The sequence below is a fragment of the Podarcis cretensis genome (genome assembly GCF_951804945.1).
Source record: "Podarcis cretensis genome assembly, chromosome: 1".
Taxonomy (NCBI): domain Eukaryota; kingdom Metazoa; phylum Chordata; class Lepidosauria; order Squamata; family Lacertidae; genus Podarcis; species Podarcis cretensis.
This window is the reverse complement of record NC_137170.1, coordinates 124,203,418-124,780,133: the sequence shown is the minus strand read 5'-3', so window position 1 is coordinate 124,780,133 and position 576,716 is coordinate 124,203,418. Positions and strand designations below refer to the sequence as shown.

General features: G+C 44.5%; 2 protein-coding genes and 1 long non-coding RNA gene across 9 annotated transcripts; 1 reads left to right on the top strand and 2 right to left on the bottom strand.

Annotated features, from left to right (window-relative positions):
* Positions 1-277,190: 277,190 nt before the first annotated feature.
* Positions 277,191-350,599, bottom strand: LOC307220709. Of its 2 annotated transcripts, XR_013841056.1 has the most exons (4): positions 350,517-350,599; positions 278,891-278,989; positions 278,083-278,282; positions 277,191-277,555 (listed from the first exon to the last, which is right to left on the bottom strand). It is a non-coding gene; the product is annotated as an uncharacterized lncRNA (long non-coding RNA). The 2 variants fall into 2 exon arrangements; XR_013841057.1 differs by lacking the exons at positions 277,191-277,555; positions 278,083-278,282; positions 278,891-278,989 and adding an exon at positions 341,321-341,551 and having other exon boundaries at positions 350,517-350,569.
* On the top strand, positions 344,357-402,337 carry SLC39A10 (solute carrier family 39 member 10). Of its 6 annotated transcripts, none has more exons than XM_079977661.1 (11): positions 344,357-344,683; positions 375,031-376,065; positions 378,568-378,775; positions 381,276-381,308; positions 386,259-386,428; positions 387,794-387,997; positions 391,749-391,869; positions 393,412-393,783; positions 395,981-396,061; positions 397,706-397,896; positions 398,623-402,337. In XM_079977661.1, the coding sequence occupies exons 2-11, from the start codon at positions 375,040-375,042 to the stop codon at positions 398,779-398,781; spliced, it is 2,565 nt and encodes an 854-aa protein (XP_079833787.1). In that variant the 5' UTR covers positions 344,357-344,683; positions 375,031-375,039; the 3' UTR covers positions 398,782-402,337. The 6 variants fall into 6 exon arrangements, with proteins under 6 accessions (XP_079833787.1, XP_079833789.1, XP_079833786.1 ...); XM_079977663.1 differs by lacking the exon at positions 344,357-344,683 and adding an exon at positions 344,879-344,903; XM_079977660.1 differs by lacking the exon at positions 344,357-344,683 and adding an exon at positions 350,396-350,651.
* Positions 402,338-402,347: 10 nt separating this feature from the next.
* DNAH7 (dynein axonemal heavy chain 7) lies at positions 402,348-550,434 on the bottom strand. The gene is made up of 64 exons (XM_079974784.1): positions 550,295-550,434; positions 545,071-545,136; positions 543,741-543,849; positions 540,447-540,597; positions 540,099-540,183; positions 537,518-537,698; positions 534,912-534,984; positions 530,783-530,908; positions 526,106-526,225; positions 524,976-525,159; positions 519,912-520,091; positions 519,115-519,390; positions 518,004-518,131; positions 516,110-516,188; positions 515,282-515,506; positions 513,904-514,050; positions 512,054-512,739; positions 509,697-509,883; positions 501,946-502,139; positions 497,927-498,125; positions 494,389-494,529; positions 492,370-492,582; positions 491,723-491,832; positions 489,161-489,329; positions 488,794-488,896; positions 488,574-488,701; positions 484,665-484,877; positions 483,422-483,520; positions 480,732-480,980; positions 479,685-479,834; positions 478,453-478,635; positions 475,963-476,139; positions 474,492-474,623; positions 472,984-473,208; positions 471,675-471,872; positions 468,213-468,368; positions 466,942-467,110; positions 465,574-465,700; positions 464,689-464,908; positions 462,867-463,739; positions 460,102-460,331; positions 457,297-457,627; positions 455,959-456,305; positions 452,496-452,676; positions 448,818-449,003; positions 447,868-448,031; positions 445,653-445,807; positions 443,668-443,858; positions 442,146-442,279; positions 439,020-439,355; positions 434,918-435,044; positions 432,303-432,497; positions 430,058-430,150; positions 423,233-423,409; positions 419,419-419,580; positions 418,472-418,672; positions 415,602-415,763; positions 413,371-413,556; positions 412,536-412,673; positions 410,579-410,809; positions 406,950-407,102; positions 405,303-405,480; positions 403,529-403,632; positions 402,348-402,737 (listed from the first exon to the last, which is right to left on the bottom strand). The coding sequence occupies exons 1-64, from the start codon at positions 550,307-550,309 to the stop codon at positions 402,531-402,533; spliced, it is 12,015 nt and encodes a 4,004-aa protein (XP_079830910.1). The 5' UTR covers positions 550,310-550,434; the 3' UTR covers positions 402,348-402,530.
* Positions 550,435-576,716: the final 26,282 nt, after the last annotated feature.

Here is a 576,716-nt window from a genome sequence, read left to right as displayed (position 1 = left end):
CGCACACGGAAACGCCGTTTACCTTCCCGCTGGTAAGCGGTCCCTATTTATCTACTTGCACCCGGAGGTGCTTTCGAACTGCTAGGTTGGCAGGCGCTGGGACCGAGCAGCGGGAGCACACCCCGCCGCAGGGATTCGAACCGCCGACCTTTCGATCGGCAAGCCCTAGGCGCTGAGGCTTTAACCCACAGCGCCACCCGGGTGGTAATGATCCATTAGCACAAGAAAGCATCAAAGAACAAAGTGTGAGAATGCAGGTGAATGTTACTCTCTGTGTGACAAAAGACCAGGTTAGCAAGGTTAGGACAGGTGGGATGTGACCGTTCTCAGAAAAAGGCTAAGCTGCAAGGCAAGGTTGCTGCTATCCCTAAAAGAGGACCAGGAATCCCTTGGCATGTGATGCTTTGAACTTCCGCCTTTGTATACTTCAGGTTGTATATATGTGTAAATAAACCATATATCATAAAGACACCACAAACTCCACTTGTTCGCAAAAGGAAACTCAGACCTTGGAACCACTGAAGCCTTGTGCACCAATCAGCAGAGATTGGGACTACGGTGGAAAACAATCAACTGCATGTAATTCTTACCTTTGTTCTCAGAGTTAGATTTAAGTTTGTAGGTGTAGTAGCTCGTTCTGGGGGTGCTGGTTAAATCTGTCTTATTTAAGACAAATACAGTGGTGCCTCGCAAGACGAAATTAATCCGTGCCGTGAGGCTCTTTGTATAGCGGTTTTTTCGTCTTGCGAAGCAAGCCCACTGACAGCTTAGCGGATTAGCGCTATTAGCGGTTTAGTGGCTTTTAGCGATCAGCTGTTAAGCGGCTTATCAGCGGATCAGCTGATAAGCGGCTTATCAGCGGATCAGCTGATAAGCGGCTTATCAGCGGATCAGCTGATAAGCGGCTTATCAGCGGATCATCTGATAAGCGGCTTAGCGGCTTAGGAAAAGGGGGGGAAGGGGGGAACCCGCAGGAACTCGCAAGACATTTTCATCTTGCAAAGCAAGCCCATAGGGAAATTCGTTTTGCGAAGCGCCTCCAAAACGGAAAACCCTTTCGTCTAGCGGGTTTTCCGTCTTGCGAGGCGTTCGTCTTGCGGGGCACCACTGTAGGTGAAAGGGATTTGTGCAACAAGCACTAAATGGTTCTGTGTTTGTTTGCAAAAAGAGGACATCAATAACTTTTTAAAAAAACCTTTTCGAGCAGAATGGAATGAAATTTGTAGGCATAGTATAGTGTATACACTACAGACCCTTCTGCAATGATGGTGTAAAGGAATTGGTAGCTCTGGACATTCGGGGTGTGGAGGAGAACTGATCTAGCCACCTTTGCTGCCTCATCTGCCTCTAGCCAACCCCTCCCAGTAATTGCTGCAAGGGCAACGCTAGATTTGCCATGTTCGCGTTTCGTTTCCTTTTTTCAAGCCATCCATTTTGTGTGTTCTTTTCCATAATTTTTTATTGAATTTTCTGTATATAGAATTCATGGAAATTTACATATTTTTTTCTGCAGAGCATACAGAGCCTGCAATGTTGACATGTATACACAGGCCTTAGAAAAAAAAATGTGTCCCATTTTCTTTTGGGAATCAATGGTAAATAAAACCTGGTCTAGCTCTTGGATTATTACATATCCTAACATGAGCCAGGGTTTGACATGGTAGGGTTTTCATATTCTTCTGCCATGCTCAAGGTCTCAGTAGATGTACAAGCATACATGCATACTTACATTACATAAAAGGGGTGGGAAACCTGAGTCCTTCCAGAGATTGTTGGACTGTAGCTCCCATCAGTCTTAGCTAGCATGGCCAATGGTCAGCATAGCTGTCAACCGTCCCTTATTTGGCGGGAAAGTCGCTTATCCCAGTGCTGTGTCCCGCTGCTATCCCTTATTAATAATGTCCCTTAAATTTCCCAGGTTTCAAAGGAAGCAGCTCCTCTCCCTCCCGGTGTGATGGCCTGGGAATCCGATTCAGAGGCTGAACCGGAGGAATCCCAGCCTGCACAGGAGTCCCCGCCTCCAGGGCCAGCTGAGCTGGGGCAGGGCCTTGATTCTGAAGCGCCTGCACCTGTGCCGGATCCTCAGGAGCAGGCACCAGGTGAATCCACTCTGGCTCTGGAGGTGGTTGAGGACACAGTGCCTATAGGTGCGCCTCTCCCAGCCCTGTCAGGGGAAAGTGAGTCTCCCCCTGGGTCCAGTAACCCACCGGCCTCTCCTGAGCTGCAGAGGCTCAGAGTAGAGAGGCGGAGGGAACTGGTTTCTCCCAGGAGGAGTGCTCGCCTTAAGGCCAGGAGAGGCGGGTCTCCTGGGGGCCGGGACCACCCCTGGCCTCAGAGAAGATAAAGGCCAGTCAGCCCGGTCCCAGGTTGCGGGAGCAACGTCGTTGAAGAGCTGTTTCGGCCAGCATCCAGTCCTGTTTCCTCAGAGTTCCTGCCTTTGCCCGGCTCCTCGCTGTGGAACCCGCTTCGCCCATGGAGGACTGTCAGCCGACCCTTGACTCAGGTCCTGGACATCGCCCCACGGTAACCTCCTCCCAGGACCAGCACACCCTGTCTGCTGGCCAGGGAGGAGGGAGGCTACAACTGTGTTGCTTGGCTGCGTTGCTCACCCAATAAGGAGTCTAAGAACGACTGGGGGGGGTGGAGCTTGCATGCCTTGTGCTGATCAAATCAGCCACGTTGCCTGGGGACTCGCCTTTGCTCAGCGCTTCCCAGCGGAGAGGTGACGGTGGTTTTCCTTGCTGCATCCCCTTTGCTGGGTTGCTGCACTGTGGGAACCACCACTTGAGGCTTCGTTTGGCTGCTGGCTGGGCTTTCTGCCTTTGGCTCAGAGGGGCTCAGAAGTTGAACATACCTGTGTTCAGAAAATCCCTTATTTTGGCTGCTGATCCCTTATTTTCGAGGCTGCTGGTCCCTTATTTTCAAATCTGTAAGTTGACAGCTATGATGGTCAGGAATGATGGGAAGTGCAGTCAAACTACAACTGGAGGGATACAGATTCCCCATCATCGCTATGTGTATGTTATTGACCTGATGTTTCCCATACCCTAATGCCAAATCGGGAGGAAGACTTGGAACCGAAGGATTTGGACTTACTGCTGGACATACAAAAATCCCAAGTAGAGGTTCTTTGTCTCAGAACATTATTTCTCCATAGAGATAGTCTGCCTAAGTCCCATTGATGATGTGCATGTTCCAGAAACAATTGCGCAGGAATAGATTGTTTCCACATCTGGTATAAAAATAGCTTTTAGCTTGATTAAAAGAACTCTCTCTGTTTTTTTAAGCAATCCATTCAGTCAATTTGTTGAAAAGCACAGCATGTGCAAGGATTTCTGATCAAAACCCAATCATGTTGAAATTCCTCTTCTAAGAATTTCTGACCGAAAAATCTGGCAGTACTGAGACATCAGGGCTGGAGCTGGCTCAGAGCAAAACCCATTCAGATCCAAGACTGGAAGCTGTTAACTTTTTCTCCAGCTGGTCAATAGTTTAATAAAGTATCCTCATCCACAAAACAAACAGCAGTTTTTCTGCCTGGTGTACAAGAATACAGATACATAGGTTTGTATTCGGCAAAGCGCTATGGAGATTGTTCCATCAGATTGCCCTGTAGAATGATTTCCTCTCTCCTCTTCCTGCTCACTGTTCTAGGAATTCTTGCTTTATATATATATATTTCATAATACATATAATACATAATATATATAATACATACATATTTCAAAATATTCATTTAAAGGTAAAGGTAAAGGTACCCCTGCCCGTACGGGCCAGTCTTGACAGACTCTGGGGTTGTGTGCCCATCTCACTTAAGAGGCCAGGGGCCAGCGCTGTCCAGAGACACTTCCGGGTCACGTGGCCAGCGACTTCCCTTCTTCTCTTTCTGTGGTTCATTTTGCATACCATCAAGGTAAATGTAAAGGACCCCTGATAGTAAAGTCCAGTCGCAAACGACTCTGGGGTTGTGGCGCTCATCTCGCTTTACTGGCTGAGGGAGCCAACGTTTGTCCACAGACAGTTTTTCTGGGTCATGTGGCCAGCATGACTAAGCCGCTTCTGGTGAAACCAGAGCAGCACACGGAAATGCCATTTAACTTCCTGCCAGAGCGGTACCTATTTATCTATTTGCACTTTGATGTACTTTCAAACTACTAGGTTGGCAGGAGCTGGGACCAAGCAACGGGAGCTCACCTCGTCGCGGGGATTCGAACCGCTGACCTTCCGATCGGTAAGCCCTAGGCTCAGTGGTTTAGACCACAGCGCCACCATACATCCCTGCATATTTTACATGAACCAAACCATCCAGTAATCCATTGTTACATCCATCAAAACTTATTTACACTGAGGAATTTAACTTAATGCTACCAGTTTTTAAAAAATAAACGCAATTTTCACCCATATATTCAGTAAACATTTTCCAGTATTCTTTAAATGTGCATTCTTCTTGTTCTCTCTAGATGTTAAATCTGCAAGTTGCTCGTATTCCATCAATTTAAGTTGCCATTCTTTGGTTGGGACTTCACTCATTTTCCATTTGGGAGCTAATGAAACATGGGCCGCAGTGGTAGCATACATAAATAGTTTTTTTGTTTTGTTTTGTTTGTTTGTTTGTTTACACCTGGGTCTGTTCTAGGAGTTCTCTCAACCCTCTGCAGCAAATTTGGGCAGGGCACAGGAGAGAGAGGGAAAAGGCCTGTCGCACTGACTTCTGCTAGCGCAATGATTTTGTTGATTATAGCAATCTTAACAAGGTTCTCCAACCACACTTTTACTTTGTCATCACATATTGTGAAATCTGCAGGTACCCTCACCTGTAGTACCAGATAGCAAAGCAGAGCACCTTCTGTGGGTTGGATTTTCTTCCCACAGCTGACAATTTATGTTAATTAGTGAAATTCAGTAAGCCCTCTGGTTATTAGTATGCATCTTCAGTCACAAATACACTGTTTAGAAGTTGTAGTGAAGATTCTAGTGCCTTGAGAAGACATTGTCCACACATTTTCAGACTGGCAGTCTCAAGGAGAAGAATGTACAAAGAAGGTGGGGAGGAGACCCAAACTGAGATTCTCAAGAGTTAACTTTTGCCTGAAACCTGATTAAAATTCAGCAAATGAACAGTCCCTATTACATCACTTCTTTATAACCTAATAATCCCCTGATTCTTTTTAACTATGCAGCAAAAGCTTCCCCCTTGTACATGAGGAATAATATGAAAGACAGGGAAAACAGTATATTCACAAGATTTTTTTTTTAGATGCCAAGAACCAATTTTTTAGAAAAAGAGAAAGAAAACACACCTGTCAACTTCGCTAATCCATTTCAGTTACAAATATCCCAATCACCCCGTGAGCTGGCCATTCTGGCAGAAGTGGACAGTCTTACTTAACATGCAAACCTGCACTAATTGACTACACATCATGAGCTGATAGCTATTATCATCATTTGTTCGCCTTAGGAGCCATTGTGCTAAGGACCTATCTGGCGATATAGCCATATGACTTCCATTCTGCCATGCAAAATTGAGGACATTTGTCCCTCCCGTACGTCTTTCCCAGCTGCAATCCAACTAACGACCTTCTAGCTGACTTTTGGAACAGGAGATCCTTACTCTGAAACTCTTGTTTAACTCAAAAAATGGAAATCACAACTGTGCTTCATTTGTGCGGCAAAGGGAAATGCCTGCAGGCCATTTTGTTAAGTGCCTGTTAGGGTGTAGAACCTTTTCTGTGCCCAGTCCATGGGGGACAGAAGCTCATGCACAGGGCTGCCTGGTAGCTGTGAAAGAGGTACGATGATAAATTCCAGTGTGGAAAGACTGGGGCACATGACCTTGAAATCATGCAGCTAATGGAAGAGATTGCAGGATGGAAGGGCAGGTTCTGCCCCTCTGTAATATGCAGTCAAGCTTATTCCGTGTTTGGATGCCACCAGGCTGTGTGTTTCTCCACTCCTGTTCCACATCATTGGCTTCTGTCTGATGAAGGTAGGGAGAAACACAAGCTGATGATATCAGGCCACAGAGTACATTCGCTACATGTTACAGAGAACTCAACATTCAGCTCTTTCTGTTATGCCTTATAACTTTACCCAATGAGGCTCCCTAAAGCTTAGACTCCACTCTGTCTCCCCAGCTCTAACCATGGGCTAAATTTCTGTTTAAATAGACCTGTTTGCTTAATTCAAGCTTTGTGCCAAACCATGGTTTCTGCTAGCCATGGTTAAGAACCCCACACCATGGTTTGGCTGTCCAGACATTCATACGATGGTTTTGAGTTTGTCTGTTTCGGTTTCCCTGTCTGCTCAACACTCATAAATTCTCTCCTGCTGCCCATGGTTCAGCAATTTTATGAAGCAAAGCAAGGACCATAGACTGATTTTTCTTAATTCAGACATACCAGCAAGCCATGGTTGGCACAAATGGTGATCTGCAAACCAGTTTCAACCTATGTTTTGATCTCTAACTGTGACATGGGTCGAGCCAGTCTAATTTTTCTAGGGAGGGAGTTCCAAAATATGAGAAGAGTCAAGTGTGTGTTCACTAGTGCATTTGGGCGGCTGAATGGGAATGACTAGGAGAGCCCCTGGTTGGCTTTTGATGCGTGTTATTTGGTCTGCTTGGCATTTAGTGCAGGAAGGTAAGGAAATGTAAGAACTTAACTGACAGGCACTCTCAGGCATTATGGGTTTTGAGGATACTCTTGAGTCCCTTTCCATTATCTTCAGCTTGGGGGATCCTTGGGGAGGGGGTGTTTAGACCTGGCGTGCACAGCTTGGTGGACTCTGCACAGCGGAACCTGAGTGTGCATGTTGTGTTCACACACCAAGGCTCACTTAGCAAGAAGGGGGAGTTTTCACCCAGTTATTGACTGGAGAGCCACGTAATACAGCCGTAAACATGCCTAGAGGACTAGAGGGATGGTTCCCTTCTAGATGTTAATTCAAAGTCACCTGCCCTTTCTTTCACAATTTGGTTAGTTATCACAGAATCATAGTTGGAAGGAGCCCTGAGGGTCATCTAGTCCAACCCCTTGCAATGCAGGAATCCTGCCCACAACCATCCCTGAGTGGGCTCAAACCATCAACCTTCTGGTTAGCAGCCAGACACACTGGCCTACTGTGACACAGGATTTGCAGTTCTTCTATTGCTATGTTTCATAAATAGGACATTTTCATCATGCATTTCTCTCTCTGGAGTCTTCTTCTTGGAAGTGTTGGCAATGACCACACCGTTATTACGTCTTCACTCAAATATGCACGCTGGGCAGATAATGTGTTTGGGTTGCCTCATCTGTGCTCTCTGGTTCTGAGCCACAGTCAAAGCCTGATGGGTTGTTCCCCATGAACCTTTCCTTCTCAAAGCTCCTTGTCTACAGAAATCGACCTTTAGAAATCTGGCAATCCTAATCCACAACACAAATGCAAAACCAACATCAAAGAGAATGCTAAATCTTTTGGCAAGGGAATGGGAAATAGCAGCATCCGAATGACCCCAAAGATTTAACAGGAAGAGAAATGAAGCTTCGCAAGAGCTTGGGCAGATGAAGAAGAAGAAGGCTGCACAAGAACGTTATAGAATTGCTGGCAAACCATGTACCACATTTACATTTCTCTAAAGCGAGGGAATGTAACTAGTGGCTTAACTTGAGTCTATTTTTTATTCTTTAACATATCCTAAAGGAATTGTTGATATTAGTTCAACTAGCACTCTTGGCTGTGACACAAACATGAAGAAAGAGGATTTCCAATATGAATAGAGAGGATTAGGAAATGGAAAGAAATGTTTGGGGACAAAGAGTCGGGGAACATCTGCCTAGAAGTCCCTGGGCAAGTTTTATTCTGACTCGTAAATGAGAGTGAAGAACTTTGGTTCGAATCTCTCTGATGGAGGAGGAGGAGGAAGTCTTCAGTATGTACCAAAGTTCAAGAGGCCTGTCTGACCTCAACTGGAAGGGATGACTGTAAAATTGGACCCACAGTACTGAACAGATGCCGCATTTAAGCTGTGTGGGATCACTTACAGTACTTCAGTAACCAGCATCACTTCAGACTTCAGTAACTAGGCAGGAATATAAGGACTCAAGTGGTCTCTGAGGTATCCTGGGCCCGTTGTTATGGGCCTTGTAAGTTAATACAAGAATAGTCTATTATCTTGCAATAAAATGTTGTGTTGTGCAGCGTTCCTTTTCATGGTGCCAGCCCACTCACCATGCTGTCTTCCAGGACATTCTATTCTAGCCTCCCCTCCCCCATTGGTGCTCCATTTTTCTCCTTCCAATGGACAGCCAACATTCTATGGTTGTCGATTGTATGCAGTCTTCATCGGACTGTTTTGGGGTTTCACCACCTCTTAGGATTTCCACACACAGACAGGCACCCAAAAAATTGTTAGACTTCTGCAAACGTTCTGCAGATAATGGTTCCATAGATGGCAGCACTTAAGGTGATGCAATCTAGCAAGGAGAAAATCAACTATGTGTAAATGTCATGTCCTTCCTCTTATGTGTGGGGTGGGAGCTCTGGAAACATGCAAGGATTTTTTTAATAATAATAATAATAATAATTTATTTATTTATACCCTGCCCATCTGGCTGAGTTTCCCCAGCCACTCTGGGTGGCTCCCAAAAGAATATTAAAAACACGATAAACATCAAAAATTTCCCTAAACATGGTTTCCTTCAGATGTCTTCTAAAAGTCAGGGAATGTAGATACAGGTTTTAAAACGCTTAATAAATGCTTCTGTTGTCTGGCCCCAATTCAGTACAAGTTAGTGGCAACTTCTCCTCGCTCCATTAGTTTTGTTGGACTTACTCCAGATTAGTCGGATTAGACCTTCCGTGTTTTATATCAATGCACTTCATGGAAGTGAGGAAGACAAAGAAGAAATGTGTGTTCACGTGTAGCTGAGAATGCAACCCAAATGGTTTGTGGTGAGCAGATTTAGGGGAACACTTGTAAGCTGAATCGTAAGCTGTCATCACCCCCAGTTACCACGAAGTCCCTAGTTATGTGGAGCTGGGTATGTTTAGCCTGGAAAAGAGGAGACTGGGAGGAGATATGGTAGCCATCTTCAAATATCTCAAGGGCTGTCACATGGAATAGAGAACAAACTTGCTTTCTCCTGCTCTGGGGAGAAGGACTCGAACCAAGGGCTTCAAGTTACAAGTAAGGAGATTCTCACTAAACATAGAATCATAGAATCATAGAGTTGGAAGAGACCACAAGGGCCATCGAGTCCAACCCCCTGCCAAGCAGGAAACACCATCAGAGCACTCCTGACATATGGTTGTGAAGCCTCTGTTTAAAGACCTCCAAAGAAGGAGACTCCACCACACTCCTTGGCAGCAAATTCCACTGTCGAACAGCTCTTACTGTCAGGAAGTTCTTCCTCATGTTTAGGTGGAATCTTCTTTCTTGTAGTTTGGATCCATTGCTCCGTGTCCGCTTCTCTGGAGCAGCAGAAAACAACCTTTCTCCCTCCTCTATGTGACATCCTTTTATATATTTGAACATGGCTATCATATCACCCCTTAACCTCCTCTTCTCCAGGCTAAACATGCCCAGCTCCCTTAGCCGTTCCTCATAAGGCATCGTTTCCAGGCCTTTGACCATTTTGGTTGCGCTCCTCTGGACATGTTCCAGTTTGTCAGTGTCCTTCTTGAACTGTGGTGCCCAGAACTGGACACAGTACTCCAGGTGAGGTCTGACCAGAATACAGTGGCACTATTACTTCCCTTGATCTAGATGCTATACTCCTATTGATGAACTTTCTGACAGTAAGAGCTATTCAACAGTGGAGCAGTCTCCACCTTGGAGGTTTTTAAGCAGAGGTTGGGTGGCCATGTGTAATGGATACATTAGCTGAAATTCCTGAATTTCAGGGAGTTGGACTAGATGACCCTCAGGGTCCCTTTCAACTCTATAATTCTATGATCATTGGATGTGATGAAATAGTGCAGTACTAAGGAGGACTACTCTTCTATTTGTTTATGGAACGTGGATTAATTTGCTCACTGTGGACAAGGAACACCTTCCCTGTTGAATGGCAATTTTTGGCCCAACAACATAAGTAAATTTTGGCTGTGAAACTTTCCCTGTCGTTGAAGCAGATGTTGTAAATCCATTGACAGGTATAAAGCATTCCTGCTTTACATGCAAAGCAACCCTATTATCAGTGCAATTTGGCTGCCACTGCCCTGGGGCTCTCACCAGTGAAAGTTGTCAAAAGAAGGATGCTATCCTGCCCAGCCAATGTAACCGGAGGATAGGATTATGCTTCCTATTTCATATGAGAAACAAGCCCCTAAAATAACCTAAAGAATTTTCTTTCTATATCAGAACAGTGCAAGCCAATAAGGAACATCAAGATGAAATCAAGCTTCAATTATAAATCATAAATCATAGCACAATATGAATCATGTTACACTAAGAGGGATATTATGGACCATGAGATCCAACCCAAAATAGTTTTTAATTAGACTTTTTACAAAAGCCAACTGCAGGTGGTAAGAAGGGAAGCTTTTTTAAAGATCCAAGTTCTCTGCTGGCTGTAAAATAGGGTGTATTCTTCTAATCAACATTACAAATGGGTCTAATTAATTTTATAATTAACCTTAATAATTTAAAGAAAAATTGGTGACCTTCATTCAGACTGCTCAGAATTGAGTTTCTGATTATAAGCAAATTCATTTTAGGTAATAAGGACAATAAGTCCCAAATGTTGGTGTTATAAAGTAAAAATTAATTAGCACATGCAAATGAAGTATTACTTTTATTACAAAATGTTGTCACTCCTAAACTATTTTTTCCCCTTGTGGTTCTATTTCTGTACTACCTTGCAAGCCATGTGGCAATATATACAAAATACATAAAATGAATCCAGTAGATGATGATGATGATGATGATGATGATGATGATGATGTCTCCATTGAAAAAGGAATCACCACAATTTAACTGCATGTGTGTGGAAGCAGATTTGCTCAGACAAAAGCAGCAGCAAGAAGACTAGAGTTGGCCTTGGATTGTGATACTTGCCCCTTTGGCTAGTAACCAGATCTCCTGAAGTCATCAAAACTTGATCTCTTAGAACAGGGTTGTCCAACTTCCAAGAGATTGTGACCTAAAGGTAAGGTAAAGGTACCCCTGCCCGTACGGGCCAGTCTTGACAGACTCTGGGGTTGTGCGCCCATCTCACTTAAGAGGCCAGGGGCCAGCGCTGTCCGGAGACACTTCCGGGTCACGTGGCCAGCGTGACATCGCTGCTCTGGCCAGAGCCAGAGCCAGAGCCGCACACGGAAACGCCGTTTACCTTCCCGCTGGTAAGCGGTCCCTATTTATCTACTTGCACCCAGAGGTGCTTTCGAACTGCTAGGTTGGCAGGCGCTGGGACCAAGCAGCGGGAGCGCACCCCGCCGCAGGGATTCGAACCGCCGACCTTTCGATCGGCAAGCCCTAGGCGCTGAGGCTTTAACCCACAGCGCCACCTGCGTCCCTATCCACCTGCGTCCCTATCCACCTGCATCCCTATCCACCTGCGTCCCTACTCCCACTATAAAAAAACAACAACCTGGCAGTGATCTGTTTGGATTGACCAAAGTTGTTGAGCTTTTTTTAGGGAGTCAGACATCCCACTATCAACTAGTAGATCGCAAGATCGCAATTGACCTGTTGGTCTGCCTTAGAGAAACTGGCTCCACTGTGCTCCAATGTGTCCCACCAAAAGTGAATCTGCAGTGAGCCCCAGACAGCATACCTATTTTTATACCCCAGGTGAAGAGAGGAAGACTCTCTGCCAACAGACCATCCTTCTGCTGGAAAGTAAAACCCCCAGGTGGGTGTCACCAATGGAAGCTAGGGAAGTTAAAAAGCTTAATATGGACTCTAAATGGCCAAAATATTATGAGATTTTAGAATATGATGGTGAAAGGGTGAAACTGCAGAGTTATGAGAAACTAAAGCCTAAGGTTCGAGATTGGTTGCATTACCATCAGATAAATGAGACATTTAAACAGGACAGGAAAATAGGATTTCAGAAAGAGAAGTCAAAATTAGAAACAGAACTGTTGGAATCCAATACTAAGAACTTATCAAAAATGTACAACTTGCTGTTGAAATGGAATACACAGGATGAAACGGTGAAATCAGCAATGATTAAATGGGCACAAGATATTGGTCACGATATTATGTTTGCTGACTGGGAACAGTTATGGACCACCGGTATCAAATTTACTGCATGTAATGCTTTAAAAGAAACTATTATGAAAATGATCTATCGGTGGTACATGACCCCAGTCAAGCTTGCAAAAATTTACCACTTGCCTAATAATAAGTGTTGGAAATGTAATGAGACTGAAGGCACTTTCTACCACCTTTGGTGGACCTGCCCAAAGGTTAAAGCTTTCTGGGAAATGATCTATAATGAAATTAAGAAGGTCCTTAAGTGGACTTTTCCTAAGAAACCAGAGGCTTTCCTTTTGGGCATGGTTGGCCAAGTGGTGTTAAGGAAGGATAGGATTTTTTTTATGTACGCCACTACAGCAGCAAGAATTCTACTGGCAAAGTATTGGAAGACGCAAGAACTACCTACTCTGGAAGAATGGCAAACAAAGGTGATTGACTTTATGGGACTGGCCGAGATGACGGGCAGAATCCGTGACCAGGGGAAAGAGACAGTGGAAGAGGACTGGAAGAAATTTAAAATATATCTTAAAAACAATTGTAAAATTGAGGAATGTTAAGATGTCAGGGGGTAAGAGGTAAAGAAATTGCAGCAGTAATCAAAAAAACTAAAGGAACTTTTATGAAAGGGAATTAAGATAATGGACCTAAGGGTTGCTAAAGAACCATTAAACAAGGATGCAGGGATGGGGAGGTATGGGGAAGTCAAAAGAAAGAAGGGTATGAAACGATGAGTTGGAAATTATATTGTTTTGTATTGCTTTTGTTATCTGTTTGAAAAACGAATAAAAATCATTATAAAAAAAAAAAAGAAGAGAGGAAGACTCTCTGCCAACAGACCATCCTTGACCCCCCCCCCTTATTTGTCATCCCCCCACAAAGCACTTCCTATCAGAAGAAGGACAAATGCTACCACTGGCACACCAATGGCACACACACCCTCCACCATCCTGGTAAAACCCCTTAATCCTGATTTTATTTTATTTTATACCTTGGTAGATTTATAAAAAGTAAACACACAGACACACTGATAAATAAATTTTAGAAAAGGGCAAGATTAGATGTGGATGCAGCTTCCTGCTGCTGTCGGCTTTGCTTTGTAGGGAAAGATATTTAATGAAGGAAGTACTTATTTTGTGCTATAGTTGTGCTTCTAGGCTGAGACACATACATTGTTCCTGCCAGTACCTGGTATACTGTTCAGACTTAAGAGGAGATATAAGCACGTTCAGATTTCTGGAGGACCTCCCACTGACCTACCCCACCTCCTAAAATAGCCTCCTCTCTTACACATCTTCAGCAGTACAAAAATAACAAGTGATGCTCCACACATCGTGAAGGTAAATATTATCCCCTGCTAATGACTGCCAACCAAGAATAGGCACAGAGGATAACTGAAAAGTTGGTAATTCAACAACGCTCTTTCCATGTGGCTTGCAGGTGTCACCAATTATTTATCATTTATTAAAATTGTAGAGCGCCCTTCATTCATAGATCTTGGGGCAGTTCACAACATAAACATACAATATAAAAACACAAAATACATGATAAAAACAATAATGAAAAACCTCACAAACTAATAACCCCCTCCCCTCCCTTCCTGTTGTAAAAGAGTCAACATGTCTGTGAAGATGTGCAAAGGAATTTGCTGACACAGATAGGTAAAGCTATGGCCTTGTTCTTCTTCAGTTCTTGCCTCTGATGTTGGTTTTGCTCTGTCCAATAAGGCCATTGCCTAGTTACCCAATTGCAGCTCTGCTTGTTATCTGACTACTAGTCTGTGATCACTGCTGAGAGGAAAGTATCTGAATTCTCCAGCTCAGTGTCCTGCCCCCGAAGCAGTGGCTTCTCTTCTGTAAATCTCTGCTCATGTAGGCCAGTCATGGTCACTGCCTGCAACAAACATCAGCACAGAGCAGCTGGTCCCCGCCCCCTGTCCCAGGCCAGGCTGCAGTCTCCTCCGTCTGCTATGGAGGGGCCGTCCCAGCATGACCTCCCACGTTGCGCCTGGGAGCGGGCCATCAGTGACTGGCAGGAGGACAAAGCCAATGCTAAATTTACGTGTGTGTGTGTGTGTGCCTGGCACTCAGAAGACCTTCTTACCACATAAATATGTTTAGAATCAGAATATTATTTCATGAAATCAAACCCATGGAGTATCTTCTTTTTAAAAAGGTACTAAGTCTGAAAACCTCTACCTCTATTGCTTAAGGGAGACAGTAAGAAATTAGTGAGAGCAGTTGATTTCTAACCCTCTGGCATTTTTATTGTCTTATGCCCTTTTGTGCCAATGCACTATGATTTGACTCACCTGAAGTGGCTTACAGGTTACTGTAGCTAGGCAAGCATTGATTATAAGCTCGCAGGGTCAAAGTTAATTGAACTGTTTCTTCTGGAACAATGTCTCTCTTTGACACTCTTAAGCTTGAGATCTCTTGAACAAACGAAGCAAGGGCTCCAAAGGGCAGACATCACTTGTGCTCAGATCTCAGTGATAACTAAGAAGCAGGATAAATGCCAAGAAAGGCAGGTGGTAGCATTGCCTCTTGCTAGTGGGGATGGAGGAAGAGAACTTCAGGGCAGCCTTTCCCACCCCGATGCCTTTTGGAGACTTTGGACTAAATGGCCTTGGCCCAGTATACTTGAAGGAGCGTCTCCACCCCCATGGTTCTGCCCGGACACTGAGGTCCAGCGCCGAGGGCCTTCTGGCGGTTCCCTCATTGTGAGAAGCAAAGCTACAGGGAAGCAGGCAGAGGGCCTTTTTGGTAGTGGTGCCCGCCCTGTGGAATGCCCTCCCAGCAGATGTCAAAGAGATAAACAACTCCCTGACATTCAGAAGACATCTTAAGACAGCCCTGTTAAGGGAAGTTTTTAATGTGTGACATCTTAGTTTATTTCTGCTCTTTGTGGAAGCCACCCAGAGTGGCTGGGGAAACCCAGCCAGATGGGTGGGGTACAAATAATAAATTATTATTTGGACTACAACTCCCCATCAGTCCCAGCCAGCATGACCAATGAGCAAGGATATGGACGTTGCCATCCAAACCATCTTAGGAATGTCAGATTGGGGGTGTCCAGTTTAAGACAATAATGCTAGCTTGCTTGTTATATAATATTTTTTAACCAACTACAAAGAACAACGCATGATGATTTGAAGGAACCTCAGTTTCTAGCACTACCATCTTAATATCCAGCTATCACCACTACCCTTTGGAATATAGGAAGCTCCTTAATCCCAGGTTAACCAGTTGGTCCAGTTACACCACCATGGTCTGCTATGACCGGCAGTGGTTCTGCAGGACCAGCCCTTAGTGGTGGGGCCTCTGAAGGTCCCTTGCATCTCCAGTTATTGCTGGGAGGGAACCCAGCCTGAAATCATGGATATCTGCTACCATCTGTGAAGGCAATGCTGGGCTAGATGGAGTAATGGTCTGACACAGTGTAAGGCAGTATCAATAACATGTCCTGATGTTCCAGGATGTTTCTGGCAGAGACTGTTCTCATCACCTGCTCCCTGTTAACTGGAGCTACTCCTGACTGAACCTGGGGGTGTCTACATGCAAAGCACATTCTCCGCCACTGACCAATAGTTCCTCTCCAGAGATACCGTATTGGAAGAAGTGTGCATGCACACGAAAGCTTATACCTAGAACAAACTTAGTTGGTCTCTAAAGTGCTACTGGACTATTTATTATTATTATTATTATTATTATTATTATTATTTCGACTGTGTCAGACCAACACGGCTACCTACCTGAACCTCCAGAGATACATAGGTGTGATGTTATAGACTGGATGCAGGATCCCACCATGAATTAACATACACATTCCATCTTAATACTAAAAACACAAGAGGCAGAAGGGGATGTAGTATACCCTCCAACACTTCTCCAATGGAAATAGAGATACCATACCATACCTTCCAACATTTATCTGACGAAAATAGGGACGTCCTAAGGAAAAGCTGGGGTATGCGGGTGGTGCTGTGGTCTAAACCACAGAGCCTAGAGCTTGTCGATCAGAAGGTTGGTGGTTCAAATCCCCACGACGGGGTGAGCTCCTGTTGTTCAGTCCCTGCTCCTGCCAACCTAGCAGTTTGTAAGCACGTCAAAGTGCAAGTAGATAAATAGGTACCGCTCCGGCAGGAAGGTAAACAGTGTTTCCGTGCTCTGGTTTCGCCAGAAGCAGCTTAGTCATGCTGGCCACATGATCTGGAAGTTGTACACCAGCTCCCTTGGCCAATAAAGCGAGATGAGCACCACAACCCCAGAATCATCCGCAACTGGGCGTACTGGTCAGGGGTACCTTTACCTTTAAGGAAAAGCGGGACACTCCAGGATCAAATCAGAAACTGTGATGGCTTCTGTAAATCTGGGACTGTCCCTGGAAAATGGGGACACTGGGAGGGAATGCTGCGGGGGGGCGGGGGGTGTTCCTTACACCTTGTATGTTCCCCAGTCCTGTTTTTAGAATGAAGTTGCTAATATTGAGGTGAGTCGAGGTGTCAGCCTAGTGGATTTTGTTAAGTGACCTCTGACCTTTTCTCTCCCACCCCCTCAATATTTCTAATAATGTTAAACCCCAGTTGCTCCTTGGATTTCTATTACAGGTTTTTCTGACTCTGAGTACGATATAGTAAAATGGAAATGAAGGTCAGGCAGTTAATCAGTAAGTCTAATTTACAGCCTCTTACCTAACCAGAATAACCGTCCCCTGCCATAAAGAGGTACTAAGTCAATCCTTTCAGCTGTTCCTTCCATTCGGTTGCTAAATTCCTTCTAATTTGTCAGCATTACCATGAACAAATTGCATTACTCAGATTCAAATAAGTATTTCAAACAGAGCTTCATCAAGGTCATCCTAACCCAATCTCGCCAGAAAGCTTCTGTCTCATATTTCTGTTTAATGTCATGTCCATCACAGGGGAGACCTGTTCTTAAAAATTCATTAAATCAGACATAAGGCTTCTATCTTTTCATTTGCTTTTCACTCTAAAAATAGATTTTGTTTATTTTAAATATAAACTTGGTTGAGAGCCCAGGTCAACAAAGAGATATTTCATTTGATTGCAAAAGAGCTCAAGATCATAATCATAGGTCTGATCTGTTATCACCCTGTCTTCTCTAAGTCACAGGCCAATTTGCTGGAAAAAGTTCTCCTGCATAAATGTTCCACAGCTGAGATGTTTGTCTTGTGCCCCTGTGAATTATATAAAGATCTGAGCTGCAATTTTTCAGAAGACACGTTTTCTGAGAAGATGGCTGAAACTTTCTCTCTCTCTTTTTCACCCTCCTAGAAAAAGGCTACTTCCCAGAATTTACTCCAAATATTCCCCACAATTCCTCACACATACAACCACCCAGAAGCATGGAAGACATCGTGGAAGATGGAAATTCTGTGGAGTCAGTGGTTGTGCAACAGCAGCCAGGGAACATTTCCAGTCCTTCCTGGCAGGGCCAGTACACCTATGAGGCAGGCTGAGGCAGCTGTCTCAGGAGGTGGAATGTCAAAAGGTGGTTCCTCTACCGCTAGCAATCTCTCATGAGATCTCACTGAAATTTTGAGACACACCACCCCTGCTACCAGGGATTGAACTTGGGTCTCCTGCATGCAAAACAGATGCTCTTATCACTGATGTGTGGCCCTTTCCAGATTGCACAGTCCTCCTTTTCACTGTTGCTGGACATGCAATTAGCAGGCAGTGTCATGGGCTGGCTGGATACTGAGGAGTGGTGTGAGACGCCAGCTGGAGAACCCCCAAGGGAACCCCCAGGGGAAGCAGGCTCAGAGCCAGGGCACTGGTGGTGGGACAGTGATGAGAGGTCAGAGGGAGAAGAGGGAGCAGACTTGGAGGAAGTGGTGTCAGAGGCTGAAGAGGTAACAGGGTTTAGTGAGCAGGAAGAGGCTGTGGCAGAGAGCAGTCCAGAATCAGAGGCAGAATCAGAGGCTGGTGAGGAGTGGAGGCCATAAGGCAGCGTGGAGACAGGCTGTTGAAGAAGCCAGAGAGTCTCCCCCTCCCTGCTGTGACCAGTTCCCCTCCCCTCTGGTCTCCCAGAACACGAAGAGGGATGAAGAGAATGAAGCAAAGAGAGACAAGACGAAGGAGCCTCAGGTTGCTGGGGAAGGACCTGGGGCCGGAGGAGCCTTAGAGAGCAGTAGAAGGCAGAGATCTTCAGTCCTTGCAACTGCTTCATTGGGGTAAGACCTACTGGGAAGAGTTGCTGTGATCACTAGGCCTGAGCTGTTTTGTTTCTTTGAATAAGGAGTTAACCGCAGACACCTTGTGAGTTATTCCAGACCTGCTCCTGACTCCCACCTTAAGCATGCTGTATATATGAATATACTTAATGCATAAGGGAGTTCATCTGACCACCCCTGCCACATTCACACACTTTCCCACATTAAAACACTTCCTTTTCAGAATGGTACCTAGGTTGTCTGCCCGTCCGCCCCCATCTCTTTCCATATAAATAGCATATTGGGGTCATATTCCTGAGGGAAAGAACAACCCTCCATTACTGTATGTTAACCACTCAAGATAAGTATGTGGGATGCTCGCAAGAGTGTGGCATCATTTAACGGCATAGTTTGCTAAATGGGAAAAATTGGCCGAAGCAAAGAGATGCCAAATGAAGAGAAATGACAGTTCTTAAAAGATGGTTACATGGCAGATCTGTTCCTAATAAATAAGCCATGTATCAAGTGTAGTGGATATATTTGCACAAACCCTGATACATATACTTCTATATATCACAGGAATTGCCTGGTGAGCAAGAGATATAAATCATCGTTTTATGGAAGATCCAAGAAGGAATTACCTCCCGTGATTTAAACTGCATGTCAATAGGAAAGAAATGCCATAGGAAAATTGTAGAAAATTTTCTCTTGTACACATTCCTTATACATGCTCTTTCACTCATTTTATTTGATATTTATTTTGCTTGTCTCGTTCACAAAAGTGGAATTGTGCATCTTCCAGAAGTTGTTGTTGTTTAGTCATTTAGTCATGTCCGACTCTTCATGACCCCATGGACCAGAGCACGCTAGGCACTCCTGTCTTCCACTGCCTCCCGCAGTTTGGTCAAACCCATGCTGGTAGCTTCGAGAACACTGTCCAACCATCTCGTCCTCTGTCATCCCCTTCTCCCTGAGCCCTCAATCTTTCCCAACATCAGGGTCTTTTCCAGGGAGTCTTCTCTTCTCATGAGGTGGCTAAAATACTGGAGTCTCAGCTTCAGGATCTCTCCTTCCAGTAAGCTCTCAGGGCTGATTTCCTTCAGAATGGATAGGTTTGATCTTCTTGCAGTCCATGGCACTCTCAAGAGTCTCCTCCAGCTCCAGAATTCAAAAGCATCAATTCTTCGGCAATCAGCCTTCTTTATGGTCCAGCTCTCCTTTCCATACATCACTACTGGGAAAACCATAGCTTTAACTATACGGACCTTTGTTGGCAAGGTGATGTCTCTGCTTTTTAAGATGCTGTCTAGGTTTGTCATTGCTTTTCTCCTAAGAAGCAGGCGTATTTTAATTTCGTGACTGCTGCCACCATCTGCAGTGATCATGGAGCCCAAGAAAGTAAAATCTCTCACTGCCTCCATTTCTTCTCCTTCTATTTGCCAGGAGTTCTTCTCTCTCTTCCTTCTTCTGGGTTGTTGAGTTGTCATCTTCTGCTCCATTAAAGAGTATTTGCAGAGTGTGCCATAGCATCTGTTTCGCACACAAAAGATTCCAGATTTGATGCTCAGCATCTGCAGGTAAGTCTGGGAGGGACCCTGGACTGGAAACCTGGATAGCCACTGCCAATCAGTGCAGGGAATAATTAACTAGATGGACCTGACTCAGTATAAGACCATTATGTTCTGCTGGGTGGGCAATTCTCCCCTCCACACACCATCCCACATTGTATGATTACCTTTCACGGTGTGAACCCTGCGAACCTTTACATCACTGAAAGGTATTCAGCTTTAAGCATCTATTTAAATGGGGATGTGAATTTATGATGCATTGCACAGCAGTAGGAACTGCTTTGAAATTACTGTGGCTGGATAATCAGGCGAGGATTTGAATAAAATTACATGCTTATGTGTCTTAAATAAAGTGTAATACTTGTCAAAGATGCCTTCGGTGGAGATTATTGGTTTTTTTCAAAAAATAAAATAAAAAAATGAAGAGACACAGAAATTAGGAGAGTATCAAGAAACCCCATTGCATAGTAACTCCACAACTTATACAGGGCTTACTTTCTGGGAATTGTGCCTAAAGCCAAAATCAGGTACAGTGGTACCTCAGGTTACAGACGCTTCAGGTTCAAGACGCTTCAGGTTACAGACTCTACTAACCCAGAAATAGTACCTCGGGTTAAGAACTTTGCTTCAGGATGAGAACAGAAATCATGTGGCAGTGGCGCGGTGGCAGCGGGAGGCCCCATTAGCTAAAGTGGTACCTCAGGTTAAGAACAGTTTCAGGTTAAGAATGGATCTCCAGAACGAATTAAGTTCTTAATCCAAGGTACCACTGTATAGTCAAAACACACCTGGTGCTATGGCAAGTGGGAATGCCAAAGTCTTTTTTCCTGGATACCTGTTCCCTTTCTGCCCCCTTTTAATTTTTTAAATATTTGTTTGCAAAGCACAGAAAGCTGAATGCACACGAATCGAATGTGTGTAAGTTGCAGGCTTGCTGCAAAGAAATCAAAAACATCGAGGAGTGCAACTTCCAGAGATAGGAGGGCGGAGCAGTACTGTGGAGAAGCAGCAAGAAACAGATGCCCAAGCAGCACATTCCCAACTACAGTCGTACCTTGGATCCCGAATGCCGTGGGACTCAGACGTTTTGGCTTCTGAACGCCGCAAACCCGGAAATGATTGTTCTGGTTTGCAAATGTTCTTTTAGAACCTGAACATCTGATGGGGCTGCCGCAGCTTCCGCAACCACACTTTGGTTTCTGAACATTTTGGAAGTCGAACAGACTTCTGGAATGGATTCCATTCAACTTCCAAGGTACGACTGTACAGTCAAAACCTCGTTCTGCGCCCACCTCCACTTGCGTCTGCTTTGGCAAACATCTGCGGCAAACCCGGAAGTACCGGAACGGGTTACTTCCGGGTTCGCCGCTCGCACATGCTCAGAAGCGCTAAATCACGCTGCGTGTGCAGACGCGGCACTTCGACGTGCGTCATTTTTGGCTTGTGGACAGGTCTCCGGAACAGATCCTATCCGCAAAACAAAGTTTGACTGTCCTTGCATTTCAAGGTTTTAAACCAGGGATTTTAAAACCAAGGTTTTAAACCTATGGGCAAAGATGGTGGGCATTGTTTATTTTCATGGAGACCTACTGAAAAGGAAGCTATGAGTGAAAATAAATGCTGTAGTCATGAAGTCATTACATTCTCAGGAAGCAGAAACAACAAAATGGGGAGTGGGAAATCCTACCCATAACCTGGGGGAAGACCATTCAAGCAATCTTCATTTGTCTTATTCTATAAGACTAGGAGGGGAGGTAGAGATTTTGCAAGGAAACTTAAAGCACGGTCCAAAGTAAGGTTGCTTTAGATCAGGGCTGAGGAAGCAGTGTGTGGTCCTCCAAGTGTTGTTGGACTATAACTCCCATCCTCCCCTGACCACCTTCCCTGTTTGCTGAGGCTGATGGGACTTGGAGTCCAGCAACATTTGGGTGGCTGCACAGATTCCCATCCCTGCCTTAGATGAGTCTTCAACATCAGTTTTATTGGATTGATCATGTTGTGCAGATGCCTGATTATCGTCTTCCAAAGCAACTACTCTATTCCAAAATTTAAAAATGGAAAGCGTAATGCTGGCGGTCAACAAATGAGGTTCAAAGACTGTCTCAAGGCAATTCTTTAAAAAATTAATATAAATGCCAACAACTGGGAAACACTGGTCTGCAAGTGCTCCAATTGGAGAACAGCCTTTACCAAAGGGCTTTGAAGACACTTGAACTCAGGACACAAGCGAGAAACGTGCTAAGAGGAAGGCACGCTTGGCAAACCCTCACCATAATCAACTCCCTCCCGGAAACCTATGTCCCCACTGTGGAAGGATGTGTGGATCCAGAATTGGCCTCCACAGTCACTTACAGATTCAATGTTAAAACCATGTTCATGGAAGACAACCTTCCTCAGCTATGAGTGATCGCCAAAGAAGCCTTGTCTCTAGGGCTGCAGGATTTAATTGATCCATTCATTTGAAATCAACTAAAAGGTCCTCCTTGATTGGACATTTTTTAATCTTTAAGAAAGTAATAATTTTAATGCAAGTGTTTATATAAGAATGGCAAATGGTGGGCATCACCTTCGTTCTCCATTTCAGCTCCAGCTCCACTTGTAAGGGGCACCAGTGTATGGTTGCTCAGATCAGGTCCCAGCCTTGGAACATGAATCCCTAAAAAGCAGGCCCACTGTTGAAGCCTTAATTGATTCAAATTCATTAGATTAATTGACTAAAATGTATTTAATCAAGGGGCAGCCCTGCTGGACTCCTAGCACACCAGCTCTCTTGATGGCTATAGCAGCAAAACTCCAGACCCTCCAAGTGCCCCTCTTTTCCAGGCACACTCCCAGATTTACAGAAGGCTTCCCAGTTTCTGATTTGATGCCAGAATGCCCCACTTTTCCTTAGGATGTCACTATTTTCATCAGAGAAATGTTGGAGGGTATGGAGTTATGTGACCCCTGAGCCCAGGAGATAAGCAAGGATACAACCTTTAGAAGACATCTGAAGGCAGCCCTACGTAGGGAAGTTTTTTTTAAAAAAATGTTTAATGGTTTTTTGTGCTTTTATATATGTTGGAAGCTACCCAGATTGGCTGGGGCAACCCAGACAGATGGGTCAGGTATTGTTGTTGTTGATGATGATGATGTCCCTATATTCATCAGAGAAATGTTGGAGGGTATGAAACTCTACGTGAGTGCCTGTGAGGAGTGTCACCATCAACACCTCTGTGTGGGGCGTCCCCCCCCCATCCCCTGTCCTTGCCATCCAACAAACAGGTTCTGTCAGGCTTCAGGGAATCTGATTCCTCTTATGGTGGGCAGCCAAGGAGTGGATAACAATAAGAGTTTTTACCAAGTCCTTTATTCAATATTCACAGAGAGAGATGTAGGAATGCCGTCTATCTCAGATAATGGTGTTGCTCTGAGAAAAGTCCCACCCCACCGTCTCTCCTATTATGCTTCATCCCTGCGTTGGTTGATCTGTGCTTTCTACCTCTGAGGTTTCTGTTCCACTGCCCTCAATGGACATTGGGTCCTAAGAGAGGGGGAGGGGTCAGGAATGCTTTCCAAAGACACTGAGTCTGCCGGCTGTCTCTCCCCTGGTGCTTCTTCTTCCTGCTCCTGTTCCCCTCCCAATATTTCCCAGCTTCTCCCCTCTGCAGCCTCTGAGCTATGACCTTCTGCAAACCACTGTTCTAAATCTATACTGTCCTCCACTTCTCTGGAAGGTTCGGGGGGGCACTCCCCACCATTCCCCTCAGTCCAGTCCCTGACAGATATTTTGGCTATACGTGATTGATTTCTTGTATACATGCTCCTCTGGAATAGAAACCCCATGTGTGATGCGATTACACGGTAATATACTCTTTTTATATTTGTTACAGTAAAACAGTTTCTTTCTTCTCCCTTTCTCTTCTTATAGATCCAACAATAACGGTGGAGGGGGAGAGAATTAGTAAATTAAGCCAATAAAGACATTTGCACATAACAGGGCATCCTGGGTAGGCAAGGAAAGCTTTCCACTTGCTTGCCTCATCATTATTTCAAAAGCTTGCCTTTGCTGCATAGCAGCAGGTAACAATCTGGTATAAATACAATGAATATAACCAAGCAGAAAAGGGCCAGATCGCCATTATGTTCAAAAGAGGGTACTGTTGATTCTTTGTAGACAACCTGAATGGAATTGCTTGAGGATAGTAAGAGGATTAGGGAAGCTTAAATTTTTTTCCTCATTCCTTGTTATTGGTAAAGATCTCGGGGACAAATACTCACAGGAAAGGAAGGCAGGACAAGTCAGATGCTTGGGAAATCTTTCATAACACAGACTTGATCTGAAACAGCTTTGTATGTGTAGCCTGCTAAGGTACTGCTCAAAAGCATATGTGCTTGGAAGTAAATATCTGCTGAAAACACATCCCACTGAATGCAGCCGTAATGTGGTCTCAGAGTACATTACAAAAAAAGGACTATGAGTTTCCTTCGCTATATACCTATTGTTGAATGTCAGCTATGCTGCTACTAAATAACCCTTTGAAGACATGGTGATGATGAAGTAAAACATCCATCCCTATTTTGAAAAATGGAATTGGGAGTGGGGGGCACGCGGTGAGCCAGCGATAGACACCATGGCATCCTCCAAATGTTGGCAGATTCCAACTCCCACCAGCCTCAGCCAACATGGCCAATGGTCAAGGATGATGCGATTACCTCTGGCTGTTCCTACTCTAAAGCAATAGTGATAACTTGCCTCAGATTTTAATACTCTGGGCGAGAAATAGGGGAGTGCACCAGGGGGGTTTTTCAGCCGGAACTCACTGGAATTCAGTTGTAGCCCCTCTCAGGTGGGCACCATTATAAGAGACCAAAGGAGGTGTTCGTGGTGATATCTGGCACCTCTTTTTCTAGAAAAATAGCACCAACCACAATATTTGGTTCAGACTCCATCATTTTGGGAAAACAGCTCAAAGCAATCCACGGCACTCTGGAAGCTGCCGGATACAGTTCAGGTTTGAATCCTGGTACTGAATAGAAAAAACTAAGTTCCTCCTTTCCACAGTTACTATTGTCAGGGACTGGACTGAAGAAGAAGAAGAGTTTGGATTTGATATCCCACTTTATCAGTAACCTAAGGAGTCTCAAGGGGGACGCGGGTGGCGCTGTGGGTTAAACCACAGAGCCTAGGACTTGCCGATCAGAAGGTCGGCGGTTCGAATCCCCACGATGGGATGAGCTGCCATTGCTCATCCCAGCTCCTGCCAACCTAGCAGTTCGAAAGCACGTCAAAGTAGATAAATAGGTACCGCTCCAGCAGGAAGGTAAACAGTGTTTCCATGTGCTGCTCTGGTTCGCCAGAAGCAGCTTAGTCATGCTGGCCACATGACCCAGAAGCTGTACGCCAGCTCCCTTGGCCAATAAAGCGAGATGAGCGCCGCAACCCCAGAGTCGGTCACAACTGGACCTAACGGTCAGGGGTCCCTTTACCTTTACCTTTTTGCTACCCACAACATTCCCACACGGTCAGGGGTCCCTTTACCTTTACTGAATAGGAAAAACTAAGTTCATCCTTTCCACAGTTACTATTGTCAGGGACTGGACTGAAGAAGAAGAAAAGAAAAAGAGTTTGGATTTGATATCCCGCTTTATCATTACCCGAAGGAGTCTCAAAGTAGCTAACATTCTCCTTTCCCTTCCTCCCCCACAACAAACACTCTGTGAGGTGAGTGGAGCTGAGAGACTTCAGAGAAGTGTGACTCGCCCTAGGTCACCCAGCAGCTGCATGTGTAGGAGCGGGGAAGTGAACCCGGTTCACCAGATTACGAGACTACCGCTCTTAACCACTACACCACACTGAAGGGGACGAGACCGAAGAGGAATGGTGGAGATTGCCCTGCCCTGAAGCTTCCAAAAAAGAGCAAGGCAGTATTGAAATGCAGCAGTGGTCTGAGGAAGGTCACAGCTCAGAGACAGGCGAACAGAAGAGTGGGGACGTGTTGGGAGAAGAGAAGGGGGAGATGGCGACAGAGCAGCCAGCTGACACGTTATCACTGGAGAGCATTTCTGACTCCCCTTCTCCCAGAACCTGACATGCATTGAAAGTGGAAGAGCAAAGGACTCAGAGACAATTAGCCCCTTGTGGCCACCATAAGGGGAAGTACTGTTGCTCGGAAGGGAGGAGAGAGGAGCTCAGTTGGAGCAACACCATTAATGGGAGGTAGACTGCATTCCTTTGTCCCTCACTGTGATGAATGAATAAAGTCATTAGTAAGAACTCTTCCTTGTTGTTCTCTGCTCCTTGCTGTCACCGGGGGAGGGGTAGAGTTCCCCGAAGCCTGACAACTATATAGGGGAAATTTAAGGAATTGCTATAACCTTTTCTTTCCTTTTGTCAGGATTTGATGAAATTTGCAGAATAAAGCCTGCCATATAAGGTGTTGGGCATCTTTACCACAAAAGGAAAAAAGGGGGGATCATAAAGGGATAGTTAGTAGAAGGACATGAATCTGGTTCCACACTCCACTATTTAAGCTTTTCCCTACAGGGAACTTCAGGGCAATTAAAGCAGTGTTTTCATAAGGCCAACTCAGGAACCAAACAAGTTGCTAAAGGCAATCTTCCGAGAATCTTGTAGGATTATCACAGACTTCTCCATTTCAGGCAGCTGACAAAATAAAATACAGAGTAGACATGTTCCTCCCTAACCACAACAGCTAAGATGGAAAAATGCAGGATAAATTCTACCTCTGTTTCTTGATGTTCAGTACCTAAACTGTGACACCTTCCAGTTTTACTTACGCAAGCTCTAAGTACCTTGAGGTAAGCCAATTTGTCTGTCTGTTCTAAGTAGAAATTGTAGTAAAATTCCCACCACATTTTCCTTAGCAATACATTGCCATCTGGAGAGGGAATTTGAAAGCCACTGTCTCTTTAAAAAAAATCATGTTATGCTCTTCTTTGCCTTGGAGAAGGTGGGATACTGAATGCCTCTGTGAGATAGAAATTCTCTACCTGCATTTATCTGTTCCAGCTCAATCTCAAATCCAGCAGAGTCAAGTTGAGGTGTTCAAGAATACCATAGTGATTTTCCATGAAGGCCAGTGGTTTGCAAACTGTGTTCAGGGGAACCCTGGAGTTATAAGCTATCAGAGATTCCCGAATGAGAAGATTAATCATGGTGGATGAGCTGTACAGAAAGGTGGCTTGCCTTCTTACTTTTGTCCCAAGTCAGGTTTGTGTCCATCATTGATCTTCATCCTCCTTGAGATTTGGCTAGCTCTTTTTGGGTAAATTGAACTCTGTTGAGAACATCTGCTAAATAGGTGGAACATCAACTAAATAGGTGGATCTGGAAAAGAGAAATAAGCTTTGGGTTTAGCTTCACTTGTTTAAACGTGTGTTTGAGGTGATGTGATTTAAACACGGAATGTGATTAACTTCTAGCCAAGCTGGCTTGTGTGATTACAAATAAGAGCTGGTTTATTGCATTACACCTTGTTTGTCTGAGTTTCTGCACCAGGATTAAAGGCAGGGGGCACCGGACTTTTGTGTCACACAGGGCACCACTGAAATTTGAGAGCCCAAAGTCTGCTACCACGAGGGGGAGAGGACACCAGGATGTGACCTTCCTTATTAAAGCCCTGCAACCCTGTTCCCTGAAGTCCCCTGATTGGCCAATTCAAACAGGCCTTTCGGCCAATGCCCACAGCAGCCAGAGGAGGAAATGCCCACGGCCACATGGGGAGAATACATTGGCCCCTGGGGATCAGGCTGCCATCACACTGAACAGCAAACACCACTTCTGTGCAGCCCTAGGTAAGCAGAGAATATGACATTTTGCAGATCACGTTTACATGCACTGCTTATTTTGCAAGAGAGAAGAAATATTTTTTTTAAAAAAAAAACCATTCCAAATGCCTCTTTTCCTAATGGTAAGGACTTTAATAACTTAAGCAGGGATTCCTCCAACCCCACCCTCTTCCTTGTCAACTATTTATTAATGGGGAACAAAGATAAGAATCATAACACTCAAGTGCACCGCTTAATTGTAAATTTGCCCAATGCACTCTGATTTTACATCTTTTGTTTCAAGGGTTACAAACCTTACAATTCATTTATTTTTATAAACAATGTTTCCCACTATATTACATGCATGGATTCTTCAGAACACCTCCCAGTGGAGTCTGGTCAATGTTCTGAGCATAATTAATATTTTTTTTTTAAGCCTCCAAGTTACCTTATTATCAAACTTTTGCAGAGATTTCACGTATCAGAAATCTCTCTCTGAAAGGACTCTATTTTAGAGCAAAGGACTCTCTGGCTTCCCCTGGTAAGGTAATAGTCTTTATTTCATGGGTTTTGTTTTGGTTTTTTTTAAAAAAAAAGAAGATGGAGAAGAAAAAGAGGAAGAAGGATTAAAGCTTAAGCAGAAATCACCTAGGGCAGAATGTGGTTTCACTGATAACAGACTTATATTTCACAGTCAAGGAAGCCAAACCCAGGATCTAATTAACACAGCAGCTCAGATAAAATAAGTCAAAGGAGAAAGCCACTAGCCTAATAGCTGTGGCCTTACCTGCAAAAAGATTCAAAGTGGGAGTAATAACTGACCCCCTACCTGCTAATGTGCTTATAAATCACATGGAAGACAAGGGGAAATGTTCATTGAGAAGTCCCGTAACCTTGCATGTGATTATGTGTGTGCATTTTCTCTACTGATACACACAATGATGGATGTTTAATCTTGACCAAAGGTTGGTGCACACACCTGTATAGTCAATAGTCCTGTTCTCTTTACACAATTGTGGTTAAGGTTGACCAGAATTCACTTCCACCAAGAGTGGGCGGATCCACACCATCCACTAAAAGCATATCTGAGGCACATCCAGGTGGGACGTGGGTGGCGCTGTGGGTTAAACGACAGAGCCTAGGACTTGCCGATCAGAAGGTTGGCGATTCGAATCCCCACGACGGCGTGAGCTCCTGTTGCTTGGTCCCAGCTCCTGCCAACCTAGCAGTTCGAAAGCACGTCAAAGTGCAAGTAGATAAATAGGTACCACTCCGGCGGGAAGGTAAACGGCATTTCCGTGTGCTGCTCTGGTTTCCCAGAAGTGGCTTAGTCATGCTGGCCACGACCCGGAAGCTGAACGCCGGCTCCCTCAGCCAATAAAGCGAGATGACCACCGCAACCCCAGAGTCAGTCACGACTGGACCTAATGGTCAGGGGTCCTTTACCTTTACTAAGGCACATCCAAAGCTAATGATTTCTCTCCCAAAGAATCCTGGGAACTGTAGTTTGTTAAGGTTCCTGGGAATCATAGCCCTGAGAGGGTCTGGAGGCATGTAGTTCCCAGGATTCCTTGGGGAAAGCCGTCAGTTTTAAATGGATGGCATGGGAGTTTCCTGAAATTATTCTCTCCACCGGGCTGGTCTTTTATTTGTCCTGCTTTCTTGGTATGAGGAGAAATTTCTTTGATTTTTATTTATTTATTTATTTTTGACAAGAGGTTGCCAACTTACTGGACCTCATCAGGAACTGCAGGGGGCAGAAAGCTACAGCAAGAGCCTTATACTACTGTGACAGCCACAAGTTGTTTTTCTTATTATTAAATAAATAAAACAATGTAACAGTTGTGACCACATTGGAAAGGTTAGAAACCTCCAACTCCGAAAATGTTGGAGGCAAGGGGAGCTCTGCCCCCACCTTCTCACCTGCAACTGGGAGCTAAAAGATCCTTGGCAAAGCTTGTTTCCCTCTGACCGTGATGTGCAGCAGGCGGAAATTTGACATGGGCAGTTGCCTCCGACACAGTGGCGTAGCGTGGCATGCCAGGGCCCGGGCTGCGTGGAGGGGGCATGAGAAGGAGGAAAACGGATGGAGTACACATGCACACTCAACTACTTTATGGCGTCCGCATCACCCAGGGGATTGCAGCTGCAGAGATATCACAATTATTATTATTATGGAATAGGGTGTCCTTATTTTCATCAGAGCAGACGGTCTTGCCAGAGTGGCGCATGCTCTAGTTATCTCCCACTTGGACTACTGCAATGCGCTCTACGTGGGGCTAGCTTTGAAGGTGACCAGGAAACTGCAATTAATCCAGAATGCGGCAGCTAGACTGGTGACTGGGAGCAGCCACCAAGACCACATAACACTGGTCCTGAAAGACCTACATTGGTTCCCAGCACATTTCTGAGCACAAGTGTTGGTGCTGGCCTTTAAATCCCTAAACGGCCTCAGCCCAGTAGATCTGAAGGAGTGTCTCCACCCCCATCATTCAGCCCGGACACTGAGGTCCAGCTCTGAGGGCCTTCTGGCGGTTCCCTCACAGCGAGAAGTGAGGTGACAGGGAACCAGGCAGAGGCCCACCCTGTGGAACGCCCTCCCACCAGATGTCAAGGAAATAAACAACTATCTGGCTTTTAGAAGACATCTGAAGGCAGCCCTGTTTAGGGAAGTTTTTAGTGTTTGATGTTTTATCATGTTTTTAATATTCTTTTGGGAGCAGCCCAGAGTGGATGGGGAAACCCAGCCAGATGGGCGGGGTAGAAATAAATTATTATTATTATTATTATCATCATCATCAGAAAAATGTTGAACAGTATGCACTCTGTCCCATCACTTGCTATCTGACCTATTTAGCTGGAGATGCTGAAGACTGCACCAGTCACCTTTTGTGTACAGAGCAGGTGCTATTGTCTCTTCCCTATGCGGTATGCGGTATATCCCTATATCAGTATGCGGATGATACCCAGCTCTACCTCTCCTTTAAATCAGAACCAGTGAAGGCGGTGGAGGTCCTGTGTGAGTGTCTGGAGGCGGTTGGAGGATGGATGGCGGCTAACAGATTGAGGTTGAATCCTGACAAGACAGAAGTGCTGTTTTGGGGGGACAGGAGGCGGGCAGGTGTGGAGAATTCCCTGGTCCTGAATGGGGTAACTGTGCCCCTGAAGGACCAGGTGCGCAGCCTGGGAGTCATTTTGGACTCACAGCTGTCCATGGAGGCACAGATCAAATCTGTGTCCAGGGCAGCTGTTTACCAGCTCCATCTGGTACGTAGGCTGAGACCCTATCTGCCTGTGGACTGTCTCGCCAGAGTGGTGCATGCTCTGGTTATCTCCCACTTGGACTACTGCAATGCACTCTACGTGGGGCTACCTTTGAAGGTGACCCGGAAACTACAACTAATCCAGAATGCGGCAGCTAGACTGGTGACTGGGAGCGGCCGCCGAGACCATATAACACCGGTCTTGAAAGACCTACATTGGCTCCCAGTACGTTTCCGAGCACAATTCAAAGTGTTGGTGCTGACCTTTAAAGCCCTAAACGGCCTCGGTCCAGTATACCTGAAGGAGCGTCTCCACCCCCATCATTCTGCCCGGACGCTGAGGTCTAGCGCCGAGGGCCTTCTGGCGGTTCCCTCACTGCGAGAAGTAAAGCTACAGGGAACCAGGCAGAGGGCCTTCTCGGTAGTGGCGCCCGCCCTGTGGAACGCCCTTCCAGCAGATGTCAAAGCGATTAACAACTACCTGACATTCAGAAGACATCTTAAGGCAGCCCTGTTCAGGGAAGTTTTTAACGTGTGATATTTTATTGTATTTTTGCTTTCTATGGAAGCCGCCCAGAGTGGCTGGGGAGGCCCAGCCAGATGGGCGGGGTATAAATAATAAATTATTATTATTATTATTATTATTATTACTAAGACTCAGGTGTGCATTAACCCATTTAAAACCCATGCCTTGTTGAACAGGCATGCCTAGTATTTTATCATTCATACCGTGTGACCTTACCTTCCCCATAATGTAGAGGGTCTAGAGGGTATAAGATCAAGCTGGGAAATGCTCCATTCCTAAATGGCCTTGTTCTGAGCACCTATTAGATATCATTTGTTCATGCCTTGCAGCTTTTTATATTTTCATGGGTAAAATCTCATTAACCTAATTCTCTCCCTTATTTCTTTTCTGAATGCAGTAAAAGTCAAGTCTCTCTCCTTTGCCCTGATTTTATGAGTTTGTTCAGAACAGGTGTTGGCAAGGGGGGTTACAAGCCGATGCTACAGGACAAAATCATCTCCCATCAGGGCTGACCAACCCATGAGGCAAGGTAAGGCGACTGCCTCGGGTGGCAGAACCCACAGGGGCAGCAGATCCCAATGTAGATATTTATTGTCCTCTTGTTCCTGATGTAGATCTTCACTCACCCAATATTCCCTGTCAGGGAGGGCAGATGATATTTTGTGGTACACTTCAGGCACCAAAATGTTTTGTACTAGCCCTGTCTCCTACCACTACCACATACCTTCCAACATTTCTCCAATGAAAATAGGGACGTCCTATTCCATTATTATTATTATTATTATTATTATTATTATTATTATTATTATTATCCCCCACCCATCTGATTGGAAAAATCCTCTGGAAATCCAGGAAGGATGATTGTCACATAACTATCTCAGCACACATTGAGGGAGGTTCTGCCAGAAGCTGAAACCATCCTAAAATCCGATCCCTAAGCTGTTCCATTCTTTCTCCACTACCACTCCTCTCCCTTTCCTGAAAAGGATCCCAGCTGAAAAGGAGTTGAAAAAGTAATCGCCCCTTCCACAAATCCAGAGTCTTTCCATTTAGACTGGGTTTCTCGGTGGGAACTCTGCCGCTTCTCACTTAAACCTTGATGATGACAAAGGAGGCTCTGGTGAAGCAGGCATTCAAACTAGCAGGCCTGCTGATCCCTAAATACTGAACGGGGGACAAACAGACCCCAAGACTGCATGTTTGTGTGTGTGATTAAATGCCTTGATATACACAAAATCCCCTACTTTTTTGTTTTGTTTTGTTTAAAATCTCCCTCTCCTACAGTTCAGACCCAGCAGCCTCAAAAAGAAGGTGTTCTATCCATCCATCATGGAACCTTGGCAAGGATAACAGAAAAACACAACCATAATAATCCCCCAAGGGATTTCTCAAGCACCTCATTAAAGGCTGCTAAAAGAGCATGAATCAAAGCAGGCAGCAGCGACGGGCAGCCACCGAGCTCTTTGCCCAGATCCCTTGTCCTCCCAAACCTTTCCATTTTCCTGTCAGCTCCTCTCACTCCTGCCTTCACCCTTGACTTGTTACAACCCCCTCCCCAGTCATTCAACCTTGTCAAGTCTTTTGAACATACGGGCAAATTCAGGAGGCTCATAGCTAATGTCAGGTAAGCATCTGAATTTGTTTTATTTTTTATTTTTTACCATTTCGAGATTTGTTTTTGTCTGCCAGCATTTCCCCCCCTAAAAGTCTGACAGTGATGAGGTTGCATGGATGAGGACGTTTGGAAATCAGAATAGCTGAGGTCAAATTGCCCCCTTGTGGCAGCAAATGTCCTTTAAAAATGCACTCTTTCTTTCCAGGCTATCTGCTGTGCTGTGAGGTTGCCGAGGGTGATTCTTCAGCCTAGCTTGATCATGTGAGGGCACAGGAACCAAACAGCAGCAGGAACAGCAGCAACATTCACCTTCCCAACTATAAAGCTGTGAAGGAGATCCTCCTCCCCGGACTCTGTCTGTGCTGCCATTTACTATCAATCTCCCGGCTTCACAAAGTTGCCTTATAGTTCCAGTCTTCCCTGCTATGGGATGTTCCTTTATATGTTTAGAGCATGGGTAGGCAAACTAAAGCCCGTGGGCCAGATCAGGCCCAATTGCCTTCTGGATCCGTGGATGGTCCAGGAATTGCCACGTGGATCACCAGCACAAGCGTTCTTTCCCTCTCCCTCACATGGCGGTGACGGCGCCTCCTCCCTCCCTCCCTCCTGGCTTCTCCCTGCCCTGCCTAGAGGAGGAAGGGGGCTGGGCTTTGTTGGTGCCAGCAGCAGCAGCACTTGAGCGGCTGCCATTTTAAGCAGCCCCTCTCTGGAGCCCTTTTGCATGCTGCTCATCATCCCTTCACCGCCACCAGCCCCAAACCGCTGACCTTTTGTTCGGCAAGCCCAAGAGGCTCAGTGGTTTAGACCACAGCGCCACCGGCTCCCTTATGTGCTACGCCACTGTACATATGATCAATGCTTTTTTTTCTGAGGGGACACTGGGGTACATCTACCCCTAAACATTTTGTGAATCTAAGTTTGGCCTCTTTGAGGGGCATTATTTCAATATGAGTAGGAAAATAAGAGTACCCCTAAACATTTTTTTTTTTTTAGAAAAAAGCACTGCATATGATATTTTCATCTGCATTCTTAATGGTGAGAAAGTTTTCTTCCTTTCAGAAAGTAGCAATAACATTTGAAATGGCGGCCTGAGACTATGAACAGGCAATGGTCTCATAACTTCTGTGCAGCAACAACTCCTCTGATCTGCATTTGTTCAGAATGCTTTGAGCCTGATTTGAATTAAAGAGTGTGAGAGAATTAGAAAGAAAGTCCCTGAATGTGGCTTTTGCAATCTCAAATGGGGCACGGGGGTAATAATATTTAACCTTACACAAACATTTCTACATGATATAGAAGTGCTCATAAACCCATTCTCAAACCACCCCTGCCTACAGCACACCAAGCTGCCTTGGCTAAAAATAACAGCGACTTTGGTATTTATGAATTAATCATCTTCATTTAGTGCATTTAAGAGCCCCAATGGTTGCTTTTCAGTATTCCTTCTGCAGACAAAAATCGCCTCACAAAGTATAAAATATACCTGTAGGGCTTAGTGCAGGAGTCAGCAAACTTTTTCAGCAGGGGGCCGGTCCACTGTCCCTCAGACCTTGTGGGGGGGGCGGACTATTTTGGGGGGGGGGGGAGGAGGAAATGAACGAATTCCTATGCCCCACAAATAACCCAGAGATGCATTTTAAATAAAAGGACACATTCTACTTATGTAAAAACACGCTGGTTCCTGGACTGTCCGTGGGCTGGATTTAGAAGGTGTTTGGGCCAGATCCAGCCCCTGGACTTTAGTTTGCCTACCCCTGAATGGTGGTTAAGAAACCAGAATGTTGAAATTCATATGCATAGCTGTCAGGGACTGGGCAGTGAAGGAGGAAAGGTGGAAACCACCTCCCCGTCCTCACAGTTCCAGGGAGGAGGAAGAGGAAGACAGTATAGACTTACAACAGGAGTTTGCAGGAGGTCACAGCTCAGAGGCAGATAAGGGGGAAAGCTGGGAAATGGGATGGACAGAAAATCACCCAGCTTGTCATTAGAAAGCATTCCAGACCCTCCATCTCTCAGAAGTCGGCAAGCCGTAAAAGTAGGAGAGCAAAGAGCTCAAAGACAGAGGGCACGCAGTAGCACCCATAGAGGAGGTGATGATGATGATGACATCTTGGGTTTTCTTCTTTTAATAGACTTGCAGCAGAGTTTCTTTTTAATTGAGTATCTTAATTATTTACAAATGGGACGTGGGTGGCGCTGTGGTCTAAACCACAGAGCCTAGGGCTTGCCGATCAGAAGGTCAGCTGTTCGAATCCCCGCAATGGGGTGAACTCCCGTTGTTCACTCCCTGCTCCTGCCCACCTAACAGTTTGAAAGCACATAAAAGTGCAAGTAGATAAATAGGTATCACTCCGGCAGGAAGGTAAACGGTGTTTCCAGGCACTGCTCTGGTTCACCAGAAGTGGTTTATTTATGCTGGCCACATGACCCGGAAGCTGTCTGCGGACAAACACCGGCTCCCTCAGCCAGTAAAGCGAGATGAGCGCCACAACCCCAGAGTTGTCCGTGACTGGACTTAATGGTCAGGGGTCCCTTTACCATTACCTTTATTATTTACAAAAAATTACACTGTTCGAATACAAATAAAATAACATAATCCTTTCCTCTTCCAGCCATCCGGCCAGAGACCTAATGCTGACTCATGCTCATTTACACACTTTACACTGACTCTTGTTGATCATATGCCCTTTATAAAGGCACCTGTTGCTGGGTAGATTTTTCTGTTGCCTGGCAACCTATTCAAGACCAAGTTCTTTCTAGAATATTCCAACATGAGGAAGTGGGAGAGAAGCGGGGTGGAGATTCACTTGGAACAATGCAAGAGGCTCGGTTCTATAAGCTTCTTTCTCTGTAAAGTTTGAAATAAAAAAAAGGACTGTAAGAAAGCTGCCTTTTTCACCTCAGGTGATAAAATGGGATGGGCTGCCCCTGCCTTCAGGTCTATCTGACCTGTGAGACTCTTCACAGGCTGTGCCCACCCACCCCCCCCACAACATGATTTCTATTTATTTTAATTTTTACTGAATTTACATAGCGCCCTATACCCACAGGTCTCAGGGCAGTTCACAGAAAACATCACAATGTATAAAATAAAAATAAAAACAATAATCCAATAAACCCCCCCCCCAAAAAAAAGAGCCACATTTTAAAAGGGTATGGGATGTCAATCAGGTCAACCAAAGGCCTGGTTAAAAAGGAATGTTTTTTCCTGGCACCTAAAGGTGTATAATGAAGGTGCCAGGCAAACTTCCCTGGGGAGAGCATTCCACAGATGGGGAGCCACTGCAGAGAAGGCCCGTTCTCATGTTGCCACCCTCCGGACCTCTTGAGGAGGAGGCACACGAAGAAGGGCCTCGGAAGATGATCTCAGGGTTACGTTCATATGGAAAGAGGTATTGCAGTCCTAAGTCATTCTATTGTCTGGTTGGGATGTATCCTTGAATTGTGATGTTTCTGAATACAGACATGCGTATCTACAAACCTGACATCTGCATGATTAAAATGTAGCCTACTGGGACTTCTCACTATGCCCATTGCGGGCATATGGCTCCGGAAGGTTGCCCAATAGACATCGGAGACCTTAAGCTGAAAATAGTCTTGCTTGATTGGATGGTCTGTCTGGTCCAAGACCATTTTAAACATAAATAGCCGCAAGAATGGAGAGCAGAAGGAGCCTTAAAGTTGCCCATTAGCAGTTGGTATCTGGGCAGCAGACTGAACAGGTATGCAGCTGGTCAAAAGTCCTCCCCACAATGGTGCATGCTAATATAAGATAGTTGTTGTTGTTGTTTAGTCGTTCAGTCATGTCCGACTCTTCGTGACCCCATGGACCAGAGCACGCCAGGCACTCCTGTCTTCCACTGCGTCCTGCAGCTTGGTCAAACTCATGTTCATAGCTTCGAGAACACTGTCCAACCATCTCGTCCTCTGTCGTCCCCTTCTTGTGTCCTCCATCTTTCCCAACATCAGGGTCTTTTCCAGGGAGGCTTCTCTTCTCATGAGGTGGCCAAAGTATTGGAGCCTCAGCTTCACAATCTGTCCTTCCAGTGAGCACTCCGGGCTGATTTCCTTCAGAATGGATACGTTTGATCTTCTTGCAGTCCATGGGACTCTCAAGAGTCTCCTCCAGTACCATAATTCAAAAAATGTAAGTTAGTGGGTGATGCCAAACTAGGAAACACTCAAGAGCAGTTCTCTCAAAATAAATGGAGTTATACTATTTAAGCCTACTTATTTCAGTGGGGTCTACTTTGAGTATCACTAACACTGGCTCTCACTCATAGTAATTGTCTCTCAGTTTGCATTTATATGTATTAATCAGGAAGTGCAAATTATAGGCAAATCTGCACCCCGGGTTTACTAGAACTGGGGACTTGCCCAGAAGTTCTGCATACTTCTCAAAACAGTTTTATACTCAGTGAAAAAGAAAGGCATAAGCACAACTCCCAGCCATTTGTTGAATATTCCAATATAATCCCTGAGATTATGCCACCCACATCTCACCACCAACCTGAGACAAGAAATCGCCTGATAAAAATGGATTCTTCATCTCAGATATCCATTTAGGTTTAATTCTTCGGCTCTTATTAAAAGCGATGTGAGTACACAGCATAATCAACAAAGCCTTTGTGACTTATAAGGTAGGCATCTCCAGAGGAGATTGGTTATTTGTTCAGAGGATCAGCTAGCAAAGCTGCCAAAAACTATACACATCTTTTCATCTAAGCAAAGAAGTCCTAGCATTATTCATGCACCTGGGTCTAAGCATAGAAATAGGTGGTGATTTGGCATATTCACAAATAAAAACAACTTTATGTGTCCTTAAAAAAATCTCTTTGTCAGAAATATCTGTTCTCCCACTGTTTCTTGTATTTAACAATTTTAAAATATGAATGTATAGATGGTGGCAGGCTTCATGCATGAGCATACCTGTCAAGAAGATGGTTGGTGTCATTAACTCTGACAGCAGAGATTAACTGTAGGAATGGGAGAGAGGAAAGAGGGGTCAGGAAATGGTCTATCCACCCCTGGAACAGAGGGGTGACTCCTAGAGTAGGGGGTCACCAACCTGACACCGGTGGGTGCCATGGTCCTCACAAAAGCTCCAGAATCTAACCTTTCATGTTTAAAACAGAAGTCTCTAACCTTCCAGGAAAGTTATGAAACAAAATGTGCAGATACCCTTCTAACTGATTTCTGTGAAATGACTGCTCCCGCCTGCTAGTGTTTGTAGCCAATGAATGAAGTCAGAGCTGTGACTGATGATAGAGCTGTTTGGACATGATGCAGAGAGAGAGAGAGAGAGAGAGAGAGAGAGAGAGAGAGAGAGAGAGAGTTGAAAGGCTTCACTTCACAGGCCTTTGGCCAGGGTGCAGTTTGACCTATTTTCCTTTGTATAAGAACAAGCATGAAGGAGGCCTCCCAGCCTGTTCACAGGTCCTTAAATGATCAGTGAAAACAGTTGGTCCTGGCAAGTATTAACCACTGTCAATCTTAATCTGATAACTGCCATTTGTCCAGATTAATTTTAAGATGTATTTTAATTAATTGATGCCAGTTTTTACGTATACTGTGTTATTTATATGACGTTAGCCACTCTGAGCCCGGCTCCAGCCCGGGAGGGCAGGGCACAAATAAATTATATTATTATTATTATTATTATTATTATTATTATTATTAACGGCCTCGGTCCAGTATACCTGAAGGAGCGTCTCCACCCCCATCATTCTGCCCGGACGCTGAGGTCTAGCGCCGAGGGCCTTCTGGCGGTTCCCTCACTGCGAGAAGTAAAGCTACAGGGAACCAGGCAGAGGGCCTTCTCGGTAGTGGCGCCCGCCCTGTGGAACGCCCTTCCAGCAGATGTCAAAGCGATTAACAACTACCTGACATTCAGAAGACATCTTAAGGCAGCCCTGTTCAGGGAAGTTTTTAACGTGTGATATTTTATTGTATTTTTGCTTTCTATGGAAGCCGCCCAGAGTGGCTGGGGAGGCCCAGCCAGATGGGCGGGGTATAAATAATAAATTATTATTATTATTATTATTATTATTATTATTATTATTATTATTATTATTCCCCCTGGAGGAGATGGGGTGCAACCTAGCTGAATCTATCTATCTGTGGTCCTTAGCCCCTTAATGCACTAACTAGCCCTGTGTTTGCTCGTTGTATTTGACTGCAATCTCCCACAAGGCGCAAGTATCTGTTTCAGTTTGGCAGCTTTCTTTTTCTCCAAAACAATTTAAAAAAAAAAAATCAAACTTTCTTTTCTAGACAGACAGTGGAACACAGATGCAGTTTATAAATGATTCTCGTGGCATTTTCTTTTATTTTTACGGAGCAAATGAAACAGGACATTTATTGTTCAGATATACAACAGGTAATGAACCCGTAAAAGCCAAAGTAGGCTTCATAAAACAAATGTGTCTTCTCAGTGAAGGGAATAACAAGCTGTGATGGGCATTTATAAAACCCCTTCAAGAGCATACAACATCATTCTCAAAGTTTCACTTAATTCCTTTTGTAAATACCAATTTTACTACTCCACAGGAGATGCCAAACCACAAGGCCTGAAGCCTGATGTTGTCTAGTTATTGAAAAGATAAAGGCAGAGCAGGTTTCTTCATATCTTTCCTCCCTGTCATTTCTGCGCTTGGAAGCATGACCAGAATTATCTCCCTTGTGTGCGAGTCTTATCAAACGGATCTGGAAATTCTAACCTCATGATAAATGAAAATATTGCTGTAGAACTTGGAAGAATTTTTAAAAACCAGGTAGAAGAGATGCTATCTTATATTAATATATAGCAGGAATGGGGAAGTTGTAGGGTTGCTATATTTTGAAGAGCAATGTAGAGGACACGTTTGCCAACTTCTACTTTTAATTAGAACTGACTGGTTCAAAATTGGTTCAAAATTGGGAAAGGAGTACGACAAGGCTGTATTTTGTCTCCCTGCTTATTTAACTTATATGCAGAATTCATCATGCGAAAGGCTGGGCTGGATGAATCCCAAGCCGGAATTAAGATTGCTGGAAGAAATATCAACAACATCAGATATGCAGATGACACAACCTTGATGGCAGAAAGTGAGGAGGAATTAAAGAACCTTTTAATGAGGGTGAAAGAGGAGAGTGCAAAATATGGTCTGAAGCTCAACATCAAAAAAACGAAGATCATGGCCACTGGTCCCATCACCTCCTGGCAAATAGAAGGGGAAGAAATGGAGGCAGTGAGAGATTTTACTTTCTTGGGCTTCATGATCACTGCAGATGGTGACAGCAGCCACGAAATTAAAAGACGCCTGCTTCATGGGAGAAGGGCAATGACAGGCCTAGACAGCATCTTGAGAAGTAGAGATGTCACCTTGCCAACAAAGGTCCGTATAGTTAAAGCTATGGTTTTCCCAGTAGTGATGTATGGAAGTGAGAGCTGGACCATAAAGAAGGCTGATCGCCGAAGAATTGATGCTTTTGAATTATGGTGCTGGAGGAGACTCTTGAGAGTCCCATGGACAGCAGGAAGATCAAACCTATCCATTCTTAACAAAATTAGCCCTGAGTGCTCACTGGAAGGACAGATCGTGAAGCTGAGGCTCCAGTACTTTGGCCACCTCATGAGAAGAGAAGACTCCCTGGAGAAGACCCTGATGTTGGGAAAGATGGAGGGCACAAGGAGAAGGGGGCGACAGAGGACGAGATGGTTGGATAGTGTTTTCGAGGTTACCAGCATGAGTTTGACCAAACTGCGGGAGGCAGTGGAGGACAGAGGTGCCTGGCGTGCTCTGGTCCATGGGGTCAAGAAGAGTCGGACACGACTAAATGACTAAACAACAACAACAACTTTTAATTAAGGATTGCTATGATGACCCTTTTCGAATTATGGTGCTGGAGGAGACTCTTGAGAGTCCCATGGACTGCAAGAAGATCAAACCTATCCATTCTGAAGGAAATCAGCCCTGAGTGCTCACCTGAAGCTGAGACTCCAATACTTTGGCCACCTCATGAGAAGACCCTGGAAAAAACCCTGATGTTGGGAAAGATGGAGGGCACAAGGAGAAGGGGACGACAGAGGACAAGATGGTTGGACAGTGTTCTCAAAGCTACCAGCATGAGATTGACCAAACTGCGGGAGGCAGTGGAAGACAGGCGTGCCTGACGTGCTCTGGTCCATGGGGTCATGAAGAGTTGGACACGACTAAACGACTAAACAACAACAACAACATGACGACTCTACCCATGAAAAAAAGGACACATGGCAACTTTCAACTTTTGACCCTCCCAATGTTGTAGAGCTCCAGCTTCCATCAGCCCCACCAGCACATGACCCAATGGTTAGAGATGATGAAGGGAGGGTTAGTCTAGCAACATTGGGAGGGTCACTGGTTCCCTATGCCTGAAATAAAGACAAGTGGTTTTAAAGCTGTAAGCAATATATTGTCAGCGAACCCTTTTCACAATCACTGTGTCCTGAAGATTAAACACCCTAACCAACATGCTCCCAAGGACAACGCTGACTGTGTAATGGAGTTCCCAAACCCTCTTGAGAGCCCCAAACAAGCTCTGTGGACATTTTTTCTCTTCCTACTTTGACATAGCAACAGCAACCGTAGTGGATAGGCTTACCTTTCCTCTATCACTTCCTGGGCCTGGGAATGCAGGAATGTTGACATCCCAGGGAGCAGAAAACTCGGGAAATGTAACTTCCCCAGGACTCCTGACTCCTTATGGTCTGCAAACTGAAAACTAGAGATTAGGTAGTAAAAGTCATTAGGTAGTATGACACCGTTTACCCTGAAACAGACCCTCCAAGTGTCCCTATTTTCCAGGGAGAGTCCTCGATTTACAGAAGCCATCCCAGTTTCTGATTTGATCCTGGAATGTCCCGCTTAGGTAAAGGGACCCCTGACCATTAGGTCCAGTCGTGACAAACTCTGGGGTAGTGGAGCTCATCTCGCTTTATTGGACAAGGGAGCTTCCAGGTCATGTGGCCAGCATGACTAAGCCACTTCTGGCAAACCAGAGCAGTGCACAGAAATGCCATTTACCATCCTGCCAGAGCAGTACCTATTTACCTACTTGCACTTTGATGTGCTTTCGAACTGCTAGGTTGGCAGGAGCAGAGGCTGAGCAATGGGAGCTCACCCCGTCAAAGGGATTCGAACCGCTGACCTTCTGATCTGCAAGTCCTAGGCTCTGTGGTTTAACCCACAGCGCCACCCACGTCCCTATGTCCCGCTTAGGACATCCCTATTTTCATCAGAGAAATGTTGGAGGGTATGGAATCGGAGGTCCCTATTTTCATCAGAGAAATATTGGAGGGTATCCTGAAACACTATAGTTGTCCCACTAACCTGTACAGGCTGTGGAAGCCAACACAAGCTGTAGAAACCTATGTAGCCTATACATGACCATCTCCTCTTTTTTAAGGGGGAAAAGTACACTGTTCTTTGTGAATTCTTTGAGAACCTGCTGCCAATCATATCCTCCACTGCATGGGCACACAGTAAAATAAATATACCAAGGATGATGGTACACATGGATTTCCCTCCTGAATACATGCACATTTGTGTAAGGATTCAGCTGCAGCTGAATCTAAGGATGCAGGCTGACTCAATTTAAATTTAGATTGTTAGTAAGGGCATTAGAGATACAGAAAGGCAAGGTGGTGTCTATTCACCCTTATCATCATGAACATTATCAGCTACATTATCACTTGCAGCGCTGGCATTATGTGGTGATATGAGACAATGAGGAAATAGCTTTTAAAAAATAAAATAAAAATCGAATCGGAGCATGGGAAGCAAGCTTTAAAAAGGATCTTTTGACTTGTAAATTTAGCAAATTTGATATGAAATCACCGAGAGAGAATAATCCTTTGAGTTCTTTTGCAGCGCTTTCTGACTACAAATCAACTTTCTATCCCACATTTGGTTCCTCCAGATGTTTTGAAAGCCTGAAAAGCCTTAATGGTAATTGGTTTTTATTACGGAGCATGCCTGCATTGATGCCCGCTTAATCTAAAGTGTGTTTGGTCCAAACAAAAGTAAAGTTTACAAACTGGGTTCAGCTAACTAGCTCCTACCATACAGCATAAACTAGTGAGATAATTAGAGGGCCATTCAGGAAACGATGAGCATCTTATGAAGGGAAAATAAGTCTATTTGCCAATCTAGCCATCGCTATATGCAAGTGAAGATGTGACAACTAAGACAACTAGGGACAGCCAGTATTGACATTTTAAAAGAACAGCTTTCTTTGTCAAAAGAAGGTACAGGAATATGCTTTGCAGTAATAGGAAATACATAGACAGAGAGAGAGGAGGGAGGGAGATGCAGCCTGAATGATGATGATGATGATGATACACTGTGTAAAAGGTAAAGGACCATTAGGTCCAGTCGTGACCGACTCTGGGGTTGCAGCGCTCATCTCACTTTATTGGCCAAGGGAGCCGGTGTACAGCTTCCGGGTCATGTGGCCAGCATGACTAAGCCGCTTCTGGTGAACCAGAGCAGCACACGGAAACACCGTTTACCTTCCCGCCGGAGCGGTACCTATTTATCTACTTGCACTTGGACGTGCTTTCGAACTGCTAGGTTGGCAGGAGCAGGGACCGAGCAATGGGAGCTTACCCCGTCGCTGGGATTCAAACCCCCGACCTTCTGATTGGCAAGTCCTAGGCTCTGTGGTTTAACCCACAACGCCACCCGCGTCCGAGGTAATTGCTAGATATTTTCCCCAATAATCTTTCATGGCTCATGCAGGCTGCTCCTTTGGTGCTGATGAAACTGCAAGGGAAGAATTTATGTCTGATCAACTAGCTTCTACCAGTGTTCAAAACTCCCATTGTTCTAGGCGCCTTTTGCGACAGGGAATTTCATTAGCACGAGCAGTTTCTGAGCTCTGGACGCAGTACTGCACCTAAGATTTTAGATTAAAACTGCAGAGTGGAAAGAAAGGAGGACTTTTTTCTGCCTCTCCACTTCTGGAGGAGCGACCCTCTTAATAATATTAGGGGGTGGGTGGGCAGGGGAAGGGCTAGGCCATGTGGGAAAATGAACTTAATATTTTAGCTGCAGTTCATTCATTTTCAGCTTTGTATTCTTGTTATAAAAAAGCACACCTAGACATTCCATTGTTGTGCCCATAACCCAGGTTTAATGTGGCATTTAGCTCCTAGCTTTTCTATCTCAGTTTCTAACACAGCTTCTGCCTACATGAAGGGGTGTTTAGTTATTAAGGAGGGTTACCACAACATGGCTCTGTAATGACACCTACCAGTTCCATAGGTCCTCTTGTCTGGGCTGAAAGTTATTTACTACTGTGATTTAGTTAGATAATTTTAGACTCAATTGTTCTTTTGTTTTTTTTGGGGGAGGGCTCTTTAGATCAGAATGTGTGTCGCTTTCAAAATGTAGAAAGACAGTCATCTTGCTTCTCCCCACTCTCCTGTCCTGATGGTGCTGTTTTGTTGGCAGAAATGTTTTGAAGCTCCATTCCTGCCTCCTGAGCATACCTACCTCTTCATCAAGTCAGCTGCTGCATTTGCACCAGGTCAGGGTAGGGACAGGAAGCCAGAGTCCAGGAGAGGACACTGAGAAATCACCACAGATAGTTGTGTGATGCAAGAATTGCAGTGTCAGGAATGTGGCCCCTCAAAGCGCAGGGGAAGAGTTAGACTCAGACATGTAACTAAGTGAACGAGGGATCGACTCTGCAGATGAGAGCTGGCTGACAGAGTTAAGAAAGGGCAGTTCGACCCCCCTTCCCAGGGAATGCTCGATTAGCTCTCAAGAAGAGGAAGAGTTAGAAGGCAGCCAGAGTGTTGCTAGGCAATCAGCAGATAAGCAAAGGTCTTAGTCTGTGTCAAGTGAAAGTGGGGAGGGAGGAGGTCAGCCTCTCAGTCCCTGTTCTAGGTGACTGGATAAAATCAGAGGGCAACGGAAGGGCAAGAGGGGAAAGGTGGGAGTTTGGCGTCCTTCCTGCTGTGGGAGGGGCGAAGTTTCAGACTGATCAACTATCATAAATGCGAGCAGGCGAGAAGCCATGCTCTGGATGTGTCTTTTTGGAAATAAACGTACATAAAACTGCTGGAGAGTCATTACTTCTTATCGGGCCTGTTTGCCTGCCAGAGATCATTACATGCAGCTTGCATGAAACTGTAATTGTCAGATACGGGAGTTCCCCTCTCCTCTTCAGTTAGCTCACTGATCAGAATTAATGAGCATCTGGTACATTTATAGTCCTTTTATTACAGTATCATATTGCAAATACAGATCGGCATCCAGGGCCGTCTTAAGCGTATGTGGTGCCGGGGTGCAAAGATCCACCTGGCACACACACACACACACACACACACACCCCAGGTTGCCCAAACTTGTTGACCTTTTTAGGGTGGGCTGGCAAGGTCAAACGGCAGAACTGGCCTGGTTGGTCATGTCAGCAGCAACAGAGGAACTTGAGGTGGCGGCAGAGCAAGGCCGGGGCCGGGCACCTGGGGTGAGCTGGCAAGCAGAGCCCAGCTCAACAACAGTCAAGCCCAAGGCGGCAGTGGCGACTGAGTGAAGCTGGGCACCTCGAGCAGCGTGCGCTGGGTGGGCCTCTCAATGGCCCGCCAATCCCAGGCACGCAGGAGGGCAGAGCTGGCCAGCTGCCTCAGCGCCTCGCTCGCCCGCAGCAGAAGAGCTGCAGCGCTCCGGTGGGCTCTGCTCCGCTTGGCAGTGACTGTCGGCTCTTCCCAATCCCCGGGCTCCAAATCTCGACCCCAGACTCTTGACCTGGTGCTCCTGAGAGCCCGGCACCCGGGTGCCCCGCACCCCTAGCGCCTATGGATAAGGCGGCCCTGTCAGCATCTCTCTGCAACGATGGACTTTCGCAGGAAGAAGCGCATCAACAGGATGTCCCTCCTTTCCTGCATCTCTTTTGTTCTCTGACATACTTGTACCTCCAAGTTTGGGGAGGGGGTTCCTCCACTCTCTATTGATATATCTCCCAGCTGTTCCCTCCCTTCTGGTTGCTTAGCAACTATCTCAAAGCTGGGTAGTTCTGCCTGTCTCTTTGATTCTGGAAATGCTGAAGGCAAGGGGGAGAATAGTCCCTCGACTCTTTTGTTAGAATCTGATTTCCCTGCCTTCCCCAATCCTCGTTTTCAGAGTATTTTCTGACAGTAATCCAAGTAACATGACGCTGAACTAGAAGGGCCACTGGCCTGCTACAGCGGGCCCTCCTTCTGTTCTTACATATCCTCCAAGACATGGCATGTAGATGCAGTGCAATTTTTCTAGAAAAAGAGGTGCCAGAAATCACCATGTTCTCTTATAATTGCAATGGCACCCACCAGAGAGGTGCCAGAATTGAGTTCCGGCTGGGAAGCAAAAAAAGCCCTGTGTAGATGTAAGAAGGAATTAGAAAGGGAGAAAAAAATCTCTCCATGATTAGACAAAACCCTATTTCATAAAATTTGTATTAAGCAAAGAAACAAAATCACACAGAAATATATAACAACCGATGTAAGATGAAAAAGATGCAGTATCAAATTATTGCTGCAGTGGGACGAACTTTGCAAAGCTTGATGAGAATATCATTCTAAATATTCGGGGCTCTGGAAACAAAATGGGATATATTTCCAGTATCATCTGGCCTCTTAACTGAAATGGGTTTCCAGTAGCTTTTTTGTAACTCATATATCAGATCCTAGGGAAAAGGAAATTATTGGCTTATTCACAAACAGAAATGTTCAAATATTGCAGCCTTTAAAAGTTTTCATAATAGCCATGCTGAGAGCGCTGCGTTTTCCTCCTACTTTTTAATTTAATCCAATATAATCATAATAATTAGGTGTTAATGGTGAGATTTGTTATTTGCAATGAGAGCCTGGCATTAATGTTGTGGTTTCAATGACACCCTTGAGCACATTTTTCCGCATAATTTTGTGTTTAGTTATTGCCATGGTAGCATCTTAAGATTCCCCATTCTCTTCCAGATACTTGTGGCTTTTTCCCCCTAATAGAATTATAAGGAATCTTATTCAAGTTGTATTCTCATGGTTTTGGTGGCAGAGTGCGTGGTTTGCACGCAGAGACGTGCCCCAGTTCATTCTCAGTTAACTAGGCTGGGAAAGAGCATGAGATGTGGCAGCACTGGTGCCAGTCAAAAGGAGATATCAGATGTCAGATGGGACTCCCTCCAAGTGTCCCTATTTTCCAGGGCCAGTCCCAGAATTATGGAAGCCATCCCAGCTTCTGATTTGATCCTGGAATGACCCTATTTCCCCCTGCCAGTGCCAAATGAAGATTTGACGACAGGTATTGTTAGAAAGGTCTGTATTGTTAAAGCTATGGTTTTCCCAGTAGTGATGTATGGAAGTGAGAGCTGGACCATAAAGAAGGCTGAAGAATTGATGCTTTTGAATTATGGTGCTGGAGGAGACTCTTGAGAGTTCCATGGACTGCAAGAAGATCAAACCTATCCATTCTGAAGCAAATCAGCCCTGAGTGCTCACTGGAAGGACAGATCCTGAAGCTGAGGCTCCAGTACTTTGGCCATCTCATGAGAAGAGAAGACTCCCTGGAAAAGACCCTGATGTTGGGAAAGATGGAGGACACAAGGAGAAGGGGATGACAGAGGAGGAGATGGCTGGACAGTGTTCTCGAAGCTACCAGCATGAGTTTGACCAAACTGCCGGAGACAGTGGAAGAGAGGAGTGCCTGGTGTGCTCTGGTTCATGGGGTCACGAAGAGTCAGACACGACTAAACAAAAACAAACAACAAATTGGTAGAAATCTGATATCTGTTAAAATATCACAAGGAAAACTTAGCCGTGATCTCAAATCACAATTGTGGGCATCAAATCTCCTGTCTACGACTAAGGGCTAAACCATCCAAATAAATTCCATCACTGAAGCTGGCGTGATGGGAGGCAAATATCAGATCACAGGCTTAGTGGTAAAAATGCTGTGTGTGGCTATAGAACGATAATGCACAGCACACTCTATGATCAAAGATTTATTTGGGCACATAGAATTTATATGTGTCTGCATTCTACGTTACAGAAAATGTCAGATCCTCAGGGAATATTAACTTTTATCCATAATGCTTAATATTTTAAGAGGATAGTGCGAAATGTCAAATTCTCACTTTAGAGCCACCGCACGCTAATGGCTAATGGCCAGATTTTGTCTCTCATCTTTTGCCAGTATATGCATTACATTGTTTGTCCACTCAGGCATCTGTTGGTCACTAAAACCAAACTTTTGAAGTCATTGTCAGGTTTACTGGGGAAGTCATTGTATTTTTTATTGTATTGTTTGATTGGGAATGTAACTATCTTGCTGTGAAGCACCCTGGAATCATTGGTAAGGTGTGGTATAGAAATGCTTTAAGCAAATCATCATCATATTTATTTAATATTCCAGCAAATCAGATAAGTTCCCTCATCCCTTTTCCCTGTTCTAGACTAGCAAGATGAAATTCTGCCTTTGTCAATCTGGACCTAGAGAAGCAAATGAAATTTCTTCCCTTTACTTTTCCAGGTCCACCTCAGTGTCATCCATATGAATGTTCTATGAGCAAAATGGTGATAGTCAGCAAAAGTAAAAAGATTAAAATAAGAATGTTTGGGAGGGGGGGAAGCTGGAACACACACTGTGGGGGAAACTGTGTTGGATTTTTCGCAGGAGGTTCCCTTGGCCTTCAAAAGCAGCCTTTCAGAAAGAAGAACAGTCTACCATGGGAGGAGTCAAGGGGAGGGGAACTGGTTTGAAAGATGTTCCCAGTGTGCATGTGATTTTTCCACCAGTTCATTTTAAAAATGGAGATGGCCCATTTTTAAAAAAATCCTTATCATCACCCATTGTTTTGTTGCTGTTTGTTGTTTGTATGGTGCTTTCCCAGGGTATTTTTCACACAAACACACACCCGACCTGTTAATTTCAACACTAACACCCCAAAATAAGTATTGGGCAAAGGCACACCACCATTGCCAACTTCACTTGCAAACAGAGTGGAAAAGTGTGTTCTCCTTCATGGAGAGCACGTGTTGCGGTGGGGTCTGCTGAGCCACCCCTCTGTTACCAGGCAGGGTCTCTAAAGATGGCCTGGGGCAGTGATTGGTTCACTGGGTTGCTGGGGTAAAAGTTATGTTGCAATTTTGGTGGGAGGGGTAAAATGTTTAAATACTCTGCACGCAGCCTGGAGCTTTCTCTTTGCTGCGTGCAACGGATCACCCGCCCGCCCACCCTTGAGTAAGGGGTTGTTGCATTGACCTTGCTATGCCTGTCATGGGGTCGTCTGCCGTTGGGGCAGGGGCCTAGTAGGAATTTTGTCCCAGCTGATTGGCTGGGCCATTTGGTTTTTGCCTACTGCGTAGCAAATCGTCACAACTTGTAAGGTTGTGGTTAGGCATTGGTTATAAATTGGTGGAGGAGGGGTTAGGATAGGCTGGGCCTGCCCCTCCATGGTTGCTGCGGAAAGGGAATTCCGTTAAAGGAATCCTGGGGCTTGCCATCTTTTCGTCCAATCCCTGGAATGGGACTAGGGCCGGCAAGCCTTCAGGGAGCATGTGGATGAGAATTGAGGGTCTGTGGCCCAGCTCTATTTCTCCCCGACTTGCTTTCCCTCGCACTGTCTTTCGGTGGTGCCCGGAAGTCAGTTCTGTCCCCAGGCGGGGGGACAGATAGTCTTAACCAATGCCTAAACAACCACTCATGGTTTTGTATTTAAATAAAGTTGTGGCCAAAATTATGCCAAAAAACTTAAACAAAAATTAAGTGTGCGTTGTGAGTTATTTGGGGGGTGGCTTGGGGACCTCAACACGCAAATGCTGGGTACAACTTTGCATGCAACTCAACAATTTTTTATATGATCGAAAGAAGCAATGTGATTGGTCCTTAGCTCTCTCCAGTCTCCCTCTCTTAGCCCATAGTTTTGTTCATACACAAATATGAGCTAAACAGTGGAGTTTCACTCAGTATTAACTGAGTCAAAATTTCTCAGAAGAAAATTTTCTTTGAATGTTCTTGTTTCTACCAGACACACACACACCAAAAAAATCAACCTGTTTTAGACTGCTGCCCCACCCTGAATGATACGCAGTAACAAAATTTGGGCTAAATGTCCTGTTTCTGATCTTGGCTAGGGCCATTTTCTCTCAGCCCTAGTGTTAAAAAATAAAAGATGGCAGACGTACTTCTTGCCATGGAACCTTGAAGAAAACAGCCCTGTAACTTTTCCATGATCCCTTCCATTATCTCCCTGCTTCATCCATCCACTTTCGTGCATCAGACAGAACCTTGTGCTTGGATGTAGTGGCTCAGCTAAAAATCTCAGATCTGCTGTCAAGCTCAAGATTGAGTCAGGCATCACATTGCTAGCTGCAGCGTAAGAAGCGCTTTTGCTTCTGTATCCCGGCAAGTAACACGATGCCTAAACTGCTGGCTCTGCTCTAAACTGAAGACAGATCTGCCTTCAGAAGAAGAAGAAGAAGAGTTTGGATTTGATACCCCGCCTTTCACTCCCCTTCAGAAGTCTCAAAGCGGCTAACATTCTCCTTTCCCCTTCCAAACACTCTGTGAGGTGAGTGGGGCTGAGAGACTTCAAAGAAGTGTGACTGGCCCAAGGTCACCCAGCAGCTGCATGTGGAGGAGCGGGGAAGCGAACCCGGTTCCCCAGATTACAAGACTACCGCTCTTAACCACTACACCACACTGGCTCTCTCTTCATCCTTGCAGTTCACTTTAGGACATGGATAAAGGTGACATCTGTGTGGTCGCTGCACAGCATGGAAATCATTCCAGAAACAAAATGAAGCAGAGTAGGGTTTCTTTAGGGGCTGAGCTCACAAAGGCCTTAGCTTGGTATCTGTCTTGAGGGGGGAAGCCACTACCTTAAGGAGCATTCGCAACCTTATTTTCATCAACAACCAGCACTATTGTTCTCTTATCATGGTGATGTCACCCACCTGAGAGGCGCAAGGACTGAGTTTCGGTGAGATACGACTGGAAAAAAAGCCCTGCCAACAACTATGGCCTTTTGTCCACTAACAAACATGAAATACACTGTGGTCAGTGCTTTGCAGATTACATTATTGGCATGCACTGAAGAAACCCCAGCGGTTCTTGAATCTGAAATTACTGGTTGTTGTTTTATTTATTTATACTTTCAGATATATACATTTCACTAATTTTACATTCATGTTAACATTTTCAAATTTGACTTCCTTCCCCCTCTTTCTGAGGTTCCTTAAATTTATTTTTTCTATCTTCTGCATATCCAAATTAACGTGCTCATTTATTTCAGACACACACACACACACACACACACACACACGGCTGTAGGTTATTACAATAATCCTGCCAGTGTTTTTATCTGTTTACAATTTATCTGTAAATATTCAATAAACCATTTCCATTCTTTTATCAAAAGTTTGTTACCTTGGTTTCTTATTCTTGCGGTAAGTTTCGCCATTTCTGCATATTCCATAAGTTTTTTCTATCCATTCTTCCCTTGCAGGGACTTCTTCTTCTTTCCATTTTTGGGCAATTAACATTCTTGCCGCTGCAGTCACATACATAAATAATTTTTTTATACAATTTAGGTAGTTCTATCCCTATAATTGGGACGCAGGTAGCGCTGTGGGTTAAAGCCTCAGCGCCTAGGGCTTGCCGATCGAAAGGTCGGCGGTTCGAATCCCTGCGGCGGGGTGCGCTCCCGCTGCTCGGTCCCAGCGCCTGCCAACCTAGCAGCTCGAAAGCACCTCCGGGTGCAAGTAGATAAATAGGGACCGCTTACCAGCAGGAAGGTAAACGGCGTTTCCGTGTGCGGCTCTGGCTCTGGCTCTGGCTCTGGCTCTGGCTCTGGCCAGAGCAGCAATGTCACACTGGCCACGTGACCCGGAAGTGTCTCCGGACAGCGCTGGCCCCTGGCCTCTTAAGTGAGATGGGCGCACAACCCCAGAGTCTGTCAAGACTGGCCCGTACGGGCAGGGGTACCTTTACCTTTACCTTTATCCCTATAATTCCCAGAAAAAAAGGCTTCTGGTTTTGTTTTTTTAACAAATGTTGTTTTAAACATCCTTTTCATTTCATTATATATCATTTCCCAGTAAGCCTTAACCTTACTACAAAACCACCACATATGATAAAAAGAACCTTCTTTCTCTTTACATTTTCAACACTTATTTGATCTAGTTTTATACATTTTTGCCAGTTTACTTGGTGTTAGATACCATCAATATATCAATGATATATTGACGAAGTTACTTGTTGTAATGCAACAACCATGTTGAGTTTCTGTTGGCAGCTGCCCAGAGTAGCTGGGGAAACCCAGATGGATGGGATGGGTGGGGTATAAATAAGAAATTATTATTATTATTATTATTATTATTATTATTATTATTATATTTCATTCATTCAGAACATACAGTGGTACCTCAGGTTACAGATGCTTCAGGTTACATACGCTTCAGGTTACAGACTCTGCTAACTCAGAAATAGTACCTCGGGTTAAGAACTTTGCTTGGAAGAAGACTAGAAGAAGAGAAGAAGACTGGAAGAAATTTAAAGATTACTTACAGAAATATTGCAAAATTAATGAATGTTAGAATGATGTTGGGCAGAAATTAAGTGGTTTCCAGCTGTAATGTTTAAGAGATATGAAAAATAAGGTTTAGAAATAAGTAAAAACTAATGGTGAGGATTTGCTGAACTAACAATTTCAATTGGAATACAAGAAAGGGAGGTATGAGGAGGTCTGGAAAATAAGTTAAAAGAAAATAAGTAATGGAAACTTCATGTGTTTTTTCTTTTTTTGTTGTTGTTTTTATTTTTGTATTTTTGTTGTTTTTTCTTTCTGGTTTTTCATTGTATTATTTCTGAAAACTTTAATAAATATTCTATTAAAAAAAAAAGAACTTTGCTTCAGGATGAGAACAGAAATCGTGTGGTGGCAGCGGGAGGCCCCATTAGCTAAAGTGCTACCTCAGGTTAAGAACATTTTCAGGTTAAGAACGGACCTCCGGAATGAATTAAGTTCTTAACCCGAGGTACCACTGTAGTTAAACAATGGAACATGCTCCCACAGTGATGGCCACGCCCATGGATGGCTTTAGAAGAAGCTTGTATACATTCATGGAGGAGAAGGCTATCAATGACTACCAGCTGCAATGACTATGCTCTGCCTCCCTGGCCAGAGACAGAAATGCTTCTGAATACCATTTGCTAAGGACCACAGGAGGAGAGAGTACTCTTGCACTCAGTTTCTACTTGAGAGTTTCCTACAGGCATCTGACTGGACACTGCAAGAGCACGATGTTGGACTAGATGGGAGACAAAGGTACAGCAAGAGACTCTGAAATATACTCAGAGTCGCAAAGTGATTTCATGCTCTTTATTCAGCTCATGGTGGTGAGGAGGAATGAATGAAAGTCCCCTCAAAGTATCTGCTTTATATACATTATTTACACAATGGGCTGCACGTGATTGGCTAATTCTGGAATTCTACTGTAAGCCAATCAGGTTGTGGATTCACTTATATCTGGAGCATGATTGGGTGGTTCCTGCCAACCAATCATACTTCTGCATTGTTCTAGGACCAATCAGACTGCTGCAATTTGGATCCTATTGTTCTAGGACCAATCAGACTGCTGCAGTTTGGATCCTATTCAACTCAGTACATAACAGACTCTGAGTCAGAGATGGTGGTAGACTTGGGTCTCCTGGGCAATAGGGCCCCAAATAGGATACTGATGCTTCTCCACTCCTCCAAAGGAAGGACCTTGAACCACATCAGAGACCTCCACATCAGAGACCTCCACGTGGGTCAAATTTAGACTGCACCCAAAATTTCCTTTGCTCCAAGTATCACTATAGCCCTTTAAAAACAATTAAAATAATTTTAGAAACCTAATAATGGCAAACCGAATGCCATCTTGCTTATCTCTTTGGAGAAGATTATTCTTAATTCCCCAAGCAGCTCTAATTTGGACAAAATGCTTCTGTCACTGAAGCCTTGTCTGCACAAAGGAAAGTCACTTTGTCTCAGTTGCACCTACTCAGTTCTGAAGCTTCTATAATTGCAGGAACTATTCTGAGCACTTGTCCTCTCTGTGTTTTAATTTACTAAGTAATGAAGCCAGACGAATATTGCATGTTAAGATGGAAATGACCGGAATGGATCGGTCCTTAATTTATCCTAACTGTTCAGTTCCATCACGTTGAATGTTGACTCTGCTGTAATAGAAGGACCATTTACATCCAAGGCACTTGAGTTGACACGGTAATAATGATGACACATTTGTAACAAATTGTGGATATCATTTTGTAGCAGTCCAATTCCGCTCCCATTCAGCAGCCTGTACAGCTCAGGTAGAAGAGAGCTTTTATTTTAAATTGTGAAGGATGGTTTCATAGGATGGATAGATGAGGCATGCACCATTGGCATCAAACCAGTGAGGCCTTTCCTGTCTCCTAAGCATAATGTATCATGGTCATAGGTAAAGGGACCCCTGACCATTCTGGAGTTGTGGCACCAATTTCGCTTTACTGGCCGAGGGAGCCAGCATACAGCTTCCGGGACATGTGGACATGTGGCCAGCACGACTGAGCCGCTAGGTTGGCAGGAGCTGGGGCAGAGCAACGGGAGCTCAGCCTGTCGCGGGCATTCGAACCGCTGACCTACTGATCAGCAAGCCCTAGGCTCTGTGGTTTAGACCACAGCGCCACCCACATCCCACCATCATGGTCATATGTCACTCCAAAAAGAACTTGCATCCATTCAGAAATGGTTTGAAGGTGTGGTGCTGTTGCTTTTAAAGAAAATATATATACAGCGGTAAGATAAGATAAAGGAAAGATAAGGCACACAGTTCTCTAGAATTTCAGCCTTCCTCCTCCCATAAAATCTATGGGAAAGTGTTTTGTTTGTGCTGACTCTATTTTTTACAGTAAGAATTCTCAAAACTTTGGTAGTGCAAGAGGGTAATGGAGGCAGGGCATGTCTTAGTTATATGACATATAGTCTGTGCTGCCCCTTGTATTATGCAGAACTAGGGAGGTGGCAGGTGTTGGAAAGTGGAGAGTTGAAAGGTATTGGAGGTCAGAGTTGCGTGTGTCACATAGCCCTCTCTGCAACCTGTAAGCTAGCCTGATGCCCTCAGATGTGAAAGAGGATTCAATTGCCAGTTGAGTCTGGCTCTGTACATTGAATGGAGGCAGAGGTGCCATCTTGTCCTTTGATTCAGACAGCAAAATATATTGAGTCGGCCCTGCATGTCATGACTTTTTTGGCAAGGCATTTAACTGCCACGGGTGGCACTGTGGGTTAAACCACAAAGCCTAGGCCTTGCTGATCAGAAGGTCGGCGGTTTGAATCCCCGTGACGGGGTGAGCTCCCGTTGCTCGATCCCAGCTGTACGCCGGTACCCACGGCCAATAAAGCGAGATGAGCACTGCAACCCCCAAGTCAGCCATGACTGGACCTAATGGTCAGGGGTCCCTTTACCTTTACCGCAGGTGATGCTGTGGTCCAAACCGCAGACCCTAGGACTTGCTGATCAGAAGGTTGGTGGTTTGAATCCCCGCAATGGGGTGAGCTCCCGTTGCTCGATCCCAGCTCCTGCCAACCTAGCTGTTCGAAAGCACGTCAAAGTGCAAGTAGATAAATAGGTACCGCTCCGGCGGGAAGGTAAACAGCATTTCCGTGCGCTGCTCTGGTTCACCAGAAGCGGCTTAGTCATGCTGGCCACATGACCCAGAAGCTGTCTGCGGACAAATGCCAGCTCCCTCGGCCAGTAAAGCTAGATGAGAGCTGCAACCCCAGAGTCATTTGCGACTGGACCTAACAGTCAGCGGTACCTTTATCTTTATGGCTGCAGCAGGATGGCAGTCAAGAGAAAATGGTGGTCAGGGAATGCAAGAAGTATCCAACTCTTTTCTTATAGTTCTTCCAATAAGCATGCATTCTTCCCAGTGCTCAGGAAGGCAACTTCTATGGACGCTGCACTAAGGCTGGGTATGCACTATACCTTCAAAGCACATTTGAAACATATTATTTCCCTCAAAATATTATCCCAATAAAGTTACAATTCCCAGCAAATGAGTGCCCAGAATTCTTTGAGCTTTAAGTGTGCTTTAAAGTGATGGTGTGTACACAGCCACATCAGGCCAAGCAGGAAGGGTCTGGAGTGGTGAAACCTCTGGTGCCCAGACCAAGGGACACTTAGAGGATATGGAGAATAAGTGTCAAGGTATCCTAGGATTATGTGACATATGTAGGCAGTGGTGCCTAGAGCCATTGTTTTTGTGGCTCTCATCCATTCAAATCCAACTAGACTACAGCCTGAATTGGAGAATGCAGAATTGGCTTGCTATTATTTCCACTCATGTGCCACTAGCATGGACTAGACAAGCTATAGGTCAACACCAGACCTTGAAATATTTCATTTCATTTCGTTGATTGCGTATCGCCTGCTTTTCTTTCCTATGGGGACCCCAAGGCCAGCAGCAGAGCAAGCCGATCAGGCGCCTGGGGATAGATGAGATAAGATAAACTTTATTCACATTAGCCAATGGCCATAGCAACATAAAACAAGCAATATATACAAATAAAATATATACAAATAAAAAAGACAACAATGGGTAAAAAGGGCAATCAAATGGCCAAGATTATCATTCAGATAGTGGTCCTTAATCTCATTGCACCCTCGATAAACCTAGCATCCTTTGCTGTTGTCTGATCATTTTGATCTGATAAAAGAAAGAACAATGTGGCCTCAGATGGGCGGCCTGGGATGCTAAGTAAGAGTGAGGTAATGATCTCATTCCTGGGGAGGCGCATGTGCCCTGTGCCCAGTGGTGGGGCCAGCACCCTGCGGGCCAGGGCCAGCTAGGGCAGGATGCTCTGTGGGGCCTTCAAGGAGTCTCCCTGCCTCCTCCCGCTCAGCTGCCCTACAGCTGAGGGGGAGGCAGAAGGCGGAGCCTGCGGGCACCCAAGCCAGCACGTTACTCCCAGGAGAGACGCGTGGCTCGGGCACAGTACAGGCCCTGTGGTGAGTGCCGCCCGGCATTTTGTCACCCCCCTCAGTGGTGACACCTGGGTCGGACTGCACCCACCGCACACCCCCTTGCTCCACCACTGCCCAAGGCAACTGACAGCAAACAGAAACAACATCCACCTTAGCAGGACTATCGTTTTGACTTTGCAGAGCGCAACAAATGATGTCGGAGAGAATGCACAATCCACCCCTTCTAGGCTCAGGGGCCCCACAAAGGAAGGCATGCCCAAGCACTTCCAAAATCCTAGAGCTGACACAGTGCAGGTTTCAAGGGAGCTGGTGTTAATTCATGCCCTTTTCCCAGTTCCACTTTCACAATCACCATGGATTCAGGTGATTTGCGGGAACCAGGAAATGTCATGTCTAATGGCTTGATCCAGCTCCACATGCCAAAGCAGAAGACAAATTTGCAGCCCATTCTATTTCTTTCCCTCTGCATATCCTCCTCCCTCCATGCAGTTTTCCCAGCTGAGTTATAAGAAAGCAGCTCAGGAGATGCACAGACATAAATCTAAAGTTCTTTTTTTATATATGCAGCCACAGCGTTTTCCCTACACCTGGACACATACCCTCATAATACCAAATAACTTTAAGGCAACCCAAGGTTTTGGAGAGAAAGAAAGAAAGAAAGAAAGAAAGAAAGAAAGAGGGAAAATAAATAAATAAATCTTCCACCATGATACAAATTCTACCTTCTGTCAGGAACTAACTGATTAGAAAACTCTTTATAGGTTAAGCCAACCATTGCATTTTTATGTTGCTGCATATTTCAAAGCATAAAAAATAATAATAATAAAACATTTGTGCCATAAAACTTTTCAAGCTGGAAAAAGACTGATTCACTCCACAGTTCAGGACGAAGCTCCAATTTATTTATCTGTTTTTTATTTCGTGACACTATCTTTTCATTTACAAGCTTGGCAAAACTCCCAAAGAAGATTCCTGAGCAATGTATTATTTATCATCCGCATCAGTTTGAGGTTTCTTCGTTGGGAGGAGGGTTGGGATCTGTGATACACGTCTTCTGAAGCAAGCTAAGTACTGCCATATCAGGCTTTGCTACATTAGGATACAAGCCATGGAAACTGGATGACCTTGGGCTACTCATTCTCTCTAACCTATCACACAGGGTGGCTGTGAAGGTCAGATGGAAGGCAAGGAGAACTATGTATGCTGGCTTGCCAAAGCTTGTTAGATGAAAGGCAATGTATAAATTGGATAAATAAATAGTTTAATTGATAGGCATGCAAGCTTCAAAAACAGGTTTTTTGTGTACGTTCCACTTCAGTTTCATCCAGTCTCTCTTATGATGTCTAGATTGACAGAGTTTGTCAGAGCTGGCAATGAGGCACCTGATGAACAGAGGTGTCCACTATCCCACAAGATTCAGTTCACACCCAGATTTGGCCCTTAAAATAAAAGTCCACTGCATTTCAAGGCACTTTGTAGGCTGCTCGATTTGGCTCACTCTGAGTCTGTTTCATTCGCCTCCTTATTGACTATAGAGAAACCCAAATATTGTGTTTTTTCTGTTCTTTTTGGCAGAAGTGGATGAAGTTTGCAGACATCAAAGGCTCTCCAGCGTGGATAAAGCTTGCAACATCATGGGCAAATATTTTCACTTGGGAAGACAGGCGAACTAATGCCAGTGTACTGGAAGAAGCAAAGATCACCAGTGTCGAAGCAATGATTCTTCAACATCAACTACGTTGGACTGGTCATGTTGTTCAGATGCCTGATCATCATCTTCCAAAGCAACTACTCTATTCCGAACTTAAAAATGGAAAGCGTAATGTTGGTGGTCAACAAAAGAGGTTTATAGACTCTCTCAAGGCAAATCTTTAAAAATGTAGTATAAACGCCAACAACTGGGAAACACTGGCCTGCGAGCTCTCCAATTGGAGAACAGCCTTTGCCAAAGGTGTCATGGGCTTTGAAGACACTCGAACTCAGGGGAGAAACGTGCAAGGGAGAAACGTGCTAAGAGGAAGGCACGCTTGGCAAACCCTCACCGCTATCAACTACCGCCGGGAAACCTATGTCCCCACTGTGGAAGGATGTGTGGATCCAGAATTGGCCTCCGCAGTCACTTACGGACTCACTGTTAAGACCGTGTTTATGGAAGACAATCTTACTCAGCTACAAGTGATCACCAAAGCAGAAGTCTTCCAACAACTCATGTAAGTGAGCAGAGTTGGAAGCGTATTCATTCAGCTGCCTTTTATATCTGGAACAGGAAGGTGGCTTCAAGGAGGAAGAGAGCCCTGCCTTACCTAGAGCCAGCTCTGCCATTGTGTCCGCAAAGATAGCATCAGTGTCAGCTGGGAAACAAAATGTTCTCCCATTGCCTCTGAGAGGTTGGTATATTAAAGCTTCTAGAATGTTATCTTTTACTGCTTGACTTTGACCAGGGGATGAGAAGGAGTGTGAGTGTGTGTGAGAGAGAAATGAATGTGGGTTCTCAATAAGTGGTACAAGCCATAAAATATATCTCACTCACAAATCACTCACTAATCATCTTTATAAAACCTAATAAGCCATGTACAATGTTGGCAGGAGGTGTACTTCTGAGCTACTGGAAGTCATCAGCCTTTACCTGTCAGAAATAGCCTCCAGTGAACATGAAACTGCTGTAGAGAGACCTGCTGTCTACTAAAATGCAGTTTTATTACTGGCTATTATTGGAATGTTAAATTTTCTGCCTGTGACAGGGATAGCCTTATCACACTTATAAAAAGATCCGAGCTGCTCAGAGCTCCCCTCCCTTGCATCGCAGGTCTTTGGCAGAAACTGCATGCCTAGTTTAGGGAAGTACAGGATTTGGGCAAGACATGCTGCCAGAATAATCCTGGCACAATTCTGCCCCTGACCTAGATTTGAGTGTGATGCTAGTTTGAGGGCTTTTTGTAGGTCACTTTGAGAGCCTCTCAGGGCTATAAATTTTGCTGAATTCACGTTCTTCTGTTTCATTATAGGGATTTCTTAACAACTTTCAATGCCCTTACCATGTTATGTTTAAACTTATGGTGCAAACAGGACCTTCATACAGTTTTATATATTGTAAAACTGCAGTGATTTTTTTTATATGTTTCAAAATCATATTTTCCGTTTTCAATAACCCACCTTGGGTCTCATGGTGAAGAGTGGATAATAAATATTATAAATAAAATAAAATAAGTTGGGATCTAAATATTTCTGAAGAAATAAATAAGTACAGCCGTACCACGGAAGTCGAACTGAATCCGTTCCGGAAGTCTGTCCGACTTCCCAAACATTTGGAAACCAAAGCATGGCTTCTGATTGGCTGCAAGAAGCTCCTGCAGCCAATCAGAAGCTGCCGAAGCCGTGTCAGATGTTCGGGTTCCAAAGAATGTTCACAAACCGGAACACACACTTCCAGGTTTGTGGCATTCGGGAGCCAAAACATCTGAGTACCAAGGCATTCAAGATCCAAGGTACAACTATAATATCAATCAATCAACTGGAGGGATTGTGAATGGCTACATAGATGATGATGATGATGATGATGATGATGATGATGATTTTATTATTTATACTCCGCCCATCTGACTGGGTTTCCCCAGCCAATCTGGGCAGCTTACAGCATATGCCTATTTTAATTATTGCAACTAGCTATTTGTGGCTGTTGATGACTTTTTCCTTTTTCAATTTATCAAATGAACTGTGATTCAACAAGAGCGAGTTGTTTTGCAGTGCACAGCTATGAATACTGATGAAGAATTCACAGCTTCCCAAAGCACTGGGAGTGGGCTAGAACATGGGGAGGGGGCAGAAATCTTAGGAGAAAAGTTTAGCATCCTTTAGTGTGCTTTGAGCATTCAGTGCTTCGCGATTAAAATCCATTTTCAAGTCTTCAGGGTTGTTGTTTTGTTAAAGAGGGGGTTTTCTTCTCAGTCCATCCTCGTGTAGTTATTTTTGTACCATGTGAAAGTTGCAGCAGTATACAGATTGCGGAACATCCCTTAAGCTTTCTTGTACACAAAGCAGCAGATTTGTGTGGCATTGTGCTTCATACTTCTGTTAATATGAAAAACTAGATTTAATTATCACAGGCTGCTTTGAAAAACTACTGGCAGGATTACAAATAGTAGTACATGCAGAGAAAGCCTAATTCGTTGGAGAATAAATGCATTCCACATTTAAATATCACGTTTATTTATTTTTAAATGAATCTCCCATTTTTATTAGAAAAATGGCATAATTTGATTTAATGCTTGTTGATAAATTCATGCTCTAGCCATAAGTCCTCTCATTATTATTTTTAACCCTTGCTTATTACAGCTTTGAAAGTAAATATTAAGGATCTGCAACGACCACATGATTTGCCTTGTGGTTCCTCTGCAGTGTTCAGCAGCAGCACAATTTGTTTGGGATCGGTACTATTTCATCCTGATTTGATTTGTTATTCAGGCTCAAATCTGATCTCTTTACTTTGAAACTCTGTTTCACCCCCATTGACTATAATGAGGAACCTATACATGAATATTACTTCTTTTCTTTTCACATAAGTGGATGGAATTTGTAGGCAAGAAAGGGAACTGCCAGAAGGCCCTTGGAGCTGGACCTCAGTGGCTGGGCTGAACGATGGGAGTGAAGACGCTCCTTCAGGTTTACTGGGCCAAGGCCATTTACGGCTTTCAAGGTCAGCACCAACACTTTGAATTGTGGCCAAAAATGTACTGGGAGCCAATGTAGGTCTTTCAGGAACGGTGTTTTGTAGTCTCAGTGGCCGGTCCCGGTCACCAGTCTAGCTGCTGCATTCTGGATTAGCCAGTTCCTGAAGGAGTGTCTCCACCCTCATCATTCAGCCCAGACCCTGAAGCTCACCTCCAAGGGCTTTCTGGCAGTTACCTCACTGTGAGAAAGTTACAGGGAACCAGGCAGAGGGCCTTCTCAGCAATGGCACCCTCCTCAACAGATGTCAAGAACTACACAACTTTTAGAAGATATCGGAAGGCAGCCCTGTATTGGGAAGTTCTTAATGTTTGACATTTATTATACTTTTATATGTGTTGGAAGCTATCCCATCTGGCAGGGTATAAATGTAATAATAATAATAATAATTCCTTCCTGTAAATTTGTGATGGGATTGAAAACAGACACGAAGCCATTTGCTACACCTTTGAATTGTAGCTCAGTTTTTTCAGCGGTAGACACAACACCACCCACTGGAAATAAAAAAAACTCAGCTACGGAAAACTGATTGCCCGGGATCTTGCCAGGGACTGAGTTTCCTTCTATTTACTTGCATCTCTAACAACCCTCAAAGTTCAAACAAAGCAGAGGTTAACATGAGCATATTAATAATGGGTTGTATAAGCCAGCATTCGAGAGGCATCCGGAATACTTGAGAAATTCCTGCTCCATCATCAGAAAAATCCATCAAAATGTGTTATTTTAAACCTTGCACACACACACCCCTGCCTCCTCCTTCATCATTACTACCATCCCATTTTCTATCGCAAAAGTGTTAGGAAAGAAACTTTGGCATGAAAAGACATTAACTGGGCTAATTTGGAGGCCTGGCTTCCAGCAATTTTAGCTTTTGGCTTAACCTCTGGCTATAATCAGCTCCAAGCAGCTCAAATGAAATTTTGCAGGGGTGCTGCCATTCTCTTCTGTCAGTTCAGTTCCCCGTCATTAGATGAATCCCCCTGTGCAATATAAGATATACCAAAGAATTTGTTCTCAAAAACATTGGAAGGTAATCAGATCAGTGGTAGCATGCTGTTGATGGTGGATTTCCACTAATTTCAACCCATTACTGCTACTTTGGGAGGGCTGGGGCAATAGATCTGTGTTTGGAAGATCAGCAACAAAACTATTGCCCAAGTTAGGCCGTTGGGATCCAGCTACAGAAATACCTGATAGTTCTATATTTGTCATTATCTTAGGTTCTTTCCTCTTTTAGGCTCCAAACGGCAAGGAGATAATCAACTGAAGCTTTTTCCTTTTTTGCCTTCAGGTTCTCATTTATGCCAGTTTGAAGCTGCCATCAAATATATTGCCAGGAGGTTAGTCACTCTTGCTTTTCTTAGGTAGGGTTCCTGTACATTTATAATGGCCACATGACAGAAGTGCAGAAATCAATCATGAGAAGCTTCTCCTTTCCTGGGTTCAGACCCTGGCATCTCTAGGTAAAGCTGGGACTGATACCCAGGAGAGCCCCAGCTAGTCAATGTAGACCATACTGAGCTAGGTGACTATGCAGAATTGGACTCTTACTCTCCTTGTCCGACCCGCACCATTTTGGGATGAAGAGGAGGGTGAGCTCGAATACATGAAAAGGGGCATCTTGTTTGAAGTCCAAACAGGACAAGAAAGGGGAAGGGGAAGGGGAAGGGGAAGGGGAAGGAAAGGAAAGGTATAAGACAAATAATAAATGCTGGAAATGTAAAGAAAAAGAAGGAACATTTTATCACATGTGGTGGGAATGTAAGAAAATAAAGAACTTCTGGGAAATGATATATAATGAGATGAAAAAGATGTTGAAATATACATTCTTTAAAAAACCAGAAGCATTTTTACTTGGTATTATAGGCCAAGACATTAATAGACAAGATGTCAAACTGTTTTTATATACAACAACAGCGGCAAGGGTATTGTTAGCCCAGAAATGGAAGCAAGAAGAAATTCCAACGAAAGAAGAATGGCAGACGAAATTAATAGACTATGCAGAATTGGACAAAATGACAGGAAGGATTTGAAACCTGCGGGACCAGAGATTTACAGAAGATTGGAAGAAGTATATGAATTATTTGAAGAGCAACTGTAATCAACAAATTACGCTAGTAGGACTACAAGAAGTTTTGTAAGGAGAAATATGTGAAGTGTTACAAAGTAGAAAAAGATAGAGATATTGGTTATGAGTTTGAAATGTAATAGGGAAAATAAGAAATGCATACTGAGAGATTAGATTGGAAAAATTTCAGACAGGCTTGATGGAAGTCAAGAATTTGAATAAGATGTAAAAGTATGTTTAATTACTGTTGAAAATGATATGTTAAAAAAACTAATAAAAATTATATTTTTAAAAAAAGAGCTAGGTGGTCTGACTCAGTAAAAAGGTAGCTGCCTGCGCTGTGGTCTTGGGCTTGCTGATCGGAAGGTCGGTGGTTTGAATCCCCGTGACAGGGTGAGTTCCCGTTGCTCTGTCCCAGCTCCTGCCAACCTAGCAGTTTGAAAGCACACCAGTTCAAGTAGATAAATAGGTACCGCTGTGGCAGGAAAGTAAATGGCATTTCCATGCGCTCTGGCACTCGTCATGGTCCTCCATGTGCCACTAGTGGTTTAGTCATGCTGGCCACATGACCCGGAAAACTCCCTCAGCCTGAAAGCAAGATGAGCGCCACAACCCCATGGTCGCCTTTGACTGGACTTAACCTTTACCTTTACCTTTATACCTATATCACCATCCCAGAGAAAGGTCCAGTCGATGCCTTTTACCTTTCGTATGAGTGAATCAGGCACAAGAGCCCTGCCATTTAAACACTGGCAACCATAATTGCCAATTGAAACTGGAGATGTATTTGTTACACATGTGTAGGGCACTCATGGTTCAAAGCAGGAGTGGGGACATATATTTTAATTGGTGTTTATCAGATTTGCTTTCTTCCTCGCTGTTTTTAAAAATATTAACTTCAACATTTTTTGTATTGCAACCTCTGAAGAACACACACACACACACACACACACCAGTTTTCAAGCTTCCTACTTTGCTGATCTTTCCAAAACTGGAGAGAGAGTGGAATTTGAAAACACACACAAAAGGGATTAACAGTTAAAAAGTAGTGATGGAGGGGAAAGCAGCTGGTTTTCCGAGAAGTGTATACCTCTCCACTTGATCTAATACTTTCCGTGTTCGAAATTAGCCAGGAACCAGGCTTGTTTTGCAACTGATGCAAGTCCATTTGCAACCACATGAAGATCTTTGAACAGCAGTTTGGTAACTGGGGAAAAGCAAAATGTCACTTAAAGAAGGATCTGAAATATTTTCCTTGAAGCTTGAATTAGTTTTATTCTAGATTGCTTTATCTGATGCTTTAATGTGTTGTAAACTGCTTTGAGATTCGTTGTTTAAAATATAAAGTGGTATAAAGGTAAAGGGACATCTAATCATTAGGTCCAGTCATGGCCGACTCTGGGGTTGCTGCGCTCATCTAGCTTTACTGGCCGAGGGAGCCGGCGTACAGCTTCCGGGTCATGTGGCCAGCATGACTAAACCGCTTCTGGCGAACCAGAGCAGCGCACGGAAACACCGTTTATCTTCCCACTGGAGCGGTACCTATTTATCTACTTGTACTTTGACGTGCTTTCAAACTGCTAGGTTGGCAGGAGCAGGGATCGAGCAACGGGAGCTCACCCCGTTGCGGGGATTTGAACCGCCGACCTTCTTATCGACATGGAATTAATGATGATGATGATGCTTCTTGTCCCTCTTCCAGCATCAAAGCCCCATGCTAGCCCCACCTTCCGACATCTGTATATTGAGTACATTTGCCTGCAAAGGAGCCCTGTACATGAATATTTGCTCATGCATAGAAGCTGTTCCCATCAAGTGGAGCTTCTATACACTGGTAACTGCTTCCGCGCAGTGTTTCCTTTGCAGAAATGCATGCCCAAAAGTGTGGATGCCAAAGGACAGGGACACAATGTCAAGTGAGAAGCATGTCCCCATTTCTGCTTTAAACTGCGAACATTCTACTGTACATAAGAGTCATGCATGAAAAGGGCTCTTGACAGCTAATCTGGTTATTTATTATTGGGGGTCAGCATAGCTATATTAGCATCATTGGTAATGGTCTCGACACCAAAGCTTCGGATGAATACTTATTAGACACATCAAACCTGTTTCATGATCAGTCTTTAAATAAGCCTGCTAAGCTGTGTGCTGGCTGGGGGCTGATGGAACTTGTAGTCCAAAACATCTGGGTGGTGCCAGGCAAAGGAAGGCTGCGTTAAGCAACAACATAAAAAGTGATCTGCAGATAAACTTGAAAGCCAAAAAAAAAAAATGAACAAATTATAAAATATTCAGCTGACAGAAAATGAGAAGCTCCAGTACAGGTTTGTCATTTGCTGAACATCTGCCTGTGAGCCAAAGGGATTGAGAGGGATATAACAACATGTCAAATTTGATATCAAATGGGGGAAATAGTTAATCATGGACAGGGGGTGGCAGGAGAGCAGAAGGTAGTACATTATTATTATTATTATTATTATTAATAATAATAATAATAATAATAATTTGTATACCGTCCTCCATCTGTATTACTCAGGGCACTTCACAGCATGAAAAATACAAGATAAAAACACAAAAAGAACAAGAGCAAACCAAACCAATAACGCCTCTCCCTCCCCTCCCTGCCACAAACACATTTTTAAATAATATGGGATGTTAGTCAGCCAAAGGCCTAGCTGAAGAGGAATGTTTCCACCTGGAACCTAAAGGTGTATAATGAAGGTGCCTGGTGTACCTCCCTGGAGCGAGCATTCCACAAACTGGAAGCCACTGCAGAAAAGGCCATGTTCTTGCGTTTCCACCCTCTGGACTTCTCATGGAGGAGGCACACAAAGAAGAGCCTCACATGACGACCCCACTGTCCAGGCTGGTTTATATGAAGAGAGGCAGTCCTTGAGGTATTGCAGTTTAAGGCCGGCACTTTGAATCAATTAATTATCAGTTTTTAATTTATATCCCACCAATCCTCTAAGAAGAGCATATGTGTTTTCCCCATCTCCATATTATCATCAACAACAGGCCAGTGAGGTAGGTTCGGCTGCAAGGCAGTGACTGGCCCAAGTTCACCCAGTGAGCTTCATGGATGAATGGGGGTTTGAACCCTGATCTCCCCAGTTCTAGTCCTACCCTCTAACCATTATACCATTCCGAGTCAGCATGTTTAGGATTGCCATCTCAATCAACAGTCTCTGAAACAGTGTTGGGAATTTGCACTGGTTTTATCAACAAGCCCTGGAAAACTATATAGAAATGTGAGCAACCTTCCTGCCCAAAGGATTGAAGGAGAAGCAGAAAGTCTCTCCAGTCTATAATAGTTGTGTGTATAAAAATTGCTGGCTAACAGAAAATTCACCGGACAGTTTCTTTTGAACGAGTCAGATCCTTTTGAGCAAATTCCGCAGAGAGCCAAACTTCAATGTTAAGGTTATGGGATGAGATCACCAAGAGTCACGATTCCTCCAGACTGAAGATTGTAATTACAAGGAATGTGGCGAATCCTACTTGACCTTTAAAAATATTGACATGTCTGCAGTTATAAATGTGTTTGTGAAGACTGCAAATCCTACACTCATTAAATATTGAATAGCAGAGAGGTTGCCCATATAATCTCACTTTCATTCTCCTTTCTCTCTCTCCTGATTTTTGATCACATTTAAATATAGCTGGAAATATCATATATACCCCTGACAAGAAAATAGAACCTTGCTATTCCCGATCCCAATAACCAATTATAACGCCAGGCCTTGTTAAATAAGATCTATTCACCCCCACCAAAGAGGAAACAGTGGAAATTCTTGCTTAGATTTCTCTGCACGGATTTCTGTGAGTCAAGCGTGTCTTTTTGTAACAAAGCGATCTCCTTTACCCAAACTGACATCCATATTAGAGTAAACTAGAAGATATTACAGGAACTTACAAATATATGTACTACAATGAAACATGGAGTGTTTGCTCTCTTTATGGTTAAGGTATTCATCTTCAAATTTTTCATAATGTATTGGAAACATGAGAGTCTTCTAGCCATCCAGTCTGAATGCACAAAGGGGCAAACAGGAATATATGGGACAAGGCATGGTTGCAGGATGGTTAGCCAATACATATTGGCGTTGCTCTGAAGGGGACTGCTCTGCTCACAAGTAGGACAGGGGATGGGAAACTTGATTCTCTTTGCATTTGTAGGCAAGCATATCAAATTCACACTTTTCAAAACAACTGATCAACTAAAACAGCCGTCCTTCAATATTTGCACTTCTCTGAATTTTGCAATACAGCCCTCCAGACAAGTAATATATACAAAAATGCATTTGTTAGGGTAAAGGGTGCAGGGAGGAAAGGAATATATTAGTGAAGATCACCTTTAAAAAGGTATTAGATAAGGGAAAGGTCGCAAACATATTAGGAGAAAATTTCGTGGAAATGCCGCTGAATTTTCATGATGAATTTTGAAACAAATCAACAAAGGCAGAAGGATGGGTTGAAACCTTATGGGATCCTCATAACAGAGGGTCCTGGTTGCGCGTGGGACCCAAGAGCTCATCTGATAGGGTTAAAATGGGGGGAAGGAGCAGGAAATCCTGGCCATTCTCCTGGGATCACGCCAGGCGATTTTAGCCAATAGCCAGTGGGTGGTGTGATCCCAGGGGCTTTAAAAATGGCAGTGTGACGCAAGGAGAGGCACTTGCTTCGTACTGTTGAAAACCCGCCCTCCTTCCCTCATTTAGGCAGAGTCGCTTGGCCTTGCTTTGGTTTGGGTCTCCTGTTTTGGAACAGGGGCTGGGTAGGAATTTTTTCCATTTGGCAGATTGGCTTTAGCCATTTGGTTTTCACCTACCCCTTAGCAAATTGTCACAACTTGTAAGGTGGCAGTTAGGCATTGGCTCAGTTGGATTGTGGGGAGGGGAGGTGTGGCCGTCACCTGCCCCTCCAGGAACTGGGTATTCTGTTAAAGGAATCTGGGGGTCCTGGATCTCATCCGAAGTCCGCTTGAGGAGCTAGGGCCATGCCAGGACCACAGGAACCCCGGGGTGAGCTTAGGTTGGTCCTCATTGACCTAGCTCCCTCGTTTGGTTTACCCCATTTGACGATCACCCTGAGAGGTGGAGCCAGTTATAGTGGGGAGTCAATGCCTAAGCCAATACCGCTCACATGATTGTATTTCAATAAAGTTGAGGCCAAAATATTTGCCCCAAAACTTAAACTAATATAAGTGTCCGTGTGTATTTATTTTGGGGGTGGGTCTTAGGGCCTCGAGACACAATCTCTGTAATAGACTGGCTTTTCAGAAGCAGAAATTTAAGATGCAGAGGGTGGGTGGGTGGTTTCCTATGAAGGGCCACCTATCTTTTTCTCCCCTCTCCCTTCACACCCAACAGGTTGCCAGGGGAGGGACAGATTTTTCTTGCCAGAGTCTAAACCAGGCTTCCTCAACCTCGGCCCTCCAGATGTTTTGAGACTACAATTCCCATCATCCCTGACCACTGGTCCTGCTAGCTAGGGATCAAGGGAGTTGTAGGCCAAAAACATCTGGAGGGCCGAGGTTGAGGAAGCCTGGTCTAAACTGATTGCTTATAGAGAGCTTTGCCACCTAACTCCTTCTATTGCTCAATCCATGTTGACTTCTTCCAACCCCCTTTTTTCTACCCTCCGTGCTCCCACTTACCTGCATGAAATTAGCCCAAGAGCTGCAAATTTCCCACCCCTGGAGTAGAAGGTCGCCTGGTCATGTCATCCTTGAACTTCACCAAACCCCTCCTGTATTCTGGGATGGTCCTGGTGTCCTCCAGCTGTTGCTGGACTCTTAATTCCCATCAGCCCCAGCTATCATGGCTAATGGTTAGCGATGATGGAAGTTGTAACAGTAGTATTTGACAGCTGCAAGGCAGCACATTTGCTACCTATGCCCTGTCTAGGGCTGGGTGATATCTGGTTTTCAACATTACGATATACAACCAGCTAAACATAGCAATATACTGAGATATCACAATGTCTGAAATAAGGATCGAGCTATTTGGACGCACTGGATGGCTTCACATTGTGATTTTTCCATGGAACACACACATACATCATGATTCACAATATATTACCAGGTCAAAAATTATGAAACTGATATCACGATATGCACTTCAAACTGGTTGGGGCAATATATCACCCAGCGCTAACACATATCATGATTTGATATATATTGCCAGGTCCACTGATATCATGATATGGATTTCACACCAGCTTTGGACAATAAATTGATATATCGCCCAGCCCTGTCCACCTGAGATGTTCAGGTTTCGTTTCTCATTTATTCATTTATTTGGTCTGTTTCTCCCTATTCCGTTGAATAACTAGCACTTCTTGATGTGCATATTTCATGATGCTCAATAAAAACAATATTGGTTTAGTAAAGAAAAAATATATAAAGCTGGAAAGCATGGGGAGTATTTTTTATGCTCCCTTGCACAATGCAAAATAAGATTCTATAGTCAGTGACTCCCCCAGCCCCTCACAACCTGGGTTTAAAGCTGAAAGCAGGTACAGGAGTTTAATTCTTACCCTAGTGGCAGAGTGAATAATAGGCTTAGTCATTTTGTCGCTCAAGCAAGTGGCGATGCATAGACTGTTGTGAACTGCACCCATAATCTAGTATGTTTCATCAGCTCCCTAATAGTCAAGCTTCAGTTTTCAGCAGAGACACAGAACCACTGACATTCCCAGAACTGCTTTTAGAAATTTATTAACCTGCTCTTTCTGGAAGCAATACATTTGCTGAAATATTGGAAAAATGAGAAAAGGGAAAGCATAAAAGTAAATACATATACAAGTCAAATTTATTTTCTTGAATGACTTTTGTAGTGTTCCCAAAGCTCTCAATGGAAGTCACTTTTTGACTAATTGCATTTAGCTAATAGTAATGAAGTTTGATGGGGGGAGGGAATAATTTGTTAGGTTCTCCAGCTGTGCTTATCTGGAGAGCAATCAAGGGTGCCACTTGCTCATTTTGCAAGCAATTTTGAGCTGGAATAATTTTAACGCTAATAAAAACAAAATTGCTTTCCATTTCCTGTCTTTGTGAGAAATTAATCAGGTAGGGGGGAAATCACTATCCAAAATGGTTAATTAATGTTAAATTTAAAATTAAAGATTAGGAGAAATGAAGTTAAAATAATTGGTGCGATTATTGGGTCAAATGAAGATGAAGAGGGAGATTGACGTGAATGGGGGTTGATTGAGCCAAAAGGCTTAGCATATACTGATTTCAAGCTATTCATTTTGGCCATCTTATTCTGTTTGCCTGGGATGCGGGTGGTGCTGTGGGTAAAACAACAACATGTAATAAATGAATTATTTAAATAAATAAATTACAATAAATAGCAGGTGTGGTTGCTCAGTTTTTGATTTGCTGATAATAGATGCTGTAATATAAGGTGGTTTTTTTATGTCAGTTTTTTTCTTGGAACACTCCTAACATAAGGATGTTGTGATTGATTGGTTGTGGGGTGGGTGGTTTTTAAAAAATGTGCTTCTATTTAAATTGGTCCTTTGAAGACCAAGGATTTGAAGGGCTTGGCATGTTTAGGGGCTAAATGACTTCCTGATTTTGGAGGCTATAGGGAGACTGGAGGAAAATTGAAAAGACACCCTTTGAGTCTTCCTTTGAATTATTCACCATCCCAGAACACAAGCCTGAGAGGACTCAAATGCTGCTTTACGTAACAATTTTTAAAAAACACACAACATAAATCTAAATAACAGGCTCAAAATTCCACTTGGGAATCAGCATTGAGGCATTTGCAGATTGTGTACTCAGAACTCCAAAAGACCATTATTTGAAGAGGAGGGCAATTCCTTTTGCAAGTATCAACGCGAGATCCCAAATCACAAAAGTACTTGAAGATTTCAAGGATTGCTGCTGCACAAAATTGTCCCCAACTGCTAATGTGCAGTATTTTAAAAAGTACAGAACGCTTCTCTTTTTTCCCCTAATGTGTGGCTTTTTTATATACCCTAGAAAAGGCAATGCTTCTAGGCATGTTTTCACATCTGAAACGTCGGGAGAAAATATAACAAAAATGCTATGGAATGTAGGTGTTCAGAGTAAAAGAATGTAGGATAGACACATCCACAAAGAACAATTAAAGCACTAGCTTCTCCCCGAAAAATCATGGGAACTGTGGTTTTTTAAGAGGGCTGGGGGTTGTAGCTTTGCATGGGACAAACTACAGTTCCCATGATACTTTGGAGGAAGCTATGACTGTTGTTGTTGTTTAGTCATTTAGTCATTTAGTCGTGTCCGACTCTTCGTGACCCCATGGACCAGAGCACGCCAGGCACTCCTGTCTTCCACTGCCTCCTGCAGTTTGGTCAAACTCATGCTGGTAGCTTCGAGAACACTATCCAACCATCTCATCCTCTCTCATCCCCTTCCTCTTGTGCCCTCCATCTTTCCCAATATCAGGGTCTTTTCCAGTGAGCACTCAGTCTTCTCTTCTCATGAGGTGGAAGTATTGGAGCCTCAGCTTCAGGATCTGTCCTTCCAGTGAGCACTCAGGGCTGATTTCTTAAGAATGGATAGGTTTGGTCTTCTTGCAGTCCATGGGACTGCCAAGAGTCGCCTCCAGCACCATAATTCAAAAGCATCAATTCTTCGGTGATCAGCCTTCTTTATGGTCCAGCTCTCACTTCCATACATCACTACTGGGAAAACCATAGCTTTTACTATACAGACCTTTGTTGGCAAGGTGATGTCTCTACTTTTTAAGTGATCATGGAGCCCAAGAAAGTAAAATCCCTCACTTCCTCCATTTCTTCCCCTTCTATTTGCCAGGAGGTGATGGGACCAGTGGCCATGATCTTCGCCATGACTGTTAAAGCAGTATAAATGTCCTTTCAATTTATGGTGTGAGTGGGCTAGAACTTTCAACAATTTAACTCAGGGATGCCCTGTGTACTGTGGGGTCCTTCAGATGTTGTTGAACTACAACTCCCAACATCCCCAACCATTGGTCAAGCTGGCTGGTGCTGATGAGTGTTGTAGTCCAGCATCCTGGGAAAACTTTCTGAAAGATTGATTGATTGATCTATTCATAATGCCAAGGTTGGAAGTTCGATCCCCATATGGGACAGCTGCATATTTTTGCATAGCAGGGGGTTGGACTAGATGATCCTCAGTGTCCCTTCCAACTCTGTGATTCTTTCATTCAATATCACCCCATTGGCTACCGCTCATCTGGGCCTGTGCTCTAAGGAAGGATAAGCAAAGTAATATATATAATAATATAATAATAATTTATTATTTATACCCCGCCCATCTGGCTGAGTTTCCCCAGCCACTCTGGGCGGCCTCCAAATATTAAAAACAATACAGTGTCATACATTAAAAATTTTGCTAAGCAGGGCCACCTTCAGTTGTCATTTAAAAGTAAAATAGCTGTTTATTGCCTTGACATCTGCTGGGAGGGCGTTCCACAGGGAGGGTGCCACTACTGAGAAGGCCCTCTGCCTGGTTTCCTGCAACCTCACTTCTTACAGCGAGGGAATTGCCAGAAGGCCCTCGATGCTGGACCTCAGTGTCCAGGCTGGATGATGGGGGTGGAGACGCTCCTTTAGGTATACAAGACTGAGGCCGTTTAGGGCTTTAAAGGTCAGCACCAACACTTTGAATTGTGCTCAGGAACGTACTGCCCTGCCCTGTGCAATTCTTGAAAATCTCAAGGAAAGAGATCCCACAGCTTCAAGAAGAAGAAGAACAGTTTGGATTTGATATCCCGCCTTTCACTCCCTTTAAGGAGTCTCAAAGCGGCTAACCTTCTCCTTTCCCTTCCTCCCCCACAACAAACACTCTGTGAGGTGTGTGGGGCTGAGAGACTTCAGAGAGAAGTGTGACCGGCCCAAGGTCACCCAGCAGCTGCATGTGGAGGAGCGGAGACACGAACCCGGTTCCCCAGGTTACGAGACTACCACTCTTAACCACTACACCACACTGGCTCTCAACTTGATCCATTGCCGAAGTTCTTTGTGCTGACATAAATGTTGACCGGAGACTTTTAAAAGGGAGTAGAAGAGTGGGCTTTGGCAGAGCTGTCATGCTCACACAAAAAAACTGCTTTGCGCGTCAAGACCCCAAGGCCTCCCCCCATGATGAATAAAGATACTTGGACACAGTATATTAGATGAATGGTTAAATGGCAAAATTTAGGGCACAACTTTATTGGTTACAGAATGTGAGGGTTGTGGCATGGCCCTAGCCCCTATCCAGGCTTTCAACAAGATCCACACACCCTGGATACCTTTAACGGAATACCCTTAAAAAGGAGGTGATGGCCACACCTCCCCTCTCCCAGAGCAAGTTATACCAATGCCTAACTGCCAAACCTTACAAAAGTTGTGACGATTGCTACGAGGTAGGCGAAAACCAAATGGCCAGTGCCTATTTTCCAAGGGGAAAAGATTCCTACCAGGCCCCTCAATGGCAACCAACTGAGGTCCAAAGCAAGGCCAACGTCGAAGACCTGAAAAGAGGGTGGTAGGGAGGGAGGGAGATTCGCGAAGCCGAACCAAAAGGACATTCCCCGACCATGTGGTTGTTTAAATAGCCCTAGCCACGCCCCCCCCGGCCAACCGGATTGGCTAGCTGGGGACCATGACACGGTCGGGACCTTCCCGATGATGCAGGGGGTATGATCCAGCCCCCTTTGTGAGTGGGAGGCCCTCGCAACAGTGGCCCTCTCACCTTACACGTGACAGCTCTTGAGCAGTCTTTGATATTAATCCTATGATAAACTTTTCACACACACACCCAATTTCATCACTGGTCTCAATCTGCAAGCTTAAGCTCACAACTCTGCTCAGTTTGTTGTCATTTTTTGTTTGGTTGCTGTCCGATCCGAAGCAATTAGATGTGTATTGGAACTGTCTCTGCACTCTGTCCATTGTGTTTAGGTGATGGTTTCTTATTTCCCCGTGCCCTGCACTGGCATTGCAGAACAAACTTACAGAATACCATATGCAGATTCTCTTTGCTTGCTCCTTACATGATTTTCAGCATTCAGCAGCACTCATTGCCAAAAGCAGGAAAGGGGGGAAATAAACCCCATCTTTTATTTCTGAAGTTGTCATGATGTCAGGCACTGGTATGATTTGCAACAATACACACCCTTTTCTGCTTGAAGGAAGACCTGCACTTTAAAGACAGAAAGAGACTGTGACAATCCACCACATTACCCCCACCATTACTCATTCAGGGATGAAGGGAGCAATCCTACTCAGAAGAAGCTGGCATGAAGCAAGCCAGTTTATTCTAAGCTGGAGTAAAGTCACAGCAGAGCCAAACCCCATTCAACTTCTGCTGCTCCTCTATCTAAACCTAACGGGTCTTTAAAATAGTGTTCTAAGTCAGGTTGTCTGCTGAATCCTATCTTGGCAGAGTATTCCAGAAGACTGGGCCAATGACACTAAAAGCTCTATTTCGTGTTGATGTCAAATGAGGCCAACTCAGAGATTCCCCTCCCCATCTAAAAAAAACCCCACCCATTTTCTTCAAATCACTGGGCTGCAGTGAGCATGCATCACTGTGTATCTTAGCAATATAATGTTCCCATTGAAGTTACCTCGATTCACATGTGGGCATAAGCTATACGACACCTTTAAGCACTCCCTTGGAGCTGACTTTATACTTATCCAGCTAGTAGCGGCTAATTAATTTATTTTCCTATTTTAACATAGTTCTATGCTGCCTTCAGGGTAGAGCCTTGCTAAGGTGGCTCACACGCATGAATAAAACATAAGCCTAAAATATCGTATTTCAATAAAACCAACTTCAATTAATTCATTTTTAAAAATATATATATGAATGAATGAAAAGTTGCTGGTTTTGCATCACTGTGCCATCAGCACTGAAAAAGTAAGTAGTTGCAAGGCTTAGGCTCCAGTCTGGTATACTGTTACCTAGGAGTAAGTCCAATTGTACTCAATGGGGTATGCTTCGGAGTAGAAACATATAGGGTTGAGTTGTTAAAAAACTGAAACCCTACCAACTGCTGGTTTTTGGAAAGCTATTTTATGACCTAGATATAGATCGGTTGCAACAACTGTTGGATGCTCGGGTTTGGTTTCAAAGTGGTACCATGCAGCTAAGAGGCCTTTTAGAGCTGAATAAAACCCTGATTGTAAATATTTAATGCAAAGTGCTCTCCGGTAGGACCAAACGGAAAGGTGCGTCCCAGCCTAAGTATGAAGGGAATCCATTTATCTATATCCAGCACTAGAGAGTGGAAGTCTTACATGGCAATCGATGCATTGTGCGATTTATGTGTGAAAGCTACTGTTAGCACTAATGGGAGTCAGGCATGTAAATCCCTTGGCCATTGCCGAGAGAGAAAAAGGCCCACAATGCACTCTGTCATCCCGTACAATCGGCCTGCTCTATTTATCACTCTGGCCCATTAAGTGTTCTGCCACTTAGCGGACAAAGGGAGCTCTCTCTCCCTATCATATATATCTAAAATACCTACAAATTGCAGGAATCAACCTGTTTCCGTTTGCGCAGGCAACGTTGCGCTGAGTTCTCGCTTCTGTCATCGCACCAAATCCTTCCTCTGTTCTGTCTCTCAAATAAAATCTCTCTGGATGAAGAGGAGAAAAAATAGGGACATAGGAATATAGGAAACGGCCTTATGCTGACTCAGACAATTGGTCCTGTCAAAGAGTGAAGTTTTATGTGCGACAATGCTGCCAGTAAAAGCTGGAATGTGCTAGAACATTCTAGCTGGCCTGTAAGTTTCCAAAGCACAGCTGGTGTTTTCAAGCTGTGTGTTTTATCTATGCTCCAATGGCACTGCTCTCTCCGGGAAGGAGATATCTGCTGCCTAGTGAGCAATGCTACTCTTCTTTCTGCTTCCGATTTCTGCCTTTACATTTATTACTTTCGTTTTGCATTTTATCATGTGGTTTTTGGGTTGTTGTTTTTTGCTTTGTATTTCTGGTTTGCTCTAAAAGCTAAGCTTTGCCTGCTGAAACACAACGTGAATTGTACGCTTTATACCTTGGCAAACTACTGAAGAAAACTTTTGCTGCCTCTTTTGCCCTCGGCGCCATGGGAATTGCTCTGCACACATTTTGCTTACTCTGCTAACTCAAGGAGATGGGCGGCAGGTCTGGGTTTTTTGGCACCAAGCCTTGTCAGGTCCATCTAGTTCAGTGTTGTCTACAGTAAGGGCTTATCCACACTTCCTGTTGCCCCACTGCTCTCCCCCCACCCACATACCCGGAGGCAAACCATTCTTTAGCGCTCAGTCAGAGCAAATGGCCATTTGGGTATTCAGTAGGGTTGCTACCCATCCCTAGAAAAATGTGATTGTCCCTTTCTTTTCTTTTCTTTTCTTTTCTTTTTTCTTTTTTATGTATAAACTTGTATTAGTTTTTTAACATATCATTTTCAACAGTAATTAAACATACTTTTGCATCTTATTCAAAAAAAATTTACTTCCATCATTCCTGTCCGAAAATTTTCCAATCTAATCTCTCAGTATGCATTTCTTATTTTCCCTATTACATTTCAAACTCATAACCAATATCTCTATCTTTTTCTACTTTGTAACACTTCACATATTTCTCCTTACAAAACTTCTTGTAGTCCTACTAGCGTAATTTGTTGATTACAGTTGCTCTTCAAATAATTCATATACTTCTTCCAATCTTCTGTAAATCTCTGGTCCCGCAGGTTTCGAATCCTTCCTGTCATTTTGTCCAATTCTGCATAGTCCATTAATTTCGTCTGCCATTCTTCTTTCATCAGAATTTCTTCTTGCTTCCATTTCTGGGCTAACAATACTCTAGCCGCTGTTGTTGTATATAAAACAGTTTGACATCTTGTCTATTAATGTCTTGGCCTATAATACCAAGTAAAAATGCTTCTGGTTTTTGTAAGAATGTATATTTCAACATCTTTTTCATCTCAGTATATATCATTTCCCAGAAGTTCTTTATTTTCTTACATTCCCATCACATGTGATCAAATGTTCCTTCTTTTTCTTTACATTTCCAACAATTATTATTTGTCTTATACCTTTCCCTTCCTTCCCCTTCCCCTTCCCTTTCCCCTTCCCTTTTCCCTTCCCCTTCCCCTTCCCCTTCCCCTTCCCCTTCCCCTTTCCCTTTCCCTTTCCCTTTCCCTTTCCCTTTCCCTTTCCCTTTCCCTTTCCCTTTCCCTTTCTTTCCCTTTCCCTTTCTCTTTCTTGTCCTGTTTGGACAGGACGGGATGCCCCTGTTTGGACAGGACGGGATGCCCCTTTTCATGTATTCAAGCTCACCCTCCTCTTCATCTTCAAAATGGTACAGGTCGGACAAGGAGAGTAAGAGTCCGAAGGAGAGTTTGTACAGGCAAAGGGTGAGTCCATAAGGAGGAGAGCTGAGAGTGAGAGTTATCGTGGGACGTGGGCTGGGAGGAGGAGGAGGAGGAGGAGGAGGAGGAGGAGGAGAGATAGAGAGGCAGAGACAGCCTTGGAAAGCATAGAAGCGCCACCATCCCTGAGAACTCGCCGCTCAATTAGAGTTCAACAGCAATGGTCTCAGTGACATTTGACTACTGGGGGCCCCCATAGGGCCAAGTGCTGTTGCTGGGGAGAGAAGGGGAAGAGCTCAGAGTGAGCAACGTCACTATGGAGTTAAGGACGGGATTCTTTGTCTTGCACCATGATGACAGAATAAAATCATAAATGCAAACTTCTTGTTTCTTCCTTGATTTTTGATGCTACTGGGGGAGGAGAGAACCCCCCACGCCTGACACCCAGACATGCGAACACCTGCGGAGGTCCTCCATTCAGCCCAGGTGCCTGCACAACAAAATGTCACAACCACATGGAGACCCTGCATGCAAGCTGGAGACCCTGGGCTGCAGCACTTTTTCAGACAATAGTGGGCAATGCATAGGGGGAGACGTGATGTCAAAATCGGTCCAACAGTGTGGCTCTCCTCTGAGGAATCACAGGAACACTCTACCCAGGAGCAGCGTGTGAAAGCTGAATAAGACTTTCGACAGCTGCAAATATGCAATTCTATTTCCCAGAAATAAAACAAGATGGATTTCATTACTTCCGCAGATAACTAATCTGATCTGTGCAATAATGACCAATTGCGGGTCCTTTTTCAGGCAACACTGCTGCAGATCTCTGTGGGAGGTTTTAGAGGGTAGAAGGAACCCTTGAATCACAGTGTATATATGGGACAGAGAGGGAAGTGGCAGCAGGCCAGAGACTCACTGAGATATGTGGGGAAAAGAAGCGTTGATGGCTAACTCCACATGAGAAGCCAGCAGGGGATTCACAACAGCTCTTAAACCTTCTGCAGGGTATAAGTGATGGGGACTAAAAATACTGGAAACTCACTCAGGAGTGCTAAAATATTACTTGGTCATTAGCATAGTAATTATAGCTGAGCTGTTCCTGCCTGGCGTTGTAATTTAAAAAGTTTCAGCATCTCCATTATAATCAGCTCAGAGGTTCATTGGCCATTAAAAGTACATTGGGGAAAAGGGAAAGGATGGCTGGCCCATCCCAGATCATGGGGCTGATCTAGATTAATCCATGTGTTTCTTGCACTCCTGCACAGCCCCGGGTCCAAGCGGCTCAGCACTAAGGAGGCAAAGTGCGCTGGGAAGCAAGACTTTCTCGATAATCTCAAGACAAAGGTGGAAAAACAGAATGCAACCGGAAACCAGGCACTTAGGAAAGCCTGCATAAAAACAGGAGGACCTCGTCTGGTGGGGCAGAGCCACAGCGATAGCCTCCCCACAACATCACTGGGAGGGGGGAAGAAGAAGTCATCTGTACAGGTACACTGGCAAAGCCAGGCTGGTGCTCCCAAGAGAGCACTTCTGTAAGCTCGACCTGTCTGCTGATTCACTCCTAACTCAACCACTAAGCAGTAATGACATGGTGGTCGACCAGGTAAGGTGAGTCTTCCTAGCTGGTGGATCACTGTTGCTTACTTTGTTCTCCTAACTTCAAGATGATGTCACTTCCAGTCAGGCGAGGGGCAAGTCCCATCCATTTGCCTCTCTGGCAGCATGATCCAGCGACAGCCATCAGTCTAACGAAGAAACTGGTCCAATCAAGCTGAGCAGATTCCCTCTAGTACAATCCACAGTCTTGGTTGGATGGGCATCCTATAACAGCATGTTATGACATATTGTTGGTCTCCTGTGTGGATTGTGTTATTATATGGCTTGGTGACGAGGTGGCATTGGACTCAGATGTATCTGGATGGAGTCAGGAGTTTCCTGTTGCTGTTCTGTTCTGATTGGAGAGAAATAGCGGAAGGAAGGAAGGAAGGGAGGGAGGGAGGGAGGGAGGGAGGGAGGGAGGGAGGGAGGGAGGAAGGAAGGAAGGAAGGAAGGAAGGAAGGAAGGAAGGAAGGAACCCGGGAAGAATGGCAGATGAAGGTGGTGGAGTACATGGAACTGGCGGAAATGACTGGCAGAATCCGAGACCAGGGAGAAGAGTTGGTAGAAGAAGATTGGAATAAATTTAAAGTCTATTTACAGAAACACTGTAAAATTAAGGAATGTTAGAGGGAGGTTGGAAGGAAGTTAAGTGGTTTTTAGAAATAATGTTGTTAAGGAGTACGTAAAAATGCATTGTTAACATGTTAAAATGTAAAATTATAATTTATTATGATAAAGTATCAAGATAAATGCAAAAAGGGTAAGAACTTGCTGAAACAATTATTGAACTAGAATACAAAAGAGGGAAGTGTGAGGAGGTCTGGGAAATAAGTAAATGAAAGACAAGATATGGAAAGATTGAAATGTTTTTAATTGTCTTTTTATTCTTTTTTGTATTTTGTATTCTTTTTTTGTTTTCTTTTTGCCTTTTTTCATTTTGTAATTGCTTTGAAATTTTAATAAATATTATTTTTTTAAAAAAGGAAGGAAGGAAGGAATTAAGGAAGATAGGAAGATGCATTGACTTGCTATACATTTCTGCCCTTCTGCTACACTTGCAGCATAGACAGACAGACAGACAGACAGACAGACAGACAAAATGTCTGTCTGACATTCCTTAAGCAGAGATTGAAAATGGTGGCTCCATAAAACAGCACTTGAGACCTGGTCACAACCATTTGGGGGAGGAAAGGGAGGACAGGATGTACCAAGTTATATTACTGAGAAAATGGCATCCCCCAGGTATATGAATCTCATAGATGCCATGATGAACTACCATTTAGAAGTGTGCTCACTTGATAGCCTTCTGGGATGTGCTGACTATGATTAAAAGACTGTTTCCTCCCTCTTCTTTTTCTAAAATATTACCAGCCTTGTGAATGAGAAAGACTGCTCTAGTAAGAATGAGCCACCTTGGGAAATCATACAAAATAGAATAATTAATGCTGGCATCATTGCCAGAACTGGGTGAACTCGTAAGAGCGCATTTATTTAATAGATTTCCTCCTTTCCAAATTCTCCGGGAGCAGACTGCAGGCTTCTTGATTTCAAATGTTGCTAATGACTTTTATTAGCCACTAAGGGCTCGAGTGGGTCATTAACAGCAGACCACAGTGAACTTGCCTTTGGAATGGTGCCTCCCACTGGAAAGAACAAACGCACTTGCTTAGGCTGCAAATCCTTGCTCATTCAATTGAGGGTAAGTCCTACTGAACTCAGGGGGACTTCATCCTGAGTAAGCATTGGTCTGTACATGTCCATTTCTCTCACTTCTTTTCTATGCCCTCCAACATTTCTCCAATGAAAATTGGGGCCAATAAATTGCAGCTGAATTCTGAAAAGACAGAGGTCTTAGGTGTTCTGAGTTTTCCCAGGAGGTGGAGAGCTGCCCTGTTCTGGACATGACTGCACTCCCTTAAAAGGAACAGGTCCATAGCTTAGGGGGTGCTCCTTTACTGGAGGTACAGGAAGTCTCAATGGCTGGCAGTGCCTATTCCTTGTAGCTACAGTTGGTTCACCAGCTATGTCCCCTCCTAGGCAGAGATGATGATCACTATATTCCATGCTCCATTAACCACCAAACTGGACTACTGCAATAAGCTTTATGTGGGACTGCCCTTGAAGATGATTCCTACATTGCAAGTGGCTGGACTACCAGATGATCCTTGGGATCTACTCCAACTCTGCAATTCTATGATTTTATGACTGGTCCAAAATGCAGCAACCACGTATGGCTGGGATTCCACTTGCAGCTCATATAACCCTTGTTTTAAAAACTTACAGGGAAGGAATCCTATAAATTTCCTTTATAAGAAATCTTATAAACAAATAAAGACACTGTGGTGCAGCACCCTTTGAATTTCCCAAAGGTATCAGAAGAGAGAGGCAGCCACAAATCTCCCTGCCCATTCACTCTCCCCGTCCCCCTTCCTCATCTGCTATGTGGCACACCTGGCATATTTCTTGACATTACAGGTGAGGGAGAGGGGTAGATGACAGTGCCAGAGATGGATTGGGCAGGAGAAGAAGTCACAGCTGCCTTGCTTCCTGCTGCAAGAGAGATTTAACGGTACATGGCCAGCGTCCAGGCTCATTTATCATATCATCCCTACAATGTAGCAGTTTTTCATCAGATTCTTGTCCTGAAGCTTATAGTGTCCATTTTCTGGAGGACTGGAGGAAGCTTTCTTCAGCTTGCTCAGACTAGTTGCCTGTCTAAGTAGCAAACATCACCAGTGTCAAAGCAATTATTCTTCAACATCAAATTGGACTGGTCATGTTGTGCAGATGCCTGATTATTGTCTTCCAAAGCAACTGCTCTATTCCGAACTTAAAAATGGAAAACGTAATACTGGTGGTGAGCAAAAGAGGTTTATAGACTCTCTCAAGGCAAATCTAAAAAAAAAAAAAAAATGTAGCACAGTGTTACATACGCTTCAGTTTACATACACTTCAGGTTACAGACTCCGCTAACCCAGAAATAGTACCTCGGGTTAAGAACTTTGCTTCAGGATGAGAACAGAAATCGTGCTCCGGGGGCGTGGCAGCAGCGGGAGGTCCCATTAGCTAAAGTGGTTCTTCAGGTTAAGAACAGTTTCAGGTTAAGAATGGACCTCCAGAATGAATTAAGTACTTAACCCAAGATACCACTGTATAAACACTGACAACTAGGAAACACTGGTTTGCGAACGCTCCAATTGGAGAACAGCCTTTACCAAAGCTGTCATGGGTTTTGAAGACGCTTGAACTCAGAATGGATGGGAGAAACGAGCTAAGAGGAAGGCACTTTTGGCAAGCCCTCACCATGATCAACTCCCGCCCGAAAATCTATGTCCCCACTGTGGAAGGACGTGTGGATCCAGAATTGGCCTCCACAGTCACTTATAGACTCACTGTTAAAACCGTGTTTATGGAAGACAATATTACTCGGCTACGAGTGGTTGAAGAAGAAGAAGGAGGAGACGGAGGAGGAGGAGGAGAAGTTTGGATTTGATATCCCGCTTTATCACTACCCCAAGGAGTCTCAAAGCGGCTAACAATCTCCTTTCCCTTCCTCCCCCACAACAAACACTCTGTGACACCTCTCAGTGAGGCTGAGAGACTTCAAAGAAGTGTGACTAGCCCAAGCTCACCCAGCAGCTGCATGTGAAGAAGAAGAAGAAGAAGAAGAAGAAGAGGAGGAGGAGGAGGAGGAGGAGGAGGAGGAGGAGGAGGAAGATCTGCTCTGACTGGCAGCTGCTCTCCAAGGTCCTGAGCAGTGTAAAGTCTTTTCCACCCCCTCCATCTAAGATATTTGCAATGTGAGATGCCAGGGAGGGAACCTGTTTCCTTCTGCATGCAAACACATGTGTTCTGTCACTGACCAATGGACCCTCCTCAAGTATGCCATGCGCTTTATCCAGTCAATGGGATGCAGATTCAAGACCTTGATTTGGTCAAACAAATTTAATCTGTATATATTGACTTTAGTTGGCTTCAGAGAGAGAAATGCATGCATTGCACGTTCTAATGCATAGCTGGGAGTTGCTTCCTCGGGCTCTATATTATTGTTTTCAGATCCCTTGCAATTCTACGGTGCTGTCCCAGCAGTTGCCTTCGCACAATTGAAAGCACAATACAGTGCTTTGCACCATTGAAAGCACAACACAATGCTTGTTCTTTGAATGTTTCCATAAGCTGAGTCATCAACCACGGCTGGAAATGTTTCTCTAGAGCCCGTTCTGTTACAATTTCCAGGCCCTACACTGGTGCAGTTCACATGGGAAATCATAGAATTACAGTCGAAAGGGACCCCGAGGATCATCTTAGTCCAACCCCCTGCAATAAAGGTATATGCAGTTGTCTCATATATGGGATCAAACCTGCAACCTTGGTGTTATTAGCACCACACTCTAACCAGCTGAGCTATCCATCCACCAGAGAAAAAAGGCTAGTGGTGAAGTAACGGCTACAGACCCAGTGCAATGCTGCAAGCCAAGGTGTTGTGTCGACAACTGTGGAAATAAAACTGAAGGCATTGCACATGGATAGGCCGCAATAAGCAGAGCAGAACCAAGTCAAAACAGAGATAGCCTAATGAAAATGATATACAGATAGCATTTAACACTGGCCAAGTTAGCCAAAATGTACAAGAGTTGATCGGAGCAGTGTTGAGATGTAAAAAAGGGATTGGAATATACTTGCATATGTGGTGGGAGTGCAAAAAGATTAAAGAATTTTGGGATATCATCAATAATGAGTTTATAAAATGTTCAAGCTCCCATTCACTAAAAGACTGGAGGTTTTCTATTAGAAATCACGACAAGAGAAATCAAGAAGAAGGTTAGACCACTATTCATGTATGCCACAACTGCAGCCAGGATTCTAATTGCGAAAAATTGGAAAAGCAAAACCTCAAAAACTGAATGGCAGACCAAACTGATAGAACACCTACAGTTATCAAGGATAACTTGGTTAGTAAGAGGAAATTTGATACAAGATGTTAATAAAGAATGGATAGTAATCAAAGAATACCTTAAAGGTTACTGTGACACCAAAAGCTTTTTGGCAGATATTGAATGAGTCTTGTAACATAAGTAATAATAATACCTTTATTGTCAGTGTACAACCTGTGTACAATGAAATTAACCTTAATGAAATAAGGTGATATAGGAGGAAACTAGAATCAAAAAGAGGGAAAATATTTCTGGGAAACTGTAAAAAAACACACAATAATTTCACAATAGTACAGCGGGTATAGTTGGAAGGTTACCTTTTTTATTGTAAATAAAATCTTCTATCTCCTTTTCTATTTCTTTCACTTTTTACTTTTTCTTTCTTTTTCTGTATATTTATAATTTGTAATGTCTGAAATGCAATGTCTATACTGTATGTATTTTAAGATTTCTGCATAATAAAGGAAATAATAATAAAAAACAGAGATAGCCTGTTCCTCTGGTACATCAAGTGGAGACAGGGGAGCCATGTGTCCTGTATTTCAAAGGCTCTTAGAGGACAGTCCTCTATTTCAAGGCATTCTCAATTCAAAGGGCTGTCTGGTCCATGCCCTGTTTAATTTTAAAAACAAAACAAAATTAAGAAAATAGAGCAGGGACCCTCAAGTTGTCCATTAACAGTTAGCACCTGGAGAGCAGGCTAAGCAGACACCAGGGATGGAGGAGAAATTGGTTCAGTTTTCATGCAAAACTGCCTAACATGTATTTCCTGAGCCAATAAGGGGACCAGAACACAATATCCTTCAAAGTTCACGCGTTTCCAGAAAAAAATGCTGTAGTTCTATGGACAAAAAGGATGCACAAGAATGTATTGATAATAATAATAATAATGAAAAATCAAAAACTGCATTCAGCTAGTATGAATTGCTTGCAGTAATGTAGATATGAGGCCCCAACTTGCATTTTTTAAAATGCATCTTAGGAGAAATACACACACACACACACACACACACACACACACAAATGCACATTTTTTTGTGCAGATTTTTCAATATTTTTAAAAACAAAACAATAGTGTGGAAATTGGGCAAACTTGACATGAGGGAAACAGAGAAAAACCAAATCTGACAAATTTGCCCATCCTTGGAAAGCACATAGATTTCAAGGTCACTGTCTCCTGAACCATGGTGAGCTGTACAGTATTGTATTTCTCTTTAAATTACAGTAATCCTCTCTCTCTCTCTCTCTCTCTCTCTCTCTCTCTCTGTAAGACACACAAAAATATGCAAATTTTATGCCAGTCTGTGTTCTCTTTTCTCCTCTTTCTTTTGACAGTGATTAGTGGCCACCCTAAGTGGGAGGGGAGGGCAAGGCATACATTCGCCGCAGGCTTTGAGGGTGTTTTTACAGAGCATAATCTCACTTTAAACATTAATAGAGGCAGTAATATACTAGTCCTTTCACCATATGCTGCTCCAAGTTTGAATTTGCTCTTTTTTTCCCCCTATTGCTGAATCACTGACACAAATCTGAACAGACTTCTGAATTAAATCCCTGGATTCCATATTAAAAATGAAGCACACAAAGAAACCATTCTCCTCCCTGACACTAGAAAATCTTCTTTTTCGGTAATAACTGGGAGCCGTGCAATGGATTTAAAGCATTTTCTCCCATTGAGTTAAATTAACAGGCTTAGGTGAGAAAAGATTCCATCGGCATACCTCACCACAATCGTCGCGAAACGCATTACATTTCTCCCCACACAACCGAAAAGGCCATGACTTACAGACCGTTTGAAAAGTCATTTCTGCTGCTGGATTTCTAGGCAGTGGTGTAGCATACGCTGCTAGTGCCCAGGGCCACATGGAGGGGAGGGAGGTAAACAGACAAGAGTACACATGCGTATTCAACTGCCTAAAGGCGTCTGTGTCACCCAGGACACTGCAGCCGCAGAGATAAGAAAAGAAGAGTCATTCCGTTGTCTGGAGAGGTCACGTCTTGGTTCGCACGGAGAAACCATTTTCAATGGAGCCCAGCGACGGAAATGTGCAGCTGTTTTAAGGCAGCACCGAGTGTTGAAATTCTGCACCCCTAAATTCTGCACCCCTAAAGGTGGGAACACCACCTTTACAGTGATTCAACCCAATCCTATGTGCCCATACTTGCTTTAGGATTGAAATGCAACTCCTGCTGACATTGTGCCCTTCTCTGGATTTTGAAGCAGATTTGCAGTGAAGTTTATTTTCAGCGGGTCCCATCAATCCTGGCAGCGAATCTGACAATCGTGTAAAGCAGGGGTCACTATTCTCCAGTTTCTTCCCTATCCACCAAGACACCACTTATTTTGGCGGCAGTAGCATCAAGTGTAGGGATTCCAGTGTGGAAATGTTGTGGGTAGCAAAAAGGTAAAGGTAAAGGGACCCCTGACCATTAGGTCCAGTCGTGACCGACTCTGGGGTTGTGGCGCTCACCTCGCTTTACTGGCCAAGGGAGCTGGCGTACAGCTTCTGGGTCATGTGGTCAGCATGACTAAGCCGCTTCTGGCGAACCAGAGCAGTGCACGGAAATGCCGTTTACCTTCCCACTGGAGCGATACCTATTTATCTACTTGCACTTTGACGTGCTTTCGAACTGCTAGTTTGGCAGGAGCAGGGACCGAGCAACGGGAGCTCACCCCATCGCGGGGATTCCAACCACCGACCTTCTGATCGGCAAGTCCTAGGCTCTGTGGTTTAACCCACAGCGCCACCTGCGTCCCCATTGTGGATAGCAGGAGAGGCTATATTGATTAAATATTATCCTTCCTCACTCATGCTAGTGAGTCAAGTAGCAGAACACATTCCCCTTATACATCAGGAAGCTAGTTTGCAGATTTGTTTGAATCTCTTTAGTTAAGCAATCCAGTCTGACTTGCCCAGATTAGATTATTCCTGGTAAGTCCCCTTTTGATCTCTCTCAAACTAATAAGGATGCAACAGTCTTTCCTTAAAAGTAACAATAAGTTTACTTACATTCAGTTCACAGTATTATCCCCAAAGGCAGGCTTTGGCTTATAGTTACAGCTGCAAAGAAAGGTGTGGATTCATCCCATATGGGGATTTATCCCATGTGTTGCTGGCTGAGAGCAAGCAGTGCAGTCCAAGAGAGTCAAAAGGAAGAAGAGCAAAAAAATAGAGGAAGATGGCTGTGTGACTGGACCTTTTGTGGGGTCTACCAAGGTCACACCCACCTACCTGGTTACATGCAGGGGGAGGATGCTCCAGACCAGGTGTGTTGTTGTTCTTGTTGTTGTTTAGTTGTTTAGTCGTGTCCGACTCTTTGTTACCCCATGGACCAGAGCACGCCAGGCACTCCTGCCTTCCTCTGCGTCCCACAGTTTGGTCAAACTCATGCTGGTAGCTTCGAGAACACTGTCCAACCATCTCCTCCTCTGTCGTCCCCTTCTCCTTGTGTCCTCCATCTTTCCCAACATCAGGGTCTTTTCCAGGGAGTCTTCTCTTCTCATGAGGTGGCCAAAGTATTGGTGCCTCAGCTTCAGGATCTGTCCTTCCAGTGAGCACTCAGGGCTGATTTCCTTCAGAATGGATAGGTTTGATCTTCTTGCAGTCCATGGGACTCTCAAGAGTCTCCTCCAGCACCACAATTCAAAAGCATCAATTCTTCAGCGATCAGCCTTCTTTATGGTCCAGCTCTCACTTCCATACATCACTACTGGGAAAACCATAGCTTTAACTATACATACCTTAGATCAGGTGTAACAGGAAGTTAAGCTGGCTGGAGTAACATCCCCCTGTCTGTGTCCACTCTAGGGAAACAAGGAATGTTGTATTTGACTGCTCCAAGGAATACATCCAGGAAGTGGGGGTAGTGAAGCCCAGAACCCATATAAGAATATAATTTCCCCCGCTTCTTGGTAGATCATTTGATGAGTGGAGAATGGAAATAGGTGGTGCCAGAGGAAGCACCATAAAAAGCAAGGAGCTTACTTCCACTTCCCCTCTTACTGGGATCCTATCATTAAAAAAGGCTGCTTTTCAGAGAACAACTTGCCAACCTAGATACAAATATGTTACAGATATGTCTGCAAACAGGACCTGAAGGTTGGCAAAACCGATCCTGTCATGTGGGAATCCTTTGCCGATGGCCACAGTGCCTGGAGACAGGGAGTCAGGTTGTGTATGCACAGCAGTGATCAGAGGTGGAATGACCATTGAGAGAAGAAGAGAAGAAACACCATGGTGCATCTGCAGCAGTACAACTGGACGCCTTCATCTACCCCAGCTGCAATGAAACATGTCTCTCCCATATTGGTCTCTACAGCCACAGCAGGCACTGCAGCCTTTCTTTCTTTTTTTAAATAATATTTATTACTTTTAAAGCTTACAAAAAAGAAAAAGAAGAAAGAAGACAAAAGAAAAAAAAGAAAAAACAATACAATGCAATATATAAACAATACAAAACACAACCTTAACACATTAAACTAAACACAATAAACAAAACAAAACAAAACAAAACAATTTAAAAGCATACATCATACCTTTTCCATATTCTATCTTTCATTCCCTTGTTTCATCGACCTCCTCTCACCTTCCTTTTTGTGTTCTACTTCTATTAGTTGTCTCAGCAATTCCTTTCCATCTTTCTCTATTTTCTGTCATATAAATGTCTTAACATATTTTTAATCTTATTTTCCATTAAAACTAGTATACTTATTTAAGCTTAACTCCTTAAAACATTTCCACTAAGGCCATAAAATTTCATTCCAACACAGGCACTGCAGCCTTTCAACAGTTTGACTTCACCTCCAAAGGGATACTCCTTTATCATCTCTCACGATAGATGAGTGTCAACCATGTATGCAAAACAGATGGCCAATTATTGGATTTCTATATTCACCATAGGGAACTGTGCATGTATTTCTCATTGACCAATAACCAGCCTTATATCAGGACCCGGCACCAGTCATATTTTTGAGTCTCTGTCTGGAAGAATTGATTCTAGTCACATCTTCCCTTTCTACACACAGCAGGTGATTTGCAGGAGCACTCGAGAAAGTGCAAACTTTTCCTTTTGTTAAAACTTTTCTTGATGAATTCTTGCCCTGAGCCAGAGATGCTCACATGGGTGAGCTCACTCCTACATGTGAGGATCTGCTGCACATGATGCTCTCTAGTTCAGGAAAGAATGGATCAAAAAGTTTCTTCTGACACTACATAGTTATATTCTGGAGAATATAAAAGTAGAAGGATTTTTAAAAAAGAATTCATCTCAAAACTGAAGTTCTTTGTTCAAGAAGTCTGAAGTTCTTTGTTCAAGAATTGAAGTTAAAGGGTTTTCAAAGAATTGCAGAGATGAGATCACTTTTGTCCTACTTGTATTAAAAAGAACCAGGCGCTTGGAAACAATTTTGTAGAACTTTTTGTAAAACTAGCTGATTGATGCCATGCTCTCAGACAGAAGCAGGGCTGATGTCAATGGCACTCTTGCCTTTTTAAGAAAGGAAGGAATATATAACACAAACATGAAGGATCACACTTACCTGGCTAGCAAGATTCGGCATAAGTGCCCCCCAAACCTGACCCCTGGAATGTAGTACCGTCTGGAAACCCACAATGGTTTTGAAGAGAGCTAATTTGGAATGAGAAAGCCATCACTGCTTTGGCGTACACGTTTTTTTTTGCCATGGTTAAGAAGATAAGAACATAAGAAGAGCCTGGTGGATCAGACCATCTAATCCAACACTCTTTTCTCACAGTGGCCAGCCAGATGACTGTGGGAAACCTTCAAGCTAGACCTGAGTACAAGAGCACTCCCTATCATGGGCCAGGAGTCAGTTTTGCCTGCTGAATAGCAGCCTGAAGTGACTTCATCTGCAGCTGATCAGCCCTCAAGGACACAAAGCACTGATGAGAACCAACTTATTTCAGCCTTCTTAACCAGAGCTTCCAGCAGCAGTCAGATGCTGGAAACAATGCTTGTAGTTCAGACATGGGCAAACATGGCCTTCCAGTTGTTTTGGGACTACAACTCCCATCACCCCTAGCTAGCAGGACCAGTGGTCATGTAGCCTTATTAGACTTTGCCGATTGGTGGGCTCTGTGTTGCTTCCGGACGGGAGGAAGGAAGTCAAATGACACCGAGGGTTGGTTCAGAGAAAGAGTTATTTATTCCTGCTCTCTGGAGCAGCAGAAAGGCACTTGCGTGGTTAGTCCACAGCAAGTCCAAAGAAATCAGAGATTTCATCCAGGCACCCTCTCCCCCTTCCCCAGGAATCCAAGCACGTCAGCTTGTACACACAGGTTGACATCACAGATGTTCCTGCTCTGGTTACTCTTAACCATAAAAGGGTTTTCCTTCCTGTACTTCTGACCATAAAAGGGTATTCCTTCCTGTACTTCTGACCATAAAAGGGTTTTCCTGTTCTTACACTCTTATCTTGGAGCAAGAGGTCACCAACTCCAAGAACACACTCTGGCGCTGTTCCCAGACTAGGTCTGTGCATCTTTGTGGTCTTTGTAGTCAGGGTGTAAGATAAGGCCCAGAGTGTCATCCCTGTTCCACTTTGGAATGGGCAAGGCCATTTGTCATTATCGGTCTTCATGGACTAATAAGGGAGAGAGCTTTGAGCACTTGTTTATACAGCTGGGTTTTGGCTCAAGAGCTCAAGTTAAAGCATTTTAGAAATGCTCCCTTGGAAAAGGAAAAAAGTGGATTTTGGGTCCCTGCACTAAAACCCATTCCTTAAGTCAGGGATGATGGGAATTGCAGTCTCAAAACATCTGGAGGGCCAAGTTTGCCTATGCCTGTTGTAGTTCCTGGCCCCGCCTCGCTGCATCCTGCCCATCTTTCCCTTGAACACATGACCATTGGATTCCCTGACCCCTGGAACATCTAACCACACAAATAGCTGTTTGCCCAGCCCTAGGACTTGACCTGACTTTGGGTGCTGACTATGCCTCCAGGCAAGTGCAACTCTGAGACTCTTCCGGCTGGCTGGCCCTTCCACTGAGCCCTGCACATAGTGGCTCAGCAATAAGATTACAACACTCTCCCTTCCTGAGGTTTCCAGCAACGGGCATTTAGAAGCATCACTGTGTCTGACCATGGATGCAGAGCATAGCCATCATCGCTAGCAGCCATTGGTAGCATCGTCCTACATGAATCAGTCTAATCCTTTGGTATTGGTTGTTCAAGACTCTTCTACAGTCAAACAAACTTCAAAAACCAGTTTGACTAGAGCAGCCTTTCTCAACCTGTGGTTCCCCAGATGTTGTTGAATTACAACTCCCATCACCCCTAGCTAGCAAGGCCAGAGCTCAGGGGTGATGGGAGTTGTAGTCCAACAACATCTGGGGACCCACAGGTTGAGAACCGCTGGACTAGAGCTTATTGTGGGATTGGTGGAGGGTGAGGCAGCAGTGCTCACCTGACCTCCAGTTGGCCCCGTAGCTGCTGCTCAACAAACAGTAGAGGGCAGGGATGGGGCGGCCACACTACTCCATCTGCTACTGGGTGGAATTATGCACACCATGGGTAATGATTCCTCTGTCATACCACCTTTCTTCACACAATTTTACACACACACACACACACACACACACACACACACATATATATAGTAGGGGTAGCGCTGTGGGCTAAACCACAGAGCCTAGGACTTGCTGATCAGAAGCTTGGCGGTTCAAATTCCCACAACAGGGTGAGCTCCCGTTGCTCGGTCCCTGCTCCTGCCAATCTAGCAGTTCGAAAGCACGTCAAAGTGCAAGTAGATAGATAGGTACCGCTCCAGCAGGAAGGTAAACGGTGTTTCCGTGCGCTGCTCTGGTTTGCCAGAAGCAGCTTAGTCATGCTGGCCACATGACCCGGAAGCTGTACGCCGGCTCACTCGGCCAATAAAGCGAGATGAGCGCCGCAACCTCAGAGTCGGCCACGACTGGACCTAATGGTCAGGGGTCCCTTTACCTTATATATGGGGGGGGGGGTTAAAAAAATAAATGCATGGAACTTTTTCCGTGCCTCAGAGATCTAAACATGAATCTTGGAAAGGCCTTTGCAGAAAATGAGTGTTCCTTATGTGAATCAGTCTTGGTTGAAGCTGGCCAACAATTCCATAAATGTTTGATGAAGATGTATTTCCAAGTCATACGGCTTCAGGTGCAGTAATAAGGCTCTGCTTTCGTTGGGCCCCAGGTGGGCTAGCCTACATTAGGAAAAGTTTTGTTCTTAAGTCGGATAATGCTTCCTTATTTTACTCAGTCGCATGAACTTGGGAGAAAGAGACCTCTTTTTTTTTTTCTTCCTGCAAATTCATTTTCCAGAGCACTGTCTTGGAAGAAAAGAGGGAGAGAGCACAGGTTTTTGAAAGGCTAGCAATGGGAATGGAGGAGCTTTCTGATTCTGCTTGCATTTAAAGGCAAACTTTCCTAATTCATACATTCTGAAACAACACCCACCCTTCAAAATTCACACTTCTCATAATCTTACAGTGCAGTTCCCCAGCCAATTGCTGTGCTCAGAAATGCATATAGTTGTGTAGCATGAAAACACGTATTAATGAAAATCACATTTAAAAAATGTGTGATGTTAGGGGAAATTGCTCGCTAAAACGTACACTTTAGTCCAAACTGCGTACAAAAATGTCTTTATTCTGAGAAATTCTCACTAAAAGGCTGGTGAATTTTCATGAGGGTTATTTTAAGGACAGTTCTCAGAGTGCTGCGGAAAAGTGAATTTAAGGTTGGTGAAATGAAAAACTGGGAGAACCAAAATTGCCAGATTCGTCTATCCCTAGCTAGTGGTGTCAACAAGAACTTCTCAAACAAATTTCAGCTGTGCCTGTAGGTGAGACTGCATGTGGGGGGGGGCACAGGTGGGGGCCGCAGCTCTGATGTAGCCCACAGAAATAAATGGAACATACAGGTCATAGCAAATGCCTATGATCATATCAAAGACCTGGGTGGCCACAGCTGAGAAATGCTAAGGTGGAGAAAAGGGAGGTTTTGCACATCTCAAAAGGGCCACATCTGGTCCACCAATGTCTCCCACCTAGCAGGCAGTCTGTCTTCACAACGGTGACTCACTTCAGGATCCTGCTGGTGGCACTGTGGTCTAAACCATGGAGCCTCTTGGGCTTGCCGATCAGAAGGTCGGAGGTTCGAATCCCCGCAATGGGGTGAGCTCCCATTGCTCTGTCCCAGCTCCTGCCAACCTAGCAGTTCGAAAGCACACCAGCGCAAGTAGATAAAAAGGTACCGCTGCGGTGGGAAGGTAAACGGCGTTTCCGTGCACTCTGGTTTCCATCACGGTATTCCTTTGCACCAGAAGCAGTTTAGTCATGCTGGAAAACTGTCTGTGGACTAACGGCCAGCTCCCTCAGCCTGAATGCTATATGAGCACCGCAATCCCATAGTGACCTTTGACTGGACTTAACCATTTTTTACCTTTACATGCTGGAAATAAAAGATTGTTGGGTCTTGTGTTGCCTACCTCTGAGCTTTGTGTCTTGTGCATTAATCCAGCTTGTGGCCACCTGCTAAACCAGAGATGATTTGCACTACTGCTAGGCTAGTCCACCGCTTCTTTTCTAGGTAGACTGCCCAGCTCGACCATATTCTTCTGCAAGGCATTTCATTCTGCTAGGTCCAGGCTGCTACTGCTTCTATTATTATTATTATTATTTATCGAATTTATATAGCACCCTATTCCCGCATGTCTCAGGGCGGTTCACGGGATAAAATCAGAATATGAAACCACAAAGTACATTTGTTGTTGTTGTTTAGTTGTTTAGTCGTGTCCGACTCTTTGTTACCCCATGGACCAGAGCACGCCAGGCACTCCTGTCTTCCACTGCCTCCCGCAGGTTGGTCAAACTCATGCTGGTAGCTTCGAGAACACTGTCCAACCATCTCGTCCTCTGTCGTCCCCTTCTCCTTGTGCCCTCCATCTTTCCCAACATCAGGGTCTTTTCCAGGGAGTCTTCTCTTTTCATGAGGTGGCCAAAGTATTGGAGCCTCAGCTTCAGGATCTGTCCTTCCAGTGAGCACTCAGGGGTGCTTTCCTTAAGAATGGATAGGTTTGATCTTCTTGCAGTCCATGGGACTCTCAAGAGTCTCCTCCAGCACCATAATTCAAAAGCATCAATTCTTCGGCGATCAGCCTTCTTTATGGTCCACTTCTCACTTCCATACAACACTACTGGGGAAACTATAGCTTTAACTATATGGTCCTTTGTCGGCAAGGTGATGCTTCTGCTTTTTAAAGTACATAAGGAAAATAAAAACAACAACAACCCAATAACGCCCCCTTCCCAAACACATTTCATAAGGGCATAGGATGTCAATCAAATCAATCAAAGGCCTGGTTAAAGAGGAACAATTTTGCCTGGCACCTAACAGTGTATAATGAAGGCACCAGGTGAACCTCCCTGGGGAGAGCATTCCACAGAGAGGGAGCCAATGCAGAGAAGGCCCTGTTTTCATGTTGCCACCCTCCAGACTTCTCATGGAGGGGGCACACGAAGAAGGGTCTCAGAAGATTATCTCAGGGTCTTCTTGTTGTTGTTTCCCATTCATACCTGTCCCTACATTCCCTCCTCTCCTAACTCTGCATAACAGAATGCCTTTCCCACATGAAAGAACCTGCTGTGTGCTGCATGATGCCTCCTGTGGTGTGGCGTAGTGGTTAAGAGTGGATGACTCGTAATCTGGGGAACCAGGTTTGCGTCTCCGCTCCTCCACATGCAGCTGCTGGGTGAGCTTGGGCCAGTCACACTTTTTTGAAGTCTCTCAGCCCCACTCACCTCACAGAGTGTTTGTTGTGGGGGAGGAAGGGAAAGGAGAATGTTAGCCGCTTTGAGACTCCTTCGGGTAGTGATAAAGCGGGATATCAAAATCCAAACTCTCTTCTCTTCTTCCTGAAGCAGCTGCACTGGTTGCCTTCAGGAGTGCCAAACTTAATCTGTTCTGGAAGTCCGTCTGACTTCTGAAACGTTCAAAAACCAAGGCACAACTTCTGATTGGTGCAGCTGCCCCGGAGACAAAACCCGACAACCACATCGGACATTTGGCTTCCAAAAAACATTCAAAAACCAGAACACTTCCAGGTTTTTGGCGTTTGGGAACCAAGGCATTTGAGTACCAAGGTGTTTGAGAACCAAGGTACCACTGTACCCTGGTTCCGCTGATAGGTATTGTATTCTATAATATTTGGAAGAGGGGGCATTTTATTTTATTTTTACTTTTGTTATACTTTCCTAATGTAACCTGCCATGGGACCTTAGAATGATAGGCAGGTAGCAAATAGAACAAATGGGTATATAAACAATGGTCCCTGCCTACAGAAAGCTTGAGTGTCAGCAGAAAGGTTCTAGTGTAGCCCTGGCACTGAGATGCTGGTTTCTATGCGGACTGAGTTTTTCATGACAGAGCATTCAGCCATATGATTGTATGAGCTGAATTTTGATACTGTCCCATCCCTCACAATTCTTCTGCACATGCTGATTGGCCATAACCCTAATAACAAATGGCATCAGTTCCAAACAGTCCATGCTCATTGCTTGCGATCATAGACAGTCAGTTACTTCACCGTGCATTAGTTTCCATTTAAGTAAAAAAAAATAAAAAAAAAATCCTAGACTCTGTGCCCTGCATGCAAAATAACAGCTTCAGTGACAAAAAGGTGCTTGATTTAGCAGTTCCTGCATCAGCTAATTTTCTTTTAAATTTCATTTCCAGTCTCCTCTGAGACACACACACACACACACACATCAACAGAGCAGAATTAAAAAAGGTGACAAACTGTGAAGAATTAAAACTTCTAATTTTACAGATGAGCAGCTGCAAATAACAAAATCTCAGACAAACACAATTTTAATGAAAGGTGACATGCTGGAGATAGGTCCCCCCCCCCTCCCCTCCCCTTCATCAGGTAATAGCGAATTAGTTTAGGAAGGTTTACAATAATGCTGTGATTGCAATAACAAATCCATCCCCTGTGCTGTTGGTTTTGCTTTCTTGTTTGCTTCCCGAAACCAGAGATGACACTTCTTCTGAGGCAGTATATTTTCTTCACACCAGATGTGTCAGAGTTTGTTCGTGCCTGGGCTTGCTCTCGTTGCATACTGCGATCAGCACTTTTCTTTCTGCGCCCCTTTTCCTCCCTTACCTTTCCCTCCCACCTCGCCCTCATGCAGGCTTTAATCATCTTAGCTCGCTGCTGGGTGAGATGGCGGCTGAAGCAAACATTAAGCGGGTGCACTCAACCATTCGTAAAGGGCATTTGGCATCAGACGTTCTTGACAGCAAGAGATCTGAACACGGGACTTAAAGCAGGATGGGCCTGAGCATGGGGTTATCAGGGGCCAAGATGAAAGCAGAACTACGATGCCCCCATTCTGACTTTTGCTTTGCTGAACCTCAGAGAAACGACCCATGAGTCTATCCCATTCAAAGAGAAGACTTCTTAGCAAGACTGTTGAAACTAAAGATGGACAGGTTATGATTGCCCAACTTTGGTCTCTCCACCTCAGGGTCCCTGAAGTGGTGGGTGGAGCCGTGTGCTTGAACTATGGCAAAGGGCTGTCATTCATGTCACATGTGCACCATAGATTTAAATCACTCTTATGCCACTTTCCACCCTGCCCAAAGAATTCTGGGAACTGTAGTTCATTAAGGGTGCTGGGCACTGTAGTTTTGTATTTAACAACAACAACAACAACAACAACAACAACAACATATTTATACCCCACCCATCTGGCTGGGTTTCCCCAGCCACTCTGGTCAGACAGTTGTTTATTTCCTTGATATCTGATGGGAGGGCATTCCCCAGGGAGGGTGCCACTACCAAGAAGGCCCTCTGCCTGGTTCCCTGTAACCTAACTTCTCACAGTGAGGGAACCGCCAGAAGGCCCCTGGAGCTGGACCTCAGTGCCTCAGTGTCCGGGCTGAACAATGGAGGTGGAGACGCTCCTTCAGGTATACTGGGCCAAGGTCGTTTAGTGCTTTAAAGGTCAGCACCTTTGAACTGTGCTCAGAAACGTACTGGGAGCCAATGTAGGTCTTTCAGGACCAATGTTATGTGGTCTCAGTGGCCACTCCCAATCACTAGTCTATAAGTGTACTTTAGATGTATAGGGTGAATGTGGCCTCAGGTAGAACACAAGCAGAAGGTCCCAAGTTCAGTTTCTGGTAATGCAAAGTTGGACTGGGAAACTGTTTCTGTCTAAAAACCCTGGAGAGTTACAACCAATCGAGATAGATCAGACTTTACCATCTGGACTCCAAATCCCATCAGCTCCAGTCAACATGGTCAATGGTTCGGGTGATGGGAGCTGAAGTCTAGCAACACACTGGAGTGGGGACAAGGGAGGGAAGAAAACATAAGAGATCTTTTCTTCACAGTCTCTGACTCCAAATCATCAGAAGGCAACGGAAGGGTGGAGAAACCAAACAAGGATGTACAAGTCAACGAGTGTCAGCCACCAGAACAAGGAAGGAGAGATGTGAAAGAACAGAAGAAACCAGTAAGATCTGCAGTGCTAAAAGGCATGGAAGAGGTCAAACTGAAAGCCATAACAGAGATAGATGGCTGGGACTTCAGTGTGGTGTAGCGGTTAGAGTGTGCAAGTAGGACCTGGGAGATCAGAGTTCAAATCCCCGCTTGACCATGAAGCTCACCTTGGGCCAATAACTGCCTCTCAGCCTAACCTTACCTTTTAATGTTGGTGTGAGGAATTAAATGGGGAGGTGGAGAACATTGAGATCTTTGGAGGAAAAGGCAGGATATAAATGCAATAGGTAAATAGATAAATATAAACAAACTTGCTCCCTCCGTCTGGAGACTCCTGCAAATAAAGATCAAACCTATCCTTATCTGCACAGCTCCACTTCCTTTTGTCTGCATAGGGATGAGGTTCTTCTTTCTTGGTCACTCCAAATGTGACAAAATTTGGGAGATTGGTTTTTGCAGCGGGTGGCGCTGTGGGTTAAACCACAGAGCCTAGGGCTTGCTGATCAGAAGGTCGGTGGTTCGAATCCCCACGAAGGGGTGAGCTCCCATTGCTCAGTCCCTGCTCCTGCCAACCTAGCAGTTCGAAAGCACGCCAAAATAGGTACCGCTCCAGCGGGAAGGTAAACGGTGTTTCCGTGTGCTGCTCCGGTTCGCCAGAAGTGGCTTAGTCATGCTGGCCACATGACCCGGAAGCTGTAGGCCGGCTCCCTCGGCCAGTAAAGCAAGATGAGCGCCACAACCCCAGAGTCAGTCACGACTGGACCTAATGGTCAGGAGTCCCTTTACCTTACTATAGGCAGACAGACAGAGAGTGATTCTTCACCGTGGATTAAAAGGAGTGATTGTTTGTGTGTGACATTATGAGACTCCCAGAATCAGAGCAGCTGAACAGAGTGTCCTGAAGGGATACGGGTCTCTCTGGTTTCTCTGATCCGAACACAGCTTTAGCAGAGGTTTAAATCTTCACTTGTGTCTTTTAGCCAAGCTGTCGACTGTTCCATTGACTATAGCTCGCTGGCATGCCTGAGGCTTTGCTTCTTTTCGCAGTATGCTCTCATTCATATAGACGCTTTGAAGATAAAATGCAACATGGAAGTGCTGTGAATTATAAATGCCGTACAAGCCCATCGCTCTGGAACATTTAACATGCTACAGTCTCTCTCTCTTTTTTAATTGCAATTCGCATTATTCCAGAAGGTAACAGCGTCGATAAATAATTTAACCTCATAAAACATACAGCAACTGCATCCCCGAGCAAAAAAATGGATGGACACATACCAAGTTGGCACGTTGCCTCCAGAAAGTGATTAGTCACGGGAGGAAGCAATGTTAAAGTGCAGCCATAGGAAACAAATATCCATAGGATACAAAGAAGCAATCAATAGGCTCCTCCAAAGGACCTATCTGTTGAGCATTCATCCTGATCTCCTTGCACAAAGCATACATGAAGGTTAAACTGAGGTCCAACTCTGAGGGCCTTCTGGTGGTTCCCTCACTGCAAGAAGTGAAGCTACAGGGAACCAGGCAGAGGGCCTTCTCAGCAGTGGCGCCCTCCCTGTGGAACACCCGCCGGTCAGATGGCAAGGAGATAAAGAACCACATAACCTTTGGAAGACAGCTCAAGGCAGTCCTGTATCGGGAAGTTTTTAATGTTTGGCATTTTATTATGTTTTTATATGTGTTGGAAGGTGCCCAGAGTGGCTGGGGCAACCCAGCCAGATAGGCGGGGTATAAATAATAAAGTTGTTGTTGTTAAACTATATCCTTTCTTTACTGAGTGGGGTAGTTATATACAATGAACACCCATCCTGATTTGCTTAGGTTCATCCCACACTTTTCAGCACACTTGCCTATCTGTTTCCTAACTGCAAAATGTCTGGGTTCTTGTTTGGTTTTTTAGTGGCTTTGTTACACTAGGGCAACAGAGTGCTTTAATCCACTTTAAATGTGCACACCTAAAGTTTTGGTACATCCTAGAATCCCTCCTTTCTTTCTTTTTTATATAATATTTATTCAAATCTTAAAGATTACAAAGAGAAAAAAGAAAAAAGAAAAAAAGAAAACTAGAAAGGACAGAAAAAATACAAACAATTGAAAAAAAAACCAGATCAAACCTTTAAAGCACTTGTTTTCATTCACTTACTTCCTTGACCTCCTCACACCTCCCATTTTTGTATTCTAATTCAGTTAGATATTTCAGCAAACCCTTTCCAGCTTTGTTTTTATCTTAATATATTGCATTCTCTTCTTTCACCAAATTATTTTTACTTAATCCTTTATATCTTTTCTGCTAAAACCACATAATTCTATTCCAACATCTTTCTAACATTCCTTAATTTTACAATATTTCTGAAGATAAACTTTAAATTTTTTCCAATCTTCTTCCACTGACTCTTCTCCTTGGTCTCGGATTCTGCCAGTCATCTCAGCCAGTTCCATATAGTCCATCAACCTTCATCTGCCATTCTTCCCGGGTGGGTAGATCTTGTGTCTTCCAATATTTTGCGATCAGTATTCTTGCTGCTGTTGTGGCGTACATAAAAAAAGTTCTATCCTCCTTTAGCACCAATTGGCCGACCATGCCCAAGAGAAAGGCCTCTGGTTTCTTCTGGAAGGTATATTTAAATACCGTATTTTTCGCTCTATAACACGCACCTGACCATAACATGCACATCGTTTTTAGAGGAGGAAAACAAGGGAAAAAAACATTCTGAATGAAACAGTGGATGTATCATTTTTGTGTTTCATGCTGTGGCCACAGACATGTGATCTGATGGTGAATTTGGGGTGACCCAATGCAAAAATCCTGAGAATCCCTGTGGATCCATGCTTTGTAACCATGTTTTTGCACCATTGCAGCCCCAGGCAACAGTGGGTGCGTGATTTTTGGGGGGCAGGCTATAGCCATGGACATGCTATGTGCTCTGATGGTGAATTTGGGCTGACCCAATGCAAACATCCTGAGGATCCATGTGGATCCATGTTTTGTAACCACGTTTTTGCACCATTGCAGCCCCAGGCAACAGTGGGTGCGTGATTTTGGGGGGGCAGGCTGTAGCCATGGACATGCTATGTGCTCTGATGGTGAATTTGGGCTGACCCAATGCAAACATCCTGAGGATCCATGTGGATCCATGTTTTGTAACCACGTTTTTGCACCATTGCAGCCCCAGGCAACAGTGGGTGCGTGATTTTTGGGGGGCAGGCTGTAGCCATGGACATGCTATGTGATCTGATGGTGAATTTGGGGTGACTGAATGCAAAGATCCTGAGGATCCATGTAGATCCATGCTTTTTAACCACGTTTTTGCACCATTGCAGCCCCAGGCAACAGTGGGTGTGTGGTTTTTGGGGGGCAGGCTGTAGCCATGGACATGCTATGTGATCTGATGGTGAATTTGGGCTGACCCAATGCAAACATCCTGAGGATCCATGTAGATCCATGCTTTTTAACCACGTTTTTGCACCATTGCAGCCCCAGGCAACAGTGGGTGCGTGATTTTTGGGGGGCAGGCTGTAGCCATGGACATGCTATGTGATCTGATGGTGAATTTGGGCTGACCCAATGCAAAGATCCTGAGGATCCATGTGGATCCATGCTTTTTAACCACATTTTAAGTGGGGAGGGAAGGAAAAACACAGAAGGGACAAGGAGCAGGAGAGGGGTGTGCAGAGAAGCAGCTGGCTAAGAATGCAGGAGAGGGGTAGGGAGGAAAGGAAGGCAAAAGTTTTCCCTCACCTACCCACCCAAGCCAGCCAGCTCGCACGCTCTCTCTCTCTCTCTCTCCCTTCTGCATGTTTTCAGCTTTCCCCTCTGCTTGCCTGGAGAGGAGGGGCTTTCCCTGCTCTTTGTTCCGTTTGAGCAAACACAGCAAGGAAACAGAGATGGGTGGGCAGTAAGACCCTGAGGCAGAATGCCGGAAAGCGGCTGCTTCCTCTTTTCAAGTTTCCCTTCTAGGAGACGCTGATTTTTGCCTGCTTTTTTTTTGCCTCCCCTCGCACCAATTGGCTCCAAGGACCACACATTTGCTCAATAACACGCACAGACATTTCCCCTTCCTTTTTAGGAGAAAAAATCTGCGTGTTATAGAAGGAAATATACGGTACCTTTTTCATTTCATTATAGATCATCTCCCAAAAGGTCTTAATCTTTGGGCACGTCCACCAAAGGTGAAAGAATGTACCTTCAATCTCTTTACATTTCCAACATTTGTTATCGGGCAGATGATAAATTTTTGCAAGCTTGACTGGTGTCATGTACCACCTGTACATCATTTTCATTATATTCTCTCTTAAAGCATTACATGCCGTAAACTTCATACCAGTGGTCCATAACTGTTCCCAGTCAGCCATCATAATGTTATGTCCAACATCTTGTGCCCATTTAATCATAGCAGATTTAACCGTTTCATCCTCTGTATTCCATTTCAACAGCAAGTAATACATTCTTGACAAATTCTTAGTTTTAGGATCTAACAATTCTGTTTCCAGTTTTGATTTTTCCACCTGAAAACCAATTTTCTTATCCAAATTAAAAACCTCCCTTATTTGATAGTAATGAAGCCAGTCTTGTACTTTGTTTTTTAATTTGTCAAAACCCTGCAGTTTTAATCTGTCTCCTTCTTGTTCCAAGATTTCCCAATATTTCGGCCAGTTTGCCTCCATATTGAGTTTTTTCAGGGCCTTAGCTTCCATTGGTGACAACCACCTTGGAGTTTTATTTTCAAGCAAGTCCTTATATCTTATCCATACATGAAACAGTGCTTTCCTGACAATATGGTTTTTAAAGGCTTTATGTGCTTTGACCTTATCATACCACAAATATGCATGCCAGCCAAAGACATTATTAAAACCTTCTAGGTCCAAAATGTCCATGTTTTCAAGAAGCAGCCATTCTCTCAGCCAGCAAAAAGCGGCTGATTCATAATAAAGCTTCAAGTCTGGCAGGGCAAATCCACCTCTTTCTTTAGCGTCGGTTAAAATCTTAAATTTTATTCGAGGCTTCTTGCCCTGCCAGACAAATCTAGAAATGTCTCTCTGCCACCTCTTGAAACAGTCCATCTTGTCCAAAATTTGCAATGTTTGAAACAAATACAACATCCTTGGCAATACATTCACATCCTAGAATCCCTCCTGCAGGATACGAACTGCCTGGAAGCACTCATTGTTACCCAACTTTGGCAAGCCAGTTTAAGATCTTTCCAGTGCAATCCTATGCCCCCTTGATTTTAATGGGCTTTACTCCCAGATAAGGGCTGCAGTTGTTTCCACAATCAAAGGGGTAGCACTGCAATGTTGTGCATGCTTCAGTCTGTGGTCACTCTTTGGTCTTACCAAGTTTGGGCTCTTGTTTTGTTTTTAAGGCAAGAGGGTTGAGTTGACCAGAGGTGTTTGGCTAGTTATGTGCCACCCATTTTTATGTCTTTTCTGCAGGGACAGAAGGTGCAGGAGGTTAAAAGGAAACCCTATCGAGTTGATAAGGGGTGGGGTGGAGGTTAAGAAGAACAAAATGGATTGCCAGTTAACATGCACATCAGCAGCACTAAAGAGCCCTAATGGACAACAATCAAAGACTCTCTCACACAGAGAGACATTAAACCTCAAATGTTCTCACTTCCTAGATAAATTCATGTTTCTCCTTACCCAAAGAAATGAAAATTAAGTGAGAACAACAATAATTCTCTAGCAAATGCAGCTGCTCACTTGCTTTCAGGATCAGTGCAGCATCATGCAGAAAGTATCTCAAGATTTATGTATTTTTTATTGATGACTTCTTTAAAAATATTGGCCAACATTTCTTTTTCAGGAAATGCACTCACAAGCCATTGCATTTATTTTTTTTAAATCAGAAACTACAGATAGCATAAATATCTTATCATAGAACTGTAGAGTTGGAAGAGACCCTGAGAATCATCTAGTCCAACATTCTGCAATGCAGAAATATACAGCTGTCTCTTATGGGAATCGAACCTGCAACCTTGGCATTATCAGCACCACACTCTAACCAACTGAGCTATCCATGCTCAACTACAACTAAGACTAATCGTAAAAATGACCATAGCAAGTAGAAGTTGCTTGGAGAATCTCTGCAACCAACAAGTCTCTTAAATATTCTATTGTATTTTATTATTATACTCTATTATAATATATTATATTATTATTACCAGGCCATCAAAACTCCATTAAAACTAGCTAAGCCTTTCATCCTGATTCAATGTGGTTCATGCCAAAAGGGCCACAGAAACCTCTTATTTGTTTTTTTAAGGTAAAATGGGATGTGCCAGCTTTGAGATAAGCTTTCATCAGAGGCTGCTTTCTGCATGCTCCTCGAAACATCCAGTCGCTACCTTCCATTAGGTGTAATGGGAGGTAAAGCTGAGCTCACGCTGAGAGCAGACTTCCCCAATTTGTCACATGGCATGCAATAGGCGTGTGCTCACACTGTGAAAATTCTTGCATGTTTCTTCCACCTCCAGGCACACCCTGGGTGCCACATTACAATCAAACAGCAGATGCTTTCAATCACTTGTAAGACTCAGGGGGAAATTGGAAATGATATCAAAGCCATCCATTAGTCTTCTGCTTGATGTGGAATAGTCAGAAACTCAATGAACGCCTTGGCGTGCTACAGCATGCCATCGGGGGATTGAATGAAGCACTTAGCAAGGACTGGCTCATCTGAGAAGAGTTCCTTATTGTAAAATTGTCATCCTAGAGTACAGCGGGTGGCTATAGATCTCTAGCCCAAATGGGAGGAACTGGTGAACTTGTGCATTACAGGTAACTCTCACCAGATGTAGACAAATCACAAAATGGGTTCCAGATCAGCCACATTCAAGGGTTGGATTTATGTGGTGTAAAAGCAGTCATCGTGAGTGATTGGTTGTTCCCGACTGCTGGGTAAGTTCACTCCCCTGGGCTCAAAACTTGGAGGCACCATACATACCCCACATTGAAATCCCATTATTTCCCCCAAAGTGTCCTGAGACTGTAGATTAGCCCTCACAAAGCTACAATTCTCAGCACCCTTAACAAGGAAGTCATGTGCTTTAAATGTGCTTTCGATTTAGAGTGTATACCCAGGTGTATATGCTGTTATTAACTTTAACAGGAAGCCATTCCCAAGCGAGGTACCTGTCATGAATACAATTGCTGAATGAAAAAAAGGAAACCAGGCTTTGCGTTCATGAATATTAAGGTTGTGTACACATGTACACATATACAGTGGTGCCCCGCAAGACGAATGCCTCGCAAGACGGAAAACTCGCTAGACGAAAGAGTTTTCCGTTTTGGAGGTGCTTCGCAAAACGAATTTCCTATGGGCTTGCTTCGCAAGACGAAAATGTCTTGCGAGTTCCTGCGGGGTTTTTTTCCTTCCCCCCCTTTTTCTAAGCCACTAAGCCGCTTATCCGCTTATCCGCTAAGCTGATAAGCCGCTAAAAGCCGCTAAAAGCCACTAAAAGCCGCTAAACCGCTAATAGCGCTAATCCGATAAGCCGTCAATGGGCTTGCTTCGCAAGACGAAAAAACCGCTAGATGAAGAGACTCGCGGAACGGATTCTTTTCGTCTTGCGAGGCACCACTGTACACACATGCACACCCAGATCTGCCCTGTGGCTCTGATCCACACGACTGCCAGACGTCATTGGGAAACCCACAAGCAAGACATAGACAACAACTGTTTATTGTTTCCCAGAAACTAGTACAGTGGTACCTCGGGTTACATACGCTTCAGGTTACAGACTCCGCTAACCCAGAAATAGTACCTCAGGTTAAGAACTTTGCTTCAGGATGAGAACAGGAATCATGCTCCGGCAGTGCGGCGGCAGCAGGAGGCCCCATTAGCTAAAGTGGTGCTTCAGGTTAAGAACAGTTTCAGGTTAAGAACGGACCTCCAGAACGAATTAAGTACTTAACCCGAGGTACCACTGTATTCAGATATAGTCTTCCCTTCAACATGAAAGTCTGCCATGGCTAATTATGTTGACTTTGTCAACTGCTCCATGATTACCATGATTGTCCATGGAGTTGCAATGATACTGTGGGATGGTTCACATAATCACTTTTCTTCATGAAGATGCAGACAATGTCTAAAATGAGCTTTTCATGGGAACAGCTTCTTCTTGGGGTTTGTAGCTATGTGACAGCTTTAAACTAGTTTAGCAGCCATTTCCTCTTTGCCCAGGGAACATTGGGAATGGCACTTCTATCAGGGAGCTAGGGATCTGCAACAGAGTTCTCAGCATTCTTACTGATCTCCAGTTCCCATGATCCTTTCAGAAAAACCCATGATTGTTAACTATGAAGATAATCCATTTGAAGTATAGCTAGATGGGCCCAAGGCAATGGCTGTGTACATGGCAACTGAAAGCACGGTAGCTAAGGGGACCCATACTTTATGGCTAAACTGCCTTCATAGAAATAGGTTTTAGTTGGTAGATCTAACAAAGCTTCAAAGGTTAGCACCATAATCAAAGATCATCAACACTGCAGACAAACAAATAAATTATTTTGGTGAAGGGACAGAATTGGGATGCTAATAGGGGAAAAGAGGCTGGTCGGTTTTTAAAAAAAATATTAATAATCATGGAGCAACTCCACAGTCAGGGAGCAGAGCACAGAGGTGATGCTCTTGGAAGATTAGATTTATAATACAGGACTGGAAGAGTAACTATTTTCTGGATAAATCCTCTTCCTCTTATCAGCGTTAAATAGATCTTGCGAAAATCTTGTAGCAAGTCAAACATCCTACAGGACCTTCCAAAAGATTACGTGAGGTGACAATTGAGTGTGATGCTAAGAAACTGTCCTAACAAGCAGAGGGATGGTGTCATAATCCCCCTATCTGATAGTACTTTGGTTGAGATGGCATGGGAGGATTCAAGTGTCATCAAATCTGCCAATCTGAACACTGGCAAGTGGTGGGGGGAGGAGAGGAGGAGGATTTGTACAAGAATTATAATTTAGGTTATACTCCTTTTGACCTGTAAGCAGGGATGTTGTAGAATTCCATTAGAAATGGGAGTAAGCAGGGGGGTTTGGGGGGGGGGGCTTGCAAGGCAATTTTCCCCAATACAGTGCATTCTAAATGTTATTTTCACTAATATATGCACACCTTACCCTAACATGTACATTTTTGTAGACATTATTTGGCTGGAAAAGTGCAGCACAGATTTCTGGGAAGTGTGAATTTTGAAGGAATTTGAAATTTTGGTTTGTGTATTGCTTTGTATAGTGTGGGTTGGATAAGTGTGCCTTGAAATGCAAACTGAACTGAGCTGCTCTTCCATCCCTCTCTGAGGCATATTGCTTCCTTCCCTCTCCCCGCTTTCTTCTCCCTGCCTTCTCTCTCTTTTGTCTTCCCCACCAGGGCTGGCCCATCCATGAGGCAGGCGGAAGCAGCTGCCTCATGTGGAAGAACATCAAAATGCCCCTAAGGCTGTTCTAGCCACTCCTCTGCCTCTGCCTTGGTGGAGAAGAGGCAGCAGTGCTAACTTGGGGCGAGATCTTGTGACATCCCATGTGCTCCTTGAGATCTCACGAGAGCTCTGTGAGATCTCACAGGAAGCCACGGGTACCCTTGCTGCTTCGCAGGCACCACTGTGTGTCCCAGAGAAGGTAAGCTTCAGCACTGGTGGGACAGCAGCAGTGGGGCAGGGCGAAATGGGGTGTGCTGCCTCTGATCCCCAGCAAACAGTCTGCCAAGGCAGGGACAGATCGCTTACACCTATCATTTTGGACTCACAGCTGTCCATGGAGGTGCAGGCCAATTCTTTGTCCAGTGCAGATGTCTACCAGCTCCACCTGTTACACAGGCTGAGACCCTCCCTGCCCGCAGACTGACTCGCCAGAGTGGTGCATGCTCTAGTTATCTCCCGCTTGGACTACTGCAATGCACTCTACGTGGGGCTACCTTTGAAGGTGACCCGGAAACTGCAATTAACCCAGAATGCAGCAGCTAGACTGGTGACTGGTAGTGGGCGCTGAGACCATCTAACACCAGTCCTGAAAGACCTACATTGGCTCCCAGTACGTTTCCGAGCACAAGTGTTGGTGCTGACCTTGAAAGCCCTAAACCAGCTCGGCCCAGTATACCTAAAGGAGCGTCTCCACCCCCATCGTTCAGCCCAGACACTGAGGTCCAACTCCAAGAGCCTTCTGGTGGTTCCCTCACTGAGAGAAGTGAGGTTACAGGGAACCAGGCAGAGGGCCTTCTTGGTGGTGGCGCCTACCCTGCGGAACGCCCTCCCATCAGATGTAAACAATGATCTGATTTTTAGAAGACATCTGAAGGCAGCCCTGTTTAGGAAAGTTTTTAACGTTTGATGTTTCATCATGCTTTTAATATTTTGTTGGAAGCTGCCCAGAGTGGCTGGGGAGGCCCAGACAGATGGGCGGGGTATAAATATATTATTATTATTATTATTATTATTATTATTATTATTATTATTATTATTACTATTATTATTATTATTATTCATGGCAAAAACCTGAACTGATTGCTTGCAGATGGCTTTTGAAATTAGAGAAAGGTCTACTCATTGCTACAGGGCTACGGGTTGCCAAACTGTGCTGTGGACAGTCCACCCCAGCCCACCTGACCCCATAGCGTCCTACCACTAGAGAGGTAGGATGGGGCCCCTTTGGTGAAAGCACATGTGCTTATATTTCAGAATACCTTCACAAAAAAAAGCAAATAAACTGGAATGGGTGTAATATATTGAATATACTATAGGTATACTTCCACTAGTTTCTGAATGCTGTTTCCCCTGGCTTCACCTCTGTTACACACATCATTCATTAGATTATGAAGACCATTAATGTCATGCAGCAGAACCAAATGAATTCACTAAGAGACCGCCATTAGCATATCAAGTACCTGTTTCTCAGCTAAATATTCCTGACAGCTCTCATTACAAATGATGGATGACATTTATAATAATACAAAAAACATTCCAGAGGAAAATAAAGATCTACCTTGTGTATCCAGATCACTAGGTACCTTTTTTTCTTTTTTTTTTACTGTTTACATTTCTTTCTTTCTTTTACTTTCAGGGGAGGGAAAGGAGTTGTACAAAATGCACAAATTAGATTAATTGCTGCTGCCAAAATGTATTAAAGTATTGCGAGACTAATTGAGATTCGATTCCGACTTTTGCAGGTGTTTAATTCCTGAGACAGCAAACTGTGAATCATTCCAGATGTGCTTTCAGCCGTATGTCACGCAGAGAGAGAACGAGCGAGAGGGATGGAACAAGCTCTGTATAATAGATTCAGACTTAGAGCCAAGATATTATAATACGCTCTAAAAGTTTTTCCACATCTTAGCCCAACTTCACACATTGCATCTTTCAGTTGTGAGGTTTTGAATGTATACACTTGAAGATGTCAAGTGTGAATGCCAAAAAACAGCTGTTTGAAAACTTACGTATTTTTATTAATTTTAATTATAAGAAACATCATATAAACTTAAACATTGAAAAGAAAAGTTTAAACACAACTGTAGCATTTTCCATACTGTTTTTACAATCAGTACAACATCAAAATGTGGGATTTTTCAAATCCCTTGGCTTTCCTCTACATTCTCCATGATTCCATTATTTTTATTATTAATTCATGCATGTCCAAATTAAATTCTCCATTTATTCGTATCTAATTCTATCTTTCTTTAAAATATTGCAAATGCTATTTAGAATCCTGTTGATGTATCAACTTGTATATAATGCTTTGATATATATGCAATAAATATTTCCCATTCATTTTTAAATTTGTTATTGTCCTGATTTCTGAGCCTTCCTGTTGATTTTGCCATTTCTGCATATTCCATTAACTTCATTTGCCAATCTTTTTTCGTGGGTATTTTTCCCCCTTTCCAACATTGGGCTATTCATATTCGTGCCATGGTCTGGTCACATACCTGAATAGATTTCTATATATTTTTTGGTATTTAGCTTCCAATAATTCCTAGTAAAAAAGCTTCGGGCTTTTTGATAAAAGTTATTTTAAACATGTTTCTCAATTCAAAAACTTATGTGTCATAGAGGTATGTTTGGCTGCAGGTTCCTGGTGACTGAACGCTCAGTGGCAAACACTGTTTTGTTGCGCCGTTTTCCAGTTTTCGCAATAAAGTCAAGTGAAGATTAACCAAAAGACCAGACTAAATCCCTAGAATTCCCAAAGAATAAATACTTACCACTTAAATATTCTTATGTACTGAGTGTTGGCAGAGTAACTAAATTGCAGCTAGGAAGCCAACATCATGTGCCATACTGACTCTTTTATTGAAATTAAAACAAGGTCCAAATACTTGTTGAAATATTCAAAAGCTTTTACTTGCAGAACATATAGCTAAAGAAGAAAATATGCAAGTATTTATTCAAGCATGGACTTATTCTTTTTCTTAGTTGAAGATTACAGCTTCTTCCTTAAACATTCAAACAAACGATGTCTTTCTCTCTTTCCAGTACTTGCACTCGGCCTTCTGCCCATGACCCAGCCAGGCTATGCAGTTCCTTCTGAGAGGTTTCCCCTTTCTCCTTCCAGCAGACTTCTCCTTACTGCTCCTTTGGGAAAACATCAACTTCTTTACTTTTGTCTGTCACATACATTCCCACAGAAACATTAGCCTTCCTCGCCTCTATTGCGTTTAGAGAGTTATCTAACATGGTCTGTTCTTCAGTGTTCATGGAGATGTACCCATTACAGTCAAGTCACTCACACACAAAACAAAATGAAAAATATTATAAGATACCTCCCATGTGACCAGAGTTAACCAATCACACGAGAGTTACCGGGGAACATTCCAGAATGAAACACATAGTCATGCATTTAAGCACCCCCAGTTTCAGTAAACTAAATCACTATACTTAACACTGAGCGGCTAACAATCTCCTTTCCCTTCCTCCCCCACAACAAACACTCTGTGAGGTGAGTGGGGTTGAGAGACTTCAGAGAAGTGTGACTAGCCCAAGGTCACCCAGGAGCTGCATGTGGAGGAGCGGGGACACGAACCCGGTTCCCCAGATTACGAGTCCACCGCTCCTAACCACTACACCACACTGGAAGAGAGATAACAGTGCTACCAAACTCCTGTCTCTATTCACGCAGTTTCCTAGGTAGCAAACTTGTGGACCTCCAATTGCCACCAGACTACAATTTCCAACATCCCTAACCATTAGCCATGCTGGCTGGAGCAGATGGGAGTTGGAGTCCAACGGCTTCTAGAGCTCTGCAGGTTTCCCATCCCTCCCGCCCATGACTAGCATACAGTTTTGCCATACATTGGATAAGAAAACCAAGTCATGAATGCCGGATGAGATTACTATTTGTGTGTCTACCCAGATCAGCACACACTACTTTAACAAAGCAAAAATTACACTGATTGACAAGTGAACACAAAGAACAAAGACTGGAAGTAAGACTTTTAACGTATGAGCAAACAGATGATAAATTACGGTAATTACAGACCCAAGTGAAATGTGTTTGAACGTTTTCATTGACTGTATGCTTATATGTTTATTAAATAATCATAATCATAATAGCAGTTGTAGTAGGAAATGAAGTCCAAGAATAAACACCTCAGCGCCAATGTGCATGTGTGTGTGTTGTGTATGTGTACACACAACATTGAAAATACACAAATGTTACAAAAACACTATGCAAATTTCCTGTTTCCACGTAGGAAATTGATCTTGGAACAATCTGCTCCTGGAGATTTCTATCCATCCGGGAAGAAGAAAAGCTTGAAATGGGATAGATAGATGATAGATAGATAGATAGATAGATAGATAGATAGATAGATAGATAGATGATAGATAGATAGATAGATGAGAGAGAGAGAGAGAGAGAGAGAGAGATATCTTTGACGTGGTTGTTTCTACCTAGCTCTTCTTTTTCATATGGTAAGCTGTTGAAAGATATGAAATTATAAAGAGGCCTGCTCTGGTGGACCCATCAAAATGAAATTGTCCCACATCTTTGCACTGTATTTTAATGGACCCATTATTTTTCCATTACTTAATCCTGCTCAAGCATATTTTATGAGCCATGTTAAAAGTGTAAGAGAGAGGAAGTGACTCCTGGTTTCTAGTACAGTTTCAGCTAAGCCCTAGTAGGCAAAGGCACTTTACAGCGCTGTTACTCTGCATCACTCAAAAAGGCAACGATTAAATTTTCACAGCTGTACATGGCGGCATCTGTTTCTACTGTTTCGGTGGAGTACGAAGATGCTCCGACAAGACTAAGCTCTGTCATCTGTGAGTGAAATTTTCACTAATTCCACTTAGGTTACTGCTGTTACAGGTTCAAAGATATCCACCCCATTCGAGAGACTGGCTGCCCAAACATGTGTGCTCTTCTGATACACACACACACAGGGAGAGACAAAGAGAGAGAGAGAGAGAGAGAGAGAGAGAGAGAGAGAGAGAGAGAATTCAGCGGCTTCTGGTGCTGGGGCAGGATAGCTCCATATGCTTCACTGTTGAGTTTTGGAAATGCCTTGTTCATTAATGGGAGCCCACATTTGTAGGTCCAGGCACAGTGGAGCCATGGGGCCAAGGTATGATAAGTTTGTGATAATCACAGGACAAGCCCTTTGCGGTAGTGGTTAAGAAGAAATGATTAAGTGGTTCACTCAGTGAACATTAAATACCAGGTCAAATAAAATCCAGAGAGCAAGGATGGATCTACATGCAGGGAGGGGGGCGCTATAAATAATTAAGAAATAAAACCAGTATAACGAAAGAAAGAAAAACACTATGGGAAATTGCAAATAATTTTTCTTTGCTCTTCAGCGCCACCTGGTGTCACATGTTTATAACTCATTCAAAGCTGTTTTTTGACTAATGTAGCTGAGTCCCAAGTCTAGCTAGCCCTAAACTGATTCACATTCTGGGAAACAAGAGCCTTAAAATGGATTACAATGAACATTTCATTTTAAAAAGTAAAGGGGACTGATACAACTTGTTGGGGAACTTTATTTATAAGGAATTCCAGATATTATTATGTATATGTCTTATTCAGACGTCCATTTAAAGTTCAAAATATTAACGTGGTGGAAAGAACTGGAGTACATTACGTTAGATTTTCCCATTAACAATATTGACACTCAAGAGGTTAGCGCTATTTACATTAATGGGGATGTAAAACAAATGAACAAGGTTACCGGTTAAGGACCAAGAAGTCATGGATTGCTCATGATTCAACCAATGCAAATAGACATTTATTTCTAAATGCATGATGGGATTGAGAGGAAAGCATTTGCCATGAATCTGGGTGCATCTGTGTTCTGCTACACCAGCAATAGGAAACCTTTTACGGCCCGAGGGTCATGCTGACTCCTGAATAACCTTCCAGGGAATACATGGGATCAGGTGCAAAAGTAGGCAATTTGCACAATGGATTGTATTCCACCTATGCAAACATCAGAGTTTGTTTTCCAGGGAAGCAAGAGGCATGAGCACAGTTCAAAGACACATTCTAGCCAGGCAAGGAGGGTGTGGCCTATGGAAGGGTGTGTGACCTGGGGAGAGTCTTAAGGGCCAAATAAATAGGTATAGAGGGCCACAATAGCCCTCTGCCATACTTGTGGCTGTCCATCTTTGTACTACACAAAAGGTACTGGACCTACTGCTGCTGTGCAACCAATAACACACATTTTTGCATGCAGTTTCCCTGAAACAATGCCTTTTTTCTGTTATTTTCACCCATATATTCATTTTTATGAACAACTTCCCCTAATATATCCATCCATGCATATATTGATTGGTTGACTGGACAACTTGCATCACAATATTCAGAGAAGTGCGGATGTCAATGGATAGCTGTGTTTTGTTTTACCTGCTGGTTTGAGAAGTGAGAATGGGGTAAAAAGGTAAAGGTAAAGGGACCTCTGACCACTATGTCCAGTCGTAGCCAACTCTGGGGTTGCGGCGCTCATCTCGCTTTATTGGCCGAGGGAGCTGGTGTACAGCTTCCAGGTCATGTGGCCAGCATGACTAAGCCACTTCTGGCAAACCAGAGCAGCGCACGGAAATGTCGTTTACCTTCCCGCTGGAGTGGTACCTATTTATCTACTTGCACTTTGACGTGCTTTCGAACTGCTAGATTAGCAGGAGCTGGGACAGAGCAACGGGAGCTCACCCCGTCGCGGGGATTCAAATTGTTGACCTTCTGATTGGCAAGCCCTAGGCTCTGTGATTTAACCCACAGTGCCACCCACGTCCCTATATAAAAGATAGATTACAGTAAAAGATGCAAGAATTTATTTATTTTTTAGAATTGGAACCCATGGAGGGAGGGAGGGAGGTCTCAAGATTCGAATGAACCTTTTTTATGGATTGAAAATCTTAAGTTTATGGTGTCCAACTTTTATGTAAAACTAATAAAAAATTATAAAAATGGAAAAAAAGAAATCAGGTCAGATGAATCACTAACTAAAGAGGGTGTCAACCCCACTTAGTACACTGTAGTCGGAAAAAGCACCATTTCAGACATGCAATTAGAGAGTCATTGAACGATCTTTGAGTAACATTGCACCTGCATTTCTCTATTATGAGAGCTCTAGCCTACATCAAGCTAAAAAAAAGAAAGTGGGGGCGAAGAAAATCCGTAAGAATTATAACAATACTCTTTTCTTTATCAAAAGGAAAATGTGAATATGCCAAGTGCCATCTTGAAATGAGCTTGAGCGTGGAGATGGTAGGTGATTTAAAAAACAGAATGAGAAGAGAAGAAGGACAGAGTCATAAGAATGAAGAGGTGGAGGTGCCTTGCTTGTGCCTGAGGAAACCTCCATTAAATGAACGTGGTTATAAAAGAAGAGGAATTAACTTCATTAGCTGCATTTTGCAATCTTCTGCTTTGCACATCCATTCAGCCCTATTAGTTACATTCCTTTGCATTTGTTCCCGTGTTCTTCTGTTTCCACTTGAGGCTCTCTGCTGCTCAGCTCTGCCTTTCCACAGACACGGCAGCTGAACAAATAGATAGCGATTAAGATGATTTTCCTCTGGTGCCTTCATGGAAGAGACATCACAGTCTCAAAGCTTTTATGAGGCGTACATTCTCCATTTTGTACACGGCGAAGCTGCTCTCACTGGTGGAATAGGAAGCAGGGTATTCAAAATATATGAAATGAAATATGAAATGAATATGAAATACTTTATTGCCACTTGTACAACTTGTATACAGTGAGATTACACAAGCACCCCCCACTCAGCTCTCTTAGTCTCAATTCCCCTTGTTTACTGACGCACACCCACCAAACCCAAAAGTCAGTTGCCCTTTTGTCATCTTTTCATTCAGCAGCCTAACAGCCCACGGATAGAAGCTGTTCTTTACCTTGCTGGTGCGACTAATCATGCTTCTATATCTTCTGCCCGAGGGCAGGAGATCAAGAAAGTGCTGGCCAGCGTGTGAATCATCCCTGAGAATTTTCCTCACTCTCCTGAGGCAACGTTCTTCCGCAATGTTATCCAGCGGATTCACGGGACAGCCCATAATATCTTGTGCTGCATTCACCACCCTCTGTAGGCACTTACTATCAGTTGATGTCAAACCAGCGTACCACACCGTGATGCAGTATGAAAGGATACTTTCTATTGTGGACCGGTAGAAGGATATCATCAAATGTTGATTGACATTGTTCTTTCACAATACTCTGAGGAGATGGAGTCTCTGTTGGGCTTTATTAACCACCTGGGTTGTATTGATTTCCCAAGTAAGGTCTTCACTGAGATCAACTCCACCAATAGGCTCTGCCCAGGGAAGCAAATATGGTGTTTGTAGTAAAGTTAGTCTCTGTTTAGAAGCTGTTCCTTGGTCAAGCAACAAAAGTGAGGCCTTGAGGGTAACCAACAAGCCACAAGGACCATGGGAATTAAGTCTTGTCCCTTTAACCTCAGACTAACAGGCTCCCAGGGTGTGAGAGGTTTACTATGGGAAAGGAAACTCCTGATTTAATGAAAGCTTTGACACCTGGGTCCGAAGTTATGTGCATTCCCTCAGTGATGTTATCAGGCCTTGATTGCCTGAGAATGTGCATCTGCATAAACGCCACGGAAGGGAGGAAACCCCTTTGATTTAGGCTCTGGGTTTTTTAATGAGACCAGCTGCCAGAAGTTAGATAGATTGATTAGCCCACAGACCGGTCATTGGAGAATTTGAAAATAATCAGGAGTTATGATTGGTTTCGGGGGTTCCGACGCTACGTGCAAATTGGGGATAAAAGATCTTGGGAATGGCTGAGAGAGCGCGCACTGCAATCCGCAAACTGCCCGGCTGCTGCCCTTCCATCTAAGTAGCCGTTCTTTCATCCTTTGTGATGGAGAATTGCGAAAGCCTCTGAATGCGGAACCTTGGAAGGACTTTAACTATTCTATCTGTCTCTTAGTTGTGAGTATGTAAGCCAGTTAGAATTTACAATGTTCTTATTTTCTTGCTTGTAACTTACTAAAGAAGTGCCTGCTATTTTAGCATGTTTTCTTATGCTCTTTTAAAATAAATTTTTAAAGAAGAAACTGTTTGGTTTGTGTGCCTTTCCGGGGGGGAAAGCTAATTCCTAGCCTTACGCTTGGTTACGCTCTACTGTGGAATTTCTGTCTGCAAGTCTGTGGATACAACTTGTGGAGTGGGGATAACTAGTAATAACTGGGCACAGCCTTTTCCTTGGGTTGTGGCTCTGAGTTCCCCGGACCAAAGGGAGTGGTGGCAGCCTTACCGGTTCTAGTTTGTTCTGTTTTTGTAAATGTAAACGTTCCTGCCAACCCTGCTCAAGAAACCTGGTCTGGCCGGAGAGCAAAGACAGGTGAGGGAGGGGCGAGCGGTTGGGGGCAAAGTTTACCACAGTGTTACTCCCATTGTTTTGGACTACAATTCTCATCTATGATTGGCCATGCTGGCACAGGGTAATAGGTAGTAGCCAGTGCCAGATTTATGTATAAGCTAAAGAAGCTTTAGTTTAGGGCCTCACTCTCTTGGGAGTCCCCAAAAAATTAAAAGGAAAAGAAAAACTGGACGTACATTTCCAAAATATAAGATTAATAAAATAAAATAAAACCTACTTACAGCAACAGTGTTGTGTGTTGATTAGGCTCCTACGATGTAAGTAATGGGCCCCGCCTGCTAGCCTGCTCCCTAAAATATCATTGGTTTGCTCATTTCTATATATAGGGTGCCTACATTCTGCATGAGCAAATGGCTTTAGATACCTATTAGGTCCATAAATTACCATATCACATATATTCAACACACAAAACATCGACAATTTGTTGTTGACCAAGGACAGCTGGTCATATAAAGGGCCCCATCACTTTCAGCAGCTTAGAGCTTCATCAAACCTAAATCTGTCCCTGGTAGTGGCGCCTGCCCTGTGGAACGCCCTGCCATCAGATGTCAAAGAAATAAACAACTACCGTATTTTTTGTCCTATAGGGCGCACCGGCCCATAGGACACACCTCGTTTTTTGGGGTGGGGAATGAATAAAAAAAAATTATTCCCCCCCCCCAGCCGCGGCTGCCACCCCAAGCCTTGCACACGCCTGCCCGAAGCACGGGGCACCCTCCGGAGGGCACCATGTGCTTCGGGCTGCAGGCTGCCGCCCCAAGCCTCGCGCACCCGGCGGGACCTCCCGCCGGGCGCGCAAGGCTTGCAGACACTCGCCCGAAGCACGGCGAGCCCTCTGGAGGGCTCCGCGTGCTTGGGGCGGCAAGCTGCTGCTCCAAGCCTTGCGCGCCCAGCGGGAGCTCCTGCCCGGCGCGCAAGGCTTGCAGACACTCGCCCGAAGCACGGGGAGCCCTCCGGAGGGCTCCCTGTGCTTCGGGCAACAGGCTGCCGCCCCAAGCCTTGCGCGCTCGGCGGGAGCTCCTGCCGGGCGCGCAAGGCTTGCAGACACTCTCCCGAAGCACGGGGAGCTCTCCGGAGGGCTCCGCGTGCTTCGGGCTGCAAGCTGCCGCCCCAAGCCTTGCGCACCCGGCGGGAGCTCCTGCCGGGTGCGCAAGGCTTGCAGACACTCGCCGGGGCTGCAGGCTGCTGCCAGCAAGCCTTGTGAGCCCGCAGGAACTCCCGCCGGGCTTGCAAGGCTTGCGGATAGCTTCCTGAAGCCTGGAGAGCGAGAGGGGTCGGTGCGCACCGATGCCTCTCGCTCTCCAGGCTTCAGCAAAAGCCTGCATTCGCCCCATAGGACGCACACACTTTCCCCCTTCACTTTTGGAGGGGAAAAAGTGCGTCCTATGGGGCGAAAAATACGGTATTTGACGTTTCGAAGACATCTGAAGGCAGCGCTGTTTAGGGAAGTTGTTAATGACTGATGTTCTAAGGTATTTTTAATCTTTTGTTGGAAGCTGCCCAGAGTGGATGGGGAAACCCAGACAGATGGGGGGGGTATGAATATTATTATTATTATTATTATTATTATTACTACTACTACTACTACTGTGGATGCGGGTGGCGCTGTGGGTAAAACCTCAGTGCCTAGGACTTGCCAATCGTATGGTCGGTGGTTCGAATCCCCGCGGCGGGGTGAGCTCCCGTCATTCGGTCCCAGCTCCTGCCCACCTAGCAGTTCGAAAGCACTCTTAAGTGCAAGTAGATAAATAGGTACTGCTTTATAGTGGGAAGGTAAACGGCGTTTCTGTGCGCTGCACTGGTGCTGGCTCACCAGCTGCAGCTTCATCACGCTGGCCATGTGACCCGGAAGTGTCTTCGGACGGCACTGGCTCACGGCCTCTGGAGCGAGATGAGCACGCAACCCCAGAGTCGGTCACGACTGGCCCGTACGGGCAGGGGTACCTTTACCTTTACCTTTACTACTACTGTAGTCCAATATATCTGGAGGGCACTACATCGGTTACCTTACAGAGGACCTTACAGTCTTCAAATAAAAACATCTTGGAGATCCCGGGCCACTGGGAGGTTAGGCTGGCCTCAACCAGAGCCAGGGCTTTTTCGGCCGTGGCCCCAATCTGGTGGAACGCTTTGTCACCAGAGACTAGGGCCCTTGCGGGACTTGACATCTTTCTGCAGGGTCTGCAACCATAGCTTTTCCGCCAGGCCTTTGGCCAAGGCACAGTTTGACCCCCTCCTTCTGTAATCCTCATAGAACTCTAGCCCAATGGTTGCCATTAATTTGACTCTGAATTGATTTTAGAATGTATTTCAATTAATTGATTGTGATTTTATGTAAACTGTGGTATTTTTACTGTTGTTAGCTGCTCTGAGCCCAGCTTCGGCTGGGGAGGGCAGGATATAAGTCAAAAATAATAATTATTATTATTATTATTATTATTATTATTACCTTGCGACTATATGCTTCAGGCTAGTGAAGAAGCTTCCTGCAATAAATTGCCAAATATGCGTACTGCTTTATCTGATTCAGACCCTTTTCTTGACTGGTATTGGGCCAGGGTGCCCAACCAGCTCACCCACAGTTGGTTAAGTTGATCACTATCAAGCAAGACCTCTCTCTGGACATTACAACGTTGCACAAAGCCACTCCTGACCTAATGAGGGGGTGGGGTTGCGGGTACACGCCCACAACCACAGTCTCGCGGGGCCGGCGCCAGCCCCGCGAGACCTGAGAGTCTCAGCTCATCAATATTCATCATCCCCAGTGCCGCCCAATGGGATGGCGCTGGGGGCGGGACAATTAGGTGCACTTAAGCTCAGGGCAGCCCTGACTACCCCTCTCTTTCTCTTACAGCTGCTGCGGTTTTCCACCCACCCACCCTCTAGGCTTGCATTGGGTATTTGCTAGGGTCTTGCATTTGGACTTTGCTATGGGCTTCAGCTGGTCGCCGCAAGGGGCCTGGTAGGAATTTTTCCATTTGGCTAATTGGCTGGATTTTGAAGCCACTTGGTTTTTTCGCCTACCTCGTAGCAAAACGTCACAACTCCGGGTTTTGGCGGTCAGGCATTGGCAGGGGTATTGTTATGCAAATGAAGATGGGGGGAGGAGCGCCATCACCTCCCCCAAAGCTGGTTGGGTAGTTCGTTAAAGGACTCCGGGGGGCGTCGCCTCGTCCGAAACCTACGGAGGCTAGGGCCTAAAGCGCGCCCCCGAGCGGTAACCCCAGGGGGAGCGCTTCAGGGATGTGCATCTCGGGGGCTCCCTCTGTTGGTGCTTAACCCTTCCCGGTTTTGACCGGATTGTCTGTTAGGGCCAATGCCTGAAAGCCAATACCACTCTTACCTGTAATCAATAAAGTTGTGGCCATTTTCACCCATTAACCTAAATCATTGTGTCCGGTGTCGTTATTTATTTACATTATCTGTGAGAGGGGGCGGACATAGCCACGCAAAGGCAGGAAGGGAAGAAACACACACCACCCAGAGCACTCTGCCAGTCACACCTACAACTACAGCAAATATGACATTTTCATTCAAAGCTATTTTTTAATGATTTAGCACTTTCCCAGGAAATAGCTTCGAATTTGGAACTCCAATCTTAAGAACTTCTTTAGATTAGGAGCAGTGACCTATTGGGTGCTTATCTGCTTGACTTTCGCGTTCGTTGGTTTCCTCCCCTCCCCTCTTTCTCTCTTCTTCTATGCTCTCCATATCTTTGTCCAAAGCAGCACTGGAAGGAAATGAAAATTCAATACTCCTGCTGAAAGTTTCTGATGACAAAACTCTTTTTTTTTTTCCTGACAGTCAATCATAGCAAGGCTGCACTGCCCAATCTGTTCAGACAAACACGCACACGTGGGTACATTTCAAATGGAAATACACATTCCTTAACCTAAAAGGACAATTTGTTAGAGCACAGTTTAACCAACAGTTGATGCTGTTCTTGTGATCTTTTTTTAAAAAAAAATATTTGCAAAGATTAGTGGTGCTCACTTAAGCTACATTCACACAATCCCCTTGCATGTAAGTAGTTGAGAGGGTGCTGTGGTAGGAGGGCTGGCTGTGAGAAATGAGTCTTCTCTTTTCGTTTTACGAGCCCTTAGTCTGACACGGGAAATGAAACTGATCTGCTTCCAGTTTAAAGTAAAGGTAAAGGGACCCCTGACCATTAGGTCCAGTCATGGCCGACTCTGGGGTTGCGGCGCTCATCTCGCTTTATTGGCCAAGGGAGCCGGCGTACAGCTTCTGGGTCATGTGGCCAGCATGACTAAGCCACTTCTGGCGAACCAGAACAGCGCACGGAAACGCCGTTTACCTTCCTGCCAGAGCGGTACCTATTTATCTACTTGTACTTCATGCTTTCGAATTGCTAGGTTGGCAGGAGCAGGGACCGAGCAATGGGAGCTCACCCCATTGTGGGGATTTGAACCGCCGACTTTCTGATCGGTAAATTCTAGGCTCTGTGGTTTAACCCACAGCGCCACCCGCGTCTCAGTTTGGGACCCGCTTTCAGTTTGGGAGGAAGCAAATCAGTTCATATCTTAGTCAGTCCAAGAAGAAGCTATAGGAACATAGAATCAGACTGTGCTGTAGGTGGGTTCTCACGAGGCAAGACACAGTGATAACAGCACTAACCTTTATTGAACTACATAACTGGACAACAGGAGCAAAGCAACTGCTTAAATACATTGCTTTTTTATGATTATATTTTATTAATTTTCCATCAAAAAGCATACAATCACACCACATTACAACTTCTATTGATTTTTCCATTTTTTTACTTCCTTCAGCCTCTCTGCCAATCATCCGAATTATAACTTCTTTAATTACACATTTCCAAATTTTATTATTGCCTTTATGCCTACCCCCATTTCTATTTTCCCTTTTTACAATATTTCTTATGTTGTTACAGAGCTTCTTTAAATGCCACTAACGTTATTTCATTATCACTTATACATTCCCAATACTCAACTAACTTTCCCCAGTCCTCGATGAACTTTTGATCTTGTAGATATCTAATCTTCCCAGTCAGTTTATCAAGTTCTGCATAGTCCATCAGCTTCATTCTCCACTCCTCCAATGTTGGTATTTGTTCTTTTTTCCATTTCTGGGCCAGTAATATTCTTGCCGCTGTTACTGCATATTGGAAAAGTTTATGATTCTTTCTATTTATTTCATTTCTGACGATTCCTAAGAGAAAGGCCTCTGGTTTCTTAACAAATGTATATTTCAACATTTTTTTCAGTTCATTATACAGTGGTGCCCCGCAAGACAAATGCCTCGCAAGACGAAAAACCCGCTAGACGAAAGGGTTTTCCGTTTTGGAGGCGCTTCGCAAAACGAATTTCCCTATGGGCTTGCTTCGCAAGACAAAATGTCTTGCGAGTTTTTCCGACTTTTTTTTCCTCCCCCCCCCCCTTTTCTAAGCCGCTAAGCCGCTTATCTGCTTATCCGCTAAGCTGAAAAGCCGCTAAAAGCCGCTAAGCCGCTAATAGCGCTAATCCGCTAAGCCGTCAATGGGCTTGCTTCGCAAGACGAAAAAACGCTAGACGAAGAGAATCGCGGAACGGATTCTTTTCGTCTTGCGAGGCACCACTGTATATCAACTCCCAGAAGCTTTTCACTTTCTTACATTCCCACCACATATGATAGAATGTACCATCTTTTTCTTTACATTTCCAACACTTCTTACATGTTTTATACATTTTTGCAAGTTTTACTGGTGTAATATACCATCTATATATTATTTTCATAACATTTTCCTTTAATGCAGTACATGCAGTAAATTTAATACTTCCATTTCTGCAGGCCTGGGCCACTCCCACTCCCAACGTGATTGGCTGTCTAAACTTCCAAGCTGTGAATCGTGACTCAGAGTTTAAGGGCCAATGACAGAAGCCCAAATCCTGAAATGTTCTGTGATTGGATATCATGTATCGAATCAGAACACAGGGGCTCAGAATCCTTAGTCCAGACTCAGGCTCAGGCAAACGCAGACCACTGAATACATAACACAGACCATTTTGGTCACTATTGTCTGCACTGACAGTGCCCCCCGCCCCCCAAGTCTTTGCCAGCCATACCTGGAGATGCTGGGGATTGAATCTGGGACCTTATGCATACAAATCAGACGCTGCGTCACTGAGATACAGCTCTTCCCCATTCTGAGAATGTTCACCTTCTCTCACAAACTACAACTAACCCAGAATGCGGCAGCTAGACTGCTGACTGGGAGCAGCTGCTGGGACCATATTTGGTCCTGAAAAACCTACATTGGCTCCCAGTACATTTCTGAGCACAATTTGAAGCATTGGTGCTGATCTTGAAAGCCTTAAACAGCCTTGGCCTGGTATACCTGAAGGAGCATCTCCATCATTCAGCTCTGACACTCTGACACTGAGATCCATTTCTGAGGACCTTCTGGTGGTTCCCACACTTTGAGAAGTGAAACTACAAGGAAACAGGCATAGGGCTTTCTTAGTAGTGGCACCCTACCATCACATGTCAAAGAGATGAGTAGCTATATTGTTACGATACAGAAGCAATGCAGCTGCAAAGTGCTAGCTTGAAAACAAAACATGATGGGAATGTTGGGACTGTTCTGTGGGAAACAGAGGGACAGTCAATTCACAGTGCGAAGCACTGGAATTACCTCAGAGTGTAATATGAGCTGTACAGGAAGTACAGGAAGTTTTTGCCACTAGACTGCTGGAGTTTGAAGAGAGCAGTCATGTTTTTTGTAATGCTGCAAAGACAGAAATAAAGGCATGAAAATACGTTTCTGTCTATCTCTTTCCCCTGCCAGGGGGGGGTGCAAGAAAGAGGATGTGTGTTCTTCTCACGCTGAGAAGGATCGCCTATTGCGACCTAGCCTGGATCTTGCTGGGGAATGCAACCAGGGAGGTCAACAGGAGATCAAGCCGGGTGCCTGGGAGAGTTGCCAGTTTCTCCTGATATGGGCTTGATTTCCGACATATATAACCTTTAGAAGACATCTGAAGGCAGCCCTGTATAGGGAAGCTTTTTAAGGTTTGATGTTTTGTTATATTTTTATATACAGTATCTTGGAAGCTGCCCAGAGTGGCAGGGGCAACCCAGTCAGATGGGCGGAGTACAAATAAATTATTATTATTATTATTATTATTATTATTATTATTATTATTATTATCTCAAGGACTGGTGTCCTGGGGGTGGAGAAAGCCTAGAAGAAGAAAAATCCCATAGTTTAAGGGTAAAGCAAGAACGGAACCTGCATGAGGCCTACCTGGAGGATTATGGGTAGAACTGACAGTGTTGACACCTTTTCAGATGCCAGTACAGATCACCCAACAGTTTTACTCATTTGACCAAGCCAGATGATAGCCCTACGTCTCGGTTACAATTCCTCAGGCGATAGAGCAGGAGGCTTATCAGCAAGTCAGATGAATCGCTAGTCAAAAAACAGGCAAAGAACATTTGCATGTGCTAAACTTAAAGTAAATTAGTGATCCCATTAGTTTCACTTGGAATCCAAGCACATTAAAAGAACCCACAGAAGTGTTTTGCAAGGCGGTGGTAACTATCGTTAATGATATGCTTGATTCCCTTCTTATCCACCTCACTACAAGGCATGGAGAGAAATAGTTTGAGCGCCATTAAAGTCCCAAACTAATTTGTCCTGTCTTATTAGTGTATGCTACCTGTGTCCAGGGAAATAGTAGCGTGGAAGAGATTTCTCATTTGGTTGCGGTAAGACACAGAAAGCCTTTGTACCGTGACATGAACTTGCCGTACTTTTCTGTGTATACGACGAGGTTTCTTTACTCTTAAATAAAAGAAATTAATCTGGGGTCGTCGTATACACGAATAGTGCATGGGGGGGACGTGCGATTGGTTCCATCCGTGAGCAGGAGAAGAAGAAGAGGAGGAGGAGGAGTTTGGATTTGATAACCCGCTTTATCAGCTAACATTTTCCTTTCCCTTCCTCCCCCACAACAAACACTCTGTGAGGTGAGTGGGGCTGAGATACTTCAAAGTGTGACTAGCCCAAGGTCACCCAGCAGCTGCATGTGGAGGAGCGGAGACACGAACCCGTTGCCCCAGATTACGAGTCTACCGCTCTTAACCACTACACCACACTGGCTCTCTGGAGCTTTTCTGGAGCGATTGGGTGGGTGATTGGTGGCTGCGGCAAGGGCTGCTGTGGATTGGCTGCGGCGGCAATTGGGTGAGTGAGTGATTGGTGGCTGCAGCAATGGTTGCTGTGGACTGGCTGCCGCTGCGGCAATTAGGCATGCGCTTTGTCAGTCGGGTCAGTGATTTTCGGCATTCCCCTCCCCCCAAAACTGAACAACTCTGTGCTATCTCCCCTCATTTTCTGAAATTGGAGTCCCTAAAAGTAGGGGTTGTTTTATACATGGGGAGGATGTTATACATGGGAAAATGTGGTAAATGTGGACCAGGTGGAGTGGAGTGGCAAAGGCACCGAAGTACATGGATCTTATAGAATATTTCAAGGAGTATGTGAGAAAGGGAATATATCTGTGTGCTTTAACCTCACAGCAGGAGCCACTGTTCTTAATAAAAGACCAGCAAAGGGGAAATTGCTGCTCAGGAGAGCCAGATTTTGACTCGTATCAGAGTGCCGCAGCTGCTGTTACAGGCAGATTTTGACTGATTATTTGTAGCCACTTGAGTGAAGATTTTGCAGCGGCAGAGAACTGGTTGATTATTATTTTTTTTAATGCAGGGAAGGGGAAGGTGACAAAAAGATGCTCTATTCCATGGGCAAGTGCACCAGGCCTTCTCAGTTTTAAAAGGGCACGTTTCAGTTCCGTAGCACGTACTGTTTTCCGTGTGCTAGCGCATTCTTATACAAAATGATCGAAAAAATGGGGGAGCGAAACGATCCAATTAAAACAAAGAGGACGGGTCCAAATTTTAACCTTGCACTCCGTCTGTGCATATTAAGGGGAAATGTGCCTGAAAAAAGCATCTAATGGACAGAATTGCACTGTATTGGGGGAAATTGCTTGGGGGGGTGTATATATTAGGGGGAAAGGCAACTGTGAGAACAGGATACTGTATGAGCCAATGGCCCATTATAAGAAATGATAAGAAAATTGCATTAAAATGCTTATTAACGTTCATGAGGACTTTTCTTTTTTTTAAGACACTAATTGAGGCAGAAATGCAGAAAACTGAACTGGAGGTATGGAAAACTGGAGGCCTTTTCAAAGTATTATAGCGAAATGAAATCGCGAGCAGGATTCGAGATACGAGAGGCATCAAAAAATGGCAGGATGGAGTTGGGAGGGTAACAACATGTATAATGCAGCAATCAAGGATAAGAATAAATGCATCAGGGTGGGAGGGTTGGGAAGTCAAAAAGAAAAATATATGTGAATGATATATTGTGTGCGAAGTAAATCTGTGAAAACATATGAAAAATTAAATTAAAAAAAATTTAAAAAATTAAAAAAAATTAAAAAAGGAAACTGGACTGAAGGAATTCTAGGTGCCGAAATCCCAAAGGAGCAGAAAAGACTATTTAAGTATGCTTCCTACCAGAGAAGAATGGCAGATGACATTAATGGGCTAGGCTGAAATGGCTAAAATGACCAGAAGAGTCAGAAATCAGGAAGACCAAAATTTTAACAAGGGACGAGGAGAATTTATAACTTACCTTAAAGACCATTGTAAACAGTTAAAATTACCCTGGGGGATGGATTGGTGGTTGGGTCATGTTTGTTGATGTATTTAGTGTAAAAGGAGTTTTTGTTTTTGTTATTAAAACCTTGTTGAAGTTATTTTTGAGTCCCTTTTTAATGCATGGTCTCCCCAGCAAGCTCTCTGCAGCGCTACTAAACTGCAAATAGCCAACAAATGGAAGAGGTAAAGGTTTTGGATTATCATAAAAGATGCGGGAGGAAAGGGTTAGGGGAGGGTGAAAGTCCAGGAGATTCCTTGGAATCTTGTTTTTATGATTTATGTGCAATAGATGTAAAATGTAAAATGTTGATTTGAAAAAACCAAACAAATAAATTTTACAAGAAAAATTATGAACCAAAATTGACAGCCTTGTCCATCCTAGCCCCAGCTACAGTAGCACGGCCAATGATCGGGGTTTATGGGATTTGTAGTCCAACCTTTGGGAACATACACTCTCTTCTTGCCTTCCTCCCTCACATGCACACAGACACAAACACAGAGAGTCACATGGGTTGGGGAAAGCTGCATTGCTGCATGTTTGACATCTACCGCTTCAATCGGCCTGGAATATGAACACGCCAGGAAAACAAGCCCCCTCGGACTGTGGTTGTTTGATCTGATCCTAGACTTATTAAATATTTGCTCGTGAGTGAATTATCCACAGTTGCCTGCTTTGCGCTTGATCTTCCTGCTTGACGGAAACTCGTCAAGCCAAGTCCCACGGCACACGCTGCTACTCATCTGCCGTCTGTGCCCTTCAGTCTTCTTTAATTGAGGCACAGTTTGCGCACTCGGCGGGACGTTCACGAGGATAAAAATTGGGCCGGCACCACGCCAAAGCTCACTGCGAGGGAGAGCCAGATGCTTCGTTTCATTGGCACATCAAGGATCAACCTCCCGACCAAAAGAGAAGACAGGTGAGGGAGGGAAGAAGGATTATCTATGCCTAAAACATACACACTCTTCACTTCAAGCTTTGGAACTTGCCACAGCTGCCTGGTAGCCATTGTTAGAAGATATGTGTTGACCGATATATCATTGCAATTCCAAATTTGGCAGGGTGGGAGGATTCCCAGTAAAGCTTTGAAGTTCTTGTATCACTGAAGATATCCCCCCCCCCCCCGACAAGTGCTGTGGAGCATAGTTATCCGAATGAAAATCACATTTGTTGTTATGCTGGTTAATTTGGGGGGGGGGGTGTTTCTTCCCACCACCGCCTTATAACTTATTTATTCGAGACGTTTGACATAGCTGAAGTGGCTTTTTGTTTGCTTAGCTATTCACATTCGACTGCGAAATATATGCTTATTTACAGTATCTCCGGCTCCCCGTTTACAATGTATTTGTTAAATTGGTTAAGAGAGTTTAATTGGCCATTGGGGGATTATTCCTTGCGCTATTCCCAAATCTGTTTACTAAAAATACGCACTAAGAATGAGCTACTTCTTAGAACCTTGTTGCATTAGGCCATTATCATCTGCAGCGTTTTCCTTTACCAGATTCCTAACATGCCATAGTCGGAATTCTTCCTCTAGATGTGCCTGTTTTTTTCAGAGCAGCCTGCAGAGGATTTTATTGCCTTAAATACAGTAGATCCACCTGCAAAATCTGGTGTGGTTCAAAGAAGTTCCAGAAAGGAAGTTATAGCATTTACGTTGCTATCAGAAGTGCTGCCTCTCTTCCCCTCGTGGTTTCACAAAACAAATTGTCTGCCATTGCAGAGTTGTGTGTCGAGGTCCCAAGACACCCCCCAATAAAACACAGTTGACACATGATTTTAGTTTCAAGGTTTTTGGCATAATTTTGGCCACAAATTTATTAAAATTACAAGCGATGTGAGTGGTTGCTTAAGCATTGGTTGCGACTATCTGACCCCGCACTGGGACAGACTGAGATTCGCACACACGTGGAGTCAGAAAGGGAAAAGATTTTGGGGAGAAAGATTGAGCTGGGTACCATGCCTCGCCTCTCCCCAAATGCTCCCAGGGGTTCTTGTGTGACCCTAGCTCTCCGGGTTCTGGGAGATGGTGGGTCTCGAATGCTTTCTATTGACAACTTGTCAGTCAGCTACGATTCTGGTCCTGCCTCCTCCTCTCCCATAATTTCCCAGCTTCCCCCCTCATCTGCCTCTGAGCTGTGACCTCCCGCAACCCCCTGTTGTAAATCTATACTGTCTTCCTCTTCCTCTTCCTCCCTGGAAGGGACAGGATGGGGAGGTGGTCTCCCCCATTCCTCCTTCTCTGCCCAGTCCCTGACATTGACTAACAATGGATATGCTATACCATACAATATATAGCAGACCTTCCAAGTCTCCCTATTTTCCAGGGACAGTCCTGGAATTACAGAAACCATCCCGGTTTCTGATCTGATCCCGGAATGTCCCGCTTTTCCTTAGGATGTCCCTATTTTCATCAGAGAAATGTTGGAGGGTATCGAGTTATCTGACCCACAAGCCAAGGAGATAAGTATACAACTTTTAGAAGACATCGGAAGGCAGTCCTGCATAGGGAAGTTTTTTAATGTTTCATTATGTTTTTATAAATGTTTTAGGCTGCCAAGAGTGACTGGGACAACCCAGTCAGATGAGCAGGGTATAAATTATTATTATTATTATTATTATTATTATTATTATTGAATAAAGGTAAAGGTAAAGGTACCCCTGCCCGTACGGGCCAGTCTTGACAGACTCTGGGGTTGTGCGCCCATCTCACTTAAGAGGCCAGGGGCCAGCGCTGTCCGGAGACACTTCCGGGTCACGTGGCCAGCGTGACATCGCTGCTCTGGCCAGAGCCAGAGCCAGAGCCAGAGCCAGAGCCAGAGCCAGAGCCAGAGCCACACACGGAAACGCCGTTTACCTTCCCGCTGGTAAGCGGTCCCTATTTATCTACTTGCACCCGGAGGTGCTTTCGAACTGCTAGGTTGGCAGGCGCTGGGACCGAGCAGTGCGAGCGCACCCCGCCACAGGGATTCAAACCGCCGACCTTTCGATCGGCAAGTCCTAGGCGCTGAGGCTTTAACCCACAGCGCCACCTGCGTCCCTCATTATTATTGAATAGGACACCCCTATTTTCATTAGAGAGATGTTGGAGGGTTTGTATATGGAAACTGATCAAACTGAGCTGAGTAGGGTAGCCACGTAATGTATTGCCATAAAAGAGGACAAAAGTACCGTATTTTTTCAGGTACAACACGCCCCCATGTATAAGACACTCCCTATTTGGGGGGACTCAAACTTCAGAAAAGGGGGGGGGGAGATTGCCCAGAGTTGTTGAGCTTTTTGGGGGGGTTGGACCAGAGTTGCTGAGCTAACCCATCTGACCAGCTGATCAGCGCTGCTCCCTCGCAGCCCAGAAGCCACAAATCGCCCACCCTATTGCTACAGTGACAGCAAATAGTCATCAGCCCTTGTCGATGCCACCAATAACATCATGGACAATCTCAGACTTGCGGAACCAACCGATCCAATGTCACAAATATGCACTGACCGGGTGCTAGGTGTTCACGAACATCTTCAAGAACCTTCCTGCTTTCCTTTCTTATGGTTCTTTACCTTGGAATGGGACTTGGACCAAACAACCCCCCAAATAGAGAACTCCTTCAGCTAGAGGACTTCCTCATCAAATAGGGTGCACAACCATCTTATGAAGGTGTCGCCCATAGATTACCTTTCCCCTGCAGTAGTCATGCACTACAATTGTTTCAAGCCACAATGTTCCTATGCCTTGACTTTTTATACTTTAAATTTCTTCTATCAATGCATGACGCTATCCATGCTTTTTAGACAGGTGTCTCACTGGTTTCATGCAAAGAAGTCCACATACGATTGTGGCCCTAACTGATTATGGAAGGGTATTTTATGGTTAATTTATTATTATGTCAGCTTACAGACATGAAATAAGTGTACTGTTCACATCTAGTTCCTATATCTATAGAGCTGCCTGCTATGTTATGGCATTTGAGCTTGTCTGCTGTACTTTTTAATATACGGTAGGCTATTTGTTTTTTTTAAAATAGATAAATGTTCTGATTATGAAGGACCCCAAAACAAAAAATAAAATTATTCTAATGGGCCTTTTGGATGTTTTATGGCTGTTACTGAAATGGGGGAGAACAAGGGACAAGGGCTGATTGATAGGATTATATATGGAGCCATACAATATGTACGGGATCAAATCACTCGAGAACTTTCATTCCTGCCAGCAGGAGAATTAAGCTTTCTGCTTCCACCAAATCTCTCATACATTTAAGTTCCCCAGAAACAACAATTAATACACTATTTGATTGTTCTTAGCAGATTGCAGACTTGTAACAATTTATCCTTAACAGCGCCGGGGAAAGCAGGAGAGCTGATTTAATTAGGCAAGTTGGTGATAAATCATAGAGCGGATTTTTATTTCAATATGCTCTTTGCAGAGCCGGCATTCAGGATAGCTTGGAGCATATAAAACTCCTCAAAACCCTCAAACCAGGCAAAGCAGAAGCATCCAAAGGGATGGAGGAAACCCAAAACAAGACATTCCTAAAACATCATAATCCTCACAGCCTAGGACCCTCATACCTACGGGACCACCTCTCCCGGTATGCCCCACGGAGAGCCTCAAGGTCCATAAATAGCAACACCCTAGTGGTCCCGGGCCCTAAGGAAGTTAGATTGGCTTCAACCAGAGCCAGGGCCTTTTCAACTCTGGCTCCGGCCTGATGGAACGCTCTGCGTCATGAGACCAGGGCCGAGCAGGATCTGATTTCTTTCCGCAGAGCCTGTAAGACAGAGTTGTTCTGCCTGGCCTTTGGCTTGGAGCCAATTTGATTCCCTCCCCCTCTTTCTTTTTTCTTTTTTCTTTCTCCTGTGATGAGGCTGCATTTTAATATTTTATTGTTTCAATATTTTAATGTTGTATTTTAATCTTGTTTTTAAGTTGTATTCATTCAACTTGTTTTTATTATTGCTTGTTAGCCGCCCTGAGCCTGGCCTTGGCTGGGGAGGGGGGGTATAAATAAATATTATTATTATTATTAATTTTCCCACCAGTAAATACTTGATGAGCAGGAGACATGTCAGCAACAGTTGTGCTTCCCCAGTGTGAATATGCAGGGAGAGATATAGCCGTATCTTATTAATTTCAGCTGCCTATGCAAGACACGACTTCTGCCAGAAGTAGAAATCCTGTGTCTACAGAGCAACAACAGCAACCATCTTGGTGATTGGGGAATCCATTGATAAATATACCCTCAAAATACAGGATTGGTAAATTCAGAACTCTGTGCCCCTAGGATCCAAATCCATAACTACCCAACCGTGAGAAATCTTTTCAATAGGAATCACTACAGACTAAACACACAGGGCTTCGATTTTAGAATCCAAACCAAAGTCAAGTTTGGAAAAGGGTTTTCCAATGTGCCATTATACAACCAAGTACCCTCTACGTAGTGATTCTTCACAACAGGGACTGAATGGACAGGTGCTGAAGCTTTCGTCCTGCAGCTATACTACTGTCTTGAGATAGAGCAAGGTCATCAGTGTTAGTCCTACTCAGAGTAGGCCCTTTGAAATCAATGGACATGACTGTCAGGTCCATTAATTCCAGCGAGTCTACTCTGAGTACCCTGGATGCAACCCTTTGGGAGGAATTCAACTCCACGCTGTTACATTTCTGTCTGCCTGATGGAACAATCTCCCACCTCCTCCCTCTGTGTGTTGTTCTAGCGTTCTCCGGAACCCCCACCCAGCCAGTTTGGGTGGGGTTGCATGGTGGAGGAGAAGGAAGAAAGTTTTGTTGCACTAGTAGATGTCCTTGCACAGACTTGATATTTGGTCTGAGCCTTGTGGTTTCAAAAAGTGCTACCATGGAAGTCTTAGCAGTTTGTGTTAGTTCCTACAAGACACTTCTTCATGTAATCCCTGCATACAGAGGCAGATGGTAGGGATTAAATGGAGACTGTTCATCTCTGTGAACAACTCTGTATTATTTGTCTTTACTGGCCAATCATATCCCAGCTGTCCTGAAGGGTTTAATCGATTGGCTCCCAATGAGACTAAGCCGGATTACATCCTAGTATTGTGGCTTAACGGAGTACTAAGGGAAATCATGCCCGAATAGTCATAGTCATATATTTAAATAAAATGCCAAAAACAACCCCCTGTGTTGCAATGAGAACCAATCACAGAAATATAGACACAACACATAGGCTAATAACTGTTCAAGCATATCTAATAGAATGATGATATCATTCAAAAAGTAGAAATAAATCTATTAGAGTTCATATGTACAATGTAACAGACTAGTGTCTTTATATGAAATACAGGCCGGGAATTTATATCATTTTTCCATAGTCTTTCCCAATCTGTCATCCCAATCTGAATATTGTGCCCCACATCTTTTGCCCACTTTATCACAACACATTTGACCTCTTCATCCTTAGTTTCCCATTCCAACAATATGTTATACATTTTTTATAACAATTTAATATCACTTTCTATTATTTCTCTCTGAAAGTTTGAAGTTTCATATGCAAATCCTTTCTTTTTATCATTCTTGAATACTTCAGCCTTCCTGATATTTTGGAACGCCAACACTCATTATACCCAACCATTGGCCATGTTGGCTGAGGATTATGAGTGTTGGATTTCAACAACATGGCGGTTCCCCATCCCTGAACTAGAACTTCTATTGCCTTCAGCCATCAATGAGTCCTTTTGTGATGCATCTGCCGTCCTTCAGGCATCAATGTTCAATCTCTTTTCCTCCACAATTCCTTCTTCATAAGAAGTAAAAGGTAAAGGTACCCCTGACCGTTAGGTTCAGTTGCAGACAACTCTGGGGTTGTGGCGCTCATCTCGCTCTATAGGCCGAGGGAGCTGGTGTTTGTCCACAGACAGCTTCCGGGTCATGTGGCCACCATGACTAAACTGCTTCTGGTGAACCAGAGCAGCACACAGAAATGCCATTTACCTTCCCGCCGGAGGGGTACCTATTTATCTACTTGCACTTTGATGTGCTTTTGAACTGGTAGGTGGTCAGGAGCTGGGATTGAGGAATGGGAGCTCACCCCATTGCGGGGATTTGAACCACCAAGCTTCTGATCAGCAAGCCCTAGGTTCTGTGGTTTAGACCACAGTGCCACCCACGTCCCATTTCATAAGAAGTACTTACCCACAAAATATCCAACTATATGTAATGGATGCATAGTTTATATAAACACAGCTTCAAATACCAGGGCATAATGAGCCCTCTGAGGTAAACGAATGATTAAAAATATAAAACATCAAACTCTTGGCTTAACAACACCTCTGAGAGGAACAGCATGAATTGAAAAATAAAACTAGGCTAAATACTCTGCCTAACAACTCCCCAGTGGGCAGGATGGTCTAGGAAAGTGTAGTAATGAGATCAAATATGAATTACAATATGTAAAGTGAAAACTCAATATGCAAGTATGACTAATACAAAATTACATTAGCAAAATGACATCCTCTGTTAGCAAACTATCCTACAATATTTTGAAAAAGTATGAGAATACTCCTATGTCCTGGTGTTTTCTTTCAGACTCTTCTGCATTAAAAGAGCAAGGCTGCAAGCTTTAGAATGCATGCCAATGTATGTCTACTCAGAAATCAGTCCCATTGAGTTCAATAGGACTAATTCCCATTAGCTTCCAAGTTTCACAGGTTTGTGGAGCTTGATCTGAATTGAGATAGCCTTAACTCTGATCTTAAACAGACAAGGTTGTTTTCTTTTTATCACTGAATTTGTAATTTTACTCTGTTGGCAGTTCTATACAGTGGTACCTCAGGTTACAGACGCTTCAGGCTATAGACTCCACTAACCCAGAAATAGTTCCTCAGGTTAAGAACTTTGCTTCAGGATGAGAACAGAAATTGTGCGGCGGCAGCGGGAGGCCCCATTAGCTAAAGTGGTACCTCAGGTTAAGAACAGTTTCAGGTTAAGAACGGACCTCCAGAACGAATTAAGTTCTTAACCTGAGGTACCACTGTACTAGCCTTGCCTCACTCCCTCATACCTGTATTTAGAGCCAATTCATATTGCACTTCCTGCTTTCTTCAGCTCTATTCTTTAACAAACCCAGGGGAACAAAACTGTCAAAGATATATTTTTTAAAAAACAACAACGCAGGTCTCTTCACATGAGAAAGACATGTCACAGTCTCTCTGTGTAAATAGAGAATCACAGTGCTGGGAATTCTATTAAATGCAAGGTGCAAATCATCAAAGCAAGTCTTTTTCTGAATGCTTTCAAATATACAATGCCCCTTCCGACCTTCAGGAGGAGGGGGGGTTGTGGGATCACGACCCCGCCCACACTCTGCGAGGCTGGCGTCAGCCTCGCAGGAGACAGGGATTCACCCAATTAGCATACCCTGTGGCGCCAGCCAATTGGCTGGCGGCAGGGGCGGGCCTTCCTAGGGCCACTTAAGGTCAGGGCAGCCCCTGGCTCACCCCCTTTCTTCCCTGGAGACGACGCAGTTTCCCACCCACCCGCCCTTTAGGTTTTGCCACTGACCTTGCTATGGGCTTCGGCTGGTCGCCGCAAGGGGCCTGGTAGGAGTTTTTCCATTTGGCTAATTGGCTGGTTTTGTGAGCCACTTGGTTTTTTCGCCTACCTCGTAGCAAATCGTCACAACTCCCTCGGTTTTGGCGGTAGGCATTGGCCGGGGTATTATCATGCAGATGAGGTTGGGGGGGAGGAACGCCATCACCTCCCCCAATGCTTGAAGGGTAGTTCGTTAAAGGACTCCGAGGGGCGACGCCTCGTCCGAAACCTACGGAGGCTAGGGCCTAAAGCGCGCCCCCGAGCGGTAACCCCTTGGGGAGCGCCCAGGGATATGCATCTCGGGTGGCTCCCCCTGTTGGTGTTTAACCCTTCCCGGTCAGACCGGATAGTCGGTTAGGGCCAATGCCTAAAGCCAATACCCTTCTTTCCTGTAATCAATAAAGTTGTGGCCATTTTTCGCCCATTAACCTAAAACTCTGTGTCCGTTGTCTTCATTTATTCCACCTGTGGGGGGGAGGGAATAGCCACACAAATGAAACTTTTAAAACATAGATTCATAATTCATCATTTCGTTGTCCTTCAATCTTCTTCTTACATATTAAGGGCACTTGTTACTATTTGTGTATCCTTTTTCCACTGGGTAGAATCCAAGGTTGTGCACACACCGCACATTTAAAGCACATACCACCCCCCCAGAGAATCCTGGGATCTATAGATTATCCTTTACAGATCTACAATTCCCAACAGCCTTAACAAACTCAGTTCCCATAATTCTTTGGGAGAAGCTATGTGCTTTGAGTGTATTGTTTGTGCACAGCCTAACAAACACAGGATCCCAGGCTTGGTCCCTTCACATCTCCAGGTAGAGTTGGGACAACCTGCCATCCGAAGCCTTGGCCACTGCCAGTCATTTTTGGCAATACTGGGCTAAATGAACTAATGGTCTAACGCACTTTAAGGCAGTTTCCTCACTTTCCTACTCATGCCAACAGTGTTCTTGGTACCTTCAAGTTATAATAACAGGCAATAATGACAGTGATAAGTGGGACTATTGTCCTTTGTTCTTTCTCTCTTTGCTCTCTGATGAGAAAGAGGAAGGAGCTAAGACAGAATGCTCTGAGTGTATTATATGTAAATAAAGTAGATTAGCCAGAATGCTGTGCTACTGAGGTCTGTTACGCAAACTGTGAATACTCTGCAGATTCCTAAGTGTGCTGATGCTTCTTGGTATCAGTCGCTGTGATGTTCGGGCTGAGGAAAGCTTTTGAAGCTCCCGGATGATTGACGAGGAGGGAGAAGACATGCCAATCGGGCATGTGTCTCTGCCAGGGTCCTACACGAGAGTAGGACGATCCTAACTTCGGCCTGATTCCGGCTGGCTATTCTCATGTTCCTAATCATTCTAATTCACGGAACGCATTAATACCAAAACATCCTGTCTCCGTCACTTCCCACTCTGTGGAATGAAAACATACACCGTCATGTGACAGACAACAATCTCATGACTGCAAACAGGGAGCAAGAATCTTAACAGTTGGTGCTACTTTCAAGTTATAATAACAGGCAATAATGACAGTGATAATTAGAATGATTAGGAACATGAGAATAGCTGGCCGGAATCAGACCGATGGCCCATCTACTCCAGCATCCTGTTCTCACAATGACCAACCGGATGCCTGTTGGAAACCCCCAAGCAAGGCCTGAACCTGAGCTTAGAGCACTCCCCTTCCTGTGGTTCCCAGCAACTGGGCCTGTCTCAGCACAAAATCGCACAAGAGCAAGGCGTCTCAAATGGCCATCGTGCTCTCGTGGGGTGGGAGATGAGATGTCCCATTTTTTCCAGGGCAGTTGATGGGCATGGTACTCTCTCTCTCTCTCTCCCTATATATATATATAATTAATTTTTTTGCTTTACAATTTAGAATATTCATTTGAACAACCTTAAAATATCAGTGACTTCCCTTCTTCTCTTTCCATGGTTCATTTTGCATAACATAAGTTCCTGCATATTTTACATAAACTAAACCATTCAGTATTCTATTATTACATCCATCAAAACTTATTTACACTGTTGAATTTATCTTAATGCTGCCAATGTTTTCAGGTATACACAATTCCCACCCCCCTATATATATTCAATAGACATTTTCCAATCTTCTTTAAATGTGTGTTCTTCTTGTTCTCTTATTCTATATGTTACATCTGCAAGCTGCTCATATTCCATCAGTTTACGTTGCCATTCTTCTTTAGTTGGGACTTCACTCATTTTCCATTTGTGGGCTAACAAAACACGGACCGCAGTAGTGGCATACATAAGTTACCTTTTTTGACACCTGGGAATTTCCATCTGAATTGTCCCCAACAAAAAGGACTCTGGTTTGGTGTTGCTGTTGTTGTTTTGTAAAAGTGCTTTTAAACATTGTTGTTTTTTCAATTAATTATGAATCATTTCTCAGTACTCTTTTACCCTTTTACAGGTCCACCACATATGAAAGAATCTACCCTCAACCTCATTGCATCTCCGACACTTTTCTGATTCAGTCTTATACATCTTAGCAAGCCTATCTGGAGTTAAATACCATCTGTAAGGTACTTTCTTTTCTCTGTCCTGTCTCTTCCAACATTCAGCTTCATAGGGTATCCACAAAGTTCCCTGGTGACACAAATGTTAGCTCTTGGTTTGCGTTTTCTCTCTCTGACTCAACAGAACAGGAGAGCGTTTGTTTCCCACCCACCCCCCAGTTGTTCTCTTTCCCCACCGCCTCTGGTGGGTTGAAAAAGGAATCCTTTGACAAGCAAGCAACTCCCTGTGAAAGAAAACAATCTCCAATGTCGAGCAGAAGTCAGCAGCACTTAGCCCATAATCATAGAAAGGAGAAGAAGGGGAAACAGGAAACAGGAGTGTTTTGGCAAGGAGTTGCAGTGTGTGTTGGGGGGGGGGGGGCAAATGGGCTCCCTGCCAACTTAACCTGGGGGGAAGTGGGCACTCAGAGGCAGCCATATTGTTATCAGCTTTGCTCCCTGAAAACCAGCAGCAGGGAAGTCGTGTTTCCTAGTGAGATGTCAAAACTACACAAAGGGCTCTAATTATTGCTTGCTGGTGTTTACCTGCTTTCTAAATAAAAGCCTCACCAAAGGAGGAAAACAAAAACCAGTCGAGTTTTGAAGGCTGTTTATGAAGCTGAAATCTATCTTCTCTGCAGGCTCATATAAGAAGTGTTTAATGCACCAGACAGCGGTCAAAGCTTTGATTAATCTTGGAAAATTGGATATATTTCAAACATGGTGTGGGCAGATCCAAAGAAACAGGGAGCTTCCTTTATGAAACCCTGGAGCAGATTATTTAAACCTGGCACATGTGATTTGGCTCCAGTCTGCTGAAAGCAACAAATGGATTACACTTCTGGTTCCCAGGTGTGCTTAAAAAGTAAAGGGACCCCTGACCATTAGGTCCAGTCGTGACCGACTCTGAGGTTGCAGCGCTCATCTCGCTTTATTGGCTGAGGGAGCCGACGTACAGCTTCCAGGTCATGTGGCCAGCATGACTAAGCTGCTTCTGGCGAACCAGAGCAGCACACGGAAATGCCGTTTACCTTCCCGCCGGAGTGGTACCTATTTATCTACTTGCACTTTGACGTGCTTTCGAACTGCTAGGTTGGCAGGAGTGTGCTTACTTGAGGATCAAAGTGTGCTTAAAAGGTAAAGGTAAAGGTACCCCTGCCCGTACGGGCCAGTCTTGACAGACTCTGGGGTTGTGCGCCCATCTCACTTAAGAGGCCAGGGGCCAGCGCTGTCCGGAGACACTTCCGGGTCACGTGGCCAGCGTGACATCGCTGCTCTGGCCAGAGCCAGAGCCAGAGCCAGAGCCAGAGCCGCACACGGAAACGCCGTTTACCTTCCCGCTGGTAAGCGGTCCCTATTTATCTACTTGCACCCGGAGGTGCTTTCGAACTGCTAGGTTGGCAGGCACTGGGACCGAGCAGCGGGAGTGCACCCCGCCGCAGGGATTCGAACCGCCGACCTTTCGATCGGCAAGCCCTAGGCACTGAGGCTTTAACCCACAGCGCCACCTGCGTCCCTGTGCTTACTTGAGGATAAATGTCACAGAATTCAGTGAGACTTATTCTCAAACCAACATATTTAGGAGTGACTAAGGTCACATCTACAACATATGTTTAAAGCACTCTCTATGCCACTTTAACAGTTGTGGACCTTGTCTCCCCCAGCCAAACAAAGAAAATAAATTCCCAGCAACCGTAGAATGCTAAGGGTGCTGGGAACTGTAGTTCTGTTATGGATTTCCTAACAACTCTCAGCTTTTATTGAGTAGAACTTACTTCCAAGTTGAGGCTGCTTAGCATATATGATACAAACCCACGGAAGAGTCCTTCCACCAATGCATTTGCAATATGAGGGTCAGTGGCAGTGGCAAAATAAAATCCTATACATCAGAATCTGTTGCCACATTCAGGACATTAAAACCTGAGGCCCTGAACTTTCTGACATTCAAGGGGCTTGAATAAATTCTGACAATTTCAAGTTTTTGCATCTCCGAAATAACACTGCCTTCATTATTTTCTCCTTCACTGCTTCTGAGTAGGGAAAATTTAGGTCAATGTTGAGGCTGAGTTACTGCTGATAACTGTCAACAAATAAATCTCTGCCCCATATTTCATTCTTTATGAAAAATAAATGAGCATGGGGCATGGAAATTGACAATCTCTCTGAGACAAAAATCTGTTAGCAAGCCTATTTGCATTTTGAAATTACTTTTGAAGGAACAGTAATGGGCTTTCCACACCAAGGATGAGACATGGAGGACAGAATCAGAAGCTTTGGCCATATTAGCCGCTCCTGGGCCTCTAATATTGATATGAGTGAGTTTAAGAAGAGGCAGGTGACACAAGGTTCACACATGCCTCTACACCACCGTATTACTCCACATCTGAACATTACTCACTATGAACGAGTGAACTGATTCTATCCCCAAATCCCTGGTTAGGGGCAGAGAAGTATTAGAGTTCTACCTGTGCTGTTGGACTTGGGGTGGTGCATTGCCACAAGTTGTTGTTGTTGTTTAGTCATTTAGTCGTGTCTGACTCTTCATGACCCCATGGACCAGAGCACGTGAGGTACTCCTGTCTTCCACTGCCTCCCAGTTTGGTCAAACTCAAGTTAGTAGCTTCAAGAAAACTGTCCAACCATCTCGTCCTCTGTCATCCCCTTCTCCTTGTGTCCTCCATCTTTCCCAATATCAGCGTCTTTTGCAGGGAGTCTTCTCTTCTCATGAGGTGGCCAAAGTATTGGAGCCTCAGCTTCAGGATCTGTCCTTCCAGTGAGCACTCAGAGCTGATTTCCTTAAGAATGGATAGGTTTGATCTTCTTGCAGTCCATGGGACTCTCAAGAGTCTCCTCCAGTACCATAATTCAAAAGCATCAATTCTCTGGTGATCAGCCTTCTTTATGGTTTAGCTCTCACTTCTATACATCACTGGGAAAACCATACCTTTAACTATACCTTTGTCGGCAAGGTGATGTCTCTGCTTTTTAAGATGCTGTCTAGGTTTGTCATTGCTTTTCTCCCAAGAAGCAGGCATCTTTTAATTTCATGACTGCTGTCACCATCTGCAGTGATCATGAAGCCCAAGAAAGTAAAATCTCTCACTGCCTTGTCATGGTGAAGGGGCTTGAATAACTCAGAGAAGCTATGAGCTATGCCATGCAGGTCCACCCAAGATGGACAGGTCATAGTGGAGAGTTTTGACTAAATGTGATCCACTTGGAGCAGGAACCGGCAAGCCACTCCAGTATCCCTGCCAAGAAAACTCCATGGACAGAAACAACAGGCATTGCCACAAGACGTAGCCACAAACAAGTAAGCTGTAAGAGTACTTTGTTATGCAATGTGTACAGGTTCGTATCCTCGTTGGGTCAGCCAAAAAGTGCCAGTCAAATCAGCCACAAATCAGCTTCAAAACCAATGTGCTGTCAGGGACTGGGCAGAGGAGGAAGGGAGGAGGAAGAGGAAGACAGTATAGATTTACAACAGTGGTTTGAGGGAGGTCACAGCTCAGAGGCAGATGAGGGGGAAAGTTGGGAAATAATGGGAGAAGAGGAGGCAGGACCTGAACAGCCGCTGAGTGACATGGTGTCTTTAGAAAACATTCCTGACACTGCCCCCATCTCCCAAAATCCAGCGAGACTTAAAAGCAGGAGAGCAAAGAGCTCCAAGACAGAGGGCACATAGGAGCACCTGTAGAGAGGTGATGATGATGAATGAGGAAGTGGGAGAGACAGTGGGGTGGAGATTCACTTGGCACAAGGCCATTATCCAAGAGGCTGGGTTCTATAGCCCCTCTCTGTAATATTGAATTAATAAGGAAGGTAGGAATTTTTTTCTTGTCTTTCTACTTTCCTGGACAACCAGCCAGGAGCCACTGACAGCATCCTGACAGGTGCTAGGGGCAATCTCAGCGAAACCACAGAATAAGTAGTAAAGCTATATTCTATTCCCAATCCTCAAGGGCATGCTCATGGAAATCCTGAAAACTGAAGTATAAAAAATATTTAGAAAATAAGTCTTCCTCTTCTTTGGTGTTCACTCGTAGCCAAGTAAGATTGTCTTCCATAAACACAGTTTTAACAGTGAGTCCATAAGTGGAGGCCAATTCTGGATCCACACGTCCTTCCACAGTGGAAGAGAAAGGTTTCCGGGCAGGAGTTGATCATGGTGAGGGTTTGCCAAGCGTGCCTTTCTCTTCAGGTGGGTGCCCTTCCCCTCAAAAACAGCCCAGTGAAGACTGAGTGCACATTCAGTGCTGACCAGGGCCGACCCAACCACGAGACAAGGTGTAGTGATGGCCTCAGGTGGCAGAATCTGCAATACTAGCAATGGCTACAGCATGCTCCTTGGAGGTCAGATCTGCTGTCTCCTCAGCAGCAGCACCCATGCAGCCTCCACAGTGGCCTCTTGGCAGATAGGAAATGCTGCTGGTCTCCTCCTTATGGCTGCCCTCTGGGGTCTCCTGGGCTCTATACCCACCTTTGATTCCCAGTTCAACCCTCAGGTTAGGTTGATTTGATCTCCCTCTTGTTCCCAATGTCACTCGCCCCTTCTTCCTTGGCTGGAGAGGTGCTGTTTCATGGTTTGCCTCAAGTGCCAAAATGTCTTGGGCCAGCCCATTGAAGACTTTCTGAATTTTAACACCACACATTTTAAGCATGATGCAGCCAAGATTAACCCCGTTTAAGTCCCAGTGATTTCAAAGGAGTGTTAAGCACATGTTTGCAGCACAGTGCAGCTAAAAAGATGAACTCAAACTTGTTTACTCAGCTTATTCTCCCTGGCTTGGGTGCAATGCCATTAACAGGGTTGAATGATCACCATTCATTTCTAATGTGCACTGATGTGTCATTAATTGGTATTAATCAGGAAATTGCTATATAAATACAAAGACTATAGGGACCTATATATGGCTCATTACGCTAATATGGCTTAAGAAAATGGCTGGACTTTCATCTGCTAGCAGTGAACACTGAAAGAATAACTGATTAAGAGCCAGCTATGCATCTAAGGGCCATTTTGCATGTTCTGAGAAGCAACAGCATTTGGAATATGCTGAAATTGTGCCTTTCTCCTGCGACTAAATGCATGAACCCCCCGTACCCTCCAACATTTTTCTGATGAAAATAGAAATGTCCCCTCCAACATTTTTTTCTGATGAAAATAGGGACATCCTAAGGAAAAGTGGGACATTCCAGAATCAAATCAGAAACAGGGACAGATTCTGTAAATCCGGGACTGTCCCTGGAAAAGAGAGACAATAGGAGGGTCTGAATCCCAAATGCGAGGGAGATGCACAAGTCCCTCTACTAAATGTTACCTAAATCCAGCAACAGCTCTCAGCTTAGCATAAAGCCCTTTGGTACCAGTGGTCTCCTCAGTAGGTTTACTGAGCAGTGATCGGTACTGTGATCGGTGTAGCCATCATTTGGAATTTTCTATAATACCTCACCGCAAGACGGCACTGGGCATTCTGCAGAATTTTAAACTGTTGTTCATAGCCACCAGCACAAGAAGAAAAGAATGTGGTTATAGTGTATTAGCTGTGCTAAAGCGGTTTTGCAAAAGAAGTAACTGATTGGCTGTGCTTGAATTGCAGGCTGGTCAGATGGGGCCTGGGCCTCCATAACTTTTGTGACAGCTCCCTCAGCTACTGTGTGGATAGTGCTATTACTGTATGTAGTTGAGTCACAAGGTGGCAGCGGACATAATTTCAGGAGTTTCCTGTTATTTTGCTGTTCTCGTCCACGAGAGATAAGAACATTCATTTTCTTCCATTTATAGGCTGCCCTTCTTCCATAATGTATCCATAATGTACATGGATGGGTCACCCATCCAGTAACTAACCAGACCCAGACCTGCTTAGCTTCTGCAATGTAGACTTAGAGAATATACCAACCACGGAGGAAGGGCTATAGCTCATTGGGTTAAGCATCTGATTTGCAAGTAGAAGACCCCCAGGTTCAGTTCCCAGCATGGTCAGGTAGGACTGGTGGGGGACTCATTCAGTACTGAACAAGATGGACCAAATGTCTGGCTTAGTGTAAGGCAGCTTCCTATGTTCTTGTGTCCACCTCATGTGCATTTAGACCAGCCTTTCTCAACCCTGAGCTCCTGGATGTTGTTGGACAACAACTCCCATCATCCTTAGCTAGCAGGACCAGTGGTCAGGGATGATGGGAACTGTATTCCATCTGGGAACCCAAGGTGGAGAAAGGCTGATTCAGACCATACTCTGGAATTCCTAGATTCCTGTTTGGTGGCTTCCAAGTCAGCTACTGTTTTTACAATGCTACTGTGGAACATGAGCTAGATAAATATAGTGGGAATCGAGGGTAGGTGTGATAGCCTGGGATTCAGGCTCGGAGGCTGAATCTGAGGAATCCCAGCCTGCACAGGAGTCCCCGCCTTCAGAACTAGCTGAACTGAGGCTGGGGCTTGAGCCTGCTCTGGCTCCGGAGGTGATGGAGGACCCATTGCCTGCAGGTGCTCCACTCTCAGCCCCGTCAGGGGAAACTGAGGTTGCCTCTGGGTCCGGTAACCCTCCAGCCTCTCCTGAGCTGCAGAGGCTCAGGGCAGAAAGGCGGAGGGAACTAAGTTCCTGTAGGAGGAGTGCTCACCTCCAGTCCAGGAGAGGCGAGTCACCTGTGGACCGGGGCCGCCCTATGCCTCGGGGCAGATAAAAGCCAGCCAGCCCAGTCCCAGGTTGCAGGAGCAACATTGTTGGTAGCCTGTTCATGCCTGCACCCTGTCCTGCTCTTATGCCAGAGTTCCTGACTCACCTGACTCCCTGCCTTGGACCCCATTTCAGCTTTGACAGACAGCCTCCATACCGCACCCTCAACCTCGGACTGGACTCGGACCTCACTGCACGGTTAACCCTCGAGACCAGCACAGTAGGGCTTGTAGATTTCATTCAGGGCCCCATATTTTCCCTCCCCCACACCTCAAGTAATTTGACCATGCACCTCACAGTCTTTGATCCAATACATTGGTGGAGTTTTACTGATTTGTTGTTATTGAAAGTTCCTATTGACCTCTCAAGACCCTTAAGAAGGTTTCTCAAAGCATGGGACTAGATATAGCAGGTAGAAAAGTTACGAAACAGTCCTTGAATCTACTGCCTTTGGTGCTAAGAAGATGCTGTGTTGGGGGCGGGGGGGGGGCTTGTTTCTGAAGGGGGAAAAATCTGGTTACCTTCAACAATGCAAGACAGACTTTCCCATCATTTTGGCCGAATACCTGCCAAACTCATTTTTATGCAGACTGCAGACTGAAAGTGTGTGTCTCCATTTTGAGTAGGCAGGGGAAGTCGAGGGACTTTTTCACTATATCATCACATTAGAATATGTATCCAGTGATTACTGTTTTTCAGAATGTAGACTATTAAGAGCAGCATGCCCCTGCTGTGTTAATCAGATACTTTCAAATTGTTGAATTAGCATAAATCGTTTGAATTAAGCACTTTCTCCCCATGATATTAGCCTTTCTAGTTTAAGGTTCAGAAATTCAGTAAGTTGTCCCAGGAGCGTCAGTGGTATTTGTGGTGGATGCTAAAGGGAGGCTACATGTGGGACAGCAAGGAGGACTCAACAGATGCAGTATCTCAAGATAAAATGACGAGGGTGACCCCATCGTTCTGCCCGGACACTGAGGTCCAGTGCCAATGGCCTTCTGGCAGTTCCCTCACTATGAAATGTGAGGTTACAGGGAACCAGGCAGAGGGCCTTCTCAGTGGTGGTGCCTGCCCTGTGGAAAGCCCTCCCATCAGATGTCAAGGAAATAAACAACTATCTGACTTTTAGAAGACATCTGAAGGCAGTCCTGTTTAGGGAAGTTTTTATATTTCATCTTTTATTGTGTTTTTAATATTCTGTTGGGAGCCGCCCATAGTGGCTGGGGAGGCCCAGCCAGACAAACAGGGTATAAGTATTATCATCATCATCATCATCATCATCATCATCATTATCATCATTCTATCCCTGCCCCCTCCCAGAGTCTCTTCTGAGTTCACATCTTGTGCCTTGTTGCTGGGTCTGATGCCTGCAGTGAAGTTTGCAAACATGTGTCAGAACTTGGCCAGTGGAAACAATGGAGAGCAATGTGAATGGGATTTACCATCTCAAGAGCCTTCTATCCAAACAGGTGTATAAAAGAGTAGCAGGTTTCTTGCAGCGGCTCTTAACTTGGAGAGTCTTCCAAGCATCAGGGGAGAAGGACCAAGGAGTGCTTTCAAAGGCCTGTCTTGAGAGCCATTCCCGCCGCCACTGCTGCCACCTCCTCCTCGCTAAATGTGCTCACTAAAAAGGAGGAGTAAATGGTGCTTTAGTTTTGACAGTGCAATCAGCTGTAAATATTCTTTTTTAATTACGTGCTAATGAAGCTTTAGAAGATAAGGACTTGACCTTTGTAGGATTCCTCCCCACCCAGAGAAAACTGTTTGGTGTGTTCATTAATTCACTCAAGAGGAAGCTGGTAGAGCTTAAATGCCAAGCGAGCAACTGAAATATCAAACTTTAAAGTGGAGTTTACACAGCTGCCAGAGTGGGTTTGCAACAGCCGAAGCACAGAGTTAACAGCAAAACAAAAGCAGGGATCAAAATAACATCCCGGCTGTCGATGAGAACATCTTTGTCGTTACACGCTTTGCCCTCTGGGCTTCAGTCCTCCATTACAGAATCCCTTTATGCTACTGGTTTGTCAAGCGTTGGTTGTTTGATTTGGGCAAGGGTGTCTGCTCTGCACTGTGCCAAATACCAGGGCATTTGGAGAGAAGAGCTAGTGCAGCTGATAAGGAAAAGGTCGAAAGGGAACAGAACAGCAAATTGGAGATGACATTTTTTATATAAAAAACCCCACCATCATCAACAAATTTATCCTTTCCAAATACAACAGGGGAGGGAGAAAGGAGGACTGTCAGCTGACATGGACTCTAAAAATAACCCATTGATCTTGACTTATAAACAAGCAAATCTATATAAGCACTCCACATGTCCAAACGAGATCGGCAAGCTATATGTTTAAACGTAGAAAAAGCAGCGAGATCTTCAGATGGTGGGTGTTTATCCTTCCAACCTTACAGTATAAGTCAATTTGCAACCATAACAGCTCACAAGGTCTGTTGTATTGTCCATCTGTTTGTCCCCATGCCATAGGAATATAATATGAAGTACATAATTCTCTCTTCTTCTTCTTCTTCTTCTTCTTCTTCTTCTTCTTCTTCTTCTTCTTCTCCACTCCCCCATTTTATCTTCACAACAACCCGCTGAGGTAAGTTGAGCCAGTGATAGGCCATACAGTTCCTTCCAGCCTCGGTCAGAATGGCCAATAGTCAAGGATGATGCGAGGGGAGAATTTTGCTTCCCTTCTTTTTACTTGAAACAAGGGACTGCTGCTGTGAACATTCCCAGAGGCCTGGAGGGAGGTATCCCAACCCAGATTCCACCTGTCCATACTTCCATAATTTGCATTTGTTGCAAATCTTCTCATTTGTTATATATTGAGCATTTTATGTTAGTTCTCTTGTGTCTTCATTATGGGCATGTAGGCAAAAGAGATTTCTGACATTCCATTATATTTCATGGATACCAGCCCCAGCCAACATGACCAATGGTAAAAGATTGTGGGAGCTGTAGTTCAACCACACCTGGAGGATCACAAGTTCCCCCATTCCTGCTCTAGATCATGCTCATTGAATTGGAATGCATGAACCAAAAGTCTCAGCTCCAGGTTCTGGAGACCCTTGGACAAGATGGTCTCGGGGCTCCTCCTCTCAATGTTATTGCCAGGAGGAAGTTGTATGCTTGTGAAACATGAACCACTTATAGGCACCATCTTCAACTCCTCGAAAGATTCCATCAACAGTGTCTCCGAAAAAATTTACACATCATCTGGGAAGACAGGTGAACTAATGTCTAGTGTACTGGAAGAAGCAACAATTACCAGTGTCAAAGCAATGATTCTTGAACATCAACTTCGTTGGACCACTCATGTTGTGCAGATGCCTGATTATCGTCTTCCAAAGCAACTACTCTATTCTGAGCTTAAAAATAGAAAGTGTAATGCTGGTGGTCAACAAAAGATGTTTAAAGACTCTCTCAAGGCAAATCTAAAAAAAATGTAGTATAAACACTGACAACTGGGAAACACTGGCCTGTGAGTGCTCCAATTGGAGAACAGTCTTTACCAAAGGTGTCATGGGCTTTGAAGACACTCAAACTCAGGATGAAAGGGAGAAACGTGCTAAGAGGAAGGCACACTTGGAAAACCCTCACCATGATCAACTCCCACTCCAAAACCTACGCCCCCACTGTGGACAGAAATGTGGATCCAGAATTGGCCTCCACAGTCACTTACGCACTAACTGTTAATATCATGTTCATGGAAGACAATCTTACTTGGCTACGAGTGATCTCCAGAGAAGAAAGAAGAAGTAGGGCCTGTTCTGGAATGTGGACTTTGACAAATTCCCAGCGTTACTGAACTGGCTATGGATGGAGGGGAAAATTGATTCAGGATGCGTTCAAAGCCAAATCGATCACGTTCCAAAACAGTATGTGAACCAAAACACATATATCCTTCAAAATGGACACTTACACGAATTTTGCAATGAAATTCTTCAACCACCACTCAAAAGACACATATATTAGGGGGAAGTATGAAGAGAGTAGCAAAGAAAAAATAAAAAGAATTATACTGAGGGAAACTGCATATAAAAATGTGTTTTTAGGAGAAATTCACAGTACAGCGGTACTTCGGGTTAAGAACTTAATTCGTTCCAGAGGTCCATTCTTAACCTGAAACTGTTCTTAACCTGAAGCACCACTTTAGCTAATGGGGCCTCCCGCTACTGCCGCCACTGCCGCACGATTTCTGTTCTCATCCTGAAGCAAAGTTCTTAACCCAAGGTACTATTTCTGGGTTAGCGGAGTCTGTAACCCGAGGTACCACTGTAAAATGCTGATGAATTTCCATGAGGACACAAAATAAGCAAATGGCTAAAAAAAATAAAAAATGGGGAGGAGTGAATTGAAGTCTGGAAAAAATGAGAAAACGATAGAACCAGAATTGACCTTCCACCCCTACTAATCCTTGACTCCAGCCCAGGAGACCAGCATCCTCCCCCCTGTGTAATAAAATTCAGGTACTTCCACACTGAACACTCCACTCATGTGCAAGAGCAGTGAATCAGCCCCTGTGCTCCATAAGTTGGCCCTGGTGATCTTCGTGTGCTGATTATGAATAAGTATGCACTCACTCAAAAATAATCCACTATCATTTAAGCCTCGTATATCAAGAGTGCGGTAAAGGTCATCACACAGACCAAAGCAACTGCCAGGCTCTGCAATTCCTGCTCCATCTCCTTATGAAGACAAATTGTGTTTTTAAAATCTTTTAATGAAGTTACATTCATCATTTGCCCGGCTGCCTTTTCTTTTTGTCCTCAGCTACAGCACTGTCATTTCACAGCTGATGTCATTGAACTTGTGTGTGTGTGTGTGTGTGTGTGTGTTTGCTTGAGTCATACCAGCCGCTAAGTGAGATGAATGAAATCAATATTCTCCCCTTTGCAGGTGAAATGAGTTTAGCAGCACATAATAGTCATGTGCCTTCTCCTCCTTCTCCATTGTCGTGCTGCAATCTATCAATGTACTTCTGCTTGGCACCTGAATGAGCATATCTTAATATGAGATTTTGAGCTGCAACCCTCCCTAATGTAATGAAATCTTTCAGCCTTTGATCCTGAAGATTTGCCCTGGTTCTGCCCACCTTTGTCCTCCAGAATTTATAACTTATGCCCATGTTGATTTACATGTTCCTTGAATGGCAAAACAGAAGTGGATAAGCTCAGCAGTACCAAAGCTTAACATTAGAAAAATGGAGTCATTCCACTGAATGTCAACAGCAAGCTTCTTACAAATAAGCCATTGATTTTTCCACACACACACCCTGAACCAGCTCTCTACTTCTATTGTATCCTATATTATACACTATGCTCCAATAAAGCACATTGACTTACTGTAGCAAATGAGCTGGTGCTTGACAGAACTGTAGCATGAGGGATCAGATCATTTAAATTAACTTTTGCCACCCAGCCGTCTCAGTCTTACAGTGCAAGCATATTCATGTCTACTTAAAAACAAGTCTCATTGTTTTCCATGGATGATTGCAGTCTCAGATATTAACAAGACACTGCTAATGAGTCTTTTGATCCTGGGGGTTTGTGGGGTTAACCAATGCTTTATGTTGTAAGTTCCATATTTTGATATAAATACATTTTTATTTTTAAAGAACGTGATAAGAGGTCTGCTGGGTCACATCGAAAATCTATAGTATTTCTCTCTCACACACCATCTATCCAGGTATAGGGGGAGGGAATTGTTATCCATTTGTCCTCCCTTAGACAGTACAGTGGTACCTCGGGTTACATACGCTTCAGGTTACATATGCTTCAGGTTACAGACTCCGCTAACCCAGAAATAGTGCTTCAGGTTAAGAACTTTGCTTCAGGATGAGAACAGAAATCATGCTCCGGTGGCGTGGCAGCAGCAGGAGGCCCCATTAGCTAAAGTGGTGCTTCAGGTTAAGAACAGTTTCAGGTTAAGTACAGACCTCCAGAATGAATTAAGTACTTAACCCGAGGTACCACTGTATCTCCTTCACTTTTCTCTGCTAAATAGTTGCATTTGAGCCCTTCTTCTGTTTTAGCATGCTATTGATTGTTTGTGCTTTAATACTGCAAGAAACCTTGTGTGTTTCTTGAGGAGTGAAAAAAGGCAGGATATAAACTATCTTTGGAAGGGAACAGGTTGCCAGAATCCTGTTTCCGATGCCTCCAGAAGGGGACTCAGGCAAGGCACGGAGGCCTCTCTCTGTCAGGGACTGGGCAGAGAAGGAATGGTGAAGACCGCTGACCCTTCCAGGGAGGAGGAAGAGGACGATGGTATAGATTTACAACAGGGGACTGAGGGAGATCACAGTTCAGAGGCAGATGAGGGGAAAAGCTGGGAAATAATGGGAGAGGAGGAGGCAGGACCAGAATGGTAGCTGACTGACACATTGTCATTAGAAAGCATTCCAGACCCACCATCTCCCAGAACCCGGCGGGCCTTAAGAGTAGGAAAGCAAAGAGCTGGAAGACAATGGGCACTTAGCAGCACCCGTGAGGAGGTGATGATGATGACGAATGAGGAAGTGGGAGAGACGGGGGTCGAGATTCACTTGTGACAAGGCCATTATCCAAGAGGATGGGTTCTATAGCCTCTATAGCCTGAAATAAAAAAGGACTGTAAGAAACTTTTCCTTATACTTTATACTTTCCTGGGCAACCAGCAGGGAGCCACTGACAACATCCTGACACTCTCCCACAATTGCTCCCCAGCAGCCAGGATTTAGCCGAAGCATTGGATGCCCATAGCATTTGGATAGTATTATAGTCCCAGCAGTATCTGATGAGCTCTTCCTTGACCTTGAAAAGCAGGTACGAAGAGTGGACATCTCACACCACATTTTACCTATATTTTTAGCTGTTCTCCATGACGGACAGCCTCTGGAACATTCTCTGAATGAATTAGCTGCCTTAGCTTTTACAGGCTTTCCAAGTGTCCCTATTCCCCAGGGACGTCCCTGATTTAGAGAAGCTGTCCCGGTTTCTGATTTGATCCCGGAATGTCCCACTTTTCCTTAGGATGTCCCTGTTTTCATTGGATAAATGTTGGTGGGTATGGAGTTATCTGACCCTCCCCCCCCGGCAATCCAGTCTAGAGAAGGTTTTAAAAAAATGTTTATTATGTTTTCTTCTATATGTTGGAAGCTGCCCAGAGTGGCTGGCACAACCCAATAAGATGTGTGGGGTATAAATAGTAAAATTATCATTAAGGAATGGGGTGTCCCTATTTTTGTTGGAGAGTATGCTTTTACAAGGGACACAGGTGGCGCTGTGGGTTAAAGCCTCAGCGCCTAGGACTTGCCGATTGAAAGGTCGGCGGTTCGAATCCCTGCGGCGGGGTGCGCTCCCGCTGCTCGGTCCCAGCGCCTGCCAACCTAGCAGTTCGAAAGCACCTCCGGGTGCAAGTAGATAAATAGGGACCGCTTACCAGCGGGAAGGTAAACGGCGTTTCCGTGTGTGGCTCTGGCTCGCCAGATGCAGCTTTGTCACGCTGGCCACGTGACCCGGAAGTGTCTCCGGACAGCGCTGGCCCCTGGCCTCTTAAGTGAGATGGGCGCACAACCCCAGAGTCTGTCAAGACTGGCCCGTACGGGCAGGGGTACCTTTACCTTTACCTATGCTTTTACAGTTTAGCCATGTGGGTTATGCTGTTCACTTTTCATCTGAACCAAGTGTTGCTGAAACCAAAGAAACACTACTGAAATCAATGGAACTAGCTTAGTAGATTTGCATAGGATTGCAGCTTGGTTAGAACATCTCTCCCAAACTACAATTTCCAGAATTCTTTGTGGGAAACCATGATGATTAAAGTGGATTTTTTTAAAAAAATAAAAATAATAATGTAAGTTTGCGGGAAAGGAATAACTTGGCAGGACAAGACAAGACAGCCAGGAGGAGCAGGCACTCAGCTTTGCAGTAACTGCAGATAAAGTTGAAACTACTCCTGTACACATGACCTCTTTAAGGCAAGGGACTGCTCCAGCCTATTCTTAGATTATTACCTTTTTTTGTCAGCTGTCCTATCTACATTATTCTCAAGTTAATATGATTTTAATTCGCACACAAAATGAGCAGTCGGATGACAAGAGGAGACGAAGTATGATTATTTTAGACCAATTCATTATGCCCCCATGGCTATGAAATATTAAGCTGGCCAGCTAGGGAGAAGCAGATAAAGAGGGGAGGGAGAGAGAGAGAAAGATCATATGAATCTCTGATCAGATGCCTGGGGACACAAAGAGCATAAAGAGACACAAGCTGAGATTGTCAGAATCTATGATGTGCATTTTAGCTTTCAACGCTGAATCTATGGTACATCTGGCAACTGCCATAATCAAATGCAAACAGTTTGACAATGCTAGCAAACTTGCATTAACTTTCAATACAAGATGTGATTCAGTTCCTTAAATCCCTAAAATGTGATTCAGCAGTAGGCTTGTCCTAATTGGGAAAATAGCAGCTGAGAGGGAGGGGGACAATTCAGATCAAGAAAGAAGTAGAGAAGGGGAAGTGTTTTTAAAAAGCCAAGTGCCACCAGTCCAAGCCAATTTGCCCCCCTCTCCCTGCGGCTCAATTCAAGGAAATTTTAAAAAGATAAGAGACCTGAGATCTCCTCTAGGCACGCCTCATCTTGGGTGACTCTGAATCCTTGCATATACCTGACAGCAAAGCCCTTGATTCCCCCAGAAAGGTATGAAAATTCTCACATGTCTGACGTTTGAAGACTGTGGGATGTATTAGAACACTGAACAGACCCCAAACTTTCCAAACCAACTTTGCATTTTATATAGATAGATAGATAGATAGATAGATAGATAGATATAGAGATAGATATAGATTATTTATTATGGTCAGAGTCCAGCTTATAAAACACACTTGGGGGTACAATCCCAGAAGGAAAGCAAACATTTAAAACAATGTACAACAATAAATTTAAAATTTATAAATGTGATAAGCATATAGACACTTAAAACTTTAAGGTAAGCTACCACAGAGAGATGAGTCACTAGTTTGGGTTGGGGGATGGTCTGCGCCTACAGATCTGTACACAGAATCTGGCGGTCATCCGGGTCGTCTTATGATCTTTGCCTAACAGGAAAAGGTCAAATTTTTGCTTTTCCGGGACGTCAGCAAAGCCTCACCAGCAGGGGATCAATGGTCTCACTACGTGCCTCTACATAAAAGGGACATCTAAAGAACAGGTGCTCTGGGCTTCCTATATCCCCCAATGATCAGGCACAAAGTCTCTGAGCATATGGGACTTTTTAAAGGACCCTTCCAGGACCGGCGAGGGCAGAGCCAAGCTTCTGTAGAGTGTAAAAGCCCTTCTTGCATTTTTGGATATGAGAAAGAAAGATATGCTGCCGGTGCGGCTATTTATCTCTCGATTTCTCCAATTTTATAGTCGGGGCACCTTGAGCAGTCCTGTTGTGTCTCGGTGTCTATGATTCTTTGCCTGACCATAGCTTTTGCCTGGCCCAACCCCAGACTTAGAAGGGTTTGAGGGGCACAACCCAGTTTCTGAAGGGTGTTCAGGACTGCTGTCTGCCAGCCTGACTGGAACTGGTCGCAGAGGATCAGTGGGGCTATTCCTCTGCGGAGCATATTCAATGTCAGCCATTTATAGATTGATGTTAGGTGGAAATAAGCCTCCACTCTCATCATCCCCATTTCTAGTCTAACCCATGCATTTGAAACACATCTGGAGAGCATGTAGGAGAGCTCTAAGGCGTTTGGATTGAACTCTCTCAAGGGGGGAGAAAGCAGAGGAAGGCGGGCCCAGAAAGGATCCATAAAGGAGCTGTGCCAACGTTTTGGCCTTGTATAATTTTAGGGCCGCAGGGACAAAAAAGCCCCCTTGTGCTCTAAAAAAATTAAGAATACAGTTTGCGGTTTTTTCTCCTGAGCTCCCGATGGAGTTTATGTGAGCATTTTATGTAAGTAAAGGTTTTACAGGACATATTCAGTCTGTGGTCTTGCTCATCTCAAAGGAAGCTGTTTTCTATCATGCCAGATCCATGGACCATCAAGCTCAGTGTTGTGTACAGTGACTGACTGCGGCTCCCTGGGGCTTCAAAGAGAGGCCACTGCCAGGACATGCTAGGGATTCAACCTGAGATATTCTGCAAATGTTCTGACACTGAGCTATGGCCCTTCCCTAGCATGGCAGGCAAACCTTCCCAAGGCATTGTGCCCTTGCAGTGTAGTATGTAGGGATGGTGGATGACATTGGGTTCAGCTTGCATTTAATGGTGAACTTTAATTATTTACGCTTTTCCACAACAATGCACGGCCATCCTTCAAAATGCGCACTTTCTCTGAATTTTGCAATCATAGAATTGTAGAGTTGGAAGTGATCTCAAGTGTCATTTAGTCCAACCCCCTCCAATGATGCAGGAATCTCAACTAAAGCATCTGTGACAGATGGCCATACAACTTCTGCCAGTGTGGTGTAGTGGTTAAGAGCAGTGGACTCGTAATCTGGTGAACCGGGTTCACTTCCCTGCTCCTCCACATGCAGCTGCTGGGTGACCTTGGGCCAGTCACACTTCTTTGAAGTCTCTCAGCACCAACTCACCTCACAGAGTGTTTGTTGTGGGGGAGGAAGGGAAAGGAGAATGTTAGCCGCTTTGAGACTCCTTAAAGGGAGTGAAAGGCAGGATATCAAATCCAAACTCTTCTTCTTCTTCTTCTTCTTCTTCCCTGTTCCTCCACATGCAGCTGCTGGGTGACCTTGGGCCAGTCACACTTCTCTGAAGTCTCTCAGCCTCACTCACCTCACAGAGTGATTGTTGTGGGGGAGGAAGGGAAAGGAGATTGTTAGCCATTTTGAGACTCCTTAGGGTAGTGATAAAGCAGGATATCAAATCCAAACTACTCTTCTTCTTCTTCTTCTTCTTCTTCTTCTTCTTCTTCATCTCCAAGGAAGGAGAGTCCCCCACCTTCTGAGCAAGTTTGTTCCACTGTCAATCAGCTGTCAGAAAGTTCTTCCTGATGTTTAGTTGGAATCTCCTCTCTTGTAACCTCAGTCCATTGGTTCAGGTCCTACCCTTCAGAGCAGGAGAAAACAAGCTTGTTCCCTCTTCCATGTGACAGCCCTTGAGATATTTGAAGATGGCTATCATATCGCCTCTCAGTCTCCTCTTAACCAGGGTAAACATACCCAACACCTTCAGGCTGTTCCTCATAAGGCTTGGTTTCCAGACCCTTGACCATCGTGGTCATCCTCCTCTGCACATGTTCCAGCTTGTCAATATCCTTCTTAAATGGTGGCACCCAGAACTGGACACAGTACTCCGGATGTGGTCTGACCAAGGCAGAATAGAGAGGTTGGTAAGATGAAGCAGAGAACAGGAGATTAAAATATATAAAAGATGGCTGGTACAAAAGAGGCCATGATGTATTAAAGTGAGCAGGGAGAACAGTTTGGGCAGAAATGAAGTGTCCAAAAGGGAGCAGATGGTGATGAGGAGCTAAGGAGAAGATGGTGATAGCATAACTTGTTGGTTTGGCATTTGTGTTTACCATTTCTGCACAAGTTGATGGGAGCTTTTGGTACCCACGGCTGAAGCACTAAAGTTAATGTGCCTTTCTTCTCTCCCTAATCTTGCTTCTGGGCTATTTAATGCCTCACTAGACCTAAAAATAAACCCTAGTGTCCCATGCTCATTTCACTTCAATTAAGATATACAGCCTGAGCGAAATATACATCGATAGGGAGCCACATTTTCTGAAATAACTGCTTATCTCTGCACTTTCAGCTCATTATAAACAGACTCCTGGGATATAGCTTTAAATAAAGGCTGTTGGTGAACAAAATTACAAGATACTATCAAGAGACTTCCTGAACTAGATATATTCCATTTTATTAAGCTTTTTGTATGTGCGTATGTCATGAATCAGCAAAGCATTCAGTCTCAGCTAAAACTCAGACCATGGTAGTACTTACTGTAAATCTCCAAGGCAAATATTTTCTACCAAGGGCATATTGAAAATCACACTTCAGGCTTTGGAGTTCTTCCTGTTTATTGTTGATTCTGGTCCTTAAAACTTGATTGGGGCACAATTGTTGACACCACTTTTGCATAGCTATTTAAATAATCAATATGAGAAGTGGAAAATACTTTTATCACATCACGACAACAGTGTTCTCAATCTCTGGGATTCTTAAGAGTGGTGCAGAACTCCAAATGTCGAACACTGCTTTACAATACTTTTGTTAAATATTCATTTATTTAACCGATTGATTGATTTGCTTTATTAGTCTAATAGCACAATAATCTCTAGGCAACTTACAAGAGGGGGAAAAACACAGAGTTTAAAACACAGCAATCAGCAAAGCATTTGAAAATCATCAAATGTTTCAGTCTGAATATTTTTGTAAGCTATGCAATGGGTATTTATATCTCTTGTACCAAATGCCCTTTTTCAGATTTGATCATTTGATTTGTTAAATTATCTATATCATTGGTAGCCTATGTGGTGCCCTAAAGATGTTGCTGGATTACAATTCCCATCTGTCCTAGCTGGCATGGCCAATGGTCAAGGATGGTGGGAACTGTATTCCAGCAAATTCTGAAGGGCTCCATGTTGGCTACTCTTATCTATATACAATGGTACCTCGGGTTACAAACAGCTCGGGTTACAAACACTTCGGGTTACAGACTCCGCTAACCCGGAAGTAGTACCTCGGGTTAAGAACTTTACCTCAGGATGAGAACAGAAAGCACACGCCGGCGGCACAGCAGCAGTGCGAAGCCCCATTAGCTAAAGTGGTACCTCAGGTTCAGAACGGTTTCAGGTTAAGAACGGACCTCTGGAAGGAATTAAGTTTGTAACCAGAGGTACCACTGTACAATTTTGTAGCTTTTTAATATTGATGCTGTGTTCTAAATATTATTCTAGGTTTAGGGTAAACCCTAAAAATTAATAAATGCTAGGATTTTGGTTATTTGTAGTACTTTTTTCTGGGGGGGGGGCACAGGGGTACGCATACCCCTAAACATTTTTTGAATCTAAGTTTGGCCTCATTGAGAGGCAGTATTTCAATATGAGTAGGAAAATGAGAGTTCCCCTAAACATTTTTTTAAAAAAAAAAACCCCAACAATGGTTGTTTGTGATATGAAGGGAGAATGCAAGCTGCAAGGGCTAGCTTATGCAAAACCAGACTGGCTGGCTTAGTGAAGCAAAAACAAACCCCAATAAGAACTAATCACAACAATACAAACACAACACGTAGGTTAGCATGAATCTTGCTTACATTTTCTGTTGAAAAATATCGGCTATTACGAAACAGTAGCATCATTCCGGAGACACTGTCCTTTTGAGGCTTTTGAGACATCTTTCGCTGAAACTTTTGAAAAACGATTGAGAGACTTTGCTTTTGAAACTTTTGAGATGTCTTCTGTTGATACTTTTGAAAGGCTGTTGTGAGGCTGTCCTTAGACATCTGTTTTGAACACATGGCTTGACTGTCCTTGCTACCACTCTGTTATATTGTATATAAGAACTTTGATTGGCTTACTCCTATAATTTGAATGATATTATTAGTCTATTATATATTTTCTACTAACTATTAGCCTATGTGTTGTGTTTGTATTGTTGTGGCTTAGTGAAGAGCAGACCTGTTAGCATGACAAAAGGTGTTGATGGAGAGGAATCTTTTAACCTGGGGAGTGAGCTGTTACCAAGGCGATGGTATTCTGGGAAGGGAACCAATTTCACTGTGATCTAAGACAGTAATGTGAACACACCCATAGTCTAGGACCAGGTATGGACCAGGTGGGAAGACTCATGATGGAAGAATACGGTGGGAGGAGGGTTTAGGAAGCTGTAGGAAAGAAAATTCTAAAGTAGTGTGGCTTGAAGGAAGAGACACAGTGGTGAGCTGAGAAACAGGAATCTGAGGCAAGATTTTGGGCAGATTCTGCGGGACATTCTCAGTAATCACTGCAGCAGGCCATGCAAAACCTAGCTGCGGTCGGCACGCCTTGAGTGTCATCTGAATAGAAACATCCCCTGAGATTTTGCTTGTCACGTTCTAGTCCGCAGTAAGCTTGAATGGTATTGAGGAATTGATGCCTTGTCCAAAAAAAAGAAAAAGAAAAAAAACAAAGGTTATGAAGATCCTTGATGGATCTCAAGGCAATAAACAAGTACAGCTATAATTAAGAGCAGTGACCCTCGAAGAGAAAAGGTTGCTACCAGGTAAATAATCTGCCAGGGCCTTGTTAAACAGAAATGTTGAGAAATGATTGGGAAACAGCATCAATCAATGTTCCTCTGGACAGCTCTTGTAAATGGCAGCTGCCTGCAGAGGGATAAATGCAGGGCCCTGCTTTAAAGCTACCTTTGTTATTTACCTCTACTATGCGTCTCAAAGATCTGATCTTAACCACGAGGCCAAAAGCTAGGATTATAATAGCAAGGTGGATATTTATTTATAGGAACCGAGCTCAGTTAAAATATATATTTTTTAAAATTGCTACTATGCCCATTGAACATTTTACTGTGCTGTATGGAACTGGGTGATAAGCAGTGTTATATTTCTAGAAAAAGAGGTGCCAAAATTCACCCATAACACCTCCCTTGCTCTCTTATAACAACAACTACTACTACTACTACTTATTATTATTATTATTTATGCCCTGCCCATTTGACTGGGTTTCCCCAGCCACTCTGGGTGACTCCCAACAGAATATTAAAAACACGATAAAACATCAAACATTAAAATCTTCCCTAAACAGGGCTGCCTTCAGGTGTCTTCTAAAAGTCAGATAGTTGTTTATTTCCGAGAGCCAATGTGGTGTAGTGGTTAAGAGCAATAGACTCACAATCTGAGGAACCGGGTTCGCTTCTCCGCTCCACCAGATGCAGCTGCTGGGTGACCTTGGGCCAGTCACACTTCTTTGAAGTCTCTCAGCCCCACTCACCTCACAGAGTGTTTGTTGTGGGGGAGGAAGGGAAAGGAGAATGTTAACCACTTTGAGACTCCTTCGGGTAATGATAAAGCGGGATATCAAATCCAAAACTCTTCTTCTTCTCTTCCTTGACATCTGATGGTGGGGCATTCCACAGGGCAGGTGCCACTACCGAGAAGGCCCTCTGCCTGGTTCCCTTTAACTTCCCTTCTCAGCAGGAGGGAACCACCAGAAGGCCCTTGGAGCTGGACCTCAGTGTTCAGGCTGAACGATGGGGGTGGAGACACTCTTTCAGGTGTACAGGACTGAGGCCATTTAGAGCTCGGAATTGTGCTCGGAAACGTACTGGCAATGACACTCACCTGATAGGTGTCAGAACAGAGTTCTGGCAAGTTCCAGCTGAAAAAAGCCCTGATGATAACCAACTCTGGAAAGCAGCTTCTTAAGATGTTTTAGACTATTATTATTTTTGAAAACTGAGCTCTGCTTTGACCTTGAATAGGTGTCAACTAAGGGATTGGCTCTTCTGGCTAGAATGCAGAAGGGACCTTCACCTAATTAGAAACACCACTTTTCCCCCTTGGTATCCACTCTTGAGAACAGAGCATTTTAGAGCCAGTTACCTTACCAGTTTGCTTAAGAAATGCCTTTATTGAGTTGTGTTTCCAAGTAATGCTGACTACAGTCTTGGATGTATGCAGACAGACTTTGCATTTGTGCTCAACTTCAGGAAGAATGCATCTGTTAGTTTGCCCCTTATATAGAGAACCAGGAGATCTCTTTCTGCAACCTTTGTTCACACAAGCAAGCGGGCAAACTGTAGCAGAAATGGTTTGGTTTGAGTGACAATAATAGGTTTGTAACACAGAGACTGGCCCTCTGTGCACTGACTGGGAAAAAATAAGTCAAAATGAGTTAGATAAATTATCATGGTGATTCAAATGTATAATCTGAAATCAAGCTGGATTTGAGTTCGTTGGTGTCTCTAGTAACTTCTCTCTCTTACCTCATGGATGTTGGCAAATTTGATTTTTTAAAAGGAATAACAACAGCAACAATGGCAATTTATTATTTATACCCCACCCATAAAAAACTTCCCAATACATAATATGTCTACAGAATACAGCATAATATTAGAATTGGAGCTGTCAGAGATGCACAAGGGAAATTGAGTTTTAATGTTCAGGAACTCGGCAAAGTCTTTTTTATATTATGGGTTTTTATATTATGGATGTATGTTCTGTATTACTTTATTAATACTATTGCCTAATACAAGTTTGCCATGGTCTTTGGCTAGAACAATAAACTTATGAGAGAGAGAGAGAGAGAGAGAGAGAGAGAGAGAGAGACTACAGTTTACATGATCTGTGGGTTGTTGGTTTTTTGCCGTGACAAATATACATACGCATCTGCAATTCAAAACATCACGTAGAAGAACAAAAAAAGCAATATCCAAGCCAGTTAGGCTTCAATCATCCTGTGATATACTCCAGACTTGTCAGCCTCTTTCTTCTTCTGCCCATTCTCCCTTGCTTTACATTTCTTTTCCTATTCAGGGTGTCAAAGTAATTGTCTTTTTCCATGCGTGCTTACAGATCCAGGCTCGTGGATTATTGCAATCTGTTAAACTCGCTTTGTTTCCCAGCCATGGCAATGTGCAGCCCTGAGGTTCTTTTGTTTTCTTCAGACAATTAGAATGGCAACTGAAGCACTGCAAAAAAACAACAACCTCTAAATGTAGATTCGGCTGAAAACATTGGGAGTTGCACAGCTAAAGCCACATTTCACAAAAGGAACTTGTAAACAGAATATTTGCTGGTGGATCGGGAAGGAGAGCAGAGGAGGGAGAATAAAGTGACAGAAGACGTACAGTGGTGCCTCGCAAGACGAAATTAATCCATTCCGTGAGGCTTTTCGTATAGCGGTTTTTTCGTCTTGCGAAGCAAGCCCAGTGACAGCTTAGCGGATTAGCGCTATTAGCGGCTTAGCGGCTTTTAGCAGATCAGCTGATAAGCGGCTTATCAGCGGATCAACTGATAAGCGGCTTAGGGCTTAGGAAAAGGGGGGGGGAGGGAAAAAAACCCCGCAGGAACTCGCAAGACATTTTAGTCTTGCGAAGCAAGCCCATAGGGAAATTCGTTTTGCGAAGCGCCTCCAAAACGGAAAACCCTTTCGTCTAGCGGGTTTTCCGTCTTGCGAGGCGTTCGTCTTGCGGGGCACCACTGTACTTGGTGTTGCTTACCTGCACAGCTTATATTTGGTAAAATTTTCTTCATCAGCTTCATCATACTGTGGGCCTGTCCCCACCATGCAAATGGCATAGCTCCAACATTTTTGTCCCCAAAATCGGGACGTCAGGAAAGGCGCAACTTCTGGTCAGGCACTCTGGTGATCATCAGCAAAGTCATCCCAGAGCACTGAGATCCAAACAGAAGCTGGGATTAGCTTCTGTGATTTTGGATGCCCCGCTTCAAGTCAGCTCAGTTTTTCAGAAGGCTGAGGGAGCACCTATTCTCCTCCCAAATTAGAAGTTTTCCACCTCCACACAGCTGTTTGCATGAGCAGCTGGGTTAGAGAGAGGAATGGGGCAAGCAGCACATGTTTGCTCATGGGATTCCTCACTCAGGTAGGGAGCAACAAGTGGATTCCCTAGCTGGATCAGGAGAGCACAAGATGTCAGGGGACTGGGCAGAGGAGGAATAGCGGAGGCTGCCTCCTCAGCCGGAATCTTCCTGAGAAGAAGAAGACAGTATAGATTTACAACAGGGGTTTGAGGGAGGTTACAGCTCAGAGGAAGATAAGGGGGAAAGTTGGGAAATAATGGGAGAGGAGGAGGAGGAAGCAGAGCCGGAGCAGCTGGCTGACACGTTATCACTAGAAAGCATTCCAGAACCACCATCTCCCAGAACCCGGCGAGCCTTAAAAATAGGAGAGCAAAGGGCTTGGAGACAGATGGCCCTAAGCAGGAACCGTAAAGGGAGTGGTGCTGTTGACAAATGAGGAAATGGGAGAAAGGCAGTTGGAGATTTACTCAGAGCAATGCCATTATTCCAAGGGGCTGCATTTCCAAGCCTCCCTCTGTGAATATTGAATAAAAAGCAGTTGGTAAGAACTCCTCTTGTCTTAGCCGTTCCAGAGGTTAAAAAATAGGCAAGCAACCTTTCAATTTCCATGTTCCTCTGATGTCATGTCTCCTCAGACTTTAGAGTGGATCGGGCTGGAACGGGAATGGGGGACTTGTGGCCCACAAGATGGTGCTGAACTACAACTCCCTGAACTTTGTTTATGCTTCCCTAGAGCTGATGGGAGTTGGAGTACAACAGCAGAAAATAAGATAAGCATATTATTGCTATTAATTACTGGAACCTGCCACACCATTACGCAGAGTGAGGTAGCAATTTTGAGTGTCCTGAAAGGGCAGCAACTCATTGGTTATCGCTGCATCCCTGGAAGTAAGTGGTCCTTGTAGGGATTTCCTCAGGTGTCAAAACAAACTGGCTAGCTTTGGCAATTAAGCATCTTGACTTGGTTACTGCTTTGCCTCAGCCAGCAAAATGGCTTCGGCCAGCCCTGCCTCTGGGCAGCTGCCTCCATTCTCTCCTCACAACAAATTTGTGAGGTACCTTAAGGTGGGATGTTATGACTGAGCAGCCGTCAACTAGGAACCTTGATTCACTGGCCCATCAACGACTTATTAAGAGGAGTCATAGGCTCATGGGTCAGTGGTAGAACCAGGGTGTGTTTCTTCAGCTGGAACTTGCCGGAACTCAGTTCCAGCACATCTCAAGTGGGCACCATTGCCATTATAAGAGAAGAAGGGATGTGTTCATGGTGAGTTCTAGAAAAATAGCACTAGGAAGAACACATGTTTTGCATGAAAAAGGTCCATGGTTCAACCTGTAGCAATTTCTGTTCCAAGGAACAGGAGTTGAAAGGCCACGGTTCATGGAAGAAGACTGGAAAAAGTTTAAAGACTATTTACGGAAATACTGTAAAATTAATGAATGTTAGGAAAATGTTGGAATGAAGTTATATGGCTTTAGTAGAAGTGTTATGAGGAATCAAGGATAAACAGATTAATAGAGTATTAAAGGGAAAATAAGGTTAGAATGTGTTAAGATAATTATAGGATTAAAAATAGAGGAAGATGGAAAGGAATTGCTGGAAAAATTAATAGAAGTGGAATACAAAAAGGGAGGTGCGAGGACATCGCGGAAAGAAGTGAATGAAAGATAAGATATTGAAACTATTTGATGTGTTTTAAATTGTGTTTGTTTTGTTAGTTTAATGTTAATGTTTTCTTAGTGTAATGTAGCATTTTGTTTTGTTTTTTCTTTTCTTTTTGTATTGTATTGCTTTTATTTTTTGTAGTGTTTAAATTGTTGGAAAAGGTAATAAATATTATTTAAAAAAAGAAAGAAAGAAAGAAAGAAAGGCCACGGTTCAAGGCACCAGTGAGCAGCTACCAATGGGAATGGGTGTCAGGGACTGGGCAGAGAAGGAATGGTGGAGACCACCTCCCCAACCTGACCCTTCCAGGGAGGAGGGGGAGGAAGAAGGTATAGATTTGCAACAGTGGTTTCAGGAAGGTCACAGCTCAGAGGCAGAGGAGGGGGAATGCTGGGAAATAATGGGAGAGGAGGAGGCAGGACCTGAACAGCAGCTGACGGACACGGTGTCATTAGAAAGTATTCCAGACTCCCCATCTCCCAGAACCCAATGAGCCTTAAAGGTAGGAGAGCAAAGAGCTCAAAGACAGAGGGCACGTAGCAGCACCAGTAGAAGTGACAAATGAGGAAGTGAGAGAGATGGAGGGGTGGAGATTCACTCAGGACAACGCCATTATCCAAGAGGCTGGGTTCTATAGCCTGTCTCTGTAAAATAGAAATAAAAATGGATGATAAGAAACTTTTCCCTGTCTTCATACTTTCCTGGGCAACCAGCCGGGAGCCGCTGACAGCATCCTGACAATGGGGTATATTGGATATATGGACAAAATGAGTATCAAAGGTCATGTAAGAGGTATCTTTATATATATATATATATATATATATATATAATATTTATTAAGATTTTGGAAATTACAAAAAGAAAAAAGAAAAATTGAACATACAAAGACAGAAACAAAAACAAAAACACTACATAAAACATTAAATTAACAAAACAAAACAAAAACTTAACTTTCATACACTTAACTTTCATATCTTAACTTTCATACACTTGTTTCATTGACTTCCTCAACGCCTCCCTTTTTGTATTCCACTTCAATTAACTATTTCATCAAGTCCTTTCCATCTTCATCTATTTTCTATCTTAAAGTTAATTTTAACATATTGTAACCTAGTTTTTTCCCTTTTAATGCATTAACAATCTATCTATACCTAGTTCCTTCTAACATTTCTGCCAAAGCCATATAGCTTCAGGTATCCAAATAACATTGAATCATGAAATCTTTTCATTGTCAGTCCAGAATAATTGGGTAGGTACTTTCAAAATGGGAAATGGAAAGCCATCTTCCAGCTTACTTAGGTGCTTATTGAAGGTAGCAGTGGTATTGGCACACACGTGTACACACACATGAAAGTTTTTTGTTGTTGTTGAGCGTCTCCACCCCCATCATTCTGCCCAGACACTGAGGTCCAGTGCCAAGGGCCTTCTGGCGGTTCCCTCACTGTGAGAAGCCAAGTTATAGGGAACTAGGCAGAGGGCCTACTCGGTAGTGGCACCCACCCTGTGGAATGCCCTCCCACCAGATGTCAAAGAGAAAAACAACTACCAGACTTTTAGAAGACATCTGAAAGCAACCCTGTTTAGGGACGCTTTTAATGTTTAATATTGTATTAATAATTTATTGTATTTTAATATTCTGTTGGAAGCCGCCCAGAGTAGCTGGAGAAACCGAACCAGATGGGCGGGGTATAAATAATAAATCATCATCATCTTTATTGTTGTTGTTGTTTTCAAAAGAGAGAGAGAAGGGGGGAGCCAAAGTCTGCTGCCACTTTTCAGATATACAACTCTGACCCTTCAACTCTGACTCTCCTCATGCTTTTTCTGCCTCCTCCACTAACTGCACTAACCCCTCCCACAAACACAACACTTTCATGGTCTGTGAATGGGTGTACAGAAATGGGAGGGCATTCTGGACGGTACTAAATTACCAGTGTGGTGGGGGTAGATTATATATTGATTAACTTGGTTATTTGATAGACCTTAGCCATTGTGAGATATTGAGATTTCTCTGCTTTTCCTCAGTTTCATTCCGTGCCAAATTTCAATGCTTAGACATTTTGTAGCATTACAGTGGTGATATTGGAGCAGCAATTAATATGATCTGTTCTGGTTTTTCATGCATATAGAAGCATTGGCACCGCAAAGGCACATGTAATCCTCCTTCAGCAGCTTTGACATTCTACCTCCTCTTCCACCTGTGAGATTTATGCAGTCAGGTGAAACGCTTGGTCAGATAATCACATTTTCTCACAGACTATCGCTGCACCCTGATAAATGCTAAACTGATTCAAGGTATGTCTCTCTGCTTGTCAGAAATGCCAGTTTTGCCTATTTTAAGGGCCGTTTTTGTAGCTGATAACGGCAGGAAATGCTATGGGACACATGCTACAGCATGACATTTTCCTAATAAGCTTAGCCATCCTCCCCACTGAATACTGATCTACACTAGACACTGAAGGAAGGCTAGTTGTTTGCGCATTCTCGCCCTTGTCTCAGGACCAATTTAAACTGCCTGCTGTAGCGGTAGCTATCAAGTCATGAGTTCCTCGCTTGTCTTCCAGGGACAAGTCATGTGATAGGAAGGCTTTGTCTGCTAACGAGTATTCACATGTAACATGCAACAAGTATGCCATTTGCGTACCTGTATACACAATAGCTGGACCGCACAAATCAGCACATGTACACTCTTTTAAACAAACACTGGTATATGAGTAGAGAAAGTTTGTCCCTGTGTTCAGTGATACACATTGGGAAGGAAATGGATTTTGCTGTCATGGACTATTTCTATGGACCTTGCTTTTATAGACCATTTTGTATTATAGGAACATGTAAACTCTTGCTTGTCTGTGTGCTTGGGGATTATAAGGTTAACTTGCAAAATCTGCCCTGCCCTGTGGTTCAAATGAGAAGGTGGCAGAATTCGTTGAGGATATGGAGTTTTTTCAAGTAGTTTGTTTAGTCCTGGGCTTAAAATCTCCAAAACTTCCTGATGCCTGTAGCCTGTAAAGCACAGCCTGATATTCTAGAGTGGGACCCTTACCATTAGGTCCAGTCTCGGACGACTCTGGGGTTACGGCACTCATCTCACTTTACTGGCCAAGGGAGCCGGCGTACAGCTTCTGGGTCATGTGGCCAGCATGACTAAGCCGCTTCTGGCAAACCAGAGCAGAGCACAGAAATGCCGTTTACCTTCCCGCTGGAGCGGTACCTATTTATCTATTTGCACTTTGCCGTGCTTTCGAACTGCTAGGTTGGCAGGAGCAGGGACTGAGCAATGGGAGCTCACCCCGTTGTGAGGATTCGAACCACCAACCTTCTGATTGGCAAGCCCTAGCCTCTGTGGTTTAACTCACAGCACCACCCAAGTGTGGGGGTGGGGGAAACTAAGCAGGAGGGAGCTCAAAAACAACCTAATGAGGACTGAGTTTGCCAAGTGGTTATGAAATGCTGACAACTTTTGGAGGGGAGAAGGCCTTTGTTGAATCTGTTTTTATTTATTAAAGTTGTTAGTCGCTTTATCTTGCCCAGAGCAGACCAAAGGAACTTACAACCAAACAAACAGACCCAAAAAAGAAAGAAACCCCACATGTTGTTGTTGTTTAGTCGTTTAGTTGTGTCCGACTCTTCGTGACCCCATGGACTAGAGCACGCCAGGCACTTCTGTCTTCCACTGCCTCCCACAGTTTGGTCAAACTCATGCGGGTAGCTTCGAGAACACTGTCCAACCATCTTGTCCTCTGTTGTCCCCTTCTCCTTGTGCCCTCCATCTTTCCCAACATCAGGGTCTTTTCCAGGGAGGCTTCTCTTCTCATGAGGTGGCCAAAGTATTGGAGCCTCAGCTTCAGGATCTGTCCTTCCAGTGAGCACTCAGGGCTGATTTCCTTCAGAATGGAGAGGTTTGATCTTCTTGCAGTCCATGGGACTCTCAAGAGTCTCCTCCAGCACCATAATTCAAAAGCATCAATTCTTCAGCGATCAGCCTTCTTTATGGTCCAGCTCTCATTAAAACGAGGTGGTGGCTGTGGAATGGTGTGTCCTGAAAGTAGGCGAAGTTCCAGCCAGCCAAGCATGAAAAAGGACACTTCACGCTGCAACGTTTTTCTTGTGGGTCTCACTTGCCTTGCTTTAAACAAGGATTGGGGGATCTTGGACCCTCCAGACATTGGGAAACTGGAGCTCCCATCAGCCCCAGCAAGCATGGCTGCCAGTGGTGATAGCAGTTGCAGTCTGGCAATATCTGGAGGGCCAAAGGTTGCCCACATCCTTTGCCAAACTGTAATCTTACTTATGAAAAGAAGGACTGAGAATGTATTTCTCAAGCTGACTGGAGTGGGGTAGGTTTACTTACTTCCTGTTGTTCAGCCTGAACTGCAGCAGCAACATGGGATGCTATTTAACCTATTGAGCAATAAGGGCCTTCTGAAGTCTGAAGGCCAGGAGTAGCCGATCAAGATCTTCTGGATTACTACTCCCATTGTCCCCGACCATTGACTGTGCTAGCTGGGGATAATGGGAGCTGTGGTCCAAAAACATATTGGAGGGCACCACAATGGCTATCACTGCTGTAAAATGTAAAGGAACCCCTGACCATTAGGTCCACTCGTGACCGACTCTGGGGTTGTGGTGCTCACCTTGCTTTATTGGCCGAGGGAGCCGGCGTACAGCTTCTGGGTCATGTGGCCAGCATGACTAAGCCGCTTCTGGCGAACCAGAGCAGCTCACGGAAATGCCGTTTACCTTCCCGCCGGAGTGATACCTATTTATCTTCTTGCACTTTGACGTGCTTTCGAACTCCTAGGTTGGCAGGAGCAGGGACCGAGCAATGGGAGCTCACCCCGTCGTGGGAATTCAAACCGCCGACCTTCTGATCAGCAAGTCCTAGGCTCTGTGGTTTAACCCACAGCGCTACCCGCATCCACTGCTGTAGTCCTAAATCAAAGGGATGTTTTATTGTTCTTAAGGTGACCTCATTGGCAAGTCCTAGTCAGTCTGCCTCCCACACCCCCAGGGACCCAATAAACAGTTCAGCCCATTACAGATGCCACAGTCACATTCTTGCAGGCTACATGTTTTTCTAGCAAAATTAATATATAGATTAAATTCCTTCCAGCTTGCCTCTTGGGAATTGATCTGTGTTCTCTGAAATGGCATACTGGTTAATACCTGTTGTGTTCTCTGCTGTGATCTGAAACTACAAAGCTTAAGCCATCTATAATTTTGACCACTAAACAGGCAAGACATGCCTTCTGGAGGTTTCAGCACTTAATCCTTTCTTTCTTTCTTTCTTCATCTGCTCTTGTTTATCATACCAACTCGCTTTGATCATGATGCTTATCAGCAAGATTTGGAGTGAAGCAGCTGAGAATTTCGATATATTAAGGATGAGGCTCTCTGTTTCATCTTCCAGATCTGCTGATGCTTTTAACTAAAGCAAACAGGAGAATTCTTTCTTTGCTTTTATTGCTTCCTTCCTTCATAATGCACCAGGTGCATAAATTATCCTTCATGTACCTCCCTGTGCCTTAAATCAGTACTGATGCTCTCAGTCGGTTGTGTTGCCATATATTTCCCTCTTAAAAGCGAATCCGTATCAGAAATATTGGCATCTATTGCTTTTTCTTAATTCTCTACTATGCCTAGAACATTAGACACCCTAATATGCATTAAGATGGAATGAAGGGACTAAAGACCACTTAGTTTCACAAGGGGCAATAGGACAGGATTCAGTACAAGATGTTTTAAGTCCAACTTCTCTGGGGGAAAGGTCTAGCTTATGTGTTATTTGGTACCTGGGTTTGTGAGATGTTAGGGGATTGGTAGTACCTCTGGTGAGGGACACGTCATGCTCTTTCGGGTATAGTTTGTCCACCTTTGGTCCCCACCCTGCACTCAGCTCTCACCTGTGGCTCCTAGAAGTTGTCAGCATGCAACAGTGGCCACACCCTAGGAATGGCTTTGACTGGCCGGCAAAACCAGGTAAAGGTAGCCGATGGGTCTCAAACCTTTAGTGCATTAGGAACTTCGTCTGCATGTGAAGACAGGCTCCGGCAGACTGAGCGGATGAGACCACTAGTGGAACCAATGGTCAAGAAGGCACATGCTAGAGAGGGAAGTGAGGGGCAGATGGGCAGATGTCAGCGAAGCTCAGATGCTGACAGGAGAAGAAGAAGCAGGCATAGAAGGAGAACAGTTAACAGTGGAAGGCAGAGAGGAGGGGGAGAGCAGCTGTAATCTGAGCTCTGAACAAAGGGGAGAGAAAGACAGGACCAGGCGGCTGTGTGAGAGCTCCAATAGTCAGTCAGACATTGGAATGCAGGAGGCATTCTCTCCCAAATCTCGTAGGATCTCAAAAGTGGCCAAGGCACGCGAATATACCGGAAGAGAAGGTGGGGGCTTCCATGCTGGGGAAGGGGGATGAGCTCAGTCCAGGGAACTCCATCTTCTGGGGAGGACAATGAGTAGAGGAGCTTTGTCCTAGTTTATTGTTTTAGCAATAAATCTGAAATAATTAACAGCCAGAGTCGTCTTGCGTTTGTGGGAGAGACCAAGCGATAACATCAACCTAGGAGCCCATCTAGGAGAAGAAAAACTCTGATCCTAAACGTCCACTGCCTTGCAGAATATCTTTGGAAGAAGAAAAGGCTAAGGACTAAACCCTATACAAATCCAGAGTGAAGTCCTAAGATGGTTGGATGGCATCTTGTACACCTCCTTCCTTCAATTCCTGCAGCCAAGCTGGATCCAAACATATTGCTCTGCTTTCCCTCTGCACCACATGAGCGAGGTTGAGAGGGCGGAACGGGACCTCCATACACACTGCCCAGCCTTGTGCCCCAGGGAGGTCACTTTGGTGGTTTAACTTCACCCCTGGAAGTGCAATCCGTTGTCTCTCAAGGCAGACAGATGCCAAAAACTATTTGGTACAGTGCATCCAGACAAGCAAGAGGCAATATGTGCAGTTTAAGGGCAAATCCCACCCAACTAAAAGTAATGGAGGGCATGAAGAAAGGCCTTTGTGGGGTGTGGCCTACAGAGGGGACATGATTTGGAGAGAGTCCAGATATAGAGACCCAGAAGACCACTTTAAGCCCCCTGGACCTGAGTTTCCTCACCCCTGTGCTAAACCATAGTGTGCCCATCAGGTTCTGTTTTTCCTTTTTGACCTCCCTGCTCCCTTCCCTTCCTATGTTGCATCTTCACTTTGGCTGTGAGGATGGATTTTTTTTTCTCTTTCACCCCCCCCCCTCTAATTCTGTGTCAAGCACTTAGATCAGTCTAAAGCAATCCATCACCACCATCACCATTTAGCAGAGTGGGTTCATGTTATGTATGCAAACAAACTTATGCTCACAGTTAAAGAAAAAGAAGTTGTCTAGGGATTAGGGTTGCCATGTTGTTTTCTGCAAAGAGCTGCTGTGCCTTCCCTGGCTACATGGCAGGCAGAAGCTCAGCAAACTTGTGTGTGTGTGTGTGTGTGTGTGTGTGTGTGTGTGTGTCCCATGCCTGTTGTGCAGCTCAAAGCAAAGGAGCTCTTGAGAGAGAGGATAAACCCTATGGAAGGCAATTCTAGAAGCAGCCAAAAGGCAGACCTCAGGCCTTCCCATTCCCTTTCGCGTAGGCAGACCTCATTTAATAAATCTGTTATGTTGGCGCTTTTCCACAGCAATGCTCTCAGTTCTGCCCACAGCACCACAAATCCTGTCTGCCACTACAAAAGGGATGTGGAGGTGTGAAGTTCCCTCTGCGTGTAATCCAGCTCTTGAAGGGTTATTTCGACATCTCAGAATTTGAATTTTTAAAATACTAGGTCACCCAGGCCCATTTCCACATCCGCCTCAAGGATCACGGGTTTCATGTTTTTTTCAACAAAAAAGAAAAAGAGAAAAGTACTTCATTTTGAGGCTTTAAGGTTAGAAAAATCAGTCCGGCATCGTGGATGTTGCTCTTCTGCAAAATATCACATCCTTCCCTTTCCAAAACAACAACAACAACCCAACAGTATTCTCTGACAGGCAATGCTCCCTTTGACAAAATATCTTCACTCTTTCCTTTGAATTCAAGCAAAGAATGCATTTTGGATTTTCAGAGATTGCACAGACTTAATCCCTTCTCCACAGAGGAAAGACCCAAAAAAACCAACAACTGCAGAAATGGCATATTCTGTTACACTGTCATCCATATAAAATATTGTTTGGACTCCAGGCCAATTGCTTCAGGAAATTATTGATGAGAGCAGCTGTTATTCCACAGTAAGAGGAGACAAGTTCTCTTCTTTCCAAGCAGGGCACTTTTGAGCTACCTTAAGTTGATCATCATGCCACAGAGGCATGCAAGATTAGATTTTAAATTACAGAGGGTGGGGTGAGAGGAGAGAGAAAATGCTCAGGAAAAGCAACTCTTTATAGACTTCCCTTAAGAACTTCTGCAAAGGCTTTGGGCCACCGCCCTGCCCTTTGAAGGCTCCGCTGGAAACAAAAATGAAAATTCAGAGCGTAAGATACACACTACAATCAGCATCCAACTTTCAGATGCACTGCTGCTGAGCTGAACACTGTAATTACAATTATAACCCTGTGATGCTTTGTGCATAAATTATGCAAATTAAACCACATAGATTATTCAAATTTTATCTGCAAGAAACACTTCTTTAACACACGCACGCATGTGCACTCACAAAATCCCAGCTAACAATAATGTGATGTACAGCTCATTGCTACAAAATGTCAAACCATTAAAGGCTTGAGTTAAAGAATAATCTGCTTTCAGAACCGCCGGTCACTATACAAAAGAAACTGACTTATTTCCAGTTGAATTAATTCTGCAATGGGCTTTCTTTCTGTTCGGCTTCAGAGCACAGACTGGCAATACCTGGGTGTTCAGAGTAGAAATGATAATTTAATGGAAAGAGCATTGGAAGACCATGAACTGAGATGACAATGGCGGGGGAGTGGGAGTGGGGGAGAGAGAGAGATGGCTCAGGTTGCATTTTAATGTGAATCTACCCACTTAGCTTTTCCCAAAACAATATGCAAACTCAAACACAGCTGTCAGCTGCTGGTGTGGTTGCTCGAGAGTAAACAGGCAAGACTCCGACCTGTCTTTTCCAGGCTTTATTCTTGGTGCAAACTATTCACAGTGAAGAGTGTCGTAATGTCTGGCTCAGTCGCTAGCAGAAACTGGGAGTGGTCAGTCTTTGTACCTCCCCCAGCATAAAAGTCGCGTCACCCCCAGCCTTTTCCACCTGTGATGGCCTGGGAATCCAATTCAGAGGCTGAACCTGAGGAATCCCTGCCTGAACAGGAGTCCCTGCCTCCAGGGCTGGCTGAGCTGGGGCTGGGGCTTGAACCTGAAGGGCCCTCACCTGTGCCGGATCCTCAGAAGCAAACACCAGCTGAATCCGCTCTGGCTCCGGAGGTGATCAAGGACCCATTGCCTGCAGGTGCTCCTCTCCCAGCCCTGTCAGGGAAAGGTGAGGTTGCCTCTGGGTCCAGTAACCCTCCAGCCTCTCCGGGGGAGAGGCGGAGGGAACTAAGGAGGAGAGAGGCGGAGGGAACTAAGTTCCTGCAGGAGGAGTGCTCGCCTTAAGGCCAGGAGAGGCGAGTCACCTGTGGGCTGGGACCGCCCTATGCCTCGGGGCAGATAAAAGCCAGCCAGCCCCAGTCCCAGGTTGCGGGAGCAACATCCTTGGTAACCTGTTCCTGCCAGCACCCTGTCCTGCTCTTCCAGAGTTCCTGACCACGCCCGGTTCCTTGCCTTGGACCCCGCTTTGCTCTTGACGGACAGCCTCCATACCCTCGACCTAGAACCAAACTCAGAACACGCCGCACGGTAACAACCCCCCCCCGGGACCAACACACCGCCCCTCCCTGTGCCAAAGCCTACTGCGCAGAATGGGCGCTGGCAAGCGCGTACTTCCTGCCTCTCCGGTTTGCTCAGGCTCGGTGTTGAGGCTCTCCCTAGCATCCCCTGGTCCCTGCACATCTTCTGCACTGGAGGTGGGGCTTTCTTCCTAGCCGGAAGATGAACTGCTTTGCAAGATTTTCGGAGGCTCCCTATAACACAACTGCTCTTCCATCTCTCGCCTCTCAGCTGATGGCAGTTCCCCGACAACAGCTATCCATTCAAATTTGCACTTCTCCAAATAATGGGCCCAGTGTGCATATTATTAACAAATACAACAGTTCATCTATGGGGAAACTGCATACAATAATGTGTATATTAACAAAAATGTGTACTAAAATACTGATGAATTTCTGTGAAGATTTCTTTGGGGGGGGTCATAAACTGATGTGGAAAACTGAACTTACGGTTGGAAAAAATTAGAAACTGAGACAAACCAAAATGGACAGAATTGTCCATCCCTGGTTGAGATTCTGATTCAGTTACAAGTTTCCTTCTGTGTCATTGGACTTCTACAATGCATATCTTGTGCAACCTTGTTGACAGGCTTGCTCCCCTGTGGCCGTAATGAGCAGATCAGACGAAAGGGAATTCTTACCAATTAGTTTATTTAATAAACACAGCGAAGGGCAAAATAAAGCATCTAACTAGAATGGTGGTGCTCCCAAGTGAGTTCACCCCCCCTCCGTCTCTATTAATCTACGTCATGCCTATGTCTTGTAATCTGAGTTTGTAACCTCTGTGCTTTCTGTTCTGACACTTTCTGAGCTCTCCTGGACTTTGGGGGAGGGGGGTGGATGCTATCCATAGACAGTGAATCTGTTAACTTTCTCTCTTCCAGTGTTTCTTCTTCTAGCTGTTCCCTATCCAATATTTCCCAGCTTCTGCCTTCTGAACTATGCCCCTCTGCAAACCGCTGTTCCAAATCTGCACTGTCCTCCTGCTCCCGGGAAGATTCAGGATCAGGAGGAGGGGGGTGGCTCCCACCATTCTTCCTCAGTGCAGCCCTCCTCAGCACGGTCCCTGACATCTGTACCAGCTGTAATTCATCAGAAATGCCACTGCCAATCACTGATCAGCACCAGTCCAGCCTGACGTTATTGCTGCAGATTACCAACCGGGCTTCTGAAGCATCAAGCACTTCCACCGTCAATATTTTGTACACAAATTATTTAGCAGCGAGAGGCAGAGAACACCCAGCTGTGTGAGAGAAAGAGATGAGAGGATCACTTGTGAAACTTACAGTGCCTCATCTCCCAGGGTCCTTTATTGTTAAGCCTCAATGGCAAGAGATTGTTTTCTCTTCCTTCCATGTCCTCTTCACTGGATGGACACAAGCAGTTGAGGTGTATTGATGAAGCAATGCAAAAGGAGGACATATCCCTTTAAAATCAGCCAGTTATCACTTTTTGGCTTCTTGGCGTGCTTGCTTCTGCCATCTGCTTGCACATTTATTTTAAAACAACATGTAGCAAAAATAAATGAATGTTAAGGTCTCCAGTCAAGTGCATGGCAACAGATGTATGATGGCAAAAAGACCTGTGGAAACCAACGTGTTTGTTCTCTACATAGACCAGGTCAGCACTGCTCATGACCTGCCAAACCAAACACACCTACCAGCCATTAAAAGTGACCTGAACAAACACAAACCCCTGCGTTGCAAAATGTAAAGGTAAAGGTAAAGGTACCCCTGCCCGTACGGGCCAGTCTTGACAGACTCTGGGGTTGTGCGCCCATCTCACTTAAGAGGCCAGGGGCCAGCGCTGTCCGGAGACACTTCCAGGTCACGTGGCCAGCGTGACATCGCTGCTCTGGCGAGCCAGAGCCGCACACGGAAACGCCGTTTACCTTCCCGCTGGTAAGCGGTCCCTATTTATCTACTTGCACCCGGAGGTGCTTTCGAACTGCTAGGTTGGCAGGCGCTGGGACCGAGCAGCGGGAGCGCACCCCGCCGCAGGGATTCGAACCGCCGACCTTTCGATCGGCAAGTCCTAGGCGCTGAGGCTTTAACCCACAGCGCCACCTGCGTCCCTCTTGCAAAATGTAACCATCTACAAAAATGCAACACGCTGACTAATAACTGTTAGTGAATATATAATCGGTTAGGATGTCATTCAAAATATACAAATAAGCCACTTCAAAATGATGCATATATCATACAACACATCTCACAAAATATACAAGTTAACTACAAGCTGTTATTTGTATCAGAGTCAAACAAAGAATCAAACCAATCAATGAATAGCAAGGAACGCCAAGCCGTCTCTCAAAGGAAGACGTCTCACAAAAGTCTCAAAAGGACAGTATATCCGGAATAGTTCAACTGTTTCGGAATAAAGTCAGCGAATAATTATCAGTGAAATATACACACTAGTAGGGATCATGCTAGTGGATCAGTGAGCACTGATGAAGACTTTATTCCAAATAAATAAATAAACATTGTGGAATATGCAGACTTTTGTGGGGAGTCTTCCATTAAAAGTGACCTGGCAGATATTTGACAGTCTCTGGCCTCTACTATCCCCAGCGTTTTATTATTTATACCCTGCCCATCTGACTGGGTTGCCTCAACCACTCTGGGTGGCTACCAACATATATAAAAACATAATAAAACATTAAACATTAAAAACTTCCCTATACAGGACTACCTTCAGCTATCTTCTAAAGGTTGTATAGTTACCGTATTTTTCGCTCTATAAGACGCACCAGACCACAAGACGCACCTAGTTTTTGGAGGAGGAAAACAAGGAAAAAAATATTCTGAATCTCAGAAGCCAGAACAGCAAGAGGGATCGCTGTGCAGTGAAAGCAGCAATCCCTCTTGCTGTTGTGGCTTCTGGGATAGCTGCGCAGCCTGCATTCGCTCCATAAGACGCACACACATTTCCCCTTACTTTTTAGGAGGGAAAAAGTGAGTCTTATAGAGCCAAAAATACGGTACTTATCTCCTTGGCTCAGGGGTCACATAACTCCATACCTTCCAATATTTCTCTGATGAAAATAGGGACATCTTAAGGGAAAATGGGACAGATCAGAAACTGTAAATCTGGGACTGTCCCTGGAAAATAGGGACACTTGGTGGGTCTGGGATGTGCTGACATCAAATCCTTTGTATTATTAAATGTTTTCAGGTGCCTGGCTAGTTCTACATACGGAGCATTGGACCAACACTTGCTGGCAAATGCTGCTGAAGTGAACAATCTCCTTGAATGAATTGAAAAATCACCTCTTTCTTCTGCTGTGATTGTTCAATTCATGGAAAGAAGCAGGGGATCTTTACGTGAGTGGGTTGTTCAACCATGACTCTACACACACAGGTAGCCAGCTCATGTGAGCAGGTCTCCTTTGGGAAGCAGCAGCTATTTTATGCCAGAATCCGCTGGTAGTGACTACTGCGAAAGCAATTAAACGGATCTGTCTATTAGGAAGAGAGATGCTGAGGGATTTTGTTTGCTTAAACAAAGCAGCCATATTTGCACTTCCTGAACTAATATGTAGAATTGCAGTTGTTCTTCTGTTTCCAGACCTCTCCCAATTTTGTCATATACCAAGGGGCGAACATACAAAAAACCCACATCTCTCATTTTAAAATACATACATTTTTTAGGGTATGTGTACAAAAAAATGTGTATTTTAGGGCATATTTTGTGAGAGGGGGAATAATGAAAATTTTCATGCATTTAAAAAAATCTAGATTCAGGTAGGTAACAATAATAATAATAATAATAATAATAATAATAATAATAATTTTATTATTTATACCCCATCCTTCTGGCTGGGTCCCCCCAGCCACTCTGGGCAGCTACCAACAAAACACTAAAATATAATAACCTATTAAACATTAAAAGCTTCCCTAAACAGGGCTGCCTTTAGATGTCTTCTAAAAGTTTGGTAGTTATTTGGTAGTTATTTTTCTCTTTGACATCTGGTGGGAGGGCGTTCCACAGGGCAGGCGCCACTACCGAGAAGGCCCTCTGCCTGGTTCCCTGTAACAAAGCCATGTTGGTCTGATGCAGTCAAAATATAAAACTAAAAATAAATTGTCCAGTAGCACCTTAGAGACCAAGAACAAACTTAGTTGGTCTCTAAGGTGCTACTGGACAATATATATATATATATATATATATATATATATATATATATATATACACTCATTGATATAGAAATGGGACAAAACAGGATTATGAGCACATGCGAGACTGACATGAGTCATACTGATTCATCTATCACTAGATCGGAATACAGGCCACAATTCCCTTTGCTCTAGCCGACACTGCGAAAGGCAGTAGCTTTTCCTGTGTTGTAATAATTTCATTGCAGATGTTGCTGTTATCTTTCTTTCTTTTTTAATTACAACGAACGCTCTTTAAAAGCTGTCGAGGTTCACGGGGTTTGTTTCGTTTGTTGGCAGTTCAATTTTTAACGTCGATTCAAGAATGCGTCAGACGCAAGCCCCAGAATGTGTACTATAAACACAGAAAACCCGTAACAAACATCAAAACAGTTCATAGCATACGATTAGGTGGTAATTATGAACAGGGAAGGCAACTAATACATTAGTCTAATCAGGTCTCTCTTCCTCCAAATACTTGCTGGACAAATCATGCGTTTTAAGCAATCACCTATAACTATAAGGAGATCAGGCCAGACACACCTCAAAAGGGAGGGGAAAGCACATGCAAGGAGCCACCACTGAAAAGACCCTTTCCTGAACCCTCAAATCACATACCATTTCCTACCAAGAGAGCCTCATCTATTGATAATAAAACATGGGAGATGTATATGGAAGAGGGCTTTGTTGCAGATTTTTGGGTTCTTGCATATAACAAAGTACCATACTTTTCCGTGTATAACACGCCCCCATGTATAACACGCCCCCTATTTTGGGGGACCCAAAATTCAGAAAGGGGGGGGAGATTCCCCAAAATTGTTGAGCTTTCAGGGGGAGGATTGCCCAGAGTTGTTTAACTTTTTTTTAGGAGGGAATGACAAAAATGCTCACCCGCCAGACGGACAATGATGCTCGCACACATCACCAAAGCAACCTATCCTCTGTCCCATCGCCGAAAAAGGCAACAAATAGCCCACCCAATTGCCACAGCGACAGCCAATCAACACCAGCACTTGCCACATCCACCAGTAAGAATCCCCAACTCACAGCAGCAACCAATCCCACGTCCCCACAATGCACTACCCATGTATAAGAAGACCCATAATTTTGAACATGATTTTTCAATTTAAAAAAACACATAGTCTTATACACAGAAAAGTACGGTACTCCATATATGAAGCTACCCAATCTTAGCTCTGCCTTGGGTGTGTGTTTTGTGAAAATATATTCCTCAAGGTCGCAATGCCTCCTGTTCTAAACTACACACTCACACACACACACACACCCCCGCAGTTGTTTAGATGTTTCCATAAAAGCAAGTCTCCTTCGCTCCATCCCATCAAAGTTCTTTTCCATACTGCAGTTTGCTCTGCTTCTTCTGGCTGGGACAAAGAGAGACTTTGTTTGTTCGTTCGTTTAAAAAAAAGGGGGGTGGAAGATTTCTCCCTCTTCCTAATAGTTGCAGCTGCTTCCTACCTAAAAGCACAAGGACTCTTCAAAATAAGAAAGAAGGGAGTTTTTCTTCCAAGAAAGCATCAATAATAAATCAACAAGAATAATAAATGAACATTGAGGAAAACATAGCTTTGTGAAGCTGGATTCCCTTCAAGTCTTAGTGGAGCATTTAAGAAAAAAAATTCAGAAAGATTTGGACGTGTGATCTGATTATTTGTCTACATTATAGTAATTAGCATAAATAGCAAAAAAAAAAATTTGAAGAACATGGCTCAAATAGCAGACAATAAACGCTTTCTCCTGCCATTTGTTACCTCACAGTCAATGAGTTGCACAGCTGCTGAACATTTCTAATGCTTCAAATGCAAAATAATTTTCCTAACACATTTGCTGCAGTCCAACCACCAATACAGTCAAACCTCGGTTGTCGAACGTAATCTGTTCTGGAAGCCCGTTCGGTTTCCAAAATGTTTGGCAACCGAGGTGCGGCTTCTGATTGGTTGCATGACCTTCCTGCATTCAAGCAGAACCAGCGTCGGACGTTTGACTTCCAAAAAAAATGTTCAAAAACCAAAGCGTTTACTTCTGGGTTTTTCGCGTTCGGGAGCTGAAACGTTCCAAAATGGAGCCGTTCAGGAACTGAGGTTTGACTGTATTTATCCAACACCCAATGGATGTGCTTGGATTTTACCCCTGTTGGACAAGCAGTAGCTTTTGAGAGATCTAAGGATGCATACACAGGGCTGGCCCGGGAGGTTTTCACACCCAATAATAATAAAAATAATAATAATAATTTATTCTTTGTACCTCACCCATTGTCTGGGTTGCCCCAGCCACTCTGGGTGGTTTCCAGCATATGCAAAAACGCAAGAAAACATTAAACATTTAAACATTAAAAAGCTTCCCTATACAGGGCTGTCTTCAAGCGTCTTCTAAAGGTTGTATAGTTACCGATCTCCTTGACATCTGATGGGAGGGCGTTCCACAGGGCAGGTGCCATTACCGAGAAGGCCCTCTGCCTGGTTCCCTGTAGCTTAGCTTCTCACAGTGAGGGAACCGCCAGAAGGCCCTCGGCGCTGGGCCTTAGCGTCTGGGCAGAACGATGGGGGTGGAGACGCTCCTTCAGGTATACTGGGCCGAGGCCGTTTAGGGCTTTCAAGGTCAGCACCAACACTTTGAATTGTGCTCGGAAACGTACTCTTTAGGTTTGAGTGGTGATTGGCTCTCAGCCATTTTTGAGGTGGCAGAGTCTCCACAAGGTAACTGTGCCCCGCAATTACTAGACAACAAACAACTCTTGGAAATGGACACACATCTGACACACATCACAAGCTACCACATTCTGAAAATGCTAAGCATTTTTTCCCCAAGTAGTGACTAGCAACAGATTCACAACATCATGCAGTTTGTGCTTCCTACATCTTCTATCTGCCTCAAAGGCCCTGAAGGCTGCTGCCTAGCTCTGTTTATAAGCATCAGTGTGAATCTGCTTATTTTTCACTGAGCTGGGAGGAAGAGAGGATATCAGAAAGAGGGAGGAGGGAAGGGGTGTCAGAAGCAGAATACTGAGAACATAGATAATTAAATATTTATTTCTACCTTTGGTTTTGATAGCAATTTGATAAATTTTGGCAACAAGTCAATAGTGAATATCTGAAGTATGGAGTGGGTGGGAAGTTGTATTTAAAGTAAGAAGATATTCTTAATTATATTATATTGTATATTTTTTCTTTTCTTTTTTCTCTTTCTTATTTTTTCTCTTTCTTAATTGATTTGTTTTATATCTTTGTATTAATGGATGATGAAGAATGTTTCCTTTGTTCATTTCAATTAAGCAAATAAATAAATAAATAAATAAAGTATAAAGAAGGTGGTCTTCTTGTGGGAAGGGAAAGCTGCCATCTTGTTTTTTTCTCCCTTATTTTAAATCTCTGAAATAAACTGAAATGTTGGGAGAAAAAAATGAATCCTGGGTACTGTAGTTTGTTAGGGATGCTGGGAACTGCAGCTCTGTGAGGGGTAAGCAACTTCTCAAGAATTTTGGGGGGAAGCTATGTGCTTTAAGTGCATGATACACACACAACCCCAGATGGGGAAATAGCACAGATTGGAAGAGTTGAACTCCCCTTTCCCCTGTGCTTGTATTGGGGTTGGATATTGCTTGCCAAAATGCGTACAGCAGGACAAATGCAAACTAAAATGCTGATGAACTGCCACAAGGACTTAAAAACAAAGAATCATATGATGAGCCGAGCCAAATTTAGCAATGAGAGAATGGGAGACACTGAAATTGACCGATTCATCCATCCCTAATGGGGGGGGGGACAGTAAGCTAGCAGAGAAGGAGTGGATCATTCCCTCATTCCTCCACAAATCCACTTGATCAAAGGCAATCCTCAACACCCAAGATGTTGCTGGCTGTGCAAGAGGAGACTATTGACCAACATCATATTTAATTAGGGTCATTAGCGCATGGAATTGTGAGCTGGACTGTGGCCAAAGAGCATTGGGCAAATATGTGTATTGGATCTTGTAAGAAAAAGTGATGTGAATAACAGAAATCTCACAAAGGAGGGAGAGTGATAAACATGAGGCAATAGCGGAAGGCCGGCAGTTAATGCTGGATGCTGAGATGAGCCTGTCATAAATCTGGCTAAGCAGTTCCTAATAGTGGCAGAAATCACTACAAACGAGGAGCTCTGAATTAGGGCAGAGATTAAAGTCGGGGACAAGAGCTCACCCATCAGCTGCTGAGTAATGGAAATGACGCTAATTGAAATTCTGGTCGCTTAATCCCCCTCTCCCCCCCCCCCACCACAACCCTTTAATAGAAACAATTATAAAATGCAAATACCGGCGAGCTGCAAATACCCCCACACTGCCGACGTATAATTTCCGAAATAAAATGCTGGGCATCTTCCACAAATAAAGCGCTTGATGTCCATCTCCTGCCCATTGATTTAGGATTAGGTAAAATACTTGCATGGACATGTTGCAAAGGGGCTTTACTCAGCGAATGAATTGCAGCTCACAAAAGGGGGAAAGCAAGCTTAGTCCTTCTGAATGAAACATCAGGACATGATGAAAGACAGGGCTCGGTGCGCGGAAGCCCTTTAAGAACACCTGCAAATCTAATTTCTCATCCTGTTTTTATCTGTGGATGAATGGAGGGCCAAATCCCGACTCCCACGAGGCCTCCTTTCTGTTCATTCAGCAATAGATGATGGTCAGGGATTAACAGAAGCAGTGAGAGAGAGAGAGAGAGCACTGTTTGAAAGAGCCTGGCAAGCTCCTCACCTCTTCTGGAATGTGCCAATCTGGTCTCCTGGACACCTTGCAACTGAAGAAAGGCAATGTTTACACCTTCGTTGCCTCCTTCCATTGCCTCATGCATTAGAAACTAGGATGAGTATATTTTACCAATACGTGGGATGCAGTGTAGCTGAAATTAAGAATTAAATGGGAGAGGTGTTAACATGACCTTAACTCTCCCACTAAAATCAACAGGGCTTAAAAGCACTTGACTCAGTCAAACTCCTCCTGTCCTGGTATGCTTCCCCCCCCCCCCGCCCTCACACCTGCCTGCTCCAATCTGGATACTTTTTAATCATCAGGACAGATGGCTATTGAACCCTTATTGTCTCCTAGGATTCCCCTTTCTTCATTAGTCTCTCTTTCTATTAGTTTTTTATAACCTCATATCCCATTCATCCTTCCAGACAGCTTCCATTAAATCCCTTCAATTAGCTGTTCCATCTTTCCTTGCTTATTTAAGATGATTGCATGCAAAGGAAGACAAAATTCTGGTCTCTTTAGAAGTTGCACTTAGAATCATCGAATCTTTGAGCTGGAAGGGACCCAAGAGTCATCTAGTCCAACTCTCTCCAATGCAAGAATCTCAACTAGAATCTCAATGCAAGAATTTCAACCTCTGGTTGAAAACCTGCAAGGAAGGAGAGCCCACCACCTCTCGTGGGAATCTGTTCCACTGCCAAACAGCTCTTACTGTGAGAAAGCTTTTCTGAATATTTAGTCATAATCTCCTTTCTTGTAACTTGAAGCCATTGCCCCGAGTCCTACATTCAAGAGCAGGAGAAAACAAGCATGTTCCATCTTCCGTGTGAAAGCCCTTAAGATATTTAAGGATGGCTATCATCTCTCCTCTCAGTCTCCTCTACTCCAGGCTAAACATACCCAGCTCCTTCAAGCGCTCCTCATAAGGCTTTGTTTCCAGATCCTTGATCATCTTGGTTGCCCTCCTCTGCACATGTTCCAGCTTGTCAACATCCTTCCTAAATTGTGGTGCCCACAATTGGACACAGTATTCCAGGTGTGGTCTGACCAAGGCAGAATAGGTAAAGGTAAAGGTACCCCTGCCCGTACGGGCCAGTCTTGACAGACTCTGGGGTTGTGCGCCCATCTCACTTAAGAGGCCAGGGGCCAGCGCTGTCCGGAGACACTTCCGGGTCACGTGGCCAGCGTGACATCGCTGCTCTGGCGAGCCAGAGCTGCACACGGAAACGCCGTTTACCTTCCCGCTGGTAAGCGGTCCCTATTTATCTACTTGCACCCGGAGGTGCTTTCGAACTGCTAGGTTGGCAGGCGCTGGGACCGAGCAGCGGGAGCGCACCCCGCCGCAGGGATTCGAACCGCCGACCTTTCAATCGGTAAGCCCTAGGCACTGAGGCTTTTACCCACAGCGCCACCTGCGTCCCCTTCATCTGGACACTATACTTCTGTTGATGCAGCCTAGAATAGTGTTAGCTCCCCCCCCCCCCGTTGCACCACACTGTTGACTAATCTTAAACTTGTGGTCCACCAAGACCCCTAGATCCTTTTCACATGTGGGTGCCCCCTGTTCTATATCTGGTTCTTCCTGCCTAAGTGTCATACCTTACATTTGTCCCTATTGAATTTCATTTTGTTAGCTTGCACCCAGTTCTTCAAACTGTTAAGATCATTTTGAATTATGATTCACAGAACAGAGACTTTCAGGTCCTGAAGTTACACATGGACGATGAGGCTTTTGGTGGCTGCTTAGATATGATGCCTGTGTTCCACCTCTGCTGTTGACTGAGCCACAAGTGGGTTATACTTAGGTCCTGCCTGTGGGGCTTCCCATTGGCCATTACGAATGTGAGCCTTTAGTTTGAATGTAGAGCTGTTCTTAGGTTCTTACCAGTAGGGCAGAAGGTGAAAAGCTAGACCTGCTAAATTTCCTTCCTCCTCACACCAGCAAGAGGAACAAGTGCCCTGTCTTCATTGCAGGGTTGCTGTTATTTTACCTCATCATCATCAAGTGTTGCAGACCCACAGAGGTACTGGCAAGACTTAACAAGCAATGTGCAGATCAGGACCCTGGCCAGCTCCTTGTGGAGCAAGCTGAACAGCACAGGGTAGAAAGGTAAGGATGTTGCTCCTTAGGAGAAGCAATTTTTTAAATACAGTCATACAGTGGTACCTCGGGTTACATATGCTTCAGGTTACATACGCTTCAGGTTACAGACTCCACTAACGCAGAAATAGTGCTTCAGGTCAAGAACTTTGCTTCAGGATGAGAACAGAAATCGTGCTCTGGTGGCGCGGTGGCAGCAGGAGGCCCCATTGGCTAAAGTGGTGCTTCAGGTTAAGAACAGTTTCAGGTTAAGAACAGACCTTGGAACGAATTAAGTACTTAACCCGAGGTACCACTGTACCTCGGATTACAGATGTTTCAGGTTGCGTTTTTTCGGGTTATGGACCCCCGAAACTCGGAAGTACTGGAACAGGTTACTTCCGGGTTTTGGCGGTCGCACATGCGCAGAAGTGCTAAATCGCACTTTGTGCATGAGCGCTGAATTGCAATCCGTGCGTGCACAGACACGCAGCTGCGGGTTGCAAACATGCATCCCACACAGATCACGTTCGCAACCCGAGTGTCCACTGTACCAAACTACCTTGGAGGGAGTTCATGTCATTGTTTCCTGATGCTCACCAGAGTCCAAAGGGCATTTTCATCCCCGTTTTCAAAGCACACGGGTAGTGTGGCAGTAGCTGCATTTCAGAGCTGCTTCATATGGTTAGAAATGTTGGACCATCTTCAGCAACTGAGTTTGCGCAGTGACTGGGGCGATGGAATAAAAACTTGCCCGCAATATCTTTGCTTACTTTTATTTTTAAATAATAATCAAACAGCTGCAAAAACACCCCTTCTCACCACCTTTCCTCAAACAGTACTCAACAGTATTCCTATAACAGTACACACTACACCACTTGATCAACTTAAATACAGTTTTCAAATAAACAAATAACCTATCACATTGCTGCATTTGGTGCAGCAGGTAAACTCCCCCTGCTAATTAGTTAACTTGTTAAGATACCTCAGATGTGCTGAATTGTCAAAAATTGTCAAAAGCTCACAGATGTGCTGCCATGCAGGTTATAATTACAAAAACACACCTCTGAGTAGCACCATTGACCACATTAATATCAAGAAAACCCAACAAAAAAAGCATGTTTAAGAAAGAAAGGAAAAATTCAGGCAGCCCTAGGACCAGCTAGGAATTGTAGAGTTGGAAGAGAGTCATCTGGTTCAACCCCTCTGCTTTAAAACCTCCAAGGTAGTAGGTTCCCGACGGAGCTCATTCCACTGTCAAGCAGCTCTCACTGTCAGAAAGTTTTTCCTCATCAAACTGTAAGTGGCCATTCAAAGCAAGGGCAGACCAATCTAATCTTATTCATTCCGATGCACATTTCTCTCTGAGCAAGTTTCTTGTCCTCTGTTTTCCCCCATCCCCTCTGCCATCAGGAATTAAATGACACCATCTTGAAATCAAGCTGATTTTGCTCCCACAGTCTCAACACCCCGGGGCAGATATCCTCCGGGTAACCACAGCAAAGGTCAAGCCCTCCAAAATCTCTCAATTCCTCTCAAACTGCTGTAGAAAATCACCCCATGGATTCTCCTTGAAGGCTATCATTTGGCTTCTCTATAGAATCCAGGCGTTCCATGGGACCTTCTGATTTATCCCCCTCCAGACACTTTTCCCAGTCCCTTTGATGGTTTGATATTACCATCCCCATTTCTGGATTCTAGTCAAATGGCGCTTGCACAATGTTGCCAGTGGTGGAAGTGGTGATGAACTGTGTTCAACCCAATGGTGTACAAGACCAACACAAATGCAATTATTTCAACTGCATGCCTGGGGAACTGGGCTTCTTTCGACTGCTCCAAGGCAGGCAGCAGTGAGCGCTTTGATTCATTAGACAGGATCTCAACCGAAGAAATGAGGAAATCACTCAGGTACCTCTTGATCATTTTAAGTCGTTTTCCAAACAAGAGACGGTGAATGGTTCAATGCCCCAGCAAAGAAAGCGGCCAGACTCACAGGCCTCAGAACAGCTGTGCACTGTAGACGAGCCAGAGCAGTTGGGCACACTAGGCAACATGGCACAATAGGAAGTTGGCATTCACAAATGGGGGATGTTTGTGATGAACCATTGAGAAAGAGTTTAACTTAATTCCCTGCCGGGCCTCCCACTCACACAGCTGTATAGGTTTATCCTCGTATCTTTCTTCATGAAGTGCAAAGGATTGCATATCCCATCCGATTATTTTCCTCTCTTTTAAGGATTAACTACAAAGTGAAACATGCAGCAGAGGAATTCTTCATTCACCAGGAGAGAAAAAAATCAGCTGTAACATTAAGGTTGCTTTAACAAACACCCAAGTGCTGCTGCTGTTGTTTTGCATCTGAGATCTTCAAAGCAGTATCTAGGATCAGTATCTAATGTTAAGAAACTGTGTACATGCAGCTACTCACACAGAGTCAATTAAGGTTTGGCAGACAGCCAGAACGTCATGTGAAGGAGTAAGTCTGCCTGGTGATAACAGAGGCATGGAAACCGCTCCCTGATTGGTCAAGCTCTCTCAAAGGAGTGATAATTAATGGTTAGTTCAGTGTTCGTGTTCAGAGTTCTGTGTCAGTGTAGGAGTTGTGAGTCGTGTATGAGAGAGCAAGCTAAAGATCCGTGTTCTTTTCCTGTAAATAGTCCACTGTATATAATAAACACCTAACCACAAGTTCCTGGTTCCTGCTTCGTCTATCCTGTCTGCAGCCAAGTCGCCAATTGCTTCCATGGATTCTGCGTGTACTCTGCTAGGTCCGGCTAAGGTCCTGCAACTAGCTGGAAAGTTGCAAAACACCAAATAGGTTTTGCCAATATCTAATATCAAAGGCAGTATCTAGGACCAAGCTTTTCCCCAGAGGCTGCCTCGTGGCAGGGGGAGAGCAAATTCATTGGAGTCTGGACTTATAATAAACACTCACATTTTACACCGCGGGTGCCCTTTGTGGGTCCGTGCACAGCGGTTTGGACCCAGAGAACTTACTCGTTGTATGGGCTGGCCTGCCTCTCAGCGTTATTCTTTGGAGGTTCACGCCCAGCCTCAGTTAGTCAATTTACACTGCTGGGAGGTGGGGTCAGTGGCATAAATAGGGGGAGGAGCCAGCAATAGCCAGGCAGTCTGCTCAGGAGCTTCACCCACCCAACCCTACCTTTGTTTAACCTTTCTTGTTCGCAGATTAACCTTTTCCTTCCTGTTTAGCGGGCATTGCTACAATCTTTTGACCGGTTGCTGTTGAAGAACCGTGAAGAAATTTTCCTGCATTAGCAGGATTTGTTTTCTCTGTAGCAATTTGTCACAACTTTGGCGGTTTAAGGCCTTGGGCCTTAGTCTTTAGTCTTTTAGTCTTTTCTTCGCTAAAATTGGGGGGATTGAAGTGGTGACCCCGCGCATGTGGGCGCGGCGGCGATTCCAGGGTCCCCTCTTAAAAGTGTTGTAATATTGGTGTCACTGGCCATACACTGAAAGGTCGTCAGTGAACTACCCTGCATGCATATCCCATTTACCATGAGGAACCCCAGTTTCCCCAGAGGGGGGGTTGGGAGGGATACATGCCCAAGGCCTAAGCCAAGGTCTTCCTGCATTTGAAAGTTTAATAAAGTTGTGGCCAAATTTTAATTCCATAACACGTTGTCACAAGTCATTATTCCTTTCTGGTGGTCCCTGGGAGCTGGGGCGGTCACTGCCTGGTCACGCAAAGCAACATTTCCAGGGAAGCATTGGTATCAGGAGGTTTTTGACAGATGACTGGAAGCAACTATAGGATAGGCTCTTCAGTTCATCCCAGAATTCTGCCCCACACCTTATGATTTCTATTTCTTACAGCACTTCTAATTACTTGGTTGCACTAATAATATCATATTATTTATTTATTTATTCATTCATTCATTCATTCATTCATTCCCCGCCCATCTGGCTGGGTTTCCCCAGCCACTCTGGGTGACTCCCAACAGAATATTAAAAACCACAATAAAACATCAAACATTAAAAACTTCCCTAAACAGGGCTGCCTTCATATGTCTTCTCAAAGCCAGATAGCTGTTTACTTCCTTGACATCTGATGGGAGGGCATTCCACAGGGCAGGTGCCATTCTCAAGAAGGCCCTCTGCCTGGTTCCCTGTAACCTCACTTCTCGCAGTGAGGGAACCGTCAGAAGGCTCTCAGAGTTGGACCTCAGTGTCTGGGCTGAACAATGGGAGTGGAGATGCTCCTTCAGGTATACTGGGCCGAGGCCATTGAGGGCTTTAAAAGTCAGTACCAACACTTTGAATTGTGCTGGGAGCCAATGTAGGTCTTTCAGAACCGGTGTTATATGGTCTCTACAATAGAATTGTGGGATGTGGGTGGCACTGTGATCTAAACCACAGAGTCTAGGGCTTGCCAATTGGAAGGTCGGCGGTTCGAATCCCCATGACGGGGTGAGCTCCCGTTACTCAGTCCCTGCTCCTGCCAACCTAGCAGTTCGAAAGCATGTCAAAATACAAGTAGATAAATAGGTACCGCTCCGGCGGGAAGGTAAATGGCGTTTCCGTGCGCTGTTCTGGTTCGCCAGAAGCAGCTTACTCATTCTGGCCACATGACCTGGAAGCTGTCTGCAGACAAATGCCAGCTCCCTCAGCCAGTAAAGCGAGATGAGCGTCGCAACCCCAGAGTCATCCGTGACTAGACCTAATGGTCAGGGGTCCCTATACTTTTACCTTTACAATAGAATTGTAGAGTTGGAAGGGACCATGAGGGTCATTCAGTCCAACCCTCTGCAATGCTAGAATCTCTTGCCCGGTGTGGGGCTCGAACCCACAACCCTGAGATTAAGAATCTCATGCTCTACCAACTGAGCTATCCCACAAATATCCTGTGCTATACATGCATTCTCCCACCCTTCTCCTTCAGCAAGAGAATGGAGTGGGGGGGATATAAATATGCACCCCTTTGAAGAAAGTATGTGTGTTTCGTGCCTCTGTGTCATGACACAAGAGAAATAATCAGCAGGGCTTACCTGATTCTTGCTAGAGGCCAAAAACAACTTGGTATGTTACCCAATTCGAGTTATTGTTTTTGTTTGGTCGTTTAGTTGTGTCCGACTCTTCATGACCCCATGAACCAGAGCACGCCAGGCACTCCTGTCTTCCACTGCCTCCCCCAGTTTGGTCAAACTCATGCTGGTAGCTTCGAGAACACTATCCAACCATCTCGCCCTCTGTCGTCCCCTTCTCCTTGTGCCCTCAATCTTTCCCAACATCAGGGTCTTTTCCAGGGAGTCTTCTCTTCTCATGAGGTGGCCAAAGTATTGGAGCCTCAACTTCAGGATCTGTCCTTCCAGTGAGCACTCAGGGTTGATTTCCTTAAGAATGGATAGGTTTGATCTTCTTGCAAGAGTCTCCTCCAGCACCATAATTCAAAAGCATCAATTCTTCGGCGATCAGCCTTCTTTATGGGACTGCTCTCACTTCCATACACCACTACTGTGAAAACCATAGCTTTAACTATACGGACCTTTGTTGGCAAGGTGATGTCTCTGCTTTTTAAGATGCTGTCTAGGTTTGTCATTGCTTTCCTCCCAAGAAGCAGGTGTCTTTTAATTTCGTGACTGCTGTCACCATCTGCAGTGATCATGGAGCCCAATTCGAGTACGAAAGCCAAAAAAAACAAACAAACGACTTAAGGTAAATCTCCCTTCAGCTTTGACAATGGAACACAGTGTCCTCCCCAGTATTTGAAGGCAGCAGACTAGCTTAGGGAATATAGGGGAGGCCATGTGACACACATAGCTCTGTCTTCTTCCAGGCTTTCAAAATCTACTGCCCAGGGCAGCTGCCTCACTCTGCCTAATGGTAGGGCCAGACCAGAAGATCAACATGTTTGATTAATCTCTAACTGAAGAAAGGACTTGAAGGAGTTGGATGTTTTCTCTGGAGGTCTTGCAGCACAAACATCTCAGCAGTGACAGCTTAAAAAAAAACAGCAACAATCAGAACTGGTTCATTAGGGAAATGAAAATATCACTACCAGTGCTTTTTCTTCTTCTTCTAGAAAAACAGGAGCCGGTATGCACCATGAAATTGTTACTGTTAAGTTGTGGGTGAACATATCAGACGACACAGCAATTCTTCAAACAGCTCTTGTTTATTCAGAGGCCAGAACAGAACTGAACTGAAGGGCCCAGTCAGCCTGCTTATATAGAGCTCCAGTACAACGTTACTGTAGCAACTTTCTAAAACTATCCAATCACTGAACGTCGCTTTCGATCCTTCATTTGCATAACTATCTACAGTATCCCCCTGCTGGCCCAGGGTGAGAACTTCAGTACATAACAGTTACATTAAGTGCCACACTTTTTAACAACAACGAAAAAAGATTTGCTGGTACTGCATACCCTTGAATACCACCTGAAGAAGAAAAAGCACGGATAACTACCTTAAATAATAACCCCAAGTCATGATAAGTGAAATCTATGGATGGTATGAAGCTGCATGGGTAGTGGAAGAAACTAAATCAATTCATGTATATGCTTGTCTAATTTACAGTTTTTCCTCACTGAGTGAAATGGATTATTTCTACCAAGAGTTAAGTCTCAGCCTTTGTGATGGAAGCAGCCTCCATATATTCTGCTTCAGAGACAAGCCAAAAATAAGATTTCTTAAATTTGATTCACAGCATAAATTTAACACGCACTGCCCTCAAGCCTACTGAAGGCATTTGGACTTTGGGGGGAGAAATGAGATCCGAGTGCCTGTAGCAATCTTGGTAGAGTGTTTCAATGGGGAAAAGGGAAAGCGGGGGCACTTTCTGCGGCTTATGTGGTGTTTTGGAACACTTCGGATGCCGCACAACATTAGAATGAATTCCTGAATGAACTTGCATCCTGCAAGGGAAGAGAGATGAATTCCTAGACCCTGCTAAGGAAAACAACAAGGGCTTTGATAACATTCACCATATGGATGAGATATTAAATATGTATTATCATGATGGCAAACACATCTATAATGAAGGGCCAGAGCCAGGCTCTCGTTATACATTTTTAAAATGCTTTCTAGGTATAAACCTGTGATAAAAGGTTTTATATTGAAATATATATATATTATTATTGCAATCTGGCTTCAGAAAGTGCACTGGCTTCTCTGCTTTTGAGGGCACTCGGCATATGACAAAGGAGCGATTCCTCATAGGGAAAACAATGTTCTTACAAGAGTAGATGAGGTAGATGTATTCTAAGTTATTTTCATTTTATTTGTGCTGTTTTTACAGTTATCCCCCTCCAAGGAACTCAGTGTGCTGTGCATAGTTCTCTCTGGTTTTTTTCTTCTTCTTCAGACCATCCTTGTGAGTTAGGTTAGACGGAAAACTGTTAATAGCTGACCCAAGGTCACCTAGGAAGCCCTGTGGTTGGGTAGTGATTTGAATCTGGGTTTCTGTCCTATCCCAACACTCTAACCACTACACAACACTATCACTGGCTCTAATTGTTGCAACACATATGGGTTCAGTAAGGCATTGATCCTCACTCAAGATTAACAAGCAACCCTGTGGGCTCTGTTTCCCCTGTAGCTTTAAGCGTGTAAGGGAGAAGTCTGAAACACACCTACACCACACCCGCCAACATTTCTCCAATGAAAACAGGGACAACCTATTTAATTTAATAATAATAATAATAATAATAACCCACACATATGACTGGGTTGACCCAGCCATGGTGGGCAGCTTCCAACATATATAAAAACATAATACCTTGGTTGTCAAATAGAATCCATTTCCTGCAGCCAATCAGAACCCGCATTGGACGTTCGGGTTCCAAAGAACGTTCACAAACCAGAACACTCACTTCCGGGTTTGCGACGTTCGGGAGCCAAAACGTTCAACTCTCAAGGCATTTTGGATCCAAAGTTTGACTGTAAAACGTTAAACCATGGGTAGGCAAACAAAGGCCTGGGGGCCGGATCCGGCCCAATCACCTTCTCAATCTGGCCCGCAGACAGTCCAGGAATCAGCATGTTTTTACATGAGTAGAATGTATGCTTTTATTTAAAATGCATCTCTGGGTTATTTGTCAGGCATAGGAATTCGTTCATTCCCCCCCCAAAAAAAAAAAAAAATATAGTCCGGTCTGAGGGACAGTAGACCGGCCCCCTGATGAAAAAGTTTGCTGGCCCCTGCATTAAACATTTGAAAATTTCCATATACAGGGCTGCCTTCAGATTTGTATTATCTCCTTGGCTCAGCGGTTGCATGATGCCATACCCTCCAACATTTCTCCGGACTCCTGAGAATGCCTGCTTCAGCTTTGCAGAGAGATGGTTGGCTCTCCCTTGAAAATCAAGGGCACGCCATGGAGTTTGGATAGCAGAGGACTGGTTAAACCTCCTCATGCTTCCCACTTGACCTGACTTATTTGTTCTTTGACCCATTCCTATTGCTCAATATTAATATGTCTCCAGACCTGTGCAGCTCCAGCAAATTAGCATGCCAGCGGTAAGAAAAGGAGGTGACCTTTCTGCGCCCTGACTCACCAGCGTTTGGTTCGACATGAGCCTCTGAAGTGCTGAGTAATTAATAAGCATGTAGAAAGAAGTAAAGGTCTCGTTTTATTGCAGGAGAAATTCATTTTAGCAATGAGTGGGCATAAATATAGAAGTACTTAATATGCTTTCTGTCGCACCGTTACTTAATTGAGCTATTTCCCAGAGTTCTCTCCACGTGCTCAGACAAGAATCTATTTGCCAGTGTTTTGTGTTGCTGGACACTTCTGAACTCAAATGAAAGCCGCATTTAATCGTAGCTTCCCTGATTGTTACTACATGGACTTATTTTGAATGGTCTGTTTTTCCTTCAGAAAAGAAGCAGATTATGGCAGGGGTTGCGCTGTGGGTTAAACCACAGAGCCTAGGACTTGCCGATCAGAAGGTCGGCGGTTCGAATCCCCGCGACGGGGTGAGGTCCCGTTGCTCGGTCCCTGCTCTTGCCAACCTAGCAGTTCGAAAACACGTCAAAGTGCAAGTAGATAAATAGGTACCACTCCAGCGGAAGGTAAACGGTGTTTCCGTGCGCTGCTCTGGTTCGCCAGAAGCGGCTTAGTCATGCTGGCCACGTGATCCGGAAGCTGTACGCAAGCTCCCTCGGCCAATAAAGCGAGATGAGCGCCGCAACCCCAGAGTCGACCACGACTGGACCTATTGGTCAGGGGTCCCTTTACCTTTACCTATGGCATGGGAATATTGGCATGGCTGCCCATTTATCCCTCATTTGGGGGTGCAGCAGATGGCATGCCCCTAGAATAAAGATGGGAGGGAATGGAATTCCGTTCACACTTAAAGGTGAACCTACCTAATCTGCACTTCCTGAAACAAAGGAGCGGAAACAGTCACCCTTTGGAAATTCACGCTTTTCCAGATTTTGCCACAGTGCAGTTCTCCAACCCAACAATGCATGTACCATAAAAATGCATATGTTTGCCAAACGTGATAAAAAGGGGAAAGTTGCTTAGCATAAAATATATTCGGCAAAACTGAATGCAAAAATTTGTGTATTAGGAGAAGCTTGTGTTTTTTAAAAAATTAAAAAATTAAAAATTAAAAATTCAGAAACTGGAGATTCAGAAACTGAGAAACAGATTTTTAAAAAGCAATTGACAGATTTAGGCATCCCTATCCCCAAATGCCCTCTCCCTGCCCTCCCTGCTGGTAGATCACTAGTGTTTCCATCTCCTTCTCTCTCTGCTGCCTCCCTTTTCTCTTTTTCTTTCCCCATCAATTTCCCCCATTTTTCTGGTCCGTGCCACTCTTGTGAAATGAGGCTGCAGATGGAAATAAATTAGGTCGAGGCCTACAAGTTGCCCAGCCCTGTTTTCTTGTGTATATTTTCTTGTGTACATTTTGCCCTGTGGAACGCCCTACCATCAGATGTCAAGGAAATAAACAGCTGAAGGCAGCCCTGTTTAGAGAAGTTTTTAATGTTTGAAGTTTTATTCTGTTTTGAATGTTCTGTTGAAAGCCACCCAGAGTGGCTGGGGAAACCCAGCCAGATGGGCAGGGTAGAAATGATAAATTATTATAAATAATTATTATTATTATTATTATTATTATTATTATTATTATTTGTTACTATTTCATTATGGGGGTTTATATTCTGCTCTTTGACAGAACTACAATACACAGAGACAGATGTTTCTGAGATCCATACTAAGAATCTGCCATCCTCCGCTTGATAATGTGATCAACTCCAGGGAGCTTAACCTCCCACAAAGTTGCCTTGGGAGGTTTTGTAGGCTTATAAACCTCAGCAGAGAAAAGCAGCCACTCGCTTTACTAACCCAATAAATATATATTTTTTAATGATTCTCCCTCTTTTCTATATAGTAGCTGCTCTTAAAATACATATTAGATGGACTGCCTGGAAGCGAACAAGGTGAGAAATTAAACATAATATGGTGACAGAGACATTTTAAGGAAACAAATCAATTAAACTGCACGTTTCAATTTTACAAGATCTCAAGCTATTTTGGAATCAAACCCTTTGGAGGCTTGTACGCAACTGCTGCATGCACACACATTTAAAGCACCTCAAAGTATCTTAGTTAATTGTAGTTCCCCCCTTACAAATCTAAAGTTCCCTGCTCAGTTAACAAACTACAGTTCCCAAGATTCTTGGGGATGGTTTTTTTTAAAGCATATGGTACATTTCTGAGCACAATTCCAGACCCTCCAAGTGTCCCTATTTTCCAGGGACATCCCTGATTTAGAGAAGCCGTCCCGGTTTCTGATTTGATCCTGGAATGTCCCGCTTTTCCTTAGGACGTCCCTATTTTCATTGGAGAAATATTGAAGGGTATGGAAGGCAATCCTGTATAGGGAAGGTTTTTTTAATGTTTTGTTGTTGTTGTTGTTTTTATATATGTTGGAAGCTGCTCAGAATGCTAGGGCAACCCAGTAAGATGTGGGGTATAAATAGTAAAATTATCATTATGGAATGGGACGTCCCTATTTTCATCAGAGAAATGTTGGAGGGTATGCAATTCAAAGTGTTGGTGCTGACCTTTAAAGCCCTAAACAGCCTTGGCCCAGTATACCTGAAGGAGTGTCTCCACCCTCATCACTCAGCCCGGACACTGAGGTCCAGCTCCAAGGGCCTTCTGCTAGTTCCCTCAGTGTGATAAGCCAAGTTACAGGGAACCAGGCAGAAGGCCTTCTCAGTAGTGTCAGCCTCCCTGTGGAACGCCCTCCCTTCAGGTGCCAAGGAGATAAATAATTACACAATTGTTAGAAGACATCTGAAGGCAGCCCAGTATTGGGAGGGTTTTAACGCTTGATATTTTTATTATGTTTTTAGATATGTTGTAAGCCACCCAGAGTGACTAGGAAAACCCAGCCAGATGGGCGGGGAATTATTATTATTATTATTATTATTATTATTATTATTATTTTGAAATGTTGGAGGGTATGCAGATGGCGCATTGGTTGGCTTCTGGGTGACTCTAAACACAGAGGAAAATGCTATAAATAAGTCAGAAATTAGATTGTCATAACAAAAGGAAAAAAATCTCTATGGAAAATCACGTTTTAAAATTTCCATCTGGTGTTGCATGTTTATAGCACATTCAAATTTGTTTCTTTACTAATGTGGCCGAGCCTTCAGTTTAAGGCAGATAACCTAAGTTGCCATGTAAGATTCTCTGCTTGGTTCAAAGGCTCGCTCTTGGGGAGATTCAAAATTACATTTTAAGGCAACCTGTTGTGCTTGCTATGGTTATTATGAGGCACAAATAGGCAATGTTAAGGACACGTGAGTCAAGGAGCTACTGTTTTTGTTTTCTGCTAGGCCCCTTTAATTGCTTAAACCAGTCACTCAATTGATACAACCCGTGAATTGTCCAGAGATATTAGATACTCCTGGGGAATAAGCCCACATGTTCTGAAACCTAAGCGAGTGGGTTGCCAACGCCGCTCTCTCGAAAGGGCATCGCTGGCTGATGCCAGGATCATTTGTGACAAGGATAAAGTCAAGCGTTTATATATAAAAATGTTCAGTGAGCAGGCTAATGCTTTCGAGGGAAATGCCATCCTTTTCGAGTTTGTCGTAAAGCTCTTCTCGCGGAATATTGTTATTTTGCTAGGTCTCAACAAAGGCATCGCTCACCGGAGGAAACCTTTGGCAGCGTTAAACAAAACGCTTCTCTAAGGAAGGTCTTGATTTTGTGGAACAAGTAACTCCAATGCACATCCCCCTGGTCCTAGGCAAATGATAAGCCAATATGTATTTTCATTCCCTGTATCTGGGCATTGCCCCCCTTTTAGCGCAACAGTAATACTCCAGCACCCCCCTGTTTACTTGGATCGTATCAGGAGCTGAGGGAAGCTTGTCCATCTCCCTTTCCCCCCCCCCCTTTTCTTCCCCATGCCTTTGTGCCATTTAAAAAAAAAATCTTTCATCTTCATCTTCTTTTTCCTATTTCCTCTGCACAGGAAAGAAAATATCGCTGTCACTTACAGTGGGGCCTGCCTTTCATCTCACCGTCGCGCTGTTGTTTCGGTGGCTTTCCGGGCCTCTAAGTGATATCCAATTTATTTGTATTCTGATGCCACTTAGCTGAAGCATACCTCTCTGTCAGCTGAGTGAGAGCTCGAGGTGTTTTGCTCTCTGGGAAGCTACGGGACGAACAAATTGACAATATCAATTCCAGCCAATCATCTTGCAGGCAATTTCCACCTGTCTGCCGAAGAGCGTTATTCCTCCAATTCATCCAGCAGAACCACTTACTGTCATCGGAACAGGGCTTCTGGTTGCTTCCTCTAGCTCTGTCAAGACCCATGAGCTCAATTTTCAACCCCTTACATCATATGTAGGCCATACGCTAAATGAGAAAGGAAGCTTCATTGTCTGGGCGGCAGAAAGAAGTGTGCGCAATAATTCCATGCGGCTATTTTTCTCCATCAGTTTTCCTTTTCATGTCTGGGAGGAAATTTCTAACAACTTGACTTCACTCACATTAACTTAGCATCAACAAAGGGTTTATTGACTGACTGGAAATGGGACGGCTTTCAATATGCAGCAAAAGCAGTAGGAAAAGTTACGTCCAAATGCAATTAGAACAGCAGAGTGCTGGAGAAAATCAGAAGGATAAAGCTATATGTGTGTACCAACCATATTTCAGACACCAAATCAGCATTTTCGAACTTCCGACTTAAGTCCAGAACACTTTGAAGGTTGCCTGATTTGGCTCAATACGTAAAGCCGAATTTGCATCAGAAATTGTGCTCCATGCCTCCTCCATTTGTTATCATGAGGAAATTTTACAAAATTTTGTCACAGCTGAGTGAAATTTGCAGTTATAGTAGCCCTGCCAGAGTGGAAACGACCTGCTTTTTAGAGGCAAATAAGTTTGACAGTTTTTGTGCAAGTCGCCTTTTCGAAAACATTGGGAGATCAGCAGTTTCACATCGGAGTTCTTCAAAAACTCTTGGGTGGGTGCCATCAGCACCTGGTCTTTTTTTACTTTGTCAGTAAGATGTAGAAATTTGTCTCTTGACACCACTATTTGCCATTCCTGACGACCTTAGAACCTGATCAGGCTCATGTGAGGTAAGCTAATCCCAATCAACTGACCACCATAAGAAGCAGTTTGATGACTACCGTATTTTTTGCTCCATAGGACGCACTTTTTCCCTCTTAAAAACTAAGGGGAAAAGTCTGTGTGTCCATGGAGCGAATGCAGGGGGGAGGCACGCAAGAAAAGCCCCCAAGAGCCGCACACAAGCCTTGTGCGGCTCTTGCGGACTTTTCCCCAGGAGGGAGAAGGGACTGACGCGGCCAGTCAGTCCCTTCTCCCTCCTCGTAGAAAAGCCCACAGGAGCCGCACACTCCTTAAAGAGTGTGCGGCTCCTGTGGACTTTTGCCATAGCCGCGCACAGCCTCTCCAGCCGGGAGATCCATCCCGCTCGCTGCCTTGGCTTCCTCTTTAGCCTGAGAGATTGCGCAAGGCTAAAGAGGAAGCCAAGGCAGGGAGCGGGATGGATCGTGCTGCCTTGGCTTCTTTAGCCGCGCTGGAGAGGTTTAGCTCCCGGCTGGAGCTATGGCAGAAGCTAAGACAGCCAGCGGGATGGATCCCACTCGCTGTCTTGGCTTCTTTGCTCTTTGGGGCTGGGGGGAGGGACCCAGGCTTCCCCCGCAGCCCGAAGAAACTCTGCTCTTTGGGGCTGGGGGCAGAAATAATATTTTTTTTATTGATTTCCCCCTCTAAAAACTAGGCGCGTCTTGTGGTCTGGTGCGTTCTATAGAGCGAAAAATACGGTATATTTCTCAAGGCACAATAGCAATGAAACCACTGATCAGGCAGGGATTGGAAACATGTGGGATGTTCAGTAAGAATTGCATTTCTCCAGATATGAAAAGTTATAGTCCATGGGTAGGCAAACTAAGGCCTGGGGCCCAGATCCGGCTGAATCACTTTCTAAATCCAGCCTGCAGACAGTCTGGGAATCAGCATGTTTTTACATGAGTAGAATGTGTCCTTTTATTTAAAATGCATCTCTGGGTTATTTGTGGGGCATAGGAATAAATTCATTTTTTAATTTTTATTTTCAAAATACAGTCTGGCCCCCACAAGGCCTGGGGGACAGTGGACTGGCCCCCTGCTGAAAAAGTTTGCTGACCCCTGTTATAGTCTGTGTGCTGGGGAAATGCAATAGTCACATGCCGCAAACCCTCCACAAATTCTGAGTGGAGTCCCTAAGATGGTTCGATGACATCTTGTACACCTCCTTTTGGCAACTGCTGCAGCCAAGCTGGTGTCAAACATATTGCTCTGCTTTCCTTTGGACCACATAAGCAAGGCTGAGAGGGGCGGGCTTGGCACCTGGGCAGCCCAGGTCCCCCATACACACTGGCCAGGATTGTGCCCCATTAAGGTCACTTAATGGATGCTGACAACAACTGAATTGACAAGCTGAAATGCCATGCGATTGCTGAGTTGTGTGGGGAAACTACTGAGAATCAGAGGCATAGTGTGGAGGGTGTCAGCGGGGCCGTGGCACACAATTTTGAGGGGGCATGACCCAGGCACCTCCACACAGGTGACCCCAGCAAGGCGTGGCCTAGTGTTTTGCTCTGTGAGCCTCGGGGAGGATTTGCCTGCCAAGGCCCACGTCGGCCAGCCGAGCTCCTCCCTGCATGGGAAAGCAGATGGTACAGTGTAGGCCCACATGGTTCCGGTGAAAGGGTCACTCCAGCAGCATCAAGGCTGCGCTGGCATGGCGGGCTCCATTCACCCTCTGTGCCCTGCCCCCTGCAGCGCATGCAGCCTCCTGGGGCACACCTGTCTGCCCTGGGCACCAGCAACCCATACTATGCCACTGTCCAGAAACATGGATATACGGTGATGTATACCACTCTTCAGGGACGCAGGTGGCACTGTGGGTTAAACCACAGAGCCTAGGGCTTGCCAATCAGAAGGTCAGTGGTTTGAATCCCCACGACGGGGTGAGCTCCCATTGCTCGGTCCCTGCTCCTGCCAACCTAGCAGTTCAAAAGCACCTCAAAGTGCAAGTAGATAAATAGGAACCACTCCGACGGGAAGGTAAGCGGCGTTTCCGTGCACTGCTCTGGTTTGCCAGAAGCGGCTTAGTCATGCCGGCCACATGATCCAGAAGCTGTATGCTGGTTCCCTTGGTCCCTTTATCTTTACCTTTATGCCACTCTTCAAAGCAAAGATAAAGATTTTCATCCAAGTCCTTTATGCAATATGGACAAATTAAGCCTCTGTAGGCCACATGTGGATCAAATGCAGATTGCTTGTAACCTTCATTTTCCTACAATATATATATATGATGTGAACAGATATTTTGCGATCTGAACTTGCTATAATAGTGTCTGAAGATCTGGATTCAGTCTAAATAGTTCGTTCTTCAGGCTCACCATAGCTAGAGACTTTTTCCTTTGTAACCACATTTCATCACTGCTATAATGTCTCTATGTTGTAACACTTCGGGCAATTTTAATTGGGAGATTTTTCTCTCGCTCTTAATTTACACCCAAGAGTCTTATTAAAACTGTCCTACTGATGCCACTTGCAAACAAAATCCTCACAATTACTGTTCACGGAATCACCTGTGCTTAACCTTCCGTCTCCAACACCTGAAACCACTCAGAGTTCTGACAAATGAGATGGTCTATATATTCCATAGTCATTTGGTTACAATGCTGGAGACATTGTGCCCCATTGTGCATTTTAAGCAGCCTGTTATCAAGGTTACCCAAGTGTCTACTCCGTGCGAAAGATGCACATTTGTAATTGATTCAAGGAGGTTGTCATCAAAACACATGAGAACAGGGATTTTAATTTACCTAAAATGTAACAGACATTTCAGGGACCGGTTCTTAACCATTTGGAATTGTAATAAAGACAGGTATCAAGATTTAGAGAGTCTGGGTCAGGAGTGGGGAACGGGATCCTGCCAGCAGGCCAAATTCCCATCTCCTCCACCTTATACAGGCCAACTCTGACAGGCAGGTGAGGCCACAGACCTGTCAGTCACCTGGCATCATGTCAGGTGATGCATTTTTCTGTGCCTGCATGATTTGAAATCGAACCACTTTGGCCAAAGGCACAGTACTGGGCAAGCACTGGCAATTAGGTGGTTGGCAGCACTTGCAAAGCCCTGTGCCCCCTTGGCTGCAGGGAGGCAGGGTCCCCGATGGGGAATTCCCTAGTGCAGCTGATTCCAAGTGGGGTTGCTGTCAGTGAGCCACAGTTGCAAAGGAACAATTAGGAGCTCACTTGAATCTCCCAGTTGTTCCTTTGGAGCAGCTTATCTGCCCCACACTCTTACCTGCCCCACATGCTCCACTGGCTCCCGGCAGAGAACAGGGTCAGATTTAAGGTGCTGGTTTTGACCTTCACGGCCTAGGACCCTCGTACCTACGGGACCGCCTCTCCCGGTATGCCCCACAGAGGACCTTAAGGTCCATAAATAGCAACACCCTCGTGGTCCCAGGCCCTAAGGAAGTTAGATTAGCTTCAACCAGAGCCAGGGCCTTCTCAACTCTGGCTCCGGCCTGGTGGAACGCTCTGCCTCATGACACCAGGGCCCTGCAGGATCTGATTTCTTTCCTCAGAGCCTGTAAGACAGAGTTGTTCCGCCTGGCCTTTGGCTTGGACCCAATTTGATTCCCTCCCCCTCTTTCTTTTTCCTTTCTCCTCCTGTGATGAGGATGCATTTCAATATTTTAATGTTGTATTTTAATCTTGTTTTTAAGTTGTATTCATTCAACTTGTTTTTATTATTGCTTGTTAGCCGCCCTGAGCCTGGCCTTGGCTGGGGAGGGCGGGGTATAAATAAAAATTATTATTATTATTATTATTATTTGTCAGGGACTGGCTGAATGAGGAAGAGTGGTGGGAGCTGCCCACCCAAGAGCCCCCCACCCCCAAAGAAGATGACTTAGATTCTGGATGGTGGTGGTGGTGGTGGTGGTGGGACACTGAAGAACAGTCTGGGGAAGGGGCGAGCTGGAGGCGATAGAAGCAAGGAGATTGAGCAATCACTGGGGGGTCAGGTGGAGGGCCTTCCAGGACAGGGTTAGAGGCTGAGAGTCACAGTGTGAGTGCAGACTCAGAAAGAGAGGAGTCAGGAATTCTGCATACACTCGAATAGGACCCTGGCAGAGATACATGCCCGACGGGCGTGTTCCCTCTCTCCTGGTTGATCGTTCGGAAGCTTCAAAAGCTTTCTTGAGCCCGAACATCACAGCGACCGATGCCAACCAACACCGGCACACTTAGGGATCCACAGAGTTTGTGCAGCTTGCGTAACAGACCTCAGCAACTCAGCATTTTGGCTAATCTACTTTATTTACATATAAACACACACGGAGCAACATGGCTCCCTCTCTCTCTAGCATCAGACAGCAAAGAGAAAAACAACAAAGGACAATAGTCCCACTTCACGGAACATAGTAACACAAACATCCTGTCTTCATCACTTCCCACTTTGTGGAGTCAAAACATATACCGTCATGTGAAAGACAAAAATCCCATGACTGCAGTCAGGGAGCAGGAATTCTAACAAGAGGCTGCCCTTGCTACCCAGCAGCAGGATGGTCCCAGTCCTGCTGGTTCCACACACACACCCCGACACCCTGCTCAAGGAGAGTCCTGCACTTTGCTGAACAAAAGCTACCGTACTTTTCCATGTATAATACTAGGTTTTTCCCCTTTTAAAATTATGCTAAAAAGTGGGGGTCGTCTTATATATGGATAGCGCATTGGGTGGGAGTTTGATTGGTCACTGCCTGTCAGTGGCTATTAGGCATGTTATTGGCTGCTGCTGGTGTTGATTGGCTGATGCTGCAACAAATGGGCGGGCAATTGGCAGCTTCTGCCGGTGAGGGGGCAGATGAGAGGCAAATTTTGTGAGCAATTTTTGGCAATCCCCCCCCCCAAAAAAAGCTCAACAACTCTGGCCAACCCTCCCCCCAAAAAAACCAACAACTCTGAGCCATCTCCCCCCATTTTCTTAACTTTGAGTCCCCCCAAAATAGGGGGCGTCTTATACACCGGAAAGTACGGCAATTGCATTCCATGCCTCCTTGCCCTGTGGTTGACCTGGGCTCACTTGACAGCTCCTTGACAACATCTGACATTGGGCAGATGAGTGTGGTTTGTGGAAAATGGCCTCCCAGGCCAAATAAGGACCTGTGTCAGACCTAATGAGACCCTGGAATGTGGGTCTTCATTGACCTCGCTGGCTAGAGATGATGAGCATCTGGAGCAGTCCCCATTCCCTGTTGAGATGAACTTGACTTTGGATGAATGCAAGCCTGAATTGCCTGATCCAACTCTGGAGCAGTTCATCCATCTTTTTATATGCAAATACTTTTATATGCAAATATGAAACTGGTAGGGAGACCTAACCAGGTTGAAATGCATATGGAAATTAGAATTACTATTACTCACCATTTTCATTGGCAAGTTGGACCATTATTCTCTCTCCATACCTCAGAGTTATCAGCTAGACCTTTTGCTGTCTATACACTCAGATTATTGCATTTACTAGTTGGTTAACCTGGTTTCCATTTTAAATCTTTCGACATTGCTGGTCTTAAATAAACATTCATATGTTTTTAGGTAGTAGTAAAGTGCTTTGTATAGTTTTAATTGACTTTTATATCATTTTTAAAGATGCACATTTGGCCTAACATTTGGGCCATCTATTATAAAAAATAAAAGAATATTACAATGAGTTAAAGTAAAAAGGAAAGGAATACATAAAACATTTTAAAAGGCAGAGGAAAACAACAAATCAATATGACCCAAAAATATAATTAAGATTACAGAACTATGTAATATATATGTAAATGAATGAACTTACTGTTTCCCTCAGATATACATTGATTCATGGGTCAGTATGGTTTCAATAAATACGTTCCAAATATCATTACGTATTTTGTCCATACAGATTTGGGGACATTCACAAATCTTCACGCTTGCCAAAAAGTAGTGACATTCCCATTCACTTACAGTACAGATGTTAAGATACGTAGGGACAAAACTATAACATTAAGTTAGTAAGTTGGAATGAGAATATTAATTTGGCATTGGTTTTGTTATTGTTTTAAACTGGAACCAGCTGTCTTACTTTTTATGGCCAGATGTAACCACATTGATCTGATATGCTGATATTTGCTTCCTTAGAAGTAAAGGTCATCATTATTTACCAACTTATATGGCCACTGTTCAATGATCGAACAAAGCATGACCTTGAATTTTCATGTAAGGTGTAGGGGGGAAAGAATGCTCTACTATAAACATCTTTTCCCACCTCAAGCAAGTTGTCTCATTAAAAAAGGAGTTCCTTTTAAAAAGAAGGAAGGAAGGAAAGAAAAAATCCAGATGTTTTCAATGGCTCATGTGCCAAGTTCTCGGTTAGCTATAATTAGAGTTGTTGCAATGAAACAAGGACAGCTTATTTTATTGATCTAGGTAGCTCAGCCAACCCAAGAAGAGCTGGAACAGAGTGATTTATATTGGGTGTCTTTAAACTTGCCTTAGAATTTCCAGTTTTATGCATTAAAACGATGGTGCTGAATGATAATGATGATTTATTGGCGACCACATCAGTCAAGCACAATGAACATTCACAGTAAAGCATTTTGCACATGAAAATCAGACCTACTGCATGCAAAGCAAATGGCTACAGCCGCTCTGGGCAGCTTCCAGCATATACAAAACCATAATACAGTGGTACCTATAATTACGAACTTAATTCGTTCCGGAGGTCCGTTCTTAATCTGAAACTCTTCTTAACTAGAGGCGTGCTTTCACTAATGGGGCCTCTTGCTGCTGCTGCGCCACCACACACGATTTCCGTTCTCATCCTGGGGCAAAGTTCTCAACTCAAGGTTACTCTTCCAGGTTAGCAGAGTTTGTAACCTGAAGCGTTTGTAACTCGAAGTACCACTGTAAAACATTAAACATTAAAAACCTCCCTATACAGGACTGCCTTCAGATGTCTTCTATCTCCTTAACATCTGATGGGAGGGCATTCCATAGGGCAGGTGCAACTAACCTGGTTCCCTGTAACCACACTTCTCACAGCGAGGGAACTGCCAGAAGGTCCTCGGAGCTGTACCTTAGTCTTTTGGCCGAATGGTGGGGGTGGAGACGCTCCTTCAGTATACAGAGCCAAAGCCATTTAGGACTTTAAAGGCCAGCACCAACACTTTGAATTGTGCTCAGAAATGTTCCTTCCTTATTTTATCCCCTCTTCTCTATATGCCCCATGCTTTTTTGTTACTTTGTTCTTATCAACATTCCTACAACATTGGCTCAGATAATTATTTATGTAATGATGTCTAAGGGACACGGGTGGCGCTGTGATGTAAACCACTGAGACTTGGGCTTGCTGATCGGAAGATCGATGGTTTTAATCCCTGCGACAGGGTGAGCTCCTGTTGTTCGGTACCTGCTCCTGCCAACCTAGCAGTTCGAAAGCACGTCAAATGCAAGTAGATAAATATCTACCCCTCTGGAGGGAAGGTAAACGGTGTTTCCATGCACTGCTCTGGTTTTGGCAGAAGTGGCTTAGTCATGCTGGCCACATGATTTGGAAGCTGTCTGTGGACAAACGTCGGCTCCCTCGGTGTGCTGGTTCTGGGGGGGGGGGGTTACCGTGCAGCGTGGTCTAAGTCCGGTCCTAGGTTGAGCGTAAGGAGGCTGTCCGTCGGGGCGAAGCGAGGTCCAAAGCGAGGAGTCGGGCGTGGTCAGGAACTCAGGCCCACAGGTGACTCACCTCTCCTGGTTTTAAGGCGAGCACTCCTCCTGAGAGAACTTAGTTCCCTCTGCCTCTCTGCCCTGAGCCTCTGCAGCTCAGGAGAGGCTGGAGGGTTACTGGACCCAGAGGCAACCTCACCTTCCCCTGACAGGGCTGGGAGAGGAGCACCTGCAGGCAGTGGGTCCTCAATCACCTCCGGAGCCAGAGCGGATTCAGCTGGTGTCTGCTCTTGAGGATCCGGCACAGGTGAGGGCCCTTTAGGTTCAAGCCCCTGCCCCAGCTCAGACGGCCCTGGATGCGGGGACTCCTGTGCAGGCTGGGATTCCTCAGGTTCAGCCTCTGAATCGGATTCCCAGGCCATCACACTCGGCCAGTAAAGTGAGATGAGCGCCGCAACCCCAGAGTCATCCGCAACTGGATTTAACTGTCAGGGGTCCTTTACCTTTACCTTTTAATGATATCTGAGGAACTCCACCATTCTTCTCACCATTTGTTTACAGCTTTAGGCACACCCCAAAAACAACAACAATGAGACAACGCTGAGATAATTGGAACCACAAGATGATATGGAAGCATTTTTGTGTGTGTTTGCGTGTGTTGTACAGTTAATTTTTTTTAAAGACTCGTGTCAAATAGGAGTTGCAAATGCTGTACCCAACTTAGTTCATAGGAAACCATGCTCGATTTGATGCCTTTCCTCTGATATATTGTTCGGGAGACTTCCGATGCAGATACTGACAGTTTTACAAGGACCGGGAGGTTGGGGAAAAATGCTTCCCATCTTCGTTTCTGTGTAGTCTATTTCTGGAGCCAGAGCAGACACAGTCATTTGCATTACTCTTTCCTGCCGACTAAAGGGAGGCTGTCTGAGAGATATGGAAATTGGTATGCAGAAGAGGAAGCTGTTTTAGCGCCTTATTTACAGTGTTGTGCTCTCTTAAAATATGAGTGTGACAATGAATGGAATTTATATTTGCCAATAATATGCTCTAAAAAATAAATAAATCTATGCCTTGAACAGAAGTTAAGGGAATACATTATTTTTGGAGGAGAATAGCCTGTGGCAACAGGTGAGAATATTTTCAGATGTCAAGATACCAAACAACCAGTGGACAGCTTGTGGATTATTTAGTATTACCTGCTGCTAAGCAAGAAATCTAGGTTTTTTTATTTTCTGCTGGTCAAGGGCAATACTGAAGCAGAAGTTCATGTCGATATTTAATAAGACGGCAAATTCTAAACTCTTCCTTCTGACCTCTTGCAAAGTCTTTCTTACTCTGCCCCAAGGTTATGCATGTTCAACCAAATGTAAAACCAGCCCAGTAACCATTTGAGCATCATTATACCAGCATCAGGCTTGCTCGGCTCCAAAATATTCTCTCTTGTTTTTGCTTTATTTGATTAAATCATTCTATATGTCAAACATGATAGTCCATCCCTTTCCAGACTCACATTTCAGTACTTTAAATTCCAGTCATGAACCAAACTTCTCCCTGCAAAGTTAACATCCTGCATTCTGCCTGCTCCCCTATGAATCCATTCGGTCCAATGATTATTGCAGTTCTAAACATTTTTACCACCCTAGGCATTCCCCACAGTAACTTTCTGGCTAATAACAGAATCCATACCACGGAAATAAAGTCCGCAGGCACTTCCACCTCGATAATGTTAAACATGACCAGCATTGAACATGTTCCCAGGCATGTCCATTTTATACTGTGTAGTAGTTTGCCTCCAAACTTGAGTGCCATTTGACACTCCCTGTTCAGCTTGTCAATTCGGTTGTTGTCGGCATCCATCTGTCTCGAGAGACAATGGAGTGTGCCTCCAGGGGTGAAGTCAAACCGCTGGAGAATCACAGCGCCTGCTGTGGCTTCACTCTGGTAACTGCCTGCTGGATTGTTTTTGCTGCATTAGCAGCACCAAAGTGACCTTAATGGGGCACAATCCTGGCCAGTGTGTATGGGAGTCCTGGGCTGCCCAGGTGCCAAACCTTCCCCTCTCAGCCTTGCTTATGTGGTCCAAAGGAAAGCAGATCAATATGTTTGGCACTAGCTTGGATGCAGGAGTTTCCAGGAGGAGACGTACAAGGTGTCATCCAACCATTTGGGGAGTCCATTCCCAAAGATATCCCACTGAAGTGAAGGACATGAGGCAGGAGTTGATAATGCAGGTGAGCTGCGCACAGGTGAGCTGCAAGCAAGCTGCCAGCCAGCTCTGTGGAGGCTCCTTTTATTGATACAATATGCAAACCCAGGCAGATACATTTTGGGCTGTGACCTTTACACATCTTCCAGTCCTGAAATGGGGTGGTACAAAGCTATTTTGGCACCTGTTTCCACCGCGTCATTTTACCATTGCACAGTTTACAGTGGTACCTCAGGTTAAGTACTTAATTAGTTCCGGAGGTCCGTTCTTAACCTGAAACTGTTCTTAACCTGAAGCACCACTTTAGCTAATGGGGCCTCCTGCTGATGCCGCACCGCCGGAGCCCGATTTCTGTTCTTATCCTGAAGCAAAGTTCTTAACCTGAAGCACTATTTCTGGGTTAGCAGAGTGTGTAACCTGAAGCGTATGTAACCCAAGGTACCACTGTATGGCGAAGGAGACAAAGGTCTCAGAGACAAAGGTCACAGATAGGACACTGCAGACTACTGAAACTGCAAAAGGTTAGACAGAGGGCAGGATCTTCAGACAGCTGTGGCTTTATCTGTGAGGGGGAGTGTGCCCCGCACCCCAAGGTCACGTGTGTAGGCAGCAGAGGCTGCCTGCACATGGGGAGTGTGCTCCGCACCCAGCGATCATCCCTACATCCCACAAGACAGCAGAGGTTTAGGATCAGTGTTTTCCTTCTCCTACATGGGCTACCTTCCCAGGTTGAGGAGCGCTCTCTGCCCCTCACTTCCCTCTGCAGCACATGCAGAAACCGCCTTCTTGAACCTTGGACCCTTCTTGACCATTGAACCTCATCAGCTCAATCCACTGGAGCCTGTTTTCACATGCAGGGAAAAGACAAGTCCCCAACTTATTGAGAGTTTAAGACCAATCAGCTACCATCACCTGGTTTAGCCAGCCAATTGAAGCCGTTTCCCAGGGTGTGGCCACTGTAACATGCCAACAACTTATAAGAGCCACAGGTGAGAGCTGATTGCATAATCAATTCGAAATGTTTCATTAATTTAGTTAATATACTTCAACGAGAGGCAACACCTCACTGCCCCTCTCTGTATCCTCCGACTTTCAATGCAGTGCCCATAACTCACCACAAGCACATGCTGTTGCCTCGAAGCCAAATGAAAGTATAGGGGGAGTATATGTTTTGAGTCAACCTGCAAAAGATGACATTGAGCATTAAAAGACCATGTTTCACTTCAAATTTTTGTCTAATATCAATCCATTCTTGCATATTCTTATTTTACCTTATTACTAGAACCACTTCATTTCATTTCAACGTCATTAACATTTAAAAGTTTTACAGTGTTTCTGTATAATTTACCCTTAATTATTTATCCTCACATGTTATATTTACAAATATGTAAATATAATATGTGAGGATAAATAATTAAGGGTAAATTAAGAGGGTATGAATTTGCTGAACCAATTTTTAAATGGAATACAAAAAAGGGAGGTGTGAGGAAGTCAGGAAAATAAGTAAATGAACGGTGAGAAGTTAAAAAGAGGGATTTTTATTTTTTATTTTTTATTTTTCTTTCTATGTTAAATTTTGGTTTTTGTACTTTTCTTGTGTTTTTTGTTTATCGTTTTGTAACTTTTCTCTTGTTAAAAATTTAATAAAATATCATTTTTTAAAAAAAGACCATGTTTCACATGCACCCTCATAGACACATATCAGGAGCTTGGGGTGGTGGAACAGAACTGCTTCTTTGCTCAAAATAATCTCTTTCCAAACATGAGTTACAAAAAGTGGCTGAAAAGCAACACATTTTGTTGGGGCTTTGTTGCATGCTCTCTATTTCAGTTCTGCAGCATTGATTTTTAGGAGAAAGGTGCTGGCATAGTCTGTTTTCATTCTTTATTAATACTTCAGAATTTAGTAATTCTAGAATATGTCTAGTATTCATTTTGAGGTCCAGAAGAGATACACTTTTTGCAAATTTTGTTATCACTTGTAGTTCATCCTAAAACGTATTGATGTCCAATTATTAATGTGAAGTGGGGTTTGGTCTGTTTTGGCTTCCTTCTTAGCATTCACTTTATTACACTGTTTTGCATAAAATCAATAATAATAATAATAAGGAGACAATTAAAAATATTAAAGACATGGACCGTCTCAAAGTTGGGCAATGAATACAGGGAACATGAAGTGCCCTTCCTGGCCCAAGAAGAAAAAACAGATCTCAATGTTCACTCTTTGTTTGCTCAAGCTATGTCAAGAGATTAAAAGGGAATCTCTGGCAGACAGACCAAAAGCTGTCAGTTTGGAAAGCAGCTGTTTGCTCAGTCAAGCTCACTGCATATATATATTTTTTTTAAAAAGATTGAACACCCATGACTACACTGACAAAATCCATTGATTTTGCTGAACAGCTTCAGAAATGAAGGCGGCCCCCTTTTAATTAGACTGCTTTTCAACAGAAGTTAAGCTGCCTTTGGACTTGATATTTATGATTTCATGAACTCTGGTTACAGAATGCCGTTAGTCCTCCCTAGCAATCATCAGCTGAGGAAAAGAGAGAGAGACCTTAGGTATCCCTGTGGACCATAAAGACACAATGCTTCTACTGTCCAGTGGACTCCCAGACCCTCCAGGTGTCCTTGTTTTCCAGGGACAGTCCCAGATTTACAGAAGCCGTCATGGTTTCTGATTTGATCCCAGAAAGTCTCGCTTTTCCATAGAAGGTCCCTATTTTTGGAGGTTATGGAGTTGTGCAACCCCCCCAACCCCAACCCAAGGAGATAAGGAATTATACAACTTTTAGAAGACAACTGTACAGGGAAGTTTTTTAATGTTTAATGCTTTATTACGTTTTTATATATGTTGGAAGTCGCCTAGACGGCTGTGGTATTATTATTATTATCCCTTTTTCATTAGAGAAATGTTGGAGGGCATGGCTCAGTGTCCCAGGCTCTATCCACCATTATACTAGGAGTCAACAACCTACAGATGCTTCTGAAGAGCTCCACAGGGTTACTGAGGACTTAACTGCTGCTTTCACCACCACAAAGCAGCCACAATTATGTGTTCTAGTGTATGTTTGGTTATCTTTACAGCAGGACTTCCATCATCTGGCCTGTTTCATCGCATATAGCTCCTGAGTATGCCATAATAATTATAATTATAATTATAATTATTTATACGCCGCCCATCTTGCTGGGTTTCCCCAGCCACTCTGGGTGGCTCCAAACAGAATATTATTATTAATAATAAAGTGAATGAACATCAAACATTACAAACTACCCGAATGAACATCAAACATTACAAACTACCCTAAATAGGGCTGCCTTCAGATGTCTTCTAAAAGTCAGGTAGTTGTTTATTTCCTTGACATCTGGTGGGAGGGCATTCCACAGGGTGGGCGCCACTACCGAGAAGGCCCTCTGCTTGGTTCCCTGTAACCTCACTTCTCACAGTGAGGGAACTGCCAGAAGGACCTCAGAGCTGGACCTCAGTGTTTGGGCTGAATGATGGAGGTAGAGATGCTCCTTCGGGTATACTGGGCTGAGGCCATTTAGGGCTTTAAAGGTCAGCACCAATGCTTTGAATTGTGCTCGGAAACGTACTGGGAGCCAGTGTAGGTCTTTCAGTGTCGGTGTTCTATGGTCTCGACAGCCAAGGGCCTGAACGTGCTTCACAGTGTCTCTGTGAGGGCATTCAGGAGCGTTCATATCTCTGGTCCTTCACATCTCACCATTCCATAGTGAGGTGAGGGCCTCAGCAGGATCACCAGTTCCATCCACGAAAAAATCCCGCCGAGGATTCTGGTACCCATTGGCATTCTGTCAGGTCATTAGTTGTTATGATCAGGAGTCAATGTTCTGTGCTCCCTTATCTGTGCTCCCTTGCTTCTGTTCTCCCTCAGGGCAGGCGGGCCTTAAATAGCCACAGAGAAGGAGGAGGGGGCTGTCCAAAATGTTCTCTAGAACCGTTGATGGTTCTTGCCAGAAACCAACAGTCAATGAACCCTGCCTGGCCTGGGCTTCTTCAATTCTCTCTTCCCTCAGGTCACACAGCTTTTTCTCAAGTAGCTTCAAGGAAGGTGAGCCAGGGATTGGCCCCAGCAGTTCTCTCAGGCCACTGGTGTTCTGCCAGAAGTCCACACCATGTGCTTTTTCAAGATAATGGTGGGCAGGGGAGAAGCCAATTGACAGGATTTTGCTTAGCATCAGAGGTGGATTTAAGGCAGTATGATTGGTTACATCGCACTGGGTGCCAAGACTAGGGAGCGCTACAGGGCACCACAACTATAATGTGGTGAATTGAGTGGAATGGAAGTTGAGAGGGGGGGGGCACCAAATTCAGGCCTCGCTGAAAACTGAAAGATCAATGCCCACTCCTGCTAGTGTTCACTTGTTCATTCCTTAGGTCGAGTTGACATGTTAAATAATTGCAGTTTTTTTAATAAAGAAAAAGAAAAATCAAAGCAACAGGCGAGGAAGCTGGCCAAGGGAAGGAGAGGAGAAAGAACTTACTTTCCTAGACTGATGAGTCTCCTCTTTGCATTTAATAATCTGTCTGGAAACTGTCAGTTTTCGTGCTTCTAGGTGGACTTGATGTGAACTGCATCTATCTTGCCTAAGGACTCTTGGACAAAATCTTTGCGATAATATTTTCTCATTTGGCATGATATAACGCTCTCTCTTTTTCCTGATGAGTCATAAACTCCAGGGGTCCTAAGTACTGTGATCTGTGGGGCTCCAGAGTCACTTTCTGCAAGAATAAAAATATTAAATCATTTCCAGCTATGTTTCATTGCGGGTTGCTAAATAACACTGCAGAGGTCTGCAGTCTTTGAGCAGAGGTAGTATCGTGCTTGATTAGATGTGACATTTGATGCCGAAAAGATGCTGCATTTCACCTGACAGAAGAGTTGACTTCTCTGTTCATTAAAGTTGGTAGAGCACCTTTATGCCCTCAGGAAAGTAAAACATATACTGCTCACTCTTGCTTAAATGGGTATTGATAAATCACTTAAGTTAACAAATTAGTCTAATAGATGTTTAGCTTCCATTGACTTCTCTGAATTTCTGCCATTCTGAGAAATCTTGCAAACCATAGAAGAAGCAACTAAACCATAATTTGATCATTCTGTTTTGATTTTACATGTGTGAAATGTCTTCATCTCAACCGAAAGCTTTAAAACTTGTTGTAAGCCACTTACAACAGACATATTGAATGAATAATGGTATATAAATCTAGTATAATCAGTAAGTTAAACAATACCATATGTGAATGACTATACCGTGGTACCTTGGGTTACAGACACTTCAGATTACAGACACTTCAGGTTACAGACGCTTCAGGTTACAGACGCCGCTAATCCAGAAATAATACCTTGGGTTAAGAACTTTGCTTCAGGATGAGAACAGAAATCGTGCTCCGGCGGCACAGCAGCAGCGGGAGGCCCCATTAGCTAAAGTAGTACCTCAGGTTAAGAACAGTTTCAGGTTAAAAACGGACCTCCAGAATGAATTAAGTTCTTAACCTGAGGTACCACTGTATAGTCGTACCTTGGAAGCCAAATGGAATCCGCTCCGGAGGTCCGTTCGACTTCCAAAACGTTTGACTTCTAAGGTGCGGCTTCCAATTGGCTGCAGGAGCTTCTGGGTGTGCGTGCGGCATTCGGGAGCCAAAATGTTCAACTGCTAAGGCGTTTGTCAACCAAGGTACGACTGTATTAGAATCTTTTCCTCTAAGCATGGATACCATCATCATGATCATTCCCTCTATTCTAGTTCAGAGGGGAATATTTTTGCTTATGTAGCCGAAACAATCCCATCCACAGACTTGGAGGAAGCCCAAATTTTGCAGAAGTACAAAGGAATATTATGGGGGGAATTGTAAGGGTGGTTTGTATTGTTGTAAATTATGCTTGTTGTTTGTTATATTTGTGTCTGATGGGGTGGATTTCTGTGGTGGGGGGTGGGGGGGTTGTGTTATGTTGTAAATAAAATTTCCAATAAAAAAGAAAAAGAAAAAAAAGAAAAAAAGACTGCTCAACAGTCGATGCTTTAGCAGTTAAACATTTTGGCTTCCAAATGCCGCAAACCCAGAAGTGAATGTTCCAGTTTGCAAACGTTCTTTTGGAAGCTGAATGTCTGGCAGGGCTTCCGCAGCTTCCGATTGGCTTCAGGAAGCTCCTGCCGCCAATCGGAAGCTGTGCCTTAGAAGTTGAATGTTTTGGAAGTCGAACGGACTTCCGGAACGGATTCCATTTGTACAGTGGTACCTCGGGTTAAGAACTTAATTTGTTCTGGAGGTCCGTTCTTAACCTGAAACTGTTCTTAACCTGAAGCACAACTTTAGCTAATGGGGCCTCCTGCTGCTGCCACACCGCCGGAGCACGATTTCTGTTCTCATCCTGAAGCAAAGTTCTTAACCCGAGGTACTATTTCTGGGTTAGCGGAGTCTGTAACCTGAAGCGTATGTAACCTGAGGTACCACTGTATCTGCAGGCTATAATACATGAGCAGTTCATACAGTCAAACAGAGTACCTTGCTGCACCTTAAGGCAAATAGGAAGACCTCTCTCTCTCTCTCTCTCTCTCTCTCTCTCTCTCTCTCTGACCACACTCTTCTATACCACACCTTTACTGCTGGACAAGTTTCCCTTTTAAACCGATGACAGCCAAACAACTGCCAGCACATTACTGCTGAAATATTCTGACTCAGCACTTCCATAGAAAGTATTGCAGGCTGATTGCATCAGCCAGCTGCATCAGCTAGCAACCTCAAGCCTGCTGACTTACTATCTCACGCAGCATTCTGTGAATCACGACAACCTGGTCAAGGTTCCTTTACTGAGACTCAGATGTAACCAAAACATTGGCAATGCAGCGCAGTGCCTTCAATTCAGTGACTGATGAAAACTCGTCCCTCCCACACATTTAAAAGCACTTTTAACAGACATGGAGAATTCTGGGAACTCTAGCATATTAAGAGAGCTGACCTCACAGAGCTACAATTTCCAACACCCATAACAAACTTCAGCTCCCAGGATTATCCATGCCTGTTAATGTGGTAAAAGTAAAGGTAAAGGGACCCCTGACCATTAGGTCCAGTCATGGCCAACTCTAGGGTTGTGGCGCTCATCTCGCTTATTGGCCGAGGGAGCCGGCGTACAGCTTCTGGGTCATGTGGCCAGCATGACTAAGCCACTTCTGGTGAACCAGAGCAGCGCACGGAAACGCCGTTTACCTTCCCGCCGGAGCGGTACCTATTTATCTACTTGTACTTTGTGCTTTCGAACTGCTAGGTTGGCAGAAGCAGGGACCGAGCAACAGGAGCTCACCCCGTCATGGGGATTCGAACCGCCGACCTTCTGATTGGCAAGTCCTAGGCTCTGTGGTTTAACCCACAGCGCCACCCGTGTCCCTGTTAATGTGGTACAATGGTGCTTTTAAATGTATGGTGTGGCTATTTCCTGAGAATACCCATCTGTCTTTCTTAACAAATCTAGTTCACCATTTTAAAAAGGATTTGGGGTAAGCATAAAGGCTGGCTTTCTGTACCTTGTCAGTTTCTGAACCTCTAGCGATTTTGATGCAAATGGTTCTTTCTTTCAAAGGTGTACTGGCCCTACCACTTTGGAACATTTGAGGATATCATGGGGAGGTGAACGAAACAGGATAAGGGAAAGTCTGGACATATTTGTAGCTGAAAGAAATGGACCTTGGGAGTGGGTGGGAAATGCTTCTGCATCCCTGAGGCTTGAAAAGAAACATATCCTCGGGATAGCTCAGAAAAGTTGGAGCCTTTTTGTTTGAAATGGTAATGAATAAATGTGCTCTAAAGACAAAGCCAATGATTTCGCCATTTTGAAAGTGAAAAAGGCAACTCAGATGTTTAATGCAGAACAAGGTAAGACACAGGTGTGTGCCGGGTCAAATTCCTGTACCATGAAAAGCGCCCACATTTATATCTTTCAAAAATAGATTAATATGAAAGTACTAAGCCGTGTCAGATTCACTGGGTCTTTTTTTTCTCAGCTGAGTTCCAAAGTGGAAATTGCACCTTTGTGATCACAAGAGTCAATAAGTTGAGAATTGGTAGAAGTGTTTCTTCTTCTATGAGATGTAAGAAAAAGTTGGCATTGGTGAAAATGTTTGTCAAAAAGTTATTGGCATCTCTAGTTTAGTGACTGATTAAAAAAAAACAACATAAGCTACAGAATAATGAAACCACCCAATATGGCATCAAAGGAGCAATAGTTGAAATTTTAGTCCAACAAACGTTATTTAATTAAAACAAGCTTAGAAGCTCAACATCAAAAAAACGAAGATCACGGCCACTGGTCCCATCACCTCCTGGCAAATAGAAGGGGAAGAAATGGAGGCAGTGAGAGATTTTATTTTCTTGGGCTCCATGATCACTGCAGATGGTGACAGTAGCCACGAAATTAAAAGACGCCTGTTTCTTGGGAGAAAAGCAATGACAAACCTAGACAGCATCTTAAAAAGCAGAGACTTCACCTTGCCAACAAAGGTCCGTATAGTTAAAGCTATGGTTTTCCCAGTAGTGACGTATGGAAGTGAGAGCTGGACCATAAAGAAGGCTGATTGCCAAAGAATTGATGCTTTTGAATTATAGTGCAGGAGGAGACTCTTGAGAGTCCCATGGACTGCAAGAAGATCAAACCTATCCATTCTGAAGGAAATCAGCCCTGAGTGCTCACTGGAAGGACAGATCCTGAAGCTGAGGCTCCAATACTTTGGCCACCTCATGAGAAGAGAAGACTCCCTGGAGAAGACCCTGATGTTGAGAAAGATGGAGGGCACAAGGAGAAGGGGACGACAGAGGACGAGATGGTTGGATAGTGTTGTCGAAGCTACCAGCATGAATTTGACTAAACTGCGGGAGGCAGTGGAAGACAGAAGTGCCTGGCGTGCTCTGGTCGATGGGGTCACGAAGAGTCGGACACGACTAAACCACTAAACAACAACAAAAGAATAGCTAAGTCTTTGAGGGCTGTTTGGATGCAACCAGAAGGGGATCTAGATATGCATCATATGGGAGATAGTATTCCCCAGTTTATGGGACCATCACTAAAAAAAGAAGCCCTGCATCTTGTGCCCATCAGCCTGGTGGATCTTCATGAAGGGACTTTCTGCTGAATTCAGGGCCTAGGCAGGTTCCAACACTGATGAAGCTTGCATTTCACCTATGAAATCTCGTTTTTAGTCTCATTAAAATTGAAGCCATGGGACAATTAAAGTCATACGAAAAGATAATAGCAGAAGAAAATATAGCTACAAAGGGGTTAATATCATCCTTGTATAAATCAACTGTAGAGGAACATTTCCCTCCCCAGAATAATATGAGAGAATGGTGTTGTAATGGTTCTAGGGGGGTTGCTCGTGCGTAAGTTGCCGCCACTCCTGGCTAGGTTGCCCGGTTGAACCCTTTCCCTCTGGACAGCCTTGCACTCGTGGCTGTCTCAGTCGCTGGCAGAATCCGTCAGTGGGCATTTCTTGAACTTCTTCCAGCAAATAAGTTCTTTGACGCCCAGTCGCCTCCTACTCTCCCTGCACGGAAGTCTTCTGCGCAGGGAGGGTGTGGGCAGCGGAGGACCCGTGCTCTCCCCGCTGGTCTCCGGTGAGGAGTCCAGGAGCCTTTTCTCCGATTCCCCCATCTGCCCCCCTTCTTCACTGGTGCTACGCTGATTTCCTTCCCCAGCGGGTTGGCTGCCTCTCTCCCTACTGGGACCCTCTCCGGCATCCCTCTGGAGCCCTCTCTCCTCTTTTGGCTCCGATGGCAGTTCCCTGACAGGTGTGAATAAAATTGGGATTTAGAAATTGAGGAAGAGGCATGGAATGGACTGTAGATCAAAGCCCTGTATAAATCTATTTCAGCAATGACAAGAGAAAGAGCCCTCAAAATGACACATGGGTGGAATTTAACACCTAGACATCTAGCTTATATAAAACCCAACAGCTCTCCTGTGTTGGTGAGGGTGTCCCACTATTGGAACATACAGATATATGTGGTGGGAGTTTTCAAAAATAGAAAAATTCTGGGGAAATGTCTTTGCAGAGATATCTTTGATTACAAGGCAGACAGCACCTATGTCCCCAAGACTGGCATTGCTTAATTTGTACAGTCGGGACTCACCAAGAATTAGAAATAAAGATCTTATAACCAAGAACGACTATAGCCAGAACATGGAAAATATTGCAACTGTTGACCATGGATAAGTGGCATGAAGCAGTCTGGCAAACAGCTTTGTTGGAAAACCTGACGCAGAAACTGCGGGTAGCAATCGGCCAAACAAAAAATGATAACTTCTACGCAGTGTGTGGCAATTTTATTGAACACACAGGTCATGAGGCACATGGGGGAGTAGTGTAGGTAACACAGTTTGGAATACTCAAAGTATACATTTGAACCTTTCAAGTTGTTGCAGATATAATGTATTCCTTCCTTTTAATGAGATTGGAACACAGGATATGTTATTTTATGGTTTTTAAGAGTATGAGAATGTTTGAAATATATGCTGTGGCAAATAAACTATTTTAAAATGGAAAATAAAATAAAATAAATGACCTTGTTCCGCGGGGGCTGGGTTCTAATTTTTAAAAAAGGAAAAAATACCCCTAATGTTGAGGTCACCAGATTTTTTTAAAAGATCCATGTTCTTTTCCACAGATGCATCAAAATAGTCTTGAACATCTTGGAAAGGCATTCAAGACAATGGTAGTACTCACACACTTTCCCCACCCCGGGCACCAGCAACCCACGCTACACTGCTGGCAGGACACAAACTGTTCTTAATCAGAATTACAAATTTACAGTGTAGACTTTTGTACAGAACTTTCTTTTTTTTAAAGCCCTGCCATTCTAACCACACAGTTAGGGTTATACCCAAACACAGAGAGACACCATAACCCACACACCCTCTCACTCACACACTCATAGGAAGCTGTCTTATACCAGACAATAATTTTATCTTGTTCAGCCTTTCTCAAACTTGGGTCCCAATATGTTTTTGGACTGCAACTCCCATCACCCCTAACTATCAGAACCAGTGCTCAGGGTGACGGGAGTTGTAGTCCAACAGTATCTTGGGACCCAGGTTTGAGGATTTAGCTCAATATTTTCTAAACTGACAGGGAATGGCTCTTCAGGGTTTCAAACATGGAGTCCTTCCCAGTCATAGCTCAACTGGGAGCATGAGACTCTTAATCTCAGGGCCATGGATCGGAACCCCATGATGGGCAAAAATCCCTGCATAGCAAGGGGCTGGACTAAATGACCTTTGCGGTCCCTTCTAGCTTTATGATTCTGTGACGCCACTGAGCCACAGCCCTTCCCCTTGGATAATTAAAGCCAGTCTTTTCTTTTCATATCACTTAACCTTCCAGGTGGGGACGCGGGTAGCGCTGTGGATTAAACCACAGAGACTAGGACTTGCCAATCAGAAGGTCGGTGGTACGAATCCCCGCGGCGGGATGAACTCCCGTTGCTCGGTCCCTGGTCCTGCCAACCTAGCAGTTCGAAAGCATGTCAAAGTGCAAGTAGATAAATAGGTACCACTCCAGCTGGAAGGTAAACAGCGTTTCCATGCATTGCTGTGGTTGCAAGAAGCGGCTTAGTCATGCTGGCCACATGACCCAGAAGCTGTACGCTGGCTCCCTTGGCCAATAAAGCGAGATGAGTGCCGCAACGCCAGAGTTGGTCACGACTGGACCTAATGGTCAGGGGTCCCTTTACCTTTTAACCTTCCAAGTGCTCCTGTCTAGTTGGGTAACAACATTATTTAGGATAAAACTGCCAAGCTTATCCAATCCCTGGTCAGCAGCTACTTTTTCAAAGCCATTTTGTGGACTTCACTGGGGCCAAATGTATATGCATTACAGTTCATCAGCCTGACTGTCGGGTCCTCCATGAAAAAGTGATGCTCATTATGAGCCGCGGGTGGCAGACTCTGGCCCTTGGCAAGTAATGAAATCAGCCGTCTTGAATAGTAGCATTCTCCCTCCTCTGAGCAAGCGAATGAATACAATTTATTTGAGCATTAATCATCAGCGAATAATCTAGGGAGAGGAGAGGAGAAGGATTGCAGCAATCAGAGCAGAGTATTATTCAGGCTCAGTCTTAAGCCTCCCAGGAGCTTGAAAAATTGTTCGTCTCTCTTTGGCAGGGTGGTGGATTCTATCCCTAGGGAATGTGTCGGTAACTCCCACTAACCTCTGGAGGCAGATAATGGTTTTCACGCACAGGCACCCTGTTTTGCCATGAAAATTTAAGTGACTTCTGCTTCTGTTGGCTTTCTTGTCTAGCCCACAGAATGATTGTTATTCTACGATGCAAGATGGTTGTGAATCTGAATAAAAAACATCCAGTGCCCCTCTAGACTGGCGAGTTGTTGGTTGTTTTTGCAGATGCATTCTGCAACACATCGTTGTGCATTAGTGCTGAATTAATGCACGGTCACTTTATTAATTATTCTATCATGCAAGCGCTTAGTTTTGCAACAATAATTTCTGGGATAGCTCAGTTGGTTAGAGAGTACAATTCTATGATTCTATGATTTGTGAATGGGCACTGTGCTCATCCCGTCAGCATTTCAGGGCTGTTTGGATTCACTAGTTACCATTCCACCATCTGTATACCTGTGTCTGTGTGTACAGTTTATGCTTCTGCCACAACAAATCTGATAGCTCTCAAGGCAAAATGGCCCTGAGCTCCAGGGGAAGCTGCCTTTGCAAGGGCTCATGGGACAGCTTTTTCCCATGAGCCCACCACACAAACAAGATACAGTGGTACCTCCAGTTGCGGACAGGATCCGTTCTGGAGCTCCGGTCAGATCCCAAGGTTTCCGCAAGCAGAGGTGCCTGTTCTGCACACATGCACGGCACGATAGAGCTCTTCTTCACATGTTTGTGGCACGATAGAGCGCTACTGCGCATGCGCACACCGCAAAACCTGGAAATATACTTCCAGGTTTGCCGCGTGCATATCCCAAAGGATACATAATAAGAGGGGTACATAAGTAGAGGTACCACTGTACTGGGCAAAACCTTGCCCAGTATTTTGCTGTAATCTATGGGCCACAGCTGGACGCGGGTGGCGCTGTGGGTTAAACCACAGAGCCTAGGACTTGCCGATCAGAAGGTCGCAGTTCGAATCCCCGTGACAGGGTGAGCTCCCGTTGCTCGGTCCCTGCTCCTGCCAACCTGGCAGTTCGAAAGCACGTCAAAGTGCAAGTAGATAAATAGGTACCACTCCGGCGGGAAGGTAAACGGTGTTTCCATGCACTGCTCTGATTTGCCAGAAGCGGCTTAGTCATGCTGGCCACATGACCAGCTGTATGCCGGCTCCCTCGGCCAGTAAAGCGAGATGAGTGCCGCAACCCCAGAGTCAGCCACGACTGGACCTAATGGTCAGGGGTCCCTTTACCTTTACTTATGGGCCACAGCATCACTGGGCAAAGGCATCCTGCACTTATTGGACACAGAACAAGGCTCGGAAGGGGGAGCAATCTGCGTATTCTCACTCTACAGCTCTTGATATGCACAATTGTGACCCACACATTGTCTTTGTGAGAAAAGATGTGATGTGTAAACCAGCATACACACACACAGTGAAATCTCAATGTAAGTCACCAGATACAAATTATTTGCGGCCTGCACCCTACTCATCATGCTGTTAAGACACACACATACGCACAGAGAGAGATCAATTCATTCCAGGAACAAGTTTCACTCTCTTTAGACACTTCTCCACATCATATGCCGCTCATCAGACCGCAGCCATTTCCTCTCCGCCATGACAATAGAGATGTATAATTTCATGGCCCACCTCCTTCTGTTTCCTAATTGGAGCTGCATTCATTAATTTAGTCATGCACTTTGCAAGTCAGATGGTGCCATGTTTTCCTGATTGAGTTTGAGTTAATAATTGAGTTTTAAAATCTTTTCTAAAAGTGTTGCCCTCCCCCCCCCCTTTATGTAGATGCTGGCGGCGAAGATGAAAGCTTCTGCTGAGTTATTTAAATTGTGGAGCCTGAATAGGGGCACCTGCTTCACGAGCTGAAGCCCTGCATGCTCAGCTGTGGCAGATCTGAAGTGTTTTGGCAACCGAGCTGCATATTCCGCAGTTTGATGTACTTCGGCAGCAAGGATATTGACAAACGTTACATATTTGCTGCGCCCACATGCGATATAGATCGCACTTGGCAGATGGAACTGAATCCTCTCCTAATCATGGGTGATGAATGAACTTGGTTCATTAGTACTCATTTGCATTATTCTCTGATTATGTTCCAGTAGCCCAGCCCTGAAGCGCCGTGCTAGGTTGCCGATTCTGAAGAATTGTGTTGTGCTCTGCTAGAAGCGATAGAGACATTTCAGTTGTTGGAGTGACATCATTTCCCTCCTTATCTTGCACCCTCCCCTCCTCTCCCAGCTGCTTTTGAGGAGGCAGAAAGAGATATAAAATAATGGTTAACTTTCATCTTGAGGAGCCAAAAGTGTAAACCCCTGCTATCAAAGACAGCAAAAAGTAAAGATTTCTAGAGAACTAGTCCTGTTGGTCTGTGTTGCAGCAAACGTAACATGGAGACACACACGTTTTTTTCTTGTAGGTAGTACCAAGACATTCTGAACTGTGGCACTCTTCATCGGGGGGGGGGGTATTGTCAGGAGTGCATGCAGAAGCCAGGCCCTGTGACCAGTAGGGCTTCGCAGGACTGGGGCCTTCCTAAGTTTGTTCCGGAGAGGCGAGGCGCGGCCGCACAGGTGAGGCCGCTTGGTAACTCACTGCACCTGGTGGCAAGAGCCGGGAAGGGATATAAGGTCAGCATTTCCCTTCGGCTCTTTGCCACAGCAACACACTTTCTGCCTTGCTGTGTTTGGCTTCTTGTTTCCTGATCCTTGGACCTCGGCTTCTTGACTCCCTGTTTCCTGACCCTCGGACCCTTGGCTTTCGGACTCTCGTTCCTGCTCCCACCCTGCCATCTTGCCCCCGGTGCCAACGTCCTCAGCCGGGACTTTGATCACACAGGTATCAATTAACTCTTTTGAACAATTTCAACACTGCTCTCAAGTAGAGAGAGTTTCCCTCAGTGCTAGAGAACTGTGTCAAACGTGGATCTCAAGAAATCAAACTAGACTATAAAAATCCAATAAAAGGTACACATCTGTTATAAGAAACAAGAGAATTGTAAGGCGGCATCTCAATCTGCTAAGAAGCATTGCCCAAAAGTGGTCATAAAGCGGGTGGCACTGTGGTCTAAACCATTGAGCCTCTTGGGCTTGCCGATCAGAAGGTCAGCTGTTCGAATCCCTGCAACCAGGTGAGCTCCTGTTGCTCATTCCCTGCTCTTGCCAACCTAGCAGTTCAAAAGCACACCAGTGCAAGTAGATAAATAGGTACCGCGGTGGCGGGAAGGTTAATGGTGTTTCAATGCGCTCTGGTTTCCTTCACGGTGCTCCGTTGCGCCAGAAGCGGTTTAGTCATGCTGGCCACAAGACCCAGAAAGCTGTTTGTGGACAAACACCAGCTCCCTCGGCCTGAAGCGAGGTGAGCGCAGCACCCCATAGTCACCTTTGACTGGACTTAGCCATCCAGGGGTCCTTTACCTACCTACTTTGTATATGGACAGAACATTATGGTATAATTATGACAGAGGGATATATATATATATATATATATATATATATATATATATATATATATAGTGCTTTATTATGATGGTGATTTTTGCTGCTATTCTTAATGTTCCTTATCTCCCTCTTTCGTTTTACTCTTTATCTTTTCTTGTTCTCTTCTCTTTCCTTTTTGTTGTTTTGATTCCATTTGTTCTAGATATTATTTCACTGTATTGTGAGAACTTTAATAAAATATTGGGTGGGGAGAAGAGAGAGAAATGCTGTCGGTCAATGTAGACAATACTCGGGTAAATAGATCAATGGTCTTGACTCAGCACCAAGCAGTACAGTGGTACCTCGGGTTAAGTACTTAATTCATTCCAGAGGTCCATTCTTAATCTGAAACTGTTCTTAACCTGAAGCACCACTTTAGCTAATGGGGCCTCCAGCTGCTGCCGTGCCACTGTAGCACCCTGCTTGTGGTTAACGCTTAGCTGGAATGAAATATTCAACGCAGCAATAGAGAAATTAAAATAATAATTTATTTGTCAGACAAATAAATGAGAGGCACAGTGGTATATGGTTACCACGCTCTGGCCTGGCCTCCTGCCATTATGGCCAGCACTTATATTTCCTTAACCCAGCCCCCTTGCTCCTCCTTTGGCTGCCTCTGTCCAATCAGCCTGGTTGAAATTCCTATTGGCTGTTTGCTAGAACCAATCACAAAAGATACACCCATTTCCTTTTGCCTTTTATGGGAAATAAAGCTATATTTATAATTGGCAAACAAATAGCCATTAACCTCTACAAGGCACCTTAATTACCAGATCACCTTTGCCCCCTTAATTCTAAAATAGAGCAGATGGCTAAAACAGATGATGGCTAATTCTATTTTAAACAGATGTCAGAGATCTTTTGTGTTCACATTCTCAGCATCATCAATGAAAGATCTCCTTCTTTTGGAGGTTCCTTTAAACAAAGGCCTGACAACCATATGTCTAGAGTGCTCTGATGGCGTTTTCCTGCCTGACAGGGAGCTGGGCTGATGGCTGACTTAATTTCAGGATAGTTACAACTCTTACAACTATATGAAATAAGAATCCAACATTTCTTACTTTCTAAATCCTTTGCATAATTACATTTAAGCCAATATATTTAATACATAACATATATAGTTTTTTTATAAGCAAAGACGTTTTCAAAGTAAGAAAAAACTTAAAAACACTTTCTTCAGAGAGAAGCCCCCCTTTCCCTATTTCCATTAGCTCTTGCCCTTAGGAAAATGTGGCTCAAGTCTCTAACGGGAGGCACAATAATTCTTACTATTCACCAACTTAATTGCAGCTTAATTGTACTCTGCAACATGCAAGGTCAGCGACCTCGCTCTCAGCCTTTTATGACCGCAATAAACCAGAGGGCCCCTTTCTGCCTAAGCGCTTACCAGCTGCCTGCTGGTTTCCTGCCTCAAAATATTTGTGGATTTTAAGCTAATTTTTAAGATACAATCCTTGATCAAAATATAAGCCTTGATTAAAAATGCAGGCTATGATTAGATGCCTCACCAACAGAGCATGATTTCTGTTCTCATCCTGAAGCAAAGTTCTTAACCCGAGGTACTATTTCTGGGTTAGCGGAGTCTGTCACTTGAAGTATATGTAACTTGAAGCGTATGTAACCCGAGGTACCACTGTATCCTGTATTCCTGGGATAGTGGGAGGGGGCTTGTCTAAAGACTCTGAGTGAGTTCACCACACAGGTAAGGTTTGAACTACAGGCTCCCTGCCTGACAGCTCATGAACTCAGCCACAGCACTGCACCAGGTATCTATAATATGGGTGTTACCTGGGCAAATGGCCTATTGTGTTAATAACAAAGTACATAGACTGAAATTACAGAGAAAGCTGCAAGGAAAGTTGTTGCAGTTTGGGGTCAATGCAGAGCACCTCATCAAAGAACTAAGATAGGAACTGGGGAAGACTTACGCAATGCCCTTTTCCTATGGAGGGGAGTGGAACCGACGCAGAGATTGACTTGAGAGTGACAACCCAACAAGCAGGCATGTCTGCTTGGGCTGACCAAGCACTGTTTACTTTATCCGCAAGTCAAAGAAGACTGTCACTAGATCACTGGGAAGAATGCAAAAGAGGGTCTGTAGCTGACATGACACTAGGCTAGGGAAATGCGAGCTGAGATAAAACACCAGGAATAACTTGAATATAAACCTGAAAGGATGAAGTGCTGCTGCTGTGGCTTCATATAGAAAGAAGCCGAGGAAAATAACTTCTGAAGTGAAAAAGTGGGTCATTTCAACGGCTAAGTACATAACATGACAGTAAGTAGAGCCTTCAGCAGGGTGAAAATTGTAGGCACCGGACACAATTCTACTAAAGCTGGGGGTGTTTAAGTCCTATTAGTTCAGTGGGAGAAATATAACCATGTGCTTAGCTCTCTCATCAAAATCAGTAGGACTTATACATCAGAGTTGAAAAGTTTGTCCCTAAAAAAAACTAGTTCTTGTTCAAGGTGTCTAAAAGGGGACTAATTACAGTTCCGGTTCCTCCTTTTACAAAGCAATTTCATTTGGTTTTTGTTCAGTTCACAATTCAATTCTTCATGCAAACGATTCCCAGCAAAACAAAAACAAGAAACAGTATTCAAAATGCTACAGCTACTGTGCTGAAGTATAAAACATACTTAAGAAGACTAATAAAACATCAAAACACACAGGAACATGAATTGTTGTAATTCATTTCTCCCCAGTAATTAGGAACTTTAAGCTTAAAGGCCAAAAGAGTCTAAAGAGTTAAAAAGAGAGAGTGAACTGGAAAATGAACTAGAAATCTTTCATAGTTCTACCCCAAAATGAACTTGATTCACATTCGGTTCACCTGGCAATTTTGGGAACAACTTTCAGGTGTAGTTCAGTGATTCAGTGAACTCCATGAAACCAAACTAGTTCACTCCATTGTTAAACCTAAGCCCGCTTCAATGATAGTTATTTGTGGCCCTCAAAAAAAACAACCCTAAAACTTGTCATTTCTTCAAATCATTTATATTTTATTTTTAAAAAATAGACAGCTGCTATAACAGCTGTGATGCTTTTGTGCCCAGAGTTGGGTTTTTTTGTTTTTTTTTTTGTGAACCCGCAATGCACTGAAAAAATATTAAAATATCTATTTTTAAGTGCACTTTTAAAAGAGAATGCCAGGTGAAGTTAATGGACTATGCTGAAATGGCTAAAATGACCGGAAGAGTCAGAAATAAAGAAGACCAAAATTTTAACAAGGTATGGGGAAAATTTATAACTTATCTTAAAGACCATTGTAAACAGTTAAAAATCGTTAGTAGGATTGGAATATCACTTGTAGTTTAAGGTTGATTCTGGACATAATGGAAGAGGTAAAGGTTTTGGGTTATCATAAAAGATGTGGGAGGAAATGATAGGACCCACAATGGGGAGGGTGGCAGTCCAAGAGATTCCTTGAAATCTTGCTTTTACACTTTATGTTTGATATATCTCTTTAAAATTTTAAGTTGAAAAACCAAACAAATAATTTTAAAAAACACACACATTTAAATAAATAAATACAAATATTGCCCTAGGTGAAAAATATACAGGGCGCTTACAGACACAGTGACAGCAGGGCAGGCTTATCATGTTCATCCCTACCTGTACATCCAAAAAGGGCTAAAACAGCAGGATACAAGGGGTAATTTGCATTCATAATTTGTACAAATTATATATGCTTAATTGTATTCTTTATGATTTTCATTGTACACTGCCCTGGGAGGCTTGCAGTTATGCATTTTATAGGAATGCATGAATAAGTGCTATATTCTGAATCAGCCACACAACTAATGTGTTGCTCCCTCTCCTAATCTCTCAGAGCTACACATTCTTCCCATATGGGCAAGCATTTTGTAATTGCTGATAAGGATGATCTAATCCTTTCCAACCCTGATAGTCAATGGATTGTTTTCTTGATGGATCATCTAGTCCAGGGGTCAGCAACCTTTTTCAGCCGTGGGCCAGTCCACCATCCCACAGACCATATGGTGGGCCAGACTATTGGGGGGGGGGCGGGGAAAATAAACGAATTCCTATGCCCCACAAATAACCCAGAGGTGCATTTTAAATAAAAGCACACATTCTACTCATGTAAAAACACGCTGATTCCCAGACTGAGGACAGGATTGAGAAGGCAATTGGGCCCCATCCATCCCCCAGATCTTAAGTTGCCTAACCCTGATCTAGCCGTTAAACAGTTCCTTATTTTCATTGCTATATTCTCAAATCCTCAAAATGGATACCCTTTTGAGGTATTGTAAGAAGTGTGAAAAAAGATCAAAGCTATCCAAAGAAGATCGAACCTATCCATTCTTAAGGAAATCAGCCCTGAATGCTCACTGGAAGGACAGATCCTGAAGCTGAGGAACCAATACTTTGGGCACCTCATGAGAAGAGAAGACTCCCTGGAAAAGACCCTGATGTTGGGAAAGATGGAGGGCACAAGGAGAAGGGGACGACAGAGGACGAGATGGTTGGACAGTGTTCTTGAAGCTACCAGCATGAGTTTGACCAAACTGCGGGAGGCAGTGGAAGACAGGAGTGCCTGGCGTGCTCTGGTCCATGGGGTCACAAAGAGTCGGACACGACTAAACGACTAAACAACAACAAAGAAGTGTGAGGTAGCTTGCAGTTGAGTAAAAGAATGCACCCTCCAATTGATCTAGAGTGGTACCTTGGTTCTCGAACTTAATCTGCTCCGGGAGTCCGTTCTACTCCTGAAACCGTTCGAAAACCAAGGTGCAGCTTCCGATTGGCTGCAGGCGCTTCCTGCACTCAATCGGAAGCCGCCGAAGCCACATCGGAACATTCGGCTTCAGAAAAATGCTCCCACTTCCAGGTTTGTGCTGTTCGGGAGCTGATTTGTTCAGGAGCCAAGCCGTGCACCTACCAAGGTACTAAGGTTTCAACATACATGTTCAACTGCTGACATCCCACCAAAGTCCATGGAAATGAGTGGAACTGACCGTGGAGCACCCCTGTTTAGGATTTGACCCACTTCATTCTATTCCCACTCTGTTTTCTGTTTTCCCCACAAAACAGTCTGCTACCCATTCGCAATCACTGAGCATGCACAGTCCGCAATGGACTTCCATAACAGGTGCTCTCCCTAAAGTCGTCATCGCCAAAATGTACTTTTGCAAACCTTTGGATTCCCTCTTGTGTGTGGTCAGTACCATGACTACGATGGCACTCATAGGCTGAACATTGGAAACAGAGGGCATGATGGAGCAACCTTTGCACTTAACTTTTAGCCAATTAATTCTTACACACACAAAAAAAGGAATGCACATTGTAATAATTGTAATTATCTGCTCCAACCCATTTGGTGGACAGCGAAAGATAAATGTCTATACATAAAACAAATGCATACACATGTAAAAGTTTACATCGCAAATATATAATTCCAGTAATAGCATCTGCTAAAAACATTCTACTCTTTCTGAATCTGGATTTTTAAGGAAATGAGGTACTAAATTAATAGGTCCCCAAGCAATTATAACAAATTGTTCTTTTATAAATTACCAGAGTGTGTCGTTATCTAATGAGTCATGATGAATTTTAAAAACTGGGGCAAGTCCAGAAAGAATCTTGGCTAGAACGCGAAATTGTAAAAAAAAAAAAAAAGCACTTCCTAATTAAAAGTCAAATAAGTTCAAGGACCTTCACTCAAAGTCAAACTGAGGAATTAGAAATACCAGCTGTACTATCGCTCGAGGGAATCCTCTCTTATTCTAGCACAGTCTGATTTTTTCTAGCAGTCGCAAGGGATGCCATGGTGACTTTTTGTAACTCTGTGCAGTGGGCGAACTCCACTGAAATCGGGCCACAGTTCAGTTGTGGAGCACATTCTCTGCCTGGCAGGGGGTGGGGGAAGCCCTGGTCCAAACCCATACCCTCCAATTTTTCTCCGATGAAAATAGAGACATCCCATTGCATAATAATGATTTTACTATTTATACCCTGCCCATCTGGCTGGGTTGCCCCAGCCACTCCGGACAGCTTCCAACATATTTGTTGTTTAGTCATCTTAGTCGTGTTCGACTCTCCATGACCCCATGAACCAGAGCATGCCTTGGAAACTCTCACTTTCTTCTCAAAGCTTCTCCTTTTTTATGTCCGTGGTGTTTTCTTGGCAAAATACTGGAGTGGTTTGCCAGTTCCTTCTCCAGGTGGATCGCATTTCATCTAAACCAGGGGTAGACACCCTAAGGCCCGTGGGCTGGATGTGGCCCAATCGCCTTCTAAATCCAGCCCGCGGACGGTCTGGGAATCAGCATGTTTTTACATGAGTAGAACGTCTCCTTTTATTTAAAATGCATCTCTTGGTTATTTGTGGGGTCTGCCTGGTGTTTTTACGTGAGTAGAATGTGTGCTTTTATTTAAAATGCATCTCTGGCTTATTTGTGGGGCATAGGAATTTGTTCATTTCCCTCCCCCCAAAAAATATAGTCTGGCCCACCACATGGTCTGAGGGATGGCCCACGGTTGGAAAAGGTTGCTGACCTCTGGTCTAAACTCTCGGCTATGACCTGTCCATCTTGGGTGGCCCTGCACGGCATAGCTCAGGGGTCAGCAAACTTTTTCAGCAGGGGGCCAGTCCACTGTCTCACAGACCTTGTGGGAGGCCAGACTCTATATGGGGGGGAGAGATTGAACAAATTCCTATGCCCCACAAATAACCCAGAGATGCATTTTAAATAAAAGGACACATTCTACTCATGTAAAAACACGCTGATTCCCAGACCGTCCGCGGGCCGGATTTAGAAGGCGATTGGGCCGCATCCAGCCCACAGGCCTTAGGGTGCCTGCCCATGGCATAGCTCATAGCTTCTTGGAGTAATTCAAGCCCCTTCACCATGACAAGGCAGTGATCCAGGAAGGGGTTCCAACATATATAACAACATAATAAAACATTAAACATTTTTAAAACTTCCCTGTGCAGGGTTGCCTTTAGATGGCTCAACGGTTGGGTAATTCCATGCCCTCCAACATTTCTCTGATGGAACTAGGGACGTCCTAAGGAAAAGCGGGGCATTCCGGGATGAAATGAGAAATGGGGATGGGTTTTCTAAATCAGGGACGGTCCCTGCAATCTTGGACGGTCTGCAGTCCTCAGCATCTCTAGGTAAGACAGGGAATGGGGGAGAAATTTAGCTGTTTAGCTCTTTAGAGCTTTAGCTCACAACAGGAGCAAATAGCAATCAGGTTTTCTGCAGAATGGTGTTTGTTCTGATTTAGAGCTAAATAGCAGGTTTTCCCTTGGAAATGAGCAGAGCAAGGGGGAAAGCGCTTGGACCCGTACTTTCTAGCAATGGGATGAGCAGGTATGTGGACGAGCCCATAGTGGGCTGCAACGGCAGCCAATTAATTGTGCTTTTCCACCTTCAACGCAAGGAAGATTCTCAATGACCTTCCTGATTGCAAAGCTGCTGCTGCTGCTGTTGCTACAGCTGATAGTAAAGGCTATTTCATATGGGTGGCATAATTGGTCTGCTGGCATTACACCCATGTTACTTCAAAGGATGAAAATAAAATTATAATGTGCTGCGTATAGCCCGAAATGGCCACCTTTAAGTTTCATCTTCCCTTTAATGCTGCCGAGTCCATAAAATATGCATTAATTCCTGTTTTTAATAGCTTTTATCAATCCATCTTTCCTGCAGCAAATGGTTGACCATGTTAATAGGTAAGGCCGCTCGCTCGCTGCACTTTCAGCCCCATGATAAATCTTATTATCTTGCTTTGTTTTAGAATTACTTACACGGGAAGAAATAAACAGCGCCTGCACTGCTAAGACCACCGTGGCCAAAGCATTTAATGTACAGAGCAGCTCTATTGCTCCTGCCGGCTGGATATTAAGGGTTTGCTAAGAGCAAAATTAATGGTTTTTTAAAAAATTTAAAATATTGGCCAGAGAGTCATCGGGATTCACTGTACGCCAATTAAATCTTTTATTCCGGTGATTTACTTTTCCAATTAACTAACTTCTTCATTTACTGGGCTCTTTTGAAATGCCTTTCATATTATATGTGGGGAGGGGGATGGTCTCATATAAACTAATATTGGGTCCCTTTATTTACAGGGAGTGGGGGGCTAATTAACACTCTCAGCACCAGGCAGGAAAAGCTCCTGTTCAAAGAAAATGGTTGTAAGTTGGAGGGAATTATACTGGGCACCCCCACTGCTAACCGCAGGCTGAAACAAAGAAGACTAGATGGCTGCCGATAAATTCACGCACCCAGATCCAGTAGTTCTTGGCACATGCAAGTTTTGCTCCACCTTAGGTGTGCTTCTGTCCACAAGAGTGTCTCTGCATGCATGGTGTAGTGGTTAAGAGTGGTGGACTCATAATCTGGTGAACCGGGTTCGCTTCCCCGCTCCTCCACATGCAGCTGCTGAGTAACCCTGAGTTAGTCACACTTCTCTGAAGTCTCTCGGCCTCACTCACCTCACAGAGTGTTTGTTGTCGGGGAGGAAGGAAAAGGAGATTGTTAGCTGCTTTGAGACTCCTTAAGGGGAGTGAAAGGTGGGATACCAAGTCCAAACTCCTCTTCTTCTGCGTGCACAGAGCTTTCTTCTATCCTGGAGTGAAGGCAACTGTTGGCTGTTGCTAGGCCTGCTATGCTTCTCTCATCCATCCAGTGGTGTAGCGAGGGTTGTCAGCCCCCGGGGCAAGGCAAGTATTGCACCCTCTAACCTATGTACTCTGCCTGGCACAGGAGAAGGGCAGCAAGTCCCACAGAAGACCCAGCAAGTCTCTGTGGTTGGGGAAGCAAGGCTACACATCAAAGTCTGAGAGGAGCCACTTGCCCAATGTCAGGGACTGGACTGAGGAGGAATGGTGGGAGCCCCCACCCCCCGCGTTTTCTGAACCTTCCCAAGGGCAGGAGGACAGTATTGATTTAGAACAGTGGTTTGCAGAAGGGCATAGTCCAGAGGGGAAAAGCTGGGAAATACTGGGTGAGGAGCAGCTAGAAGAGGAAACACCAGGAGGGAGGGAGAGCTGGCAGATTCTGTGTCCTTGGACAGTAATCCTGAAGCCCCCCTCCCTTCCCCTAAGACTAGACAGGCTTAGAAACTGATGGAACAAAAAGCGCAATGGCAACAAGTTCAGATTAGCTGATGTAGAACTGGCGTAGATTAATGGGGATGGAGGGGATGAACCTTTACTGGGAGCAACACCATGTTTTAGCGTGCTATGCCTTCCTTTGTCTCTCGCTGTGATTATTAAAGAACTTATCAGAAAAGCCACCTCGATTGGACTGCCACCATCCCTCTTGTGTCATCTGGGCTAAGATACCACCCTCGAATCCCTGAGGCAAAGGCTTTGGGACATTTCACATAGCGACCTGTGAGCTCGATCTCATATAATCTGTGGCCCGATAGCAGCAGGAATCCAATATGGGTACGACTTTCAGATATCCTCATATCTTAGGAACCTGTCTGTAACAACCTACTGGCGTTTATTTACCAAAGCCAGGCTAAATATATAGAGGAAGTGCTAAATGGTAGGGTGAGAGGCATCCCTTATCAGAATAGGCTTTGTTTGTTCTCAGGACGTCGACTGCATGACGCATATCTTACTGCATTGTGGGCAGTACGAGCAAGCAAGGGATCAAACTGCTACTGGCAAATCTGCCAGGAAAATCTGAAGCCTCCCATACTAAATATCTTTTGGATGACAGGTCTAATGATATTACACTGGCCATGGCAGAGTTTCTTTCGGAAGTCAAAAGAAACCAAGACCATCAAGCTCAAGACAAAACAAAATGACCGCCTTGGTTTCTCTCTTTCGTGGTTGGCTGTCTTAACTGTATTTTGTTCTGAAATTGTTCTATGGGTCTTTGGACCACAGTAAAGATTTATATTTATATATAAAAGCATAATAAAACATTATGCATTAAAACCCACTATGCACCAGTAGAATGGTGGTGGATTTGAAGCCCATTGAAATAAATGGGGCATAAACATTCATTATCATTTGTTTCCAAGGCACGTTTAAATTTTGCCAAATTGTACTCATTGCCTTGCACTGAGAGGCTAATTTTAATCCAACTGAAAACAATGCCCTGTCTTTCATAGTTAAACATTTGAGGATTAGATGACCCTCTTATGTCTGCATTGTTTGGCAAATATCCTCCTTCATGGAAAATTGGGTTGTTCCTGTTTATTCTCTTTACTTTGCCGCAAGGCTGAACAGAGGGTCACACGTTGGATCGTGATAACTCAGAATTTCACATAATCAGTTTTCCAATGATTGTGCCAGAGGAGAAGGGGAGGAATTTTTCTGCTGTGTACCAATTTAATCAATTAATTGGTTGCTGGAAGGCTAAACATCTACAGCTTTGTAAAGAAACAAACCTGCAGTTTAATCAGCAATTAAGGCATCATCACCTTGGCAAGTTTCAGTTTTCACTTTTATGGTTTTCACATTCTGTCTACTCAGAAGTAAGCCTCACTGAGCTCAATGGGATTTACTCCCAGGGAAGTTCATATAGGATGCAGCTTCAGTGACTTGCGCCTAGTGACATAGCATGGGTTGCCAGTGCCTGGGGCGCTAGACAGAGTATGCATTCAACTGCCTAATGGTGTCTACATCATGCAGGAGATTGCAGCTGTATTGAGGCAGTACTGGGTGTTGAAATTTTGTGCCCCCTAACAATTTTACACCCCGGGCAACTGCCCCCTCCCATGCTACACCACTGCTTGCACCTGCTCCACAAATTTGTGGCAGAATCTGAAGGTGGTAGTGTAGACTGCACCTTTTTAGGCTGCTGGAAGGGGGTGCCATTTGAATTCCGCACACAGAAATAAAAGGTTCCCTCCAATGAGAAATCTAGCACACCAGGGAAAGAGGTTGTAGCCTAGAACTTTGTCTAATATTTTTATTTGTTTTTATTAGCCGATCTGTTTTTATTTGCAGGGAGTTTTTAACATTGGAAAGCACTCGGAAATGCAATTCCCCAAATATAGAGGGCCATATTCAACTAACTTCTACTTGCAAAATGGAATTTCCTCTCCTCCACTGTGTGTGCCCCATGCCACCCAAAAAAAAGCCATACCCAGAGGGTCAGGGGAACCCCCAGAACAGGTTTAGGGTGCAAGCTACAGACAGAGGGAGGGGAAGGGGGGAAACTCCCAAAACCTATCAACTCTTGAAAGCAAATCTGGTACCTGGTTGTAGTCTGGGACAGGAATAGGAGATGGGCCTGGGTTATGATCCTGGAGGGAACCCAGATGTTGTTGGACTCCAGTTTCCATCAGCCCCAGCTAGCAGGTCAGAGATTGAGAACACCAAACAATACCATCTATGCATGTTATCAAGGCACCATGATCAACGCAACACAACCCAGACTACAACAACTGTGTAGCAAGTGCAAAGCCAGAACTGAAGTGCATCTCAAGCAGATGCTTCGAGCAAGTGAGCCTAGCTGCAAACTGCACATCACCACAAGCCTGGGTCAGCTACACAACTTGCTCTTTGTTGCTGCTCAGTGTTACAATTTCAATGAATTAAATTACTATACTTAACAATATCTACATAGCACATGCACACACACACAGCAGGCAGAGCCACACACATTCCAGCTTCCTGGTCTTTGTGCATGGCTAAAGAGCAAAATAATCTAATTTCCCCAAAATAATAATATGTAACTCAGTGACAAAGAAAATGGAGTGAAGGGGAACAGCCTCGCCATTTGGAAGCTCTTCCTGGCAAATAGCTTTGTGAGGAACTTGTGGGACTCCAGATGTTGCTGGACTCCAACTCCCATCATGCTCCAGCCAGCATGGCCCATAGTCAGGGATGATGGGAGTTGTAGTCCAGCAACATATGACAGGCCACACAGATCCCTCAGCTCCATCTTAGATGATGAAAAATTGCTCTATCTTGGCTATAAACAGAGTAGGCATTCCTATTATCCATCCTGCTGCCTCATTTTGCTACATGAGTTCAATTTGCCCTGTTTTCTTTTACCTTCTCTAATAAAAAAAAGATAAAGGTAAAAGACCCCAGATAGTTACATCCAGTCAAAGGCAACTATGGGATGCAGCACTCAGCTCCACTTTCAGGCCGAGGGAGCCAGCATTTGTCCACAGACAGCTTTCCGGGTCATGTGGCCAGAATGACTAAACCACTTCTGGTGCAACAGAAGACCATGACAGAAACCAGAGCACACAGAAACGCCGTTTACCTTTGCACCACAGTGATACCTGTTTATCTCCTTGCACTGGTGTACTTTTGAACTGCTAGGTTGGCAGGAGCTGGGACAGAGCAACAGGAGCTCACTCCATCATGCAAATTCAAACCGCTGACCTTCTGATTGGCAAGCCCAAGAGGCTCAATGGTTTAGACCACAGCGCCACCTGCGTCCCTACCCCCATAGTTGCCTTTGACTAGACTTAACCGTCCAGGGGTCCTTTACCTTTACCTTCTCTAATATGCTCAGTTAGCAGCTTTCATGTCAACTGTACACTGCTCTTCATCACTTAAGAATAAGTGATTTAGAATAAGGATATATGAAAGGCAATTACATGAAAAATAATAGGCAACAATGAAAGATTAAAACTTAAGAACTTAGAAGAGCAGAGTGCAGAGTTGCCAACCTTGACCCACTATTTAATAAGCACCCAAAAAGTCTATTTTCTTGGACAGGCTTCTCTGCCAATCACAAAGCAGAGATTTATTGCACTTCTGTGCACTAGATCTTACCCACCATGTAGACTGTCCTTCTACTGGTTCTTTGCCTCGCCAGTGGGATATTTGTGATGCAAGTTAAAAAACTGAGATCCTTTGGGAAACCAGAAAGCAATCAGAAGAAAGTCAAAGACGTGTCAAATGACTCAGCTTATAGGCTTCACGTCTTGTAGGCAACCAGCCATAGCAAATGGTAGATGTTATTATCTCCAGGGCTGCTTCTCTGGAGCTTGGTCAGGCTAGCCTACTTAAACCCAAGAGCATCCAAATTTTGTTTCCAAAATAAGGGTGGTGGAATCCTTTCAAAGCTGTCAGGTTCTGTTATAACGGGCATATATTTCCCGCTGTCATAGAAACAAATCTTCCACAATCAAATGTGGAGAAAGGGAGACACCAAGTGGAGAGAAGGCATATTCCTAGGTGAATTCTTAGCTATATACTCTTTGGCTTCCATTCTAACCTTAATTTTTTTTAAAGAAAAAAGAAAAACCAAATCACCATGCTAAACATGCTACTTTAATTAATTTGCAAATGAGGATTTGTTTGCAAGTGCTGGCTTAAAACCACACATTTAAACGGGCTGAATACAACAGTTGTTTACCATCTTCTCTATGCATTTGGGACCGCCTTGTTGCTATCCATTGCAAAAATATGTCTTCTGTAGAAGCGACAGATTTGGCTTTGAAGATCACGACACTCTAGCAAAGTTGTCAAAGGAAATCTCCACTACTATGGGACACAGAATGCCAGGGAGCTAATAAATTTGTGTATGCCACCATCTTGCCACCATCTTGCACCACCATGGCATTATCCACACATCTGCCTCGTAACAAGAAGACAGTCATTGCTTTGCTGGATCAGGCCAAGCACCTATCTAGCCCGGCATCTGACATACTGGGAACAAATTCTGAATTCGAGCACTGACCCTTTCCGATGTGTAAAGCGTCTACCTTGGCCAGAATCATTGACTGCAATGCTGATGTTTCTGCCCTCACCTTTCCAGTTCTCAATTTATTGCCTTATTACTTGGAACAACAACAGTAATATTTTTATTATTTATATGCCAGCTACTCTGGGCAGCTCCCAACAGAATATTAAAAACACAATAAAACATCAATTATTAAAAAGCTTTCCTGAACAGGGCTTCCTTCGGATGTCTTCTTAAAGCCAGATAGTTGTTTATTTCCTTGACATCTGATGGGAGGACGTTCCACAGGGCAGCCATGACTACTGAGAAGGCCCTCTGCCTGCTTCCCTGTAACTTCATTTCTCACAGTGAGGGAACCGCCAGAAGGACCTGAGAGCTGGATCTCAGTGTCAAGGCTGAAGGATACGGGTGGAGACACTCCGTCAAGTATACAGGGTCAAAGGCACTTAGGGTATTACTTGCCAACGCTGGGCGCAGCCAAAGGCAAAGGTCAGTGGGACAATGAATTTAAGTGTTACCTTTGTAAAGCAGGCTAGTTTCTACACACATACCCCCTCTATCCTCTACCCAGGCAAACAAGAAGCATTAGAACAGTTCAAAGACACGTTCCAGCAAGGCAAGCACACTCAAGGAGGCTACAAAGAAAGTCTTGTGAAGACAGAGACCTCAAGGCTGGATAGTGTTGGAGGGTTGCATTTGACTCCAAGGCTTGAGGTTCCTGCCATTTTTTTAATTTTTTAATTGTTTTTTAACAATTAAAAAGTGCAACTACTATCAGTGGCCTTCGGGGCTTTCGAAACAACAATTATTTGTGTGGTTGTAGGTGGAAGCTCACCTCTTTCAACAGGCAGAGTGAAGCAACTGCCTCAGGTGGCAGGTTTTGTTGGGGGGGGAGGAAAGCAGCAGCAATGCAATGCACTTCATAGCTTATTACCCCTCCATTTGACTAAAAATCATAATAATTTATTATTTAAATTCTACCCATCTGATTGGGTTGCCCCAGCCACTCTGGGCGCCTCCCAACAAAAATATTAAAAACACAATACAACATCAACCATTAAAATCTCCCCTTTCAGGTGTCTTCTGAAATAGGGTTGCCATACATCCAAAATTTCACATGCATATCTGGAATACTGTAGTTGGAAGCAATGTCTGAGCGGAAATCGGTAAAATGTCCAGGAAAATCCAGACATATGGCAGTATTGTTTTGGGCGATTTCCCTTAAAAATAGTTCAAAAACTTTGTTGTTGTTGTTGTCAAGGACCATGCTGAGGAGGGCAGCCATCACTGAGGAGGAATGGTGGGAGCCACCCCCTCCCCCTGATGCTGAATTTTCCCAGGAGCAGGAGGACAGCATAGATTTGGAACAGTGGTTTGCAGAGGGACATAGTTCAGAAGGCAGAAGCTGGGAAATACTGGATGGGGAACAGCTAGCAGAAGAAACACTGGGAGAGAGAGCGTTAACAACTTTACAGTTGTTTGACAGCATTCCTCCACTGTCCTCCCCAAGCTCAAGAAAAGCTCAGAAAGTCTCAGAACAGAAAGCACAGAGGGCACAAACTCAGATTACAAGATGTAGGAGTGACATAGATTAATAGGGACGGAGGGGGTGTGAGCCTTAATTGGGAACACCGCCATTTCTAGGGAGACGTGTTCTTTTGTCTCTCACAGTGATTATTAAAGAATCTAACTGGTAAGACGTTCCTTTTGTTTGATCTTCTTATTTACTGCCATGGGGGAAGATGCTGGATCCCCGAAGCCTGACCATTATTCTCTCTTTTTTTTCCAAAAAAATTTATTCATTTTATAACAGAAATAAAAAACACAAACAGAAAAGACAAACATTACAAACAAATTCTTGTCATATCCTTATTTTTCTAAACACAGTTAAGTCGGCTTCCCCAAGTCCCACCTATCTGATTTTCATTTTACTTCATCTTTAGCAATTTACATATATCATAATTTCTAACCATCTTTTTTCCCACACTTACTTTAACCATAAAAAACACATTTTATCACATTTTATCACTTATAAAATACACTGTCTTCTACTTCTAACCCTACTGCCTATATCCACTTCCAAAGCTATTCTAAGACTTAAATATTAACATATTTTTTTCAAATATTCCTTAAACTTCTTCCAGTCTTCTTCCACCGTCTCTTCTCTCTGGTCTCGGAGTCTCCCGGTCAGTTCGGCAAGTTCCATATAGTCCATCATCTTCATCTGTCATTCTTCAATAGTTGGTAAATCTTGTTTCTTCCAATTCTTCGCTAGCAATATTCTCGCAGCTGTTGTGGCATACAGAAAAAAAGTAACATCCTTTTTGGAGATTTCACCCCCCAGCCTGACCATTATTCTCTGTCTGGATTTTCACTCTTTGAAACATGGCAACCCTATCTAAAAGTCAAATAGTTCTTATCTGTTTGACTTCTGATGGGAGGGCTTTCCGCAGGATGGGTGCCACTACTGAGAAGGCCCTCGACAAAGAATTATATGTGATCCAGCAGAATGTATTTATTCCTCCAAAACAGTGACTTAGCACTGACCCAGCCCACACATCAGGAAGAACTTTAGGAGATTACTAGTTCTAAACCAAATCATCCCTGTGAATTTGTTTTCATCAGATAAACAATCATAAGTCTGTGACAAAGGCATCCTTCTGATAAAAACAGATCTTCCTTTCAGTGTTTCAGTTCTGATTAGCCTCTTTAGAATATTTGTGCCATAGTTCTTGTCAGCTTTTAAATAGATTTGGCCTTCAAGTAACAGACACTGTGAGAGTAAAACAACAACAACAACAACACAGTCCAATCACAGTTCTTTTAAATCAGCAGTGACCCCAGTAAGTAAGGATGAAGTACAGAAACACCTTTACAGACAAAATCACTGCTTTTCCTGTGAAGATGGCTGCCAGCTCACGTGAACCTGGAATAAAAAGGGCCAGTCTTGACAGACTCTGTACGGGCCAGTCTTGACAGACTCTGGGGTTGTGCGCCCATCTCACTTAAGAGGCCAGGGGCCAGCGCTGTCCGGAGACACTTCCGGGTCACGTGGCCAGCGTGACATCGCTGCTCTGGCCAGAGCCAGAGCCAGAGCCAGAGCCGCACACGGAAACGCCGTTTACCTTCCCGCTGGTAAGCGGTCCCTATTTATCTACTTGCACCCGGAGGTGCTTTCGAACTGCTAGGTTGGCAGGCGCTGGGACCGAGCAGCGGGAGCGCACCCCGCCACAGGGATTCGAACCGCCGACCTTTCGATCGGCAAGCCCTAGGCGCTGAGGCTTTAACCCACAGCGCCACCTGGAATAGCCATATTTTAAATGTTGAGAATAATTTGCACCTGAAATAAAATCAAAACTGTAGAAATAGTTGCTTGTACTGGGGCGAAGGGATGGCCAGCATTTTAGAAGACCCCACACAGAACTACAATTCCCAGAATTCCCTAGGAAGAGAGAAATGTAGCTCTGTGAGGAGAACAGGAGCCCCCTTTATAAACTTCAGTTCCTTGGGGGAAGCCACAACTATTTAAAATACTGGCGTAGCATGACCAGGGGGGAGGGGCGGTCCCGGGCGCTTGATTATGAGGGTGCGAGAGGGCGCAACTACACAACCCCATGACAGGCGACCTTGCAGAGCCACACTCCCCTCTCTCTTTAGGAGAAAGAGACGTCATCCCAGCCCCGGCATGGTTTGCCTCCCAGCAGAGTACTTGTCAGGGGGTGCCCAGCTCTGCCTTCTCACGCCCTCTCTGAATCCGGTGGCATCAGCAGGCTCCATTCACCCTCCATGCCCTGCCAATGGTTTAAAATGGTATGATACTACTTTGCATGGATACTGCAGATGGGACCACAGTCTCTGCTCCAAGCAGCTACTCGAAACCCAAACCTGCCACATTCAGCAATGCTACAACTTGTGCCTCCGCCACCATCGTTCAGCCCAGACACTGAGGACCACTTCCGAAGGCCTTCTGGCGGTTCCCTCACTGCGAGAAGCAAAGTTACAGGGAACCAGGCAGAGGACTTTCTTGGTAGTGGCACCCACCCTGTGGAATGCCATCCCTTCAGATGTCAAGGAAGTAAACAACTATCTGGCTTTGAGAAGACATCTGAAGGCAGCCCTGTTTAGGGAAGTTTTTAATGATTGATGTTATCATGCTGGCGGCTGCCCATAGTGGGTGGGGAAACCCAGCCAGATTGGTGGGATATAAATAATAAATTCTTATTCTTATTCTTATTCTTACACCAACGACACATGTATATCTTCCCTGCAAAAAAAGGATTTCTGCCAAGCTTACAAAATAACAGGCCCTCCGCATCTCTGCAGCATTAATGTTGTCACCCTTATCGTTAATACAGAGTTTTGAGGAGACTCTTTTCTCCTAAAAGATGCTTTCGAATTATTTTGTGACAGCTACCAAAGCTATTAAAATACAAAAATGAACCTGGGGACTAAATCAATGACAAGCATTTTGGTATCTCTCTCTCCTGCATAGTGAAAAGGCCAAGGGCTGCTTAATATTCGCTCATCTGCCAAGATGTGCCCACCTAATCAGGTGTGACTGAGTAACCATGAAATTTTAGAGTGCCATCAAGCAGTCTTTAGACAGCAAGATTTCTTTCCCCCTCACCTTTTGTGTGTTGTGTGTAAGGAAGCCCAATCGCTCCTGTACCTATTTGATAAGCTCCCTGTTGACCCTAGCAAAGTGGAGTACGACGCATGGAAGTTTCGGTAATTTGCGTGATTGGTGATAGAGAGTCACTTTGACAGTCTCTTAAAAAATCAGAGAGTAAAAATGCACATTTGAAACGGCAACTTTTTCGGAGTGGAAGTGGGAGGTTATCAAGGAATGAAGTATCGCTCTCAAAGATTTGTTGGATATAATCTACATCATTTATATCACAGCTGGTGTAAGTACAGTAGCTAAGGCTCAAAAATCTCAGCTCAGACATGAACGCCCTGGGTGGGTGTTATTATGTCAGCAGACACACACTTTCAGGCTCAGTGCCATTGCTCTTGTCTGCAACGGGCTTCTCATAATACTAGCCTGCGCTACAAAATGGTTGCTGAAGCAATCTGAACACTCTGCAACACAATGTAAAAGTTATTAAATAGGGCAAATGCTTTAATATTGTGTTGCCCTCTCTCGGGGCAATTAATAAAATGTGTGTCGAGACCACCCCCTCGTTGATGAATAAGACACAAGGACACGGATATGAGGTTAATGTTATTGGGCAAATTTAGGCCACAACTTTACAGTGGTACCTCGGGTTACATACGCTTCAGGTTACAGACTCCGCTAACCCAGAAATAGTGCTTCAGGTTAAGAACTTTGCTTCAGGATGAGAACAGAAATCGTGTTCCAGAAGCGCGGTGGCAGCAGGAGGCCCCATTAGCTAAAGTGGTGCTTCAGGTTAAGAACAGTTTCAGGTTAAGTACGGACCTCCGGAACGAATTAAGTACTTAACCCAAGGTACCACTGTATTGGTTACAGAATGTGAGCGGTATTAGCTTAGGCACTGGAATTGACCCGACTATATCTGACTCCTGCCTGTCACGCAGGGAGTCCAGTAAGGGTCAACCATTGGTAGGGGGAGCCCCGTTGATGCAAACCAACTCGAGCTCCCCCTGGGTTCCCGACGGGGTTGTGGCATGGCACTAGCCCAGCCCTGGACTTCGGGCAAGATCCACACCTCCGGATTCCTTTAACGGAATACCCTTAAGCTTGGAGGGGCAGGTGATGACCACACCTCCCCTCCCCCATCATAAGATCAACCAATGCCTAACCGCCACACGAGCCCAAGGCTCACCGCCAAATACCCTCACACCTGCAACCAATCCTTCACACCTTCCACAATATCGGCCAGCCAGACATCATTCCCCCAATCGGAAAGATGTACACCATCATCTCGAAATAGGGCCATCTTGCTGTAAACAGTGGTGGGGTGCGCAATCACCAGACCATCCAGCATGAGCAACTTCTGTGCCACCACACGATTCAAGTGTTTCCGGGTATAATCAGTTGCAGCTGGGCAATCACTCCCATGCCAAAAGTGTCTCTCCAAGAGCAGAGACCAAACTTCAGTGCAAGTTTGTCCAAGTCCTTTTCAATATCCAAGAGCAAGTCCAATGCCACGCCAAAAGCGCTTCTCCAAGAGCAGAGACTAAATAAGTCATTTTGAGAACTTCCGTGCAAATTTGTCCAAGTCCCTTTTGATATTCAAAAGTAAGTCCATGCCTTTCCGACAAGGCAAGTCGTTTTCTCCCAGCTGCAAAACCAAAGCGTTGGGAGTTGGTGGCCATGTGGTCCACCGCAACTCCTCCTGTTGCATTCTGAGGCTAAAGGAAGAACTGGACCCTGATTAAAATAAGACACGAGGCTTTGAACCAATCAGATTTCCTTTGAGCATTCAAACAAACCTCAAGTGGGGACAAAGTTAAATTATAAACACTCGTTAGGCATGCATACTTTGGAGTAAATGAATGAAAACTACAAAGGAGCGAATACAGCAACCCCGGAGGTCGTAAACAATCAGTACACATGATACGAAGAATGGCCAGGAGGACAGTGACCATTATCACCTTAATGTGAAACCTGTTTCCTGGCCCTAAGATTAACATCCTAAGATTAATATATAAGAAAAGCTACATCAACGAAACTGCCCATTATCTTTGGGGACCCAGGACGCCTGCCTGTGTAAGTGTGTACGTGACTAGTGAAGAGAGAGAAATGGGCAGTAGAGGAAAAAGGCATGAATGTAGAATCTTATGAGATTTAATCAGAAATTATCGTCAATATATCAGACCCAGTCAACACAATGCATTCATCATGGACACGATGGCTTGATGTATATTTTATAATTCCTCATGGTAATCCCATCTGATTTCTACATCCTCCCCATTAGGAAGTGGAGCGGATTTGTCAACTGCAGTTGTTGGCATCCATATGTCTCAAAAGACAAAGTTGTGTGCCTCCAGGAGCGAAGTAAAAACCGCTGGAGAATCATAGCGCCTGCTGTGGCTGCAGAAACAGGTAACTCGTAACTGCTGCCTCTCACACTGTTTTTGCACCCAAGTGACCTTTCTGGGGTGCAAGTCTGGGCAGTGCATATGGAGGTCCTGCGCTGCCAAGATAGCAAGACCGCCCCCCCCCCTCTTTTGGCCTCACTGATGTGGTCCAAATGAAAACACCATTTGGCACCAGTTTGGCTTCTAACGAAAGCCATAAAAATCTAAAAGATCGTGTCACCTCTTGCAAACTCACTGTGCTGTGCAGGAGAGGGCCTCTGGCAGAGAACATCTCACTAGGAGACCCATTCTGCATGATGCATGATGAGGCTTTCTCAACCTTGGCCCTCTGGATGTTTTTGGCCTACAACTCCCATGATCCCTAGCTAGCAGGACCACTGGTCAAGGATGATGGGAATTGTAGTCTCAAAACATCTGGAGGGCCGAGGTTGAGGAAGCCTGCAGTAATCTCTAGTAACTTTTTGGCACCTTCCTTTTTCAACCATCCTTTTACACAGAGATATTTAGCCCAGTCAATCTTTGCACTGGACTTGAAATTGTTCTTATCAGAGGTGCCAACTTGAATAAAATATCGTGGGGGCCCAGGTGAGTCCTGCCCCGCATAAGTGATCACATGATGCAGTGCACACACACCACTTGAATGGGAATGCCCATCAACTTTGTGGGGGCCCGGCCTCCTCAAATGTTTTTTTGTGGGGACCAAAGCCCCAACGGCCCCTCAGAGTTTGCTCCTATGGTTCTATTGCTGATGTGTCGAGTGACATTTTAATGACCTTTTAATTGCCAATCACTTCAGGATGCCTCATGGGAAGTGATTCGTATATTAAATAAATAAACAGTACCTTCTTCCCTCAGCAGAGCCCTCTTATGATTTACCCACACTACCTCTTGTATTGCTTCTTTCCCTGAGAGAAACAGCACTTTAGTGCCCATTCGGAGCAAATGGCAATTCGAGTTGCCTCCTGATTGATGTTTGCTCCAGTTTAGAGCTAAAGAGTGGGATTTTTCCTGGGAAAAGAGTGGGCCATAGGGAAAACCATTCAGACCTGTGCTTTCTAGGCATGACACAAGTAGAAGTATTGATGAGCCCCTAGTGAAATCTGAAGGAAATAGATCCTAGTATTCCTTTTTTAAAAAAAAAATATAAAATGAAAAATCTGGGAATAAATTTCCCTTCAGAATTGGAGAAGAAACGAACATTCTGAAATTGGAGAGCAAGAAAGCGGTGTCATAGAAATTGGGGGGATCCCCCTAACCCCTAGAAATTAATAAATGCTAGGATTTGGGGTTCATTGTGATATAAAAGGAGAATATAACCTGCAAGGGGATTCCTGGGCTGCCTTACACAAACCAGTCTGGCTGGCTGAGGGAAGAGCAGAGCTCTATTTTCAATTGAGAGCCGTCAAGGGTCTTCAAAAAACTCCTTGTCCCAGGTGTGACCAGAGACTGGAGATTTGGGATGTTGCCAGGATAATTGCTCTGGGGGGAGGGCAAGGGGCTTCTGGAAAGAAGAAGGATCTATAAGATCTGGACCCCTTCCATGCAGATGGAAGGTTTGTAAATAGGTGAATAAACCCTATTTCTTAAAGCACGACAGCCTCTGTTGTGTCTTCTGTTCTCCTGAGGGGACAGGCGCCGGGGCTTTTGTAACAATATTTTCAGAATTACAGAAGAATCCACAGGCACTGTGTGAAATTCAATCTCTCGCAGTTAAGAGCTGGTATCCAGGCATGTGCAGCTGTGCAAAAGGTCTAGTGTGGATAAGTCAACAGCTTAGCCTCAAGGTGACTGCAAGGGGTAAACCATTCTTGTGGCATATTTGATCATGATGGCCCTTCAATAGCTACCCATTACTTTTCATTGAGGTGATTATGTACAAAATCTAGGCAAATTGCCAAATGCAATAGACACTGCTGTAGGTGTTAAAGGTAGGAGTTGTTTCAACGGCTGACAAGGATGAATGGTGCCCAGATAACTCACTCATCATCCATCACAGTTATGACTTCACTCATTGGCTATAAACACTGAAAGGTGGAAGCAGCTAAGCTGGTTTACCTCACAAAACTTACTTAGAAGGTTGCCTGCACATATTGCTTGAAAACTTTCATTCTAGTAGGATTTGAGGCTTACTTTTTAATGAGTTGCACCATGATAACTCAATCAATCAATATTTATCAATCAATATAGGGCAGTCTGCTTTGTGCAGCCACGTCTAATCTTGCCCTTCCCTGAAATCTCTTTACAGTGGTACCTTGGTTCTCAAACTTAATCCGTTCTGGAAGTCTGTTCCAAAACCAAAGCGTTCCAAAACCAAGGCACGTTTTCCCATAGAAAGCAATACAAAATGGATTAATCTGTTCCAGGCTTTTAAAAGCAACCCCTGAAACAGCAATTTAACATGAATTTTACTATCTAACGAGACCATTGACCCATAAAATGAAAGCACTAAACAGTGTACTGCGGTCACACAATCAATCAATCAATCAATCAGTAGCTGAACTGGGTTCCACACACACACAAAAGCCACAAGAACAAAAATGCAAAATAAATAGCAAAAACAGACAGACCTCAGCATAACACTCAAAATGGAAGCGTGGCACTCAAATCGGAAGCGTAACACTTTTTATGGACTTAATCTCAATATTTTGTTCTAACTCTGTTTTTTTGTCTTCCTTCAGATTTTTGACTAATAATTTAGTTTTATTCCTATTTAACTTAAATCCTGCCACTTCCCCAAATTTCTGAATCTTTTCTATTACTTTGGGGAGTGAGGTTTTAGGTTCTTCCACTGTTATCACTAAGTCATCTGCATATGCTTTTGGAAGCGTAACACTTAAAACGGAGCACGTTTGGCTTCTGAAAAAAGTTTGCAAACCGAAACACTTACTTCCAGGTTTGCAGTGTTTGGGTTCCAAGTTGTTTGAGTTCCAAGGCATTTGAGAACCAAGGTACCACTGTATTGGTATGTGTTTTGGTAAATCTACAAAAGAATACAATAAAATAATTTCAGGATTAAGGGGTTATGTCATTGGTGTGGTGGTAGTGGGACTTCCACTTCTCCTGATAGGAGATATTCCGGGAGGGGGCAAAAAATGGGGGGGTCAAGCAGGGTCAGTTGGGGGGAGTGAGAAATAGCTCTATTTTCATCTGAGGAATGTTGGAGGGTATGGAATTAAGTTGTTTCTAAAAGTAAATCCCAAATTGAATGCCACAGGACAGTTCCCAGGCCCTCTGGTGTGATATCCTTTTCTATCTAATTAAATTTCTAAGCGTATCTTTCTTAGCAGTACAGCAACTGTGCATTCCACACAACCATCAGAGTTAGCAGGAAAGTTAAGTTTGCCAAAGTGGCGTTGTGTGTCAGCACCAGAACTAAATCTAAATTGCTATTTTTAAATGTCTAAAAACATCCCCGCTGAAGCTCCCTTGTGAAATCACATATTTGCTGAAGTCTCATTTCCGTGGCCAGGGAAACCAATTGCGTATTCTGCTGTATTTTATGGAGAGCTTCATAAAGCCTGGAGATTAATTTAGGTTTTTCTGTAACATTTTTGTAAATCCTTTCTTTGGGTTGGTTTGCCTTTGGCTCTCGCAAGGATTCCCACCCACCCCCACCCACCCTTTGACCGAGCTGCGAGAGTGAATGCAATGTCACCACCTGGTAATAGAAAACAATTTACATCTCTTGTGCTTGCAGTTGTAAACCTTCCATACATTCAGTTAACAACCAGAAGACATGGCCAGCACTGAGAAGCTGCTTGAGGGGCCACCATCTGAAGGAAGACTTGGGGAAGTGCAGCTAGAATTAAGATGCCAGAAATACTTCAATTTACATTTGCCTTTGATTGATTCTCTTTTAGCAATTGCCTTTGGGTTGCTACCTGCCCCATATTCAAAGTCATGCTTGAGGGTCTATCCACTGGATGGTTGTGGCATCAAATGAATCAATAAAGTGGGTTTGAAATGATTGTTAAGAAGGTTCCTTAGGTTCCTTCCAAGGGACACAGGTGGCGCTGTGATCTAAACCACCCAGCCTCTTGGACTTGCTGATCAGAAGGTTGGTGGTTTGAATCACCACAACAGGGTGAGCTCTCGTCGCTCTGTCCCAGCTCCTGGTAACCGAGCAATTCAAAAGCACGCCAGTGCAAGTACACTGGTACCTCGGGTTAAGAACTTAATTCGTTCTGGACGTCCGTTCTTAACCTGGAACTGTTCTTAACCTGAGGTACCACTTTAGCTAATGGGGCCTCCCGCTGCCGCCACACTGCCACCGTGCAATTTCTGTTCTCATCCTGAAGCAAAGTTCTTAACCCGAGGTACTATTTCTGCATTAGCAGAGTCTGTAACCTGAAGCATCTGTAACCTGAAGCATCTGTAACCCGAGGTACCACTGTAGATAAATAGGAACTGCTGTGGCGGGCAGTAAACGGCGTTTCCGTGTGCTCTGGTTTCTATCACAGTGTTCCATTTCACCAAAAGCGGCTTAGTCATGTTGGCCACATGACCAGGAAAGCTGTCTGTGGACAAACATCGGCTCCCTCGGCCTGAAAGCGAGATGAGCGCTATAGTCGCCTTTGACTGGACTTAACTGTTCAGAGGTCCTTTACCTTTATCTTTTTTTAGCTTATAGCAACATTAGTCCTTTTTGTGGGAATTAGACTTTAGTTCCCATATACAGAGTCTGTAGAAGACAGTCCTGGGTTGTCTGACCCTTTCGTTCTCTTTTCCCTCCTTTAAAACTATACAAGACTCTCATTTAAAGGTTAAAGAACAAATAACTTTTGCTTAGTGTACTTCCAAATTAAATATGCAATGCAGGTGGATGTTTCTTAAGTTGCCAAAACATCTTACATAGATTAAGCTGTTACAGACTAACTAACATTTACAGACTGACTGATGCTCTGACTCTGAGGCAGCACAACACAACATACCTGCTGCTCTAACTGTTAAGGCTCACAAGATGTTAATAACTGAACCAACTGAAATGACTGCCTTAGGCATATGATATCACAGGGTTCTACAGCGCTTTCAAACATTAACATATGAATTTTGGGTGCTAACACCCCACACTTTTGCCCCTGAGTCATTTTCCACACAGCCTCAAGACACATTTCATTTAATGGCCTCCCTAGTGACTGGGGAGAAATTGCATGCACATTTAAAACTATCAAAATTTGCACTTTCCGAAACAATATGAGAACCGAAACACACCGAAACAGAACCGAAATTTGCACTTCCTTGAATTTTGCTGTGCTGTTTTCCATCCAAAATGTTTACAAAAATGTATATACTGGGAGAAGTGTGCATACAATTGAATATGTTAGTGAATATAACATACAAAAATGTATTATATTGGGGAAAATCCCTTGCATAAAAGTGTACATTGGTCCAAACTGCACACAGGAATATGTTTATTGCGGCGCTAATCTCACTTTACTGGCCAAGGGAGCCGGCGTACAGCTTCTGGGTCATGTGGCCAGCATGACTAAGTCGCTTCTGCAGAACCAGAGCAGCACACAGAAACACCATTTACCTTCCCGCCGGAGCAGTACCTATTTATCTACTTGCACTCTGACGTGCTTTCTAACTGCTAGGTTGGCAGGAGCAGGGACCGAGCAATGGAAGCTCACCCCATTGCGGGGATTCGAACTGCTGACCTTCTGATCAGCTAGCCCTAGGCTCTTTGGTTTAGACCACAGTGCCACCCGCATCCCTATGTTAAGGATAGTAGGAAATGATATATTGTATAAGTATTGCAGTGGTACCTCTGGTTACAGACGGTTCAGGTTACAGACGCTTCAGGTTACAGGCTCCACTAACCCAGAAATAGTACCTCGGGTTAAGAACATTGCTTCAGGATAAGAACAGAAATCACGCGGCGGCAGCAGTGGAAGGCCCCATTAGCTAAAGTGGTAATTCAGTTTAAGAACAGTTTCAGGTTAAGAATGGACCTCCAGAACGAATTAAGTTCTTAACCCGAGGTACCACTGTATCCTTCTTTCTCACACACTAGTAAGCCTTTTTAGACTTTACCAACTGGTGGGGTCTGCGTTGCTCCCGGGAGGGAGAAAGGAAGTCAACTGACACCGAGGTTGATTCGGAGAAATAGTTTATTCTGCTCTCTGGATAGCAGAAGGCACCTGTGTGGTCAGTTCACAGCAAGTCCAAAGAAATGAGAAATTTCATGCAGTATATATATCCTCCAGGCACCCTCTCCCCCCTTCCCCAGGAATCCAACCACGTCAGCTTATACACGTAAGTTGACATCCATGACCATAAACAGATATTCCTGTTCCGGTACTCTTGACCATAAAAGGTTGTTCCTGTTACTATACTCTTATCTTGGGGCAGGAGGTCACCAACTCTAAGAACACTCCTGGCGCCATTCCCAGGTCTCTTGTCAGACCTCTGTACGTCTTTGTGGTCAGGATGTAAGATAAGACCCAGACATGCCATCCCTGCTTCACTTTGGAATGGACAAGGCCATTCATTAGGCATCACGGACTGATAAAGGAAAGAGCTTTGTTTATACAGCTGTGTGGTTGTTATGCATTTGCTCAAGAGCTCAAGTTAATGGTTTTTAGCTAATGCACCCTTGGAGAAGGAAAAATGGATTTTGGGGCCCGTTTCAGACTGATTTTAGATTTGGGAAACCCATTCCTTCAAGTGATGTAGCAGAGCAGATTCCTGCCAATATAGCTGGAAGCTAGTTTGCAGATTCGTTTGAATCTCTTAGTTTGAATCTCTTATTTCTGGGGTCCCCTTTGATCCCTCTTAAAAGAATAAAGACACAAGAGTCTTTCTGAGTAAAGCAGCAAAAAGTTTACTCACATTTCAGTTCACGATACGATCCCTGAAAGGCAGGCTTTACTTAGTAGTTGCACAACAAAGTGTGAGTTCATCTCATATGGAGACTGAACTCATGTGCTGCTGGCTGAGAGCCAGCAGACAGCAAAATTACATTTAGATACCAAAATGGCTGCAGGAGAGCAGCTTGGCAGCAAAAGACCAAGAAGCAAGTGAAGACAGAACTAGAGACTGAGAAAATGGCTGCATGACTTGGCTTTTTTATGGCGTCAGCCAGAGCCACGCCCATCTCCCAGTTCACATGTAGGGGGAGGAAGCTCCAGACCAGTGGAACAGGAAGTTACACTGACTGGATGTCCCCCTGCTTGTGCCCACTCTAGGGAAACAAGGAATGTTGCATTTGACTGCACCAATGTATTACATCTCACAAAAATTACCGTACTTTTCGCCCTATAGGATGCACTTTTTCCCCTCCAAAAATGAAGGGGAAATCTGTGTGCGTCCTATGGGGCGAATACAGGCTTTCGCTGAAGCTTGGAGAGCGAGAGGGGTCGGTGCACACCGACCCCTCTCACTCTCCAGGCTTCAGGAAGGTATCAGCAAGCCTGGGGAGCCCGCGGGAGTTCCCGCAGGGCTCCCTAGGCTGCGGATAGCAGCCTGCCGCCCGGCGTGCAGGGCGCCCTGAAGCAGAGCGCTCCGCGCGCTGGGCAGACATCAACCAGCCCCACAAGCTCGGGGGACAGCGGGGAGGCGCAGCACCGCCATCCTGCTGTTCCCCGACCTGGTTTGGGGGGGGGAAATAAAGGGGAAAATTTTTTCCTTTATCTCCCCCCCAAAAAATTAGGTGCATCCTATGGGACGGAGCGTCCTATGGGACAAAAAATACGGTAATAACCAAGTGCGTGGATTGAGCCACGGATAGCCTGAAAACATTGCTCAAAACAACTCAGCATAACAGCAAACTCAGCCCCTGACGTCTGAGAAACCACAAGCAAATCCTTAATCATGCAAACATGGAGCTGAAATGGGAACTGCAATGGAAGGGATTTACTAATGCTCAAAAAAACCAAATTCATGAGCTGTTGCTTTGTTGAATTCTGGGTCTTGTTTACAGGTTTCCAGTATGTTATTTTTTAAAAAAAATAAAACATGCTATGGGTGGGAACTTGAGACATTTGGAATAAATCTGTTTAATTTTCTGCAGAAAGGCTGCAATGAGCTTGGTAGGAAGCATCAAGCATCAAGCAGAGCAGATGGTATTATCTACAAACACAATTGCTGCAAATAAAACAGTGACGATAAAAGCCTCTCTTTCCTGTGAAAGATACAGCAATTGCCCCTAGCACTGACCTTGCCAGCAAAAAGCCAATCAAGGCAAATTTCATGTGACCATGAAACATAGCAAGCTGTATTATAACAAGACAGAAGTTAAAAACAAATAGATCCAAATGATCCCAAAATAAAATGTGGTCTTGACTATGCTACCACTCAGTGGATTTGTAACTGGCTGACTGACCAAACCCAAGGGGTGCTCATCAATGGTTCCTCTTCATCCTGGAGAAGAGTGACTAGTGGGGTGCCACAGGGTTCTGTCTTGGGCCCGGTCTTATTCAACATCTTTATCAACGACTTGGATGATGGACTCAAGGGCATCCTGATCAAATTTGCAGATGTCACCAAACTGGGAGGGGTGGCTAACACCCCAGAGGACAGGATCACACTTCAAAACGACCTTGACAGATTAGAGAACTGGGCCAAAACAAACAAGATGAATTTTAACAGGGAGAAATGTAAAGTATTGCACTTGGGCAAAAAAATGAGAGGCACAAATACAAGATGGGTGACACCTGGCTTGAGAGCAGTACATGTGAAAAGGATCTAGGAGTCTTGGTTGACCACAAACTTGACATGAGCCAACAGTGTGACGCGGCAGCTAAAAAAGCCAATGCAATTCTGGGCTGCATCAATAGGAGTATAGCACCAAGATCAAGGGAAGTAATAGTGCCACTGTATTCTGCTCTGGTCAGACCTCACCTGGAGTACTGTGTCCAGTTCTGGGCACCACAGTTCAAGAAGGACACTGACAAACTGGAACGTGTCCAGAGGAGGGCAACCAAAATGGTCAAAGGCCTGGAAACGATGCCTTATGAGGAACGGCTAAGGGAGCTGGGCATGTTTAGCCTGGAGAAGAGGAGGTTAAGGGGTGATATGATAGCCATGTTCAAATATATAAAAGGATGTCACATAGAGGAGGGAGAAAGGTTGTTTTCTGCTGCTCCAGAGAAGCGGACACGGAGCAATGGATCCAAACTACAAGAAAGAAGATTCCACCTAAACATTAGGAAGAACTTCCTGACAGTGGAATTTGCTGCCAAGGAGTGTGGTGGAGTCTCCTTCTTTGGAGGTCTTTAAGCAGAGGCTTGACAACCATATGTCAGGAGTGCTGTGATGGTGTTTCCTGCTTGGCAGGGGGTTGGACTCGATGGCCCTTGTGGTCTCTTCCAACTCTATGATTCTATGATTCTATGAAATAAAGTACTAATGCATATTAAAATGCATATCTGGATAGACTTGCCTAAACTAAAAAAAAAATTAGCAGACACCAAAGTACCTGCCTAATGTCAATGCGGAGGTATTTCCAGAGTTCCAGGACTGCTAAACTAAAAGATCACCTTGGAAGGAAATGTGGGAGAAACATACGTTGAAAACGTGCATAAGAATAAAAGAAAATTATTATAAATTAGTTTGGAGATGGTATTTAACACCATTCAGATTAAATCAAATAAGCAAGGAATATTCAATGTTATGTTGGAGGGGATACCAGGAAATAGGGAATTATGTTCACGTGTGGTGGGGGTGTAAATATGTTCAATTTTTTTGGCAGAGGGTATTTAAGGAGATTGACAGCTGCACAAATTATTATAGCTAGGAAGTGGAAGGGGAAGCAGAATGTAAATTGGAATAATGGTATAAAGAGGTGTGTGATATAGCTATTAATGATGAATTAATATGTGCCATTAAGGTAAGACAGGGAATATGCAGGAGAAATGATTTTGAGGAGATATGGAGGGCGTTTGTACAATTTGTACTGTCCAAACGGAAAGGGGTCAAACCATTGCAAGAGGTGTTGAAATTTTGGGAAGTTGGATAGTTACAACGGAATGGTCTCAGTGGTGGGGTGCATATTTTTATTCTTATCTATGCATGATTATTACTTTGTCAAAATAAAATGAAATGAAAAAGGTCACCTTGCTACCTGCTGCTTTTAATCTGAAAATACTGGGAACTGAACCTGCACTGTTTGCATGCAAGTATTTAGCTCCGTCGCAAGTCGGAACCCCAACAAGTCACGCCTGTCATCAATATAGGCAAGTCCCGCAAATAGAGGCAATGAAGCAACTATAGCATGGCTCCAGTGTGAGCACAAATCATCTCTGATCTGCTCAACCCACCACGGCAATTTGATTGCACAAATGGCCATTTGTCTGCCCAGTCCAGTACCGAGTGTCACTTATAGCTGGCATTTAGGGCAGTTGCTTCATGTTTTTCCAGAATGGCTGCCCATGGCAGATTAAATTGACTCTCTGGCCAAACCCCTTTTTCATTTGGTCATTTAATTTGAAATTCATGGGGCAAATAAATTTGTACGACTTGCCTAATCTAAGTCCTGCTGATCTCTTTTATGTATTATTTTTAATTAATTTTTCTGTTTTACAATTTAAAATGCTCATTTTGCATCCTTAAGACTTCCCTTCTTCTCTTTTCATGGTTCATTTTATATATCATAAATCCCTGCATATTTTATAAAAACCATACCTTTCAGTATTCCATTATTGCATCCATCAAAAGTGTTGAATGTATCTTAATGCTGCCAGCGCGTTCAGCGGTACACAATTATTTTCCATATATTCAATAAACGTTTTCCAATCTTCTTTAAATGTATGTTCTTCTTGTTCTCTTATTCTATAGGTTAAGTCTGCGAGTTGTGCCTATTCCATCAACTTGAGTTGTCATTCATCTTTGGTTGGGACCTCACTCATTTTCCATTTTGGGGCTAACAAAACACGGGCCACAGTAGTAGCATACATAAATAACCTTTTTTTGAAACCAGGGAATTTCAGTCTGAATTATCCCCAACAGAAAGGACTCTGGTGTTTGCGGGGGTGGAGAGTACTTTTTCCCCCAATTCATTATGGATCATTTCCCAATACTCTTTTACCCTTTTACAAGTCCACCACATATGAAAGAACGTTCTCTCCACCTCTTTCATCTCCAGTTGATCTCAGTGAGACTGATAAGGCAAGCTTTAGTCAACTCAGGGTTTCTGCCAGTGAACTGAGAATGCTCTGGTTCTTTGTTAATCCTACCAGCGGTGTAACTGAGGGCCTTTCTGTACTTAGCATTTATAGTAGTATATAATTTATTTATTTATTTATAAAAATATTTATATATAACTATGTATCAAAAGAAAAATATCAAAGCTGTTTACAGCAATAACACATACAATATAAAGGTAAAGGTAAAGGTACCCCTGCCCGTACGGGCCAGTCTTGACAGACTCTGGGGTTGTGCGCCCATCTCACTTAAGAGGCCAGGGGCCAGCGCTGTCCGGAGACACTTCCGGGTCACTTGGCCAGCGTGACATCGCTGCTCCGGCCAGAGCCAGAGCCAGAGCCGCACACGGAAACGCCGTTTACCTTCCCGCTGGTAAGCGGTCCCTATTTATCTACTTGCACCCGGAGGTGCTTTCGAACTGCTAGGTTGGCAGGCGCTGGGACCGAGCAGCGGGAGCGCACCCCGCCGCAGGGATTCGAAGCGCCGACCTTTCGATCGGCAAGCCCTAGGCGCTGAGGCTTTTACCCACAGCGCCACCTGCGTCCCTAACACATACAATATAGGTTGTTGTTATTGTTATTGTTGTTGTTGCATGATGCTGATAATGCCAAGGTTGCAGGTTCGATCCCCATAAGGGACAGCTGCATATTCCTGCATTTCAGGTGGTTGGACTAGATGATCATCAGGGTCCATTCCAACTCTATGATTCCAAAAAAAATAATAATTTTTATTTGATTTTACAAATATAAATTTATAACAATACCAAATACATATCCATATAAAGAGATTTCTCTGAATCTCAATACTTCCCTCCATCCCCTCCATGGGTCCTATTGTCAACGTTTTCAACAGCATATTATTTCATAATCTATAAAGGTAAAGGTAAACGGGAGCTCTGTTGGGATACTGCCGGAGAGACGGGGGAATCAGGCAGGCCCCCAGCTGGCTCCAGCCACCGGCCGGCAGCCAGGCGATCACTGGTCTCCCTTGGAAGAGCATCAAACAGTGACATGAGCCTCAGATACGTTAAGAGACTCGGCACGCTCTATCAGCAGAGTGAATAAATCTTCTCACAATAGAAGTGGCAGACAGAGACATGTGTAAGCATATTTACTGCATTTATTCAGCATAGTTCAGGAACAAAGGGAAAAAATCTCTGCTTCCCTTTGTGTCCAGCAAACAGCAAAGGCAAAAGCAATATATAAACAGAAGTTCCCAGCAAGCCTGTGCTGGAAGTAAACAGGCATGTGACACACAAATTTCATGCCTGTACCCTTTTAAGGTGGAACGGAACTATATCCTAACAAGCTCACGCTGTCATGGGGATTCGAACTGCCGATCTTCTGTTTGGCAAGCCCTAGGCTTTGTGGTTTAGACCACAGCGCCACCCGCATCCCTTCATGATCTATATTTTATATCCATCCATATTGTCCATAGTATTTGTTACATTAAAAGCGAGATTAAATTATTCTAAATTTCTATGCCACCCTTCATCCAAAAATCACAGGGCAGTTTGCAATACGAAAACACAAAAATACAAACCACAATAACAAACAAAAACAATACCCCCACACAAACACACATACACAGTTTTAAAAGCCTGGGAGAAGACGGATGTTTTTGCCTAGCACCTAAATACAATAAACATATATTGTATGTTTAAAAAGTTAAACACGGACATCAACTGACCATTTTGGAAAGACATATTCTTTTCTGAGATGGCAGAGACAGACATGAGAGAGAAAGGATTCTGCATACACTTTGGAGTGAATTTAGAGGAGGAAATTAAGCTTGCTTTCTGCTGCTCCGGAGAGGAGAACCCAAACCAGTGGGTTCAAATGGCAATAAAGGAGATTCTGACTAAACATTAGGAAGAGCTTTCTGATGGTGAGAGCTGTTTGACGGAGGAACGAACTCCCTCAGAAAGTGATTGACTCTGCTTCATGGAAGGTTTTTAAGCAGAGGTTATGGCCATCTGTCAGGGATGCTTTTGTTGAGATTCCTGCATTCCAGGGGGTTGGAATAGAGGAACTTTGGGATTCCTTCTAACTCTACAGTTCGGTGATTCAAAAAAGAACTCACAACATACATTCTGCTGAGTTGGGAGACCTGAGATGGTCTGTGACTTCTAAGGGGAGCAGGTGGCGCTGTGGTCTAAAACACTGAGCCTCTTGGGCTTGCTGAACAGAAGGTTGGTGGTTTGAATCCACACAACGGAGTGAGCTCCCATTGCTCTGTCCCAGCTCCTGCCAACCGAGCAGTTCAAAAGCTCACCAGTGCAAGTAGATAAATAGGTATTGCTGTGGCGGGTGGGTAAACGGTGTTTCTGTGTGCTCTGGTTTCCGTCACAGTGTCCCATTTTGCCAGAAGCGGTTTAGTCATGCTGGCCATGTTATGTACTGAAGTTAACTTAACAGGCCACGTGACCCGGAAAGCTGTCTGTGGACAAAGGCCGGCTCCTTCAGCCTGAAAGTGAGACGAGCGCTGCAACCCCATAGTTCCTTTTGACTGGGCTTAACCGTCCAGGGGTCCTTTACCTTTACTTTTTTACCATTATTATTATTATTATTATTATTATTATTATTATTATTATTAATACCCCTAACCCCGCTCATCTAGCTAGGTTGCTCCAGTCACTCTGGGCGGCTTCCAACACTTAGGGAAAAAAATAACAAAACATCAAACATTAAAAACTTCCCAATGCAGGGCTGCCTTCAGATGTCTTCTGTAGTTCTGTAGTGTAGTTCTTTGTCCCCTTGACATGTAATAAGGGCGTTCCACAGGCTGAAATTGAGATGAGCGCTGCAACCCACATAGTCACCTTTGAATGGACGTAACCGTCCAGGGGTTCTTTACCTTTTTCTTTTCTTTTTTTACTAGTGGTTCTGGGAAGAAGGATATTTCCCACATCAGCCCTGGAGCACACTCTTGCTGTTGCCATGTCAGTGTTTACAATCAGAGTGAAGGGCTCTCTTAAATCACATGCGAACCTAACTCTGATTATGCTCTGTTATTATTGTTTTAAAAAATATGGAACTTGGAAAAATACGTTTCAGCTATTTGCACGTAAATATGTAACTACCGTGATGAAAGGGTCTCCATCCACATTTGTGCTGTTGCTATGGTAACGTGTAATGAAGGAAGAAGCAAAAAAAGATGCCCTTCATAAATACATAAACCATCCATTTAGAAAAGATTTAGTTGTACCAATGACTGATTTGTGAATATTTCAATCATGGAAATAATGCTTCTCATAGAATTTTTTCTTTCCTAAAAAATAAAAAAACAGTGCAGCTGTTTGCAGTTTTTCATATGGGCCTAACTCCACAGTTTTGTTCTTTTTTGTACGACGGCACTCTTTTAGAGGCTTAATCTGCATTTGATTAATATGGCTTTTTAATATTCCACTGTTCCCTGCGCTATTAGCTTTCTCCCATATATGCTGATGATACAGGACTTTCTTTTATTTTCTTTCTTTTTTGAAAAGTACGCAAAACCCTATTGATGCGGAGTGTAACTTTGCCAGCTGTCAGCAGTGGCAAGTTCAGAAATGCAAATTCAGGACATAACATCCCCTGTAATTTCAAAAACCGAAATCAGATCAAGTGCAGGGTTTCATTAAAAAAAAATGTTTATTTCCCGATTTTTGCACCTGATATTAAGAAGGATGCACTTCAGCAAGATACAGAGCAGACTATTCCACCAAATGAAAGGAACGAAATATCTGCAGCTCATTTCACTTAGCTCAAAGTTGCGTGTTGAGGCTCCCAATGCCACCCTCCAAAAAATTCACACATCACACAAGAATTTTTGTTTAAGGTTTTTGGCATAATTTTGGCCACAACTTTATTCAAATACAAAAAATGTGAGTGGTTGCTTAGGCATTGGTTATGACTATCTGTCCTTGCCCCAGGGACAGAACTGACTTCCGTATTCCAGTGGAAGCCAGCATGGGAAACAAGTATTGGGTGAGAAATGAAGCTGGGCATCAGTCCCTCACTTCTCACCCTCATGTTCCTGTGGCGCTTGCACGGCCCGAGTCCGATGCCAGAGACAAGGACGAAAAGAATGGCAAGCCCCTGGATTCCTTTAACGGAATTCCCTTTCCGCACCACCATTGGAGGGGTAGGCACTTACCCCTCCACCAACCAATTTTAACCAATGCCTAACCGCCAACCTTACAAGTTGTGACGATTTGCTACGCAGTAGGCAAAAAACCAAATGGCACCAGCCAATCAGCCAGATGGCAAAATTCCTACCAGGCCCCTGCACCAAGGCAGACGACCCCATGACAGGCATAGCAAGGTCAAGTGAACAAAAAAAAACCTATTAAAGGGAGGGTTGGAGGGTGATCCGGTGCAAAACAGCCAAGAGGACCCCCAACGTTGGGCGTCCTGTATTTAAAAGCTCTGACCCCACCTCCAAATTGGCAACAATCAAAACTCCCCAGCGACCCAATTTTAACCACTTGCTGCCTAGGTTTTATCCAAATCTGCCCAGCAACAAACGGGGTGGCTTGTATCCCCCAACCGCAACACATGCTATGGAGAACACACTTTGTCAAATCTCAAGTGCTAAACCTGTGATGGGACTGTACCACTTAAAACTGACATTGGCAGGGCAGCGGTGGGAGTTCACATGACTGAATGCTCCTCCATATATCAATCAACCAACCTTTATTGGAATACAGAAAAGACAGGAATATATGAATCGGAACATAAGATTGACATCTGTTCACAGGAGGAGATGCTTTGTGATAAAACCATACAGGCCTAATAAGGCTAAAAAGTATCACTCAGGTCTTATAATGATGTAGTTTCATGACATTGCTCAGATATTCTGCTACTTTCTCCATGGTATCATGCCCACAGCTATTCAATAAAAAGGAAACCCTGTAGGAATGAGAGCACTTTAACCTCTCCTTCAGCATGGGCCTCAAATATTTGTTGCGGATTACAGCATAAAACATGAAGACACAGTGATAACAGCAAGAACCTTTATTGAGCTAACAGAACTGGACAGCAGGGGCAAAGCAACTGCTTAAATACATTTCTGCAGGCCTGGGTCACTCCCACTCCCAACGTGATTGGCTGTCTAAACTTCCAAGCTGTGAATCATGACTCAGAGTTTAAGGGCCAGTGGCAGAGGCCCAAATCCTGAAATGTTCTGTGATTGGATATCGTGTATCGAATCAGAACACAGGGGCTCAAAATTCTTAGTCCAGACTCAAGCTCAGGCAAACACAGACCACTGGATACATAACAAAATGTACAGTAGAACAAGACATGTGCAATGGTCTGCCCTACACCACAAGGAAAAATACCTCTCTGAATACAGAACCTTTGAGCAATTTCCCTGCAGAATTGCAGACGGCTTAATGCTAAAACTTGCAAGGGAAAGCTCTATACGTTGGTGAGGGTTGTATAGTTGTTGTAGGTATGGAGCGGCCTTGCCAAACAAAGGTAGTATCCCTAACCCCAGTGGAGAGCTAGATTCATTGTCTGCGCTGCTGAGATTCTGAAATTCAATCTCCTCCATATAAAAATTTCCTCCAGACCAAAAGCTAGCATATAAAGAAAAGTGTTTCTAGCCTAGCTCTCTTTAATATATTATTATTATTATTATTATTATTATTATTATTATTATTATTACTTCAGTCTTTTCAGTTCATTAAAATACACATACAATACATAGAATGCCCATTGTTAAGCCAGCTCAGTGAGATGCTGCACCGACTGGGGTCCTCAGGTGGTGGGCCATGGTGGAGATGGTGGGCTTCTTGGGCCTACCACCCATGGCTGACTCCAGATAGCCTGCCCAGGCATTGTTGATGAGGAACTCTCCCATGTCACTCTTTACCTTGATGTCCCTTCAAAATCTGAAGAACCAATATCATGGCTAGTTAAGGACACTTGTGACACATCATCCTTCTCGTTCTCCAGCTGCTCAGATCCAAGTCGTAACCCTTTAGACTGGCCAGTACTAAGCAGTCCATTCACGCCTTTGAGACTCCCATTGAAACTGCCTCTTCAGCACATTCTTGGACTCCTTTAGTGATAAGTCAATGACTTTTCGTACCACCCTCTCTTCTGACCAAGGAATCCCTTCAATATCACCAGGCACAGCTTTATTTGTCAAAAGGAATTCCAAGCATGGCTTTTGATCAGCTCTTGTAGACACTTCTGCAGGACTTGAAAGGGGAGTCTCTGATACCAAAGGAAGAGGGTGGGGACCTTCCAGGGAGTTAGAAAAACTCCCGTGTTGACTAGAGTTGGCCTCCCAAATCTTTGTCCGCAGATTTCCAGAATTACCTCTTTTAGTCTTTACAGTTCAAAAGATCTAATCTCTATTTCAAAGAGAAAGAAAAATCTAAGCCTTTATTAAATTGCCTTTGATTTATGTAATTCGCCACAAAGTTCATTAAAGGCTTCATTATTTTTCACCACTTTGGAAGAGTCTTATCACTGTCACGGTTATTAGCCAAGAGATAATTAACCAGGTTTCCTGTTTTAATTGGGGAGCATGTCACTCACCTGCCCCATCACCAGGATTATACTAATTACAATTTGCTATGTCAAAAAGGAGGCAGTTCTATTACTTCCCAATTGGATCCAGTAATTAGGAGTCGGCTCTAATAGTGAGCATTTCTGAGGGTCCTTTTTGTGGGGTAAGATCTTTATATCCCCTTCCATTATGCTGACTGTAGTGAGTGATACATATAGAAGCTCCTAACTTTTGGCCTGGGGTTGTTTAGGAGATTTTATTTGGATGGCGAGGGGTTGTTGCTGTTGTTGCTGTTAATTTTCTGTATCTTGATTTTGGATCTGATGATTTATGTGGAAATTGATCAGTTTGGTTGTGTGCTTTTCGGTGTTTCACTTATTGTTTATGACTACTGTTGTTACGGGATGTGGGTGGCGCTGTGGGTTAAACCACTGAGCCTAGGACTTGCCAATGAGAAGGTCAGCGGTTCGAATCCCCGCGACGGGGTGAGCTCCCGTTGCTCGGTCCCTGCTCCTGCCAACCTAGCAGTTCGAAAGCACGTCAAAGTGCAAGTAGATAAATAGGTACCCCTCCGGCGGGAAGGTAAACAGCGTTTCTGTGTGCTGCTCTGGTTCGCCAGAAGCGGCTTAGTCATACTGCCCACATGACCCGGAAGCTGTATGCCGGCTCCCTCGACCAGTAAAGCGAGATGAGCGCCACAACCCCAGAGTCGTTAGTGACTGGACCTAATGGTCAGGGATCCCTTTACCTTTACCTTTACTGTTGTTACACTTGTAGTTATGTGGTTTTTTAATATGTTGTAAGCTGCCTTGCCCCTTCTTGGATCACTGCCTTGTCATGGCGAAGGGTCTTGAATAACTTCAAGAAGCTATGAGCTATGCCGTGCAGGGCCACCCAAGATGGACAGGTCATAGCCGAGAGTTTAGACTAAATGTGATCCACCTGGAGAAGGAACTGGCAAACCACTCCAGTATTTTGCCAAGAAAACTCCATGGACAGAAAAAAGGAGAAGCTTTGAGAAGAAAGTGAGAGTTTCCAAGGCATGATCTGGTTCATGGGGTCACGGAGAGTCGAACACAACTAAGACGACTAAACAACAACAAACAACAAAGCTGCCTTGAGCTCAGTTTTAACTTTAGGAAGGCATAATACAAATCAAATGATTGATTGATTGATTGATTGATTGATTGACCCCAGTTCCATCACAAGCAAGCTTAAGAATGTAAGAAATTTTACCAAATCTGACACATCTAGGGCAGTACTGTTTGGTATGAACAGAATAGCAGCGTCCCATTCAGAAGTTACAGAGAGAAGACCTTCCCGGAGATGGCAGGGATTGTTACAACTTGGGAACTTTCGCATGCAAAGCATGAGTTCTGCCGCTGAACTTGCATCCTTTCCAAGGAGCCGGATGGAAGTCACCCAATGAGCATCATGTCCCTTTCCTAGGTCAGGGGGCTTCCAGATCCAGGCATGGGTCATTTAATGATGACCAGTCATTGACATTCCACTTGAAGGTGCAAATGGAATACCAGTTCTAGAACCCCAACAACATTTTGTAGTTGAGCAAGCAGTTTCCGTTTTTTCTCTGCCCCTGAAGGAAGCTGAGGACAGGTGACCTCACCTAGGCCCAAAATCACCCCCCACCAAAGCAGGCTCAAAGCTTCTCAAAGCTTTTCAAAATCATTTTCTCAGCAGCTAAGCATCAGAAACATTCTGCTCTGCTGTAACACACTGTGGAATGAAAAGATACACTGTCATGCGATAGAAAACAATCCCATTACTGCAAACACGGAGCAAGAATCCTAACAGACCAGTGGTCAGGGATAATGGGAATTGTAGTCTCAAAACATCTGGAGGGCCGAGTTTGAGGAAGCCTGCTCCAAATATATACTGTACTTGAAAAGCACTGCTCTCAAAATCGCAGAAGCTGATAAAAACTTTCTGCCTGTGGCATTTCACATATGACAGCCCATTCGCAAATGCAGCATGTCACTTGTCAAAGACACAAATACGTATGAGTGCACCACCCTCTCTGATGTTAAATGCAGCATCTCAGTCAGGTAACCTGAGAAAACCTATGTGTTGCTGCGTGCCACCCCAGTCTCCGAGTGATGAGAGATTCCAAGGGTTCCAGGCATTTACCCAGGGTCCATGTTTCCTTTTCAAAATGAGGCACAGCAGAGACTGCAGTGTCTTTATGATTTATGGTTTATTTACACATATGTACTACCTGAGCCTATGCTGGAAGGGTTCACAGCATTAATACCCCAAGAGGATTTATTTTCCCTCTCCCTTAGCTGAAGTCTTGGATTGAAACACAAATCAGCCCTGGCACTCTCTGCCTTTTCCAGTCTGCAACCTTTCTTTTCTAGGCCACATCATAGCAAAAACTCAATTCTGCTTCAAGCTGTGGCTTTATCGTCTAACTAAGAGGTGGTGGAGGGCCCCCACTCTCTCTCTCTCTTGCTTTCTCAATGGCTCATCACCTTTCCCTTTATTTCTCTCTCAATGGTTCATCTCCCAGGAAATTACCTCATAAGGAAGCTGGCCTGGCTTATATTTTAACCCTTGTGGATCCAGCACTTCAGGACGCTTGATTAATTTCTAACACTTACTGGGTCCAGGAATTTAGGGGAGTCTGGCACCCCCAAACACTGAACAGTATGTTTCTGCTCAGTACAATATTTTCCTTTGTCCTCTTCCAGTTCCTCCTCTTGCCTTCCCCTCCACCCCTGATTTTGAACTCAGTGTCTACACAAAATGCTTTGGCATTCATTAGCGGATTGCAGAAGCTCCGCTCTGAACCAGACAATGCAACATGGAGCATCTGAGACAAATTCCTCCATACACTGAGTAGAGTAATTAATTCTGCAAACCTAAACAAGAGCAGAGCAGAAGGCAAATGCCATTGCATGCAGAGGGACCTTGGGAACTGGCATATTTCTCATTAAGATCTGAAGTTCAGCAGTTTTAATTCTCCCCTCTATGAAGTGTTTGACAAACAATTCCTCTGAAGAGGTTCTGGATGTACAGGTGACCCCCAGGTTCAGGCAGCTATTTTCAGAATCTGTTGCCGGTGTTTATTTTTTAAAAGTTAAAGAGAATACAGGGGGAGAAGCTGAGGAGAACCTTTTGAGGCACACAAAAGGAGCTGTCCTTTCAGGAAATTGAATGTTTTGACATTTAGAAGCAAGGGTTTATTAAGGGATACTTTTCCTTTGTACCTGAACATTGATTCATGGCAGAGAGATTTGGGTCACATCCAACACCGTACATTTAATGCTCGCTGACACCAGTTTCGCAGACATGGAGAATCCTGGGAAATGGAGTTTGTTAAGGGTGCTGGGAACTGTAGGTCTGTGCAGTCAGTACCTTTAATAAACTTTGGTTCCCAGGAATCTTTTGGGGGGAGGGCCATGACTGTTAAAGTGGAATAAGAGTGCTTTAAATATATGGTGGGAAGTGGGTGGCGCTGTGGGTTAAACCACAGAGCCTAGGACTTGCCGATCAGAAGGTTCAAATCCCCGCGACGGGGTGAGCTCCCGTTGCTCGGTCCCAGCTCCTGCCATCCTAGCAGTTTGAAAGCACGTCAAAGTGCAAGTAGATAAATAGGTACCGCTCCGGCGGGAAGGTAAACGGTGTTTCCGTGCGCTGCTCCGGTTCGCCAGAAGCGGCTTAGTCATGCTGGCCACATGACCCGGAAGCTGTTCGCCGGCTCCCTCGGCCAATAAAGCGAGATGAGCGCTGCAACCCCAGATTCGGTCATGACTGGACCTAATGGTCAGGGGTCCCTTTACCTTTACCTAAATATATGGTGTGGATGTGACCTTGGTCATTCTAGGCTGCGGTTACACAGGGACAAATCCACCAATACGTTAGCAGAACAAGCTATTCTCCTACTGTTTCAGAAAGTGCAAATGTGATCGATTCAGCTTTAAAAGTGAAGTGTATCGAGTTTCTCCCCACTTTGGCCCAGCCAGAGTGATGGGTTGATGCCGTCCTCATCTCTTTGAGGGTGAAAAAGAAATCGTGACCAAAAGCTATGCAAGATCTTGCACCAGAGAGTCATCTGCTGTGGCACTGAATGAAGCAGCCCCTTATGCGAGCACATTTACTGGCACACAGCAGTCATTTCCGGTACCTTGAGTCACTATGAGTTGTATTAAATTGCATCCATTTTCTGCTTAATTTATATGCCATTGTGATTTTTTAAAATAAAGTTTTATTAGGAATTACAACATAACGTTTTATCAATAAAATATATCATCCATAATTTCCCACCTATTTTTTATATATGTTGGAAGCCACCCAGTGTTGGCTGGGGCAACCCAGTCACATGGGCAGAATATAAATAATAAAAGTATTATTATTATTATTATTATTATTATTATTATTATTGAATCGGACGTCCCTATGTTCATCAGAGAAATGTTGGAGGAAATACAGCATCTGCAACCAATTTTATCATGCCTGAAAACCCCCTTCATGATTTAGAACTTGCTAGCTGGGGGCGAGGAGGAATTATGATATGTGAACGTGTTTGCTTTCTGAGGTGACCTTGAGTAAACTTCACAGCTCTTTTCCCGCACACTCCAGCAATAGACATTTGCCAAGCTATGCCCTTTCTCTCTCTTGTTCTCACTCTCTTCTCCACCGAAAGGAATTTGCTCGGAGCTCACATGCGCACAAGGAAGCTTTTAACAAGTTAGATTTAAAGCCAGGTTAACAGAAGTGACAGCCTGGTATATTAATCTACTGTGCCACATAACCCCATAATAACACAGGCGTTTCTTCAAAGAACAGTTTTCTCCACGTTTGCAAGCTTCTCTCTGAGCTTTACTCAGTGTTCTTATGAATATTTTATTCTGGCTTATACCTGCCGTACTTCTTACACATATTATTTCCCCCGAGGCCCAGCCGACCATTTATATGCCATTTATTTGCACACATTTTGCTGTGACTGAGTAGAGCTACACATTTGTAAGATACCTAAACATTTCCTGTTCAATATACAGTACTGCCCTGGGTTGCACTTTCACTAAATACGAGCACCTTGACAAGAAAGCAGAAACACAGAAATAGTGTGTGTCTAAGACTGGAGGCAAGGGAAGACATGAAAATATTTCCTGCGCTGAGTTGTAGAGATTTCATTCAATTGTTCCGATATTATATTTTGGTCTTCTACTTAAAAATGAACACGTTTGACATGCCTTACACGTCATGTGATGCAGATGGAGTAAGTGTCTTCTCAGATTAGGACTACACACTTGTCTATATTTTACAACACCTGTACATATGAAAATCAAAATACAATTGCTGCTTGAGTAGAGCGACAGCAAGCAAGAGCTATGTGCAAGGAACAAAGATTTCCCAGGCTATGGCTGAAAAGCACGGGAGGCCATCGCCTTGCTGAAGCTAAATAGCCAGGCTAGCTTCCTGGTGGGGTAATGGCCCTTAAGTATGGGCCATTAAGGTAACAAAGGAAGTGGCTTTATGCCAGATAACAAATAGGTTGGGCCCCCACCCTCACATCACTGGTAGTCAGAAGACAAAGGCAGAGTTGGGAGCTGAGTTATGTGAGCTAGAAACTGGAAGGAAGAAGTAGACTGGGAAGCCAAGGATAAAGGTAAAAGTAAAGGGACCCCTGACCGTTAGGTCCAGTCGTGACTGACTCTGGGGTTCCGGCACTCATCTCAGTTATTGGTCGAGGAAGCCAGCGTACAGCTTCCAAGTCATGTGGCCAGCATGACTAAGCCGCTTCTGGCGAAACAGAGCAGCGCACGGAAACGCCATTTACCTTCCCGCTGGAGTGGTACCTATTTATCTACTTGCACTTTGGTGTGCTTTCGAACTGCTAAGTGGGCAGGAGCAGGTACCAAGCAACGGGAGCTCACCCCGTCGCGGGGATTCAAACTGCCAACCTTCTGATCAGCAAGTCCTAGGCTCAGTGGTTTAACCCACAGAGCCAAGGATAGGGTCACCATATTTCAAAAAGTGAAAATGTGGACACAAAAGTTGCTGAGCTTTTTTAGAGCTATTTCTGATGGCCAAATCCCTCGAGAACCAGAGCCATGACTGATTTTTGTTTGAATCCAAAACACACACATACCAATACAGTGGTGCCTTGGTTCTCAAACGCCTTGGAACTCAAACAACTTGGAACCCAAACACTGCAAACCCGGAAGTAAGTGTTCCAGTTTGCGACCTTTTTTTGGAAGCCGAACGTGCTCTGTTTTAAGTGTGATGCTTCCGATTTGAGTGCCACACTTCCATTTTGAGTGTTACGCTGAGGTCTGTCTGGTTTTTTTGCTATTTATTTTGCGTTTTTGTTCTTGTGGCTCTTTTTTTTGTGTGGAACCCAGTTCAGCTACCGATTGATTGATTGATTGATTGATTGTGTGGCTTCAGTACACTGTTTATTACTTTCATTTTATGGATCAATGGTCTCGTTAGATAGTAAAATTCATGTTGGATTACTATTTAGGGGTTGTTTTCAAAGGCTGAAACGGATTAATCCATTTTGCATTACTTTCTATGGGAAAGTGCGCCTTGGTTTTGGAACGCTTTGGTTTTGGAATGGACTTTCAGGTTCCATTCCAGCAGGGAATAGGCAGAAACAATAGCATCTTAAAAGCTGGCCACTGTGTTGTATCCCAGGAAAAGATGTTGGAGGCCATTGATCTGTGGATAAAGCAAGTGACCAATCAACTACAGTCTTGGTCTTTCTCAGATTTCACATGGACATTTGTTAGCCTGTGGTAAGAACCTTCAGGATGTTTAAAGGTCAACCATCTTTTCCTGGGTAACTCTCAGGCAAGATGGAGTCAGGGTGACGGGGGCACCATTTTGTGCATGTTTCCAGTTGTGTAGCCACCTTCCACATTTCTGTCTGACAGAGGAGATATCCAGGTTTTGCCGAGGAACCAATATTACTTCTGTACATCCTACCCAAAGAACCATTTCTGGAAAGGGAAGGTTTTAGCATATTCATACGTTAAAAATGAATGTTGTGACTTGGTTATAACAAAATTCCCTGGGTAGAATAGAGTCCTATTTTGTGACATGCTTGTTGAAAGACAAATAACTCTGTTAAGTGGGGGGCGGGGTGTACGGGGATCAGATTATCTGTAAAACAAACACCAGCATAATGCAGGCATGGCGCCGTTTTAGAAACAGCCGGTTCCACCTAAGGCTAAAAATGTGGAATAAAACTGAAGTAATCTTCTTGGTCATTAATGTTCTAATTATGCATTTCATTATGTAAAGTTTTATTACAGAGGAATTCATTAATAACAATTAGCCTGCCAACCTATTCTAATTTATATGCACCTGTTCCTAATTACAATGCTTCTAGTATCAATACTGAAACACTTAACCCTTTTGTGTAATGTAGCCATGGGCACAGTCCCGAGAATATTAAGTGAGCTTAAATCCATAAACATCAATGGAACCTACATGCATTTAACACGCTTTAGAGTGCAGCCTTGGAGGCCTGCAATATATAATAATGGATTTAAGTTGTTGGTTTTTTAACGACAAGGCCATTTGCTCAGGGTTGACTTCACCCAGAATTCTAGGCACTAAATAATTAGTTCTCTTTCTATGCTGTTACATTAGTTGATGTCTTGTAGAACCTGTCAGGAGTTCAGCCTACACTTGAGTAGGACCCTGGCAGAGACACATGCCCGACTGGCATGTTCCCTGTCAATCGTTCAGGAGCTTCAAAAGCTTTCTTCAGCCCGAACATCACAGCGACCAATGCCAACCAACACCGGCACACTTAGGGATCCGCAGAGTTTGTGCAGTTTGCATAACAGACCTCAGCAACTCAGCATTTTGGCTAATCTACTTTATTTACATATAAACACACATGGAGTACTGCAACCTGGCTCCCTCTCTCTCTAGCATCAGACAGCAAAGAGAAAAAGAACAAAGGACAATGGTAACACAAACATCCTGTTTCCACCACTTTCCACTCTGTGGAGTCAAAACATACACCGTCATATGATAGACAACAATCCCATGACTGCAATCATGGAGTAGGAATTCTAACAGAGCCACGAATGACAGTTAGGGTGGAAAGGCTTAAAGAAAATGGTACCTCTGGTTATGAATGCTTCAGATTACGAACACTTCAGGTTACGAGCTCTGCTAACCCGGAAGTAGCTGCTCCTAGTTGTGAACTTTGCCCCTGATGCAAACAAAAATCGCGCGCCAGAGGCGCGTGAGCAGCAGGAGGCCCCATTAGCGAAAGCGCGCCTCAGGATAAGAACGGTTTCAGCTTAAAAATGGATACCCAGAATGAATTAAGTTTGTAACCAGAGGTACCACTGTACTTTGTTAAACCAAAAGCCAATGTACACCTTCCTTGCAGCTTTGTTAGGAAACTGGGTGCATCTTTTTATAGTGTGCTTGTTGAATGATGGTTTGAGGTTGAACTAGATGGGGGGTAGTCATCCTTTTCATACCTACCGCCCACTAATGCATCTTTTTTGATGGTAAAATTTCCTTACCACCCACCAGTGCTCAATGGAAGGGGGATTCAGCTTGTGCCATAGAACCCCCTACCGCCCACCTAGAATCCTGAAACACTCACTAGTGGGCAGTAATGACCAGGTTGACAACCCCTAAACTAGATGAACAGAAAGTTTTTTCCAGCTCATAGAATCATAGAATGGTAGAATTGGAAAGTATCCAGTGAGTAATCTAGTCCAACCCCTTGTGATGCAGGAATCTCAACTAGATCATACAGGACAGGTGGCCATCCAACCTCTGCTTAAAAATCTCCAAGGAAGGAGAGTCCACCACCTCTCGCAGGAGACTGACAGCTCTTACTGTCAGAACGTTATTCCCTTGCAGCAGGAGGCCCCATTAGCTAAAGTGGTGCTTCAGGTTAAGAACAGTTTCAGGTTAAGTACGGACCTCCGGAATGAATTAAGTACTTAACCTGAGGTACCACTGTAGTGGGTATTTGGGGAAGAAGCACTTTGGGAATGTCTGAACTAGGTTAAAAAGGCCAATAGTTACATTTTCTGCATCACGAAACATTTCACTTTATCCATCTTCGGCTATATTTATTTACTCTTGGCTTCTGAGCCCCTTCTGCTCTCAAAACTGATGAAAATTTCGGGATGTGAGAAGGGGGCTTTTCAATGGTGGCACCCAAGTTGTAGGATAATTTTCTCCATCTAGGCCCTTCACTTTAAGAGAGCAGTGAAGCCACTTTTCCTTTTTCAGCTAGAGACTTTGAGTGGTTTGCGGTTCATCTTTTACTTCTGTTTTCCGCTGCAGCTTTGACTGTTTTATTGTCTGCTATCAGTGATGTTATTGCATTTCAAAATGGATTTTATTTATATTCACATACTGTCTTGTTTTCAAGTTGCAGTAAGGCACCTTGAATGTGCGCTGCATAAAAAGGCGAGTATACATTTAAATAGACATAAATGAACGTCTATTCCTTCACTGCAGTCATTTGTATTTTTAAGGCGTCTGCAAAGGCATTGCTCAGGGATGGTCTTCATGGTTTGCACGATGACTCCGATGTGTAAGTCTCTTTATGTTCAATGGGCTTTACTCCCAGATAAGTGCTCTTATGGCTGCCACCCTAAACAGACTTCTTGGGAAGTAAAACACCTTGAACATAGTGGTATACTTACTTCCAAGTCCATAGATGAGAGCTCTCACTCCAAATATCTGTCCAATCTTCCCTCCTCAGTGACACATCAGTAGGGCTGGCCTCAGAGGTTGTGTCGCCTGCCAAGTCCCATCCTCTATTAGAGGGTCCATTGTCAACCTGTGTCAGGGACTGGCTGGATAAGGAAGAATGGTAGAAGCTGCGGACCCGAGAGCCACCCCCACCCCACCCCCAGGAGGGCTCTGAAGACGGTGACTTAGATCCCGGATCTTGGAGGTGGGACACAGAAGAACTGTCTGCAAGCCTTTTTAATTAGGAATTTTAGGTGCCAAAATACCAAGGGAGCACAAAAGACTGTTCATGTACGCGACGACAGCAGCCCAAATACTCTTAGCCCAAAGATGGAAGGAAGACGAAATACCTACAAGAGAAGAGTGGGCAACAAAATTGATGGACTATGCTGAGATGGCTAAAATGACCAGAAAAATCAGGAACCAGGGTGATAAAAAAATTAAACAAGGATTGGGGGGAAATTGTAATTTACTGAGAGAACACTATAAACAGTTAAAAACATTAGCAGGATTCAAATAACACTTGCAATGTGAAAAGAACTATAGATATTGTTAAGTTGTGGGCGAACATAGCAGACGACACAGCAATTCTTCAAACAGCTCTTCTTTATTCAGATGTCAGAACAGAACTAAGCTGAGGGCTCAGTCAGCCTGCTTATATAGAGCGCCAGAACAATGTAACTGTTGCCATTTTCTAAAACTATCCAATCACTGAACGTCACTTTTCGATCCTTCATTTGCATACAAACTATCCAATCACTGAATGTCACTTTTCGATCCTTCATTTGCATAACTATCTACAGTATCCCCCTGCTGGCCCAGGGTGAGAACTTTAGTACATAACAGATATAAATAGAGTTTTATGGATAAATAGAGGACAATATAATATGCAGTGAAAAATGGCTACGGTGGTACCTCGGGTTAAGTACTTAATTTGTTCCGGAGGTCCGTTCTTAACCTGAAGCTGTTCTTAACCTGAAGCACCACTTTAGCTAATGGGGCCTCCTGCTGCCGCCGTGCCGCCACTGCACGATTTCTGTTCTCATCCTGAAGCAAAGTTCTTAGCCTGAGGTAATATTTTTGGGTTAGTGGAGTCTGTAACCTGAAGCGTCTGTAACCTGAAGTGTATGTAACCCGAGGTACCACTGTATTAGTGGACTCATCATAGCGACTGGAGAGACCTGTCAGGAGTAAGCATGGACCAATGGTATCAAATAGTATGGGAAACAGCTTTTTAGAAAAACTTACCAATAAACTGAAACTGACACGGGGACAAATAGAAGAAGACGCCTTCACCCCGGTATGGCTCCCCTTTATCACATACACAGCCCGACAAGACAATGACAAGAATCCGCCAACAGCATACGAATCAATATGGCTAACCTGATCCAAACACACCCCACTCACACACGAAAACAAAGTTCACCACAGCCAATCACAAACAAACAACCACACCCTAGGCCAACCCCAGCATCTCTCACCACCAAAGGAATACAAGCGAATAGTAAAGAGAACCCACATAAGCGATGCTGACACAAAATCCCACACATACATTAAGTAGAATAGAAACATCGCCAACACCGACCCCGACCCCAGTCACCATGCCCTCCTCCACCTCTTCCCCCCTTTTCTTTTCTTTTTTTTATATAGATTTTTATTAGGATTTTTTAAAAAAAAGGTTACAGAAAAGAAAGAAAAAATATAAGTAACAATCAAAAAGGGAAAAGAGAAAACAATACCTATAAAACAAACATCATACAAAAAAGAAAAACAAAAACAAAACAAAAAAACAAATCAAACCTTTATATCACTTATTTTCATTCGCTTACTTCCTTGACCTCCTCACACCTCCCATTTTTGTATTCTAGTTCAATTAGATATTTCAGCAAATCCTTCCCCATTTTTTCCTATCTTAATAATTTATCTTAATATATTATAATTTTGCATTCTCTTCTTTCACCAATTCATTTTTACTTAATCCTTTATATCTTTTCTGCTAAAACCACCTACTTTTATTCCAACCTCTATCTAACATTCCTTAATTTTGCAGTATTTCTGAAGATAAACTTTAATTTTTTTCCAATCTTCTTCCACCAACTCTTCTCCTTGGTCTCGGATTCTGCCAGTCATCTCAGCCATTTCCATGTAGTCCATCACCTTCATCTGCCATTCTTCCCGGGTGGGTAGATCTTGTGTTTTCCAGTACTTTGCGATAAATATTCTTGCTGCTCACCTCTTCCCCCCTTTTCTTCCTAATATAACACTAATGCCTCAACGAATGAAGCTGATCTGTAGAAAATGTAACTTGAAAAAAGAGATATTGCACATACTTTTGTAAACCAAGAAATCTTTAATACAAAATATGTTGGAAAAACAAACTAGAATATCTTCCAAATTGTCCAAATAAAGGTCTCCATTCTTCCATAAAAATTCGTCCGTTGATCTCTTCATTTGCTATTGCCTTTGCCTCCCCCCACAAATATTTTCTGAGAGTTCCCCCAAACCCTCCTAAGCAAATGTTGGGGTTTGCACACAGGTGAGGAGAGGAAATCTAGTTGCACTAGAGCTAATCCTTGCAACAGCACAACTATTTACGAGAATACCAGCCACTACCTTGGCTCACAGAGCTCTCCAACCTGTGATTACCCAATGAGCTTCTGCTGAGGGCCTCTCCTGAGTTATCTTCCTGTCACACTGAACTATTGGGGAAGGTTTGACTCATCGGTGTTCAAGCCTCTATAGCATATCAATATCCTTAGAGGAGTGACACAGTGCGAGGCCTTTGTCCATTTCTGGATTGATCATCAAGACTCCACTGCCATAAAGCAGCTAGAGATCTCCATTAATCTTCTGCACCAATAGTTTTATCTTTCATGAAGTAAAATTGATTCCCTTATCTCAGCTGGTGAAGACGGAAGAACAAATGTCTGCCTTGACTCACAGCCCAGACAAAGCCTGCAAAAGCTTTTTTGAAGTAACCAAAATAACAACTTTTAGATATGGTGGCACGCTGTGTTGCCTCGGCTTTTTTCCTTTTTTCTTGGAGTGCACATTTTTTGGTAATTCAGAATGTCTGAGTAGACTGAAAGTGATTTAAAAAACAAACACCAAAAGAAACCTAAATGATTAGGAAATGGGTTAGCCTGAGACTCCCTGACATTAGGGCTTCCATATGTCTGGGATTTCCCAGACATATCCAGGATTTGTCTGTCGCAAATAGCATCCGGGCCATACTGGTGGGGGGCAGTTTTAGGAATACCTAGGCTGCACCCTGCTGGCTATTTTTGTCCTAGTCACGACACCACACTTGTTTTCATTTTTTTTAAAAAGGGGCTATGAGTCTAAGGTTACTTGAAAAACTTCCCCTTTAGCATTTCCCGCATTGGAATTCTTGACATTAAAAAATGTTCAAAGTACAGATTATGTATTGAATTATTCATCAAGTAACATTTCTACAAGATGAAAGGAGAACTCCTTTTATTTTATTTTTCCCCAGCGATGTCAAACATCGAAGTGACAGCATGCCCAATTATTAGTGCAAGAAAACATCCCAGATTATAGGTAAGAATCAATGAGCAGGGGTAGCTGTTTTAAAATCCTATTAGTTTAATGAATCACACTTAAGAAGCCCCTCATAATTGTATTATAAAAAAGCAGTCGGAGCAATGTAAAACCACCCATCGTATCATATTCAGCGTGTCAACTTTATTGCTGCAGTTACTGGAATTTAATAAGAGAAATGCGACACATAGAGGAATTAATTGAGATAAAAGAGGAGAGTCGGTTAAGTTAATAATCTGCCGCATTAGGTAAGAAGCCGCAATTGTTCATCTGAATGCACAAGAACACCTGTTGGTCTCATTTCCACAAATAATTGTTATGTTAATTGAATAATGTAACCCCGAATATCAATTTGCAAATTGTTGCGCGTCAAGGTCCCCAAGACACCCCCCCCCAAAGAAAAACATAATTGACACTTAATTTTTGTTTAAGGTTTTTGGCATAATTTTGGCCACAACTTTATTCAAATTACAGCAATGTGAGTGGTTGCTTAGGCATTGGTAGCACTAACTGACCCCGCACAGGGACAGCTCTGACATTCGCACCCCCCACAAAGTCAGGAAGGGTAAGTCACCTGGGGAGAGAGACGGGACTGGGAACCATGCCTCACCTCTCCCCAGCATGCTCCCAGGGGCTTGCGTGGCCCTAGCCCCTTGCCAGGGGGTTTCGGACAAAAGCTTGGGGAGCCCCTGGGTTCCTTTAACGGAAAACCCTTGAAGCAGCAGCTGCAGTAGCATTTTGGAGGGGCAGGCACAGCCGAATCCATACCCCTCCACCAACCAATTCCAAGACCAATGCCTAACCGCAAACCTTACAATTTGTGACGATTTGCTACGCAGTAGGCAAAAACCAAGTGGCACACACTAATCAGCCAAATGGACAAAATTCCTACCAGGCCCCTGCCCCAAAGCAGATGACCCCATGACAGGCATAGCAAGGTCAAGCAAACAGCCTAAAATTAGGGAAGGGAGGGCGGGTGATCCGAAGTAAGCAGTGAAAAGAGGAAGTTCCTCGCTGCGAGCCTTGTATTTAACAAATAGGGCTGTCAATCAACAAATGGCAACATCTAGATTTCCCCAGTAACAGCCCGCCCCTGCTTAAAGGATGGCCAAACCATTTGCCTAGTAACAGTGAGGTGTCTTGTCAGCCCCGCCCGCAACCTGTGCTCTCCATGAGGGAGAACACACTTTCTCATATCGGAAAAGTTGAGTTGGCGAGTAATGTTAGACAAAGGCAACGGTTTCCTTTCCGCTGCAAAATTGAATGTATGAAATTGCCATAAGTTATCACACACTGGTCTGAGCCTCTTCATAAAAGGTTCACCTTTACTTGATTATAATTATTAATCCCCACAATCAATGCACTACACCTTTACCGGGACTTCTGTTGGGATTCAGAACGTACAGGGTTAAGTTGTTCTGAGTAATGCCTCACATTCTGACGTCAGGTTTCCAAGGTTTGGAAGGAGGGAGGAGCTTTACTCTCTGTTCTCTCTTTGTCTCTGAAAGAGACGGACGCCATGAATGCTAGCAGTCCAGGAGAATCTGAGAAATGCTGAGCTGTAAATATTTTGCTGCAATAAAGAACTGATAAATTGGGACACACAGGTGCTTGGTGTGTTTGGATCTAAGCAGTAGCAACAGTTTTTTCCGCTGTGTTTTTTACTCTGCAAGGCGAAACCGGAGAGAAGAAGGTCGGCGCAGCTTGGCTAAGAAGTGTGCCGGACCGCAATAAACTGGGGCTAATTGGGGCCATAAAGCAATTAGCCAATTAAGATTTTATCACAACTTCTTCTATCATTCCTTCCAATAGCAAACTCAAGTCATGAATGCTATTAGGCTTATGGGCCAAAAAGGGCCACAGGGAAAAAACAGGGAAGGATCAGCATGTTTGTGGTGAACCCTGGCGTGTTCACAGAAGGAGCATCCCATTTTCATGCCCTCCAACATTTCTCCGATGAAAATAGGGACCTCCTATTCTGACGGTAGGAAGGACTGTGTCTCATGGTGATGGGCTACAGCTCAGTAGTATACCACACACTTTGCATGGAAAAGGTCTCAAATGGCATCCTGGGCATCTCCAGGTAGGGTTGCAAAAGACCCCTATCTGAAACCCTCGAGAGCAACTGCTCTGTCAGTGTAAACAGTCCTGAGCTGGAGGGATTCAGTAATAAGGTTGTTTCCTATGGATCAAGCCAGGTATAACCTGAGTGCATTGCTCAGGATGACTCAGCATAACAGCAACCTGAGTCCATGACCTATGAGAGAGCTCAAGCAACTTCCGACTTCATAGCCACGTGTAAGGTGGTGTCAGGCTTCGGGGAATCAGTTTCCTCCCCCGTGGCTGTAAATAAGATGAAACAAAAGGAACATCTTACTAGTTAGATTCTTTAATAATCACAGCGAGAGACAAAAGAACACATCACCTAGAAATGGCGGTGCTCCCAATTAAGGATTACACCCTCTTCCATCCCTATTAATTCACATCCCTCCTACGTCTTGTAATCTGAGGTTGTCCCCTCTGTGCTTTCTGTTCTGACACTTTCTGAGCTCTTCTTGACCTTGGGGAGAGCGGAGGAATGCTGTCCAGAGATTGAGAATCTGTTAACGCTCTCTCTCCCAGTGTTTCTTCTGCTAACTGTTCCCCATCCAGTATTTCCCAGCTTCTGCCTTCTGAACTATATCCCTCTGCAAACCACTGTTTCAAATCTATACTGTCCTCCTGCTCCTGGGAAGCGCCCCCCCCCATTCCTCCTCAGTGCAGCCCTCCTCAGCACGGTCCCTGACAGGTGGACGAGTATCAGCTTACATTTCTGACATGTTTCAGAAATGAGCCCCTCAGTCAGAGGCTGCTTTAGCAGATGGACATACCTCCACGATCTTTGTCCCATCATGTGAGTAGCTTGGTTCCTCTCTGAAGCCACAGTTATGAAGGTAAGTAGGCTATTTTCAGACTTTCTTGGCCAACAAGAGGTCTTATACCGTTGATGTAAGCAAGCCTCAACTTTCTAACTACTGCACAAGTTCCAGAAAGCTACTTCACAACCTTGGGTGAGCACAGACTAGTGCGCCTAAAGCACAAAAAGATTAATTTTTAGCAATGCACATTTTAAAAGTCATAAATATGATAAAACGTGTAGAATTAGCATAACCAAGACAAGAAATACCACATAATTGGCCGCCAGATTTTATCAGTCTTTCGCTCAACGATCCCCATCTTCCATTTGCTTCATTGACTTTTAATAACATTTGCCATTCTTCCCGAAATGAAATCATGTTAGCATGACAAACATTTGAAAAGAAATCTGTTCGCTGAATTATGAGCGTGATTCCTGGGGAGCGTTGCTGCGCTGCTTTCAATAGAGCCTCATTTTTAGCAATGAGGCGGTTGCGGTGATAATTTGAGAAAGTTCCGGTGTTAAATTTGTTGAAATCTTTAGAAGCCAAGAACCAAGTTTCAGGCAAGTACTCTTTCGTGAGAGAACCCCAGCAAAGATTTAACATGAAAAAACATGCAGCAAAGCAAAGTGTGGGAATATAGACTGTTAAACTTTAACATGTGCCATTTCCAGTGAATTCCAAAGTATCCCACTTTAAAATCTCCTCCCAGAGTTTCCTATTTCCCCTAGCATACAGATAGACCACATGTTTGGTAAGTTTTAAAAAATGGTTTACTTACAAATTCTCCAAAGGTCAGATTCATGTGCTTTTCCATGCAGCCATCAGAAAAGTTGCACAGGCAGTGAAATGTTGCTTGGTTACAAAATGGTAAAAGTCCCTAATAGGAAAACAATAGTTTCAGACTCCAAAGGTTTGGTTACCTATTTCCTCCCAAGGTGAGGGGAAGTGACAGGCAGGGCAACTTACTCTATGGCATGGGTAGGCAAACTAAGGCCTGGGGGCCGGATCCGGCCCAAGCGCCTTCTCAATCTGGCCCGCGGACGGTCTGGGAATCAGCGTGTTGTTACATGAGTAGAATGTGTCCTTTATTTAAAATGCACCTCTGGGTTATTTGTAGGGCATTGGAATTCGGTCATTTATTTTTTTCCCCAAAATATAGTCTGAGGGACAGTGGAGCGGCCCCCTGCTGAAAAAGTTTGCTGACCTCTGCTCTATGGCATAAAGTCCTCCATGCTTTAATTACAGTCATACCTCATGTTACGTCCGCTTCATGTAACGTTCTTTCAGGTTACGTCCCGCGGCAACCTGGAAGTACCGGAAAGGGTTACTTCCGGGGTTCGCTGCTCACACATGCGCAGAAGCAGCGAGTCACAACCTGCACGTGCGCAGACGCCGCCACTGCTGGTTACATTCTTTTCATGTTGCGAACGGGCCTCCGGTGCGGATCCCGTTTGCAACCAGAGGTACCACTGTAGACTCAAGTATGCTGGTTATATGTGGGTGGTTTAGGCTACAAAATTTAAGCAGGTCTGACAGGCAAGAAATGCAAAAGAAAGAGAGAAGCAAGAGCAAAGGAAGAAGCGGTGCCATTTCAGGAGGACAAGGAGACACCCCCGCTCCATATTTCGGGCCACAGGTTGTGTTCAGAAGCACTTCGCTCTTCAGTCAACTCACTTGGTAAAGCCCCATATGGGATACACATTTGAAGCACGATTATACCACTTAAAGCAGTTGTGACTTCCCCCAAAGAATCTTGGGAATGATCATTTGTCAAGAGTAGTACTAAGAGTTGCTAGGAGATGCCTGTTCAAAGAGCTGCAATTTCCAGAGTTCCTTGGGAAAGAAGGACTGACTGTTCAACCACTCTGGAAACTCTAGCTCTGTGAGGGTCTCCTAAGAACTCTCAGCCCCCTTCACAAATCACAGTTCCCAGAATTCATTGAGGGAAGCCATGACTCTTTAAAGTGGTATGATAGTGCTTTAAACGCATTGTGCCAGTGGGATCTCAGATTCAAATCTGCCATGTAAGGGAGCCACTTTAAACTAAAATGTACTAATTTGATAACTGTATAATTTGGGGATCAATTGTTATTGTTATAATTTAGCTATTATTGGGGGTATATTGGAAAACTAATTTTAAAAATTATTTATTTAAAAAATGATGCTTCTGACCTTTACACACACAAAAAAAAACCCCACAGCCTAATACACCCACCACACTGCAAGCTCATGGATTTAGGAGAGAAGTATAGATTATTTTACAAAAGAGCCCTAGGCCTACATATAGTAAAATAATTAAGAGACTGTTCACTTCTTAACGAGGCCGCTGTGCTAATGTATTTCCCCATTAGCTCCTCCTCTCTCTCTGTGATGGCCTGGGATTCAGGCTCGGACTCGGAACCAGAGGAGTCTCAGTCTGCACCTTTGCCTCAGGCATCATCTGAACCAAGTCTGGGGCCTGATCCTGAAGAGTCCCAGTCTGCACAGGTTCCCCTGCAACAAACACCAGCTGGGCCAAGTCACTTCACCTGGGCCATCACTTACAGCTGCTCCACTACCGGTTTGGTCAGGGGAGGCTGAGGCGGCCCCTGGGTCTAATAACCCACCGACGTCTCCTGAGCTGCAGAGACTAAGGTCTGAGAAGGAGAGACCTGAGTACTCGCAGGAGGAGTGCTCGCCTTCGGGCGAAACAGGGAGGTGAGTCGCCAGCAGATCAGGACCGGCTGCTACCCCGACAAAGATAAAAGGCTGTCGGACCCCGCCCCAGGGTGCTGGAACAACATTGCTGTATGCTAGATCCTGCCTGAGATCCTGTACCTTTCCTTGCCTGGTTTCCTACCTTGTGTCCTGCCTTGACCATGTTGGACTGACTCCCAGCAGAACCTTCGGATTCTGGACTGGTCCTGGACCGTGTTTAACGGGTTACCCCCGGGCCCAGCACACTCTCTTTCCCCATTGATCCAGTGGTGGAGGAAGGGGGGTGCAATGGGGGCGGTCTGCCCCGGGTGTCATCCCAGCTGGCTTGGCTACTTACGCTGTAGTAGAGTAAATAACTGTTTATATCCATGACAGACTTGCAGTCGAACATAATTAACATCAGTCCAAAACACTTACTAGAGAAAACATAATAATGCTTGCACTGTATGAACTGCATTCTCGACAGTAACTGAAGTAGGTTTATCTTTTCCTCTAAATGAAAACTTACTGGCTGGGGAGAAGGAGGGGAGGAGGAAGAACTTCCCGTAATTATTTACAACTGCAGCATCATTAAATAATTAGGCAATCCATAATAAATGTGCTGCTTTGATACCTTTTTTTATTACAGGAGGGAAAGCCAAGTGAATGCATATTCAGCCTCAGCTTAGCTCCAAGAAATCGTAAAAGGCTTTCCAAAGCATGTGAAACTGTTCTGTCTTTTTATTTAGCCTTTCAGGGCACTTAGCATTTTCCTTGAGCTTTCATTGGTTCAGCGTTCCCCTTACACACACATTCCTGCTTTTGTGTGCCTTATGGAATTATGCAGTCAGAGGGTGTTCTAAGTAGTAAAGGAGCATTCTCACCTCTAAATGCATGGCAGTATAGCTCATTCATTAGCACAGTTACTGACCTTGCTATAATTAAATGAATGGCACATTTAATCTAATATGCTCCAAACAGCAATATACAGGGGGACGCACCCGGCGGTGTTACGACATCCATTTGGCTGGAATAAACAAACGCTGAACAACGGACTCGACAGCCTGATTCGAATATAATTCTCTTTATGTGGTTTCTGAATTGCAGGAAGTGTCTACATGCACTCAGCCGAGTCCCCAATGCATGTGCAGTGTGAAGGCAGGTGCAACTTGAAGGAGCATCTCCACCCCCATCATTCAGCCTGGACACTGAGGTCCACCGCCGAGAGTCTTCTGGCAGTTCCCTCACTCCGAGAAGTGAAGTTACAGGGAACCAGGCAGAAGGCCTTCTTAACAGTGGTGCTCAGCCTGTGGAACGCCCTCCCATTACATGTCAAGGAGAAAAAGAACTACACAAGCTTTAGAAGACATCTGAAGGCAGCCCTGTATTGGGAAGTTTTTAATGTTTGATGTTTTGTTATGTTTTTATAAGTGTTGGACGCCGCCCAGAGTGACTGGGGCAACCTAGCCAGATGAGTGGGGGTAGGGGTATTAATAATAATAATAATAATAATAATAATAATAATAGTTAAAAGGTATAATGGTAAAGGACCCCGGACGGTTAAATCCAGTCAAAGGTGACTATGGGGTTGCGGCACTCATCTCACTTTCAAGCTGAGGGAGCCGGCATTTGTCCACAGACAGCTTTCCCGGGTCATGTTCCCAGCATGACTAAACCGATTCTGGCGCAACAGAACACCATGACGGAAACCAGAGCGCACAGAAATGCTGTATACCTTCCCGCCGCAGCAGTGCCTGTTTATCTACTTGCACTGGCGTGCTTTCAAACTGCTAGGTTGGCAGGAGCTGGGACAGAGCAACAGGAGCTCACTCCATGGCAGGGATTCGAACCTCCGACCTTCTGATTGGCAAGCCCAAGAGGCTCTGTGATTTAGACCACAGCGCCACCCGCGTCCCTAATAATAATGGACACAATGGTGCCCATTACCTTGCATGGGCAAGCTAGCTCGTGTGGCGCTGGGATGAAAGCACCTCAGCTTCCACGAGAGCTGCAGCAGTTTCACCTAGCATCTTACTGGATGGGGCCAACGCAGCTTTTTTAAACATCATGGTATGTTGCCAAACCGTGTTGTTTGGCTGGCGATACACCAAGATGTTGAAAACCCAATATCAGCCAGCCCTAGTGGATATCCCTGGTGTGGAATCTGGCAAAGGGTTTGTGGAATGTGGAGAAATATTGCAGTACTACTATTTACCAGTCAGCAGAAGGCAGATCTCTGGATGATCAGCAATAGGTTTAGAGTGGATTTTTTAAACCCAGTGGTTTAATTGGAATACTGTAGTTTTTTTCAGTGATGTGCTTACTTACTGGCATTATCCTTCTTTGTAATTATTACTCAACAAGTTCTTTTAATTGCTATATACACTGTTGGTTTACAGCTGCAATGGTGGGTTTCACACAATTGTGTGGGGAAAACGGCATACAAATAAACAAACACATTAATGGTCAATAGTAGCAGCAAGAAAACGACTTTCCACATCTAAATTAGGCAGCAGAGAGGGGAAAGGAGTGGGCTTTTTCTGCTGAAGGACACTTCAGTTTTGGTGCTGAAAACAAATCCCTTAGGTTGAGGATGTGCTCAAGTCTAACTCTATGTCTTTTGCACCAGGTTCTAGTTGGTAGATTCTGGGGTACTGGGGGGGGGGGAATACACAAACTAGATCTGACAAGCCTGGGTGCTTATGCTTTGTCTGTTGTGTGTGGATTAGCAGGAAAAATTGAGAATTTATAGGAGGCATGTAGACAGTTTGTGATAGATCCAGCAGATGGCAGTCACAGAGCCAACATCTGTCTTTCGCATTGCTGCAAACCAGGAAGGCATTGAGAATGTTGCTATGAATCTCTAGGTATCTTGGTCCGGAGGTGTCCTCGGAGAAGGAGACAGGGTTAGTGACCTCATACCACCATATGTCCCATGGGAAAACCGTCCGTGCTCTGCCAACTATCATCAGAATATGGGCAAATCCTTTCTAAGAGGAGAATGTGCCCCAAGATTTCAGCCATCCATTCCTGAAAAGTGAATGGGAGACATGCAAGAATTCTCAACGGGGGGAAAACACAGGGGAACTTGATGTTAGATTGAATCCAGGGTAAGCAATGGCATAGCCTCCAACATTTCTCCAATGAAAATAAAGGTAAAGGTAAAGGTACCCCTGCCCGTACGGGCCAGTCTTGACAGACTCTGGGGTTGTGCGCCCATCTCACTTAAGAGGCCAGGGGCCAGCGCTGTCTGGAGACACTTCCGGGTCACGTGGCCAGCGTGACATCGCTGCTCTGGCGAGCCAGAGCCGCACACGGAAACGCCGTTTACCTTCCCGCTGGTAAGCGGTCCCTATTTATCTACTTGCACCCGGAGGTGCTTTCGAACTGCTAGGTTGGCAGGCGCTGGGACCGAGCAGCGGGAGCGCATCCCGCCGCAGGGATTCGAACCGCCGACCTTTCGATCGGCAAGTCCTAGGCGCTGAGGCTTTAACCCACAGCGCCACCTGCGTCCCCTTCCAATGAAAATAGGGATGTCCTATTCCATAATGAGGGACGCGGGTGGCGCTGTGGGTAAAAGCCTCAGCGCCTAGGGCTTGCCGATCGAAAGGTCGGCGGTTCGAATCCCCGCGGCGGGGTGCCCTCCCGCTGCTCGGTCCCAGCGCCTGCCAACCTAGCAGTTCGAAAGCACCCCCGGGTGCAAGTAGATAAATAGGGACCACTTACTGGTGGGAAGGTAAACGGCGTTTCCGTGTGCTGCGCTGGCTCGCCAGATGCAGCTTTGTCACGCTGGCCACGTGACCCGGAAGTGTCTCCGGACAGCGCTGGCCCCCGGCCTCTTGAGTGAGATGGGCGCACAACCCCAGAGTCTGTCAAGACTGGCCCGTACGGGCAGGGGTACCTTTACCTTTACCTTTACCTTTATTCCATAATATGAGATGCAGGTGGTGCTGTGGTCTAAACCACAGAGCCCAGGGCTTGCCGATCAGTAGGTCAGATCCCTGTGACGGGGGGAGCTCCCATTGCTCAGTCCCTGCTCCTGCCAACCTAGCAGTTCGAAAGCATGTCAAAGTGCAAGTAGATAAATAGGTACTGCTCTGGCGGGAAGGTAAATGGTGTTTCTGTGCGCTGCTCTGGTTCGCCAGAAGCGGCTTAGTCATGCTGGCCACATGACCCGGAAGCTGTATGCCAGCTCCCTCGGCCAGTAAGAAGAAGAAGAAGAAGAGTTTGGATTTGATATCCCGCCTTTCACTCCCTTTAAGGAGTCTCAAAGCGGCTAACATGCTCCTTTCCCTTCCTCCCCCACAACAAACACTCTGTGAGGTGAGTGGGGCTGAGAGACTTCAAAGAAGTGTGACTGGCCCAAGGTCACCCAGCAGCTGCATGTGGAGGAGTGGAGACACGAACCCGGTTCACCAGATTACGAGACTACCGCTCTTAACCACTACACCACACTGGCGAGATGAGCACTGCAACCCCAGAGTCGTCCGCAACTGGACCTAACGGTCAGGGGTCCCTTTACCTTTATTCCTTAATAATAATTTTATTTTAATTATATTTATTTATTATTTATACTCTGCCCTTCTGAATGGGCTGCCCCAACTACTCTGCATGTCTTCCAACATATAAAAATAGATGATAAACATTAAACATTTAAAAAAAAAACTTCCCTATACAGGACTGCCTTCGAATGTCTTCTAAAGGTTGTATAGTTACTATCTCCTTGTCTCAGAGGGTTGCATAAATACATAGCACCCAACATTTATCTGATAAGAATAGGGACATGCTAAGGAAAAGTGGGACCTTTATTGTAGTGACAATTGCAGTTCTGTAAAGGGTAAACTGCAGTTTCCAGCATTTGGGATGGGCACTTTAAATGTAAGCAAGGCTTCAGCAGGAGTTTCCTGTTTCACCTCAGGCGGCAGAATGAGACGGGTCACCCCTGGTGAGCTGTGATGCCGCATTTCAAATGATCTCAACTAGTTTTTCCAAGATTAAGAAAATGAAGCATTAATGTTATCTTTTCATCCAGTGATGAGCATGCAGGTGTTCTTAAGAGACATGTGACCCTTCAGTTTAATGTCTTTTGTTTCTGCCTTTCTTCTCAAAGGGAAGAATTTGAAAGGAGATTCAGTTCTAATAATAATCATAACTGCGCTCTGCGTACTACTTCCATAGATGACTCCCGCGTAGCCTTTCAAGTTACAGAAGAAGAAAAAGGAGTAACAGCTTTTAATTTACAAAAGAGGGGGGTGGGGGGGGAGAGAAAACACCAGCAAGGCCCAAAACAGGAGAATGAATTGGCTGGAAACAAATGCTCCTTACTGACAAGGGGAACTCTCAGCTCCTACTGCAATTCTGAGGAACTATTTTGAGGAACTGTTGTACGCAAGGCTGAACTATTCTTTCGATGAAGCAAAATGTTTTCTTGCAGATTAGGAGGGGAGGGAGTGAAATAAATAGAACCATAATTCTGTGCATGTCTCCTCCGAAATAAGTCCTGTTCAGTTCCCTAGGGCTTACTCCCATGTAAGTGGATACAGAATTGCAGCCCTTATTGTTTTTAGATAATAGTTCTCAAAGGTCAGGATCCATGGCTCTCCCTACTACCCCCAGTGATATAAGGGGGGGAAACTGCTCCTTTTCTCTTATGGCGTATCCAAGAGCCCATTTAGAGTCCTTAAGTAGGTTCCTTATCGGTAGGAGAAAATAACAGAGGCCAACCAGAGTATACTGAGAAGCAAAGAGACTAGTCAGCCTGATCTTTATTAAACTGTTGCAACAGGGTCCCCACTCACCATGCGCAGGAGGGAGGTGAGAACCCTGAACAATGGTGCGCAAGCCCTTATATAGACTTTTGAAATTGCCCACCCTGTAGCCCAAGATCCCCACCCCCTAAAAAGCAGACATACATCATGGAAGGAGGCGGTCTACAGCAAAAAATCCTGTCTGCCAGGATACCTGATAATGGTCACTGGTTGCATTACCTGGGCAGCCTGGCCATTCTTTTGTTATGGTTCATAGTTTAGTTCCTGAATCCAGGTCACAGGCTCGCCATAGTCATACACAAATACGCCCTTAAGACAGGATTTGTAAGCAAAAGACAATGGCGAGGCTTTCCCGTTTCCTTTCTCCTTGCAGAGAAATATTTGAGGTCAATTTGGGAGAGTCAAAATGGCTTCAGGATTGCTCTCCTGAACTATTTCAGACACATGGTTTATGTTAAGTTGTGGGTGAACATATCAGACGACACTGCGATTCTTCAAACAGCTCTTGTTTATTCACAGGCCAGAACAGAACTGAACTGAAGGGTTCAGCCAGCCTGCTTATATAGAACTCCACTACAATGCAACAGGAACCACTTTCTGTACCTATCCAATCACTGAACATTACTTTCAATCCCTTATTTGCATATGTGGACCTGAGTGAAAACTATCTACAGTATCCCCCTGCTGGCCCAGGGTGAGAACTTCAGTACATAACAGTTTGTATACTTATGCATGTGTTTGCCTTGTACATTTATGAACATTTAATTTATATTTGAGACCTTAGAATTCTTATAACACCAGCGAGACTTAAGAACGTTGTAAACCTGATCATCTCCTGCAGTTTGGTGGGGTGATGTCTACCGCCTGCTTGCTTAAAAGCACCCTTTTATTTTTCCCTTTTAACTTCACTTGCAATAGGATTCATGAGGCTACATCATGGACTGATTTCAAAATATGTATAATTCCAGGGGGAGGGGGAGGCGGTCACTGTCATTTGCTTCAGGCCTTTAAAAACCTTTCTCTAGATGAAATGGTGCTGCTTCTTTCGCTTTGCGGATCAAAGGGAACCGGGAGGTTAAAGAAATATACAGGTTTGCAAAAGCAGACGAGAGATATGTGTCAAAGTCAGTGCACAGCACAGATATTTCAGCAGGTATTGGTTTTCTGCACTTTCCTGGTCTGCGATTTAAGAAAAGTGGCTCAGCTGTAATGGAACCTAATGTTGTCGTGCTGGGCTTTACTTTCATCTTGAAAACCAAAGGATTCATTCATGTTTTATAATATGCTATACTAGAAGATCCATTCTAACACGGTATTATGCATACGAACAGGGTCTGAGTGTATGCAGGGAAGCTCAGTTTTCGTCTTCTAAGGAACAAATTCCTAGGCCTTATGTCTGCTAAGATATGCTTAGGAACCTAAGGAAGCAGGACTTTGGGATCCTACATAATCCCATCTCATGGATCTAGCTAGGTTGGCCAGGCTTTTCCCACCAAGCCATTCCAAACTGTCTTCAGCCATCTGTTCCAGACTGGCTGTCATAGATGACATCCAGCACCAGAAAGTTGAAACTGTGGCTTTTAAATGCAGCTCATGGAAAACTCCTGAGCCAGTTCTACCTTTGCACAGTGACAGAAACAGATTCCAGATTCAAGAAGTGCTGACTTTCGGCTGCAAAGAAAGCATTAGGAGCCCACTTCAGTGTACTCTCCCTTTTTTTTGAAATAATTTTTTATTTGATTTTACAAATATAAGTTTATAACAATACTAAATGCATATTTACTGTATACCTGAAGGAACGTCTCCACCCCCATTGTTCAGCCCGGACACTGAGAGGTCCAGCTCCGAGGGCCTTCTGGCGGTTCCCTCACTGCGAGAAGCCAAGTTACAGGGAACCAGGCAGAGGGCCTTCTCGGTAGTGGCGCCTGCCCTGTGGAACGCCCTCCCAGCAGATGTCAAGGAGATGAACAACTATCTGACTTTTAGAAGACATCTGAAAGCGGCCCTGTTTAGGGAAGTTTTTAATGTTTGATACTGTATTGTGTTTTTAATATTCAGTTTTAAGCCGCCCATAGTGGCTGGGGAAACCCAACCAGATGGTCGGGGTATAAATTTTATTATTATTATTATTATTATTATTATTATTATTATTATTATTATTATTATTAATTCTGTATATGGAGATTTCTCTGAATCTCGAGACTTCACTCCATCTACTCCATTGGTCTTATTGTTAACATTTTCAACTACATATTTTTCCATAATATATATTTTGTATCCAACCAAAGTGAATCTCATGTTACAAGTGATATTAAAATCCTGATAATGTTTTCATCTGCTTACAGTGGTCTCCTAAATGAATTATAAATTTTCCCCATTCTTTTTTAAAGTTTTTGTCCTCTTGGTTCCTGAGCTTTCCAGACAGCTTTGCCATTTCGGCGTAGTTCATCAGCTTAGTTTGCCATTCCGCTCTGGTAGTAACTCTTTCTTCTTTCCATCTCTGGGCTAGTAGTATCCCACTTCCGTGTACTCTCAATTCTCCCTTTTGTGTCGCCATCTTGACTTCAAGCTGGGGTGTAAAGGATCTTCCTTTGCTGCTTTGCAGGAATGTAAAAAGCAACCTTTTGCAGCTGTGACCTGCATTTAAGCCCCACCTGCAAACGGTGATTCTTCCCTTGTAGAAAAACTTGAATTCAAAGTAGATTCTTCTTTTGCAGCCATCGTTTGAAGTGTGAGTCACCTGACAGAAGATGATGTCAGATTTTGACGTCTGTCAAAGTGGCCCACCATGAATTCTGGGACTTACTGCTTGAAAAAGGATTTCGACTTTGAGCTATGCCCTACCTCAGCTTAAGCACATTCTTTTTTTTTTTTTTTTTACAAATATTTTATTAAATTTTCAAAATACATAATACAAAATCCCTACACCAAAAAACCAAAACAAATAAAAAACAGATACAAAGATATAACTAACTGGACTTCCTCGCATCTCCTTACCCTGCATTATTTATAATCAGAATGTCAGCAAATTATTACCTTATTTCATACCTTATTTTGTACTTTCCAAATATTATACTTCTAAATTTAAAATAATTTTTGCCAATTACTCATACCTTAAAATTAAACAAAATGTTGCCTTAAATTTTGACCTTTTCTTACTTATAACTTAGTTTTCTATTTTACAAAGCCTATTCGCTAGCTTAAGCACATTCCTTAAATCATATTCATTTAATAAAAGAACACCAGCCGTTATTAAGGGTCCTCTTCATTTCACTTTCTTTTTGAGCTTTAATGTTCCACAAATTTCCTCCTCCACCCTCCTTTTTGGGGAGAGGGTTGGATACAAAAACAAACAAGTTCAACCACTGTACCAATTTCCAGGACAACATGAAAGACCTGTACAAAATATTGAACAGGAATGAGATTCCTCATAGTACAAGGCCGGCTCATTAAAAGTGACAGCTTCTGAGAAGGGTGAAGCTCTTTCATCTCGGCAGACAGGCTCAATTATTAGCAAGCAACTCTATGCATTAAAACTTTGCCTTCTGCCTGGAAATAAAAGAGGAGAGCGAGGTTCTCTGGCCTCGTAGCCAACAACCCAACCACAAACTGCAACTGGGGCAATTTTGATAAGAGCGACTTGCAGAACTTGGATCAAGTCATCATCCACCCCCAATTCCCTCACTGCCACTACCAGTGACAGTCAAGAGGCGCTGCTGGGCTTTAAAGAAACGCTTTCTGAGCTTGCATTGTCACCCGCATCGTTTTTCAGCCTGCAGTCTGAAGCGTTAACTGGAGACGAGGAGCTGTGCGTAGACCTCAACACATTATTCAAAGCCTTTGAAAAGTTTCCCCTTAACAAACTTAGGGCCATTGCACTTCTGAAGCAAACTAACCTTGGCAAAGTCTCTCCGCAAATCGTATGCATGTGCAGAGGTGGGCAAGTTAAACCCGCTCTGTTGATGGAGAGATGGAATTTCACATTAGCCGTGCCTTCATCTGTTCCGTTACATTAGCTGAGTTGCCTGCAGAAGCTCACCATGCCAGGAAACATAATTTCCCTTGAATGCGCCCACCCACTGACCGCTGAACTTTTGGTGTTACGTAATCAATACTGAGAAACATTCCTTTTAAAATGTGCACTCGTTTTGGAGAGTAGGTTCAATCAGATTATGAATCCGTTTTGAACCTCGTGAACCCACTGCATTTCAGTACGTTGTCACAAGGAATTCTTCCTTGCTTAAGGAGGGCTTTGAACTTTGAAAGAGTACGGCACAAAGGAACACATTCCTTCGAAACACGGCACAAATTGTCCTGTGTAGCATTTTGCATCAATTACAGATATAAAAGTACCTATGCTAAACTTGTAGTGGCAGGAGGAGGAGGAGGAGGAGAGGAGGAGGAAAATGAAAAAGAATTAAAAGCAACTTTGTTGTTGTTTAGTCATTTAGTCGAGTCTGACTCTTTGTGACCCCATGGACCAGAGCACACCAGGCACTCCAACCATCTCGTCCTCTGTCGTCCCCTTCTCCTTGTGCCCTCCATCTTTCCCAACATCAGGGTCTTTTCCAGGGAGTCTTCTCTTCTCATGAGGTAGCCAAAGTCTTGGAGCCTCAGCTTCACAATCTGTCCTTCCAGTGAGCACTCAGGGCTGATTTCCTTCAGAATGGATAGGTTTGTTATTTTTGCAGTCCATGGGACTCTCAAGACTCTCCTCCAGCACCATAATTCAAAAGCATCAATAATTCAAAAGCAACTTAGAATCATATAATTGTAGAGTTCAAAAGCATCCCAGGAGTCCAACCCCTGAATAGCTTAGTCGGTAGAGCATAAGACTCTTAATCTCAGGGTTGTGGGTTCAAGTCCCATGCTGGGTGAAAGATTCCTGCGTTGCAGGACGTTGGACTAGATGACCATCGTGTCCCTCCCAATTCAACAATTCTATGAAATCTAGTCACTTTTTAAAGAAAAGTAACTCAAAGCAACTTAACCACAAAATAATAACACATACATTAAAAGCAGAAGAAAAGAAAACAGAAAAAAAATTAAAACTCATTCATATTTTTAAAAGACAGGACGAAAACATCCCACTTGTTGAGGGAGGCAGCAGATAATTAAAAACCAAAGGCCTGGAGGAAGAGAAACGTTTTTGCTTGCTGCCTAAAGACATGCAATGATGGCGGCAGGGGAGCCACTGCTGAAAAGCTCCATTCTTGTGTTGCCACCTTCTGGGGCCCCTGTGGAATTGGCACATGGAGAAGGGCCTCAGATGATGGTTGGAGGGCCCAGGTTGGTTCCAATAGGCAGAGGTGGTCCTTAATTTTATTTAAAGTGCAGGGATACTGTGGTATGTACTGGCTGTGTAATAGGTCCAGTAACAGAGGTGGTGTGCCTCTGAATACCAAGTGGTAGGAAACACAGGTTGCACCTGTAAATCTTCCCTGGGTCCAAATAGGTAGGTCTCAGGCTCCATGCTCCTCCATGCTCCTCCAAGAGAGGGAGGGGAGCCCAATGAGAACTGAGTAGCCTCAGGATGTTAAGTGTCAGCTGAGGGTGGAGAACATGGAATGCCATGCTTTGAGGGAACATCTGGCTGGAGATGGAGATGGAATGCGGGTGGCGCTGTGGGTTAAACCACAGAGCCTAGGACTTGCCGATCAGAAGGTTGGCGGTTCGAATCCCCACAATGGGGTGAACTCCTGTTGCTCGGTCCCTCTTCCTGCCAACCTAGCAGTTCAAAAGCACGTCAAAGTGCAAGTAGATAAATAGGTAACGCTCTGGCGGAGAGGTAAACAGCGTTTCCATGCACTGCTCTGGTTCGCCAGAAGTGGCTTAGTCATGCTGGCCACATGACTCCCTCAGCCAATAAAGTGAGATGAGTGCCACAACCCCAGATTCGGTCACGACTGGACCTAATGGTCGGGGTCCCTTTACCTTTACCTTTACCTGGCTGGAGAACGCTGACCAATAGTCTTCCCATTAGGAGGGAGGACATACACACACACATACACGTGTTTGTGTGTGATTTTCTCGATTTACAAAAGTACATGCCTTGTCTCTTTTTTCAGGTTTTACAGTCTTCCTTACAAATCAGTTACAATAATAATAATAATATTATAATAATTTATTATTTATACCCTGCCCTTCTGGCTGAGTTTCCCCAGCCACTCTGGGCGGTTTCCTTGTTGTGAGACCTTAGTGTTGAGTACAGTGGTACCTCAGGTTAAGAATTTAATTCGTTCTGGAGTTCTGTTCTTAACCTGAAACTGATCTTAACCTGAGGTACCACTTTAGCTAATGGGGCCTCCCACTGCTGCTGCACCACCGCTGCACGATTTCTGTTTTCATCCTGAAGCAAAGTTCTTAACCCGAGGTACTATTTCTGGGTTAGCGGATTCTGTAACCTGAAGTGTCTGTAACCCAAGGTACCACTGTACAGTATAAGGTTGGGGAAGAAGAGGAGGGAAGAGGAGGGGGGAGGCTTATATTATTTTGTATAGTGTACATGTGGGGTTTTGTGTCAGTGTCAACTGGGTAGGATCTCTTTCTATGCCTTTATTACATTTCCTTGGTTGTGGGGGGGGGTATTGGGGGGCAGGGTGTGGTTGGTTTTCTGTGGTTGGCCGCAGTGGGGTTTGTTTGCACTTGTGAGAGGGGGAGGCCTAGTTGAGTCAGGTAAACCAGATTGATTCTCATGCTGTCGGTGGATTCTTGTCGTCATGTTGGACTGCGTATGCAATAAAGGAGAGCCATACTGGGGTGAAGGTGGCGAGGGCACGCATTTTGTTGCAGTTCTCAGTTGTCCTTCTCCGCAAAGGAAAACAGAGACGAAAACAGGCTTGCCAAAACAGATACCTAGTGAACAGGGACAAGTCAGGCACACGCAACATCTTTCTTCCTTGTATATTGCAAAGGTTTTATAAAGCACCTTTCACGCTCAAGGTGTTTCCAAATGCTTTACTGGGTAATGAGTTAGGGACTGGCGTTCCGGCGGCTGCTGGCTCATTCCGCATGAAATAGTGCGCACACAGCCTTGCACAGTAAACCTGCCTTTGCTGTGAAGAGATATCGCTTTGAATAGCTTGTTCATTTCCCTTTCTTCCGAATAAGTGCTGAAGGATTTTATTGGCGGTAGATGGCCCAGCTCAGCCTGCCTGCGAGCACATCTGCCCACACCTATATCTCTTAAATGACTGCTGTGCCGGAGCTGGAAATGGTGCAGAAATTGTGAAATATGCAAGCAGGGATCAAGCCTGGTTTTTGTTCTGTTTTTTGTAAGTGCTGTGAAACTAAATCTGTGCCCGCAGTGGCAGGATACCTCCCCCCCCCCACCCCACTTTCTCATTTTTTTTCTTTTCTTTTCTGCTTGCAACTGTTCTTCCAAGATATCCACCGCGCCTGGCTTTTTGGTGCATTCATAGTTCATGCATGAAAAGATCAGCAAAGAAACTTCTCTTCTACAGGCGATGCAGCACTCTGAAATGGAAGCTGGGAAGGGTGGGGTGGCAAAAAGGTAAAGGTAAAGGACCCCTGGACGGTTAGGTCCAGTCAAAGGCGACAGTACTGGGTGACAGAGGAGTTAACAACTATAGGAGGGGAAACTGGTGCATTGTCAGATGGATTAAACAGCTGACTGTTGCTAGAATCTCCAGGGCTCAATGGTGACTGTGCACATTTTATAGAAGAGCGGAAGCCTTCTTTGAACAATGTGCTGGGCCCGGGGGTAACCCGAGTAATGCGGTCCAGGTCCAGTCCCGAATCCAAGGGACACAAACACCCAACTGTGTGACAGAGGCGGACACAGCTTGTTATGTACTGAAGTTCTCACTCTGGGCCAGCAGGGGGATACTGTATATAGTTTTCACTCAGGTCTGTAGATAGTTTTCACTCAGGTCCACGTCAGTTATTTTAGGCGGGAAACCCTGGGTTGTTGTTGCTACAATGTTGACAGCTGGCTGCCTATAAAAGCAGGCCAGCTGAGCTGTTTGCAGTCAGTTCTATTCCAGCTTACAAAATAAAGAGCTGCTTTGGAGAAATCGCTGTGTCGTCTGTTATGTCAACCCACAACCTAACACAGCCCATAGTGTGCTACTGCAGCACATCAAACAAAGCACATAGTAAGTTTGCTGTTTCTCCTCCCGCTTGCCAGACCGAGATTCCACAGTCGGCAGGAGCAAAAATATGGGTTTTGCATTTTCAAAACTGGCTTCAAGAATCACCGAGTCTACAGCAGGAGCTGTCTTTCAAATCTCTGTTGACTTTCTCCGCTGATCAGTTTAAAGCCTCAGAAGTCTGCAGTGTCTGGATTCATTAGATAAGGGAAAGAGGCCGTCTAAACCATGGCAAATCTTAGTTGCTACAAAGGTTTGCTGTTGCAAATTAATTTTCGGAGAAAAACCCGCGTAAGTGACACTGTCAGGGTGTGGGTATGCTCTTGAAACAGTTATTTAAATCAGTGTATCAAAAGGGCTGTGTTCAAAAAATAGCTTTGCCTGAGAATTCAGTCGTGTCCTTAGTTTTCCAGCAGTGCTGATGGGTGTTTTTCTTTTCTGGGGGCAGCTGGGGTTGAGAAGATGTATGCACATATAAAGTTTTTTTGCCCCCCCCCCCAACACAAACCAATATTTATTTATTTTGAAAACACCTTCCCTTAACGATGCCAGCTTCTGTTTGTGTAGTGACAATCTGATCCGGGTACATCCCTTGGGCGTGTTGACATTGCTCCAGATAGTTAAGATAGTTAAGAAGCATAATTAAAATTTTAGTGTGGTACATAGTCCAAGGGATAAAATCACAGCACAGACCTTGGCAACACTTTTCTGCAATCTGGGCAAATGGGGAGGAAAACAGAAAGCAGAAAGACAGGGCTCAGTCTCACATCAGGAGTGCCAGCAAAGGGGTCTTTAAAGACCCCAGTCAGAGGCTGCATTCCCATGTATGTTTAATGTGCATAAAATGTTATGTGGAGGTTTGCATTTGCAGAATGTCTGCTACGCAGAGAACTGGAGCAAGTGCAAAAGGCTGTGCAGCCAAAAAGAAGGTAGAGTCTTAGTTTCCATGTTACCTAGTTGATGACTCATCCCTGAGAGTCTGGGTCTCTCTCAGAAACTGCCTGAGTATTGAAGAAGTACCGTATTGGCCCGAAGAGAAGCCACACCCAAATATAAGCCGCTCCCTTAAAATTCCGCAGGCACTCACACCCGTAAATGGTAAATGTAGAAGAAAATCCTACGAGTACTAGAGAGGAGCCACAAGGGGGTTAAACACCTGTTCGTAGCACCATAAATGCAAATAAAAAAAAGCAATACTGCATTGTAAAATACTGGGAAAGCGATGAATGACATTAGAATTAATTGCACAACAATCTCAAGCTCACAGATCAGCAATAAAGCATTTTATTGTTCCGTTTTACCCTATGACTGTTTCAGCGGTGATATCATAAAAGCCAATTTTTGTAAGGTCGCGAATTTAAGCCGCACTTCAACTTTTCACAGTCGGAATGGGGGGGGTTATATTCAGGCCAATACGGTAACTTGCTTTATCAGACTCTCTCTCTCTCTGGGACCAGAGAGAGCATAGTTCTTGGACTATATTAATAAAACAAAAAAAAACTTAAATAAAACCAGACTAAATTGCTAGTTGCTTAAGATCAGTGTGTTCAGCTGTATTTACAATGGGGTTTTTTGTAACTAGTTTAAAGACGGTTTGCAGTAAAACTTTGGAACTCTTTTCTTGGTGTGTAGAGGTTATTGATTTATACTCGGCACAAAGTCCAGATCAAGGAATTCCACTCCCATAACTCCAACATTTATTGTGTTAGTTTAACTGATGTCAAGGCGGTACAATTTGTTCTGTCCCATTTTCTATCACTCCTTTCACACTGCACAAGCCACGTATTGACCATGTGACAGTAAATGTTAATCACACACATTGTTCCTCACACTCTGTCTACATTCTGCCATTCTTACAGATTTTCCCTTTTCTGTGCTGAAACATCAGCATGCTTTCTTGTTGGGCAAAAGAAGAAGCATGCTGTTTCACAGCTCGTTGCATGAACAGCAGCAGCATGAACCCATGAAAAAGGCAGGGAAATTTCTGCGCAAAACTCCCACGGTTTTCCTGGTTGAGGTGGCTGCAAAGAGATTATTTTCCCTAGAATAAAATAACATGTAATAGTAATAGTAATTTATTACCCGTACCCCACCCATCTGGCTAGGTTTCCCAAGCCACTTTGGGCGGCTTCCAACAAAGATTTAAAATACATTAAAATGTCACACATTAAAAACTTCCCTGAACAGGGCTGCCTTCAGATGTCTTCTAGTTGTCAGGAAGTTGTTTATCTCTTTGACATCTGGTGGGAGGGCATTCCACAGGGTGGGCACCACTATCAAGAAGGCCCTCTGCCTGGTTCCCTGTAGCTTAGCTTCTCACAGTGAGGGAACCACCAGAAGGCCCTCGGCGCTGGACCTCAGTGTCCGGGCAGAACGATGGGGGTGGAGATGCTCCAATGGACCAATGGACCAAGGCGATTTAGGGCTTTAAAGGTCAACACCAACACTTTGAATTGTGCTCAGAAACATACTGGGAGCTAATATAGGTCTTTCAGGACTGGTGTTATATGGTCTTGGCAGCCTCTCCCAGTCACCAGTCTAGCTGCCGCATTCTGGATTAGTTGTAGTTTCAGGGTCACCTTCAAAGGTAGCCCCATACAGAGCGCATTGCAGTAGTCCAAGCAGGAGATAACTAGAGCATGCACCACTCTGGCGAGACAGTCCGCGGGCAGGGAGGGTCTCAGGGAGGGTAGACAGCTGCCCTGGATACAGAACTGACCTGCACCTCCATGGACAGCTGTGAGTCCAAAATGACTCCCAGGCTGCGCACCTGGTCCTTCAGGGGCACAGTTACCCCATTTAGCACCAGGGAGTCCTCCACACCAGCCCACCCCCTATCTCCCCAAGAACAGTACTTCTCTCTTGTCAGGATTCAACCTCAATCCATTAGCCACCATCCATCCTCCAACCGCTTCCAGGCACTCCCATGCAGAGGTTTAGACCTGCAAACCTGACTTATTGGCTCAGCCAGACATCCCAAAGCACTTATTCAAGCCAGACCTTTGCATGTATATGGAGGCATAAAACTCACCAGCAGAAATCACCCAAATCTTTTTTTTTTTTTTTAAGGAGCAGGATAATTGGTCCCTTAGGCCATGTCTAAATGGAGCTTTTCAAACCGACACTGAATTAAAGGGAAGCCATTTTTTTAGTGGAAAGGAGCAATTTATAAATGCAGGGAGAATATAGAGAGGGACAGCAAATAAATAACAGGTCATTTATTGGCTACGTTTCAAAGGCAATGGATTCTTCGGAATGTTATCCTACATTGGATATCGCTAAACAAAAACAGATTGTTACTGGACATTGTTTAGAGAGCTACCCGAGACATTTTTCTTTGTTGTGTAAGGACCTTGTCTATTTTGCATGCTTCCTGCAGGTCAGAGCTGAGTTAAGGGTGGATTAAGAGTGTAACCAGGCCATCAGTTCAAGGCAACTGGTTGGCCACCATGAGAACAGAAGGCTGGTCTAGATCAGGGATTGGCAAACTAAGGCCTGGGGGCCGGATGCGGCCCCTCAGGATCGTAAATCTGGCCCGTAGATCCTACCACCTGCTTGGTCCTGCCCCATGCACTGCAGACACCTCAGCGTGTGGGGACTGACTTCCGCGACTCTGGCACGGCTTCTGGGCGAGCGGCAATGCTGGCGCGACTTCGGATTGGCTGCAGGAAGTTCATGTAGCCAATCCAACGCTTCGCCGCCCATGGCTGAGGTAAACCGGCGCGGCCATGGACAGAGAGGTGGGCAGGTGGGCGGCGGGTCTGGGTCGCGCCAAGGGCATCATGATGGGTGCATTGCAGGGCTTCAGCCAGAGCTTGGCGCACCTGCTAGCCCCACGTCTGGCACCTGGCTCAGTGCTGCTGCTGGTGGCGCGCTCAGCTGCCACGCAGGGATGGAGCGGCTGCTACTCCTCAACAATGCCAGTGAGCAGGCGGCGCCAAGACGTGCTCCTGAGCACATGCAGAGTGCGTTCCTCCTCCAGGTCCGGAGGCAGTTGCGGGACCGGCTTGCAAGGTATTTCAATTTTTCAAAACATAGTCCAGCCTCCCACAAGGTCTGAGGGACGGTGGACCGGTCCCCTGATGAAAAAGTTTGCTGACCCCTGGTCTAGATAGACCATTGCCCTGATGCAGTATGGATGCTGTATGTTTTTATGACTGCTGCATTTTGGAGTTTGCCGTGGCGAAGGGGCTTGAATAACTCAGAGAAGCTATGAACTATGCCGAGCAGGGCACCCAAGATAGACAGGTCATAGTGGAGAGTTTTGACCAAACGTGATCCACCTGGAGGAGGAACCGGCAAGCCACTCCAGTATCCCTGCCAAGAAAACTCAATGGACAAAGACAATAGTCCTGAATCATGGTTCAAAGGGCTTGGACTAAGGGAACCTCTGTCCAAATTAGCACTCAGCCAGTTACCTCAATGGTCAGCTTTTTCACCATATACTCTCCTTCGTGAAACCGCAAAAGTAGGATTCACCCCTTGAGCTTTTAGGGGGAGGAATCCAGTTCATGCATCCCTAGGGGAAGATAAAATAAATAAATACTGTTCCCCTCCATCCAGTTCCTTTTTATAAAGGCTGCTGCTGAGAGCTTCCTTCCATGCAGTAGAAGGGTGACTCAGCTTGCAGAGAGGAGATACGCTAAGGAGGTGAAACTGCAGAATTTTCTGGTCAGTTTTACTCCCAGCAGAGTAAAAGCAGTGCATCTCAAAGCACAACTTAACATTAACTTCTCTATTTGTAGCTTACAGAATTGTTGATATTATTTTTTCCCAGAGAGAGAAGGAGAGCAACTAAAAGTGGATCTTTATTGTAAGGAAACCTCTAAGCGGTTTAAAAAATATATTAATTAACCAATTACGTATGCATAAACCAAGCAGTCAGTCTCATTAATTTCAACATTGTTTGCTTCCAAGGAAAATTTGCCCAATTCGGCTTTAAAAGCCTGCTTGCCAATGTCCATTTGATGTCTTGCCTTGGTGACAAGAATGGGGTAGACTTCTTTGTTGAGCCAGCATTTGAAGCCCATCGATTGTGATAATGTGCATGGAAACTCCAATCCTCTGTGTCTGTCCTGCCCCCATCTATGATACTGTAAACAACAACAACAACATCCTGCATTTTGGATTTGTTTTTAAGGATTACTAAGATAGCACGTGTGCAGTGCTTTGTTCATTTAGGCCATGGGTCAGCAAACTAAGGGCCGCGGGCCAGATCAGGCCCAATTGCCTTCTGGATCCGGCCCGCAGACGGTCCAGGAATCACCACGTGGATCGCCAGTGCACATGTTCTTTCCCTCTCCCTCACACGGCGGCGGCGCCACCTCTTCCCTCCCTCCCTCCTGGCTTCTCCCCGCCCTGCCTAGAGGAGGAAGGGGGCTGGGCTTTGTTGGTGCCAGCAGCAGCAGCGCTCGAGCGGTCGCCATTTTAAGCAGCCCCTCTCCAGAGCCCTTTCGCGCACGACTCATCGTCCCCCCACCGCCGCCAGCTCCTGCCGCTCACAAGACACAGGTAAGCAGCCACTGGGGCTCGTGGTGATCTTGCCTCATTTCCCCCCCAAAAAATATAGTCCGGCCCCCCACAAGGTCTGAGGGACAGTGGACCGGCCCCCTGCTGAAAAAGTTTGCTGAGCCCTGATTTAGGCAAAGTATTATAGACACATGCAGCTGGAAGGAACCTTGAAGGGCATCTAGCCCAATATGCAGAAATGGTGAATCTTATCAGAATAAGAAATCAAGATAAACTTTTTATAGAAGAATGGAAATGGTTTATTGAATATTTACAGATAAATTGTAAACAGATAAGAACATTGGCAGGATTATTTTATAACCTGCAGCTTCATAAGCGTATATATTTAAAGAAGATGAATAAGTGAGCAAATTAAGTTACCGTAATTTGGATATGCAGAAGATATTAAAAATAAATTTAAGGAACCACAGAAAGAGAGGGAAGGAAGTCAGGCTTTGAAATGTCAAAATGATTGTAAAATTAAGTGAAATGTATAAACTTGAAAAGTGTAAATAAAAAATTGAAGGGGGGGCGGTGATGTCCCTCAGAAGAACGGGGTGCTTTGCCAGCTGCTAAAATCGGGGTGATTGTCGCTTCACTTGTGTAACCAGCTTTTTGCAAAACTAATGAATGCTTAAGGTTGAAAAAGGAAGCACATAAGACTTCCCTTTCTCCCTTTGACATTTATGGCATGTAGTTTATCTACTCAGAAGCAATTAAAGGCCACATACATGGTGACTTCCTCTTATTATTCAAGAAGAGGCGGGACCCTGCAAAGGCCACAGCAGGCGGGAGAGACGTGCCGATTGCTCCTGCTGAACTCCTCCAACACAGCCTTGCAGTATATCAATTTAACTTTACCATTTGTGTGACAGCCACTCAGAGCCCTCACAGCTACATGCCTGGCGTTGCTTTGTAGCTCCTTTTTTATTGCAGTGTTGGGAAGCAACTTTATCAGGGGGCACGAGAAAGGAAGCAGGAAGTCTCTTGGAAAGGCTGCAGGGATCAAAAATCTGACTTCCACAGTCATCTCTGAGAGATGCCAAGTCGCTGGGTTGGCGAGGTATACAGTGGTGCCTCGCAAGATGAAAATAATCCGTTCCGCGAGTCTCTTCGTCTAGCGGTTTTTTCGTCTTGCGAAGCATCCCTATTAGCGGCTTAGCGGATTAGCGCTATTAGCGGATTAGCAGCTATTAGCGGCTATTAGTGGCTTAGCGGCTTAGAAAAAGGGGGGGAGGGGAAAAAACTCGCAAGACTCGCAAGATGTTTTCGTCTTGCGAGGCAAGCCCATAGGGAAATTCGTCTTGCGAAGCGCCTCGAAAAATGGAAAACCCTTTCGTCTAGCGGGTTTTTCGTCTTGCGAGGCATTCGTCTTGCGGGGCACCACTGTATACATCATTTCTATTTACGCAAAAGGGGGCAGTAGCTAAATCAACAGGACCTGGTGAAGCCCAGCCAAAACTTGTTTAGAGTCACATCCACACCATATTTTCAAAGCACTTTTAAAGCACCTGGCTCGAAAGACAGTGTATGAGTGGTTTAAGCGCTTCTGTGAAGGGCGGCAAACCATCGAAGATGACCCTCAGTGTGGCAGGCGAACAGAACAGTGGCAAATGTCGACAGAGTTCATGAGTTACTGATGCGGGATTGGCGTTTGTCCATCTGAATGATGGCGGAAGAATTTCATATTCCACGTGAAATCGTTCCTGAGGTTACTGAGTTGTTTCACCCTCCATATTCTCCTGATCTGGCCCCACCGGATTACTTTCTTTTTCCGAAACTGAAATCTGCACTGAAAGGGCACTGATTTTTCCAACATTTCACATGTCCAAGCTGCTGTGACAAGGGAACTGAAAGCAGTATGAAGAGTGGACTTCTCCAGAAGTTTCCAACAGTTTTCCCAGTACGTTTCTGAGCACAATTCAAAGTGTTGACCTTTAAAGCCCTAAACGGCCTCGGTCCAGTATACCTGAAGGAGCGTCTCCACCCCCATCGTTCTGCATGGACACTGAGGTCCAGCTCCAAGGGCCTTCTGGCAGTTCCCTCACTGCGAGAAGGCAAGTTACAGGGAACCAGGCAGAGGGCCTTCTCAGTAGTGACGCCCTCCCTGTGGAACACCCTCCCACCAGATGTCAAAGAGAAAAACAACTACCAGACTTTTAGAAGACATCTGAAGGCAGCCCTATTTAGGGAGGCTTTTAATGTTTTAATATTTTGTTAGAAGCCACCCAGAGTGGCTGGCGAAACCCAGCCAGATGGGCGGGGTATAAATAATAAATTATTATTATTATTAACCTCTAAAGAAGGAGAGGTTATTATTATTATTATTCTACAAACGTCAACCATGCATTGTATCAGAGGGGGCCTACTCTGAAGGCCTGTAAGGCATGTATGTTCGAATATTTCTTGCTGTCCAATTTCTGTGACGATTCACGGAACATTCCGGTCACATCTTGTAATAATAGCCTCTGCTCCTGCCCACCACGGGACGTGGGTGGCACTGTAAGTTAAACCACAGAGCCTAGGACTTGCTGATCACAAGGTTGGCGGTTCGAATCCCCACGATGGGGTGAGCTCCCGTTGCTCGGTCCCTGCTCCTGCCAACCTAGAAGTTTGAAAGCACGTCAAAGTGCAAGTAGATAAATAGGTACCGCTCCGGTGGGAAGGTAAACGCCATTTCCGTGCGCTGCTCTGGTTCGCCAGAAGCAGCTTAGTCATGCTGGCCACATGACCTGGAAGCTGTACGCCGGCTCCCTTGGCTGATAAAGTGAGATGAGCGCTGCAACCCCAGAGTCGGTCATGACTCGACCTAATGGTCAGGGTACCTTTACCTTTACCTTTTACCTGCCCACCACTGGCATGTGAAAGGTGGAAATATGGCCCCCAGACTGAAAAAGTTCCCCTACCCTGCCTTTGAGAGCAGGAGAACATCTTCATAGCTTGTACCCTTGGTCTCTACTGTACTGACACCTGCAAGACATTATCAACTAGGCCTATAGGAGAGCATCCCAAACTCACAAATTCCAAAGCAATAAGCATCTGTGCCCGCTTTTAATGACAGCTCCGCAAACAGAAAGAGAAGCATTGAATTGACAACCTGCTGGCATTATTTTGCTGCTCCTTTAAATTGAGCGAGAAGCGCCTCAATAGCGGCTATCTTAGGAACTTTCCATTTAATCTGAACGCTATGCAAAGACAGCATTCCTTTAAACTGTCACATTGCAAGATGCATTTTCCTCCGGGTTACCTTGCAGTACAGAAACAGTGTTCTAGAGATGTGTGTTTTAGCCCATAAATCTTCCAATCCGCTGTCTTTCTAAATGCTGTCTTTACTGCAGAGTTCATCTGTGACAACATCCCGCAACTGGCTGGGGGGAAGCTGGATTGATGGAGCTGTTAGAGGCTTCCCGCTCTTTCCAATTTCTCTGTGGGGAGGAGCGCAGCTTCAAGCGGAATTAGTGACAAAATAGGATGCAGCAGGAGGCGAAGAGAAGGGGGAGAGTTTATGGCGAGCACCAAATGCCTTTCCCCTTATATTCAAATATTCATTTGCATTGCAGCTGAGACACAGATGTTCTTGGAATTGCAGTTATCGACAAACATTTGTAGGCTGGGAAAACTCTTTGTCTTGGTAAATACAGAAACAGGGAGTGAGACAAAATTGCAACTGCAGAGGGGCTAGTACCCAAAGCTTTAGCTTATCTAGACAATTAAATAAGCAATAGTATGCTGTTGTCCTGTTTGTGTTTAATACTTAGTGGAGGTGCCTTGCTGTTCAGGGGATGGTTTTGCTACTGGAAAAACAGATCTTTGCCACTTAAAAAATAAAAAAGTGGGAGGTGTGCATTCTGGCATTGTAGATAAAAAATGTCACAGAATTATAGAAATTCCAAAAAGAGTGGGGAATGTACAGAGATTACCTAAAATAAACAATGTCCCCCAATCAAAACCTGGACTTGCTTTGAGTAATTTTTGCAAAACAAAATATGGCGTACAAGTATAGTATATGGAGAAGGGTAGAAGTGATGAAATGAGAAAGAAACAGTTTATCAAACAGGAAATCAGCCCTGCTTTGAGGAGGAAGGAAGTCTTTTAGAATAGAATAAGAATCGGAAATAGAAAATAGGGTAACATCAGTCCGTGGGTAAGAACGTTCGGATTTATGGTTATATGTTTGTCATTTGTTTTGTGTCTTCTTTTTAGTTTGTTTCTTAAGTGTCGTGTGTTTATGTGCTGTATTAAAAAGTTAATAAAAAGCATTTTTTTTTAATGTCATAGAATTATAGAACTGAAAGGGGGCTTTGTAGACATTTGCCAGTCTAAACATCTGCTTGATGTAGGCATTCCAGAGGCAGAACATCTCCAGCTGATAGCAGTCTACCCTCTGCTTGAAGACCTCCAGTGAAGAAGACACCATCATCGCCCTCCAGGTAATATTCGTCATTGTTGATCTGCTCTCTTAATGCTCAACCAAATCTGTTTCTCCTGACCTTGCCACAACTCCCTTGAATCAAGAAAAAAGTGGCAGTAAGTACATTTACAGTGCATGAAGTATTATATACAGCGGTACTTACGTTCTCAAACTTAATCCGTTCTGGAAGTCCGTTCGACTTCCAAAGTGTTCCAAAACCAAGGCATGCTTTCTCATAGAAAGTAATGGAAAACAGATTAATCCGTTCCAGACTTTGAAAAACAACCTCTAAAACAGCAATTTAACATGGATTTTACTATCTAACGAGACGATTGAACTGAGTTCCACACAGTCACAAAAACAACTTAACCGAGAAAGCCCCCAAAAGAAAAACGCAAAATAAATAGCAAAAAACAAAAGCACCAAATGTAAGCTCCCAATATCACCTCTGTATTGCATGCGTGCCAGCCGACAGACCTCAGCATGGCACTCAGAACGGAAGCGTAACATTTAAATTGGAAGCGCAGCACTCAAAACGGAGCACGTTCGGCTTCCAAAAAAAGTTTGCAAACCAAAACGTTCAGCTACCAAGATGCTCAAAAGCCAAGGTACCACTATATAGGGAAAGCTGCTCAATTCTGAAAATGACTCAGCTGATAAATATTAAAAGAAAAATGCAGAAATCTAGGCATGCAAGCTAGTGTGTCTCCATTGTATAGAACAGGGGTCAGCAACCTTTTTCATCAGGGGGCCGGTCCACAGTCCCTCAGACCATGTGAGGGACCGGACTATATTGGGGGGGGGGGTGAACAAATTCCTATGCCCCACAAATAACCCAGAGATGCATTTTAAATAAAAGGACACATTCTACTCATGTAAAAACACGCTGATTCCCGGACCATTCGTGGGCCGGATTGAGAAGGCGATTGGGCCGGATCCGGCCCCCGGGCCTTAGGTTGCCTACCCCTGGTATAGAAGGCCATTAGGAAACAAGAATCTTGACACTGTATCCTGGCATTTTCTCATACATTTTCAATGAAATCAGATTGATCTGATATTATTCATTGCTCTGAAGTCTGGATGCAAAGCTGACTTCAAAGTGCGTGTTTACTAATGAGCCTGAGACACTGATTCTTACAGACACCCACTCGCAACAGATTTGCATAAAACTGGTGTGAATAAAACCTCGGTAATTGGAACCTTGCTTGAAATATGGTACATGCACCCGAGCCGCTACATATGCTATAACAGATTGCTGGAGCAGATTACAGGTTTTCAAATGAAAGCATAACATTTGTGCCATTTGCCAGTAAATTCCCCCCTTCCAAATATAAAAAAATAAAATAAATTGATTACTAGACTCAAAGAATGCTGGTTTGTATAATGAGCAGCTGGCAACGTGAAGATGGTGACGTCAATATTGCCACCTTCAAATATCAAGACTCAGACCCTCAAAATGTCATGGTTTTGATTTTTTAAAATACATTATAGCCTTCAGAACAAGCCTCCGAGGGGCAGCAGAACGTTTGAAAAATAAGTACAATACAAGCATTAAAATCATTAAAAGCAGCCGCCATAAAAAGCATCAGATCCCAGAGGAGCTGCAAAAATGATACTACAGTCGTACCTTGGATCCCAGATGCCCTGGAACTCAGACATTTTGCCTCCCGAATGCCACAAACCTGGAAGTGACTGTTCCGGTTTGCGAATGTTCTTTTAGAACCCGAATGACTGAACTTCCTGAAGCGAATTGGAAGCCGCGCTTTGGTTTCCAAATGTTTTGGAAGTCGAATGAACTTCCAGAACAGATTCTGTTTTGATTTCCAAGGTACGACTGTAAAAGCAGTTGTGAAGAATGATGGATTTCCAGGGCAAATGATGTATTTTGCTGGCACTGAATGGGCATCAGAGTTGGCACTAGGCAAGCTTCTTCAGGGGAGCAGTTCCAAATATGAGGTGCCAAAACAAAACAAATAAATCCCTCTCCCTGGTCACAGCCCTCCAATAGAGCAGCCTTTGTGGAATAAATGCACTACAATAAAAAAGAAAGAATACACATTAATTTTCTGTTCCTGGAGGAGGCTGGTGGAATGAGGGGAACTTAATGTTCTGATCATGTTTTGTTGAAAATCAATAAGAATCAGGGAGGAGAGAGAGAGAGAGAGAGAGAGAGAGAGAGAGAGAGAGAGTGTTTTGGAGGACTCACATGAAAGAAGGTGACCCTCAAGTAACAAGGGTTTTGTAGGTAGACAAATAGAACTTTCAGCCCTGGGATTTGGACCAAGGCTGGGTCTTCTGTTCTATGCCGCCCGCCCGCTGTGGTAAACCTGGCACAGCCAAGGACAGAGAAGCTGGCAGGCGGGCAGTGGGTCTGAGCCATGCCATGGGCTTGGCACGCCTGCTGGCCCCGCAGCTGGTACCCGGCTCAGCGCTGCTGCTGGTGGCGTGCTCAGTGGCCATGCTGAAGCAGCTGGAGGGTGAGCTGCACGCCACCTGCCCAGGCACTCTGCATGTGCGGCCTGCCCACCTACCTGATGTCGGACGACAGCTGCAGCGTGTGGTGCATGCCACCTGGAAGCTCCACGGGGATGGGCTGATGGAGCAGCTGCTGCTCGTCAACAACGCCGGTGAGTGGGCGCTGCCGAGATGCGCTCCTGAGCGCGTGCAGATTGCATTCCTCCTCCAGGTCCAGAGGCAGCTGCGCGACTGGCTTGCAGGGTATTTATATTTTTCAAAATATAGTCCGGCCTCCCACAAGGTCTGAGGGACGGTGGACCGGCTCCCTGATGCAAAGGTTTGCTGACCCCTGGTTTAATGGATCACTTTGCTCCTTGGCAATCTTAGCTTATGGGGGAAGAGATAAAGATCTGTCCCAACCCTAGCTTTAAGCCTTTGCTGAGTCAACATCTTTCCAATTGAGCAGAGCCCACTGGGAGCTCTCCAGGGTGCTGACTTGCATTGCCCTCACCTGGACTTGAAAGAAGCTCTGGTATACAAATGGCAGGCAGGTAGGAGAGAAGTAGAATGCAATGCTTGCGTATCCTGAAGTATTGGACTTGCGAAGGAAGCGTTTTGCCATGTCTCCTGCCTCTAGGTCCTGAAGAGGGCGCTGTTCCATATGATACGCCAGTCCCTTCACTCAGGGTGGGGGAGCCCAAGATTGTGGCTCTTCACTCCTCCTTGGAATGTGAGGCCTCTCCTGCTTCACCCTCACCATGCAAGATCACATGTCTGCAGAATAGGCAACAGGCCCTCTTGGCACTGCAAATAGCTCTCATGAGTTGTGGAGTGGGATAGTGCCAGCCTTTTTAAGAGCAGATTGCTCCAAGTCGGGGATGGGAAACCTCTGGCCTGCAGGGCACTCTTGATCCATAAGCCATTTCCCCCCAAACCAACCAACCCATCCATCAGCTGATGTCACTCAGTAATGTCAGCTGATGGGTTGGGGCAGGGAATGCGCTGGCAAAGCAGCACCCAGCAGGATGGCATTCTGCACATCCCCGTCCATCAGTCCCATCCCCACCAGCAGGGAATGCCCTGGTTAAGCAGACCCCTGCTAGGAGCAGAATAGAGCCCTCTGTTCATCAGTTGGGAAGCAGAGTGTTCAATCCTGCTGGGTGCTGCTTCAGCAGTGCACTTCCTATGGGGAACGCACCAATGAAGCAAATGCCTTCCTCCACCACAACCACTTTGTGGGTCAACTCTGATAGGTCAGCAGGGCAGCCTACCTGCCATCATATGGCTGACAAGTGGGTTGTCCCACCTTCTGTCAATCTGATTGAGCGAGTGGTTGCTGAACAACTCCAGGCACGCCTGGAGGATGCGGACCATTTGGATCCCTTCCATTCAGGATTCAGGCCTCATCATGGGACTGAAACTGCCTTGGTCACGCTGGTTGATGATCTCCGGCGAGCTAGGGACAAAGGTGAGAGTTGTTTCCTATTTCTGCTGGATCTCTCAGCGGCCTTTGATACAATCGACCATAACATCCTTCTGGACCATCTAGAGGGGCTGGGAGCTGGGGGCACTGTCATACAGTGGTTTCGCTCCTTCCTCCTGGGCCGTGTTCAGAAAGTGGTGGTGGGGGATGAGTGTTCAGACCCCTGGGCCCTCACTTGTGGGGTGCCTCAGGGTTCTGTCCTCTCCCCCATGCTCTTTAACATCTATATGAAGCCGCTGGGAGAGATCATCAGGGGGTTTGGACTGGGTGTCCATCAATATGCAGATGATACCCAGCTCTACCTCTCTTTCAAATCAGAACCAGTGAAGGCGGTGAAGGTCCTGTGTGAGTGCCTGGGGGCGGTTGGAGGTTGGATGGCAGCTAATGGATTGAGGTTGAATCCTGACAAGACAGAAGTACTGTTTTTGGGGGACAGGGGGCGGGCTGGTGTGGAGGACTCCCTGGTCCTGAATAGGGTAACTGTGCCCCTGAAGGACCAGGTGCGCAGCCTGGGAGTCATTTTGGACTCACAGCTGTCCATGGAGGCGCAGGTCAATTCTGTATCCAGGGCAGCTGTCTACCAACTCCACCTGCTACGCAGGCTGAGACCCTCCCTGCCCGTGGACTGTCTCGCCAGAGTGGTGCATGCTCTAGTTATCTCCTGCTTGGACTACTGCAATGCGCTCTGTGTGGGGCTACCTTTGAAGGTGACCCTGAAACTACAACTAATCCAGAATACGGCAGCTAGACTGGTGACTGGGAGAGGCTGCCAAGACCATATAACACCGGTCCTGAAAGACCTACATTAGCTCCTAGTATGTTTCCGAGCACAATTCAAAGTGTTGGTGTTGACCTTTAAAGCCCTAAATGGCCTCGGCCCAGTATACCTGAAGGAGCGTCTCCACCCCCATCGTTCTGCCCAGACGCTGAGGTCCAGCGCCGAGGGCCTTCTGGCAGTTCCCTCATTGCGAGAAGCAAAGCTACAGGGAACCAGGCAGAGGGCCTTCTTGGTAGTGGCGCCTGCCCTGTGGAACGCCCTTCCAGCAGATGTCAAAGCGATAAATAACTACCTGACATTCAGAAGACATCTTAAGGCAGTCCTGTTCAGGGAAGTTTTTAATCTGTGATATTTTAGTGTATTTTTGGTTTTTATGGAAGCCGCCCAGAGTGGCTGGCGAAACCCAGCCAGATGGGCAGGGTACAAATAAATTATTATTATTATTATTATTATTATTATTATTATTATTATTATTATTATTATTATTATTATCTGTCCCAACCCTAGCTTTAAGCCTTTGCTGAGTCAACATCTTTCCAAGTGAGCAGAGCCCACTGGGAGCTGTCCAGGGTGCTGACTTGCATTCCCTCACCTGGACTTGAAAAAAGCTCTGGTATTCATTGATTATAGTTGGGTACTGAACTATCGCCTATTGTTTACCAAAGCCAGATTAAATGTATTTCCATCTGAAGTTCTCAACAGCAAACTGATCAGCATACCTTATCAAACTAGACTTTGCTAAGTTCTCAGGCTGTTGATTGTATGAAGCGTATCCTACTACACTGTGGGCCAGAGATCAATTAGTTGAACCCTTAATGGCAAATTTACCTGGAAATTCTGAAACCCTCTATCTCAAGTATCTTCTCGAAGATCAGACAAATGATATTAACCTAGCTGTGGCAAAAAATTCTCTTGGAGGTAATAAGAATTAGGAATCAACATGCTCCTGGTAAAAACATAATGACTGTCTTGGAATTTTCTCTTGTATTCCTGCTGTATCTTGCTTCGAAACTGCTTTTGTGGGTCTTTGGACCGTATTAAGAACGTGTGTGTGGTATTCATCACTTTCAGCCTAGGCCTCAGACTCCAACAGAACTGCACATGATTTCCCCCCAATTTCCAACCAACCTTTTATGGGCTGTCAAACTGAGATAATTTGGGACCGGAGATACCCTACAGCTTCATGGCCTCACTAACTCTACGGCTTGCTAGCTGGTGATGGAGATTGCTAGTGAAAGCCTCCATTCGCACATCCTATAGGGCAACCTCCTGCAACCCAGTGCTTCTGCCATCCAGTTGCTTCCGCCATCGGCCTCCGCCAGACGGGCTGGAGGGCATCAGGTTGGGGAAAGGCTGTTTTACAGTGAGTGGACAGTGAAGCGCAAATAACTATATAACTAGGGCTCCATTGCCTTGAGCCAGGCTAGGCATCCGTAGATGATGGAGGCATTTAAGATGAGTTTGGATGGTCACCATCTGTCAGGTACTTTCTAACTACACATTCCCACATTCAGCTGAAATAGATGACTCCTGATATCTCGTTCAGCTATGAAATCAAATTGTTTCTATAGCTCTCATTTCAGCAGCAGCTGCATGTGAACTGATGAGCACTGAAAGGGCAAGGAGCATTGAGCCTTTTTAACTACCAGAGTGCACTGGGCTTACTACTGGCATGAGCCAACTAGTGGACCAAGCAATTTAACTACAGGAATGCATTGCGGCTTGGTTAAAAGAATTTGATAAAGTTGTAACCCTGAATATCCATCTAGCTGATGTGTCTTATGTTTTCATTCCTTGGTGTGGAATAAATATATCTGGTGCATCTTCAACAAAAACCTTCACAAAAGAAAAAGAAAACCGGGAGTTAAACTTACTCTTTTCCATTTTTGCTCTTTAGCGCATGGACTGTTGTGAAATCAGAAGTTGCTAAAAGATTTATCAAGTGAGCCAACTGCGTTAGTTAGAGAGCTCACCAAATGCTTTTGCTCTGTAGGTGTTGCTATTCCTTATTTCATATCCAGTTGCCCCTTGCCATCTTTTATTTACATTTTGAATGCTCGAAAAGCATCTGCCAGCTTGCAATAAAGATAGCAAACCGATATGCCAGAACAGTTATAGCTCCGTTCGCCGGGAAGAGCCTAGGCTGTCAAGCGCTGTGTGAATGAAGTCCATTTCCAAGGACATGAAAAAGGAGACTTAATCTGATGTGAAGAATGTTGTGATGTCCTCCTCCAAATGGAAAGCCACACAATACATTAATCTGAGAGATTTTCTTCCCCTTAAGAAAAAAAATTCATTAAAACTACCACAAAACATCTTTAGAGACTTCACGGTTTACATTCATGACCTTGCCAGGAATGCCATCGGATGACATAGGCTGAAATCCTTTGCACCCTTACCTGGAAATAAGTCCCACAGGAGCTCGGATAATGGCATCCCCAACACACAGCTAGCACCAACACTTTATAAAAGTCTTGTTGCACCATTTGGATAGAATTCCTATCTCCATCTTCAGCCACCCTCTTCCCATGTTGCTGCTGCCAGGCTCTAGTGAACTTACCTGACAGCAGTGAGAGCCACCTGCCCAGTGCCGGGGGGGGGGATATGAAAAGGGAGCCCCACCAATTGCCCAAGGATACCGGTTAGAATCACAGAACTGCAGAGTTGGAAGGGACCCTGAGGATCATCTAGTCCAACCCCCCTGCAAGACAAAAATATGCAGCTGTCCCATACAGGGATCAAACCTGCAACCTTTGCATTATCAGCACTGAGCTATCCAGGCAAACCTACATTGATTAATATAGTTACAATTGACCCCTGTGAAAGAAAAGAGAGAAAATCCCCAGGACTTTCACTAAACTATCATTCCTAGCAGCCTCAGGTCCAGGATTTGGGGTTCGGGGCTTAGGCAGAGCAACCCCATAGACCCTAGAAGCATAGAAAGCCACCATCTTCTGAGTCGGCACTTTGGGTGCATCCCATTCAGTGTTGCCTATATCGACATCAAGGAAGTTATCCTTGGCAAACCCAAATGTGTGGTATGGTTGGTACATACATCCACATGTGGCGGAGTTGCCTTCGGATACAAGTGTTTTGGAAGCTGCTATGCCAGCAGAGCACCAGGGACGCGGGTGGCACTGTGGGTTAAACCACAGAGCGTAGGACTTGCCGATCAGAAGGCTTAGTCATGCTGGCCACATGACCCAGAAGCTGTACGCCGGCTCTCTCGGCCAGTAAAGCGAGATGAGCGCCACAACCCCAGTCATCTGCAACTGGACCTAATGGTCAGGGGTCTCTTTACCTTTACCTTTATGCCATCAGAGCAGTGTGATTACTGGTCAATGGATATATCCAATACTGGTATTGTTAAATATGTTTCATGGGGAGTTTCCATCTTATTCATAAGATGTACCGGTAAGTTGAGTCATTTACTTTTGTCTACATGAGCAGCTGTAGCTCAGAACTGGATGACACTTTAGAACTGAAACAATGAACAGTGAGACCAGGAAGTTTGGCAATGTGCCCTTTTAGAGAAATGAACACCAGAACTATGGGTAATCAGGGGACAAAAGGCAAAGGAGTTATATGTGAAAATATGGAAAACTTTTATTCAACAGTAAAGAGCAGGTTTTTGTGGGGGAAACTCCGGAGGGGTTTAAAGTGCAGTGTCTTTATCTTGAAATGGAACTTAGACCAGAGAGCCCTTCAAACAGAGGTTTTCAAACAGAAAACAGCCCTCCTTGAAATCAAGAACCATCCTCTGTAATTTAGGAGAGATAGCCACCTTGTAAGATGGTGCTGTGGGTTAAAGCACAAAGCCTAGGGCTTGCCGATCAGAAGGTTGGCAGTTCAAATCCCCGTGATGGGGTGAGCTCCCGATGCTTGGTCCCTACTCCTGCCAACCTAGCAGTTTGAAAGCACATCAAAGTGCAAGTAGATAAATAGGTGGGAGGGTAAACAGCGTTTTTGTGCGCTGCTCTGGTTCGCCATGCTGGCCACATGACCCGGAAGCTGTATGCCGGCTCCCTTGGCCAGTAAAGCGAGATGAGCACCGCAACCCCAGAGTTGTCCACGACTGGACCTAACAGTCAGGGGTCCCTTTACCTTTTCCTTTAAGAGACTAGTATCTGATGTTGGAGTCAGGATGGGCACTCTGAAAATAAAACCGATATATGTTCCTATCAAGTAGAACTTCCTTCTGGTGCCTTATAAATAAATGAAAAATAGTGAGAATCATACCAGCTGTAAGTAAGCTAGGAAGGTGGGGGAACAATAGACTATGTCAACTCTGCATTGGCGCAGATTAGAAGCTAAGATGACAAGACAACTACATGGAGCTGCCAAAACAATATTAAAAGCATCTGTCTCCAGGGTCTCCATAGAGGTTGATGCAAAGCAAGTGGGAAGAACTTTTCAAGATGATCAACGGCATGGATTTTTGTTAGCCCCAATCTATATACATATTCATTTGACTGTTTCATTTTACCAGCAAGGTCATCCCGGGAAGTAAAACTCTGGAGCTCAGTTACTGAGCAGCTTCTATTAGTATTAATGGGGATTGAGCTGCAGGATTCGTGTGCGCCGAGGTGTGAAAACCTAACCCTGAGACCCTCACTCCAGTCACAGATGCCTTCAAAATATTATTCCAGGTTATATGAATAATCCACTTGAGGGTGAGTTTAAAAAAAAAAGTTGAAGAACTCCAAAGCAGGAGGGAGAGTCTGAAATAATTGCTTGCTGTTCTTTTTCCTCCCCGATGCAACAAATGTGTTGCTTTTCCAGAAACGCTGTGCTAGTGGTTTTGGAACAGTTGCTGACAAAATACAAGGTCAAACTCCAAGGGGTTTCCATCTCCCGTAGAGTTTGCCGTTAAGAAAACCTCAAGCAAACTGCCAAACTCAGTGCATAAAATTCGCTTTTGCCGCCTTTGTTTTGGTTGTAGGGCTTGTCCTACTGATCTATGCAAGGTCCCTGCTGTGTGATCCTGTTGATTCATTCCCCTGGCCTCATATAACAAAATGCAAGAGTGGTGTGTGTGTGTGTGTGTGTTTTACTCCCCTTCAGTGTGTCCCTACCCCTGGGGCACACATCCAAAATGATTAACTGGGTAGGTCAAGCTCAGCTACCATAATTCCTAACACCTGCCTCCATTCTAACAAAGTTTGCTCTCTGGGAGATAAGAGTCTTGGTAGAAGCTCTAGGGGGACAACAAAAGATGAATATGAAATAGATAAGTGCATAACTTCTTTGTAATGCACATGAACCAACCATGTTGAAAAGGCTCTCATATGCGTCAAATAAGATGGAACAAATGCTGGCTGAACACAAAAGCGATGCACACATTTTGCAGGAGAAGGCAAGATTTCTAAATCCATATGATGATACTGACTTGAAAACTGAACGGTCCCTTTAGGGCAAGGATGGGGAGCAGTGGTGGCTTGTGCCCATTAGGACTGGTAGGGCAGAAGGCAGAGAGACTAGCAGTGAGTGGAGCCAGAACCAGTGGCAACTAGAGGCATCCCTTACTTGTACATGAGAAGGCAGGTAGGTCGGGGCTGACTAAGACAGGCTGAGGTTGGTGAGACAGTGCCCCTTCCACCCACGTAGACCAGTCTCCACTGCCTCCAGAAGTTGCTGGGCTACATCTGTCATCATCCTTGAACGTGCTAGTTGGAATTGATGGGAAGGGCTACAGTTTCCTGTCTTCTTCTCCTCCTCCTCCTCCTCCTCCTCCTCCTCCTCCTCCTCCTCCTCCTTTGGTGATCACTCATAGCCGAGTAAGATTGTCTTCCATAAACATGGTCCTTCTACAGTGGGGACATAGGTTTCCAGTCGGGAGTTGATCATGATGAGAGTTTGCTAAGCGTGTCTTCCTCTTAGCGTGTTTCTCCCTTTCATCCCGAGTTCGAGTGTCTTCAAAACCCATGACACCTTTGGTGAAGGCTGTTCTCCAATTCGCAGGCCAGTGTTTCTCAGTTGTTGGTGTTTATACTACTTTTTTTTTTAAGATTTGCCTTGAGAGAGTCTTTGAACCTCTTTTGTTGACCACTAGCAATACAGTTTCCATTTTAAGTTCGGAATAGAGTAGTTGCTTTGGAAGACGACAATCAGGCATCCGCACAACATGACCAGTCCAATGAAGCTGATGTTAAAGAATCATCGCTTCGACACTGGTGATCTTTGCTTCTTCCAGTACACTGGCATTAGTTTGCTTTGTCTTCCCAGATGATGTGTAAAATTTTTTGGAGACACCGTTGATGGAATCTTTTGAGGAGTTGGAGATGGCGTTTATGAGTGGTCCACGTTTCACAAGCATACAGTAAGGTTGGTAGTGCCATAGCTTTGTAAACAAGCGTTTTGGTTTCCCTGCAAATGTCCCCGTCCTCAAACACTCTGCACTCTGTCAACATCCCTGAATGTGCTAGTTGGAGTTGATAAGAAAAGCTACAGTTTCCTGTACCTGCTTTAGGACAAGAGTAAAAGCCAAAGTAGAAGTTACTGCAGCAGATCTATGTCCTTTCAGGATGGAACTGCCAGAATTACATAGACAAATAGGGGTAGGACCCAGTTTTAAAAGCAGAGTGGCTTACCTCCTCACAGCCTATTCACAAATGCTTTTTGCCTATCAAAGGTCACTTTCACACAGGTTGACCCTGTGTCCTACTTTACAAAGGACAGTCCTCTCGTTGAAGGGTCCTCTGCTGGTGGGGTGGGAGGGTGGCTGTCTGGTCCGTGTCCAGTTTCAAGATATAAGAAGGGACAGTAGGAGGGGGGTCTTGAAGTTGCCCATCAGCAGACACACCTGGCGAGCAGACTGAGCATGGGCCAAACTCGGATACAGTAATTATTTCCAAGGTTGTGTACATGCCATACATTAAGAGCACATAACTTTCCCTAAAGAACCTGGAAACTGTAGTCTACCCCTTGCAGAGCTACAATTCCCAGCACCCTTAACAAACTGCTTATTTATATGTAAAGGCACAATTTTTTACATAATTGCTGTGTGCTCAACTTGGGCTGCAGTCCAAGACATTGGTCTTGAACCAGGCAGCCCTTCAAGTAGAGCACTTATTCAAATAGAGGGCTGTCCTCTGTAAAGAAGTATGCCCACAGCCATCTTAACTGGATGTATGTGGGGCGGTTTTCCTGGATGTATCAACGATTTCTGCCTGGACACTGCTTACGACTGCCATATACAGTCATGCCTTGTATCCCGAATGCCTTGTGAGTCAAATGTTTTGGCTCCCGAACGCCGCAAAACCCGGAAGTGAGTGTTCCGGTTTGCAAACATTCTTTGGAACCCGAACGTTCGACACGGCTTCTGCAGCTTCCGATTGGCTGCAGGAGTTTCCTGCAGCCAATCAGAAGCCGTGCCTTGGTTTCTGAACATTTGGAAGTTGAACAGACTTCCAGAACGGATTCCGGGAAATTCCGAACATATGGCAACCCTGGATCGATGCCCATTTTATGCAGAGAAGGCAGGGTTGCATCTGATGTAGTAAGGTCCAGCCTTCTGCGATTCATGCCACAATCAATGTGGGATTGCTTTTTAAAGTGCTCCAGTAATATTTGTTATTTTTACACAGCTAGCTCTTCTGTGTATTTTGAGATCTTCTTCTTTTTCAGTGTTGCTTCTTGCCCTGAGCCTTCGGGGAAACTGTGGGTTAAAAATGGGCTGCATCTTAGTAAATATATACATACACACAAAATAAGTTTCCAAGGGTAATTAAAAAATGTTGCAAGTCCTGCTGAGCAGCAGTTTCTTGTCTTGCCTTCAGAGAATCTTATGTAAATGAGGAGTTACACCTCCAAACCCAGCCAATGACATGTGCGGACCAGTTACTAAATTACACAGTAGCGGCTGTGATGAGTGAAGGATTTCGCTTAGCAGCTTGATTAGTAGTTGTTAGCTTTGTAATTTGCTTTGTAGTGCAATTTGCTTTGTAGTGAGGCAGTTCGGAAAAGGTGGTCATGAAGGAATGCTTAAATACGTAGGTTCATAAATATATATACAGTGGTACCTCTAGTTACGAACTTAATTCGTTCCGGAGGTCCTTTCTTAATCTGAAACTCTTCTTAACTAGAGGCGTGCTTTCGCTAATGGGGCCTCTTGCTGCCACTGCGCCGCCAGCACATGATTTCCGTTCTCATCCTGGGGCAAAGTTCTCAACTCGAGGTAACTTTTCCAGGTTAGCGGAGCTTGTAACCTGAAGCGTTTGTAACCTGAGGTGTTTGTAACTGGAGATTCCACTGTATATGTAATGCTGGGGGCAGGGGAAAGTCCTAACAAATGAGAGGGTCATAGTAACAACACTTTTCCCTCTCTGTCTTTCATTATTTGTCTAATCCTTAGGGTCCCTTCCAACTGCACAATTCTTATTCTGAGGTATTTTGAGCAAGGAGGAAACATGATCAGAAGCAGTGAGGGTCGGGAATAGCCATACCTTTGTTAAGTTGCCGTTGTCAGATTCACTGTGAAGAGCAAAGGAGCCTTAGAGGCAAAGCAGGAGCAATTGATAGGGTGTTTCGCAACAAACCTTACATCATGTCCTTTGAGTGAATCAGTGCCTAATTTCAAAGCCTAGAGCAGTGGTGTCCAACAGGTCGATCGCGATCCGCAGGTTGATCCCCGAATGGTCGTGGTCGATCTCAGAGATCGTGGGCTCCCTTTTGATTGCTGACTGTAAAAAGAATTGTGTTGGAAGTCTCTGCCTCCTGCCGTCCTCGTTCAGTCCGCGAAATGGGCGGCCATTTTGATGCAAAGCTTGCCTGTTTTGCTGTGTCCGCTTGTTATCATCAAATTTTTTTTAGCGCTTCGTGACTCCCCCCCCCCAAAAAAAGCTGAACAACTTTGTCCCCCCCGCCGCCTCCAATGACAATGAGTAGATCACTGCCAGTTGTTTTATACTGGAAGTAGATCGCTGTCTCTAGGGAGTTGGATGTGCCTGGCCTAGAGGTGCTAGATTTCAAACTATAGAGTCATGCTCTATAGATGCTTCTTCCTAAAGCCCAGGGGTCCTTGGGGAGATGGACTTACCACAGAAGTAAGGATGTTTCTGGCGGAATCTCTGCTCGGCCAATCCGATAAGGCCTCATCTTCCTCCAAGCTGAGCCTTTGAAATCGCCTCCGACGTGTTTAATGATCTGAGCCTTTGATAAGGCCTCGAGCACATTCTATCCAGCAGGGTTCCCAACACAGGGAAGAGACGAGAGGTTTGGCTACATTGTAAAGAGTTTTATTTCTAAACTACACAGAACAGAAAAGACATCCTCTCTCTATGAAAGCAGAGAGCAACTGAAACAAAGGAACAAAGGAAACAGGAAACCACTGACGTCACATCCCGTCTCCCTTCCCGTGAGCTTGGAAGGTCTCTGGAATGTAAACAGAGTTCTGTGACTCCACACAGCTGCACAGTGATACGAACAGAAACTAACAGTTTCCAAATAACCTATAAAGTGAATATTTCTCCTGATTTGTTTGCAGAGGGATTAGATGACACTGGCTTTTTAATGAAACTTCGTTCTGCGAGGAGGTTAGGAGACATTACATCAAAGCAAGTGTTATCAGTGGTATAGCGTGGGTTGCGAGCACCTGGGGCTGTGCGGAGGGAGGGGTGGGTGGCAATAAACAGACAGACAACAAACAATTTTGCAATCCCTTATGGTAGCTAATGCAAGGAAGGATAAATACCCACTGTCTATTACATGATGGTCTGAGGACCTCACTACTCTGGCTACATTTGAACATATTTTATATAGGTGTCCATTTCTTGAGGATACCCATTTGGGCATCAGAAGGGCTTAAATTAACTTACATATTTAATCTGTGTACTGATGATCAACCAGTGTTCTTATAAATAATTTTTATTAAGTTTCCATTTACCAAATCAATCATATCATACTAATTAATCCAAATTATAACAATACAAATCATAAAATCCAAATATTTTCCAAATTATAAATTTTTGTGGGGGGTACCCATGCTTCGAGATCAGCAGGAGTCCATATTTCATATAGGTATCCATTTCCTGAGGATACCCATTTGGGCATCTGAAGGGCTTAAATTAATTTACATGTTTAATTTGTGTACTGATGGTCAACCAGTGTTGTTAGTATTATTTATACCTTATTATCTATCATGATTGTTATTACTTTCTCTCTTCCCTTTTTCTTTAATTTTATTTCATCTTTTTTTCCCCTTGTTAAATTGCAAATAAAAATAAAAATTTAAAAATGCACTCAGCCACAATCTCCTAATTGCCCGAAGATTCATAGACTCAGTGACATGAAGACACTAATTCACTAATTGCCTTTATATTATCTTTTTTTCCCCTCATGCTGTAGAACTGAGCCTGGCAATTGCAAGTAAGTCCCAGAGCCATGCTTTGCTGACTCAGATGAATAACCACCTACATAAACCCAAATTTTTATTTCATGGGGTGCGGTATTGCATAAGACATTTTAAATGCAAAATTTGATTTTGCTTGCAGTAAGTAGTAATAAAAATGTGAGAATAATAAGAAGAGAAGAGTTTGGATTTTATATCCCGCTTTATCACTACCCAAAGGAGTCTCAAAGCGGCTAACATCTCCTTTCCCTTCCTCCCCCACAACAAACACTCTGTGAGGTGAGTGAGGCTGAGAGACTTCAAAGAAGTGTGACTAGCCCAAGGTCACCCAGCAGCTGCATGTGGAGGAGTGGAGATGCAAACCCGGTTCCCCAGATTACAAGTCCACCGCTCTTAACCACTACACTACACTGGCTCTAAGGTTCAGTATGTTAAAGAACTACAGTGCAGTTCAGCCTAAGATATTGTGTTACTAATGGAGGAGGACACTGCCTCCATCTTCACCCATGCAAAAGGATTTTGTTTGAGCCCGAGAGTGGATCAAGCCACTAATATGCAGCTAAGGAATCAGAGCACTATGCAGTTTTATGTAATAATCTGAAGATCTGCACACTCAGAACAGCAGAGAGTCAAGTTACACCTGCTGTATCATCTTCCTGAAAAAGCATCAACATTTATCATGGTACCTTTCATCCAGTTCTAGACAATGCTTCCAACAGTCGTTTAGGATTAGGTCTCAGTGAAGCATTTCCACTTTTTAGTTCCTAGTACTTAAAAACAGTAAAAAAAAAAAAAGCTCTGTGTGATTACCCTCCTTCATCGTCTATCCATCTCCCCTGCCTTTCAAATTCAGAAATGGAGTTTTCGGTCTTTGTCTTAAAGCCAGTCCCTGCAATCAATCTCTTTTTCAGCACCAACAATCAAAAGCTCCAAGATTACAAACTCCCGCAGGCAACCCAGTAAAACTCAGAACAGAAAAGCAGCTATCTTTTCTACCTCTTTTGCTCAGCCTTTAATTTTCTTCATCTGAGGAGTGACATATAGTCATGAGCCCATTTCAAACCCTTGTGCTCTTGCCAAAATATATATTCTCAGTTTTTGATCAACTCTGAGATATTTGGAGTACAAGGAAGCTATACATCTTACCGACACCCCCAGCCCCTAGAGTTTAAGAGAACTACCTATGCTTTGGAGATCTGATTCACAAGGCCATATTCCGGAAATTTATGTACTATTCGCTGGCTTTCTTACTCCAATTTACAATTCACAAGACTTTCACAACCACTTAAAATAATGGCTTATGGTAGCGTAGCAAAAATTAGGATCAGAGTTGTTATGTACCGAGTTGAATAGGATCCAAAATACAGCAGTCTGATTGGTCCTAGATAAAATAGGATTCAGAATGCAGCAGTCTGATTGGCCCTAGAACAACAGGACCCAGAATGCAGCAGTCTGATTGGTCCACAGGAGCCACCCAATCCAGCTCCAGGTGGAAGTGAATCCGCAACCTGATTGGCCTACAGGAGAATCCCAGAATTAGCCAATCACGTGGGGCCCATTGTGTAAATAATGTATATAAAGCCAACATTCTGGGGGAATTTCCATTCCTCCTCACCACTATGAGCTGAATAAAGAGCATAAAATCCACTCTCGACTCTGAGTATATTTCAATATTTCTGTAAACTGCCCTGTGATCCTTGCATAAAGAGCGGCATAGAAATTTAGTAAAAAATAAATGGGCAGGCGAGACCAAGTTCAAATTCCCCTCACAGATATGAAGCTTACTGGTTACAAGGTGCCATCCAACCATTTTAGGGACACCACCGTATTTGTGTAGAGTTTACTTCTTAGCCTTTTATTCTCCCGAATATTTCCCGCAAGGTAGTAAGTACAGATTTTCCCTCAGGGTTTTCTCCTGTCACCTTTCTCGTAAATGAGTATAGTTGCAAGGCAGCAGAGGTTTAGGATCAGAGTTTTCCTTCTCCTAGATGGGCTCCCTTCCCAGGTTGATGAGCCCCATCTGCCCCTCATGTCCCTCTGTAGCACATGCAATAACTGCCTTCTTTTTCGAAAATAATTACCTGGAGCTTGATTGGGTGGTTCCTGTGGACCAATCAGACTGCTGCATTCTGAATCCTATTGTTCTAGGACCAATCAGGCTGCTGCATTTTGGATCCTATTCAGCTCAGTACATAACAAATATGCATAACAAAACAACAAACAAAACAATAGCACCCTTCCCCCTAGTATTCTTTATTAATTTGGCCTCCAATCCAGATTAAACAGGAAACAATAATGGGCTAAGAGGTCCCACACAACTGTCATAAGAAAACAAAATTTTCACTGCTATTCTCCTCTGTTGACACAGCAACCAAGAACCACCATGATGTCTTAACAAAAGACCTACTGTTAAGTAGCTCTCAGTTCAAAAATATCTTGAATGGCAAACCTTCTGACTGCAAATGGGGCCTCACATGCTCAAATGCTCTTCCATACCCCTTGAACAGGCTTCTCCTTTATGGTTTCTATGTGCCAGAAAGATGCTCTCTTCATTTTGCATATTTGATTACTTCTGAAATAGCCCTTACACTGTGGAGATCGAAGTCTAAATTCTGTTTTTCTTTCCCTTGCAGATTTCACCTTCAAGGCCCTTAGGAAGGACAATGGTAAGGACAGGAGTGCCAGCTTGGTCCCACGACCGTGGGCGCCCAGGGCTGTGAGTGCCATGCAGCATACATGGCTCTGGCACCGAAATCTGTGGGTACCCAGCCCCTTCCTGTGGGTTCTTGGGCACCCAGGGCCCCAGGGAACTGGCACCTATGGGCAAGGACAATAATAAAAAAGCTAAAGGTACCCCTGCCCGTACGGGCCAGTCGTGTCCGACTCTAGGGTTGCGCACTCATCTCGCTCAAGAGGCTGGGAGCCAGCGCCGTCCGAAGACACTTCCGGGTCACGTGGCCAGCGTGACGAAGCTGCAGCTGGCGAGCCAGCACCAGCGCCGCACACGGAAATGCCGTTTACCTTCCCGCTATAAAGTGGTACCTATTTATCTACTTGCACTTAGGGGTGCTTTCGAACTGCTAGGTTGGCAGGAGCAAGGACTGAGCAACAGGAGCTCACCCCACCACGGGGATTTGAACCGCCGACCTTGCGATCAGCAAGTCCTAGGCACTGAGGTTTTACCCACAGTGCCACCCGCGTCCCTAGGACAATAATTATGACCCAACTATAGGCTCATTTATAAGTAGTACAGTATTTAGCTCCTTGCTGCCTTGCAGGACATCTTTTTTTAAAAAAAATAATTTTTATTAAATTATCCATTTTAACAATCCAATCAAATCACATTAAATATTCCAAATTATACAAATACATATCATATAGTCCAAATTATAAATTTATATTGGGACTTCCCATGTTTCAAGTTCGGTGGGGCTCTGATCATCTTATATCTCTCTCTTTTTAAAAAAAACAATATTTATTAATTTTAAAGCTTACAAAAAAGAAAAGGAAGAAAGAAGACAAAAGTGAAAAAAGAACAAAAAAGAGAAAAAAGCAATACAATACATAAACAATACAAAACACAACCTTAACAAATTAAACTAACACAAGCGGGGGGGGGGGAGACACTATATTTTGAAAAAAATAAATGAACGAATTCCTATGCCCCACAAATAACCCAGAGATGAATTTTAAATAAAAGGACACATTCTACTCGTGTAAAAACACGCTGATTGCCGGACTGTCCGCAGGCCGGATTGAGAAGGCGATTGGGCCGCATCCGGCCCCCGGGCCTTAGGTTTCCTACCCATGATTTAAGCTGACAGTGCAAAGGTAGCTAGTTGCCTAACCTGGAGTCAAGGATTTTTTCTGTTGAACCCAAATTGACTTGGGGGGGGGTGTGGTTGTTGTTGTTGCCTTCCTCACTGCTTTTCTTGTGAGTTGCTGCACCTTGCCTTGTAACTCAGAAGGAGTTCAAATGGGGGTGTTTCAGGGGCTAGCTACTAGAACGTCATGGTCATCCTGGTTTCATAAAGTAGAAAATGCTTAAACACACATAAGGCTGCCTTGCCTTTGCTCCCAGGGTTTTGAGGCCAGTCTCTAATCTTAGTTTGGGATGAAGTAGAAATCAGTGGAACTTCAGCTACATGCACACCTTGACCCCCCCCCCCGAATCCTGGGAATTGTCTTTTTTAAAAGGTGCTGGGAATTGTAGCTGTGAGATGCACAACAATTAAACGTTCCGATTACTTCTAAACTGGCATCTATACCTATAAACTAGCTTATGCACACTTTGTACAAATCTGTATGTCCTATTTTGCCCTCCTTTTTGGCCATACATCAGTGACCACCACCACCACCACCCCTTCATGAAGAATACAAACAGTACTGCAAATAGCCTTGCAGCATTAGAAGAATTCCAGCAATCCACAACTGGGTAGTTCAGGACCAAATGTCACAAGACAGGGAGCAAGCTTTTTGAGTTTTTCAAAAAAAATCATCAGGCTGCATGCATTCAGCAGAACATGTGACATTATTATTTTTTGAACTGCCAAGTTCAAAGTCTTTCTATCAATTTACAAAGCCCAGGAGAACTTAGATCAAGCATACCTTATAGGGCTGCCTGAACCCTTATATCCCAGCTCAGCTAACAAGAACATCTGCTGGAATGTCACTGGTTGCCCCCTTGCCCTGCCCAGTTGGTGATGTTCATTTGCCATCAACTAAGGTTACCAGACGCGGGTGGGACGTGGGTGGCGCTGTGGGTTAAACCACAGAGCCTAGGACTTGCCGATCAGAAGGTCGGCGGTTTGAATCCCTGTGAAGAGGGACGTGGGTGGTGCTGTGGGTTAAACCACAGAGCCTAGGACTTGCCGATCAGAAGGTTGGTGGTTCAAATCCCTGTGACGGGGTGAGCTCCCATTGCTCGGTCCCTGCTCCTGCCCACCTAGCAGTTCGAAAGCACCTCAAAGTGCAAGTAGATAAATAGGTACCGCTCTGGCGGGAAGGTAAACAGCATTTCCGTGTGCTGCTCTGGTTTGCCAGAAGTGGCTTAGTCATGCTGGCCACATGACCTGGAAGCTGTACGGGCAATAAAGCGAGATGAGCGCTGCAACCCCAGAGTCAGCCATGACTGAATCTAATGGTCAGGGGCCCCTTTACCTTTATTTTTATGAAGCTGCAGTATACAAATAGGTTTATAAACAAATACATGTTATAAACATGTGGCAAGAACTAAAGGTGTTCGCATCTAAATCCCAAATACGCATTTCCCAACATAGCAGTTTCTGCTACCTGAAGGCACAAGCTTCATACCCCTTAATACTGAGGTCCAGCTCTGAGAGCCTTCTGGTGGTTCCTTCCCTGTGAGAAGTGAGGTTGCAGGGAACCAGGCAGAGGGCCTTCTGGGTGGTGGCACCCTCCCTGTGGAACACCCTTCCATCAGATGTCAAGGAAATAAACAACTATCTGACTTTTAGAAGACATCTGAAGGCAGCCCTGTACAGGGAAATTTTTAATGTTTAATGTTTGATCATGTTTTTAATATTCTGTTGGGAGCCACCCAGAGTCGCTAGGGAAACCCAGCCAGATGGGTGGGGTATAAATAAATCTTCTTCTTCTTCTTCTTCTTCTTCTTCTTATTGTTATTGTTATTGTTATTGTTATTGTTATTGTTATTGTTATTGTTATTGTTATTGTTATTGTTATTGTTATTGTTATTGTTATTATTGCAGAGTTTGCCTTGCCATGAATTCTAAAACTAATAAAAGCTGCCCATTCCTTTGCTCAACTGTGGCTGGCTAGCAAAGTTTCCAGCACATCCTGTCCCCCTCCCCCGCCAGGTAATCTCCCATTCCTTCCACCAAGATTAACTCTGACAAAATCCATAAGCTTTCTCCTTTGAGCATCAGCTCTATTTTCCTCTGTCTACAAGTCTTTACACAACACAAAGGGACCCGCATATTTCTACTGTTAAGCTTAAAAGAAGGGAGCTTAGTGAGGCTATTCAAGGTGCCAGAGTCCTTTTTGTCTCCATTCAGGGGTTGTGATGCCTCTGCATTAAAGACACTTAATCAGCAGCCAGGATCTTTCAGCGTAAGAGTCTCTTTGAACGCCTAGTTTCCATTCTACCCTTCTGTCTCTCTTTTTCTCCACTTATAATATTTTTGGGGTTGCTTAAAGAGGAACCGGGACGCAGGTGGCGCTGTGGGTTAAAGCCTCAGCGCCTAGGACTTGCCGATCGAAAGGTCGGCGGTTCGAATCCCTGCGGCGGGGTGCGCTCCCGCTGCTCGGTCCCAGCGCCTGCCAACCTAGCAGTTCGAAAGCACCTCCGGGTGCAAGTAGATAAATAGGGACCGCTTACCAGCGGGAAGGTAAACGGCGTTTCCGTGTGCGGCTCTGGCTCGCCAGAGCAGCGATGTCACGCTGGCCACGTGACCCAGAAGTGTCTCCGGACAGCGCTGGCCCCTGGCCTCTTAAGTGAGATGGGCGCACAACCCCAGAGTCTGTCAAGACTGGCCCGTACGGGCAGGGGTACCTTTACCTTTACCTTAAAGAGGAACACCTATTGATACCTGGAGACTGGGGGCTTCCCAAGCACAAGTATGAGTGAATCCACCTCCTGGGAGAATACTACAAATGCTATAACTCTGAACCAGGGCCTTTTTACACTTTAAAAAGGTAAAGGTAAAGGACCTTTGTATGGAATGTATGGAAGTTAGAGCTGGACCATCAAGAAGGCTGATCGCCAAAGAATTGATGCTTTTGAATTCTGGTGCTGGAGGAGACTCTAGAGAGTCCCATGGACTGCAAGAAGATCAAACCTATCCATTCTTAAGGAAATCAGCCCTGAGTGCTCACTGGAAGGACAGATCCTGAAGCTGAGGTTCCAAGACTTTGGCCACCTCATTAGAAGAGAAGACTCCCTGGAAAAGACCCTGATGTTGGAAAAGATGGAGGGCACAAGGAGAAGAGGACGACAGAGGACAAGATGGTTGGATAGTGTTCTTGAAGCTACCAGCATGCGTTTGACCAAACTACGGGAGGCAGTGGAAGACAGGAGTGCCTGGCGTGCTCTGGTCCATGGGGTCATGAAGAGTCGGACATGACTAAACGACTAAACAACAACAACAAAGGACCCCTGACAGTTAAGTCCAGTTGCAGATGACTCTGGGGTTGCGGCGCTGATCTTGCTTTACAGGCCAAGGGAGCCGGCATTTGTCCACAGACAGTTTTTCCAGGTCATGTGGCCAGCATGACTAAGCCACTTCTGGCGCGATGGAACACTGAAACCAGAGCAGCGCATGGAAATGCCATTTACCTTGCTGCCGCAGCAGTACCTATTTATCTGCTTGCACTTTTTGGTGTTCTTTGGAACTGCTAGGTTGACAGGAGCTGAGACTGAGCAACGGGAGCTCACCCCGTCACGGGGATTCGAACCGCCAACCTTCTGATCGGCAAGCCCAAGAGTCTCAGTTGTTTAGACCACAGCGCTATCCGCGTCCCCTTTTTACACTTTAGGTGGAGGCAAAGTTGCATACACTCAACAGCCAAATGCACCTGTATTGTCCCCAGCTGAAATTTCAGGGTATCTCCAGAGGTTATCTGGAGATGCAGAACAGAAGCATGGTCCTTATTTTTCAGGAAGGACTTCAGCCGCCGCACCAATAAAAGGTATGCTTGGTTACAGCCACCACTTAGGTGAATAGATTGCATCGAGAGCATTCTCAGTCTGTGGCGCCAACAGATAATTTAGGAGACAGGAGATATGCTGGGAGGCATACCTACTGCCTCTCTGGGTGGTGGACCACCAACCCAAACATTATCCATCTTGCCCTGATATGAATGGTCTTTCCTTCACTTTTAAAGCCCTTAACAACCTCAGCTCTGTGTACCTGAAGGAGCATATATCACCCCATCATTCAATTCAGACACTGAGGTCCAGGTCCGAGGGCCTTCTGGCAGTTCCCTCATTGCAATAAGTGGAGTTCCAGGGAACCAGGCAAAGGGCCTTCTCAGTAATTATTATTTATTTATTTATTTATTTATTTATTTATTTATACCCTGCCCATCTGGCTGAGTTTCCCCAGCCACTCTGGGCGGCTCCCAATCAAGTGTTAAAAACAGTACAGTACAGCGTTACATACTAAAAACTTCCCTGAACAGGGCTGCCTTAAGATGTCTTCTGAATGTCAGATAGCAGTTTATCTCTTTGACATCTGATGGGAGGGCATTCCACAGGGCGGGCGCCACTACCGAGAAGGCCCTATTTCTGGTTCCCTGTAGCCTCACTTCTCGTAATGAGGGAACCGCCAGAAGGCCCTCGGCACTGGATCTCAGTGTCCGGGCTGAACGACCGAGGCCGTGAGTAGTGGTGTCCACCCTGTTGAATGCCACCGCCCTGTCAGATGACAAGGAAATAAACAACTATTTGACATTCAGAAGACATCTGAAGGCCAGCCCTGTATAAAAGGTGAAGGGACCGCTGACCGTTAGGTCCAGTCATGGCCAACTCTGGGGTTGCGGCGCTCATCTCACTTTATTGGCCGAGGGAGCCGGCATACAGCTTCCCTGTCATGTGGCCAGCATGACTAAACCGCTTCTGGCAAACCAGAGCAGCGCACGGAAGCGTCGTTTACCTTCCCACTGGAGCGGTACCTATTTATCTACTTGCACTTTGACGTGCTTTCAAACTGCTAGGTTGGCCGGAGCAGGGACTGAGCAACGGGAGCTCACCCCGTCGCGGGGATTCGAACCGCCGACCTTCTGATCGGCAAGTCCTAGGCTCTGTGGTTTAACCCACAGCGCTACCCGCATCCCTCAGCCCTGTATAGGGAAGTCTTTAATGTTTGATATTTTGTGTTTTTAATATTCTTAATGCCCCGCCCAAAGTGGCTGGGGCATGAAGATCATCATCATCATCATATCACTACATTCAGATATTTGGTTCACCTAGATCCAGTGAAACAGAGAAGAAAGGGATAGATAAAGCGAGCAATATGTTTTCCAATTGCCTCATTCAGATTTGCCAAAATCAGAATCGGCCACCCCATTGTGCCCTTCAAAACCATGTTCACAAAACCGTGCTGGTGCAACTTGTGAGCCATGGGGAGGGGATCTTTCAACTGCATGACATGCCATTATACAGTGGTACCTCAGGTTAAGTACTTAATTCGTTCTGGTGGTCCGTTCTTAACCTGAAATTGTTCTTAACCTGAAGCACCACTTTAGCTAATGGGGCCTCCTGCTGCTGCCGCGCCACCGGAGCACGATTTCTGTTCTCATCCTGAAGCAAAGTTCTTAACCTGAAGCACTATTTCTGGGTTAGCAGAGTCTGTAACCTGAAGTGTATGTAACCTGAGGTACCACTGTATGTCTTTTTAAAAATGACTGGCAAGGAGGAATGTGAGCTCTGTTATGCCACCATCTTCACCCGCTGTGATGCATCACAAATAGATGCAAGAAAGGGGGGCTTTTCAGAACATTTTGAAAGGGTCAACATTTCCCTGGTAGGTCCGTCTCCTTATTTATTTTTGTGCGAGAACCCCATGGCTTATCATTAGTGTCTGGCTCAGTGCGCTTGTGCCTATTTCATTTAAGTTACTTTCCCCAGATGTTGAGATCTGCCTCAGCTGCATTGGGAGCTGTGCAACCACATTCTCACAAGTTGCCTCACCATCTGGCCTCCCTCTAAGCCACATCTGTGTGCTGTGCTACTTTTGCCAGATAGGGCTGACTATGTATAATGTATATATTATTTGCAGGAGCTATGAATGCCTTAATTCAGTACTTACTCAAGCAAAGGCTGGCTGGTGTGGGCCCACAACTGTACTTAAGGTAGCAGTTGGCCTAATGTTTACAATAATAATAAACATTAGCTTTTACACATTGCTCCAGAGCTTTCGGAGTGCTTTGCATCCTTCGCTTTGGAAAGCCTTACCCCAGCCCTGTGCAATCAGTATTATTGTCCCCCATGTTGCAGCTTGAGTGCTGGGGCTGAGAAATCATGGTTCCCAATGGCCATATGAAACCCAGGCCTATACCGGTATTTAAAAAAATGTGTTTATTAGATTTTGCAGAATGTATAAAATATACCGATAAAACAACAACAACAACATACGTGGGAAGGACAAGACCATGAATCAATCAAAGGAACGCCAGTCAGAAATGAAAATAAAAATAAAAGAGATCATTGTTGTTGTTGTTTTGGGGGGGGTTGGGGGGGAAATAAAGATTTATTAAAGCAGAAAACACCATGGTGACTTTTCCCATTAGAAGCAGTATCTTTGAAAAAAGTAAATATGAGGATAAGTTGGTAGACATATAGAGAGCTGTTAACAGAAACTGACAACAAATTAAAATTCAAAGACTTTGAAGAAGTAAGAGAGATGGTAATAGATGATAAAAAGAAAGGATTTTGTTATAAAGTGTCAAGATTTCAGAGAGAAATAGAAGAAGGTAGTACAAAACTGCTGACAAAAATGAAAAAAGAGATAATTGTTTAGTCTGTTCTGTGCGTCAGCATATTCAATATAGGTAAAGGTAAAGGTACCCCTGCCTGTATGGGCCAGTCTTGACAGACTCTAGGGTTGTGCGCCCATCTCACTCAAGAGGCCGGAGGCCAGCGCTGTCCGGAGACACTTCTGGGTCACGTGGCCAGCGTGACAAAGCTGCATCTGGTGAGCCAGTGCAGCACACGGAAACGCCGTTTACCTTCCCGCCAGTAAGCGGTCCCTATTTATCTACTTGCACCCAGAGGTGCTTTCGAACTGCTAGGTTGGCAGGCGCTGGGACCGAGCAACGGGAGCACACCCTGCCGCGGGGATTCGAACCGCGACCTTTCGATCGGCAAGCTCTAGGCGCTGAGTCTTTTACTCACAACGCCACCCGCGTCCCATATTCAATATAGTTCTCCATAATTTTCCATTGATACCTACACGTATTTACAGGAGTAAAGTCTCTCTGATCTTCACTGCATTCAAAGCACGTGGCTTTCCCTCAAAGAATTCTGGCAACTCTAGTCTTTCTCCCCCCTACATAGTTGCAATTCACAGCACCTTTAGCAAACTACAGTTCCCAGAATTATTTGAGGGAGAGTCATGTTCGCTTTACATGTACTTTAAGCATAGGCATAGGAGCCCACTCCTAGGGGCTGAGGGGACTTTGCCCCCCAATAAAATATTTGAGAGGGTTAGGGCCCCCAAAAGTTGATGGATGCAGTGCCATTCAAATGGTATGTGTGTCCTGTGCCACGGGATTGATTATGCAAGGTGGGGCTTATCTGGGACCCACCCCTATTCTGTTCAAGTTGGCACCCCTGAACATAGGGTCTGTATGCAGCCCAAACCAATGAGATTAGAAGGGTGAGCTTTCGAACTCATAGCCTTAGCTGGTGCAGAGGGTCTGTCAGGCAGCAAACGGGATCTAGACACATCAACAACAAAAAAGTGATTCAGTTACACGCATTGTAAACTTCATGCACGGAAATCCTGTTGGCGAAAGAAGGGACTCTACAGTGTCATCTGGTGTCACGGGGTTTTAACGCATATAAAGCGCTTTATCTTTGCAAATGTAGCTGATTTCCCAGTGGGAACTGCAGTGGAATCTTACAGTGGAGCGTTCCTGTTCCATCCAGCTGCCAACGATGTCTTCCAAATATCCTACTCCATTTCCCTTCCGACCTGGTTCTTCATTTCCTCTTCCACACAGTCACGAAGCACTTCATGGCCACTAGGCACACTCAGTCCCCGCTGGGGTTGTTTTGAGAGTTTCCTCCCTCCCCTTTAGTGTTGTCGCCCCCCTGCCGCCACTCGCAAAGATATCTCTCTCTTGAGTGTCAAGAGAGTGTGTTATGATGGTTGTGTTAGCAATCGCATTCACACCTGAATGTTGGAAAGAGTGGGAATGATCCTGTCTTGACCAGTAGGTGGTTATTGATGAGACACGTTATGTCTCAGTCCTGTAAAACAGGAATACAATTCTTTCAATCAGGCTATGTACATATGATCGGGTTAAAACAGAACGAGGTTGTCATTCTGTTTTAACCCCTCTGCCACACTATGTTTCAAGTCTCATTTAAACATTGTTTTATGCGTCCAAGAGAGATATTCAGATATTCATTTAAGAAAACATCAGAAGATTTTCTATTGGGAATAGTACCAGGAAGTCTAAAGGAAGAAGACAAGACATTATATTTATGCGCAATATTAGCCACAAGGCTATTGATTGCGAAAAATTGGAAACATTTCAAATCTCATTTAAACATTGTTGTATGCATCCAAGAGAGGGTGTGGAAGTCTTCATTTTATGTGCAGGTAAAAGGTAAAGGACCCCTGGACGGTTAAGTCCAGTCAAAGGCGACTATGGGGTTGCGGCGCTCATCTCGCTTTCAGGCCGAGGCAGCCAGCGTTTCTCCACAGACAGCTTTCTGGGTCATGTGGCCAGCATGACTAAACCGCTTTTGGCACAATGGGACACCGTGACAGAAACCAGAGCACACGGAAACGCCGTTTACCTTCCCGCCACAGCGGTACCTATTTATCTACTTGCACTGGTGTGCTTTTGAACTGCTATGTTGGCAGGAGCTGGAACAGAGCAATGGAAGCTCACTCCGTCACAGGGATTTGAACCGCCGACCTTCTGATCGGCAAGCCCAAGAGGTTCAGTGGTTTAGACCACAGTGCCACCCGCGTCCTATTTCATGTGCATTACCTGTTTAGTTTCCCTGCTTCTAGACCACCACTAACAACACCTATTCACAAGGCTGTTGTCTGTGCATGCACAACGGCTATGTCATATGTTAGGGTTGCCATATGTCTGGAACCTCCCAGACACAGCCAGTATTCAGCCCTCTAATTAATAATAATAATAATAATAATAATAATAATAATAATAATAACAGTTTATTATTTATGCCCCACCCATCTGGCTGGGTTTCCCTGGCCAATCTGGGAGGCACCCAACAGAATTAAAAGCACAATAAAACATCAAACATTAAAAACTTCCCTAAACAAGGCTGTCTTCAGATGTCTTCTAAAAGTCAGATAGTTGTTTATTTCCTTGACATCTAATGGGAGGGCGTTCCACAAGGAGGGTGCCACTACCGAGAAGGCCCTCTGTCTGGTTCCCTGTACCCTCACTTCCCGCAGTGAGTGAACTGCCACAAGGCCCTTGGAGCTGGACCTCCGTGTCTGGGCGGAACGATGGGAGTGGAGACGCTCCTTCAGGTATACTGGGCTGAGGCCATTTAGGGCCTTAAAGGTCAGCACCAACACTTTGAATTGTGCTCGGAAACGTACAGGGAGCCAATGTAGGTCTTTCAGGACTGGTGTTATGTGGTCTCGGCGTCCACTCCCAGTCACAGTCTAGCTGCCACATTCTGGATTAGTTGCAGTTTCCAGGTTGCCTTCTTAAACAGAGTCCGGGTGGAAATCGCTGAAATGTCCAGGAAAATCTGGACGTGTGGCTGCCCATATTGTTAGTGTACTTTGGCACACACACAGAAAAACCCCTTTGCCCCGAAAAGCTCAATATGTACAAACCTCACAGCTCAATGGCAAAGTGAATGTCACTTAAGTTTTCCATTTGAATGGAAGCTGGTTTGAGGGGAAACACATCAAACAGCAAGGGTTCCCAAGAAACTCCAGGACAGTGGTGGGCTGTGCGTATACACACAGCATCAAAGAAAAGTGTTGGGAGCGCATTGGATGCAGAGTAAATGGCGCTGTGTACAAAGCCTTAATGTCAGCAAAAAATAAATAAAAAAGGGGGAGAGACGTACGCCTATATTCATTACTCCCCATTTAAAAGCCATCTCTGGAGAATTACAGAGCTGGTGTAGTTAAGGGTGGGAGGATAAGGGCTGGTTAAATACTGGCTGGCTGGCTGGCTGTTATTGTTTTTAATTCTATGTACAGAACAGACTGCAAATATCCATTACCTGTGTTTGGCCCTAAGGTAGCTTTCTGAAGTGACCTGTAATGTTGTATTGGAGGGATGGAGGGAGGGCAAGCAATTACCAGTAAAACAACTGGTATTTAGCCCATGGATCCAAAGGGGCCATCAAAATGAGGACAAGAGGAGCAGAGTGGCTCCAAGGGTAAAGTCTCCCTCCTAATTGCTGGATATTCCTGACATGAGATAGAAGTTCTATGTAATTCTAGTTCTACTCACTAGTTATGGTAAATGGGAGCAGGGTAAGGAGAGGACTCTGTCAGCACTGGGAAATTATAACTGAATCACAAATTGGAAATTAAAATAAGGCTGAAGTCCTAAGCATGCTTACTTGAGAGTTAACTCCATCAAGACGAACAGGACAGAAGCATGTTTAAGATGGGAGTGTTGATGTGAACTACAGTGGTACCTTTGTTCTCAGATGCCTTGGTTCCCAAATACCAAAAACCCAGAAGTAAGTGTTCCGGTCTTCAAACATTTTTGGGAAGCCAAACGTCCGATGCGGTTGTCAGCTATTGTTTCCGGGGCGCCTGCACCAATCAGAAGCTGAGCCTTGGTTTTCAAACATTTTGAAAGTAAAACGGACTTACGGAACAGATTAAATTTGGCGCTTTTGTTTTTCCTATTTTTTTTTGGCGATTTAAAAAAAAAGACGTTTTTCGGTTAATTTGTTGTTGTGACTGTGTAGAACCCAGTTCAGCTACTGATTGATTGATTGTGTGACTGCGGAAATGGGTAAAAGCCCCCCATCCAAACAATGACTACCATCAGCGCAGAAAATTTTTATTTTTATCATCTACAATACTGTCTTATTTATTTTATAGTACATTACATTGATTATTGCTTTCATTTTATGGATCAATGGCCTTGTTGATAGTAAAATTCATGTTAAATTGCTGTTTTCGGGGTTGTTTTTAAAAGTCTGGAACGGATTAACCCATTTTGCATTACTTTCTGTGGGAAATTGCGCCGTGGTTTTGGAACGCTTTGGTTTTGGAACGGACTTCCGGAACTGATTAAGTTTGAGAACCAAGGAACCACTGTATATTGTTCGTTTTTCTTTCAAATATCCAACACGAGTGGCAAAGACCTCTCTGGGCAACCTTTTGGTGGGGTGGCATGGCATTTTAACTTTATTCAGTAAGGTAGTTTCTACACCCCTACCCTTCTCTACCCATTATCCAAACAAGCAAGAGGTGTTATCAGAGTTCAATGAGGTATTCCACCTAGATCAAAACACTCGAAGAGGGTAACCAGTAAGGGATATGGCTTAGGGAGAGTCCAGGGCCGGATTTAGGTTTGATGAGGCCCTAAGCTACTGAAGGTAATGGGGCCCTTCATATGTCCAGCTGTCCTTTGTCAACAACAAATTGTCCCTGTTTTTTGTGTTGAATATATGCTATATGGTAATTTATGGACCTAATAGGTATCTAAAGCCATTTGAACATAGCAAAATATGCAGAATGTAGGCACCCTAGATACAGAAATGAGCAAACCAGTGATATTTTAGGGAGAAGGCTAGCAGGCGGGGCCCATTATTTACATCATAGGAGCCTACATAACACAAAACACTGTTGCTGTATGTAGGTTTTATTTTATTTGTTTTTTATCTTATATTTTGGAAATGTACATCCAGGTGTTTTTCCCCTTTATTTTTTTGGGGGGGCCCTCAAGAACGTGGGTCCCTAAGCTATAGCTTGTTTAGCTTATACATAAATCTGGCACTGGGAGAGTCCCAAGGCTAGTTAGAGAGGCCATCCCTGACATAATATGTTTGGCCCACCTCCAGAAATGCACTTCCCCCCTTCTGTCTCTTCCCCCCAAATATTTTTACTGGTGCTGCCTCTGCACGGATTTTCCCACGATCCTTTGCAATGCACTTTCTCAACAAGCAAAGATGACGTCTTCTTTTTTATCCCTTTCTCTGGGATGGCTCCTATCTACTACCTGAGTGCAGGCAGGAATTTAGCAGCTGAAGAATTTCTGCCTCTCACACATACCTGTCAAAGGTACGGAAAGCCCAGCCTGGGAAAATAAAAGTGGCTAACCTACAAACGAGTGAGGCAATTTCTGGCTCCAGGTCCTTTGTGAAAACCAGTTCTCGACGCATCTATTACTCAGGAGAAGGTAAATGATCTCATTAGAATGAAAAGACTGTAATCAAGCTAATTATTAAAAAGGTTGCAAGAACCAACGTGTAAGATTCCCAAGGTTACACCCAGCCCATGTACGGTATCAATAATTTGAAGGCATGTTCTCAAAATGCAAAGGCGTCGCTGCAGCCTTGTATTTGAGAAGAGGGAGTATGGAGATTAGATTCTTGTTTTAAAGAAAAACACTGTTGTTTTTTCAGTAGTCTAGCCCAGCACCGAAATTGACCCTGGTTTGGTTTCAAGGTACAGTTTAGCAGTATACTGGGGGGGGGGGACCCTCATTATATCACAGCCTTAGGAATAAGGTTTTCATATATTTGGGTTGTATCCAACTAAGCCATACTCTGAGTAGACCCATTAAAATAAAAGGGCATGACTAACTTGTCCACTGATTTCAATCTGTCTTATCTCAGTTGGATATATAACCTAATTCATTATGGGGTTGGTGTAATTTTGTATCTGTTACTGCTTAGAGCTGAAAATCTAGTCCTAAAACATTTCAAAAATGTGTTCCAGCAAGATATTATAGAAAGATGAAGCCAAATTCTTATTGTTTTGGAGTTCATATGAGTTTTTGTTTTACTTGAGTGTGCCAATTTACATGAAAAGTGTATGCATTTGCACTAGAATATGCTAAGAGTTCTTGTCTTTTGTTTGGAATGCAAAGTCATTCTATGCAATGTCAGTATCTAAAGGTAGGTCCCAAGATTATGTCTTATTCCAGAATATCACCATTGGGTGGCCCTTGTTTGGGATGGATGGTCCTGGCTGCCAAATATTCTTCCTAATTCCACATGAGTTCCTTGATAACCTGGAGAACTTTGACCTTGAACCAGCTGCCATAAAATGAGCACATGTTCTGCTGAAAATCCATTCATATTATTATTTTCATTTTTTGCCTTGGTTTGGAAAAAGGTATCCAACAGTATTACTGACGAGAATGCTGTCCAGGTGGAAAAGAGGGCGGGACTCCTGCACCTTTAAATTTTTTTGTCAAATGATCCTCAAGTACTGCTGCTGGACGATTAAAGGATATAGCGCTTGAAACTGATTCAGAAACTATTATATATTTGTGAACAGCAAAAATAGGAATTGCAAGATCATGGAAGAAAACCAAAGCACTATTCATTCTAGACTGGTTAAAAAAAAAATGGAACATTGTTGTACTGTATTAGTGAAGGACACATATTATAAAAGAGAACAGAATCAGCAAGTTTACAGATTTATAGAGAGATGGTCTTTATCATAGCATAGAATGATAAATATCTAAAGAATAGATTTCCATATAATTTGTTTGCACTCTTATAAAATGACATAATAAGATGTTACTTTTGACATATAATCTTTTGTTTTCTCTCCTTTCCCTCCCTCTTTCGAAATGCATTATGTTGCAAATGAGCAACTGACTGAAATAATCATTATTTCACCAAAACGGTGGCACAGAAAACAATTTCAGCGAGGTTAGTTTGGCGCAAGAATTTGCACCAGCTGAAATTCCGTCTCCCTCCTACAGGAAATCTTTATCGTTTTGAACCTGAGTCACATCAGAACAACAAAGAAATAAAATAGTAATAATTAAAGCAAAATGAAATGTTTGCAATAAGATCTAGCTGTGCCGGTATTCCGTTGTCTTCCACCACCACCCATTTAGATGTGTTTTATATCCCCTCTCTCAAGGATTGGCAAAAATGTGTAACTAAATATATGCACAGCCTAAAACCTGTCCCTTCTGAAGTATGATTAGCTGTAACCAAGGGAAATGGACCAGGTTCTTTTCCATATTTATTTTGTGCACTTGACCTGTAAAACCCCCTAAAGCTGGTAAGACTGTAGAAATAAAAGTCTATTGGTTTGCCGACAAAAGGGTATTGTTATTTCAACTCAAGCTGTGTTGTTGGGCTTTTTAAAAATACACCTTTCCCCGAGATTCCAGCTGTCTTGGGTTGTTAAAAGTGTGTGTGTGTGTGTGTTTTAAAGAAACCTTTATGCTATTGTATAAAGTACAAACTTGGGAAAGTTTTCTAGGTCACCCATTTGACTTCAGCCTGGACTACAAAAGACTTTGAAAAGAAGCATGTGACTCTCAGGGTGAACTTGAAGCTAAAATGCTCCTGGGGACGGGGGGTGTGTGTGATGCTGAAAGGAAGCTCTCCTCATGATTTCAAGCAAGAGCTATTTTAAAATAGAAAGGGCCACGCAAGAGGTGACAGCGGGAGTACCCAAACTTGTAGAATCGTGTCTCTGCCTCGCTCGTAAATAAAGTGGAGCAAGGCTCGGATTTCAGCATCAAAAGTGTCGTGTGGGTCAAAGTCAGCAGAGGATTCCCACTGGGACTCTTGGGGTGGTAGGCAAGAAGCCCCAAGGAAGTGTCAGGGAGAGCCAACTAACTCCAGTTTAGTCCCCAACCTTTCCCCCACTGAGTTCTACAAGGGCAAAACAGAGACTAAGTCGGAAGGAAGCTGACAGGCAAAGCCCCACATGGACTGCTGGTAGCAAGCTCCATTTTCTCTCCTGTGGAGTAAACAAAGCTGGGAGGAAGGTATCTAGGATGTTGAACGATGTGTGGGGCAGTTCAGCCGCCCTCAATAGCACGCCTCTTTTTAAAATCCAATCCCCAGCTCTCTGCTTCATGCATGAATAGGAGAGGCCAGTGGGTCAACAAACATGGCTTCCTCAGCCATGTCTGGTTTGACCCAGAGGCAGCTCAGAATACCATGAAGCATTTGATCTCCCAGTGAGGGAATCCTTCTGACTTGCTGCAAGAAGCAACCCCGTAGCGCGAGGAGGTAAATTAGGCATAAGAGTCATGGCCGCGGTAAAGTCGACACTGAGGACAATGTGGAAAGGACAGCACTGCATACCTGGCTTTCCAACCCCACACATTATTGCCTGTTAACAGTGGCGTAGCGTGGGGGGTGCAGGGGGGGCCGGCCGCACCGGGCGCAACATCTGGGGGTTAGGGTTAGGGATAGGGTTAGGGGGCGCAAATCCAGGGTTAGGGGTCGCAAATTACTTGCCTTGCCCCGGGTGCTGACAAGTCACGCTACGCCACTGCCTGTTAAGGAGGGAGGGCGAGGCGGCAGGCAGCTCAGCACAGTGCAAGAACAGCAGTAGAGCCAATTTGATGCTTCTGCAGTACACGAGAACAGGAAAGGGAAAGACCTGCCAAAAAAGCTGAAAAACATCTTCATGTATGCGACAACGGCCGTGAGAGTTTTAGTAGCACAAGGATGGAAGACTGAGGAAACCCCAACCAAAGAATCATGGCAAGAAAAATTGATGGACTATGCAGAACTGGCAAAACTGACATACAAGCTACAGGACAAGGATAACTGTGACTTTAAAGATGAATGGGAACCCTTTACAAAATATTTGAAGATGCAACAAAGCGAACTGGACTCCTTGGCTGGTTTTGAATAAACATTCACAAATCTTTTATTGATAATAATCAGCTAAATAGTTTGAGGATCTATACAACTGTGTAACATGCAGAAAACAGCATTTTTAGAGAAATCAAAGACTGGAACTGAGGGAAGTCGGGGGGGGTTCTGTGGGGGGAGGGAGGGGAGAAAGGAAAAATGGGGGGGAATAAGGATGATATGTTTCTGGATAATATGTTTTGTTTTAATTTTGAATAAAAAAGTTATTATTATTTTTTTAAAAAAAACAGAACTTGGCGCCCTGGTGCCCCGTGCCACTAGCCTCTATCGGTAAGACGCCCCTGCCAGTTATGATCAAACTTTTGAGGACGTCGCTAACTGGGACACAGTTTTTGATGCCGCAAAGAAGTGGGTGGAGGGAACCCGATTCCCCACATACCACTTTGCCCAGGTGCTGAAAATTATGTGTTGGATGTGAGCATGGTTTATACCTATCTTGCGCCTTTTGTGTACATCTAGAACAGAGAGCCCAGCTCCGATCCTGTTTGGCTCTGGATGGGTGTAACTTGCCTAACCCCTTAATCTGATCTTGGATACTAAATGGGAGAACTAATACTGCAGCCACAGCCCTCTGGAGGCTGAGGCCTATTGCAGGAGAAGGGTGGTGAGTAACCAACACATACTGGACAGTTTGCAGGGTTGGGAGGTGTATATTGGTCAGGATACCCTCCCAGTGTGGAAAGCAAAAGCTGTTTAAAGTCCCTAGGATGTGAAGCTTACATAAAGAGTGCCTTATCTCCATACATGCCCCTTTGGGCTGTTTCGACCTATAGAGCGTGCACTTACACAATGCCACATAACGTCTGTTCTGCCTTTATGAGTCAATCCTTTATTCTTTTATTTATATGATTCCTTACTCACACTTCCGCAGAAGGTCCTGAGGCACGTTTCAACAATATAATATCCAGTTATAAAAACAGATGAAAAAACGGTTACACTGGAACCTTGGTTGTCGAACTCTTCGGAAGCCAAACACTTCAGAACCCGAACGCCAACAACCCAGAAGCAAACGCTTCCGTTTTCAAACATGCCTCAGTTGTTGAACGTTTCAGAAGTCGGACGGTCTTCTGGAACAAGTTGTGTTCGGCAACCGAGGTTCTGCTGTGCAATGATTTAAACACACACACACAAACGTAAAAATACTCCAAACAGAACAGAACACTATGAACCAGTGCTTTTTTTTCCTTTAAAAAAATGTTTAGGGGTACTCTCATTTTCACTCAAGAAAACCATTTTATAGTTCAAATCGGAGAAACTAAATACAGGATATGGACAAAAGTACAAAGATTCACAAAATGTTTAGGGGTATGTGTACCCCTGCTTCCCCCCAGAAAAAAGCACTTCTATAAATGCAGAAAAACAGGTTGGGTCCCAGGAAACAAAATATTTTAACTTAAGGTTACCAGTCGTCCCCTTTTCCCAGGGACAGTCCCCGGATTTACAAATCAGTCCCCATACAAAATCCATTGAAATTGAAAAGTGTCCCCGGATTCATTGGAAAAAATCTGTAACCTCAACTGTCAAAGGCCACAGTAGGAAAGTTCATTGGCACTATATGGCAAAAGCTGTAGAAGAACGACGATAGACCCTGGGGGTGGGGAGCATCCAATCAGTGGGCCAGATTTGGCTTGGCACGGGTCCCAATTTGGGCCACAAAGGCATTTTCCCTAAGCCACGACCAGTTACCCCACAACTAACATCACATCCCAGGTGCTTGGGAACCTCTGGACTTTTGACAGCTAGGTGGGTCAAACATATGCCAATCATCTGTCACTGTGATGAAGTTGGTCAACAGGGTGGGGTTCAGGTAAGGATCTGTCCCAAGAGGCCAAAAAGGTTCCACACCCCTGCCCTGTGCTAGATACACCTTTGTGAAGAAGGAGTTCCCCAGTTTAGGACCTGCCACAAAGAAAGTCCTTTTCCAAGTCACCTTTCCCCACATTGCTGAGAGAGATGGAACTACAGAGTACTCTGCATATATTAGCTTCCAAGAAGGTTGGTAGGGATGCTGATGGTCTTTCAGATATTTGGAGTCGCACCCTCACAATATCCTTTTAGACACCTGCTGAACACATTTGTTCAGGCACTTTCATTTATACCCAGAAATATGAATTACTTACCGATGTTTGTTTCAAAAGATTTTATTTCATCTTTATGGTTTCGATGTATTTTGGTGTTTTCACAATTGATTTGTGACTTTTAGCTGCCATTTTATTTTTGGTTTCGTTCAGACACCACCTGGAGAACTCTTTGATCAAGCGCTTTTAAAGTCTTCTAAATAAATATATAACTGCAGGTGGCCAGAGCAGAGGGAGTCCAAAGGGTTCTTCGGAGCACCACAGATGGTTCTGAGAACCTGAGAAAAAGAAGGCCGGAGAAATAGTGTGTTATGTACTGAAGTTCTCACCCTGGGCCAGCAGGGGGATACTGTAGATAGTTTTCACTCAGGTCCACATATGCAAATAAGGGATTGAAAGTGACATTCAGTGATTGGATAGTTACAGAAAATGGTTATTGTTGCGTTCTAGTGGAGCTCTATATAAGCAGGCGGGCTGAACCCTTCAGTTAAGTTCTGTTCTGGCCTGTGAATAAACAAGAGCTGTTTGAAGAATCGCTCTGTCGTCTGATATGTTCACCCACAACTTAACATAGAGAGTGTTGCTCAGCTGCCTCTTTCTATGCCCAATGGAAATTAGGGTCTCTCCCCCCCTCACATGAGAATGTCCAGAGTTTGGCACCTACTCATTTTCAACATGATGAACGGGGCCTATTCTGCAATGGCTCCCCGTTTGTGGCATGCTCTCCCCAGGATGGTTTGCCTGGCGCCTTCATTATACACCTTTACGCACCAGGCAAAAACGTTCCTGTTTAAGAAGGCCTTTGGCTGATTGACATCCAATGCCCTTTTAAAATGTATTGGGGGGTGTCATTGGGTTGTTTTTGTTTTTATTATGTGTTTTGTGTTTTTATATTTTGATTTTGTGTTGATCTGTGGGCATAGGGCACTATACCAATTTAATAAATAACTACAACAACATTGCAACCTGTTTGTTCACCTGCCTCTCTCACTCTGGCCCGGAGGTGATGAAAAATCGTACAACATCGGAACACAAGGAGGAGGTGAAAGACAAAAGCTGCGAGCACCTGCCATTTGCAGCAACCTTCTCACAATCTTAAGGTAAAAAAAGGTAAAGGACCCCTGGACGGTTAAGTCCAGTCAAAGGCAACTATGGGGTTGCGGCGCTCATCTTGCTTTCAGGCCGAGGGAGCTGGCGTTTGTCCACAGGCAGCTTTTCCGGGTCATGTGGCCAGCATAACTAAACCGCTTCTGGCACACAGGACCCCGTGACGGAAACCAGAGCGTGCATGGAAACGCCGTTTACCTTCCCACCGCAGCAGTACCTATTTGAGGTGGGTGGCGCTGTGGTCTAAACCACGTAGCCTCTTGGGCTTACAGTCTTACCACACCGCTAGAAGAATGTACATAGACTCAGCAAGCCATCCATCTTGGCAGAACAGATCACTCCGAGAAGCCTTATCGGTGCAGCCCATCTCTGCACACAACCGCCAGCTGCTGCTCAAATCGGTCCAGTGATTCTGTATGATGCTTCTTCCAGATAGGAGCACCAACTATGCCGGAAAGCAAAGTATATTAGTATCCTGCTTGAAAGATGCTAACATTTTGCCACCTGTTTTCTGTTTGTTGTTGTTGTTGTTGTTGTTTAGTCGTTTAGTTGTGTCCAACTCTTTGTGACCCCATGGACCAGAGCACTCCAGGCACTCCTGTCTTCCACTGCCTCCCACAGTTTGGTCAAACTCATGCTGGTAGCTTCGAGAACACTGTCTAACCATCTTGTCCTCTGTCATCCCCTTCTCCTTGTGCCCTCCATCTTTCCCAACATCAGGGTCTTTTCCAGGGAGTCTTCTCTTCTCATGAAGTGGCCAAAGTATTGGAGTCTCAGCTTCAGGATCTGTCCTTCCAGTGAGCACTCAGGGCTGATTTCTTTAAGAATGGAGAGGTAGAGTGTTTTTCTCCTCTTTCTTATCTTTCATACAGCAGTTGCATGAGATTACTACCCGGCAAAGGCTTATTATTCAAATAAAAGCCTATATAGCACCTGCCGTATACAGTTACCCCAACAGATAATGGAGGGGGACGACGACGACGACCCATATCTTGTATGTTTTTAAACTATGTGTACTAAATCTAGCCATGTAGGCAAGATATAACTGCTTACACTCCTTTAGTCAGCGAGATCTAGTCACATCCTCAAGGTCTCTTAGGCATGGGTTTGCTAAAACCAAGCACACTTTCATCCTTCCTTATCTTCACATTCCTGAAGATTAAGAAGTATTATTATTATTGCTACCGTTATATTTCTCTTTGCAGCAGCAAGGTTAAGAGCTGACTAGGAATGTGATCCCAGGGGATGGGTGGGAAAATATGGCTTGAATTAAAGGGAGCTGGAGGGGGTCTAGCTTTCTTAGCCATTTGGGCAGCCCCTCTAGCTACTATGTTTAGAAGCCTAGAGTGTCGAGCTTGATTTGGGTTAAACTAGAAGGCAGGGGTTGTGGGTTTAATTAAGAGCCCCCTTACGTCTTGCCCCATAACTCAAAACACTGGAGTGAGGGTGGAGAGCAAGCTATGAAACTACAGTCGTATCTTGGATCCCAAACACTGTGCAAGTCAAACTTTTTGGCTTCCGAATGCCGCAAACCCGGAAGTGAGCGTTCCGGTTTGGGAACGTTCTCTGGAACCCGTACATCCGATGCGACTTCTGATTGGTTGCAGGAGCTTCCTGCAGCCAATCGGAAGCCGTGCCTTGGTTTCTGAATGTTTTGGAAGTCAAACGGACTTCCGGAACAGATTCCATTCGACTTCCGAGGTACCACTGTATATGTGAACAACGCAGAAGAGATGTCTTTCTGAATAAACCCTATCAAAACACCTGTGATCATGGGAACCATTCAACGCGAGTTAAGGGATAAAAGTGCCATGCAAATGATGAACAGTAAAGTTTTTCCCTTCAACTGGTTAATAGTGTTTCAAAAACGAAAGTAATGAATAATGTGTGGTCGAAATCAAGCTCAGAGCGTTTTAATAATATGCATAGCTGAACCTGTTTTCCTTTTTTGACCTACTGAGAATGGAGCCTTTATGAAAGGAGACGGGTTTCTCACCTGTTCTTATCTCTTGTTGTTGTTCTTGGTGGTTCTGAGTCATGTTATGGCCATCTTCTGTGAGTCCTGGAGGACCTGCTCCCTGCCTGGCATACCTTTTCCACCTGGCTTCGGAGGGAAGCGCCTTGACTGACTCGAACCCAAAACAGGAGGCTGCTTGGGAGGCCAGAGACCATCTTGGTTGTGAGTCCTGGAGGACCTACTCCCTGTCCTACAGGCGATTTTCACCTGACCTGGGAAAACAGGACCTGACTGACTCCAGCTACAAAAGCTGAGGCCGCTGAGGAAGCAAGAGGTCATCTTTGCTGTAAGTCCTGGGGGAACTATTCCCTGTCTTGCAGGCTTTCCCCAGCTGGCCCTGACTGACTCCAGCTACAAAAGCTGAGGCCGCTGAGGAAGCAAGAGGTCATCTTTGCTGTAAGTCCTGGGGGAACTATTCCCTGTCTTGCAGGCTTTCCCCAGCTGGCCCTGACTGACTCCAGCTACAAAAGCTGAGGCCGCTGAGGAAGCAAGAGGTCATCTTTGCTGTAAGTCCTGGGGGAACTATTCCCTGTCTTGCAGGCTTTCCCCAGCTGGCCCTGACTGACTCCAGCTACAAAAGCTGAGGCAGCCGAACACACTCTTGGGTTGGGGTATTTTTTAGAAGGTTCTGTTGCTGTTATTATTGCCCTAGTATGTTTTAAATTGTTTTCAACTGCTTTTCAACTTGTTTTTAAATTTGGGGGTTTTGTTGTTTTTTTAAATTGAGGGATAAAAGATATGCTTGAGAAGAGAGCTGGGGAAAGCAGGGCTGATCACAATTGCAGTGGCTCTGGACAATAGGAGGCATGGGGGTCGGCCGAGTAAGGGGCATACGGCACAGGCAGTTTGTGACTGCCATGTGCCACCCCCTCCTCCTGGAAATTGCAGTTGTCCTATCAGCGACTGCTGTTACTGAATGCTAGGGTCAGCTCCCAGTAAGACCTCCTTCATGCACGATCTGATTATGCATGAGAAGGCTGATCTGGTATCACTGAGATCTGGGTGGTGAGCAGGGTGGGGTTGGTCTCACCCAGCTGTGACCACCTTTGCACTCGGTGCAGCATCAGGGTAGACTTGAAGGTTAGGGAGAGAAAGTTGCTATAGAGATTCCCTCTCTCTCTCTCGGCTCTCTGTCCAGTTAATGGGGGATCTAGTGTGTGTGTTCCTGGCATTGGGCAAATTAGAGATTCTGCTTGTTTGCTGCCTGCCTTGTTGCCCAGCAGCTTCGCTGCCTGAGCTGACAGAGGTTGTCTCAGAAGCAGTGTTGAAGACTCCCAGACTGCTGGCTCAGGGGGATTTCAACATCCATGCCAAGGTGACTGGCTCTGGGTGCCTCAGGACTTCATGGCTGCCATGGCGACCATGGAGCTGTCACAACATGTCACTGGCCCAATGGCTCAAACAAGAGTGGAGGAAAACTCCAGTCAAATGCAATCAGATACTGGCAAAGGCTCATCATCAAGTCTACCTAGGGAAGTGAAGGCAATGAAGAAGTTATACAGTGGTACCTCGGGTTAAGTACTTAATTCGTTCTGGAGGTCTGTTCTAAACCTGAAGCACCACTTTAGCTAATGGGGCGTCCTGCTGCCACTGCGCCACCAGAGCACGATTTCTGTTCTCATACTGAAGCAAAGTTCTTAACCCAAGGTACTATTTCTGGGTTAGCAGAGTCTGTAACCTGAAGCGTATGTAACCTGAGGTACCACTGTACTTTGCTGATTCCATTGCATCCTCATTGGGCCATCCAGCAGAGCTTTTCTGGGCAGTACGGCCCTTACAGTCTGGCCTGAAGGAGGTGGCAGAATGGACGAGAGCGCACTGTGATTTGTTTGCAAAGCATTTTGAGGATAAAATTGCGTACACACCCACCCCCCCACAATCCATCAATCTAGCTCAGGCTTCCTCAAACTCGGCCCTCCAGATATTTTTTTGGCCTACAACTCCCATGATCCCTAGCTAGCAGGACCAGTGGTCAGGGATGATGGGAATTGTAGTCTCAAAACATCTGGAGGGCCGAGTTTGAGGAAGCCTGATCTAGCTACTACACGATGGGCAAAAAAAATAAATGCTGCATTGCAAAGGGTTGGACTAGATTGCCCTCTTGGTACAATTCTAATGCATTTCTGATTTTAGTGTGCTATACACACATGCATATGGCCAGTGCTTTTTTTTCTTTAAAAATGTGTTTTCTAAAAAAACAGCGTGACAGAAATTGAGGCCACCATTGGGGGTAGCAACAGAACTGATGATTCACCGTGCTGGAGAAGAAACTAAAAAAACTAAAAAATTTAAAATGATTCACCAAATGTGTACCCCCCATTTAAAAAGCACTGCATGTGGCAGAAGCCCACCAACTATGGGAAAATTACTTCATTTCCCCAGGATGCACCCCCATCCCCACAAACCACATGATAAGGAGAGTAGGAAACTCTTTTCAAAGCAGGAGGGGGAATAAGAAGGAAATATGCATGAAGGATTCCCCCCCCCCGAATAATATTTATTATTTTCAGTAGATAAACATAATAAAAAAGAAGAGATTAACAATAATAAAGACAAACAAAAAAATAGGAAAAAAAGAGAAAAAAGATACATACAACATATTACCACTTAATTAATTAAAATTAAGTACCATCCATCTGCATAAACATAGTATTTGACTTCCTCTAATCTCTTCCATCCGAATTTCTTAGTAATTATATGTAGCAGTTTCCAATATCAATGTTTCAAAAGACCATATCACAGTCCTAATCATATTACATAGCTTTCCTTATCGTACATTTTCTTATTTATAAATTTAATTCCATTTTAATCCTAGGCCTAATTGTTTCTTTCAAGTGGTTACATATCTTTAATATTACAATATTTATTCAAATAGTCTTTAAATTTCTTCCAATCTTCTTGGTGTTCCTCTTCTTTCTGGTCGCGGATTCTCCCGGCGGGGTCAGCCCGTTCCATAAACTCCATCATCTTCATCTGCCATTCTTCTACCGCTGGTAATTCTATGCATGAAGGATTTTTGGATGAAAGAACATGGGCAGCTTCAGGAGTCGTTGCGGCCTACATAAAATGAGATCGGGGGTCACATAGGGCCACCAGGCTGCAGGTTGCCCACCTGTGCTGTCAATTGTCAGAATAAGCATAATCCCATCCTATATATATCTTATGCGTACTGTGCTTCTGTGTTTTTGTAGTTCAGAGCATGAATAGTTTTTTCCAGTCAGACTGATTCATACATTTGTGAATGCTCAGTCCGTGAATCAGTCTGACAGAGTATCTGGATTTCCAGCGTTGCAGAATTGATCTTTTAAAACTTAATGCCAATAGCAACCTATAAACATCATTTTAGGCCCACTAAAGACTCAGTGAACGTCTCGCTTTATTGCCCGTTTTGAGCAGGAGAAAACTGGGTAGGGTGGAAGCAGACCACCATATATGACAGGGCAGGGGACAGAAGTTGCTCATGTCTTTCAGATAAAGTCAGGATTCTCACCCATTTTGCTAATTATATTTCTCTTTATTTACATAATCGCACACAGAGAACCGCTAGTGGTAATATTACTCCACACATTAAACAGGAATATAAATGGTAGTGCTCTTCTGAATGTGACATAAGAGTGTCAAAGAGCATTCCCACCCCTTAATAAACTTAAGGGCCCATCTCCACTTGCCCACAAAATCCATATGTTATGTAACCAATAATTTGTCCCCCGGCAGTCCACACCTCAGCAGGTTATATTCAGATGCGATTCTAATCCGGAGTTACCATTCTCCTCATTTTGCACCATTTGCTTTTTTTGAACTCCACATCAAAAAAGAAAAGAAAAAAAAAAGATAAAGCTGGTGGGAGCACTTTTAAAGCACAGTGGATGTTCTTTTCAGATTCTACAAGGCTAGGGGGGACTCTGGATTTAGCAGGGAGAAAGTCTGGAACAGAGGCTGTTTCTGGGGACGAGGGTGGGAGACTAAAGGAAGCACAAGGGGTGCATATTATTCCACATTAAGACGAGGTGTGGATGGGCCCCAATAACTCTTTTAAATCTCTTCACTGAGTGGCAGAGCTTGCACAGTGTCTTGAATTTCTCTATGCACTGCTGGCAGACCCTCCAGGTGTCCCACGGAAGCCAAACTGATTTCTGATTTGATCCCAGAACATCCCGCTTTTCCTTAAGACATCTGTATTTTCACCTGCGAAATGTTGGAGATGGACTTATGTGGCCCCCAAGCCAACCTTTAGAAGACATCTCAAGGCAGCCCTGTTTAAGTAAGGGTTTTTTTTTAATGTTTAACGTTTTATTGGTTTGTTTACGTTGGGAGCTGCCCAGAGTGGCTGGAGCAACCCAGTCAGATGGGCGGGGTATAAATAATAAAACGATGTTGATGATGAAATGGGACGTTCCTCTTTTCCTTGGAGGGTTACGAAGGAAGCACAATGTTGTGCACGTTATTCCACATTAAACCAAGATGTGAACCTTTTAAAATCTCTTCGCAGAGTGGCAGAGCTTGCATAGATAGTATATTGAATTTTTCTATGTGCTTAAGCGTCTTTGGCTCTTTTTCGGGAGTGAAAGAACTGCGGGGACGGGGAGAAGGAAGAAATGGGAAGTGATTTAATTCCCAAGGACAGAACTCTGGATCTTGGCCGCAGGGTCTTCACTGGCCCGGGCCTTAATCTCTTCCCTCTCCCGCCCTGAGTAAGCACCAAGTTCCCCACTATGATTTATAGGTGGTACATGACCCCAGTCAAGCTTGCTAAAATTTATCACCTGCCTGATAACAAATGCTGGAAATGTAAAGAGACTGAGGGTACATTCTTTCGCCTCTGGTGGACATGCCCAAAGATTAAGGCTTTCTGGGAGATGATATATAATGAACTGAAAAAGGTATTTAAATATACCTTACTTAAGAAACCAGAGGCCTTTCTCCTGGGCATAGTCGGCCAATTGGTGTTAAAGAAAGATAGAACGTTTTTTATGTACGCAACAACAGCAGCAAGGATACTTATCACAAAGTACTGGAAGACACAAGATTTGCCCACCCTGGAAGAATGGCAGATGAAAGTAATAGACTATATGGAGATGGCAGAAATGACTGGCAGAATCGGAGACCTGGGAGAAGATTTCGTGGAAGAGGACTGGAAGAAGTTCAAAGACTATCTGCAGAAACAGTGCAAAATTTATGAATGCTAAAATGATGTGGGATATGACAATATTATGGCATTAGTGATACAGTTTGAAAAAATATGCAAAAATGTTATAGAAAAAGGGTGAAAGACTAAAGTTATATTATGTCAAAAGTGAATAATATGCTAAAGGTATTTAAAATATAAAGAGGAAAGATCGGAGACATAATAGAACGATTTTAATAATTAGAAATGAGTTTCGAAAGAGGGCAAGGATTTGCTGTATCTGATTGGGTAAAGAGGAACACAAAAAAGGGAGGCATGAGAAAGTCAGGAAAGAAGGTTAATTAAGTTTGGATTTAAAAGATGGAGTTCTTACTTTTCTTTTTGTAATTTTATTTTTTTGTACCCTTTTACTTTTTTGTGTGTAATTTTGACCGTGTTTGTTTTTCTTTATCCTTGTTATTATTATGTGTTGTTTCTTCTTTGTAAAACTTCAATAAATATATATTTTTTAAAAAAAACAAGTTCCCCACTCTTTTTTCCGGCTCCACCCTGCAATGGCTTAAACTTCCAAAAACCCGACGCCTTCTCCCCAGGGAGCCACGTGAGGGCCGGGCAACCTTCATTTGCACACCAAAAGCCCTGCAAAAAAAGCAGCGAATAAAGACAGAAGCTACAACAAACATATATATATTTTCCCACAGCCCCACGCACGCCCACTTCCCCTCTGCCCAGGAAGCCGCTGGCCCCCACCACGCATGCGCCGCGGCAACCTTGCCTCCGCTACGCCGCTCGCGTAGGGCAAGCTGCGGCGCCGCATCGGGCGGCGAAAATTGCGTAGCGCGCGCGCGCAGGAGGGGGAGGAGGAGAAAGCCGGTTTCGGCGCGACGCGGGGAGGTCGGCGCCCGGCGTAAGAGGCTTTGGTGAATGGCCGTAAGAGCGCGCAGCGGCGGCAATAGTAAAGTAGTAAAAGCTTGAAAGCCCAAGCCAAGCTCACCCGCAGGAGGAGCAGCAGCAGCAGCAGCAGCAGCACTGCGGAGTGGGAGGAGGAGGAGGCACCCCGCGCGCGCGCGCCGGCGGTTTTTGGTACCGAGCGGAGAGAGGGAGATGCACACGGCACACTCGAGCTGAGGTAGCTATAAAAACCCCGTTGGTTCGCGTTCCCTCCCCCATAAAGGCCGGCTGGCTCTGAAGTGGCGGCGGCGACATGGCGAGAGTAGCGGGGGGGGGGGAGGTAGCTGGGATCCGCAGCGCGGCGGGGCAGGCCCCTCGCCAGCCTGTGGAGAAAAATGAGGCGGGGTTGGTTTGCCGTTTCCCGCCGTCGCCTCGCTGCCTCCCCCCCCCCAAACACTGTTGCTAAGGGGGCTTGGTGGGCGTCGGAAGGAAACTAGGATAACGTGTGAGGGGATTGTGTTGGCCGGGGGGGAGGGGGTTCTTTTCCACACAGCCCGCCACCCCTTTTCTCATCCTTTCCCTCAGGTGAAGCTGGTTGGGGTGGGGTCGCAATGGCGGGGGCGGGGGGGAGAGAGAGAGACGAAGCGCCCGTTGGGCCTCTTTGTTGCTGCTGCTGCTGCTTGTAAGCTGCCGCCTCAGGTGTGGCTGAGGAGAAGGCGAAGCAGACAAAAGGCTCTTGCTCCCAAGGCGGCGGCGGCGGCGGTGGTTCTCCGATTCGGTTCGCCCTTCTCTTCCCCCTGCTTTCCTTTGAGGGGATGGCGGAGAGTGGGCCTCGTGGCGGCGGCGGCGGCGGCGGCGCCCGCCCCTCTTTTCTCCCTCACATGCTCCAGCTGCAGGGCTGAAGCGATCGGGCCTGGCCCACGTGTTGGTGGTGGGTGCACGGTGCAAGGCCCACGGGGGGTGCTGCTGCTGCTGCTGCCCTCTTTTGTTCTCGGGGCTCATGGTAGGTAATCCCTTTGGCCCACCACACTGAAAGGTTGGCAGAGCACTGGGGGGGGGGGGGAGGGAGGGGAGAAGCAACCCACTGTGGCTGCCCATGGTTTCTTTGCCCTGAAGGTCTTTTAAGTCAGTGTTTCCCAACCTTGGGCCTCCAGCTGTTTTTGAACTACAATTCCCATCATCCCTGACCACTGGTCTTGCTAGGTAGGGATGATGGGAGTTGTAGTCCAAAAACAGCTGGAGGCCCAAGGTTGGGAAACACTGTTTTAAGTTGCTGTGTTTGGGTTCTCTGCAGCATGCGCCTCGCACCTTAGTGTGACAATATCTTTGGTGCTGGGATGCCCGCCACCATGGGAACTTTTTTTTAAAAAAAACCCTTGACCACCTTTTGTTTCTCTTCTCCGAGGTGTGGAGGTTTGAACCCTTCTCAATAAACGATCAAGCTGCTGTTTTGCTTCTGGCAGGGGTCTCTTGCTTGACCTGACCAATCGGGAATCGGTGGACCCAACGAAGTTGGGAAATGCAGCGTACGCCCGAGAATTTGTCTTTGCCATATTTCAAGGGCAATGGCTTGCTTTCCCATCCCATGAAGTTGTTTCAGTGTCTTGCACCCCAATCTTTTAAAAAAAGTCTGAACAAAACCACACTGAAATAAATCGCCATAAGGATATTGCTAAACTGCAGCAGTGGGGGACGCAGGTGGCGCTGTGGGTAAAAGCCTCAGTGCCTAGGGCTTGCCGATCGAAAGGTCGGCGGTTCGAATCCCTGCGGCGGGGTGCGCTCCCGTCGTTCGGTCCCAGCGCCTGCCAACCTAGCAGTTCGAAAGCACCCCCGGGTGCAAGTAGATAAATAGGGACCGCTTACTAGCGGGAAGGTAAACGGCGTTTCCGTGTGCGGCTCTGGCTCTGGCTCTGGCCAGAGCAGCGATGTCACGCTGGCCACGTGACCCGGAAGTGTCTCCGGACAGCGCTGGCCCCTGGCCTCTTAAGTGAGATGGGCACACCAACCCCAGAGTCTGGCAAGACTGGCCCGTACGGGCAGGGGTACCTTTACCTTAAACTGCAGCAGCTCTGATTGGGAAGAAAGAACTTGGTGGTAGAAAATGAGCCTCAGTAGTTATTATTATTATTAGAATTTATATACTGCCATACACCTGGAGGTCTCAGGGTAGAGCACAAAACAAAATCAAAATATAAAACCACAAAATATGGTGCCCTAACCTGGATGTGGTGAAAAGACTAGTGCTAAAAAGGACAACTGGTTCCAGTCCTGCTCTAGTAGTGTGTTTAACGTGTGGTTAGTTACACAAGAATCCTGATTCAAATGGTGAAGTGCAAATAGGCTAACTTCATTTGAGTGCATATTTGTTCCCAATCCCAGCAAGGGTAGCTGCTTCTCCTTGGGTGAATTGTGGCATCTGTGATCAAGTTGCTGCAGATGGAAAGTAGGCTGTGGCTTGTTTTGGTAGAGCAAAATATTGCAATGACATAACAGGACTGTGGTGTTCAGGGATGCAGCTGACATCTTTGTAATAAACTTAACAAAAGTTGCATACAAACGGTGGCACTTTTTAAAAAAGTGACAATACAATACAATTGATTGCGTATACCAACATGTGCTGTTAAAAACAAAACTCCCCTTGTCAGTACAGCAGCTGCTTGTATGTGTGTGATTTTGAACTATTAATATAGGGAAGAAATTTAAGTAGATCTTTAAAAAAGTATAAAGTGGGGTGTCTTTGTCGGCTCCATTTGATGCTGCTAATATTGCACTTGGCAGCAAAAAAGGACAAAACATCCTCTATGATTTGTTAAATGTACCTGTCAGGGTCAGGAAGAGTTTTTAATAAGTTGCTTTCTACCTTCTGTAGCTAGGCCTTTTTAGAAATTAGTCCAGACTTGGTTTTCAGAATTGAGCTACAGATTACGTAGTCTAGATTGTAGCATAAATCTTACTAGACAAGTAATATTTGATGTACTAATGAATATTGATTGGAGGGGGAGGGAATGTGAAGTGGAAGTTAAGGTGCTAGTACAAACTATTTTAATCCCAAAGTATACACTGCCTGATCCTGTGAGTTCTTGGAAGTAAATCTTAATGTAAGTGTTCATTAGATTGTCAGCTAATTGGGCCTTTTCCCAGATAAGTGTAGGATTGCATCCTAAATCGCCCTGTCATTGAACACAGTGAGTTACTTCTAGGTAACCCTAAGTAGGAGCAGGCTGCATAACATTGTACTAAAGAGATTTCTGTAACCGCTTCAGCAAGCTGTTTGCTTAATAAAAGCACATTAACAAACAAATGTGATTTGTGGGCAGTGTTCTACCATCTGGGCATCTTCTGTTCCTTCTTTTTTCATAACTGTTTTTCCCAAATAAAAAGTTTAATTGTGCCTCTGTGTACTGAGCTTAATCTTGACATTTTATGATGTAGGTCTTTGGGCAGACAGTGTTACTACGCTGGACATGAAAGAATAGGTTGAACTGGCTCGGGAAATTTGCATACACCTCTGTACTGCATATTGATTTTTCATGGTTCAGGAGGGCACATACATCTCCCAAAGCAGCTTTGCACATTTTGTAGACTTTTATTTTTAGGGAGTTTGGCAATAGTTGCCCATTTCCTGCCCTTCTTGCCTAACCTCCTTGCCCTTCATTCCTACCATTGCCTTTCTCACTGATAAGGTGTTGAGCACTTGGTTTGTTCCCTCTAACTCAGAGCACGTTGTCCTGACTATTATGGCTAAAAGATGAGGACCCAGAACACATATATGCAGTACTGATAATGAGTGTACTTTGGCCAAGCTTCTAATCCTCAAAGGGTTCCTGGCTCTTTGCCACTAGAAAAATGATCTAGAGAAATGCACACATAGTTCAGGTTCTTCTTGCATAAGTTATAGTACGGGTGTGGAACTGAACCAGTGAACCAGTTCCTAGAGCCCGCTACCTACCAGCCACAGTGGGCCATTTTGAATGGTGAATGGAGTGTGTCATCCTGCTGATTGCTATGTCATCAGGTGGCCAATTTTTCCTGGGCTTGAAGTTACCACCAGTCTGCTGAAAAGTGTTGCTTTGAAGCTCTGCTTTCTGCTGGGATAAGCTGTGCTACAATGTTCCTTCTGGGAAACTCACTCTTAACTGCCAATCAGTTGACTGCCTCCTGTACCCAGGGCTCAGCTGGTGAATATATTTTGAGGCTCCCAATTATGTACTGATTGCCACATCCCTACTTGCCCTTTATACCTAACAGTCACATAAGATATCAGGTGTGGACAGGTGGTCATGGTTTTGGGAAATGGCCTCATGGGCCAAATGGCCTCACTCCTGAGATGTAGGGAAAGCTTAGGTTCCGGTTCCTTGCTACTTTGGTACTGAACCGCAGACCATTATTACTCTTTTTTGTTTAAATAATTTTTATTAACCGGCCAATCAAATCAAATTAAATCACATCACATAAATTCCGAATTACAAAGCCGAATTTAAAATTTTGTTTGGGGGACCCATATTTCAAGATCCGAAGGGGGATTCTGATCATCTTCTCGCTACTGCGTTAATGTCCAAATCAGTCCAAACAGAGTTCATAATTCTATCCAGTCTTATCTTGCTGTTTCCACATCACATCTTGTTCATATATTTTCTCTTTTTTCTTTATGATCTCTTCTGATAGTCTCCTTAAGCCGATAAACACCAATAATAATCCTGTGTGAATTTTTCCGTTCTTCCAATCCTCAAATCGAGATAGTTTCCATATATCATCGCCTTCATAGATAACATTGCTCTTTCCATCATTAATCTCGCAAAACTGTCGCTCTTAAGTCCCACTGGGGAGTTTCACCCACAATATAAAAACAGCTCTATTTCTCTATTTCTCCTCTCAGACTTAAGTCCTCCAACAGAACTTCCCAATATGGTGATGGCATTTTTAACTGCGTCATTCCAAAGCTCTTATACATTCCATGCTCTTCTTAAAACATGCTTTGGTTCGAAAGTTTATCTCCACACAGCCTTAAATCCACAGCTTAAGTCCTTAAAACGACATTTCTCACTCGTGAGGGGAGGGGATTCTTGTTTAATCACATAAGGAAAGAAAGGAAAGTTTTTTTCCCCTCCCCCATCAGTCATTTGCCATACCGAGTCTTGGCGTATCTTCTCATGATTTCTCTTGTTCCTCCGACTCGTCTTATTTTATCAGAGATCTTTTCTGTTAGCAGTCTTTACTCCCCCTCCTTCCTCGAAATATATGCATTCCTTCATCCAAATTGTTTCTTTTGAAGTTCTTGCAGCTAGTGGCGCGGATCAGGGACTGCGTCCAGGAGCACCGGAATCCCACAGGAGGGCTTTGTGCCTAGTGCCCCCATCCCCACAAATTCGGGGGTGGTATAGGATACAGCAGGCAAGGCAGTCCCCCCCCCCACCATCCGGGGGGGTAGGGAGGCTAATTACTCCCATCATAGCCTCCAAATTACCTCGTGTGGGTCGGAGAGATGTTATTGTCAGCCATCTTCCGATGCGCCCCCTAGTGGCCCTCCAGACCATTATTACTCTTACTAGGTGAGAAGGTAAGTATTGAATCGCAAGCCAGGTTATAGAACAGCTATCTGAGGCACTTACAGGCTTACTATTTTCAGCTGGGATTCAGTCCCATACCAGCAGGTTCTGGTTGTACAATAAAAGTTGAATTTGGAGCTCTTGAGCAACAAACCTAGTACTTAAAAAGTGGACTTGTTCTGATAAGGAAAGTGATGGGGAAGTGTGCTGGAAGTGGGGAATAACATTTGACACAATGTCATGTAACCTCCCTGCAAAAAAAGTCAGAATAAGTGCTCAGTAAATAGCTGGTGAAGACAGGAGTGCCTGGCGTGCTCTGGTCCATGGGGTCACGAAGAGTCGGACACGACTAAACAACAACATCAAATAGCTGGTGTCTAATTTCTCTGCATACTTTGTACAAAAGCAGTCAGGATGAGTGCTCAATAAACTGTTCTCCTGGAAGCTACCCAGTGTCTGCATATATTGGAAAAGTATATTAAAGATGGGGAAATGCTTCATGTAAAATGCTAACCACAGTTCTAAGGATCCATACCGTTCGGTGTTTCAGATGTGTTAATCCTAAAACCAAGGTGGGTGAAATTAACAATTTATTATTTGTAATGTTCCTAATAGCAAGTTTTGTGGCTACTGATTTAGATAACCAGCAAGGCTTCATTTATAATGCAGAAACCTCTGCCTAGATGGCACAGGACCTCTTTGTTTATGGAGCTGTAAAGCACCATGTACATTGATGATGTTCATAAAAAATAATGGTGCTCTTCTTATGGCAACAAAGCAGTCGTACGGTTTAAAAAGGGGTGGGCCTGAGATCCAGATACTATGGGTCTAGGTTATATCTGCATTCTGAAGAACCTAGGCCCCGTCTTCCACAGCACTTGCAATCCTCATAAAATCAAAGGACATCCTAAAACACTTTAAAATCAAACATAAGGACCTGCAATTATAATGAGAAATTTGGAGAACGTGGTAACATGCATGAAAGCTGTTGGGCATATGCATAGAACTCAGGATTCCAGCCACTGTCCATTAGTAAATGTCTGTGTCACTGGAGCCTACGTTACTGTTATGTCTTAAGTCAGTTATTTGGAACTGCTTGTTGATTTCTACGAGGTATGATTCCATAAAGACTGGAATATTGCAACTTAGTCTTCCCACAACATGTATTGAACAGAAAATTAACTTGATTTCCCCAATTTTGCCTGAAAGTGGGAATGTAATTACAGTGTGCATAGACAGTGTATTAAAGCAAATTTAAATATGCAAGAAAAAAAATCTGTCAAAGTCAAGCTGCTTCTACATGAAAATTTGAAAATACTGCACTCCGAGGTGCAAAGCCAATTCATACAGCTGTACAGATGAAAAAGTGCTCTGATTCTGCAGTTGCAAAAATAGACTAGGAAGGTGTGGGTGTGGGTGTGCACACGCAATGGTTGATTCTACCAAAAACAAAACAAAGCTTGTATACAGTTCTGATTTTAGATTCCTGACCCCCATCCCCACATCTGGAGCACAAAATAAATGGAAAAGCATTGGTCTGCTAATACAGTGCAACTTCATTCAGCTTTGAAAAGTTAACGAGCTATTTCAGAGCATTTGACCCAAAGCCCTTTGGAGCTCTGATGATTTTTGGAAATTAAACCATGATGCATAAAATAACAACTTTTATAAACATGTTTGGAAGGATAAAGTTTCTATTTGATATTCAACTAGACCATACTCCAAGTAGACCCATTTAAATCGATGGACTTCTGAGTACAACTTGGATTTCACCTTCTGTTTGTTTTAACATTGTAATGAATCATTAACAAAAAGAAAACAGAGCTGATGGGGATTATTGTTTTATTTATTAGGTTTTCATCCTGCCCTTCTTCCCAAAGGAGCCCAGGGATGACTTGATCCCATTTTATCTTATGTATCTTGTTTCCAAATTTATTTATAATAAAAAAAGCTAGCAAAAAGAAAAAGCAAGACATGGACATACACTCTCTGCGCCCCCACTTGTTTCACTCGTCCCACTAGTGCTGGGGGGTGGGGACAACTTTTCTTGGCTTAGCATCAGGAATTGTGGTTTATTTCACTACCACCACTTTAAAAAAAAAAGCCACAATGAGTTAAGCCAAAAGAACTTAACTACAGATCATGGCTTGTTTTGAGTGAAACAAATTATAATTCACTCTGGTTCAAGCATAACACTTAAGTTGGGGATCATGGTTGGTTTTTCTCCAGTGCTAACAGGAAGGAAGCAGGAATGATCAGGCATTGAAAACCTATTCATTATGATTTACCACAGGTACTCTAATGCAGCTAGTGTGTGAGGACAGAAACATGATGTCGATTTGGAAATGATCAGACATCTAGATGAAATTCATGTATGTATGATGGATAATAGGCCTTGTGATGTGGAGCAATGACTCGCTTGTATGAAATAGCCATTGTTCTTTAACATCTGCTTGCCTTAAGCACAGTGCTATTCAGTGGCAGGAGTACACATGTTCAGCTTGAATTGTAGTGATGTGCATGCATGTTTCAATCAGTCATAATGCATCTTAAGCTAAGCAAGAGTTTATGACGTGAATAATTAAATTAGTTAATAAGTTGTTTTGCCCCACCAATCTGGCTTACTGCAGTTCTTTAATGTCTACCTGTAAGGGAATACCCACTGAGTTCAGTGGGACTTAACTCCCAGCTGAGTGCATAGGATTTCAGCCTTAGGTTGCTGATGTCAGTCTAATTTTAACACAGTTGTGTCTCTTTGTTATGCCTGCTGACATTCCTCCTACATTATGTCTGTACCCATACTAAATGTGAAAGCAAAATGATATGCTACCTTCTGTCTTTATTTTTTTAAAAAATGGAGTAGAGGCGGGCTCAGCTTTAGTTGCTATAAATGTGCAATTGAATTGGAAGAAACTGAAATGACAAGCCTTTAGAATACATATTTAATGGTACAGTGGTACCTCGGGTTAAGAACTTAATTCGTTCCAGAGGTCTGTTCTTAACCTGAAACTGTTCTTAACCTCAAGCACCACTTTAGCTAATGGGGCCTGCTGCACTGCTGCTGCACAATTTCTGTTCTCATCCTGAAGCAAAGTTCTTAACCCGAGGTAATATTTCTGGGTTAGCGGAGTCTGTAACCTGAAGCGTATGTAACCCGATGTACTACTGTATTTGAGTATCATCCCATTTCCTGAAAACTCACATTGGTTTTTCTTAGAAGCCAAGCCCTTCTAATGCAAATACTTTCATCTTTTAAAAACCTCGAGACTGTTGATGCCCTTCAGCACTGAATATGGTGGTTGTGATCACATCTATTTAAGGAGTGCTTGGGAATCTCTGCTGTCCCAAGATTCCTAGTAGCCGATGCCTGTGGCACGTACAAATCAATGACATGCTTTTATAAGGTTTTGTGTATGTGTGTTTTCCAAGTAGTTTGTTAGTTCACACAAGCAAGCCCTGCTTGGAATAGGGCTGGCAAAGGCTATGGCAAAAATACCTTGGGCTCGCAGCCGACATCTCTGAAATACAGATGCCTTGTCTATTATTGAATATGCTCCTATAGAAACAAGTATATGTTGCTGTTATCTGCTACTACACTACATGTGCGTGTGGCCATTGTTTTGAGATCCGGCGCTGGCCTAGATGTTGTTGGATCACAACTCCCATCAGCCCTGCCAGCATGACCAATAGTCAGGGATGATGGGATTTGTAGTCCATCATAATCTGGTAGATACCAGGTTGCGGTAGGCTGTTTTAAAGACACATCTTTATAAACAGTAGCCATCTAGAAAACCTACCAAGTTTATTTTTAACATACTTGTATTCAGATTTTTAGTCAAGCTGCATTAAACATGAAAATTTGTTTATGAAAATTGAATGTTTAAAAATTATTTTGAAAGATTATTGACTTGAAGAGGAAGGAAGGTGAGGATAAAGTAATGTTAGTAGGATGCTGAAAGTTGGAGATTAGAAAGGATGAGCAGGTGCCCAGTAAATATTTCTGTAATTGCAATCTTCCCCATAATTGCTAAATATTAACAAGCTTGGGCTCCCTAGAAAATTCAAATTCTGTATGAAGTTATTAAATCTCACATACTGAAAATCCCAGAGGATATCCAGAACTTGCAATGAAATCCTGAGTGGTATTAGCTCTGGAGATGGGGGAAATGAGCACTCAGCCATGAAGCTCATCTCGCTACTTCTAAGCATACAGCTTTTGGGGGCAAAATATATCCACTTACGCTATCTTCAGGGAAAGACAAGCTATAAAACATAAAGGATTGCTTCCCTGGATGCAATTATGGGGATGTAAGTGAACATTTATAATTTTTATCTCGTTTTCTGCTATGTCATACATCAAATATTCAACTTTGTATTTTGGATCTTAGCGCGAAGAGGTGGAATACAGCAAGCTAAGGCATTCAGGACCATAATTGTCCTGTGTTAAGCAGATAATTACACATTCCAGTGTCTTTTAAGGATTTGTGGGATGCTATGCAAGTTTCTCATTGAAATGTGTAATTTAAACGTATCTTATAAGGCGGTTGGCTTGAATCAAAGAAGGAAAAACTTGGCCCCAAAGTTATCCTGTCCTTTTTTCATGTAAGATAAATCAGAGTATATTGGACTCCCATATATAACATTTTTAACTAGGAAATGTACTTGATCCTAACTTTGGATTTTTAAAATCTTGATTCTGCAATGGATATGATGCTTTGACTTCGTTAATCTTGGAACAGGAATAGGGGAACAGGACACAACCTTATATATGCCATTTTGGTTACATTTCAGTCAGTGTTAGAAACTGAGATATAACAGCTATTTGCCATATGGCTTCTTAAACCTAGGTTTCAGACGCACTAACAGAATGTTTAGGCACTTTAAAAAAATTACAAAGCTGAAAATGAATTGTGTATATTGTCAGCTCTAAGTAAAATCTGACTTGAGCCATATCAAGGCAGCAAAAAAATAAATAAATGCTGTTGTGTGCCAGCCAGCCAACCAGATGGTGGAGATGTCAGGCCCCATCCTGGTGCCCAGGCATCTTCACTTGGCCAATAGCTAGGTGCAAAATGCACCTGGCACCAGGCTAATTTTGAACACTGATTTCAGTGTAACTGAGACATGGGACCTAGGGCTGGACTGTGTAGATAGGAGAGGGCTTGATTCTCTCTTTTTTGTATACAATTGGTATTAAGGTTTCTGTTTTACAATTTAAGATACTCATTTTGCATCCTTAAGATATCTGACTTCCCTTCTTCTCTTTCCATGGTTCATTTTGCAATAAATATATCACCAGGTCAAAAATTATGAGACCGACACCACAATATGGATTTCAAATCCGTTTTGGATGATACATCAATATATCACACAGCCCTAGCCTAGACATACCATTTTGGTGACCTAGGTAAGGTGCTATTTGGTGCTTCGCTTATATATCAAGAGTTTCTAACCCTGAATGTGGAACATTAATGCCCATAACTTACTGGGTGGAATACAGCATTATGCTGAGGTGATGGTTGACTTCTGCTAGCGCAACAGTTTAGTTGAATCTGGCCACTCGTATAAAATACATGTTCAATGAATTATACTCTTTAATCATAGAAGTGTGAAGTTACATGAGTTCATTGGTTTGTGTGTGGTGACTTCAGGCAAAAAACCCTTCTCCAAGCACATGATATGTTTGAATAATACTGAGAAGAATTTGTGAAGGGGTTTGCATTGTTAAGAATTAAAGTGGACAAATGCTCTTAGTGGGATGAGTTGAGGGGAAAGGATAGATAAGTGCATTGATTTATTCAAACGGCTGCATATTCTGTGCAGAACTCGAGTTAGAACTTTTTGCGAAAAACCGTGAGTAAAACATTTCAAAATGTAACAAAACTAAACTGTATTTAGTTTACTTATGGACAAACGTAAACATGTTGCTTTTTCAAGAGGATAATATTGTGGTACATGTAATGCTAATACACAGAAATGTGGTTTTTCTTATTTAAAAGTTGTAATAGTCTAATTAGGTAATGGATGTGATCAGAATGCGGTAAATACAGAATGTGTTAATAGAAATATCCTTTTAAATTATATTAAAATAATTCAATTGGGAAGTGAAAACAGGATTTATTTCTGTTTATTTCTGTTTATTCTGTTTATTTCTGTTTATTATTCTGTTTATTTCTGTTTTACTACTTTTATCTGCTCACTACTACCAGTTTTAAAAGGAGTTTTAAAATGTAGACATAGAGATGGAGTAACACATAACAAAGTATAATTTATCTTTGATCTAATAAAGTTTTCAAATCCATACATACGCAAGAATGCAGATTTACAAAATGTATTGGGTTTCAAGAGACACTGCTACTTATAAAAAAGGCCACCCTCTGTAATACAACAATTTAAAAGTATATTTGTATAAGTTTAAGACAGGGTAGATAGAGTTAAGTCCCACTGAGTTCACTGGGGCTTACTCCCAGGTAAGTGGGTACAGGATTACAGCCTTAAATCAGCAGGTGGGGATAGTGGGAATAACGTTATAACAAATTTCCCGTAGTGTAGTCCATGCATTTCTTGAGCAAAAGTGCATACTGGTCTGTTGCTATGACAATTAAAGCAAGTTGGCTTGCAACCAAATGCAGGAATTATACTATCTAGCAACACAATTGATATCTCTGGTTGTGCATCCCAAGTGCCTTTTTCACTACACCATTGAATCCTCTTAGAGACTTTTTGTATCTGCCTTTAATTTCATGCGCTTGAAGGTCAGATACTATTTTTTGTTTGCATGGAGAATTAGGCTTTCATTGAGTGGGTTTGTGAGCTTATTTACCTGACTGCCTTGCAGTTTTCAACCAGTGTGCCATGAAACCCTGGAGTGCCTTCAATTATGGTCCGGGTGCTGCGGGCAACACTGGCCTCTGTCCCTCTTTCCTTCCCTCCTCCTCTGATGCCCTCTCACGTCTCTGCCTCCCAGCTGTTTGTTGTAGCAGCCCTGGCTACAAGCTCTCCAGGCGAATGGTGCCTCTGGGGCTGGCCAGGGGGTTCTTCCCAGGCCCCTGTGGGGCATTGTCTTTTTGGCGCCTCTCTTGGGGGCAGAGGGGCAGCTCAGAGACCAGGGACGGCAGCTGCGGCTGCCCAGAGGACTCCCAAGGAGAGGGGAGAAGAGGAGGTTGAGGGAATACTCCACAAAGGGGAGGGTGTTTGAAAAGGGGTGAGGGGCTTCCAGCTTTGTAGGCAAGGGGTGGAATAAACTGAGCTGAGACCCACAGGGGTGCTGCAGAAAAAAGGTAGTTGGTCAAGGGAGCTGTGGACCCAAAAAAGGTTGAAAACCTCTGCCTTACTTTCTTTTCTTTTTTTGCACTTTCAGAAAATGCCATTTCTGCATGCAAAGCGGCCTTCCTCTCCTGAACAGACAAATCTGTGTCCATCCCAGTGTGTTTGATTGAGATTCATGAGTTCAGTTTTATGAGAGAAGTGTAGAATTTAACATGTTTATACAAAACCAGGATTCACACCATTGTTAAAAAGCAACATACAGTGGTGCCTCGCAAGACGAAATTAATCCGTTCCGCGAGTCTCTTCGTCTAGTGGTTTTTGCGAAGCAAGCCCATTGACGGCTTAGCAGATTAGCGCTATTAGCAGTTTAGCGGCTTAGCAGATCAGCTGATTAGCGTCTTAGAAAAAGGGGGGGAGGGAAAAAAAACCCGCAGGAACTCGCAAGACATTTTCGTCTTGCGAAGCAAGCCCATAGGGAAATTCATTTTGCGAAGTGCCTCCAAAACGGAAAACCCTTTCGTCTAGCGGGGTTTCCGTCTTGCGAGGCGTTCATCTTGCAGGGCACCACTGTATAATGGAACAGCTATTTAAAACTCCCTATTTTAGCTTTTAAAAGTGCACCGGTTTTTATCCACTCTAGTTTGCAACATCCATACAGGTTTTTGTATGCATTATAAATCTTCAGAGCACTCTCATATTAATACCAAAATACATCAAATCTTTTATTTTTGCTCTGGTCAAATCTTCTGAATTCATTATTATGGGCTCTTCTGTAATCTCTACCCATTATCATTTGATTCCAGTCAAACCATCATTTCTTTTAAATCTTAAAAGTTTGAAGCTAATTAGCAGCATTAACCAAACTAAAGTGTTGTTGTTTTTTACTGTTTAAAATGTTGACTAGTTTAAAATATGCTCTTCTATTTCAGCTGGCAGTTTGTATTGGGTTCATTATTTAGTTCATTATTATTCTTTTGAGTAAAAGAATTTCTATACCGCCTTTCAAGAATAAAATTCCACCCAAGGCAGTTCACATGAAATAGAGAATAGAGAATAGAGAACACCATATTATTAAAATTAGCAACCCAACATCATTCCAGGGATAGTTCCGTCAGTAGACTGTGGCTTCAAGTCCCACTCTGGACAAAAGATTCCTGCATTTCAGGGGGTTGGAGCAGATTACCCTCGTGGTCCCTTCCACAGTTCTATGATTCTATGGAAAATACAGCCTAATACAGTCACCAAGACCAGGGTCGTGTAGTCAGATCAGATCCCCAGGAACAGTTAGTTCCTGCAAGACAAAGTAAAAAAAAAAAAAAAGGTTATTTTATCCCAGCTGGTTATGACATAACATTCCCTGTATAAATGAATGAATAAGACATGTTGAATGTGTAAACAGAAACTTTAGTAATTGGATCTGACTCATTAATGGGACTTCCTCATCTTGAGAAGATAAATGACAAACATCTTTGGAAATTCTCCAGCCACTTTGCTATGCAACATCTCTCCCCCCCCCCCAACATATTTGATGCAGGGAAACCTAGTCCTCTTAAGCTTATAGAATTAGCTCCAACAGTTCTTTGGGTCCTGACCTATATTCCTCTTGTGGAACAGCAACTGTAAGTCTTTCAGAGTTGATGACCCTCCTGTAAAAGAAGAGAAGCTCACAAAGAGCTCCTGATCTTGTGTTGTTTTCAGCGCAGCTTCAGCTTTCCATGTACTTCTTTAACCTGTAAACACAAAAGAGGTTGGCACGAGTTCAGGCTTTGCTGTTTTAGCGAAAGCGTATTGGGACAGAACCTTTCGTGTTATGAGGAATGCTGTTGCATTTACGCTCGCATCTCATGCAGATGTTTACTTGCAAGTAAATACCGCTGAGGTCAGTGAGACTTACTTCCCAAGTTCCCTTTTCTCCTATCTCTGCTTTTACTGTAAGGAACCAACCAAGAAACTTCTAAGCGCTGCTTCTGTTCAGCAAGGATATAATCTGATTTGAGGTCAAGAAGGGCGGTTCTGGAATGTCATTGCCAACATCATCATTAAATTGGCCCCTTGTACCCGAGCTGGTTTTGTGATGGTGTTTTCATGGGTCTGACTCTGCTTCTTATAAGAGTCTTAATGTGCTTAAATGTGTGTTGAGAGACTTTTAGGAAGTGCCGTTGCTTCAGTAACCAGGTCTAGACATTGATAGAGTCAGAAAAGGCATTGTTTTTAAAAGAAGAACAAATGCACCCCAATCTTTCTTGGGAAGACACCATTATCCAGTCTCTTCTCTGCCCTAATATGATGGATAATAGCAGCTCATTTAGTAATACAGTGGCACCTTGGTTGTCAAACTTAATCCGTTCCGGGAGTCTGTTCGACTCCCAGAACCGTTCGGAAATGAAGGTACCACTGTATATTGGTTTGTTCTTTTTTTCAGTTTGGAAACCACTTTAAACAATCAAGTACTGGGCTGTTTAACTGAATAGTTTCTTGGTCTGTTTCTTACAGGGAAATTAGAATGGAGGACCCCTTTAATACAGCAGAATCAGATGCAGATGAACTGGGCAAAGGAATACAGTACTGTGGACTTTGAGATGGGGAGTATGTAAAAATAACAGTGCAGGGCATATTAGAAATGTTGGTGGTTGTGATTTATACCCACAGTTGGAAGACAGCATGCAATCTGTTCTTCTGAAGCAGGGGCTACATATAAAGAGAAGCTGCTCTGGTGGCTTGGATTCCTTAAATGTGCAGATCATGCCAGCAAGTAGGGACTGGACCCCTTAAAATGAGAGTGGTGCTGTAAGAGCGATTTACCATATTTTTCGCTCTATAACGCGCACCAGACCATAACACGCACGTAGTTTTTAGAGGAGGAAAACAAGAAAAAAAATACTCTAAACGAAATAGTGGATATATGATTTTTGTGGTTCATGCTGTGGCCACAGACATGTGAACTGACAGTGAGTTTGGAGTAGCCCAATGCAAAAATCCTGAGGATCCATGTGGATCCATGCTTTGTAACCACGGAGGAGGGAAGGAAGGGGAACCATGGATCCTCTGCTCACGACTGCAGCAGATCCGCCCCCCCCCCCCCGCCACCCACAGGCATTCGCTCCATAACACGCACAGACATTTCCCCTTACTTTCTAGGAGGAAAAAAGTGAGTGTTATGGTGCAAAAAATACGGTAATTTGGGTGAAACAGGTTTGCAGAGTCACTGTAATCACACTTCATGTTCTTTCTGCATGGAGGATATAATGTAGTTGTCACTCAATCCTCTGTACTCCCATAATATATGTTCTCTGCAAAAGACTAAAGGTCTATCTAGCCCAGGGGTCAGCAAACTTTTTCAGCAGGGGGCCGGTCCACTGTCCCTCAGACCTTGTGGGGCCAGAACTATATGGGGGGGACGGGCGAATTCCTATGCCCCACAAATAAGCCAGAGATGCATTTTAAATAAAAGCACACTTTCTACTCATGTAAAAACACCAGGCAGGCCCCACAAATAACCCAGAGATGCATTTTAAATAAAAGGACACATTCTACTCATGTAAAAACACGCTGATTCTCAGACCATCTGCAGGCCGTATTTAGAAGGCGGTTGGGCTAGATCCAGGCCCTGGGCCTTAGTTTGCCTACCCATGATCTAGTCTGTCACACTGTTGGCAATAATGGCCAGCAAGATACCTTTGGGCAGTGTTAGAAACTGGGATAGGAGTGCTAGGAGCCGTATGGCTCCTGGGACCTAGGTTGTGGGTGCCTAAACAAAATATCCAGGCGCCTTATTTTTTATTTTTTTGCTGCCATGATACCAGGCCAGGCAGCCCCACGGCAAAATAAATAAAACAAAATTGCTGCCAGGCAAATCAGGTGGTCTACAGGGTAGCACAGCAGCAAAAGAAGCCCTTGGGATGCTTACAAGCATTGCCTGGTGGGGATGATTCTTTTGATGTCTCCAGCATCTGAGGTACAGAGCCTGTGAACATGGAGGTTCCACTGTTAATGCATGCTTAATTCATAGCTCTATCTTCCATAACAGAACTATTGCACTCATGTCCTGCTTATGAACTTGCCATAGGCATCTGGTTAGCCACCGTGAGAATGGAATACTGGACTAAACTTCTTAACTTCTGTCCTTATTTAAAAGCTATTTAAACTACTGTCCACCACATCTATTTTCTGCCAGTGAATTCAGCAAGTTACTCATTGAGTGCAGAAGTACTTCCTTCTGTCTGTCAGAACCATACTACCAATAAATTTCACTGCTTGACCTTGAGTTCATGGATTTGGCCTCATTTGGATGTAACTTATCTCCGCTTACTAATCAGGACTTTCTTGTTGCATAGTAATGAAAGACTTTTTTGATTAATTAACCATGGTTTCCTAATACAACAGGTTCAAAACAAATCAGGATTTCAAACCAAGTTCATAGTGCACTTTCAGATCCTAGTTTGTTCCTATCCTAGTAACCATGGTTTGCCAGTTCAGAGGCAGTATTGCCCAAATGTTTGTTAAAAAGAAAACTGATGAACTTGAATGTTACTTCAACCAAACGCACATATGCATGCACATCAAGAGCATTATATTGTATATATTCTTAGCATGATAACATCCCAAAAAAAACATTGTTCTGCACAAGGGTGCAACTACCAGAGACCCTTCTCCCTTCAGCATAGATCAGCGGAAAGAATTGCAGACTCATGTTGTGTCTGGCTTGCATTCATGAGAGTCAGTTTAAGAATCATTATTCCATAAAAGCCATATGTTGTGTTAGAACTGGTTGTTCAGAATGTTTACAGTATTACTCACTCCTGGCAAGTTTCCGTTAACTCTCCATGAAAACCTGCAGCGTCTCCATAATTCATCTTTATTACCTGACAAAACCTTACTTAGCAGACACAGTTTATATAACTTGCAACCTGAAGTCAGCAAAGCATCCCTGGTCTGATGCACAGAAAAGACCTGTTTCTAAAATACACAGGGCAGTAACTGAGAGGAAGCAGCTGTCAAATGATAGCCAATGTGCAAACAGTTCATTGCACTTCCACCCTGATAGGCTGCTGCTTTTATGCTGCGCCAAACCATCCTTTAGTTTGCCAGAAATGTTGATTTGGTTGCATAACAATTTCACTGAGGGCAAATGAGGTTTATGGACTGTGGTCTAACTCTGAATAGTTTTGGTAGACTTCTGATGTTAGCACAAAACCAAATTTGATTGGCTGCATGATGTCTTCCACTTTTCTAGGGATGAAACTACACATGCTGCATTGAGTTCTGTGGCTCTTTTTAGGGATGGCTTTGCTTTTATAGAACTGAGTTCCTGGAGGCTGTAAATTGAAGAGAGGGGAGGGGAGCATCTTACTTTACCCCCCCCCCATCGCCCCCACCATTTTCCCACTAAGAATATTCACCACCCAGGTCCTTTTATCTGCAAGGGAAAAGATGAGCATGCCTGGAAGTTTTCTGCTGTGAGATAAAAGTAGCTGGGGGTGGGGGGAGGTTGCCAGATGTTTGCCAATTGTACTCCCTTGCAGGTCCGGTGTGCCCTGTTTTAAATGTTTATTACATGGTGTTTTATTTCTTCTGCTATCAATAAGTTTATGGTTGCAGGTGAAACCAACTTTTAAGGCTTTGGTGTTGAATGTGATCAAGCCATACCTCTTCCTGTGAACATTGATTCTGGATGCTAGAAAACGCAGAAGGCAGTCGTAGCGTTCTTAGGCCAAGTCACGATCACCGCTAACCAGTGTTAGAAACTGAGATATAAAAGCTATTTGGCTATGGCCCCTTAAACCTAGGTTATGGGCACAGCAACAGAATGTTTATGCGCTCCCCCCTTTTTTTACAAGATTAAAAAAGCTGAAAATGATTTGTGTATATTGCCAGCACAAAAAATTCAAAAAGCACAATGTGGTGGTTTCCCACTTCTTTTTGCTGCTATTTTGATTCCCTTGGGTTATTTCAGGTGTCTTTCATAGCCTTTTGAAAAATGGAAGCAGTGAACCATTCCAAAATGAAGGTATCAAAAATAAAAAGAGCACCCCAAATCAATGTATTTTGAGTACATTATTCTGGAGTAACTACCATTTCCCGATTCTGTACTGGCAACTGAAAACAGTTGCAGAAGAGAGCAATACCATTTTCTATAACATTTTAAGTAAGTCACTTTCTTGAATAAGTTTGGTTTTGGTGTACTGTAGATTCCTTCTGTCTCCTACCCCCACTGGTACTGCCATCACACCCTGAGTACAAAATAACTCCAGCTAAAATTTTACGTTCATTTTTCATATGGTCTGGTCCTCCTCTGAAGATTGTAAAAAAAAAAACAAAAAACCAAAACCAGGCTCCCCCTGTCTGCCCCCCTAATATTCTTATGTGGGTCCCTTCTCCAGTCTTCAGAGAGTGGCTGCCCTTTGGCCTTGCTGTTTCCAAGTGCCTTAAAAGTTCCAGATGGCTTGGCTTAAAACAAAAACCTAAGGCGTACAGCAAACAAAAATGTAATGTGTGAATATTCCCTCATTGCAAGCTTTAAAAAAGAAAGAAAGAAAACTGAGGAGAGTATAAGAAGCAGGTTTGCACTATATAGGAATAGGAGAGTAGTGTGCGTTTGAGCAGGGAAATCCAGATGTTACTTCTGTAAGACAGGTGTGGGGACATTTGGCCCTCCAGATGTTGCCGAACGACAGCTTGAACTGAACTACAACCTTTGCTGGGGTTGAAGGAAATTGTAAGTCAGTAACATCTGGAGAGACCAACGCTCTCTGAACCTGCCTTAAGATGGGCACTTCTGAATTCGTGCAGTTGGTTTTTTGCCCACTCACTTAACTAGGAACAAATCAAGCAGAATCGGAAAGTTTGCTTGCATCTTGCTCCTGTATACTTAGAACACAGCATCACTTTTTCCCCCCCAGCAACAGAGAACTGGAAAACGGTGTTTGCTTTTTAGACAATGGGATTGTTGAAATGTCTGGTACTGGTTCTCAGAAATGGTGCTGAACGAGAGGTGAATTTGGTAGATCAAGTGGTAACCGGGACTTGCGTAACAAGCACGATGTCCCCCAAAGAAAAGGTACAGTGTGAAATTAGGGATGCATGACTACATTTCCAAGCGTGGTCTTAAGTTCGGCCGTATGTGATAGTCACATGAAAGCGATCATGAGCTAGCAGAAAGGATTAGGATCATACTTGAGTCAAGGGTAAGATCTCAACAAGGGGAATTCTTGCTAATACTTAAAGCAATTCAGATGAGGCAGGCACTTCATGTTTTCAGGCTTTGCTGAGGACTTATTGATGTGTGTGACGTGGGTAGCAGCTCTGGTTGAAGCAGACGTGTCTCTGGCACTATAACTGAATGGCTTTACTGGATCTTCTCTTCAGAGTGCTTGTACAGTTAGTGGAAATCTGCCTGCCAGGCTCCTTAAGTTCCACTTGCTTAGATTTACTGCTTTGTATTTCAACAGAAGTCTTGCATATCTTGGCCATGCTATAGTAGGACCAGGATCCTTGGTTACTTCCCGTCTCTCATGGGCTGCTTAGACACAGAAGAAGAAGAGTTTGGATTTGATATCCCGCCTTTCACTCCCTTTTAAGGAGTCTCAAAGCGGCTAACATTCTCCTTCCCCTCCCTCCCCCACAACAAACACTCTGTGAGGTGAGTGGGGCTGAGAGACTTCAAAGAAGTGTGACTAGCCCAAGGTCACCCAGCAGCTGCATGTGGAGGAGCGGAGACGCGAACCCGGTTCCCCAGATTACGAGACTACCGCTCTTAACCACTACACCACACTGGTGCTGCCTACCTGTCAAAACAGTGAGTGCAGTATTTCTCAAACCTGGGTCCCCAGTAGGACTGGGTGATAACGGTTTTTCAACATCATGATGTATATCACCAGCTAAACATCTTGATAAGGGACGTGGGTGGTGCTGTGATCTAAACCACAGAGCCTAGGGCTTGCTGATCAGAAGGTTTGAATCCCCGCGACGGAGTGAGCTCCCGTTGCTCTGCCCTAGCTCCTGCCAACCTAGCAGTTGGAAAACACAACAAGTAGATAAATAGGTACCGCTGTGGCGGGAAGGTAAACGGTGTTTCTGTACACTGCTCTGGTTCGCCAGAAGTGGCTTAGTCATGCTGACCACATGACCCGGAAGCTGTCTGCGGACAAACGCCGGCTCCCTCGGCCTATAGATTGAGATGAGCGTGCAACCCCAGAGTCGTCCGCGACTGGACCTAACGGTCAGGGGTACCTTTACCTTTAAACATCTTGATGTCTGAAATAAGGATGGAGCTTTGTAGAGGCATGAGCTTGCTTCATGATTTTTCCCAGATTGTGATTTTTGCACACATCATGATTCACAATATATTGCCAGGTCAAAAATCATGAAAGCAGTATCATGGATATGGGCTTCAAAACAGTTTTTGCCCAGCCCTAGTCCCCAGCTGTGGTTGGACTACGACTCCCACCATCCCCAGCTAGCAGGACCAGAGGTCAGGGATGATGGGAGTTTTAGTCTGGCAATAGAGCTGGAGGCCCAAGATTGAGAAACACTGTCCTAACGTCACCATGATGTCAGTTGACCTAACTTTAAAACAGGGTGGATTTCATGTAAATCAAATGAATTTAAATCACTACTCAGTAAGACTTGATTTTTTTTACAAAAAGGCTTATTCTTGCTGTTATAATCTTAACATTTACAACCAGATGAAGGTTCCATTTTTGGAATAATAAATTTTCAGAGTGGCTTTTACAGTTATATCAAAAATTACTGATTTGGTTATACTATTAGAAATGCATTGACAGATAATTATGAAATTATTCTGAGGTTTAATAAGTTAACTTTATATTTGGACAACTTTTCTGCTGTACTTTATTGGAAGTAGAAAAATAATCATTTCCTTATAACAATTTAAACAATTTATTTAACTAAAACAATAACATTATAGCATATGTATCCATGTTTGTTAACTGATGTGGTTAACCATGTTGTTGGGTTTTTTTTAAAAAAAAAACTTTAGACGAGTTTTAGCACACACGAAAAACTTAAAACTAATCCTTATTTCCTGATGAATAGCCTTTGGACTGTAATGTAACTTAAATAGAAAACTATCTTCAGAAATATTTTCCCTCCAAAGGCATTTTATTTTAAAAATCTAATTTAAATTTTAAAAATCTGATTTATTTATTTTTTATCCACCCTGCTTTAAAGGAAACAAATAAGACTACACTCTTGATTGCCACCGCGCAGGTTCTTTTGGACCTGGAAGAAGGAGGAATGTGGACAGAATCTGCTTATGCATGCTCCACTGTTGTGCATGGGGACTGGGAACGGAACCCCTGCACAAAATTGCCCTGTATTTACTTTCTTTTGCAAGTGGTTCCGGCTGCAAACCCCGCTTTCAGCAGGAGTTGGCTGTTCTCGGGAGCTCCTGAACCAGGACTTGGCATTTGGTGGCACATTTTAAAAGGTGCTGACGCAAGCCCCATTTACCAAAGACCAGTCGGGTGCACACTTTAAGGTTCTTGATTGGCCTGCCATCATACAGTACATGATTTCAGTTGCTGGGCGTATGAGTGAGGCTTTTGGGGAAAGGCCTCACAGGTCAAATTGGGACTCCTTTCTGGGCTCAGGGGGTGGAGGACTCACACGCCATGGTGAATTCACCTTTTGTGTTCTCTGTTTTCACTCAATATCCTCTCCCTTTTTGTTGCATGCCTTGCAGTGGTTGGGGGCCCCACTGAGAAGTACATGCAAGGAAGGCAGCAGTGGCAAGAAAAGGAATATATGTTCCTCCTTCCCCTGCAGTGATCTTCCTCTACTCCTTTGTCTCTGAGTGAAATGTGCTTCAGAAGGAGGATTTCCACCCAGCCCTGTTATTTGATCCTGTACACTCAAGGCAGGCCAAAGTGATGCTGCTAGTATGATATTTGTCTTATGCCATATTCAGAAATAGCCCATTCACATCATTCATAGAAGCTGGGTGGGGAGGTTAAACAGTTACCCAGTCCAGTCCTTACAAGGCAAGAGCCATTATGCATTAAAATGTCCCAGCAGAGCCTGGCAAGCAAGTCTGAGGGCTTACAGGGACCTTCTGTGGTAGGAAAACCTGGTGCACAAAGAGTTTTTGAGGCTCTCCCCCGCCCTGCGTGCGTTTAATTTGTGCAATTGCTGCGGGCCGGCTGCAAGGTGCATACAGTTGCGATGGCGCAAGTTAAACACGTGCAAGTTGTGAGTCGTAATAAATGCACCAGTTGCTTTCTTTTCTATAAAAGCAAACAAAATCCACAATACAATTTATAGTGTCGCATATGAGCATGTTGTAGACTGGAGCTTAGAGCAGCCAGTTTGTTTGCGGAAGCTGGAGGTTGAAATCTCCACTTCACTGTATCACTTGCTGCTTTTCAGCTAATTCAACCTCGCAAGATTGTTGTGAAGATACCACATTGTTTGGAGCTTATTAGACGAACAGTTGCATTTATAAATCAGTAGATGGGTGTCATTATAGCTGGCACCCTCCTCTGTTCCTCATGAGCTCCTTGGAATTTCCTTGTGGCTAAATTCCTAGGGTCGTCGAAAAGTTAATATATATTTTTGCATCCCTTCTTCAATATGGATTTTTTTTTTTTTGGTCTTCTTATGTCTAAGATAACAAAAGAGACGTAACTGGGGGGAAACCAAACAATTCGCTGTTTGTTCCTGGGGTCTGCCAGAATGGCATTATTTAACACTTTGTACAAAACTTGAACCTTTGAACCTTTTCGTAAATGATGCTGTCTTCACTTGAACAAATTCCAGCTTTTACATATTGGCAGCATGGAAACCTCACTGAGGTTAGTGGAACGTCATTCTGAGCTTATAAAAATGGGAGCAGGTAAGTTGTCGATGTGCCTTTTGCTGTCTTGAGTTTTGAAGAAGAGGTCCTCTGAAAACATTCTGTTCAAAATGCTGATTGGGAGTGCCTGTTTTCTGTAGTAAGTATGTACACCTATGCAGTTTATGAGTGTTTCAGTGTGAGTGTAAGACGGACTGAGGGAGAGGGAGAGAGAGAAAGTATAATTTGCAAGGATCTTAGTTTTGGAGTATTGAAATAATAATGCCACTTCAGGGCTCAGAATTGTGCAGTGTTCTCATGAACGGGCATTTAGCAGAAAAGCTATGACTCACTCTCACTTTAGCTTTCTACTGTAGTCGAAACTGCTTTGATCCTTAGACCTTTTAATTAAATAAAAGGAGAGCTGTGATTTTCTCCTCCTGTAATGAGGGTTTTTATTTGAACCTCCGGTGTGTGTGACATCAAAGAAATGGATGGCTAGCCAATGTACTATAAAGAGACTTCAAATGTTGATTGCTTTACTATAGTTAAAGAGCTTTGATGGCTTAGAATTTGAACGTACATTTCCAGTTCACTTTTTAGGAATGGCTGTAATAGTCTGTTTTGCCAAAGAAACAATTAAGAGTCCAGTGGCACCTTAAAATACTGAAAAATACACTCTATTGTGATACCAGTTTTTATGGGTTAGATTCCAGATACCTTTGACAACATAGATGCTAGCCTAGAAAAGCTTATACCTTAACAACCTTACACCTTGTAAAAATCTTCTAAGAAACTCCAAACGTAAAGATAATTGCAAGGCTTTCTTGAGAAGTTTTGCCTACTGCAAGTGAATAGGTGGTGGTTTAGAAAGGTAATTGCTGTTTGGTTTGGTTTTGAAGGTTTGTATGCGGTCTTTCCGAAACCATGCAGCTCTGAAGTCATTTATTGTCAGAAATACTTTGGGGTCAAATTTAACAGCCATTATTTTTTCTTTCCTTTTCTTTCAGGAAACAGAAATGAAGGTACACATGCACACACAATTCTGCCTCATTTGCTTGCTAACATTTGTCTTTCATCAATGCCACCATTGCCACGAAGATGGACACGACGAAAGTGCCGAGGTCACAACCGCAGCGTCACAGCCGCATAGCCACAACCACAATGACTATCAGATCTCAGAGAAGGCTGAAGAGAAACAGAAATACTACATTGAAAAACTCTTTGACCGCTACGGCGAAAACGGAACGCTCTCGTTTTTTGGCCTGGAGAAATTGCTGACGAGCCTGGGCCTTGGAGAAGTGAAAGTAGTGGAAATAAATCATGAGGACATTGGCCACAATCATGTTTCTCACTTAGATGCAATAGAAGTACAAGAAGGAAGGCATTCCCATTCCCATTCCCACCACCACCACCCTCCTCATTCCCATACTCACTCAGAGAACCAGACCACTAATGAAAGGCCTGCCAAAAGAAAGCGGAAATGCAACCCCGAGAAAGAAGCAGCAGAGCCATCTTTAAAATCTGACAGCAAACACACTCACGACCACAATGACCACAGGCACCACGAGCGCCGGCTCCATCATCTCGGCCGCAACGGTACTCGCCACTCCCATAATGATTCCACCAGCGCCAAGGACCACAGGGGGCCCAGCCACGAACCTTCGACCGAGACCAACATGACTCAAGAGCAGCCCGAAAAGTCGCACAAAGACAACAGGAGGACACGGAAGGAAAGGAAGAAGAGAAGCGGGGTTTCGGTGGAGGCGGCACAGGGCTTTACCCCCAGCCACGAGTCCGCCAAGCAGCACGGACACAACCGGGTTCACAAAAATGGCCATGCGCAAGACGCGGCCCTCTCGCACACTCACGAGCATGATCGTGAGCGTTCGCCTGCCCGTGGGCATCCAGACCCGAATCCCGCCGGTGGAGACGGGCATCGCCGTGGCAGGAAGCACGAGGGGCAGATCGGCATGAGGAAGCGTGCCGTCCTCTCAACACACCCTCACAAGGACCATAATGGAGATGAGCACCACCACGAAGAGGTCAGTGTTAAGCCTGAGAAGGTCTGGGATGCAAAGGAGCACACAGGCAAAGAACTAGTACAGTAGCTTACATAATCCTCTGGTTACGTAAACGTCACGTTACGAAAGCGGCAAACCCGGAAGTATCGGACCGGGTTTCGGCACATGCGCAGAAGCGGTCTACTGCCCGGCGCGCATGCGCAGATCAGTGATCCTTGGGTTGCGTAAACCTCGGGATCCAGCCGGACCTCCGGAACAGATCCCGTTCGCAACTGGAGGTACCACTGTATGTCGATGGCTCAGTGTTAGAAGCTCAGATATACATAAACCAGGCGCCAACTAGCTCCTTAAACCAAGGTTACAGTCGCTGAAACGGAATGTCTGGTTGCCATTCTGGGGTGAGATGGCTCTAAAGCCGTGGTTCCCAATGTGGGGCAATTTGATTTTTACGGGGGCCAGTTTGGAAGCTTGTTTAGATCAAGTTAATGGTCTTTTAGGTTTCCTCCACAGCGGGACGCAGGTGGCACTGTGGGCTAAACCACAGAGCCTAGGACTTGCTGATCAGAAGGTCGGCGGTTCGAATCCCCGCGACAGGGTGAACTCCCGTTGCTTGGTCCCTGCTCCTGCCAACGTAGTAGTTCGAAAGCACGTCAAATTGCAAGTAGATAAATAGGTACCACTCCGGTGGGAAGGTAAATGGCATTTCTGTGCACTGCTCTGGTTAGCCAGAAGCGGCTTAGTCATGCTGGCCACATGACCTGGAAGCTTTACGCCGGCTCCCTCGCCCAATAAAGCGAGGTGAGTGCCACAACCCCAGAGTCGGTCACGACTGGACCTAATGGTCAGGGGTCCCTTTACCATTACCTAGGTTTCCTCCACATGAATAGGAGTTCACTTTTTTAATAATAATAATAATAATAATAATAATAATAATAATAATAATAATAATAATAGTATGTCACGGGGGGGGGGCACACCAGAATTTTAGAGATGCTTAGGTGGGGCATGGCTACAAAAAGGTTGGGAACCACTGCTCTAAAGCCTTGTTTTTCAAATGATGGACTGACCGATTGATTGTCAGTTAAAACATCAGGGTAGTTCAGCTGACAACCTTGAGCTAGGTTAAGAGCTTTGAGAAGAAAAGTCCCTTGATCCAGGGACAATCCACACATATATTGGCTTATTCCTGCCTTTTTTTCCCTTTAATGGTGACACGGACTATTCACAAAGTAGGGATGTTCTTCACAACCGTGAGCAGGGCAGTGGGGTGGGCTAAGTGAAGACAAGCTGCAGCAATTAACTATAACATTGCTCACAGCTCCTACTTGGGCTGCACAGAGAAAGCATTTTGGTTCCCGAAATTCATTCCGATGGTGCAGATATGATATAACCGATAGAATTCTACAGGATATGTTGCTAGTGTGTGAACACAGTCCAGCTACAGTGATCCGCAGGTTTGAAAACCAGGTTTGTAAAGACATTATTATTGCCATTATTATTTGTTTATATTCTCCAACTTTTCCCCAAACTGGGATGCAAAGTGGCTTACACTAATTAAAACAACGCAGATAAAATACAGAAGGCTAAAAACCCATGGCTTCAAATTCCCAGGTTGCGGAAACTTTACTTCCACCATCGGACCAGGTTTTTCCTGTGTCTTTTTCCAGCTGTAATAATTAGTATTTCATCTTTGGTAGACCCAAACTATATTTCTGCTCCTCTGGAAGGATTTCAAGAAACTCTGTGTCCACATAATTTCCGGTTTAATCTTTAAAAATCTCAACAGATTAACTGAGAAACACCAGGCACAAATAAATAAAATAATGGGTACTCATTTAATTACTTGACACATTTACCCCACTCTCCAGCTCCCATGTCTATGATAGTAATATAATTTATGCCCTCAGTCTCAACAATTTAAGGTTGTGTGCACCCCATGCATTTAAAGTACGTGGCTTCTCCCAAACAGTTCTGGGAACTGTAGTTTTACCCCCTCTACAGAGCTGCAGTTCCCAGAACCCGGAGCAAACTACAGTTAACCCTGATTCTTCAGGAGAGCTGATGCTTAAATGTGCTTTGAGTGTATGGTGTGTGGTCAACCTTTAAACACATAATTCCAAAGGAAAAGGGATTGGGAGAAAAGAGGAGAAAGCAAACTCGGGATTTAGCTCTTAGGTACAGATCCAGCTAGAATGGAAAGAGTTTAAAAAGAGGAGGAACAAAAAGTTGCTTATTTGTCAGCTGAGCTGATGGGGAGGTCCCTCAGCGCTCTCTTTTCTCTCTGTCTGCTTTGCTCCTCTACTGTTAATGTTCAATAAACTGTATGCCTTTCTTAATACGGCTTTCCCCCTTCTCGCTCCTACTATTGTGCCAAATTCTCCATTTTCTTTTGCACCTTTTTGGAGCGCGTTCGCCTTTAACTTTTTAACTCTTTTGAGTTTTGAACAACCCCCTTGCTTCCAAATGGGAACTATTCTGACCATTGTTAATAATTGCCTTCTTCCTGACTTTCCTTTTTTGCAGTGTTTAAACTTCACTCAGCTGCTAGCGCATTACGGCCTTCATCCCACCTCTCCCATTTCCCCCAGCTTGTTTACATACCTGTGCCCAGCATTGCTGTATCAGATTGACAGGAGACTTTGTATTAAACATTATGAAGACCTGGTGATTGAAGACTTGAATAAAGGAAGAAATGCATCGCTTGGGAACATGGAGAAAACTGGCGCATCGGGTGAGGAGATTCGTGATAAGATTCGTGTCAAAGAAATGGGGAGAACTTGCATTTTTGCTTTACTATTTCAGCCTTGTTAATGATGTTTCGGATTGTTAAGTAAAGATCTGATGCAGACACTTTAGTTAGTAACACACATTGTGACAGCTTTGTTTTGCCGTTCTTCTAAGGTCAAGTCAGGCCACTTTAAATACCAGAAGCCACCTCTTTCACTCCTGTCTCTGAACAGGCATATGAGTTCCATAGAATTACTGTTTCTTCCACTTCAGGGCTTCTACTGAAGCCTCCCTTTCTTGCATCCATTGAACTTCACTGCTTTGAGTAGAGGAAAGACACACCTTTCCTGAGAGAAGGGTAGCATCCTAGCCTATTGGGCCGCACAGTCTTCAGGTTTGCAGTACTTTGTGATAATAGATGCAGGCCGGAATCCCATGCGCCCCAGGACTTCACAGTTTTTGTTGACATTTGTTCACACAGAGCATTCCCTGCTGCAGGCGACCAGCCCATTCGCCTTCAGCCATCTATTAGACAGTACAGTGGTACTTCAGATTGCATACGCTTCAGGTTACATACGCTTCAGGTTAAAGACTCCGCTAACCCAGAAATAGTGCTTTAGGTTAAGAACTTTGCTTCAGGATGAGAACAGAAATTGTGCTCTGGCTGCGCAGCAGCAGCAGGAGGCCCCATTAGCTAAAGTGGTGCTTCAGGTTAAGAACAGTTTCAGGTTAAGTATGGACCTCCGGAACGAATTAAGTACTTAACCTGAGGTACCACTGTATTGTTTTTTTAAATCCTTTGTCCAAGGGCCATTGCACATGAAACTCTTCTATTTTAAAAGGGTCCCCTGATGCATCTGCTTCCAGACAGCTGGCTGTTTGTTCTGCAGTGGCTTTGCCACGCAGATTGGAAGATTTCTTCCATGCCAACACAAGCCAGTTTTGTTTTGTGCAGACAAAATCCTCTGATCTATTAGCCCGCCACGTTTGAATCGTTTCCCACAGAGAGGCAGTCACCACCTTTAAAATACAGATCCACAATGCATGTTTAAAGCACATTCGGCTCACATTTGAAACACATGATTTCCCCCAGGGAATCCTGCGAACTGTAGTTTGTTAAGGTGCTGGGAGCTGTAGCTCTCTGAGGGGGTGGCCAACTACAGTTCCCAGGATTCTTTGGTGTATGTAATGGGCTTTAAACGTGTTGGATGTGTTTCAAATGTATGGTGTGGGTCTGCCTGCGCTGCATATTACAGGGTAACAATTTTGTGGGTACCAGCTCTCATATATATGTATATGTATTCAAAAGTTACAATACAGTTACAATACAATACATTTTCAATCAATATATCCCCTCCTCAGACATCTCTCTGATGATGGTGGCATTAAAATGTCCTGTTCTTCTTCAGTAAGAGAAAAACCCTATCAGAACGCCTCACATACCATCAGCGACTAATCAAAAGCTTCTCCCAAAAAAACGATACCTTTGGCACGATCCAATCTGGTGGGTACCAGCTCTCAGTTGTGGCAGTGACATGCCCGTGTTCTTGATGAGGCTGAAAGGTTTATCAGAGTTGGCAGCTTTTGCTCCACAGAACAAAATGAGCTAACGGCCTTTAGAAAATAGTAATTCTTTAACTGAGGGAGGTCTTTGGACATAGTCACAGCTGTTTGCATTGACCTCTTCAGGGTGACAATTTTCTGCTCCAGCATAGACTCATCTACCTGTAGCTGGGTGGTGATTCCATAAGTAGGACTTCCAGACGAGGAACCCATGCACAATAGCTGTGATCGGGTGTTCACCTAAATCTGTGATGATTAAATGGGATGGGGCTGTGCATGCAACTCAGGCCCCCATTGTCTTCATGGGCATTGGCTCTGACCTCTTGTCAGGCAGGGAAGGCTACAGGGTGTTTTTTGTTCGTTTATGTTACCTTCAATGCAAATAGAACCCTTCCACATGATGGGGGAACCCTGCTTTTTTAGGGTCACTTACTGTCTGAAGGTTTCTGCTGGCGTTGAAGTGAACACAAGTAAAAGCACCCTGCAGATCTAACCTGCTCAACATGAGGAAGTCAGGTGGGCCCTAAAACCCCCAGGTGGTGTTACATTGCATGGATACTCCTGCCCCAATGCCAAAATTTAAATAGATGCCTGAACACGACTAACATTTTAAGAATAGAGCACCTAAAGTTGCGCAGAATTGGCAGGTTTTGTTTTCCTACATGCATTTCGTATAGGTTCATAAGCTCAGGGTAGTACCCTATAATTGAGATCTTCTTAGTGCTTTCTAAAAAAAATTTTTTACCAAACCTAAGTCCATTGGACTAGAATACAAGCTTTTGCAGGCTTCTTTCAAGCAGTAACTTGGTGTTCTGAAATCAGCAAGTCTGCTGAATTAGAATAGGGTGGAGCCAGTTTGTGGAGAGAGAGGCCTGAATAGCTTGAAGGCAAAGACAGCACAGCAGCTTGCATACTTAACATCTCCTCTCCGTTCGCCCTAGCTTCTGAACAAGAGGAAGTCTCAAGAGCGGCAGGTTAGTATCAGCTAATGTCCGAGTGAAGTAACTTGAACCTGTTTCCCTCTGCCCCCTGCCTCCCACCCCTCTACTTGAGCAAAGTGTGTAGCACATGTCTGGGGAAGATTCAGCCCTCTAAAAAAGATTTGGACTCCCAGCAGACCCAACAGCCAGCATGGCCAACTGTCAGGAACAATGGTAGTTGTAATCCTGCAAGATCTGGAAGGCATCAAGTTTCCCAGCTCTGGTGTAGCATGAAAACACAGTCTGGCCTGCAGGAGAAAGACAACTCAAGGGAGTTGTCAAAGAGTCAGATCTCAAGTCCCAAATCGGGACGATTCATTAAGAGTAGCGATGGAGATATGAGAGAGAAAACAAATAGGGAGCATAAACAAGCACAGCGGTTTGCTCGCCAAGGATGTTACCCTAGCCCCACTTACCTGGATTAAACCGCATTGAATTCAGGTAGAGATGGCTAGGATTGCTCTGTGGGTAATCTGTTCTCCCTAAATAGAATCGTAGAGTTGGAAGGGGCCACAAGGATCATCTAGTCCAGAGTTTCCCAAACTTTGGTTTCCAGCTGTCGTTGGACTACAACTCCCATCATCCCTAGCTAGCAGGACCCAGTGGTCAGGAATGATGGGAACTGTAGTCCAAAAACAGCTGGAGACCCAAGTTTGGGAAACCCTGATCTAGTCCAACCCCCTGCAGTGCACCCAGCATGGGGCTTGAACCCATGGCCCTGAGATGAAGGATCTCATCTCTCTACCAGCTGAGCTATCCCACAGTAATCTTAATTCTTGCAAAAGCAAGGATAATGATGGGCAATAGCTGTCATTTTCACAATGGAATCGTCCCCTGCTTTTTAACACTATGGAATCGGGGGCGGTTGACATGGATGGTGGATCCCTCCAGTCAAGTATGGCCGTGTCGACCAGGTACACCTCTAGGAAGAATTTTGGGGCTTTGCATGCCCAAAGGCTGGCATTTTCCAGTGACTCAGAAAGGTGGAAGTAAAAAGTGTGAACAGGGAAAGATTTCCTGATAGAATCCCATCTCCATGCATGAAGAATGCTTGAAGGTTGGCAGGTAGACCACTGTGGCACATACTTTGAATTTTTTAAAGATACAAGCATTTTATTTTCAAGCCTCTGTGCACCATTATACATAGCAGAACTGCCAACTACATTCTGTTTCTGGAGCCTAGTGCAATCGCTGTAATCTTAGAATCACTTGAAAGGAATTGCCCTTATTTTGAAAAGAATGCTCTTCCTAATGGTGACTATTGATTAGGCATTTTGCACTTATTCGCTTAGAAATAAAGCACAAATTAAGTATGTTCTGATGTATGTTAATAATTGTCAGAAACAATGCGCTGCCGGTAATTAATTTTAATGGCTGTGGCATCATTAAGAAAGGTTAATTTGTTGTGTATAACTCTCCTTTAGTGGCACAGCTACTATCTCATTAACTTTGTTCAAAGATTCGGCAAATACTGTATACGCTGAATATGGTAGCAAATCATTTGTTTCTCAGGGTAGACGTGTTTTAGCCAGAGTTGACCCTCGTTTAATTGCCAGGAGAGTTTCTGAAAAGACTGCTAAGCATTTTCTACCAATTAAAATGTTGAAACTGTGTGTAAGCCAATCTCCCCACCACCACCCCGGACACACCAAAAGAAACCCCTGTCATCGTACACATGCCTTAGAGCCCAGTTAATTAGAAAGTTTCCACAGATGAGTGCTTCATTTTAAAAGAGGGATTTTCTGCCTAGATAATGAGGGAGGGAACCGATGAATAAGTAATCTTGAAGACCGTCGATGCTTTAAGTGACCTAATTTTGCAAAATTAGTGGCAGAAATTTTGGTGCATTTCAGAGTAGCTGGTGTTTTTTGTTTTGTTTAGAGCCCAAATAAAAATTACTCCAGTATGTTGCAGTCCCGAGGAGATGTCTGGAAGCGATCTATTTTGCTTGTGAGTTTCAAGCACAATCCTGCATTTGCAAAATGATCTGTCATGCAGAATCATAGAATTGTAGAGTTGGGAGGGGCCCTAAGGGCAGTGTGGTCCAGCCCCCTGCAATGCAAGAATCTCAACTAAAGCATGACAGATGGCCATCTAACCCATCATTCTGCCCCGACACTGAGGTCCAGTGCCGAGGGCCTTCTGGCGGTTCCCTCACTGCGAGAAGCCAAGTTACAGGGAACCAGGCAGAGGGCCTTCTCGGTGGTGGCACCCGCCCTGTGGAACGCCCTCCCACCAGCTGTCAAAGAGAAAAATAACTACCAGACTTTTAGAAGACATCTGAAAGCAGCCCTGATTAGGGAAGCTTTTAATGTTTAACAGACCACTATATTTTAATACTTTGTTGGAAGCCGCCTAGAGTGGCTGGGGGGGGCCCAGCCGGATGGGCGGGGTATGAATAAATAATGAAGGAGAGCCCACAGCCTCCCAAGGGAGATGTTTCCACTGTCAAACAGCTCTTCCTGTCAGAAAGTTCTTCCTGATGTGTAGTTGGAATCTCCTTGTAACTTGAAGCCATTGCTTTGAGTCCTACCCTCCAGAGCAGGGTGAAAACAAGCTTGCTCCATCTTCCGTGTGACAGCCCTTGAGATAATTGAAAGATGGCTATCATACCTCCATCTCAGTCTCCGGCTAAAAAACGCTTAACTGTTCTTGAGTTGCTTTCTATTTATTTATTTTAATTGCTAACAAATGAAATAATTGCTGGCAACCGGGTAGTGGTGCATCTTTATTTATGAATACTTACCCTAGCAAGGTAACTCTGAATGTGGAAATGAAGCCAAACCATTAAGATGGCCTATAGCTATGGGCAGAAGGGTAAAGGCCTCCCAACACCCCTGCCTTGTTCTGGCCTAGGTTTGCTTCACACAGTCTTTCCTTTGATGCCAACTTCCTCCTTTACCCCTCTTCCTCCCTTGTCTGCTCTTCCCTTGGTTCTCTTTGTTTCTTTGCTCTGCCACCCACCCACCCCCAGTGTTCCTCAGACTCCTGCCTCCTTCACCCTCTTCACACTTCTCCTACCCTTTCCTGATGCCCACAGTGGATCGTGACCCATTTTCTCCCTTCTGTTGGCAGCTTCTGTCTCTTTCCTAGCCTGTGTGTTTGGCCTAACATGCCTCCTGTAAGCTTTCTGGGCATAAGATGCTGTATGAAAGATATATTTAAATTCTCCTCTTAATGGCACCCTTATTGAACCAAACGCCCTTCTTAACAACTGCAGAACAGACCTTGGGGGATTCACTTAAGCTGAGGGTGCCAGCTATTCATTTGCCAGTGTTTGGGGGCCGAAGCCTGGATGCTCCAAGCCAGCCTTCAGCTTGGCTTTTCCCTCCACATTGTTTCCTATATGAGGCTGAGGGTTCCTTCCCAAAGGTTATAAGCACTCTTATGCCTCTTTTCTGCTTTTATGATGTTGCCTCTCCTCCTTGCATCCGGGAAACAGCTTAGGAGGCAGTAGGACCCATGCAGGACCTCGCTCACAAACTTGGGTCTCCAGCTGTTTTGGGACTACAGTTCCCATCATCCCTGACCTCAGGTCCTGCTAGTTAAGGATGATGGGGGCTGTAGTCCCAAAACAGCTGGAGACCCAAGTTTGGGAAACCCTGGCCTAGATGCATGGGTTCTGTTGATTCCATTACTTTTCTGTTACAAGCTGGTGTTGGAAAGTGCCGCATAATTAAACGTTGAGCTAGATGCTGTCAGGAGAAGCAGCACTGCCATATTGGGTCTCCCCCCCCCCCTTTTCCCTGCAACATGTAAAACTGAATATTCCATCAGGGTGTGCAATTCTCTGACATGCGGATAACTTGTCACAAGGGATTTTGTGTTTGGCTGTAGGAGTGATTTACCTGCTCCCACTTCCAGCTTCCATTTCATTCTGCGGTGTGTTGGTTGTGTCCAAAGCTAAAGCTCAAGCCATTCTCCTCCGCCCCCCGTACTGCCAAAAAGACTCTTCAGAGGGTTGGAGAGATCAGTTGACTACCGGGGGCAATACAGGGCCACAGTAGAAGATGTGATCGCTTGAAATCAAGGGGACAGGGAACCTTGAAGTGCTGCAAGCACAATATCCCACATATTTTCTCTCATCAACGGTAGCCATGTGAGACATCGAGTACACAACGATCTGCAGCAACCCCTGGTTTCTGGAGAGGTTGGTGTGAGAGGGTGCAAGGAGGGGAGAGGGTGCTTACAGAAGGTTGGCTACCTCTGAAGGTCTGTTTTAAGTGTCATTTTTCCGTCAGCTTCATAAAGTGCACATTGCCGTTTTCAGGGTGAATGGGAGTTCTGGGAAGCTAGCATGCAAGAGGAGCTTTCAAATTAGTTCATGCTTTGTGATAATTACGGCTATAGATTTTAAATTCTAGAAGGGTTGCTTGTCCTCAAGGAAAGGCTCACGTGCTGTGTTGGGACAGAGAGGGTTTGTTGTGGTAAAATGAGAAAAATGCTGGGAGGAATTGTGACAGACGGAGGCAATGGATGCAGCCATTTGCTGCACCATAAGGCGTCCCCTATTAAAGGTGGTGTCAGTTCTGTGCCCAGAATTTTCAGTCTTCACTGGGTTTGAAGTAGGCGGCGAAACCTGGCGTTCTGTATCCCATTTATTCTAGGATTTGCCCTAATGAAGCTTTTCGGGTAGAGTTAAATTTGCACTAAGTATTATAACAAGATTACAGTTTGACCCCGGAGATTACTTCTACGATGCGTGTAACCAAAATCATACAGATTAAAAAATAATAACGGCAACAACAAAATCCTGTCGTGCAGATGGTGAAAAATGCATCAAGATGGTTTGCATTTTAGATCTCAGTTTATAGTAGGCACATTTTGCTTAAGAGAGAGTTTCCTTCCTTTGAACAGTAACCAATTACTTTTAATGTTCTTTTGATGTCTTTAAAAGCTTCCTGATGTTTTTTCCTGTTTTTTCTCCCCTCTCCACTTCCACAGCCTGGATTTGTGGCATCATTTCTATCACAGTCATTAGCCTGCTGTCCTTGCTAGGTGTGATCTTGATTCCTATCATTAACCAAGGGTGCTTCAAATTTCTCCTCACCTTCCTGGTTGCTCTTGCTGTAGGAACAATGAGCGGAGACGCGCTGCTTCATCTGTTGCCACATGTGAGTTCTAACCCATCCCTTGCACTTCTTGTGTGTCTTCCCTTTCCATCGAAAGCTCCTTAAGCACTTGCAGAACCATCCACACATTTAACTTGTGTTGTCTCCGCTAACTTGTCTGCTGATGGCAGCTTTCCAAAAAGAAATGAATAAAAACAAGAGTAGACCAGCCTTTCCCACTGCCTGCTTGATGTTACGCTGCTGCAGTTTCTCATCGGCCCCAACCAGCATTGCCAATGGTCAGGGATTCTGGGAAATGTAGTCCAACAGCTTCTGGTTGGGGGAGGCTGGAAATAGGGAAATAGGAACCTGCCTTAAAGGTAAAGGTAAAGGGACCCGACCATTAGGTCCAGTCGTGACCGACTCTGGGGTTGCGGCGCTCATCTCGCTTTACTGGCCGAGGGAGCTGGCGTACAGCTTCTGGGTCATGTGGCCAGCATGACTGAGCCGCTTCTGGCGAACCAGAGCAGCGCACAGAAACGCCGTTTACCTTCCCGCCGGAGCAGTACCTATTTATCTACTTGCACTTTGACGTGCTTTTGAACTGCTAGGTTGGCTGGAGCAGGGACTGAGCAACGGGAGCTCACTCCATTGCGGGGATTCAAACCGCCGACCTGATCGGCAAGTCCTAGGCTCTGTGGTTTAACCCACAGCACCATCCAGGAACCTGCCTTACGCAGAGTCAAACCATTGGTCCATCTAGCTCAGTATTGACTACAGGCAGGGAATCTTCCCTTACCCGACCTGGAGATTCCTGGGAATGGACCTGGGACCCTCTGAATGCTCTGCCGCTGACCGGTGGCCCTTCCAAGATGGAATCATAGAATCCATAGAGTTGGAAGAGACCACAAGGGCCATCGAGTCCAACCCCCTGCCAAGCAGGAAACACCATCAGAGCACTCCTGACATATGGTTGTCAAGCCTCTGCTTAAAGACCTCCAAAGAAGGAGACTCCACCACACTCCTTGGCAGCAAATCCACTGTCGAACAGCTCTTACTGTCAGGAAGTTCTTCCTAATGTTTAGGTGGAGTCTTCTTTCTTGTAGTTTGGAACCATTGCTCCGTGTCCGCTTCTCTGGAGCAGCAGAAAACAACCTTTCTCCCTCCTCTGTGTGACATCCTTTTATGTATTTGAACATGGCTATCATATCACCCCTTAACCTCCTCTTCTCCAGGCTAAACATGCCCAGCTCCCTTAGCCGTTCCTCATAAGGCATCGTTTCCAGGCCTTTGGACCCTCAGGCTGATCTAGATCAGAGCACTCTGTGTGCGAGAGGGAAAGAGAAACCTGACGTTTCTTTTCCGGTTGTAAAGGGCTTTTTACTTTGGAGGCTGCTCACCGCATGTCTTTCTCTTACCCGCCCTTAGTCGCAAGGGGTGCACAACCACAGCCACGAGAACCACGAGCACCAGCATCTCCATGGCCATTCCCACGGCAGCGGAGGAGCGGTCCAGAGCTTCCTAGAAGAGTATGATGCTGTGCTGAAAGGGCTGGTGGCCCTGGGCGGAATTTACCTCCTGTTCATCATCGAGCACTGCATACGAATGTTCAAGCACTACAACAAACAAAGGGTATGTTTTGACATCTCTTCCGTGCTCGTGTGCAATGAAGATGTGGGGAAGAGTAGGTCTGAACTCTTAAAAACGAAGCAAAGTGTGCAAAATTGCCTGCTGACCTAGGCTAGCCAATAAAATTTAATTCTGGCAGGTATCCAGGTTTAAACAGCCAGCAGAACCCAAGAAAGATTTTGTTGCCATTGACCATATACGCTAGGTTCTAATGTTAGCAACCAAACAGACCGGTTGCTGTATGTGTGACACTGAATCACACCACTGACCCATCTAATCCAGTTATCGTTGGCCCTGACTGGCAGCTGCTTTCTGAGTTATGAAATACAGACCCTCTGACCTGGGTTTCTTTAAAGTGGAGGCGCTGGAGGTTGAATGTGTGACTTTAGGCATAGAAATCCCATACTCTTCAACAGAACGGTTGTGGATCCAGCATTTTTAACATCCAAACTTGGCAATATGCAAAAAGCTCTTCCTGTGAAAGTTTGGAAACATTTGAAAATGACTTGAGTGATGAGTATCTGTTTTAAAGCTTTTTTAATATATATATATAAGACTAATGCATCTTTCTGGAACGATGCCCAAGCAAACAACAGTATGTGCAGCAAGTATTATTTTTCCATCCTTTATAAAAATAGAGCAAGCTTTCCAACCTCACTCAAGGACAGTTGTGCCTTGAAAGCCGAATGGACTCCGTTCCAGAAGTCCGTTTGACTTCCAAAATGTTCAGAAACCAAAGCGCGGCTTCCGATTGGCTACAGGAAGCTCCTGCAGCCAATCGGAAGCCCCGTCGGACGTTCGGGTTCCAAAGAATGTTCGCAAACCAGAACATTCACTTTCGGGTTTGCGGTGTTCGGGGGCCAAAACATCTGAGTATCAAGGTGTTTGGGATCCAAGGTATGACTTTGCGTGGAAGGTATATTGCTCTTTTACTAAGGTTCCCCCCCCCCAATTACTGATGGAATCACTGTCTTTGGTGTGGGGCAAGTCTAGGTTGTTGATTTCACTTGTTTTTCCAGCTTGACTGCCTCACTCCTCAAGATGGGGTAGTCAATGCTGTGCCCTCCTGACTTGGCCAGGAGTCCCCAAACCCATCACCCCCCAACCTGCGTGGCCGGTAGCTGGCGAGTATGCTACAGCCCAGCAACATCTTGAGGGCACCACGTTGGCTACCCCTTGCTCTGTGAAACATCCCTGAGGAGTAAAGTTTCTGCTGCAAGGGAAGATTAACACTCTGCTCCTTTCCTGTGTAAATCTCTTGTTTTGTATTTCTTTCAAGAGTCTCATTCATCTCCTCCACTAGCACTTCTTTACCAAAGAACCACCCTACTGCTTAGCTATTTGTGGTTCCACCCTGTTCTCCCAGGCTCCCGGTCTAGTTTTTTGTTCTTGCCAGAGGCTAATTGCCTGGTCCCCTCGCAGTTTTATCGCCCCTAGAAACTTATAGGGCAAAGTGGATCTGTCCTAGGAATTTGCCAGCTTTAGAAGCAGCTGCAGCAGCAAGCAGTTGTGTGCAAGGGTGTTGTGAAGGCATCAGCCCCAAGAAGTTGAACAGGCTTGATTTGTTCTCCCAGAGGGTAAAGGGATTGGGATTTAGACTGTCAGAAGCTCAGGCGGTCATAAGATGGCTTGCGAAAGAGGAGCAGCTTCCCCAAGCAGACTTGTTACTATAAACCCAAACTTCTTGGGATCAGAGAGTGTGTTCAACATAGGAGGGAGCTGCCGAAGCTGATTTGTCTTTACATGTGTTTGGTCTTTTACAAGATGAAGGACCTATTAAATGAAAGAGAGAGAGAAAGCTGCTGTGGTACAATTCCCTGAAGGGTGTGTGTGTGTGTGTTTAAGTGAAATTAACCTGATTTCTAAGTTACGAATATGTGTTACATTTTTGTCTTCCTTTGAACATTTGCCTTTTAATTAATTTTTATTTGACTAAAACTGGGGCAAATCCCAACCGCTTGGGCACCTGAGCGTTTTGATCAGGGCGCAAAGAACTTGAAAAACTTTCACTCAACCTTTCAGTGTTCTTCTTTTGACAATACAAGTACAGTCGTACCTCGGAAGTTGACAAATTGCTTTTAGAAGTCCATTTGACTTCTGAAACGTTCGGAAACCCAAAGCACGGCTTCTGATTGGCTGCAGGAAACTCCTGCAGCCAAACGGAAGCCCCATCGGATGTTCGGCTTCCAAAAAAAAGTTCGCAAACCGGAACAATCACTCACAGTTTTCCATCGTTCGGGAGCCTGAATGTTCGACTCCCAAGGTGTTCAGGAGCCGAGGTACAACTGTACAAGCTAAAAATACTTATTGCTGCCTTTTGGGTGGGCAGGGACGGGAATCGTGTAGTTTTCAGTATCCCCAATTGAAAACTGGAGAAATGGCAGTGAGAGTTCTTCTATAATAGCCTTCCCTGAACCTGGTGACCTTCTGACATTGTTGGGACTCCCGACACCCATCATCCCCAACCAGTCTGCCTAAGGGTCAGGGATGAAGTCGTTCAACACCAGGTTGCAGGAGACTGTCCTGTACAGTGAGAAACACAACAGGAGAATAAACCCTTCGCAAGACAGAAGGCACAACTCATCTTCTTGTCTCATGCTCACAATTCAAGATCCCTGTAAGCAGGGATGGGGAATCCATGGTCTTCCCAGATACGTTGCTGAACTCCCATCATGCCAGACCATTGGCCAAGCTGGCTGGGACAAGATGGGAGCTGGAGTCCCAACAGCACCCGGAGGAGCACACAGGCTCACCATCCCTTGTTACAGACCACCTCCTGAGTCCCTCTTCTCCCCTCCCCTGCAGCCAGAGGTGCTTCTGGGGCACTGGAAACACTGTGCTTGGTCATTGCCCACAGGAGCACAATTAGCCTGTGTGCTGGGAACCCAGGGAATAAAAATCCATTGGCTATCATGGGTGCCTGAATATGCAAGCCTTGTGTTGTTATGAAAGGAGACTCCTGTTGTGGTTTGCCCAGTGCAGGAGCAGCAAATCCAGCGACGAGGAGGAGAAGCTTCCCTAGAAAATCAGGAATTTCCCCCCACATGCACAGAGCTGCATAGGAGGGGAAGGACTGGGCTGATTTAAAAAATGAAGCACCTTTTTGCATGGGGAAGGAAACGTAGGCAAAGAATCTTTGCAAGGGATGTACAGTGGTACCTCGCAAGACGAATGCCTCGAAAGACAAAAAAACTCGCAAAACGAAAGAGTTTTTCGTTTTTTGAGTTGCTTCGCAAGACGGATTTTCCTATGGGCTTGCTTTGCAAGACGGAAACGTCTTGCAAGTTTGTTTCCTTTGTCTTGCAAGCTTGTTTCCTTTTTCTTAAAACTGTGCATTCACTTCGAGGAGCAACTCATAGCACGCGGTGTGGTAGCCTTTTTTGAGGTTTTTGAAGACTTTGGTGATTTTTGAAGCTTTTCCAAAGTCCGTGCTTCGCAAGACGAAAAAATCGCAAGACTAAAAAACTTGCGGAACGAATTAATTTCGTCTTGTGAGGCACCACCGTAGCTGCAAGATTTGCGTGATTCTGAGAAATGAGATGCATTGGACGAATCAGTGGCTGAGCCACTGTTTTTTAACATCCTCAGTGGTGCGGGGGCGTATATTTTTAGGGGGCCGCAGCATTGGTTGGTCATTGTGCCTTGCAGCTCTTCACATGTTCTTTTCGCCTTTCTTCATCGCCATCCCTGTTGTTGCAGGTAAATCATTAACTGCCAGGTGCCTTCTTCCCCCCTTCCTTTCGCCTCTTTTCAGACTAAACAGAAGTGGTGTAAGAAGAAACAGAAGGTCGATGATTCGCCAATTGGAAGGAAACTTTCAGATCATAAGCTAAACAGGCCGGACGCTGACTGGCTTCAGCTCAAGCCTCTAGCAGGTATACCATTCATTATCAGCCTGTCTGCTCATGCAGCCTTTGCAGAGACAACTGTGTTGTACGACCATTAATCCGGCCTCGTGGCTTAGTCTCTCCCTCCTTCTCCGTCTCAACCTTAGTCAGTAAATCTCCTTTAATTGATGACTAGAGCTGTCACCTGATAAAGGAATACTAGCTGAGTAATCTTACAAGTTCCAGCCCATTAATTAAATCAATTAGATATGCATAGATTTGCATTCTTTCTTCATTTTAGGCGATGTACGTCACAGTAGGGGACGCGGGTGGCGCTGTGGGTTAAACCACAGAGCCTAGGGCTTGCCGATCAGAAGGTTGGCAGTTCGAACCCCCGTGACAGGTGAGCTCCTGTTGCTGGGTCCCTGCTCCTGCCAACCTAGCAGTTCAAAAGCACAAAAGTGCAGGTAGATAAATAGGTACCGCTCTGGCGGGAAGGTAAACGGCATTTCCGTGCGCTGCTCTGGTTCACCAGAAGTGGCTTAGTCATGCTGGCCGCATGACCCGGAAGCTGTACGCCAGCTCCCTCAGCCAATAAAGTGAGATGAGCACCACAACCCCAGAGTCGGCCATGACTGGACCTAATGGTCAGTGGTGCCTTTACCTTTACCTTTACGTCACAGTAAGGGGTACCATTTTGAAAGAAGTGTTCTTTAACCTTTTTCTTCCCACTTCAGAATTTTTTTTTAAATTTTTTTTGCTGCCCAATCAACTGATTCACTGGTTCTCAACCAGTGTGCCATAGCTAGGGATGATGGGAGTTGTAGTCCAACAACAGCTGGAGGGCCAAATTTGAAAAACGCTGCTGTAGCCCGTCTAGGCTCTCACCTTGAGTGGTATGAATTGCTACCCACAGGTATTCACAGCAGGAACCTCCCCAGCCCCCCAGTTCATCAAAACAGCGGAGGAATGGGGTGGGAAAGAAAGAAAAAGAGGTTAGCAATGAGTCACAGCTGGTGTCTCTCCCAGTTCTGACAAAACCCGCAGCCCTCAAGGTTGCTAGAGAAGGACATGCGGATGGATCTGTTGGTCTTCCTCTCTATATCTCTTCTTCCCAGCCAGAAGCAGCAGCATTCAGGGTCCTTCATTCAGGGATTCGCCTGAGCTTCTTAATGAAAACAAATGTATAGGCAGGTGGCACTTTGTACATGGACACTTTAGCATTGTTTATCTTCAGTATATAAAAGAGTTTTATCATCTCATTTGTGCAGCTGTTCTCTTTTCATACATGTCCATGTGTGCGTGCACAAGCACACAAGAAACATTGCTAGCCACAGTTTCTCGGCGAAAATAAGCCTACCTGTAAGTTGCAATTCATGGTTACCCTTGTTGTGCTGTTACATGTCGCTGTCAGGGCTGATCTTCAAAAAGTACACTGCCAAAAGGCTAAAAGATAGGAACTGGACCTATTTAGCACCTGATGGGCATGCTAAGTGCTGCGGGTAAGTATTGGCGGCATCTCTGTCTTAATCGATGCCCCATTGTCACCCCTAATTAAGACCCTGTGTTTCTCTGGCTCTTTCAATGCAGGAGCAGATGACTCTGTTTTATCCGACGATCGACTTAATGAAACAGAACTAACTGACCTGGACGGCCAGCTTGACTCCCTGCCAAAGACCTTCCTGTCCGTAGAGGAGGAAAACAGTATGCTCCACTCCCATAACAATGTATCCCATGGCGTCCAGGAGAACGATCGCCCCGACGTGGAATACGAAAGCAACCACCGAGAGGATAAAATCGTAGCTCGGAAGCACAACCACATCTGGTCCCACAAACACTCCCACCATTCTCATGGACACTGCCAGTCCGGCAAAGACCTGAAAGACACTGGAATAGCGAACATAGCCTGGATGGTAATAATGGGAGACGGGATCCACAATTTTAGCGATGGGCTGGCCATTGGTAAGTGCTTTGGGGTGTGTTCTTTGCCGCCAGCTAGACTGCATAAAATACAGTAGCATGATAGTATTGACAACTAGTGCCTAAAATAGCTAGGCTCTCTACAGAAAATTCGGAAATGAAACAGGCTTTGTCTTTGTTGAGGAGGAAGGGGGAAGAAGGGATCTGCTGGGAAGAGGGAAGGTTCTGCTTGAAAAAAGCAGGTGTAGTTCAGGGATTCCCAAACTTGGGCCTCCAGCTGGGTTTTTTTTTTGGACTACAACTCCCATCATGAGCTAGCAGGTCAGGGATGATGGGAACTGTAGTCCAAAAACAGCTGGAGACCCACATTTGGGAAACCCTGCTGTAGATAGGCCCACTCCATGCTATCTGCTCCTTTGTGTAGCAGGAACACAGTGGAATAAAATCTTGCTCACTTCCGATGGAAATGGCAGACCACCTTCCACCCTGTAGCTACCAGTTACCTACCATCATGGAAAATAACAGGAGCGGCCTTGGCAGGAAGGAGAGCTTCTCCTAGTTTATTGAGAGTGGCATGGGCTTGTTGGAAGAAACACCACCACTGAGTTGGGTAGTGTGCATTTTTATCGGGGAGCAAGATGGAATCTTCCTGATAATTGTTACCAATGGAAGCACCTCCCTTGGTGGAAGGTCAGGAGGTCCTGCTGATTCTTCCAGCCCCAGCAACTGACCGCATAGCTGGGGCCTCCATAAATTTCGTCAGATCTCGCATGGAACAGGCGCTTGCATTTCAGCCGGCCCAGCGCAGGCCATTCCAAGGAAGTTAGCTGTGTGGTGTTGCTGGCCGTATCAGTCCCTTGTGAGTCAAAGGGACAGGAGCCTTAAAGACTACTTGAAAACAAGCTTACAGAAGTAGCAGTGTGTTAGCAGCCCCCCTACAGGCACCTGTTCTAATCATTTGATCTGAAAAGAAACGAAACAAACCCAGCCCAGTTCTCTTTCAATTTGCAAACCCAGCCCTGTGATTCTTACCTGTGATAGGCAACCAAACCCACTGGCTATTTAGGTGGTCAGCCTTAGCCACCCCAATCTGATATCTCAGACAAGTTGAAAAACATGTTATATCTTCTTAATCTTCCTTGCTATAGATCCCACATGGAGATGATTAAATTGTCAAGAGAGGCATTCTGCTTTCAGCTGCCATTCCTAGCATTTTGAGTGCACTATTTGTTTTATTTTATTGTTTTATGTTTGATTTTTTTTTTAAAGTGATTTTATAAAGGGCGGGGAGGGGATCAAAATGATTGGTAAAAACAGATAAACACAACTATTCAAAACAGTTTTTTAAAAACCCTTAGAATTAGCAACAAAGGATAAAGGTCATCAACATTCTACATATCTGGGTAGGCTTTTCTAAACAGATGTTAGCAAGGTGCCCAAAAGAGCACAGTGAGGGCAACCTGCCCGGTATCAGCAGACAGGGAGCTGCAAAAGACTCAAATGATTGATTTCTTATAAATGCAGAACGAGTATTATATGGCATCTGTAGCAGTGCCGGTTCTGCAGATGGAAGCAGTCAAGTCAGCATATTGGGGTAAAGCAATCTCGCAGGTAAGCGGTTGCCAGGTTGCTAAGGGTTTTATGTACTAATAGGAGCAGCTTGAACTTGGCTCCAGTAGCAGATCGGTAGCTACTGCAGGTTTTGCAAGCTGACCAAGGTCTCACTCCTGTCGTGTGTCTTTGTTTTTATCGTGTTCGATGCTCTCTTGGTCTGACACACCGAAAGAGAACGTTGCTTTTGGTTTGGTGCCACAGAGAAGTCACTAAGCCTGCAATCCTAGGCTCCAGTTACCTCCAGTTACATCCACAACCAAGTGGGACTGAGTTTTGAGCAGACAGCACATGGGATTGCTCTGTAAGATAGGAGCTGGCTTTTAAGCCTGGATTTCAGGTGCGGGAGGAAAGGGTCAAAGAGCCGACCGTAGCCTCCTGGGCGTTCTCATCTGTTCATATTTTCCCAGATTCCAAAGACAGCACAGTTCCTTTCTTTAAACATAGGACAGAACATTTAAGAACAGATATTCAAAACACAGCTCCTGTGATTAACGTTACAAAATCTCGGAACAAAGAAAGCTCTCATTTATTGTCTCTGCAGATGGATTTGCTTGAAAATAACCAATCTGAAAATAACTTGTTCCTTTGTTGCATTTTGTTTTGTGTTTCCCTCTTGCCCCCTCAGGAGCAGCTTTCAGTGCTGGCTTGACCGGAGGAATTAGCACATCCATAGCAGTATTTTGTCATGAGCTTCCCCATGAATTGGGTAATCAGTTAATCTGATGTCAGCTGTGCATGCTTCTGTGATTGAAGAATTTTTTTCATATTAAAAGATTTGATTGTTTTCGTGGCCAAAAATACGCAGGGTATATCTGGTGATGCAGCAATAGCTGACACAGCTGCATTTGTTTATGTAGTTCTCCCTGGGAGGGGAAGGGGGGTGCTGTGCGCTTCCCACCAACATTTGGGGCCACACAGGATCATCTAGTCCAACCCCCTGCAACACAGGAATACGCAGCTCTCTTACATGGGAATCGAACCTGCGAGTCTTGGGGTTATCAGCACCATGCTCAAACCAATGAGCTTTCCAGGCGCATATTATTTAAGGTTCTGCAACTTGTGTGTCTTCTAGAGAATTATCATAGAAAGGTCTGGAATAGAAAAGTAAAAATCACACATAGGCCCTATGAACCAACCATTGCATGCTCAGAGGTCTCCGGGTGACTAGTAGTAGCTGTCAGAAATCTGCAGGCAAGATCCACTTTTGCAGTCTTCTCAGAACTCCCATTCTCTCGCTCACTTCCCCTGGCTTCTTTGATTTGGTCCTGGGAGAAGCAAAGCACTGCTAGAGTGTGAGTGAGTGAGTTAGTGAGTGAGCAAGTCGTGCTAAGAGAGCTCATTGGAAAGAGGTCTTTTAGCAAGTACCTATAGGGGCCAGTCTTGCAGATAGATGTTGCTACAGGAACCTGGAGGCTTCTGAATTTTGGCAGTTCATAGGATGCCACCTGAACCAGGCCATGGGTGGTTGCTTATGATGTGGAAACATGTTGTCATTGATGTGGATGCAAGCATGTTCAGAGGCCTGTGGCCGGCAGTCTGCTGAATTTGGGGGATTGATGATGCCTGTTAAATGAAACTTGAGCATTTGTTTCATTACAGCTTAAAAACACTATGCAGTCATACCTTGGTTTTTGAACAGCCTACTTCTCAAACGTTTTGGCTCCCGAACGATCGAAACCCAGAAGTGACTGTTCCGGTTTTCAAACGTTCTTTTGGAAGCCCACCATCCAACGGGGCTTCCGATTGGCTGCAGGAGCTTCCTGCAGCCAATCAGAAGCTGCAATTTGGAAGTCGAACAGACTTCTGGAATGGATTCCATTCACCATCCAAGGTATGACTGTATCCTCTTATCAATTCATGTTAGCTGAGCCCATCCCTTGTAGAGACACCTGTTTCCCTCTGCTCGCTTAGAATGACCCGGAGCATGGGAGACTCCTGCCCAACCATGTGCTTCAGGGACAGCTGAGCTCATTATCTCATTTCAAAGTTTCTATGTTCTCTCTGGCTGCTTTTCTTCCCCACTGCCAGTGAGCACTTCCACCCTGACTGCTTTATTAAGGCTCTGCGCTCTATTCCATTCTCACTCCAAGGGCTTACAGGATTGCAAGAGGGGGGAAATGAATTGATCATGTCGCAGACTTAAAAGGATGACGGCCAGCTTTGCCCCTTTGAAATAAAACGGAATTTTAAAAAAACCAGAAGAACGCCAGTAGCTTGTACCCGCTTGTTTTTCATCCAACTGTTTTGCCTGTACAGCAGGCATCAATATTACACTTTTGCATTTCTTTAAGCAAAGATTCCCTGAACTTTTTTGTGATCACATTGCCATTCTGTCTCTCTTTCTGTTTAGGGGACTTTGCTGTGCTTCTGAAAGCAGGCATGACTGTGAAACAGGCCATTGTTTACAACCTCCTCTCAGCCATGATGGCTTACGTAGGAATGCTAATAGGGACAGCTGTGGGACAGTATGCCAATAACATCACCCTGTGGATCTTCGCAGTCACCGCCGGCATGTTCCTCTACGTGGCCCTGGTGGATATGGTAAGAGCCCAGGCTACTTCGCATTGTGTGTGGTCATCACAGCTCTGCAATAGCTTAATGAAACTAAGCAATCTAGGAATAGTTGCTGCATGGTGTGCTAGAGGCATCCTGCAGGTGCTCCCTTTAGCCTGTGCCCTCCAGATACTGCTCTCTGTGACTGTTGGCCATGCTGGCTGGGGTGGAGGGGAGCTGGGGTCCAGCAACCTCTGGGAGGGTGACACAGGTTCCCCCACTCTGCCCTGTAGTCCCCTCCCTTTTGAATTAACTCCAACCACTGCCTAGGTCTCCTCCTTCTATTAGGTCTGCAGTAGGGGAGCCACTTCAGCAGAGCTCTTTCCCGTGGAAGGTCCAAAACCTTAGGTTGCATGCAGGAAACCACGCTGCTTCAGTGACTCCCAAGACAGAGGAGATTGGGTGCCGTCAGGGGTAGAGCTGGGCAACATATTGGCAAATGGCCTGAAACCGGTATGGCGTTCAGATCACAATGCCGGTTTCAGACATTTTGAGTTGGCAATACAGTCGTACCTTGAAAGTTGACCGGAATCTGTTCCGGAAGTCCGGAAGAATATACAAAACCATGGTTCCAGCTAATTGGGTCCTCCACTCTAAGCAGTTTAAACAACCCTTAGCTTAGGGAGGAAGCAGGAGCACATAATCCTCTGACTACCTCCATCCCTCTATCCTCAGACTTTGACTTTAAAGAGCCATACTTTTTCTTCCTTTCAGCTTCCAGAAATGCTTCACGGGGACGGAGACGACGAAGAGCACGGCTACTGTCCCGTGGGGCAGTTCATCCTCCAGAATTTAGGTCTTCTCATGGGATTTGCCATTATGTTGGTGATTGCCCTTTACGAAGACAAAATAGTGTTGGACATCCAGTTTTGACCATTTCCAGTACTCCGCTATGGTTAGCGACGACGTTACTGTATGGCTTCAAGTCTGCACTGTTGTACTGTATGCACATTCGTCCCCAGGCAAAGCAGTGGCACGAGCTGCTTCACAAGTAACAGTATTCTGGTGTCTGCATAAATAAGCTCCTGTTTTTTTTAGCTCAAACAAACAGGCAAAAAACAAAAAATGAATGAATGCAGCTCAGCTTCCCAGAGGTAAGATGTAGACTTTTAATCAGGCAGCGCTGGAAGCAGGAAACATAAACGTCATGCCCAGGATGCTATTAGCAAGTGTGTTGTTTTCCCAGTTTGCCACTGCAATGTGCAGCAGAAGTCGGATCCCTTGCTGACAAAAAGCCTTTCAGGTTATACTTGAGCAAATGTTGAATAGCCAGTCCAAGAGTTACATGTCATTGTCATCCTCTACAGCTGGTCCCTGGGCCTCGCTGCAACGTTCTGAGTTGGTTCCTCCCACCCCTCTTTCTCTCTCTCCCTCTCTCTCTCTCTCTCTCTCTCTCTCTCTCTCTCTCTCTCTCTCTCACACACACACACACACACACACACACACAAACAATCTGGCAATGCATGACTGGAGAGCATTCTAGGTGGGGTGCGTTTATTAAAAACATCATTTAAAGAAAACATTTCAAGCATGCTGTTCAGGGGTTGCCTTAGGGCAGAATGAGCAATGCACTGTTCCATGACCCTTGCATTTGCTCCAGGCCTTGTTTCCCAGTAACGTCCGCTGTTTTGCACTGTGCTGAATGGTTGGTGACCAAAGTGAAACCGTGTATTCGTCTGGGTCAGGCACTTCTGTTTACTGGTCCTTGCCAATCCCTTAGTCGGTACGATGTCTCAAGAAGACGTTCTTGCTTGCAATTGCTGCCATGCACTCCCTCAGCCCAGCAATGTTGTTTTCTGGCTCCTTTGGGAAAGAAGACTGCAAATCCACAAGTCTGTCCCCTTGTATATCAGCCAAACAACATGGTACTTTTGACCTTTCGAAACCCAAGGAAGCAAATCTCTGCATTGGGAGCCTTGGGGGGGCCTGTTTCCACAATAGGGCTGAGTTGACAGGTGTTGGGTATTTGATGTTGGCTCATAGGTATTTGTTAGCAAAAATGCTGAATGGTTAATGCTGCTTGTGGACTCTTTCTCGAACTTTTGCTGCAGTAGCGTACAGAATGTGTAGCAGTGCTACTTGAAACCTGAACTACTGAGCGGTTTTCTGCTTTGAACATCTCCCTCCCCTCCTCTTAATGATGCGCCTGCATTGGATTATTTTCGGTCATGGCAGCCAAATTCTATCTCTCATTATAACCTTCAAAAAAATAATAATACGCGGAGCTGAGAAGTGCTGATTCGAGGATCACAGCCGTGGCCCTCTGAGGCAGTCTTGGTAACTGTTTACATAATTCCCCAGAACTCTTTTGAATGTATTCCTTTAATGCCTTGCCACCTGAGCTCAGGAGCACCTGCTGAAAGTTGGACGTCTTGCTCAGTGTGGGCCAACGTTCGGCATATGCTGTGCTGGCATTGTTTTGATTTTTGTTTGTTTTCGGCACCTTAGGTTAGGGGTGGGGCTGCTCCTGTGTTGCTGCTGCAACGTGGCTCTTTTCGTAAGGTGGGAACCCGAAAGGCCAGCCCCAATCGACTTCCCATCGCAGACACGCCACCGCCTTGAGAGCTGGAGGAAGGCGGTTGAATTTTGACCACTTCCACCACAGCTGCGGGAACTGCAGCGGGAGCCACTCTGCAGAAGTAACGTAAAGAGATGCCCTTGTAGCAAAGCAGCTGTATTGTTGACTTGGTGCTGCGTGTGGACCGATTGGACAGGCTCAGCCAAAAAAAAAGCCTTAACCTGCAGAAATCAGCTTTAATATTTGATTGTTTAGTGCCAAGCAGCATGTCTTGCCAGGTACAGATTGGTCCGTCTCCTCCGAGCTCTGATACTGGGCACTTGGGAGATGTGGAAATCCTTTTCCACTCTGGTGTGACAATAATATAGTCTTAACAGCCGTAACGAAACACGACAGTTGTTGGGTTTTCTTACAGCATGCTGCTCAGTCTTTGTTCATCTTGGTCTCTCTCTAGAAGCAAAGCTGGACACAGCCTGACTTTTGGAGAGTGGGGAGTTTTTTTCCTTCTGCCCGAGTGGAGGAACTTGGTCGGCAAACTTTTAATGGCCTTCATTCCAAGTGAAAGTGCGCTTTTACTTTCTGACCCTTCCACTTAATTTATCCAGTCATTCCTTTTCGTGTGACCACCGTTAACTACTTGGCTTCATGTTGGGTGACTTTTGTCAAGCGGCTTTTCGTTTTTGTGTTAGCTGGGGGGATATCAAGAGTGTTGACTAGTTGGTGGTTCCAGACCAAAGGCTTGGATCCCCACGAGTCTGTTAGTGCAGAAAATTTGTTTGGATCATTGGGGCTCTAGAACTTACAAGGGCCACAGCATTGGGGGGCATCTACACAGTGTTGTTGTCCTCCTCCTCCTCCCTGGAGATTTGTAGTTGAGAATGTCTGGCTGGGAGCCCAAGAGCGAGGCTAATCCATTTGTAATCAATGGGATTTTACACTCTTTTTTCTCTCTCTGGCTCGGAACTTGGATGTCATTTTAATTAAAACCTGCCAAGTTGAAATAAAGGGTCATGGCATTGCTGAAGTGAGATTTTAGTCAGGAAAAATGGGATAAGGGAGGGTTTTTAAGGTTTATTTTTGTAATTATGAATAAAGCTTTCTCTACTTCAGGTACAGCCTTTTCTTGATTTTCGCTGGCATGTGCTGTAGCGTAATGTTGCCTACCTAGGGAAGCAAAAAAATAAATTAGTGCTCTGTAATAGTCTTTTTGGGTTGGGTTTGCTTTTTTTTTTTTTTTGAAAGAGAAAACACGCAGGTCACGTGGAGAAGTGATAGGATTTGTATTTTCCTGCAGAATGGGGTGATCCTCTGCATTTGCTTACATGTGCATGTTACCACTTTGTGAAGAGCAGCCCAGCAGCCATGGCTTCTCCTGTTTTCCCCGAGTATTGAATTCCCAGGACATTTTTGGAACGCGAATGCTTTTAAAAGTCACAATTGGGACAATCGGGATTCCGCTACATTTCTACCTGGCTTCTCCATTCCGTTCTGCTGGAGTCCAGTCTCATTTAAACGTGTACTTGTTGGAGGACATAAATGTTACGTGTCTCTTACGATGCTGTCACTGTGTGACATCCCCATGTTGATCGCACTGCACTCAAACCAGCTGTGATTATTGCTTAGAAAAAATGCTGTAGGTGTCCTAGGATGCAGTGTGACATTTTTTTATTTCCTTATAGTTGAAACAATGTGATTATGGTCCTGAAAAAAATACTGAGATATCAGCTACTCTTTTTTTGGGGGGGGTTGTTTTTTGTTATAACAAAATCCATTTTTAAAAAAATAATAAATGCAAAGCTGGAAATGATGACATGCTGTTTTTGTTTATTGTCAACAGTGTTGTTGTGTTCATCTTATGTATGTTCCTTATTCATAAGGAGCGTAAGAAAATAAAATTATTGAACAAGCAAACATGGTGGAGTTGGTTTTTTCCAAGCTCTTTAAAAAAAATCTTATTTATTTTTACAAACTCAAAAAAGGTACAAATTGGACAAATCGGATTCAAAAGTTTCTGAAGATTTGGCTACCTTTTTTTTTTTTTTAAGAAGGTAGCCATTAGAATTATACAAAGAACGGAAAGTGGTAGTCAGATCTGAAACCTGGGTTACGAGTTAAGCTGGCAGAGAAGTGCGACCCCCCGTCCAATCCAGTGGGCCTCTGGCTCGTCCGACGGAAGAATCATTGCAATCACAAAATTGGTGGAGTGCCCTGTGGTGGACAGCGTTCCTCTTCTCTCACTTGTCTTGTACACGGGAGCTATGTAACTGGGTCTTTCCGGTATATCTGATCTTTTACAAGGCTTTAGCCACATCTGTAGCAAAGAAAGAGTGAGTTCTAAGAATGTCTCTTTATCAAGACAGGGGAGAAAGCACTGGTTCTTGTGGCTTCTTCCCCCATACACAAACAGCTCCAGAAATTCACCTAGTGACTCAGGCCTACTCAAAATGAGTGCTAAACTCTTTCCGTGGGATGCAGGCATTCTTCTGGACTGCTCTGTTGTCCAAATATGAACCAGAAGAAGGGGACAGCTGTGCTGCTATAGCACAGTTTCTAGAATTGCAGGTGGGGAGGTCACTATGTGCAAGTTCAACATTAAATTAGGTGTGCGTGTGTGTCAATTATTGTGGGTTTAATGCCACACATGCATTTTCTGACCTCTCTGAGACCATTTGTTTCAATGGCGTCAGGTTGCGAAACACAGTAGCATATTATTGGGTGTGTTAATAAGCCCCACACAGAAGTAATATACAGTGATGCCCCGCAAGACGAATGCCTCGCAAGACGAAAAACCCGCTAGACGAAATGGTTTTTCGAGGCGCTTCACAAGACAAATTTCCCTATGGGCTTGCTTCGCAAGACGAAAACATCTTGCGAGTCTTGCGATTTTTTTCGCCCCCCCCCCCCTTTTCTAAGCCGCTAATAGTGCTAATCCGCTAATAGGGTTGCTTCGCAAGACGAAAAAACTGCTAGACGAAGAGACTCGCGGAACGGATTATTTTCTTCTTGCAAGGCACCACTGTACAATGAGTATATAAGCGAGTGTGGGAACACAGCCTTAATAAAGCTACAAGTCTCTTAATTGATGATTATATAAATACTCACCACTGGCATAGTATCATACAGGATTTTGGGATGAGATTCCCCTAGCCTCTTTTTCTTCCTGTTCCAGCGAGCTCCATCCAGGAACAATCCGTGAATGAAGACTCCTTATTTATTTAGAGAGAAACACGACAAAGCACATTGGTTATAGACACAGTGGCGTAGCGTGGGTTGTCAGCACCCGGGGCAAGGCAAGTAATTTGCGCCCCCTAACCCCTGGATTTTAGCACTCGAGTGCGAGCGCGCCCCACCCCAGATGTTGCGGCCGCCCCCCTGCACCCCCCACGCTACGCCACTGGGGCTGGGGGCAAGCGAAGGAGCCAAGGACCCCCCCTTAAGGCTCAGCAGGAATTTATTAAATTTATTATTTGTGGAGCCCCCGCGGGCCGAGGCAGCCGAAGCCCCCTCCCCTCGGGCGCCTCCCCGCCCCCTCCTCTCCTTGGGCTGTAGGTGGAGCCCGTGCTCCGAGGCGCTCCAGATCCGGGCTTGGCGAGCGCCTCTCCTCCTGGCCTGGTCCGGGGGCTTCCAGCCGCGCTCCGTCCTCGCCCGACCCCCCCCCCCCCGGCGGCTGAGACTTGCGCTGAGAGCCGGAGCCAGCGGCACCGTCTTCTGCCGGGAGACCCTCGCCCGCCCGCCGGCTTCCTCTCGGAGGGTTTTGGGAGAGCAGGGCCCTCGGAGCTCTCCTCCCAGTCAGCAGAAGCAGCCGCCGCCTGTGGCTGGGCCGAGGGGATGGCGTCGGTGTTGGGGTGCGGAGGCTGCCCGTGCCCGGCCAGGCGTTGGTGGCGGCGTCGGCGCTGCTGCAGCGGCTGCTCCTCCTGCGAGCAGTGAGTGGAGCGCGGCCGCAACGGCAGCGGCGGGGAGCCCGGCGGAGGAAGGAACTTGTCCCTTCCCTCTGGACTCGCGCCCCCCCCCAGATGTTGCGCCTGGTGCGGCCGGCACCCCTGGCACCCCCCACGCTACGCCACTGTATAGACACCATGCGTGTGAAATGGCAAAGGAAGGCACATGTTTTAAACAGACTGTAGGCTTGATAATAAGGTGTGAGCAGGAAATACTCTTCAAAGAACCCATGAATAGGTTCCTCGCCTTGTGTAAGAATAGTAAGAAACAATTTTGAGTATTATCTACACATGAATGGAAGCAGAAACAAGTTGCAGCTTCCCGCTGGGTGTACAGGTCTAATTACATGCAGAAATTTACACCTGCAAAAGGCTCGTTGTGAATTAGGATCTACACATAGTGGCTTGAAAATTCTGTGGATAAAACAAATGGCACATGAAAAGGCCACTAGAATTCTTGAGCCGCAGACTAAGTCTATACAGTCATACCCTGGATCCCGAACACCTTGCGAGTCAAATGTTTTGGCTCCTGAACACCACAAACCCGGAAGTGAGTGTTCCAGTTTGTGAACGTTCTTTGGAACCTGAACGTCTGACGCGACTTCTGCGGCTCCTGATTGGCTGCAGGAGTTTCCTATTTCTGATTGGCTGCAGGAGTTGGCCTATTTTATCACTTCTTGCTGCAGATGCAGTTTCTGAATATTATTTTCTTCAAGCACAAAGGGCAGGGAGACCTGTGTTCAAATTCCCTGCTCAGTCATCAAGCTCCCTAGGCAATGTAGGACGAGTAACATCACCGGTCTACTATTTCATAAAACGTATTTCCCAAATACAACTCAGCCTTCTGCATCCAGCTACCATGATGAAGGGCAGGATACAAAGGTGATAAACCGCCCCCCAAATTCTAGCGTGGTTAATGAATATACGGTTGCATTCACCGTCTTCAGGCGCATGCTTGTACTCCTTGTCTTCCAAGACTTCGTAGTCAAAGCCTAGCAGGTCTATTGGGATTGTGTATTTCCTGGCAAAATTCTGCTGGGCGCCAGTTAAGAAGGCTTGCGTGAAGAAAAACCCAGAAAGCCAAAACATTGGAGGGGTTCCATTCTCGTACCACGTCTGTAGCAACAGCAAGAAGAGAGAGGGTGGGAATGGAGCTTTATATTGCAGCATTAAGAACGCACAGGGCAGGAACCTAGGGTGTTTTGAGTCCAATGCTACTACTGCACAGAGGCTTTTATTACAAGTTGTACAACCCCCGGCTCAATAGGGAATGTGATATGTGCAGCAGGGAAATCGGCAGAAGTCGGCGGAGCAGGAGACCTGCTGGCTCCATGTGTGATTCCAACCAACAAAATCCTGATAGTTGAAGGAGACCCTCCCCTTTTATACGGGCACATTGGTCTGTAGAAAGTTACAGGCCCTTTCAGAACTTGATGCAAACACAATCAGCATGACACAGAGGTTGCAATTAATTGCCCTGCTCTCTTTAAAAAGGCTGCATACATTTTAGATTTACCGTATTTTTCGCCCTATAGGACACACTTTTCCCCCTCCAAAAAGGAAGGAGAAATGTGTGTGCGTCCTATGGGGCGAATGCAGGCTTTCGCTGAAGCCTGGAGAGAGAGAGGGGTTGGTTCGCACCGACCCCTCTTGCTCTCCAGGCTTCAGGAAGCTATCCACAAGCCTTGGGAACCCGGTGCGACTTCCCGCCGGGCTCCCAAGGCTTGCGGACAGCAGCCCGAAACCCGGGGAGCGCAGCGGAGCACACCCCGGGCTTCGGACAGCTCTCTGGAAGCCTTGAGAGCCCGGCTTGCGGATAGCAGCCTGTTCTGGGGGCTGGGGTTGGGGGAAGCACGCCTGGGGGGGGGAATAATTTTTTTTCTTTATTCCCCCCCCCCCAAAAAAAAGACTAGGTGCGCCCTATGGGCCAGTGCGCCCTATAGGGCGAAAAATACGGTATTTCCTGTCAGATTTATTTCCTGTCATATATTCTATGCCGGGGAACTAGTTTGTGAAGAATGCTGGTAATTGTAGCTCTGAGAGGAATAAAATGAAGTTCCCATGATACTTGGAGGGTGTGTGTGTTTTAAATGTAAAGGTGTATATGCAGCCCTCGGACTCTTATTTAATGCCCTCTGTGGTCTTTGGCATTTTTCCTTTTGGGAAGGAAATGTGAATTAGAACCTGACAAGCTATTTTCAAGCATATGTAGGTTGCTCTTCTGCACTTGTGGATTTTATACTGCAGCCATACACATATCAGAAAGTGCAGCTCATGCCCTGATCCACTTGCCTGAACACTTTCCTTCACTGCCATCTCCTCTCTCCCCCAGCACATCTCCTGGCCCCAGAACCAGCTAGCTAACTACCTTGCAAAACATTTAATATACAGCAACCCCCTTAATATTCAGACCCAACAAAACAAAACTGCATTTCTTAGCATATGCACTGGTGACCAAACTGCAGTAAAACAACATGACTGCATGAACTGAGGAGCAGAGGCCCACATAACGTGTGCAATTGTAATTTGGAATCAAGACAGAAAATCGACATCCCAACACGTTGAGTTGTTTCTGACGGGCTCACCTGCAAGAACTTCAGTCTGGTAAGAAAATCATTCACATAGCTGCCGAGCGGTTTGAGGCTTGGGTAGGACTTACTCATCCACATGCCTGGAATTTTGCCCTTCAACATGCTATTTACCACCTCTTCCAGTTCCGCAGACATCACAACCAGACCCTGGTTGAGATAAGAAGACAGGGAAAAGACATATTAGTGGACCCCCCTTTGTGTCTTCAGTTATTTTTATCATGCAGTTTTTCAACTGTTATCAACAAGCTTCCTCCGGTCTCGATGGGTTTAGCCCCTGTTTCAGCTGCAACTACTCACAGTGTTGTCAAGTTGGAAACCATGTTATCTGTCTCAGTTATAAGCTTCTACTCCTGTATTTGAGTCGGCAGGAATTCCAAATATGCATTAGTGAGTGGGTTTGCAGAGGAGAAGTGGCTCACCCTGCTTCATTCCTGTGCTAGCCTTGAAAGAAGGAAATTCAATCCCCCGTGACCAGCATGGAAACGCTGTGAGCTTGCAAAGGATGGGCAGTGAAGCATCTATCATCTGACAGTCCACTTGGTCAAAGGCATTTTTTTACTAGCCTCCTTTACTAGATCAAGGGAAGTAATAGTGCCACTGTATTCTGCTCTGGTCAGACCTCACCTGGAGTACTGTGTCCAGTTCTGGGCACCACAGTTCAAGAAGGACACTGACAAACTGGAACGTGTCCAGAGGAGGGCAACCAGAATGGTCAAAGGCCTGGAAACGATGCCTTATGAGGAACGGCTAAGGGAGCTGGGCATGTTTAGCCTGGAGAAGAGGAGGTTAAGGGGTGATATGATAGCCATGTTCAAATATATAAAAGGATGTCACATAGAGGAGGGAGAAAGGTTGTTTTCTGCTGCTCCAGAGAAGCGGACACGGAGCAATGGCTCCAAACTACAAGAAAGAAGATTCCACCTAAACATTAGGAAGAACTTCCTGACAGTAAGAGCTGTTCGACAGTGGGATTTGCTGCCAAGGAGTGTGGTGGAGTCTCCTTCTTTGGAGGTCTTTAAGCAGAGGCTTGACAACCATATGTCAGGAGTGCTCTGATGGTGTTTCCTGCTTGGCAGGGGGTTGGACTCGATGGCCCTTGTGGTCTCTTCCAACTCTCTATGATTCTATGATTCTAAGGGGCTACAGGCTTCCCCTGCTCTCTGGGCCAGCATGGAAACAGAGCAGTAGATGACAGCTATACCACATGTTTCAAGCTTATGACTTCCCCCAAAGAATTCTGAGAACTGTAGTTTAATGGTGCTGGGAATTTTAGCTCCGAGGGACAAAATGCCATACCTAAGATTCTTTGGAGAAAGCCGTGTGCATTAAATGTATATTACGGGTGTGACCCTTGTATATTAGCAGGCTAGTAGTTTTATGTCCTTATTTACATGGCCAGTTTGAATTTATGCGATCTGATCACAATATTGCACCAATATGCGGGAATCCTTGGGCCTGTCAGTGGGGTTGGGATATTGGTGCTTAGCATTGCCCTTCTCTTAGCCTCTGTCTGCCCCCTCCCACTCCCTCAACAAGCAGTGGGCCAATTTAGTCTATTCAGCCCATCAGTTTTGCAAGTGTTTGTAAGTCTGTTCTGTCTCCCTGCATATTCCACAATTTTAAAAAAAAAAAAGGCTGCATGAAAGCATTTATTTTTGAATGCTTTGTACCCTAAAATACACACACTGCACAGAAGCTAATTTAAGGGACAAGGGCGATGAGCTCCAGTATCTTCACTTCCAGCCATTTGACTCCCTTGACCCCAATTTTGGTATATTCTTTCAGCCAAGAATAGTATTGCAAAAATCAGAGAAGTGCAAAAACTGAAGAATTAACTTTGTTCTTTTCTGTATATTAGTGAAGAAGCCGAAATAAGTCCAGTCTGCGCAACACTGCACCATTTTTTTTTTTTACTTTTGCATGCATACTCTCAGCAATGCGCTGGTGCCAAGAGCCTGTCCAAATGCTGTTGTTTTCATTTCGTAGCTGGACCCCAGGTTTGGGATGCTGTCCTAAAAATACCAAGGACTACGTCTCTTCAAAAAGCAGGATCAGCTTTGCATTCTCTTTCTCATTTATAGATCGGCAGCAATACATTAGGCAGCACCCCACATGAGGAACAAAGTGTGGGATATTTACAGTGCAGACAAACCAACAACGCATGTTTGCTAGACAGGCACATGATGGGAGCTGAAGTCCTCAGAGTTTTTTCCTGCATGTTTCCTAGAAAGAACTCAAGAGACACTCCCTCTGTGCCCTGTCCGGGGTGTGTGTGTGTGTGTGTGCTAGGAACTTCCTCTTTGCTCTTTTGCCTCATTCCAGCAATGTGGGAACATGGGCTAAGTCAGGGCCTCAGCCCAGACTCCATTTTAAACTGAACTAAAGTACGTCTTTGTAACTGGATTACCATTTTAAGCCTGCTGGAACAAAGCTGCTGTATCTCCAGCAAGTACAGTCGTACTTGGTTCTCGAACACTTTGGCTGGCACTCGTACATTTTGGCTCTCGAACGCTGAAAATCTGGAAGTAAGCGTTCTGGTTTTCAAACGTTTTTCGGAAGCCGAACGTCTGACGCAGCTTCCGCTTGAGTGCAGGAAGCTCCTGCAGCCCATCAGAAGCCACGCCTTGGTTTTCGAACGGTTTCAGGAGTCGAACAGGCTTCCAGAATGGATTACATTCGAGAACCAAGATACTGCTGTATTCTGAACGAGCAAATGTCATCTTAGCCTTTTGCAAGACTGTGTGATTATTGTTAAAAGGGGGAAATACCAGGAACATCCAAGTCTGCCTTAAAGCATCATGGATTGCTAAAACTAGCCTAAGATTCCCCTTTTAAGCTGCAAAGGGATGCACTCTGCTGAACTCACAAACGTAAGGAAGGGAAGATAATATCTAACAAATACATCATATATATATATATATATATATATATATATATATATATATATATCCTAATATATATAACACCATTCTTGAAATACATACATTGGCTTCCAGCACGTTTCAGAGCACAACTCAAAATGTTGGTGCGACCTTTAAAGCCCTAAACGGCCTCGGTCCAGTATACCTGAAGGAGCGTCTCCACCTCCATCGTTCTGCCCGGACACTGAGGTCCAGCGCTGAGGGCCTTCTGGCGGTTCCCTCACTGCGAGAAGCCAAGTTACAGGGAACCAGGTAGAGGGCCTTCTTGGTAGTGGTGCCCGCCCTGTGGAACGCCCTCCCATCAGATGTCAAAGAAATAAACAACCATCTGACATTTAAAAGACATCTGAAGGCAGCCCTGTTTAGGGAAGTTTTTAATGGCTGATGTTTTAATGTATTTTTAATCTTTTGTTAGAAGCCGCCCAGAGTGGCTGGGGAAACCCAGCCAGATGGGCAGGGTATAAATAATTATCATCATCATCATCATCATCATCATCATCATCATCATCATCATCCTCTCTGAGCATCTATGAACATCCCTACACAAATAGCAGTTAAAGGCAAAGCTTGCGAATGTAGATAATGCCACAGCCACAAAGAGCAATTTGGCAAGTTCCGGCAGCGACAATACATGAGAGCGGACAGCCACTCTTGCCAGGGTGCTCCAAGTCAACAGGCCTCCTTCTCAAAAGGTCCCCTCACCTTGATTGCTTTCTGGATGTTGATGCAGGATTCTCGAATCGTTTGCAGCAATTTGTTAAATCTCCCCATCTCTTGGACCAGCACGGTGTTCATGCTCTGCGTGTAGGTGGTCGGGTATCTCCTCATCGCGGCTTCGATGTGGAAGTCGGCGGGGAGTTTACTTTGGATGTCACTCGCCACATCGCGAACAACCTGATCAGATGATTTGGCACCGGCGCCTGACGCACGAGACTGTTTTTATTTGGGGGGGGGGAGGATGGGGGTTGATTAAACATGGCAAAAACCCAAGTGACAGCGCAGTTCGGCCCACAAAACTTCCATTCGGGGTGTATACTGGTCAGAATGTGGCCTTATTTTATTTCATTTTAAATATATTTTTTATTAAAGATTTCTTAGTTTACAAAAATTAAGTGCATTGTCTCTCTTTTCAAGTTGCGTTTTCTACAGATCAGTTTCATTTGTGAGACATTAGTGTTACAGTGTTAGGTTAGGAAGGAAAGGGGAAGAGGGGAATGGCAAGTGGGGTGGGGTGGCAATTCTTCTATTCTACTTAGTGTATGTGTGGGGTTTTGTGTCAGCGTCACTTGTGTGGGTTCTCTTACAATTTGCTTGCTGTATTTTCTTGGCGGTGAGAGAGGTTGGGGTTGGCCTAGGGTGTGGTTGGTTGTCTTTGGTTGGCTGTAGTGAGATTTGTTTTTGTGTGTGTGTGTGTTTCTGGATAACCCAGTTTCCAATGGGTTCACCAGCTAATACATTTCTGTAGACATCAAAATAACGCGGCCTCATTTTGATGTCTATAGAAATTAGCTGGTGGATCCATTAGAAACTGGGCCTGCAGCCATCTTTGGTGACTCTTCCTGGGGAGGCTAACTCTATTACTGGGATGAGGAGCAAGATCTAGGTGGCAGGAAAAATATTCCGGGACATGGTAGGGAATGTGAAACCTGCATGTGCATGCGCGCGCACACAAATATCTTCATCTATCTTTTCCTCTCTTGCACAGAAAATTAACTGAGGACTAGATCTCAATTAATTGGACTGGATACAATTATGTTTCCTTTCCAACTCCTCAGGGCAAAGATCAGACTGAATAAGAAATTTAGGTGTGAGAAACAATGGGGGGGGGGTTGATCTCCCCCTTCCCCAGCACCATGGCCCCAATCCAGCACCCTATTAGATCCTGATTGTAGATTTCCTGCATCTCGTTTAGTTATGCCCTAATACTTAGAAGGGGAAAATACAGTGGTGCCTCGCAAGACGAAAAGAATCCGTTCCGCGAGTCTCTTCGTCTTGCGGTTTTTTCGTCTTGCAAAGCAAGCCCATTAGCGGCTTAGCGGATTAGCGCTATTAGCGGCTTAGCGGATCAGCTGATAAGCGGCTTAGCGGATCAGCTGATAAGCGGCTTAGCGGATCAGCTGATAAGCGGCTTAGCTTTAAGAAAAAAGGGGGGGGGAAGGAAAAAAAACCCGCAGGAACTCGCAAGACATTTTCATCTTGCGAAGCAAGCCCATAGGAAATTCGTTTTGCGAAGTGCCTCCAAAACGGAAAACCCTTTCGTCTAGCGGGTTTTCCGTCTTGCGAGGCATTCGTCTTGCGGGGCACCACTGTACATACAAAAGCACACCTTTGCTAAATTATTATTTATGTCAAGCTAGTTTTCGAAAGCATCAGGTAACTTTATGCACTCTCAACAGTTGCAACATTCAGAAAATGGATTAGATGCTATGTTCTGGAATCAATACGGTGTGTTAGAAAACTTTAAAATATTCAGCCAGTAATATACTTGAAGTCTTCTCGAGCCACACCATTAAGTGACAGTGAATACATTAATATTCCAGTGAGTAGTAATGTGAAGAAAGGAAGATCAGATTCTCTGTATTGAAAACGCTGTCTGAAAAATCCAATAAATAATAAGTAGGCAGTAACTTCAATGCTCCAAATATGAAAACAAACACACCTGCGTGAGAAGAATGTTATCAAACAACAACTGCGTTTCGGATTGATCCTTTGTGATATCGGCGTTGGCGTTCATCCCAAAGATCTCAGGTGCAGGGTTCAATGGAAGGGTCTTTGTGTATTCAATGTAGCTTACATACTGAAAAAAATATCAGGGGTCAGAATTGATCAGTGGCTTGAACCTGGCCATTCTCTGTTGACATCTTTCCAATTTTCAATTCAGTTCTCCACAATTTGCAGAGAATAATAATAATAAACAACGTATTATTGCATGCAGTTTAGACCAATACATATATTTATATTTTCCCTAATACAATGCTTTTTCTTCTTCTTTTTTGCTGGATCAGGCCAGGGCCCACGGAAAGCCCACCAGCAGGATCTGAGCGCATTGCAGAGAATAAAAATAAATAAATAAAAATAAACACATTATTGCATGCAGTTTAGACCAGTGCATATCTTTATATTTTCCCCTAATACTAAGCGGTTTTTGCTGGAGCCCATGGAACACCCACAAGCAGGATCTGAGCGCAAGTATATGTGGGATATTCATTTTTGTACACACTGGTCGGTTGGAGAACCGCATTGCAAAATTCAGAAAGGCACCTGCGTTTTGGTTTGTGACCGGGTCCAGATGTGTGAACTGTCTCTCCTTAAAACAGAAACAAATTTAATTCATCTCCCGTTCCTGCTCTGAACTGTAGAGCTCGCCCAGATTTCTTGCCACTGTCTCAGAAGATGATTAGCATTTTGATTCCTCCTCTAAGTTCTTGCTCTTCTTTGAGTGGGGATCAAGCAGGGGAATGTCCTGCTGAATCGCGCCCCACTAAGGTGCTTACCTCTCCTTCAGGAGGAGCATAATAAAGGCCGCTGGAATCAAACTTGTAATCGGGATTCGTAACAATGATCGGGTTGTAGAACTTGTTCAAAATACTGCGCAGCGTCCGCCGATCCCAGTCATCGGTGACCCGGCCTCCGTAATTGCATTCGCCCGTCATGTAGCGGATGGCGTCAAAGGGCAACTCCTGAAACGTACAAAACAAAAGCTCATCTGTGACTCCTCCCTACTCTCCCAACACGCTAGCATGTTTGGTTAACAGAAGAAAAGTTCACAGCTCGACTCATTGCGTGTTTGTCTAAGCAAACAGGACACAGGTATGTCCTATGCAATTGTGTTGCAAGTACCAGCAGCTACACTATCTAGTGAGCACTGATCCTTGGCATGAATCTTCTGTTGAAAAATATCGGCTATGTACCTTTCTTATATATTCTGTTTTGTATGCGTTATTATACAATGTGTATGCAGGTAGCTCAGTTCTGTTATCATTCTTTGGTTGTATGCCTTGTATCTTATTTCCAGCTGATGAAGACTATTACTAAACAGTAGTATCATTCCGGAGACACTGTCCTTTTCAGGCTTTTGAGACGTTTTCTGTTGAAACTTTTGAAAGACTATTGTGAGACTGTCCTTAGACATCTATCTTGAATAAACAGCTTGTCAGTCCTCGCTACCACTCTGTTATATTGTACATATGAATTTTGATTGGCTTATTCCTACAATTTGATTGATATCATTATTCTCTTATATATTCTCTACTAACTATTAGCCTATGTGTTGTGTTTGTATTGTTGTGATTGGTTCTTATTGCAACACAGGGGTTTGTTTTTGGTCCACAGGTAAGAAAGACATGGGTACCATTTGGGCTATTTATAGGGAATGGAGGAAAACACCAAGGATGGCACAGCGTAAATGCTGCATTGTTGTCACTTTAACCATTGTGGACTGCTTTCTTGTGTTGACAAAGTTGGGAATAACAAAAAAAAAAGTCAGAAATGGAGCAGTTGTGGGTTATCGATCCAACAACAACAACAACTTATTATTTATACCCCGCCCATCTGGCTGGGTTTCACTCTGGGCAGCTCCCAACAGATTATTAAAAATACGATAAAAGATCAAACATTAAAAACTTCCATAAACAGGGTTGCTTTCAGATGTCTTCTAAAAGCCAGATACAGTGGCACCTCTGGTTACGAACTTAATTCGTTCTGGAGGTCTGTTCTTAACCTGAAACCATTCTTAACCTGAGGTACCACTTTAGTTAATGGGGCCTCCTGCTGCCACCGTGCCACCAGCACACAATTTCTCTTCTCATCCTGAGGTAAAGTTCTTAACCCGAGGTACTATTTCCAGGTTAGCGGACTCTGTAACCTGAAGTGTTTGTCACCCGAGGGACTACTGTAGTTGTTTATTTCCTTGACATCTGATGGGAGGGCGTTCCACAGGGCAGACGCCACTATCGAGAAGGCTGAGGTACAAGAATATTGTACAACAATGACAGTAGCCACAGCCTGGGAACAGCTTCAACTGACCAGGTAAACCAGGTGAGTGGAACTGATGGGTTTCAAACCCTCGGTGACTTAGGGACTTCCCTTTCAGGCAAAGACAGGTTCCGTCAGATTGAGTGGATGAGATGAATGGGGACTCCAACGGTCAGGAAGGCGGTATTTGCATGGGCCCTGCTAAAAGCAAGGGTGATGTAAAGCTCAAGTACTAAATGAAAGAAAAGAAAACCAGACCAGCTATCTTTGCGATATGTTGTGGTTGCCAGCTGCAATACTGTAACCCCCAGAATGGTGTTTCAAAAATTCACAGAACTGTAGAGTTAGAAGGGACTACAAGAATAATCTGGTCCAGCCAGTGCAGGAAACTTTTGCCCAATGTGAGGCTTGATCTCAAACCCTAAGATTAAGAGTCTCGTGCTCTACCAACTGAGCTAAGACAGGGTTTTAGGGACATTATGGGATTTAATCATGTCAGTCGGCAACAATAAGTTCCCAGAGTAGTGCTGGTGAGTTACCTCCCCCATCCACTGAAATTCACGCGCATGCAAAAGAAATTCTGGGCTGTTAGAGGAGGGAAGCCCACTCCTCTCCTATGGTCAGCACAGGATCCGCAGAGCTTCAGAGCCCTCTTTTGCCTGCCCCCCAGCAGGCTAGTAAAGATTTTTGCAGGTTAGCAATATGGGGGCTTACTTATAAAGCTGGCAAACCATTCTGATCTTTGCGGTACCTCGTATTGATTGAGGAACATGTTCAGCTGCTGCACGCTGATCCGCAGGTCAGTCTCGTTGAACTCGTAAGGAATATTCCAACCCAGGGGTCCGAATTTTCGCCTCTCTTGGACCAACGCATGAAAGAAACAGAGGCCATACAAAAGCTTCTTGAACTCACTCTAAAATAGTAAAAAATAATGATAAAATAACGGGGGGGTGGGGACATCTGATTCATTGAGAACTTTCCTCTTCCTCACAATTCTCAGCTGTATGACCAAAAGATCTCCCATGATTATTTACTTTTATTACTCATGTCCTTATAGCAGTCACTTTCTCCAAGGAGACTGAAGTAGAAGCTGAGATCTTGTTCTTATTGGATAGTGCCTCCTCGCAACGCGTTACACGAAATTTGGGAAGTTTAGATGGCCATACCTACGTCAGATCTTCACCATGAATTTCCGCCCATTCTCTGGGTTGTTTTCCACAATGTCTTTGCTTGAACAGAATGACTTCTGCTTTGCCCAATGGGACTTCCCCCCTCTCTCTCTCTCCCCCCCCCCCCGGTCTACCCATTGCAGCCACCCTAAAAATAATCTGCTCTGGGGATTTCCCCAACCCTCCTGGGGAAATTTGGGGAGGGAGGGAAGTTCTGTGGCACGTGTGAGGCCATTCCATGTTACTACATTTACATCCCAGTTTGTTTAATGTTTTTAGATATGCTGTAAGCCACCCAGAGTGGCTAGGGAAACCGAGCCAGATGGGCAGGGTATAAATAACATTATTATTATTATTATTATTATTATTATTATTATTATTATTACGCTTTCCTCCCCTTGTAATCCTCAAACAACCCTGCGAGGTATGTTAGGCTGGGTGACTGTGACTGGCCCAAGGTCACCCAGTGAGCTTCATAAGCAAGTGGGGATTTGAACCCAAGTGCTCTAACCACTATACTACACTGGCTCTCAACTCACTGAGTAGTGGTGTCTAGCTGAGGAAAAGTAATACCCGGAGGTAAGCCATGGGCGGGTGGAGGGTGGCTTAGCACACCTCTCTGGTACGCCTTTTCTAGCTGTAAAAACCAGTCCTACATAACTGAGGCTGGCCCATGTTGAAACAGACCTGTCTGCTGCCTTGGGTTGTTTGAGCATGTTTATGACGTTGTACAGAAATAAAGCAAATGCAAAATATATTAACCAGCAGTCTCAGTCATTTCACATAGCAAATGGGCAGACCCAACATCCTAGTTTGTGCAGCAGTCAAACTGATCTACATCTTAAGTACCATTTCTCAAAGATACCGCATTTTTCGCTCTATAAGACGCACCAGACCATAAGACGCACCTAGTTTTTGGAGGAGGAAAACAAGAAAAAATATATTTTGAATCCCAGAAGCCAGAACAGCAAGAGGGATCTAAGCGCAGCAAAAGCAATGAAAGCATTTCCCCTTACTTTTTAGGAGGGAAAAAGTGCATCTTATAGAGCAAAAAACACAGTAGTTTCCAACAGCGATGTGCAGCCAGTAGGCTAGGGGGACTAGGCTAGTCCCCTAAATGTTTCCCTGGCACCAAAGCCCGGGAAGTTTCTGTCCTGTTTAGGGAGGGAGGCACGGTGCTCTGGTGGGGTCCAAGAGCCCTCCCACCATCTTCTCAATGTCCATCCGACTTTGGGAAGGATGCAGGAGGGCTCCAGCCTTCTTTCAAGAGACCTGATGCCTCCTTCCCAAAGCCTAGGAAGCTCCTGTTCAGTTTAAGGAAGGAGGCACGATGCTCACACACACGACATCACAACATCACATGCACAACGTTGCCGCTGTCCACCTGCCCCCAATCGCCCTTGCCTCTGGACCTAACTGTTCCCCTATTAAAAAAATTCATTACATGCCACTGGCTACCAAGAAAGGGTGCCTACAGTGTGCAGCTGTCCCTAAAATCTGTCCAGAAGAAAGCAGAGCCACAGGACCATTTAAGGCAACCATTCAATCCAGATCTCCCAGGATACTTTGATGAATTGCAGCAGGTCATCGGATGATATCAGAGGTGCTCGGAGAAAGAATGGGCCGAAATAAAAGGTTTGGGGCTTTGGAAAATGCCGCACAATGCCTTCCTTTTTGACCAACTATGGCACAACAACATTACCATGCTAAAACGCCATCTTGCTCCTCCTTTCCTGCATCTTTTCTCTTCCTGCTCAAAAGCAATGATCTGGGTGAGGTCCCCCCCATCTAAAAAGTTTTAGGGATTTGTTTTTTTTAATTGCCAGGAAAGCAGAAAAGGATCATAGCCTCAGTTTAAGTGCAACCGTCTCCGGTTCTTAATTACGACACCTATCATGGAAATTATCTTGGGTCAAGCGCATCCGCTCTCCGAAACCTAATTATGAAAACAGCAGGTGGCTCCCTAGTTTGAGCTGTTATTCTAAAGGAAGTGTTTATGAGCGCCATCCATCAACCCATATGGCCATTTTAGCTCCCCCAGTTCTATGGAGCCAGCATTTTAATGCCTGCGATTAAAGATTTGATTCTCAGCAGTGCACGGCTCAGCTATTCTTTTGCAACAGGAATTTCTCCCCTGCCTTGCAGATTTGTGTCGCGAAAACTACTTCCTCCCGACTTTTTAAATGGGAAGCTATATTATTAATGGCACCATCGCCAAAGCTTGGCGGAGACGGAATGAAGCTTGGTGGTAAAATAAAAATAAAATTTTAATAAAATCCTCTATTACTGCATCCCGGGAGCTGGTAATCAACTGCCGACTTCAGTGCAGAGAAGGAGGGCTATTTCGCTCGGCGGGTTTTAAACCAGCAAACACAAAAAACAACCGCCAGGGTCTGTTTCAGCTGCTTTACGAGGAGGAGGAGGAAACCAGGCTAATAAGGAAGGTACTAACAGGCCTTTTGCAGCTGTTAAAAAACTCTGGGTCGGAGATGGGGTCCATCAGATAGGAACGGATCACATTCGCCCGCAAGCCTTTGGGGGCCTCGTTGGTCATTTTCACTCCATTCTGAAGCACAGAAACAGGGAAGTTGGGTGATGGGTAACTCGTGAGCCAAAGACGGAAATCGGGGTGCGTTGTGTCCGGATTTAGTTCCTAGAAGGGGAAAATATTCTGTGTAAGGACTCAGTGAGGATGGAAGCTGAGGTTTCAGGTGCGTCAAAACCTTTCTCGCAAAGGCCTCTGCATCTTTCAAACACACCCTGGCCTCTGCGTGAGTTTTACAAAAGGAAACTGCGAAACCTCTTGATCAATGGTTGTGCTAAGCTTGTTTTGATTTCAAACCGTTTGGAATCTCTTCTTGGGTCAAACAGTTCTCTAAGCTGGGTCTCCGGTTCCAGACACAGGCACTCTATTGTGGATGTGGAGCTCTCCAGCATAACATGGCTGCCCAATTTGTCCCAAGAGAGGGGATGAACTAGCACTTATGTTCATTTGCAGGCAAGAGTTTGTTACCACTGTTGAAGTGAACCAGTACATCCTTGCACACCCCAAAAGTGTGTGTGCATGTGTGCCTGTGCGTCTTCACATACACACCTCTATAAGTGAATATTTGGAATGGCAAATGCCCCCCCCCCAAGTGAACCACAGCCCCCAGATTCCCAGCTTTCACCTGAAATCAAAAAGTAAGTTTCCAGTATTTGTAGAACGTAAGATATGTGGCAAAACAGGCAAGCACCATTCTCGTTTATTTATTTTTCTATGCGACAAACCAGCCTGCTCCCTCCCTTGCCTGTCCGCCCCTGCGAGAAGTTCCTGCAGGCACCCAGGAGCCCTAGCATCCCATTGGTACTGAAAGGTTGACATCAGGTGTCGTAGTGACTACTGACAGCATTTGCTACCTCACAGACTTTTTCCAGGGTCGGCATCCACGAGGTTGCCAGGTGGCAGTTCTGCAGGACTGCCCATGTTCCTTCCTTCACCGCCTTCTCGATCATGCGCATGGCGATGGGGCCTTGGCCTTGGCCCAGCGACAAAGAGGTCAACTTTGAAGCCCCGAAGCCCTGCACATACAAAACGTTCAGTGAGTGAGGGGCAGGGAATAATACTGTCGCCGTAACACAAGAACGGCTACAATTCCACAGCTGCTGAAGAGAGTATTTGAAATATACTCAGAGTCGAGAGTGGATTTCATGCTCTTTATTCAGCTCATAGTGGTAAGAAGGAATGGAATTTCCCCCAAAGTATCTGCATTATTTACACAATGGGCTGCACGTGATTGGCTAATTCCGGAATTCTCCTGTAGGCCAATCAGGTTGTGGATTCACTTCCATCTGGAGCTGGATTGGGTGGCTCCTGCAGACCAATCATACTGCTGCATTGTTCTAGGACCAATCAGACTGCTGCATTTTGGATCCTATTGTTCTAGGACCAATCAGACTGCTGCATTTTGGATCCTATTCAACTCAGTACATAACAGTATTGCTGAACAAAGTGATGTCAGCCCGTCAAGGAGAAGGCTCCACATTAATCCAATGCAGTCGACATCAGCAAAGGTCACATGAAAGTCTCTCTCATTTCCTTTTGTTTACTGAGTTGTCGGGGTTGCTGATAAGATTCTCCAACTCCTTTCCACCCAACGTGAACCTTTCATATCAAAAGCCTCACCCTCAGCAGTAGTTTTCTATCACCTGGGGGAGGCTATGCTCTGCTGAAAGGAACGCACCCCTCAACGCAAACAAGGCCAGTTCTGCTAATATGCTGTCCACACGGAGGGACCATTTCTGTGAAATGCTCATGGCTAGAGCATTGTGAGGGGCAGAAGAGTGGCAGCCCTCATCCCACGAGCTGCTCGCACTCCCCTCTTTGCCATTCAAACAACAACAACACAATAAAACCTAATTTCTCCGTGTCAGTTAAGAAATGCATTCATAGCATAACAAAACAAAACAAAAATTCACTGGGAAAACAGTTATGTCCTTGTGGAGATGGCAGTGTTGAGTCAGTGGCTCATGTGCTTCTGGCTTGCGCTCTTTATAAAGATTTGAGGAATGAGGTTATTATTACCCTTCTATTATTCTCTACGCCGGGTTGCTCAACCATTGCTACTGTGTCCTTTCTTTTAGCAGATCAAGATGATCAGGTGACAGCAAAAACTGCAAGGTTTTTAGCAGGGGCAATTAGAATAATATCTATTATTTGATTATTGATGTAAACCAGGGGTAATTCTAATCACAGAATTAAAAACTGGCAGTGATATACTGGCAACAATCTTTTTGGGGTTCAAGGCAAAGCTGTTGAGCTTTTTTTAAGGGGAAAAGGACAGCCCCATTTTTTAGAGGTTCAGGGAAACAAACAGCCTCAATGAGTATACAGTGGTACCTCTGGATATGAATGGGATCCATTCTGGAGAGCCCCATTCGCATCCTGAAGTAAACGTAAGACGCATCTGCACGTGCGCAGGTCGCGTTTCGCCACTTCCGCGCATGTGCGTGACGTTATTTTGAGTGTCTGTGCATGCGCAAGCGGCGAAACCTGGAAGTAATGCGCTCTGTTACTTCCAGGTCGCCACGGAGTGCAACCCAAAAATATTCATCCCGAAGCTACTTCAACCCGAGGTATAACTGTACTCCATCTGCCGTTCTGCAAATCTTCCAAGAATGCAGGGTGGGGGGAGGGGGAGGGGCCGGATTCTATTTTACCAACAATAAGGAAAGGGACCCTGTGATCGACCATGATCTACCAAAACCTCCCAGGTATCTACCAGTAGATCGTGATCGACCTGTTGGACACCCCTGATGTAAACCCCCAAAATTTATTTTCTATAGTTAAGTTTTTACCCCTGTCTTCAGTACATTTTATTTTATTGCTACGGCTAGTGGCTGCTGCAAATAAAGATTCTTCCGATTCCGATTCATTTATAAAATAACAAAGGTGGAACGGGGACAATTGTACATTTGATATGGAAAGCCGGTGTGCGTGACGGGCTCCTGGTTTCTTCCCCAGGAAACAAAAATGGAAGCGAGATAAGGGAGGGCACTGAGGTGGCATGATATGAGGCCATCAAAAGTAGAGCACCACGCTGCAGAGAGCGAGGTGTGCAAACCTGAAAAACAGATCTGCCACAGTGATTATCAACACCCCCACGGAAGATCCACTTAAGTACAAGGAGATGTCTATCTACTGCAGCGAATGATGTAACACCCATTAGGACAATGCACATCCACCAAGTGCGTCTATTTGGGTGTCTATCTGGGTGAGCCCAAGTCTAGGGAGATTAACGATTACAGGCAAAACTGCCCTGACATTTGGAGATAAGCAAAGGGCCGTGTCCTTGGCCTGAATACATATGAAAGGGAAGATCGATAACTCTGCAAAGGTTTAAGCCCATAATGAGTCATTACGCCTACGTGTGAGATCCAGAGTAGCAAAGCCTTTCACATCCAGCAGTTGGTTTCATGTTCAGGTGCTCCAACACACACATGGAGCTTCCATAATTCACTACAATGGGGAAGGAGGCCCATGAACAATGACTGAGGAAGGGTATGATGAACAGGTTAAATGGGTTATGATAAACTGGACTAAGGACTTGGGATATAATATACAAATGGCAGATTGGGAAAGTCTTTGGAAAATAGATTTAAAATTTACAGTGTGTTGTACGCTGAAAGAAAATAACATGAAAATGATGTGTCGATGGTACTTCACTCCTACTAAATTATCAAAAATGTATAGAACAAGTTCAAATATTTGTTGGAAATGTAAGGAAAAGGAAGGCATCTTTTTCATATGTGGTGGACATGTAAGACAACTAAAGGATTTTGGGAAATGGTATACAATGAATTTTTTAAAATGTTTAAAATAACTTTTGTTAATAAAGCAGAAGCCTTTTCTATTAGGAATTACAGTGGTACCTCTAGACACGAACAGGATTCGTTCTGGAGCCCCATTCGCATCTAGAAGCAAACATAATTAGTGATGGCACATCTGCGCACGTGTGCGTCGCTTTTCATCGCTTCTGCGCATGCGCGTGATGTCATTTTGAGCGTCTGAGCATGCGCAAGCGGCGAAACCTGGAAGTAACACGCTCCGTTATTTCCGGGTTGCCATGGAGCGCAACTCGAATGCGCTCATCCCGAAGCACATTCAACCCAAGGTATGACTGTACAGGTACCGAGATTCCCAAAGACCAGAAAATACTTTTCATGTACACAACAGCAGCTGCACAGATGCTATTAGCCCCAAAATGGAAAGAAGCAATAACACAGAGGGAAGAATGGCTATCCAAACTGCTGGACTATGCCGAAATGGCAAAACTAACTGGGAGACTCAGGAACCAAGAAGACAAGGACTTTAAAAAGGAATGGGGGGGGGGATTTATAATTTACATCAAAACTTTAGCTGGACTATAAGAAGCACTTGTAAAGTAACGAAGATTATGGACAATTTGGAAGAATGAAAATAGTGGAGAACGTATTGATATGTAGTTATGTAGTTTTAATTATTGTAATAAGGACCCATGTAGGGGATGGGGGGAGTCACGAGATTCAGAGAATCTCACAAAATGACCATACACCTTTTTTGACTGTAAATTTCTATTGATAAAAATAAATAAATATTTTTTAAAAAAAAAAAAAAAAGAAGAAGAGAAAGAGTAGACCCCGCTTTAAAACCTTGCACCTACAAAGAGTGCCATTGTACTGGTCCTCAACGCACCTGATCATCTGCAAACTTGAGAAGAGCGGCCATGGGGTCTGCACCAGGAGACAACACAAAAATCAGCGGAGCACAGCAATGACTGTCACCAAAGGCCTTGGACAAGTCGAAAGGAGGTGGTTCGATAAACATACGCCCCAGGTTTCCAGTGATAAACTCCTGCACCATTGGAATAATCTGAAAAAATCAAGTAAGAGGGAAAGGAAACGAGGTCACCTTTAAATTCAAAGATACGGTTTTAAGCAACGATACGTTTTAAGATGAGAGGCAAAATAAGCCCATGCATTTGTAATGAACTCTCCAGCGATGATCATTCACAGCCAGCCGTTTAATACAAACATACATCGGTCATGTGTAGAAATGACGAGATACGGAAAAGGGTACCTTTTCTCTTTTCACCCTTTTATGAATGTTAAAAATAAAGGCCTGGAAACGATGCCTTATGAGGAACGGCTAAGGGAGCTGGGCATGTTTAGCTTGGAGAAGAGGAGGTTAAGGGGTGATGTGATAGCCATGTTCAAATATATAAAAGGATGTCACATAGAGGAGGGAGAAAGGTTGTTTTCTGCTGCTCCAGAGAAGCGGACACGGAGCAATGGTTCCAAACTACAAGAAAGAAGATTCCACCTAAACATTAGGAAGAACTTCCTGACAGTAAGAGCTGTTCGACAGTGGAATTTGCTGCCAAGGAGTGTGGTGGAGTCTCCTTCTTTGGAGGTCTTTAAGCAGAGGCTTGACAACCATATGTCAGGAGTGCTGTGATAGTGTTTCCTGCTTGGCAGGGGGTTGGACTTGATGGCCCTTGTGGTCTCTTCCAACTCTATGATTCTATGATTCTAAGAAAAGAAGTTGATGTTGCACATTGGAAAAGGAATAAAATAGCAAGGCGGAAGAAAGAGATGCACCATTCTGTAAACTTCCAAGGAGGCTTCTAGACTGTCAGGATTTTGCAGGAGGTATTCAAGCACACGCTGAAAATTAAGTTTCCTCAGTTAAAGTGGATTAAAGCACTATGTCATTCTAGCACAGGGTGGGGGAACCTCCAGTCTAAGTTCATCCACAAGGCCATCTCTGAAACCATGATTCATCAATCCTGCAAAAGCTGTGCGCAGGCCTAGTCGCCCCAGGAAACTGGTTTTGAGTAGGATTTAACGCCTACTTGCCAACTGATGGGTGGGGGTTAAATCCTGCTCAGTTTGGCTTCTTGATTTCTGTGAGGCAGCTATTCAAGATGCCAGATACTGTGTCCCATAAAGAAATAAAAATATATCAGTGCCTAGCATTTATACAGCATGTGTTCAAAGAGCTTCACATAAGTTCCCTCAGAACTCTCTACAACACACCTTCGAAACACCAAATCTGGAAAAAGCTTGTCACTCTAGCATGGATGTGCTGAACCCAATTCCCAGACCTGTGTCTGAGGAAAGATGCTTATGCAATTGCCGCTTGTCATGAAGAGAATAAATAATAATAATAATAATAATAATAATAATAATAATAATAATAATAATAATTTATTATTTATACCCCATCCATCTGGCTGAGTCTCCCCAGCCAATCAAACGTTAAAAACAGTACAGCATTAAATATTAAAAACTTCCCTAAACAGAGCTGCCTTCAGATGTCTTTTAAAGATAGGATAACTGCTTATTTCCTTCACATCTGAAGGGAGGGTGTTCCACAGGGAGGGCGCCACTACCGAGAAGGCCCTCTGCCTGGTTCCCTTTAGCCTCACTTCTCGCAATGAGGGAACCGCCAGAAGGCCCTCGGCCCTGGATCTCAGTGCCCGGGCTGAACGATGGGGGTGGAGACGCTCCTTCAGGTATACAGGAAGTATACCCGCTGAATCCCTCTGGTATATAAGTCTTAAAGGTAAAGGAGTCTCCTTTGCATCTACTCTCAGGTGCAGCACACACACACACACACACACACCTGCACAATGTACCCAGGGCTGGATTTAGGTTTGATGAGGCCCTAAGCTACTGAAGGTAATGGGGCCCTTCATATTTCCAGCTGTCCTTTGTCAACAACAAATTGCCCCTGTTTTTGTGTTGAATATATGCTATATGGTAATTTGTGGACCTAATAGGTATCTAAAGCCATTTGCACTTGTAGAATGTAGGCACCCTATATATAGAAATGAGCAAACCAGTGATATTTTAGGGAGCAGGCTAGCAGGCAGGGCCCATTACTTACATCATAAGAGCCTAATCAACACAAAACACTGTTGCTGTAAGTAGGTTTTATTTTATTTGTTTTTTATCTTATATTTTGGAAATGTACATCCAGGTTCTCCCCCCCCCTTTAAATATTTTTTTGGGGGGTAAGCTACAGCTTGTTTAGCTTATATGTAAATCCAGCACTGAATGTACCAAAATAGATAGACTAGCATATCCCTTATAAAAACACAATGAAGCTGTAATCCTACACACATTTATCTGGAAAGTAAGTCCCATTGAACTCATTGGGGTTTACCTCTGAGTAGACATGTGCCGGTTCAATGGTAAGGTTTGAATGCCATGCACCAGGGCTTCCCAAACTTAGGTCTCCAGCTGTTTTTGGACTACAACTCCCATCATCCCTAGCTAGCAGCACCAGCGGTCAGGGATGATGGAAATTGTAGTCCAAAAACCGGTGGAGACCCAAGTTTAGGAAACTCTGCTATACAGAGTGCCAATGAGCTCAAGAGTCAGCAGAACTTACTTCTGATTTACAAAGTACATAACGTTGGGGTGCAAAGAGACCGTTAAAGTCACAGAACTGAATTCGCATGTAATATTTTGTCATTAAATGGTGCTAGGACGGTAGCCAATAAAGGTGATGAACAGCACAATATGTAATTTTAATATGTAATGCTGTATTGTTTTTAACACTGATTGGGAGCCGCCCAGAGTGGCTGGGGAAACTCAGCCAGATGGGCGGGGTATAAATAATAAATTATTATTATTATTATTATTATTATTATTATTATTATTATTATTATTATTATATACGTGCCGACTCAGAAGTAAGTTGCGCTGATTTCCCAGGCAAATGAGTTGAGGGTTGCAGACTAAATTACTCCCCAGTTTAGAAGATATCTGCATGCCCTGTTAACTGAAAGAGTGAATGTGTGTGTGTGTGTGTGTGTGTGTCTATCTGCAGTATCAAGCCTGCTTATCAGAAAGTGGGCCCTGCTGAAAGTCAATGAGACTTGATTCCAGGTAAACTGTTTACAGTCCTTCTCACCAACGCTTTAACAGTAAGCCTCACTGAACAGAGTAGGATTTAATTTGAGCTACACCCTATAGGACACTTATTTAGGGATTTTGCTAAGTGGACTCACACTGAGGTCAACTGGACAGCTGGATGGCCACCCAAAACTCAAGGGTCTTTTAAAACAAAACCCACTATAAAGCAACACAGTAGTGGCACTATGAATATAGTGTGGTGATGATAATGATTTATGATTTATACCCTGCCCATCAAACATTAAAAACTTCCCTAAACAGTGCTGCCTTCAGGACCATGGATTATTTCACAATATAAAAATAATCAGCCAGAGAAAGAACAGTTGTAGTGAGCTTGCTTTCTCCCTTCCCACCAGAAAGAAAACTTAGGAAAACCTTGTAACTGAAAACTAGTGCCTGAGGGGTTTTCCCCCTTCTCCCAGCAAGCCATTTTCCTTTTGTGTGTTGTGTTGTGTTGTGTTGTGTTGTGTTGTGTTGTGTTGTGTTGTGTGTGTTTTATTGTGGCACTGTGGTCTAAACCACCAAGCCTCTTGGGCTTCCCAATCTGAAGGTCAGCGGTTTGAACCTCCACGATGAGGTGAGCTCCCATTGCTCTGTCCCAGCTCCTGCCAACCTAGCAGTTCTAAAGCACACCAGTGCAAGTAGATAAATAGGTACCGCTGCGGCAGGAAGGTAAACGGCATTTCCATGCACTCTGACACTCGTCATGGTCCTCCATGTGCCAGTAGTGGTTTAGTCATGCTGGCCACATGACCCGGAAAGCTGTCTGTGGACAAACACTGGCTCCCTCGGCCTGTAAAGCGAGGAGCGCCGCAACCCCACAGTCGCCTCTGACTGGACTTAACCGTCCAGGGGTCCTTTACCTTTTTAAACTATTATTTATCATGCTAAGTCACTCTAAGAGCCTTTTCTTTGGGCTGAAAAGCAGAGTGGAAATATTTAAAATAAAAGAACAGAACAAACCAAACAGGGCTTGGCTACTGGGCTATCTTTCTTAATTTTTGGCCACAGTTTTCCTCTTTTGACGACTGCATTTTGCTTTGGGTGCAATTCTCCCTCTCTCATTTATGCTGATGTTCACAGGTGAGACCAACCAAGTCAGCTTAATGCAGCTTAATGTCGAACCTTATATATAAAGAGGTAAGTCATGCCAGAGGAACGGTGCTAAAAGTCACAGAATTGGTTTCTGAACTGGAGGCTGTACTGAGCGAGATGAACTCAAACTCCAAGTGCCTGCTTGAATTTAGAGAGATGCACAAGTATGAGAATTGCTTGAGAACCTTTGCATGATCCTGGCCTTTTAAAGAGAACTGCAAGCGTACTCCTCAAAACGTAAATCTACTGAATTAAAAAATAAGAAAACCATCTTGTAGGTCAAATATGCATATTCACAGTAAGTGCTACTGAGTTTAGGAGGACTTACTCCACATAAGTATGCATAAAACTATAACCTAAATAATGTTTTAAGCTTCTTCTTTTTTAAGTGAGCAAAAGTACTTAAACCCCAAAGAGAAAATTCGCTTCTCATCTCAATAGCATTTTTGCTTGTCTCTTTTGACAGTATCCTTGCAGATTAAGGATGAAGAGGATTTAAGCTACGCTCTGTTGCTCGCCCGCCTGCCCCAAATCCTGCATCATAATGTGGTTTTATCTTGTAGCTGTTACAAATCCTAGAGGTTTTATTTTCTAGCTATTAGGAACCCTATAGATCAGGAGTAGGCAGAAGATAAATGTGGATCTGGTGCTGGATCTCTGGGTGACTTGAAGTAGATTGGCAAAGTATTTGCCTCCTGGATGTTGAACCATAAAGACTGAAAAAGGTGCCCTCTTTCCCTAAAAGCGGGATCCCATGACTGGACCTATTGGCCAGGGGTCCCTTTACCTTTTATACCATCGGTGAACTTGCTGTATTGGGGGATAAGGCAATGCAAAGCAAACTAACGAACCTTACGTCATTTTCCTTTTCATCCTTACAGTGCAGCAGATATCCCTTCAGAGTGGAGGGCAATAAAGTGTGGCGTCCAGCTATGTCCTACTCAGAGGAGACCCACTGAAATTAATGGACCTAAGTTAGTTTTACCTGTTAATTTCACCGGGTCATCTCTCACTGCCAACGGTCCAAAGCTTTGCTAACTTTGCTCCTGCAGATCAAAGGCAGCATATGAATTCCGGCGCTCCTACATACCTGAGGCCTTACTTAAGCGCAGCTGGCAGGCTGCCCACTTTCACTGCCGTAATCATGTTATGTAGTTTCTATTTTTAACGTATTGCAAGACTAACCTTCAAGTTGCACGAAACAGAAAAATAAGACCATTTGCCGCACACTGATCTGTAAGGGTGAGGCAGCAGTATCTCAGAATAAGACATTTCAGACAACACTGCACACTAAAGTCAGCTTCCGTAATTTTGAAATGAGGTGGGCAAGGGAATAATGGACCTCTGGAAGGTATTGTTGTTAATTAATTTTGTATACCGCCCTATACCCGCAGGTCTCAGGGTGGTTCACAATATAAAATCACATAATAAAAACAAGAACAAGAACAACCCAATAACCCCTCTCTCCCCAACACATTTTAAGAGGGCATTGGATGTCAATCAGCTAAAGGCCTGGCTCCCAGTACGTTTCCGAGCACAATTCAAAGTGTTGGTGCTGACCTTTAAAGCCCTAAACGGCCTCGGTCCAGTATACCTGAAGGAGCGTCTCCACCTCCATCGTTCTGCCCGGACACTGAGGTCCAGCGCCGAGGGCCTTCTGTCAGTTTCCTCACTGCAAGAAGTGAGGTTAAAGGGAACCAGACAGAGGGCCTTCTCGGTAGTGGCACCCGCCCTGTGGAACGCCCTCCCACCAGATGTCAAAGAGAAAAATAACTACCAAACTTTTAGAAGACATCTAAAAGCAGCCCTGTTTAGGGAAGCTTTTAATGTTTAATAGGTTATTGTATTTTAGTGTTTTGTTGGAAGCCACCCAGAGTGGCTGGGGAAACCCAGCCAGATGGGCGGGGTATAAATAATAAATTATTATTATTATTATTATTATTAAGGAACATTTTTGCCTGGCACCTAAAAGTTTATAATGGAGGTGCCAGCCAAACAGACAAAAGATTGAAAAGGGGATGGATTTAACCCTGCCAGTTTGGTACTTTTTAAGCAAGAGGAACCTGGCAAACTTAGTGTTCATTACCCCTGCCCCCCCCACGCCTTTTGTCTAAAAACTATGGCAGGACTCACCATAGTGGACCACATTTTAGCACATGCTACAATAGAGGAAGCAGGACTCACTATAGTGGACCACATTTTAGCACATGCTACAATAGAGGAAGCAACCAGACAATTCGCAACCCATGTCTTAAGGTGGGGTTGTCATGCATCCGGATCTTCCTGGGATTCTAATGACGGAATTAGCGTCCGGGGGAGAATTTTGGGAAATTGGCAAAATGTCCACATTTTTTGAAATTTCCCCCAACTTTTGTGTCCGAATTTTTACTTCTTGAAATATGGAAACCCTATCTGAAGGAAGATTAAACTAACACGATTGTGTCATACATACAACAGGACCTTCGAAACTCTGCCTGGCGCATGAGTTGACCGCACTTACTTTGTCAGGTCTTAAGCAGCGAATGATGAGCATCCTTTGGAACTCCCCCATTTTGTCTTGCCACTCCTCAGGAAATGCCTCGTGATGAGGTTCCTGCAAGCGAAACAAAAACACTATGACTGGCTTTCCCTGTCCTTGAAAGCTCCAGTTAGTGCAGAATTCTGCTGTCAGGCTTCCTCCCCCCCGTGGCAGTAGATAAGCAGAACAAAGGAAAAGGAGTCTTCTTACCAGTTAGAAACTTTAATAATCACAGCAAGAGAACAAAGAACCCATCTCCTAGAAATGGCGGTGCTCCCAATTAAGGCTCACACCCCTATTAATCTACAACACTCCTACATATTGTAATCTGAGCTTATACCCTCTGTGGTTTCTGTTCTGCCACTTTCTCAGCTCTTCTTGACCTTGGGCTGAGAGGAGGAATGCTGTCCAAAGACAGGGAATCTGTTAACCCTCTCTCCCCCAGTGCTTCTTCTCCTAGCTGTTCCCCATCCGGTATTTCCCAGCTTCTACCTTCTGAACTATGTCCATCTGCAAACCATTGTTCCAAATCTATACTGTCCTCCAGCTCCTGGGAAGATTGAGGATCCAAATCAGGAGGAGGGGGTGCCCCCCCATTCTTCCTCAGTGCAGCCCTCCTCAGCACGGTCCCTGACAGCTGCAGCCCGGCTGCTGAAAGGAGAGAGACCCTGATAGTATATGGCACCTCTTCCCACAGATCTGCACTGGCTGACGATTTGCAACCTGACCAAGCTGAAGGTGTAACAGCTTGTGTCCAGTTTACTGCCTTACTCCAAGCATGCCCCCTTCAACCACTTCCATCTGCGGAACTGGGACTGTTACCGGTGCCCCGTAAACCTTGTTCTGCACTTGTAAGAAACCAATCTTTTAGCACTGTAGCACCCACACACCAGGCAATCCCCCCCCCCCACTGCACAGCTGAAAGCGTTTTTGTAGAGGCAAGTTGGCCCAGGACATGTAGAAACTTCACGTGTTGCAATCTTCACTGTTGACCTTAATTAACTTCTGAATTCTTTTCAACTGTCTAATACCGTTAAGGTTAAGTACTTAATTCATTCTGGAGGTCCGTTCTCAACCTGAAACTGTTCTTAAGCTGAAGCACCACTTTAGCTAATGGGGCCTCCTGCTGCTGCCGTGTCACCGGAGCACGATTTCTGTTCTCATCCTGAAGCAAAGTTCTTAACCCAAGGTAATATTTCTGGATTAGCGGAGTCTGTAACCTGAAGCGTATGTAACCTGAAGCGTATGAAACCCGAGGTACCACAGTATCGGGAATTTCAACGTTTTATTCTTTCTGTAAACTGCACGCCATCAAGTGGTATGTACATTTTGATGAAGGCCAGATTCAACTCTTCACCCCAGGCAATTCTTGGCCAAGAAACCGATTCACCCTACTTTTTTACATAGTTACGCTCCCTTGTACCTGGGTGAAGACTTCAAGCATTTAGTAATCTCCTACATTCTAATTCTAGGAATTAGGGGGTAGTGGAGAATCTGGTACTCAATATTTTTAGGAAAACCTCCCCCCCCCCCCGATTCATACAAATACAATTGAATGCAGAAAAATAAAAATAAAAATTTACTGGAATGTACATTTCTGAAAGAACGGTTTTTTAAAAGGAAACAATATTACTTGTAGTAATGTTCTCTTCCCTACAAGGTGTATCATCTAAACCAATCTGCTTACGAAACTTGGAAACTGCTCATCCCCGCATTCCCGGTTATCTCAGGAGATACATCTTTCTTTGACAGAATAGACAACAACAACACCACCACTGAGGGCGCAGTGAATACTGTATTTTTCGTTCCATAAGGCGCACCGAACCATAAGGTGCACCTAGTTTTTAGAGAGGGAAATCAAGAGGGAAATCCCGCTCGCTGTCTTGGCTTCCTCTTTAGCCGCGCGCAACCTCTCCAGCCAGGCTATGGCAATACCCCCACCTCCTGCAAAAGCCCACAGGAGCCGCGCACCCTTTAAGGAGCGTGCGGCTCCTGCGGGCTTTTCTACGAGGAGGGAGAAGGGAAAAAGCCCGCAAGAGCCGCATGGAGCTTGTGTGCGGCTCTTGGGGGCTTTTCCTGCCTGCCTTCCCCCTGCATTCACTCCATAAGATGCACACACATTTCCCCTTACTTTTTAGGAGGGGGAAAGTGCATCTTATGGAGCGAAAAATACGGTATTTGTTCTGAGCAGCTAGCAAGAAGGGATGAGTGAAGGTGGGAAACAAACCAAACTGTCATAGACGTTTTTCCACCCATCCTTCAAGCGCATGAATTCCTTCCGAATGCTTCTGAAGGCTGGCAAGTCGTCAAGGCGGCAGACTTCATCCCATGATTTCGTGGGGAGCCAAGGGCAAGGGTTGGAGTAGGGATTGTCCAGGCCGATGCCTCCTGTGAGCAAAAACTTCCACTCTGACTCATCAATCTGCAGTGAATTAAGACAGAATAAACATGCAGTGTTAAGGACTTGTGGGAACTTGAGTGAACTTGAGGTCGGCATTAGGGACACCCATGCCATGAGAGCCACATCACCAGTAAGGGGCCCGCTGTTGAACCTTCACTTTCCTGTTTGATTTGCTGCCTGTACTCTTGCCCTCTGCAAACCTGGAAGCAATGAGGCAGCTGTGGCGTATGCCCTCCTAGGTGGGTCATAAGGAAAGGGTTAAATGAGTGTGAAATGATTGGCCAGTGGGAACCCAAGGGGAGGAGTTAGAGTTGAGAGTTGGGAGTTGGAGAAGGAAGAGGGAGGATAAGTCTGTGGGTTGGTCTAGTTTTGATGTGTGAGAGTGAGTGAAACTGATAGGAGGAGTCAGATAGACAGTTGGGATAATCAGTTAGAAGTTATTAGGAAGGTAAAAGGTAAAGGGTAAAGGGACCCCTGACCATTAGGTCCAGTCATGACCGACTCTGGGGTTGCGGTGCTCATCTCGCTTTATTGGCCGAGGGAGCCAGCGTACAGCTTCCGGGTCATGTGGCCAGCATGACTAAGCCACTTCTGGCGAACCAGAGCAGCGCACTGAAACACCGTTTACCTTCCCACCTATTTATCTACTTGCACTTTGACATGCTTTCGAACTGCTAGGTTGGCAGGAGCAGGGACCGAGCAACAGGAGCTCACCCCGTCACAGGGATTCGAACTGCCGACCTTCTGATCGGCAAGTCCTAGGCTCTGTGGTTTAACCCACAGCACCGCCCGTGTCCAATTAGGAAGGTATAGGCCAGTAAATAAACAAAGATTAAGAAACTGTCAAGAAAAATGATCTGAAACCATAACCTTGTTCATGCTTATAAAATAAACTTGATTATTTGTTTTAATGTTAACAACTGTCTGGACTCGGTGTGTACCCGAGGGTAACGGGTTGGTGGCAGCGGGGAAGCGATCATAGTGGTGGCACAGGGATCAATAGACCGCCAAACGTCTGGGGACCCTGTGTGATCGCCACAGTGGCGTAGCAGCCTTTACTCCTTGACTTCCTTCTGGGCAATGTAGCCAACTGGGTTCGGGAAGGGGAGACAGGAGAGCAAGGGGACAGACAATGGGGATGGCGGCAATGAAATGCATGTTGCCCACAGACCACCCAAAGTTTGGAGCTGACATTTACCAAGTCACCCAGTGCTGTTTTTCTGGGGTAGGGGAACACACCATGAAGTTTGTTTGTTTGTTGTGGGCCCAGTCACAGTGCCCCCACCCCAGGCAGTGGCTAAAGGTAAGATGTGATTAATAAACTCAAGTAAATGATCTGGATTAGAAATGGCCACAACTTTACTGATTGCAGATATAGGTGGATTTTTGGTTCAGGCATTGGGTGTGTATCCATTCCAGCCCCACCAGACAAAAACAGAATTATTTTTTATTTTTAAAAAAGGTAAAGGATCTCAGTTCCCCCAAGTTCCTGCCAAAAAACCCACAGCCTCCCACACATGAATATCTCTGCCATGCTAACTTTGTGGATCAGCTCTGCAATGGCTTGAAAACCTGTGTTATGTACTGAGTTGAATAGGATTCAGAATGCAGCAGTCTGATTGGCCCTAGAACAACAGGATCCAGAATGCAGCAGTCTGACTGGTCCACAGGAACCACCCAATCCAGCTCCAGGTGGAAGTGAATCCGCAACCTGATTGGCCTACAGGTGAATCCCGAAATTAGCCAATCACGTGGGGCACATTGTGTAAATAATGTATATAAAGCAGACATTCTGAGGGAACTTCCATTCCTCCTCCCCACTATGAGCTGAATAAAGAGCATGAAATCCACTCTCAACTCCGAGTATATGTCAACCTGCAATGGCAGGATGGCAGTCACTATCCCGTAAGGCCTCCCCTAGTGTAAGCTACTAGATTACTGCTTGGCTCTTCCTCTAGCTGTCCCAGAGCCAACTGGGAAAAGCTGCCAAACCCTATACATGTAAACAGCAGGAAAAATGAATGCTATACCAGGAATCAACAAGTACCTGACAACAGGGCTATGTACCATATCACAGCCAAAGAACAATTTTAACAGGTATAAAGGTAGAAGGATTACACCCCAGGAGTCCCTGTCCACTTCTTGTTGTCCAGAGGACAAGCTGATCCCAATCCCACCAGCTTCAGGACAGGCCTTGCCCCTCAAACATGGGGGCTGGCCCTGGTCTGAACAATTGCATTGAGCTGCACAACCTCAGTTGTCTGCTTGGCAGCCCATTTGCCTCCAGGCCACCAGATCTGACCGCATGGTGATGTTGGTAGGATGTTCCCACGAAGGAGAGGAGATGGAACAGAATGGGAGAGGCATCTGTGGACTCGCCAACAGATTAGCAGATTTGTATGTGGGCCACCATACAGAGTCATTTGCCTAGCGGCACTAACCAATTTATCATGCTTCAAGAGGTTCACGTTTAGGCAGAAGGAGAAGAGCAGCTTGTCCTTTTCAAAGAGAGAACGGCAGATGTTGACATAGAGGGAGTAAGTGAAATGGTCTTTGAGGATCCTCAGCCTGTAAGAGAAAAGAGAAGGTTGGGGAAATAATAATAATAATTATTTATTATTTATACTCCGCCCATCTGGCTGGGCTTCCCCAGCCACTCTGGGCGGCTTCCAAAAAAAATATTAAAATACTGCAATACATCAAACACTAAAAGCTTCCCTAAACAGGGCTGCCTTCAGATGTCTTCTAAAAGTCTGGTAGTTGTTGTTCTCTTTGACATCTGGTGGGAGGGCGCCACTACCGAGAAGGCCCTCTGCCTGGTTCCCTGTAACTTGGCTCCTCGCAGTGAGGGAACTGCCAGAAGGCCCTTGGAGCTGGACCTCAGTGTCTGGGCAGAACGATGGAGGTGGAGATGCTCCTTCAGATATACTGGACCGAGGCAGTCTAGGGCTTTAAAGGTCAGCACCAACACTTTGAATTGTGCTCGGAAACATACTGGGAGCCAGTGTAGGTCTTTCAAGACCGGTGTTATATGGTCTCCCAGTCACCAGTCTAGCTGCCCCATTCTGGATTAGTTGTAGTTTCCGGGTCACCTTCAAAGGTAGCCCCACGTAGAGTGCATTGCAGTAGTCCAAGCGGGAGATAACCAGAGCATGCACCACTCTGGCGAGGCAGTCCGCAGGCAGGTAGGGTCTCACTTTACAACCAGCCACTTTACAATCTCACTTTACAACCAGCTACTGAATAAACTCAATTACAAACCACTTAGATTTCAGTTACGGATGTGCTGCTGGTGGATTTTGTAGGCAGCCTGTTTTAGCCTTGCCTCCTGACTAACGCAAAACACAAAAACACGTCAGCCATTTGCAAAGGCTTCACAGAGTGCATTAGCCGTGAAATACAAGCAGCGTTTGGGCCTCTTGCTGACACACAATGAAATGCAGCATAGTAAAAGCTGTATTCTTTACACATCAGAAGGTCACATACATGCCCTTTTGTATCACATCCCATTTTCCCTACTTCACAACTATAAGCTTCCTCTCTTTTTAACCTCTATCCAGCCTGCATAGGGCTGCACACACCCAGCAAATTCTTGCTCCTGTGAGATCCACTGCTTGCGTTATGTTGCTAAGAGCCACAGAGCTTTCTTTATGTAAGACATTTCACAAATAACCCCTGAATCATTGGTATGTGGAGGCATGTGAGCATAGTCAACTAGTGTAATCATGTCCTTGTCTGAAGGTTCAGGAAGACTTAAGGTCATGACTGTAACCCAGAGAGGGCATCAAAGGAGGATTCTGGAACCGAAACTCGATCTTTGAACTATTCGCAGAATGGTAAGAGTTAGAAGGGACTTTGAGAGTCCTCTAGCTCAGCCCCCTGCAATGCAGGAATTTCAACTAAAGCATCTATGACAGATGGCCATCTAGGTAAAGGTAAAGGGACCCCTGACCATTAGGTCCAGTTGTGGCTGACTCTGGGGTTGCGGCACTCATCTCGCTTTATTGGCCGAGGGAGCCGGCGTACAGCTTCCGGGTAATGTGGCCAGCATGACTAAGCCGCTTCTGGCGAAACTAGAGCAGTGCATGGAAATGCTGTTTACCTTCCCGCTGGAGTGGTACCTCTTTATCTACTTGCACTTTGACGTGCTTTCAAACTGCTAGGTTGGCAGGAGCAGGGACCGAGCAACGGGAGCTCACCCCGTCGCGGGGATTCGAACCGCCAGCCTTCTGATCAGCAAGTCCTAGGCTCTGTGGTTTAAACCACAGCGCCACCCGTGTCAGATGGCCATCTAACCTCTGCTTAAAAACCTCCAACAAAGGAGAGTTCACCACATCCTGAGGGAATCAGTCGCCAATGCAAGACATGGCCATCAGAAGGGGCGAAGGCAGCAGGAGTGTGTTATGGCACACCTAGAAGAACAAGGGTCAATCCTATATTCCTGCCTGAACCCACCTAGCTGCCCACTTCAGTTGACTAGGAACAAAATTACCCCAAGGCATATGTCTCCACCCCCATCTCCTTCTCTCTCCATACAGCAGTGGAGCATATGCCCACGCTGCCCAGGGCAGGCGTGCTCCTGAGGGGTGTGGGGCACAGAGGGTGCCTTCCCAGGCGCACGGAGTGGCATGTGCGCCCTGCAGCCAGGGGTGGAGTGAGCCGCCCACAGGGGGAGAGCGAGCTGCCAATGGCGGACATTTGGCATGCCGCCTACCCACAACTCCCAAGCCTCCCCCAAGCTGACCAAACAAAGGGGGAAGGGGGGAATGCTGCCGGCAAACCGGCACAGCTCCCCCCTTCCCCCGACAGCTCGGGGTAGGCTTGGGAGTCACAGGCAGGTAGGCGGTGCGCCAAATGTCACCCCCCCCCCCAGTGAAGACACCCCGGGCTGTCCACCCCCCCACCTCCACCCTTCCTTTGCCCCTACCTCCATAGATGGGTACTGTATTTTTCGCTCTATAAGATGCACTTTTTCCCCTTCAAAAATTAATGGGAAATGTGTGTGCGTCTTATGGAGCGAATGCAGGCTCCTTGGCTTCAGCAATAGCAACGTGAAGCCTCCGAAGCGCAGTGCGAGAGTTCCCCCCGTGCTCCGGAGGCTTCGCGTTGCTTTCGCTGAAGCCGCCTGAAGCCCCCAGAGTGCAGTGGGAACTCCCGCTGCGCTCTGGGGGCTTCAGGCAGCTATCCGCAAGCCTTCGGAGCGCAGCAGGAGTTCCCACTGAGCTCCGAAGGCTTGCGGGATAGCCGCCTGAAGCTGGAGAGCGAGAAGGGTAGGTGCACACCGATCCCTCTTGCTCTCCAGGCTTCGCTTCGCTGGATAGGCACTGCACAGTTTTCCCTCTCTGCGCAGCACCCCTTCAGCGAAGCTGGAGGAGAAATGGAAGCGGCTCAATTTCTCCTGCCACTTCGCTGAAGGGGCACTGAGCAGAGAGGGGGAGAATTTTTTTTCCCCTGTTCTCCCCCTCCTATGGTCCGGTGCGTCCTATAGAGCGAAAAATACGGTATTTACTGCAATGAGCAGGAGAAGGATGCTATCTCGTATTCTGGAAATGACATGTAGAGCATCGCCAAAAGGGTTGTGCAACCTTCATCTGAAGACAGGTGTGTGCATTCTTCTCCTGTTATTGCATCCTCGGAAATCCCTCTGTGCCTTTGCAAAACAACCCAAGCAGTGTCCCCGATTATGACAACAGCACCCTTATCTCGCTGCTGTCACCAGCAGCACAGCTGGCCCGCCTCAAGTGTCAACAGAGCAAAATGTTAAATGATGGAGCTCCAAATGGCTGGCAAAACAACAGGGCATAAAACAAGCAAAGCACCCAGAAAGCACAATGTGGGGGAAGCTGCAAACTGAAACTTCCAAGCTGTCCTTTATTATTTATCGTTCTCAAGCTATAAATGAATATCACATAAAATCTGACACTGAACTCAATCTGCACAGCGCATTATTTTTTAAATGAGTTTCCCGTGAAGTCAACTTAAATGCAATGTCAAATTAGCTGAAGGTACCAAAATTAGTCAAGCTAGCCTTACCCAGTTTTCTCAAGCTTTGTTGTTTAAGGCCTGCTTTGACATTTATTCCATATACTGAATTTAATAAAGGGAGAAAACTGCGTGGGCATTATTCTGTTTTAAAGATTACGAGTTTCCCAGTCACTTCCATATACTTGTTACCTAGGAAGTACCAGGTAATGTTCTTGCATGGTTCTTAAAGGGGGGGGGGGCATCTTAGTTCTTTCAAAACACTGAATATTTTGTCTCCTGTCCTTTGAATTCCCATGAATGTTAGGTTTGTCTACAACAGCTGTTTTCCCCTACAATACAGCAATAAACAAACTTCTAAATCCCACTGATTTCAGTGGCAAAGTTAATTACATGCTTCATTCCCCTGAAATCAATGGGCATGCTTAATTTTGGATTGTATCCTGATTTTTTTCAAGGTAAGATAAGACTTAATTGCCTGCAGCTAATAAGTAATAAGGTTGTGCCAGAGCCTGAATAAATGTGAAAGGTAAAATTAAAGCATACAAGGATTTCACATACCTGTCTTGTAAAATTTCAGACTTCACAGAATTATCTATGGACATGATGAAAAGGTTGATGAACCAGGTTAAGGAATACTGGTACATGGGTTCAATATTGGCAAGATCAGCAATTGAAAAAAATAGAATCGACGAATGAACTGCAATGGGGCGGTAGCCCATTCGAGTGGCATCTATCTTCTTTTCGGTTTCTTCCGCTATAGCTTGCTTCTCTGATATTTCATTAGCCAAAGCCTTAGAAGAAGACAATATCTTGATAGCAGTTTCGTCCTCTAAAATATTTCCTTCGGAAGATGAAAGAACTTCTAAAATTTTGTCCTCTATTTCTTTCAGCTGTCTGTAATAAAATCCCAAATTCTTCTGTTACGAAAGTAACAAATGACCAAGTCCGCGAGTAAAAAAAAAAAAAAAGGATTAGATGCGATTACGGAAGCAAATAGAGTCGTACCTTGGAAGTTGAACGGAATCCGTTCTGGGAGTTCATTTGACTTCCAAAACATTCGGAAACCAAAGCACGGCTTCTGATTGGCTGCAGGAAGCTCCTGCAGCCAATCAGAAGCTGCAGAAGCCCCGTTGGACTTTTGGGTTCCAAAGAACATTCGCAAACCGGAACAATCACTTCCAGGTTTGTGGCGTTCAGGAGCCAAAAGGTTCGACTCGCAAGGCGTTCGGGATCCAAGGTGCAACTGTAATTATATTGATTAAAAAAAACACAGTGGGATAAATTTATAAAATATATGAGGAGTTTTTCTATTGTGAGGGTTTCTAATGAGCTTTCAATAGTCACTTAAAATGATCTCAAATGATTTTTGTCTCAGTCTAAGACAATGTTTCCCAAACCTGCGTCTCTAGCTGCTTTTGAACTACACTTCCTATCATCCCTGATCTGTGGTACCGCTAGCTCCCCAATTTTGAAGGAGGGGTCAGAGGTTTTAAATACTGGTCGCCCAACTTTGAGCGTTCTCTTGGCTGCTTGCACCGGATCACCCGCCCACCCTCCCTGTATTGGGGGGGGGGGGGTTGTTCGCTTGACCTTGCTATGCCTGTCATGGGGTCGTCTGCTTTGAGGCAGGGGCCTGGTAGGAATTTGTCCATTTGGCTGATTGGCTGGTGCCATTTGGGTTTCTCCTACTGTGTAGCAAATCGCCACAACTTGTAAGGTTGGCGGTTAGGCATTGGTTCAAGTTGGTTGGTGGAGGGGTAAGTGCCTACCCCTCCAATGGTGGTGCGGAAAGGGAATTCCGTTAAAGGAATCCAGGGGCTTGCCATTCTTTTCGCCCTTGTCCCTGGCATCGGACTTGGGCCAGCATGAGCTTGAGGGTGAGAAGTGAGGGACTGAGGCCCAGCCTCATTTTCTCCCCAAAATTTGTTTCTCGCACTGGCTTTCGCTGGAATCCGGAAGTCCAGTTCTGTCCCCTGGGCAAGGACAGATAGTCGGAACCATTACCTAAGCAACCACTCACTTGGATGTATTTAAATAAAGTTGTGGCCAAAATCGTGCCAAAAACCCAAACCAAAATTGATGTGTGAGTTACTGGGGGGTGGCTTGGGGACCTCGACACGCAAGTCTTGTAGCATGAGCGGACCTCATTCTACACGTGCAACAACTTAGCTGAATCCCTTCCAATGTCTAGTTTGGCCCACAAATTGCTATAGCCAGCTGCATTTCATAATGAAACCAGTTAAATCATTTTTTATTTTTTTTGGAATGGAAGGCAACTAAAATAGCTTGTCCCAAAACTACCAAAAGATGGATTAAAAGTTAGCTGTCACTGGGAGGAAGTGAAAACTTTGTGGTGGGAGGGGGGCATCTCTCTTGGGAGCCAGAGCAACAAAGCAACAACAACAAAAAAAGAAATTATATATGAAAGCACCTCCAATTCACTTTCAAGTGCCTAACACGAGTCATTGTTAGTCTGCTGATAGGGGCAGACAAGTACTTAATCATAGGTTTATTCTTTAATTATAGAGATTAATTTTTAAGAAGTGGCTTCGGATGCTGAGTGGATTGCATTTTCTTATTTCGGGAGGAATGTCTTCTGGACCATAATTCCACAACCCCTCCCCCGCTCCCCATCATCAGATAAATTGTCATTTAAAACTACTGCATTAAGAACAGGCTAAAAAGAGTCCCAACAGACAAACCAGAATTCCATTTGCTCCAGGTAACATTTTTTCTTATTTTCTCCCAAAAATAAAAGGAAAAAAGGATCCTGTTCCCTCCCCTCAGTTTTACCAGGGGGCATAAATAGATCCCCTTTTCTCTATTTTGTTCTGAGGGGAGGCAAAGGAAAATGGGGGATACTTTCCAAAACTGACTCACTCACTCTCTCTCTCTCTCTCTCTCTCTGTCTGTGTGTGTGTGTGTGTGTGTGTGTCTGTCTGTCTGTCAGTCTGTTATTATTTTTAAACCATTGGTTTTTTTTTTAAAAAAACCACATGTTTAGGGTTACTCTCATTTTGACTCAAGAAAATCACCATTTTATAGTTCAAATTACAAAAAATAAATACAGTAAATGGACAAAAGTACAAAGATTCACAAAATGTTTAGGGGTATGTGAACCCCTGTGTACCCCCAGAAAAAAGCACTGGTTTAAACATACACACACTATATCTATATCTATATCTATATCTATATCTATATCTATATCTATATCTATATCTATATCTATATCTATCTATCTATAGCTTAATAATTAGATTGATTAGATTGTTAAAACCCACCAGGTAGTTTATATAAAATGTAAAATATTCTTAAGATCAACAGACTTTAAAAAAAACCAAGGAGACAGAATAAGTCAAAAAAATCAACACTGCAAAAAAAAAGTTTTAATCAATTTACATGTCTGGGTAGACTTGCCTAAACAAAACAATTTTTTTAAGCAGCATCCATTTCATCACAAGATAGTGATGGCACACCCATCTCACAGCCATAAAAAAAGGCCACGCGTCTGCAGTCTTTCTGCAAGAAAGCATCCTTTGCATAAGCCATAGTCTGCAAATAACTTTGGCAACAGCTTTAACTAAGAGCATCCACAATTCGATGCCTTCATATTCAACATTAGCCACTTCTCTCCTCTCATCCCTTCTGCTAAAACAAGTTTTCTAGCTAGTAAGATTTTGATACCTTTTGTTTTCAGCTCCTTGCAATATCAGGGCTTGCTTTTCTTCTTCGAGATCAGGTCTCTCCCTTGCGACAACAATCCCGAGAAGCTGGTCTTGCATCCCCTCCGGCGTTATCATGAAGTTTAATAATGTTACCTGCGATTTTTTAAAAAAGAATTAAAAACCAAATCGAAACAGGGCTAGGTAAACCGTACGCCAATGCTAATCTAAAGCCCCTGAAATGTAGGCTGTGTGCAAACCATAAATTTAATACACATTTAAAGCACACACACCAAAAGAATCCAAGAAACCAGAGTTCACCCTTCACAGCACTATAATCACCCTTAGCAACTACAGTTTCCAATATTCTTCCAGGGGCATGTGCTTTAAATATATGGTGTATAAGCAGTGAAACACCTTCTACAGGGAGCATTTGCCAGTTTTCACTGAGTGAAAGCAGTAAAAAGACTGTTATTTTTGCTCCAAGGATTAAGACCAGCCTCTCACAACCTTGAGTCCACAGATCTTCTTGAACTACAACTCCCATCATCCTTGACCACAGACCATGGTGGCTAGCAATCAGGGCACTGACTTGGGCCCCGGGATATGGGTGCCCAGGTTATGGGAGCCACCGGAAGTCAGGTTCCGAGGTCTCGCAAGGCACCAGAAGTTGCGTCGGGGGCCCTTCAGTGTGGGTTCTGAATACCCACAACAATTATTTTGTGGGTGCTCGGGCCTGCAGGATTCCCTATAGGTGGCGCCCCTACTATTAATGATGAGAGTTGTAGGCAAACAATATCTGGGGACCCAAGGTTGAGAAAGGCTGGATTAGACGATGTGTGCTATTAAATTATTATTATTAGAGAACAACAACTACCAGACTTTTAGAAGACATCTGAAGGCAGCCCTGTTTAGGGATGCTTTTAATGTTTGATGTATCATAGTATTTTAATATTCTTTTGGAAGCCGCCCAGAGTGGCTGGGGAGGCCCAGCCAGATGGGTGGGGTATAAATAAATTATTATTATTATTATTATTATTATTATTATTATTATTATTATTATTATTATTATTTTCATATATGGGCTAAAGTGAATAATAATAATAATAATAATAATAATAATAATAATAATAATGCTATGAAAAATTAAAGGTAAAAGCAGATGATCATACTAGCATATGCAACCGCGAGGGAGAGCATTGTGGAAAAGATTACAGTGGTACCTCTGGTTGCGAACAGGATCCGTTCCAGAGCCTCGTTCGCAACATGAGCAGAATGCAACCCGCATCTGCGTGGGTCATGATTCGCCACTTCTGCACATGCACGTGACATCATTTTGCGCATGTGCGCATGCACGGGCGGTGAAACCCGGAAGTAACCCTTTCCGGTACTTCCAGGTCACCGCGGGACGCAACCTGAAAATGCACAAGCTGAAGCAAACGTAACAAGTGGTATGACTGCAATCCTATTATTGCAAATGATATGAGCAATCTGATTATTAAAGCGAAAGCAAAGAGCTCCATGTTCCTGTGCAAACCACTCACTTTGACAGATGTTTCCGGGAGGTAGTGGGGGTTTCTCAGCTTGGTTGTAATATAAAAGCGAAAGTCGGGAGCGTATTCAATGGTGGAATCGCCCAAACGGATACAGATGCTGCCAGCCTGCTTGAAGGTCTGCTTCAGCAGAAGTGGCTCAAGAATAGGGTCCAGTTCTTCAGCAACGTTTTCCAGCAGCACTTCGGTTACAACCAGAAAAAAAAGATTTGGTTAATAAACCATTAACTCCCTGGTTTACAATTTGCTAGGAGCAGCAACAAAAGGCGGAGGGGAAATAATGTTCTGGCTGAAGCCTGGGATAGCTCAGTGGGTAGAGCATGAGACTTGCAATCTCAGCGTTGCAGGTTCGAGACCCATGTTGGGCAAAAGATTCCTGCATTGCAAGGGGTTGAGCTAAATGACCCTTGTGGTCCATTCCAATGCTAAAATCTTATGATTCTAAAGGAAGGAAGGAAGGAAGGAAGGAAGGAAGGAAGGAAGGAAGGCAATAATGCGATGGATGTGGATGTAGATGTGGATGCCTGTGGTTGGTGGTTTGGTGTGTTAGCTGTGGACCTATTTGCTACTGGCATGCTGCTCCCATAACGTGTTTGTACCGTATTTTTCGCTCCATAGGACGCACCGGCCCATAGGACGCACCTAGTTTTTTTTGGGGGGGGGGGAATAAAGAAGAAGAAAATTATTTTCCCCCAGGTGCGGGGCTGGGGCGGGGGGAGCCCGAGCTTCCCCGACCCCAGCCCCCAGAACAGGCTGCTATCCGCTAGCCGTGGGAGAGTCGCGTGGCTCTCCCACGGCTAGCGGAGCGCTGCGCGAAGCCCGAAGCTTGGGGTGTGCTGAGCTCAGCACGCCCCAAGCTTCTGGGTGCCGGCAAGCTCTCTGCTAGCAGCGGATAGCTTCCTGAAGCATGAAGAGCGAGAGGGGTCAGTGTGCACCGACCCCCCCTCGCTCTCCAGGCTTCAGCGAAAGCCTTCATTCGCCACATAGGACACACACACATTTCCCCTTCATTTTTGGAGGGGAAAAAGTGTGTCCTATAGGGCGAAAAATACGGTAATTTCTTTGTTCTTTTGTTTGATTTTGCATGGTTATGGATTTATTTTGCCCCACCTGCCATTGGAATGTGGCCTCCAGGAAGGCTGGCAGCATTCAAATCTGGCACTTGGGGCAGAAAGCGGTTCCTGCATAAAGGTTATTTTTGTACGCTACTACTGCGGCCTGTGTTTTGTTAGCCCCAAAATGGAAGACAAGTGAGGTCCCAACCAAAGAAGAATGGCAACTTAAGTTGACAGAATATGCACAACTCTCTATAGAATAAGAGAACAAGAAGAACATACGTTTAAAGAAGATTGGAAAATGTTTATTGAATATAAATGTTTGGGAAATAATTGTGTATTGCTGAAAATGCTGGCAACATTAAGATAAATTCAACAGTGTAAACAAGTTTTGATGGATGCAAGAATGGGATACTGAATGGTGTCTTTTGTAAAATATGCAGGGATTTATGATATGTAAAATGAACCATGGAAAGAGAAGAAGGGAAGTCATTGATATCTTAAGGATGTAAAACGAGTATTTCAAATTGTAAAGCAGAAAACTCAATAAAAATTATATACAAAGAGAGAAAGAGAGAGTGGTTCCTCAGTCCTGAACTAGACAAGAATAGGCAAAGCTTGTATTTTGAATACCAGGGCAGGGACTAGCAATTTGATCAGTAGTTCGATAGCATATATTTCTTGTCAAATCAGATCGAGACCAAAGCAGTATAAAGAGGACTGTCACATGCCCCGAACAAAACGAAAAACAAGGATTATAAATTAATTTTCAAGTGCAATAAAAGTTCCACTGGTCTGGTGGTACTGCAACCAGAATTTGGTCAACTATAAAAGCAACCCGCAGTTCTGCTTTTACAATTAATCATCCTGCACTCTCCAAGTTCGTTAGCAGTCTCTGCTTTTCAGGGCCCAGTCGCTTACCAGGTGTGCCAAACTGGACGCAGTTTTCTAGCGTTCTCACAAATTCCGTGTCGCTGAGTTTGATGACGTGCAAGCTGTTTGCCTTTTCCATGTGCTTCACCCACTTGTTGGCTTGGCCCTGAGGATCGATCATGAGAGGCCATCTTCTCGCGTTTCTGGAGAGAAAGACATGGGAGAGCACAAAACTGCGAACGAGGTTTCACCTTGTCTTCTGTGCAGTGCAACCCTTATGCATGTTTAAAAAGGTAAAGGTAAAGGTACCCCTGCCCGTACGGGCCAGTCTTGACAGACTCTGGGGTTGTGCGCCCATCTCACTTAAGAGGCCAGGGGCCAGCGCTGTCCGGAGACACTTCCGGGTCACGTGGCCAGCGTGACATCGCTGCTCTGGCGAGCCAGAGCCGCACACGGAAACGCCGTTTACCTTCCCGCTGGTAAGCGGTCCCTATTTATCTACTTGCACCCGGAGGTGCTTTCGAACTGCTAGGTTGGCAGGCGCTGGGACCGAGCAGCGGGAGCGCACCCCGCCGCAGGGATTCGAACCGCCGACCTTTCGATCGGCAAGTCCTAGGCGCTGAGGCTTTAACCCACAGCGCCACCTGCGTCCCATGTTTTATGCATGTTTACTGGGAAGTAAAAACGAATGAACCAACCAGAGATGCCTTAGGGAAATGATCCTACCCCCTTACCAAGTTGGTAGGCTTGTGTGCCCAACAGCAGCATAACTAGATTTGATGGGGCAAGGATTAATAGTAATATATATATATATATATATATATATATATATATATATATATACCCTGTCCATCTGGCTGGGTTTCCCCAGCCACTCTGGGCAGCTTCCAATGTACTTAAAATACATTTAAAAATCGGTCATTAAAAACTTCCCTGAACAGGGCTGCCTTCAGATGTCTTCTAAAAGTCAGATAGTTGCTTATTTCCTTGACATCTGATGGGAAGGCGTTCCACAGGGCAGGCACTGGGGTGAGTGGGTGGGTACCTTTTTAGTGCAAATGAATTCTTACTACTTTCTCAATAGGGATGATACGCTTGTGAAAACTGTTGTGTATCGAGTCAAAGGATTTTATATCTGTATTATTATTGTCTGTATTTGCATTAGGGTAAAGTAACTGCCTTTTGGTTCCCGAGGGTACAGCTACTATTGGTTCATTTAAGCTGCTGTATTTGGATCCTCTGTCTTATTGGTTTCCTCCAAAAGGCAGGACTGTGATTGCCTGAGATTGTTCCCTCCAAAATGTATCCTTTCTAGCTAGTTCCCTGTCCCTATAAATGTAGCTCTCCCCTCCTCAAGTCTCAGTCTTGTTTGCTTTAATAAAGAAGTGTTACTAGAGAACTGTCTCCAGCATATTATGTCAAGAGAGCTGAAATCACAAACCCCACGTCACAACAAAAACGAAGAGCCCATAAATTAATTCTGAGTGAATTAATTAAATCAAATCAAATTAAATCCGAACAAACCAGATTTAATTCCTTTTCACAGTTTGTTCCTGTCCCTGTCTCAAAACTTGGCCATGCAGCCCTCTGAGGCCTGGCCATGGGGCAATGTGACCCTCAAACCAAAAAACACTCAGCATCCCTGGTTTAGAGTACAGTGGTAACCTGGTTCTCAAACTTAATCCGTTCTGGAAGTCCGTTCCAAAACCAAAGCATTCCAAAACCAAGTTGGGCTTTCCCATAGAAAGTAATGCAAAATGGATTGATCCGTTCCAGACTTTTAAAAACAACCCCTAAAACAGCAATTTAACATGAATTTTACTATTCAACGAGACCATTGATCCATAAAATGAAAGCAATGAACAATGTACTGCAGTCACACAATCTATCAGTAGCTGAACTGGGTTCCACACAGTCACAAAAACAAAACAAAACAAACCCACGAAAACAAAAACACAAAATAAATAGCAAAAACAAACAGACCTCAGCGTAACATTCAAAACACAAGTGTGGCACTCAAATCAGAAGCGTAACACTCAAAAAGGAGCATGTTCGGCTTCCGAAAAAAGTTCGCAAACCGGAACACTTACTTCCGGGTTTACAGTGTTTGGGTTCCAAGTTGTTTGAATACCAAGGCGTTTGAGAACCAAGGTACTGCTGTATTCCTTCCAGCAGTGGCTGAGATTATATATTTTTTTTAAAAAGCTTTTTAAAAAAACACTATTGAGATTAATGATGTCTGTCTGAAACATCTACTACTTACGAGATAATAATGCCATTGTCAATGGAAAATGTGTCAGAAGGCAGCCCGGCAATGTTCCAGGCTCGGATTTTAACCGGGTCTCCTAAAGTTGTCGTTAGAGAAAAGTCATCTGAGCAAGGGATGCCTCTTGCCTTCAATGTCAATATCCAGTCCTGTGCTTGGTTCTGCAAGGGAAGGGCGCCAAGTGTTAGCCAAAGTCACCTTCGGCCACTGCTAGATCTGCATGAGAAGCAATGCCAGTCTCATGGCAGTCCAAAGCGTTAGAGCTCACTGCCAAAGTCTTGTCGCCTTTGGTGACTGCAAGGGCAAGTCTGTGTGTTCCTCCTTACATTTCTAAACAGTATGCTTGCCACCAGTTATTACGGGGACAATACAGAAATCCAAGAGCTACTTCAAAGTAGAGCTCTCACCCAGTTAGAAGAAATCTTAGTCAATTAATCATGGGTGTTTCAGGCAATCAGTTGATTAATAAATAATCCATTAAATCCGCACATATCTGCATATAAGGAAGAAAACCTTAACTTTCAACTAGAAGTGAAAATGATCTCATAAGGAAGTGTGGCCATTTAAACTGCTAGCATGAAGTTGGAGTCCCATCAAAGAAAAGGACAGAAGTATCTAGCCTCTGCTCGATTATTTCCCCCATTCTCTGACTTCATCTATTCTAACCTGTCGGAACCAAACCTGAAAGTTTCATTAGTGTCTCATTCATTTGTGAGAGCAAAGAGGAGCCACCCATTTTGCTGATGATCCTGCTCTGGAAAAAGTCCCAGAGTTGTGTTCCCCTGTGTTCCTTCTCTTACAGAAAACACCAAGTTTTATTTTAATCTCTTTATTTCTGTTCCAGATTCAGTTAAACGTCTGGCCAAGTTGGGGGAAACCAGCTGCTTATTTGGTATAGAAACATTTCAATCACACAAAAAAATGTCATTTATTCCTTCATTCCTTACCTGACGGTAGCTGGATGTGAAGGCTCCCAGATAAGCCACAATGCCTGATGAGATGAGGATATCGCCTGTCAAATTGATATACTGCTTTCCGAGTTCCAAAGCTGTCTGGCTCCAGCGGGTTTTCTCACCTCCAAGGCCACCAAGTAATTTTTCTGCTCGGTCCAGCTTTTTGCTGCACAGGTCAACCTTAAAATCAAAACATAAACTTTAGGCAAAATACTTTGCAGCTATTGTTACCGCAGATTTTGCTTTTAATGCTTCTGAGAGCAAGCACAGATGCATCGATTTTGCCAGGCTATATTATTATTTCCCAATAAAATAAATGGCCTTTGGATTTGAAGTTGCAATGCCTTAAGGGGGAAAGCGGGGAAGAAAACGTGTGTGACAGATTGTCATGGCTGAATTCAGCAAGGTCTATGGCATTTCCATTCTTCTTTCCTTCAAATAAATTATTGCCTTCCGTCTGAAATGTGAAATTGATAATGGATTTATATGCGATACAGAAAACAGTAGCATCTGAAAAAGCAATGCATAGCTCACGAAAGCATTGTGCTGACTTATGAAGGTCACTTTCATATGAATGCGAGCCATGAGCTGAATTTTCTATCGGCTTCTCAAATATGTCTGCCAATATTGGAGATTTTGGAAACGCCGCACAGGGCTGCAAATTCACACAGGAACCAACATTGTCTGCTGGCTGTGAATCTATGCTGCAAACATTCTTGCCTAATGAGAATGGGAGGAAGAAAAGGAATCTGGGAGAGACCTGGACCTAGGGACTCCTCCTTCTCCCTTGTTTCTTCTTTTAAACTCCCCAAATTTGGTAGGAAAAATTCAGGCATACAGGCAGAAGCTGTACCTCTGCCAGACTAAAGTCCAACACACAAAGAAGTCGTAGTTGCATGCTACAAAGAGAGACTCCCTTGGGTTCATTTTCTCTTCACCTTTATTTCATTTCAAAGCACAATTCAAAGCGTTGGTGCTAACCTTGAAAGCCGTAAACAACCTTGACCCAGAAGGAGTGTCCCCACCCCCATCGTTCAGCCCGGACACTGAGGTCCAGCTCCAAGGGCCTTCTGGCGGTTCCCTCCCTGCAAGAAGCCAGGTTACAGGGAACCAGGCAGAGGGCCTTCTTGGTAGTTGCACCTGCCCTGTGGAACTCCCTCCCATCAGATGTCAAGGAAATAAACAACTACAGTGGTACCTCTGGTTAGGTACTTAATTTGTTCCAGAGGTCCGTTCTTAACCTGAAACTGTTCTTAACCTGAAGCACCACTTTAGCTAAGGGGGCCTTCTGCTGCCGCACTGCTGCCAGGCGATTTCTGTTCTCATCCTGAAGCAAAGTTCTTAAGCCGAGGTACTATTTCTGCGTTAGTGGAGTCTGTAACCTGAAGCGTATGTAACCTGATGTGTATGTAACCCGAGGTACCACTGTATCTGGCTTTCAGCTGCAGCGGCAGCGGCAGGGCTGTGAGGAGGGGCTGCCTGGCGCGCCCTCCGCGGCCCTGACGCGCGGGGACTGCGGCAAGCGCTGAGAGCCGCTGCCTGCCGGACGCCTTCAGCCCGGACGCGCGCACAGCTCGTCGGTTCCAAGAGGCATGGGGCTCTGCTACAGCCTGCGCCCGAGGCTCTTCGGCGACTCCGGAGGCAGCGAGCGCGCGCCCCCAGATGTTGCGCCCGGTGCAGCCGGCCCCCCCTGCACCCCCCACGTTACGCCACTGGCTTCGCCTAAAAAATCCTAGCAGCTGTAGTTTGTTCAGGGTGCTGAGAGTTGTCAGGAGACCTCTATTCATCTCACAGAGCTAGAGTTCCCTTGGAGGGTTGGCTGTCAGACTGTCAGCCAGCACTATAGGAGGGAGGATGGAAAGGGATGGAGAACGAAGACCAACAGCAAGAGGAAAGAGGCAGGAACAGGAGAGCGAAGTGTGGAAAGGTGGAAGCCAGTGTGACTGTGGGAGAGGAGGAGGAGGAGAATGCTGTTAAGGGAGAAAAGGAACCAGAAATTGGAGGAGAGAGAGCAGTAAGAGGGCAAATGGAGGAGGATCAGAAAGGGAGCAAAACACCTTACCAAGGACCCCTTTTGGGAAGCCTGTCTAATGCTGGCAGGCTCTATGGATCCCTTCTACTCGGGTGTTCAGGGGGATCAGATAGACCTGTGTAGAATAGGAGCTATCCATTGCACACAGACCCTCTCTGACAAAAGACCGGGTTCACATATGACTTGGAACTGACATCACTGTTACCTAGCATGGCAGCAAATCCAGATATCTAGGGAGCTCATTAAAGCCCGTGGCCTAAATTTGTCTTCTCTTTAAAGGTAAAGGTAAAGGGACCCCTGACCATTAGGTCCAGTCGTGACCGACTCTGGGGTTGCGGTGCTCATCTCGCTTTACTGGCCGAAGGAGCCGGCATACAGCTTCCAGGTCATGTGACAAGCATGACGAAGCTTCTGGCGAACCAGAGCAGCACACAGAAACGCCGTTCACCTTCCCGCTGGAGCGGTACCTATTTATCTACTTGCACTTTGACGTGCTTTCGAACTGCTAGGTTGGCAGGAGCTGGGACCGAGCAAAGGAAGCTCACCCCATTGCGGGGATTCGAACCACCGACCTTCTGATCGGCAAGCCCTAGGCTCTGTGGTTTAGACCACAGCATAGCATTAACTAAGGCAATACTCACCAGCAATACAAAAAAGGCAATATTCACCGGCCAACAGGCAAGGCATAAGACGGTTCAGAAACTTCAGCTAGTGCAGAATTCAGTGGCCAGGTCGCTTACAAGGCGGTTTGAGTATATTACACCGATCCTGGTCCAGCCGCACTGGCTACCAATTAGTTTCCAGGCCCAATTCAAAGTGCTGGTTTTGACCTATAAAGCCTTAAAAGGCTCAGGACCACAATACCTCAAGGACTGCCTCTTTCCATATGAACCTCCCTGGACCCTGAGATCATCTTCTGAGGCCCTCCTCCTCCAGAGGTCCAGAGGGTGGCAACACGAGAACGGGGCCTTCTCTGCAGTGGCTCCCCGTCTGTGGAATCCTCTCTCCAGGGAAGTTTGCCTGGCACCTTCATTATACACCTTTCGGCGCCAGGCAAAAACATTCCTTTTTAACCAGGCCTTTGGTTGATCTTATTGACATCCAGAACCCTTTTAGAATGTGGCTTTTGGAGGCGGGGTGAGGTATTGGGTTACTGCTTTTGGTTTGATTTTATATGTTGTGGTCTTGTTGTGAACCGCCCTGAAACCTCCGGGTATAGGGCAGTGTATAAGTTGGATGAATAAATAAATAAATAAATAAATAACCCCAGCACAGAGTCTTCCATAAAGCAGGCACCCCCAAACTCGGCCCTCCAGCTGTTTTGGGACTACAATTCCCATCATCCATGACCACTGGTCCTGATAGCTAGGGATGATGGGAGTTGTAGTCCCAAAACAGCTGGAGCCTCGAGTTTGGGGATGCCTGCATAAAGTGTCTCTTGATGCAACTGACTCTGGAGGCTGCCAGGAAGAAAATGGCAAAAGGAAAACCGTCTTCTGCCAGAGCTTCTCAGGATCAAAGTCCCTGAATTTTTAAATGGTGCATCTGATTGCCAGATGCCTGACAGCCCTGCTGCAGGTCAGGACAGAGGCACCCTAAATAAATAACACGAACCTACGAGCCAACTCCATGTTACTTACCTGGTTCTCTAGGTCTGCTTTCTCCTGCTTCTTTTGTTCCAGTGTCTTTTGAAGTTTCGCGAGCTTGTCCTGAACTTCCTTCAGGGCAGCTTGTTTCTTTCTCAAACCATCCATAGCAATCTTCAGCTCCCCTTCAGCTGCGCTCAGCTTTATCTTCTTAGGGGCAACAACTTTGGCCACTCTGACGAAATGGTAACATGTCACAGAGACCGTTTTTAGGCATCCACGTGGAAACAAAACACAACTTATGCCCCATTTTTGCATCAAGACTCCCCCCCCCCCGCCACACACAGAGCCACACACATGGCAATTTTTGAGGTATTAGTTTTTTGTACTTCCTTCTCCCTAAAACACTTGTTTTTGTATGCACTCAAACTTTAAAATACTATTTAATGCATTTTAAATCACAAAATATGGAGAAGTGCAAAAACAGAAAAGTAACTGTGTTGTAATCTACGTATTAGCCTGAAAAGCATGTATCAGGTTGGCTTACTAAAAGATGCTGATTGAACAAAATCCTTGAGCATCCCAACTAAATTCTGAGACTGTCTGTTCCACTGTCCAGCAGCTATATTATTATTAATTAAATTTGTGTACTGTCCTATACCCGCAGGTCTCAGGGAGGTTCACAACATAAAACCACAATAAAAGGTAAAAGGGTCCCTGACCGTTAAGTCCAGTCACAGACAACTCTGGGGTTGCGGCGCTCATCTTCCTTTACTGGCCAAGGGAGCCAGCGTTTGTCCGCAGACAGCTTCCGGGTCATGTGGCCAGCATGACTAAGACGCTTCTGGTGAACCAGAGCAGCGCACGGAAACACCGTTTACCTTCCCGCTGGAGCGGTACCCATTTATCTACTTGCACTTTTGATGTGCTTTCGAACTGCTAGGTTGGCAGGAGCAGGGACCAAGCAACGGGAGCTCACCCCGTTGCGGGGATTCAAACCGCCGACCTTCCGATCAGCAAGCCCTATCTTTATAAAACCACAATATAAAATATATAAAATATAAAAAATATAAAAAACCACAATATAAAAACACAAAATACAGAATAAAAATAGAAAACATGAACAACCCAATAACCACCACCCCTTGCTCCCCAACACATTTTAAAAGGGCATTGGGTGTCAATCAGCCAATTAGTAATGTGGTTTAGTAAGGTCAAAAGTATATTGTTGCTGTTTGCTCACAAGTAAGGCTGCCCTATCTCTCTCTTGCTAGGTGTTTGCACATAAAGAATGCTGATAGTCAGCTGGCGTCCCTGAAGCCAGGAGTGCAGATCATCACATCTACACTCCTACATTGGCTCCCAGTACGTTTCCGAGCACAATTCAAAGTGTTGGTGCTGACCTTTAAAGCCCTAAATGGCCTCGGTCCAGTATACCTGAAGGAGCGTCTCCACCCCCATCGTTCTGCCCGGACACTGAGATCCAGCGCCGAGGGCCTTCTGGCGGTTCCCTCATTGCGAGAAGTGAGGCTAAAGAGAACCAGGCAGAGGGCCTTCTCGGTAGTGGCGCCCGCCCTGTGGAACGCCCTCCCATCAGATGTCAAAGAGATAAACAACTACCTGACATTCAGAAGACATCTTAAGGCAGCCCAGTTCAGATAAGTTTTTAATATTTAACGCTGTACTGGTTTTAACATTTGATTGGGAGCCGGCCCAGAGTGGCTGGGGAAACTCAGCCAGATGGGCTGGGTATAAATAATAAATAATAATAATAATAATAATAATTATTATTATTATTATTATTATTATTATTATTATTATTATTACTGGGCAAAAGCAGATGAATGCTCATCTGCATGACTACTTCTATGTCTTCAAGTGTGTCTGGCACCTCTGAACGGGGGACCCTCAGACTTCCTGTGTGAGGTTGGTGGAGAAGGCCCAATCACACAGGATTCCTGATTCGGGGGGAGCTTGTAAGCACTGCTGAATGCAGTGAAGTCATGAGGGGAGGGGTGGTGCATGCAGGCCTGCCTACAGATGATGATGATGATGATGATTATTATTATCAGGGGTGTCTTGCCCATAGAGGCAAGTGGCGCGGGGCGCCAAGTTCTGGAGGGCACCAGGGAAGAGGCGGAGGCTGATACCTCCCGGAATCAGCTCACTGCCCTCGCCCGCCTCCACCATGCCGAAGCAGCGCCGCGCCCAGAGCCTCTGCCTGCCGTGGCCACCACTGCACGGGCCCAGGGAAGAGGCAGAGGCTGGGAGCAGCGCCTCCCAGCATCAGCTCACTGCCCTCGCCCGCCTCACCAAAGCGCCCGGAGCCTCTGCCTCTTCCCTGCTGGAGGAGCCGCCCTCCAGCCGCTGCCCGCCTCCTCCAGCCCTGCAAAGCAGCGCTGTAAAAAGGTCGGCAGCTCTGGGAAATGGGAGGGGGCGTCAGAGGGATCTTTGCACCACGGCACCAGATATACTTAAGACGGCCCTGATTATTATTAATAATAACTAATAATAATAATAATATAGTCATACCTCAGGATAAATATGCTTCAGGTTGAGCACTTTCGGGCTGCGCTCCGCGGCGACCAAGAAGTAACAGAGCACGTTACTTCCGGGTTTCGCCGCTCGCGCATGCGCAGATGGTCAAAATGACATCACGCACATGCGCGAAAGCAACAAAACACAACCTGCACACGCGCAGATGCGCTGTCGCGTCTTACGTTCTGTTCGGGATGCGAATGGGGCTCCGGAACAGATCCCGTTTGCATCCCGTGGTATCACTGTAATAATACAGTCATACCTTGGAAGTTGAACGGAAGCTGTCCCAGAAGTCCATCCGACTTCCAAAACGTTCGGAAACCAAAGCATGGCTTCCGATTGGCTTCAGGAAGCCAATTGGAAGCCGCGGAAGCCCCATCAGACATCAGGCTTACAAAAGTAGTTCGCAAACTGGAACACTCACTTCCGGGTTTGCGGCATTCAGCAGCCAAAACGTTTGAGAACTAAGCTGTTAGAAAACCAAGGTACGACAATAATAATAATAATAATAATAATAATAATAATAATAATAATAATAATAATAGGGTGGCAGTTTGCTCTTGAAACTTTCTATGCCTTGGTGAAGAAGAAGCAAACAAAAGAAATATCTAGCAAGCAAAATCCTTCATTCATATCTAAACAGGCCATGCAAAGCTGTCTTACAATGATGACTTTAATATGGGCCCTGAAGTTCTTCCAAACTGCCTTTAACTGATATTTTAGTGCTGCGTATCTTAACGTTTTATGCCGTGCTTTGATATCCTCTCAAGACCACCACAAAACACACTGCTTTAACTGCTGCTGTTGTAATATTTGTAGATGCTTCCGTGTTTTATAGATTGTGGTTTTATGGGTTTGTGACACGTTATTGGGTTTTATGTTATTAAATATGCTGTGAGGAAGGCGCCTTGGGAGGGGTAAGGCGGAAAGGCGACCTCTCAAAGCTGAAATGAATGACTGCTCTTAAAGAAGGACTTACTTATCATAGGAATCCATGGCAATGACCCATTTGCAAAGGCCTTCTGCGGCCGTGGAAGCATTACGAATCTTCTCCGGCACAAACTCAGGATTGGTGATATACTGTTTTCTAATGATGCTCATGTACGCTGGAGGGATGTTGTCCTTGTCGTACTCATGAAGCGACTGCAAAAATCTCATGTCCCCCAGGAGTTTCTTAGCAGGACCCCAGAAATCTTCTATCTTTTTCCCTGTACCTGTGGGATCCGGAATTTTATCTGCCTTGATGCCTTTCAAGATGCAAATTGTTTCCATGACGAGCTTCACACCAGCGGGCGGACTCTTCATCGACTTCACAACAGTGATATCCTTAAAATAAATAATAGTTCTTCTGTCTCTAGAGTTCAAGCATTCTGCTAGATATCATCTCAATATACCCATATCAGTGTGTTAGCATCAGAAATCTTGCAGTGAATGCACCATCAATTTCACACCTCACATTCCAGCCTCCCCAGCTTATATTCTTATTCCTGCCTTACCTCACCACCATCTACATCAGGGGTCAGCAACCCTTTTCAGCCGTGGTGGGCAAGACTATTTTTTTTTGGGGGGGGGAATGAACGAATTCCTATGCCCCACAAATAATCCAGAAATGCATTTTAAATAAAAGAATACACACACACACATATATACACATACATACACACACACACACACATATATATACATATATATATACAGTGGTGCCCCGCAAGACGAACACCTTGCAAGACGGAAAACCCGCTAGACGAAAGGGTTTTCCGTTTTGGAGGTGCTTCGCAAAACGAATTTCCCTATGGGCTTGCTTCGCAAGACAAAAATGTATTGCGAGTTCCTGCGGGTTTTTTTCCCCTTTTCCCCCCCTTTTCCTAAGCCCTAAGCCGCTTATCAGCTGATCCGCTGATAAGCCGCTTATCAGTTGATCCGCTAAAAGCCGCTAAACCGCTAATAGCGCTAATCCGCTAAGCTGTCAATGGGCTTGCTTCGCAAGACAAAAAAACCGCTATACGAAGAGCCTCACAGAACGGATTAATTTCGTCTTGCGAGGCACCACTGTACACACACACACACACACACACACATATATATATATATACATATATATACACACACACATACATACACACACATACACACACACATATATACACACACACATATATAAACATACATACACACACATATATACCTATATATATATATACACACACATACATACACACACATATACACATACACATACACATAAACACACACACACACACACACACACACACATATATATACACACACACACCTTTATATAGCCTGAAGGCCATACCTGAGCAGTCAAAGTGTCAAGGGCAGCCAGGGCACTTTCCAGGATTGGCAAGGCTTCGGCCAAATCAGCATCGCACTCATCTTTGATCGCTTTGGCAGCCATGGCTTGCTCGTTAGCCACGATTTCATCGGCCTTCACTATTTTCTCCGTTTTGGCAACTTCCAGGGACTCCTTCTCAATCACGAGCATCATCTCGTCCACCTGCTTGCTGGCTACCCTCAGCTGCGGCTGCAGGGCTTCCAGCTCTACCTGCATCGTGGCCACCTGGGCTGCCGCCGAGTCCAGTTTCTGCAGGCCAACCTCGTACCTTTTCTTCATTTTCATCACCTGCCTGGAAGCAATTTGAGAGACGTTCACACGGGCAACACACATTGCAAGTGTCGTCAAGTTAATCCAAAATCAGCCCCTTTTACTGAACGCACATCTGATTCCATTTCCCCTTACAGTAACCAGTTGTGGTTCGAGGACCCGAACCCCGCGCAGTGGAATGAAACACAAGGACATGTGATATAAGGTTAATGGGCAAGAAAAGGTCACAACTTTATTGATTATAGCAAGTGAAAAGGTATTGGCTTAGGCATTGGATTACGTCAGTTGACTCCACCCACTTGGAGAGGGGTGAGTCTAAAAAACAAAGGGGGGTTTATTCACCAGTAGGTGGAGCCTGTTGATGCTAATCCAACTATAGGCTCTCCCCTGATGTCACCGAGGGTCGTGCCATGGCCTCCCGCCAAGCAGGCATCGGACAGAATACACGACCGCCGGATTCCTTTAACGGAATACCCCTAAACATTGAAGGCATAGGCGATGGCCACACCTAGCACTTCGACACACCACAACACATTATTCCAATGCCTAACCGCCACCCGAGCCCAAAAGGGGCGACAAAAAGAGAGGGCTGGAGGCTGGCGCCACAGCAATTCAGGCTGCTGTACACGCCCCCTTGAAGGCACCTGGTCGGGTGCCTGGCCAAGGGCGGGGGCGCCAGCCAGGTGAGTGGGAGGCAGGGGGCAAACGCCCCCCTGCTTGAGGCGGAGTCCGGCTTCCAGCCACAACCACTCCCCTCTCTTGCAGGGAGGAGAGTCTCTATCAATCTTCTTGAGTTTTTAAAGCCTGACTCAATTTCATAACCTTATTAACTCAAATATCTATTTATTTCACATATTCTAAGATTACATTCCAAGGTAGCCAGCAACCTACTTTTAGATAAATATTACTTTAACTGTTTTTTAAACTCACTTTCCCCTGACAAGGCCACAAATCCTGGCCCAATTTGAGGTACTGGTGTTTACCTATACAGTGGTACCTCGCGTTAAGTACTTAATTTGTTCCAGAGGTCCGTTCTTAACCTGAAACTATGCTTAACCTGAAGCACCACTTTAGCTAATGGGGCCTCCCGCTGCCGTTGCGCCACTGGAGCTCGATTTCTGTTCTTATCCTGAAGCAAAGTTCTTAACCTGAAGCACTATTTCTGGGTTAGCGGAGTGTGTAACCTGAAGCGTATGTAACTTGAAGCGTATATAACCCGAGGTACCACTGTAAAACTATTCCTAGCCTAGGATTAAAGTACAGTAATTCAGAGACAGACTCTCCCTGTTTTAGCCTCTGCGTTGCCTACATTTTGGCAGTTTGGGCCCTGGGCTCTGTGTATCTTCACTTTTTCAAGTCCTAGAGAACCTCCCTAGGAGTCAGGAAATGTAAGTCTTTCAAATGCAGATGGGGCACAGCATGACATCTCAACTGCTCATTTTGGCAGGCTTTGTAGGCTGCTTTGAGCACTGGGAAAGCCAGTGCAAGCTAAATAAATGAATGGGTGGTTAAGCGCACAAATAAATACAAACAAACTCAATTATATAAAAAAATTAAAAGCGAAAAAAAGGTTTCTAACAGCTCAGAAAAGCAGACACTATCTTGCAGAGACGAAAGTCACCAGCTACAATATTTTTATTAGCCTGATATCAATACAGGTCTATGCTCATCATTTGGGAAGCATCAACACCTTAAGACAGGCATAGGCAAACTCGGCCCTCCAGATGTTTTTGAGACTACAATTCCCATCATCCCTGACCACTGGTCCTGCTAGCTAGAGATGATGGGAGTTGTAGTCCCAAAGCATCTGGAGGGCTGAGTTTCCCTATGCCTACCTTAAGAGAAGAAAGAAAAGGGTTAAAACTCTTAGGTTTGTTTGTTTGTTTATTAATTACAAAAGCTTCCTTGCCTGGTCATCTACAGGAAATGCTTACTCATGAAGGACGACCAAGCGAGAAAAAATGCACCCCTGGTCTAACACCCTACATGCCAATAATAATAATAACAATAATAATAATAATAATATTTATAGCCTGCCCATCTGGCTGGGTTTCCCTAGCCACTCTGGGCGGCTCCCAGCAGAATTTTTAAAAACAAGATAAAACATCAAACATTTAAAACCTCCCTAAACAGGGCTGCCTTCAGAAGTCTTCTAAAAGTCAGACAGATGTTTATTTCCTTGACATCTGATGGGAGGCGTTCCACAGGGCAGGTGCCACTACCGAGAAGGCCCTCTGCCTGGTTCCCTGTAACCTCACTTCTCGCAGTGAGGGAACCGCCAGAAGGCCCTGGACCTCAGCGCTGGACCTCAGGGTCTGGGCTGAACGATGAGGGTGGAGACGCTATACATTGTATGTCCAAGTAGGGAATAATGAGAACAACCCCCCTTTTGTGCATGCTATACTCAATCTGTTATATGGGGCTGGAAGTGCAGGCTGGGAGCGGGGGAATGCAAGGCTATTTCTCATATCAATTTTTTATATTAATAATACTTACGCCCTATTCTTTTCCAACAGAGATTTGAATGTGGAAATCAACTCCAGGTATGAAGTAGGTGTTACATAGTTGTGTCTCTGGAGTTCGTTAAAGAATGATTCAGACAAATTAATGGTAGTAGTATGAAATTTTTGACACATATCGATGCAGCCATCTCGGGTTTCCTCTGACATTTCGATATCTTCTAGGGAGCGAGTGGCAACAGCCTGCAACGCGTCCGAAGGCCACGACTAAATTTAAGGAAGAGGAGCAAATAATTTACTCTTATCATGGAAACAAGATATTGCATAAATAATGCGTTAGCCCAAAAATGGAAATCGAGCGAGGTCCCAACTAAGGAAGAATGAAAACTTAAATTGATGGAATATGCGCAGCATGCGGACTTAACATATAAAATAAGAAAACAAGAAGAATGTACGTTTAAAGAAGATTGGAAAATGTTTATTGAATATATGGGGGGAAATTGTGTACACCTGAAAACCCTGGCAGCATTAAGATAAATTCAACAGTGTAAACAAGTTTTGATGGCTATATTAATGGTTTGGTTTATGTAAAATGTGCCGGGATTTATGATATGCAAAATGAACCATGGAAAGAGAAGAAGGGAAGTCATTGATATCTTAAGGATGTAAAAATGAGTATTTTGAATACAAGGGCAGGGACTAGCAGTTTAATCAGTAGCTTGATAGCATATATATATATATATGCGCTTCCTGGTCATATGTACTAAACTGGGATGAAACATGACACACTAAGTTCCTATGACAGTATTGACAATATGCCTTCAAGTGGTCACAGCTGAAAGTATTCTACAGGGATTCTGTTATGTACACTGGAGGGACAGTCCAACACAATATTAGTCACACTTAAACCTATAGAAATTAATAAGTTTAAGGATCAAGGTAATCATAATGTCGGTGTTGTGTCTCTGGAGCCCCAAGCCCCCTTTTCTTGCTCAGAAACAACTGCGGAGGGGCCTGAATTGGTTGGGGCCATGACACAGAGGGAGTGGTTTCTAGCCCTCAGCTTTTGCACCATGGCCCTAATCCAAATCACACATGCACATACACACCCCAAAAACTATTAGCCACAAGCTAAAGCCAGAATATATGTTTTCCCTTCTGAAAAGGAGAAGTTGGCAGACGTCCCATACCAAGATAGGCTGTGCCCATGCTCGCAGGATATTGAATGTATGGAACACAGTTTATTGCATTGCAATCTGCAAGAAGAAGAAGAGGAGGAGGAAGAGTTTGGACTTGATACCCCGCCTTTCACTCCCCTTAAGGAGTCTTAAAGCAGCTAACAATCTCCTTTTCCTTCCTCCCCCACAACAAACACTCTGTGAGGTGAATGAGGCTGAGAGACTTCAGAGAAGTGTGACTAGCCCAAGGTCACCCAGCAGCTGCATGTGGAGGAGCGGGGAAGCGAACCCGGTTCACCAGATTACGAGTCCACCGCTCTTAACCACTACACCACGCTGGCTCTAAACAGCTTAGACAGCATCTGATCAATCCAGTACTAACAGAACAACCTGGAATTGTCGACTTTTTTCATGTCAAGGTTCTCCTTGAGGGTAAGTTGTAGCAAAATTCCTCTCAGAGACAGTATAAGTCAGAAATCAGTATGTACAGGCTAAAGCTCCTCTGTTGGCTAGCAAGGCTGATTCTACACCTTAATAACTGTTGATTATTATTTATTGTTGCTGTACTGTGTGTTTTGGGTCTATAGACTGCAATAAAGCTGTGTGTGTGTTGGCCACAAGCAAGGAAGCCTACAGGCTTAAGGGGTTAAGTATCACATGGTACTACAAAAATAAGAAGGCACCACCTTCCATTTGCCACATGCAGCACTGTTTCAATTCTGCTGCAGTTCATCTTCCACTAAAAACTATTCTCAGTGGAAGGGTTATATTAAGCAATATGTTTGAATGTTGAATGTGTAAATGTATGTCTAAAGAAATTGGATAAAACAGAAACCATTAGATGTACTGCTGGGTAAATGTTTAATGGTTGTTGTATTTGTTTAAAAACAATTAAGAATGGTTTTGTTTTTTTAACCGCATTATTCTTCCCACTGTCTGCTATAGCTAAATTCCATGACCTACAAAATTCACATTATTAATTCCACAATGTACAGAATTTTTGTTAATTGCATTGTCAGTACACTCTTCCACCCAATTCATTTTGTTTTTTGACAAATTAATAATAATAAATAAATAAACATAAAAAACGTGCACCCCACACCCCTGAGACCATTCTATTGTAACTATCCAACCTTCCAAAATTTCAACACCTCTTGCGATGGTTTGACCCCTTTTCATTTTAACAGTACAAATTCTACAAATACAAATTCATTTCAATGTAGAGAGAATGCAATGTAAATGGGTGGTCTGTGTGTGTGTTGAGGACAGTTATGTATTGTTTGCAGGCTGAAAGCAACGGCAACAGTAAATTCTGATCATAGTTATTGGAATGATGCCCATTCCATATATGGGGACGAATAAGCAAACATCCAGATTTCCATTCCCATTTCTGTTTTCATAGGAAATCTCCAACATCCGTATGTTCAGAATGCATCCAGGGGACTACAGATTTGCCTATTCCTCCATCTAAAAATGACTGCACATAGCAAACTATCACATCAAGCAGAATTCCAGGATCTAACATTGTCAAGTTAAATAGAAACGTTAAAGAGATGCTGCTTCTCACGATGTACTCATGATGAAGCTTGCATCACAGAATGTGCATATTCCAAAAGGCCCCTACCTGAAACCAATCAATAGTGCAGCAGTTAACAAGCGCCGGGAACTTTCTAAGACGATTACGGAATGCATCTCCAATGGGACTCATGGCCAAGACAACATGCAACTGGTCTCGGCAGCGGTCAATGAACATGTTGAAAAGGGCAATGGGGCTGCCGTCCGTCTGCTTCGTTCTGTCACGCTGGCGGTCTATCTGACGCATCTTTTCACAAATTTCCTGCTTCTCGTCGACCGCAAAGAGGTTTGGTACCTCTCCGGCATTCAGCAAGTTGTTGATGTCTTCCAAGAACGACTCCCTTTTTATCTGGCTATCGGTGAAGAGGAAAACCCCTTGCATCTCTCCTTCGGTAGATCTCCTTAGGATGACTTTCAGGTCCTCATGCCATTCATTGGTCCCGTAACTCTTGGATATTTCAACCTGGAAAGGCGTGTAGTCTGACATATATGCAGCCAAACGGGTCAGGGACTGCCGCCCACTTCCTCCAACACCAACCAGAAGCGCATGGCTACGAGGCTGCTTTAGAATACGGGAAATTCTGCAAACATGTTCTATGGCAAATCGGAATAAGACCAGCTGCATGGGTTTCTTGCTCATTTGGTTGTATTCGTCCAAATGGCCCTCTACGACCACCCTCAAATGGTCCACATCCAAGACCTCTCTGTAGTTTGTATCTTCCCTTTTAGGATCATGGAAATCGCAGAACATCAGGCTTCGCAAATCATCTTCACTCACCAAACCATCGCCATCAAAGTCCAATCTCTCGAAAAGTTCGTCAAACTCTTCTTCGAATTGGCTTTTCATTACTTGTTGGATGCAGCCAATGAGCCAGGATCGATCCGCTTTATCTACTAAGCGATCGTAATACACCCGAAGGACCTGCACGACAAATGGCAATATGGTTGTTCTAATGGTGGCAATTCCAGTCACAAACATGAAAATGGAATGGGAAGTCCCTCAGGTACAATATGTACCGGTAATTAGAATTAATATTGTAAAGGAGTGTAGGAAGAACTTAACACTAGGGCTTAAGTGAATACTATGTTTCATATGGGAAAAAAAAAATATTCATTTTTCTATCAACAAAACATTTACTGGTTGGCAGGATGGGAGCAATAATTAAGATCTACACATTAAAAGTTCCACAGGGGAAATGCAAGTTCAGTTAACTTCAAACCAGTAAATAAACTCTTCATTTATACTCTATGCACTTGTCATTTATTTAGCAAAAGCCAGAAATTAATCTTTGTATTACACTCAAAGGTGGAATAGAGCAATACTGAAATATAGATACACAAGTTTTATCAAATACAAAAAAAAAAAAGGTTTATCTTCTGAGATTTTCACCCCATCCATCCTAAAGGGCTGAGGTGCGTAACTATTTAAAGCAATGTCACCCACTTGAAAATACAGTTAGATGCCCCCACCTCTCTGTTGACTTGCTTGAAAGCTAATATAAAAAAAAGAAATCTTCTGAAAGCAGCTCAGGCTTGACTCCATTATGCCTTTTGTGTATCTCGTAGAGAGCAACAACGTATGGATTTAACAAATTTTTTAATACTAAGTAACTGAAAGAACAGCCATGTTCTAAATCAGGCTTCTTCAACCTCGGCCCTCCAGATGTTTTGAGACTACAATTCCCAGCATCCCTGATCACTGTTCCTGCTAGCTAGAGATCATGGGAGTTGTAGGCCAAAAACATCTGGGGGGCCGAGGTTGAGGAAGCCTGTTCCAAATCAAATAATTTAACTGCCTCACAAGAAAATACTTTTTCATCATATCAAGACAAAAGCCTTCAGTTATTGACTAATGACAACAAAAAGTTTACCTCATGAACCCAAAGGCGTTTTATTGTCCCTGTAGATGCTGTCGTTTCAGGTCTCGACAGGCAAACACCTTGGATGACACGAGAGAAATCACGCAAGTTGAACAAATAGTGTGATTTGGTTGGAGTCGGGAGCAGATTCTCCATAGCCTCTTTATATACTGTCATGGTGCCGTTTACAATCTGTGCTGTCAGCTCAACATATTCTGGAGGGAAGCTATAACTGTTGGTTTAAATGTAAAATGCAAGAAATAAAATGACTCGTACAATGCTACCGAGCAAAACATAAACTTTAATGCACTTTCCTGCACTTGCTAAACTCCTTGGGCTGCCAATCAAGGATGGCTATAACAGCCGTACATATATGTCGGAGGTTTCTAAAGATATAAGTGGTAGTGAAGCTGTTTGTCAGTGGGAACCACCAGGAGCCATTAAGGAATTATTAAGAAGGGAGAGGAAGTCCTGCTCCTACCACTAATTGTCAGGAGATAATGGTGGCGCTATGGTCTAAACCACTGAGCCTAGGGCTTGCTGATCAAAAGGTCGGCGGTTCAAATCCCCGCAACTGAGTGAGCTCCCATTGCTCAGTCCCAGCTCCTGCCAACCTAGCAGTTCAAAAGCACACCAAAAAGTGCAAATAGATTAATAGGTACTGCTCCGGCGGGAATGTAAATGGCATTTCCGTGCACTGCTCTGGTTTCGCCATAAGTGGCTTAGTCATGCTGGCCACATCACCCAGAAAAACTGTCTGTGGAGCGAACAAACGCCGGCTCCCTCGGCCTGTAAAGCGAGATGAGCGCCGCAACCCCAGAGTCGTTCGCGACTGGACTTAACTGTCAGGGGTCCCTTTACCTTTGCCGTTTAATGGTGGAAGCAAACTTCACTTACCATATACTGAGGTGCCAATCAACTATTCTGGAGAAAATTGTATACATTGACGCATCATCAAACTCATTGATGGTAACTGTATTAAAATGTCGCAAATACCGAGGAGTAATTGGGTTTCGACCTCCACCTGCAAAAAGAAAGCACAATTATAATAATAATAAAGGAACTACAATGCACTGCAAATTCAACAATGGAAACGCTTTTAGTAGCCAATTTGGACCAGCTTCTGCTAACCATTACAGTAAGTGAAAAGCAGGTTTTCATCAAGGACAAACTCTATGACCCAGATGCATATTCTCTATAGCGGCAAAATCCATTTTATTTGCAAGTAGGGAGAACGTTGAAGGACGCGGGTGGCGCTGTGGGTTAAACCACAGAGCCTAGGGCTTGCCGATCGGAAGGTCGGCAGTTCGAATCCCTGCAACGGGTTGAGCGCCCGTTATTTGGTCCCTGCTCCTGCCAACCTAGCAGTTCGAAAACATGAAGTGCAAGTAGATAAATAGGTACCGCTCCGGCGGGAAGGTAAACGGCATTTCTGTACGCTGCTCTGGTTCGCCAGAAGCGGCTTAGTCATGCTGGCCACATGACTCAGAAGCTGTACGCAGGCTCCCTCGGCCAATAAAGCGAGATGAGCACCGCAACCCCAGAGTCGGTCACGACTGGACCTAATGGTCAGGGGTCCCTTTACCTTTACCTTTCATGTCTGGATTACCAATGTTTTATGGATGGTATTTAATGATTTTATTGTCTAATTATGTCAATAAAGGCTGAATGAATGAGTAAAGGATGAGTTGAAAAGGATGTTCAAAGTAACTTTTATTTAAAAAAAACCCAAAGCTTTTCTTTTGGGAATTATAGGGACCTAACTACCTAAATTGTATACAAATTCATTTATGTATGCTGCTACAGCAGCAAGAATTTACTCGCCCAAAAATGGAAAGAAGAAGTCCCAGTAAAGGATGAATGGATACAAAAACTTATGGAATATGCAGAAATGGCGAAACTTACTTTTTGTAAAAGAATAGAAATGGCTTATTGAATATTTGCAGATAAATTGTAAACAGATAAAAACATTAGAAGGATTTTTGTAATAACCTGCAGTTTTATAAGAGTATATATTTACAGTAGATAATTAAATGAGGAAGTTAAATGAATTTGGATACGCAGAAGATATTAAAAAATAAATTTAAGGAACCACAGAAAGAGGGGGAAGGAAGTCAAATTTCAAATTTTGAAATGTTAAATTGATTGCAAATCTAATGAAATGTATAAATTTGAAAAGTATAAATAAAAAACGATTTTTAAAAAAGAACTGTGTTCCAAAAGCACCAAAAGAAAAGCTTTCAAAATAAATTCAAAAGGTCATACCTGGTGGCCCCATTGCACACATGATCTGAATATCCACCAGTTTAATCACAGAGCAGTCCTTCAGGTCATACCAGTTCCAATGATCTAACCACTGACGAAGTAACTCTACAGGAGGCTGAGCCCCATAAACTTCTCTTGCTGGCATATTGACATCATCCACAAATACAACCTGTAAATAAAAAAACTATTTTTCAACACTTATTCTGTACATTGCACAAATGCCTATGCACACAGAGTGAACTTCTTACTATTATTATTATTATTATTATTATTATTATTATTATTATTATTAAAAATGTGCTTCTGAGCTAGAGATGGGCTAATCTGTCAATTTCAGATTCTCTTATTTACAATTTCGCATTCAGTTCTCCATAGTTCCAGACCAGTCTGCAACTAAAAAAATTAGTCCTCATGAAAATTCAAAAGCATTCTAATGCAAATTTCTATATGCACATATTGCCTAATATGCACATTTTTGCAAAGCAATTTCCCCTAATACAATACATTTTGTTTATTTTCACTAACATATGCATTTTATGCACATTCTAATCCAGTGTGTGCATTTGGGCACACACATGGCTTGGCTGGCTAACTGCAGTGCAAAATTCAAAGAAGTGGGACTTTTGAATCATGGCTGTGTTTCAGGTCACATATTGTTTGGGGAAGTGTGAATCAGGAACATTATTAAATTGTCCAGATTAAAGTGTCCGGCAGGCCGGATTAGGCCCACGAAATGGACTTTGGACATGCCTGCTGTATACAAACACTTTTGCCCTCCCTGACCGATACATTATGTGCTCATTTTTGTCTTCAGGTATCTGTAAGGTAAAGGTAAAGGTACCCCTGCCCATACGGGCCAGTCTTGACAGACTCTGGGGTTGTGCGCCCATCTCACTTAAGAGGCCAGGGGCCAGCGCTGTCCGGAGACACTTCCGGGTCACGTGGCCAGCGTGACATCGCTGCTCTGGCGAGCCAGAGTCGCACACGAAAACGCCGTTTACCTTCCCGCTGGTAAGCGGTCCCTATTTATCTACTTGCACCCGGAGGTGCTTTCGAACTGCTAGGTTGGCAGGCGCTGGGACCGAGCAGCGGGAGCGCACCCCGCCGCAGGGATTCGAACCGCCGACCTTTCGATCGGCAAGTCCTAGGCGCTGAGGCTTTAACCCACAGCGCCACCTGCGTCCCTTCAGGTATCTGTAGCTGGGTGCAAAAAAAATGACATGAGCATTGTGACAAGTCTGTAGTCTTGTTTTGCTTTTTTTAAAAGTTACCATTCTCTTTCCAAGAGGGGGACCAAAGACTCCTTTTCTCCTTTTATCCAGCTTTGACATAATGATGTTCTGAGTCTGAGCTGCTGTAGTCTGCGCTGAGAAGTTAATGAGCAATGGTTTGTAGATATCCTTATGTAAGCGGTTTAAGAGAAAATCCTATAAAAATAGTTGAAACGGAGGGAGAGAGAGAGAGAATGGGTCACATGAGCATATACATCTGACAGCTTATATAGCCTACTAGCAAAAAGGCACACACACACACATCCTTGTATTTATTGCCAGTCGTCTAAATGCAGTAAGCTTTTCCACGTCAAGCTCATGAGCAATTCTGCTTATAAAATGATGAGACAATAATGAATCCACGGTCGTTAACATTCACAGTGCCTTAATGAGGTTCCTGCAGAAATAAACCAGGGTGATTCAAAATTTTAGGACCCATGGTTTTAAAGAAAACGAGGTGATGCATCACTGATACTCCCCATACCGAAATGAATGGGGAAGTTAAACTACCAAATGCCTGAGCTAACCAAGGCCCATTCTATCCCCTGCAAACTTCTCAAGATAGGGCAGGGGAAATAACTTTGCATTTTGCCTGTACCATAAATTCCACTTTTCAAAATGTTGTTATGCCATTTCAAGAGCACCGGAGAAGATCTTCTGTTTCTCAAAAAAGGAGTACCTTCCTAGGTGTACAAACCAAACCATCACTGAAGGAGTCTATGAGACCTCAGGGGCAGAGTGGCAAGTTATGCATCGTCAGAAAAGAGATTTTATTGCCTCATGGCAGAAGACAAGGATAAACACACTGTCTACTTTAAGCGATGCTGGTACATCATGAACATATCTGCTATGATACAGTTCTTCTGGTCTTAAAACTAAACTTTATAAAGATCCACGTTTGCAGAGAGATCCACAAACACTTTACCGTGCTTGGCTCACCATGCTATACCATATTGTAGGGACGCAGGTGGCACTGTGGTCTAAACCACTGAGCCTCTTGGGCTTGCCGATTGGAAGGTTGGCATTTCGAATCTCTGTGACAGGGTGAGCTCCCGTTGCTCTGTCCCAGCTCCTGCCAACCTAGCAGTTTGAAAGCATACCAGCACAAGTAGATAAATAGGCACCACTGCGGCGGAAGGTAAATGGCGTTTCCGTGCGCTCTGGCACTCGTCACGGTGTCCTGTTGCACCAGAAGCGGTTTAGTCATGCTGGCCACATGACCCAGATAACTGTCTGTGGACAAACAGCAGCTCCCTTGGCCTGAAAGTGGAGGTGAGTGCCGCACCCCATAGTCAAATTCGACTGGACTTGACCGTCCAGGGCTCCTTTAACTTATACGATGTAACATCCACCAGGATGATAAAACCTCACACCTGTCAAATGCTGATTCCAGCCTTGGCTTTATACCTGCCAGTGCATGTACACACATTTCTTAGAGAAAGGGAGGGTGGCTAAGTCATGCTTCAGGCCCTTTGGCCAAACCTGGACTGTTTCTAACTACCCAGTGCAGCTGGTATGCTAACCCTGAACAGAATCCAGACACAGGGGGTGGGCTTCTCAAGACCTGGCTTAAGCATTTAGTACACTTTCACCCATTTTTCTAAATCACACACACACACACACACACACACACAGAGAGAGAGAGAGAGAGAGAGAGAGATATCATTCTCCAGCTAAATACATCAGCATTGCTTTGGGTCCCACGTTACTAATATTTTATCAGTGCAATAAATCAAAGTCGCGTTAAAGAGTAATTAAATAAAAGCCAATTACAGTCCTTTATTGCAAAAATAATTTTCCAGTTTAGTTACTCCGTGTTAACCAGAATAAATTTCTAAGTATCAGAATCAGCAAAATGACTGTGGGAGGCCACTTGCTACTTTTCGCCGAAGAGCAAATCTAATTATGCATAACATTAATGCAAGAATTAATTGCATTAATAAAAATTCATTTACAGGGAAGGCAGGCACACAAAGAGAAATAACTTACAGGAAGACAAACACCGAGGGTTTTTTTATAGGCTTTTTGAATGAGATTATATCAATTGTTCTTCTAAATAAGGAGTTCATAATTTTGGTCACTTATGTGGGTAATGGAGGGGAACTCAAAGTGGCTTTATAGAATGCCAAAACAACCATTTAACAGATGTGCTAATATTTATATTTCTCAAGATAACTCATAATACCATGAAGAGACCTCTTTTGACATCCAGGCAAAGGAATATTGATCTAAAGTAAAGAGCAAACCGAATATGCATTTTGATAGCTCCAAGTTAAACCTAAGGTCATTTCCAATCTTCACAACAACCCAAGTCTCCTTTCCCTTGCAGCTTCTTATCACCACCACTCCTTGTCCACCAGACTCCTCCTTAAGGCACATCTTTTCACCCCAGTTTTCCCTTCTTTTGTTTTCTCATCTTCCCTCCCTAATCTGTATTGCCTCTGATTAGACTGCAAGTCTTTGGGCCATTTTATTTTTCATAGGGACACAGGTGTCAGGGACATGGCTCAACCGAGCACAGGGGAAGAGTCAGACTCAGAAATTGAGACAAGTGAGAGAGAGGCCAATTCTGCAGACGAAAGCTGGCTGACAGAGCCAGGAAGGGGGAGCTCGACCCTCTTTAACAAAGAAGTCACAGACACGATAGCTCTCAAGAAGGGGAAGAGTTAGGAGGCAGTCAGAGGGTTGCTAGGCAACCAGCAGAGAGGCAGAAGACAGCGTGTCTAGTGGAAGTGGGAAGGGACAGTCCAAATTCTCAGCCCCTGTTCTCGGAGACAGGACAAGGTCAGAGTGCAGCAGAAGGGCAAGAGGGGAAGGGTGGGAATCTGGCATCCTTCCTGCTGTGAGAGGGGTGGAGATTCAGACTGACCAACTCCTTCGAGGAGTGCAGGCCAGAAGCCGCACTCTGGATGTGTTTTGTAAATAAAAGTACCATAAAACTGCTGGATAGTCCTTAATTCTTATTGAGTGCTTGCTTACCTGCCTGAGATCATTACAACAGGAAGCTGCTGTGCACAGAGTCAGACCATTGGGGCATCTTTCTCAGTACATTGACCAGCAGTGGTTCTCCATGGATTTCAGGCACCGTTATCTCCCAGTCCTACTTGGAGATGCCAGGGAATGCCCCTGGGATCTGCTGTAGGCAAGGCAGATCCCCTACGACTGGCTCCCCTTCATTTTTGTGCACCCAGAATTTTTGAGCTCCAAGTAAAGGAATAAGCATCAAAGCTGAGGAATGGAACAGTTAGGATGCCTGCTCAAAACGTCTCCTGCAGCTACCGCTGACATTGTCTCCTTACTCTGCTAAGGTTAGAGGGAATGCGAGAAAGCCATGCCCAATCTCGAGAACGAAGATAAAGTTTGGTGGTAAGAAGCACAGGGTCCAGTTTTCATTAATTCCCAAACAGTGGGGATTCTCCTTGCAGAGACAAAAAGTCAATGTACATTTCAAGATATACTTACTATGATATATACGCTCTTGCCAGTTCCTGTTGGCCCGACAAATATGAACGGCTTTTGATGTGTTGTCAGCATTTCCATTAACGAAAAGTATCGGATGGTGTCCAGAGTGGGGACAATTATTTCGTTGAACAGCATGTCTTTCGGTATAGGCGGAGCCGTCTCAAGTGCCTCCACCCAAGGCTCCCACCTTCCTGCGCCCTGTTTCAAAACATAACACAATCAGAAAGAATAGGAGAAAGATCTCATGGACACATTTCACCCTGCGCTAGTGAGATCGTGCCACATCCCTTGCTGTATCAGGAACTGCTTTGTGCTCAACCAGTGGCGTAGCGTGGGGGGTGCAGGGGGGGCCGGCCGCACTGGGCGCAACATCTGGGGGTTAGGGTTAGGGGGCACAAATCCACGGGTTAGGGGGCGCAAATCCATGGGTTAGGAGGCGCAAATTACTTGCCTTGACCTGGGTGCTGACAACCCACGCTACGCCACTGTGCTCAACTGTGTGCCTCTGCATCTCTGAATCAAGAACTTGGTCAGGGCTGATCACCCATCAGCCACATGGGGAAACACACCTGAATTTCTGCCACTCTTTCTTTGAGTGGCTGGGGCGGGAAGAGAAAGATTCAGGCCCTCTTCCCTCCCAAACAGGCAGCTAGCTTCAGTGGAAGTATGCACATCTCGAGATTGGAGAACAGATCAATTTATCATGGAAAGCTAAACCACGCCCATCATTAAAGGTCCATACATTGTTCTGAATATAAATATGAAACTGGGCATTTACTCTGCTTTTTGTCATATTGGGGTGGACTGAAAAAAGCCAGCTATCATTAACTACTTTCTGAAAGGTAAAGTAAAGGGACCCCTGACCATTAGGTCCAGTCATGACAGACTCTGGGGTTGTGGTGCTCATCTCGCTTTATTGGCCAAGGGAACCGGGGTACAGCTTCCGGGTCATGTGGCCAGCATGACTAAGCTGCTTCTGGGGAACCAGAGCAGCACACGGAAACACCATTTACCTTCCCGCCGGAGCGGTACCTATTTATCTACTTGCACTTTGACATGCTTTCGAACTGCTAGGTTGGCAGGAGCAGGGACTGAGCAACGGGAGCTCACTTGGTCGCAGAGATTCGAACCGCCAACCTTCTGATCGGCAAGTCCTAGGCTCTGTGTTTTAACCCACAGCGCCACCCGCATCTGAAAGGAGTGTTCCATAATTCAACCAAGAATACTGATCTAACGTAGAGGTGATACTGGAAATGAATTTACCAATTAAACTCCAGGAAAAACCTCTATTGAAAACAAACACACTCACATCTTTGACAAAGCGGTACTCATAAATTGTTCCATCTTCTGGATAGGGGACAGTCAGTATTTTTGCGCGCATGTGCTCAAGACCACTCAGCAATTTATATTTCTCTCTCGTTTCGTCACTCATTGGCCCTTCCAGCAATTCCCGCACGATCTTGTCAAATTTCAGCCGGTCGCTCTCCTTACAGCTGGCTCCGACAGACCAGGTGAGAGAAAACACAAAAATGCTCTAGTGCAAAAAGAAGGGGGGAAGGTGTATTAATTAATTAACAATGAAACCCTATGCATGTTTACTCAGACGTAAGGCCCACTGTGTCCAATGGGGCCTACTCCATGGCTCCAATGGGGCTTATTACAATAAACAAGAGAACAAAGAAGCACAGCCTAAAATGATAATTTTTTTTTACTAAAGTGCAGGATTGAAAATGGCCTCAGCCCAGTATACCTGAAGGAGCATCTCCACCCCCATTGTTCAGACACTGAGATCCTCCTCCGAGGATCTTCTGTTGGTTCCCTCAGTGTGGGAAGTGAAGTTACAGGGAACCAGGCAGAGGGCCTTCTCGGTAGTGGCACCCGCCCTGTGGAACACCCTCCCTTCAGATGTCAAGGAGATAAAGAACTACATAACTTTTAGAAGACATCCGAAGGCAGCCTTGTATCGGGAAGTTTTTTAATGTTTGATATTTTATTATGTTTTATATACGCTGTAAGCCGCCCAGAGTGACTGGGGAAATCCAGCCAGATGGGTGGAGTATAAATAATGATATTATTATTATTATTATTATTATTATTATTATTATTATTATTATACTTCTTAATGAGGGTGAAAGAGGAGCGCACAAAATATGGTCTGAAGCTCAACATCAAAAAAACTAAGATCATGGCCACTGGTCCCATCACCTCCTGGCAAATAGAAGGGGAAGAAATGGAGGCAGTGAGAGATTTTACTTTCTTGGGTTCCACGATCACTACAGATGGTGACAGCAGTCACAAAATTAAAAGATGCCTGCTTCTTGGGAGAAAAGCAATGACAAACCTAGACAGCATCTTAAAAAGTAGAGACATCACCTTGCCAACAAAGGTCCGTATAGTTAAAGCTGTGGTTTTCCCAGTAGTTATGAATGGAAGTGAGAGCTGGACCATAAAGAAGGCTGATTTCAAAAGAACCAAGTGACCACGGTTTGGTAACACTTCCCAAAGTGGGGAGGGCTTTGGGAAGGTGGTGAGAGGGTTCTTGGACCAGTCAGAGAATCGCACCTCTTGCCCTAAGCCGGGCAGAAGCTTCCTGGACTTTGGGGAAGGAGGTGCCAGGGGAAATTTTAGGGGATTAACCTAGCCCCCTTATCCATTGACTACAAGCCACTGTAATGCACCCCTAAGTGATCTAAGTATGTTACCAATCCATCAATTATAATGCGTCAGGTTTGCACCAACACTCTAATTTGATAAAGATCCATGGAGGCTAACTCAAACCAAATCTCTGATTCAATGCATTAACAAGATCCTGCCCACCTCAAGCCAAGAAAATATTTCACGGTCCGTAACACTCTTAAGTTTCGCTTCATTTTGAAACTCATCCATGAGGCAGTCCATTAGATTCATCAACGATCGAACCAAGTTGGTATCTGATGTAGGAGACAGTTCCTAGGAGGAGCAAAGGCATGTTCTCCATAGTACATGAACTTAATTTAAAATGAGCCTGTTCCATCAGCCTTACCATCAAAAATTAAACAACGCCTAACTCTAAGCATTAAGGGATGCGGGTGGCGCTGTGGGTTAAACCACAGAGCCTAGGACTTGCCGATCAGAAGGTCGGCAGTTCGAATCCCCACGACGGGGTGAGCTCCCGTTGCTCGGTCCCTGCTCCTGCCAACCTAGCAGTTCGAAAGCACGTCAAAGTGCAAGTAGATAAATAGGTACCGCTCCGGCGGGAAGGTAAACGGTGTTTCCGTGTGCTGCGCTGGTTTGCCAGAAGCGGCTTAGTCATGCTGGCCACATGACCCGGAAGCTGTATCGCGGCTCCCTCGGCCAATAAAGCGAGATGAGCGCCGCAACCCCAGAGTCAGCTACGACTGGACCTAATGGTCAGGGGTCCCTTTACCTTTACCTAATTCTAAGCATTATGGGCACAAGAGATCAAAAAACAAAGCACTGTGATATCCTTAAGACAAAATAAAAAAAATAACCTCCAAACAAAAATAAAATAAAGAAATGCAAGCAATTTGTTATCCTCAGACCTACTTCTTTAGATTTTTCTCTTATTGCATAGGGTATGAAATAGGATTGATAATAATAATAACTGCAATGCCAGCAACCGAATTGACTGAACTAAAGACCAATCTAATGCCACTGAAATGTTGACTGTGAATGCCGACACAAGAATATGGACTGCAACTTTATACATATTTACTCAGAAGTAAGAACAATTGATTAAGATGGGACCGAAGCTGAAAACCTTCCCCAGAATGCACGCTTTTATCGTAAAGTGCACACTTATGCATGCATCCTTTAAACAAAATACTTATTTTTGTGCACTGTATCGTGAAATTCTATCCAATGTACAATCTGACTGGGAGTTGTGTTCCAGTCTACAAAGCAAGTTCAGGAACACGGAATTGAGGGCCTACCCACCCTTCCTCTTGTTCTGCTGCTTTCCCCCAGGGAAAAAGGCTCTTTAATGGTCAGACAGAACAAAGGGCAATTCAGGTTTTCTCCAGATTGACGTTTGCTCCGATTTAGCACCAAGGAGCAGGATTTTCCTGGGAAAAGAGAGTGGCAAGGGGAAAACCATAGGACGAGCCCTGCCTCAGCCCGCTGCGAAGAATGCACCAAACAATTTCCTCCCTCCCTTGGTTCCACACCTAAATATCCAAATTTTGAGGGGGGGGGGAGCTCTTGTGACCATGATTAAAGCATTCATGCTTCTGTACTGACACACTCCAGGAAGGCAATTTCCATTTCACTAAATCCATGCTTAGCTCACCTTTGTACACTTTCTAATAAACTCAACAGAAAGCGGGACTATCCTGTCAAACAAGCCTGTTATAAACTCTTTATGTAGAGGTGTGACGGTGGGAGGCATCAGATGTAGCCAGGATAGCATCACGGGTCTCCAACCTAGCATTTGTGGCTCCATGTAGACCATGCCACATCTGGAAACCTGCAAAAGGAGGATACCTTTACAGATCTTAAGGCTATAGATAACCTAACCTAATGGAATGCTTATATGTTCAGTAAACTTGTGGAAGCTGGCTCGGGATAGTCTAGGTCTGACAGAACAAAATGATCGTCAACAATTATATAAATCACAAGTTGACGTATTACATGCCAACAATTTCAGATCTAACCAGGAGCAGTGACGCAAGTTCTAGTTTGTGTGTGTGTGTGTGTTTGTGTGTGTAAATCATAGCTTTCAGTTTTTAAACTTCCTTTATTAAAGAAAGGAGGAGAGGGAGAGGGAACCGATTCCTAAAAACAAAAATAATTTTCTATTAAAAAACTGCAATTAAGAAAAGGCTTCATTTGTTGTTCACTAATCCATTATACAAAATCATGGTGGTAGATACCAAATTAAAAAAAAAATCAAACAACAGTTTATAGGAAGACCAGCATTGCAACAAACAAAAATATATCTTTCCAAAAGTGGCAATCAAAATGGACAGGGGACTGGGGTAGAAACTACTTAAAAGAATGAAATCTAACAAGAACTTGGCATGCCAATTCCAGACACATTCGCTCACAAATGTCCCATTGATTTCAAGGGCATTAACTTCCACAAAAAAGCATTTAGGAATTGTTTTTTCAAAAACAATACACTGAGAAAGTTTGCTATTGGCAGACTAATTGGATAATGATTGTGTTAGTTATCAAAGACCTGCACAAGCTGCCAGTTTGCTGCCAGGCCAAGTTCAACATGTTCCTATTGATATATGCAGCCCTTAACAACTTGGGACCGGTTTACTTACCCCATAGGCTCCTCTTTAACCTGAGAAACTTGCACTTACGGGTCCCACACAGTATTCCTTAAGCTTTTGTGAGGAGTTATTATATTAACACAGCAGCAGCACCTGTGTTTTGGAGCTCCTGCTTAATGACATTATTTTACACACCTGCTGAAAACCTTTCTGTTTCAGCAGGCTTTTCCAAATACAGTGGTACCTTGGTTCTCAAACAACTTGGAACCCAAACACTGCAAATCTGGAAGTAAGTGTTCTAGTTTGCGAACCTTTTTCAGAAGCCGGACATGCTCTGTTTTGAGTGTTATACTTCCGATTTAAGGTCTGTCTGTTTTTGCTATTTATTTTGCGTTTTTGTTTTTGCAGCTCTTTTTTGTTTTGTTTTTGTGACTGTGTGGAACCCAGATCAGCAACTGATTGGTTGATTGTGTGACTGCGGTACATTGATTATTGCTTTCATTTATGGATCAATGGTCTCGTTAGATAAGAAAATCCATGTTAAATTGCTGTTTTAGGGGTTGCTTTCAAAAGTCTGGAATGGATTAATCCATTTTGCATTACTTCCTATGAGAAAGTGTGCCTTGGTTTTGGAACGCTTTGGTTTTGGAATGGACTTCCGGAACGGATTAAGTTGGAGAACCAAGGTACACTGTACAAGATTTGGTCACATCTCTTTTTCCATTTGTTATTGCGTTTCGTTGTGGTTTATTTATTTCTAACGTTTTAGATATAATTGTTTTTAAATTGTCCTGTGGAAAGGCAAAGGGGTTTTGGGAAATGATATATAATGAATTGAAAAAGATGTTTAAACTGATAATTCCTTTTTTAAAAAAACCTGAAGCCTTTTTTTGCTAGGAATAAGGGGGACAGGTGTCTTGAAAAAGCTGACGAATTTATGCGACAACAGCAGCTAGAACTTTATATGACATAAATTGAAAGAAGAAGAAATTCCAACAAAGGAGGAATGGCCTATGAAACTGACAGATTATGCTGAAATGGTGAAATAAACTGCCAAACTAATAGGACATAATAACAAAGTGTTTAAGGAGGAATCGAAACCACTAACGGATTATCTATCAATTTATCACCAATATATGAAGTCGCAGGCAAGATTTGAAATATAAGCAGTGGGTTACTGAAAGATCTAACAATAACAGGGTTTAGATAAAAAAAAGGGTCATAAAACTGCTAAGACAAAAAGGGGTAAAAAACAAACACCACAAACGGAAGGGTGGGAAGTCAAGAATTTTGTGCTGGAAAAAGAATTGTATATGCCGATAAATATTTTGGAATATTTTTGGAGATTGAATAAAAATGATATAGAAATAATAACTGTCCTTAAATGTTTCAGTATGCTTTTATTTTATTTTTAGTGTTTTACTGTTTTTATTGTAGGTGAATTTGCCAGTGTAGATCAGGAAGTAAAGAAATGAGAAAGTTGTTTTTTTTTTCACTGCTGTGGGATGGTCACAACCCTAATGTCATCGAAAAGCAACCTTCCGACTGCGCCAACTTACAGTAGCAGGAGAAGCAACTTCCAGGTCCATTGGTTCAAAAATAAGGCTCATCTGTTGCGACATCTGAATGATCTCACCACTCATCAGACACAGTTTCTTGTTATCATCCAGCACGGTATTCATATTCTCAATCCACACGGCATCCACAGGCCCATCAAAAATAAGCCACTTCCTGTCAGGTGTCTGGGGGGAGGGAACAAAGTTTTAGTACAAATAATGTTAAGGATTGGTAAGGTGAGCAAAAAGACCTTCTTAGAAGAGGTCTTCTTCTGTTTCCCTCACATAGGAGAGAATGTGCTGCAGCACATAACAGCATCTAAAAACAAAGAACTATTTTATTTAAATGCAGACAAGTGTAACCAATAATCAATAATAATAATACAGTGGATGCTCAGGTTGTGAACGTGATCCATGTTCCACGTTCGCAACCCGCAGTGTCCGCAACCCACAGCGCCGCATCTGCACATGCGCGGGTCACGGTTTGGTCTTCTGTGCATGCGCAAAGCGCGATTTAGCGCTTCTGCACAAGAGCCAAAACCCAGAAGTAACCCGTTCTGGTATTTCTGGGTTCGGCGCGGTGCACAACCCAAAATCGCACAAGCCGAAGCGTCTGTAACCCGAGGTATGACTGTAATAATAATAATTTATAATAATTTATTACTTATACCCCGCCCATCTAGCCGGGCCTCCCCAGCCACTCTGGGCGGCTCCCAACAGAATATTAAAAACACGATAAAACATCAGTCATTAAAAACGTCCCTAAACAGGGCTGCCTTCAGATGTCTTCTAAAAGTCAGAAAGTTGTTTATTTCCTTGACATCTGACGGGAGGGCGTTCCACAGGGCGGGTGCCACTACCGAGAAGGCCCTCTGCCTGGTTCCCTGCAACCTTACTTCTCGCAGTGAGGGAACCGCCAGAAGGCCCTTGGTGCTGAATTTGTCAATTATGATGCCTTCAGTTGGTGACAATTCTAACCCTTCCCTACCATATGACCACTGAAGCGGCACAAACCCCACAGAGGACCAGGGTCTTTTATGCCTTCAGGGCACAGTTTGGCTCCTCCTTTTATTCTAGACATTGTTTACATAGAATTGAAAGGGACCCAAGGGTCATCTAGTCCAACCCCCCACAATGCAGGAATCTCAGCTAAAGCATCCATGACAGATGGCCATCTAACCTATGCTTTAAAACTATGCATATGCTGAAATATTTTAATCTTGTTGAATACTTACAGCTGAAGAGGCAAAGGCCCTAAAGCTCACAGCCAGAATGCCATCTGACCACTCGTGGGAGACGGGATCAAATTGTCCGTACAGCTGCCCCATAGTTATAGCTTTGGGGTTGATAACAGTGATCTGAACTTTATTTTCCTCCATCAGCCCCTGAGTACACATAGGGAATTGCATTTGATAAATCAGTGGTGCATTTAATTCATCAATACACACCTCGCTTATCCATACCTACATTTATATCTACTGTATGTGAATCTACATGTTATCTTTCAATATATCCAGATAGACACACCTGCACACACACATATTTGCCCTATACAGATGGATGGTTTGGCCATTCATGGCAACATAGGAAATGGAGGGGATTACGATCCTGCCTCCAACATGCATGTGATGTTCTTCTTGGCCAGAAAACAATACAGTGGTACCTCGGTTTTTTAACGTCTCCATTGACGAACGTTTCAGTTTTCGAACGCCAAAAACCCGGAAGTAAATGCTTCAGTTTTCGAACACGCCTCAGAAGTTGAATGGCTTCCACTGAGGGTATATCTTATTTTTCTAAATTTTCTGTATTAAATTTGCAGGCCGCCCTTTGCGCCTGTTTTCAAACGTTTTGGAACTCGAACGGTCTTCCAGAACAGATTACATTAAAAAACCGAGGTACCACTGTACTTTTGTCAAGAAGTGTCAAGTCCTGCCACAGTGTATTCCCCTTCACAGCCTCCCCTTTCTCCTGCCGAAATGGGAGCAGTGGGAGGAGAACTTGCTGGGAGGGGAGAAAATATCAAGTGCTCAAGGTATAGGCCTTCTTTCATGTAATGAACGAGAGGTGCTTGCTGTTATGAGCATCTCTTTTCAATTCCTTGCAACATCCTATCATTCTAGCTGCTTAGGCGAATGCCATTAGCAGCAGAGTATACACATACAAGACAAATTTTCTGAGGGAAATGAAAGATCAGGCTGGATGGGAGAAAAGGTTGAAAAGGTGACACAATATGTCACTTTGCTGTTTTTAGGACACAATGCCTTCTGGAAACATTTGTTTACTTTTTCACACAGGTCCCCCAAAGCAGCTGCCAAAACCCGATACGCAGATGTCTTTCCACCAAAGGGCTCTCCGACGATCATGAAACCATGCCGCACAATCATCATTTCAAAGATCTGCAAAATTTTCTCGGAAAAGAACGGCGTCATCTGTAAATTCATTTCTTCGCAGTTTATCTTGATGGCTTCCAGGATGTCATTGTAATCTGGTTTCGGCAACTTCACACCAGGAAACAAATCTGAAGTGATGCCCTGTCAAAAATGAATTACAAGGTATTTTAACCATGACTATAGCAAGCAGTCTCTGGGTCTTCTCTGAATTATCTCCTGTCCCCAAAAAAGGCCTTTTAAACTAGCAATGCGATCACATTTCTATAAAACATAGTGTCTATGTTTTATGTTCTATAAAACAGTGTCTCCGAAAAATTTTACACATCACTTGGGAAGACAGGTGAACTAATGCCAGTGTACTGGAAGAAGCAAAGATCACCAGTGTCAAAGTGATGATTCTTCAACGTTAACTTTGTTGGACTGGTCATGTTGTGTAGATGCCTGATTATCATCTCCCCAAAGCAACTAATCTATTCAGAACTTAAAAATGGAAAGCATAATGCCATTGTTCAACGTAAGAGGTTCAAAGACTCTCTCAAGGCAAATCTAACAAAATGTAGTATAAACACTGACAACTGGGAAACACTGGCCTGCGAGCGCTCCAATTGGAGAACAGCCTTTACCAAAGCTGTCATGGACTTTGAAGATGCTCAAACTCAGGACGAAAGGGAGAAACACACTAAGAGGAAGGCACGCTTGGCAAACCCTCACCGTGATCAACTCCTGCCCGGAAACCTATGTCCGCACTGTGGAAGGACGTGTGGACCCACAATTGGCTTCCACAGTCACTTACGGACTCATTGTTAAGACCGTGTTCATCTTACTCAACTACGAGTGATCGCCATAGAAGATAAAACATAGCTGTCAGTCAAGAGTCCCAGTAAAGTGTTATTTACTCCATGCAATGAGTAAATGAGAGAGGTGGCGGCCACACCTCTGCCAGGCCTGCCCACATGATGTCCACACACTGGGGAAATGTTTGCCATGAGTAAGCCTGCCAAACATGTCTAGGCTTGACCCTCACCCTGCACACACACAAACAGTTCACAGGAAGTGAGTAAATGTGTTTGGCAAGCCCTACGGCAGCAGTCTTGCCAACCCGTGGATATCGTGGGAGGCAGAGGCAGATTGGCAATGGGAGCAGGGTCAGTGCACATGGCCTTGCAGTCTTCTTCTCCATCAATCTAGCAGTTTGAAAGCACGTCAAAGTGCAAGTAGATAAATAGGTACCACTCCAGCAGGAAGGTAAACGGCGTTTCTGTGGGCTGCTCTGGTTCGCCAGAAGCGGCTTAGTCATGCTGGCCACATGACCCGGAAGCTGTACGCCGGCTCCCTCGGCCAATAAAGCGAGATGAGCACCGCAACCCCAGAGTCGGTCACGACTGGACCTAATAGTCAGGGGTCACTTTACTTTTACCTTACCATTCATGAATGTTTGGGCTCATGGCTTTTGTGGTCAACATCCACATTTTCCCCACTGTAGCAAAAACGTTTACTTCAGAGCTGTATCCTGGGCTTTTGCACGCAGATGGAACAGAATCATGATGCCTGCAAACAGCTGATGACACTTGCATGTGTGATGTTCCCATTCCCAAAGCTGGAGTTATACCAGCTATCTTGTCAGTTTTGGGGGATTTATTTCATTTTTAAATTATTATTATTATTGGAATAACTGTATTGTTCTTTGCACCTACTGAAATCTATAGCGCTTGTAGATTTGGAGGAAAGAGGTAGAGAATAAATTCTGCATGTAGATGGTCCAATCTCCAGCAACTACAGCTAGGACTGGGAGACCTGTCTCAATTTCTACACCGCTTAGAAATTCTGAATGTTAAGCGGCATATAAATGCAGTGGTGCCCCGCAAGACGAATGCCTCGCAAGACGGAAAACCCGCTAGACGAAAGGGTTTTCCGTTTTGGAGGTGCTTCACAAAACGAATTTCCTATGGGCTTGCTTTGCAAGACAAAAATGTCTTGCAAGTTCCTGCGGGGGTTTTTTCCCTTCCCCCCCCCTTTTTCTAAGCCACTAAGCCGCCTATCAGCTGATCCGCTAAGTCGCTTATCAGCTGATCCGCTAAGCCGCTAAGTCGCTTATCAGCTGATCCGCTAAGCCGCTTATCAGCTGATCCGCTAAGCCGCTAAGCCGCTTAACAGCTGATCCGCTAAGCTGCTTATCAGCTGATCCGCCAAGCCGCTTATCAGCTGATCTGCTAAGCCGCCAAGCCGCTTATCAGCTGATCCGCTAAGTATCTAAGCCGCTAAGCCGCTAATGGGCTTGCTTCGCAAGATGAAAAAACCGCAAGACGAAGAGACTCGCGGAACGGATTCTTCTCGTCTTGCGAGGCACCACTGTACCTAAAAATCAATAAGCATAATAAAACCTGGAAAACCGCTGTCAGTCATTGTAGACAATTGTGTGCTAGATGGGTCAATGATCTGACTTGCTTATAAGGTGTTTTCCTATGTTTCTAGATTTGTCTATAGCTTCAGGTTGCAATATGCTCATAAATCTCATCCGTGTATAGGTTTTGGTATGTATCGCTTATCTCTTGAACTTGAATAATGTAATCAAAGACCCTTACGTCAAAAAGTGGTAGATCGTGGGATAAAAACTTAGGCAAATTTACATCTATAATGGATCTAAGCAGCAAAATTTCTTCATTTTCATCTGGATACTTCAGCTGCAAAAAAGGACACAGTTAATTTGAGAGTTAAAATTTTCGTTTCAAATTTACCAGTAACATAAAATAAAATATATGTCAATGTTTTACACGTTATCACTGTTTCCTCTACCTGTGCCCGATTTGCGGTTTTTAGGGGAACTGACACGTTCCAGACAGATGTGAACAATCTAAACTTCCAGAGCATCTTTATAACACAAAACTCTGATCTTATTATGCTGCCAAAGTTCACATCTAAAAGTCTAATGGGAAATGTTACTATGAGTTTTGGATTAAAACTCCTGCTGATTTCTTGCATGGTAGGATATGGGCAAACTGGATCAAAAATTAACATGCTTTCATTGAGAAAACAAGTGAATCTGCAAAGATCTTAGCAGCAATCTGTTGCAGAACCCATATTGTTCTAATAAATGTACATCAGTAGTCACTGGCCAGGTTTAGATAAACTTTGGTCCAATATTTAGTCACCTCCAGGATCTGTTCCTGGGTCATTATTCTGGCTCCTTAGCTTATCTTGCACTAGACTTCCGTGATTAAGATATGACAGAGAACTCTGGTTTAATTGTGCAGTGCTTAGATTATTGTACACTGCTCAGAGAGCTGTTTGCATAAGTGGTTTATAAACCTCCCAAATAAATACAGTGGTACCTTGGTTCTTGAATGGTTTAACTGTCGAACAAATCAGAACAAAACACCACAAACCCAGAAGTGTTCCAGTTTGTGAACTTTTTTTTAAAGCTGAACGTCCGACGCGGCTTCCGCTTGAGTGCAGGAAGCTCCTGCAACCAATCGGAAGCTGCACCTTGGTTTTCAAATGGTTTCGGGAGTCGAACAGACTCCCAGAACGGATTAAGTTCAAGAACCAAGATACCACTGTAAATGCAAATCAGGAATGAAGCACCAAAGAAGGACGTCACGTTCAACCTGACTTCTGGTACAAAACTAGAAGTTGCATCAGAGCCCCACTTTGTGGGAGCTGAGCCCCCACACACAAAAAATTGTGGGCCTCCAGGGCAACAGTGGCCGCATATACACACAGAAGGCCCTATACTCCATTCAGCTCAAGTAAGGAACACAGATTTTGCTTCTAGCGAAACACCCGATTCTAAATCAAGACCGTGAAAAAGGGGCACATGTTTCCCACCTTCAGATTTCCAGCTGCTGTGAGCACCGACTTCACGGCTCTCATTCCGTAATCATAGTGGTGCTGGGAAGACAACTGCTCCGAACACAGGCGATAGGTAGCTACAATTTTCACCGACAGAGGCCGAGCGGTAACAAACCCACAGGAGTACAGGACTATTTCAGCAATCATGGCGTAATCAGGTACCATCATTGCCACGGTTCGAAACAGGGCCTATTAAGCAAGGATTGACAGGCAGGTTAAGTCCCTCGACAGGTGGTCAGCTTCAGACTGGGATGGAAGGCTAAATTTCATTATCAGTATGCAAACCGTTCCCCAGATTGGTAAAGACAGTTACTGTCCAAACAGTCCCCCAAAATAAGGGATACTAAATAAAACTGGGGGGGGGGGGTTGGATCCTGAAAGCTTTCAAATACCTGGAGGGCACCACACTGGCATATATCCTATGATTATTATTTTGGGGGTATATGATGAGTTTACAGGAGTATATGAATCATTTTCTGTCATTTGTTCTGTCATTTGCCTTGATTTCCCATTCATTCAAAAAACAAAACAAAACCCCAAACAGGCAGCCAGGACCAGATTTAGGTTTGATGAGGCCCTAAGCTACTGAAATTAATGGGGCCCTTTATATGTCCTGCTGTCTTTGGCAACAACAAATTGTCACTGTTTTTTTTTGTGTTAAATATATGCTATATGGTAATTTATGGACCTAAAAAGGTAAAGGACCCCTGACAGTTAAGTCCAGTCACAGATGACTCTGGGGTTGCGGCGCTGATCTCATTTTACAGGTTGAGGGAGCCAGTGTTTGTCCACAGACAGTTTTTCCGGGTCATGTGGCCAGAATGACTAAGCCGCTTCTGGCGCAATGGAACACCAAAACCAGAGCAGTGCACAGAAACGCCGTTTACCTTCCCGCCAGAGCGGTACCTATTTATCTACTTGCACTGGTGTGCTTTCGAACTGCTAGGTTGGCAGGAGCTGGGACAGAGCAATGGGATCTCACCCCGTTGTGCAACTTTCTGATCGGCAAGCCCAAGAGGCTCAGTGGTTTAGACCACAGCGCCACCCGCTGCCCCTTTATTGACCTAATAGGTATCTAAAGCCATTTTATTTATATTTTGGAGATGTACATCCAGTTTTTTTCTTTAATTTTTTGGGGGGCCCCCAAGAGAGTGGGGCCCCAAGCTATAGCTTGTTTAGCTTATACATAAATCTGGCACTGCAGTCAGCATAGGCCACAGTCCTCTGAAACAATACGCCTCTTCCGGCCATGTGCATACAGAGGAAGGTTTGTGTGTTGGGAAGCAACCATTTAGAAGTCCAGAAGAAGGAAATGTAAAGAAACTGATGAAACATTCTTTCACCTTTGGTGGACGTGCCCAAAGATTAAGGCTTTCTGGGAAATGATCTATAATGAATTGAAAAAGGTATTTAAATATACCTTCCTTAAGAAACCAGAGGCCTTTCTCCTGGGCATTGTCGGCCAATTGGTGCCAAAGAAAGATAGAACAGTCTTTATGTACGCAACAACAGCAGCAAGAATACTCATCGCAAAATATTGGAAGACACAAGACTTGCCCACCTTGGAAGAATGGCAGATGCAAGTGATAGACTATATGGAGATGGCAGAAATGACTGGCAGAATCCGAGACCTGGGAGAAGAGTCGGTGGAAGAGGACTGGAAGAAGTTTAAAGACTATTTACAGAAGCATTGTAAAATGTTTGAATGTTAAAATGATGTTGGATATAAAGATAATATGGCATTAGTGACATGGTTAAAAGGAGTATGCAAAAATGATTAAAAAGAAAAGGGGGGAAAGACCAGAGTAATATTATGTCAAAGGTATATAAAATTGATGCGAAAGAGAAGAAAAATTGGAGACATAATAGGTTGAAACATATAATTATAAATGAGGTTTGAAAGAGGGTAAGGATTTGCTGAACTCGATTGTGTAAAGGGGAACACAAAAAAGGGAGATGTGAGGAAGTCAAGAAAGAGGGTTATAGAATTATGAAGTTAAAAATTGGATTTTTCTTTCTTTTTAATGTTTTTATTGTTCTTTTTCTTTTTCTTTTTCTTTTTAGATGTATTTTTTTTGTTGTATGCCTGTTTTATCTTTATATTACCTATGTTTCTTTATTTGTAAAATCTTAATAAATATCTTTAAAAAAAAAATAGAAGTCCAGAAGAAGAACCTAAGGATGGGTCAAAGGGACCACACAAAGCTCTGAGATAGAAATTGCAGGATGCCCCGATGTGGCAGTGACAATAGCAGCTGCTGTCCTTCCCTCTAGCTGGTACAACTTCGGCCAGCGCCTGTTTCCTGGGATACAGCTTCATCACCACCACTGCAGCTAACTTCCCTCTGCTCACTCAGTGATAACACTTTTATTCTTCACATTGTGAATGAGTTACCTCCTAGTGGCGCAGCAATAAAACTGCTAGCACATTTGCAAAGCTAAGCAGGGTCTGGTATGGTTTCAAATTGGATGGGGAACTGCGCGTTGAGATTCCTACATTACAGTGGGTTTGACAAGATGATCCTCGGGAGCTGGGCATGTTTAGCCTGGAGAAGAGGAGGTTAAGGGGTGATGTGATAGCCATGTTCAAATATATAAAAGGATGTCACATAGAGGAGGGAGAAAGGTTGTTTTCTGCTGCTCCAGAGAAGCGGACACAGAGCAATGGATCCAAACTACAAGAAAGAAGATTCCACCTAAACATTAGGAAGAACTTCCTGACAGTAAGAGCTGTTCGACAGTGGAATTTGCTGCCAAGGAGTGTGGTGGAGTCTCCTTCTTTGGAGGTCTTTAAGCAGAGGCTTGACAACCATATGTCAGGAGTGCTCTGATGGTGTTTCCTGCTTGGCAGGGGGTTGGACTCAATGGCCCTTGTGGTCTCTTCCAACTCTATGATTCTATGATCCCTTCCAAGTCTACAATTCTATTGTTCTTTCATGAAACAATTTGAAAAGGGCAAAAGGGGCGCCTACAGAAGCCTGTCCCTCAATGTTAGCTGGGGCTTACTCATTCATTCAGCCTTTATTGACATAATTAGACAATAAAATCATTAAATACCATCCATAAAATATTGGTAATCCAGACATTAAAGGTAAAGGTAAAGGGTTCAGATTCACACCGCTGACCTTCTGATTGGCAAGTCCTAGGCTCTGTGGTTTAACCCACAGCGCCACCCGCATCCCAATCCAGACATACTAAACACATAAAAGCCACAATAGTAAAGGTAAAGGGACCCCTGACTGTTAGGTCCAGTCGTGACCGACTCTGGGGTTGCAGCACTCATCTTGCTTTATTCGCCAAGGGAGTCGGCGTACAGCTTCCGGGTCATGTGGCCAGCACGACTAAGCTGCTTCTGGCAAACCAGAACAGCACATGGAAATGCCGTTTACCTTCCCACCAAAGCGGTACCTATTTATCTACTTGCACTCTGAGGTGCTTTCGAACTGCTAGGTTGGCAAGAGCAGGGACCAAGCAACGGGAGCTCACCCCATCGCAGGGATTCGAACCGCCGACCTTCTGATCAGCAAGTCCTAGGCTCTGTGGTTTAACCCACAGCGCCACCCACATCCCAAAAGCCACAATAGCCACCATTAAGTAAAATTAAGTAGTTTTAAATTTGACTTTAAAGATCTCAGATAAATATACTGAGACCATCTCAGTAGTTTCAGGAATACCATTCCTCAGCAGATATCACATTACAATTCTTCCCAAGTAGATAATTTAAGGGTCAAAGGAGTTGCCAGTGGGTCTCGCTGAAGAGTGTCGAAGAGAGGGCTGTCCAAAATTATGTGATATATGTTGTACCTGATGCATTAAAACCACAAGTCTATTCTGGAAGGGTGTTTTCTTGGAACCTAGTGAGCTCGTGCTACTGCTACTGGGTACCTTGAGGTTGTCTGGGAGTTCTGATCGCCCAGCATAGCCAGGGTTCATAGTTATGAAGACGGCACATGTGGGGTTAAGTTTCAGCTCAGTGCCTTCAAACACCAGCAAGTCACAGCCAGAGTTGATGCCTACGGACAGAGAGAAATAGGCATCATTTTAATTGCAGCGGGAATGGGTTTTATCTTAACGTGGCAGTGATAACGAAACAAAAAAAGAGTACCTCTCTGGATAGTAAGAATTTGCTGAGCCACAACAGAAAGTACTTCCAAGTCAATTCTGTTGAATTCATCGAAGCAGGCCCAGGCTCCGCAGGAAAGCAAACCCTAGAGAGGGACAAAAAATAAATTTTAAAAATTCATGGTTCAGGTCCAGTACGTATCTATTTTCAGTTTTAAAATAATGAGGAACTCCCTTGGGAAGAAAGCAGTAGGTGTTTCATTCATTCTCGTCCGATTCTTTAGAACTTGTTCAAACACAAATACCGGTGTTTGTACAAAGAACCCATGTTTCCTATGAGAGCATGTCTGTCGTTGCCATTAAAATGCTTTGGTTCTTAATTCTAAATGTTTGCCAATATTCATTTGCACCTTAAAGAATTTCCCCAGAGCGAGGTAATCCAGTCCATCTGAGCAATTGAAAACCACACATTGCTTGGCAACAGCCTTTGCCAAGTCCTTTGTCGTCTCGGTTTTGCCAGTTCCTGCAGGGCCTTCAGGGGCACCGCCAAGGTGAAGGTGGAGGGCACCAAATAGAGTTCTGAAATTAGAAGGAGGAGGATTTTTTTTTTAAAAAAGGCACAAGTTACGGAAATGTCTGTCACATTATTTCTGGTTTTTATTTTATTTTTTGTGTGTATAATTTTTATTAGGTTTTCTATCTTACTATTAGAATTTGTATTAGAATTTGTAGAATTAGTATTTGACATTAAACAATCTTAAAATGTTTACACTGTTGAATTTATCTTAATGTTGCCAACGTTTTCAAGTGTACACAGTTCCCCCCCCCCCATATATTCAATAAATATTTTCCTATCTTCTTTAAATGTTCTTCTTATTCTCTTATTTTATATTCAGGTAGGTAGCCTTGTTGGTCTGATGCAGTCAAAATAAATAAAAAAAATTGTCCAGTAGTACCTTAGAGACCAACTAAGGCACTACTGGACAATTTTCTCATTTTATATGTTAGGTCCGCAAGCTACACATATTCCATCAGTTTAAAGTTGACGTTATTCTTTAATTGGGACCTCGCTCATTTTCCATTTTGGGTCTAACAAAACACAGGCCGCAGTAGTGGCATACATTAATAGCCTTTTTTGACATGAGGCTTTGTCAAGCTTCTTTTGTTTCCCAATCTAATAACAGATTGTGCATTTTAGATAAAAGTTTTTCTTTGTTTTGTAGAAGTCCTTTTTCAAATTGTGAGCTTTGGTCCGAAAAACCACACATTATTTTTGGTTTTTATATCAGGTCCTAAACATTTATGCCAGAATATATGTCTATTTTGCCAAAATATACCCTGGGCCAGTGCAGAGAGTGTCTGGAGGCGGTTGGCCAGTGTCTGGAGGCGGTTGGAGGATGGATGGCGGCTAACAGATTGAGGTTGAATCCTGACAAGACAGAAGTACTGTTTCTGGGGGACAGGAGGCGGGCAGGTGTGGAGGATTCCCTGGTCCTGAATGGGGTATCTGTGCCCCTGAAGGACCAGGTGCGCAGCCTGGGAGTCATTTTGGACTCACAGCTGTCCATGGAGGCACAGGTCAAATCTGTGTCCAGGGCAGCTGTTTACCAGCTCCATCTGGTACGTAGGCTGAGACCCTATCTGCCTGCGGACTGTCTCGCCAGAGTGGTGCATGCTCTGGTTATCTCCCGCTTGGACTACTGCAATGCACTCTACGTGGGGCTACCTTTGAAGGTGACTCGGAAACTACAACTAATCCAGAATGCGGCAGCTAGACTGGTGACTGGGAGCGGCCGCCGAGACCATATAACACCGGTCTTGAAAGACCTACATTGGCTCCCAGTATGTTTCCGAGCACAATTCAAAGTGTTGGTGCTGACCTTTAAAGCCCTAAACGGCCTCGGTCCAGTATACCTGAAGGAGCGTCTCCACCCCCATCGTTCTGCCCGGACGCTGAGGTCCAGCGCCGAGGGCCTTCTGGCGGTTCCCTCATTGCGAGAAGTGAGGCTAAAGAGAACCAGGCAGAGGGCCTTCTCGGTAGTGGCGCCTGCCCTGTGGAACGCCCTCCCATCAGATGTCAAAGAGATAAACAACTACCTGACATTCAGAAGACATCTTAAGGCAGCCCTGTTCAGGGAAGTTTTTAACGTGTGATTTTACTGTATTTTTGGTTTTTATGGAAGCCGCCCAGAGTGGCTGGGAAGGCCCAGCCAGATGGGCGGGATATAAATAATAAATTATTATTATTATTATTATTATTATTATTATTATTATTATTATTATTATTATTGCCACGTTGATCTGTGCTCTGGTAAGCTTCCTGTTTCTAAGGCATTCTGAGTGAGGCCACCCTGGACTCACTGTTGAGTGGCACAGCCATTTGGCATCATATAACACCAATCCGGAAGAAGCTGGACTGGTTGCCTATACACTTCCATTCACAATTCAAGCTTGGGTGTAGAAGGCTACACTGACATATAAAACCCTGAAAGACTTGGGGACAGAACTACCAAAAACTGTATAGAAACTTATCCATGTACACTACTACAGCCGCATTGAGGCAGTAATTGATGCAAAAGGGGCCCAAACCAAGTACTGAGTACATGTGCATGCTTCTACTTCTCAGAGGTCCAATATTGCTCTATTTGCAGTCCTTGTTTTGCTGATTTCATTTAATATTCTAATTTTCTGAGATTGTTAATTTGGGGTTTTCATCAGCTGTACACCATGAACATCACAATTATAACAAATAAAGGCTTGAGATATCTCGCTTTGCATGTCATGAGTCCATCTCATATATTAGTTTCACCTTTTAAGTTGAATTACTGAAATAAATAAACTTTTCCACGATATTCTAATTTTCTGAGTTTCACCTGTATGTTGGTATTTTTGTTCTCAACTGCCCAGGGCCGAAAAACAGCAGATTAATAAACGTAAGTGAATAAATAAATATTACCCAAACTGTTTTTTACCTGTAGCATCTATCTGTTAATGGGGTAATAACCAGCCTAGGGGTATTGCCGAGATATTCGTATCCATACCGCAAACCGGCATTGATCATCTTTGTTTGTAGATGCCCCTCCTATGCGGAAAACAACAACCATGAAATGCATGGAATAAGCAGGGGGACGGTGGAGAAATCACATACAGACCACAGTTTCTTTCTAGTTCATCGGCTCCAATGTAGCTCACGAGGGGGGAGATTGGGGGAATCGCTCGGTCTAGCAGGTTGTACAGTATGATTCTGACAAAGATTAAGGCCACTCAGTTCAAAAGTATATACGCTACTCCTTTTTCTTCCCCTTTCAAAAACAGTAATATAAAATCTGGACTTCTAAAACAATGTGGCCTTTGACTGAATAAGTTTTATATGTGCACCTATTGCAAATTCAAAAGGTGTGCAAGGTGATTGGGGAAAATAATTTTAATTACAAACCATATATGTATACATATTAGACCTCTTAACTCTCAGTCTATAGGATGACAGGCGAGAGATATCTTTTATCGCCAGCAAAAAAATTCTCGTATTCGTGCATTAACTCTGTGTCAGCAAGTTAGCCCAAACTGGGAAACTGCAAACAGAAATCATCTCCTAACGTGATTTAAGGGCTTCACTTACCTCCCAGTAGTACCTAAGCTGGCTCAGCCATTCGAAGTCAGTCTCGTCATTGACATGTTTGCTTACTAGACTTGCCAGAACATCCCGAGCATGAACATCGAGCACGACAAGTGCTCCGAGAGTTACTCGATTCTGCTTTGATAACGTTCCTCGCACCAGTGTGACAATGCCATCAATCTGCCCATTGCACTGTTCCAGGTACTTTTCAAGTGCCTGAGAGAGGTTTGGGGAGGGGGAAGGGATCAGACGCAAACAAATTACCGTATTTTTCTGTGTATAAGACTATGTTCCCCCCCCATTTTTTTTAAGTTTAAAATTGGGGGTCGTCTTATACGGAATGTTTAAAATGTTTAGTTCTTAATTTTGGGCTCAAAAAAATAGGGGTCGTCTTATACATGGGGGGTCTTATAGACGGAAAAATAACGGTACATGCTTAAACATCATCACATCAGCAGAAATGTACAGAGCTCCCCCACCCCCAATACTGCTTCTTTTAAAACTGGCTTCTGGGTTTTCATAAGTTCATGTCTGGAAAACCCATAGACTGTCTCGCCAGAGTGGTGCATGCTCTAGTTATCTCCCACTTGAACTACTACAATGCGCTCTACGTGGGGCTACCTTTGAAGGTGACCCAGAAACTGCAATTAATCCAGGATGCGGCATCTAGACTGGCGACTGGGAGTGGCCGCCGGGGCTATATAACACTGGTCCTGAAAGACCTACATTGGTTCCCAGTACATTTCCAAGCACAATTCAAAGTATTGCTGCTGACCTTTAAAGCCCTAAACGGCCTCAGTCTGGTATACCTGAAGGAGTACTTCCAACCCGAGGGCCTTCTGTTGGTTCCCTCACTGCAATCAGTGAGGTTACAGGGAACCAGACAGAGGGCCTTCTCGGTGGTGGCGCCCACCCTGTGGAACACCCTCCCATCAGATGTCAAGGAAATAAACAACTATCTGACTTTCCAGGCAGCCCTGTTTAGGGAAGTTTTTAATGTTTGATGTTCTATCGTGTTTTTAATATTCTGTTGGGAGCTGCCTAGAGTGGGTGGGGAGGCCTGGCCAGATGGGTGAGGTATAAGTAATAAAGTAGTAGTAGCAGTAATTTGCAGTGTGTGCAAGGGAGAAAATCAGACATTCTCTTCTGTTTTGCAGGTGCCAGGAGTGCCCCCTTTGCATTAAGAGAACTCCATTCAAAGGCCCTGAGATTCAGCCCCTTGTGCTTGAAGTATAAAACAACTTCAAAACAACTTAGGAAGCTGGATTAGATCATCCTTGTGGTTCCTTCTAACTCTACAATTCTATTATCCCTCAGGTTCAAACATTTTCCGGGGGGGGGGAGGATAATGGCAGAGCTTTGTATCTATAACACAATCTCAGGGTGATGCAGTTTTTAAAATGAAGTACTGCATATTTGCATGCTACTGTAAAAACAGTTTGGGAATGAGAGAGCCAGCTTTCTTGGTACTGAAATAGACAAATTGATCACTGGGGATTTCTCTTGGTTTTCCATTTTTTTAAACCACATTTTGACATTATTATTTTTGTTTGACATTATTATTATTTTGTTTGGCTTTTTTGTCCGCACAAAAAATCACCGGAGTTTTAATCACATTTCTCCTAATATAAATTTTATAGATGCAATTTTGACTAATGATATACACATCTTTGCAAGCAATTTCCCATAACATAATGCATTTTGTATGTTCTCTGCTGAATTATTATGAACGTGTCCCCCTAATTTACACATTTCTGTATGCATTATTTGGTAGAAGAGCTGCATTCTAACGTTCAGAGAAGTGCGGATTTCGGATTTCGGTGGAGAGCTGCTTTTCAGTTCCTGTATTGTCCTAGGTAGTGCAAATTAGGTAGGCTTGCATTAAAATACGAGTCAAAGCGAATTTCTCCTGCATCCCTATTTCCCACAAGGCAGTGGAGTTTTCCTTCTCCTAGACAAGCTACCTTCTCAGGCTGGTGAGCCCCATATTCCCAGATGATGTGGTTAAAAATATATGCTTACCTGCTGGCCATTTTTAATAGCTGTTTGGACCTCCAAGGTCCAGAAAGTCTGGGATACACACAGAACTGTTTGTCCAGGCCAATCCCTTACCCAGTTTATACGGAGAGATTTTGGGTAGGCTTCTATAGCAAAACCAATCACCTGAAGGTAAAGAAATGTGTCAGAGAAAAACCAAGTGGATATGAAAGGAAAGCCCAGATTTACAACTACAGGGAAGAAAACAGTGCTAAAATTCTCGCAGCCTAATCTCTGCCACACAGGGTTATTACCTTGGCACTCCATAATGCCTAAATTGCATCACCCCCATCGTTCAGCCCGGACACTGAGATCCAGCACCAAGGGCCTTCTGGTGGTTCCCTCATTGCAAGAAGTGAGGTTACAGGGAACCAGACAGAGGGCCTTCTCGGTAGTGGCGCCCGCCCTGTGGAACACCCTCCCTTCAGATGTGAAAGAAATAAGCAGCTATCTTCTTTTTAAAATACATCTGAAGGCAGCCCTGTTTAGGGAAGTTTTTAATATTTAATGCTGTGTTGTTTTTAACACTTGATTGGAAGCCGCCCAGAGTGGCTGGGGAAACTCAGCCAAATGGGCGGGGTATAAATAATAAATTATTATTATTATTATTATTATTATTATTATTATTATTATTATTCCTACCTTCAGCTCAAGCAAGCATCTGAACCAGATCAACATCTTACAAAATGCAAACATGGCGTCCCTTTGCAGCTTGCCCATGGTTCTGAGCACCTGAATTTAAGAAGATTGCTCTCCCTTCACTCTGAGAGGAACAAATCAACTTCCACCTCTAAGTGCACTGGAAGGATTGTTTGGAAGCCTGTTCTAGCCTTGATTGTACACAAAAGGAGTGCAATCACGTGTTTAAAGATTAGCACGTTCAACGACGCTTTTCAGTCTAAGCATTGAGCCACGAGAATTGCAGTAAAGTGCCTTATAAAAACTACAATAGGAAAGGAAGGCACGAAGGATGCCGAAAACAGACCAAGAGAGCAAATGAAGTGAGCTTCATCAAAAACAGATTCAGAAAAGAAAGCTGCCAATTGACCATTTTTAATCAGGCTGTATTCATCCTGTGGCATGCTGTCAGCAAACCCCACAGAAATTGTCTTTCATTGCTGCGGCTCCAATACAACTTCGTTAGCACTGTAGTTTTTGTTTTGTTTTTTCCTTCACTGTTAACCAATTCATGGGAAATACTACTGGGCTGTAAATTTGTCGGGGTGAGCCACAACACTTGTGCTCTGATTATCACATACTAGCTGGATGCATTGATTCAGACTGAACAACTTCCCCTTCTCCTTTAATGGATAGAGCAAATTTTGCACTGTGTATTTCTTCCAAAAGGCCTCCTGAAGTCTCTGTTTATGGATCCCTGGTTGCCCACGGAGGCCTTGAGCCAGCATAACATAGGGGCTCCTTGAGTCCTCTGCTACACCACACCAACAGCCTCCAGTGCGGATCAGGCCCTCTCTGAGTGCAGCAGCACAATTCACATGCATGTACACATTTTCAAAAACTTAAAACAGCTGCTGCTATTGGACCAGATAATTAGCAGACATAGGCACCAATTCTATGGGGCTGCGAACATCTCAGTCCCCAAAGTATGTGGGGATGGGGCTGAGCACGCCCCCCCCCCCATCTTGAGGGGCCCTGCCAGGTCTCCCTGCGGCGGCGGCAGGGTACACGGACTCCTCCCGACGTGCGTGGCATCACACATGTGTGTCGCACAAGTGGCGTCTCTCACACACACAACGAGCCCCCTCCCCCAATATCAGGCAGAACTCAGCCCCTCTGCTAGCAGAAAGGGTTCAATCTGTAATATTTATGATCTAAGAATCCAGAAAAACATCTGGGCAAATGGTAGTTGGACTAGATTACCCTTCCAACCCTACAATTCTATGACTCTATGACAAGCAAAAGACATACAGCGGTACCTTGGTTCTCGAACTTAATCCGTTCCAGAAGTTCATTCGACTTCCAAAACGTTCGGAAACCAAAGCTGCTGCAGCCAATCGGAAGCCGCGGAAGCCCCGTCGGACATTCGGCTTCCAAAAGAACATTCAGAAACCAGAACGCTCACTTCTGGGTTTCGATCGTTTGGGAGCCAAAATGTTCAAGAACTAGGCTGTTTGAAAACCAAGTTGCGACTGCATCAGTATATCACAGTGTTCAGTTGGTGATATACAGTGGTACCTCAGGTTACATACGCTTCAGGTTACAGACTCCGCTAACCCAGAAATATTACCTCGGGTTAAGAACTTTGCTTCAGGGTGAGAACAAAAATCATGCTCCAGCAGCATGGCAGCAGCAGGAGGCCCCATTAGCTAAAGTGGTGCTTCAGGTTAAGAAAAGTTTCAGGTTAAGAACAGACCTCCAGAATGAATTAAGTTCTTAACCCGAGGTATCACTGTATCATGATATTGAAAACCAGATATCGCACAGCCCTACTTGTGGGGAGCGTGTCAGTACCAGGAAAAGAGGAGAAACACCAGCCATGGTTTAGTTTTACCTTCTTTCCCTTCTGTGTTTGTTTGTTTTTTGCTCCGTTGCTACTATAAAAATGAGGGATGTTTCTGCTGTTGGTGTTTGTGGGCAAAGATTCACACCTCTCAGGACGAGAGCCCGGAGGGACTGGGGAGTTGGTGAAAGGTTTCAAAATGCTCCTCAGCCACAGAGTAGAGGCCTCTTTTGTGTGAGAGACAGAGAGGGAATGAGTGAGCTGCTATTGATGAAAGAGATGAACCCCTGGTTAAGATCAGGGGTTATTCAGTCTGTTGAATGTTTTTTTTACAAAGTAATAAACATAAACAAATAAGAAAAAAAATGTACACCCCACCACCGAGACCATTCCATTGTAACTATCCAACCTCACAAAATTTCAGCACCTCTTGGGATGGTTTGACCCCTTTCCATTTTAACAGTACAAATTCTACAAACACCCTCCATATCTTCTCAAAGTCATTTCTCCAGCGTACTGCCCGTCTTACCTTGATGGCACATGTTAATTTATCGTTAATAGCTATATCCCACACCTCCTTATACCATGCTTCCATTTTGTTTTCTGCTTGCCCCTTCCACTTCCTAGCTATAATAATTCGTGCAGCTGTCAATAAATTTGTGAGCAAGTCTTTCCTAGCCTGCGAACCTTCCACCCCATCGTAACTTGATAAGAATGCTACCTCTGGACTTTCAGTCAGCTTTAACCCTGTGATTTCTGTTATCTCTTTAAACACCCTTTGCCCCCAAAATTGTACATATTTACACCCCCACCACATGTGAACATAATTCCCTATTTCCTGGCATCCCCTCCAACATAACACCGAATATTTCTTGTTTATTTGATTTAATCTGACTAGTGTATTTAACGCGAGTTAACACTCCTTTTTTGCTTTTATTGTTTTGATTTATTAAATTTATACATCTCCCTTCACTTGGTTAAGCTGGAATGTTAATCCCTGCCCTTATTGTAGTTTAGCTTTATCTATTTGTTTGGCGTTTACCCAAATGTGATATATGTTACCTTGTGAATGGAGTTGACCATCGCTGTTTCCAGTTCAACTAGCCATTTTTCCACTTGACCTCTAGCTTTAGCTGTTGATATTGTGTTAATGAGGGCTATGACTTCTCCTTCACTGCTCTTCATGTGCGTGATATCCAAGACTTCGGTAAACTCCACACTAGCAATTCCTTCAAAGCACTTTTTCAAGTGAGGCTTCACCCTGCAGAAATAAGAAAGAGGGGAATTAAGAAACAAACGGTGCGTTAAGCAACAAGTTATGACGCCTTCAAAGAACAAGTTGTTTGTGTGTTATATATTTAGATTAATAGCCTCACACTATCTCAATGAGTCAGAGCAGTTTCTTCTATCCACAGAGAGCATTTTTCATCCCCATTTATCAGTCTCACAAACAATACACTCTGCATATTAAATACTGTACCATTTGCTGTAAATTCTCTCTGAAACATGTTGAACATGGAAATAAACATCTACTGGAACAGTCCTAGAAAATTTCCAGCAAATAGCTAGAATGTACCAGGAATAGTAGGTAACTTCAAAAAATCTACCTTGCTGCCTAACACATAAAATTATTTTGTGCATTTTTTATTTCACATTTGTGAGTGTGTGTGTGTGTGTGTGTGTAGAGGTGTTGTGCTTAAGTGTTCTGTAAGTACATCTGGAACAGTTTCCAGCAAGCATTAAGATAGCCACCCAGTGTTATTTTACCACTGTGATCAATAACCATCCTTCTGACCAATTTGTCAGACAGCTATTCGTGCCGAAGGCCTGATTGCGTCACACCATCAATCTTGTACAGACTTTCAACCTGTACAAGGATCAAGAGTCTTCTGTTAGCGCTGCCCACTTCCTATAAGTAGGGACAGAGAAACTTTTCCAGCACATTCCTTTTGTGCTGAAACCTTCCAATAAGCCATGTGCAAGAGGTGGCCATGGCCAGCAGAAAAAGAGAGAGGAGCTACATTCCAGCCACAAAACAATGCCATCTATACAATGGTACCTCGGGTTACAGACGCTTCAGGTTACAGACTCCGTTAATCCAGAAATAGTACCTCGGGTTAAGAACTTTACTTCAGGATGAGAACAGAAATTGCACGGTGGCAGCAGGAGGTCCCATTAGCTAAAGTGGTACCTCAGGTTAAGAACAGTTTCAGGTTAAGAACAGACCTCCAGAACGAATTAAGTTCTTAACCCAAGGTACCACTGTATACACACCTCTAACCACGTATTATCAGAATTAGAGGACACATAGCAGCATTCAAGGATAGTGCAGAAAAGAGCTGGTGAGACATGTGAGCTGAAGAATGGGCAAAGCCAATGGGCAGTGGCTCAGTGTGCCTTCCATCAGCTTCGGACGCCCCTATCTGGTCAGGGATAGCCTAACTACTGTTGTCTATGTTCTGGTAACCTCAAGGTTAGATTACTGCAATGCGTTTTACATAGAGTTGCCTCTGAAGATTCAGAAACTTCAGCTAGTGAAGAATTCAGTGGCCAGGTTGCTCACTGCAGCAAGACGGTTTGAGCATATTACCCCAATCCTGGTCCGACTGCACTGGCTACCAGTTAGTTTCCAGGCCCAATTCAAAGTGCTGGTTTTGACCTATAAAGCCTTAAACGGCTCAGGACCGCAATACCTCAAGGACCGCCTCTTCCCCTATGAACCCATCTGGACCCTGAGATCATCCTCTGAGGCCCCTCTTCAAATGCCTCCTCCTCAAGAGGTTTGGAGGGTGGCAACATGAGAACGGGCCTTCTCTGCAGTGCCTCCCCATCTGTGGATGGCTCTCCCCAGGGACGTTCGCTTGGCGCCTTCATTATACACCTTTAAGCGCGAGACAAAAATGTTCCTTTTTAACCAGGCCTTTGGTTGATTTGATTTGCATCCTATGCCCTTTTAAAATGTGGGGGGGGGGGGGTTGGGGGGGACAGGCTATTGGGTTGTTGTTTTTATTTTTACAGTGGTACCTCGGGTTAGATACACTTCAGGTTACATACACTTCAGGTTGCAGACTCCGCTAAACCAGAAATAGTACCTCGGGTTAAGAACTTTGCTTCAGGATGAGAATAGAAATTGTGCTCTGGCGGCGCAGCAGCAGCAGGAGGTCCCATTAGCTAAAGTGGTGCTTCAGGTTAAGAACAGTTTCAGGTTAAGAACGGATCTCCAGAATGAATTAAGTTCTTAACCGGTGGTACCACTGTATTATGTATTTTGTGGTTTTATGTCTTGATTTTATTCTGTGAACCGCCCTGAGACCCCCAGATACAAGGCGGTATATAAATTCAATGCAAACAAACAAACAAACAAAGATCTGGAGAGACGCTTCTGTCCCCCCCTTGGGGGGGCCTAAGATGCTCCCCATCCATCCTGTAGCATACCCCCCCATGGTTGCATGTTTGACTTCACATTTACAATAGAACCTCCACACACAGAGTCCAAGTTCTAAATCCATGGAATCTCAACTGCAAAATCTAGGGTGCAGAGCATCTATATTTAATAATAATAATAATTTATTATTTATACCCCGCCCATCTGGCTGGGCTTCCCCAGCCACTCTGGGTGGCTTCCAAAAAAATATTAAAATACTGTAATACATCAAACATTAAAAGCTTCCCTAAACGGGGCTGCCTTCAGATGTCTTCTAAAAGTCTGGTAGTTGTTGTTCTCTTTGACATCTGGTGGGAGGGCGTTCCACAGCGCGGGCGCCACTACCGAGAAGGCCCTCTGCCTGGTTCCCTTTAACTTGGCTTCTCGCAGGGAGGGAACCGCCAGAAGGCCCTCGGTGCTGGACCTTAGTGTCCGGGTAAAACAATGGGGGTGAAGACACTCCTTCAGATATACTGGACCGAGGCCGTTTAGGGCTTTAAAGGTCAGCACCATCTATATTTGTGCCTAAGTCGGTGTATGATCACACACACAATCCCATTTGTAAACTGGGATTGGACCCATTCCAGCCCACTCTGGATCCGAATCCAGATCGTGATCCAAAGTGTAGAAATCTACAGAAATCCCATGGACTTGCTCCGCTAGTCAACCCCGCGCACCCTGCCTCAGTTTGCCTACCCGCAAGGGATCATGTTTCTTGTTTGCCTGGATGGATGATAGAGAAGGATGTGAGAGTTTATGGAGAAAGTAGCCCATTGTACAAAGCTGAAATTGACATTTGTTGCTCTTTCCACTTTTGCCTGACTCATCAGTGGCATGTGGACCCCAGAAGCTTGCCCCAGGAGGGAATGTGGCCCTCGGTTGGAAAAAGGTTTCCTACCCCTGTTGTGAAGGGGACACAGGAGACAAAGTGCTGTATTTTCCGGCGTATAAGACGACTAGGTGTATAAGACGACCCCCAACTTTTCCAGTTTGGGATATACTCGCCGTATAAGACTACCCCTCTTCCAACGCACACCAAATAAAATTTTAAAAAAACAGTCTCCAGTCCAGCTCAGAAATCCACTCCACTTCCCAGTGGCTTGCGGGGGGGGGGGGCGCATGGCCAGGTCTGTTTAAAGAGAGGAGCGAGCCGGAGGGCTTCCTCTTTGGCTCGCTTCCTCAATCGCTAGGATGTCGCTGAATTTCACTCGGTTATTGCTTTTGTCGGACCTGCTGAAGCATTTTGGGGAGGGTTTTTTACTGCTTTTGTTGAGCCACTCTTGTGGAATTTGCTAGTGGTCTACTACCGGGAGCAGTTTCAAGCGTATTTCTGCTTCATCTAGAGAGCTTGGTGTCCTCTGATTTAATTTGCTGTCATTTTGACCTTTGGTTGGGGGTTACTGCAGGAGCTGCTGCTGTAGCCAGCGTATAAGACGACCCCCGACTTTTGAGAAGATTTTCCTGAGTTAAAAAGTAGTCTTATATGCCAGAAAATACAGTAGTGAAAAATAACGTCAGGGCTACAACGGGAGGGATGGCAACGTTTTCAATATATAAGGAACAGGTGACTATGTGTCTATGTGTTCATTGTTGCCTCATAGCATGTGAAAACTTCGTTAAGGTGAATTACGGCTGCGTATCAACCAATACTATATACCGTGTCGGATCTTTGGTCTCTGATAGAATCTCCAGCAATTCATCATTGGATAAGAAGAAGAATCTGGGAAAGAAGAGGCGTTTCTTTTCTAAATACTCATTCAGCCCCTTCAGAATCAGTTCTAGGAACTCGTTGCATTTCTTCAGTTTTTCCAGCATCTTGTCTATCATCACTACCGTCAGAACATGCTTGTCCTGAAAAAAGGAAGAAAGGATTACGAAAACCAGCACCATCTCAATCTAAAGGCCAGTTGTTGTTGTGTTAGGGACTCAGTTGCTCGAAAAGAAGGAGCGACGAAGCTGTGGCCATCTCAGTGTTGCTGGACTGCAACTCCCATCAGCCCCGGGTAGTGCGGCCAATAGAATGAGACTCTGGGAGCAGTAGTCCAACAAGATATGGAGGGTCACTGTTTTAACATCTCTGCTCTAGAAGGTGAAAAGCCCAGAGGTGAGAGGAATTGGCTCCATTTTCATCTGTATATTTTTGATAATGAATCATTTTTGATAATGCACATTTTTTATAATGAATCATGTACATTTTTGATAATGAATCATCTTTGAAAGTTCCCTTGATCCTTCTGTGGCACTGACATGTCATTTCATTTCACTTTTCACTTTTAGTTTGTATACCGCCTTTCTGTATTACCACTACTGGATCTCAAACACATTGGCTCCCGAACAAATCAGCTCCAGAACATACAAAACCCAGAATTGAGTGTTTCGGTTTTCAAACGTTCCTTTGGAAGCCAAACATCTGACGGAGCTTCTGCGGCTTCCGATTGGCTGCAGGAGCTTCCTGCAGCCAATCAGAAGCCACGCTTTGGTTTTCGAATGTTTTTAAAGTCGAACGGATTTCCGGAACAGATTCCGTACAATTTCCAAGGTATGACTGTATACACAAGGCGGAAGAAACACCTAAGCACAAAAAAGCAATAAAAGCATAACTTTAAAATAATCAACTTATATCAAATAAAGCAGCATTCAATAATCCTTTAGAATATAAAAGTAAGCAGTAAAATTAAATATCAGCAAATAATAATTAAACAGTTTACAGTTAACAATTACATTAAAGAATTATTAAAATATAATCAACAAAAATAATGGCATGTCACAATGCATAATATACCACAAAACATATAAAACCATGTAAATGGATCAAATTGAGAAGCAAGGACACACAAATTTTAAAATAATTTAAAAAATAATAATCCCTGAACTCCTCTTCTCTCTTCTCAGCTGCTTCTGAATTTCATCACCTCCTGAATTTTTCCCTTGGCCAACACGTCCTGCCTATTCTACTTTTCAGTTGTGGCTTTGCTGATATTTTTGTTGTTAGCTTTCTCATTGTTTTTGCTTTTTTTACTTTTTAAAATATTCTGTACTTGTCTGCCACTTTGACCCGTTCAGTCTCGAGCTGGGACAGTGGGATATAAATGTTCTCAATACATAAACAAAGGAATAAACGGATGTATGAATATTTACTGAGCCTTCTCAACATAGCTTTTATTTCAACACTGTACAGTATCTGACAGATGTCATGTATATAGCCAACATTTGAGAGCATCTGACAGGTTACCAGCCAGAATCTTGACAGCTGACTTATAACTAGCTCTGGCATGCAGTAACATTAGAGAAAGGCATGCAACCTGATGGAAAACCACGGCAAATACAACAGGAAATGGGAATGGAAGCGATGGAATTGGGTGCAAATTAAGGAATGCATAATAAGAAAAGGACTGTGGAATATTATTTTAATATATGTAGAGAGACTCTTGTGTGAACATAGATTGTAAGATTTACGGTTGTTTAATATGGAGGAATGGTTGCTGAAGTTGTTGGAGATAAAGTTGATATGTTTGATTAGAGAAAAACTATTGCTCATATTTATCAGTAACAGTAATTAGAGAAGCCCTTTTGGACTTCTTGTGTGAAAAGGAAAACGAATTAATCTGGCACATTTGGGTTGGAGAATTGGGGAAATATTCCTTAACAGTAAGTAGATCAGTTGGATGTCATTCTAGAGTGAATATTTTGAGTAATTTCTTTTACATATGTAACTGACAGACAAATAATCAGAAGTCCTATTGTTTTTCCTCTTTTTCCTCTCTTTTTTCCTTCTATTTTTTGGCTTTCTCTATTTTTTGGCTTTCCTTTGGTATTTTCTTTTCTCTCTCTCACTCTGTTTTTGTTTTTATTTAGATTAGTTTCTTTTATCTTATTGTATTATGAAAAAGCTTTAACAAAATCTTATTTTTTAAAAAAAGAAACAGGCATGCGACCTTTAACAAATGAATTTACTAATGAATCACTTTTTTAAAAAAATTCATTTACTAAATTAAGCAACACTGTTTTTTAAAAAAGAAAGAAAGTGAATTGTTTTTAACATATCTTAACAAACATCATATGAGAGGAAGCATTTAAGATGAGGCACCCACACTTCAATTTTACAGAGGAGAGAAGGCATCTGCAGATTTAGTTATTAATTACTCGGTTTATTTATTAAAACTCATTTGGGTAAGGGTTAGTATTTGACAAGCTCCAATAACTGAAGCAATCAGTATCTGACAGCTACTAACAGCTGGCATTCACCGGTAATTAATATTGGACAGTATCTGTTCCACTATTTTCAACAGAATTTAGTAAATGTGGGGTTTAACTGTTTACCTTTCCTCTAGAATGGAGATAATGAAATTTGGGGTCAAGTGCCATGGAATAGCTCAGTTGGTAGAGCATGAGACTCTTAATCTGAGAAACACAGGTATGTACCCCACATTGAACAAAAGATTCATGCCCAGCAGGAGGTTAGACTAGATGAGATTTTGATCCCTTCCAATTCTAAAATTCCACGTTTCTACGATATACTGCCATCAAGTTTTAAAAAAATTGAAATCTGGCTGGGTTTTGAAATGTTGCAGAATTCCCTTTTGCTTCTTGCTGACTGCTCTACTACATTGGAGGTCAATAGGCATACAAAGATATGTGTATGTTCTATTAGGGCTGGTTTTCAACACCGTGATACCATCACCAGCTAACCATCACGATATACTGATATATCACAACGTCTGAAATAAGGATGGAGCTATGTAGAGGCCTTGGCTGGCTTCACAGTTTTCCCCCACGCTGTGATTTTCAGATAGTGCACACACATCATGATTCGCGATATATTGCCAGGTCAAAGGTTATGAAACCGATATCATGATATGGACTAGGATATGGTTTTGGATGATATATCGCCCAGCCCTAGTTCTAGTATGGCAAAATTTGTACACAGTGGAACTTTGGGTAACGTTGCCTCCGGCTTACGTTACCCTCTGCTTGTGACTGGTGCAAACCCGGAAGAATCGGAATGGATTACTTCTGGGATCGCGCTGTTCGTGTGCGCGCAGAAGCGCTAAATCGCACCACACATGCGCAGAAGTGATGATTTGGGTTGTGGCGTTTTCAGGTTGCGGCAGGGTCTCTGGAACGGATCCCCACCATAACCCGAGAGCCAGTGTGGTATAGTGGTTAAAAGAAGTGGACTCATTATCTGGTGAACCGGGTTCGATTCCCTGCTCCTCCACATGCAGCTGCTGAGTGACCTTGGGCTAGTCACACTTCTTTGAAATCTCTCAACCTCACTCACCTCACAGGGTGTTTGTTGTGGGGGAGGAAGGGAAAGGAGATCGTTAGCCGCTTTGAGACTCTTTAAGGGGAGTGAAAGGCGGGGTATCAAGTCCAAACTCCCTTCCCTTCCCATCCCGAGGTTCCACTGTATATATTTTCCCATTTTAATGGACAGGAAATTGCTGCAGTTACCTGTTTCCCTTAAGGGTCATCGGGATGAAAATATTTAATACTCAGCTATGGACCTGTACTTCATCAATTAGAATAAGAAGACAAGTAGAATAAGAAGATTTAACATGCAGAGATAGTGTTGTGTTTGGTTTCCTCCAGCCAGTGTCAGCTTCTCCCAACCACTGACTCTCTCTCGTTTCCCCCTCTCTGCAGTCAGAAATCCTGTGTGGTCTAGACAGCTGCTTCCCTTTGGCAACTTGAACTTAAAGATGCTTAAATGCTTATTTTGTGCCCATAATTAAGACAATGGTCCCAAACCCAATGACCTGAGTATGGCAATAAGCTACATGAATGGGGAAACAGATTTAAATGTTACCCTACCCATGCAGACACTCCTCCCTCACATCTCATTCCTTTACTCTTAAGTAGAAATGCTTTCAAATAATCTTGTTACACTGGAGTGAGTGAATTCGGAATCAGCATGCTTCCTTGACTATGTACACCATGGGTAGGCAAACTAAGGCCCTGGGGCCAGATCCGGCCCAATCGCCTTCTAAATCCGGCCTGCGGACGGTCTAGGAATCAGCATGTTTTTACATGAGTAGAATGTATCCTTTTATTTAAAATGCATCTCTGGGTTATTTGTGGGGCCTGCCTTGTGCTTTTACATGAATAGAATGTGTGCTTTTATTTAAAATGCATTTGTGGGGCATAGGAATTTGTTCATAATTTTTTTTCCAAAATATAGTCTGGCCCCCCACATGGTCTGAGGGACAGTGGAACCCCCCCCCCCCCCCGCTGAAAAAGTTTACTGACCTCTGATGTACACCATCCCTACAAAACACATTTTCCTTCTCAAAGTATCCTTGGCACTGCTATTTCTTGACATCCAATGGCCTTTTAAAATGTGTTGGGGGGGGGTTATTTTTGGTTTTTACTTTTATTATGTACAGTGGTAGCTCTGGTTGCGAACGGGATCCATTCCAGAGCCCTGTTCGCAACATGAGAAGAACACAACCCGCGTCTGTGCGTCTCGCGATTTGCCGCTTCTGCACAAGCAAGTGACGTCATTTTGAGCATCTGCGCATGTGCGAGCGGTGAAACTCGGAAGTAACCCTTTCCGGTACTTCTGGGTCGCCGCAGGACACAACCTGAAAACACTCAACCTGAAGCAAACGCAACATGAGGTATGACTGTATTTTGGGTTTTTAAATTGTGATTTTATGTTGCATCTGCCGTGAGCCCTGAGGGTATAAGGCAGTATACAGATATAATAAATGAAAATAATAAAATAAGCTTTGGGTAATCTTTCGTCTCCTGTCCCCCAGATGCTTTCTATGGCCTTTCACCCTCAGCCCAGAGAAAAATGCTCTGATTGACGCCACATGAGCACCCTCAAGCGGTAGCTGCAATAAATGTACATTTTAGCACATTTTAGCACAGGCTACAGCCACCCATTTTCACGATTTCCTCTGGCTATATTTCACAGCTACAACTGTGATGGAACATCAGGAATAAACAAGGAAGTCATGGATCAAGATTTTACAGAGAATTGATGCTATTTGCAGATATCTTGCGGGGGGGGGTTAAAACTATACTGTGGCTAAGCCAGGGCATGGAAAAAGAATCTCTGGTCTGTTATTATGCCAAATCCCATATCCTAAGATATTTTAACTTCCATTTCTCTTCCTTCCCACGTTGATAAAGATCACGCCTTTTTTCGACTCATTTAATCAAAAGCCAGGGCGAAATCAAAAGAGCAGTTTCGTCCTCATTGCTCTGAGCCACACAGATAAAGCCTATTCAAATCTGGGGTAAAACACAGGGCAATGGGGATTTTTACAGTTTCTCGCAGCAATTATAAAACACAACAGCAAGTCAGAAAATCAACGCACAGGCTTAAATTTAGTTTACAATGATAGGGGATTTTTGTTCACAACTATAAAACCCAGTTGCTAATCCTAGACACACACTGCCACCTTCTGGGGAAAAGGATCTTGAGAGTTCATGCGCCTGGAAATGGAATGGCAGAATGAGCTACCAGACCGTTCGTCGTAAGTACCAAGCTTTATTTTCAGTCGTCAAATAATTTTTATGGAGTTTTTATAATTACATTGCAACAAAGCTAAAGAAAAACAGGGAAATGAAATGAAAATATCTATGAAAGGATCTATGTTGTCCCCCAATTCTATGATTCTGTGGCTCTATCTACAAACTCACTCACTCACTCTCTCTCTCTCTCACACACACACACACTTCAAGATCAGCATGATGATGTCTTGTAATAAGGCAGGAATACCAAGACTTGCACCCAGAACTTTTACATTCGACCTACAAAGGAGCAGATGACATTTTGAACGCCACGTTTTTACGATATGCAAATCCAAACCTTTGCATGGTTAGGCTCCACTTGCCTAGTGCCAATTAAGTGTGCACAGGGCTGCAGCCTAAGGGCCTGATCCCACTGAGTTCCCTGTGATTTATCCTCTAATAAGGACAGAATAGGCATTATACGGGTCATTGGGCTACTGGGACTGCTTTGCTCTGTTCCTTATAACATCTAGTTTAACAAACGCATTACGGGACTTTGCATTGCCTATGCTCCACCCCCACCCCACCCCCAATGGCTGCTGACAGCCGGAACGACACTATTTCACATATAGTGTTGAAGTAAACATTACTGGGAAGAGGGGGTGAAAGAGACATGGAGCAGGGGCAGCTCAGTGTCTCCCACATTGCCTAGTGTGCACAGGATTGCAGCCTAATTATATTATTATTATTATTATTATTATTATTATTATTATTATGCACATCTGGCTGGGTTTCCCCAGCCACTCTGGGTGGCTCCCAACAGAATATTAAAAATACGAATAAAACATCAAACATTAAAAACTTCCCTAAATAGGACTGCTTTCAGGTGTCTTCTAAAAGTCAGATAGTTCTTTATTTCCTTGACATTTGATGGGAGGGCGTTCCACAGGGCGGGTGCCACTACCGAGAAGGCCCTCTGCCTGGTTCCCTGTAACCTCACTTCTCACAGTGAGGGAACCGCCAGAAGGCCCTCGGAGCTGGACTTCAGTGTCTGGGCTGAACGATGGGGGTGAAGAGGCTCCTTACTTGCATGCTTATTCAGAAGTAAGTTCCACTAAGTTCACTGTGCTTCCCAGCAATGTATTCCAGAACTGCAATTTAAGTCCTGCTGAAGTTATTGGGACTTACTTCTGAGCAAGCATACTGAGGACCAGATATACAGTTGCAGCCGAAAACGCATGTACAGTGGTACCTTGGGTTAAGTACTCAATTCGTTCCGGAGGTCCGTTCTTAACCTGAAATTGTTCTTAACCTGAAGCACCACTTTAGCTAATGAGGCCTCCTGCTGCCACCGTGCCACCGGAGCACGATTTCTGTTCTTATCCTGAAGCAAAGTTCTTAAAGCTCATACCTAGAACTAACTTAGTTGGTCTTTAAGGTGCTACTGGAAGGATTTTTTTTCCTTTTCTTTTGTTTTGACAAAGTTCTTAACCCGAGGTAGTATTTCTGGGTTAGCGGAGTCTGTAACCTGAAGCGTATGTAACCTGAAGCGTATGTAACCCGAGGTACCACTGTAATTGAAAGTAACCCCGCTTGAAATTGATGCTACGTAGTAAACATCAGAGTAAGTTCAAGACACTGAGTTACCACTCACAATTATAACATCTTTCATTCCTACAATTACATGCATTCTGTTAGAATCTTCCTAATATTCCTTCAAGTTAACAATGGTTAGTTTCCAACAGGATAGCTTTCAGCATGTGCAATTTAGTTTAGGACAGACTTTATTTCTGAATTGATTTTAAGCAGTATTTTTGAGCTTAGTAAGACAGACCACAATTCCCTGTTTGTTACCATCAGTATTTCTTTTCTGATTTCTAGATCATATGGGTGGATCATAGACCACATTATGTATGCTGTTTCAAAAAACAGAACAAATGTTACCTGGATGGCACATTTCATGATGTCCTTCCATGTTTTGTCCACAGAGGTGAATCGCCTCCCTTCTTCAGGCATCTGAGCCATAATGTCAGGAGAACTGAAAATTGGCTCCAGATACAACCAAGTGGCCTGAACTTTGAGCCATTCATCCAGGATCTCCTGCACCAGCAAAAGTTTTGCTTCCCATTCCCTGCAAAGCAGAACACACAAGAGTTTTAGAACCTTGCTTAGAGAAGCAACCTTTCTCTTGGGATGAGCGCCCAACAAGGCGCATAGTAAGTCTAAAAACTTCATACACCTGTAGAACTGGGAGTAAGGAAAAAATGCTAGCTCCGATGTAGTTCTCTCTCATGGTTTCACAAAGGAAAGCAGTTCCAGAGCCTGTGCTTACCCAACAACACAATGGTTCATGCCCTGTTCCCTTTCCCATCCTAGTCTCTGTTGGTTGGGGAGTCCATACTATGCAGTGAAATGCAAATTCTGTACCAAAAAGTCTCAGGCTATTAATGTTGAGCATAAAAGGTGTAACTAATTTTCAATAATAATAGTTGTTGTTGTATTTGTTGTTGTTGTTGTTGTTGTTGTTGTTAGTATTATTATTACCCTGCCCATCTGGCTGGGTTTCCCCAGCCACTCTGGGCAGCTCCCAACAGAATATTAAAAACAAGATAAAACATCTGACATTAAAAACTTCCCTAAACAGGGCTGCCTTCAGATGTCTTCTAAAAGTCAGGTGGTTGTGTATTTCCTTGACCTGCGCCTCCATGGACAGCTGTGAGTCCAAAATGACTCCCAGGCTGTGCACCTGGTCCTTCAGGGGCACAGTTACCCCATTCAGCACCAGGGAGTCCACCACACCCGCCTGCCCCCTGTCCCCCCAAAACAGTACTTCTGTCTTGTCAGGATTCAACCTCAATCTTTTTGCCACCACCCATCCTCCAACCACTTCCAGACACTCACACAGGACCTTCACCGCCTTCACTGGTTCTGATTTAAAAGAGAGGTAGAGCTGAGTATCATCTGCATACTAATGAACACCCAGCCCAAACCCACATGGGAGAGATGATGATGATGATGATGATGATGATGATGATGATTGCATACACAGACAGGGGGGGGGGGTTGTATCTCAGTACCTACTGCATTGTTGTTGTTTTTTAAAAAAACCAATTCTACTTTTTCTCTAGATTGATCAGTTTAATGCAGAGGAGGAGGCATATGGGGGAGAGGATGGAACCCTGAGGCACCCCATAAGTGAGAGCCCAGGGGTCTGAACACTCATCCCCCAACACCACTTTCTGGACATGGCCCAGGAGGAAGGAGCAGAACCATTGTATAACAGTGCCCCCAGCTCCCAGCTCCTCTAGATGGTCCAGAAGGATTTCATGGTCGATGGTATCAAATCCATAAAAAGGTAAAGGTACCCCTGCCCGTACGGGCCAGACTCTGACAGACTCTGGGGTTGTGCGCCCATCTCACTTAAGAGGCCAGGGGCCAGCGCTGTCCGGAGACACTTCCGGGTCACGTGGCCAGCGTGACATCGCTGCTCTGGCGAGCCAGAGTCGCACACGGAAACGACGTTTACCTTCCCGCTGGTAAGCGGTCCCTATTTATCTACTTGCACCCGGAGGTGCTTTCGAGCTGCTAGGTTGGCAGGCGCTGGGACCGAGCAGCGGGAGCGCACCCCGCCGCAGGGATTCGAACCGCCGACCTTTCGATCGGCAAGCCCTAGGCGCTGAGGCTTTAACCCACAGCGCCACCTGCGTCCCATATCAAATCCATAGACCTGTCCAATTTGCCTGCTTATTTAGTATCCACTCTTTGGGTTTTTGTAAAGGCAGGAGGAGAGTGACACAGGAGAAGCAGGAGTACATCTATACAGAAACATAAAACCAATATGTATTATGTTTTCACTCACCATTTTACTTCACAGGGTTCCTGTGAGATTGCATGATGTAAGAATGGTAGGGCCCAAGTAGGGACTGGTGGGAAATTAAGCAGAGGGTGGGCTCTGGGAGCCGAACTCTCCCTCCACCATAATGCTTTCCCTCCAAAAAATGTCCTACCTACTTTCCCTCCCAGAGGAGGCTACTTCCAGTTTCAAAGGGGAAAAAAAGAGAAAAACCACAGGACTTAAGGGGGACTGGAGTTTACCTCTCTTCTCCAGCCTGCCCTGTACTTTAAACTACCTTCTTCCCACGTTGACTTTATATGAAATCAGCAATTTGCTTTTTCACAATGGTCTGCCACTCTCGCATGTCCTTTGAGCCACAAATAGCTTTGAATGATCTACACCACAAATCAAACAAGGCCACTTGTGCGCTATGTTATTGACGTCGCCCCCTTAGGAAATATTTTACCTCATCTTCTTTTCGTAAGGTTTAATGAAAGGAGATCCTCTCATGGTCTGTGTTTTAACAATGTGGTCATCCAGCAACATCTGGATATCATCCACAGACGATAAAATGTGAGTCCCGGTTTCCCTGTAAGGAAGAAGAACAAATTCCATGGCATCCCATTCTGAAATCATTTTCACCATGGCCTTCTCAAGCGAATGCTCTTTGCTGGCTGTTTCACTGATGCCTTCAAATTTTTCCAAGAATGGCTCAAGGTGCATATCAATATATGAAGAGACAGTTGAATCTTCGGAGGGCTTCAGAGGGAACCCGGCTATTTCTGACATGGCCTCCCAATGCCGGTCTTGCAAGCCGGGGTTGCAAATCACTTGGATCAACGGAATATGCTCCTTAAATTCCTCCACTTTTGTCCTGACCCTCGTTGTTAGAAATAAGGCATTTGGGGAATCGTGGAAGGTTTTTTCCAGTTTGTACAATGCACGCCAGTAGTTTCCTGTATCCATCTCAACTGTATCTGGGTTCACCTTGGTGAATATTCCATCCATCCAGTTCCTGTATTTGGTGTTAAACTCTACTGCCATATCGTAAAGCCGAAGATATGGATTTAGGGTATCCTGGATTTTTTTACGTTGAGGGTACTGAGATGCTAACCACCCATATGCCTCCTCTTCTGCATTAAACTGATCAATCTAGAAAAAAAGCAGAATTGTTTTTTTACAAAAGTAACATAACATAGGTCATATCTACACTACAACTTTTAGAGGGTGGAAGTCATACATATGATTTAAAAATCTACACAATGCAGTAGGTACTGAGATACCAAAAAACCCTGTCTGTGTATGCCATAATAATAATTTATTTATTTATTTATTTATTTATTTATTTATTTATTTATAATCCGCCCATCTAGCTGGGTTTCCCCAGCCACTCTGGGCAGCTCCCAACAGAACATTAAAAACACGATAAAAGATAAAAGATCAAACATTAAAAACTTCCCTAAAGAGGGCTGCTTTCAGATGTCTTCTAAAAGTCAGTTGTATATTTCCTTGACATCTGATGGATTCTGCCCAGAGATGGAAAGAAGATGTAGTACCAACCAAGGAAGAGTGGCTAATTAAATTAATGGATTATGCCAAAATGGCAAGGTTAACGGATGTAAGAAGAAACCAAGAAGAAGAGGGGGTTTTTAATTAAAGACTGGGGGAAATTTGTGGAATTATTTGAAAAACTCATGTATGCAAATAAGCTCATTAGCAGGATTAACGTAAAACAAGCTGTTGAACATATCATTTAGAGAAACTAAAGAATAAACTAAAGATGGGAAACTGCAGTATGAAAATGAAAATTAAAAAGAAACCACAAAAGGGGAGGGAAGGAAATCAAATATATGTGTATTAGAAATGTATGTGATTTGTGTTTTTGTCTGTAAATCTTTGAAAAACAAAAAACAAAAATGTATATATACAGTTGTACCTTGGTTGTCGAACGCTTTGGCACTTGTACGTTTTGGCTCCCGAACACCGCAAACCTGGAAGTGAGTGTTCCGGTTTGCGAACTTTTTTTGGAAGCTGAACATCCGACACAGCTTCCAACTGAGTGCAGGAAGCTCCTGCAGCCAATCGGAAGCCGCGCCTTGGTTTCTGAACATTTTTGGAAGTTTCCGCTACTCTGACTTCAACAAACCTGACATCATCTACGTTGTCAGGTATATTGCAGGTAGCCGCGGATTCCCATAAACAACCTCACAGGCAAAACAGGGAGGCCTGGCAGCCCGCATTTGCCAGAATTGAATCTGAGACCTTCTGTATGGTCTGTCATTGAGCTAAAAGCTACCATCAAACCCAAAGCCTTACCTTATCAGCAGCTGCATCTAGCTTTGTATTCAACGCCTGGGCTTTTTTCAGGTACCGGTTGATTTCCTGAAGGTCCCCGTAAGAATAAAATTCTTCAACTTGCTTAGCATAACTCTCCAGCTCCTCGACAAATCTTTCACAGCGTATCTAATAAAAAGTTGCAGATATGAAACAGAGGCAGAGGCATGCATACACAGCATACAGTATTAGAATACGAGGGCAGAAGTTTATTTGTACATATTTAGTATGCCTTTTGTCACTGGGTTTGCACTGGGTTTCCCTGTTTAGGGAAGCTTTTCATGTTTGATGTACAGTATTACAGTATTTTAATATTTTTTGGGAAGCCGCCCAGAGTGGCTGGGGAAGCCCAGCCAGATGGGCGGGGTATAAATAATAAATTATTATTATTATTATTATTATTATTATTATTATTATTATTATTATTATAACATACAGAAGATCAGTACTGTAATGCAAGCAAGAGCCAAGGTTCCAAAACAGCCTAGCCATAAAGCCTATAAAGCAGGCATCCCCAAACTCAGCCCTCCAGATGTTTTGGGACTACAATTCCCATCATCCCTGACCACTGGTCCTGTTAGTTAGGGATGATGGGAGTTGTAGTCCCAAAACATCTGGAGGGCTGAGTTTGGGGATGCCTGCTACAAAGCAATTAATTTAACTATTTCCCATGGAACTATTACACATAAAACCTTTAGGACTGTCACTTATATTTTAAAAGGTAGCCCAGGATGCTTTGTGAGCTAACAAGTTAAGGCCCCAACCCAGCTGCAGAAGAACACAACCACAGAAATGTGGAGTTGGAAGGGACCCCGAGAGTCATCTAGTCCAACCCCCCGCGATGCAGGAATCTCAATGAAATCATCCATGGCAGATGGCCATCTAACCTCTGCTTAAAAACCTCCAAGGAAGGGCAAATGTTTCTGTATATCATCCCCATTTGCTGGGATTTTGGTAGGTCAATTATACTACTAAAAGGAATAAAGCCCAAATTGGTACTTGCCTTGAGCAAGTTAACTGATATCCACTTGCTTTGAAATAAGTACTATCAACACAGCAATCCAAAGTATTATCCCAGTAAACCACGTACAGTGGTACCTCAGGTTACAGACACTTCAGGTTACATACGCTTCAGGTTACAGACTCTGCTAACCCAGAAATAGTACCTCGGGTTAAGAACTTTACCTCAGGATGAGAACAGAAATCATGCGGCGGAGGGAGCAGGAGGCCCCATTAGCTAAAGTGGTACTGGTACCTCAGGCTAAGAACAGTTTCAGGTTAAGAACGGACCTCCAGAACGAATTATGTTCTTAACCCAAGGTACCACTGTACCTTTAAAAAAGAAGAACTGAACGCTTACTTTAAGCCCTTCTTGAAATTGTTCTGTTTTCTCCTTAATGATCTTTCTGTGTTCTTCAAAAATCTCCCCCATTCGCCCATACCACTGAAAGACACTGTTGTTCAGTCGAATATCTACTGGCGAAAGATTTGTACACTCTATCAGGAATGCAAGGCAGTTTTTAGAGTCAATTAATCTCTGCTCCATCTCCAGCATGTCAACTGTTTCCACTTTCTCGATATAAGCCTAGTGGGGGAAGAAACAACTGATTCATACTCTTGGTGGCAAACACATTTTAGCACTCTTTCAACCTGAAAAAAATTCGCTTACAATGGTACCTTGGGTTACAGATGCTTCAGGTTACAGACTCTGCTAACCCAGAAATAGTACCTTGGGTTAAGTACTTTGCTTCAGGATGAGAACAGAAATCGCGTGGCGGCAGCGGGGGGCCCCATTAGCTAAAGTGGTACCTCAGGTTAAGAGCAGTTTCAGGTTAAGAACAGACTTCCAGAACGAATTAAGTTCTTAACCCGAGGTACCACTATATTGCATTTTAACGGACCACTAGTATTTATTTATTCATTTATTTATTTTTAAACATAAAGTACAGCCACACTCCAAGACAGAATTAGGTTTGCTTAGATATGGCGAAAGGAATTCCGAATAGAGTCATTAAAGTGTGCTTTATAAAAATTTGTTAAGCCAAAAAGGAAGGAAACCTTGGGGGGAGGGGTCACTTGTCCTGGGCGGTACTTTTGCATAGCCTGTGTGGGTTCTTAGAATTGAGATAACCTTTTGTTTTCAGTTTTTTTAAAGTAAATTTATTTCCTTGCAAAAAGAAATGCATACCTTAAATTCCATTAGTTCGTGTGTATTTGATGGCGTGGAAAGGGCCTTCTCTGCTATCTTTTCAAACTCTTCACACAGCCTGAAGTTGGAAAAGCAAATTAGATAGATGGATAGATAGATAGATAGACAGAAACATACATGCAACAGATTTGAGAAAGCCATCCTTTTCACATTCCAGAGATGCAGTGCCTTTCGGTCTCAGAGGTGAGTAGACTTCAGGCTTCCTAAAACTCTGAGATCCACCACCCAGAATCCTCTGGAAAAAATAATCTCTCAAAGGACCTGTTGATGGCATTTTACCATTGTACTGTTGAGAGTGTATTAACTTATGGTCTGTGTGTGTGGTTTGGGAGCTGCACGGTCAGGGAATAAAACAATGCTGTCCAAGGTTATAAAGACTGCAGAGAGAATAATTGGGTACACTCTTCCCACCTTGGATCAAATCTATGCTTCCAAGTGCCATAAGAAAGCTGCAGAGATAGTATAGGATAGTGCGCACCCCGGAAATGATCTCTTTCAGCTTCTGCCTTCTGGAAGAAGGTACAGGGTTATAAAGACTAGGACTAGCTGCCTGAGAAACAGTTTCTATCCAAATGCGATTTTGGTTTTAAAAGCAGCGTAAGGTATGTGAGTATATTGTATTCAATTATGGGGTATCAGAGTTTTTAGGGGCTAAGCAGGCTGGGATAGTTGGGATAGCAGGTTTGTTGGTTTCTGAATGTCTGATGTAGATTTTTTTCAATTTTGTTGTTCTGTATGGGACAATGACAATAAAGATTATCGTATCGTACAGAAGAATTTAGAGCCCTGGGTTCATTCTGCCCCCAGGGCTTTCGCACAAAAATCCACTCCAGGTTAGCTTCCCCCTCCAACCAGCTGTCTTCGTTTCAGCAGTAAAATGTGGACGAGTAATTTTGTTTTCTTCATTCTAAAACAATCAGAAGCCAGCAATTATCTCGTATCTAATTCAATTCTACCAGGAGATCCAAGTGTACCTTCTATCTTAACTTAAGCATCCTTCTACAACAGAGGAGAAGGGAAGGCCTACGCACTCCCCATTCTGAATGTCTTTTATAAAACAATTCCACAACCAGGCAGCGTCAGAGAGAGGGCAGGCAGAGTTGTGCCACAGAAGAGAAAACTGTCGCTTTACTGGGAACAGGGACCATATGATAGGGCCTGATCCTTTGCACAGAACAACGCAAGAAACAACGCAAGGGGCAAAATAAATATAGTCCGAGCAATTATAATTGAGCAATAACTTGAGTGAGGTGCATAGTGGCATGAGAACATATAGGGCAGCGAGAACAGAGCATCTTAAAAAAAGAACATGTCCTGATCCAAGAAGGGGAGATTCAGACATGCAAACTGCCTTCCAAGTGCACAACCATTGCTGATGAAGATGTGCATTCGGACACAGGCATTCCCACCCACATGGCATTCTCATACAGGCCCAATTGAATCGACTGCATCAGAACTGAGGAGCCTCAGGCTCAGGGCTATATGTGACCATTCCATCTTCTCCTGCATGGTCCAACTCTCTACAACTCTATGATTTTTGCCCAGCTGGGATGCATCCTTGAACTCCGATGATGCCACTTTGCTGAGGAGCAAAAACCTCAGATTTTTGCATGGCTGCCATGTAGCTAATTGCACAAAGGAAAGAGTTACATCCATTGACCCACCCACCTTTCCCTCTGGCCACATCCACCACTGGCCCACAGACCTGGAAGGCTGGAAAAAGGTTGCCCAAACTTATACTGGGTACACCTTTTCACGTGGTTACAGATCCAGATCCAGATCCTAAACTGTTACAAATTAGGTGCCCCCCTATTAGACTTGGATCAGGGCCACCGTTGTTTGTACTTAAAAAAAAAAAAGATATTACTCTTACCTCGTATTTAGATCCTGATGGTCTTTGAACATTTTGGCAATGATTTTGGAACAAATAGCATCAGCTCGTTTTGTCAGCGTTCTAATCAGCTCATCACAGTGCAACTCAAACATTCCGAGACGAATAACCTGCAGCACAAATACGAGTGAGAAATTTGTTGATCACAGAAAGCAATAATCCCCCCAAAAAATTACAGTTATCGCTCAATTTTAATTGCTCAGACTATATTTTTTTTTTGCCCCTTGCGTTGTTTCTTGATAGGTTTGGCAGTTCTGTGCAAAGGATCGGGCCGTATCGTATGGTCCCCGTTCCCAGTAAAGCAACAGTTTTCTCTTCTACGGCACAACTCTGCCTGCCCTCTCTCTGACGCTGCCTGCTTGTGGAATTGTTAGCATTACAGCTAAACTTTTTTTTAATTAAAAAAAAATTATAATAATCCTGCTGATCATTTGCATTTTTTCTTTCTTTAAAAAGGTAAAAGGTAAAGGACCCCTGGACGGTTAATGGGGTTTGGCTATGGGGTTGCTCATCTCGCTTTCAGGCCAAGGGAGCCGCAGTGGTCCCTATTTATCTACTTGCACTGGGGTGCTTTCGAACTGCTAGGTTCATTCATTCATTTTATTAAACGGTCACAGACCAGATTAACTTGTACAGCTAGTCAGCGAAGCATCACATCGGAAAAAACAAAGGACAATTTCAATAGAGATTAGTCCATAACAGCAATTTAAAATTAGATAGCATGAATAAAATTAAGTATTTGCCTTCGCCTGCATGTTGACATTGGAAAGCTCTTGTTTCCTGCACCTAATAGCGGCTACACAAAATTTAGCAACATTGATCATGATTTCAGGAACCTTATCTTCTACCAAGGCTCTCATACATTGGAGTTCTGGCTCATTTTTAAGCTTTTGTAGAACTGGGACAATAAAGGGAACTGCTAGGTTGACACGAGCTGGGACCAAGCAATGGGAGCTCACCCTGTCACGGGGATTCGAACTTCTGACCTTCTGATCTACAAGCCCAAGAGGCTCAGTGATTTAGACCACAGCGCCACCCATGTCCTGAAGAACACTAAATGAAACTGCCCAGCCCACTTCCATGCATGCATTACCTTTCTAGAATTGTACTGAATTTCATCCCGGAGGTTTTGATACTGGGCAATCGCTCCTGTTATTTCGTCATACGTGTGCTCCTCTGAAAGGAACTGATCGATGTCCCGATCTGCTTGTTTGTTGATCAAATCGTGGTACTTGTCGTAGAGTTTGAGGTGCTCAATAGGCGCCACGCTCTGCTTGGCAATCTCATCTCTCACCTTCTTCTTATGCGCTTCCAAAATTTCATCCAGGATTACAGGTCTCAAGTTCATGGATCTGGTCTTGCTTTCAGGCTTTCAAAACAAGACATATGCATAGTTTCTCTTACTTTAAGTATTTTGCTTTGCTTTTTTATTAATAGAAAAATCGAGCATGCAATGTTTTATCAAGTTATACAGGAGCAATCCTATACTGAAGATGTACCAGCTGAATAGATTTGTGACCTAGCAGAAGACGTGCTATCTCAGCAGGTCAGATTATTATTATTATTATTATTATTATTATTATTATTATTATTATTATTATTATTATTATTTCTTCTTTATACCCTGCCCTGGGTGGCTCCCAACAACATATTAAAAACACAATAAAACATCAAACATTTAAAATTTCCCTAAACAGGGCTGCCTTCTGGTATCTTCTAAACAGGGCTGCCTTCAGGAGAATGTTACTGAGAAATCATCCCCTCCGATGTCAACAGAGCTTACGTCCAGGGAAGTAACAGTTCATATCTATAGCTCACAAGGTATAGTTCAGTTTTTTAGCACAAGGCTGGCAGAAAAGCAACAAACTACGTTATTAGAGAATTGCTTACCCACTTTGAATAAAGCTTGGTCTCCACTCTGGGCAGCAGGTTAACAGCTTTCACCATAACTGAATAAATATTCAGAAATATGACTTCATAGTCGGAAAATGTAGGCTCAAACTTAACATTCTCGTTTTCAAGGATCAGCCTTATTATAAATCCCGAGTGTTCATAGGCTCGATGAGATTTCTGCAGAAAAAGAACTAAATGCATTAGCTAGCATACAGAAGAGAAAGCAATCAGGCTCAATGTATTATGACTCCAACCCATGTCCCAGAGAAGTTCAGAGGGTGGCAACAAGAGAACAGGCCTTTTTCTGTGGTGCTTCCCCGATTGTGGAATGACCGCTCCCCGCTTAACGGGGTGCCCTTTGCGTGGACGCGCGCAGCCCCTAGATCTGGAGCGGCTCCAACGGCATAGGCTTGGCTTTGCCTTCCCCCAGGTTGGATACCTGGAGGTCTCCGCCTACCTCAGTCAGTTGTCCAATCCCACCTGGGGGAAGTGTTGCCAAGGAGACCAGGCCAGGTAGGGGAGGGATTACCTGCCCACACAATAGAGGGAGGATCTTACCTGGGAATCCTCACTTGGCTCCAGAGCTTCTCCCACCCTACCCACCCTCAGTTAATGTCTTATTTTGCAGGTTAACTTTTCTTCACAGGTAAGCGGGCGCTGCTACGTTAAGGTCGCTGTTAAAGGACCGGAAAGGAATTTCCCTGCATTGGCAGGTTTCGCCTTTCTCGTAGCAAAACGTCACAACTTTGGCGGTATCAGGCCTTGGGCGGAATCCTTTAGTCCATCCTCCTCTTTGCGGGGCGATACCAGGGTTCCCCGTTAAAGGGGTTTCTGAAGGGAGGCTTTGACCGTACGCTGAAAGGTTGTCATTGCTCTCCCCTGCGGCGGCGATGTAACGGGGGCGGCTATCTCTGCTTGAACATATGTTCTCCAGAGCCGGCCCATCCCCCCCCCACACACACACATTGGATAACCCTGATGCTCCCTAGGTCCCCGGCTGGGGACTAGGGAGGGAGAACGCCCAATGCCTGAGCCAAGGTCTACCCACATTTGAAATTTAATAAAGTTGTGGCCAATTTAATCCCATAGCACGTTGTCTTGAGTCGTTATTCCACATGACGGGGGGGGGGACCACTCGGGATCTGGGGACTCCGCCTGTCCATGCAATGCTCTCTCCAGAGAGGCTTGCCATCATTACATGTCTTTAGGTGTTAGGCAAAAACATTCCTCTTTACCCAGGCCTATGGCTATTCAATAATCTACAGCCTGTGAAAGTGTGAAGGAGAGGACTGTTATTATGATGACTAATTTTCTTTTTAATTAAGCTGTCAGTATGCTTCTTATCGACTGGGACGCAGGTGGCGCTGTGGGTTAAAGCCTCAGCGCCTAGGACTTGCCGATCGAAAGGTCGGCGGTTCGAATCCCTGCGGCGGGGTGCGCTCCCGCTGCTCAGTCCCAGCGCCTGCCAACCTAGCAGTTTGAAAGCACCTCCGGGTGCAAGTAGATAAATAGGGACCGCTTACCAGCGGGAAGGTAAACGGCGTTTCCGTGTGCGGCTCTGGCTCGCCAGAGCAGCGATGTCACGCTGGCCACGTGACCCGGAAGTGTCTCCGGACAGCGCTGGCCCCTGGCCTCTTAAGTGAGATGGGCGCACAACCCCAGAGTCTGTCAAGACTGGCCCGTACGGGCAGCGGTACCTTTACCTTTACCTTTATGCTTCTTATCAGGGACGCAGGTGGCGCTGTGGGTTAAACCACAGGGCCTAGGGCTTGCCGATCAGAAGGTCAGTGGTTCAAATCCCCGTAACGGGGTGAGCTCCCATTGCTTGGTCCCTGCTCCTGCCAACCTAGCTGTTCGAAAGCACGTCAAAGTGCAAGTAGATTAAAAGGTACCACTCCGGCGGGAAGGTAAACGGCGTTTCTGTGTGCTGCTCTGGTTTCACCAGAAGTGGCTTAGTCATGCTTGCCACATGACCCAGAAAAACTGTCTGTGGACAAACATCATCTCCCTCAGCCAGTAAAGCGAGATGAGCGCCGCAACCCCAGAGTTGTTCATGACTGGACTTAACTTTCAGGGGTCCTTTACCTTTACGCTTCCTATTATGTTTTTATTATGTTTCTATCGTTGAAGTTCTGTAATGTGTTTTTAATGTTGTTCACCGCCCTGGGATCTTTTGATACAAAATTTGATAAATTTTGATAAAATAAATTGAATTATTATTGTTGTTGTTGCTGTTGTTTTTTTCAGCTGGAACTCGTAAGAACTCAGTTCCAGAACATCTCAGGTGGATGCCATTGCCATTCTAAGAGAACAAGGGAGATGTTCATGGTGAGTTCCAGCACCTCTTTCCCCAGAAAAATAGCACTTATTATTATTTTTATTATTATTATTATGTGTGGGGATGGGTTGTGGCATTCTTGGACTCTTCAGACACTTGTCCATTCTTAAAGAAGCGTCAAGTTTTCAGGGCTGAAACAATGGCTTCTGTTTCGTTTTGCATTGACTTAGGTACAGATGTCTATTATCTGTTCACAAGGAACATAAAGGTCCCTGAGTCATGATCAAGATATGAAGGAATGAGGCCACCTTACACTGAGCCAGGTCATTGGTCCATCTATCTTAGTATTCTCCAAGGTTTACTGAGGCTCACTGCATAATGCTAAAACTACGACGTGCTGTTACATACAAAGCAGGCCAATGAGAGGCAATATGAGTTGACTCGTCATGTTGATAACTATTGACACCTGTTCCACCCTGACTTTCAAATTTGCAAAGATAATTGCAATCAGTACATTAATCACAATCTTCACGATCATGGTATCTCCTCCCTGCTAGGCAAAGTATCGGTGCATTAATAATAATTTCACGTGTCTGAATTCACCCTTTCCCCTTGAATATTCAAGACTCGCAATCACTAGCTGAGCATAAGTCACGTTAGCCAAGCTACAGAGGTGTTCCTTTGTGTATCAAAAGCCAAAAAAATGCCTGATCTTTCACAGCCTTTTGCAGATACAGTGGTACCTCAGATTACATATGCTTCAGGTTACAGACTCCGCTAACCCAGATATAGCACCTCGGGTTAAGAACTTTGCTTCAGGATGAGAACAGAAATTGTGCTCTGGTGGCGTGGCAGCAGCAGGAGGCCCCATTAGCTAAAGTAGTGCTTCAGGATAAGAACAGTTTCAGGTTAAGAACAGACCTCTGGAACGGGACTTCCGGGTTGGCGCCATCGCCGAATGGCGGACTCCCTCCGAGTTCCGGAGGGAGCCTGCTCGGCAGGGGTTGGGTTCTACCGCGTCGGCGTCGCGGGGACCCTCAAAAACCATGGGCGCTGAAACCCATGGGCATGGTGACTCGGCGGGCACCGTTTGCGCCCCCCGACCCGCAAAGGAGCCTTTTTAAAGGCTACGGAGCGGGTGCCAGGGGGGGTGTGGTGCTATGAGTCTTCCGCTTCCCCTGCCAAGCGAAGCCGCATGCCATTTGGCGGAGAGCGCTGACTTCTTCCATTGAAAATTCGGATTAAAAAGGATAACCCGTGAGTAATTGGAAACTGGACTTAAAAAGGGAAAAAAATTTAAATTCGGAGCGAGCGGGGGAGGTGCAAAGAGGAAGTCCGTCTCCCCCCTGTCGTAGAGGATTTAAAGCAAAGGATTTAACAACTAAGATCGAGTGCTACCTTGGTTTGATAAAGTTACTAATTTCACGATGGAAAATTATAAGACTGGGCTGGAGGAGAAAAGTAGAACGTGAGCTAAAATGCAACCCCCCCCCCCCCGGGAACCGGGAGCGATCTGCGAGAGCGCCGGGAGAGGAGAAACAGAGGCTTTGACAGCTGTCAAAGGAGCTGTCAAAGCTGAAGAATAAAAAGAGAATTTTTTTATGAGGACTTTGCCGGTTACATTTGTTACAAATTAGATATAAATTGTTTAAAACAAGGAATAACAAGTTACTTTGACTGTTGGGTGCGATCTGGAAGGAAACTGAGTTACTATAATCCCTCTAGGAAACTGCAGAAATGGAACACTATTTTGTCTACAGAGGTCTCTACACTAAAGGAGACAATAGATATATCTATTGAAGAATGGAAGGGACTTGACGTAAAGTTTTGTTCCTGAACAACAAAGCCTCTGTAGGGGATTTAGAAGCTTTTGGAATTGGAACATTTTTGCAGGAGAGCAGGAAAAGAAACTAGAGGAAAGTGAGGAGAGAGAATAATAACAACATGAACAACAAGAATTGGATAAAGTTGGAAGTGGGAACATTTGGGACATCCAGATTTGAAAGGTTTAAAGAAACAAAATTGGAGTTTTACTCTTAAATACAGAGATCTGGATGGAAAAAATGGACCTTTTTGAGATAGAGTTTTTCTGAGATTGGACGCTCGAAACTAAAGATGATTAAAAAGACAGCAAAGACTATTAAAAAGACGGCAAAGTGGACTTGTGAAGGATTTCGGCCTAGATGTGGGATCTCCAGGATGACAACAGGCATTGATGGACATTGGGGAACACAACCGGGAAAGGGGGGAGGGAAATTTGGAATCCAAAGGGTGTTAAATTATATTTTATTCTATTTTCTATTTTCTTTTATTTTAATCTGTTCTGCATATTAAAGAGGGGAACTCGTGGAAGGGAGCGGGGTCGATTTTAGGGGATGGAAAAACATTTTTAACATTGGGTTAATTATAATAAGTTTAAAATTTGGGGTAAGAACTTGTTGAATCTATTTGAAGGAATTGGAATACAAGAGGGGGTGGGGTGGGGAAGTCCTGGAAAGATGCCAATGGAAATAAGGTTATAAAATGGATGTTTTATTTCTTTTCTTTTTTCTGTTATATTTGAAAATGTTCAATAAATATTATTAAAGAAAAAGAAAAAAAAGAACAGACCTCTGGAACGAATTAAGTACTTAACCCGAGGTACCACTGTATCTCTATCTCTATCTATCTCTATCTATCTATATCTACCCTCTATCTTCCTAGAAAATATATTCATAAGAAGCACACTGAAACATGGGGCATGTATAGACAAGTTCATAGTCCAGCCAGGGAATCTTACTTACTGGAGGGGCTACAATTAAATCTGTAAAATCCTGCATTGAAACCAAAGCTAAACTTTGAAGTTGCTGGGTCATTAAAGTAGCAGCACAGTTGAAGAAGGCCTCTAGTTTAGCACTGCTGGCATTTGTGGGCACTTGCTTTCGTTTATTGCCTTGGTAATAGATATTCTGCACTTCTGGAAACCACCTGAAAGGAAAAGTAAATGTTTTAAGTGAATCTCACCTGAACACACCTTTTAACACTATTTTTGGTATTGTTAACTAAATTGTTTCTCTCAGTATGACCTTTTTTCCACTAAAAAAACCCCAAGAACTGTCCATTTTATTTGCAGTACCGCAGGCCACACAAAAACATTCTCTTTTATAATGTCCCCTCAACAGGTTTCCCATGTTCTCCTAAGGGTTCAAACGTCCTGTCTTGCAAAACCAGGCAATAAAGTCTGTGATGAGAGCTGCTTGACATCAGTGATGTCACGGGCACTAGCCAATAGGATCCCAATACCTTGGGAGTCGAACAGAATCCGTTCCGGAAGCCAAAATGTTCCAAAACCAAATTGCAGCTTCTGATTGGCTGCAGGAAGCTCCTGCAGCCAATCGGAAGCCGCAGAAGCCCCGTCGGACGATCAGCTTCCAAAAGAACATTCAGAACACTCACTTCTGGGTTTTGATCGTTCAGGAGCCAAAACGTTCGAGAACTAGGCTGTTCGACTTGCAAGGTACGACTGCACAGTCATACAGCCACATTCCACACAGCACTCCAAATGACAATAAACACGCTGGTTAAGAGAATAATCACATCTTTCCCAACAAACGAAATATGGCGGGCTCTTCCATGAAAAAAAAACCACTGCAAACCCACCCACCCTCCCCCACAAAATAATATCATTGCAGATTAACAGGAAATTAAAATTAAAACAAAGAGCAGAATTAATTCCATTTGAATACACGAGAGTAGTGACAGGCTGATGTACACATACAGTATACATATCCCCTAGACAGTTCTAGTATTCATATCAAAAACAACATTTCAAGTATAACAGGAAACTCCATCCCTGAACAAGCAATCAAAAAAGGAGTTGTGGCCAGCCCTTAAACCTGAGGCACATTATTCACAGAATACGCTTTGGTCTTACTTTTTAAAAAGAGCGTCTTTGGTAGCTTCCATATGCCTCACAACTATGTTCTGGAAGAATGAGAGCTCCATCGATTCCGAACGATTATGAAATGCTTCTTTATCAAATAAGCGCAAATCTCTGTAGGAGTCATGAAAACAATCTGGTAAACACCTTTTCCCAAGCCACTTGCCTCTGATGTTTATAGCTTTAAGCAAAGAAAACCGTGAATGCTCTGTTTTGTTGCGTGTTAAGATCCCCAGGAGCTTCCCAATAATAAAGACACAATCGACACGGAGTTTAGTTTTAGTTTATTGGCATAATTTTGGTCACAACTTTGTTGATTACAGATAGTGAATGGTTTGTTTAGGCATTAGTTCCCAACTAGCTGCACCTGACCTCAGCAGGACAGCACTGATGCCTGGGCCCCACCATATTGTCAGTACAGGTGAACACCGTGGGGGAACACTGGTATGGTCGCGTGACTCAAGCTCACTCCAAAATGCTCCCAGGGACTCTTGCATGGCCCTACCCCCCGAAAGGGGTCGACAAAAGCATGGAGAGTCCCTGGATTCCTTTAACAGAATACCTGTTGTGCATTGGAGGGGCCATGTTCTCTGACCTGCCCGCTAGACCACCTTGAACCAATGCCTAACCGCCAAACCTTACAAAGCTGTGATGATTTGCTACACGGCAAGCGAAACCCAAGTGCCACCAGCCAATCAGCCAAATGGGAAAATTCCTACCGGGCCCCTGCCCCAACAGCAGACGACCCACAACGGCATAGCAAGGTCATAAAGGTAAAGGTAAAGGGATCCCTGACCATTAGGTCCAGTCGCGGACGACTCTGCGGTTGCGACGCTCATCTAGCTTTATTGGCTGAGGGAGCCGGTGTACAGCTTCCGGGTCATGTGGCCAGCATGACTAAGCCACTTCTGGAGAACCAGAGCATTTTTAAATAATTAAATATGAAAACAGATTACAAGTGTATGAATGGAAGATGCCTTAGTTTAACAGCTTATGTACAATCCAGATTGTAGCACGCGTCTTCTGACTTAAAACAGTATGTTTCTCGATTTGAATCTAGACGGCTTCAATATTCTTATGAATTCTTTTAAAGGCATCTGGATTCAAATAAAAGTAATCACATATCTTCAATAAAAGTTGATAACGCACATGGTAATTAACATAATAAGAAAATGTAAGACTCAAAGGGGAGACGACAGAAAATTTACTTCACCATTTGCTTCCTATTTGGTGCAAGGGATAGGAAAAACACTAAAAACTCAAATTTCATTAGCTCTTCTGGGTAAAGTTTTTAATAAATCAAGAATGAGCCACTCCCTGGGCTGCTTATACCAAGTGCAAAACAAGACAACATGGTCCAAACACACTATTTCTCTTATTCCACAGGAACAGATATGTTATTTAAGTGGAATCTACTTAAAACAGCCAAGTAGAAGGGGAAACTTGTAACTAGACAGCATAAATGGTCTCCTATATTTGTAAATCATTATTGTCTCGGGCAATTCTGCGTAACATAAAAAATATGTGTGATTTCAGAAAGGAAGGAAGGAAGGAATCACAGGTATTTTGCTCAGGGAATATAATTCATTTACAGGGGTGTCGAGTTGTCCCCCATATTGAGGGGGCCTGGCGTCGTGTGATGTCATATGCACAACATAACACGCCCCTCAGCGTTTCCTACCCCCACTCGGCGACGGTGAGCTGCAGAGGATGGGGGTCCCCTCAATACTGGGGGAGCTCAGCCCCCTACCCACAAATATTAAGGGGGTTGAAGCTCCTTCCGCCCCCTATAGTTGGCTCTGCTGGTCTTCTATTAATGAGGGAAATGAAACAAAGAATGTCAGGACCACAAGGTAGTAATTCTCAACTTTTCAATTACATTTGGTGGAGAACAAACCCTCTGAATCCTGAACAATAATTCCCAGTGCAACAATTTTGCCTGTGCAAAACGAAATTAATCAGATTTCATATCTTTAAAAGAAAATTAGCTGCCTATTATTTAAAAGCAGATTATCTTTTTGGACTAACTGACATGTCAAATTAAAATTTATTAAACTATCTGATGAGCTGTCAGGTACTTCTCTGCCGCATGAAAACAAAGCAGGAACAAACAACTCAATTAAAACTTCCCTGATAAACGTAACTATCTGGTGACTTAAGAGAACAAAACTAAGCATGACAAAGCAACAGTTTAAAGGAATTTTTTCCTTGTCTTTTCTTTTACCACAATATATATTTATTAATGAAATAATCTGAGCTTCAGGGATGAAAATATTCCATCTGGGAATTGGCTCAACAGCTGATTTAAATGAAAAATGGTAACGTTTGTGACCTTGCTCTGTCAGGACAGAAACCTTATTCTAATTAGGCACAACTCTAGAAATGTTTTAAAGATAATGTGCTCTGACAACATTTAGTTCCTCCAAGGCTCTTGCTGTCAGAATGAGGCCCTGCCACAACAGAACAAGCCAATCAAATTTCGTCTTATTTCCCTTCATACCAACAGCCTGGTGTGAAAATTTCCAGCTTTTAGTTTAGCTTTATTTCTTTTGAATTTATTCTTTTTATTACTTGCCGATGTTCAAAATTAAGCAGCTGCACCTCTGATTACTAAACACCATGGGATGAGACTGGTCATTTGTATGATCATCGTGTTTTGCAGTTTGAGGCAATGAATAAATAATATTCAACAGAATAAAGTATGGTATAAGAAAAATAATAGGGGATTAAAAAAAAATAGACAGTGAACGAAGCGGAAACTTTTAGGCATCTTGCTTGTTTAAACTTGTTGTCTACCTGCCTTACAACATCCACAAGTGAAGTATTTCAAATTAAGAGGAGATCGAAGGGGCAAATACTTAATGCAGAAATGTGCATAACTAAGTACTAAATGTTTGTCTTTTAAAAGCAGATTTGGAGCACTGCAATTTTGAGTGATGGGTAGAAGAGCGCTTAGCCATTTCGCTGCCAGCCATATTTCTGCTCACTATCCTCCCAGCAAGCTATTTTTTAAGCTGTGGAGTCCCAGAAGCACAATTACTCAACTATAATATTTGCTTATAGTAGCCTTGGGCTGCTTTTCAGAGACTTGGAATTGCAGAACTGTAACCTGGAAAAGCAGAAACTAGTTCCTGGATGCATGATAAGTACTGCTGCAATAGATTTTGATGTGACAGTTGCATATGACTGTTGACTTGCAACCAGGACTAGGGGCCTCTGTTGTACACAGAGAAGACAAAGGTCCATTGGCGGGTGCAGTTTTAACGATGTCTGCAAACATGACTTCAGCAGTGTGCTGCTGGCACCAACAACACACCTCCAAAGGACCTCGCTCTCAGTGATGATCAGGTGACTGGAGCGAAGAACAAGTGCCTTGGAGGTTGTCTCCTGGTGTCATAAGTAGGGAGGACCTAGGATTGCACCCTTAGGATTTTGTTTTGAGGGTGAAGCCTAAGGGGTTAGTCCAAAAGCTTCACACAAAGTGTGGCTTTTGGGGAGAGCCCCAAAGGAGAGAAAGTGGAGACATGCAAGGGGTCTGTGAAGAAATAAATAAATAATAATAATAATAATAATAATAATAATAATAATAATAATAATAGAAGAAGAGTTTGGATTTGGTATCCCACTTTATCACTACCCAAAGGAGTCTCAAAGTGGCTAACATTCTCCTTTCCCTTCCTCCCCAACAAACACTACGTGAGGTGAGTCGGGCTGAGAGACTTCAGAGAAGTGTGACTGGCCCAAGGTCACCCGGCAGCTGCATGTGGAGGAGCGGAGACGCGAACCTGGTTCCCCAGATTACGAGTCTACCGCTCTTAATGACTACACCACACTGGCTGTAATTATTATTATTATTATTATTAATTTATTTATTCCCTGTCCATCTGGCTGGGTTTCCCCAGCCACTCTGGGCGGCTCCCTACAGAATATTAAAAACACGATAAAACATCAAACATTAAAAACTTTCCTAAACAGGGCTGCCTTCAAATGTCTTCTAAAGGTCAGTTGTTTATTTCCTTGACATCTGATGGGAGGGAGTTCCACAGGGTGGGCGCCACTACCGAGAAGGCCTTCTGCCCGGTCCCCTGTAACCTCGCTTCTCGCAGGGAGGGGACCGCCAGAAGACCCTCGGAGCTGGACCTCAGTGTCCGGGCTGAACAAGGGGAGTGGAGACACTCCTTCAGGTACACTGGGCCGAAGCCTTGGGTACAAGGAGTAGAAAAGGAGCAGAGGCACAGCATCATCTTCTGCTTCTCCGACTTTGGGAAACTTTTACTTACACATCTGTAAACACATCTGTACACATTTGAATTCTGCCTGATCATTTATTTTCTTCTCTTTCCTCCCCCTCCCCTTTTATGAATATCACCCACTCTGAGACCCCACAGCTAATTCTCCCCTGACCTCCTCGCTGGCCCAAGTAGAACCAATTCAGCCAGCTAGCCCTGGGGATTATCTAATTGATTTTTGAATTTTATTGTTATTCATGTTTTTATACTGTATTTTATGCTGCTTTTATAATTAAGTGTTTTAAAGTGTTTTAAATTTGTTGTTAGCTGCCGGTTTTTGAACCGGGACGGGCGGAATATAAATAAAATTTTATTTTTATTAGTTATTATTACATTTACATCGACAGAAGTGCAACATCTACGCATTCAAAACACTGCTTACTTAAAAGATGTCTGCCAGAGGTCTAGAACAGCCAACATGGTGGGATTCATCGCGTACAAATGCTCATTTATATAAGCACGAGCTGCCAGGTAGGACTTGTTCCAAGGTTTGGGCACTATCTCCATCCTATAAACAAAAAGAAAAAAAAACCCTCACAAATTAGTAACACTGAGATCCCAAGAGATACATGGAGTACAGATATATCTGTGCTGCGTTATTGGATTTTTTAAAATATAGAAGACAAACTCAATTTTACCACCTTGTCAGAAATTAAAAATACACCTTTGGGGAAATATATCAAAATTAAATAGGGTGGTGGTTAAGATTTTCTTCTGAGTTTGGAAATTATTTTACTAATCCAAAATCCCTTGTGAATGCCTAGGCCTTATCAAATTAATTAGCCGTATGCATACAATTTAGGTAGTTAATTAACCAATTAGAAGTACACTTAGAACTACTAAGCAAGGAAGTGAGTTTGTCAGAGGCACAAAATCTGCTGGTGAGCATGAAGCTTTCTCCCAAATGCCTATAGAATCTATAGGATCCCCATTGAGCACAATGGAACTTCTGCTGTGGCTGGATGTGCACAGTGTTGGTTTCATTGCAAGGCACCCCACCATTACTTAGTTACGGTAATTCAGTGTTTGTTTATATATATATATTTTCCCTATAAGGTGGAGCAGGCCCAAAGTGATTCATAATAATAATAATAATAATAATAATAATAATAATAATAATAATAATAATAATAATAATAATAATAATAATAATTATTATTTATACCCCGCCCATCTGGCTGGGTTTCCCCAGCCACTCTGGGCGGCTTCCAACAAAATATTAAAATACAATAACCTATTAAACATTAAAAGCTTCCCTAAACAGGCCTGCCTTCAGATGTCTTCTAAAAGTTTGGTAGTTGTTTTTCTCTTTGACATCTGGTGGGAGGGCGTTCCACAGGGCGGGTGCCACTACTGAGAAGGCCCTCTGCCTAAACATTCAACCAATATCAAAACACAGCATCACATTTTGACACAATTAGAAAGCGTGTCAACAAGCTATCATAAAATTGAACCATCAATTCAATAAACCTATGGGAACCTAAAATCAATATTATAGTAAGATGCAGTCCATTAACCCATTCTTATTTAATGCACACAGAGCAAGATCAACATTAACAGAGTAAGAACTGCAGGGAGAGCAGAAGGAAGGAAGGAAGGAAGGAAGGAAGGAAGGAAGGAAGGAAGGAAGGAAGGAAGGAAGAAGGAAGCTAGTTAAGCCTAATCCTTGTTCCTTGTGGTATTGCTGTCCTCCAAGGCACCACAGCCATCTGGTTTACCTACACCAGTGGCCAAAATTGTGGAAACCTTCTGGAAAAAAAGTGTATTTCTGAAGTTTGGTAGCTCATAACACCACTTTATTTTGGAGCAATACCATAACATTATATATCAATGGAAAGATAATTTAATGAAGAATGTAATGCAACAAAGTTTGTTCAATTATCTGTGTTCCATCAAAAGTTATAGGCAAATAACCAGAAAAAGGAAGCACAACTTGCAGGATATGAGAAGCTTTCCTTCATTTGAATGTAGCCAACGAGCATGAGCATTTAGAGAGCCAATCAGGTGCTATCAAACCTCAGAAATGTACTGTTTCCAAAAGGTTTCCATAATTTTAGCCACTAGTGTAGTTAGGAGTTTTGGGGTTGGTTTTTCCCCCACAACAGGCTAGCAGTTCGCAGCACAACCCTCAACTTCATCCAAGGAGTCCCTGGCAAAGGAGCATGCTGGGCAGAATTAGCAAAAGCATGTCTTCTTCCCCAGCTGTTCCAGATGTTCTGTCCACTAATGCTGGTCCTACTACACCCCAGATGCCCACCTGTTCCTCCTCATGGAGCATCTAGTAGGTCTGTTCCACATGTCTAGGCTACCTGTGAGAGAGGTGATTTGGCAAGGACAGTAGAGGTATTGGACGCCAATGGGCCCCCAAATCACCCCTTCCTGGATGTGCCCATGTTTGTACCTTCTTTGCAATAAATCCTGTTGCTGTTTACACAGCCAAACCATCCACTCCGAACAGGAAGCATAATGAAAGTGCCGTTGTACTTTTTCTTATGCATTCACCTGACAGCTTGCAACACCCATGCTTTAGCTTGCAAAATGTGTTTCTCATAAGTCTGTCTTATTTTGTGGCAGCAACTCTTATTCAATACTTAGCACTAAATAAGGGGGGGGGGGAAATGTTTTTTGTCGTCAGTGGCTTTAGGGCTTCTCTTGTAATAATAGCACAATGCTTCATTTGCAGGCATTTGTAAGCCAACATCAACTGTGTCGCATAATCATTTCAATAGTAAGAGCTATATTATTGTTTTCTGCAAGTTTACATAACAGTAAAACAGTGACTTCATGTTTGGTGTCCATTAAGGCTGTAGGTAGCCGCCCAGAGTGGCTGGGGAAACCCAGCCAGATGGGCGGGGTATAAATTATATTATTATTATTATTATTATTATTATTATTATTATTATTATTATTGGTTTTTTGCCATGCTCTGCTCTGAAGTTTAGTGACACTGCAACAGCATTTACATTTTTTATTAAAAAAATACAGTTTTGTGTCCCCAGATCTGAAAAACATTAAAACTTAATGTGCAGCATGCTCAGTGCAGGGCAGAACAAGGAGAACACCACAATATTTTATTTTGTTTAAAAGGCACATAAAGTTCTTCATTGTTTACAAATGTATGAACTAGGGTGATAATGAGATCCATAAAGTTGATGGCAAAGAAGGAGCAATGTGTCATAGAAAGGTCAGTAGAAGTGTCGTAGAAAAGTCAGTAGAAAGGTCAACTACAAATTAACCCATGGACTAAACAAAATTTGCGACAGGAGCAAGGGTCAATATGTAACTCAGCTTGGAATCGCAACAGCTCCACTACAGAAATCCACATGCTCAACTGGACTGTTGTTGCACATTCTAAGACCTACTTAGAGTGTGGAATCCATTGGCGTAGCCAGGGGGGGCATGGGGTCAAAATCAATACAAATCTGAGGTTCTGCCCCCCTAACAAAAGCTTGCCAAAACAAAAATCCTGGCTACGCCCGTGGTGGAATCCTTCATTTCTTTCATTACAAAGGTGTGCATTTCAGGCACTGCTACTGTGAGACAAACATCTGGTCTAACCCCATCTTTTGCATGATTCATTTACATTTACCTTTTTACGGGCTGAAGCTCTACCTAAACCCATTGCACAACAGCTAGAAACCAAGAAGCAGAGCATTCTGCATTTCCATATAGGGTAGGGGGGAGCCCTCTGTTCACTGGGGTGTTAGAGCACATCTTTTGCCCAACCCCTGGTACATAGCTGTCAACCGTCCCTTATTTGGTGGGAAACTCCCTTATCCCAGCGCCGTGTCCCGCTGCTGTCCCTTATTGATGATGTCCCTTACATTTCCCAGGTTTCAAAGGAAGCAGCTTCTCTCCCTCCCTGCCTGCCGGCCAGGGAGGCTCCAGCTGTGTTGCTTGGCTGCGTTGCTCACCCAATAAGGAGTCTAAGAATGACTGGGGGGTGGAGCTTGCATGCCTTGAGCCAATCAAATCGGTCGCGTTGCCTGGGGACTCGCCTTTGCTCAGCGCTTCCCAGCGGAAAAGTGACAGTGGTTTTCCTTGCTGCATCCCCTTTGCCGGGTTGCTGCGCTGTGGGAACCACCGCTTGAGGCTTTGTTTGGCTGCTGGCTGGGCTTTCTGCCTTTGGCTCGGAGGGGCTCAGAAGTTGAACATACCTGTGCCCGGAAAATCCCTTATTTGGGCTGCTGATCCCTTATTTTCGAGGCTGCTGCTCCCTTATTTTCAAATCTGTAAGTTGACAGCTATGCCCTGGTATCTCCAGCTAGAAGGTGGGAATGACCTGTCTGAAACCTTGGAGAGCTCTTGCCAGGAAGGATACATATAATCACTGCACCAATGGGGTCTAACTCATTTCAAGAGCGCAATCCCATGCATAGAAGTAGAACCACTGTGGGGAAATGTGAATCACTCCCACGTTAAGATTGCACAGGAACTGCATCCTCCGACAGCTTCAGGCATTTTGCCTGTTACATTTTCTAGGCAAAAGTTTTGAAGTAGCGTTTCCTTACTCTTCACGATGAGGTGGAAGAACTTGCTTCTTGTCTTCCTCCTTTTCTCTGGGGTCTCTCAAAACAAAGTCAACTAAAAGGAGGCATTAAAAACAGAGCAAAACACAAATAATCTCAGCAAAACAGGGGAAGGGGGGACTGTGACAAAGAAGCCGAACCAATTATTTCTAAAAGACTTCAAGGGTGTTATGCAGGAGTAACCGAAGGCAACGCGGATCAAAGTCATTTGATTTAAGAACACTTTGCAGAACAAAACAAAATAAGTGTACATAAAAAGGCTGAACCAGCAGAAAATTAAAAGCAGCTGGGAAATAAAAACCCTCACAGTGCATTCTTATGCATGTTTACTTAGAAATAAGTCTCATAGTGTTTAGTGAGGCTTACATCGTAATAAGTGTGTTTAGGACTACGGCCAAAGAAGAACGATGGAGACCAGGCTTCTATGCCCAGAATGGATGGAAAGCTTTTCCAAGAGGAATCCTGTTTGTTTAAACCTTTCAGACAGAATTTATGTGTGCTTTCCAGAACAATTTATCCAGCAACAATGCATTGGGAATGAACAGTGGCACACGCTATTCTGCTTACGGCAGAGATGGAGAACCCGTGGACTTTCAGAAGTTGCTGGATTCCAACTTCCATCAGCCCCAGAAAGCATAGCCAATAGTCAGGGGTGATGATGGGAGCTACAGCCCAGCAACAACTAAAGGGCCAGAGTTTCCAAGCATCACTCATTTACAGATAGCATTCTGCAACAGAAGTGGCTCCCCAACGGTGGAACACTCACTCCAGAGAGACGAACCCAGCATCATCATTATCGACTTTTAGGCACCAGGCAAAGACGTTTACCCAAGCATTTGGCTCTTAATTTGAGACCTATTATGGTATGATGGGTGGGGACGCAGGTGGCGCTGTGGGTTAAAGCCTCAGTGCCTAGGACTTGCTGATCGAAAGGTCGGCAGGTTCGAATCCCTGCGGCGGGGTGCGCTCCTGCTGCTCGGTCCCAGCGCCTGCCAACCTTGCAGTTCGAAAGCACCCCCGGGTGCAAGTAGATAAATAGGGACCGCTTACTGGCGGGAAGGTAAACAGCGTTTCTGTGTGCGGCTCTGGCTTGCCAGAGCAGCGATGTCACACTGGCCACGTGACCCGGAAGTGTCTCCGGACAGCGCTGGCCCCCGGCCTCTTGAGTGAGATGGGCGCACAACCCCAGAGTCTGTCAAGACTGGCCCGTATGGGCAGGGGTACCTTTACCTTTTACCTTTATGGTATGATGGTACCCTAGTCTGCATTGGAGTTCATCTTTTAGTAGGGTGGAATAAGACTTGTCCTTTTCTACGATACTGGGATGAGCCCTTTTAGCCAATAATGTTTTTATATCTTTCCAATAGCATTAAAAAAATTTAAATCATGTACGCTTTTACAACAGTGAGTTGCTTTGAGTCATTTTACGGCGTGAGTGATGAATAAAGGCAGCAAACGGTAACCACACAGAGGCTTTCAAACTTTCTCTGTGCTGCTGATGAAGTTGTGCTGAGGGTCAACAGGCCTGGCGACCTCCGCCTGTTAACAGAGGGCAGCATTCGCCTAACAAACCCCATCAGCAGAAGCCCATCTCTCCTTCCCCCAATGCCGGCCCAAATTGGCTCTGGGGGATGACCGGGAGACCCTCAAAAACAGGGCAAGGGGCAGGATCTTTCCATCTTGCACAGACAGAACGACTGGAAGAGTACAAAACTGAATCCTACCCAGGATGTGCACCTAAGAACAAAGAACACTTAGAACACCGTGGGTGGGATTCAACTGAGTCACATCACTTGCAAAATGGGGTTTTGCACCCTCTCCCCCCTCCCACCGTGTGTACCCAAAATTGGCTCTGGAAAGTTCAGGAGAATCCCAGAACAGTGCACAGCAGAAGGAGGTGGGGACTGTTCCACCCAGCAAGCAAGCCAAAATACTTGCACTACAGTGGTACCTCTGGTTATGTACTTAATTAGTTCCGGAGGTCCGTTCTTAACCTGAAACCGTTCTTAACCTGAAGCACCACTTTAGCTAATGGGGCCTCCCACTGCCGCCGCCGCTGCGCGATTTCTGTTCTCATCCTGAAGCAAAGTTCTGAACCCGAGGTACTATTTCTGGGTTAGCGGAGTCTGTAACCTGAAGTACCACTGTACTGCAATAGTGTGGTGCTGAGTTCCTCCCCATGTTCCCAGAATCCTCTGCTGTGTGCAGGGTTATCTCCTCAAAGATGTTGCTCCAGAAACAGTTTCTCCTTGACCACAGCCAGGCCTGTAGGGCCTCACCAGTAGGATCTAATAGCATAAGCTGCCCAGGATGGCTGGGGAAACCCAGCCAGATGGGTGGGGTAATGAATAATCATCATCATCATCTCACTGTATTCTGCATTTTGGGCAGGAAGTGGTGGCAAACTGCTTCAGGGATATTTGCCCATCGTTGCTTATCTTTTCATTAAGAAAACTCTGGTATATTTCCCAGTAAAATTCTAGGCTCCTCTAGAACACAGTATGGACAACATATGGGCTAAAAATGCACCTATGCTGAAACAATACTCAAGACTGACCTTCTCCAGCAAATATCACATTTGACATTACCTATTGCTTTCTTCACACTGAGAAGATAGTCCTCTCTCATTTCATCGGAGAGGGCATAGATACTTTCACTGAGCACTTTCAAATGTTGTGGCACAAGTGCCAAGACATGCTCCAGCCAGGAGTCCTCCATTGGGGCCACATGTTCCGTATCTATCCCGTGGCGAATGTAATAGTAGTATTTCTGCAAAATCAGAACATCACAGGAGATTCAGACCAGAACATGCTATGAAAAAGCAAAGCTATTTCTGGCCTTGATGGAGGCATGCGTTCCCTCCCAAAATATCTCTCTCTCTCTCTCTCTCTCTCTCTCTCTCTCACACACACACACACACACACACACACACAAACACACACTTCAAACATATGTGAAACATATGTCAATGTGCTAACTACAATTAACCTGTGCGTGCACGACTGCTTGGTATTTTTTGGAGTAGGGTTTCCATTTCCCCTTGCTTCCCGTTTCAAACTTTTAACCTCTAACACAGAGCCTGTGGAAGGGACTCTCTAGCTCTCTAGCTCAGGCTTCCTCAACCTCGGCCCTCCAGATGTTTTGAGACTACAATTCCCATCATCCCTGACCACTGGTCCTGCTAGCTAGGGATCATGGGAGTTGTAGGCCAAAAACATCTGGAGGGCCAAGGTTGAGGAAGCCGGGTCTAGCTGCTGGAGATGTGACAGGTATAATGCTCCATTAAAATATATGTTTCTACAACGTCCTACACTGAATATTTTTGAGGAGAAGGAAAGAGAGAGAATCTACAAGACAATCTTAAATTTGCAGGGGGAAATATTAAGAGAGTCTGTATACTGGTCCAGTAAACGCTTCCGCTGCGCAACCAGCAACAGTTCTCTTTGCAGAGCATTAATTAAGTCCAGTGCAGAGATTCTTGTTGCAGTACAAGCTTCAGAGTCTCAGCAGCAAAGAAATAACGACACAGGGAAGCCTGTCTTTCCAAAGACAGGTTTATTGCAGAAAGATAACAGAAACACCTCTGGATCTTTCAGACATTTTTGCTTCACGCCCCACAGGCAGAGAAAACAAACACTCTTTATATACTGAGCAACTTAACAACTTAACGAGCTTGACTACTTAAAGTCACATGACATTGCTAACTTGCCAGCGTCTTAGGTTTCACACCCTAACAAATATCCTTTTGAATTATACACCCAACACATGGAATCTAACAAAGGGACAATAGGAATGGACTCTCTGGACTACGGCAAAAAGACTGGTAATGATTAACTGGAAGAATAACAATGCAGCTCCCTTTAATTATTGAATTGACAATACGTACAAACTCACTGCACATGAACAAGTTGTGTACAAACGTAGACTTGCCATGGACAAATTTAATGACATTTGAAATTATTTTTTATAAATACCATATTAGGTTAAGGTCTGGTTAACTACAATAAAAATTTTCCCCCTTTTGTGTAAAGTGCACAATATATTTTTGTTGTTGTTATTGTTCTGTATTGTTTTCTACACGGGTACCATTTCTTGTTCCTTCTTTTTAATAATAATAATAATTTCTATTTATACCCCGCCCTCCCCAGCCAAGGCCGGGCTCAGGGCGGCTAACAAGCAATAATAAAAAAAAAAGTTGAATGATTACAACTTAAAAACAAAATTAAAATACAACATTAAAATATTGAAACATTAAAATATTAAAATGTAGCCTCATCGCAGGAGGAGAAAGGAAAAGAAAAAAGAAAAAGAGGGAGGGAGGGAATCAAACTGGCTCCAAGCCAAAGGCCAGGCGGAACAACTCTGTCTTACAGGCCCTGCGGAAAGAAATCAGATCCTGCAGGGCCCTGGTCTCATGAGGCAGAGCGTTCCACCAGGCTGGAGCCAGTGTTGAAAAGGCCCTGGCTCTGGCTGAAGCTAATCTAACTTCCTTAGGGCTAACTTCCTATTTTTGTGTCCTATCTCACTCTTTTTGTGTCTTCCCGCTGCGGTGGGAACGTAAACGGTGTTTCCGTGCACTCTGGCACTCGTCACGGTGTCCCGTTGCACCAAAAGCGGCTTAGTCACGCTGGCCACATGACCCAGAAAGCTGTCTGTGGACAAACACCAGCTCCCTCATCCTGAAAGCGAGATGAGCGCCGCAACCCCATAGTCCGCTTTGACTGGACTTTACCGTCCAGGGGTCTCTACCTTTACCTTCTACCTTACTCTGTGCACTTGTAATTTTGTGCTTTTTGTTTTTCAATAAAGAATATAAAATAAAGCAAAAAAAACCCCAGCAGCCCCAGCCAGCATGGCTGAAAGTTTGGAACGATGGGAGTTTGTCCATCCACAAGCCACATGGAGGGGCCACAGGCTCCTTATTTCCCTTCTGAAGTCACTGAAAACCCCCAGGGAGGATCATCAGCAGTGTATGAGTGGATTCCGTTCACCTGACCCTCTTACCACCTTGCCCTGCCCCATCCCTGCCAAAGCTGGGAGCCTCACCATTGACGAGAGAGCACCACTGCCTCTCTGGCCCCCAGCATCACTGCCGCAGTCCTAATGTTTCAATCCTGCTTTCCCTCCCCTTGATAAACACTCAAATCAAAGAGTCATTGTCTTGTTTACCAAAATGTCTTTTTCTATGCCCTCTGTTGCCCCAGGTTTCGCTTCTTCTATGGAAAGCTGCTGCTCCTCAGTAAGGTCTGGCTGCCTAACGAAAACAAACACGACAATTCAATCACAATGGTTTTCAAACTCTGGTTGGCAAATCAGTCCTGATCTCAGTTAAGTCAGAAGCAAGGGGATTTGCTTAGCCTCCTGCTGCTGGGCAGGAAGGTCTGTTTTTTTCCGACTTTCTCAAAACTGACCTTTTTTCTTTCGGTGGTCATCCTTTCTTTTTAAAAAAAATGTATATTTGCACTTTCTAAAAGAGGAAAGAACTTTTCCAAAAAATAAAATTACACAGAAGCTCACATGATGATGTTAACAAGAGCACTTCTGAAATTTTCCCGGTCCTTTTTGCCGCCAGGTTTAGCTTTAGAAGTTGACGGTCCGGCACCCAAATCACTGGCTGGAGGAGGTTCCTGTGCTTTTCGCTTCTGAGCCCTCTGAGCCAGATATTCTCCTAGGGGAGGAAAGGAAGATATTGTGTGGTACCAGCTCAAATCCACATAGAATTGTGGAGTTGGAAGGGATAGCTCAGTCTGTAGAGCATGAGACTCTTAATCTCAGGGCTGTGGGTTCAAGTCCTGTGTTGGGCAAAAGATTCCTGCATTGCTGAACTAGATGACCCTCATGGTCCCTTCCAACTATATGATCCTTTGATACAAGAAGCACCTCCCTTTCTTAGCTATGAAGGGATCATCTGATCCAACCCCTTGCAATGCAGGAATATGCAGCTGTCCCAAACAGGGATCGAACCTGCAACCTTGGCGTTATCAGCACCACGTTCTAACCAACTGAGCTACCCAGCGTGTGACACCAAAGCTCTGCAGAATCGGCTCCTGCCTCTCCCAAAAGGGAGTTAAGAGCCTCTTTCCAAACTGCTATCCATTGCATGAAAATGACAGAAGGTGGGAAAGCGGCAAATCACTTCAAGGTATCCCACAAGAGTCAGATCCTTAAAGAGTCAGCTGCCTGGGGTTATTGATCAGCTGTGGTATCCTATGCATTTGACAAGTAATCTGGGAGATCTAAACGCCCTGAGCCATGCACACCAATTTAGCTGAATGAAATATCTAAATTATTATTATTATTTATTTATTTATTTATTTATTTATACCCCGCCCATCTGGCTGAGTTTCCCCAGCCACTCTGGGCGGCTCCCAATCAAGTGTTAAAAACAGTACAGCGTTAAATATTAAAAACTTCCCTGAACTTAAGATGTCTTCTGAATGTCAGGTAGTTGTTTATCTCTTTGACATCTGATGGGAGGGCCTTCCACAGGGCGGGTGCCACCACCAAGAAGGCCCTCTGTCTGGTTCCCTGCAGCCTCACCTCTCACAATGAGGGAACCGCCAGAAGGCCCCCAGCGCTGGAACTCAGTGTCCAGGCTGAACGATGGGGGTGGAGACCAGTTCAAATGCACTGAAGCAAAACTCTGATCCAAAACCTTGCTCAGTCAACAACCGGTGCTTAGCTTAGCACAGGGGTATACTAATCACCTTGCCAAAGCAATGTCATAAAGTTACGCCAACATTAGACAAGGCCATCAAGAACAAGGCTATCTGTCCCTACGAGTCATGATGGCTATACAGTGGTACCTCTGGATGCGAACGGGATCTGTTCTAGAGCCCCGTTCGCATCATGAGCAGAACGCAACCTGCGTCTGCGTGTGTTGTGATTCGCCGTGTCTGCGCATGCGCGTTACCTCATTCTGAGCACCTGCGCATGCACGAGTGGAGAAACCTGGAAGTAACCCGTTCCGTTACTTCCGGGTCACCGCGGGATGCAACCTGAAAACGCTCAACCTGAAGTGTCTTTAACCCGAGGTATGACTGTATATTCGTATCAGAAGCTACCCAGTTCTGCTAGCAGAAGCCAGTGCAAGGACTCCCACAAGCTGAACAAGGCTCCCCCTCTATTCCCCCCAATCCCAGGATGCAAGGGGAGTAAATGGGAGATCATTCCATCAGGCAAGCAAAAATTCCACTCCATACCTCAGTACTAGCTGCTGGAGATTGTGAGGTGGCAAAGAGTGTTATTGGGCTCATCTCTTGATTGTGGCCTTCCCCGGGGCATCTACCTGGCCACTATTGGAACAGAATGCTAGACTAGATGGGCCTTTTGTCTGATCAAGCAGGGCTCTATCTATCTATCTATCTATCTATCTATCACATTGCAAACTACAGCCCCATCAGATGTGTATCTGCTGGCAAAAGTCGCAGTGCTGATACGATACGATACGATACGATACGATACGATACGATACGATACAATACAATACAATACAATACAATACAATACAATATCTTTATTTCATTGTTCTGTATGGGACAATGACAATAAAGATATCGTATCGTATCGTATCGTATCGTATCGTATCGTATCGTATCGTATCGTATCGTATCAACACTGCGACTTTTGCCAGCAGATACACGGATGCAAATATTTAGTCTCAAATCTATTAGGGCTGGTTCACACATGTATTTTCATCCCCTGGTGGCTGTAGCTCCGAGTAACCACCGAAATGCAGGATTGGGCCATCACAAACCTATCACCACAGACAACCCTTTCTAATCACCTCATCGTACTTCAAATACAATGCCTTTATACTAGGTCTGTTGATATGCCACAGCCAGTCATCAAGGGATGCATGCACCTGAGGAAAGAAGCCCTTACTAGGGCAATGTGTTTTAATCCATTAACTGAGCTACCTTTTGCTGGAAAAGCTATCAACTTATGTTGAGATAGTGTCAGGGACCGTGCTGAGGAGGGCTGCACTGTGGAAGAATGTTGGGAACCACCCCCTCCCCCTGATCCTGATCCTGAATCTTCCCAAGAGCAGGAGGACAGTATAGATCTGGAACAGTGGTTTGCAGAGGGATATAGTTCAGAAGGCAGAAGCTGGGAAATACTGGATGGGGAACAGCTAGGAGAAGAAACACTGGGAGAGAGAGAGTTAACAGATTCACAATCTCTGGACGGCATCCCTCCGCTCTCCCCAAGGTCAAGAAGAGCTCAGAAAGTTTAAGAACAGAAAGCACAGAGGGGACAACCTCAGATTACAAGACATAAGAGGGACGTGGATTAATAGGGATGGAAGAGGGTGTAATCCTTAATTGGGAGCACCGCCATTTCTAAGAGACGTGTTCTTTGTTCCCTCACTGTGATTATTAAAGTTTCTAACAGGAGTGCCTGGCGTGCTCTGGTCCATGGGATCACGAAGAGTCGGACATGACTAAACGACTAAACAACAACAACAACTGGTAAGATGACTCTTTTTCCTTTGTTCTGCTTATTTACTGCCACGGGGGGGAGGGGGGAGGAAGTCAATTCCCTGAAGCCTGACAGCTAGTTCATATATCGTGTGCATATATCAAGTGTGCCCTACATGCAGTCATTTCACAGGCTAGCAGGGTTTACACTGAGGTTGATTCAGTTTTCATTTTGGCCATAAACCAAAAGAGAAATGCAAAAATACAATCCAGTAAATGATCGATAGAACACCTACATATCTTCCAGGTTATTACAATGGGCAAAAAAACAATGCATGCCTAGTGATAAAACCATTTCCATCTGTACACAAGCATCCAGCTTTATGCTTACCAGGTGTTACCTCGTTTCTTATCATAAACTCCTCTGGAACATGTGCCTCTTCTTCTCCCCGCAGGTGGAACGAAGGAGGATTCTGATGCCATATCGGCTTACAGTTTATCTGAAACATTTAATTTCTCATTTGTAGAAAGATGCCAGCAACTATTTCCTGACAGTCCTTAATGCCATTTGTAAGCCATTTCAAAGAAATTAATTCAACGATATCAGTAAGTAGGCAAATGAAAAATAAAAATTTGCAAATCAAATCCATTTGCAAACAAACATGCAACTAATTCAATTGTCTGGATGACCACTGCATTTTGGACAGGGATGTGCATTCAGATACGCACTTGCCTTGTCAAACAATACAGGAAAGGATGCAGAGATCTCTCTTGCTGGATGTGTGGATCTCTTTCCCGATCTAGAAATCAGTTTATGGTTACAGTAAGGGATCTGTACTCCTGAAATTGCTGTCCAGCAACTACAACCCTGTATTTGATGCTACTGCCCAGGGAAGGGACAATACCAGCAGATGCAAATATCTGCCTTGTGTAGACAAAGGCAGCACTCAGTGCTGATCTCACAGATCTACTCACAGATCTACAGAGCCAGTGTGGTGTAGTGGTTAAGAGTGGTAGTCTCGTAATCTGGGGAACCGGGTTCGCGTCTCCGCTCCTCCACATGCAGCTGCTGGGTGACCTTGGGCCAGTCTCACTTCTCTGAAGTCCCTCAGCCCCACTCACCTCACAGAGTGTTTGTTGTGGGGGAGGAAGGGAAAGGAGATTGTTAGCCACTTTGAGTCTCCTTGAAGGGAGTGAAAGGTGGGATACCAAATCCAAACTCTTCTTCTTCTTCTACGTGAGTGGTGATCCATGCACAGACAACCATACGCACAGAAGCAAGGCAGTTGCAGCCCTGAACTTCCTTTCTAATAGATGTGAATGGTACCTTGCTATCTTTCAATGGAAATGAAAGCCGAAACCATTATGAGTGGTTATGCCATGTATCTCACTATGGGGACGCATGAGTTTTGCTGCTTATGGCTGTATCTGGATCAAAGGCACTGCCATAGCCTTCAGCAGAATCAGGGCATTCATAAAGCTCACTGGGAGAATTTGGGCCTGCCAGCATCTTTTGCAGACTAGCCTACCTCACAGGGATGCTGTAAAGATAAAAGGGAAGGGGGGCTCTGTATACTGCCTTGAGCTCCTTGGGAGAAAGGGAAGGTATAAACGCAATAAACGGAGAAACTATTCAAGATAGATGCTTGTACGCATTTGCTATTCACCAGAATTTTCTCTCCAAAGGCATGCTTAAAAATGTTTAGCAAAGCAAAAGTTACCTTATCCACCAGTGGTAAGAATTTTGCTATAGGCTTCTCCAATTTCCCTTTGTTGGGTGGCTTGGGCTGCAAGGTAGTGAAAACAGGAGGCAAAATAAGGCATGTATACTTTTAATATGAAACTTTAAAAAAGTTTTTACAGCTGCAGTCCTAATCGCATTTACAAGGAGCAAGCCCTGTTTAGGACTGCAGGGCTTGCTTCTGAATAAACATGCCTAAGCTTAGGTTCTTGCTCGTTTATTGCAGTACACTGTCATCTTTTTTCCTCAGCATTCAACAGCTACATGCATACCAGTATATATTTCTCCCATTAACGTTAGCAGAGCATTTGAAAGAAACACATTCAAATGAAGGATGGAAGCGCTGCTGCTGCCTCAGTTTCACTAAAACGAATGAGCTTGCACAAGAACTGCGGCTGCATCCATTTCGCTCCATTGAAAATGCTCCACAGTCTAAGAGGCAACAGCTCACTCCTGAGTACACCCAGGACCCGGGTAGCACTGTGGTCTAAACTACTGAGCCTCTTGGACTTGCCTATTGCAAGGTTGGCAGTTCGAATCTCCGCGAAGGGGTGAGCTCCCGTTGCTCACTCACCTCACAGAGTGTTTGTTGTGAGAGAGGAAGGGAAAAGGAGATTGTTCGCTGCTTTGAGACTCCTTAGGGTAGTGATAAAGCGGGATATCAAATCCAAACCTCCTCCTCCTCCTCCTTCTTTGCCCCAGCTCCTGCCAACCTAACAGTCCAAAAGCACGCCAGTGTAAGTAGATAAATAGGTACCACTGCAGCGGGAAGGTAAACAGCGTTTTCGTGCGCTCTGGCACTCATTATGATGTCTCATTGCGCCAAAAGTGGTTTAGTCATGCTGGCCACATGACCCAGAAAACTATCTGTGGACAAACGCCAGCTCCCTCATCCTGAAAGCAAGATGAGCGCCACAACCCCATAATCGCCTTTGACTGGACTTAACCATCCAGGGGTCCTTTACTCCCTGATTGCTAGGTAAAGGTAAAAGGTCCAGTTGTGGCCGACTCTGGGGTTGCAGTGCTCATCTCGCTTTATTGTCCGATTGAGCCCGCATACAGCTTCCGGGTCATGTGGTCAGCATGACTAAGCTGTTTTTGGCGAACCAGAGCAGCTCACGGAAACGCCGTTTACATTCCCGCCAGAGTGGTACCTATTTATCTACTTGCACTTTGACATGCTTTCAAACTGCTAGGTTGTCAGGAGCTGGGACCGAGCAACGGGAGCTCACCCCGTTACGGGGATTCGAACCGCCAACCTTCTGATCGGCAAATCCTAGGCTCTGTGGTTTAACCCACAGAGCCACCCTGATTGTTAGGAGCTACAAACTCACCTTTCTCTGGATTTTGAGCTAACCAACTGAAAGACGACCCAGTCACCAAATCAAACCATTAACTCTCAAACTGTTTCACAGACACATCTCCTGGAATCAAAGATGGTAATCTCCAAAATGGTGTAATGGGTGCATTTCAAAAACAATGCAACACATACCCAAAGCTGCCACCACCACAATGCACAGGGATGCATGCTTGATATGAGCTGGTTTCCCCATTCAGTTCAGTGGAACAGAATTCCATTGCACAGTGCAGCCTTGCACTGGCAGAACACTTTAGCTGGATACCACCCACAGAAATTAAGCCTCTGAAGTTTTCACATCATTTAATCTCCATAGCTTAAAAAAAAAAGCTTTGCCTGCTAAATATTTACAACGTGGGGTGATGTTTACAGGCACCAGAGCAGCATCACTGGACTGGAGCAGAAAATTGTTATAGAAATGCCAAATACATTATTGGAAATAGCATCCAGCTTCCAACAGCTTTGTTTCCTCAAGGTATAACCTATTCTATACAGTGGTACCTTGGTTCTCAAACGCCTTGGTTCCCAAATGGCAAAAACCCAGAAGTGTTCCGGTTTCCAAACTTTTTCTGGAAGCCGAACGTCCAATGCAGCTGTCGGCTATTCTTTCTGGGGCGACTGCACTAATCAAAAGCCACGCCTTGGTTTTCAAACATTTCAGAAGTCAAAAGACATTTGTTTTTGCTATTTATTTTGCGTTTTGGTTTTTGAGGCTTTTCTGGTTAATTTGTGGTGTGACTGTGTGGAACCCAGTTCAGCTACTGACTGACTGACTGACTGTGTCACTGTGGAAATGGATAAAAGCCCCCCATCCAAACAATGACTATCATCAGTGTATGTAAGAAAAAATAATAATTTTAATTTTTATCATCTACAATACTGTCTTATTTATTTTATAGTACAGTACATTGATTATTGCTTTCATTTTATGGATCAATGGTCTCATTAGATCATTAGATAAATTCATGGTAAATTGCTGTTTTAGGGGTTGTTTTTAAAAGTCTGGAACAGATTAATCCATTTTGCATTACTTTCTGTGGGAAAGCGCGCCTTGGTTTTGGAACGCTTCGGTTTTGGAATGGACTTCCAGAACGGATTAAGTTTGAGAACCAAGGTACCACTGTATTCTATATTTATGCAATCCATGATTTTGGAAGAAATTATGAGCCGAAGTTTCCTAACTCTGCCCTACCTACCTATTTATTTCTTTATTTCCTTATTTATTTTTGCAAAAGAATCTGCTTCCTCTCTTATTGGAAATGCTTCTAGGGAAAAAAGCGCTGCCACTTTAAAGATATTGTGAGAACACCAGCCCTCCCCCCCCCCAATACAAACTGTCTGCTTAAGTTTATTTTTCAAAAACTAATTTAAAAATTATATGAACAGCTGCAAGGAGGATTACATCCCTTTTAAATGCCTGACTTTGAAAAGCTTGGGCTGCATTCTTGTTTTCCTAGAGGATGTCATCCTGCAATCAACTTTCCGCTAATGAGATGAATATATTAAAGTCTCCTTCAACAAATATGGCTACACCACCTGCTCCTTCCTCAAACAGTGCGGATGTTTAAGTAAATGTCAGGAAGGGAGAGGGGGAAAGGCATTTCGAAAAAAAGAAAGCTTATGCCATCTATTTGCTTTATACTAAATAGCAAAAAGAGAGAGAGAGAGTTCCATCAACTTCAGGGGGGAAAACACACAACCTCCTATTCTAGAGTAACATTAAGTGGCAAGCCTTACTTTTTAAAATAAATTTCTGTAACCAAGCTAGTGAAAGAACGCCCCCTACTGCTGAAAACAATGATGCACGGATATTTTTGTCCGCGTGGACACTGGTCCACCACACTGACAGGTCTTGTGCAAAATCATTTCTCTTATCATCTCTCCTTATTTGATTTCTGTGTACATCAGATGTTAATTCCTGACCAACTAATCTCTCTGCCTTACCTTGAGAAACATGTACGGTATACACGATGCATGGTTATTATCTCAGTAGGTCTACAATTTACTTCAAGGTGACATGATCTGGCATAGTCCCAAGATGTTTCAATTTGTTACCTGTCATTCATCAGCACATTAACAACAATTGAAACAGATTACAGCCACAGGACTATTGACCGGGAATTATAAATAGTCTGGAATCTCCAGTTTAATAAATCTGTGGCTAAGACTGAGTTCTACAACTGACTTTTTAAAACGGCACTTTAAAAATCTGCTTTTGCTTTTTTTATAAAGGAGCCTGATTGGGGTAAGTGTTAATATTAGTGCAGCCTCTTTGCATTTTTGTAGACCCAAACTGCTCATGAGCTGAAGAGTTTAAAATTTTGTCTGACAATTTCACCACCCATTGCTAATGACTCTCTCTTCACCTCCAAGCAAGAGTCTCTTGGTAGCTCTGCCAACTTCAGAAATGACAGGAATGTCCGCTTAAGAGGGCCTTCTCTGTAGCAGCCCCTAAATTCTCCTGCAACGTCTGTCATGTGTCAAAAATGCACCTCTTTACCCCTGGCCTTTTGACCGTTAAGGTACTGGGACTCACCCCTTCTGTTTTTGTTAATCTACACTGTGCTGCTTTTGCTTGGAATTGTTCTCCTTGTTTTTCCTGGTATATTTAAACTTATTTACTCCTGTTGGATTGCATGATTTGATTGCATGCAACCTGTCCTGGGACTTAACAGTGAAGGGTGAGTAAGAAATCACTTGAATGAATGAATAAATAAGACCCCGCACCAAGCCAAGCATAGCCCACCCCACCTCCACGTATTGTGGTCTGCCTGCTGTACACTGCCCTTCATCCATAGATCTCAGGGCAGTTCACAGCATAAAAATACAAGATAAAAACACATATGAGCATACTAAGTAATAATAATATCAGTGACCTGCAAACCACTGAGCCTAGGGCTTGCTGATCGGAAGGTTGACGGTTCGAATCCCCGCGACGGGGTGAGCTCCTGTTGTTCGGTCCCTGCTTCTGCCCACCTAGCAGTTCGAAAGCACGTCAAAGTGCAAGTAGATAAATAGGTACCTCTCCAGCGGGAAGGTAAATGGCGTTTCCATGCGCTGCTCTGGTTTCGCCAGAAGAGGCTTAGTCATGCTGGCCACATGACCCGGAAAAACTGTCTGCGGACAAACCTCGGCTCCCTCGGCCAGTAAAGCGAGATGAGCGCTGCAACCCCAGAGTCGTTTGCGACTGGACTTAACTGTCAGGGGTCCTTTACCTTTACCTTTAATATAGACCCTCCAAGTGTCCCTATTTTCCAGTCCCGGCTTCATTTATTTATTTATTGAGTTTATATACCGCCGTATACCCGGAAGTTCTCAGGGCGGTTCACAGAACAAAATCAAAATACAAAACCACAAAATAAACAATCAAAATTAAAAAAACAAGAACAGCCCAACAACACACACACACACCCATTTGCAGAAGCCGTCCCAATTTCTGATTTGATCCTGGGACGTCCTGCTTTTCCTTATGTCCCTATTTTCATCGGAGAAATGTCGGGTGCTTTGCTCGTAGCGGAAGGGAATGAGTTTGCCTGGGGGGAAGTGAGCCGGGCACGGGGAGAAAAGCTAGTTGCGAAGTTCAAGAGAGAGACACCGAAAAGTAGCCAAGTTTTTAAAAAACTTTTAAATGACAAGCGGTGCCTCCTTTTTTGTGGCTCTTGGAGATCACGCGCGAGCAATGATCCTGCTAGCCAGGATGGACATTGTAAGCACTTCGAAGAGGGGGTTTCCATGTGATTTTTTGGGGGGGAGGCGAAGCAGCACTGGGGGGGGGGGAGAGGGAAAGCTGAATTGTAACTACAAGACACACAAACAATCACACAAAAAATACTTGTACATCCCTCACCTGCTCGCTACTCATGGCTGGCTAGCCAGCTGCTTGCCCCTACGCTGAATACAACAACGGGAGTGGGGTTTTTGGGGGGGCTGCGGGGGCGCCTCCCGCTCATCCGCGCGTCTCCCTCCTCTCGGTTCCCCTGCGGGGATGTTGTGCTGAGCAGGGAAACCCCGTCGCCTAGCAACGCCTCCGACTCAAACCGCGCTTTCCCCCCTTTCTTTCCTTCGGGAGCGAATGAGAGAGCGGAATCTCAACATTCCAGTCGCCGAAGCGGCGAACCCGAAGTTCCCATTGGCTCAGAGGGAGAGAGGGGCCTGTCGTCCCCCCCCCCCCGCCCCCAGGAGTGAAAGTTCTGCCAAGACGAAGAGCTGCCCCGCTTTTGCTTTTGTAAAAACAACCACCACGAGTTGGACTCCAACTGTGGGTCAGACTGGGTGATGGGAGTTGTTGGGCTGGTCATCTTGGGCGGACGCCGGATTGTTGTCTTCCAAAGCAAGGACTCTGTTCCGAACTTAAAAATTGGAAAACAAAAGAGGTTCAAAGACTCTCTCAAGGCAAATACAGTGGTACCTCGGGTTAAGTACTTAATTCGTTGCGGAGATCCGTACTTAACCTGAAACTGTTCTTATCCTGAAGCACCATTTTAGCTAATGGGGCCTCCCGCTGCTGCTGCGCCACTAGAGCATGATTTCTGTTCTCATCCTGAAGCAAAGTTCTTAACCCGAGGTACTATTTCTGGGTTAGCGGAGTCTGTAACCTGAAGCGTATGTAACCTGAAGCGTATGTAACCCGAGGTAAAGGTAAAGGGACCCCTGACCATTAGGTCCAGTTGTGGCCGACTCTGGGGTTGCGGTGCTCATCTCGCTTCATTGGCCAAGGCAGCCGGCGTACAGCTTCCGGGTCATGTGGCCAGCATGACTAAGCCGCTTCTGGCCAACCAGAGCAGCGCACAGAAACACTGTTTACCTTCCCGCCGGAGCGGTACCTATTTATCTACTTGCACTTCGTGCTTTTGAAGTGCTAGGTTGGCAGGAGCAGGGACCGAGCAACGGGAGCTCACCCCGTCGTGGGGATTCGAACCGCCGACCTTCTGATCGGCAAATCCTAGGCTCTGTGGTTTAACCCACAGTGCCATCCGTGTCCCTAACCCGAGGTACCACTGTATAAAAAAATGTAGTATAAACACAGACAACTGGGAAACACTGGCCTGCAAGCGCTCCAGTTGGAGAACAGCCTTTAGCAAAAGGTATTGTGGGCTTTGAAGATACTCGAACTCAGGACAAGAGGGAGAAACGTGCTAAGAGGAAGGCATGCTTGGCAAACCCTCCCCGTGATCAACTGCCCCCCGGAAACCTTTGTCCCCACTGTGGAAGGACGTGTGGATCCAGAATTGGCCTCCGCAGTCACTTACGGACTCACTGTTAAAACCGTGTTTATGGAAGACAATCTTACTTGGCTACAAGATGTCCCCATAGCCTGCCAGGAAAAAAAAACCACAGTTAATATTTCGCCTGGCATAGAGACTGCTCACGTGCTAGAAGAGAGTGCAGCAAACACACCCCTAAGCTAAACAACTAGAATTCTACTAAGTGGGGGGGGGGTGTCTGAAAGCTGCAACAAAATGTTGCAGGTTCTCACTACTAAGGAAATACAACAAGCGAATACATAGTAAGAGAACCCACACAAGTGACGCTGACACAAAACCCCACACATACACTAAGCAGGAGAAGCATTGGCACCCCTGACCCCACCCAACTCACCATTCCCCCTTCCCCCTCTTTCCCCCTTTTCTTCCTAATCTAACACTAATGCAGGCTTCCTCAACTTCGGCCCTCCAGAGGTTTTGCAACTACAATTGCCATCATCCCTGACCCACTGGTCCTGCTAGCTAGGGATCATGGGAGCTGTAGGCCAAAAATATCTGGAGGGCCAATTATGTAATAGGCTTATGTTACAAAACAAGCATGGATTTTGAATTTGATGTTTGTAATTCTTTTTCAGTTTTGGAATAAAGTTTAAAAAAAAATCTGGAGGGCAGAAGTTGAGGATGCCTGCCCTAATGCCTCACAACAAATTAAACTGATCTGTCAAAAACGCAACTTTAAAAAAGAGACAATTTTTGTAAACTAAGAAATCATATATATACGTATGTATATGTATATGTATAATGTTGCAATATGTTCAGTGTGTCAGCCAGCCATGGCTCCCCCCCCCCCCCCCCCGCAACCCCACAAGCTACTCCATTCCAAAAATCGCTCACTTTCCACTCCGAGTAAAACTTATTTCTAAATAAACATGACTAGGGAATATTTATGACTGTGGGACTGCAATGCCAAATTTAACGTGAGGAAAGCTCTCCTGCATGATTGTCCCTGGAACTTCACACACCAGCCCTTAGAGGCATTGGTGAGTGTAAATACCACATCCCAAGCTTTTAAAGGAAAGATTCCAACAGCCTGCAGGGACGCGGGTGTCGCTGTGGGTTAAACCACAGAGCTTAGGACTTGCCGATCAGAAGGACTTGCGGTCAGAAGATCGCAAATCCCCGCGATGGGGTGAGCTCCTGTTGCTTGATCCCTGCTCCTGCCAACCTAGCAGTTCAAAAGCACGTCAAAGTGCAAGTAGATAGATAGGTACCGCTCCGGCGGGAAGGTAAACGGCGTTTCCATGCGCTGCTCTGGTTCGCCAGAAGCGGCTTAGTCATGCTGGCCACATGACCTGGAAGCTGTACGCCGGCTCCCTCGGCCAATAAAGCGAGATGAGCGCCGAAACCCCAGAGTCGGTCACGACTGGACCTAATGGTCAGGGGTCCCTTTACCTTTACCTTTAATATAGACCCTCCAAAGTGTCCCTATTTTCCAGTCCCGGATTCATTTAATTAATTTATTTATTGAGTTTATATACCGCCCTATACCTGGAAGTTCCCAGGGCGGAAGTTCTTTACCTTTACCTTTACCTTCCAACAGCCTTGCATCATTCCTGAGCTTTAGCTGGGGTTGAGGGGCGTCTTAGTCCAACAATAGCTGCTGGGCTGCCCCTGCCCATAGGTTACCGAGTGACTAGCAAATATATTTTTGTTGTTTAGTTGTGTCCGACTCCTTGTGACCCCATGGACCAGAGCACACTAGGCACTCCTGTCTTCCACTGCCTCCCACAGTTTGGTCAAACTCATGCTGGTAGCTTCGAGCACACTGTCCAACCATCTCGTCCTCTGTCGTCCCCTTCTCCTTGTGCCCTCCATCTTTCCCAACATCAGGGTCTTTTCCAGGGAGTCTTCTCTTCTCATGAGGTGGCCAAAGTATTGGAGCCTCAGCTTCACGATCTGTCCTTCCAGTGAGCACTCAGGGCTGATTTCCATAAGAATGGATAGGTCTGATCTTCTTGAAGACTAGCAAATATAACTAATAATAAACACCATCCCTGAAACATCACAAAACACACACATGCACACACCACCCAGCCATAAAACCTTCCCACAGCTTCTGGTTTTTTATTAAGGGTTGTAGTTAAAGCTATGGTTTTCCCAGTAGTGATGTATAGAAGTGAGAGCTGGACCATAAAGAAGGCTGATTGCCGAAGAATTAATGCTTTTGAATTATGGTGCTGGAGGAGACTCTTGAGAGTCCCATGGACTGCAAGAAGATCAAAAGATTTTTTATGTATGCGACAACAGCTGCACGGATGTTAGTAGCCCAGAGATGGAAAGAAGACGAAGTCCCTATTAGAGAAGAATGGCAAACTAAGCAGCTGGATTATGCCAAAATGGCAAAACTGACTGGAAGGCTCTGGAACCAAGAAGACCAAAACTTCAATAAGGAATGAGGGGGAAATGTATAACTTATCTAGGAGACCACTGTAAGCAGATGAAAACATTAGCAGGATTGCAATAACACTTGTAATGTAGCAAATATTACAGACCAAATGGATTATGGATTATGAAATAATATGCAGTTAAAAAGGTTGACAATAGGACCCAGGGAGGGGAAGGTGGGAAGTCCAGAGATTTGAAGAAATCTCTAAATATGGGTATGTATTTTGTATTGTTATAATTCTATATTTGTAAAACCAAATTTAAAAAAAACTCAAAAAACTCAAAAACCTTTCCACAGCTTGAGACAGCCACCATTTAAACCATCTGATTACAGACAATTAGAAGTTGCAAAGTATATTTGCATACGGAAATGTCCTTTGAACTGTGAAATGTGAAAGTGACAGTGGTACTTCATTTTAGATTAAAAGTGAGAGCTTTTTATGTCTCCCAGAGTGTAGAATCAAGATCTTGTATGCTTTACCACCTGTTAGTAGTACTCACTAACTGGGTAGTCAACAAGGGGATATGATGGCTATTCTCAATTTATCAAGAGTAAAAAGGCTATGTGAGCTTGTCTATGCTTCCTTAATCACCACCAGTAAAAAGGTAAAGGAAAAGGACCCCTGGATGGTTAAGTCCAGTCAAAGGTGACTATGGGATTGCGGCGCTCATCTCGCTTTCAGGCCAAGGGAGCTGGCGTTTGTCCACAGGCAGCTTTCCGGGTTATGTGGCCAGCATGAATAAACCGCCTCTGGCGCAACAGAACACCGTGACGGAAACCACGGAAACGCCGTTTACCTTCCCACTGCAGTGGTACCTATTTATTTACTTGCACTGGTATGCTTTCGAACTGCTAGGTTGGCAGAAGCAGGGACAGAGCAACAGGAGCACACCCCGTCGCAGGGATTTGAACCACTGATTTCTGATTGGCAAGCCCAAGAGGCTCAGTGGTTTAGACCACAGCGCCACCTATATCCCAGTACGGAAACCCGAAGCCCTAAGTTTCCAAGGAAAGGTTGGGCATATTAAAGGGATACTAGGGAAACTACCTCACTTGCCCTGTTCTCAGACATTTGGGTTGTTTTTTAATACAGCTTTTTTCATCTCTTGCACTGGGGATTCAAATAGGTGTTGACTCATCATTATAGTGCAAGCAAAATCAGAAAGTTTTGCTAATAGGGAAGAATTGGAACTCTTGTTATAATTAAGTGTAATAATATTATTTGACCACTAGGGGGCATGTGTTCCCTTTCAAACCAACTTCTACACCAGGAAATGCTCTGCGTTACAGGAATGTTTGTATACAGGGTTTTCCCTTAGAATATCAATCCCCGCTGCCTAATCTCCATGAAGTTGCTCAAAATATTACCACGGTCTTCCATTAATGTTTTGCACATTGCCTTGGGACTTATGTGGAAAGCAATTAATAAATAACAATCAGTACTTCTTTTGTTTAAAAAAAATTAGGGGCAGGTATGTGGGTGGAGCTGTGGGTTAAACCACAGAGCCTAGGGCTTGCCCATCAGATGGTCGCGGTTCGAATCCCTGCAACAGGGTGATCTCCCGTTGCTCGGTCCCTGCTCCTGCCAACCTAGCAGTTCGAAAGTACGCCAGTGCAAGTAGATAAACAGGTACCACTCCGGCGGGAAGGTAAACCTCTGGTTCACCAGAAGTGGCTTAGTCATGCTGGCCACATGACCCAGAAGCTGTACACCAGCTCCCTCGGCCAGTAAAGCGAGATGAGCGCCGCAAGCCCAGAGTCGTCCGCGACTGGACCTAATGGTCAGGGGTCCCTTTACCTTTACTTTTGCCCTTATCTTGAAAGTAGTGTTATGGCTGCCAGAACAATGGGGCAGTAAAAAAAAAAAAAAAGAGGCACCAGTACTCCATACCAGTAAGAACTGGCAGAATTACTTATAACAATAATAATTGCAATATATGATTAAGACGTGTGTCTGGTCTGCTATATGTGGCTTGACGTACACTGGAAGAAGCAAAGATCAGCAGTGTCAAAGCAATGATTCTTCAACATCAACTTCGTTGGACTGGTCATGTTGTGCGGATGCCTAATTATCATCTTCCAAAGCAACTACTCTATTCCGAACTTAAAAATGCAAAGCGTAATGCTGGTGGTCAACAAAAGAGGTTTAAAGACTCTCTCAAGGCAAATCTTTAAAAATGTAGTATAAGCACTGACAACTGGGAAACACTGGCCTGCGAGCGCTCCAGTTGGAGGACAGCCTTTACCAAAGGTGTCATGGGCTTTGAAGACGCTCAAACTCAGGATGAAAGGGAGAAACGTGCTAAGAGGAAGGCATGCTTGGCAAACCCTCACTGTGATCAACTTCCGCCTGGAAACCTATGTCCCCACTGTGGAAGGACGTGTGGATCCAGAATTGGTCTCCACAGTCACTTACGGATTCACTGTTAAAATCATTTTTATGGAAGACAATCTTGACTACAAGCAATTGCCAAAGAAGAAGAAGTGGCTTTACATCAAACAGTTTGTTGTTTATGTTAAAGGGTTTGCACCAAGAAAAAAGAGGTGCTGGACCTCACCATGAACGCCTCCCCATTTCTCTTCTAATGGCAATGGTGCCCACCTGAGAAGTTATGGCTGGGAGGAGGGAGCCCTGATTTGCACTGCTTACTTTCCATGTGCCCTAATCTTGGAGGGATGGAGCCCTGACAGTTTTGGAATGAGTCTGTCAAAAGCATCTGAGTTGCTGTTTCTACCAAATGCCATATATGAGGCTGTTGTTGTGGAAGTTCACTTCCCCCATCTTCTCATCAGAAAAAAAATATGCCTTGCTTGGCTCCTCTGTGACATGAAGAGCAGAGATGGGGAACCTCTGGCCCTCCAATTGTCGCTGGACTACAACTCCCATCATCCTTCACCACTGGTGACGCTGCCTGAGAACAACAAGTTCCCCGCCCTACTAAAGTCACAAGAGCACCAGGCCTCAATGCCAGGAGCAAGTGGTTGGTCATTGAGAGAACAGAATACTGGACTAGTTGGTCCTTTGTCCTGATTCAGCTGGACTTTTTTTGTGTACTTATGTGGGGTGGGTGGGTTTTAATTTGCACTAGGCAGCAAAAGCAAAGCATAATACCCGCCAACATTTCTCCAATGCACATACCCTATTTCATCATCATCAGCATTTTATTATTTATACCTCACCCATCTGATTGAGTTGCCCCAGGCACTCTGGGCGGCTTTCAACATATAAAAAAAGGCAATTAAACATTTAAAACCTTCCCCATACAGAGCTGCCTTCATGTCTTCTAAAGGTTGTATAGTTACTCATCTCCTGGACTCAGGGGTCGCACAATTCATAGAATCATAGAATCATAGAATCATAGAGTTGGAAGAGACCACAAGGGCCATCGAGTCCAACCCCCTGCCAAGCAGGAAACACCATCAGAGCACTCCTGACATATGGTTGTCAAGCCTCTGCTTAAAGACCTCCAAAGAAGGAGACTCCACCACACTCCTTGGCAGCAAATTCCACTGTCGAACAGCTCTTACTGTCAGGAAGTTCTTCCTAATGTTTAGGTGGAATCTTCTTTCTTGTAGTTTGGAACCATTGCTCCGTGTCCGCTTCTCTGGAGCAGCAGAAAACAACCTTTCTCCCTCCTCTATGTGACATCCTTTTATATATTTGAACATGGCTATCATATCACCCCTTAACCTCCTCTTCTCCAAGCTAAACATGCCCAGCTCCCTTAGCCGTTCCTCATAAGGCATCGTTTCCAGGCCTTTGACCATTTTGGTTGCCTTCCTCTGGACAGGTTCCAGTTTGTCAGTGTCCTTCTTGAACTGTGGTGCCCAGAACTGGACACAGTACTCCAGGTGAGGTCTGACCAGAGCAGAATACAGTGGCACTATTACATCCCTTGATCTAGATGCTATACTCCTATTGATGCAGCCCAGAATTGCATTGGCTATTTTAGCTGCCGCGTCACACTGTTGGCTCATGTCAAGTTTGTGGTCAACCAAGACTCCTAGATCCTTTTCACATGTACTGCTCTCAAGCCAGGTGTCACCCATCTTGTATTTGTGCCTCTCATTTTTTTTGCCCAAGTGCAATACTTCCATACCCTCCAACATTTCTTCAATGAAAATAGGTACACCCTAAGGAAAAGCAGGACATTCTAGGACTGTTCCTGGAAAATAGGGACACTTGGAGGGCTTGAAACACCCTATACCTGACAGTTCTGTATTTCTCTTAGTTTTGACATGTAACAATCATTGATAATTTTGTGGGGTATATGTTTCATTTAGCACATCTTGCTGCACCTGATGAGTTACTGTTCTCATTCCAGCCCATCTGCACAATTTCTCATTTCCTTGCCCTTTATCGCCAGCTGCCTGAACTTTACACCTAATCTATTATGTCATGTGTCAGTCCCTTCCTCACCTGCTGCCACCAGTATTTATAAGATAAGCTAGTGGCTGTCACAGCTAGGTTCATATTCCATCTTTTTTTCCCCCTTCATTTTATTTAGTGCAATAAAACACCTTATCACATTCTTTTAGTCCTTGACCTCACTGCTATGGAATTGTGTTTACATAATTGCCTGTGACAACAACCAACAAGAAATTTCCTGCCACTTCTGTCAAGCGGGATGTCGTAACAGATCGCCAAGCAAATGACTGCAAGTGGCAAAAACAGAATTTCATATGCTGAGAAGGAATTTGACAGCAACATCTTTCCAATGTCTGCAAGTGATTAAAAAAAGAATGTGGTTTTGGAAGGGAAAAAACATTATGTGAGGAAGACACACACTAACCAAGGCCCATGTGCAAAGATAACATTTTCTTCACCGATAAGTAACCCAGCAAAGGCACTTTTTGACAGCATAGTACAGTGGTACCTCAGGTTAAGTACTTAATTCGTTCTGGAGGTCCGTTCTTAACCTGAAACTGTTCTTAACCTGAAGCACCACTTTAGCTAATGGGGCCTCCCGCTGCCGCTGTGCCACCACTGCATGATTTCTGTTCTCATCCTGAAGCAACGTTCTTAACCCAAGGTACTGTTTCTGGGTTAGGAGTCTGTAACCTGAAGCGTATGTAACCTGAAGCATATGTAACCCGAGGTACCACTGTACCTCTACATGTTTAAAACTCTCTCTCTCTCTCTGTCTCTCTCTCTCTCTCACACACACACACACACACAGACAGAGAGAGAGAGAGAGAGAGAGCACTCTCAGTACTTGGGCATGTTACAGGCATGTTATAAATTCAGACATTATTATAAATTCACATAAGATTGTGACTTTGCAAAACATTATTTGGATTTTATTGAACCTACTTGGTATGCTTTAGTTCAATGTTCTTCAGCCTTGATTTCCCAGATGTTGTTGGACTACAACCCTCATCATCCCTGACCATTGACTAAGTTGTCTGGGGATGACGAGAGTTGCAGTCTGTGATATTGGGAGTTGCTGCTCTTCCATCTGGGAACCAGTAGGTATCTTCTATTTTGACGTTTCCCGGCTTATGCAGACAGTTAAGGAAACGTCTTTTGTTAACACTAGTTAGCCGATGGGCTAAATTTTTATGTGCATTTTTGTAACCTTCGTATATAACGAAATTGTAAGGCTGTCGTCATGCTGCAGTTCACACGGATGCCTATAGGCAGCAATAGGAACTGCAGTGCGACAACAGAACAGTAAGTGGGCAGGCATGCAGGCAAGCGACTAAATGAGCAGGCAGCCCAGGCAACCTGCAGACCAACAGCTAAGTCAGGCCGGGGCAATTCCCCAGTAACCATACTGCTGTGCTGTTGCTGCACACCTCACACCAACGATGACGTTTGGGCCTCAGCAATGTAGGAGTCTGAGGAGGAAGGGAGCAGAAGCAGTCTTATCCTGGCTGTCTTTTGTGGCTCACCTGGGCCGTGGTTTGGCTGAGCTGGAAGAGGTGTGGTTTGGATGCACCAGAATAATTGAAGTGGGGACAGGAAGACAGGGTGGAACGGATCAGCAAAGATTGGGCTGTGCAAGCTCTTCTGCACTCCCCCTGTCACCACAGCCTTTGGCAGTAGGGAGTGGTGTTAAGCTGTGGGTGAACATATCAGACGACACAGTGATTCTTCAAACAGCTCTTGTTTATTCACAGGCCAGAACAGAACTGAACTGAAGGATTCAGCCAACCTGATTATGTAGAGCTCCACTACAAAGCAACAGTAACAACTTTCTGTAACTATCCAATTACTGAACGTCACTTTCAATTCCTTATTTGCATATGTGGACCTGAGTGAAAACTATCTACCCCCTGCTGGCCCAGGGTGAGAACTTCAGTACATAACAAGCGGGAAAGGGCGGGGGGAAGTCTCTCCCCCATCATTGTCCCCATGCTGCTGCCACTTCCGAGGCTGCTGCTGTGGCAAGGAGAGAGAGAAAACCCTGCATTGTAAAATTAAGGCTTCCTTCTCTTCAGGCACTGACAGCAGCAGCGGCAGCGGCGGCGACAACAGGAGGAAACAAAATGGGAAAATAAACTTTTTTATCTCCTTCGTTCCCAGCAGCAGCGAGATGAAAAGGGAGGGAGGTTTGGTGAGGTGTAAGCAAAGGGGTGGTTTGAGAGACTTGTGAGGGGAACAGGTTTTGGGGTGAGCTGTGAGGGAAAGGGGGGGTTTGGTGGGGGTTGAGGGGTTGTGGGCAAACTGTAAAAGGAAGAGGTTCTCCAGGTATAAAGTGAGGGGGTTGATGGGGGGGTAGATGAGGATGGTTAGGTGGTTTTGAATGCTTGTGTCAGAGCTGCCTCTAGGTCCCAGCTCACAGAGGACCAACGCTAGGCTGTCGTAATGTACAAAAGTCTTTATTGAAGTTCAATTTCCATTTCAAAGCCGCAGCGCGCAGCCCTACATCTTAAACCCTAGATCGGCGAAGTCCCGTCTGAATCTCCTCCCCTCTGACACCAGTTTAAGATCCTAGCCCTGCTCCACCTTTTCCGCTGCTCTCTTCTCCTCTGGGTCCTCCTGCCCGCTGGGGCATCCCCCTTTCTGGACTCTTCAGACGCTGAGTCGCTTAGCTCCTCCCCCTCCCTCCGGCGGGCTTTAGGACCCGGTTCCCAATCCTCATTCTCTGCTGTCCCACGCTCCTGTACATTTGAACTTGCCTCTCGCGCCAATCCAGTGACCTTCCTCCTGACCGTTACACTACTTCTGTCACTGCTTCCCTCTTCCGGGATACTGGCCGGATCTGACCTCCCCTCCGTTGTCTGACTCTCCGATGGAGGCGTGGTCAGCCCTGACTCCTCTCCTCTCCCTGCTGGGGGAGACGCTACTCCCGATACCTGTGACTCTTCCCCCCCACTATGCTCCGGTGGGGAAGCTGGTCCTGATTTCCAACTGCTGCTCTGGGAGTCCCCGCTGGCCCCTTGCTTCTGGGGTGTCCCCCTTGGGACCCCCCTTGCCCTGGCCACCGGCGCCCCCTTCTGTGAATCTTCTGATTCGCTGGAGAGGCTCATGGAATCTCTCGGGCCACTGTCATCTTCTCCTACGCTGCCCTCAGATTCTTCCCCTTCGCTCTCCATCTCCCCTCTTCCCTGTGCTTCTGCTCCTGAACCCCTGACAGCTTGATATTCTATTATATTCTATTATGTTTTTATTTATGTTGGAAGCCGCCCAGATTGACTGGGGCAACCCAGCGAGATGGGTGAAGTATAACTAATAAAATTTATTATTATTATTATTATTATTATTATCAACAACAAGAGCAGGGGCACAATCCCCAGTATATACCTAATTGCTGTACACTGCTTTGATATTTTAAACGAAATTGCAATATATAATTTTTAAAAAAATCACCTTTGGTTCTGTGACAGAAGAAAGGCAGGATATAAATGAGTAAATAGAATGCATTTGGGGGGAAATATGGAAAACAGAGACTAAAGGATTATCTAGCAGGCCCACACACTTTGACCCATTGTTGTCCAGTGGAATATAGGCAGCTATGTTCCCAGTCCTGTTATCACCCTGATCCATTTATTTAAGTAAAAAATTTCAATTAAAAGGAGTGGCTCCTTTTCAACGATCCAAAAATATAATGTAATATGGAACGATGTTACTGGGTTGCTTTCCCCACATCATAAAACCCCCAACAAATTAATAAAACAAACTGTATTTATTACATTTCTGTTCCATGGATTCCCAGGGTAGCGTGCAAGCCATTCCCCCATCCAGGCCCGGCCTGATCCAGACCTGCTTAGCTTCAGCAAGGTTGCTACATCATGTGCCTTCTTCTCATCAATCCATCTTTGCTGGGCAAAGTTTACGAAAAGCCATAAACGTTCACATGCATGTTTAAAGACAACAGCAGGATAAACTCTGCCCTTGCCAACGAAGGTTCACAGAGCACGTCGGCTGTGTGTCAAAGGGCTCTTACAGCCTATCAAATAAGTGCTAGTGAAAGAAATAGGACTTTACACATCATAACAGGTATGGAGTAGTTTGGTGGAGAGGCCATAAATACCAGAACATTTTTATTACATGTCTGAAAAAAAAAAATTAAGGGGTCCTTTCTGTATTACACCAGGAAAACATTTCATAGTGAGATGGAGACAGTGTGGCTCTAGCTGTCTGGGATAGCTCAGTTGCCAGAACATGAGGCTCTTAATCTCAGAGTCAAGGGTTCAAGCCCCACGTTGGGGTCCCTTACAACTCTTCAATTCTACATATTGTTGAATACTGAAAAACAGGAAGTGTCATAATGTAAAGCTATTTCTCTCGAGTTTACTGGCATATCTGTTATCTAACATTAATGTTTTGATGCAACACGGTGGTAGAATCCTAGACTGTATTGCCTCAGGTGGAAAATAGATTTTTGGACTGAACCGCTTTGAGTGGCAGGATGGTCGTATCAAAAGGATGTTGTAAAATTAGCATCAGGGAGGGGGCTACGCTAATACTTTTCTCTCTGATGTGCTCATTACCATGAGTAAAGGTAAAGGGACCCCTGACCATTAGGTCCAGTTGTGGCCGACTCTGGGGTTGCGGCGCTCATCTTGCTTTATTGGCCAAGGGAGCCTGCGTACAGCTTCCGGGTCATGTGGCCAGCATGACTAAGCCGCTTCTGGCGAACCAGAGCAGCACACAAAAACGCCGTTTACCTTCCCGCCGGAGCGGTACCTATTTATCTACTTGCACTTTGACGTGCTTTCAAACTGCTAGGTGGGCAGGAGCAGGGACCGAGCAATGGGAGCTCACCCCGTCACGGGGATTCGAACCGCCAACCTTCTTATCAGCAAGCCCTAGGCTCTGGGGTTTAGACCACAGTGCCACCCACGTCCCTATTACCATGAATAGCTACCCGCAAATCAGGTTGCAGGTAGTCCAGGAGGAAAGGAAAGCTTGAAAGCACTGCAACCACCAAAAATGGGAGGTAAAGCGTTTCCTAAATCTGTTTTGAACTTGGACCACCTCCTAAGCCCACTCTGCATTCTACTTTCTGCCCAGCACTAACCACCTGGTTTGCAGGTGAAGGTGTGAAATTCCCTTTGTCCCTCATTCACACGTGTGTTAATGCACTACCACCTACAATAATCTGTGGGCTGGGGCATTAATCCAAAACTGGAATAAGAAGAAGGCTTGTTTCACTGCTCCCCCTGCCCAAAAAACCCAAGGAAAACATCCCAGCAAGGGAACATACAGTATTAGGACAATTAGGAAAGGTGGATCTTCACCTCCTCACCAACATCTCATGCCAAGACTGTACAATGTCTCACATCTTGACTCATGCTTGGAGACAGCACCTCAGCTGGTATGACATCTCCATCTGTTTCTTTTCTTCTTCCTTCTTTAATTTTTTTTTTACCAACAACCAAAACACAAACAGTGACACCCCCCAGGCAGGCTGATACATTGGGTATACTTAATCAATAATAACATTTTCAATTCAACCATATGTACAATTCTATATACATAGAATATATATACTCCTCCCTCCACATGGTAATTTAACTTTTAACATTTTAATTGCCCCAAATTGTTCAAACCTATCCAAATAACTCAATATCTTCTCAATCCAATCCTCCTCTTTCTCACTGACCCTTTCATTTTGTGTATCTTCACAGTTAGATATTCTAAAATTATAATATTATTCACACCCATTGGTTCACCCCCTCCATCTGTTTCAAGGATCCCCTCCTTCCCTCAAAGTCATGCACACAGTTCCGTGTGTCACTAAGGATGGGGGGGGGGCAACCACAGAATCATATTGTAGAGTTGTAAAGGACCTTCGAGGGTCATCTAGCCCAACCCACTGGAATGAAGGAATCTCATCCATGACAGACAACCATCCAATCTTTGCTTAAAGACCTCCAAGGAATCTACTTTCTTGCAACTTAAAATTAGTTCTGTTCCCATTTGAAGGCAAGCCTAGTGGCGTAGCGTGGGGGGTGCAGGGGGGCCCGGCCGCACCGGGCGCAACATCTGGGGGTTAGGGGTAGGGGTAGGGTTAGGGGGCGCAAATCCAGGGTTAGGGGGTGCAAATTACTTCCCTTGCCCCGGGTGCTGACAACCCACGCTACGCCACTGGGCAAGCCTACCTGATTTGCCCTCCTCCGGAGGATACACAAATTAGAGCGCAACCACCCTTCGAAACTGGCACTTTGCTGAATTTTGAACCGCACTAATTGGGTATATTAAAGGAAACGTATATATTTGTGGAAATGACACACAACAAGCATTATATCAGGGGAAACGGCTTGCAAAAAAGTTTGCATACAAAGATTAGGCGCTAGGAGAAAATTGCACTAAATTTGAAGAGGACTTCATTAAAAAAATAAATCACAAACTGTTGTGGAAACACGAATGAGGATTAGAAACTGAGAGAAAGCAAAATTAACAGATTTGTTCATCCCTGTGTGTTACACAGTGTCAAAGTGTTGGTGCTGACCTTTAAAGCCCTAAACGGCCTCAGCCCGGTATACCTGAAGGAGTGTCTCCACACCCATCGTTCTGCCCAGACACTGAGGTCCAGCTCCGAGGGTCTGCTGGCGGTTCCCTCACTGTGAGAAGCCAAGTTACAAGGAACCAAGCCAAGGGCTTCTTGGTAGTGGCGCCCGCCCTGTGGAACGCCCTCCCACCAGATGTCAAGGAAATAAACAACTATCTGAAGACAATTGAAGGCAACCCTGTTTAGGGAAGTTTATAATATTTTATTATATTTTTAATATTCTGTTGGGAGCCACCCAGAGTAAGGTTACCAGACGTCCCTGTTTGCCGGGGACAGTCCCCGGATTTACAAATCAGCCCCCATACAAAATCCATTGAAACTGAAAAGTGTCCCCGGATTCATTGAAAAAAATCTGGTAACCTTAAGGTCCCAGAGTGGCTGGGGAAACCCAGCCAGATGAGCGAGGTATAAGTAATAAATTATTATTATTATTAAATTATTATTATGAACTGGCAGGACAACTGGGAGGGGGAAGAGGATCCTGGCGAAGGGTGTAGCCAGGACCGGGACACACCAGGGCAAGCTGGGGATGGGGAAAGGAGAGGTTGGTGCAGGAAGTACTCACGGAGGATGGCAAAGGGCTGGAAATCAGTGCCCAGGAGCCAGAGGAGGTCAGGTCTCCACAAACACAGTGGGCTCTGAGACGTAGGGAGCAGAGGGAGAGATGCTCCAGGAGCCTGAGGCAGGCAAGGGCCCACAGCCCAGCTCTCTAGCTGGCCAGGTGGGGCTCACTAGCTCTGGGAGGAGCTGTGGGCAGGTGAGCATCACAGGCCTCATCAAACCCAGGTGCTGCAATCAGCAGGCATAGTAGAAAAGACATCAGAACTGACGTGCTTTGTTTGCTCAGCTGCCTATGTTGGGGAACCTCGATTTTATTCTTCTGGATCTCCAAAGGACTGTGCTTCGGGGTTAATTCTGGGCTGTATCCTGACTACTGGACTTTGGGTGTGTCTCCTTGAATTGACCCTGAACCTTGTTTCCTGACCTTTGGACTTCACTTGCGTGGATCGACCCTCAGACTTTGGACTTGGCACACTGACTTGCTGCCAGGTAGGCCAAGGGTTCTGGGCACACAGACACATTCCTGGCAGACAGTAGTTTGTAGACCCAGGGCTTGAAAGGAAAGGGAATTAATGATAAAAAGCTGCCTTCTCTCTCTCTACCTATCTCTGTCTTGATGGGGAGAATCAACCATTTTTGCATACCTTGAATGTTCCGGCTGAAACCACCAACATCTCAGAAATGATGCAATAGAAGCAGAACAGGAACAAAGAAGACCAATGCAAATTAGAAAATATCCACCATATTGGGGTAGCCAAGGTAAAGGTAAAGGGACCCCTGACCATTAGGTCCAGTCGTGACCGACTCTGGGGTTGCAGATCTCATCTTGCTTTATTGGCCGAGGGAGCCAGCGTACAGCTTCCAGGTCATGTGGCCAGCATGACTAAGCCACTTCTGGTGAAACCAGAGCAGCGCATGGAAACGCTGTTTACCTTCCCGCCAGAGCGATACCTATTTATCTACTTGCACTTTGAGGTGCTTCCGAACTGCTAGGTTGGCAGGAACAGGGACTGAACAATGGGAGCTCACTCCGTTGTGGGGATTCAAACCGCCGACCTTCTGATCAGCAAATCCTAGGCTCTGTGGTTTAACCTACAGTGCCATCCGTGTCCCGGTAGCCAAGGTGGTACCCTCCTAATTCTATTGGACTACAACTCCCATCACCCCTCTCCATTGACCATGCTGGCTGGGGCTGATGGGGCTAAGAGTCCAATAACATCAGGAGGGGGCGCAGATACATTAGCTGCCCCTGTGCAGTACATTTACTACGAGAGGAATCTAATTAGGCTGAAAACCTGCTGCTTCTAGGAAGCAAGTCATATGTTTTAGAAATAACATGACTGGAGTATGTAAATTCTTGAATGGATAAAGGAAAGTGAACGGGGAAATTGATTTGCCAAATTATTAGCAGTGGAAATATCTGCTGTCTGCTAGTGGGTTGTATCAAAACAAGTTCTCCCCCGGCCCAATTAAATTAATGGAACTGTGCTCAGCATGCCCATTCATTTCAATTGCTCTGAGTTCAGGGCCAGCCCACCCATGAAGCAAGGTGAAGTGATCGCCCCAGGTAATTTAAAAATATATGTATTATTATGTATATTCTGCCCATCTCTGACAGCCACTATGGGCAGTTTCCAACAAATTAAAATACAGTAAGACATGAAACATTAAGAACTTCCCTAAACAGGGCTGCCTTCAGATGTTATAGTTGTTTTTTCCTTGACATCTGATGGGAGGGCATTCCACAGGGTGGGTGCCACTACTGAGAAGGCCCTCTGCCTGCTTTCACCAGGGCAGCAAATCCCAATGTTGATCTTTCTTACCCTCCTTGTTTCTGAGGTAGATCACCCTTCACCCCTTTTTCCCTGGTGGGGAGGAGGGGTGCCATTTTGGGGTCTGCCTTAGATGTTCAAATATCTTGGGCTGGCCTTGCCTGAGTATGAACAACACTGGATGCAGCCCACTATATCTGAATTCAGGAGTTTGCAGACTTCTGGAGAAGTTCATTGCGCCGTTTCCTGCATTGCTCAGGCTTGCTTACAAGAGGAATAAATTTGTGACCGGCAAGGGGAGGGGGGCATTTTGCGTTGCCAGCTGTTACCCACCCACAGAAATTGAATTATTGCTGTGCTTTCCAAAAATAGGCTGCAAGCAACTACATGTTTATTACATGAGCCAGCCACCTGTGCCGTACGTTGCCGCGAGAAAGGAACCGGTTTCCTCAGAGCATACTTTTGTGTTCTGTGTGCATGGAATGCACTTGCTGGTAGAGCCTTACGTGCCATAAATATAAAACATTCAAGCTCTTCTGAGAAACCTGAAGGCTGCCGTAATGCCAAAGCAAATACATGGGAACATTGTTCCTTCTACTGAAGACACAAGAATGCAGTCATGCATTTCTCTCCCCCCCCCCCCCCCCACCGCAAGGTCAAACTTCCACTGATGTCAACAGAAGTTTTGTCTGGTGAGGGTTTGCTGCAGCAGGACATCAGCAGCAGTGAACTTTTACTCACAAATGTTGTCGCTGGCTATGCCAAGTTGTCTGCTATGCCAAGAAACCAACCTTCCCTTTTTTATTAGTCTAAAATGTAAGATTATGTTTACATCATCCCCCATTCACCTATTATTAATGGAATACGAAGGCATCAACTGGACCGTTTATTGTATTTTAATCTTTTGTTGTAAGCCGCCCAGAGTGGCTGGGGAAACCCAGCCAGATGGACTGGGTATAAATATTATTATTATTATTATTATTATTATTATTATTATTGGTTGAAATCAAGATGCTCTCAAGTTCTTTTCCTTTCCCCGTATTAATTGCACCACATCTAGCTCCGTGGCATCTCCTTCGCTAATTATTTGGCTTCTGTTTTGCACACACACTAAAACAGTGCGCCATTTCTAATCATGTACACACACCCCAATTCCTGTGTACACTAGCTAGTCTATATACCTTTCCCGTGAGAAACTGCGGAAATAGTGAACATACCAACAAGACTTTTTAGTTAAATGAGTTTTGACCAGGTAACCACCAGTGATTGCTTAAAAACAACAACAAACAATAGTTATTTTTCCCTGCTGTACCTGTCTTTCTTCACTTTATTTCGTCTTTTTATGAGTTGCTCTATATGCGTTTGCCAAGCGACAAATACACAGCAGCTTAATAAAACCATAGGATACCATCAACCCTACAAACCAATAACCAAGGCAATAAAACCATTACCTGACTCCTTTTATTGCACTGCAATATTTTATTGTATTGCTAATAAAGGTCATTTTACATTCTTGAAAGCTGCCCAGAGCACTGTGATTACAGTGGAAGGGTGGAATAAATAGTTCCTTAAATTAGGGGTAGTTTGGAACACATTGCTGGATTCCAACACTCATCAGCCCCAGCCAGCATGACTAAGTGGGAATGATGGGAGTTGTAGTCTAGCAGCACCAGGAGGGCAACAGGTTCCCACATCCCTGCCATAAATAAATGCACAAACAAATACCATTTGCACAACTATCCAGGTAAAGAAAAGAAGTTACTCTGTAGCTGAATCCTTCTTTTGATCCTGGCTGCCTTTGTACAGAGCAGGCATGGGGTGTGGTGCTGATAACACCAAGGTCACAGGTTCGATCCCCATATGGGACAGCTGTACATTCCTGCATTTCAGAGGGCTGGACTAGATGATCCTCAGGGTCCCTTCCAACACCACCATTCTATGATTCTATAACTCCCATCAGTCCCAATCTGGCAAAACATTCCACTTTAACTTGGCCTTTGGCTGATTGACATCCAATGCCCTTTTAAAATGTGTTGGGGAGGTTATTGGGTTGTTGTTGTTGTTGTTGTCGTTTATTTTACACTGTATTTTGTGTTGTGATTTTATGTCGTTACCACCTACCTATTGGTATAGAGCCGTATACAAATTTAATAAATAACAATAAATCAGGGTGGCAATGATCAAGGGTGATGGAATTCATAGGTACAAAGGTGCCATGGGCTTTGAAGATGCTCAAACTAAGGACGAAACAGAGAAACATGCTAGGAGGAAGGCACATTTGGCAAACCCTCACTTGATCAACTCCTGCCTAGAAACCTTTGTCCCCACTGTGGAAGGACGTGTGGATCCAGAATTGGCCTCCACAGTCACTTACGGACTCACTTTTAAAACCGCGTTTATGGAAGACAATCTTACTCGGCTACGAGTTATCGCCAAAGAAGAGATTCATAGAATTGTAAAGTTGGAAGGGACCGTGAGATGCAGGAATTTTTTTTGCCCAACATGGACCTCAAACCCATGACTCTGAGGTTAAGAGTCTTATGCTCTACTGACTGAGCTATCCTTGCACATGTGCCTGATTGAGCATAGCTCACCCACATCTGGAGGGACACTGATGTCCCATCCCTGATAGAGAACTTTTCATTGCTAGATCATAAAAAAAATTCTCAGCCTAACCACCAGCAAGGAGCACTCGTAACAGTAGCTACAGCAATAAATGCACTCCCTCTGTTTGTTACCTATGTTAATAAAGCTTTTTATTTAACCGTGAGCCAACAGGGAAGTATGTTGGTGCCTTGCATTACATTCCTCAAAGCCACAAGGGTGCTTTCTTTTGAAATGTCAGAGGCAGGTCAGCTTTTTTCAGAACAACATCGACAGTTCTGAGTGCAAACCATGACGTTTGTTATGCAAAAGCCAATGGACTGGTCTTTGCCAACATCTAGCAAACTTCAGCAGATCAGAAACGAGTCTTTATTCAAACCTGGAAAGTGTTCAGAAATACATTACTGCAGCTTCAAAACGTTTTAGTCCTGTTCAGAAGGAAATATCCTTGGAAATGTATTCATTAGAAAGGAATTGAAAATTAATAATGGGGAAGACAAATGCATCTCACTGGAGATGGTACTCCACATAGAACTATCACTTAGGAAGTCCATCATGAGCCAACTGTTAGCCCTCAGTGGCAGAAGAACCAACAGGGCAAAAAAAGGTAAAGGACCCTGGACGGTTAATTCCAGCCCAAGGTGACTATGGGATGCAGCGCTCATCTCACTTTCAGGCTGAGGGAGCCAGCGTTTGTCCACAGACAGCTTTCCAAGTCGTGGCCAGCATGACTAAACCACTTCTGGCACAATGGAACATCATGACGGGAACCAGAGCACACGGAAACGCCGTTTACCTTCCCTCTGCAGCGGTACCTATTTATCTACTTGCACTTTGATGTGCTTTCGAACTGCTAGGTTGGCAGGAGCTGAGACAGAGTAATGCTAGCTCACCCCGTCACGGGGATTTGAACCGCTGACCATCTGATCAGCAAGCCCAAGAGGCTCAGTGGTTTAGACCACAATGCCACCTGTGTCCCCTGTTGATCGTAGGGTCCAAGGTGGTTGATATTGAAGAAAGTGCTTGGGTTCTTAGGTTTCAAGCTATTTAGGGTTTTGTAAGCTGACACCTTGAATTGGGCATGATAGCTCCCTGGCAGCCTGCACAGCACTTTCAAGGCCAGTGGTCCCATCAGGCTACCAAGCAAGCAGCTGCATTCTGCACCAGCAGCAGCCTCTGGATTGTCTTCAAGAGAACCCCCATGGAGAGTGTGTTGCAATTGTTGAAGCAGGTCACCAAGCATGGATAACTGAGGCCAAGCTATCCCCATCCAAGAACATTGACAGGAGCCGAACCAGCCTCACCTGGCCATACACAATCCTAGCCACCGAGGCCACGAGGCTCCAGTGAGAGGCTGGAATCCAAGCCTGTTCCTTCAGAGGAAGTGCAACCTCTCCCAGAACATGCTGTCCTAGAATCATAGAGTTGGAAGAGACCACAAGGGCCATCGAGTCCAACTCCAATTCCCAGGCATGGGAACTCTCCAGCCACAGCACTGCTCTTTCCAGGATTCAGCTTTGGTTTATTGACCCTCTGTCCTCCAACCCAACACTGAACCAGCACCAATTCAGAGGGAGAGAGCAGTGTGTCATGAACATACTGATGACACCATGTTCCAAATGCCAATGACAAATCCCCACAGCTCAAAAGCCTGTTGCCTCCTGCAGCTACTCAAGAGATACCCACCCACTCATAAGTGACTATGTAGGAAAACGAGTCCATTTTATTTTTCTCCCACCCCCCCAAAAGCCCCTGGACCTATTGATCTGCAGAATGGCAGGCTTAATCCACTTTGGAGGGGACACTTATGACTTAACATTGACTACTGTCCTTTATTATTTAAAAGATGGAAAGTTACCCTAATTCTTAGAATCACCTCAGGTGCCCCCCAAAGAACTCCAGTGGTTTAAATGTGGTAAAAAAACAAAAACAAAACTGGGATCTTGCCAGTTAAAATGGAAACTTATTTTCTTATTTTCAACTACTGGTTTAAGATCATCCAGCTGGTGAGGAGAGGTTGCCAAAACTCCTTCTTCAGGATCAGAGTTCAATTACTGTTATGAAACAAATTATGGCTCTAGAACATCACAGCTTTTGTATTCATTTGGATTTTTCCGGGCTCTCTTTGGTATGAAAGTGCTGCTTTGGCCAAAGCAGCGCTAAGAACAACGCACTAAACTACATTCTGGTGCAGTTAATTTGTCAATGGTCAAAGAACACGGGTTCTTTGGTACATGCTGAGATTTTAGTATACGAGAACTTTAACAGAGATTACAAGGTTTCATCAAGAAAATGATGTTTTAAAGGAGGGTGTAAGAGAATCTGCCCCACTTTGAGGGGAGATTTACCTACTTAGTGCGCCAGATATCAAATACTAGTCACTCGTCAGCTGAACAAAAAACAAACATTTAATCATCTTACACAGAATCATAGATTCTATGATACCATGTAAGCTGATTAAATATTTTTCTGTTGAGTTGCTAATATTTAGACAAGTGGAAAGATGGTTTCTTTTGTGGCTACCTCTGTTCAGTAGAAATATTTCTTAAACAAAAATAATGGGCTGGTTAAAAGCGTATGAATGTGTACCTGTTTTTGCTACCTTGGTGAAGCTTGCCCTTCTGTTGTGACCTTTAGTCTTATTTATTATTGATTGATTGATTGATTGATTGATTGGATTTATACACCACACTATACCTGGAGGTCTCAGGACAGTTCACAAACAAAATCGTAATACATAAAACCAAATTAAAAACAATAACCCAACAAAAAAACCCTAAAATGGTATCTTCCCTCCAAGGAGCTTGTGATGGACAGCAGAGCCAGACCAGTCTGGTGATGCAGTCCCTTGGTAACTCCACCAGAGCCACTCTCTGATTGGCTACCAAGTCAGGGGGGTGGAGTCAGCACTATGGGGCAGAAGAATAAAAGGAGCAGTTTCTGAGGAAAGTTTTAGACAGGGCTTGATTTGAGAAAGATAGGCAGGGACTGCTTCTTTTTTTAGCAGGCAGGAGCCGAGTTCCCTTACCTTTAAAAAATTAAATAATCTTTTTGACGGTGGGGGTTGCCTGAGCCAAAAAGCCACCTATATCTGTAATAAAAGTTGTGGCCATTTCTAATCCAGACCATTGTTTGCTTCAGTTTATTAATCACATCTTACATTTAGCCACTGCCCAGGGGGTGGCAGCGCTGTGACTGGGCCCGCAGTAAATAGACAGAGATACAGTGGTGCCTCGCAAGAGGAAAGAATCCGTTCCGCGATTCTCTTCATCTAGCGGTTTTTTCGTCTTGCGAAGCAAGCCCATTGACGGCTTAGCGGATTAGCGCTATTAGCGGTTTAGCGGCTTTTAGCGGCTTAGAAAAAGGGGGGGGGACCTGCAGGAACTCGCAAGACATTTTCGTCTTGCGAAGCAAGCCCATAGGAAATTCATTTTGTGAAGCACCTCCAAAACGGAAAACTCTTTCGTCTAGCGAGTTTTCCGTATTGCGAGGCATTCGTCTTGCGGGGCACCACTGTACTTGCTTTGTGTCAAGTTCCCTCACCTTATTTTCCAGGGGGCAGGGAAGCACTGGAGATAGGAATTAGGATAGAGTTTGTCTGAGGGAGAATTGGTTCCGATTTGAGTTGAACATCTGTTCTGAGGATACTTATCTATAGCCAGAGGAAAGAGCCTAGCAGCTTAGGGAGACCAGGTTGAGTGTCTGGGGAAGGTGTACAGACAGGAGTTAACTGGAGGACTGAATCTGGGTCAGGAGAGGTAGAACCTGTGGGAATAGAGACTCCCTGGTTCTCATTCTAGCCAGGAGAGGAAAGATCTTCTAGGTAAATAATAATAATTATTATTATATATATAATTATTATGGCGGCTTCCAACACAATATTAAAATACAGTAGTCCATCAAACATTAAAAACAGGACTGCTTTCAGATGTCTTCTAAAAGTCTGGTAGTTGTTGTTCTCTTTGACATCTGGTGGGAGGGCATTCCGCAGGGTGGGCGCCACTATCGAGAAGGCCCTCTGCCTGGTTCCCTGTAACTTGGCTTCTTGCAGTGAGGGAACCGCCAGAAGGTCCTCGGAGCTGGACCCCAGTGTCCGGGTAGAACGATGGAGGAGGAGACGCTCCTTCAGATATACTGGACCGAGGCCGTCAGCACTTTGAATTGTGCTCGGAAACATAATGGGAGCCAATGTAGGTCTTTCAGGACCAGTGTTATATGGTCTCGGCGGCTGCTCCCAGTCACCAGTCTAGCTGCCGCATTCTGGATTAGTTGTAGTTTCCGGGTCACCTTCAAAGGTAGCCCCACACAGAGCGCATTGCAGTAGTCCAAGCAGGAGATAACCAGAGCATGCACCACTCTGGCAAGGCAGTCTGCAGGCAAGTAGGGTCTCAGCCTGCGTACCAGATGGAGCTGGTAGACAGCTGCCCTGGACACAGGATTGACCTGTGCCTCCATGGACAGCTGTGAGTCCAAAATGACTCCCAGGCTGCACACCTGATCCTTCAGGGGCACAGTTACCCCATTCAGGACCAGGGAGCAAAGCCTCCCAAACCCGTAACAAGGGGTGAGGGGGATCCAGTGGCATAGCGTGGGGGTGCAGGGGGGGACGGCCGCACCGGGCGCAACATCTGGGGGGGGCACTCGCCGCCTCCGGAGTCGCCGAAGAGCCTTGGGCGCAGGCTGTAGCAGAGCCCCATGTCTCGGGGAACCGACGAGCTGTGCGCGCGTCCGGGCTGAAGGCGTCTGGCAGGCAGCGGCTCTCAGCGCTCGCCGCGGTCCCCGCGCATCAGGGCCGCGGAGGGCGCGCCAGGCAGCCCCTCCTCACAGCCCCGCCGCCGCCGCCGCTGCTGCTGCTGCAGCTGCTGGGCCATGTTGCATTTTCCTCGCCTCTCTGCCCTCCTCCTCCTCCGGGCAAGCGGCGTCGTTTGGGTGGCAGCGCCAGCGGCAACTCGCCTCTGATCACCTGACACAGACCCGCCACCACCGCCGTGGCTACCTTACCGTAAATACCCCAGCCCAGGCAGCAGCAAGAAGAAGCTGGCAGCGGCGGCAGGTTAGGGGTTAGGAGCGCAAATTACTTGCCTTGCCCCGGGTTAGGGGGTGCAAATTACTTGCCTTGCCCTGGGTGCTGACAACCCACGCTACGCCGCTGGGGGGATCCCCTGGGTCTGTTTGACTAATTGGAATACCTCAGGGGTGGGATTTCTAAGAGAGTGGGGTAACTTGATGAAAAGTGCCCCTCGCTCATGAGCCAAAGTATTAAGCTGTGAAGTGTCAAAAGTATTTCACCGTGATGCCTGTCATAACTAAGTAAAGGAGCGAGAGTGAAGGAACAAAAACCGAGTTAAGCATTTTACTGACTATTCTGGAAACCCGAACATCTACGTGAAGCGTCAACAACCGATTTTTAGCAACTGACGTCTAAGAAAAGCTGGGTATATACCACTGTGTTTGAGCCTGTGACAGCTTTATATTTAGTTTAAGTAATAAGTTAACTTCTACCTGAAAGAGCGCATCTCTTGACCCAACTTTGTTTTCTGGTTTGATCAAAAGTTTGAGAAGCTGCGCACCTGCTATGGACACCAGATGTTCTTGTCACGGTTCCCATGTTTATTCTTTTCCTCAGAACTATTAAATGATATAGGATTGCTATTGAGTAAGGAGATGATCTGTACAGAGGTTGCTGTCAGAGTGAAACGAAGTTCAGGCTGCTCACCTTATGCTGTAGCCCAGCTGTTGTGTGGAGTTGCAATTGACAGCTTCCTAAAGATGTAAGGATATTTATAAATCTCTCTTGAATCCCTTAATTGTATAGAAAGGCCAGTTCTAAATTTTCAGGCTGCTTTGTGTTCCCTCCAAACAGCTGCATGCACAAACTTATGTCACGGGCTTTGTATCTGCACAGTTCAGGAAACCTGCAGTTGAGTGATTTGGCGTTGACATATTTTTTGTGCGTGCGAATAAATTTTATTCTGCATAAGATAAATCTTTGGGGGTTTTATGCAGACATTCTCACTGCATTTTATTGTGAGAAAGCTTAAGTAGTGAATGCTGGAATCAATGATACAAATTTTCAGAAATTGGAAGCTCTTTAGTCAGAACTTGTTCCTCAATACGTTTGGGCTTGGACAACTGGAAAGGTTATCAGGTGAACAAGTATTTAATGACTGCTACCCACATCAAATGGGGGTGCCTTTTGCGTGGTCGTGTGCAGCCCCCCGGATCCCAGTGCAACTCCTGGTAGTTTGGGCTGGCTTCATCCTCCCCAGGCTGGATACCTGGAGGTCTCCGCCTACCTCAGCCAATCGCCCAATCCCGCCTGGGGAGGCATTGCCAGGGGATTGGCCAGGTAAGGGGAGGGACCGTCCTGCCCACACAACAGGTGAATCTTACCTGTGAAGCGGCAGTCAGCTCCAGAGCTTCTCCCACCCTCCTCTCCCTCAGTTAAGTCATCTTTTTGCAAGTTAACCTCTTCTTCACAGGTACACGGGCGCTGCTACGTCAGGGTCACTGTCGAAGGGCCAGAAAGGAATTTTCCTGCATTGGCAGGCTTTGCCTTCTGCGTAGCAAAATGCCACAACTTTGGCGGTTTCAGGCCTTGGGCAGAATCCTTTAGTCTATCTTCCTAAATGGGGGGGGGCATGAAGCGGTGACCCACACCCCCCTTGCAGTGGTGATACCAGGGTTCTCCGTTAAAGGGGTCTTGAGGGGAGGCATT

What these genes read in the sequence shown, in the direction of transcription:
- DNAH7 (XM_079974784.1), bottom strand. An exon ending in AAATATTTTCTTGGCTTGAG is followed by an intron (nt 473,209 to 474,491) that starts GTGGGCAGGATC and finishes TTTTTGCACTAG; the next exon opens with AGCATTTTTGTGTTTTCTCT. An exon ending in CCCCTCTTGGAAAGAGAATG is followed by an intron (nt 467,111 to 468,212) that starts GTAACTTTTAAA and finishes TTTTATTTACAG; the next exon opens with GTTGTATTTGTGGATGATGT.
- SLC39A10 (XM_079977658.1), top strand. Translation starts at nt 358,305, where the DNA reads ATGATCAGACATCTAGATGAAATTCAT. An exon ending in AGCACTACAACAAACAAAGG is followed by an intron (nt 387,998 to 391,748) that starts GTATGTTTTGAC and finishes GCCTCTTTTCAG; the next exon opens with ACTAAACAGAAGTGGTGTAA. An exon ending in ACGTGGCCCTGGTGGATATG is followed by an intron (nt 397,897 to 398,622) that starts GTAAGAGCCCAG and finishes TCTTCCTTTCAG; the next exon opens with CTTCCAGAAATGCTTCACGG.